The sequence below is a fragment of the Acinonyx jubatus genome, chromosome B1 (genome assembly GCF_027475565.1).
Source record: "Acinonyx jubatus isolate Ajub_Pintada_27869175 chromosome B1, VMU_Ajub_asm_v1.0, whole genome shotgun sequence".
Lineage (NCBI taxonomy): Eukaryota > Metazoa > Chordata > Mammalia > Carnivora > Felidae > Acinonyx > Acinonyx jubatus.
This window is the reverse complement of record NC_069382.1, coordinates 143,521,515-144,096,977: the sequence shown is the minus strand read 5'-3', so window position 1 is coordinate 144,096,977 and position 575,463 is coordinate 143,521,515. Positions and strand designations below refer to the sequence as shown.

Here is a 575,463-nt window from a genome sequence, read left to right as displayed (position 1 = left end):
CAGCAGGCCAGCACAACACCTTGCTAACAGCACACAGCATTCTCCTGTAGACTCAACTCCTCCAACCCACCCTCAGCAAGAGTCAATCCAAAGTGATGCCACAAGCAAGACATTGTACAAGCAGCACTGCAGGGACCAGCAGCACTCCAAAGTGACTCCTACCCGGGGTGGGGGGGTAAAAACCACATATACCCCTTTGGGACCCAGACATCTGTTCTGACTGCAGACCCTGCCAACCAACAAAAGCTTAGGGCACAGCACAGGGAGAGCACCCTGCAGATCAGTGCTGTGAGAAACCCTGATCTGACCCAACTCAAGCCCAAGGCAGTTCAGGTGGCCCACTAACATCACAGGGACCAAACCCTGCCCACAACAGAGTAAGATAGCTTTTGTACACAATTGGACTGAAGACAAAGGTGGCTCAGTCTTAACACACATAGGAAACACCCATGAAGCACCAGATTCTGGTGAACACGGGACGCTCCACTGCAGGGCACTATAGAACCTCTTCTTCATAAGGCCACTACATTCAAGAGCAGGAGACGTAGCTGACTTTACTAACACAGAGAAACACACATAGAGAGTTAGACAAAATGAGAGAAATATGTCTCAAATGAAATAAAAAAATCACAGCAAGAGAACTAAATGAAATGGACATAGTATGCCTCATAAGGAAATAAAGCAATGGTCATAAAGATACTGGACTTGAAAAAAAGATTGGAGGATCTAGGTGAGACCCTCAGCGAAGAGAAAACATAAAGAAGAACCAACCAGAGATGAAGAACCCAATAAGTGACATTAAAAATACACAAGAGAGGAAAAAAATAGTAGACTGCAGGAAGCAGAAGAACAGATCAACCTGGAGAACAAAGTAATGGAAAGCAATCAAGCTGAACAGGAGAAAGAAAAAAGAAAAATGAAAATAAACTAAGGTAACTCAGCGATACCATCAAGCATAGTAACATTTTCATTACAGGATTACATTACAGGGATTGTAAGGAAAAGAAGAGAAAGGGGGACAGAAAATTTATTTAAAGAAATAATAGCTGAAATGTCCCAAGTCTGCAAAAGGAAACAGAAATCCAGGTTGAGGAGGCAGAGAGAGTCCCCAGTAAAATCAACCCAAAAGGTCTACACCAAGACACACAGTAATTAAAATAGCCAAAAGTAGTGATAAACGGAATTTTAAAAGCAGCAAAAGAAATAGTTCCATTGAAGGGAAACCCCATAAGGCTATCAGCTGATTTTTCAGAGAAACTTTGCAAGCCAGAATGGAGTGGCATAATATATTCAAAGTGCTGAAAGAAAAAAACCTGCAACCAAGAATACTTTATCCAACAAGGCTATCATTTAGCACAGAAGAAGAGATGAGGAGTTCCCACACAACAAACATAAGTGAAAGGAATTCATCACCACTAAACCAGCCTTATAAAAACATGTTAAATGGAATTCTTTGAATGGAAAGGAAAGACCATAAATGGGAGTAAGAAAAGAAGGAAGCACAAACGGGTAAAATTAAGTATACCTGTAAAAATCAAGGGATTCACAAAATAAAGTGATGTAAAGTATGACATAAATCTAAAATGTGGGGATGGGGTAGAGGAGTAAAATCTATTGCTTTTAGAATGGGTTCAAACTTAAGTGACAATCAACTTAATATAGATTGCTATATGCATAAGATGTTAGATAGAAACCTAATGGTAAGCACAAATCAAAAACCAGTAAGATATATGCAAAAAATTAACAAAGAGAAAGGAATCCAAATATATCAGTAAAAGGGGGCACCTGAGTGGCTCAGATATTTGAGCCACTGACTGGCTCAGGTCATGATCTCACAGTTCATGAGTTTGAGCTCTGCATCAGGCTCTGTGCTGACAGCTCAGAGCCTGAAGTCTGCTTTGGATTCTGTGTCTCCCTCTCTCTCTGCCCCTCCCCTGCTCATGCTCTCTCTCTGTCTCTTGAAAATAAATAAACGCCAAATGTATCAGTAAACAAAGCCAGGAAAACTGTGAAGAGCAATCAAAGAAAGAAACAGAAAAGTACTACAACAATCATAGAACAAGTAACAAAATGGCAATAACTGCATACCTATCAGTAATTATTTTGAAGGTAAATATACTAAATACCCCGATCAAAAGACATAGGTTGACAGAATGGATAAAAACAGCAAGACCTATCCATATGCTGCCTACCAGAGACTCATTTCAGACCCCAAAACACATGTAGATTGAAAGAATAGGAAAGAGTTTATCATGCAAATGGAAGTGAAAAGAAAGCTGGGGTAGCAATACATAGAAAAACAAAAATAGACTTTAAAACAAAGACTGTAACAAGAGACAAGGACATGACATAATCATAAACAGAACAATCCAAGAAGATATAACAATTGTAAATATGTATGCATTCAACATGGGCACACCTAAATACATAAAGAAACTACTAACAAACATAAAGGAAGAAACTGATAGTAATACAATAGTAGGGGACTTTCACATCCCACTCACATCAATGGATAGATTATCCAAATAGAAAAACAATAATTACACAGTGGCTTTGAATGACAGATTGGACCAGATGGATCTAAGAGGTATATTCAGAACATTCCATCATAAAACAGCAGAATACACATTCTCTTCAAGTACACATGGATCATTGTCCAGAACACATTACATGTGGTCACAAAACAAATCTCAACAAATTAAAGAAGATTGAGGTTTTTTTCTGACCACAATGCTATGAAACTAGAAATCAACCAAAAGAAAAAGTCTGGAAAGAACACAAATACATGGAGGTAAATAACATGCTACCAAACAATGAATGGGTCAACCAAGAAATCAAAGAGAAAATAAAACAAAATGCATGGAGATAAATGAAAATGATTCCAAATTTGGGGGGAGGTAGCAAAAGGTGTTCTAAGAGGGAAGTTTGCAGCAAAAAAGGCTTACCTCAAGAAGCAAGAAAAATGTCAACCCAATTTTAGATCTAAAAGAGCTGGAAAGAACAAAGAAACCCCAAAACCAGTAGAAAGAAGAAAATAATCAAGATTACAGTAGAAATAAAATAGAAACTAACAAAACAAAACAAAAAAACCCACAATAGAACAGATCAATGAAACCAGGAGCTGGTTCTTTGAAAAGAACAAAATTGATAAACTATAGCCAGACTCATGAGAGAGAGAGAGAGAGAGAGAGAGAGAGAGAGAGAATGAACTCAATTAACAAAATCAAAACTGAAAGAGGAGAAATAACTACTGACACCACAGAAATACAAAGGATTGTAAGAGAATATTAGGAACAATTGTATGCCAACAAAGTGGACAACCAAGAAGAAATGGTTAAATATGGAAATAACCTTCCAAAACTGAATCCAGAAAAAATAAAAAATTTGAACAGACCAATTAACAGTAAAGAAATTCAATCTGTAATAAAAAACTTCCCAAAAACCAAAGTTAAAGACCAGATGGCTTCCCAGGTGAATTCTACCTAACAGTTAAAGAAGAATTAATACCTATTCCCTCAAACTATTCAAAAAAATAGAAGAGGAAGGAAAGCTTCCCAATTCATTCTCTGAGGCCAGTATTACCATGATACTAAAACCAGATAGAGATACTACAAAAAAAGAGAACTACAGACCAGTATCTCTGATGAACATAGATGGAAAAATCCTCAACAAAATACTAGCAAACCAAATCCAACAATACATTTAAAAAATCATTCACCATGATCAAGTGGGATTTATTCCTCAAATGTGAGGATGATTCAATATTTGCAAATCAATCAACATGATACATCACATCAACAAGGAAAGGATAAAAACCATATGATTATTTCATAGAGGCAGAAAAAGCATTTGAAAAAATACACATCCACTCATAAAAACCCTCAACAAAGTAAGTTTAGAGGAAACATACCTCAATATAATAAGAGTCATATATGAAAAATCCACAACCAACATCATATTCAGTGGTGAAAAACAGAGTTTTTTCCCTAAGATCAGGTACAGGACAAGGATGTCCACTCTCAACACTTATAGTCAACATAGTACTGGAAGTCCTAGCCACAGCAATCAGACAGCAAAAAGAAAAAAAAAGGCATCCCAGTTGGTAAGGAAGAGGGAAAACTGTCACTATTTGCAGATGACATGATACTATACATAGGAAACCCTAAAGATCCACCAAAAAACTACTAGAACTGATAAATGAATTCAGTAAGGTCACAGGATACAAAATCAATATACAGAAATCCGTTGCATTTCTATACACTAATAATGAACTAGCAGAAAGAGATATTAAAGAAACACTACCATTTACAATAGCACAAAAAATAATAAAATACCTTGGAATACACTTAACCAAGGAAATGAGAGACCTGTACTTTGAAAACTATAAAACATTGAGAAAAGAAATTGACGATGACACAGATAGAAAGGTATTCCATGCTCATGAATTGGAAGGACAAATAGTGTTAAAATGTCCATACTACCCAAAGCAATGTACACATTTAATGTAATTCCTATCAAAATGCCATCAGCATTTTTCACAAAACTAGAAAAAACAATCCTAAAATTAGTATATGGAAGAAAGACCCTGAATAGTCAAAACAATCTTTAAAAAGAAAACAAAACTGGAGGTATCACAGTCTCAGATTTCAAGTTTTATTACAAAGCTATATATTCAAAACAGAATGGTACTGGCACAAAAATAGACTCATAGGTGAAAGGAACAGAATAGAGGGCCCAGAAATAACCCTATGATTGTACGGTCAATTAATCTTTGATAAAGGAGGTAAGAATATACACTGGGAAAAAAGACCATCTCTATAAAAAATGGTGTTGGGAAAACTGGACAGTTACATGCAAAAGAATAAAAATGAACCACTTTCTTTGACATCATATTCAAAAACAAACTCAAAATGGGTTAAAAACTTAAATGTGAGGGGCTCCTGGGTGCATCAGTCAGTTGAGCATGCAACTTTGGCTCAGGTCATGATCTCATGGCTCCTGAGTTCGAACACCATGTCAGGTTCTGTGTTGACAGCTCAGAGTCTGGAGCCCGCTTTGGATTCTGTGTCTCCCCCCCTGTCTCTGCCCTTTCCCACTTGTGCTCTGTCTCTGTCTCAAAAAATAATAAACATTAAAAAAAAAAAACACCTAAAGGTGAGACCTAAAGCCATAAAAATCCTAGAAGAAAGCACAAGCAATATTATCTCTTACATCAACCATAGCAACATTTTCCTAGATACGTCCCCCGAAGCAAGGGAAACAAAAACAAAAATAAACTATTGGGACTACATCAAAATAAAAAGCTTCTACACAGCAAAGGAAATGATCAACAGAACTAAAAGACAACTTATTGAATGGGAGAAGATATTTATAGATGACATATCTAATAAGGGGTTAATATCCAAAATATATAAAGAACTTACACAACACCAAAAAAAACAAATAATCTAATTAAAAATGGGCTAAAGACATGAACAGACATTTCTCCAAAGAAAACATACAGAGGCCAACAGACACATGAATAGATGCTCAATATGACTTATAATCAGGGAAATGCAAATCAAAACTATAATGAGATATCACCTCATACCTATCAGAATAGCTAAAATCAAAAACACAAGAAATAACATGGTTTGTCAAGGTTATGGAAAAAAAGGAACCCTCATGCACTGTTGGTGGGAATGCAAACCGGTTCAGCCACGATGAAAGACTGTAGGGAGGTTTCTCAAAAAGTTAGAAATAGAATTACCATATGATCCAGTAATTCCACTACTGGATATTTACCCAAAGAATATAAAAATACTAATTCTAAAAGGTAGATGCATCTCTATGTTTATTGCAGCTTTATTTATAAAAGCCAAATTATGGAAGCAACCCAAGGGTCCATCGACAGATGAATGGATAAAGAAGTGGGGTGTGTGTATATACACACACACACATGCACACGATGGAATATTAGCCAAAAAATAATGAAATCTTGCCATTTGCAATGACATGGATGGATCTAGAGGGTATAATGCTAAGTGAAATAAGTCAGCCTGAGAAAGATAAATACCATATGATTTCTTTCATATGTTGAATTTAAGAAACAAAACAAACGAAGAAAAAGAATCAAGCAAAAAACGAGACTCTTCACTATAGAGAACTGATGGTTACCAAAGGGAGGTCTGTTACGGGATGGGTGAAATAGGTGAAGGAGATTAAGAGTACATGTATCGTGATGAGCACTGAGTAACGCATAGAATAGTTGAATCACTATTTTGTACATGTGAAAGCAATAAAACACTATGTGTTAATTATACTGGAATTTAAAAACATTAGTATTTATGTTCGGGAAATTGTCTTTAAATGCCACAAGAGAATAGTTTCTCGTTTAAAATTAAAGTCATCAGTTATTATTCCATATAATTTTTTTTCAGACTAGGGCAAGTCGTTTTTAATTATCAAGTTTGCTGTATTAAGGAAATGAAGCCAAAAGTCCTTAGTGGTATCACTCTAAATAAGAGCTATGAACTATTTATGATCTTTAAAGTTCCACAGCATCACCATGTAGTAGTAATTAGGATCCACGTCTTATGGATGAGGAACTAGCCTCACAGAGTTAAAGGAAATTGACCGAGATCGCTTAACAATTGTGCAATGGAACCAAATTCCTAGCCATGTCAGCATTTAATAAGTGTTTAGCATATCGCAGGCACTGTCCTAAGATCTTTACAGGCATCATCCCATTTAATCCTTATATACTGAGGTAAGTGTTACCACCAGCCACCTTTCAGACAGACACAGAAGCTTAGAAAGATTAACATAAATAAGAATATAGATAAGGATGTTTATTCAGAATTCAGATTGTCTGGGTTTGCATCTGCCCTGTGTATATTAATTACAAAAACTCCATACTTCAGTTTCTTCATCTGTAGAAATCATTAACAAATTTCATGAAATACAGTATGTCAAAAGATTAGAATTATACCTAGTACTCTTCTATCTACCAAAAGGAAACACAGTTTCTATCTGCCTAGTGTCTATTACCAATTGTTAAGAGGCCCAGTACTACTTAGATAAAACTGAAATTAAAGAGGACTTCTAAATTGGCCACTTGGATAATAACCATAACGAAAAACAAAAATTCAATCTCTTATTGAGCCTTATGTGCCTGAATTTTTATATAATTTTGTATTTGGCCTCAAACTATCAGATAAGTTATTGCTTATGGCCATGTTACAGGTATTAACACTGGAACTTAGAGAAATCAAATAATTTACCCAAAATGGTACAACCAAACTCAGAGTAAGCTCTGAATGGGACATAGAATATTCCAAAGCCCATATTCTTCCGTCAGCTTAGACTTTCAGATGGAACTTCCTTACATATTCCAACAGCATATATGTTTCTTACATCTCAATATCTCTTAAAACTACTCACTAGCAGCAGAGTAACCAGAAAGATGGGTTTTCTCATCAAAATTGCAGGGGAGAGAACACAATGATAAACAATGCATAATTAATATCAGACTAATCTGATATTTTACTCAGAATGTATTTGTTGGACCATTTTTTCCAGATAGCCATTTTATCTCTGACAAAGACTACTAAGAGAATAAAGAAATGAAAACAAAGGAAAATTAAAACACTAATTTAAAAAGGTATATGCACTCCTATGTTTATTGAAATATTATTTACAATAGTCAAATTATGGAAGCAGCCCAGGTGGCCATCGAGAGAAGAAAGGATAAAGAAGGAGTACACACATATACACACAATGGATTATTATTCAGCCATAAAAATCTTGCTATTTACAACAACATGGATGGATCTAGAGGACATAATACTAAGTCTGTCAGAGAAAGACAAATACCATATGATTCCATTCGTATATGGAGTTTAAGAAACAAAGAAAAAAGAGATACATAAAAGAACTGACTTTACTACAGAGAACAAACTGGTTTGCCTGAGGAGAGGTGGAGGGGAAGGAGTGAAACAGGTGATGGGGATTAAGGAATACACTTCTTATGATGAGCACTAAGTAATGCATAGAATTCTTCAATCACTATATGGTACACATGAAATTAAAATAACACTGTACATTAATTATACTGGAATTAAAATGTTTAATTAAAAATAAAAATGACATATAAAATATAAGCTGATGCAAAATTAAAATTTGTTTTTTCTGTTAAAAGGAAAACATTTTAGAATCATTGGCTTTTTATAGGAAATTATAAACAAACATTTTTCTTTACCTTTCATGTAATCTACCCAGAAAAACAAAGATTCTATGTTTTGTCTTTAACAGGTCTTTGATTACTTGGGGAAAAAAAAACCTGAGTCTATTCAATATAAGAAGAACTAAGACTTTTTAACAACTAGTTAATTTTCTGCATTTGCCTGTGAAGTTTTTGAATGCCACTTTGGTTAAATGAATAAGTATTGTTTCATAATGAATGGTCCATGATCCTATATAATCAAATGTCCAGATCTTTTGGTATTTCTTGATATATTTCCCAAAATCAAATTCTAAAATAAAGACATAACCCTCAAAGAGGGTTCCTGGAACAAGCCAAAGGATTTGTTCTCCTCATAAAAGAGAGATGTTAAATACATGTATTTGGTGTGTTAAATTACATGAGAAGCACTGTCAAATAAGTGATGCTAAATCTTCTTTGATTATATTTGTAGAAATATATATCATTAAAATAAGCATTCTAGAAATTCTAGAAAACTCCTAAAAATCTGATCTGTTCTGGTGTGTTTTCACTTGTAATTCTAGTTATTGAACTGTTGTGTATCACAGAAATAACCAAATTTCCTTGTCAATTGTATATTTAAACATTGCCAAAAAAATAAAAATAAAAAATCCTTTTAAGATCTTGTTTGCTGGTTAATCTTGTAAAGCAAAAATAATGTCATTGCTCATTCAATGCAGTTTGTTAAAAAGAGCACAGACTGGAGTTGTGGGTGCTGGGATTTTAACTCTGCAACTTACTACCTGCATAATGATAGGAAATTTATTAAGCTAAGACTCATTTGCCTTATCAATGAAAGAGAAATAATGTATTTATCACATTTTTTATAGAGAGTAACACAGCATTTCTTACATACAGAAAATTGTAGCTGTTACTCGTATAAGCAGCAATTTCCAGATATTGAATTTATATGTGCATAAGTAACAACTTATTATTTAAGCTCTAGGACCAGAGACATTAGTGCAGAGAGACCCTATCAATGTTTAAAAGCCTTGAGTAGGCTTACTGGAACATAAGTAAATGTTTTCCAGTCTTAAGTACTTAAAATCAGTCAGGTTCCTAGTATAGTACATCTCATCTTACAATGTTCAAAAAAATTTTTTTTATCTTTCTTTTTATGAAATTTCAGTTTTTCTAAAGGAAATGATGCTATGTTCAGATGATTTTTTTTTTTTTTTTTGGACTCATTGTATTGCACTCTGTTATCATGGTGTGGTTCATGAGTTATAGGAAGTGTATGTGCCATTAGATAAATATTCCACAGCACCCTTTATAGAGACAATTTTGAGGGAGATTGGACAATTACAAATCATCTCCATGAGGTTTTATTACTCTAGCAAACATATTACTATGTAAGCATCTTAATGTAAATTTTAAGTGATGGAAATACATCGAAGGATCAGGAATAAAGCCACATAAATTACTCTAATTTTGTGATTTAAAATTCTAAAAACAAACACCCAGTCTCTCGAAGGAAAAAAAAAATTGCATATCCTAATAAAATATTTTCTAATTTTAAAGATATACAATTGTTCCCTCAGTTATGGAATATAGGAATCTGAAGGAAGCTTAGATAGCAAGTATATCCTTATAACTCCAAAAATATTCACTCAGTCTCAAAAATACTCAGGCTTGTATAAAATAGTTTACTAACATGAATCTCTGAGTTAAAGCATCGGTAGTCTTTGGGGGTGTGTGTGTGTGAATTTTTATGTTGAAGAAGAATAAGGCAATAACCAAGAAAGATAAATTCTATAGATGAGGGAAGACAGAAACGAGAAGAAGGTAATGTAGAAGCATTCCCCTAAAGAGAAAGTTTAGAAGGCTAAGGATTTCCTTGACTAAAATCAAGGCTTTGCATATGGAGCACCTGCTCCTGCGATTGCAGAATAACTTGCAGAGCATATAGTCTTCGGTTACACGCTGGGAGGCCACTTCATCAGCACTGTATCTTTGATATTTCTTCATTTTTAGCCTGTTAACCCCTTTAAGGGGGTTAGCGCCTTACTCAGCTGTGAGTTGACTAGTCTATCAAGTCCTTTCCGAGGTCCTGCTCCACCTCTAGCTGGGCTCCATGGAAGAAGTCACTAGGGAGGGGAAGGACAGAGGAAGAAAAGTTCCGTGCCACTTTCTAATTCTGGACTTGAGATCCCACCCCTTTCTTTACTCCTGTTGTGAGTCCTCGAAAACAATAAATAAGTGGAGGTTGGTACTTAGCAATAACATATATTAGCTGTGTGATTTCTTCCTTATCCTGCCATCAGTCAGCTGCCTAGTGATGACTGAATTAATTACATAAATAAACACTCTGATCATCTAATATATGTGAGGAACTCTACCAGACTCTGGAGATTAAAAAATACAGAAGACACAGAGCTGTCTCCAGGCAACTCAGGGTTTAGTGGAGAAGACAGGCACACTGACAGATAGCAGGAAAAGCATCTACAGTGAACTAGACACAGAATAACAACCCAAAGAAGGCAGAACCCGGAACGTCCAACTCAGCCCAAAGGAGACACAGACGGTTTCACTGGAGGAGTGACGTTTAACCCAGAGGCGGAAGGCAGAAGTAACAGAGGCATAAATAGCACTGAGTTGGACGTGGGATTGCTGGAAAGGAACCTGGTATAGTCAGGCAAGAAGGCAATTGTGGCAAGAATGTGATAGGAAGATGGAGAAATTAGTGTGAGAAAGGAAGTTGGAACCAGGTTCAAACGATCTTCTGCAACCAAGTAGACGTACAGGTCTTCCTAGTACAGTCTGTTATTATTCCACTCTTGTTTTCTTATTCTTTTCATGCATAGCATCTTTGGTTCTGCTCCAACCTTATTTCCTTTTCTTCCTCCTGCGATCTTTTCAGAGAAAAGCCTGGCTACGTTTAATCACAGTATTCTATTTGCCTTGGGCCTTCTTGCAGAATGAATTTGATTAAGTAAAAATGCACTTGCTGCCTTTGTGCAGCCATTGGCCGGAAGCCCTTTCTCAATGGGAGTGTGTGATTTATTTCCCCATGTAGCTGATCACCACCGTCTGAACCAATTGATAACAATTAAACAAAAATGAAACATATCTAATCAAGAAGCTCAGCTCAAATAAATGATATTGGTTTTCCTGACCCTCTCCAAACTCAGTCTGCTGATTCCTTCCCCAGGCTCCAAGAGTGTCTCTGGCAGGTCCCAAAGCCCCTCTGGTCTCTCTCAGTTAGTAAAGAACCCATTTTTCTGGGTATTAAAATTTTAGTCCAATCAAGCTTAATTTTAACATCCTCTTACATTAAACTGTTTCCCTCCCAGCCCATGAGCACTCAAGGCAGAGAAATATACACTGAGTGAGGGAGGCCTCTTAATTCTTCCTCCTATCTCCTGCCAGCGACTGTTTGCAGCTCTTCTGGGATCATCCAGCATGGATAAATGGCCACGTTAGTGATGGAAAGGTGGTAGGGAAGCAGAAAATCTCCTTCCCTACCACATTTTCAATGTGTGAAAATTTCTTTCTGTAATCTGGTCTCATGTGCCTTGTGACAGCCTTACAGTTAGTAAGTGGCTAATTCATTCTCACAGAGAATACACACGACCACTTTTACACTCAATTTTTACCTTCAGTCCTGCATACCTAGCCTCCTACATACTGGAGCTGCCTGGTAGGGAGTCCTATTCAGCCGATGCTACTCAAGAGATTTATTGAATCAAATTGAAACAGAGCTTTCATATAAAGCTTGCTGCTACAAACCTATGTTTATGGACTAAAAGGACATTTTGAGAAGAAAAAGTATCCATGCTCCTGCCTTCGGGCATTTCCACTTGCTGTTCTCTTTGCCTTTAAGTCTCTTCCTTGGAACTTCATGGCTTACTCCCTTATTTTTTAAGAAAAATGTCCACTTACACCAGCTTTTCCCAGAAGTTACCAAAGCTGAATGTTTCATTATGACTATCCTAACCAGCTAAAATTACTAAAGAACTTGGAGCTTTGAGGGATCTTGGGATGCCAGACTCTTCCTGGACCTAACTGAAGACTCCTTCCCCACCAATGACCTGTGGACACATTAGCTCCTCTCAGAAGCCATAGTTTTCAATCTTCTATTAGCATTCCATCATGACGGTCCTGTGGTAGAGCCACAATAAGGAGCACTTGACATATATTTGTTGAATAAGTAACTGAACAATGTAGACCAAGCTTTCCTCCTACACACAGATTTCAAGTGTTTTCATGACAGGTTTTAATGGAAAGAATAAATTGGGAAGGAAAATAATGATTTTGCTTTTAAATTAAATTGTGAAAAGTGTTTACAAATTTTTGGCAGGTTTTGTGGTGATGTATATATTTTCTCTTTGATACTGTTTCATATAACAAGCAAAATAAAGCTTTCAAAAGAATAGCATGAGAAAGCCAATTTACTATTTACTACTACATTTTGATGAAATGAAAAGGTACAAATTTGTACTAAAGCACCAAGAGAGATCTTTAACTTTTTTTTTTAATGTTTATTTATTTTTGACAGAGACAGAGTGTGAGCCAGGGAGGAGCAGAGAGGGAGAGGGAGAATCTGAAGCAGGCTCCAGGCTCTGAGCTGTCAGCACAGAGCCCAACACGGGGCTCAAACCAATACACTGGGAGATAGTGACTTGAGCTGAAGTCAGACGCTTAACCAACTGAGCCACCCAGGGAAACTGGGAGATATTTGTTTTAAAATAGGATGCTTAGGGGCACCTGGGTGGCTCAGTGAGTTAAGTGTCTGACTTTGGCTCAGGTCATGATCTCGCAGCCTGTGAGTTTGAGCCCCACATTGGGCTCTGTGCGGACAGCTTGGAGCCTGGAACCTGCTTTGGATTCTGTGTGTGTGTGTCTCTCTCTCTCTCTCTCTGTCCCTCCCCCACTCACACTCTGTGTCTCTTTCTCTCACTCTCTCAAGAATAAATCAACATTAAAAATTAAAAAAAAATAAAATAAAATAGGGTGCTTAGCAGAGAATCTGTAAAGAACAAGCTGAGCTAATTTACATTGGCAATTACACTGAATCTGGTTCATTCAAAATTATCCCCAGAGTACTGTGTGTGTATTTACATACATGTGTGTTTCTGAAATATCTACTGGTGTTTTTGCTAGAGGAAAACATTTTCAACAGATTTATCAGAACTTCCAAGGTGAAAAGTACCTACTGGTTTTACACTGTGAAAGGCTTTCATGTGACCTTACCACATTTGCTTTCTGACTTCCTTCCAAACATCTACAAGCCCATTTGAAGACACGTATTTGTTCTTTGATCGGTCCATTCACCTACTTCATGATTAATGATAATTTCCCAGCATCTACATAATAAAGCCCAAGGTCTGAACACATTCAGATGTACAAGGCAACTCTTAATCCGTCTGTAACCCTAATAGGCAAAACTCAGCTCTCACTGTTTCTTGTTATATACCAGATCAGCCCAGCCCCAAGCCTACAAACTTTTTTTCTGGACAATCTCAAACTCTCACATGCCTGTTTTTGCTCATGATGTGGTTTTTGTTACTAGGTAAAGAAATAAGCAAAAAATGATTAAGAAAATTAAGGTTTTTAAAAAATATTGGAACACATGAAAGCTGGTAATCCTGTTAAAAATCTTTCTATTTTACAGGCAAAATCTTCCAGGTACAATTACCACAGAATTTACCAATTTTACTGCCATTTACTGCTCACATCCGACTATCTAAGGGTAAACTTCCCACTTGTGCACTGGCTGTCATCTCTGTCACGCATTCAGGGACTGTCTCTTGTGATCATCTACCCCCCCATTCCCCAATCTCACACAGCATAAATTCCCCACCTCATTCCTTTCTGGATTGTCTTGAGAATCAAACACACCATATTATCTGCAGTCCTAAAAACACACACACAAAAACTCTCCTGACCTCTCATCTCTTTCCAGGTCCCTCTTCTCTTTATAGCAAAACCCTTAGGAGGTTTGCTAAAGTCAGTGTCTCCACTCTCTCTAGCCATTCGCTGTGGGGATGACCTCAGTCAATCTTTCACCTCTGCCACTCCACTGAGAGTGCTCCAGTCAAGGTCACCACTGACCATCATGTTGCTACCCAATGGTCCAGAATCAGGCCTTTATTATCATCAGCATTATTGCAGCATTCCTGCCTCATGAAAACACTTTCTCTACTTAGCTTTTAATTATAACTCCCAAGGAGTTTATCTCTTCTCTTAGTTGAAACATGTTCCCATTGTCCTTTCTGACACTTTTCTCTTGTTAGAGACCAGCAACTCAAACATTTTTTGTTGAGATTTTAACTTCATAAGCCAAGCTATAAAAAATTTACATGATAATTAGCAGCATGACATGGTAGCCTGCGGAGGTGATGTGATTAGAAGGTACAGATTATTTCGGTTTATTTGGAAGTAACAGACAAAAGTCTAATCCAGGAAAAAAGGAAGAATTTTTTTACTAGGTTTGTGGTGGTTTTCACTGACATGGAGAGAGAAATATTTGAAAGCTTACAGAAAGAAAAATCCATAATATTGAGAGATTGAAAGGTAGTGGGAGGAAAAAACAATAATCTAAAATAATTTTTATTTGGGGGGCACCCGGTGGCTCAGTCAGGTAAGCATCCAACTTTGGCTCAGGTCATGTTCTCACACCATGATCTCCCAGTTCATGAGTTCAAGCCCTGCATCAGACTCTCAGCTGTCAGCACAGAGCCCATTTAGGATCCTCTGGCCCCCAATCTCTTTGCCCCTCACCAACTTGTGCTCCCACTCTCTCTCAAAAATAAACACTTTCTAAAAAATTATTGTTATTTTGATAAACTAATTCACTATGAATACCTTCTTTGTATGGTTTGAAGTATTTTTAACTTTATAATTTTACATACATAAAACAAGAATTGGGGCAAATGATTTGTAGGGGAAAATCCCACACTCAAACAGAATCATAGTAACACATTAAAAGTCCATTGGCATAGTGGGGTTTGTGAAAGAAACAGGTTGAAATGTTTTTTGCAGATGACACTGCCGGAAAATCATGTTGAAAGGGCAAGAAACAGTAAAACCTTGGGTTGTGAGTAACTTGTTCTGCAAGATGAGGAAACGTGTCTAATAAATTTTAACTTGATAAACAAGCAATGTATTGCGATATGAGTAGCACATGATGCTGAATGTCACATGATCACAACTAAGCCAATGATTGTTGAAATTCGCTTTGATGAATGAGTGCTTTGGATTACAAGCATGTTTCTGGAATGAATTATGCTCACAAACCAAGGTTTTACTATACTTTCATAGAAGCCCACATTGCCTGTTTTCTTCAAAAAAAAAATGCACATTTGGTATTGTTACTACTGCTGTCATTTTAAGCCTGTAGTGAGACCTGCAGGTAGGACATTCACTTGCTATGTTATCCTGGCTATCTTCTACACTTGACAGAGCTTCCGGATAAGACATTGTAGAGCCTTAGCCACTCTTTTCTATGTTTTCTGTAGAGGAATTATTTAGAAGCTGTCCTGCATCAGTTCTCAATTTCTGGTGGATAGTGGAAGATGTCAGTCTAGCATAAAGTACTGTGTTATTGGCAAAGGAGAAAATGAAGATGAGGGGCCTCATAGAAGCAGTAGGGTAGCCTTTCAGTGCAGTGTGGGAGTCAGGTACGAGTTCTGAAGTACAGCTTACTAAGAGTACTGGGCAGTTTTCTAAAATCACTATTCATTTGTCATATTGCATTGCAAAGCATATTAAATCAGACGTCTATTGACATCTCTGTCTCCATGTTAGAGAATTAAGAAATGGGGCTCCCTCTTAATTGTTCCCCATTTTTTCCCGAGACAGTAGGTTTCCAATGACTATTCAGTGTAGTTGTTAGTGACTATTCATTTGTAGTTGTTAGATTTCTGGTTCAGCCCGGGGCTCAGCCTCCTTTTGCTTTCCTTCGAACTTTGATGCCAGTCCACATACAGCAGCATGGAAAATGATTTCTTTAGTTGAAAGTGAGAATACAAGGGATACATGCGTTTTGGATTCATGCCAATGCTTCTCACAGCAGCCCATTATATCCTCTCCCTCAAAATCCAATTTGACCTGAAGTCTTTCCTGAGAAACCCAGAAATAAATGATCCTTCCATTTTGTGGATTATTACAGCATGTATTCTGAGTAGCAGATATACCGAAATCCATCATATGCTGTCATCAATTTTTCCTAATCATTCCATGAGTTTTTCTTGTTTCCCTAGTGAAACTGTAGTTTGTTGATTTAATGCTTTGGTTTAAATGGTTTGGGTTCTATCTCATGCTGAAAATATAGCGGAGACTCAACATGTGCTGAATTGAATTATGCATTATGCCTGGTTTCAGAATAGAATCTGGTAAAAATCACAGAAATGCACTTCTATGTGTATAACATGTCTGGGATGTTTTCTTCTGAGTGTCCTAATATCTAATGTTGTGAAATAGGAGAAATGAGAATTTCTAGAATTGCTAGGATTAGGTTAAATAAAAGTTATATAGCCACAGAGGTTATACGAACTCCAATTTCACATAGAAAACATCTTATGGATAAGAAGAACCTTGAAATTATGAGCTCAAAGTGGCAAAGTCAAAGGCCGTTCAGCCTGGCCTGCCTGAGCTAAAGAATGCCAACAGAAGTCAGTGTGAGGCATAAGTGAGCAAACTGGCAAGGAGAGAGGGACTTTCATTTGGGACTTTCAGGTCAAGGCTAATGCTTTATAATGTGTGTGCCCGGCAAGATTATAGATGAAGACAGGAGTGAGAAAATTGGGCTGCCTCTTGATCATCCAGATGTATCCCAAGGCTCAAAATAAAGTGGAGTGATATGTGTGAACTGCTAGTTGCTGGACTATTATTCCTGACAACTCCAGAACTTTATCTTTTGTCTTGAGAATCTAATAAACCACAAAGAACACTAATGTGGTATAGACTTACAGTCTTATGGATTTATATGGACACATAAAGACAGGTCCTTGTGTCTTATGTCTACAGCATTTCCCCCTTCATTTCAAGGAAGTGAAAACCTGAATTTGATCTCTAAATAATTTTGCTATTAGTTTGCTAGTATTTAATACGCTGGGGAAGTCAATGGTAACCTACACCATGAAATAAGATGTGTAATACATTTTTAAAAAATTGAACACATTTAAAGTTTTTAGAGGAACAGTTCTGATTATCCTCCTTGTATCTCATAATCACATTAAATTTTTATTTTATTATTTAAAAAATTTTTTTAATTTATCTTGAGAGAGAGAGAGTTGAGTGGAGGGCGGGGGAAGAGAGAGATGGAGAGAGAGAATCCCAAGCAGGTTCTGCACTGTCAGCACAGAGTTTGATTGCAGGACTTGATCTCACAAATGGAGATCATGACCTGAGCCAAAATCAAGAGTCAAACACTCAACCGACTCACCCACACAGTGTGCCAATCACATTAAAATTTTCATACAAAACACACTAAAAGCAATAAATGTATAATATTGCTAAGGACAGGAGGTTGCAATCAGCATATCAAGTAATTTTTTTAGCATATCAAATAATTTTGCAAATATATGGAAGATGGGAAGTGGGTAAAATCACACTGATGGATAAACTACAAAATACAGAACACACATAGAGGAAGACTACAGATAACTGAGAAGTGTTTTCCTAAACAAGCAAGGCTTTCTGGTCCTGACAACCTACTCATCAGCTTTCATATCCTCTCCTTCTACCACCAGATACAGAGGCATCTGCCTATAACCTTAATTTTAATTGTAGTACGTATATCCTGCTGATGATAACAGAAATATAAACCGAAGTGTTTTAGTTGTAAGTTTTAAATGGGTTGAAATAGGTCCTTTAACATTAATGCCCTATAAATTCAAACACAAAATAAGATTTTTAAAAGAAACACAAAATTGATAGAACTGAGGTTTCATAGCACATGCAATGATATCGAGGACCACAGAGATACACATACTTGTTTCTACTCTGTGCTGGATTCATTACTACCTAGAAAATCACTCATACATCTTCTGAAGCCATAGCTCCAAATGAATTGTCCTAAGAGGCAGCAAACAACCCTTGCTCGTCCTTTTCTCCAAACATGAACACGTGCAAAGCTTATCACAGGCATCAGGGAGGACCATGTATGACAAATCTTCCCTTGCTAATACCTTGTTAAGTTCTTTTGCTTATGGTATTTACTGAAGTCTGGCTTTGTCATGTCCTGCCCAATGGCCACACTGCATGATAGTCTGGACCACTACAAGGGGTAAATACAGAAAGGCCACAAGGCCACCTTTTTGCTCCTACTGTGCCGATCAATGTCTTATTTTCTCCTCCCTAAGAAGAATCAGGTTAATTATAAATTTAGGAAAAATACTATATAAAATAATTTCTAATTAGTATAAAAGTCTATAGTGCTTAGAACAGCTGGGAGAAAGGAAAGGACATGACAATATGTCCTTTGCTTTGTGCTCAGTTGCTGAGCTGTTGGGTATTTGCAGACAAGGTAGTCTTTTCATTCCCTGGTTTACTGCCTTACCTGCTATACATTTGGAGCCTTATATTTTTGTGAATTGCTTCCATTGTGTTTTTGATGACTCACCTATAAACAAACACTCATGTGACAGGCATATTAATAGACACTGAAAACAAAATTACCATGGGATAGTTTTTTCCTATTTCATATTGTAAACTTAGCATGAGCTATAACTTAGTATTGCCAGTGATTTTTTTTCTCAGCAACTTTATGAATTTGTTATTGAATATTTAGTAAACTTAAATACATAACTTACCAACACTTGTCGAAAGTTTTTATCTTTGAAATGACAAGAGGAGTGGTTTTTCTGTTACATTTTCAACTGAAATACCACACTGAAGGCTAAAACGAACAACAAAAGTGGAATTTTCTCATTGGAATGGAGACACAGCCTCCAGCCTTGCCTGCACCCTCCACACATCCCAAGTCTCTCAGATCTCTTTGCTCTGGGAAGAACATCTAAAACCACCAGTCAGGTCCTCTCTAAGGTTCTTTTCAACACTTATATTCAGAGGGTGTAAAAACAGGAAACCCAACAACGCAGCTCATAAGGGCTTACTTGTACATAACAGGAGAGAGGCACACCATGTCCATAAAATTTGCACTCGAATATTGATTAATAATAGTGACAAGTTAGGGGCCCCTGGGTGGCTCCATCGGTTAAGCGTCTGATGTCGGCTCAGGTCATGATCTCACCGTTCCCGAGTTTGAGCCCCGCGTCGGGCTCTGTGCTGACAGCTCAGAGCCTGGAGCCTGTGTCAGATTCTGTGTCTCCCTCTGTCTCTGCCCCTCCCTTGCTCAAACTCTGTCTCTCTCTCTCTCTCTCAAAAAATAAACATTCAAAAATTTTTAAAAAATATAATAGTGACAAGTTAGAAAAGATGTTTCAATGTGAGGTTGAAATCATAAAGAGGGAACCTTCAAAAGCCCTTCTACTCCAAGTGTGATCCATAGAGCAGCATCACCCACTAGAAATACAAGCTCTCAGGCCCTGCACACATACTGATCAGTATACTGAATTTTAACAAGACATATAGATGACTCACTTTATCTTAGTGTTTGAGGTTAAGCACATTAACATAGTGGCTCTCAACACCAGCTGCCAATTAGAATCACCTGGGGAGGGGCACCTGGGTGGCTCAGCTGGTTAAGCTCCAACATCAGCTCAGGTCATGATCTCCCAGTTCTTTAGTTCAAGCCCTGCATCAGGCTCTCTGCTGTCAGCATGGAACCCATTTTGGATCCTCTGTCTCCCTCTCTCTCTGTTTCTCCCCTGCTCGTGCACATGCACGTGCTCTCTCAAAAATAAATAAAACTTAAAAAAAAAAAAAAGGAATCACCTGGACAGTTTTTAAGAAACACTGATACTTGCTCACCATCCCCAGATGTTCTTTTAGTTGGTCTGGTAGTGGGACAGTGATCGTTTTACACAGTTTCCAGGTGACTTAAATATGCAGCCAGGAGTGAAAAACATCATTCTTAATACATGATAGAATCCTCCACTCAAGTAAACTAAGAAAATATCCCTGGCAAAACCAAATAGAAGGCATGTTTCAATCTGGCCCCCAGAAGGGAGAGCTCTGCATTGTGATTAATGACTGAGACACTATTGAAAAGCACACACGTCACTTAACAGTGATCCGACAAGCCTTAAGGGGATGTGTGCTGGCATTTTGAAGCAAGTATCTGAAGATGTCAATACTCATCTGACAAACTGATGGCTGAGTCTTGTGGAGACAGACACAAAAATCATTATGAAAAACGAAGAGAGAGATGGCTTATTAAGATAGTTTCCAAGGATTTTGATCTTCAGATCATTAACTATGACAACACCTGGGCATGTGCTGCTAATCATCTCATGCAGGATGAAAGAAACATTTTTGTAAAAGTTAAATAGGAGTTAATTTGTCCAATGACAAATTGGACTTCCAGGTTCTTTATTCAGAGATATTGGCTTCCAAAAGAGCTTCACGGAAACCAACTAGAGGCAATTGCCAACAAGGCAATTGATTCAAGAATACTGAGGACGCAGATCAGGCCATCCTGCTATATAGCTAAAAATGAAAGATATAAAGCTTAGACTGCTCGTGACAACAAAGGCACTTGTGATCTCCCAACCAGTGAATGTGAAACAGCAAAATCCGACGGGATCTTAACCCATAGTTGTGACACAACAGCAACTCTTGCTTTGCTAATCGTGCAGCTAAAGTTCCACATCATGACGAGAGTTTCTCTCCTGAAATCTGATGTCTGGTGTGACAAGATCCATATGTACTATTCCCGAATTTTATGGATAGCAGTATTCCCACATGCATCTCATACTGATATTCTCTTTGTGAGGTTGTCCCCAGAAGTACTGTTCCATAGGACTGGATGTATATGGTTCCCAATCTTTTCTCAACAAATATGTTTGTTTGAAGAATTACAAAATTGATCGATAAAGAATCAAAATGAAATTTGTAGGAAAGAGATGAAAATATCCAAAGAAAACTGGAAGACAGGCATTATGAATGCTGAGATGTTTAATTTTATGTGTCAATTTGGCTAGATCATGTGTCCAGATATATGATTAAACATTATTGTGGGCATTTCTATGAGGGTATTTTTGGACGAAATTATCAATGGATGTTGAGTAAGGTAAATTGCTCTCTATAATGTGGGTGGGCTTCACCCAATCAGTTGAAGCCCTGAACAAAATAAAAGACTGATTTCCCCCAAGCTAGAGAGAATTCTTGCTAGCAGACAGCTTACATGGGTCTCCAGCTTTCCACCTCACTGTGCAGGTTTCAGATTTGCCAGCTTCTGTAATCATGTAATCATGTGGGTCAATTCCTTAAAATATATATACATGTGCACACATGCATACACCCCCATTGGTTATGCTTCTCTGGAGAACCTTGATCAATACAGAGAGCAAGTATAGCAGAAGGGAAAAAATGTTTTCACGTAATCTTAGTAAGAAACAAAGGAGCCAAGTACCAGGAGCAATAATTTGGAATTTAAAGGTCCATATGCAAATCCGTAGAATGTAGTAATAAACAAATCTGAATTTGAAGGGTTTACTCTTAGTCAATGGCATCACTGAAATGATGGCATAGAACTTAAAATGGTAATATGACACAATCAAATGTAGGTTTATAAAAAATCAATAAAATTATTCATATGCAAAAATAATTACTGGTTAAGAAATGAAAATTCTAAAGCAAAAAAAAAATGTTACTCTGTTTCTTCATCTATAACAAAATGAATTTCTTTTTTTTTTCTTTTTTAGCCAGATAATTTCTAAGACATGATCTGAGAAGACAACATAAAGGAGTAGATTGATACTTTCTTGAGAGTTGATCAGGCTTTTTTGATAGTTTCAAGGCTACAGGTATTTGTGAGGCCCACGTGAAGCAGGGAAAGTCTGGAACATTCAATGTACCATCTAAATGCTATGGCCCCACATCATATGATGTAGGGGATCTGTGTAAATATCCCTTTGCCACGTATTTCTCACGTGTATTTTCATTACTTGTCTTACAACAACTTCTGTCATATTTTATTATATTAGAGTCCCTTTACAAAGCATATTAATCATTATTTTATCCCTTCACAAATCTTTTGATATTCTCTCAAATAACTCAGTTTTTCCTTCCATCATCCATGGTAATTAGAAATTTTTTACAAGCGTTGGAGACATTTTATCAACTGTAATTTTCTTTTTTTGAGAGGGAGATAGAGTAAGCCATGGAGAGGGGAAGAAGGAGAGAGGGAGAGAATCCTAAGCAGCCGTCATGCCCAGCCTGGAGTCAGATGTGGAGCTTAATTCCAGGAACCTGGGATCATGACCTGAGCTGAGTCAACAAGAGTTGGATACTCAACTGAATGAGCCACCAGGTGCCCCTCAACTGTAATTTTAATACTAAATTTAACTTCTGTTTCTGACCGGAGAGAGCAAGACAGAGTCACTCATGTTAAGCAGTGACACAGGTCAAGCAGTGGCACAAGCAGCCAAGGGTGTTGAGCTAAGACTAGATATGGCTGAAACCAGCACGGGCTGACAACACACCCAGAACGGATAACCAGCAGTACCAGAGGAGGTCTGCAAAGGTCCAAGACTGATTAAACTCCTTTAAAAATGGAGGATTTTTGCAGCAAACTGCCAGACTTTCTGGATGCTGACCTTTTCCTGTCTGACCACATCAAAAAAAGGCAACTGCTGCCAAAGGTTCTGCCCAAGTGATCTCTGAGCAGAACAGATCCTTCACTGCTGGCACGTAATAAGCAGCAAGTGCTGAAAGCTGACTTGGATCTGACCAAGACCTCATCTCAACTGTTATGCTCGTGATCGGTTCATTAACTTCCCACATCCTTGTTCTATCTTGTTTCTTGTGTGACTTGTCTCATGCTTTGCTTTGTGTGAGGTGTAAGAAGCCAACTTATTTTTTTTTTAATTTTTTAAATGTTTATTTTTTAGAGAGTGAGATAGAGCACAGAAAGGGGAGGGGCAGAGAGAGGGTGGGAGACACAGAATCTGAAGTAGTCTCCAGGCTTTGAGCTGTCAGCACAGAGCCCAACGCAGAGCTCAAACCCATGAACCACGAGATTATGACCTAAGCCAAAGTCAGACGCTTAACTGACTGAGCCTCCCAGGTGCCCCTGTAAGAAGCCAATTTAAACACGAGGTCATTGGGTTTGGAATACTGAACCTGCTTTACAATTATGTTAACCTTGCTTTATGACTGAATACAGCTGACATTGTGGAAAGATGTTAACTTGTGGGTGCACCTTCACAGCCTGCTCCAACACTGATCAATTAGTTTCTCTCTCTCTCTTTCTTTCTTTCTTTCTTTCTTTTTTTTTTTTTAAACATTTATTCATTTTTGAGAATGAGAGAGACAGAGCATGCATGGGGTAGGGGCAGAGAGAGTGGGAAACATCGAATCAAGAAGGAGGCTCCAGGCTCTGAGCTGTCAGCAAGAGCCTGATATTGGCTCGAACTCACGGACCGTTAGATCATGACCTGAACTGAAGTCAGACACTTAACTGACTGAGCCACCCAGGTGCCCCTGACCAATTAGTTTCTTTGAGCATTACATAAACCGGGCCTTCAAGTCAATGTTCTTAAATGATGTTTCTTCCTGGAAGAAAGCTGTCTACACATGAATTTACCAAGCTTTTGTCACACTACAGAGCTGTGACATAGACATTGAAATAATACTTTATGTCCCATACATCAATTAAAAGTATCCATTTCTTCCCTAAAAAACATTTTCCATGTATCCCTGGGGACTAGCGTAGTGACTAGAGGTCACCGTTTGGTAATTTCTGTATTCTGTGTTGTTTGTACACATAAGCATACCATTGATATCATAATACAGTTTTCTACAGATACCAGCTTCCGGATGTTAATAAATTACATTCCTTATTTACCCTTATAGATACTTTGTCCTTTTATGTTTCTTAACCACAAACAAAGCAAATCTATAGTACTTGGGCCATTAGTTAAAATCATAAAGGCACGACTGTCCAGTGGTAACCAAATAAACGTGTGTTTGTTCTTTGGTCAGTTACAGATGGAGACAACATCAGATAGAGAGGACACCAGGTGGAGTTGTCACATCAAGGAAACTTTATTTGCAGCAAATAAGGAGATCATGGGGTGTGTCTTCCTAGCAGTGCTCTGGTGGGAAGGGCGAATCCCTAGGAGCAGATAGTGAGGTCTGAGTGGTCCTCAGGCCACAAGGCGATAGGTGTTTCCCCTGTTGGGAAGACATTTGGTAGAGGTTGTCATCAAGACAGTATGGTATTGGCACAAAAACAGACACTCAGATCAATGGAACAGAATAGAGAACCCAGATATGGACCCATAAATGTATGGCCAACTACTTTTTGACAAAGCAGGAAAGAATATCCAATAGAATAAAGACAGTCTCTTTAGCAAATGGTGCTGTGAAAACTGGACAGCTACATGCAGAAAAATGAACCTGGACCACTTTTTTACACTATACACAAAAATAAATTCAAAATGGATGAAAGACCTAAACATAAGACAGGAAGCCGTCAAAATCTTAGAGGGGAAAGTAGTCAAGAACCTCTTTGACCTTGACTGTAGCAACTTCTTACTCAACATGTCTCCAGAGGCAAGGGAAACAAAAGCAAAAATGAACTATTGGGACCTCATTAACATAAAAAGCTTCTGCACAGTGAAGGAAACAATCAGCAAAACTAAAAGGCAACCGATGAAATGGGAGAGGATATTTGCAAATGACATAGCAGATAAAGGGTTAATATCCAAAATCTATAAAGAATTTATCAAACTCAACACCCAAAAAGCAAATAATCCAGTGAAGAAATGGGCAAAAGACATGAATAAACACTTCTCCAAAGAAGACATCCAGATGGCTAACAGACACATGAGAAAATGTTCAACATCACTCATCATCAGGGAGATACAAATTAAAATCACAATGAGATACCACCTCACACCTGTCAGAATGGCTAAAATGAACAACTCAGGCAACAACAGATGTTGGTGAGGACAGGGAGAAAGGGGATCTCTTTTGCACTGCTGGTGGGAATGCAAGCTGGTGCAGCCACTCTGGAAAATAGTATAGAGGTTCCTCAAAAAATTAAAAATAGAACTGCCCTACGACCCAGCAATTGCACTACTAGGAATTTATCCAAGAGATATGGGTGTGCTGTTTCGAAGGGGCATATGCACCCCAATGTTTATTGCAGCACTATTGACAATAGCCAAAGTATGGAAAGAGCCCAAATGTCCACCGATGGATACATGGGTAAAGATGTGGTGTGTGTGTGTGTGTATGCCTATCTATATACCAGAGTATTATATATATATATACACATATATATATGTACATATATATATGTATGTACATATATATATACATATGCACATATATATATGTATGTACATATATATATATACATATGCACATATATATGTACATATATATGTACACACACGTATACATATGTATGTATGTATTACCCAGCAATCAACAAGAATGAAATCTTGCCATTTGCTACTATGTGGATGGAACTAGAGGGTATTATGCTAAGTGAAATTAGCCAGTCAGACAAAGACAGATATCAGATGACTTCACTCATATGAGAAATTTAAGATACAAAACAGATGAACATAAGAGAAGGGAAGCAAAAATAATATAAAAATAAGGAGGGGAACAAACCATAAGAGACACTTAAATACTGAGAACAAACTGAGGCTTGCTGGAGGGGTTGTGAGTGAGGGGATGGGCTAAATGGGTAAGGGGCATTAGGAAGGGCACTTGTTTGGATGAGCACTGGGTGTTACACATAGGAATAAATTACTGGCATCTACTCCTGAAATCATTGCCGCACTATACGCTAACTTGGATGTAAATTTAAAAAATAATTAATTAAAAAAAAATGAGACAGATACAGAGGACAAGGTCTGAGAGGACCCTAAGAAGAGGAGCTTCTGTCACCATGGAGAGGAGTCAGTGACCCTCCTGGTGAGGAATTGTCTGCCAGCCTGCAAGCTCTCCAAACGCTGTCCTTTTGGATTTTTATGAAACTTCATTACCTTGGCATGATTGTTGACATCATTGGCCATTAGCTTTTTTTAAAAAAAATTTTTAAGTTTACTTATTTTTGAGAGAGACACAGACAGCATGAGTCTGAGAGGGGCAGAAAGAGAGGGAGAGAGAATCCCAAGCAGGCTCCGCACCATCGGCACAGAACCCAACGCTGGGCTGGAACCCAGGAAAGCATGAGATCATGACCTGAGCTGAAACAAGAGTCAGATGCTTGAGGGTCTGATTTAGTCACCCAGGTGCCTCTGGCTATTAGCTCTTGATTCAATTCCTAGCTCCTCTCCCCTTGCCAGAGGTTGTGGGGGTGGAGTACTGAAAGTTCCAACCCTCCAATCACGTGATGGGTGCCCTGGCAACCAGTCCCCATCCTTAGGTAACCAAAGGGCTTTCCAAAGGTCATTCATTAACATAACAAAAGACATCTCGACCACTCTTATCACAGGAAATTCCAAGGATTTTAGGAGTTCCATACCTGTAACCAGAGACTAAATATATATGTCTTATTATAAATCACAATATCACACACTCCTAGCTTCTGTGGTTTTGGAGTGGTGGTGGGGGTCCAGAGCTGATGCCCAGGAAAGAGTTCTTGAGACACCTTCCATACAAAAAGGTGATTTTGTTAAAGCACAAGGACGGACCTTGGGCAGAAAGAACTGTGCTGGGATTGTGAGGAGTGACTGATTATATACTTGGGAGCTGGGGGAGGTTATGGCCAAGGTAAGTTTCCAAAAGAACTTTCGTATGCTGAAGACGACTCACAGGATCTGGAGGCCCAGCTACTGTCAAGCTAAGGTTGTTTTTCCCTCTAGCAAAGCATTAATTTTAAGACTGTGGGGAGTTCCAGGAGAAATGTTATACTTTGCCTGTCTCAAGTATTTGTCAATGGGCTGCATGCTGTAAGGAAATTTCATTTTATCTACCATTTCTTTCTGCCTTCATTTCCCACATCACTAGCCATTGACCTTTAAAGACATCAGGTTCAGAATAGCCAACAGTCCATCATGGGGGAGGACACAAGCTCTCTCCCAGCATTAAACTCATTTTTAGTCCATTTACTTACAGGGGTTGATCATCAGAACTATGAGCCATCAGGCAGCCCTGTGTCACTACATTTATCTGGAAAATTATGATGGAATCTTCAGCTAAAGCTTTTACATTCTTCTCTGGAGAATACATTTCCAGAGATTTCTCCAGCATCAGCCATTAGTCATGGTCAAGTTTGTTACTGATAAATAACTTTTACGGAAACTATTATAATGCTAACTAAACATACTACTATTCAACTATGCCAATAAATAAGTAGATTAGTTATCAACAATTAAATAAATATATTAGCATTATCTGTTGCTCTGAGATGCTCCCTCAGAAATTCCTGACTTCATTCCTTCCCTTGGTCAGGCACTACTCACTTATGAACACCCTTTCCATTAGCTATGACCTCTAGTTTCCAGTTAAAGCATATCTTGACACACACCGTTCCCTCAGTGGTCAGCCTTTTTGGTGCTGTTTAACCATTGAAGCAGCTATACTATCATTCTTACACTGCTTGGCCCTACTGAAGGATATACACTTGTACATTCTTTAGCCATTAATCTCAGTAGTTCCCGATGTGAAATGCTGGGGTTTGGGAGTGAACGGTCAAGAAAGAATTCTTGAGGTGTCGTTGGGAAAATGAATAAAGTTTTATACCATTAGATGGCCGAGGGGACTAAAACAAGCTCTGGTCTCTAGCTTAGAGACGCCTCTTCTGGGTCCTTCTTGCCCTGTTTGCCACACGCCTGAAAACCCACCACAGATATGGAAGCTGACGACTGTAAATTACCCTCCCCCCCTTCATTCGGGACTCAGATCTTTGGAGAAATGGTCTCCTCTGAGCCCACCGGTGTTAAATAAATCTCCGATCCACCAAGATCTCTGAGTGCCGTTTGGTTTTTCTGCCGGCGTTCCAGCCTGGTTCCATAACATATTTGGTTCCCTGACCGGGAAACCCAACCGTGCTGGCCCGTTGTTGCCACCAGTTTGGGGGAAAAGCTAGGCGGTGACAGAACGAGGAATCGCAAGGGAGAAGGCGCACCCTGCCTGAATTTCCTCAGTCTCCTGCTCAGTCGCCTCAGGCCAGCTCCCGCTCTGCTGTTCCAGCTGGAATTGGCAGGAGACTTGGCAGGTGAGGACCTCGACCCAACGTCGAAACCGGTAAGGCTGGGACCTAATGTAGTCAGGCCCACTTGCAAGAGTGGAAGGGGGACCTGATTACTCCCCAGAGACCTCAGAGGTCTCCCAGGGGAATTCTGTGGGAGGGAATGTCATAACCTCTGGTGTGTATGTGAGTGTGAATGTGCGACTCGGTCTGGCTTGCCTGCCGAGTTCGATTCTGTGGCTCCACGGGCGGGCACCCTTAAGGTCCCCAAAAGCCCATGGGGTCTGAGTGGGCCCAGCTGCGATACCATGGTGAATGGCATACGGTCTAAGGCAGCATCAGAATAGTTTCCAATCGTAAGCCACAAAGCTGAGACTGCTACGGCTAATCATCACCTAGGTTCCTTCGGGACACAGCCAGACGGGCATCTGACTGGTCTCCTCATTAGAGGGGGCACTCCATTCCTCTGTCTTTGCGACTTCTCCTCACAGGAACATTATGGGGTTGGGATGGAGCAAAGAAGGGGTTTTGGGCAGACTACAGAATTAAGATAGTCCCCGGCATGTTAAGGACCCTATGTGAAGTTAGAATGGCCCACTTTTGGTGTAAGAGGGCCTCTGAGAGAATCTTGGATGTCCCAATGGTCCGCTGCATCTGGCATGTCGTCTCTGGAGAGACCCAGGTCACCCTGATCAATTTCCATACATTGACTCCTGGCTTGAAATTGCCCAAAATCCTCTGCCTTGGGTGAGATTCACCCATAGCAAGCAGAGTCAGGCAAAGGTTTTAGCTGCCTTATCCGGAGACTTACCCAGGGAACCAAAGAAGCAACCCACTGCTCCTCTAGTGTTTGCAGGAGACCCGGAGGAAGAGCCCGTCTTTCTGCCACCTTATGACTCACCGGGCTCCCTGCCCCCTGCCCCTGAGCTTGAAACGCCTCCCCGGTCTGTCTCTCCTCTGGCCCTGGACGTGCCGCCCATCTCTCCTCTCCTCCTGGACCCGGAGAACCCTCCCCAACAAGGACCAACGGCCAGATTGCGCCCTGGGCTAGGCACAGATGCTCTCCAGATACCGGTCCACATCCGCCAGTATCAAGAGGCTCTCCTCCGGGTAATCAGAGCAGAGGTTGAGAAGCCCATGAATATGCCCAGCAGCAAGGGGATTCCCCCAGGGATTATTATTAGAGGCTATGTGAGGCTTACACACTGTTTGCTCCAGAGGCACAAGAGAGCCACGACAAAAGGATGGGGAAGGTCTAGCCACCAAAAGGGGGGAGGCCCAGAACCTCCTTAGTAAGGGGTCAGTGAACCTACTGCAAGGAGAAAGGAAATTAAAAGAATAGATGTCCCAACCAGGGAAAGTCCCAGAAACCCCGCTGATATCAGGAGGAACCTCAAGAAGGGGATCTGATTGATCTGGCTGAGATAGAATCAGACTGAAGGGGACACTGGCTCTCTCTCCTTGTTCCTCTGCCTAATAGATATGAGGGATTCTCCCTTATTTCCCAGGTTAACAGCTATAATTGCAGCCAACTGTGATTAGTCTACCTTGGGATGGGGACTTTAAGGAATGTTTCCAAGCAGTTGCTGAAACTCCATTTGTTTCAGGGAAATTCCTGGTCTTCTCTGGCCTGATGTGTACTCCACATTTCCACTTTGGTGGAAAAAACATGGCATCTGCTCCTCTGAGTTAAGGTTTTGAATTGGGTTTTCCTTCTCTGCCTTCTACTGGCACCTTGCCTCTTCTGTCTTCCCCTCCCCCTGCTGTTTCTGCACCAACTTGGTGTGGTCTACGTAACTGGTTCCTATACCCTCCTCAGTGCTTCAGGTACCATTGGCTCCTCCTCCCATCCTAGGTCTTTTCCAGATAGACATCTAGGTCTTTTCCAAATAGAATGAATTGCTAAAGCTTTGATTACTGAACATAGGTTTGTGTTTTTAACTTCTTACTGCAGAGAAATTAAAGCTATTTGGACCTTTTGGAAAACATGCTTTTTACTTAATTGGTTCATGAATTTACCATCTAAAAAAATTCTGGCATAGGGGCACCTGGGTGGCTCAGTTGGTTAAGCTTCCGACTTTGGCTCAGGTCACGATTTCACAGTCTGTGAGTTCGAGCCCCGCGTCAGGCTCTGTGCTGACAGCTCAGAGCCTGGAGCCTGCTTTGGATTCTGTGTCTCCCTCTCTCTCTGCCCCTTCCCCGCTCATGCTCTGTCTCTGTCTCAAAAATAAATAAAAACATTAAAAAAAAAATTCTGGCGTAAACACCTCTCAGTTGGTTACTAAGTCCTCAGTTGGAGACTAAGGTTTCCTGAGAGTTAAAATCCTGCTAAGTGTATTTAAGACTGATGGAAATAAAGAAAGCAACCCTGTATGTAGGAAAGTAGGAGGTACATAAGAAAGATATAAGGAGTGGAAATACATTTTTGTTGAGGGAAGAAGAAAGTAATTTTATCTTAAATGAGACTGGTTATTTGGAGAGAAATGGCTTTGGGACAAAGTTTGAAGGCAAAGGAAAGTTGTAGAAGGTTCATGAAGGGAAATCTTTGGAAAAGAATTTTATGTGTGCTCAGGATGGACCAAAGTTGAGATGAATGGAATTTTAAAGGTACACTGGTATAAGGTTGAAATTCTGCTTTTCTCTCTGCTCAAATGACAAAGTTTTCTTGGACTGTTGATCTGCTCTTGATAAGACAATGCAAACAAAGGATTGTCTTCCAGGAAAACCAAAGTTTTAGGTTTCATCTTTATCAGGTCTTTGATTACTTAATTAAAACTTCTCAATATTACAGGAGCTAGGTTTTGGTAACAACTATATAATGCTATACGTTCACCTTTAGGATCTTTTATTGCCACCTTCGTTGAATAAATAAAATTTTAATATTTGTAATGATGTGTAATCCTATTTAGGATGTACTTATAACTTCCTAAGGTTTTAACAAACTTCCCAGGATTTAAATGGTAAATGAAATCTTTTTGACCAATTAGGCCCTTTTATTTGGGATGCTAAGTTACTTGGAAATCACTGTCGTACAATGGCAAACGTTAGGTTGTTTTGCACAGGTAAATGCTGTAACTGCCTAAATATATATGCAGTTCCTAAAGTTTTAATGTTTTGGTATAAGGTCATCATTTAATATTCTGATTACTTGAAGTGTTATGTGTCACAGAAATAACCGAATTTCTTTGTCAATTGCATCGTAATGAACTCTCATCAGATCTTTAACAATGTCTATTTCTGAGATTTTGTCATTTATAATTGTTCTTATTCTCTCACAAAACGTGTTTCTTCTTCAAGGAGATTTATAAAAATGATTTTGGGGACAAATACAGGTATTTGACATCTTTAAGATTAATACTAAAATGGGTAAGAATTTCCAACTAAAAAGCTGCATTCAAACTGAACAAGAATTAGGAACATGGGATTAAATCAACTGAGGAAGATTATAGTTTTGTGATTCTTATTGAAAATATTGCTGGTTCTCTAATGTTTGCTCTTCCAGATTAAGGAAACTTTCTCTTAAGATATCTATGATATACAGAAATGTCATAAAGCATTCATTTGTAAACTGAAGCATTTATCTTTTCTCTCTACATAACTCCCCTGAAATTAAAAAACTCTCAGTGAGTATTCTTTCTTTCATGGCAATTACAATTGTTTGCATAAGTTCAATAAGAATCTGTTCATCTTGTAACAGGTCACCATTGGAAATACTGGTTATTTTACCAAGGCTTTGACTGGAGTATTTGAGAATGACATTCATAAACTCAGCTTTAAGGAACTAAAACAGCTTTAAGGAACAAAGGTTAGCTTTATGAAACATGGAGCCATAAAGCCCCTTGGAAATGTTGATACCTTGCTTCCAGAGTTCCCAGCAGCCTTACCAGGTGAGTAAAGAAGGTCACTTCCTGGCAGGTGCAGGAAACTCAGGGTATCTTGGGGACCTCATGAAGAGGAATTTTCCCAATTCTACAGGTATTGCAGGCCTGTCTGATGGCAAGTATTTGGCTTGGCTTCTGGCCTGGAGAGGCTACTAAAAGTTCAACCCGGAGATTCCTTACAAAAGTTTCCAGCAAAGCAAACTTTAAAAGATCCTCATGATCAATCGTTATTCTTTTTAAACTTATGTACATAGTTAGGTCAGGTTTCTTAAGACTGGACTTATTCTACAAATGCATTGGTCTCAATTTGGCTATCTCTGGAAAGGAGGGTTTTTAGAGAAAAAACAACAACAACAACTATGTTTCAACAATGCACCGTTATGGATGTTAAATTCTAGTTCTAATTGTCTTTAAATGTTTGTTGTTTGCCTAAACTTGGCCACTTGAGGTAAACTTTAGAAAAATTTTCACAGTATTTCATGTATAGACAATCTTCTGTGCTTGCTATTCTGTGGGGATAATAACAACACCCCATGGGCATATGATTATTTAAACAACTGGAAAACAGGATGGATCTCTAAATATGCAAACCATATCTTCCCTAAACCTGATCTGACAGTTACCAGAAACCCGCCCCTTTCAAAGACTTGGAGGTAGACTTTACAGACATACAACCAAATAGAGGACTCAGTTTCAGGCATCACCCTGTGGGTCCATCACTCCAGAGTTAAGAAGGCCAACTCAGAGGAACCCTCAACCTGGCGAAGTGATCCAGATCCAGTCAGCCCGCTTAAACTGACCCTCAGAAAGACACTGGCCCCTGAGATCTCCAGCCCTGCTCCAGCTACACCCTGGAAGCTGGCTGGCCTGCGCACGGCAGAAGCTTGAGGAATCAATGTGTGGACTGAGCCCAGAGTTCCAGATACAACTCTGCCAGCCCTTGCCCCTTCCTGGTGTCATAGCCCTGATCTTGCTTCTTGCTGTTGGGCTAATAGAGACTGCACCGACAAACTAGGACACAGAACGAATGGCAGACTCCCGGGTAACCTGACAAAGACAAATAAACTCCCTGGCAGCAGTGTCCCTCAAAAACAGGCGAGCCCTTGACCTCCTCACTTCAGAAAAAAGGAGGGACTTGTATCTTTCTGGGGGAGGAATGTTGCCTTTTGTAAACCAATCAGGAATAGCCAGGACTAAGGTTAAGGAACTCAAGGAAAAAATTCAACGTGGACAACACAAGATATCAGTCAATGGAGAGGATGGGCTCTCACAGATTGGGCATCCTGGCTCTCTGCCCTGGCAAGGCCCTTCCTTTCCATAATTTTACTTGTGACCATCAGCCCCTGTATACTGAATACCCTGGTACATTTTATTGAAAACACTGTTGCTCGCCAAACTGCAGCACCTATCTTAGCCTTCTGAGAGTACCAACCTGTAAAACTGAAAGGTGATGCCTACTAAGTTTTTTTTAAAAGGCATCAAAGGGGGGAATGTTGGAGAAATGAATAAAGTACTATGCCATAGATGGCCAACAGGACTAAAACAAGCTCTGGTCTCTGACTTAGAGACCCCTCTTCTTGCCCTGTTTGCCGCACGCACTGCCCACCCCCCTCACCACCACCCCCGCACCCCCCCCCCCCCCCCCCCCCGCCCAGGAATATGGAGGCTGACAACTATAAATTACCCTTCCCGCTTAAATTCGGAGCTCAGATCTTTGGAGAAACGGTCTCCTCTGAGCCTGCTGGTGTTAAATAAATCTCCAATCCACCAAGATCTCCAAGTGCCGCTTGATTTTTCCACCAGCTTTCCAGCCTGGTTCCCTAACAGTATCTTCGTGCAAAAAAGGAGGTTTTATTAAGACATGGGGACAGAACCCATGGGCAGAAAGAGCTGCACTGGGGGTGTGAGGAGTGGCCAATTATATACTTTTAAGCTGGGAGGGGGTTAGCAATAGCTTAAGTCTCTAAGGAATTTGGAAGCTAGGTTTCAGGGACCTTGAGGGGGCTAGCTGTTGTTAGAAAGAGTTCACTTATTACTGTCTTGTAAAACGTTAGTCATGAGACCCTTCAGATGTATATCAGGGGGCCATATGTTTGAAGAATGATTGCTAACATATATTTTGGGGTATGTAAAGATAAAGGAAGTTTCCAAAGGAATTTCTATGTGTTAAAGTAGACTTACAGGATCTTGAAGCTCAGGATAATGGTTAGCTAAGACTGCCTTTTGCTCTTAGCAAAGTATTAACATCCAACACTCTGCTGGTCTCAAGGACTTGCCAATGGGCTGTACATTGTAAGGAAGTTTAATTTTTTCTCTATATTTCTTTAACCTTTGTTCACATCAGTTCCTAACTCCAACTATTCTGATTTCGGACTTCAGTACCGCTGTCTGCAAAGTTTTTCTCTGTAATTGATTTATGTTCTGCAGTTTCTGTCTTTTTTTCTTTCTCTCTTTCTGTTCTTGTAACAGTTGAGTCTAAATTCTTGTTTGCTTTTACTTATGAAGGAGTCTAATTTTTATGTCAGGATTCCTCAAGGGTTTCAGGACTCTCCCACTATGTACTCTAGTCATTAAAAAAAAAAAAAAAAAAAAAAAAAAAAAAAGCAGGGGGAGAGAAATCTGTCCCCCTGGAGGGATTTATAAGTATTCAAAATGTAAATGATTGGCTGCTCGCCTCAGAAAGGAGACAACAATGCTAAACTGATTCTTTGGCTTTGTTACAATCTCACGCTTCCCAAGGTCCCCAAACCTCATGAGATAATTTGTAACATTGTTCAATTGAGGGAAAATATTTATGGCATGTCTTATCAGCCATGAGCCACAATGTTACAATTTAGGACTCAGCTCATTTTGCAGATAAAATACCTTGCTACCAACAGAAAAACAAAACAAAAACCAGACAATTTGGGGCCTACAGAATACTAGACAATGGATTCCAGCTTTTGGAGAATGAAAAAAACCTCTGAGCAATTATTTGCATGATTCTCTGATTTTGTCCCTAGAATCTCAAGAAGCTTTGAAACAATGAAATTGACTATAGCCTCTCCCACAGCATTATTGATTCCAATTACAAACAAAAACAAAAAAACAACAAAAACCCCACAAACCTAATTTATCTACACGATGAGTGCAAATCCAAGTTTGTCATAAAGAATAGAAGTTTTTGTTGTTGTTGTTGTTTCTTTTTTCTTTTCCCCCCTTTGGATAAAGCCAATTAGCTAACACGAATGGCTACCCTAATTACCAAGTTAATTTAGGAAAAACAATGTGTGACATATGATGGTGTTAAGTCCTCTTATTTGAGGATGAGTTATTGTTCACCTGTGAATATGTATGTAGTGGGTTGTATCTGCTTAGCTATCTAAAGGGATGAGATTTCTTTCAGTCTTCGCTATCTTTTTAGTGAATTGCCTATCGTGCCACCATATTCTGATTTAATGCTTATTCAGTAATAAAACTGTTTTCTTTCTCTTCTATGGTTTTGGAGAGGTTTTCTGGTTTGACGGGAGATTTCTTTTTTTTATTATTATATTTTCCCAATACACACAGACTATTCCTACTGCTTCCAAAGAGGTATTCAATTTGTGGGTTGGGGAGTTGTGTCAGTTACCCTTTTCAGAGTAAGTCAGTCAATGCCCCACCTTTGTCAAATGTAGGATATCAGTTGTCATACCCTCTGAGAGATCTGTTCAAGGAAGTTCTCAGGCACTTGGACATCAGTCATCAAACACAATGCCTTCCATTCTGCGCTCAACTACCTGTCATACTAATGTACTGATAATGATCTGCCTGCTGCTAGGATTCTCTGTAAAGAGGCCTAGTTCTTAACAGAATCCCTTGGGATTCTGTAGTCATGTAGCTGTGGCCTCCTCTTAGCTGTTTAGATTTTTATCAAGTAATTTAATGACTTTGTGAATGAATATAACATCTTTACAGGTAGTCAAAGAGCATTAGAAGGCTTTACCCTAATGGGGAAACCAGTATTCCTGAGTTTTTTCTCCAACTGCCATATCTTTTAAAGGGCTGTTAACAAAATATTCACTAATTTCCTCTCTGCCTGCTTTTTTCTACCTATTCTTTTTCTGCCTGTTTAAGTATTTCACCCAGATCTAAGTCTACTTCTGCCGAATTCCATGGTTCAGATTCTCCCTGGCCCATAATCTGTCCACAGCTTTTCCTTTCAGTCCAAAATGGGTAGGCAGTCATCCTGACATCCAGTCCTCGCCATGTTTTTATACCTTAGTCTGTTGTAGCTGCTATAACAAAACACCACAGACTAGGTGGCTTAAACAACAGACATTTATTTCTCGTAGTTCTGAGGGATGGGAAGTCCAAGATCAAGGTGCTGGGAGATTCAGTTCTCGGCAAGGACCCTCCTCCTGGCTTGCAGACTGTGCCACTGTGGCATCACAGGATGGAGAGAGCACTCTAGTCTCTACCTCCTTGTATAAGGTCACTAACCCTATAGCAAGATTCTTGCGCGGAAAGATGGGCACCAAGGATCTTCTTTCCAGGAAGCAGCTTTATTTGTGCCAGCGTAGGCTCAGTGGGCTGAGACCCCGAAAAGGCTGATCCCGGAGCACAGAGGAGTGTAGGCTTTTATGCAATTTCCACTCCTCCGTCTCCCACATGTGGTGCTGCATATAGTCTGACTGGAAATAGTTCAAGTTACAGAGTCGTGTCAGAGTTACGCATACCTGGACAGGAGCTGACTGAGCCATGTTACAGGGTGCCTTTGTTCTCAGGAAGACTACGGAATTTATACTGAATACTGACTGGAAGACATGTTTATCAGATATGTACATGACAAAACCAAGAGTGTGAAATATATAATTCATGAAATATAGAAGTGGTGTGCTTTGTTACAAAGCCAAACAAAAAGTAATCGAGCAACTTGACAGAATAAGAGCGGTTTGTGTTGAAAACATACATTACATGAATACAGGATGGTTGAGACTAGGTTTTCTTTGGTCATAAAATAATATGCACTATTTATATAGAAAAGTAACTCGAGGCTGCAGTGTCCGAGTCAAGGACAATAATGGATTGACTCAGACTTTGCACAGGGACTGTAAATTAAGGGAAACATGGATACATTTCGGAACATCCAAAAGGAAGAAAGGAGAACAGTGAAGCCATTTTATACGAAGAACAGTTGAAGACATTAAGGTTAGTTAATCCGGGAAAGGGAAGACCAAGGTGGGTTATAAACCTTTTCCTTATATCATGTTTCTTCCAAAGGACAAAAACAGGAATCAGGCTTAGAAGTTAATGGACAAAGATTTCACCTTAGAAATAGGGAAACATTTTTCAAGTAATTAGACCTTTGTGTACAGAAACAGAAACTTTCTGACTTGTGAGGGAAGCTAGAAAAGATGGCAGCCAGAGTCCTTTTGTGATAGATTTCACTCCAGTTCAAAAAAAAGTTATGTGAGCCAAAGAAGAGTCAACTCCCACAGGGTCGGAAACGTATTTTGTATTTTGTTTACTCAAAAAATTCATTTGAGACTTTACATAACTTCGGAGGAGATGTAAATATAAATAAAGTTTTTTGTTTTTTTGTTTTTTTTTTAATTTTTTTTTCAACGTTTATTTATTTTTTGGGGGACAGAGAGAGACAGAGCATGAATGGGGGAGGGGCAGAGAGAGAGGGAGACACAGAATCGGAAACAGGCTCCAGGCTCTGAGCCATCAGCCCAGAGCCTGACGCGGGGCTCGAACTCCCGGACCGCGAGATCGTGACCTGGCTGAAGTCGGACGCTCAACCGACTGCGCCACCCAGGCGCCCCATAAATAAAGTTTTTAATAGCACTAAAGGTCAGAACACAATAGTGAATAACGTTTAACAAAAAAGAAGAAACATTAAATGTCAGGAAGATTTTTATGTCTTTTTATAATTTGTTTAACTATTCAGTATAGATAATAAAACATCTTTCTCCCCCTGAAGATCATTATTAATATAAAATATGACATCTATGACAACCAACTCTAAAGAAATCTAGTCGTGGACCAACTACCAATTTAATTTCTTTTGACAATATGTTTATAGAGAAGTCTCCTAACCTACAACAGTAAATTTTACCCCTCCTTGGTAAGCAACTATTTTCTAGAATTCTTAACATGTAAATTAGTGGCTATTCCTTTATGTCCACATTCTTCTCCACCATTTCCACCATCTTAGAGAAAAGGGTACTAAACTATTCTAACCACATTTGAGAACACTTAACTGTAAAAGCTCACTCAAGGAGTATAGAGTCCTTTCTTGCTCATCACTTACCATGTTGAGCCTTCTTCCTAAGTCTAAAATTCCAGAACTGTGTACTCCTCAAGTTGCAACACACTGGGTTAGGCTCAGAAAATATATATACATAGTGTATACCCATGCAATGGCTGCAGGGTGATGCATCACAATTAGGCATGGGCGATTTAGTAAACCGTAAGGATCACTCTAAATTCTATTTGAGCCCCACAGTATTTTATAGACCTCACTCACCTTTATGAATCCACTTCCATTTTTCCCCCCAATTCTGTTCATTGAATGGGAATTGTTAAGGGCTTTTAAACAAGGATACTGTGGTGTCTCACGGAAAACCTAGGGTATCTTTTGAAGTGCCAATGCAGTTCACACCCATATTTAAAACCCTTATGCAGGTGTAGCCACCAACATCCACGTTTGTACAACTTCATTTCTGGAAATAATTGAGCAGACCAGCATCGCACACACCTGACACAGATGAGTTAGCAAAGGGAGAAGCAAAGAACACGGCAGTGATCTCAGGTCTGAATCCCTAGGCTGCTAAACAGGATTGCCAACGATTTTTGAGGAACCACCCACTCCTCTGCCTGTGTAAACTATACCCAGCCTCTGTGGGTTCTTGTTTCTTCACCTATAAGCTAGGTTGCCCTGGCCTGGAGAGGTGGGCTCAGCAGGCAGGCAAAGAACACGCAGAGAGAGAATTCCAGGTGCCTTCTCTGTTCTGTCTTGTTCAGCTTGGGTCAAGAGTGCAGCCTCCTCCCCCAAATTCCTCCTCAATATTATTCAACATAGTGGACTTAGTCATGTTGATTCATAGATGTTCATTCTGTCAAGACGTAAACTAAGACTGAAAAATGATGCCGTGCTCAGAACTATGTAGCTGGAAACAGTGTTAGGGACCGACTGTATGGCCACTGTCTTCTCTACTATCAGATGCGTTTAATTGGTGGTATGGAAATGAAGGGGAATGACAAGTTGTGTTCTATAGAGAATTGAGAGTTTGGTGATATAAAATAAGTTTCTGCCAAACCTAGAGAGTAAACAGACAGCAACTTCATTAACTTTGTCTTCATTAACTTTAGATTTTTCAATGGCACAAATCTCTTAGAAAGCTTTTTTTATTATATAAATACATGTGTAAGATGAATACAAGAAAATTATATCATGTGATTCCAAATGAAGCCTTTAGATGAAAGGAGGGCCACAGGAAAAAGATATGATTAACTGGAACCCAAATGAACCTCAAAAATCATCTACAAGCTCTCTTTCAGCCAAGTAGGTGCTTTCTCCTTTAGAGACGGGGTGAACCAAATGCAGAGTCCTAAGAACCTTGCATGGATTTAATGCACCTTCTACTGAACACCGAAAATGAGGCTAAGTACACTCCAATCTTAAAATCACATTTTTCAAACTGCTTTTACTTGTATCTCATTATTATCTCTTTTTAGTTCCAAATAAGAAAGACAGGATTAATGATAATTATCAGTGACCTTTTAAAACCATTAGGGCTAAATTTTATGAACAATCAAAATTAGCCTCCATTTAGCAGATGAAGAATTTCTCAAGGCCACACAGATAGTATGTGGTAAGTCAGGTCTAGGAATCTGGTCCCCTCTTTCTACCATAGGTCACTGTCTCTGTGGAACCAAGAGTAAACCAAAACAAATAAAAATACATAGGATGCTACAAAAACCCGCATAATTGGGGTGAACTAGTTCTTAATTTCAATCATTCACTCAATGACATGCTTTAACTTGTTTTAATAGCTAATTATGTGCCAGATACTCCTCTAATTGTTTTTATAGTAACTCATTCAATACTCATTTAACACACTAGATAATCAGGTTAAAGAAGAGGACAGAGAAGAAAACTGATGCCTATGAGGTAATCACTGTTGCTACGCCCGTTTTACCCATGAGGGAATGGAGGCCCAGAATGTTAAATATGTTGTCCATGGTTCCATAGACAGGGAGTGTGGGTTCTGTCATGTGAACCCAGAACCTGCAAATAACTACAGTATTAATTATGCAGACTCACCAGTGATTCTATAAATCACTCAATGTCTCCCACTTGAAATGCCCCACTTCTGAACAGACCTCACAGTTTGATTGTTTAATCACATTTTATGTATACTTTCCTTTAAATTTTTTAAATTTCTTATTTTAACACTTCAAGAGCTGCAGAATAAAGTCGCCTATAATTGTAGCAATAACCCAAAAGCTAGCACGATTAACATTTTCATTTGGGGATATTTGTATCTCTTCTCATACTTTTTTTTTTTACAAATATGAAACATTTTTCATTTAAGCTTCAGTGTCTGTGGGCACAGAGGAAATCCTGATTTCATAAGATTCAAGTCCCAAGTACTTCTGAAAGTCCCTGAAAGGATGCAGCAAATGATAGCAGGTAAACTAAATGCCCCACGTTGTGCCCCAGATAACCTGGTTCTTCCACCGGGTGCTGGTACGCTGCAAACACCACGACTCCAAATGGATGTCACTTCTTTCCACTGGTCACCCTGGTCTCCACTGGCCACCACTGTCACCCTACCCTGTGTCACCACTGATATTTTAGATCCCTCATATTGCCCACGGTGCACGGCAAACAGGCTGAGGAATGTAGAAGAACTTTCCCTGGCTGAATGAAAGCGTGGATGAGGGAATCCCTAAGAGGCCTGCTTGGCCCCCAGTTGTTGGCAAAGTTTTGCCCCAGAGATTATTCCAGTTCCTCTTCCAGCCTTGTATGCACATGATCTGTAGAGTGTTAGCCGCTATGCTAATCACAGGCCCCAGCTGAGCTCACTGAGCTTTCTCACTCAGAGAAGGGTCCTGAATACTCTGCACAAAGACTTCTTCTTGGCCTGGCTAGCTCCTGTGTGAGACAGAGCAAATAAGCTTGAGTTATCTCCCAAGAAGCCCCTTATTTGCCAGCAAGTAAATTATTGTGAACTCGGCGTGTTGCTGTCTCTTCCTTCTGCCCACGCAGTTTGCCCATCTGCACTGTGTCCTTTAACACGTTCCCTTCTCGGCAGCAAGTGTTCTTATGTTTTAAAAATATTTTCTATGTTGCTAGACAAAAATGATATTGCAGCCATTTTTAAGTATTTTTTGTCAGTGAGACTGAACACTTGCTGTGTTTATTAGCCATTATTATTTGCTTGATAATCTACATCTGTCTTTTAGACATCTTTTAAGATACTACTGCTCAGCCAAATCAATGCATAAGAAATCTGCATATATTGGGATGCCTGGGTGGCTTAGTTGGTTAAGCAATTGACTCTTGATGTTGGCTCAGGCCATGACCTCATAGTTCGTGTGCTGACAGCACAGAGCCTGCTTGGGATTCTCTCTGCCCCTCCACCGATCTCTCTCTCTCTCTCTCCCTCCCTCCCCCCCCTCAAAATATATAAAAATAAAAATAAAAATAAAGAAATCCTCATGTGTTAAGAATATAATTATTTTACTGGTTTGATTTTTATATAAATAATTCCCTGCTCAGTTTTTAATATTAATGTACTCATCTCTTCGCTGAATAATATCTTGTATGTATGTATGTATTTATTTATTTTTATTTACTTATTTTGAAAGAGAGAGAGAACACAAGCAGGAGAGGGGCAGAGAGAAGGCGAGAGAGAATCCCAAGCAGGCTCTGCATGAGAGCTTGAAATCATGAACCATAAAATCATGGCCGGAGTTGAAACCAAGAGTCAGACGCTTAAATGACTGAGCCCCCCAGGTGCTCCTGACATTTTGTATTTATTTAAATAGAAGTTTACATAAATGGTTGTTTTCGGAAAACTTGAAAAATTCTGTGTGCAAGCTAATAACCAGGATGTTATTTTCCTTCAGCTGAGAAGGGATGGAACTGATAAGCTTGCACTGTTGACTCTAGAGCCAGGACACCACATGGCCCTTGAATAAATTCTTCCGGGAGAAAATGCATAAATGCTGCAAAAGCATCCGAAAGACAGATGGCGGAATACAAAGTAATCGTTTGCAAAATTCATATTTTTCTTCCTAGGTCCCGAAAAATTATACATCTTGTTCTTTTGTGACATACCTACCAAAGAATACAGAATAAAGAACCTCAGTACGCCCTACTCAAATAGGAAAAAAATGTAATTGGAAATTATCACTGTCAGGGGCTCCTGGGTGGCTCAGTTGGTTAAGTGTCCGTTTTCAGCTCAGGTCATGATCTCACGGTTCATGAGTTCAAGCCCCACATCCAGCTCTCTGGTGGGAATCTTCCTTTTTTGGTAATCTCTTTTTTAGTACACATTTAGAATATATTCTCTAATCAAGTGATTACGAAGGATGTGGAAAAGAAAAGGAGTTACTCTTGACTGAGGCAAGATTTCTAAAACAGCTATTTTGCATATATCTGAGACTATTCTCTTCACACATGAATGAAAATTGACTGAGGATAAAATTATGACATTGTAAATTTCCTCTCAGCATTGCATTTTCTGAAATTTAGCACAGGGCAGGAAAATCTAGTCAAACTGACTTCTGCTACATGACTACCTATTTTGGTCTTGGTCTTTTACTGCTTATGTTTTTTTAACTGAATTCTGGGTGAGTTTTTTGTCTTTAAATTTCAAGAATAATGCTTTCATCAAATTTAATGAGAATATGGAGAACTCTTTCAGTGTTAAGGCTCAAAGTTGTTGTTTGTATGTTTATTTTAATCACAGTATTTTTCTTCTCTCATAGATTTTATTATTATTTTGGCTTAATTCTTTTTTCCTCAAATCTACTTGGGAGAGCCTGCTTTCTAAGACTTGATTCCCATTTTATGCCATACATTTTTTCCATCATTTGTATAGGATTTTCCTCCTCTTTGTATTCATCATTGGTCTTTTGCTGCTATGGCTAACTTTAACAAGAGACAAATGGGTATTATGGCAACAGCATAACTAGCAATAAAATCAGTAATTTGGATAAGGAAAGTTATATGTCACAAGGAAATTTTTAAAATATGGATCTTATATGCAAGTATATGCAGATCACAACATAGCCCCCAAATACATAAAGCCTATTATCATGACAGATTTGCAGATCTCTATAAGATAATCCTCAGCACTGGTGACTGTGCTACCTTTCAGGGTAAAAGGGATACTGCAAATGTGATTAAGGTTCAAGACCTAGAAAGGGGGAGGTTATCCTGGATTAATACAAGTGGGTCCAATATAAACACATGAGTCCTCAAAAGCGTAAGATCTTTCCCAGCTATTGTCATAGAAATATGGGAGCATGAGAAAATTTGATACTGCCCCAATTGCTGTTTTTGAAATGTACAGGACTATGTGGTAAGGACCAGAGAGTGGCCTCTAGAAACTGGAAAAGACAAGGAAATGTAGTCTCTTCTTGAGCCTCCAAAATGGAATGCTTGCTGACACCTTGATTTTTGCTCAAGGATACATATATTGCTCTTCCGACCTACAGAGTGATAACATAATAAATTTGGGTTTTTGAAATCGTGTGTGTGTGTGTGTGTGTGTATACACATATATACATATCTGTGCATATAACATATATATGTTGTTATTGCAACTAAAAAAGGAAGCCATTAAATTGAGATAGCCCTAATGCCTTGGTAGCCTATGTAAGCAAACCAAACCCTAAGTAAGAGTCAATGCACTCAGTTAGGCTTTCAAATATAAGGCAAGCTCTTAAACTATAACCAATCAAATAATTTCCTTCTATAAAAACCTCTTTCTATAACAACCTCTCCCCTAGCTCCTGTTCTGGGAGTACCCCTAACCACTTTCAGTTTGGCGCTATCATATTGGAATAGATGTATGCTCAAATGACCTCCTGAAAATTCTTTTGTGCCTCAGCTTATCCTTTAACAACGTCTATATCTCCATCTCTATTCATACTCCTATCTCCCACTGCAGTCTAAAATCGTAGGGTTCATTCTAACACTCTAGCACCACCCCCCGTTGCTCATTTATAACTTATTTCTCTGACAATGAGAAGCCTGGCTCTATTTACCTAAAATATATATACTTGTTTGTTCAACAACAGTACCTGTGGAAAGTAGTTTCAAGATCGCTAACTCAAACCTCTGTGAGAAAAGAATTTACCGACTGTTTGTATACAATTCTTTCTGGCTTTGCCCCTATGGTATCTAGTAAAAACATTGCTTTACCAAATTACTTTTACCAAATTACCTTTCCTTCCTACCACAGGTGACTTTCTCAGGCTCTCAGCAGCCATTTCCTATTCAGCATTTCTGTCTCTGGGTTTGGATCACTTAGGAATCACCAAACACCTTTAGCGGAAAAGCAGCTCAGGAGATTATGGTCACTTCTCTGCATTTCTTTCTTTAGTATTTACACCTCATTTTGGAGTTTCCTTGTCCATTTTAAAATTTTTTGCTCAAAGGGGCCCATAAGATTGTTAAAACCTCTCTTAAGTTTCCCCACTTCTTAACCATTTTCTGCTTGACTTGTAAGCATCTCTAATCGCGCAGCTTATGAAGCATCAGATACTTTGAAGGAAAGGTAGTAAAGAATGTCAAGCTCATCTCAGTGAGTTCCAATTTTCTTGGGAATCTTAGCTTTTTAAGTGTTGGTTGCCTTAGTTGTACTCTAAAGTTTTCAAATTGATGGAATATTAGATTGTTTTGTTCTCCTTCAGCTTTGCAGTTAGTTGTTAGTGGGAACATTGGTCAACTATGAACTAGTCCTGCAGAGCTAGAAAGGGGAATCTTCAGAGTCTGTAACAATTTCCCTGGTTAGTACACTTTGGGTTAAGTTTAGTTTGTTTCTCAGTTAATCCAAAGTGAACAGCCTCCAACTGTAACTTCTTCTGTCCCTATTTCTTATGGAGGATTATCTTTGATCTTAAATAGTATTGCATTTCTTTAACATTTTAGAACTTCATTTTATTTCTTTGAGAGAGTGAGAGAGCACGTGTTGGGGAGGAAAAGAAAGGGAGAAAGAAAATCCCAAGCAGAGAGAGAATCCCCCACTGAGAATGTGAAGCCTTACGTGGGGCTCGAACTCAACCATGAGACCATGACCTGAGCTGAAATCTAGAGTCAGACACTTAACTGACTGAGCCACCCAGGCTGGCCATTTTATAACTTTAGATGGGATCTTTGAAGAGAACTTATGGTTCCTTCTTTGCAGGTAGGTTATCATATCAGCCTGAAATTCTCTACAAGTTTGAAGTCAGGTTTGTTTCTTTCTTATTCAAAGACTACAACATTTTTTTTTAAGTCAAAAAAGTTTCATGATTAATCTGGGTAATCTCAGAATTAATTTCATGAAGTCATTTCCCCTGGGGTATATCTTCATTTAGAGATGTATTGCTAAAAGGTGTTTAGGGGCTTGAGGGAAAAAAAAAATAGAGTGAAATAATATATGAAGAGTGTTTACAAATCAAGTAAACACATAAACTGATTAGCTTTCATCTTTTCAAATCTGCCATTAATAATAATAAGGGCATTATTATTAATAATAAGGGCGTTATTTCTTCAAATTTATATTGCAAAAATTGTGATGGAAATCATTTTCTATGTAGACAAATATAATGAGTATTCTGAAAATGATCCTACGTGGCTCACATGGGCAGACCCTCCTTTGTGTAATCCTAATTGCCCACTGAGTATCCAAATGGGTTAGCTGTGACTTGAGGAGACAGCAGAGAGAGTTAAATAATCCTGGGCCCTAACAAACAAAAGTCCAGAACCAGACAACATCACAGACAAATTCTATCAAACATTTAAAGAAGAGTTAATACTCATCCTTCTTGAACTATTCCAAAAAATAGAAAAGGAAGGAAAAGTCCTAAATTCATTCTATGAGTCCAGAATTACCCTGATACCAAAACCAGATAAAGATGTCACTAAAAGAACAGACTACAGGCCAATATCCCTAATGAATATAGATGCAAAAATTCTCCACAACATATAAGCAAACCAAATTCAACAATACCTTAAATCATTCACCACAATCAAGTGGGATTTATTCCTGGATAGCAAGGATGGTTCAATATTCACAAATCAGTCAAAGGGATACATCACATCAGTAGGATAAAGGATAAGAACCACATGATCATTTCAATAGATGCAGAAAAAGCACTGGACAAAGTACAACATCCATTCATGATAAAAACCCTCAACAAAATACATTTAGAGGGAACATACTTCAACATAATAAAGGCCTCATAAAAAACCCACAGCTAAAATCACCCTTAATGGTGAAAACCTGAGATATTTTTCACTACCATCAGGTATAAGACAAGGATTCCACCCTCACTTTATTCAACACAGTCCTGGAAGTCTTAGCCACAGCAATCAGATGACAAAAAGAAATAAAAGGCATCCAAATCAGTAAAAAAAGAAGTAAAACTTTCACTATTTAAAGATAACATGATACTCTATATAGAAAACCTGCAAGACTCCACCAAAAAAAATTCTAGAATTGGTACACAAATTCAGTAAAGTCACAGGATACAGAAGCAATGTACATAAATCTGTTGCATTTCTATACACTAACAATGAAACAGCAGAAAGAGAAATTAAGAAAACTACAATTACACCAAAAATAATAAGATCCTTAGGAATCCCTATCAAAATACCACCAGCATTTTTCAGAGAACTAGAAAAACAATCCTAAGATTCGTACAGAACCACGAAAGACCCCAATTAGCTGAAGCAATGTTGAAAAGGAAAAGCAAAGCTGGAGGTATCACAATTCTGGACTTCAAGTTATATTACAAAGCTGTAGTGATCAAAACAGTATGGTACTGGCACAAAAATAGACAAACAGATCAATAGAACAGAATAGAAAACCAAGAAATAAACCCACAATTATGTGGTCAATTAATCTTCAACGAAGCAGGAAAAAACAAATCCAATGGGAAAAACACGGTCTCTTCAACAAATGGTACTGGGAAAACTGGACAGCAACATGCAAAATGCTGAAACTGGGCCACTTTCTTATACCATACACAACAATAAATCAAAATGGTTTAAACACCTAAATGTGAGACCTGAAACCATAAAAACCATAGAAGAGAACACAGGCAGTAAGTTGTCTGACATCAGCCATAACAATTTCTAGATATGTCTCCTGAGTCAAGGGAAACAAAAGCAAAAATAAATTACCGAGACTACATCAAAATAAAATCTTTTGCACAGCAAAGGAAATAATCAACAAAACTAAAAGATAACTTACAGAATTGGAGGAGACATTTGCAAATGACATATACAATAAAGGGTTAGTATCTCTTTAGTATCCAAAATATATAAAGAACCTATAAAACTAAACACCAAAAAACAAATAACCCTGTTAAAACATAAACAGAAGACATGAAGGGACATTTCTCCAAAGAAGCCACCCAGATGGCCAACAGACACATGAAAAGATACTCAATATCACTCTTCATCAGGGAAATGCAAATCAAACCTACAATGAGATATCACCTTGTACCTGTCAGAATGGCTAAAATCAGCAACAAAAGAAACAACAGGTGTTGGTGAAGATGTGTAGGAAAAAAACCCCTCATGTACTGTTGGCAGGAATGCAAACTGGTACAGCCACTGTGGAAAACAGTATGGAGGTTCCTCAGAAAGTTAAAAATAGAACTACTTTAAGATCCAGCAATCATACTACTGGGTATTTACCCAAAGAATACAAAAATTTAAAGGGATACATAGTTCAAAGGGATACATAAACACCTATGTTTACAGAAGCATTATCTACAACAGCCAAGATATGGAAGTGATCCAAGTGTTTGCTGATTGACAAATGGATAAAGAAGATGTGGTATGAATACACACACACACACACACACACACTGAAATATTATTCAGCCATAAAAAAGAATGAAATCTTGTCATTTGCAATGACATGGATGGAACTAGAATATAATGCTAAGCAAAATAAAGACAGAGAAAGACAAATATATGATTTCACTCATGAGGAATTTAAGGAAAAAATAAGCAAAGGGAAACAAACATAAGGGAGGGGGCTAGAGGGAAGATAAATTAAATACGAGATGGGGATTAAGGAGTGCACTTGTGATGAGCACAGGGTGATGTACGGAAGTGTTAAATTACTATATTGTACACCTAATATAACACTGTATGTTAACTGGAATTAAAAGAAATACTTAAAGTAAAAGAAAATGATGATGGGCTATTTAGTTAATGGAAGTTAACTTGGAAACTCATCTCTCAAATTTCCTCATTACCTTGGCAAAATATAGAATGAATTCTCCCTATTAACACTCATGTACTTCTCTTGCCAGTTTTTTCCTTCCTTTCCTATTCAAAGCAATCAGTCATGTTTCATTTAGTCTGATGTTATCAGATGACACACAGGTCATGGAATAAAGGAGGTGGAGCTGGCTATGAGATTTTCACACTGTCCTTGAAGCACATGCTTATTCGCTTACTCATCAAATATTCATCTGGCATTGTAAGAGTTTTAAGAAAATAAAACTGAGCATGACATAACCCGTGTTTTCAAGAAGGCTTGTTTTGGAAGACAGATATCTTTATAAATAGATTTTAGGCAAAGAATAAAAATAACATTTGTGTGGTGCTTCACAGTTTACACCATATGCTCACATACAGTATATAAATTAACTCTATAGAAATGGTATAAGCATCTATCTCCATTGCATGAAATACCACATGAAAATTTTAGTGAAGGTAGTTCCTCTCAGGCAGCATATAAAAGGGAGAAGACAATTCACTTAGGGCAAGGAGAAATGCCCTTTCCTCTAGTTCAGGAGAATCATCATAGACACCAAAGAATAGTGAAAACAGTATAGTTTATATCTTTTCCATTCATTAGCTATATCATGTCCCTTTTCTGCGCACTCACACTTGTGAGAGTAAAGTTTTCTTTCCTCTATAATCCTAAGCAGATCTGTTCTCTGTCGTCCTCTGACACATGATGTTTATAATTTGAGTCACTGTCCTATTCCATTTGGTAGAAGATCTATATAAAAGTCTTTAGGTTTCCTGTTTTTTTTAAAAAAAAAAATCTGCATTGTACCTATATTCCAGTATCTATTATTTCATTGTTGCATATGGTAAAAGTGTCTGCCTTTAAGCAGCTGAGGCAGAGTAGAAACTAAATAAAGATTCATCAAATGGATAAATTATCAGCCAGTAGTTCGTAACATTCAGTAAGAGCTATGTGTCAGGCACAGTTCTAATATGTTTTCATAGGTCGTCTCAACTAATCCTCAGACATGAATATCTTCACTATCCTTATCCTTATTTTCAAAATGAGAAAAGAAAGGAACAGAGAAATAAAGTAACTTAACAAAGGTCACATAGCTTGTGACTGAGACAGGATCAGCAAGTCCAACTCCAAAGACCATGTCCTTATGACCACCATGTGATAGGCTGCCTTTCTCATTTAACAATCATATACATATTTTCATCGAGAATGTCTTGATTTGATCAGTCATTGAGATCCACGTCCTTTTTTCAAATGTACCACATTTCCCAATTTTATTCTGAAACAACAAAGCTAACTTGGTGTTTCAATAAAGATCTAAAAGTGTTGATCCTCTTCTGCCTACGTATATTGCAAAAATCACATCAAGGATTCTAAAATATCAAATTCCAGATTCTGGTAAAATCCAGCTCCAGACAAACAGTGTTTCTAACATCAAAACAACAGCTAGTTTGAGAACACTAATTAGTATCGCTTTGAGTTTAATCATTCAACTCTGAGATATAGAAAACTCCCAGTGAGGAAAATACTTCCATTTAAGTTTTTTTCCATTTAATCACTTACTGAAGTAAAAATGCCTTGACATATTTCATGTTTTGAAAAATTATCTTATACAGGTGGTTGACATCATTTTTTTTTTTGCCATCAACTATATAACACAAATGATCTGCAATGTCAAAACACTTTTATTGAATTCTCTAAAACACATATGTATAGGGGTGCCTGGGTGGCTCAGTTGGTTGAGCATCCAACTTCAGTTCAGGTGATGATCTCACGGTTTGTGGGTTTGAGCCCTGCATCAGGCTCTCTGCTGTCAGTGCAAAGCGCATTTCGGATCTTCTGTCTCCCTCTCTCTCCCCACTCTCACATGCGTGCACTCTCTCTCAAAAACAAACATTTTTTTTTAAAAGAGTCCTGCATGGATTTTAAAACATATGTATAAATTAAGTCCCAATGGCCACCATTATATATACATATATACATATATATACATATATATATATTTACTGTTTATTCATAGTTTTTTAATAAGTTTATTTATTTTGAGAGAGTGTGAGCAGGGGAGGGTCAGAGAGAGGGAGAGAGAGAATCCCAAACAGGCTCTCCATGCTATCAGTGTAGAGCCTGACCTGGGGCTCAATCCCACAAACTGGAAGATCATGCCCTGCACAAAAATCAACAGTCAGAAACTCAACTGACTCTAGGTGCCCCTAGAGTAGTTTTCCTTGATTTTTTGTAAAGACATTGAAAGGCATGGAGTAAATCATTTAAGTTTTTATGAAATTGTGAAATTTTGGTTAAGTAGATATCATTTCATATTTTGTTTTCATTTCTAAATGAATATTCATTTTAAATAGTACCCATCTGCATTTATGTTTGCAAGTGTTTTTTGCTAAATGCTCATTTGGTTTCAGAGAATGGAAACTTATTCTCATTATTTGGAGAAATGGAGTTTATTGTAAGGCTGCACGTGGACATATTAGGGAAGGGCAGAGATACTGGTAGTTCATGATCCAATTGCTTTTCTCCCCCCTCTCCCCCCACCCAACAGAAAGAGTTCAGGGAAATGTAGTACTTCACCATGAACATAATGCTGAGACTAGGAAGACACTCATTTCCAATTAAGGGAACTAAGAGTATATCCTCACTTCTAAAATCTAAGAAAACTCTCATCCTTTGATGAGACCAGACTATCTCAAATAAGAATTAGGCAATGTTGCTTCAGAGGTATAAACTAACATGATTGTCTTTGATTAAAAAAAAGGGGGGAGTAATATTAATTAATGTACGACGCTCAGAGTAACAAAAGCAGGGTGGTGTAGGGGACACACTTCATACATATCAGAGAACTTCTAAAACTGTCTTTTCTTATACGTCCATTCAACAGGCTTAAGTAGTTCTAGCTTGCTCACGGGAGCTCCATGCCAGAGAGCTCAGTATAATTTTGTAGGACATCTTGGCTTGCCTCACACTTTTTCACACATATTAAAACAAACTCCCTGCTAACATACAAAAATGCAGGCCCAAGGTCATAGTATGTTTTGAAGTAGTTTTATTTCGCTAATGAAAATAAAAACTCCGGGGCGCCTGGGTGGCTCAGTCGGTTAAGTGTCTGACTTCGGCTCAGGTCATGATCTCGCTGTCTGTGAGTTCTAGCCCTGCGTCGGGCTCTGTGCTGATAGCTCAGAGCCTGAAACCTCCTTCAGATTCTGTGTCTCCCCTCTCTCTGCCCCTCCTATGCTCATGCTCTCTCTCTATCTCTCAATAATAAATAAATGTTAAAAAAAAAAAAGAAAAGAAAAACTCCTATTTTGCTATTCATTTTAATCATATTAACTACAGGTTATCTAAAAATTAGCAACACAACAGAAAGAAGAACATGAACTTTGGATATCATTTGCCCTTGTGGCCTTATTCGTACCATTTGGGTTGCAAAGAAAGGCCATCCATCCTCAGGTGCACTTTCGTGAATAAAATGGAAAGCAACATGAAGCTATATCTATACCTTCATAGATTCTTAACATTATGTTTATACTTTGCATTACTTCTTTATTAGTTTTCTGTGGCTGTTGTAATAAATTGCCACAACCTTGGTGACTTCACACAACAGAAATTTATTCTTTCAGAGTTCTGGGGGCTAGGATCCAAACTAAAGGTCTTGGCAAGGCCACATTTCCGCCAGAGGCTCTAGGGGAGAATCCATTCATTGTTTCTTCCAGTTTCTGGTGTCCACCAGCATTCCTTGGCTTGCGATCACACCATTCCAATAATCAAGGCCAGATTCTTCAAATTTCTCTCTTCTCCCTCATCATACCACCTTCTCTTCTGTGTGCGTAGTCACATTCCCTCTGCCTCCCTCTTATAAAGATACATGGGATTTGGCACCTGGGTGGCTCAGTGGGTTAAGCTTCTGACTTTGGCTCAGGTCATGATCTCATGGTTTGTGAATTTGAGCCCCACATGGGGCCCTGTGCTCACAGCACAGAGCCTGGAACCTGCCTTGGATTCTGTCTCCCTTTCCCTCTGCCCCTCCCCCACTTGTGCTCTGTCTCTGTCTCTTAAAAATAAATAAACGTTAAAAAAAAAAAAAAGATGCATAAGAGTGTATTTAGGCCCACCACCATAATCCAGTTTACCCTCTCCATCTCAAGAGCCAGAATTTATTCACATAAGAAATAAATGTTAAAAAAATTTTAAGTGAGCATCTATTAAGATCTGATGCATCATCAATTTAATTACAGCTTTTTCATGGAAAACAGAGTTTTAAAAGAGTTTTAAAAGAGTTTGTAAGAGATCTTTTTTCTTATCACATGAGATAACATTAAGAGATTCCAGGGTTTAGGACATGGAAATCTTTTGGGGGGCAAATTTCAGCCTACCACAACTGCTTAGTTGGTTGATAAGTAAAGTCAAATAAATATTACCTCAGCTGAGTCTAAATTATCTTTCTCAAACTTCCTCAAGCCTGGAGCAGCTGTGGGGTCTGACCTAGCTCGGGGACACACCAGGATCCTCATGGTAGTACCAGGTACTACTGAGAAGACTAAGGAGAAATGACTCAACTGCCCCATTTTGTAAGATAAATATTATCTTACCTCTAACAGTTTTTTTTTAATCAGCATAGTATAATATAGCCTTTATTTTAACATCTACATCCATTTACTTCTTAACGTTTTTGAAATTAGAATATCACTTATTATCAATGACCATATTTTCTGTGGTACTTTTAAAACTCTATTTCCCATGAAAAAGCTGTAATTAAATTGATGATGCATCAGATCTGATAGACTCTCACTTAAAAATTTTTTTAACATTTATTTATTTCTTAGAGACAGAGAGAGACAGCCTGTGAGTTGAGGAGGGGGAGAGAGAGAGAGGGAGACACAGAATCCGAAGCACTCCCCAGGCTCTGAGTTGTAAGCATAGAGCCTGATGCGGGACTCCAACCCACAAACCATGAGATCAGGACCTGAGCTGAAGTCGGAAGCTTAACTGACTGAGCCACCCAGGCACCCCTGGACTCTCATTAAAAGAAAGTATGATAATATCCAGCTTCCAAAATAATTATGAAGACTCATGAGTCAGTGGCTATTGGTATGTATTATATCCAGTAGAAAACAGTGTTTCTGTTACAAGAGAGGCATATTCTACAATGTGTCAAGAATAATTTCTCAAATTATCCTATAGTTTAATGAAATGTCTTCAAGATAATTCAACTTTATCAGCTTTGAATCCAGGCACCCCAAGAAATTGTCAGATTATCAATGTTTTCCTCAAATGGTATTAATCCTGGCGCTACATTATGTGGTTATACTGACAATACTTGGATCTGCTTAAGATGCCTTCCATAGTACACCAGTGACCCGAGAACAAATCTCATGACCTTGAATATGGAATATTAGGATTTATGGAACCAGGAATGAGTCTCTTTATTCTTTGTTTCTAATAGGCAATGAATCTGTGTGCTAATAGCTATAGTCAAAGAAATGATGCTTTAGAGGGAATTCAATCCACCCGTCACACTTTTAGTATGAATTACTGCTGCTTATTCACACTGCTGTGTATCACAGAATTAGGCACGTACACAACTGTGAACTATACCAAATTGGCAGTTCTCCACTGCGAAGTGTGGTAATGACTTCCTCCAATCATTAAAAGCTAACACTTGTTAGAACTTGCATCCCAAATATATAAAATCTATTCACGTCTCCCAAGCTGTGCTCATGATGGAGGAACTGTTAGATTTCTGGTCAAATTAGGGTTCTGTACCTACAGAGCTGAGGATGTAACCCTTGACCCCAGTGACATCTCCAAAGACTGCTACCATTGTTGAGAATCAGCTTAAAAAGCCAGTTGACTCTTCCCTTTACATCTTTCCGATTATAGTTTTATGCACTAATTGAATAGTTATTAGGGAAAGACATAAACATTGGGTTTTTGCTTTTTGTTGGTTTACAAACCAACTTATATAGAAGTAACTTACATTCAAAGTTTGATAAGGATAAGGAACTTGCCTGTTCTGTTAACTATTATATTCTGCAGGACTCAGGTCATGATCTCATGGTTAGCGAGTTTGAGGCCCACATTGGGCTCTATGCTGACAGTGCAGAGCCTGCTTCGTATTCTCTCTCTCCCCCCTCCCTGACTTGTGCTTTCTCTCCCTCTATCAAAATAAATAAACAAACAAACAAACAAAAAAAGAAGTTCAGGGTAGAAGTCTATCATGTCTGGAAGGCTGGGAATTAGAATTTGTGCCAATGGAAGAAACTAAAACTAAAAAATAAAAATGAGGTGCAGAACATGTTAAAAATGTAATATAACTGAGTCTTTAGAGATATAGGAATCAAAACCAGGAAAGGAAACTCAGCCACTGTTTCTATAAACAGTGTTTTCCACAGATAATGATGAACAGGTTATCTGATGGATGATTTTGCTGACTGAATTGTTAAACAGGTAATGCCTTCCTCCCTGTTTCATGTGTGCTGACAGCACCACATCATTCTTTCCCACCGAACCAATTCGGTGTAGTTGGATTAACAAGATTGAAGAGGATCGTTGACACACAAAACCACACGTATTTATTGATTATGTTATTGTGACAAATCATACTAGGTTCAATGGAGAAATGGAGGCTGTACTTGAGGAGGGTTTTACAGTTTGGTACCAAGAGAACTTTCTCATTAGATGCAAGAGGTTAGTGTGTTGGCTATATTCAAAAGACAAGAGGATGTCAGCAACAGAGAAGAGAATAATAAGGCCACAGGGAAGAATAAGGCAATGGAATTAAAGTTGTAAGTCAGGAATAACTAAGAAGTGCTGAGTTTTACTCTCAACTCACACTGCCACTTGGTGTGGGGACAGGTAGACTGACATCTAGGCAGGAGGCTGAGCTGAACCTCTGTCAGTCATTGCAGGTTAATTTGGTCTATAGAAATAGCCTCCAGATGCAATCACAAAATATTAGAGTAGAAAAACACATGCATTTCCAATTAGTATAAGGTAGTTTAGGAATTGACAAATATACCTATTGTTTATGTGGTTCATAACACTTTCTCTTAGTTTTTTATTAATAACAATAATTTTAAAAAGAGAAAAGGAAGAAAACAAGTAAGAACTCCTATGTATTGTTGAGTGTTTATTATGCATAAAGCATAGTACCAAATACATTTGAGCTTAGAACAACACTGGGGTTAGGGGTACCAATCCTCCCCGCAGTTAAAAACCCAAGAATAAATTTTGACTCCCCCAAAACTTAACTACTAATAGCTTACCATTGACTGGAAGCCTTCCCGATGCATAAAGAGTCAACTAACACACATTTTGTATGTCATATGTACTCTGCACAGTATTCTTACAGTAAAGTAAGCTAGAGAAAAGAAAATGTTACTAAGAAAATCCTAAGGAAAATACATTTACAGTACTGTATTTACGTGAAAAAAATACTGTAAGTGGGCCCACACAGCTCAAATTCGTGTTGTCCAAGGGTCAACTATATTTTAAATATATTATTTCATTTGTTCCTGATAACTCTGAAACGTAGGACTTCTTATCCCTAATAGAAATGAGGAAAATGAGTCCTTGTCAGGGTTGAGTTGGCATCTGTCCAAGTTATAAAGTAAACATATGGCACGATAAGGATTTGCACCCAGATGTGTCTGTGAGGAGGGAATGTTTGAAACTGTAATCTAAAAGTTGTGGGAGGGGGTGCCGGGTGGCTCAGTTGGTTAAGCTTCTGACTGTGCTGACAGCTCAGAACCTGGAGCCTGCTTTGGACTCTTTCTCTTTCTCTTTCTCTTTCTCTTTCTCTTTCTCTTTCTCTTTCTCTTTCTCTTTCTCTTTCTCTTTCTCTTTCTCTTTCTCTTTCTCTTTCTCTTTCTCTTTCTCTTTCTCTTTCTCTTTCTCTTTCTCTTTCTCTTTCTCTTTCTCTTTCTCTCTCTCTCTCTCTCTCTCTCTCTCTCTCTCTCTCTCTCTCTCTCCCCCTTCCCTGCTTGTGCTCTCTCTCTCAAAAATAAATAAACATTTTTTTAAGTGGTGGGAGGGGATGGGGGATGCAGAGAGAGGCAGTGGAGAGACAACTGCTTGACCTACATGCAGGGTTGTTGAGATAATGTTCATGAAAACTACTCACAAGCTACTGAAAAGTGCATTCCTAACTATTAACCATTTTGGTTCTTATCTGTCAAGAAATATCTCAACTTTACTTCTTTCCTGAAAGGGTCCTTGTTCCTCCCCCTTATATTCCTTGTACTCCTATTTAGAACCTTATTTATTTCTGTGGATATAAATCATGTTTTGAATTCATTAGCATCAAGTATAATGTATCTTGTTTTTCTTAAGTTTCTATTATCCCGACTTAAGTATATTTTGCAAAGAAGTAAAGGCTGTTTATTTTGAATATATAGCAAATAATAGTAGTGATCATTCATTTATGTGAAGAGTAGATCAAGGGGATATATCCCCATGTCCAAAAGGTGATTTGATGCCTGCTGTGATCACTTAGTTAAAATGACAGATAAAATATGGATTAGAGGAAGGTTTTCTTATAGAGAAAAGCTTTTATTTTAAATTTTTTAATGTTTTCTTAAACAAACAAATATATATATATATATATATATATATATATATATATATATATATATTTTTTTTTTTTTTTTTTTTTTTTTTTTTCAGAGCATGGAGCCTGGTAAGGGGCTTGAGCTCACAACAGTGAGATCATGACCTGAACCAAAATCAAGAGTCAGACACTTAACCGACTAAGCCACCTGGGTGCTGCAAGTAAAGTTTTTAATGGTAAATCTCTTCTCATGGCCCTGACTTTCTTATTAAACTTATCTTCTCACAGCAGATTAATTTAGGCTACTCAGTAAGTCCACTGCCTATTTGATTTCATCCTAAAACAACTTTTCCTTCCCTCTCATTTTGCCAAAGTTATATGTAATATGCTTTCACCTGCAAAGAGAATGATATTGATGACCTCTCTCCACTAAAAAGTACACTTTCATTTTTTGACCTCTAATAGACTCTTCTAATCCAATAGTAGTCCTAACATGTTAAAGATGTTAAAATTTTTAATTGTACTAACCATAGTAATCAGATTTACCTTAAAATACAAGAAAATTATTTCTATCTTTGTTTTTTTCTTTAAATTATTCACTCTGAGAACTGGATAGACTCTTCCCTCTTAAATATTTAACACTTAAGTCTATGGACATCATAAACATTTAACACATATTGAATAATGTTCTTCCATATGTTTCAGAATTCTAGGTATTTATTCCTTAATATACTGCTATACATAACTGAGTGATTTCTGAGGATTACGAAAAAAATTGAGAAAGTTGAGGTCATCGGCAAAGAATTTTAACTCACTTCTGCCACAGTTACTTACCAACCCACCCAAAATTTTACCTGCCAGCTGTCCTCACTACTACAACAGTGGATGAACATATCTTTTGTTATACTTTAGATCAACTCCACCTGAATGCTGGATCCCACCCTCTTGTCTAATGAAATACACTGTTCCTGGAATTTTTCTTGTAGCATCAAGTTTTTTTTTTTCCCTCTCTAGGATCATTCCCTTCCACATGCTGTCATAAATTTCATGTTCCTGAAGCTTTCCCCTTGCCATCACCTCCCCCATGCAACTGCCAAATTCTAAGTTCTCCTTAAACACTTCTTGAAAAGGTTATCTACATTTGCTACCTCTTCTTCTTCTCTTTCATTGTCTCTGGAAACACTGCAATTAGCATTTTTTTCCAACCACTCCACTGAAAGCCCTTTCACTGTTATCACAGATGAACCAACATTAACAAACCCAGTGGTCAATCCTTCAGTCCCCACCTTCTATAACCTGTTAACACTGTTAACAGCATTTTTTCTTTTTTTTTGGTTTGTTCACTCCCTTCTTCTTGAAGTCCTTTTTATTTGATTTCCTTGAAACCCATCTCTTGGCTCTCCTCCCATCTCACTGGCCACTCCTTTCCAGTCTCCTTTGTTACTCCTTTATAATATTAGCAATCTCTGTGACTTGGCATGGACCAAGGATCTTGGACTTCACTTCTCAAACTCTCAATTGTTAAGAAACCTTTCTGTCTTGTAATTTAAATACCATTAACATGCTTTATAAGCCCAAATTTGTATGTCTAAAGAAGACCATTACCCAGAATTCTAGTTTCAAATGCCCAACTGCCTATTGAACAAAGGTACTTAAACATCTAACATGTCTATTACAGACAATTCAAATGTAACATGTCTCCAGCGAGACTTAATTATGCCTCCTTTCAACATATTTCTCTATCATTTTTCTCTTCAGTTTATAGTATCTCTTTTCTTCTAGAAGCTTGGGTCAAAAGCCTGAAAGTCTCCCATGGCTCATCTTTTTCTCTCATACTCCTCTAATCTATTAGAATATCTTATCAGCTCTAACTTTCAAATGCATCAGAATTGGACTGCTTCTCACCAAGTTCAGTATTACTCACCCATTTCAGGATACTCTTTTCTTTCACCTCAACAATTTTTGTAATCTTGTAGCCAGTCTCCCTGTTTCAACCTTTGCCCCACTATACTACTCTTTCCCCAGAAGCCTTGGTGGTCCTTTTAAAACAAGGTATCAGATTATGTCACTCCTCTGGTTAAAACTCTTCAGTGTTTTTCCATCTGTTTCAGAGTAAAACCCCACCTTCACCATGGAGTATAAGAACCTATGTGACTCATCCTTGCTCAGTTCCACTTTCTCTTTTAGAATCCATCTCCAACTAATCTATTCTCATGCACATTTCTGCAGCCATACTAACCTCTGTGTTCTTTCTCAAATGCACAGAACATACTTCTCTCAAGGCATACATTTGTATTTTCTGTTTCTTCTTCCTAGAGTAAGTCAATTAGATTTTTGTTCAAACGTCACTTCATCAGAGGGGCTTTTCCTGGCTACCCTATTATCAAATAGCAGTACCCTTCATCACCACCTTTCCTCAGTGCTCTGCTCTATTATTGCACACTCAAGATTAGCATCTGAAGGTTTATTGAGTCTCTTCGCCCTATAATGTAAGGTCTTGAAAGTAAGGACTTTATCTTTACCGTGCCTAGAACATGGTAAGCATTCAATACACTTTTATTTGATAAATCAACTACATATCTTAAAATTGGGGGGATAAAATAATTTCCTAAATAGAATATTTATCTTGCCTTTTAACATAATCTTTTTAGAGATCATATGTAAATAAAGTGAAATCAGAGGAGAATGCTTTCCATTTTTTCAGTTAATTATAATATATGAATGAAACCATGTTTGAAGAGCACAATACTTCAGACTATATGATATATATTTTCTCATGTTTTTTCTTTGATGTTAAAAAGTCTAGAAGTTCTGACAATGCTAAAACGATTTTTATATTCTTATATATTGTGATTAAAAGCCTAGTCATAGGAGTAATGCAAGGCCAGTAAAAGACTTCCAAAGTTCCACAGAAGGTTTTCAAACTTAATTGGCTACATGGATAAGAGAGATAATATAAAAGTGTGAAATAGGCCAAATAAAAACCACAAGTGGGATTATGTAAAACTGGAGGTTGTATGCTCAGTCCAAGGTATTAGTATACATCAAAAAAAAATGTATAAATAGATATTTCCAAAGGCTGTCAGTTGGTGAAAGATATCAGAAAAAGAATATCAGAAGATGTTATGTGAAAAACAGCGGAAGAAACATATTAGAGGAAATAGCAAGTATCACAGAACTACAAGGTTTCGTTTTAGAAATCAATAGTGAATCTTTACAAAAGCTGAATGTACAGTGCCAGGTCTAGAAATCCAGATGTAGATGGGCATAGAATTGTACTCTGGCTAAATGAAAAGATGAGCTTAAAAGTATGTATACACATACCATTTAGGAAAATAAGAGGAAATATGATTGTAATTCTTTCCACAATGTTTTTTTTAATATAACTAATTGCTGGGCATTAACCCTCTTTAGGATACAGAGTTAAAAATTCACAGAGTTCCTACATATATTCACTTAGGGCTTCATGTATCAGTTGACATATAGAGACTCTGATCATAAGTGTACCCATTTGTGAAATTTTCAGTGTCTTTATTACCAAATAAGCTCATTTAAAATAAAATTTAATGTTTATTTACTTTTGACAGACAGAGCATGAGTGGGGGAGGGGCAGAGAGAGGGAGACACAGAATCCAAAGGAGGCTCCAGGCTCTGAGCTGTCAGCACAGAGCCTGACACGGCGCTCGAACCCACAGACTGCGAGATCATGACCTGGGCCAAAGTCGGACGCTCAACGGACTGAGCCACCCTGGCGCCCCCCAAATAAGCTCATCTTTAAGTTCAATTTCACTTTAATATACCAGAACATATTAGGGTGCTACAAATAACTAGGGTGCTACAAATAAGCTCATCTTTAAGTTCAATTTCACTTTAATATACCAGAACATATTAGGGTGCTACAAATAACTGGAAGTTCTTAGACCTGATTTGCAAAGTGCAGCTGAGCCCGTGATGAAACGGTCTCAGAGAGCTAATGTCATAAAGCTAAATCTTCCCATAAGAAATGAGATATAAATTAGAAACTACTATAATCCAAAATTCATTTCAATTGATGTTTATGCTAAGAATTTTGGTTTCTTTTAAAATATCAGCATGACAAACCCATCTTAAATGGCAGTCTCCTATCTATGTGGTTGCTACATACCAAATAAATGTTCCTATGCCAGATAGTACTTGGCACCACATTGCATATTATATATTTATTTGCTGACTTATTTATAAATTTTATCTTATAGTACAATATCCGTCTAGTTAAGCTGTTTGTATAGAGAAAGCATTTCCAACTTGGAATCTTTTTTGCTGAAAAAGTTGCCATCAACTAAGGAGCTTACGATATTACACTAAATTGGACTGTGTTCCTCAGAAGAGTCCTAAGTATCTAAATTTCTTTTTCTTTTGAAAGCCAAGGAGAAAATGATTTGTTTTTGTTTTTAAAATTTGCTTAATACTTCAGTAACCTCTTTGGAATTTCTAGCTTATAATGTAGTTATCTTTGCAAATGTTTCTAACTTGAAGTCATAGGAGAAGAAAATTTAAAGCTAAGAAGCCAAGGACACCATGGAAAATAACTACACAATAAACACTTCTTATAGGCATGAAATCCTTAGTTATGCATTTAGTGACTCTATCTGCCCCTTCTTCTGCACCTTGGGTGAAAAGAATATTTATTTGATTTTGAAAACCTTTCTAAACCTTTCTTGATATTTGTAGTTTATGGACACTGTATTCAAACTACTTGGAAGAGTTTGTTGAAAAATCAGCTTCTTTGTTCCATTTGTAGAACTTGGATAATGAAAATATCACCTCTCTAATATTTAAGGACTGCATGAGATAATACAATGTGGTTTTCCAGGTACAATAGTTAAACATATTATATACTAAAAAAATGGAGATTTTATACTTTTTAATTTTCAACCATGCCTTAAACACAGTCTTGAACATTGTGGGTGCTTGACAAATATAGTTTATTTTAATTACAAGAGGGTTATGTTTGCTGAAATTCAGATTACAGATAAGTGAATATAGGCACAAATGTGAACGAGAAGCAGGAATGTTTTCTTACATTATACTCAAGTTCTATAGGAAGCCATTCATGTTGTCTTCCAGCAAGTATTTATTGAACACCTACTGTGAATCAATCACAATTCAAAGAATACTTAAGTAAAAAGCCAAAATCCCTAATGTAGCATACATTTTAATAAAGATACTATTAGTAGAGTAGTAGATACTATTGTAGAGTATGTTGGAAGGTTACACACACACACACACACACACACACACACACACAATCTTTAGTCAGTCCCATTTAGAGCCTGACACATGGAAAAGGAGACAGTTAAATAGAATGAAAAAGGAAAGAAAAAGTATAATAGAGATTATATGCTTCTGGATCTCCCACTTTTTCCCTAGATTGTGTCTTACTTATCCCTTGTTATTTCAGTCCAAATAGTATATTAAAGATCTCTATGCTTCTTGCTCCTAAATTCATTAACTACAGATAGGGAAACAAAAAGATGCTTCCACTAAACTTCTATGATTTTTTAGAAAGATTTTCAATACTTCATAAATGAACAATTCTGGACACAAGGCACAATGGTAGGCTCTCTGGGCACATAGTCTCATTTCTTAAGATGACATTTCTCTTTTCCACAGAAACAGCATTCCTTCCCAAATAGACAGCTCTTATATATATTTCCAACTTTCCTGCTAAAGTATTAGCCTTGTAGAAGGTAAGATTTAGGATAGTTGCCAGAATAGATTGAATTTTAAGCAAAAGTTGGGTGTCTGGTCTAGATCTGTTTGGATTATGTTTACCTGTAAATAGCAAATGGTAGGTAACTGAGTAAATTCAAGTAAAATGCTCATAGTTCACCCTGTCACCTTTCAATTTCATTTGCCTTTCAATACTGTTTAAAGTCTCCATCTTTCATTCCACCTTCTGTGACCAGTTCAACCTACACTAAACTGTCCATCTCCTGAAATTATATGTACTATTAATTTAGCATTTACTTACCATCTCTCTTGATTTTCCATTTAAAAGTTTTCTGTTTATGTGGCATACCTGTGCAATAGGATTGTAAAATCCTGTAAGTCAGTGATATTTTCCCCTTTATTTCCAAAGGCAACATAAGCATTTAGCAAAGGTCTGGGTGAATTTGACTAAAACCAGTTCACCAAAAATAGGAACAAGAGTGTAATCAATGATGCAGCAATAAGAAAGTGAAAAATGTATTCAGAAAATAGGAAGAATTTTCAGTGGTATGTTGAAAACTAGTGGGAAATAAAATTAGAAAGGAAGCTTGAAAACAGACTATGGAAGTCTTGAATACCAGACTAGGGATTCTCTCTTTCCTAGGCCGGGAAAACCACTAGGGTGTTTGAGCAGGGATGTGATATCATGACAGCTGTGCTTTGACTAAATCAATCTGCCATCAAATAATAATAGAGACAATAGAATACAGAGTAAATATAACAAAACCTTTTCTCTGTGGAGTGAAAACACTCAAATGCTTATTAATTGTTCCTTAAGGGAAATAATTAAGCTCGTGGTTTCCTGCAGTTTGAGTACAGATACTGTTTTTAGGATTACCATCCAGAGCAAATCATATTACCTTTCTTGCCTTCTCTGTGTAAAATGGGGAATGAGATAGAACATCTTATATAGCAGCAGACTCCCATTGAAAGGCCAAGTTCTGGGCCCATTTTCATCAGTAATTAGCTATGTGATTTGGAGCAAGATCTTAAAATCTCCAAATGTTGTATTTTCAATGTGTACAACTAGATTATTTCTAATAGCTTATTGAGTTCAAATCATGTTTCAATTTAATCAAAATATGATCAAATCATGATTATTATCGGGATGCTTAGAACAAATTAATTAGGCATAACATAGAGCAATTTTATATTGAAATCTGTAATTAAATGAAAATTTATTATTAAAAAATGTTCATTAGGGGTGCCGGTGTGCCTCAGTCGGTTAAACGTCTGACTTCGGCTCAGGTCATGATCTCGCCGTTCGTGGGTTCCAGCTCCATGTCGAGTTCTGTGCTGACAGACAGCTCAGAGCCTGGAGCCTGCTTTAGATTCTGTGTATCCCTCTCTCTCTGCCCCTTCCCTACTCGTACTCTGTCTCTCGCTCTCAAAAATAAATAAATGTAAAAATAAGCTTTTCATGAATACCATGCTCGATATGATTAAAAAATATTTAATGAATCCCCCTATTATGTACTAATTCCATGTGAGTGGGGTAACCAGTCACTATCTAAAACCGATTCATTTCAAACCAATTAATGTGTTTTATTAATGACAAATCCATGTAAAATTCACTCTTTTGAATCTGTCCAGATATAAAAATAATAAAAACAATTTCTAAGTGATTTGATTTAAAAAAAATGTAAAAGATCTACATGCATGGAGAATACAATGTATTCATATATTAAGACTCAATATTGTTTACATGTCAGATCTCCCTAGTCGGATCTATAGATTTAACAAAATCCCAGTCAGTACAACTAATATTTGGTCAGAATATACCATGTACCACAAACTATGTTGAACATGTTACATGTGGTATCTCATTTAACGTTCCACACAGTTCTGTCAGTTATGCACTGGGATTATCAGCATTTATAATTGAGTAGGCTAAAGCATAGAGCTGTCACACTTACCCATGGTCAAGACTTAACCAATGGTGGAACACATATGACCCCTGGCTGTCTGATTCCAGAGTGTGTTCTTTCAACCACTGTGGCTACAGTATGATAGCTGACATTTATTGATTACTATTAGCCAGGCACTTAGCCAGCTAAACATCTTACATATTTTAATTTCTTTCTTTCTTACAACAATCCTTTGAACTATACACAATGATTATTTCTATTTTATTGGTGAGGAACCTATAGCAGAGAGCTTTTAAGGACTTACCCAATGTCAAGGAATAGTCTTATCCAATGACTTGGGCTGCTACTGGGCCTAACAGAACTCACATTTTAATCACTGTACCACATATACCTTTCTACGTACAGTACATATCCTGCCTTTTTCTATAGAGAAAGTCTTGAAGATTTTCTAGGAAATTTCCAATGTTCTGTATTTTATTATCTCACTTTGGAGCAAGAGAAAAGAAAAAGCAATTGCCAACTCATGTATGGAAACTTACCTAAAGAATGTTCTGGTTATTTCTACTCGAGGATTAAAAAAAAAATCACTCTATGTATTAAGTCTATTTTTTATATAACACAGACGGGTGAAAATTTTGGCCAGTCAACAAATCTGACCCCAGAAAATTTTGTCTCTAACATGAACCAAAGTACTCCCCCATGTCAGAGAAAACACGTTAGCCAATAATTAGAGTTTAGAGCTCCACTCCTCTCATAAGAAAGCAAAATTAATAATAATAATAATAATAATAATAATAATAATAATTATATAGCTAAACTAAGATATAATAGTCTTGGGAGATATTAGTGGGTTTCTTCTGAAAGAAAGAAATAGGAGTGAGGCATGCAAGTTTTTACCATTAGCCAAGGGCATGAGCAAGACTGCTGTGGGGCATGTCTTACTTTTCCAGCTGATGCTTTGAGAATAACTGATTTCTTCCATAAGCAGAAGGCTAGGTTTAAAATGCTTCTGTGCAGTTATGCTGTTGTCCAAAGGGGTCACTAGCAGCACACGCATTATCAGCCACATCCATCTTAATGAAAAACACCTAGGTCAAATCACCAGAGTGTCCTGGACAGAGTAGGAAAATAGAAATATGAATTGTAAGTACAATTTCTTTTTTTTTAATGTCTTCTACAATATCCAATAAATGAGCAAGAACTGATGCAAGAATTGCTGACTTTGGATCAAACAGATATAAGGAATATATCTGAATAAAAATTTAGAACAACAGTCATAAGAATACTAGCTGGGCTTGAAGAAGCATAGAAGACACCAGAGAAACCCTTGCTACAAAGATAAATCACCTAAAAATTAGGTCTGAAATAAAAAATGCTATAACTGAGATGCAAAACTGACTATATGTAATCACAACAAGGATAGAAGAAGCAGAGGCATGAAAAGAAGAATTAGAAGATAAAATTATAGAAAATAATGAAACTGAAAAGAAAAGGGAAAGAAAAATATTGGATCACAAATATAGACTCAGTGATTCCATGAAGTGCAATAATATCCATATCAGAAGTCTCAGAAGAAGAAGAAAATGAAAAAGGGGCAGAGGAAAGGTTTTTGAACAAATTATAGCTGAAAACTTCCCTAATCTGGGGAAGGAAACAGACATTCAAGTCCAAGGAGAGAACACTCCTCAAAATCAACAAAAACAGGTCAACACCAAGACGTATAGTGAAACTGGCAAAATACAAAGATAAAGAGAAAATGCTGAAAGCAGCTAGGGACAAAATGTCCTCAACCTTCAAGGGTAGACATATAAGGTTAGCAACAGACTTTTCCAGAGAAACTTGTCAGGGTAGAAGGAAGTGGTATGATATATTCAATATGCTAAATGAGAAAAATACGCAGCCAAGAATATTCTATCTGGCAAGGCTGTCATTCAGAATAGAAGCAGAAATAGTTTCCAAGACCAGCAAAACCTAAAGGACTTTGAGAACACTAAACCAGGGAAAATACAAATCAAAACTACAATTAGATACAACCTTACACCCATTAGAATGGCTGAAATCAACAACTCAGGAAACAACAGATATTGGTGAGGATACAGAGAAAGGGGAACCCTCTTACACTACTGGTAGGAATGCAAACTGGTGCAGCCATTGTGGAAAACAGTATGGAGGTTCTCAAGAAGTTAAAAATAGAACTACAATACTACCCTGCAATTGCACTACTAGGTATTTATCCGAAGGATACACAAATGCAGATTTGAAGGGTCACATGCACCCCAATGTTTATAGCAACAGTAGCCAAATTAAGAGCCCAAATGTTCATTGATGAATGGATAAAGAAGATGTGATGTGTATAAAATAGAATATTGCTCAGCCATCAAAAAGAATGAAATCTAGCAATTTGTAATGGTGTGGATGGAATTAGAGTGTATTGTGCCAAGCAAAATAAGTCAGAGAAAGACAAATACCATATGATTTCACTCATCTGTGGAATTTAACAAACAAAACAGATGAACATAGGGAAAGGGAAGGAAAAATAAAAGAATATAAAAACAGAGAGGGAGACAGGCCATAAGAGTCTCTTAACTATAGAGAACTAACAGAGTTGCTGGAGGGGAGGTGGGTGGGGGATGGGCTAAATGGATGATGGGCAATAAGGAGGGCACTTGTTGTGATGACGACTGGGTGTGACATGTAAGTAATGAATCACTAAGTTCTACTACTGACATCAATACCACACTATATGTTAACTAACTTGAATTTAAATAAAATCTTGAAAGAAAACAATTTAAGAAGCAATGCAAATTTGTTGCAAACATTTAAAAATCCAAAATATTAAAAAATTAAATACCCTCTTTGGGGGGAAAAAAAGCAAAATAAACAAATGATAGGAATAGAGCAGAAAAGGAATACCTCAAATGGCTGGCAAATAGAAGACAGTATTTAAAATAACACACAAAAAGTGCTTCACTAAATGCCTGGTATATAATGTAGCATCGATAAACGTTACCAGCAGTAGCACGTTGGTTTTCTTTGGGCATGCATATTTTGTTAAAATTTCTAAAACTTTATTTCCAATCACAACAAATTTTTAGATTGCATTGTACATTTGGTATACCATGTTCTAGAAAAAATTCTGGTCAGTACAGTTTCATAATATATCCAATATAATTTCTATACAAAATTTGCCTTAAACTAGATGTCTATCTAAATTTACCACAGATATCATTGTCAAAGCAAGACTGACTTGTAATCTTTTATCTTAGGAATTTCTTTGCATGTTTCTGGGGGGCTGGATAGGGGAGGGGCATGGCAGAAGCAAATATGGAAATCTTTATTAATATTCATGGAACTCTTAGGCAGAAAGCAAGTTCCAAGTGTTGAATATGAAGAAAGGAGGTGAGTAGTCAGGATAAAGGAGGAAAAAAAGGCAAGTCAACTGTAAATAGAAGACATATAGCATAAGGCAATGGTTTACTCCATAATCTTACCTAAATTGGCTCATCTGTTTCCAAAGTATTCTGCTATCCCAAGAATAAGAGCAGGCAACCATTAACGATAATGATTCTAGGTCGGGCATGCATACATTCTTTCCTATGGCCTATCCTATAAATATGTTTCACCCTGACTTGCAGATGACACACTGAAGCACGGAGTATTAAATACCCAAGTGATAATCCGTGACTTGAGCCAACATAAGGACATGCAGAGGAGCCTTCAGTGGTCATCCCTGAGGGCTACTAAGATGCTGACTTAAAGTGGTGCTACTCTATTCGTAAAACATATCAGAACAACTTTCTAAAGTAGCGATGTTAAAAACATGGTGGGAAGTACATCTCTCATCAGGGAAGACAGATGACTGGCAAGAAGAGAAACAAAATCAGTGACCCACATAATGCTATTTTTTCAACCCCCGGTGCAGACAATTTCTTCTAGTAATTATCTATTTAAGGAAGTATTTTTTTTGCTAACAAAAATACTCTCGTAATAAAAGACCTAACAAATATATGCAGAGCCCTGAGGCTTAAACTGGACCTTTTAAAATATAATTTGAGACATTAATTTTAATTAGCTGAACAAATATTTTAATAGCATATGCTGGTTGGTACCCAGTCAAGCACTATTTCTTACTGGGCCAGAAACTGCAATTATTTAATTTCTGTTACTACTAGATAACAACATTTATTTTTATTCACTCATTCAGATAAATCAACTTGGATAGGAGGATGCATTAGCTATGCTTACAAAAGCTATGAATGAGGGGCGTCTGCACGGCTCAGTTGGTTAAGCGACCAACTGCAGCTCAGGTCATGATCTTGCAGTTTGTGAGTTCGAGCCCTGCGTTGGGCTCTGTGCTGACAGCTCAGAGCCTGCAGCCTGCTTTGGATTCTGTGTCTCCTCCTCTCTCTGCCCCTCCCCTGCTCATGCTCTGTGTCTCTCCACCTCTCAATAATAAATAAATGTTAAAAAAATTTTTTTAAAGCTATGAATGTATAGCATGCTGTGATTTGCCCCTACAAATGCTGTCCCCTCAGCTCTGCTTATCTGATCTGGAAAGAAAGATGGAAAGGGTTGTGTATGTGGATGTGCCATCCTATATCTTGGACCAACTTCTTTGTACCTAGAACACCCAGTGTGCGTACCTTGCACCAAACATCAGTTTATACATCTGTGTCACTCACTGTACATACTTTGACAATTCAGTTTTAGAAATACCAAGGTGAGCAAGACAGAGGTAGAATATATTCTAGTCAGTGGCACATATAAATAATAAAAACAAGACAATAAATAAAATGATAGAAAAGTACTATGTAGAGTAATGTAACCAGGAAAACAAGAGATGACCTCATTTAGATGTGTTCATAAAGAAAGAGCAGAGCTAACATTTTCTCATGCTGAGAACTAAGGCAAGGGAGAAAATAGTCATTTAAAGAATGTGAGAAAGAGCATTCCAGGCCAAGGAAGCAGCGTGAGCTACATGCTGTGTAGCACGGTGCATGAGGTTTCACTGTGTTGGAGGACTTGAGAAGCATCCAGCTGGGTGACAGATCATGATGGAGAGGAGGAGGGATCAACACGAACTTGCAGAGATGGGTAGCACCAGACCATGGAGGACCCTGCAGGCCGTAGTTGGAGATTTTATTCTAAGTGCAATTAAAAGTACCTGACATGGCTTAAAGGGGAAGGGAATAGGATTGTGATTTGAGTCTTCAGGAAAATCACTCTCACTGACCTGTGGAGCATAGATTGTCAAGAAAACACTTCAGAGGTTATTGTATCATCCAGGTGAGTGATGATGAGGTAACCCAGACACAGGTGGCTTCTACAGTTAGGAATGCAATACATGATGGCAGGTGAGATGAATAAATTGCAGCTCTAGCTAACCAATAAGTTGTCGGGACCAGGTCCTTTGCAAGATGTACGTCAAAAGCAGGAAGCAAATACGGAGGCTAAATGCTTCACTAGTTTAGTGGAAGGTGCAAATATTCCAGAGAACAATAGGAGACCCAAACGACTTAGGGAAACTCAGTAATTAAAAAGTCTTCCCAAGTACAATGATTGTGTCTTATGGTGGAAATCCTTCCTGCCAGAGTAATTATTTGAATTTGCTATTCATAGTTAACACATCATTTGGTTGACATTTTAAGTGCTATCATAAAGATGATGACTATGGCTGAACCTATTCTGACGCCTCAAGACTAAAGTTAACATTTAGAGAGCACCTACCAGGAACCCAGCAGGGCTTTTTTCCCTACATTTGCTCATGTAATTCTCACTGTGAAGTAGATATAATCACCCTCATTTTAAAACAAAGAAACACATACTCAAAACCCTTAGGTATATGTCTCACAAATGACAGAATATGAATTCTATTCCAAGTTTGCCTGACCAGAAAGACTATGGTATTTTCACTACACACTGACTGCTAATTGCAATTCATTACAAATTGAGAGGCATGTCTGAATCTTCATTAAGCTTCCATAGATTGTTTTGAATCTATGCATAATTTGCCAATTTATATAAATGAGTATATAAATTTCTAAGCCTTCATTGCTGTCCAATCTAATTTTGTGAGACCCATCTCTAACTAAGTTTGGGAAATGATGACAAGTAAATATCAGGCGTAAAAGTCACTAACTCAGAGCCAATGAACTAAGTTTGGTGTTTCTTAAACCTAATAAAGCAGCATATCAGAATATTGAGCAAGCCTTATGATCATGCTCCTTAACATCTTGGAGTTTTAAGTGTAATACTAGAAATAAAAAAAAAAATCACTCTTGATGCCTTTATCTTTTCCTGGCATTCACAATCTTAACTACATTATTTTATTCTCATTTAAAACCACTCCATTCCAAAAACTCAGCTCAGTTCTTGTTCCATGAGTAAACATAGGTATTAGCTTTCCAATGTTTGCAATATGGCAAAAAGAAAGGAGGGAGCAAATCTAGAGTGTTCACCATACTAACATCCCTCAAGGGATCAATTTTCTCATTCTTTTTATATGTTAATTTTGGTCTATTTGACAATCAATTCCACATTCTACCACATCTGTCCTTCATTATTTACTTAAAAAATAACAAATCATTGGATGCTACATTTTCCACACAGATTTCAGAATTTCTGAAAACAAAACAAAACAAAACGCTACTTCATTGAAAAGTGTGAGATATTAAGTCCACTAAAGTTTGGTGGAGTGAACTTGAGAATAAATCTATGTTTATACTTAAATATGTCTTAATTCATCATAATATACAAAGACTTCACTTTTAATGAAATACCAATAGCATAATATACATATTAAATGTTAATGTGTATGATATAGTTTATTTCCAGTTTCTAGATCTTTACTTATCAGAAATGTTAAAAATCTTGTGAAACAAGACTTCAGTGAGATAGATATTGGAAATATATCAGATACTTTTTAATGTTTGTTTTTCATCAAGTATTCAATAGTTTTATAATTCACTGACTCCAAAATAATTGTCCTCGATACTAAGTTTGTCCAAAAGTCTCAGTGTATTATCAATGCCAGAAGTGACAACGATTTGAAAAAACTTAATTTGACTACTTTGTTCACTATGGCTGAGTTCATATTCTAGGCATTTAAGACACACATAACCTAATTAGCTCTAGTGACAATCACATGCCTAAGCATATGGCACCATTTATTCTTAAGTTCCACGGTAGCAATTTGCTGACTTGGTTGAGATCTTCAATCCATAGCTCCTACCACTTTCCAACATCTCTCCCCACCATGCGTGCCCTTAGCTCCCATTTTACCAAAGCGATAACTCTTCACTGTAAAAATGTTAACTTTTTTGCCTTTTTCCCTATCTCACTCCCCTAGCAAAACCCCAACCACTGCTAAACAAGCGATTTGCATTGTCTACACCTGCATTCAATCAACCAATGCCAGGAAAACAGAACCATGCCATTGGGAACTACTTCCATTATATCCTCCAAAATTGTGAATAAACACTCAATACTGAGAAAATCCTACTGCACCTGTCTAGTAAATTTACTTTACCAACATCTTGAGGATGGCTTTTCTGTTCCTTCAGAATCTTCCAGAATCTGTTCCTTCAGAATCTTCTTTATGATCATTTCTCATAAAAGAAAAAGTAGCTGCAATCAGATGAAAGCTAACTTATCTTCCAACACCAAAACAGCAGTCTGAATGCATCTTTACTTTTTTGTCTCATTACAGTTAAATAAGGGTTAGACATTTCATCTAAATTCACTGACGTCCCTTGAAATCTAGACCCCATTCCCTCTCTCACTGCCTCTGTTTGGAAGCAAGCCCACTGATGTCTTAATTTTGCCCATTAAAGAAGAATCCTCCTGTTACTCGATATCGTCTATTGCCCTATTTATATGCCTCCAGCACTTTGCAAAACAGTTGTTTTTTTCTTTCCAACTCCATTTCCTGATACCTTATTATTCCACTGAAGATTATTCCAACTGAACCTTTATATTCACCAACTCACTAAATAGCTCTACACAAAGTCTACACTTCAGATGTTTGGAAGAAACCAACAATCAAGTCTGCTCTCATCCTGTGACCTTCTTAGTATCGGTATTAGTCAAGGTTCTAAAGAGAAACAGAACCAATGGGAAATATAATATTACAAGGAATTGGCTCACACAATTAAGGAAGCTAGGAAGTCCAAAATTTTCAGGGTGGGCCAGCATGCTAAAGACTCAGGAAAGCTGATATTCTAGTCAAGTCCACAGACCATGTGCTGTAGAACCTGGAAGAGCCAATGTTGCAAACAAAGTCCATGACGTCCAAAGGCAGCCTGCCAGAGAATTTTCTTTTGCTTGCAAGAGGCCAGTCTTTTTGTTCTATTCAAGCCTTCAACTGATTGGATGAGGCCCACCCACAGTATGGAGGGCAATTTGCTTTACTCAAAGTCGACTGACTTAAATGTTAATATTTTCCAAAAATACGTTCATAGAAACACCCAGAATAGCGTTTGACCAAATATCTGGGTACCTCATGCCTCCACCAAGTTGACATGCAAGATTAGCTATCACTGTATCATTTGCTATGGATGGCCAGTTTCTTCTTGTAGAAATTCTTTCCCTTCAGGCTTCAGTCACACTCAGTTTTCTGGGTTTATTGCTACTCACTGTTTATTCTTTTCAGTCTCCTTTGCAGGTTTCTCTTTTGCTACCTTTTTTTTTCCTTCAATTTTGTAGTTTTATGGTCCTGGTTTCATCTTGCTTCTTTTCTATATAGTCTGATGACCTCAAATATGATTCAACTGCTTACTAAGCATGTCAATTAAATAGCAAATAGCCATCAAGAGCCATTAGAAAATTCACTTGTCCCAAGAAGAAATTATATATGTGGGTACGTGTATATACAAGAAGATAGACTATCCAGTGATTCTGCCATTGTTAGAGGTGAAAGGAGATTAGAAAAGTAGTCAGGGGCCAATGAAGGCTTTTGTAGCTGACAGTAAGGAGTTTGGATGCAAAGCTTTCCACAGCTTTAACAGAGAAGTGCTATGAATCAATTTATACTTCAAAAAGTCAACACCAAAACCTTTTTATGGAACCATAATATATTTGTAAAAAAGTGTGCATGTCAGAAGTCTACAATTCAAAGTAAACACAGCCATGTAACCACCATTCTGTGAGTAGAACATTACCACAACTCCAGAAGCTCTGTTCACGCCCTTCCCTTTCATTGTCCCTCTTCCCTCCAGGTAACCAAATTCCTAATCCTAAATTCCAACACCTAAAGTAACGTTGATGATTTTTGAACTTTATATAAATTCATATAGAATATATTATTTTATGTCCACCTTCTTAGTGCAATGTTTTTGAGATGTATCCTTGTTGTGTCTGGCAGTAGTTAATTCATTTTCATTGCTATAGGACCATCCCATTCCTTTCCCTGAACAGGCCACAGTTTATGCATCTGTTTTCTTTCTTTTTTTTTTTTTTTAACGTTTATCTTATTTCAAGAGAGAGAGCAAGCGAGCAGTAGGGAGGGGAAAAGAGAGGGAGCGAAAGAATCCCAAGCAGGCTCCACGCAGCCCTCCGTGTTGTAGGGCTCAAACCCATAAACCGTGAGACGGTGACCTCAGCCAAAATCGAGAGTCGGTTGCTTAACTGACTGAGCTACCCCAGCACCCATGTATTTATTTTCTTATTGATAGTCATTAGAGTTGTTTCAAGTGTTTGGATATTACAAACAATGCTGCTGTGAGCACTCTAGTATATGTCTTCTGATGTATGTGTGTATGCCTATCTATGGGGTATATGTCTGAGAGTAAAATTGCTAGCTCATATGACATACATAGGTTCGAGTTACTAATGCCAAGAAATTTTCCAAGGTGATTATACCAATTTGCATTTCCACCAGCAGGGTCTGAGAGTTTAGTTGCTCTACATTCTTGTCAACAGTTGCAACACAAAAACAAAACTAAATTTAAAAAACACATTTTATTGTCTTTGCTGTTTTATATGTGTGAGTAACCCCATTTACTAATTTGTTCATTGTCTCTCTTCCTTCACTGGAATGTCAAATATTTTATGACAGGGTCCCTGACTTATTTATCACTGTATCTTCATAGCACTGAACACTTATGTAGGCATTATAAGTCTCAGTAAATACTATTGATTAAATGATCATTGTCTCTAATCTCTGACCACAGCTTTAAACCTGAGACTCTGACCTCTTACACATTTGCTTCTTTCCCAGTATAAATTCTGATAAAGCATGTTGTGCCTCAGTTTCCTACCAAAAAAAAGCCACTTCAATTTCTGTCTTTTGTTTCACCCTATTTTTTTCATCCACCCCCCCCCCCACACTATATATATACACACACATAAAGCATTTCATGATTCACAAGTCACTTATTGTGCTTTGTAATTAGAAATGTATATTTGATTCTTATCTCTTTCTGGCACGGAGCTCCTAAAAGCCTTATAATTTCTTAAGTGATAAGAGCAATTAGTGTCTTGATATTCATAGTGAACTCTTTCAACCACACTCGAGTTTTATTAATGAGGTGACTTTTAGAAAGCATCTAAGGTTCGAGACCTGTTACCAGTAGAGCAAATCATGTGATTAGAGGGTTGACACTTTCAGTCCCACCACCAACCCCTTGGTGGGAAGAGGGTCTAAAAACTGGGTTCAATCTGCAATGGCCAATGAGCTAATCAATCATACCTATGTAATAGAGATTTCATAAAAACCCAAAGTACGAGGTTTAGAGAATTCCAGGTTAGTGAACACATGGACATGCGGGGTGAGTGGAGCACTCATAGCATGGAAGCTGTGTGTCCTTTCCCCAAAATCTTGCCCTCTGCATTCCTTCCATCTGGTCTTTCCTGAGTTATATCCTTTTAGAATAAACTAGTAACCTAGTAAGTAAATTTCTGTGTTCTGTGAGCCACTCTAGCAAATTCATGGAACCCAAGGAGGGGGACCATTGGGACTTCCAATCTATAGACAATTGGTCAGAAGCACAAGTGACTACCTGAACTTATGAATGGGGGGAAAGGGGAAGGCTTGTAGGACTGAGCCCTTAACCTGTGGGATCTCACATTATTGCCAGGTAGATAGTGTCAACACTGAGTTCTCTTGTAGACACCCAGTTGGTGTCCAAAAATTACCTTGTGGTGTTGGGGGTGTGGGGGGGAAACAATCATAATTGCTACCAGGATCCTGCTTTTATTTGTGAAGGGGTCATGATCTACTAATGTCTAAACGTTCCTCACACTGCTCCCCTCTTGCTATGGAACCCAAAAGGGAGTCTTGGTTAACTCAGCTCTTGGCATTTTTTTACTGACTTAGAATCAAGACAATAGGTAAAAAGAAAGCTAGAAAGGCAGTTGGAAACTAGGGAAGAGAACATCCAGAGTGGTTACAGCAATCTACATAGTAAAATACCATGTAAGAGAAAGCCCAGAAAGATAGGAAAAAAAACTGTGCAGGCCTTTATGTTCTTTGAGATTTATCTCTGAGAGGCACTCCTGTGGATACAAAATGAGAAAGTACTGGAAAGTGTGAAAGAGGCTTTTTCACATTTCTGTGGGTTACGATTTGCATCCTGTCAACTTTTTTTTTTGAAAGATCGAAGGTTGGAATTCCTGTTTAATTGTTAGTTGGCAGCTGGAATATTTCTTTAGGTGCACTGTAGGTTCTGATAGAGGTAGCTGAGGTCCAAGATTATCTGCATTACAGTTAAAAATTGATATTCTTGTAGTTGAGGGAAAGAGACGTAGAAAAAAAAATCCATATCCTTGGAATTTGGAAAAAGAATTTGAAGTCAAGAAGTGGGTAATGGCAAATTGTTTTCCACATGTTTGTGTTTACTCTCCATTACTTAACAGATGCTGTATTAAATGATTTGCATACATGATGTCATTTAATAGCCAAAAGCTTTTGCAAGCGGGGCTCCTGGGTGGCTCAGCTGGTTAAGCTTCTGACTTCAGCTCAGGTCATGATCTCAAGATTGGTGGGTTTGAACCCTGTACTTGGCTCTGTGCTGACAGCTCAGAGCCTGGAGCCTGCTTCAGATTCTGTATCTTCCTCTCTCTCTGCCCCCAACTCCCCTGCTCTCTGTCTCTGTCCCTGTCTCTCTCTCAAAAATAAAATAAAACATTAAAAGAAAATGTTATAGCTTTTGCAATTAAGGGAAACTGGCCTTAGAGCAGTTACTTTATGCATGCCCACAAAGCCAGTATATGGAACAGGGAGGATATAAACACAGGTGTCTGATTTCAAAGCCACTGTACTTCCTGCTCCACCATATTGATATTTTATATACCTTTTGAAGTCCATGTCAGAGACAATCTAACACACTACAAGACGCCCGATAGATTTATGCTGGTGTATTTTATATTAGCGTATACTGAACAGAGTAAGTTCTTTAGAGTTAATATGTTTAAAATCTCTTCTGTATTCAAAACATGTTTGATAGCCTTCAAAGTGGAAAAAGACATAGCTCTCAAGGATCTATTTTTGAAAACTTTTTGGGAGAATTCTAGTTTAAAGTATACTCTTTAGCCAACAGCTAAATTTTAAAATGCAAAATTGAGTTAAATATTTTCAGCATTCTTTGGACACGTAGTTTAGTTTTCCAGCTTAAATAAGGAATATTCTCAATTTTCTGGAGGGAAATACAATCAAGGGATATAGATAGGTTAGGGCAGTGCCTGCTCTCTAATGCTGTCCTCAAACCAGCAGTATCAATATCATCTGGTAGCTTGTTAGAAATGCAAAATTATGAGGTCTGGCCCCAAATCCAATGGGTCAGAATCTTTGTGATGGGGACACAAGATTCTCAGGTTTAGTAAGTTCCAGGTGATTTTTTTTAATGTTTATTTATTTTTGAGAGAGAGAGAGAGAGAGAAGAGAAGAGAGAGAAAGAGAGAGAGGGAGACACAGAATCTGAAGCAGGCTCCAGGCTCTGAGCTGTCAACACAGAGCCAGATGCAGTTCGAACTGTGAGATCATGACCTGAGCCAAAGTTGGATGGCCAACCAACTGAACCACCCCGGCACCCCAAGTTCCAGGTGATTTTGATGCTCCCTACATTTTGAGAACTACAAGGTAAATGGAACCATATGCTCATTGGACTCTTTTTTTTCTCTTAAGTTAGAGGAAAGAGGAAAAAAGCAAAGTAACTGGATTTTTTTTTTCACTTACTTTATAAGGGAATTTGAATACGGACAGTCCCCAACTAAATGATGGCTCAACTTACAATGTTTTGACTTTATGACCATGTGAAAGTGATGTTTAGTAGAAACAGTATTTTGAATTTTGGTCTTGTCTTGGGCTAGCCATGTGGTCCAATCCTTTCTTGTGTGGGCAGAGGCAGGGGCAGGAGCTGCAGCTCGCGGTCAGCCCTGCAATCGCAAGGGTGAACAACCAACATTCTCACAACCATTCTGCACCTATACCATCATTCCACTTTCTACTGTCAGTACGGTATTTAGTAAATTACATGAGATGTCAATACTTCATTATAAATGAGGATCAGTGGGAGGTGACTTTGTACAACGGTAGGCTAATGTAAGTGTTCGGAGCACGTTTACAGGAGGCGAGGCTAAGCTCCGATGCTCTGTAGGTCAGGTGTATTAAGTGAATTTTTGACTTACCATATTTTGAACATATGGGTTTATTGGGACATAACCCCTAAGTTGCGGAAGATCTGTACAAGTGAAATTGCTTTAGAGCTTGTTAGCAGACCTATGTGCCTTAAGTTGTGAGGAAACGCATCTAATTAAAAAGTTTCCGCGGTGAATTTTTAAAATGTCATATTATATACTCTGCACACAGTTCAAATGTTTCTACTCCAGGAAGCAAATGAGAATAGGGTATATTGGAGATATTACACAGGTCAAGTAGAAAAGACTTGTGACTGATTAAATATAAGAGGTCAAGAGATAAAGAAGTCAGAAATGATTCAGAGATCTCTACTTAGGAAACTAGTGAGTGTCTGTTATACTTGGAAGGCAAGGATGAATCTATGCCTGTAGGTAATGAATAAATACTAAATTTAAAAAAAGAAAAAAAGACTTTGCATGTATTACACTGTGTGATCTATGATTACAAAAGAAATATAGCTTAGGCTAGAAGTGATTAATGCCATAAGTTTAAAACACAGGGAAGAACTTAAATAATCACTATTCAATAATATCAAAACATGAAATGAAGTCATATTGGCTACAGAAACACCGAGTAGTCACAGAGGATTACCCACACAGAATACAGTTATGTGGAGTACAGAGCAGGAATGCAGAAAGCTTTTGACATCATATGCCAAGAACAAAATGACATTCCTACAGTGTCTAAATTAGAAATTGAAATTCAGATTGTGTGAGGTTAAGAGAAGAAATAGGTGAAATTTTCTTTTCAAATGGAGGTAAATCATTAAGGATTGCCTTCTTTTTGCTTAATGTCTAGCAGAAAAATCATGGAAAATCTAAAGCTAACAAATACTCTAGGCCATGAGAATTAACAACAACAACAAAAATCAACTCAGAGGACTGAGTAATGGCTTAGGCTATAAGAACAAAGGTCTCCATAAAGAAGTCTAGGGGTGCCTGGGTGGCTCAGTTGGTTAAGCCTCTGACTCTTGATTTTGGCTCAGGTCATGATCCCAGGGTTCTTAAGATTGAGCCCCACATCAGGCTTTGTGTGCTGACAGTGCGGAGCCTACTTGGGATTCTCTATCTCCCTCTCTCTCTCATGCTGTGCGCGCTCCCCCACTCATGCTGTGCGCGCTCTCTACCTTAAAATAAATAAACCTGTTTTTTTTTTAATTCACTTTCTTAAAAAAAAAGAAGTCTATATAAATTTCTACAAAGAATTGTTTTAACATGGGGATGAAAGGTTCAGCATAGGGAATATAGTCAATTGTCTTGTGATAGCTTTGCATGGTGACAGACGGTAGCCACACTTGTGAGCGTGGCCTAAGGTATAAACGATTGAATCACCATGTTGTATACCTGAAACCAATGCAACATTGTGTGTCAATCATACTTCAATTTTTAAAAAGAATAGTTTTTTAATAGAATCAATATGAAACAACACAATGTGGTCCGAAATATGCCTTTAAAAAGTAAGTGAACCAGTGATGTCTGAATCATTCCTGAATGTTTTATAGTTGCATTCAGACTCCAAAGAAAATGTATGTATCTCCATCCTTGAAGAAGGTAGATAGAATGGTGAGCAGACAAAAGTGGGGGGGGGGTGGGAAAGAGGAAGAAGAGATGGAAAGGGAAGACAGGAGGGAGGACAAAAGAAAGAGGGAAGGAAAGAAGCTTATCTGCATGTAGGAATTGAAGAAACATTGGAGAAAGGAATAGGAGAAAAATATACTGGAAGCTAAATGTCTAGAAGAGGATGCACAAAAGAGGGAGCTAAAGAATACATTATAGAGGTGCCTGGGTGGCTCAGTCGGTTAAGTATCCAACTTTGGCTCAGGTCATGATCTCACCATTCCTGAGTTCAAGCCCTGCATTGGGCTCTGTGCTGACAGCTCAGAGCCTGGAGCCTGCTTCAGATTCTGTGGCTCCCTCTCTGTCTCTGCCTCTTTCCCACTTGTGCTCTATCTCTCTCAAAAATAAACATTTAAAAAATTTTTTTAAAAAAGGATACATTATAAAATATTCCTTGAGTTCTTGGTGACATTGCCCTGCAAACTGAGTCATGTGCTCCACAACTAGCTGTGATACAAATGTAGGACACGTCTTATGGAATGAATCATGTGCTTTTTATTTTTCCTGACTACCTTGAATTGCTTCATAATGGAATTTTAGGAAGAGGGTGGTGATTGGGAAAATATAGACAAGGAAATTTTGTATTTAATGAAATTTAATATGAATTAAGAATATACATTCAGCTAATAAAATCTGACTATGAAAGTCTTGGAGTAGCTGTATTTTCTCTTTGGAAAGTGAATGTACAATGGTTTTGACCATTTTAATATTCATTGGTATTTTCATGAAAAAAATTAATTAGTTAAAATCTGAGGAAAGTCAAGTTGCTATCTGTTAGTATAGTAACCAGAGATTAGCTCAGGGGACAGGGAAAGGAAAGGCAAAACTTCAACCCAAAATGAAGGTTAAACACGCTCTTAAGATTCTGGTTATGAATTCAACCAGATAATTAACTATGTACCATGTATCATCAAAGTTATCTAGATATTGCTATTGAGTTGTACTTGTCTTTGCTCCAAAGAAAGGAATACATGCCAGTAATGTTTTTCTGCCCTTGAGACACCTCCGAAGGACAAGCACCTCCTTTTTTTTGAAAACATATAAATAAATACTCAGAACAAGTGTGTGGGTGCAAGTGGGCGGAATCTGTGATACATTTGATGAATCATCAATGCAATTACGTTTATAAATTTAAGTTTGTCCTGTGGAAAAATAAATAAAGGAAACCTCATTTAAATGGAGTCAGGAAGCCCTGAAGGGGGCGCTCTCACCCACGTACCACACACAGCCTCAAAAACCGGCAGGAAGAGGGAAGAACAAAGTTCTTTTGACAAAAAAGGGCACCATTCACATAGGAATTTTATCTTCTGCCTTCATGAAAATAAAGATCCTTCCCTGCCCAGCAACAATACATGAACTACCGCTTGCAGCCAATGAAATACCACCACAACCTGAAACTCTTTGCTCCCAAAAACTTTTGTTCAGAACAGTCTTCCCTAGTTTCTTCTTATAATCTAATAAAAGCTGACCTTCCATTCTTCTCTTCAGATGTGTCTATGGTTCACCATAATTTGCTTTTCCCAAGTTGCAGTTCCTCTGCTATTACCAAATAACCTCTTTTTTTTTTTTACTTAAATAAAAGTGCTCTTTATTTAAAATTAACAGTCAGAATTTGTGTCCAAAAAAAAAAAAAAAAAAAAAAAGAACCAGGGAGGTTACTGATCTTATAAGTTTTTATATTAAAATAGTTAATCCAACACTTATATCCAAAACAAATAAGTGGTCCCCAAAGTTCCAATGATCCCATCAGACATTTTTCAAAAAAGGAGGAAGAAAACGTTCTGTAGTCTATGGGAAAAAAAACATAGGTTATTAGAGCCTCTTGTAGCACCTGGAGCAAGCACCTTGAAACACTTCTTGAACCAACATTTTGGTTCTACGCGTAGAGCTCAGATGGTATTAGTAACAATATGCACCATTTAGTAGTTTCCTATGTTAAAAAAATATTCTTACTAACTGGGTGCTAAACTTTTGAAATTGTTACTAGCATTTAAAACTTTGCAACTTGTAAAATCTGGGGCCTAAGGGCAAGTATTTCTAGTGCTGTATCTTAATTTGATTCTAACCTATGTTGTATTTTCCAAAAGTTATAATTCACTTAAACATGTTCAAGGTTAATGTAAAGTCCTACAGCTAAGAAATCGGTTTAATTTTGTTTTACCTGGACCCTTCTTTTCCAATAGTCTGACCATACTTTAAACATCTGGTTTGTCTTTGTTACTCCTTTTTTTCTTTTGCACAAGCATCTTTTTTTTTTTTTTTTTAGCCACTTTAACATTCTTTTATGCTATAAAACTACTGTGGACCCTGTAAAGTAATCAAGATGCAGATGGCAGGGAGAAATAGCACAAAGAAATACAGTGTTAGCTCTGGATCAACGTTCATTTCAGTTTATCTCTTTTCTCACAACTTTCTCAGAGGATATGGTCTTTTAAGTCCACTTTAATTTCTAATCTGCGCCTGTGTCCATGTTCATGTTTGTAGCTGCTCTAGAACGAATACATTCCAAGGAGAAGATAATACCAAGAAGATGAGAGAATTATGTTCTGATCTGTAGAGATTTGGTGGTAAAAGTTTCATAATCCTGTTACCACAAATATTCATTAAACTTCTTTCCTATATGTCCTTATAGTACACATGAGTGAGATGGAACAAAAAAAGAGAAAGAAAATTCCTTGTGACCAGTGTGATAACCTATCTAATAACAGAGACCAGATATTTAAGGAAAAAAAAAAATCAGCAAAATTGGAGCAGGCACTTTTCTCAGTCTAAGGATTACAATAGGAAAGACCAAGTTCCTGAAAGTTTGGATTTCTGTCCAACAAAAAGCATAATGATGTTCAAAAACCAGGATGCCAGCACAGGTATGTATAACACGTGAAGAATATTCACATATTATGTCTATAACCCACACATGTGGACTTCTATTAAGCTTGCAATTCGTTCTTTATGATTTCTGATAATTCATAGTTACATTACATTAGTTAGGTATTAAAGAAAGCAATGTCTCAAACATACCCAATTGGTAGAATTTCCCCTTAGCATTGCCAGAAAATAAGAAGGAATGTATGATCTTTCTCATTTTGCTAGAAGTATTGCTTTGATGCATGTAACTGTAGTTCATTCATTTCACTCCCATAAGACAGTCCATTGTGTGAATAGATCACAATGGATTTATTCATTCTATTGTAGATGATCTTTCTAGGTTTTCCAGTTCTTGAACCTACAAACCATGTTGCTAGGGACAAGTCTCTGATACAAATACACAAGGATTTCTCTGGAGTATACACGCAGGAGTAGAATTGCTTGGTCACAGGTACATACACCTTCATTATTGTTAGAATGCCCAGTGCTTTTTCGCAGTAAATATAGCTAAGTGATATTCCCTGAAACAATGTCCAAAAGTTGCCACTGCTCTACTATTTTGCCATCAGTTGGGACTCTTTGTCCTTCAATATCTTTGCCAACCTGATGGTTATTAAATAGTACCTGATTGTGGCTTTAATTTGAATTTTTATGATTGCCAATGTTAAACCTTAATATATGTTTATTTGTGTTCTTATTTCCTGTGAAAGGGCTTCTTGTTTTTTTCTCAAATATTTTCTATTGAATTATCTTTTTTTTTATTCGTTGCAAACATGCCTTATTTAGGTCACAAACCCTTTAGATTATATGTGTTTCAAATATTTTCTACTGATCAGAGCCTCATTACCTTTTTCTCTAAAGGTATTTTACTTGAAAATAATGGTTCTTAATTTTAAAGTCATCAAACTTCTTTTATATTGCTAAAACATAATTTTTAAAGCGTTTTAAGCTTTAACATTTTACTTTTGCCTTTTTGTCTTCAACCTACCTATATCGATGGTATGATGCAGGAATCCAATTTAATTTTCTCCTATATGGATACCTAAGTGCCCCAGTACCATTTATTAAAAATCTCCTTCTTTGCCTAGCAGTCTGCAATGCCACACATATAGTTTTGTGGCTTATTTAAGATAAAAATGGGGCGTTTCTATCTATAATTTTTACCAAACCCCTCTTTAAAAAGTAATCTATCTCTCTCAACTCTGTTAGTATATTGACACCTACTTCATTACTTTAAATGGCTAATAGACATTTCTTTGATGAACTTGCCACCATCTATTTCAACAATCCTTCATTGATATTCAAGTTGTTTTTTTTTTTTTGCCATTAAACACATTCCCGTATCAAATATCCTAGCACATCTGTTTTTGCAACTTTTAATTATATTTCTGTAGAAGGCATTCTGAAAAGTGAAGATGTTAGATCAGAAAGGTGTCTATTTGGGTGAAGGAGAATGGGAGGTACAGGATTCCAGTTATGGAATGCATAAGTCGTGGGGTTGAAAGGTGGAACACAGGGAATACAGGCAATGGTGCTGTTGTGGTGTCGCATGGTGACAGATGGTAGTGCACTTGAGCACAGCAAAGAGTAGACTTGTCAAATCACTAGGATGTACACCTGAAACTAGTGTAACATTTTGTGTCAACCATACTTTGATATAAAAAATTTTAAAAATAAATCACAGATGAAAATTACAACACAGAGAAAATAGTCAATAATATCATAGTAACATTGTATGGTGACAGATGGCAACGGCACTTACGGTTGGGAGCACTGAGTGATGGACAGAGGTGTTGAATCACTGTCATACACCTGAAACTAAAAAACATTGCATGTCAACTACACTTCCCTGAGGAAAAAAATTTAAATTAAAAAAGTGTCTGTTTGTGACGCTGATATTTTCAGATCATCCGCCAAACTGTCTCAGTTCACCTTTCCTGCAGCAATGAATTTCTATGCCTTTTTCCTCCCATTCTTGATAACATTAGGATTGCTTCAGTCATTGCCGTCTGGTAGGTAAAAATTATACAGTACTGTTATTTTGATTTTACAGCCTGCAGATTTTACAGCATCTTATTATACTCCTTCTTGACAGATTTCTCTTTGACCTATTTTTCAAATCTGTTTTTCATCTTCGCTCCCTCTCTTTACTCTGATACAATATTTTTTCCTCACCACTTAACATTTTCCATGTTTACATTTATTTATCATCTTGTCTCAACACTAGAATAAAGGTTCCTGAGAGTGAGGACTCTGCTTTCCTCATTGCTTTATTTTTATGGTGGAGAACAGGATTGGCAAGCAACAGCTTCTGGCTCAAATACAGCCCACTGCCGGCTTCTGTCAACGGTTCTGCTGGAACACAACCATGCCCATTCCTGGTGTAGCAGCTATGGCTGCTTCCATGCTACGGTGCAGAGGAGTTGTGACAGAGACCTTACGGCAGGGCACAGCACAGTCAGAAACATTTACTATCTAGCTCCTTTAAAGAAACAAATTTGCCAAGCCCTGGTCTAGAAAACTACCCCACTGTTTGTGAAATGAATAAATGAATGAGAAAGAAAAATTGGTTTGTAGATGTTCTGTAGGTACTAAGGATATCACTCATTTTGGTCACGTATATATCATAATGGATTTTCCTAGATTTCTGTTTGGCTTTCGATTTTAAGTGCATAAGAATTTTAAGTTTTAACGTGGCTACATGTGTTAATATTCTGTTCAGTGGTTTTAGGATTTGGTGAGAAGCTACCTAAAAAGCCCCATCCGACACAACCATCCTTCCTCACATAAATTCAGTAACTGTTCTTTGTGGACTATCAGAATTGTTGACAGAATGGATATTCTTTAGGTGCTGAAAAAGGGCACCTCGTTGAATAGAAGGGTTTTTTCAAACCACTTATTCAGGGGCGCCTGGGTGGCTCAGTCGGTTAAGCGTCCAACTTTGGCTCAGGTCGTGATCTCAAACTCCATGAGTTCGAGCTCTGTGTCAGGCTCTGTGCTGACAGCTCAGAACCTGGAGCCTATTTCAGATTCTGTGTTTCCCTCTCTCTGACCCTCCCCCGTTCATGCTCTGTCTCTCTCTGTCTCAAAAATAAATAAAGGTTAAAAAAAATTCAAAACACTTATTCAATAAATTTAGATTATTATATCATTTAGATCCTCCATATTCTATTATTCCTACTTGATCTGCCAGAGAGGTATGTTTAACATCATCCACCTCTGTTACACAATTTGTATTATGTTCTGCTTTTTCATAATACAACTCTAAATCAGAGAAAATAGAAAATACTGTAGAGCAGGGGTAAAATTTTGTCACAGTTTCTCTTGGTTTAATTTCAAGTAGCTTTTATTCTTCTGGTAATAGTCAGAGGTTATTAATAAGAAAGTCTAAATTTTCTCTTTGGTGTAGTGATTATAGTAACTCATTTCATTTGCTTTCACTCAAAATATTCTTAATGGTTTATTCATCTTTCTTGGTGAAGTAACATTTTGCAGATCACTTGTCTTATTCTTGTAAGTCTATCAACAATGCCTTAAAACTTGGAATAACTCTTGAATGTTATAGAAGTAAATGAATAAATAGGATTAGAAATCCCTCAAGTGTTACTTTCGTTACTTGGTTAGAAAAAGGAGGAGATTATGTTTGAGAAAATATTTTATAAACTCTCCTGGGCAATTAAAATGCATGCTTTCATAATTATTGGCATCACGTTCCACCTGTCTGCTGCAAGAAGAAAGAATATGTACATAGAGGTTTTCTTCCTTTACCTTGTTCTTCTTTGTGTGTAAATAATGAGCCATCAGAAATTGTAAGGATATCTATAAAATTACATTTAAAAAAATGCCAACAGCTCTGTGTTCCACCTTTGGATTTAAAGCAATCTAACATTTGACCAGGAAGGAGTTATGTGATTGGGTATTACTCATCTGTGGCCTTTCAAAGGGCAAATTCCTGCCAGAGGACAAGTGGAGTTTAAGATGAAATATATCTGAACTGAAACGAAAGCCTGGCTTCTGAGGCTTTGGGGAAAGAGATCACAAGTCATAAGTAGTTAAACTAACCTCACCCAAGAGGAATAAATCGCTCTACGTGAATTCTTATTTTTAAAATAACAAACGCTAATTTAATAACATCTTCCAAGATTATGTTTTCCTTTATAAAACTTCTAAACTAGAAGTCAGCTCCCCAAGGGCACCAACATGGCTCGTAACCAAGTCAGCAAGGCTTTAAATGGGTCTTCTAGGCATAAATATAGGACGATCCACTGAATGCACCTCTCCCAACAACCCATACATGAGGTTCTGTGAGTGTTACCAGGTACCTGATATTTGCTAAACCTGGGTCCATTTTATTCTTAGGAACTACAGGCACAATGCCCAGGAACAGTGTGCTTTTCAGGGGCCTATAAAATTTTGAAACCAATTTTGAACATATTGGTTCAGCAATAGGAACATTACAAAGTAAGAATAAATATTTAGTGGTCAACAAAACATAACTTTATGCTAGCCACACTATTGTTACATTTAGAATTTGTAATATTTCTGTTATACTTGGGAACAAGTTATATATTGATTTTCTTCACTTTGCAAGAATTTCCACACATACATTGTGATTTGAGAGAAATCACAGCCAATTATTAATTGCTCATTGCCAAATATTTTCCAGGACAGTATTATAAGTATCTTTTCATTATTTTGCTACAAGTATTATGCGTAATGTAGGAGGTATATACATTTTAATGTACTGCTGCAATGTGGTATAAAGCCAGAAATCTGCTGAGAAACTCTATCTCCACCCTTTTTCTTCATATGCTGTTGATCACTGAACACTTAAAATTCATCTTCTAAATACCTCTTCTGTTACTTACTCTGCGATCATCTCTTTTCAGGATTTCCTGCAAGCGCCTCCTGGTGGTGGAACTGAGGACATCCCGGTAAGCTGGACTTGGCTTCCACAGAAAGCGTATGGTGCTTCCGGCCAGGGGAAAGAATTAGAAGCCTGGAATGAGAGGAGTCAGGAGTTTCTTGAGAGCAGCATAGAGAACTTCCAGGAGCAACTGTTGAAAATAATGAGGTTTTGAGGGAGACTTAGAGAAAAGGGTTTTTATATAAGTTTTTTATATAACTTTTTGTTCTGTGGCAACCTATTCTCTGCCCTCCTCTCCCACCCACTTTCTACAAGACCTTAGTAAAACTGCCGCACCATGCGGGAACAGGAAGGTAACTGGAAACTACTTTGCTGTGGTGGCTGTTTCTACTTTGCGCTCCCTACTTCATGGCTGCCAACCACATACTAGCCCACCTGGTGGATTAGGATGTGATACAGTATTTCTCCCACCTCTAAATTTAAACTATAGTTACTAAATGCCTCTCTGTAGAAGATTAAATCTGCATAAATTCAGTGTTGTATAACACTGGAGAAAGAGGTTTCAGACATTCTTAGGGGTGTTATAGATGAATAGGACCACCTATAAATGCTACAAATGAGGAGTTACTTGAAGGAATAAAATATCAACGACAATAAATAGAGCATGCTAAATGAACATATCAATGACATTTTATATACCTTAAATTAATAACAGAAACAAGTATACAGTGCTTTCTATTCTCGACATGTTTTATTCGTAACAACCTTATTAGCATATTGTGAGAATATCCTAGGCATTTGTAGTTTCTACACTCTACAAAGGAATGGACAGTGGCAAGACTGATTATGTAAATTGCCCAAGGCTGGTATAGAAACTGTACAGAACTAGTAAGCTGGAGAGCAATATTCAAAACCAGGTGATTTGGCTCTAAAGCCCCTTTCTCTGTCTCTCTGCCGATCACTGTTACTAAAGGTAAATACTGCACAATTTCCATTGACCTTCCATTGTCTCTGGAATGTTTGATAGACCTTTTAAATTGTCTTTCTCCCTCAAAGGTGATGCTTTTTTCGTGGAAATTTGCCTCTTCTTAAAAAAAATGTTTGGTTCTAGGGGTGCCTGGGTGGCTCAGTCGGTTGAGCCACCGACTTCGGCTCAGGTCATGATTTCATGGTTTGTGAGTTCAAGCCCCACGTCAGGCTCTGTGCTGACAGCTCAGAGCCTGGAGCCGGTTTCGGATTCTGTGTCTCCCTCTCTCTCTGCCCCTCCCCCACTCATGCTCTGTCTCTGTCTCAGAAAGAAATAAACATTAAAAAAATTTAAAAACATATGTTTGGTCCTTTATCTAAAACTTCGTCTTGTTTTTTTTTTTGTTTTTGTTTTTAAGCTCAAGTTTCCCAATTCCTGCCATGCCAAACGCTGCTTTTATTTGGCTCACTACATAAATCCCAACCTTCTCTGAAAGAGAGAAAATTCCTTGCACGCCGTGGGCAGGTACTTTAAGACCTACGGCTCAACTCTTCTTTGTCCTGACCTTTCTTGAGGCTTCGCTGCAAAAGTTTAACATAAAAATAATGACTCCTATTGAAGTAAACTGACATAGAGTGAGCCACGGTAAGTAGAACGTGGAGTTAGTACAGCAGTATGGAACCTAGGTTTTATTGTGATCAAATTTTTAATTTTTTGCATATTGCATTCTATTTAAAACACCACTTCAAGTGGAACCCTGAAGCTTTTCAAAGGCTGCATTAATTCTTTTGTCCCTAGGGGCCCTACATCTCTCTTTAGAATGAGGCATTTTCTTAGGGGCAGGTAAGACCATTTTGTGACTTATATTCATTTGGTTTGTGTCCCAGCGTGTTCACGTTTAAAATTGTGTGACAAATAATTTGTAAGGAGCCCTAGGTGCAGTATGTATTCTGATAACTATTAATCTAAAACATCAGTGCAGGGTGAAGAATAATGTAACAAAGGCTCACTTGGCATGTAAGAAACCAATGCCAAAGAAAGAAAAGAAAGTATCTTTTAGCTAAATGAGCTTTGGTGATGGCTAAATTTCATCTGGTTATTACATCTTTTCACTTTGAGAGTTTACTCACCACTTAGTCATTTTTTTTTTTCTTAACAGTAGCACTTAAAAGATGTCAAAGGTCAGGCATCAAAACAAGTTTTCATATAGACATTTCTTTTTTTTTATTATTTATTTTAGAGACAGAGAGCATGAGTGGGTAAGAAAGGTGGGGTGGGGAGAGAGAGAGAGAGAGAGAGAGAGAGAGAGAGAGAGAGGATCCTAAGCAGGTTCCATGCTCAGTATGGAACCTGTTACTGGGCCCAATCCCATCACCCTGGTATCATGATCTGAGCTGAAATTAAGAGTTGGACACTCAACAGACTCAGCCACCCGGGCACCCCAAAACATATATTTATCTGAAATTGTCGGTTAATAGGGTTTCGCAGATAGACAACTTTATTGATGAAGTAAATTCTTCCTTGATTTATAATCATTTTTATTGATATTCTTCTTTCAAAGTGTAAGTACTTCTTCCTTTTTTAAATAGAAAAGATGGAGCATAAGTTGAAACATGACTTTGTCAATACAATTCATTGTGTGACGTTTTCATCTTCTTTGTTAGCCTATCTTTTCCATTAACCTGTCATTCGTAATTTCTGTTATTGTGTCTACTTAATCATTCATTGATGCATTCATTTATTTTTCAACATCCCTAGCATCTAATACTGAACTGTAAAAAGGCCTAGGGCTTTATAAGTTTTACAGGGCAATAAAGGAGACAGGGAAGCAATAAAGATGTCATTTCATTATTAAAAAGATAGTTAAAATCTGCACATCGGACAATGGAAATACCAAAGAGGGGTGGGTGTAGGAAGAGTCAAGAAAGAGTTTGAGATGATTTTCCATGAGTGGGGGGTGAGTGGGGAGTGGTCTTTTGAGAAAGGCACAGGCTTAGGGTGAAGAGGAGCATGAGCAACATACCAGAGTGAGGAGCTGCTAAAAAAAATGAAAGAAGGAAGATGATGTGATCGGACTTCTGCTGTAGAAAGATCACACTGGCACTGCTCATAATCTTGTCTGGCTTTGTATTTATAATATGCTGTGGTTGCTGACCAGCCAAATAAGCATTTAAGAACTCTGAGGAAAATGATAAATGAGGCTACAATACTTGGTTGTGGTGGAAAGACCTTATAAAGACAGGTTTACACTCAATATTCTGGATCTTAGAGGTTTCTGAGAGCAAGATGCTTAAGTTAGAAGTCAAGGTAATCTATGTCATTTTTAAAAATATTTGTAAATTGTTTTAGGATCATACAATTATATTTGTAGACAAACTCCATATTCTGCCCCCAAAATTATATATACCTATATACACGTTTATGTATAGCATATGTATATTATATATATAACATATATAGTAATAAGTATGATACTGAAAATGACATGTCCTTACTAGTGATGACAGAGTAAAATGGAATAATTGCCATTGATGAGGAAATCTGCTACTGATTTAAGAAAGTTACTCCAACTAGAAATAAAAAAGAGCCAAGGCAGGAAAGGAAAGCAAGGCGGTAACATTCAATAGAGACAGATCACATTATATAATGGGATCCCCAACAATTACTTACTTCTATTGATTTTCCTTGAGGCTATAAAATATTTGTATATGTGTAGTGGTTTCTAAATAATCCAAGGGGTAACGATGTAGCTGAGGATCCAGGAGGAAATGAGACCACCAAAGAACACTTGATTAGAGAACACAGAAGCCAGAAGACAGCAACTGAACAGAGATGGTAACTCTATCTAGATACCAGGAACAAGAAGAAAGTCCTTTGTGGATTTAAATGTGGCAGCACAAGAAATTTTAGCTTCCATGTGGTACTTACTGGTGTAATGCTTAGAGTACATGATAAGCCTTCTGACAATCTATGCTCAAGAAAGTTGGCAGGCATGCCTGGCTTATACTCCCAGAGTGTTGGTAGTTTCCCCCTCACCTTCTCCCATCATAGTTTTTCATGAAATTAATTATTTGGGGAATTAGGAAAAGGACACATCCACACTGGCAATTACCTATCAAAACTGTGCCATATTTAAAAAAATAATGTTTATTTTTTTTTTAATTTTTTTTCAACGTTTTTTATTTATTTTTGGGACAGAGAGAGACAGAGCATGAACGGGGGAGGGGCAGAGAGAGAGGGAGACACAGAATCGGAAACAGGCTCCAGGCTCTGAGCCATCAGCCCAGAGCCTGACGCGGGGCTCGAACTCACGGACCGCGAGATCGTGACCTGGCTGAAGTCGGACGCTTAACCGACTGCGCCACCCAGGCGCCCCAATAATGTTTATTTTTGAGAGAGAGAGAGAGAAAGTGCAAATTGGAGAGGGGCAGAGAGAGAGGGAGACATAGAATCTAAAGCAGGATCCAGACTCTGAGCTGTCAGTGCACAGAGCCCGACACGGGGCTCGAGCCCACAAACTGCAAGATCATGACCTGAACCAAAGTTAGTCACGTAACTGACTGAACCACCCAGAAGCCATACATCCCCTTTCTTCCTTTCTTCCCTTCTTTCCTTATCATAAAACTGTGCCATATTAAAGTTAATTAACTACCTAGTAAGAGACCTACTATACCTTTTCTCTTAGTTTTGGTGGGTCCTATTATTTGGTATGGTATTTTACATAATTAGATTTTATTTTGAAATCTAAAATAAGGGATTTTTTTTAGAAGTGTATTCAAATTTGAGTATGAGTAAACATACCATAAGAAAACAGAAACTATCCCAAATTATTGGGAAAGCTTCGAAAATAATGACACAGGCCACCATGTACATATGCAAAGAATTATCAACTCATAATTGCTATATGTGGAGATACAGACACAGATTCGGATTCTGATCCACTCAATAAAATATTACTTAGTTTCTAAATTAGTGGCTTAAGTATTTTGAGGATCACAGCATCTTTGTTATGCTGATAAAAACAATGAAAACTTTCTCTAAAAATATCCATACCCATAACACACAAAACATTGTATACGATTTCAGCAGGTTCTTGGGATGCTCCTGAAGTCCCATCCATGGACACCCACTCCTGCATTAGAAAATTTGATAGCAATCTCTCTTTTTTATCTTTATAGGATTTTGACAGAAATTTAAGCCATGTCATGCATAAAACCTATTTAAAGAATGATTTAAAAAAATTTTTTTAACGTTTATTTATTTTTGAGAAGAGAGAGAGCATGAGCAGGGGAGGAGAGAGAAAGAGGGAGACACAGAATCTGAAACAGGCTCCAGGCTCTGAGCTGTCAGCACAGAGCCTGACGCAGGGCTCAAACTCATGGACCGTGAGATGATGACTTGAGCTGAAGTCGGATGCTTAACCGACTGAGCCACCCAGGTGTCCCAAGAATGATTTTCCCAGCGGGGACTGGGGCGCCTGGGTGACTCAGTCAGTTAAGCATCTGATTTCAGCTCAGGTCGTGGTCTCATGGTTCATGGGTTCAAGCCCCATGGTGGCCTCTGTGCTGACAGCTCAGAGCCTGGAGCCTGCTTCGGATTCTGTGTCTCCTCTCTCTTCCCCTCCTTTGCTTGTGTTCTCTCTCAAAAATAAACATTTAAAAAAAAATTAAAAGAAGTTGGGTCCTTTTTAAAGTTGTATTAAATTTTCTGAACTGTACTTTATGTGGTCATTTTGCCTTCTGCTCAAAATAAGTGTGTTTGAGGAGATTGCTTTGTTAGCCCCAAGCTCCTCTCACTCTCTGCTGGCTTTGCTCACATACTACAACTACCGTGAATTAGATGTACTTACTTTTGTTCTGTAAATAGGTGTAATCACAAGCAAGTTGTTTTGATTCTGGAACCTCTTTCTTTTCTAATATATACAATAAAATATGAGCTTAGTCATTTTTCAGATTGATTGGTAACAACAGGAAGAAATATTTGAGGAAAATGAGCAAAGAGCCAAATGGAATTTTCTTAGAGATCAGCAAGAGAAGAATTTTAAATGCAGTTTAAGTAGACTGTCAATAGGTTAATGAAGAAAATAGCATTTGCTAAAGCTAGAAATTAGAGATAGTTTCTAATGAAATTTTAAATCTTGGGTGTTTTTGTTTTTACTTCTGAGGGAGAGAGAGAGAGAGACACAACATGAGTGGGGAGGGGCACAGAGAGAGGGAGACACAGAATCAGAAGCAGGCTCCAGGCTCTGAGCTGTCAGCACAGAGCCCGACATGGGGCTTAAAGTCACAAGTCATGAGATCATGACCTGAGCCAAAATCGGACACTTAACCGACTGAGCCATTCAGGCGCCCCTAATGAAATTTTAGAGTAAGTTGGAATAGAAGTTTATCTTCATCTGCTAATGAAAAAACTTTAGACTCTTTTCTAAAGGCTTTGAAATTCTCAGCTAAGAAATAAATTTGTCTTAAGAGTTTGTGAGATTCTGAATACTATTCATAGATTATACATCCTTGTATCCTCATGGTGTGGTCAATGCTAAAAATAATAGTTGCTTCTTATCTTGTTTATTTTAGAAACGGTAAAACAACAGATCTCCCCATTTTTTAAGACTACTAACTGGCTTAATATTCTGAGACTCTGTCCTGATAAATACAGCAACATAGGTAAATGCCAACTTCCACATACTTTGCATAAAGCAGATTTGCCTCCACAGTCTGGATGGGCCCCATCCAATCAGTTGAAGGTCTGAAGGGAATAAAAAGATCTGCCTTTCTGAGCAAGAAAGATTTATCCAGCAGAGTTCCTTCAGTCATCAGCTGCCATATCCATCTTCCTGGGTCTATAACAAACAGCTTTCAGACTGAAACTGCAGTACTGATTCTCCTGAGTCTCTAGGCTGCCAACCTCCCCTCCAAATTTTGGAACTGCCAGCCCTTATAATCTCATGAGCTAATTCCTTATAGTCTACACCCCTATTGGTTTTTCCCCGTTTCTCTGGAGAACTCTGACCAATATTGGAGGTCACTGAGGACCTTTTGATATGACCAACTTCAGTAGAGGGGTGGGGGTAGAAACTGAAGTATGATAAATAACAGAGATGAGCAAATAAAAGTGACATCCATAGGCAACTTTTGGGGGAAGTTTAGCTACAAAGGAGAACAGATAAATAAAGTGACGGGAGAAGGGATTGAGAATGCGAGATCAAGTAATTTTTTTTTAATATGAAAGATATCGAAGCAAACAGGTTTCTATGATACCAGTAGTGATAACAGGAAAGACTCGTAAGGAAAGAGAAAAAGAAATGCATCCTGGAGGAGGTGGGTGTGGACATAATCCAGATCACAATTGGGAGGAGGGATGCTCGCTCTAATGCACTGGAAGAGAAGAAGAACTGAGTGGTGTACCAGGGTGAATAGTGTCCTCCAAACATCCATGATCCACTGGAACCTCAGGTTGACCTTGTTTGGAAACAGGGTCTTCGCAGGTGTAATCAGGTAAGACAAGATCACACTGGATAAGGCAAGGCCCCAATCCAATGACTGGTGTCCTTATGAGAAAACAGAGACACAGAGACAGAGAAACACACAGGTGAATGCCATGTAAAAACAAGTATGCACCGGAGTGACACATCCACAAGCCAAGGAATGCCAAAGATTTCTAGCAGCTGGCAGAAGCTAAGAGAGTCATGGAGCAGACTGTCCTTCAGAGACTGTGGACTGAGGTACGATTTGGGGTAAGATCATTGGAGTAGAGAGGGTCTTAGAACTGAGAGACCAGAGTATGGAAGGACTGTCAATGAGAGTATTAAAATTCTGGAATTACAATGGTGGTGGTGAAGAGAGGAGTGGTGTGCCATCTTCTTCAAGAATGGAGAGTAGCGTCCTGGGGCCATGGGGAGGAGGGTTGAAATCAGGAGAGGGAGTGGCATTTAAAACCAGATATTTTATAAAAGAGAAGGCTAAAGTAGCCTAGAAGCTGCAAAGATGTCCTGGATCACACATATTTACCTCTAGGTCCTTTGATACAAACCAGTGTGGAAGGGAAAACCACCCCCCACGTGAGAGGGCAACAGAATAAACAGTGTCCTCAGTGGGAGGCAGGTTACAGAGAAAGTGAGAAGGTCAAGGGAATCTGCACAGGTGAGGGTGAACATAAAAGCTGTATTAGTCAGGGTTCTCCAGAGAAACATAGTCAAAAGGACAAATACATGAATGTAGAGCATGCATAGGCGTCTATACAGTTGACCATGAACGTTGCAGATGTTAGGGGCGCCAACCCCTGCATAGTAGAAAATCCACATTTAATTTTTAACTCCCCCCAAAACATAACTTCTAATAGCCTACTGTTGACTGGAAGCCTTACTGAGAACATAAACAGTTAATTAACACATATTGTCTACATTCTACTGATTATATACTCTATTCTTAAAGTAAGCTAGAGAAAAGAAAGTGTTGAGAAAATCATAAGTACTGTACTGTGTTTACTGAAAGCAACGATTTGTGTATATGTGGACACATGTATTTCAAACCTGTATTGTTTAAGGGTCAACTAATTATATACACACACACACACACACACACACACACACACACACACACGTATATATTAATTATACAAATTGGTTCAGGAGACTGTAGAGGCCAAGAAGTCCTACAGTTTGGCTACTGGGGGGCCAATGGTGTAGGTTCTGGTCTGAGTCTGAAAGCCTGAGAACCAAGAATGCCAATGTCAAAGGCTGGAGAAGACGAAGGTCTCAGCTCAAGCAGAGAGAGTGAATTCACATCCCCTCTGGGGTTTTGTTCTATGCAGGCCCTGCGTGGATTGAATGATGCCCATCTGACTGATGAGAGTGATCTTTTTTAGTCCACTGAACCAAATGCTAGTCTCTTCTAGACATACCCTCACAGACACACTCAGAATAATGTTTTACCAGTGAACTGGATAGCCTTTAACTCAGTCAAGTTGGCACATGAAATTAACCATCACAAAGCTGTTCCATGTGATATACTTTGGACAATGATGATCTAGACGAATATCAAACATATATTCCTGTGGGGAAAATCCCAACTCTTTAAACTTTAACTTTAAACTTTAACTCCAACCAGTTAGCTCACAGACATTTAGCCAAAAGTTGTGTGGAAATGGAGCAGGGCTCTCTCTGGAAATGATGAACTTCCTCCAACCATAAGTTACCTTTCCCATTGTCTGAATCATGGAAGACTTCAAGTGCCACTTTAGAAAACAGCATTTTAAAGTTTAAACAGCATAACAGGAAATACGTGAATAGCACAGAGAATACATCGTAAAAATAAAGCAAAAAACATAAATGCTTATACACATGCTAAAATAGCAGCCTTAGGCTTTTAAGATATTTTTCAGATATTATTGTTTTTTTTTTAGCTATGATCAGCTACTTAGGTAATAGATTTTGAATAACTCAATCCTAAATTTCAACAGTGCTTTTAAATATCCATAATCTTAAAAAAATGAATCTATCTTTAGTTTCGATTAATTGCCAACCTTAGAATATTATTACAAACTTTAAGTCATTTCATAGGCTTATACATTATCACATATATTCTTAAAGCTCAAAATATATTCATAGAATAATATAAGGAGGAATAAATTCTAATGAGTGCTTAAAATTAATAAAGTATATTTTTGCATGACAAAATGTGATAGCTAACTGTAAGAGGGTACTTGGAAAGCTTTTATTTTCTTCTTCACTTGAGAATATTCATATTCTAACTTGAGAAAGTAAATGTTCTCCATTACAACTGTCAAAGAGCTATCCAAATGGAAATCTAATGAGTATGGTTTTAGTCTAACAGAGGTTCTAACTGAATATCAGCATAGTGGTTCCAGTAGGTTCTAGAAGAGATTCTAATAGGAATATAAGCATTAGTTCAGAGTCACATAATTTGCGGCCCTAATTTCTTCTGTCACCGTCAAAATTTGGTGCCTGATTGTTTTTCTATACATGATGACTATGTCATTGCTATGTCATTTCTTCTATTAAATATCTGCCTTTAAATAATACATGGTATATGTATATATATGTATATATGTATATGTATATATGTATGTGTATATATGTATGTATACGTATACATGCATGTATATGAACATATATGTATATACGTATACATACATGCATGTATGGACGTATATATGTACATATGTGTATGTGTATATATGTATACATATATGTATATATGTATATGTATATGTGTGTGTATATATGGATACATATATATGTATATGTATATACATATAAATATGTATATATGTGTGTTTATATGTATATATGTATATATGTATATGCATATACACACATATGTACACATACATATATACATATACATATATACATATATGTATACATATATATACATGTGTACATACATATAAATACATATGTATGTTCATACAGATACATATACATATATACATATATATACATATACCATGTATTATTTAAAGGCAGATATTTAATAGACACACACCTATGTATATATGTATATATATGTATATATATGTATATATATGTATGTGTATGTATATATATGTGTGTTTGTGTATATATGTATATACACATATACACATATATGTGCATATGTATATACATATATATGCATATGTATATACATATATATATTTATATATACATATGTGTGTGTGTATATATCTTTACTCTAGCTTCTTCTGTAAAGAGAGACCCAATAAATTAGCAATAAATCAGATGACTCCAGGAGTGGGAGTTGTACCAAAATAAGAAACCAACCAATTCCGGTTATTTTATACAATATGAAGGGAGGCAGAGTGTTGATCAATCCATTATAAGAAAAGTCTGCTAAACATGACAGAGATGACCACACAGACTCCATGCCCTGTGTCTTGAGAATGAAACTTGCATGTGACCCTATCGAGTAGAATGAAATAACTATCAAGTATGAGGAGGAAAGTCAAAAGCTTCTTGCAGTAACCAGCAATCAGGACTTAATAGACATGGGAAAAGAGAAGCTCTGAAAATACTTTATAAGTATGGGAGGATTGAAGAAAAGTGGGGGGAGAACAGTGTCTTCATATTGTTTTGTTCATTTATTCATTTCACATCCAATGCAGATTTGTTGAGTGCCTACCAGTTCACCTCCTAAGTGTCTGAACACAAAACAGATAGCCCCGCCTTTGTGGAACTTATATTTTAGTAAAGGAAAGTCATTAATGCAATAAATTAGAAGGTAATAAGTACTACAGAAAAAGAAAAACTAAAATATCACAGTATGACTGGGAGTTCTATAGGGAGAGGTATGGGTGCAATGCTGGACAGAATGGCCAAGAGAGTCCACACTGAGCAGGTGACTTTCGAGCCAGGAATTGAAAGAGCTGAGAAATTCATTCAGTGGATATCTTCACAAAGAGAGTTCCCGGCAGAGAGTACAGTGAATAAACATGCCCTAATGCAGAAGTATACCTGGAAAGTTTGTCCAGTAGGAAGGGGGCTACTCTAGCTGGAGCAGAGAGAGACTAGTAGGAAGTAATATGAGTGCAATAAAGAGTTTGGAGGTGGGGTATCGTGTGCAGGGGTCAGACTCACGTAGAGGGCAAGGGTAGTAAGAAGGAGAATAGCTAGGAAGCTGTTACAACAATCTAGACAAGAAGTGATGGCGACTTGGACCAGGGTGGTTGTAATGGAGATGGTGACAAGCTGCCAAATTGTGTGTGTGTGTGTGTGTGTGTGTGTGTGTGTGTGTGTGTGTGCGCATGTATCTGCATTATAGCAAGCAGGATTTCTTGAAGACTTGAATGAAAAGTGAATGTAAGAGGACTGTTGTAGACAGAATAACAGCCCCCCAAAGGTGTCCAGATCTTAATCTCCAGAACCTGTGGATGTTATGTCACATGGCACAGAGAATTATTAAGAATTAAAATAATGGCAAATGGAATCAAAGATGCTAATTAGCTGACCTGGAGCTCGGGAGACTATCCTGGATTATGTGGATGGTGCAATCTAATTACGGGAGTTCTTAAAATGCAGAATTATCGCAGTAGATAATGTGATAGATGCCAGAAGGATCAGAGAGGGGCAGTGCTAGGAATAGCCTGCTGTTGCTGGTCTTGACAATGGAGGAGGGGACCACAAGCAGAGGAGTGCATACAGGCAGCTGCCAGAAGCTGGAAAAGGCAAGGAAATGCATTCTGCCCTGGGGCCTCCAGGATGAAGCAAAGGCCTCTGACACCTTGATATTAACTTGAGTCTTGTGTTAGACTTTTGACCTACAGAACTGTGGGATAATAATTGAATAAACACAAAATATTGATTTGTATTGTTTAAGCCAGTAAGTTTGTGGGGATTTGCTACAGCAGCAATAGAAAACTAACACAGGGAGCCATGGGTGACTCTTATATGGGCATGGGATACAGGGAGGAATGAAAATTCTGGATGAAAGAGTTTGGAGGAGAGTAAGGTGGGAAGAATTTAAATTGGGGCTTTTCACGTTAGAAACTCTTATTACTTATTCAAGTGGAAATGTCAAGTAAGTAGTGATAAAAATAAGTCTGGAGTTCAGGAGAGCCTAGGGGCTAGAGAAATAAATTTGGGAATTTAAAATATAAACTAGGAGATGCTTTTTAAAGACATGAGACTAGACAATATTGCCAGACTTTCTTACTGCATTTAGCAATCCCTAGGTTGCTTTAATCCAATTACGCTGACTCTCCTCATCACTTTGAAGTGAATTCAACAGCATGGACAGGTCTCTAGTAGTTTTAAAGTATTAAAATGTTAAATATATTATATTAGGAGTCCTGTGTGTGTATTATATCCTATAACATATATATTATTATTATTATATAATGTTAAGTATTTATAGTATTAAAAATATTAAGTTAGAAATCTAGTAGTTTAAAAATATTCTAATAATGTGATCAAATAATGGCTGTGAATTTCAGGTCACTGGGCTTGACTATTTTTAGTTTACCCCATGGAAATCATATTCTCAACTGGAAGCAATGAATTGGTAATCCCTGGCTAAGCAAGTCTGCAGAACCTGTAAGCAGAGCAAGGCACAGGCAGGGAGGAGTGAGTGAGAATAAAGACAGGTGAGAGAAGTGTGTCTGTCATGAGGAACGGTTAAAAACAATTATTTAGTCAGTAAACATCTATTGAGTACCAGTGTAAGCAAGACCTTGGGTAAATAAAGATTGAGACACGGTCCTTGCTTTCTTTCACTAAAACCAAATCCACAAGGATAGTAGACCAAAAAAAAAAAATAAAAGAGCTTTTAGGGAGGCTAAAAAAGCTGGAGTTAGTTTTATGGGACAAGGGGACAAAATAGAAAGATCCAGGATAAGATTTTGTGGGTTAGGAGTATAAAAAGTTGTGGAGGGACTCCAAGATATGAAAGCGAAACTGCACATGCTGTGCTCTGACTTGGCGTGGCTTTGGTATGTCAGTGCCATACACAAAGGAAAATCTGATGGTAGGGTGATCATAATGTTAGAGAAACAAAGAGACCATCCCAAGGCAATTGTGATCATTCCCATTAGGGACTGATTGAAATTGGGCAGAGACGATGGGCTCAACAAAGAGGGAACAGATGCAGGAGGCATTTTGGTAGTAGAATCAACATGACAAGGAAGCTGATGACGTGCCGAGCAAAAGACAGAAAAGAATGGAAGTGAAAAGTACACAGGCTAATCTAGAATATAAACCATGCGTTGCATGTAAGGATGGTATTCATTTGGTCGTAACATTAACTTTGATGTTGTGACTGCAAAGGTAAGCTACTCAGCAGACATTTGCACATGTGTCTGTGATTTGGAATAGAAGGTTTATACAAAGAGATTTGGGAGTCCACTTTTTAAAGGGTGATGAGAGGGAGAAGAGCCAGCCAAAAGGGCTAACTTGTAAGAGTCAGAGAACAGTTCCCCGGATGTCCTACAAAATTCCTCTCACTCCTAGATTGTATAATGTCAGAAAAAAGGGAAACTGGAAAAGCCTGTTATATGAAAATTAAGAAGGATTACTTATAATAAAATAAAACTCTTGTAATAGCATTAAAAACAAAACCTTCAGACACATGAACTCATTTGAGTTCACTAGCCATCTGTTAGAAAGCATTTTAATGCCATTTTGTAAGATGGGGGAACTAAGTTAAAAGTCCCACAGTTCATGAAAGGAAAGTTGTGTGGGATCAAATCCTGGATTCTTTTCACCAGGCCATGAAATGCTAGCAAGAATCTGGGAAAAGTAAAATTCCCTATAATGACCCATATGGCCCTTGTGATGTTTTAATCAGCCCTTCTTTCTCTGACCTTCTGTTCTACCATTTAGCCCTCAAACACTCCCAGCCAGCTCACTATCTTCCTCACTGTTCCCTGAACATGCCAGACATTATTCTAACTAAGGCCTTTGCACTCATCCTTTGTTCCTCCTGGAATGTTCTTAAATAAAAATCATTTGGAAAAACAAATACCACCACTAAAATTAAAAAGGAAAAGAGGCCAATACCACATAAATAAGGAAACAGAAGTACCACTAACTCCACATACAATTACAGAAATACATGGACAGAAAGGACATCTCGTAACACATGCCTTATGTAAGTGGTTCACGGAAAGAAATCTTAAGTTTACTTGGTAGGAAATTAAAAGAGAATTATAAGGATGCATCGTATATAAACAGAGGATAGACAAATATTGCACACCAACAGATACATACAAACTCACCACGTTTAATTTTATAATACAAATGTATCTCATAGGGCTATTAAATCATAGTTATCAACAGAAGTATGCTACCACCATGGTAGACATATATACAGGATTGGGGGTAGCTATGGCTGCCTCTAGCCCTTCAGCCCATTCAACAGTAAGAGCTCTAAAATTGTGGGCTGCTCATTTTGGAGCACCAAGAGTAGCAGAAAGTAACTGGGGAATTCATTTCACAGCCACCTCAGTTAAAATGCTCTGTGATCTGTGTGACTTACAATGGAATTACCATCTAGCCAAAAACCTAACAGTCACTGGATATAGAGAGAGGCTTAATAAATGATTTAAAAGAGAATTACAATTGATAGAAAGACAACGGAGTTTTCCATAGTCCCTGGATGTGGCTTGCTTTATGCTAAATCAGAGGGACAGATTACAAAAAAGATGGTCCTCATAAGATGTTAAACGCTTCTGCCCTAGATATAGGGGAAAGGGAGGCATGAATAATCACCCAAACTTCTGTATAAGGTGGAAACAGAACTGAGACAATTCTGTCTCGTTATAGGATACTATTGCTCACAGACACTGCAACACTTATGGGACTACGGGGGCCAAAGACAGCTAGCACTTAAGAAAATCCAGGACCTTTCTCCCATTGACATGCTTTAATAAGTAGAAGAAAATTACATACCAGCTAGGTCTCATATTACAGATTAGAAAACTGCTATGTGCTTTATCCAGTTCTTGTGCCCCCACTCAGTTGTACAACAGCCACCTTTGCACTTGTCCTTGGAAGACAAGTCAGATACATGCACTCAATTGCACCATCAATCAGGATACAAATATGCAGTACCGATCTTATTTCCTACCAATGCTGCTGCTGGATAAAAATATTCCTTGTAATTACCAATATTCTCCTAATTTTTTGTCTTGCCACATTAACCAGATACTTCACCTATTGCCACCGCAGAAATTGCCACCGTGGTAACAGGACCCAAACATTGTGCAGAAACTTAGCTAACTACACTATCTGCATAATTAACACAGCATTAAAAGAGTGAGATTTTTCACATTAGCGTAGAGAGATTCACCATTATACCTTACTCCCCGGAATCTTCTGACAGCAGTCTAGACTTGGCACAAAAAGTGTGGGAGGAACATCCAGAAATTACCCTGCTGGTTGGAGCAGCCTGGGAAGATCGCTCAGAACACATATTGGGTGATGACAGCTGGCCACAACAAGTACATGTTGATTGGCTTCAGTGCCAAGATATGTTGACTTCCACGCAGCATCTTTACTGTAATAATTGCTTAACTAAAGTAGCAACAGCACTAGGAACTTTACAGGGATTAGTGGCAGTCACAAACAAAAATGGCTCAATTGATATACGTTGGCTTTTAATATACTTTTGTCAATGTATACAAAGGCTGATTGTTCAGAAAGATAATGGAGGACATCATTCTAGGCTACAAACATACCCACCTGTACCACATACGCATGATTTAGTCTTAAGTATTACAACCATAAGTATGGCCGCTACCCGGATGAACTCAGGAGATCCCAGCAATACTCCTAAATACAATGTAAACTTCCTTATATCGCAAAACCAGCCTACTCCTAACCTCGATTTTTCAAATCATGCCCCAACCATACCGGGACTGCCTGAACACATACAAGGCTATATTTTATACAATAACATCTCCCTCTTTTCAGAGACAATTACATATGCACTTAATTCTACTAGGGCTCGAAAAGCAACCTGAAGACACTTTTGCATTTATAGTGATATTAAGCTTTGCCAACAAACCTTTTATTCTAACTTACAAGCTGTACACCTTTACTGAGCCATACATAAATCACATACTAGATGGCTATAGACAAAATGATCAAGTGTGAAAGACCATAATTGTGCTCATTTAATGGAGACTTTAATCATGTCTCAAACCAACATGCCACTCACATTATAAATAAGAAAAATTTCCGTGAAAGCATAGAATCCATCACATTCATTAAATTTAAAAACATTACTACCATCCTTTATAATCTCACCACACAAACATATGTACTGAATGTAGAGCCATATACTGGAGGATATTGAACCTTATAATACACTCCTACAATTCTTTGTCAACACATGGTATGAATTTTGGTACCAACTGGGCACGGAACAAGAGGGTATCTATGAAGAACATGAATATCCTGAAAATGTTACTAATACTGATGAATATGACAGATATGAATATCTTGAAGTACTACTGTTAATAAACTCTCATCATCTCACTGTCCATACTTTAACACACCCATAGACAAGGTTTCAATGCCAACAGGATACCCAAGGGATTACAACATCTTATTCAGAAATGAAAATGTTACATATTATGATTGTTATTGGATGGGTTTTCCAAGCTTTCCAGTTTTTGGCAATTTTTAGGTGTTTATTTGTTTATTTAGAGAGAAAGAGGCAGAGAGAGACAGAAAGAATCTCCAGTAGGTTCTGCACTGCCATCACAGATGCTGGTACAGGGCTACCTCCCATGAAGTGTGAGATCATGATCTGAGCTGAAATGAAGAGTCAGACTCTTAACCAACTGAATCACCCAGGCGCCTCCATTTTTTTGACAATTTTTATGAGACGTAAAGATACACAATATAACAAACATGGCACTTTGTGTGCCAAGGTTTCATCAACCTATTTAACACCTAAATAATTTTATAAAAGAGGAAATAGAACATTTGCACCGGCTGTAATTGCATTGAAAACACATTATATGGAACAATTATGCCATAGTTGGACGTTAACATGCGTGAAAAGCTTTAAAGGTACTTTTTCCATGCATCTACACAGGGACACTGCTACAAGACCAATGCTTTTAAAACCAGTTCTGCCATGCTTTCAACGGAGCCTTACATCAGCACCCAAAAAGGGATATTTTTGCACAGAATATTCAGGGAACCAGCACCTCAACTATCCATTTGGAACAATTCAGATTTTAAAACAATTTTTTACAGAGTGGGGGCATTACCCTGGTGGACTAGTAAATTGCTCTAGAACAGCACAGATAAGATCAAATTCAGCTGCTGATACCTTCTGCATGCCAAATCGTAATAGGACAAAATCAAAGCTCTTGAACAATGCTATAATTAGGCAACTCTCACTTAATGGGATTGACGAATTTAATTCACACTTCCATATACAGGATATAGTATACAATGGAATGGTGACACAAAGTTTACGCATGGATGCCACATAAGCCCTCCATCATTGGAGATATCCCCACAATGTAGATTGCACCATGCCTTCATGGAATTGATATCTCTTCTAATGATAACACTTTCGGACATGATCCATACTTATCAAAAATTGGATACAATTACATGGTAGAATATTTTTAGAGATAATGGTTATGGCTTTAAGGACTACCTGTTATGGAGTCCTCTACTGCAAGCTAACATCCCACAACTTATAAACTACCAGTTACCATAACATAGTTAAAACAAAATGGTTCCAGGGCGCCCGGGTAGCTCAGTCGGTTGAGCGTCCGACTACATCTCAGGTCATGATCTCACAGTTTGTGAGTTTGAGCCCCGTGTCGAGCTCTGTGCTGACAGCTCAGAGCCTGGAGCTTGTTCCGGATTCTCTCTCCCTTTCTCTCTGCCCCTCCCCCGCTCACACCCTGTCTCTGTCTCTCCCAAAAATAAATAAACATTTTAAAAAAATTGAAAAAAAAGTTCCTGGAACTGTCTATAATTCCCATACAATCATCTCTAAATGAGTTCTAGCATGGGAGAGGTAAGTGGGGTAACATGATCTTAACCTGTAATCATACTCAATTTTTTTTAATGTTTATTTTTGAGAGAGAAAGAGACAGTGTGAGTGGGGTTGGGGCAGAGAGAGAGGGAGACACAGAAGCAGGCTCTGAGCTGTCTGCACAGAGCCCAACATAGGGCTTGAACTCATGAATCATGAGATCATGACCTAAGCTGAAGTCAGACGCTCAACCGATTGAGCCACCCAAGCGCCCCACCGACCTTTTTTAAACTAGGCAATTTTAATAACCTTGCAGCTATGATTCCATCACCTTAGGTCCTTTCATGCCTACATGGTATAAGACACAACTCAATTGCTCCAATGTTATTGCCATCTATGACACATCTGTTTGTAAATTACTTGACATATGACTGGCACATATAATGCTACCTTAACATCAAAAATCTGAACTCAACCTACATAACGAAGGAAGTGATCATACTGGTATGTCCAATTAGAAAAATTAGATCCAATACATTTTTTGCTATCCTTTGGCTAATACAACCTCAATTACACAAAGAAGATCACCAGCATGTTGGGAAACATTGGGAATTGATTTTTAACACTGGGCTTAGTGACACTGATTGATCCAGGTATGCAACAATTTTTTTCATGGATCCAACCATCAGTTGCAAGATGGGTAGAATATACATGGTTGGTATAGCATCATATCTTTGAGAATATAACCAGAACTAAATCATAGCTAATTTACATAGCTAAAGGAGTCACCTTTGACAAATGTGGTGTATCACCCAATAGTCGAGGCTCAGAGATCTAGGATCCTTCACTGCTGGCACATAATAAGTAGCAAGTGCTGATAGCTAACTTGGATCCGACCAAGACCTCATCTCAACTGCGTGCTCACATCTGGTTCATTAACTCCCAACCCCTTGTTCCATCTTGTTTCTTGTGTGACTTGTCTTGTGCTTTGCTTTGTGTGACATGTAAGCCAAGTTAAACACATGGTGAAAGGTCACGGAGTTTGGAATCCTGAACCTGCTTTACAATTATGTTAACCTTCCTTTATGCTTGAATACAGCTGACATTGTGGAAAGTCATAACTCTTGTGTATATCGCCTTCATAGCATGCTCGTGACACTGGAACTTCTTATAAGGAACTTCAGATTGAGCTTTTAATAGTCTTTCAAGGTTAAGAGCTAAACCAAATCAGACTTGCCGGCAATACCTATAGATTTCAGTTACTTCCTCTCTTTTTGAGTTCCCCCCCAAATATCCTTAGATTCCCGAACCTTCCAGGAAGTCACCTTCCTTATTCACCTGGTATGGTTCCTGGGAACCCTGTAAGCAAGGTATCAGCCTAATTTTTTCCAAGGGGCTTCACTGGGTCCATAAAGTCAATCTTAGTCCCTTAAAGCTATCTGGTCATATCTGAGCCTGTGCAAGTCTTTCTCAAATATGGCATTCCACACAAAGTCTTGGAAATGTAACCAATGTTTCCAGTGGTGGCACATTTTAAGGAGAACAGATTCTTATTGATCTTAGAGGGGAGGGGTGAGGGAATGGGTTAAATAGATGATAAGCACCAGGCGATGCTTAGCATTGTTGAATCAGGACACGGTACACCTGAAACTAATACTGATTTTCCATTTTGTCGTTGCCACAAGCCCCAGCCAAAGCCTCCTGGATATGAACTTACGTCTAATTCACAACCCACATCCGGCATTGTGCTTATACTATTCTCTGGGTAACTAGCAGCTGTATAGATTCCCATTTTGCATGACCTGCGACTAGAGGTTTCACTACTCAGATACCCAACCCGAATTTGCCTGTCATTGTATTTAGATCCAGATCCTGTAAAATATCTATGTCCAAATTATACTCAGCAATGGGGGAAATACTCACTAGAAAACAGCAAGGAGGTTAGTGTGTCTGACTTTGATCATTTGTCCCCATAGTCATCAATAGCCTTTATTTCTCCCTGAAATTTTGAGGGGGCTTCCAAATATAAGTGTGCATTCAGTTACTGTGTCTATTAGAGCTGGTACCATCTGTCAGTGCTAGACCAATAATGGTTAATTCGATGTGGGGCCTCCGGCTGCCCCCTGTTGTATGAACTAGAGGGCAACACTGGCCAAGCCCTACTCTCTAGTGGTAGGGGGTATCCACCTCGGGAGTCCCCCAGTTATTGGAGGGGCATGCAGTGACACACCTGGTTTATTGAGCTTTCTTTTGAGGCTTAGCAAGCCCAAGCTGGGTTGTTTGTATTTCCTCTCGGGGTCCCGGATAATATTATATCTTGCCACAATTGTCTATGAGAAACCTTGATGGACCCCCTTTCCACCATTTTATTATCGGCAGTATCCTTTGTTTCTCCCTGTTTTTCAACCCATCTAGTTCCCTTAAAATGGATTATTTTGGCTTTACTTAAGTCAGCCACCACAGGGATGACTGTAGCGATGGGCTAACAACCCACAGGGGCAAAGACAGACACTAAAGTCCCGCACCATTCCCCCAGGCTGACTATAAAATACAGTATCTACTATCTTCTTTCCCAGGACCCCACAGTCCTAACACCCAAGCGGCCACCGCTTCTCTGCCCTGTTGCTTTCTCACCATTTCTGAGAGGATAGCTAGCAATCCCACGGGCGATTTTAGGGCATCGCCGTACTCATGCACTGGTCCAAAACACTCAAAAGACCTGATCCAGTCTCCCCGCATGGCGGTGGCTGGCCAGCTTGGGATTTCCCCCAGAAACAGTGGGCTTTCCGCAGGTCAGCCCCTTCACTCATGCTTATTTCGTTTTTGGTATCCGGCAGACTAACCAACTGTTAGAAGGTGAAGGAGGGTCAGCGATGTATGCTTCATACTGAGAAGGCTCTGAAATACCAAAAAACGAAGCGAGCCACTCGGCACCATTTACAGAGTTGTTTTTGTTTTTGTTTTTTTAATTCAGGGTAACTTACAGACAGGAGCGATCTGGCATGTGGACGGACTGCTGAGTGATCCAGACGGTACTACCATTCTCTGCTCCTAGTAGGGCCTTAATCCTCAGCTTTTATGGAATGAGGAGCACCCTGTGAGGTCCCAGGGTAGTTATCTAAAGTGGTGCCACCTGTGTGCCAGAGGCCTTCTCCTAGTTATCTAAAGTGTCGCCATCTGTGTGCCAGAGGGGAGAACAAGATGGAGGGCCAAAGATGGAGTCAGTATTATTTGCACTCGTACAAGGAACCTTACTGTTGCCACAAAGTAGGGCAACTTAAGCTCTTGCCATTTCTCAAGATGGGGAATCTAATACTTAGGAGACCTCTGTGACGATGTTGCAGAGATTTATAGCATTTTGTTTCGTTTTAGCATTTTGGGTTTTTTTATTTTTTATTTTTATTTTTATTTTTTTCAATATATGAAATTTATTGTCAAATTGGTTTCCATACAACACATTTTGGGGTTTTTTAAATGTTTTTTCCTTTATTTATTTTTGGGAGAGAGAGAGCACAAGTGGGGAAGGGGCAGAGAGAGAGGGAGGGAGGGAGGGAGGGAGAGAGAGAGAGAGAGAGAGAGAACAGAGGATCTGAAGCAGGCTGTGCACAGACAGCACAGACCCCGATATGGGGCTCGAACTTACGAACTGTGAGATCACGACATGAGCCAAAGTTGATGCTCGACTGACTGAGCCACCCAGGCGCCCGTGGAATTTGTGTTTTTCATGACAATTTTAGGTTATGCTTTCTTTCCTTCGTAAGCAGTATTTAACCAATTTTTAAAATATCGTTTCTAGCTCTAAGTAAATTCCTCAAGTATTGGGGCCCAAAACTTACGTTTTCTAATGCTAGTTGATGTGTTGATAATGCCTATGCCTATGGTTTTTATATTTTATTGCATTTTAAGTACTTTTACTATAACCTTCTTTACCTCTCTTTTTAATACTTTTGTAACAAATGATGATGTCTTTTTTGGTTCTCTATGTTTTCATCATTCTTCAAGTGAATTTTTTTCTTTTATATCACATATTTAAGCAGCTTCCTCATGAAGGAAATATGAGCTGTGTGTAAGGAGTGACTTGATATTTCTGCCAAGTGTATTAATGTAAATATATGAAAAATATTTTATTTGCTAATAGTCTGGGGCATTATTTCACCACTGGGCATTTTTTGCAGAAATACAGAATTAGTATTCTTTAGTTTGACTACTTATGGTTTGTAAAGGGAGAGTGGACATAATTAGCTACAATTTTTCAAAACTGATGACTAGAGATCATTTTTAGCGAGTTTGTCCCTCCTATTAATTTTTAAAGCTAAAATGCTTATCTTTAGATTCCTGAAACTATGTTCTTTACCACCATTAATGAGACATAATGACTGTGGACCCTAGAGGAAGGCTGTGGTTTGGGCACATAATGAAGATGAGGAAGAGGTGGCTAGGGACAATACAAGGACAATGATGATACTTAATGTTTATTGAGAGCCATTATGTGTTAAGCCCTGTGCTAACAACTTTACTTTCTCATTTCTCACAGCAATTATGCAATGATGTTTGACAGTTCTGCCTCCCATTTTACAGATGAGGAAACTGACATTTAGTCTAGTTACCCAGGATCACTCAGGATAAAGATACAGGTGCAGTTCAAACTCCAGTTGGTCTGCTTTTGCAGTGTAAACTGGTAACCACGGCAATAGAGTGCCCTCTCTCCGCCCCGCCCCGCCCCAGGCAGGATGTCTCATTCCTGCCCACCCTCCTGAGTCAGGTGTCATATATTCCCAGCAATCCTCAGATTATAAGGTTCAAAGCTGGTGGGCACCTTTTCTTTAAAAACCACTCTGGGATTGCACATTTAAAAACAGAAGTCCCTCTTTTCCTTCTCACACATCCTAGCCTTATTGCCCTTTTCTCTCTTCCTCTTCATAGTTCTGTGGGATGGCTTTCAGCAAAAAGCGACCACTCATAGTGTCTCTCTCTCTCTCTTTTTTTTTTTAATTAAAAACATATTATGATACATCCTGGTGTGAGGATAGGAGACACTGTCATTTTATTTGAGCCTCTATAGAGAAAGTCCGAGGAGCTAATGCATTTGATACCATTTCACTTTGCAGGAGGAAAAGAAGTTTCCGTTACCCAGTGATGAATGTAATGATGAAACCTAGATAGAGCCAGGTCTATGTTTGTTACCATTTTTATTGCTACGTGCTCCCAATACAACAAACAGCATCAGTAGTTTACACTTTGATCCGAAGGAATTTTTAGCTTAGTAGAAAAGGAAGCTCAGAGACCAGAAGTATAACAAATATGTACAACTTTGTGGGAGGTTGTATGCGTGTGACGATCTTGCTCTGTATTCTCCTGTGGACCAGATGCATACATATGCAAGCAAACTAGAGAGAATTTCATTCCTGGGAAGTTTTTAGGGGAAAAAAAATGACTTCCGCTTGAGGTTCAGAGATTGTTTTCCTATCTGGAATTTACCTCGTTCAGTTCAACTTGAAAAGTCTTACATGAAGTAGCAGGCGATTCTTCAGAGGTACGGAGTCAGTAGGAGAAGCTGTGAGTTTGCCATGGTTAACACGCAAAGGTCCCTGTACATTCTGTGCTTGGAGAGGTTAACATCACTGTAGTTCGTTCGCATAATACATTTTTAGACAGTTCAGGAACTGACCTCAAAAACATTATGCTCACAACACTTTCTTTTTTCTTCTAAGTATTTATCTCTTTCATATACTTAAAAAAAAAGTGTTTCTAATTCATCATTTCATTTAAACAGCTATCTGAGTCCATACTATTTTATGTGTCATTGAACGGGAATAAGTCATTAACTCTGTATCAACTACTTTCAAAATGCAAAAAGTGTGCATAAAATTGAATTTAATTTTAGCTCTTTCATTTGGCTGCTGTATTTGCTTAAATTTCTCTTCCATGCGCAAAATGTGCATCTCTAATTGTGTCTCTCTAGTTTACTAAAATATGTCATTGATACTAGCGTAAATATTTAGTACATAAAAATACTATCAAGAAAAAAATCACCTTTTAATAAATATCTTCAGTTCTGAATTCTATTTACAAGTACTTTACATCTACTCCCTGGAGAGAGCATTTCTGGCTTCACTGTGAGCAAGGTGACCACTGACATAAATTACTAGCACATTATTGCAGTCAGATGCATTGTGGTTGTGAACATTTGGATATGAACCATGCAGAAAATAAATATTGCAACCATTGACAAATACTTTCTTGAATCTTCTTCCAAAGCCCCAGAGTCCTGCTATACTTGGGTATCAACTGTAGTTCGTTGATGCTTTTCTCGGCTACCAACATACAAATGATCTCGAAACATTTTCCCTTTGTTGTTATTACAGTACATTGGGTATAACCGTTTGTATATGTCAACAAAGGGAAAAGAAAAAACAACAAGAACACAGGACACTTCAGCGGTGCCTATTGGGGTCCCGGTAGTAGGGTTTTAATTTTGTCTTGCACAGGCTAACTTACTAGTCTCTGTTCCCTGTGACCACAAGTATACTAAGACACCAATCCTACCCCTTTTTATATAAAGGCTGGAAGGTAATAGGTAAGTGGAAATCTGTACATCTGTAGCACATCTGATTTTTCTTTTTCTGTGATGTACGTATCGCATTGTTGATTAAACAAAACCACACAACAACACCCTTTGTGTCGTCAGCAGCTACGATTCTTCTTGTTCATAATATTCTGCTTTGAAAATCAACCCATAGAATGTCAAATAAGGCAATACTGAACAACAGGCATCTAGAGCATCCAGAAATGTAATATAGTAAACAATCATTTGAGAACACATCTCTTAAAATAATACTGATTTCTGCAATATACAGTATTTACACGACAGCTGCAAATTCGCTCATACAATACTTCTAATATAGATAAATAGGAATACAAGTCTAAGAATTCTTTGCTCCATTTCCAAAATATTTTGTTAAAGTGTAAACTGTTGGCACCTCTTTTTTTGTTTTTAGTGTAACTTTTTAAAAATAAAAAAAAGCTGATATACATAATTGGTTCCAGTCCGCTTGCTGCTTTAGAGAGTGACCAACACACTTAGCAACTTACTTTCCTTCTATTAATAATCTTTGGCGCTTTCTTCCAATGAATTCTGGTAAATGAGTCAGTGCAGAACAAAAGGAGGATGAAAGCAACTAGAAAGTGAACCAGCACTTTTTGTTCCTCCACGTACAGATAAAATGAGTTGACAATTTACGGAGATTTACACTTGAAACAAGTATGCACCATGGGGAGAGAGAGCTTGTCCGGGTTTTCCTCTGATTGCTAGCCGTTGAGGTTCACTTTCTCATCTTTCCAAAGTGGGTGATCTTATGGGACGTCTCTTGTCAATAATTTTTTCATCTTTCTTTGAGGTTCTTGCCTGAGAAGAAGCACCTATTGAATCACCGACTGCAAGGAAGTGGGCGGCAGCCATTTCTGAAGATGAGTTGAGGTGGCCACTCTTGGCGGGTGGGGAGGCCAGTCTCAGAGTCTTGCTTCCTGCTTGCTGAGCTCTCCTCTGGGGTAAGTTAGCACCATCAGGTTTACTGTTTGGCCTGGAAGCAGTGACTGCATTTGGACCTCCCACTGAAGAAATCCTACTCAAAGATTTCTTCTCAGCAGGGGGCTCTGAATGGTAAGGAACCAAAGATGTAGGCACTGCTAGAGATCCAGGGAGGTCACTAGGGTTAAAGATAGCATCATCATGAGTTTCAGCAGCTTCTGGAAGGTATGGTGGTGGCAGGGTGCTACTGCGCTTGCTACATGATTCACAACATAACTTGTTATAACCTGGTATGGAGCAGTATCGTGCCAGCACCTCCATTTGACAGAAGATGGACTTGTCTCCCAAACATGGCTCATCTGTAAAAATTAAAAGACAAAATAACACATACATCTAAACATAAAATAAAGGGGAAGAATTAAAATTGTTTATGAATATAAAAAATTTTAAGTAAAATCTAACATTAATGGGAGTTATCTAAACGAGCCTTTCATTAAAAATACGAAGGTTATGGGGCGCCTGGGTGGCTCAGTCGGTTGAGCGTCCGACTTTGGCTCAGGTCATGATGTCACGATCTGTGAGTTCGAGCCCCGCGTCGGGCTCTGTGCTGACAGCTCTGAGCCTGGAGCCCGTTTCAGATTCTGTGTCTCCCTCTCTCTCTGCCCCTCCCCTGTTCATGCTCTGTCTCTGTCTCAAAAATAAAAAATAAAAATAAAAATAAAAGTTAAAAAAATATGAAGGTTAGTGGTGGGAATGTAAATTGGTGGATCTACTACAGACAACAATGTGGAGACTCCTTAAAAAATTAAAAATAGAGGCGCCTGGGTGGCTCAGTCGGTTAAGCGTCCGACTTCGGCTCAGGTCATGATCTCACGGTTCGTGGGTTCCAGCCCCGCGTCGGGCTCTGTGCTGACAGCTCAGACCCTGGAACCTGCTTCAGATTCTGGGTCTCTCCATCTCTCGGCCCCTCCCCTGCTCATGCTCTGTGTCTCTCTGCCTCTCAATAATATATAAATGTTAAAAAAATTTTTTTAAATTAAAAATATAACAACCATATGATCCAATAATTCCGAGAAGGGGTATGTATCTGAAGAAAATGATAACACCAATTCTAAAAGACATATGCACCCCATGTTTACTGCGCCATTATTTACAATAGCCAAGACATGGAAATAAATGTCCAGTGATGGATGGATGAATGGATACAGAAATTGTGGTATATATATTGCAATGGAGTATCACTCAGTTATAAAAAAGAATGAAATCTTGCCATTTACAACATGGATGGACCTTCGAGGCATTATGCTGAATGAAACAACTCAGAGGAAGACAAATACTGCATGATCTCACTTGTGTGAGGAATCGAAAAATAAAACCTCATTGATAGAGAACAGAATGGTGGTTGCCAGAGGCAGGGGCTGGGGAGTAGGTGAAACGGGTGAAGGGGGTCAAAAGGTAGAAATTTTTAGTCATAAAATAAATGTCCAAATGACTAAATATTGTATTGCATATTTAAAAACTGCCAAAGGTAGATCTTTGACATTCTCATTGCAAGAAAAAATAACTTTGTAACTATATATTATGACAGATATTAACCAGACTTATGGTTGTAAGCATTTCACAATGTATAAAGATATCAAATCATTATATTGCATCTGAAACTAACATAAAGTTATATGTCAGTTATACCTCAATAAAAAATATGAACATTTGGAGAAATTCACTGACGTAGTTCTTTATGTGCAGAGCACTTGGGTTGACCACCATTTTAACATCTCTGTCAAGAGTCTGCAGATTGAGGGTACTTTCTCTTCCTAGTAGGAACACATATCTCATTTTAGAATGAGAAAATAGGATTCATTTTGGCACAAATATTTGTAGGATATAAAGGAGACATCTTTTTTTTTCTTTTTGTTCAGTACCTTTTTTTTTAATGTTTATTTTTGAGAGAGACAGAGAGAGACAGAGAGAGAACATGGAGGGCGGGGGGAGAGGTGCAGAGAGAGAGGAAGACACAGAATCTGAAGCAGGCTCCAGGTTCTGAGAGCTGTCAGCACAGGGCCTGACGCGGGGCTCGAACCCACAGACTATGAGATCATGACCTGAGTCAAAGCTGGATGCCCAACCAACTGAGCCGTATAGATGCTCCCTGTTTTTTTTTTGTGTGTGTGTGTGTGTGTTTTAATTTTACGGTCTTTCTGGCTTTCTAATAGAGTAGCTTCTACATTAAATCTAAATTTAAAATCATAATAAATTCTAAAGACCTGTTGGAACAAATTAAATCTTAAAAATGTATTACTGAAAGAATCAAATAATATCCAGAGTCAATGCAATGGTTTCATTTTCACTACTGAATATTCTTAGGCTATTTGTTATTTGAAAGCATAACTTTGGGTAAAGTATACCAACATTCGTTTGAAAAATTCATGGTTTTAAAATTTAATTTCATTGAATTGATAACACTTTATGTACCTTACTAAAGTAACACTCATAAAACAATACAGATGTGTGTGGACTATTTTTATTATTTTTTAATTTTTTTATTATAAATTATAAGAATTAGATTCCAAAAAATTCCAAACGTTGAGCTCATGGACACATTAGTTTATACTTATTTTCAGCCATTTTAGGGCATATCTTATGCAGAGCCCAAGAACTCGGTGCAACTCCGAAATACTGATCCTATGTCCAAATCATAAACACAAAGAATTCTAAATTGTGGCATTTATGTACTATAATCACTTAAAATTACAGTGTGTTACTGAGTAATGCCCTATGGCTAGGTAAGGAACCTGCCATATAAATTGCTAAAGAAATAAAGAACCTTTTTTTCTAAAGTTTGGGGAAGAAAAGACAGTTGGCAAGAGCAATAAACAGCTAAAATTACCACCTATACCTATTACCGATTACAAATTATAAAATTAATTATAAAATTATCTATTAGAGTTATAATACCATATCCCCTTTCCAAATTGTGGAATGACCTGTATTTGCCTGACATTTACAGATCTATTAGATGGTATGACGTGTCTAAATATTTGATGTTAGCTAAGGTAATCATCTAATTATGTTGTGAACGCCTGTGAGTCATATTCACGGGTTTCACCTCAAATACCCTTATCACTTCTGAATTACCTTTTCTACGCCTATATCTTAAAATAAGATTAATTTCTTCTTCCATATGTTTAAGGCTCTAGGTCCTGAGATGAGAGGCCTTTATTTGACTTTGTATTCTCTTCTCCCTCTGACCCTTCACCCCCTTGCGCCTCCCTTCACCCCCCTCACCCCCATCTGTGGCCCAGCTCAAAGCGTGACCTATTCTCTCTGAGTCCACGTGTGGGTCTCCCCTCTCTGCGTGAGCACCTCAGCACTGCACCGAATGCTTCACAACCTGGGTCTAATTAGGGCCAGAACATGCTTCTGTATAGAGAAGGAAAAGGGAGAGACAGTCTGAGAAAAAAACAAATAAGAGTAAAAGAATACATTCATTTTATCATAATTTGCCTCCGGACACATGGGAAGGGCTTAACAGCAACAATGAAATAGTACATCTAAGTGGGGCTTAGGAAAAGGATTCATATGACAAAATCAATCACTTAAATTAAGGAAGCTTTTTAGCTGTTTTGTCCTGTGGCCAGATCATTATAGGAAGTTATTATAAGAAGGAAAAGCATTTTACACATAGTCTCAAAAGGCCATTTGGTTTTAGTTGCAGTTTGAGACTGAAGGGAAGTATTGCTTACTTGAAATGTGTGACAGAAATGTGTGGCCTTTTCGACCTTGTAGAATTGGCTGTTGGGCCTGGATTTCAGAGCAAGAGAACAGCTACAAGAATGTGGAATCCCTAACACAGTTAGACCATCTCATTCGCACCTCTGTTGTACAATTAAAAAGGATTTCTTTTAGCTAAAGGAAGAGAACCAAGCAGCTCTCTGACAATTGGGCATATTTACAGAAATACATAGCTCTATCAGCTATTAAGGTAATAAAGTTTACTCAGGAAGTTTTTAGCCAGCCTCCTGGCAGTAATACATAAGAATAAAATATTATGGCAACAGTGAACTTCACAGTTTCTAACTGGGTAAAGTTTGTTCTTTTGGCTTTGGCTTGTGTTTTGAATTTTTAAATATACTTTTCCAGAGAAAAATGATGAAATACATAAGTCCTTTGTCTCCCCCTCATGGTCATACTTATTCTTGCTCCCATGCATTTCAAATAAAAATTTATAGTGAAATAATTTGTAAGGTTTAAAGGACTTGATGTGAAATTTCCTCAAAAAAAGGTGAGACATTTGATACAACAGTGCCTTGACAATTTCCTTGAAAAAAAATAAAGTACCATTCAACAGAGGTCAGTATTAAGGGCTTCCTATAGTGTAGACCAACAAATAGGCAACTTTTTGAGTCCCAAGTCTCACCAGTGTGACAGTAACGTCCACAGATGTCATGAGGTACAGATTTAGAAGAATGGCATTTAAGAGGAAGCTTGTGATAGGGGAGGTGGGGTGGGTAAGGGAGGAACAGAATAGGGAGGATGTATGAGGTGGAGGTGGGGCGGGGGGCAGGCGGAGAGAAAGAGAGAAAGAAACAGGCTGGGCAGTGGAAGGTACAAGAAGAAAGAGAGCCAGACACCGCAGAGGAACAGAGACACAGGGGCTGGGAGAAAGAAAGAAAGAAGGTGAGGAAGGGAAGAGACAGAGACAGGGGGTGGGGGAGATGAAGAGAGAGATACAGACACAGAGTGGGAGAGGAAGGCAGAGGAACAGGGAGGGGGAGAAAGGGAAGAGCAACCTGAGAACGAGAAAGATGGGGGGGAAAGAGAGACACAGACACATGAGCTAGAAAAAGCCTGGAGGGAGATGTTAGGGAGAGAAAGAAGGAATATGGGAAAAGGAGACAGGAAGAGATGAGGAGACAGAAGAGAGGGAAAGAGAGAAGGGGTGGAGGCAGGGAGAGAGAGAAGAACAAGGCTGAAAAGGGTATGTGACAGACACAGAGAAAGTGAGCAACCTATAGGCTGCAAATGACAGTAAGTCAGAGAGACAGGAAGCAAGAGTGGACCAATACAGAAAATGAGAGACAGAAGCCAGCAAATGGTGATACAAAATGAGACAGAGGACAGAGATGGATGTAAAGAAAGAAAACCACCCAAAAGGAGGAAGAAGGAGACAGAGTGATAGAAACTGAAACCATCCAACATATATTTTGTTTTATCATAGCACACTGATACGTAGTTGAAAATAAAGTGCGCTCTGCTTTTGCAATACAGCAAGGAGGCAGGCTAGGCAGACGTCTGCATGCGTGCAAGGTGCCTATTCTGCAATGCCCTAGCTGAAGCGCACCCATATGGAGGGACAGATGACAGACACGGCTTTGTGAAGGATGTTTATTACCCACATGCCTAAACTGAACTACAGTAATATATTTCAAAACCTTCTGCCATACTACGCCGTTCACAACTGATGTGAAATTGTAAAGACAATCACAGAGAGAAAGTAAGTCGCTTCTCCTACTAGAAAGACAAATCAGCAGTAGCTTCAGACAAACATCATGCCCTCACCCCAGCATTAGCACCTGAAAGGAACCACGAAGGCTGCAGTGGTTATGATATAGCTCAAACTCTCATCTGGAGAAACACTATTCAGATCATGTCTTAAGAGGGGTTTTCCTTAGATTATTTTTTGATAAGCAAACAGGAATTCCAGAGATTGTCCTGAAATTCGTTTTTTTTGAGGCTTAAAGACCATGGTCAGTGCAGTGAAACCAGTCAGTGTCACACCTACCGTGACAGGGAGGCAGCTGACAAGCTCTGGAGGACTGGGGCTTCTCCCCTGCGCAGTGGTCTCCAGCCCTGCAGAGGACCTGCCTCACCTCTGTTCCTTCACCGCATGTTACTGAACACTATAGAAACAAAGGCTGGAATTATAGACGTTTGTTCCACCGAGAACCATCTTTCTCCCTTTCTCCATGCGCATGCATGCGCGCGCGTGCACACACACACACACACACACACACACACACACGCTTGCACAGCTCTGAAGATCTATCTCATTTTGGAGACAGATAATCATAGGTTTATAGCCTGACTTCATCATGTACCAGCCTGGGCACATTGCTGTTGAGAAATGGTAAGCAGACTCCAAGTGACAGTATTCTGTCAGGATCCACCTGTGAGAGGAAGGCTTCTTTGGGTTTGGAATGTAGAGGACGGACTGTGGGAAAGGCAGCCCTGGAAGGTGGTATTTTGGACCCTGGAGATGAGCCGTAGTGGGTGAGGAGGAGGTAGTCAGACAAGAGGAGGGGGAAGGGCCAGCAGCGAAAAGGTAGGAGGGTCGAATGAGCATGGTCTTCTTGGAATAGTAAGAAACTTTGAGAATACAGAGTTGGAATAAAGAACAACAGAGTAAGAAGAGCTAGCATGGGATTTATTGTGGTGAACATTTTATAAGATATACACAAAGGCTGAATCATTACATTGTACACCTGAAACTGGTGTAATGTTATATCAGCTACGCCTGAAGAAGGCAGAGCTCTGACTGGAGGGGGAGGAGGAGGAGGAGAGAAAGAGGATGAGGAGAAGGAGGAGGTGAAGGAGAAGGGAGAGGAGGAGGAGGGGGAGGGGAGAAGGAGGAGGAGGTGAAGGAGGAGGGAGAGGAGGAGAGAAAGAGGATGAGGAGAAGAAGAAGAAGAAGGAGAAGAAGGAGGAGGGGAAAGAAAGAAGAGGTGGAAGGGGAGGAGGGGGATGAGGGGGAGAGGGGAGAAGGAGGGGGAGGAGAAGGGAGAGGGGGAGGAGGGAGAGGAGAAGGAGGAGAAGGAGGAGGAGAGGAAGAAGGGGAAGAAGGAGGGGGAGAAGGAGGAGAAGAGGAAGGAGGGGGAGGAGGGGAAGAAGGGAGAAGAAGGAGGAGAAGAAGGAGGAGGAGGGGAGGAGGAGAAGGAGGGAGAGGAGGAGGAGGGAGAGGAGGAGAAGGACAAGAAGGAGAAGGAGGAAAAGGGGAAGAAGGAAGAGGAGGAAGGGGAGGAGGGGGAGGAGGGGAAGGGGGAAGGAAGGGAAGGGGGAGGAGGGGGAGGAGGGGAAGGGGGAGAAGGAGGAAAAGAAGGGGGAGAAGGGGAGAGGAGGAAGAGAAGAAGAAGAAGAAGAAGAGAAAGAAGAAGAAGGAGGAAGAGGAGGAGGGGGTGGGGGAGAAGGAGAGGTAGGGGAAGGAGGAGGGGGAGGGGGTTGGGTAGGAGGAGGGGGATAGGGAGGAGAATAAGAAGAGGAAGAAGAAAGAAAATGAAGGAAGAAGAAAGGAAGAAGAAGGAAGAAGGGAGGGAGGAGGAGGAGAAGGAAGAGGAGGAGGAGGTGGTCAGGGGAGTGGGGGGGGGGGAGAGTCAGCATGGTGCCATGTGGGGCAGGGCCCTGCATTCACTCTCAGGGGTCTGGAATTTATTCCTAGGAATGGTGAAGTCAACAAAGATTAAACAGAAGACCAGTCGCCCATAGACTCTTCTATGTTACAAAACATCCAACCACGGTTTGCCCCTACCAACTCATCTTCAATGCAAGCATTTGTTTTAAAATAATTTTTCCTGGGGGCGCCTGGGTGGCCCAGGCGGTTAGGCAACTGACTTCAGCTCAGGTCATGATCTCAGGGTTCGTGGGTCCCAGCCACACATGGGTCTCTGTGCTGACAGCTCGGAGTGTGGAGCCTGCTTCAGATTCTGTGTCTCCCTCTCTCTGCCCCTCCCCGACTTGTGCTCTGTGTCTCTCTCTCTCTCTCAAAGGTAAATAAAATGTAAGAAAAAAAATTAAAAAAAATAGTTTTTCCTAGTACCTCTAGGTGCTCGATGATGACAAAACAGGTGGCAGTTTCTCACCTGCATGATGCCTACGTGATACGTGAGCCAAGCGAAAATCCGCTGCACGTGCTTACACACACACACACACACACACACACACACACACACACACACACGCCTACGGGCTTCCCACGCCCACCTCATTCCAGGGCCCCGTCTTCCACTGGGAGGGGCAGGGCGCTCTGTTGCAGGGCCGGCGGTTCTCGGGCCTGTCGCCCGCGCAGTACTTGCTGTGCACAGAGCGGTTGGTGCCGTCGCGCAGAGGCTGCAGGCAGCGCACGGTGCGGAGCTGGTAGCCGGTACTTCCGCAGGTTTTGGTGCAATGCTCCCACTCTTCCGCGACCCAGCTGCGGCGTGGGGGTTAGGATTGGACATGGTCACTGCATGTCATGCACCTTCCTGCCCCGCAGCCTAGCCTTTTCTGCTCTCTGAGCGACGCGCCACCCAGGGGGCGCGCTGCAGTTCCGGAAGCAGTTTCAGAAGGGTGGATGCAGCAAGCAATTCCCAAGTCTTAGAATTTTCTAGCAGCAATAGGCCAGACACTTCTGTTTTTAACGCCTTAGTATTTTTCTGCTTCCCACTGACTTGGAAACCTGTTTTTCTAAAGGGTGATCGACAGAGGGTTTCTGAAACTCATCTTAAGGTTGCCTGGTTAGGTTCGGGCATTATAGCAATTTTTAAAAAATACACCAACTCACTCTCAGCCAGGTGGCTTAATGGTGGTACACATCTGAAAGGAAATTTAAAAAGGGAATCCATCCGACACTTACTGAGACAAACTGTTTTGGCTGCTGCTGCTTTTTCAAGAAATCCTGAGTCCACTCACGTTTTAGTATTCTTACTGAGATGACTATTTCATTTGTACAATTGTTGCTGAGAAGGCTCCCTGTCATATCTATCCTGTTTGGAAAATTCAGCTCTCCATATTGGCCCTGATTGGGCTTGACAAAAAGGCAAAGGTAGTGTGCGTCCTGGGCTTGAGTACACCTGATGGAAAGTTTTCTAAAAAGGTATTTTCAGAAAGAGTTGCCATGGGACGTGGCCAAATTCTGGTGTTGATGTCAAGGCCCCCAACACTCTCCACATCAGCTGTGGACACAATATTATGGATCCAGGTTCCAAAGGGCTGTCACCACAGATTCCATTTGGTTAATCATGTCTGTCAAAATGTAGTTGAGGCAGGCTATTATTTATCCTTTCCAAAGCTACCTTCCCTCTGTATTTTTTTTCTTTCCATATATATGGGGTACCAAAGTATAACCATGCTAAAGCCTTGGCAGTTTTTGGTATTCACAGTTTAAGATCGCTTTAGCCCACCAAACTGGCATAAAACATAGTGCACCAACTAAGAAATTGTTCTCAATTTTAAAGGCCTCAATACTAACTCTCACTGGAAGACAGATTATTATAGGAGAAGTATACATTTTGTTGTCATAGATACTCCTGGTTACCTTTTTCCCCTCCTGAAAATCCTAGAATGACAACAAAGGAGAAAAATAGCATAAATCCACAAAGGTAAACAAAAAATGGAATAGAAGACACTAGAAGAAAATTTGGAACCCAGAAAGCAGTGGGACATATGGCTGCTAACTCAGTAGACCTAAGGATGAAGTTTAACTCAGCAGTAGAGGCTGGTTAAGCAAATTGACTTGCTGGTGGAACTTCAGAAATGTACTGGATTATGCCCTTAGGTCAAAGTGTGGGCTGTGAAACTGTGGGTGAAGGCAGGGCTGAAAACAGGGGGCTGATGAAATGTCTCTTAGAAAAGACATCCTGCTCCTTGCCCTCTAAGCCAGCAGGAGGTTTGAGGCTTATCCTATGTGGACGATGAACGAGACTTGTAGCTTGTGGACAACAGATATAGGCAAGAGACAACAGAGAAAGAGACCAAAGTGAAGACAGGGGGTGATGTAAGAATCCACATAGGGAATGGTGAGACAACCCTAGCTCCCTACATATATACAACTTCCTATATAAATAGGGCTATAACCCCTAGGCAGGAAATTGATTCTGCTCTTTGGAATCTGATCATTTCATTAAAAGCCCTAATACACAATTAATTGAGGATCTTCACCGAAATAGCCCAGCCAGCTCACCCTACAGGGAAGCCCACCAGCAAACAAGTCTTGACCATAAAGCAAGCTTCCAAGCAGCCCTTTTAACACTTCATTCTTACACAGATGTGAACAGCCAATAATCACCAGACACAGCCTCTAACACAAATGATGGAGGAGAGAAAAGAAACAGAAGGAAAGAACTCAAAAGAAATAATACATGAAAAAGAAAATCATCTTTAATATCATAAAAGAGGTAAAGAAATACATTACATCTGTGAAATAAGCATCAAGTGCCTTTAAAAAGGAACACTTGAGGAAGAAAACAGATTGCTTGAATATTAAAGTGCTCTTGGATATTAATGACATGATAGCAAAAATGAAAAATTCAGCAAGTAGAATAAATAATAGGTGAGAAAAGAAAAGAAAATTTGATCTGTTTAGGAATCCTAACTACAGATATCTTAGGAAGAAAGAACATTGAAAAAAATAGGGGACATTTTTTAAAGAAAAAATACAGGAAAATCTCCTAGAGATGAAAGATAATTGGTTTTGTGTTTTAAAAAGTCATGGAGTGCACAGCACGATGGAAGAAAAATGTTTAGCAAAAGGCAGTACCATCACAGTGAAATTTCAGGACGTTGGGAACAAAAAAAGATCTTACAAACTTTCAATGACAGACAAAACTAGAAAGCATTGGGAACCAGAATAGCAAATGACTTTTCAACAGCAACATGGGATTCTAGAAAACAATGAAACAGTGGTTTCAAAATTCTGAAGGAAAATACATTACAGTTTGGAATTTTGTGTGCGTGCGTGTGTGTGTGCGTGTGTGTGTGTGTGTGTGTCCAAATGATCAAGAGTGAGGGTAGAAGAAAGACTTCCTATATACCCTTATACTTCAAATTCTTATCTACTTTTCTTAGGTGTAGGACAACTTCTTATATAAACATTTTTACTTTGTATATACTTTTTTCATGAAGCTACTGGAAGATATGACCAACCAGAAAAAAATGAATACATGAAAAGATAAAAAGACAAGAAATACAGGAAACAGAAGAGCTGATGCAAAAGAAAGGGAGTAGGAATACCTAGGAAGAGGTAAAAAGAAACATCAGGACGAGCAGAAGTCCAGGAGGGCAGAACTGGAACTTTCTGAGTGAGATCTCTAAGAAGTTACAAGTGACAGGATACTTGAGTGTTTAGTATTTATAGGAGATGGATACTCATGGCAGACAGTTTAGGGATGAATTAGTGAAAATTAGTAGAAAACAAAATATAAAAAACCAAGACATTCAATAATTCTAGAACAAAGTTTCAATAGGAAAAAAAGGAGCATGCTAGTAAGTGACTCCACTATTAGGAGAGACAGAAGTCGTTAAAATAATATAAACGCTGAATATTATTATCAGTAAAAGATGGGTTATAACAATATTAGAAATATGGAGGGAGATAAGTCTGGGCTGTGGGTGTCTATTTGGGGAAGGATTATGAAAGAATGCAAAATCCTTCACTTCCCACGTTGGAAATTCCATATACATAATGTCCAAAACCTGCCCCACCCCAAAAAGTCAAGTGGACACAAAAACATTTTACTTAGAGAGTTGGAAACAAGTAGTTACCAAATACCAAGAGAAGCTAGAAAGTGGTTGTTTTTAAGGAGCAGGACTATGGTAAAGGGCAGGGAGCCACAGCTTTATATAATTCCTATAAAATGATTTGACTATTTAAATCTGCTATGTACATTAGCTTTGACTAAAAATAAAATTAAGGGGTGCCTGGGTAGCTCAGCTGGTTGAGCATCTGACTCTTGATTTTGGCTCAAGTCATGATCCCAGGGTTGTGGTATGGAGCCCATGTCAGACTCTGCACTGAGCATGGAGCCTGCTTGAGATATTCTCTCTCTCTCCCTCTCTCTGTCTCTCTCTCTTTCTCTCGCTCTATCTCTTCCCTCCCCTCTGCTCCTCTACCTTACTTGTGTGTGATCTGTCTAAAATAAATAAATAAACAAACAAACAAACAAACAAACAAACAGACTGAAGATATTTAAATTTCTATCATTTTGTCTTTAGTGTATGATAATTAACATGACTACTTACAGTGGATGTGTGCACTCTTGAATATTGCACATTCTTCTGATAGGTTTTGGCTTTTTGTTGGCCTCACAGAAACTGCGGTGAACCATTTTATTATCACTCTTCCGACGGCATCCGTATTTAGTGTACTGGAAACCTGGGAAAGGAAATACATTTCTCTGGATTTAATCACTTCTTCATTCTGTGATATATCTGATCGATCATTCATTCATTCACTGAATATTTACTGAGTACATACAGCAGGCCAGGCACTGTTGTAGATGCTGAAGATCCAGAAGTAAATTAAATAAACAAATCCTTAACTTTTCAGAGCCTACGTTTAATAAATATTATAAATTATTAAATAGCACCTGTACATGTGTTAATGAACTAGACCCTGAATACACACCATCTACTGTGAGGGGCAGATTTGAGAACCATGGTGATAATACCCAGTGACACAAGCTTTCAGAGAGTTATGTAAGTAATTTACTGTAGAGGGCACCAAAGGAACACAAAGGAGAAGTTCTCAAACTCAGCTGGAGGAGAGGCAGGGAGCGCTTACAAAACCAGCATTTCTTGAACAGAATCTTGAAGTTCAAATAATATTGGGTAAAGGGAATGAAGCAGAACAATACTCCAAGCAAAGGAAATGACACATAAAAAACTGAAGATCTGTTTGAATGCCCAAGTTTCAAGTGTGAAAGGGGTAGGAAATAGGAAAGAATTCAATCTTAAAAGCCTTGAGTGACAGACTAGTGTTTGGACTTTATCTTGATGGTCATAGGGAGTTTTTGAAGGTCTCTCCAATCACCAACACTGACATCTCTAAGTAAGTAAATAAATAAATATAAATATTTTTAAAAGATCGTTTAAAAAATTTCAAACCTACAAAAATGCTGTAAGGAAAGCACAATGAATATTTGTATCCCTTATATCTCAATAACCTTGTGTTACATGTCACTGTATTTGAGGTGAATACAAACATATTTTTACATCTGTGATATATTAATTATACTATGCAATGTATGTAATATATATGTAAAATTTTGTGGAACCATTTGAGAGTAAGTTGCTGGAATTCTGATCCTTCACTTCTAAATACTTCAGCATACTGCTCATAACCAGCACATCTCTTACATAATTCTTAAAATCAGAATACTTAACATAGATATAATGCTATTATCTAATATACAGACTATATTCAAAATTTTCCAGTTTTCCTTATAATGATCTTTACAGCAATGTTTTTTCCAATTAAGGGTTATGCACTGCATTTAGTTGTCATGGAATTAAGCAGGAATCGTTTCTGAGCATCTTTTTATCTTGAATATTTTTGAGACGTATAGGCTATTTGTTTTGTAAAATGTCCCACAATTTGGGTTTTATATAGTTGCCTCCTAATGATTAGATTCAGGTTATTTACTTTTGGCAAGAATACTACATAACCTATGCTATGCCTTCAGAAGAACACATTAGGATGTTAAAGGAGTTAAATCAGGGAAATAATAAACTTCCACTCATTCATTCATTCATTCATTCATTCATTCAATTACCCTGGAAATAAAGGAAGAGCAGAAGATCAAATTAGACTAGTTAAAAGACTTTTGCAATAATCTTCCCTTTCAAAATCATGCAGGAAACCTGGTGAGGAATAAATAGATGTGGTAGATATTAAAAAGGTGCTTCTGACAAATCTTGTAACCAAGTAGATGTTGAGGGTGAGGCAGAAGGGAAGATTCAAATTAAATGAGCATCTTATAATGGATTAAGTATCATTTTAAATAATTAATTGAAAACATTTTATGCCCTGTCTACCTCAAAAAAAAAAAAAAACTTCTTTAGACACACATCCTTGAATTAAAATGATAAAATAAATGGTTGATGTATGCATTCCCTACTCTGAATAATATTTTTTGTTCTCAATTACTCAACATCATCGTTGTGAAAGCCCCTTGCCTTCTCCTACCTGTTAGGGAAAATTTCTTCTAGGCCAGCTCAGTTCTGGAGCATTTATTGTTCAGAACTAGAGTAAGGGACGAAGTGAGAAACTGAAAAACTCTGAGAACAGCTGAACAGATTAACTTGGGAAAGGGCAGAGAGGCGGCACAATGTGGTGAGAGCATGTAGCCAGAAGCCAGACCACCTGGGTTTGTATCTTCTGATCTGGGCACATTACTTATTTTCCCCGGGGGCTTCACTTTCCCCGATCAGTACAATGAATCATAGTGCTGACCTCACAGAATCATTCTGAGTATCCATGCACTAATACACTGAACATTTAAAACAGCACCTGCTACCTGGTACAACTAATAGCTCCTTTATTATTAACACTGATAGAAAAGAAATGCACAGATATGGAAAGTAAAATGGAGAAGAAGAAAGGCTGGAACCACAGGACACAGCATTTGGGGGAGCTGGGGAAGAGTAAAGTCATTAGAGGCCCCATTTCATGAATATGAGACAAAAAGAACCAGAAGGAAAAGAGCAAGACGATTTTAAGAAGGTTTCCAGTTGTCATGAATGGACTCCTATCCTTTGTAGATTCAGAGATTTCAGTAAAAATGTTTTGTACTTATGTTTTGTTGGTATGTTTGCTATTTCTCAGATCGCAGCCTCAATGAGAGGCAATCTTTAAGGCAGAAAGCACAGTAATTGGTGTTCTATGAATGACATTTGAATGTGATAAATGTGTTCAATTGTTACCTCCGCCACAGGGTTTGGAACACTGAGACCAGCTCTTCAAAGCCCACTCAAAAGTATCTAATTCTTCCTGGATGACATTGTTGCTGCTGATTGTAGGTGCAGAATCTTCATGAATGACGTATTTATATGTCAGGCTGGAGTGGGTGTCGTTCTCCTGAGGTATGATCTAATATACACATGGAACAGATAGGTAAGTCATCTGAAGAGGTTTTACATTTTGAATAAAAATTACAAATATTTTAGAATAGCGCTCTTATTAAAACTGGAAGACTTTCAAGCAGTTTCTAAAAATATAATGTTTCTATCACCTAAAGTGCAAGTATGCCTTGTTTAAGAAAAAAAATGCAAATATAAAAGACTTGGACCATAAAAAGTATAAAAAATATACTTAGGTATAAGATTTACATAATAAAAACGTAACTTCACAATATGATTCACCATAGATTTCTTTAATATATACATTAAGTTATAGATCTCCTTTGGCATTTGAAAATTATTCTTTAAAGTAACTCTTTTGTCATGATGGTAAATATAATGTTCCCTCCAGAAAATGTACCCATTATAGAAAAATCTAAAGAAAATAAAAATTATCCATGATTCTACCAAACCAGAGAAAACCAAAGTAACTTCTGTTATTTTGCAATATGCCCTCAAGATATTTGCATATTGCGCGCGCGCGCGCGCGTGTGTGTGTGTGTGTGTGTGTGTGTGTGTGTGTGTGAGTGTGTGTGTGTGTACCCATGCATGCTTTTCTGGTTTTGCTTATTTCACTTAATGCGTCAAGATAGTAAATATTCTTTGAAAACATACCTTTAAATGTCAGCAAAGTGTTTAATTCTAAAGGTAGTGTGCATTATTTAACCATTCACTTGTTAATATATACTTGTATTGATTAGAATTTGTCCCCATCTTTGTGGTGAGTTCTGATTTTCCTAGTGAGCTGAAGGGTATAAGCATTTTGTTGTTGTTGTTCTTATAATAGACTGGGGAATGGCCCTTCAAAATAGTTAGAACAATTATTACTTTCATGATGAGAGTATATGAATGTACCCATTCAGATGACATAGTATATAATTGTCATCTTTGTTCATTGATTGGCAAAAGATTGTTATTTTAATTGTTATTTATTTGATAAATACTAATGTTTAACTTTCTTGGTTTATTAGTCACTTGTGTTTTGTCTGCTATACGCTACATGTTCATGTCTTCTTTTTTATTGGTATACATATCTTTTTCTAAATAATTCACGCAATAAGGAATTAATCCTTTTGTAATAAGCATTGCAAATATATTCTGTTTTTTCAGTTTGTTCTTTAATTTTGTTTGGGGCAATGTAACTCTTTTTAAAAAAATAAGTTTTTATTGCCTTGCACATACTAGCTTTTATACGATTACATCAGTTATACAAAGAGAAAAACATGCAATTCACTAGTATTTTAAACTAAACTTTTAGAAATAGCTTTTGCTTGAGAAATTGGGTAATACTAAATCCAACTAGAATGAAGGATTTGGTTATCTGGCCTCTGTTTTATTTTTCTCCCTTAGTCTTTATTTTTAAAACAACATTACAAACCAAGCATTGACCCTTACACTGTAGCCAGATGCCTATTGCCTTCAGCCCCAGACAGCTCGCTGCCATGCTCCAGGGCTCCCAACCTGGGGTCCAGCCCTTTAGAGAGGAAAAGAAAGGCTGAGGTGATAGAGACTGCCATGCCCCACTGTCCTAACTACCGATCTCATATCTGATATAAGATCTGTAGCTCACATCTTATATCTCTAGCTCACATTGTTCCCTGCCGTCACCCAGATATCAGTGGACAAAGCCTTGAGGTAGGTTATCCTGGCAGTTAACAGCAGTTAACCATGAGGCCTGTGCCACTGGAAAAGAATGCAGGGTAATTATATGAATGGAATAGAGCTTCTGATCTCCAATCATTCGAATTTAATAAAATTTTGATTAGTTATATTTTTGCTATGAAATTATATAATGTATGGAACAGAAAGACAGAAATAAACCCCCATAAATTTGAACAATTAATTTTTGACACAGATGAAAAGAAAACTTAATGGAAAAAAGAGGATTTTTTTCAACAAATGGTACTGGAACAAGTCATTGTGGTGGCTTTAAAAATGTGTCCACAAATCCTTTGATCCTTTTTCTCTCAATGAGTGAAGTTTAATTCTTGTCCCTTTCAGTGTGGGCTGGATTCAGTGACTTGCTTCCAGTAAACAGACAACAGGAGAAGTGATGGGATGTCACTTCCAAGATTAGGTTAAAAAAGACTCTTCTGTCTTGGCTGTACTCTGTCACTTGGATCACTCATTCTAGTAGAAGCCAGCTGTCATGTGCTAAGGACACTTAAGGAGGCTATGAAGAGGCTCACGTAGTGAAGAACTCAGGCCCACCAGCCACCACATGGAAACACTTAGAGGAAATCTTCTGAGGCCTTCCAATAGCCCTGTGACAGAGCTAGGAAGCAGATGTCCCCAGTGGAGCCTTGGGGTGACTAGCCACAGCTAACAGCAACCTCATGAGATACCCTGAGCCACAACTAGCCATTTCAGCAGCCATTTTCAGCCAAATACATGGCCCACAGAAACTACGAGAGAATCAGTGTTGCTTTGTGCTTAGCTACTAAGTTTGGGGTAATTTGTTATGCAGCAATAGGTAGTGTAGACTGCCATATGCAAAAATAATAACCTAACACATCACACAAAGTTTATATAAGAATCAACTCAAAATATAAAATATAAAACTATAAAACTTCTACCAAAAAAAAGAAGAAAATACTTTAACATTGGATTAGGCAGGAAAAAAATGTATATAGAATACCAAAATCTTGATCTATAAAAGAAAAAATGGATAAATTAGACTTCAGGAAAGTTAAAATATTTTACTCTCAAAGACACTATTAGGAGAACAAAAAGAAACTATACATTATGAGAAAATATTTGATAAATCATATATTTTATAAAGATTTATAATATAAATCATATATTTTATATCAAGTATATGTAACAAACTCTTAAAACCCAACAAATAAAAAAAAAAAACAACAAAACCTACTTCAACAATGGGCAAAGGATTTGGACAGACACTTCACCAAAGAGAAATAATTTTCAAAGAGTATAAAAACACCTTGGAATTGAGTAGAATGCTTTGGCTTTAAGTTAGTATAATATTTTCTATAGAGAATTCAATAAATATTTGCATACAGAATCCAACAGTATTTTTCAAATCAAGTAGATGTCTTCTGTTTTCATTCACGAGAGAGTAATAAGAGTTGTCTTGCTGATATTAAAAGCAATAAAACTGGGCAGGATATAGGAAGGAACTTTTTGGGGGGCACTGTATAACACAGCAAAGGATAGTGATTCCAACAAGAAGAGAAACATGCCAGGTCCCAGCTTCCTGATGGGGCCAGGTTCTGGACCCTGGCGCAGGGAACAGGAGGCTAAGCCAAAATAGCAATCTCACTGAGATGAGGAGATGGAGGGTGGTGTTTGGAAATTGCAGGCAGGACACTAAAGAAGGGGCTACACAGAGGGGTGGCTCAGAAGCTGCATTAATCCTAGACTGAAGGCTGGTCTGTGCATGCCCCAGCCAAGACACCATGCCGACTACTACTGAGAGGCTGCTGTGGGGCTGGGACTAAGACAGGCAGGGCTAGCGACATAGGAGTTCTTTTATAGCTAGATGAAGAGACCTCACTAACACTTCAGGTAATCAGTTAAGGTATCAAACAGGCCATGCCATTAAAATAAGGACAAAATGAAACAGATCAGCCCTAACAAAGCATAAACCAGGCTCCAAAAATCAGGAGAAAATGACAGCCTGAACAAAACCCAACAGCTTGTAAAGAAGGTAACATAGGGCCTCCTGGGTGGCTCAGTCAGTTAGGCATCCAACTCTTGATCTCGGCTCAGGTCGTGATCTCACAGGTCGTGAGTTAGAGCCGAGCCCTGCATCAGACTCTGGGCTGACAGCATGGAGCTTGCTTGGAATTCTCTCTCCATCTCTATCTTCCCCTACCCCACTTGTGCTCTCTCTCCCTTTCTCCCTCTCTCTCTCTGTCTCTCTCTAAATAAATAACTAAACTTTCAAAAAAAGGAGGCAACATAAACCAAACACCCTACAACTTACCATCTATAATGTCCTGTGTGCACTTAAAAATTTCTCATAAGCAGGAAAATGTGACACATACTCAAGAGAAAAAAGCAGCCCATAGAAGCAGACAACATGAAGACATGGGACTCAAAGAAAACATTAGACATAATGGGTGAAATATATGGAAATCTCAGCATAGGAATGGAAATGATTTTTTTTGGGAAAAAAAAAAAAAGGACCAAGTGGAAATTCTAGAAAAGAACACCAACTGACATGAAAAATTTACTGATGGGCTCAACAACAGATTGAAGACCACACAAGACACAGTGAACTTGAACACAGCTCAATAGCAATTATCAAATCTGAAGAACAGAGAAAAAAAAATGAGTACAGAAGGATGAGCAAGGTCCAGGAGCTTATGGAACAATCGTGTAAATGAGGCCTAGGAGAAGAGGAGTGAGAGATGGGGGAAAAACACACTTGTGGAATCAACCCAAATTTGGTAAAAACAAACAAACAAACAAACAAACAAACCCCCAAAAAACCATCAAACTTAGATCACCAAGATGCCTGGTGAAACCCAAGCCAGATACAGACAAAGAACATCACAAACTAAGCATATCACAGTCAAACAGCTAAACCAACAAAATGAAACAAAACAAAAGATACGGAGAAAATCTTTAAAAGGCAGCCAGAGAAAATGGATACTTCACATACAGAGCAGCAATATGAATGAGGCTGACTTCTCATCATAGATGATGGATTGTAGAAGACAAGTGTCACGTAAATGAGCCAAAGATGGCTCCTGCGTGTTGGCCCCTACTTTTGTTTCTTCGGAACAGGCTCAGACCTTTTAGCTCAGAAGCCTGCTAGCACCAAACTCAAATTTTAACACACACAGTTCTTTTAAATATAGCCCAAACAAGCACATTTGTATCCATTTTAGGCCCTGTTACTTAGCATACCCCTATGAAACCGCACTCAACATTTGCTAACTATAAATAAGACTATGGCTACAAGGACCCCAAGCTGCTGCTGCTGCTCTGTGGAGGACTCAGTACAGAGACTCCCCATTATGCTGCTGAGTGACATCGCCTAACCAGAAACACCCCCTCTCCAATCCCTCCTCTTCCAGGAGTTCCTTTGTGCATCTCTGCTGGATGGTGGCCCTGCACTCAAACCTGCTCAATGGTCAATAAAGCTTGTGCATGCTGCTTCCACCCTGTGGTCACGCCTACTTTCTTAGTGACCCCTCCAATTCCTTGAACTCCCTCTAACAGGGTAAAAATATCCCTTCTCTCTCTCTGCCCCTCCCCCGCTCATTCTTTCCTTCTGTCTCTCTCTCTCTCTGTCTTGAAAAGAAAAATAAATAAATAATTTAAAAAAAAGAAATGGTAAATATGTGGGTAAATATAAAAATCTCTCTTCTCTTTTGTCTTTGCCACATAACTGATTACTAAAAATCAGCAATCATACTACATTATTGGGTTAAAATGTACATATAATAAAATATATGACCAAGTTGCACAGAGTAGGGACAGGCAGATAAATGGAATAATATAAAAACAAGCAACTAAATATACAATGTTTAGGGTAAAAGTGTTTTCAGACCAAGTAATTATAAAACTAAAATGGACATAAATTAAACCCACTACATCATGAGTCTGTAATACTACATACCAAAACAATAACAGGATCGTGTAAAGGTCCATCTGTGTGAAGAGTTTCAATGTCATCTTCAATGTTATAATCCCATTCCACACCAAGATCAATGAAGGTCCGTGACTTGGCTTCCTCCCCTTTGCCATTCAGAATGTAGTGGCCTGTAGCCTGGTTCTTAATAGCTAAAGGAAGAAAAATGAGTAACCAGCATACATTTTATTTTATCATATTGTAGTTTTGGTGATCCATAGCAAATCTATCCCCTCTTAAGCATCAAAGCAATCAAAATGAGTGTTAGTTCTGGTATGATTCCCATTCCAGTCATTAGGCATTCAAAATCCTCAAAAAGCACTCCCTCGCTAATCAAAAACAATGGCAAAACGGTTAAATGGGAGATAGAAATGGGCAAATATTCCTAGTTGAAAACACTGTCAAAAAGGTTAATGGTTTCTAACTCACTCTTCCTATATATTTCCTTAGAAAGCTGGGAATATTTTGAGAATTATGGATATTTCTATAATAATGAACATAAATCATTTATGTTAGGACAGCATATAATAGAACACCTTCTTTACTGTGCATCTCTTTCAAGTTTGTAAAAATATTTATAGATATCCAACATAGTTGAACTAATTTTTAGGTAAATAAACAATTAGTTCTTATGTTTGTGAAATGCCAAGGCCACATCTCTACTTGTATGGCTAGAAAAAGCTGTTTATTGATGATAGAATTCTTAATGCATTACAGGTATACTATATATTATTTAAAAATGCTTTCTCTAATGGATAAAAAATAGCAAATGGGATTCTAAAGTTTGGAGGTATTTATCAGCACATAAAATAAAAGCTCATGTTACTACCATCTATTGAAAATGTGTAGAAAACATGAGCAATCTTAGTTAAATACATTTATTCCGCTTGAGCTTTCTAAAACAAGTCTGATGTTTCCAAGGAGAACAATCTGAATTCTAGGAGAAAAAATAAACAATTTGAATTATTGGAGAAAGAACTATGGTTGACTGCTAGACTATTAAGGAATCTAGCAGTGAATATAATTTAACGTTTATTTATTTTTGAGACAGAGAGAGACAGAGTATGAACAGGGGAGGGGCAGAGAGAGAGGGAGACACAGAATCGGAAACAGGCTCCAGGCTCTGAGCTGTCAGCACAGAGCCCGACGCGGGGCTCGAACTCACGGACCGCGAGATCATGACCTGAGCCGAAGTCGGACGCCTAACCGACCAAGCCACCCAGGCGCCCCAAATATAATTTAAATACTAAAAAAAATTCTATGACACACCATAAAACAATTCATTTTTTTTTAAGCCACCCATTTGAAAAAAGAAAAAGCAATTTGAGAGGCAAATTTTCATGGGATTGACAGATGCAACCTGAGTTCAGAGAGCTTCCTAGTGCTTTAATAGATCAGGGAACAAGTGGAAGTTAGGTTTTACACATTGGTACATAGACCTTTGAAGATAATGCCATTTTTACACGATCCTCTCATAAAGGAGGAAAAGAATCTTCTTGTGGAAATTATAAACAGCCATGCAAATGGATCTCCATGTGCCAGTCAGAAACCGGACACATAACTGGTATTAGGAAAATTTGCACTAGACTAGTAAAATTCACATGTGGTTGCTTTTCGGTAAAATAACTTAAAATGCAATAAAAGTAAGGAGAGGCATATAGTATGGCATCAACCAAAATATCAGAACAAATTTGTCAACCTATATATGGCAAATTTTTCTGATATTCTTCCTTAATTTAATGCATTTTATTAACATACTTATTTTTCTCCTCCCCTTATACAGAGAAAAAGTGCATAAAAACCTTGTTAAATAACTTTTTTTCCCCACATAAATAATGGACCAACGCAGGTGTCACCAAAAATTAGAGCTCTGTTTTTGCATATTTCTTGTTTTAAAGAAAGAATAGTGGGGAGAAATGACCAACAAAAACCATATAGTAATGCATTTATATGTAATTCTAACTCTTGCATATCTATGTATACATACACATATACGTATATATACACACGCATCTGCACACATATATATCTCTATATATATATGACTTCTTTGACATTTCTCTAAGGTCATGCTAAAGCAAAGCCAGCAGACAGGAACACTTACCAAGAATATGAGGAGAAGCCTCGTCTTCTTGGATTAACACATGTCTAGCACCAGGGGGTATATCAAACATCTTAAGGTACCCTTTGCATGTGTAGTAAATATCGGAGAAAGCAAAGAAGAAAACAAAAGCAACAACCATGGTTAGCCGAGCATGAAATTCTCACTGCTCCTGCACGCAGAAGAGGGCATCCATAAACTGACAGAAGCAGTTTCAGAAATTAACTTCAAAGCATTGGTAGTTTTTGTGACAACGGGCATGAAATTAGAGAAAACCTTTTTTTTTTTTTTTTTTTTTTTTTTTTTTGGTAATGGTGGGGAGAAATTAATCTTGCTCCCAATCTATTAGTGATTTATCTGGTATTGGACTATGAATTGTGTCAACAACAACTCAGGTAAATACTACACTTTCCTATGTACTTCTATGTGATTTTAGAGTTTGTTGTTATTGCAGTTAAGTTTGTTTGTTTGTTTGTTTGTTTATATCTGAGTATAGTTGACATACAATGTTACATTAGTTTCAGGTGTACAACACAGCGATTTATCAAGTTTATATATTACATGATTTTAGTTTTAATTTTCTAAACCACCCTGTTGAAGAGGGGCCAATTTTTGGTGAACTTGGTGGGTAAACTTCTTGAGATATTTTATCTATGTATTATTTTATTTTTTAAATTTTTTTATTAAAAAAATTGTTTTAACGTTTATTTATTTTTGAGACAGAGAGAGACAGAGCATGAACGGGGGAGGGGCAGAGAGAGAGGGAGACACAGAATCGGAAGCAGGCCCCAGGCTCTGAGCCATCAGCCCAGAGCCCGACGCGGGGCTCGAACTCATGGACCGCGAGATCGTGACCTGAGCTGAAGTCGGACGCTTAACCAACTGAGCCACCCAGGCGCCCCTAGTCTATGTATTATTTTAAAAGCCTAAGGGCAAGTATAGATAGCTAAACTTCTAATTTATGAAGTATCTTCATATTTAAAGCCTACTTTATTCTAAAGAAATTACAGAAGAAAGGGGTATCTGGGTGGCTCAGTCGGTTGAGCATCCATCTTGGTTTCAGCTCAGGTCATGATCCCAGGATCTTGGGATTGAATCCCACGTCAGACTCTGCACTGACAGCACAGAACATGCTTAGAATTCTCTCTCTCTCCCTCTGCCCCTTTCCCCAACTCATACACTCTCTCTCTCTAAAATAATTATAAAAACCTACTCACCTAATCAATGAGTAGCTTTCATTTTTCTTGTAATCAGTCATTAATTTTAAAGCCTTAAGTTTTATCATGGGACAGTTTTAAAATACATTTTTTAGATTTGACCAAACCATTTGGTTGGAAAATGTCTGTAAGTTATGTCATACATTGCCTTTACATGGACCTTAAACTCAATTTTCTACTCCAGAAATCATGAAATCAATAGGCTGAATGGATTGCCTTGAGTTATAAAATCATACATCAATCCTATTATTGTCAATGTCATATAAAACAAATCTTAGTATTATCACATGTCCTAAAAATTATCTTAAGATGACTTAGAATTAAGATCTTAACTATAAATCAACAATAGGACAAATAGAAATCAAGATGTTGCATCTCATTTGCATCAAACAAATGAATATATGGAGATTATGCAACTAACACCTTATATTATGAAACATCCAATTTATATACTGCAGGATGAGTGACAGAAATTCAGTTATAAATTGTGTATTTATACAATCACATATCATCAGGAAGAAATACGCTTGTCATTTCTATATGGGCAATAAATATCTACCTATGGATAGCTTTCCCCAACTTTTTCACAATATTGGCTACTGTCTTAACTCAATGGCATAGTCATTTTGGGGTTATGGTTTTCAGTACCTGAGCCTGGGTACATTCCAGTCTGTGAACTGTGCTGGGTTTGTCTGAGTATGCAATGGCCAGAAGTAACGTGCTTAAGATGCTAAGGACAGCAAAACAGCTTGATGCCATTTATGGATGCCCATCTTTCTGCAGTTTGCTACAACTTACCCAGCACATTTTTAGCTTCCCTTGTTTCAGCAAGAGAAATATTACGAGCTCCTTTGGGTAAAGTGAAGGCGCCTCTTGTCTTCCCTTAAATAGAATGTTTTTAATTAGTAAAGGTTTCACGTTGACTCAACGTCTTGCTGTTTCACTGACCGTACTAGAAGCTATATAGTAATTTTATGTGTTGAAGTCAAAATGCATTTATAATAGTTAGCTAATGCCAATAAACAGTTAGTAGTCAATGAAAGTAAGACTACATGTGAATAAGAAATGATAAAGGTGATTTGAAGTTGAATACTTGCAGATTTCATTTTCCAGCAACTTGAATTCTGTATGGCACCTCTTGCTTAAATGTTTCCCTGTTGGAAAACGTTAATTAGTCTACTGAGTGACTATGACAACATTAGTGCAAAGAAATGGATGTTAGTTTATCTTTGAACAGTTTGAATCAGTATGACTGATGAAATCTTTTCTTCACCTCTTCTGACCTTGGTTCAGAAGGCGGTAGCTTTAGCGTAATTTTTGAGGTATCTAAAAAAACATATCACTGCCTCCTACTACACATAATACAGAATGGATGATTAATGGCAAAAGCTTTTTCTTTACATTAGTTTACTCTGGAAATAAAAGAATATGAATGATTTTACACCAAAAAGAATAATGTAACTGCAATAGAGAAAGCAAAATTACTTCACAATAAGATGAAGAAAATTACATGTTATTCCACCAAAACCACAATAAATGCTATAGTTTTAATTGTTTCCCTTGTTAAAATAATGTAATCAGCCAGATATGGCAATATTTGTTTTTTAACCATTTAACCATTAAATTGACATACCACACAGGAATATCAAAAACATCAGTAATGATGTTACTGATGTCACTTTAGAATACAGTTCACCTAACTCTGCCCGCCTGAAATATATCAAAGATCATAACTGATATGTGTGCACTTGCCTTATGCTGCATAGTTGAGGTATAATGAGACTACAAAGAACTAAGAGAATTATTCCATTTGGATGAAGACTACCTTTCTAATACTTTCTTTACTTCTAAAAGGGAAAATGACTGCCATGACAATGTGCTCAGAGTAAACCAAATTTCTTATCTTTATTTTTGCTTTGTTTTATTTTGTTTTTATCATTCTGTTAGAGACTCTACCAACTGTAGAGGGATGATGTAAGAGAAGCTTCTCAAGGAAGCACTACATCAAATTTATCTTTAAATGCTGAATTCTCAGAAACATTTTCCCATAAATGCTTACTGAATAACTGAATAATATTTATTAGCAACTAAAAAGTTGGTCAGTAATAAATGTTTGTATCCAGATCTTTTATGAAAATTCCAATGAATAATTATAAAACCACTCATAATTTTGCATATTATTTGTGTTTTTTTTCCCATCTACTGAAATTTTACTGTATGCCTAAGCCCAGATCACTGACTCTGTAATAAACATTAAAGTTTATTTATTTTTGAGAGAGAGATTGGGAGGGGCAGAGAGAGAGAGAGAGGGAGACACAGAATCTGAAGCAGGCTCCAGGTTTTGAGCTGTCAGCACAGAGCCTGAAACTCAAAAACTGCAAGATCGTGACCTAAGCCAAAGTCAGATGCTTAACTGACTGAGCCACCCAGGCACCCTTGTAATATAAAACATTTAGAATTATGTGAAATCTAGATTACTAGATTTATAAATGGGATAAATTTTTTCACCTTTAAAATAAAAGCGGCAAAACTAATGAATATTTTTAAAGTTGTATTTAGAATTGTGTGTGTTTTTTTAACTTCCGATCAACAATTTATGTGAAAAAAAATTCAAAATAAGCATCAATTCTAGGGGTGCCTGGGTGGCTCAGTCAGTTGAGTGTCCGACTCATGATTTCAGCTCAAGTCATGATCCCAGGTTCATGGGGTAGAGCCTTGTATTGGGCCCCACATTGGGCTCCAAGCTGAGAGTGGAGCCTGCTTAAGATTTTCTCTCTCTCCCTCTCTGTCTACCTCTGCCCCTCTCCCCCACTTATGCTCTCTCTCTCTCAAAAAAAAAATCAATTCTAACAATTAGGTCTTATAAAAAACCTAAAACAAAACAAAACACATATTTTAGCTACCTACTATATTTGATATTGATTTTATTTCTTCGTTATCTAAACTTAGTAGCCCATTTTTCATCATGGATGCTACGGAGTATGAATTTAATCCCAAGTGTTTGTTTTTCTTTTCTTTTCTTTTCTTTTCTTTTCTTTTCTTTTCTTTTCTTTTCTTTTCTTTTCTTTTCTTTTTTTTTAGTTCCTTGAAACTTAATCTGAATAAAACTAAACCATCAGTGAATGTTTTGTTATATTTATAGGGAAATGCTACATTCCTTAAAGAAATCTCAAAAAGTACAAATCCTAGAGAAGGATAGTAAATTCATGAGAGACCTCATCTTACCAAGTTTCCTGGGGGTTCTGGTAAAGGTCCCCTTTACGGTTCGACAATGAGAATTATCTCCTCCACAGACACCACACTTATCCTCAACCTTGTTAGAACCGATTTCTTTATCACAGCCCACTTTCTGGAAAGAGAAGATGTTAAGCATGGGTAGTTTTAATGTGCCAGCTAAAGGTGAGAATCCTAGACAGTGATGAAGCATTTGTTTCACTGGGACTCCACAGTGAGGCAGTCTGCACCAAGCCTTCACTCCAGCTCTCATTTCTAATGCCTCAATCTTTTGAAGAACTACTATGAAGTCAAATGACTTGTACTCTAGGTTAAATTCTACTCTAGGATCAATTCCCCCAGTCTAATGAAATATTTACCCCATTATACATAGTCATGACCATCAAACATTTATGAAGCACAGATATGGTAGCTGATGCTGAACAGACCAAAAGTAAAGATGGCGTTTATTCCCCTTGTTGCTTTCTTATTTGGAAAGATGAATAGCAAAACAATGAGCTGTGCATTAGCATAAGCTTTACAAGCTGTTTAGGGATGTGAAACAAAACTTTATGAAGTGCTGGAGATTTTTATAGGACCGTCTGGAAGGCATTTCAAGAATGCAGAGGGAGAGGGATTAAAATAGAGTCATGGAAGTTGCTCATGGAAAGTGGGTTCAAAGAGCAATACTTAAGCCATATTTAAACCAATGAGGGGTGCCTGGATGGCTCAGCTGGTTGAGTGTCCGACTTCGGCTCAGCTCATGACCTCATGACTTGTGAGTTCGAGCCCTGCGTCGGTCTCTGTGCTGACAGCTCAGAGCCTGGAGCCTGCTTCGGATTCTGTATCCCTCTCGCTCTGCCCCTCCCTTGCTCATGCTCTGTCTCTCTCTCTCTCTCTCTCTCTCTCTCAAGAAATAAAAACAAAAAAACAAAAACAAAAAACAAAAACAAAAAACAACAACAAAAAAAACCAATGGAAGGTTAGTGCTATAGGATAGGGGAAGAAGAGCAAATGATTTGCAAAGCACAGGCTATGAAAGGCCTCGAATATCAGGCAGAGTTTACTTTTTCACATGACTTGAACAGGGAGCCACTGAAGGTTCTGAACCGGAGCAGGATCCTTCAGTGCAGGATTATGTTATATGATATGCCACTGCGCTCATAAATTTGGAAGGAAAATGGGCAGAGAAAATGATGACCACACGTTTGATGTACCAGATAATGTGGGAAGTGAGAGATGGATAAAACTCAGATTCTACTTTTGGGGGAAATTTTATTTCAAATGTAAAGCATCTGCATACTTGAGATTCATAAATATATCAGCATAACTGAAGTGAAAAAGAGACAGACAGGAGTAACATGTTAAGAAGGATGATTTCATATCAATTCAACTTGTGAACATGAACCAAAAAAGTCAAGTGCATTTTTTTTTAAGAGTCCAAATAGGGCAAAAACCATTTTTACATCTTCACCACTTTTGTTCTGATGTGGAATTCAGTGTTTAAACTTAGAATCAATTAGAAAGGGAGAGAAAGAATTTCCATTATTTTTTAAATAAAAGATAAAATACACTTAGCATTGTATTTTTGAAAAAGGCTCTGTATCATAAAAGTAGATGCCTACCAGTGAAATACTCAAAGCAAAGGCATCGTTCATTCCCAAGTTGCTGTATTCCCAACCTAGATACATCAGAATAACTTAGAAAAGGCATCTGGCTAGAAATTAGGAAAAATACGTTTAAATCTTGATGCTGCCAATGGCCAAATTTTGGTTTGAAAAGTGAAATTTCTCCCACATTTAGTTTAGGCCTCCTCAACTAGTCCTAGAGTCTCATTTTAATGTGATTTTACAGATAAGAAAGTGTTAAAACCTTTTGAAAGCATGCAGATGAAGGACCATAAAAGTAGAATTTCACGAAAACATATGAAGCTTCCGGGGAAGCAACTGTAACTCACCACACACTCTCCTCGAACACATATGCTGTATGGGTCTTTGTAAGAACAGTGTGTTCCATCGTGAACCAGCTGCTTCATGTACACGACATCTCCAGTCTCTCTGGATTGACAGTAAAGGTGGCATCTTTTCTTGGCTACGTAAGATGGAAGATTAAATCAGCTATTTATATAAAACGACATATTTGAACACTACAGTTACTTTATTTTTAAAATATGAAGTTCCAACATGGTTTCCTGAAAACAAAATATTGTATACATAAATAAAGAGTAGCAGAAAAGGATGCATATTTGGCATACAAGGAATCTAAACTGTGAAACTCGTTTATTTTATTCACTTTGAGAGAGGGAGAGAGTGTGCACGTGCATGAAAGGGGGAGGTGCAAAGAGAGAGGGAGAGAGGGAATCCCAGGCAGGCTCTGCACTGTCAGCTCAGAGCCGAATGCAGGGATTGATCTCACGAACTGTGAGATCGTGACCTGAGCTGAAATCAAGAGTCTGATGCTCAACTGACTGAAGCACCCAGGTGCCCCTAAACTGTGAAACTTTTGAGAGTGAACAGTGGTTGAAATAATAGTTACATAGCAACAACTGGGAGTGTCCCAGGCAAATTGGGTTGTACCAACAACCCTGGATTTTACCACAGCTCTTCAACAAACTTTAATTCAGAGGGAGGCAATTTACTTTTAGTGACACTTTGAGAACTAAAAGGGTTTCTCTTCTGTCTGACCCAATGCCCTGGTATGGTCAACATCTCCTATAGGATCTCATTAATTTTAATATAATTTATGTGACTCATTTCATCGAAATAAAAAAGAATGCATCTTCTTAATGCAATGCAACTCTGAATTCCTATGTGGATGCATCTTTCCCATAAAACAGCTTATAAACTGAACTTGGCAGTGTATTATATCACATGGTTATCATGTAACTATTTTTCTTTTATCCATCCAAATATGAAGTACGGCAAGATGTTCGTTCCCATTTGAACATTATTTAACCAAAAATTCATGGTAAGAAGTAAACAATTAAAAGGAAATTTAAAAAAAATTTTTTAAGTTTATATATTTATTTTGAGAGAGAAAGAGAGAGAGAGAGAACAGAAGTGGGGAGGGGCAGAGAGAGAGAGGGGGAGAGAGAGTCCCAAGCAGGCTTCACGCTATCAGTGCAGAGCCCAATGAGGGGCTCGATCCCACCACGGTGAGATCATGACCTGAGTCGACATCAAGAGCCAGACATTTAACTGACTGAGCCACCCAGATACCATGAAAGGGAGTTTCTAAGTTCATTTTCTCATAACTAGTATACAGTACAAAAGTAAAAGGTTATAAATTGGCTTTTGTTCTTAAGTAATGATCTATTTCTTGGTGCTCACTCACTTGTAAAAGAACTGTATTCTTTTTCTAGTTATTCAGCAAGGAAAGATCATACTAGTCCAGAGCATTTCCTCGTAGAGGCACTTCAGTCAAAGGAGGAAACTCAACATGTCTCCTAGGGGTTGCTTTCCACTGGTCTCTTCAGTAGCCATGGTGGGAATGCTCTTGGCCAGGAACTAGCTCGCAATTCTCACCTCTCTAAAGAAAGCCTTCCTCTTCAAAACCCAGCAGGACTTACCCCTATAAACACCAAGTTCTCTAAGTTACCAACCAGGTGCCAGGAGTCCAAGGGATTGGTGTGGACAAGGCTTAACCTCTGAAGTTCCCATCCACACAGTGGGAAAGAGAGAGAAGGTCCACTCCACTCACAGTCAGGATGTTCGTAGGGCAGCCAGTGGTGCTTGGTGTTGTGGTATTCAAAGTGGGAGTTCCGCTGTTGGCACTGCTGTCCTCTGAAGTCCTCGAAGTGCTTCTGGCACTCTTCTGTATTACAAAGCTGGTACTCGAAGTTAACACCAGGACAGTCCTGACCGCCATTGATGGGCCTACAGAAAAAAGACAGCACTGGAAAATGCCCTTTGGCTCTGCTCCAGCAGTGGAAGCTCGCAGACTCAGTGCCTGAAGGCAGGAGGCCAGAGTTTTGGAGCTGTAGGCACAAAGTGAATGAACTCCTACTTCCTGATTTCAGTCCCTTTCTGAAAACGCCATCCTCTCCCAGTACATGTGTGTGTCAGGTACAGGAAGGGAAGATGGGGACCAAAAACTTGACTTAAATCAGCTTTTCAAACAGTCTGTTTTGGATGTATGTGTATGGTGAAAGTATATAAAGAAATATAAAAACATATGTATCTATGGTCTGAGGGAAATAGATTTTCTGCCATGCATAAAACACATAGATATAACCCAAAGAAATCTGATCACAGCTGTAGGCCTTCGTTTTCTCATATGGCAAATGCAAAAAATAATCCCATCTTTCTTGGGGGAAAATGGAGAGGACTGAATAAGTCCACATATTTAATATACTTAGAAAGAAGCATGGCTCGCAGTGAACCTTAGCTGTTCTTACAATTTTTATTGTTTTGGTGACTTCCACTAATACTTCTGCCATCCCTTCTGTGAAGACAGGTATGCCACATTTGATCTTCTTTATAAAATGGTAAACCCTAGACCAGAAAGAATGTCCTAAGGATCTGCTGAGCATGCAGGAAGGAAGGATCCAATATAGTTAGTTTGAGGGAGCGAATGGATAGCTGTTTCCCCAACAGTTCCTTGATGTTCCTTCAAGGTCTTTCTGTTGCCCTGTTCAGACGTGTTGCTCTCCTAACCCCAGAGTGTGGGAGCCCCTGTCTGGAACTACTCCCCACGCTGACATGCTTCCTGCGGACAGCCTCAGTGCCCAGGCTCTCTCTGCCTCGCTCCTAAAGATTTCTAAAGAGCAACTGCTTCAAAAACCTCTAATCTTCACTCCAGCCTTTCATTTTCACTATTGACTACTCTTCACAAGATTGATGAATGGAGATTTGCCCAAAACAGACACTTAAACCCTTGGTTTTCATGTTGTGTACTTCACATGTATTTCATGAAAGAAAATATTAATAACACAGTATGGAAGCATTTTCTGGTCTAGCCAAAAACAACTCGAAATTACAGCAGTTATACTCACGTGGGATTGTTACACTGGCGTGTTCTGAAACGGACACCAGTTCCGCACGTCCGGGAACAGGAACCAAATTTGGTCCATGATCCCCAATTGCCATCTTGTTTTTGTTGATTGGCATTCTTCCACATGCAATGACCCTTATAGCACCACTTGGGAAAATGACAAAGGGCAATTATGAAAATCATGCATATGCTAAAGCTGAAGTTGTTATACAAGGGCCACCAGTTAAAGGCCTTCACTTCTTCCCCCGCCCACCAGGTAAAAATGCATTTAAAAATGAACCCAGTGCAATTATATCAATAAGGTGCCCTATACAGGATAATTTAGGCTTGCATTTTTAAGTATAAAATGAAAAAATTACATTTACTCAGACAAGTTTTTAAATGATACATTTACAATGAGCATCAAACATAACCAGTAAGAATGATCTGAGGACCCAACTTGCACAGTGGGTACTATTCTACCTTTCATCCTTTGTTAGCTGTAATTTTAGGCTTTTTAAGGGTCATATGCACCCCTTTACAATAATAACAGAAAAATATATGCCTTAACTTTGGAATTAAATAACATAACATATCTAAAGCATATATAGTATTCAAAACACTTAAATATGTTTCAAACTTTTCATTCACAATGATTCTGAGAGATAGGTCATTTATTTTATCTTTACATTTTAGATGAGGACTATCGCGGCCCAGAAAGGATCATGAGGAGGATAAGAACATCTGACCAAGAAATAATTAAGTGGGAACCACTGAACCTTGATACTATAGAGGTACCTCGCTTATAGTACCCAGCACATAGCAGGTGTTCAACCAGTATTCTTTTCCCTTTCAACATTTTGACTTGCTTTTTTATCCTATATACAATTAAAATGTCTCTTAAAACTCAAATTTGGTTAAGTTTAAATATAACACAAATATATTTAGAGAAGTTGGATGTTCAGAGTTGATGTACAGGATATATTTTTCATAAAGCAAAAATGAATTAATTCATTATTGCTCTTGTTTTTTTAGTCAAAAGTCTGTAACACTGAATTTTTCCAAACATAATGTGTTTAGCATGGTACCTAACAAAGGTTAAACACAAATAATGGCAGATATTATTATTATTATTATTATTATTATTGTAATTCTCATAGCAAATATAGTTCATACATATTTGGACTACAGCTTAAAGGGCTTTAAAAGAACTGAAAGCTATGTAAATCTTCCTTGCCAGCTTTTGGTCCTGTCTACAATATCTTATTTCCAAACTAGTCAAGGCTCTTCAGTTTGAGTTCTTAACATGCCTTTGTTTTGGGTTTGGTGATCTTTCCCCTTATGAGTAGCATAGCTTGGCCCCTGGCCAGTTTCTGAGCATTCGATCTTGACTACACAATGTGAGATTTAAAACCTCTGGGCATCTTTCCCCAAGGAACAAGGCCAAATCTTCTGTATAAATTCACATGACTTTATTTCTGGACAACTTTCACAAGGAGTGAGACGCCAGCAAGTAAATCAAATCCCATTAGCAGGGGCACAGATATTCTGCTGAGCTGCTGTTCCCTATTCTATCAGCAGTGGCTGAAGAACGGTCTCAAAGATGTCTGATTCTATTCCTTGAAATTCGTAAATGTTACCTTATTTGGTAAATGGTCTTTGCAGATGTGATTTGGTTAAGGATTCTGAGATGGAGAGATTATCCTGGATTATCCAGGTGGGCCCTAAATGCTAGCACAGTACATGTACCCTTATAAGACATGGGCAGAGGGAAATTTGCACACAGAAGAGAAGGAGATGATGTGGCCATGGAAGCAGAGATTGAAATGCTGCAGCCACAAGTCAAGGAATGCAGGCGGCCACCAGAAGCGGGAAGATGTGAGAACAGATCCTCCCCTAGAGCCTCTGGAGAGAGTACGGTCCTGTCCACACATTGATTTTTGCCCAATGAAATAGATTTTGGACTTCTGGCTTCTAGACTATTAGAAAATAACATAATAACATTTCTGTTGTTTTTAGCACCCAAGTTTGGGGTAATTTGTTATAACAGCCCTAGGAAACAATGTTTGTACATGATCGTAATGAAACCCCATACACTATGTCTTGCACAAAAAGGACTACAGCCATGGTCATAATTTTCTAGGTTTCTAAAGATGATTATTGTGAAACATATCTTAAATCTTTATTGCATAAATAGATACACTCACTTTTCCAGCAGCACATTCAGTCCCATCAAGTGGGGGTCCTTTTTTTGTCTTACAAAAGTAGGGATTGTCAGGATGGCTACACCACAGCTGTTTACATGGGTCAAATGTTCGGAACTGGAAGAGAGAGAATCAAGATCTCAGTGACCGACAGATGGCATGTCATACCAATGTATGTGCAACCATATCTTCTATACAGTTTCTTCATGTTTCTTGGATATTTTCATTTCAAATTAATAGTCATAGTTGTGGCATGTTAAGAAAAAAGTACTGCCTAAGAATTCCAAGGAAAGAATACTTTCATTCTGCTATTCTAAAATATTAATGACAAGCAATGATTTGTCTGGGATTCTCTGGTTCACTTTAACATTTCTGCATACTATTTTTTTTATGGTTTTCAAATAGACAACACTGGAACTTTAAAGAATTTGTAAACATTATGACCATTTTAAATACAAAAACTTATTATGATCATTTTATAGCTCTCCTTAGCCCTGTAAGTATGAGCTAGTCAGGTATAAACAATAAAAATACCCATCATAATGATCTGGCTCAAAGCAGAAAATATTTGTAAGGCTTGCTATGTGAGATCAAGTTTTCTGAGTGTTACAAAATACCACAATATATCCATATAGTTTATAACGTACTTTCCACATATTTAATCCTGAAAACAATCCATGGCTGAGAATATGAGTTACAAGGTAAGGCTGTAGTTATGGTTATAAGCAAGAAAGTAACAGTCAGACCAGCATATTAGTATTCTTATTCCTGAGAATGTTTTTTTTTATCGTCCTAAAACACGACATTACAATATCCAAATATTTGTCTGTGCTCTTTACTTATCTGATCTCTTTGTAACTGGAAACATCTTACCATTCTCTAGATTAAAAAAAAAAATCAAAACACCAGTTTATCTACATATTCATTGCTTATACCACTAATTACCCACACATAGCCTTATGGTCATAGTCTTTTTTGTTGTTGTTGTTTTTAAATTAGCACTCATTTCGGACCTGGGTTCTTGTTGTTGTTGTTCTAATTCCTATTACTTAAATGCAGAAATTGTACTTTTCCATAATATTGAGCCAAACTTTAGAATTCTCAGATCTAAAGCATTAATGTAAGTAGTAAGGGGCTGACAATGTGCACCTTACAGACAGACCAAATGGCTGTAGATATCTCCATATGGAAGATTTCAAACAGAAGATCAACTTCTTTTCAGTGCCATGAAATATTTATTTTTCTTTCTCTAACACATAAAGCTTGCTCCAACATATAAAAAGCCCTTCCTTTCTCCCCTCTCCCTCCTTTTTTTAATAAACTACTAAAACGCATTATAGAAATTTAGTGAAACATACCTCTAATCTGCATAGCTACATGGAACACTGGCTTTACTGAACTCCATTTACTATGTGCCTGCATTGTGCTAAGGACTTTAATTATACTATCAAATTTAATCCTGGTGCCAAATTCCACGAGATAAATACTATCGTTATCCACATTTTACACCTGAGGAAACTAAGTCAGAGAGAATGACTAAAGTTCTCAAAGTTATATATCTAGTGAGATCCAGATTCTGACAACCCACCTCATCTGAGTATGAAACACACGCTCGTTACCTTCACACCATTGCTCCTGACCTTCATACTATACCACATGACTGTCATGTGAGAGAGAATACACAAGCACAACTCTTCCATCTGGTCAGAGCGGTATGAAATTCTGGCCAACAAACTAATGAAAAGCAACCTATCAAAGGCTTAGAAGTCATTTCTGAAGGTCACAAAAACCAAGGGAGAAATAGAGCATAAAGTTTCATGGCCTGACAATCTTAGTTTCAATGCCTGGCTCCCCTATTGACCAGATGTGTGATTTAAGCAAATTTTTTAATCTCTCTCAAGTCTTGGCTTTTTCATCTGTAAAATAAAACTGGTTGGCCAGTTCCCAGGCTCCCATCTAGTCTGTCACAAGGATTAAATAATAATTCACAAGGATTAAATAATATAGTACTTAGCTTCAGCACGTAGTGACACAGCAAACACACAATCATTGATAGATAACCTTATACTTGCACCAGTGAGTCTGTGAAGCTCACCAAACAGGAGCCACGCAAATAGATTTCAAGATGTAAAATCTCAATGGACTTTGAGTAACATACCGCAGTGCACATTTTATAACCAACCCCAAAGTCAAAACGACATTGTTCATCCATAGAGTAATTGATTCCAGGAAGTTCTGGGAGTTTGGGCCAATCATGTTCAAAAGGGTCATCAAGGAGACAGTCATAGGAACTGTAGAAAGGAAAATATTTCAAGTAGTAAAGTGTTCATTTTTTTTTTTTATCACATCCTAATGAAAAAGTATTCTTAGGTTACATTCTCTAGAATTCCATCACATCATATAGCAAGATCACAAAGGCATACGTTTTAAGGTTTTGGGTTTAAGTTCCATTTAGAAAAAGACCCATCATCCTTATTCATCCCAGAAATAATAAGCCAGGCATGACTCAGGAAGACAGTAGAATTTTGACAGCCTTCTACATGTCTCCAGCTGAGTCCCCACATGGTGTGGTGGTGCAGATCCTGGCACTGATGCTATATCAGCATCATAGTGACACATTATGCAGGCCTCCCATGGCCATCCTCTCCCTGTCCTCAACTCAAGTTTGACCATAAGTCAAAGATGCTATAAGGAATTTACTAAAGGGAAACCACAGTTAAAAATTCACTTAAATTCTATGCTTATGGTTTAAAATATTGTGATTACATTATGGCATCATTGTACCAAAAGCTCTGAGTCATAAGAAAATGTTTATTATGAGCAACAGCTTTCATTCACTGGGAGTTTGGTTATGATCAAGGTCCTAAAAGTCAGCTTCATGTCTGTGTTATGCTGTGACGTAAATGCTCTCTCACGACATGCAGAAGGGGACATACTGGATGTATCTCTTCAGTTCTTGGCCACTGCACCGGGACCAGTGGTAACGATGAAATGCTGCTTGCACCAAGGGGGCCATGACACTCCCCATAGCGGTCTCATCACCACACCTGTTGCCTTGGCCATCGTGCTCCATTCCCAGCCTAGAACAAAAGGGAGACCTCCCTGGTAAGAATCAGAGGGGCCACTGGTTTTGCTTGATTTCACTCTTGAAAATCATTTGAGGGAAATACACATTCTAGAAATTAACGTGGGTTTTGTGGAAAAGTCAAAGAAACTGCAAAATAGAGAACCATCTGACAGAAATGTCTCTCTTATTCTATAGCTATGTAAAGCACAGGGGTATCTCTGCAAGCCAGAGCCACTTACTTAGTTTCAGTACATGACCTCTTCCCTGTTTTGAGCTCCTCACACTTGGCAAGGAATGAGAGTTGCAGGCTGGCATGTACTCGGCCCAAAGTGTGAACAATACTGAGAGAAGCAGGAAAGAAAAGACTTTTTTTTTTTTTTGCTTTATAGCTGTCCACAGTGACTTACACATGGCCAGTCTCATGGGCTACTACAAAAGCAGATGAAAAACCATCCTCATGATTCAGGGTACAACTTCTCACTGGATGACACATGCCGGTGACTGGAGCATATCCTGTAGAGAATAACAATTACTTTTATTTTCATTTTATGAGAAAACCCATTAAACACTACTACTGGACCTTCGCCTAGAAAAAAAAAAGGCTTTTCAGGAAACAGAGGCAGTATTATTTCACTGCTAGTGTTGTGCCACGTTCTCTTGGGAAAACCACACACAGGTAACGGTCTCTAAAAAGATTCATTGGGTCTGCGTTTTCTCCTTTCCTAAGGGAAGGAACTGCCTGGAGTTACCATTCTGTTCCTCCCACCAACAAAGCCCTGTCTTTCTATTTTAGTGAATGGTCCTTCCCATGATGGTACTGATGAAGGGAGCCAGAAATTCCATCAACATTGAAAAGAAACTCATCAGTCTACTTTTTTTCCAAAGTCTACATCAGAATTTATTAGATAAATGTAAGCTGACTTTGGAAGAAAGTTCCTTGGCAGCAATCATTTCTCATGGTATCTCCTTTCCCTTTCCAAAGAGTTAGTGGAAATCACACTGCATTTTACAGCGTCCCCTCCATATCCCGAATGCATAATCATTATTTTAAAGGCAAGTATAATTTATTATAGCATTTAAGTGGCATTTAACATTGTGAATTCCACAGAAGTCACTGGAAGCAATAGAAAGAAAGTGTATGCTTGGCTGATGCATGATGGAAAGTGATGGTAGGGATTGGAACATTTGAACAGATTCTTTGATTTAGGATTATTTTTGAAAAGTCATGCCCTTAAGTTTTTCTTCTGCATATTAATAGAAATACCTTGCATTCCAGCAGGTCCAAAGTCTTGCCTGGTTAAGAAAATTGCATGATCATGGTGTTCAGAGTGGTTGGGATCAGATTTTTGTTGTTGGCAAGCCCAGCGACACACGTTCTCCAAGCTTCTGGATGGGTTTCCCCTTTCTATTAGGCTGATGGACTAAGAGGAAACAGTGTGTTGAAGAAGTGCACAAAACTTTCCCAAAGTCTTCCTATCATAACTTTCTCTGAAGTCAACATTTGGGAGTGCAATATTTAAGGATGTTCAATAACATTATCTAGTGCCTATGTATACATTTTTATTTGGGAATTCTAAATGCCCGTGAAGGATATCTTAAAGATGATTAGTGTTACCTGTGTGAAAGGGGTATGACACTTTTATGGGAACATGTAATGCTGACATTTGCTATCATGGGGCAACTCAATATTAATCGTTGGGGTAAGAATTTTAGTGGTCTATTACCTAATTCAGCTCAGATTTCTTAGTTTTATAGATATTAAGAACAACAACAAAAAAGGGGTTAAAGATCCTGGCATAAGACTTTTATCCAGAGCTGTTAAAGTAAACAGTCTTTCATTAACTTTTTTATTTTTATTTTTATTGGTCCAGAACTGATCAACATATGTGAAGAACACAGGTTCTTCAATGAGCTGGCAAAGCTGGTTAAACCTTCATTTTGGGAAGAGGTCAAATTATATAAACCTTACACTGAAAAAAGCAACAACACTTTTCTTAACCTCACAGCAACGAAGAGGGATGTACTTTTATCTCGCAGTTCCAAGAGATGGACTGACATTGCTTGGAACATTGCTACCACCATATTATGATCAGGAGTTAAAAACTCAGAAGGAAAAGGGCCCATCCTTCAAGAACCAAGTATCCATACTTTCCAGAGTAGTTCTGATGGACTAAGAAATTGAATTTGGAACCCAAATTAGTCCTTAGTTGGCCAACAAGCTAAGAGTTTTGTTACATTTCAGCAAATGTTATTATCCATGTTTACATTCTGAATAAAATTAGCTTGGTTTATTATATGCTGATCACATACTTCTCCACGTAAATCCTATAACAACCAATCGAAGGCTGTTAACATCTCCAGCTGGAGTTGACTTGTATTCAGTGTTAGTGACACAAAGTAGGTCAGGTTTATGGAATAAAGTAAACATCAGTGACACCCTCTCATCAGAAAATGATAAGTGGGTGTTAAATACATAATGAAATGCAAACACATGGATTTTTCCTGTTTGCTAAATGCATAATTTCATTAGTATTTCATAATCAGGAGGATTAAGTATGGGAGTGGGAATGTGATTTTAAAACATCAAGAAAAGTGCCAAGTCAGTCCCTTTCTCAGAGGGAGAAACTATGGTCATCCATTTCATTATTTCCAAGCACAGGCACATCTACTGCCATTTTAAAGCCAGCTGAAGTTAGTTACATTACATGAAATTCCTACTGTGTACACTTTGACCTAATTTTTTGTTTGCAAAAGGATTAAAGCTCTTCTAAATGCATATCCACTGTATACTTCACTTTCCTAAGTGGAAATATATATATATAAAATAATTGTTTTTAACAAATCATGAAAGGGCAAGGACCTTTGCTATTTTTCTTCACTGATATATTCAAGGCATCTAGAAACAAGCATCTGACACATAGTAGGCACTCAGTATAGATGTTTTGAATGAATAAGTGAATCACAAATTTGATGATAATAGTAGACTAAAGAAATTCTCTTTTCTGACAATGGTATCCATTTTTTTCACTCATACAGCCATGCCTAAAGTCAAAATATCTGAATCCATTAGTCACATGAACAAAGCAAATGGCATCAGCACAAAAATCATTATCTGCTCAGATTGGGAGATGTGTACTCATTGTGGTGGTTTCTCTTCCTCAGTCTATGTGAGACATCAGTGCCACATGTTAGCTATAGCTTCAAAAATTTAAGCTTCTGTTTGCTAACCCAGTCCTTAACATTCACAGTTTACATATTTTAGGGCATTTTACCTTTGCATAACCCAGCATTATCATGCGCACCAGGACCACATTCATATGTACTCCAAGGGACTCATCATGGTAAATTTCATTCACCTAGAAACAAAGCAGATGATTGTTAAAAGAAAGGTAACACATCAATGATTATGAGAGGCACAGCATTTCAGGGACCAGCCATATAATCACAAGTACTAGAATCAAGTCACTTTTTTTTTTAATTTGGTTTAAGCTGAACCCTGAAATTACTTACCTTTAGCTTTGGCACAATTCTCCGATATGTGAATTACTGATTTTGTAAACCCCACAGTACCATGAATGTGGAGACTATGCCTTCAAAGGGCTTCACTAAACTATTGTTGTGTTAGAGAGAGTCCAATGTGCTATAACCCTCAATTCATCAAAAGCAACCACATGTGGGTGGTGACTCTGGCAAGAGTCTACTAGCTGTGTGGAGTCACAGCCATGTAGAGAGAATCAGACAGCAGGCATTTGTCTGGGTCCTCCTGTCACCACCACGGGTCCTAATCTGGTTGGGAGAGCTCATGGAGACGGAGCTGGTGAGCAGGAGCTGTGGTGGTTTATCTGCAGGCCAATGAGTGGGTAGCCTGAAGTGTGCAGCTGAGACAACGGTGATTTAGAAGTTCTACAGTGTGAGAAGTCCTTAGATATTTGAATTACCAAGGTCCTGTATCAGTGTATATTAGATGAATATCACCCTTGGGTATAGCTCAGAAAAGCAAAGTCGGGTCATTCCTTTTTATTTAATTTCTAAAGTTGGGCTGACATTTCTAAAAGTGATTTGGCATGCTTTAAAATCATAATCTCAGCAACCTCAAAATCACAGTCCAACACACATTTATACAGATGAGGAAGGTGAAGACAGTAGAGATTAATTGATATGCAAAAGCCACAGTCAACTGTCGGCAGATATGAATCTAAGGTGAACCATCATTGTGTCTTCTGATTAAGACAGTGCAAAAGAAGTGTGAAAAAAAAGATTGCTTATTAAGTTGGCAAATGTTAGCAGGAATGGGAGAGGTGGAGTTATCTGATTAGATTAGAAAAATTGTTAGCTGTTCCCATGGATAGGGACCCAACATTTGTCACAATAACTAAAAGAGGGGTGGAAAACTAACTGCAATTTGACTTGAAATCCAGGAGACTTGGACAGTAAGCACAGCAAATTGAAAACCCACAGAGAAAAGATAACCATAATCTCATAGAAAGGGGCTTTAAAAAGAAATACAACTCAAGAATGATAGAATGTTCTAAAAACAATCCCACAAAATTCATGAATCATAAAATTGCAAATTACCACACTGACCAAGAAACAGACTAAGATATCTCAACTGAAATATTTCAAGAATCTAATGGTACTTGCCAGAACACCTTAAAAAAATGAAGGCCTTAAATATAGACTAAAGGCATACTTACTAAATTCAGATGGAACGAAAAAGAAGACAGCTAAGATGGAGGTAAAAAAAAAAAAAAAACCTACAGAAACTAGTATATGCTAAAGAAGGCAAAGTACAGTTTGACAAGAAAAGATGTAGAATCCTCTCACACAGAAAAATGCATTGACATATACACACATACATTTTACAAATGCATATACACACATAGAATGCTAAGACCCAATTTAATCCCTGTTCAAGATAAGCCAAGGTAAAAAAAAAAAAAAAATGTGCTCTTGCCGGGCACAGGTGTGCAGGCAGGTAACCCAGGGGCAAGCTATCCCTTCTGGAGGCCAGGGTGTACCTAAAGTATTGAGTACATTTTATCTATGATATCTTGTAAAAGAGATGTTGACAAACATGAGTATATCTAGAGAAGAATAAAAAGCAAGAAACCTAGAAAATGTGTCACATAAAGAATGGAAGATGTAATGGCCAAAAGCAGAACACCAAACACTAATGGTCTCGGCTGATATCTTGGTTCAGCCCCTCATTGTGGTGTGGTCTCTATCTTTTTGAGTCTCAATAAAATGGGCATAATAAGAATACTACCACACTGGGCTAATGCAAGAATTAAAAGATTTAACTCATGCAAACATATTGCTCAAAAAATTTGAGAGGTAAGGAGAGAGGGACATTAAGGAACAGAAGAATATGGGAAACAGAAAAGAAAAACTTAGAAAGAAGACTTAATATCTGCCATATGAAAAAAGGCTTCAATTTATTCTGTGTATCTACAGAAAATAAAAACCTTAAGTTCAAACTATGAGAAGGACAGATTTCAGTTCAATATAAGGAAAAACTAAATGCTGGACAAAAAAGCTGTGATTTCTTGTGACCATTTGGTCACGGGCACAATCTCTTCTTCCATACCTGCCTAATTGAAGACTGAATCCCTTTCCTCTTCTGGATTAATTATCTGATAAGAAAGTCCTAACATCTGAGGTGCCTGGGTGGCTCAGTCAGTTAAACGTCCAATTCTTGATTTCAGTTAAGGTCATGATCTCACAGTTTTGTGAGTTTGAGCCCCATACTGGGCTCTGTGCTGACAGCGTGGAGCCTGCTTGAGATTCTCCTCCTCTCTCTCTGCCCCTGCCCTGCTGGCACTCTCTCTGTCTTCCTCCAAAATAAATAATAAATTAAAAGTTAAAAAAAAAAAATTCCTAACATTATAATGCCAATGTAAGTAAAAAGGCTGAAGCCAGGCATATCGCTCACTAACACATTCATCCAGAGACTCATGGACATTCCAAGAGACTTTTCCTAAGGCAGCTGTTCTGAATTAGCAACATGACTGCATTCACATGTACTCAGTTTAATGTAATTGAAATATAAATGCATTTGATGTAAAAAGAAAGGAAAAAAAAAGACTGAAAGCAATGCTAGTAAATACACAAAATAGGAGAACAATAAAATTTTAAACTAAAGAAAAGTAGTTAGGTAAAAAAAAAAAAAAATCCAGGGCAAAGATGATGGAAGGAGGGAGACATAGCCACTTGCACAGCAGCGGCAACAACTATAAAATGTAGGAAACACATCAGAGATCATAAATGAAGGAAAGGTGGCGATAATGACAAATAGCATATGATAGTTCAGCTAGTATAATGTACCTATAATCATCCTAAATTAGTAAATTTATCCATACTTGGGAAATTTTAAGATCAGTACAATACCAAGAAAGTATAATGGACAAAATTTAGGTTATCAATGGTAATATTATATTATAAAATGTTAGAGTAAAAGGACACTTTTTAAAAGTCAGAGTTAACCATTCACCAAATGAAAAGTATTATTTAACAAAAGTCACTATTACGCCAGGCTAATTAGACAGCAGGGTACTCCGGTAGAGACCAAAATTGATCATGGAATCTTCTAGGTTAGCACATATTTGTGAAGCTATCACGGGACATACATAAATTATTATGGGTAGAAATCACCAAATAGAAGGCAATAATATGTATACAGAGCAGAGAGTATTCTTTCAATATGGCAAACTAACACACATTAGGTATCTGTGTTACGCAAAGCATTGGATATCATTTATTATCTTGATTTTCAAAGTTTAAAAAAGTTGCTCCCTATACATTATTTACTTAAAATGTATTTAATAATTTGGCTGCTTTCCATCTTGCTAGGCCTTATTAATAACAGGATGCAATGTTTTTATACTCAGAGACCTATAGGATAAGAGTTGAAAAAATAATCAGCAACAAAGGATAAGATATTCAAAGACCTGGATTCCGTCCCAGCTAAGCCACTGATAAACTGAGTGACCTCAGGCTCTCTGAGTCTGTTTTCTCACTGGCAAATTATAATTGGATTTGCTGTGCCTGTTTCAAAGAGCTGTTGTCCAAATCGAGCAAAATGGCACACAACTGCTCTCAGTAAAACATGAAAAACTTTGGCACCCTTCCATCTATCCTTGAAAAAGATTTTGAAGATTTATGGATGTATTTTCATAATCTACGTGAAAAGAACAAGAAATACAATGTCCTCCTTCTTAGTTTTCACTAAAAGAGACTCAAGACTCTTTTTCTAGAAATCTCAATTGAATGAAAGATGTGATTTAAATTACATATATAATAAAATTTTGGGAAAAACCATTTGACACTTAATTTTTTTTTTTTTTTTTCAAAACTGTTTCAACGAGAAAAGCTCTTTCCAGCAGATGGCAGCATGCACATTTTTGAGGGGGGTACAGGCTGCTACATACACCTGGAGGTACTTACTCACCAGTTGTTATGTCTGCCTTTTCCTATATTTACACATAAATAAAATCACTTCCTCAAAATTAAATACAAGTTTTAAAATATTCTAGCCTAAGGAAAACACTGAGTCATTTGACTCTTGAAAGCAAAGAAAAATGCTGAAAACATCTTTATTTAGACTGTTTTTTCAATGTCATCTATTAAAACACATGCGAAACAGAGAAACTCCAAGAATCTGACTACAAATTAATCACAAATCTTAACAATCAATAAATTATACACCGAATGAAATAAAAACATCTCACTGAATGAATCACTTGAATCTGTCAAGATGAAGTAGAATATTTGTCAAGAAAGAATTTTACAGCTCTTAGTGACAAGGAAAGCATTTTTTTCCTAAAAGCAACATCAAAAACAAACAAAAACAACAGCTAATATTATATAGAGCTTTCCAGATTCCAGACACTGCTTTAAATGCTTTATATGAGTTCAAGTAATCCTTGCAACAACTTCAGAGATCTTAGTATCTTCATTTTGTATCTAAGAAGTTGCGACCCAGAGGGGCGCCTGGGTGGCTCAGGTTAAGCGTCTGACTTCAGCTCAGGTCACGATCTCGCGGTCTGTGAGTTCGAGCCCCGAGGTGGGCTCTGGGCTGATGGCTCAGAGCCTGGAGCCTGCTTCCAATTCTGTGTCTCCCTCTCTCTCTGCCCCTCCCCCGTTCATGCTCTGTCTCTCTCTGTCTCAAAAATAAATAAACTTAAAAAAAAAAAAAGCTGCTAAAGAAGTTGCGACCCAGAGAAGTAACTTGCCCAAGGTCACGTAGTTAACGGACACAGCAAAGGATGAAAACCTAGACAGTCTGACTCCAGAGTCAGTGGATTTCACCATATTGCTATACTTCCTGTAGACCACAGGTCTATCCCTATGCACAAAACAGATAGTTTTAGAATAAGCAATAGTGATTTGCTCTCCCTGAATTTAAGAACCTGGTGTATAAGCATACTGAGAAAGAGGTCTTAATAACTTTACCTCCTTTTCATAAAATTCCTCCATGTAGACTTTAAAGAAATGAGGAATTGGACTCTGAGCTTATTATAAATAAGGATTTCTTGATGATCAACATACTGGCATTTTAAAAAATACTGGGGAAAATTGGTGCTAGAGCAGATCACTGGAAAAAGTAAATGAGGAAAGAAAAGATAGGACTGAAATTTATAACGAGTCTTTTGGGTTGTAAGAAAGGCATTACGCATAAATATTCTAAGAAATCACATATTTGACACAACATAATGCAAATACATGTATATTGGAATATCCTTTTACCATGTGAACCAATCTGTAGAGTGTGTGTAGAGTTTCTGTGAGGTGTTCAGGGTTGAGCCCAGAGTTTTTATTAAATTACCTGAAAGAAGGGGTCAATGGAACATTAATTCCATTTTCAGATGACCTTAAATTAGAAGGGGTTGCCAATGATGTGGCGGGGGTGGGGGCGGGGGAGGGAACCAAAGGTAAAATCAACTCAAGTATTCTTTTCCTTGAAAGGAAAATTCCTTCCAGGTTTGTTCCCGGACAGGACAATTTCTCCCAGGACATTTCCCTGGCAGGACAATCTGACCTGCTTTGTCTGACTAGCTGATGAACAGCTTTGTCTGGCTTCAACAAAGCAACACTCATTTTTCTTTCAGATGGGTGGATCAGGTGGGAGAGACAGACAGTATAGCTGAGTGGTTAAGAGTGTGGGCTCTGCAGGGGCACCTGGGTGGGTCAGTTGGTTAAGCATCTGACTTCAGCCCAGGTCATGATCCCAGACTTTGTAGGTTCAAGCCCCGCATTGGGCTCTGAGCTGACAGGGTGGAGCCTGGAGCCTGCTTCAGATTGTCTCCCTCTCACTCTCTCTCTGCCCCTCCCATGCTTGCACTCTGTCTCTCTGTCTCCCAAAAGTAAATAAACACTAAAAAAAAAAAAAAAGAGTGTGGGCTCTGCAGCCAGACTGCCTGAGTTTGATCTTAGCTATGTGAACTTGGGCACATTATTTGTCTCTGTGCTTCAGTTTTCTCATCTGTAAAATGGGAGAATTATAGTACTGCCCTTATAGGATTATTGAAAGGAATAAATGAGCTCAGAGATGCACAGTGCTCAAGAATGGTGGCCCTTGCAAATGTAAAAACAAAAAGTTGTTAGCCATCATTAATATTATTCATACAGAAGAAAATAAATGAGACCTAAGTATGATTTTTAAAAAGAAATGGAGACTTGGTTTACTGAAGGCAAACTGAAGGTTAATGACAAGATAGTCTGGGTAATTTGGGTTGGACATAAAAATATTCTGAAAAGAACTGGGAAGGGGAACCCTATGTGGCTCAGGGGGTTAAGCATCTGACTTTGGCTCAGGTCATGATCTCATGGTTTGTGAGTTTAAGCCCCACGTGGGGCTCTGTGCTGACAGCTCAGAGCATGGAGTCTGCTTCAGATTCTGTGTCTCCCTCCCTCTCTGCCCCTCATTTTCTCACACTCTCTCTCTCAAAACTAAATAAACATCAAAAAAAATTTTTTTAAAGAACTGAGAAGAAATAGTACTCTATCCACAACTCATTTCTTGTAGAGCTAAAGTTCCAAACACATCCTTACTTGGATTCTCATCCCATACTCTATATTCCTTTTACTCAGGGTAGGTGGCTGACTTCCACCTTGCCAACTCTTCTTTTCCTACCTCCAATCTCAGACTAATAAGGACTATTTTTTATTAACAGTCTTATCAAATATTTACTGAACAGTTACCATGTGCCCTATTGTCCTTGGGGCAGGAAACAGAATAGTAACTGAGTTTGAGTCTCTGTTCTTTATCGTGAATATGTTCTAATAGGTAAAATAGGCTATATACATGGACAAAAATAAATAAATACAAAAAAAAAAAAAAAAAAACATGCAGACAAGGTCATACCAGATAGGGAATAGGTGCTCTGAAGAACATAAATCTGAGTGATGAGATATAGGACCAGAGGGAGAGGAAGAAGTTACCTAAGACTGGGTAGTCAGAGCAGGGAGACCCATGGACGAAAAGGCAAGTGCACAAAGCTCAACCCACATTATTGCAAAAGCTTAAACATCTTTATCACCACTGCAAAGGAGACATCTTTATCACTACTTTAGAAAGAGACTGAGACCCACAGAAGTTATAGAATTTCCCCCCAAAAAAGGTTAGCACAACTAAGATTCAAATAAATCTATGTGATGCTGATGCCTATTCTTTTTTCCCAACTGCCTTGCTTGCCTTTTGCTTTCTGTCACAGTGAAAGTGTGCTCAATCTCTAGATTCTTCTGCTCCAAACAACCTGATCCAAAAAATCAACTCTATTTCCCATATTCAATCTCTCCCTTTCTTGAAGTTCCTTTTCCTCTTTTATTAAGATTCTCAATTCTCCCTCTTCATGAAAAAATAACCCATCTACAATGCTCGACAGCATTTAGCACTGCTTAGCACTGTGTTCTTCAATACTATTCTGTTTCTTTGTTGATATCAGCTCCCTTTTCTCTGCCTAGCTCACACGTGTCAGCATGCCTCAAAGTTTTGTCTTCAACCCTCACCTCTTCTCACCTGTCCTTTCTGCAATATTCATCCACTGCTGTTTCTTCAATCAATACCTATAGGCTGATGAACTCCACATGTTTGTATCTGTAACACTAATTCATCTCTCTCATGCCCCAGAGCCATCTGTTCAACTCTAGCAACAGACCCATCTATTGGGAAGATACCTATATGTGTCAAAGTATACTTGTCTTCTCCCCAAAGTCTGTTCTTTTCTCAATATTTTACATAGTTGAAGACTGAACCATCCTTTACTCCCTCCTCTTCTACAAATACTAGTCAATCTATTACCCAGTCCCATAGACATCTGTCAAGTCTATGTCTTTCCATCCACTGCCAGCTGCTCAGTATTCATCCTGCTTGGTTGAACTGCTGCAATAACCTGTTAAAACTTTTGCAAATGTTTGCATTTGGGTGATTTGGGCCCATTTCAGTAGTTCTCCAGAAGGGCCAATTATAAGGGTCAGATGGTGGTTTTCAATAAGCACGAGTCTGTCCTTTGATGTTAATTATGTGTTTATCTCCCTTAAGCATCAAAGAAGCTTTGGGTGGGCCAAGAATAGGCAATTCAAGGACTTAAAAACTCTTCTGGCCTTTAGTAAAAGCATACCGAACATCAGGTAGAACTGATTCCCCTTCTTCAAGAATGAGAAAGAGGATTCCCTCAAGAAGCTAAAAAACATTTCTGTGTTTTAGGATCCTGGAAAAAATAAAGACTGCTATCAATCTGGGAAGCATACGTTCAGTCTGATATTTGCAGCATAACAAAGGAAAAATGAGTGAATGTCAGGAAGGAAATTTGGAGCTCCAGAATCAAAGGGGAAGGAGAAAGAGGAAGCTGAGATGCTTCACTAAAAATCAAAAGGACCTCTGAAGCATCAATACTGTCGGGTGGTCCTGTCGTTATGTTAATTTAACCTGTGATGTTGGGACTGTCTTCTAGAACAACAAACCAGGATACTCCAGGGAAGGTATGCATGTTTACATAAGGGATGGCTGAACTGACTTGTATTTACTTCACTCTGTCTCTGTGACCTGGTATGATCAATACACAATTGGGAAATGAAGACAGTTTGCTGAGGCTGGGTGATGCAGTGTAAACCACAAGGGGTTTGGGCTGTTTCCTAATTCCAGATACTGTGTGTCTGTTCACCGCACAGCATCTAACAGAGACTCTTCCTCCAAATCATTCTAATGCATCCAGATTCTCTTCATAAAGCACAGACTGATAAAGTCACTACTTTCCTTTAAAATCCTCTGACTCTTCATTAGTGGGGTGAAATTCAGATGCCTTAGAATGGCACAAACCTTCTTTTTCTAAAGGTAACCCCAGTTTCCCCATCCAGCCTCATTTTCTGCCATCTCCCCTAAATACCATTCAGTTTTACCTACAGACAAGCCTCCAGTGGCCCTGAAGACACCGTGAACTACAACTTTTAGTACTTTTTTAAGGTCTGCTCCCCACTTCCCTTTCTCTAGCAGGGACATGCCAATTCATTCTCTAAAGTCCAACTCAAATGGCATCTTCTCTATGAAGACTCCATCTGCCACTGGCATTATTTGCCAAACCACATCCCCTTCTTTTCAATTAATGTCTACACAATAATTTGTGACTGAATCTTTTTAAGAAACTATCACATTTTGGGGGCGCTTGGGTGGCTCAGTCGGTTAAGCGTCTGACTTCAGCTCAGGTCACCATCTCGCGGTCGGTGAGTTCGAGCCCCACATCGGGCTCTGGGCTGATGGCTCAGAGCCTGGAGCCTGCTTCCGATTCTGTGTCTCCCTCTCTCTCTGCCCCTCCCTCGTTCATGCTATGTCTCTCTCTGTCTCAAAAATAAATAAAACGTTAAAAAAAAAAATTAAAAAAAAAAAAAAAAGAATTGACTAGGGGCGCCTGGGTGGCGCAGTCGGTTAAGTGTCCGACTTCAGCCAGGTCACGATCTCGCGGTCCGTGAGTTCGAGCCCCGCGTCAGGCTCTGGGCTGATGGCTCAGAGCCTGAAGCCTGTTTCCGATTCTGTGTCTCCCTCTCTCTCTGCCCCTCGCCCGTTCATGCTCTGTCTCTCTCTGTCCCGAAAATAAATAAACGTTGAAAAAAAAAAAAAGAAACTATCACATTTTATTATTATTTTTTTATTTCACCTGCCTGCTGGAGCTAGCTCCTTGTGAAAAGGAGCTAAATTTTATAAATTTCTGCCTCCCTAGAAGCAAACAGGAGTTGACCTATAGAAAAGTATGGATGCTGGGTGAATCAATGTCTAGAGGATTGATGTTAATTCTAATGTTAGAAACAATTAAAGATAATGACCCGAAACAGAAACCTGTTTCATGATTTGCTTAGGTTGCCTAAACACATGTACTCCCCACATAAATTTGCGTTGTTCAGCGAACTCACGTTCAGTGTTTTAAGAAACATTAGTTGAGAAATCAAAAGCAGTATAGACACTTAATCACATTAATTAACCAGTACCCACACATACCTGCTAACCCTTGATTAAATCTACCGTAGTACTTCCATGGAGTATTTATTTTCTTATAAAAATATTAAGCAGGGAAGCCTGCCGTGTCCATATAACACAACGATGTTATCAGTTTACTGTACATCATAAGTAGCTGACTTCAGTATAAAAAAAAATGAGTTCCCTCTTAATTAATGATACTTGGAAGTATGATTATTTCTCATACTGGGAAGTATCTTTTAAATGAATTGTTTTCTTTTCACTTGATAAATCCTGAGATTAAAGCATAGACTCAATTCTCTGAAGAACACTGAAAATTTTAATAGGCACAATAGACGCAGATCACGTCACAGATCTTAGTATATTGTTAGGATACCTGCCACAGATAGCAAAGGGCTAGTGACCAGGAACTTCTGGCACATTGAAAACAACACACACTCCCAACCACAAAATCTGCTTACCTCCCTATTACAGAGAATCTTAAACTAGATTGCTAATTGATTTGATTCAATCTAGCAAGGTACTGAATTCTCACTTCAATGACTTGAATGGTATTTTAATAAGATACAGAAACAGGTAAAGGAAAGGCATCAGAGTTTTATCTGGCAAGAGATATACAAAAAGCCTGGACTTTGTAACAACAGCAGTAAAGCTTAGGGAGGAAACAGCACTGGGCTCCAAAGACAGAGATCTAGGCTCAAGTTCTGTCTCTGCTACCTATTAGATGTAAGACTATGGGAAAGTCACCTAGCCTCTCTAAATCTCAATCTCTTCATTTATAAACTAAGACTAAAAGTGAGCATATTTCAGGGTTGAGAAGTGTTATACAATTCAGGTAAAATATTTAGCATAAGACCAGGCACAGAGCAAAGGCTAAAAGTTAGTTGGTTGTAGCATAAGCCATCATGCTTAACAACATGAAACTGTTCTTTTGAAACTACACTTGAAACTAGATGATTTTAAATATCTTCAAAGATTTCATTACTAACATTGATTCCACACAAGCTGTTTGTTTGTTCTGTAGACCACCCTATCTACATAAATGGAACTATCATCATCCAGCAGTGTTTAAGCCAGAAAATTATAAATCACCCCTTTGCCTCAGGCCCCTTCTGATCCACTGGCAAATCCGATTGATTCTACCACAAATACTCCCTTGTTATTGCAATCATCACTATCCAATAAACCGTCATCTCTTACGAACACATCTACAATTGAGTTCCGATTGGTTTGCCTTCATTCTAAACCTCTCCAATCCATTCTCTGCAACACAGAAAGAGGCCTTCAAAATCGGCTTTCCCTTAATTGACTTAAAATTGAACTCAAGCTCCTCCCGTGATTTGGAAGGTGCTTGCCACCTTCTTCACGCTTCATCAGATTCCTTGCATGCTAGACTCAAACCATAGCGGCTTTGTTTAATAACTAAAATGCGGGGCATTGTCAATGGCTGGCTCTTCCTTTTATTTTAGGTCTCAATTTAACCATCACTTCTTGGTCGAAGGCGTTCTTTACCATCGTGGCTATGTAAAATCCCTATCATCCACTTGCTCTCATATTCCCTTTCCAAGCAAAGTGTTGCTTCCCTGCATGGCTTGTATCATAACCTAGGAAGCATTTATTTGATTTTCCTACTACTCTGTAATCTTGGGATGGGTAGGAAGTAAGTCTTTTGTGTTCACCTCCATATACCTGGTATATAACATTAAAATATTTGTTAAAACACTGTATTAATTAAGTTTTACTGCATGTTTACTCTGTGTCAGACACTGTTTTGTTTTCTTGGCTTTTTTGTTTCAATTAATATTTTCTAGATTTCATTATACATTTTCAACCTTAATTTCCCCTAGTAAAGTGCATCCTCAAAGGGAAAAACATCTCTATGATAAAAGAAGTTTTCTGGCTTGAATAATAGGGGGCTGAGAAAGTGAAAGACATATAGACAAGATGCAATTTGTTTGTTATAATCTCTCAAGGTATCTGAAAGAGAACTACACTGAAATGAAAATGTAACTTTAAACAAAATCTCATAATGTTTAACTTAAAGTTATACTTTAATAAAAGTTGATATTTAAGAGTGATGTTCTATAATACATAATACTGATTTCACTTACTATTATATTACCTATGGTATATTTTCTCATGTGTGATTGGCAAAAATACATTAGCCATTTCTTTTGACTACTTATCTCTATCCATAACTGAAGTCTCCAAAAAAGATCATTTAAAGATTTAAAGAAAAGATCATTTAAAGATTTAAAGAAAAATAAATGAAACAAGGGAAAGCATAAAATCAGGGTTATTTCATTATATTTAGTTTTATTTTTAACTTCATTTTGAAATAATCTCACTCTTCCAAAAAAGGGGCAAAAATAATATAAAGCATTCCTATGCACGCTTCACCAAGCTTCTCCAAATTTAATATTTTTCATAACAGCTCAATGAAACCATGAACTGGTTCTTTGAAAACAAATAATTAAATTGATAAACCTCTAGCCAGACTTACCAGAATGAAAAGAGAAAGGACCCAAATAAATAAAATCATAAATGAGAGAGGAGAAATAACCAACACCACAGAAATACAAATAATTATTAGAGAATATTATAAAAAACTATACGCCAACAAACCGGAACCTAGAAGAAACAGACAAATTTCTAGATACATATAAACTACCAAAACTGAAACAGGAAGAAATAGAAAACTTGAGCAGACTGATAACCAGTAGAGAAATTGAATCAGAAATCAAAAAAACTCCCAACAAACAAAAGTCCAGGACCAGATGTATTCATAGGCAAATTCTACCAAACATTTAAAGAAGAGTTAATACCTATTCTCCTCAAATTATTCCAATAAATAGAAAAGGAAGGGAAACTTCCAAATTCATTCTATGAGGCCAGCATTACACTGGTACCAAAACCAGATAAAGATTCCACTGAAAAAGAGAACTACAGGCCAATAACCCTGATGAACATGGATGCAAAAATTCTCAATAAAATACTAGCAAACCAAATCCAAAAATACGTTTAAATAAACCATTCACCATGCTCATGTGGGATTGATTCCTGGGTTGCAAGGGTGGTTCAATATTCACAAGTAAATAAACGTGATACATCACATCAATAAGAGAAAGATAAGAACCATATGATCATTTAATAGATGCAACGAAAGCATTTGACAAAGTACAGCATCCATTCATGATAAAAATCCTCAACAAAGTGGGTTTAGAGGAAACATACCTCAATATGATAAAGGTCATATATGAAAAAAGCCACAACTAACGTCATCCTCAAGACAGAAAAACTGAGGGCTTTTTCTCTACGGTCAAGAACAAGATGGGGACATCCATTCTTACCACTGTTATTTAATATAGTACTGAAAGTCCTAGCCACAGCATTCAGACAACAACAAGAAACCAAAAGGCATCCAAATCAGCAAGGAAGAATTCAAATTTCACTATTTGCAGATGACATCATACTATATACAGAAAATCGTAAAGACTCCACCAAAAACCTGCTGGAACTGATGCACAAATTCAGTAAAGTTGTAAAATGCAAAATCAACATACAGAAATCTACTGCATTTCTATACACCAATAATAAAGCAGCAGAAAGAGAGACTAAGGAATCAATCCCATTTACAATTACATCAAAACCAATAAAACACCTAGGAATAAACCTGACCAAAGAGGTGAAAGACTGTACTTTGAAAACTATAAAATACTGATGAAAGAAACTGAAGATGACACAAAGAAATTGAAAGACATTCCATGCCCATGGATTTGAAGAACAAATATTATTAAAATGTCTATATTACCCAAAGCAATCTACACATTTAATGCAATCACTATCAAAATACCAACAGAATTTTTCAGAGCTATAAAAAGCAATCCTAAAATTTGTATGGAACCACAAAAGACCCCAAATAGCCAAAGCCATCTTGAAAAAGAAAAGCAAAGCTGCAGGCATCACAATTCTGGACTTCAAGTTATATTGCAAAGCTGTAGTGATCAAAGCATTATGGTACTGGCACAAAAACAGACACATAGTAATCAAACAGAAGAAAAAACTCAGATGAATCCACAACTATATGGTCAATTAATCTTCTACAAAGCAGGAAAGAATATCCAATGGGAAAAAGAATGTCTCTTCAACAAATGGTGCTGGGAAAACTGGACAGCTACATGCAAAAGAATGAAGCTGAAGAACTTTCTTACACCACACACAAAAATAAATTCACAATTGGTTAAAGACCTAAATGTGAGACATGAAACCATTAAAATTCTAGAGAAGAACACAAGCAGGAACCTCTTTGACTTTGGCCATAGCAACTTTTTTCTAGATAGGTCTCCTGAAGCAAGGGAAACAAAAGCAAAAATAAACTATTGAGACTTCATCAAAATAAAAAGTGTCTGCACAGCAAAGAAAACAATTCAACAAAACTAAAACCCACAGAATGGGAGAAGATATTTGCACATCATATCTGATAAAGGGTTAGTATCCAAAATCTATAAAAAACTTACAAAACTCAAAAATGAATAATCCAATTTAAAAATGGGCAGAAGACATGAATAGATATTTTTCCAAACATATACAGATGGCCAACAGACAATAAAAAGATGCTCAACATCACTCATCAGTGAAATGCAAATCAAAACTACAATGAGATACCACCTCACACCTGTCAGAATGGCTAAACTCAAGAACACAAGAAACAACAGGTATTATAGAGGGTATAAGAAAGGGGAACCCTCTTACACTGTTGGTGGGAATGCAAACTGATGCAGTCACTCTGGAAAACAGTATGGAGGTTCCTCAAAAAGTTAAAAATAGAACTACCCAAGATCTAGCAATTGCACTAGTGGTATTTACCCAAATACAAAAATGCTAATTCAAAGGGATATATGCACCCTGATATTTATAGCAGCCGATCAACAAAAGCCAAACTATGGAGACAGCCCAAGTGGCCATCAACTGATGAATGGATAAAGAATATATATATATATATATATACACACACACACACACACACACACACATATATACACATATCTACACATATATATACATATATATGCATATATACACATATATACACATATATATACATATATATACGCATATATACATATATATGTATATGTGTATATATATACATATATATGTATATATATGTGTGTATATACGTATGTGTATATATATATACATATATATGTATGTGTGTATATATATGTGTGTATGTATATATGTGTGTGTATGTATATATATGTGTGTATGTATGTATGTATGTATGTATATATATGTGTGTATATACGTATATGTGTGTGTATATATATATATATACATATATATGTTAACTGAATATTACTCAGCTATAAAAAAGAATGAAACCTTGCCATTTGCAAGGACATGGGTGGAGCTACAAAGTATTATGCTAAATAAATCAATCAGAGAAAGATGAATACCATATGATTTCACTCATACGTGGAATGTAAGAAACAAAGAAACGGGGAAAGGGAAGAAAGAGAGGCCAGCAGACTCTTAATAGAGAATGAACTGATGGTTATGAGAGGGGAGGTGGCTGGTGGAATGGGTGAATTAGGTGATGGGGATTAAGGAGTGCACTTGTGATGAGCACCCTTCATCCCAGGTGATGTATGGAAGTGTTGAATCACTATATTGTACACCTGAGACTAATATTACACTGTATGTGAACTCACTAGAATTTAAATAGTTTTTCTTTTTAAAAGAAACAGTGTAAATGTACTAAAGCACATTAAGTAGAAATTAGCAAGTCAAAAGATTTTGTTTTAAATAAACTCTATCTTCAGATCAAGAAAAATTTGTTACCTGCCTAGAATACTCAGAGTTCAGTAAAGCAAACTTCATTGTTACTCACATAACAGATCTCTGGCAATAGGATTTGAATAGAAAATACAAAGAACACTGCTGGAAAAACTTCCAGGATAGTCCAATTACATATATTTTTTACTCCAAGAAATTTCATTTCTATTTCTTTATTTTCAAAGATTTATTCCTAATCTCTCCTCCCAATTCTCTGCTTTTATTGTCCTACTAGTGATTTTTAACTAGGAGTTTTCATCAAAATTACCCATTTGGCTTAGAAAACACTAACTCTTAGGCCTGTATCCCAAACACTCCTGATTCAGAAGCTCTTTCTTGACTCAGAACTTTTGCAATTAATGATCCATTTGACTGGATCACTCTTTCCAGCTTTCTTCCTCACAGAATTTCTATATCTCTGCCCACATAATATCTCAGAGATGCTTTTTCTAATCTCCTGTCCCAAATATTCCCCACTTTGCCTCTTCTCTCCTTGACAGTATCTCTTCAATATTATTTATTTTTCTTCTCAGCAGTTATTACTACCTAAACTTACATGTTTATTTCATTTTATTATTACCTGTCTCCTCTTTCAAGCTCCAAGAGGGCAGAGAATTTTCTCGTGTCTTTATTGGGATTACTTCCTAAGCCTACAAAGGCGTTGTACATAGTAGGCAATGGGATCAATATTCGTATAATGGAACACACCCCATAGCTGAGAACCACTTTCCTCGCAAGTCAGCCATGCTACAAAATAGTAAAACTAAAATTTCTTAACATAACCAGGTATGACATGAGATCCTAGCAAGGACTTAACACATACCACATATATCTTGTTCAAAACATAAAAAGCTTGCCAAGAATCTAGGAACAACCGGTTATTAGCCATGCTGTTTTAGAATATAATCATATCTGTTTATTTCTTCTTTATAGATGAGACCTGAATAAATTTCAAGATCTAAAAAAAAGAAAGAGTTAAAAATAAAAGAAGATGGAAGGCAACTGACTACTACTCCCTCCTTCACTGATTCAGAGGAACCCAGGGGATGGGTAGATGGTACCCTCTCCCTCTTAGGGAATTATAGCAAAATCATCTCAGGGCCTGTTCAGACTTATTCACTTGATCCTTAAACCCTCAGGGAAAAGTGCTAATTTAGTGAACTGCCTTTCCAGTGTCCAAATTCCCAGATTCATATGGCAAATAGCTTTTAACTTTACCGCACTCATATACGACAAAATCATTACTATCACCAGGCAATATGGCCCTGGAAGAGATGAAATATATTTGTGTCAAAAAGGTGATTAACGTGGCTAATTTAAAATAGCAGGTAAATGAGGGCAGGGGTAGGTGAAGGGGATTAAGAGGTACAAACTTCTAGTTGTAAAATAAGTAAGTCACATGATGAAAAAGACAGCATAGAGCAAAAATAAATAAAGTAGCAAATAACTTTTTTTTAATGTTTACCATTATTCCTGACATATAAGACACTGTGTTTCAAATGTTTTCTTGATTATATTTAGACTATGAGTAGCCTGAGGTAAAATAAATATGAAATATAATTTGAATTTTCTAAATAAGTTTCTCCTCACAATAACCCTGTCTTCTCCTCTTCCTCCTCCTCCTCTTTTAAAGCAACAGTGATAATTTCTTCTCTCTCACAGTTTCCATGGGTCAGGAATTTGGGAGCAACTTGGCTGGGTGGTTGGTTCTAGCTTGGTTTGTCATGAAGCAAGTCACTTGTCAGCTGGCGCTATTCAACTGAAGGCTCAACTGAAGCAGAAAGAGAGAAGGATCCCACTTCTGAGGTGGCTTCCTTATGCAGCTGGCAAGGTGATGCTGGCTGTTGGCTGGGGGGCCTTGGTTTTTCTTCACGTGAGCCTCTCCACCGAGTTGAGTGTTCTCACAGCATGGCAGCTGCTTTTTTTTCCCCAGACCCTTTTCTGCCCTAAACACCCAGGTAGAGTTTTCTCTTCTGCCCTTCCCCTGATAAAACTGGTCACTGTGTGCACCCTGGTGGCACCAGTTTTTGTTGCGCCAAGCCCAGCCATGTAAGGCTTTTGCTTTGTAGAAAGGAATGGTCCAAGGAAGAGAGCAGAACACTGTGCCTGCCCCCACTCCCAGTGACTCCTGAGGAGGAAACCAACTCAGAGAGGTTTGCAGCCCTCTGTCTCCTGATATTGCTCCAGGAACATCAGTGGGAAAAGGCATCAGGGTTCATAAGACTGGGACTGAGATCGGGCTCGGTCTCAGTCTCCACACATCACCAGGAGCAAATTCTTCAGTGTCTCCTGCTCTGAGATTCTGGGAAAATCAGGAGCCTCAGGTTGAGGGTGGGAGACTATGCTCCTTGTTTAGATCTCCCCACAACTTCACTCTTTTGTTTTGGGAAAGCCCTCTGCCCGGGTGAGATTCACAGTAAATACTTGCAAACACGTATCCTCACATGATGAGCTTCCTATTTCCCTTTCTTGTTGACCTGTGGGAAAGAGCAAGCTGTGGGAAGAGCTTTGAGTTCCTTTAACGCAAATGTGAACTTCCCACCTGCAAAGCACCTTATTATTTCCAGGCATATTGTATTCACAGTCTCCTTCCTCTTTAGAACTCCTTTGTGAGCACGGGACTGCTATTCCCACCTTATCGGTAAGGAAACCAAGACAGTGAGAAGTTGCTACTGGTACAAGGCCTGTCACCTGTCACCTCGTAGGTGCTAGGCTCTTGCCTTTCCTCTATAGACTACTACCTCCTATGCATTTACTGATTTTTATTTATTTTTTATTTTTTTAATGTTTATTTTTGAGCAAGAGCAGGCATGGGGGAGGGTGCAGGGGTGGGGTCAAAGGATCTGAAGCAGGCTCTGTGCTGACAGCAGGGACCCCAATTCAAGGCCCGATCCCACAAACCATAAGATCATGACCTGAGTCAAAGTTGGACGCTTAACCGATTGAGCCAATCAGGCACCCCCACATTTACTGATTTTTATGTATTTATTTTAAAATATGTATTTATTTTGGGGAAAGCACAAGCAGGGGAGGAGCAGAGAGAGGGGGATAGAGGATCTAAAGCGGGCTCTGCGCTGACAGGCTGACAGCAATGAGCCCAATGTGCGGTTTGAACTCATGACCTGCGAGATAGTGACCTGAGTCAAAGTTGGATGTTCAACCAACTGAGACACCCAGGTGCCCCTGCTGAGTTTTAAATAAAGCATATAACTCAGGAGCAGTCAAATGGAAGAGATACATAGGTCAATGGATGTGGGGAGATGTGCAGAGCATATGGAGGCAGGGTATGGAACTTCTGTGCTCTTTTCCAAGGACACCGCTTTCCCAGCACCTTGATGCAATTACCAACCAGGAAGCTCCACTCTGTCTTCTTTGAATGACTACCAGCACCACTATCATTATTTGAGACTGTTTGACACACTCAAATAATTTTAAAAATTTACCTCAATTTTATTAACATTTTAAAGTCCATTCCCTCTAGATAAAGGGCAATAATAATTCCCATCTTGAAATAAACTTGAAAAAAAAGACACCCAACAAATGTTAACTGACTTTTTTCATGTGCTTTTATCATATCATCAAGCAGATTAAAAGCCTTCATTTGTCATCTATATCCTCTTGCCTCAAGTCCAAATTTCTGCCTCCCAAGATTGTTCATAATCCTTGTTATTTATACTCATTTGTTCATTTATCCATTCTTTTAGTAAACAGATGCTTACCATTTAACAATTTAAGAACTTCTTTTTTTTTAGATGTTTATTTATTTTGAGAGAGAGAGTGCACATGCACAAGTGGGGGAGGAGCAGAGAGAGAGGAGAGAGAGAATCCCAAGTAGGCTCCACGCCAAGTATGGAGCCTGACGGGGGGCTCGATCTCACAAACCATGAGATCATGAACTGAGCCGAAATCACGAGCTGGACACTGAACTGACTGAGCCACCCAAGGACCTTTTTAAGATAAGAAACTATGAAATAAGAAACACAAGCTTCTCCTTAAAAAATGAGGTCAGTTTAAATTAAAATAACAATCATGAAGAAAATTACTTGGACACATAAAAGTACTCCAATAGTTCAGAAACCGTATAGTAAATATCATCTAGGATCTGGTATGGAAACTAAATTGACTAACAAGTAAACTAAAGGAAGAATGTATTCACTGACTACTCAAATAAGGCAAAGGTGTCATACAGTGTTAAAAAGAAACCATGTTCTTTTCTCTACCACCGGGACACATTTCTCCCCAAATCAATGCAAAGAGGTAGATTCTTTTGCTCAGTTTTCTCCTACAGTTTCTGTTATGAATCTATATGACATGAAGAAAGCCTGTGTGTCTGTGTAGGCCTCAAGTTTGGTGAACCATGATTTTAGGCAACCATGGGAAGTCATAAAGCATGCTTAACATAGGCGGTAATAGCTATTCAAACATTGTTGGGGGGAAAAACCAACTTTCTTTGCCTTAAATTTCCTTAAGGCAGTTTTGTTATAATACCATTATCCAACTCTTATCTAATTGACCAATTTGAGACAGGGTAATGAGCGTGCTTATTTCACTGTTTGGGATTTAATAGTCTACAATAGGGCGACGGGGGGGGGTGGGAAGGAGAAGAAAACATTCGGTCTTCAGTCTGTCATGCTTAAAGTAGTCTGCCGACTCTTATAAAGGAAACCTGAAATTATTCACTTGGAGAAGGATGGGAATTATAAGTTTGTCTAGTTTAGAACAGGAGTTATCAACTCTAGCACTACTGACATTTTAGATTAGATAATTCATACGTCTTTGTTTTGTAGGGCTGTCCTTGTGTTTTATGTTTAGCAACATCCCTGGCCTCTTCTGCTAGTGGCATTAACAACCACCCTTCCCATTTGTGACAACTAACATCCTCTAAACATTGCCAAATGTCCCTGGGGACAGAGGCTGAGACAAACTGCCCTCTGCTGAGAATCAATGATTTAGAATAAGGAAAATCTTTGTGGCTATACACTTAAGTCATGTGCAATTCAGCTCACATCAATAATAAAACCATTTTCCATCTGTCTCATGACCATGTCTAGCTTTCACCTGGTTATGAACTTGGGAAGAGAAAAGGAGGAGTGTTATTATTGTCTCTGCCAAACCCCTTCCTACATCAATGACTTCAGATGCAATGAACTTCTTCAATTTTAAAAATTATTGTCTCTACTATAGTTCCATTCTCTGATGCACTATTGACTTTAGAACAAATTCTGGGATTTGAAACAAAGACTCAGTCTATTATCTAACCTTTCTAATGGTCTTAAAAATAAAGCAGCCCTTTTGACTGTTATTAAACCTAAAATGTAGTACTATGTTTTATTCTTTGACACCCTTCAAATTAGAATTGCTGTCTGACAAATATGCTTTATCGATTTCTACTTTCTTGTCAAAAGATTCTACCTAGAAATCTTTTATGTTTTCGTGGGCCCTTCAGAAAAACAAAATCAAACAAAGCAAAAACGAAACAAAACACACCCCACAACCATAGAAACACAAATCTCTAAAGACCCAGTTTAACTCCCAACTTCTGATGAATTACAGAATTAATGAACATCGTATGGAGCTTTTCAAGTTTATAAACACAGAAAAGAAGTCCCAGGCAGAGATGTGATTTGCCTAAGGCCACAGAGCCAACCGGTAGCAGAACTAGATTGAAAGCCCCTGACTCCTAAGTCCTAATTTAATACTCTCAACCCTTCACCACTTGGATGACTGTTGTCATAGCTGCCTTCTCCAAAGTCTTAACAGCATTTATAGCATTATAGCACCTATAACTCTTATAGCAGCATGTTTTTACTGCTTAACGTAAAAAAAAGTTCTTATGTATTTTTCTCTTTGCTTCTTGACTAAATTATAAGGTCTGTGAGGACAAGGACCATATCAAATCTCTGCCGCATGACTCCATGTATAGTTCTGAGTACCAGGAAGGAGCCTAATAAATCTATAATGACTCGCTGCCATCCCTGCTGGTAGGACAAAGCAGCCCAGGGCACGTGAGTAGCATCTTCTTAGGGTTTTTAAATTTTAGGTAATTTTGGAAGTAAATTTCATGTGGAAAACTAAAACATGACCGTTTCCTTCTGCATGTGTACACAGCACTAGACGAAGCACAGCAACTTATTTTTACCCATTTAATCCTCTCAGCCTGCCTTGTGAGGTAAGTTCCATTATTTTTCTCATTACGTACATGGAGAGACTGAAGCAGGCAGAGAGGCCTAACAGCATGCCCAGAGTTTCATCACTTAGCAAGTCTACAAAAAGTTAATAGGTGAAGACATTCATGTAATTTACAAACAATGATCTTCCCTACACATCTATTGTCAAAGCTAATAATTTGTTTTCTGTGTGATGTTCAGTCTTCATTACAGCAAGTAGGGCCAATGAGCAAACAAAAATCATTTTTATACTGCCTTTCCATCTTACCAGGCACATGGTATATGTATATTTTATAAACTAGCATCTCAATGAACAAAAACATATTTAACATATAGGCTTAAATTAGTAGAAATAAAATAATGATTAATAATATTAATAATTATTCTTCTCCATTATAATAATTTGAAATCGAATTTGAAGCATGGAAAGAAGAAGGTAAACAATATAGATAACTAAACACATTAAATTAAAATCAAAAAGTGAAGAAGAGAGAATAGGCTTAGGTAATAAATTTGTTAGATCAGTAAAATAAGTATTTCATAATTCTAGGAGGTAAAGTATATAAAATGGAGTATACTACTATCTCAATTATGTCTTAGAACTAGGTGGTTTATATACTATTTCTCCTCAATTGCGCTCTGCCAGTTCACAAGGAAAAAGAGAATCCCAGTTTTAGGATGTGGACTAAATTTCCTCTGCGTTATGATTAAGTCTCATAAAGGAGAAATAAAGGAAAAATTTAAAGAGCTCTTTATTACTGTGGTGCAGCCAAGGGTTGACCATGCTTGTACATATATTACCTTCGGTTTGTATAATGTTGAAAAATACCACTCTTATTCAAAAGCTCTAGCAACAAGTATCCACCTAGGATACAAACTGATGCTATTTCATCCTTCGTGGACCAGATCAAGGCAGGTGGACAAAGTCATGAGAGTTTTGATTATCCTCAAAACAAAATGAGAATCACAATTCATGGTATAGTTCCATCTTATTATAACTGTTTAAATTTATGATTTCCCCTTGATGACAATGGAAAACTAGCCAATTACCCAAAAGAAAATTTCGTTTCATGCTTCCTTCATGTCTGCATTCTTGTATGTTAAATCCAGAGATCAAGATCTGAATCTAATGCAGTTATGTCCACATTTGGGATGTGGGGCACGGTCGTGGGAGTCCTCACATAGGCTGCCAAAAGACGCGAATAGAACAGAAGTGAATTAAAAGATCAAAAAACCTCAGAGAGGAGTCGCTACTCACAATGTTCATCAGGGTGAGGAGGTAGTTTTGGACGTGCTCTTTGCCATGGAAGCGGACCACGGAGTCGTCCACCCCCAGCAGCACCTCAATGTTGTAATCGTTCTCTCCCGCGTGTCTGCGGCGCCTCGCTGCTTCCTTCAGCTGCTGCTCAATGCTGCTGGAAATAGTATCTACATCGTCAAGGCCTTCCAGATCCGACTCTATTAAGAAACAAAAGGAACTCAGGCATTTCAGCTTCCCCGACGGGACTTCTAACAGCTTTTTACAAAAAAGGAATCGTCTAGGGGGTCACTATACTCCAGTCACTAAGATGCTGCTTTACAGAACGTACACATGCATACGAGCAGACAGACTGTGCTGATTCAACATGGAATAGCAACACCGAGGGTAAAGTAATATTATTGTACGGGAAGCGCCATGGCCACACTGAATGTTCCAGACGAGAAGAGGGTGTAGTTTAGTCTTCCTCTAGCTGCATCATCAGTGCAGAGCAAAGAAAGTGGGGATACAGACAGAGCAGTTGTCAAGTAGTTATTAAATACATGGAGATGATAAACGAAAAAATCATGTGTTGATAAGTTTAGAGTGATTAATTTAAGTCCCTATAATCCTAGGCTGGAGGGATGGAATCTGTATCACGTAAATTTAATTTTTTTTTTTTTTAACATTTATTTATTTTTTGAGAGGCAGAGAGAGACAGAGCATGAGCAGGGGAGGTGCAGAGAGAGGGAGACACAGAATCGGAAGCAGGCCCTAGGCTCTGAGCTGTCAGCACAGAGCCCGATGCGGAGCTCGAACTCAGGAACCATGAGATCATGACCTGGGCTGGAAGTCAGTCGCCTAACCAGTTGAGTCACCCAGTTGCCCCTGTATCATGTAAATTTAAATTACTCCTTTTACCAGTAGCCTTAACTTAAAAACCAAATTAGAGCATGGCAACACAAGAGCATCTGGTGCTACAACTATTAGTCACAATATATTACTTTATTTCTTATGCGGATGGTTTTCTAGTGAATGATGCTAGAGAGACACTACAGGTCTCCACATTTGTACTGGGCATCATCTAGATAGCAGGTCACTTCAACAGCTATATATGTGCCTCTGTGAGACACCAAACTAAGAAGTCAATCAGAAAATACCTTCATCCAAAGAAAAATAAAATAATAAACATTTTTTTATTTAATACAGTTGAAGCTATTTTTTTTTATTTTCCAAATAAATCTCTCTCTCTCTCTCATACACACACATGAAAGAGAGACACACACAAATATCCATATACATCTATCTATCTATCTATCTAGAAAGAGAATGAGAGAGGCATTCTCAATTTCTAGTTATCTTGTTTATCTACTTTCAGCTTACCATACTTTTGGTGAAGAAAAATGTTTTTGTGAAATGAAAAATAAAATTTATCACTTGGAAGCCAAAACAAAAGATATTTTCCAAAACTGCTGGTACGAAACTGAAAGCAAAATTCATTTCCATTTCAAATATATATAAGCTGGAAAGGATTTTATTTTACAAACTGCCCTGATGCCTATAACAACCCCATACCTAAAAACAAGTTTGAAAGAACCAGTTCTGACTCATGGGAGTCTTACTTCATGCTTCACTAGGGCCTGTAAGCCATTTGAATCGGTGTCTGACATTAACAAATAGGCATTTTCCTCTCCACCTTTGTGGTTTTAGTAAGGTTGAAGGGGGAAAAAAAAAGGTGTCTCTTGGCCGGGAAGATTGATGACCAAGTCCTAGACACATGGGATTAGAAGTTGTAGAAGTACAGATTTTACTCACACCCTTTCCACTATTAAAAAACACACAGATACACCAGAACTCTCCCTTGCAAGGATGGGCAAGGGACTACTGAGGTTTGAAAGCCATACTGTAATTCACTTTGACCCAAACCCAAATGCTAGATCATTAGCTGGGAATTTTCTTCTCATCGGGGAATCACACTGACTCCACAATACATAAATAGCTCTCACCGCCATCCACATCAAACAGAAAGTTTTCCTCAAAAGTTGTTTTTAAGCACTGTAACCCACATTGAGGGCAAGAGACTACACCTGCAAACAGCTTTACCTAATTCAACCTCAAGCCTTTCACACACTTGAGAAAGTGAAAGGTTGTGATACCTAGTGTACAAACAGGAAACTCATACACGAGCTCCCAGTTCTAAAAATGGCTCTTTTTGGCAGAACAGCCAGTGACAGTGTCCAATGCAAATATAGTAGCAATGTCATCATATCATTAAGTCTGATGCATGAATGGAGAAGGCTGAATACTTATTTCAGAAAGACAGTTCATTCTGCTCTCATACACCTTTGGTTTGGCCTTTGAATCCCTCCTTAAATAGGTGGTTTTCTGGTAAGAGAAGAGAATCTCTTTTTCCATTGCATGAGGAACCTGGAAAGGAAGAAGGAAGCCTTTTTCTTTTAACCATTGCCTTGATTCGGTCAAGAATACTCCTGTCCCTATTCCCCCCCCATAGAAAGTGCTCTTTCTATGATTCCTAAAGTGAGTACCGTCAAATGTTTCAAAGAAAGACAGGGGAATAATTTCTGGCATTTTTTATCCATATACACCAGCATTAATTACAGACAATTCTGAGGCTGTGAAATATCTTCACTCACAAAGAAATTTTCCCAGCATGTCCACTCTGTAAGGTAACTGTCATGGGCGTTGTAATCAGACATACCTGGCTCCAAATCCTGGCAATGTCATATCCTAGCAATGTAAATTTAGTTAAGATGCCTAGCCTCTCTAAATCTCACTTTCCTCATCTGTAAAATGGGATAATACCTAATCTGCAGAGTTGCTATGAAGGGACGATTATAATAAAGGCACCGTGTACAGTGCTTAGACGTAAGTGCTCAACAAATAGCATTCACTGTTACTACTATCGTGATGATGATTATGATTTCCCATTAAGAGAAGTCTCCTACACCTTTTATAGCTTTCTACATTTTATTTATATATGACAAATCAAATAGATATAGTGTTTTTTTAAATAGAGGTCAGAAAAAAAATTAGAATTAGTGAAGGGAAATCTGAACTGCTAATAACTTTAGAAAGAATAAGGGTAACAATATTTCCCAAAAAGCATAACGTTGGTACAAGGAGAAAAGAATCTAGAACGTTTACTTTCAGGTAAATTAGGATGACCCCCAATGGGACAAACTTGTTTAGTAGATTAAAAAACCTAACGCAAAACTGGACACAGTCTGCTTATAGATGGTGCTGATTTTCACTCAATGCGTATTTATTGAGTACTCACACATAGCAGACCCTGAGAAGCTAAAGAACCAGTTGACACGTCCGTAGGTGTCAACTCTGGGAACCACAAAGTCGTACTCGATTATATTCAGAGTGGAGCTGAGTTTGTATCATGTAGTCACAAACCATTATATAGGCTGGAATCACACAATCTCTAGTTTAAGCAGATCTAGGCAGGATACAGAACATACCTGTGGGTAATAGCTTACACCTTTAGAAAGCTTCTGAGTTTAAAAGCTGACACATGCTTTGGCAAAATTTAAGATGCCTCTGTGTCTAATTCTACATTATTTCTGTACCCCATGAAATACAGGAACAGGAAAAATTAAAGGTGAGCATCATGCTAATCATGTCCACACTCACAACACCCATCAGATCTGTTTACTGCAAAAAGGGGTGAGAAGAATCACAGAGAAGGCAATAGGCAAGTTCAGGAAGGGAAAGCATAGTTACATTTTGCATTGGGAGTAGCAAATTGGATCTGTGGTGGCACCCTGTTGGCATCCTCTTAAGTAAGTGCATCCAAGGTGACTGGAATGGCTGTAGCTGAGTTGGACAGCAGATAATGATGGATGTGATAACAGAATCAGTGGAAAGACTGGACATTTTTAAGATGAATAAATAAATAAGGCCCTGCAGTAGGTACAGTGTGCTTCATTCCAGAAAAGGGATGCTCATAGTACCTCTCAAGTTTCCCAGAAATAACAAAGTCAGTCCTTCTTAGTACTTAGAGTGAGTGAGTTTCACTTTTTCAAACGTTTTTGCAACTTACCTTTCAAGTTATTGATATGAATTAATTAACATTTTGGGAACATTTTGATTTTACCCCTTTTTGTACTCCCTACCTTCCCAATTATTGTATGTGAACTTTCAACAAAGTAATTTTACTACAAAGCCTATGTTACTGAAGATATATAATATTTGGGGATGCATAGGTGACCAACTAAGGCAAAATAAATATAGTTATTTTTAGTGTTGAAGATAGGATTATTAGTGTTAAATCAGTACTTTGAATTTACCAAACAGATAAAGGAGAATATAGGTTGTTTTGCTGATTATGAACACTTCAGCTTAAGACATTTTCAGGATGGAATATGGCATATCTACATACCTAATCATATTTGCAGGAAATCTAAGTGTAGATTGGTGAAGTTACTCCCACCCCAAAAGAAATTCTATAGTCTAAAAAACGTCAGGAGACAAAGGCAAAATTAGAAAAGTACAAGTTCTGATCAAGTTCTGAATCTGATACAACTACATTAGGGGTTAAAAAGTAATCTCAAGCATACGGTGTCAGACTGTGATAGAATCATCTCTTCTCTATCCAATCTCTCCTCCCTACGGAGAAGAATGTTAATTTTATTTGAGGTGGTAATGAACCCAGCTAAAAGTCACTCCTAGTCTCTCTTGGCACAAAGGACCACATGTGACTAAGAATAATTCAATGAGATATAAGCAGAAGTATTGCTTATACTTCAGTGGCTTAAAATGGCTGGTATGAAAGGCTTCCCCCAAGGCTCCTCAAAGGAATGTGATTCATCTTGGTAGATTAGACCTTTTGGTTCTTTACTCAGTATTCCTTCCTGCTTCCTGCAATGTAGACACGATGTCAGGCGTTCTATGAAGTAGCCCTACACTCAAGGCATGTGCTTAGTATGAAAGGGTAGCTATAAAAAAGAGATCTGACCCCACAACGACTATGGAGCTGGCATCCCAGCCCTGGACTGCCTAGCATCAGCCTTTATTACACATGGGGGAGAGCCCTTCCATCATGCTTAGGCCAAGTTTGAGTTTTCTTTTGTATGTCACTGAATCTAGTCCTAAGAGATAGGACACTGATGATAATTTTATTATGTAAATTCCTCATGCTTCCCTGCTCCATTTGGGAATGACAGTCAATATTTATGTGAATAAGTGGATGAGAAACTAAGGTTCACCCAGCTTTCTTTACAGCGCATCTACTTCAGAAAATGAGGAAGAAAATATTTCACAGTAACCATAAATATAGAATGATTCTGTATGTATAAATTTAACATTCTTCATGAACAGAATACGGTTGTAAAAATGAAGTGACTGGGATGCTACAAGCTGGATTTTCCAATAGTAGGTGGAGATCCTAAGATCAGAGCTAAAAATAGGCATAAAATTCAACAACTGTCATATGTTAACATCAGAAGCAGAGAGGAATTGTATTGTGTTGACCTGTTTACAACATCCAGTAGTGATTTTCCCATTGACATCTTTTTTAAAAAGTTATATTTTTATAATTCCTAAAAAGACACACTAACAGCATCTCTGTATATGGGGGGCATCATTCCACCAAGATATAAAATATTTCTGTGAAAAGCAGCTGAATCCTTCACCAACTAGGAAATTCCATAATGACAGTTCAAAGAACTAGATTCATGCCAATTTATGATGTCAATTCTGAAGTTTCATTAAGTAACTGTTGCTTTTAAAAAAAAGGGAGAGAGAGACATTACCATGGAATGAATATTAGTTTCCGTGATTTCTTTTCCCCATAAGTTCTAATTCTAAAGTACATGTTTGCTTTTGTTTTCACTGACAACTTTAAGGGAGAGCATACAGCCTTTTTTTTAAATGGAAAACATCTTACCTTTTAAGTGAAAACAAAAAGATTTTCATGATTTTAGTTTATGGCCATTAGCAAACAAACAGAACAGAAAAGTCACCTCCAATACATAAAAAATTGTGACTTTTAGCATGAATCTCCTGTATGTCAGTTAAAATGTTTCAAGCTGCAAATAAAACTTTAAAGTGTTTTAAGCAATCAGGAAGCATATTTGTTGGCCTTACAAGAGTCCCAGAGGTCAGGGGATTCCTGAGTTAGTTTATTGACAGATCATCAAGTAGGCACTTTCCATCTTCTCATATTCAGTCATTCTTGGTGTATAAACTTTGTCTCCAGATTGGTTTCTTCCATTATTTCAAATTCGCAGCACCAATTCCAGCATCAGAGCCAGGTACAAAAAATTGTATCTTCGTGCACATCTTTCTGAGGAGTAGGCAAAAATCTTTCCTAGAAGCTCAGTACATTTAACGATATGCTTCAGTGGCCAGAATTGAGTCACATGCCCATGTAAAAATCATTCACAGATAAGAGGAACAGAACCCCACATAAGTCTTAGTCCAATCAGAAGTCAACCCCTGTACCCAAGGCTGGCCTTCACTGAAGATCAAGGGAGAAGGCCTTGAAATAAAACAAGAGAGGGAAACAGATGTCATACAGGCAACCCACATTGCCGAATTCTCCCTTTCAGATCCTCCTCTTCCTACATTTCCTAGTAACAATCTTCCGGTGGGCTCTTTTATTCTATCTTTGTTTGTATTAATGCAGGTTGTGTTTCATTTCCCTTACCTTTTTGCCTGGAGATCACTTCTGCATTCTCATGAAAGGTACAGCCCTTCACTACTCCCATGGTAGGGGACACTCATCATTGTGGATTGCCTAGCCCATTCCAACTGTTTCTTGAATAAATCACTGAAATGTCTGTGTGTGGGCAGAGTTGTCAGACAAAATACAGTATATTCTGTTAAATTCAAATTCCATACAAACAACACTTTTTAAAATATAGGTATGTCCCAAATATCACATGGGATGTAACTAATACTAAAAACTTATTCAATGTTTACCTGAAATTCAAATTTAAATGAGAATCCTGTATTTTTATCTGCGAAATCTGGCAATTCTAGGAGTGGGAGAATCTATCTTTCTCCAAGAGGTCCACATAGTTATACAGATTTATGCCCACCCACTCCACCCCTATGTACTCAGCGCTAGCAGTGGGCATTGATGCAGGCATGGACAAGTACTATATTCCGTTTCCTTGACTCTAGTGATTGGTTAATGGATGGGTAAATGGTCTAAATCATACCAATTAAACTACGACCTAGGATTATTTTATTTGTAGTTACTAGGAAAGAGAAATTCCTTCTAGTAAGCTTGAAACTGGAAGAATAAAATATGGAGGCTGCTTGGGACTAGCACAGGGATAGTTGTTGACCTAAATTTAATGCAAGAAGAGGAAAGGGAAGATTACTAATGGAGAGAAGAGTTTAACGTTCCATTGATGACTTTCAGCCACTGAATTCAACCATTCTTAAAACCTTGGTCTTTTCAATTTCATGAGTCAATGAACTATTGCCACCTCATTTTCTCTCTTACTAATTAAAAAAAAAATTGTTTTTGCTTACAATTGTTTGATGTTAGTTCCTAACAACTGAAACTAAATGAACCTTGATAAATAAACCCATCTATATGCTTCCTACTAGAGTCATCACTTGTCCTCATTTTCCTTCCCACTCTTCTTTAATAAACTATTCTTAGGCTACATCATCATTTGAAAAGGTTGACATGTTCTGTTTAATCTCCAAAATTAATTATTTTATTCTCTTTATCTCACTTGAAATTAAGGGCTTTGCTACCAGTGATCTGTTTCCTAGTTTGTTTCTTCTGTTGCTCTTACTCAGCTAAAACTTAACTTTGAAAGACAGGACAGTTTTTTAATTTCCAAATATTATCCCTCTGTACATTGAATAGCATTTTAATTACCATCTCTCTTTTCTTTTTGACTAAATCATAATCCCTCTTACTTCTGGTTGTGTAGCTGACCTCTACTAAATCCAGGAGTAGAGGAAGGAGTCCCCACACTCAGTATACTGGAGCGCATTCTAGCAATCTGACACTGCTAGAAATTAGTTTTCTAAGTAAGCTCAAAGGAGAGAGAGAATTCCATTTCACAGATGCCAATTTCAAAGCTCAAATTATGTCTACCAGATGCCTCCTATGTGCGATTTCTTCACTTAAGACTTCCCCGGAACCCTATTTGAGCATAGTAATTTTTTTCCATCTGGAACCAGTTAATAAAAATTAAACAAGTCATTATAGCCAACCTATAAATATTAACATTTGCCATAATATTTCCAATAAATATTTAAAGAACAGGGCGTGGGCCTGCACTGTTCTAAACACAGAGAGAATAACAGTAGACAAAACAGACATGGAGCTTGCCTGCACTGAACTGACATTCTAGAGATAAGAAAGATGAAGCAGGGTAAGAAAAGTCAAACAGGATAAGGGGAATAAGAGTGAAATGAAGAAGGCACAATTTTAGATAAAGGTGTTCAGAAAAAGATAGAAAATGGACAGAGATCTTGTAAAGTGATAGAATGATCCATATGAATATCAATGTTATATTTACGTGATACATAGATAAGCTTTTTATACATAAATGTAAACTTTTAATCTATATTTATATTATAGATCTCTTAGTATGAGGCTGCATGGTATAATACAGAGAAAATCACAATAAATTCAGGAATATACCAGGCAGAGTTTCCCACAAAGATCCATGGAACCTGTGAATATGAGGAAATATCACTCCTCTGATTATGTTATATGCACAGCTGAATGTAAAATAAAGGCATAGGGGCACCTGGGTGGCTCAGTAGGTTGTCCGGCTTTGTCTCAGGTCATGATCTTGTGGTCTGTGGGTTTCAGCCCCGTGTCAGGCCCTGTGCTGACAGCTTGGAGCCTGGAGCCTGCATGGAATTCTGTGTCTCCCTCTCTCTCTGCCCCTCCCCTGCTCACTCTCTGACTCTCTCTCTCTCAAAAATAAACATCAAAAAAATAAAAATAAAACAAAATAAAATAAAATAAAAGGCATTATCCAGGTGGGCCTGATCTAATCTCATAAGTCATTAAAAGTAGAAACCTTTCCCTGACTGGTTGTAGAAGAGAAGGTAAAAAATGTGAACTGTGAAAAGGAAATGACATACCATTGTTGGCTTTGATGATGGAGCGAGACTGTGCAAGGACCAGAGACAGGTATCTAGCTGCTGACAGTGAACTCCAGCCATCAGCTAGCCAGGAAATGGGGACCTCAGTCCCACAACAACTGGCACCTGAATTCTGCCAACTTGGTGAATGGGTTTGGAAGTGGATTCTTTCCCATCACCTCCAGGCAGGAGTTCACCCTGGCTAGAACCTTGATTTTGGCCTTGTGATAGCTAAGCACAGAAACCAGTCCAGTCACCTGGGATTCTGATTCACAGAGCTATGAATTAATAAATGACTATTGTTTTAAATCACTAAGCTCTTGGTGATTTGTTATGCAACAACAGAAAAATAATACAGAGAACAGAGCTCTAGGCCCAGCTCTGCTATGCTTCATTTGTTTGATCTGGGAAAGATGCCAAATTTATCTGAGCCTCAGTTTCCTTATCTATAAGATAAATGAGTTGTGCTAGAAGATCACTAAAATCTTCTTCCTGGCTAAATTTCCATAATTAATCATTGGGCCATGACTTCCCTATTTTAGATTATTAAAGTTGCTTTCTTGATCATAAATGATTGATCATTATTATAATTGTTGCTAAATCCTTGGTCAATGATATGATTCACAATTAAAATATATTTTACATGGAAAAATGCATTACACCATAAGACAAACTGCATTATGATATAAATGCTTCATGACAATGTAGAAGTCTAGTAATTTATTACAATAAGACATAGTCTTCTCATTTACAATGTAAGCTGATAAGAACAGATACTACACTTGACCTTAGCTAAGTGGCTGAGAAGCAATTCGTTTGCCATTTAAAGATGAGCACAGGGTGTTCATAAAGTCTAGAGGCATAGTCAAATGTACATAATATCATCAAGGACATCTTTGGTTTCTTCTCTGAAAAATAAAATACTATCTATGTTTCCATATTTTATAAACAACCTATAAAAGATTGGGTAAACGACATACAGATTATTTAAGTATTTACGCATCTACAACACCAACTAGAATTTATCCTAAGTGTTTAAAAATTCACTTTATGCCTTTTTATTGTGTTACAACAGAATTATACTATGCTACCACCAATAAATTGTTACCAAAGTAGAGTTATATAAACATGGAATGAAAAATGCACATTACCCATAAAATTAAACTATTGAAGTGATCACCTACATGTATTTAACCTGAAGTCCTATGCTCATTTGAATAATACTGACCAGTTTTAACTTATGTTCAGATGAAAGGTTATTTTTTTAAACAAACTGTGATTTATTTATACTCCACATCAATAAAAAAGAACAAACTATGGGTACACAATTAATACACAGAAATCAGTAGCATTTCTTTACACTAACAATGAAGTCACAGAATGAGAAATTTACAAAAACAGCGCCATTTACAACTGCACCAAAAAGACTAAAATACCCAGGAATAAACTTAACCAAAGGTTAAGGCATAGGTGAAAGACCTATACTCTGGAAATTATAAAACACTGATGAAAGCAGTTGAAGATAACGCAGATAAATGGAAAGATATTGCACACTCACGGATTGTAAGAATTAATATTGTTAAAATGTCTGTATTACCCAAAGCATTCTGCAGATTCAATGCAATCCCTATTAAAATACCAACAGCATTTTTCACAGAACTAGAGCAAATAATACTAAAATGTGTATGGAACCACAGAAGACCCTGAACAGCCAAAGCAATCCTGAGAAAGAACAAAGCTGGAGGTATCACAATTCCAGATTTCAAGATGTACTGCTAAGCTGAAGCAATGAAAACAATATGGTACTGACACAAAAATAGGCACACAGATCAAAGGAACAGAATAGAGACCCCAGAAACAAACCCACATTTTTATGGTTAATTTATGACAAAGGAGGCAAGAATATCCAGTGGGGAAGAGACGGTCTCTTCAATAAATGATGTCGGGAAAACTGGACAGCTACATGTAAAAGAATGAAACTGGACCACTTTTTTACACCATACACAAAAATAACCTCAAAATGAATTCAACACGTAAACGTGAGGCCTGAAACCATAGAAGTCCTATAAGAGAACACAGGCAGTCATTTCTCTGACATTGACCATAGCAATATTTTTCTAGATATGTCTAAGGAAAAGGAAACAAAAGCAAAACAAAACAAAACAAAAACAAAAAAACAAACTATTGAGACTAACCAAAATAAAAAGTTTTTAAACAGTGAAGGAACCCATCAACAGAACAAAAAGACCACCTACTGAATGGCAGAAGATACTTGCAAATGGTATGTCCAATAATAGGTTAATGTCCAAAATATGGAAAGGTCAAGTTTATAATCCTATCATATAGAATCAATATTTTTAAGACATAGATATTATTGCAAATTTAAGATAAATTATGACAGAACAGTATTTGCTATCCAATACTATGAATGGAACAGTGTAACTCCTAACACCAAAATAACATTATCCAAGTTATATTTAATAATATGGCATATTTTGCATTCAGATAAAATTGTTGGGCCATTCCTAATGTGAACTTCCACTAAATACACTAATTTGCTAAAATAAAACTATTCTTAGTCTAACAAATAAAATACACAGAGGAAAGAAATATTGTTATATTTACATTTTAGCCATATAAATACATGTCTATTATACATTCTCCCACATAGTACTGATCGTATGGAAGCAAAAAACTCGAGTGTATTTTTATATCTTCTGCTTTTGTAAACATATGAAATAGTTTTAAGAGCTGTTTTAATGCATTGTTTTCTAACATTTCTGACACTTATGGGTCAGTTTTGACTGATTGATTTTTCTCATCGTTATGGGTTGTATTTTCCTATTCCTTTGCATACTTGCTAATTTTGATCAGATGCCTGACACAGTGAATTTCACCTTGTTGGTTGCTGGATGTATTTGTGTTCCTATAAGTATTCTTGAGCTTTATTCTTGGATGCAGTCAAATTACCTCAAAATAGTTTGGTCCTTTCTCAGGTCTTGCTTTTAAGATCAATCAGAAAGGACCAGAGCCATGTTCAGCTAGAGCTAATTATTCATCACTACTGAGGGAAGCCCTCTCTGTGTGCACTAGCTAATGCTAGGTCAATTAGGAGATGTCCCAGTCTGCAGAGTTTGAACAAGTATTATTCCCAGCCCCATGGAAGCACGGCCACAGTTACCGCTAATCCCCTCAGGTGGTTCTTTTCCAACTTTGCATAATTTCCTCACATATATGTGCTGATTAGGACTTGACTGAATACTAGAGGGGAACCCCTTCAGATCTTCAGAATTCTACCGCGTATAGTTCTCTTCTTACAGTTTGGTGAACTCTGGCCACCTTCATCTCCCAGACTCTCAGCTCTGGCATCTCCACTCCAAGTGCCTGTCAGGCTCAGCCTGGCTGTCCTTCCGTAAGATTCAGATTAAAACCCATCTAGGAAGTAAACTGGGGTAACACTGAGGCCCACGTCATTTGTTTCTCACCTCTTAGGGATCCCTAGCCTTCACTGTCAGGTATCTGGTACCTTGCAAACTGGTGTTTCATATTTTGTTCATTTCTGTTTTTTTAAAGCAGGGGAGTATATCTAATCTTTGTTATTCCACCGTGGTCAAGAGCAGAAGTTCACTTAATTTGGTTTTGCTAAGAACATATGGTAGTTTAGAAACTTGGATTTATAGGCATGTTACTCTGTAATAGGACTTAGAATTCTCTCTAGCAATTCAGCTTTCCCCAAATAGCTTTCTACACACATTTACTTGGACTTGTGGAATTAGCAGTGAAATGCTCAGTGTAAAAACCCTGACAACACTCTTTTAATTAAAAAAGAAATCATACTCTTCTAAGACATTAAATCTCCTTGAATATGTCCTTGCAACATAGGATATCATATGTAAGCAAGAGACATTTAAGGTTGAGCAGCATTCAGTAGATCTCAAAAAAATATGTATATTCTGTTCACCTTACTCCTAAAACAATGTCAACTCCTCTGCCCATTAAAAGCTGGCTGATGAAACAAATAAATGAACTATAGATTCTTCAGGGAGTGTCGTTCACCTATGTGAGAGAATGTTAAAAATTACCCAAGGAAAATTCATGGATATTCTTTGCCAAGGACTTGGGAGTCTTAATTACAACCCTATTTTCACTTTTATTTTCAAGATGAATAATACATGATGAACTGATGATTTCTTTTAAGCTAGTAAGAAAAATCTCATATGGTTATAATACCTGTGATTTTCCTAGCCAAGATGAAACTTTCATAGTTACACTTTCATATAAAAACTCCTGTTATGATCAAATGAAATGTATCCTAAGCTGACTGAGGGATTTCCCTCAGGATAGGGTAACTAGGAAGAATGTGTGTGTGATCTTTAGAATTTTCCCTTTTCCCCTCACTGTGGGCATTCTTCATCTATAACCATAATAGATGTGATCAGATATAATATATGGCCATAGGCATGACTGCATCATACAATATGAAGTAAATTCTGCACTTTCCTCAAAAAAAAAAAAAAAAAGCTGGCTGAGCCAAGAGGTACTGTAAATGTGTTTATAGAAGGAAACTGACGTCCAAGAGTAGATCCCCTACCGCCCAGAATGCTGCTTGTTACTTAACACAAACATGGAGAGAAATAAAAAACAAAAAACAAAACTAAAACCTTAGCAAACATAGGCATCACCTTACAGTCCAAAGAACGCAATGTTTGAAATATTCACTGAAAATGTTTTGCACTGAGTTTTATAAAGAATTATAAACTAGGTTTTTAAAAACACCATATTTAGATGAGAGAAAATTGGGGGTGAACTGCAGGAAGTCATGTTACAGTGGTGAAGGCAAGAAGTAAATCTTTTAAATCAGGGCTCACTGTGGGACATTTCCTAAAATCAACAAGGGCCTCAAGAAGCGGGTAAAACTGCTCACTCAAAAAAGAAATCACCTTATGAACAGGAAAGTGAGGTCTTTTTGCATTTTTAATTCAAAAAATCTAAACACTTGTGTGTTAAGCTCAAATCAAGGAATGGCATAGTTGATGGGTTAACATAGATGTAGTGAAAACATTTAACCACTGACTGTGATCCAAGCCAATAAATACCGATATTTTCTTCAACTATTAGATGGGAAATCCAGACAAGTCTGTTTCTAAGTGAGTGTGAGTTGATTCCATCTCAACTCATTCAGTAATTTTGAAGATCTAATAGATTGGTAATACAAAAAGAAGCCTCACAAAATGGAAACACTAGGATTATTATCAAAGTCTCATTACCTCTTTCCCTCTTGCCCTCTTTTCCTTCCTTTCCTCCCCTTTTCCTTTCTCTGCTCACTCTCTCTTTATTTCCTTGCTCTCCTCCTTACTTCCTTGCACCCATCTATTTCCAAACATTTCTTGAGCACTTTTTAAGTATAGAATCTGACCTAGCCTCTGGGAATAAAAGGTGAATAATCTCAGTTCTTGTCATTGAGGAAGCCAAAGTGTAATAGCAGTGGAGAAAGATATATAAACAGATACTTTAATACAAGGTTAGTAGGTAACTGGAGAACCAACTTACTCTACTGGAAGACATCTGAGAGTATTTCAACAGAGGAGGTGATATCTGAGCTGGATTTTAAAAGACACACAGATGTTAGATATATGGAGAAATAGAGAGCACCGTTCCAGGCAATGACACACGTGCACCAGACCAGAAAAGAAATTGGGGGAAGAGAACTTCAAAGGAGATGGAACAAAAAGTAAGTGAAGATTTGTGTTGAAAGATGTGGTCACTAAGGGAAGCTGAAGCGAGATCATGAAGAACCTTAAATATTTTACACACAGGCTTAGAGCTGAGTTTGCTGGGGTGGTTCAGTATCATGCCTGTTATCCTGACATAAATAGGAGCAGTGTTTTCTTTTACTCTCAGGTGTGGCCTAGTTTGAACAACAAATCAGGTGGGCAGCTTACTTATAGGCCTCTTGATATCAGAATGGGATTTTTTAGAAGGAGGGCTAAAGCTATAGAATTCTCCTTTGTGCACTTCAGTTCAATGGCAACAGAGAGACTGTAATAATAGGCTTTCCACGCTGTGCTGCAGTGATCTTTCCTAGGTGTGCAAACAGGGATGGTGAATAGGATCATTTGGCAGTCAACATCCATTCCAACCTCCTTGGGTTGTCGACATCTGCAGAAGCGGGGAACTATGTGTCCCAACGTGCTTGCAGCCAGGATTCCAGGTGAGAATTCGGTTATGTCAGCTAGAGTGAGTTTTGGATTCAGGAGCGGCAGGTGTGGTTGGGGAGATACTGTGGGACCACAGTCTAGGCATCCTAGGTCTAGTTGTTGGCCGTGTGGAGGCTGTGAGGAGAGTGCATAGTGAGCAGTAGCGGCAGTTTGCTGTTCTGGGAGAAGTCTTGGTCCTTGGAGTCCAAAGGTCCAGTGGCAGCTCCCTCATTCTCCCCCTCCCTGGCCTGGGCCGCAGCAGCGGCTGCCCGGGTGGACCAATCTGCTGTATCATTCTGAGAACTAGTCCAGGAGCTTAAACCTGGAGGCCACTCCTCCAAACCTTCCAACAATTTAATGCACACCTAATTCTTTATATTAAATCGTTTCATGCTTAAAATAGCTAGTGTGGTTTCAATTTCCTGGAACTGAACCTTGACATATATATGGTAAGTTATTTAACAAAACCGGGCCTCAAATCCACAGCCGTGTAGTAAGAGGGCTGGGCTATTCAATGATTTGCAAGACCTCTCCTACCTCGAAAATTTGCTTTTGTGATTCTGTAATTTTGTGAAGTTTGCCTAATCCTCCATTTTTCCTCTCTTGCAGCCCTCAGGAACTGCTTCCAACCTGGCTTCTAGCTTACATTTCCATATAACTATTTTACTAAGATCGCTATGAGTATACTTTCAGTAGTCAGAAAATGCACCAAAAGTCATAGGATGCATATCAGACAGTCACTCATTCATTTAACACACATTTATTGATTACCTATTAACGCCAGGTGCTCTTAAACAATATTTTATAAACTCCTTGACCTAGTCCAAGCATTTGCTTAGACAAAACATCCCTGGAAGTATATTTTGTCTCTGTTTTGTTTGCAATTTGATAATAACTTTCCTCCCCAAACTCTCTCCCTTCTCTACCCCTCTCCATTCAGGGCTTCAGTCAGTGTGCTATTGCTTCTTTGTAGAAACTGACCTGAGTCAAATCAGGATTTCTTTTCCCTTGTCTCTAGACCACTATCTCTATTTCCAGCCCATTTTGTTGTCTTTAATAGGGTGAATCATCACACATTCTCTTCACTAATGTAGTCTTTCAAATCCACATTTTATTCCTCTCCACTCTTTTTTAAAAAAAATTTTTAATGTTTAATTATTTTTGAGAGAGAGAGAGAGAGAGAGAAAGCGTGAGTGGGAGAGGAACAGAGAGAGAGGGAGACTCAGAATCCAAAGCAGGCTCCAGGCTCTCAGCTGTGGGCACAGAGCCTGACACAGGGCTCGAACTCACAGACTGTGAGCTCATGACCTGAATTGAAGCCAGGTGTTTAACCAACTGAGCCACGCAGGCACCCCTTCCTCTCTACTCTTAGTGTTCTATATGTCTCTTCAGGTGGTCCTTTGCTGGATCCTGTGCTCCTCACCAATTGGCTGAGAATTACCCAAAGCCCTTTGTTTACATATTCTCTTGGATAAATCATTCAGTCATCCAGTTTTATTTATTTTGAGAGAGAGAGAGAAAGAACAAGAGCAGGGGATGGCAGAAAGAGAAGGAGAGAGAGAATCCCCAGCAGACTTCGTGCTGCCAGGGCAGAGCCCGATGCAGGGCTCGATATCACAAACTATGAGATCATGATCTAAGCTGAGTCAAGAGTTAAACACTTAACCGACTGAGCCACCCAGGCACCCCAGTCATCATGTTTTAAAACCTTTTTAATCCTTAAGTCACATATCCTGAGTCATAGAACATTTCTACATTGCTGTTCCAGTGCTTTCTCACTATTATTATTCTTAAAGTATTAATTTATCTCAACATGATCATCCTTCAACACTCTTCTCGTACTCCTCTCCAGGCAATCAAAACTCTGAAGTCATTTTTACTTTGCTTGCTTAACAGGTCATTCCCAAATTCTGGTAATTCTTTCTACACAATATTAGATTTGCCATTCTATCTACAATTCCGCATTCAATATCATGTCCCAGGTTCTGTATTGGTCTCTTCTCTTTCCCTATTTTCTGTCTATACCTATCCTATGTTTGGCCACTTGAATTATCTCCTTTAAATGTTATCACAAGAGCTTTTGGTAGTCAAATTTCCCTTCCTCATGAAATCTAAACCTTTTGTCAGTGGCCAAACTTTTCACGACCTAAACTATGTATCTCCTATTGTAGTCTGGTTTCATTTTTTTCTCTAGAAGAGTTAACCTAATTGTCATTACACAGTCTACCCATCTCTGCCATATTACTTGTTTCATCAACCTGGAATGTTGTCCACCTGAACTAAAAAATATCTCCAAAAATCCTTAAAGGCACTGATCAAAATGTTTCCTGTTCAAGGATCATTTCATCTGACTCTAATTAATAGCAGTCCCAGAGGACTTTCTACTAATGTTTGTAAAGCCAAAGCTTAAAAAAAAAAGTCTTGAAGGATAAATTTATGTGCTGTTTTTTCTCTTATTCAATGAATGTCGGAGTAAGTCCTTGGTAAAGCAAAGAATAGTCATAGATAATACAACTCACCACAGCACGTAAGTGCACATAACAACAAGCCTGAAAGCTAGGTATGCATTGCACACTATCGGTTATAGTTCTGTTGTTCTCACACAAGAAGCATATGCTATATGAGAATTATTTTGCCTTATCCTATTTACTTTGGAATTCTTTTTTTATATTGACTCCATGGTATTGCAGACAGAGGGACATAAAGGTTCTTGAATGTAGAAAAGTTTTGTGATTAAAAAACCTAACAATTAGTGATTGCATCCATTTTTTGTAAACTGGGGAAATGTGCTTTTTAAAAAAAGTAGTCCAATGAGCTTGAATACATTAAGAGATAAATACATGTTTGTTAAGTAACTGAGTGGGTGAGACAACAGGTAAATTTTTTGAGTTTAAAGAAATGGGAATAGAAACAGATCATAACCTATCAGTGTGTGCACAAAGTAGAAGAATGGGGAAAAAAAAACATAATAAATGTTACTGAAGTTTCTGATAGTTCTAGAAATAACACCAAAGAATAACTGGAGACAAGTTATACATCCAGGAATAGGCATACAATTAAATAAATTGTATCTTATAATACACACAGAGGTATACACTATAATATTACATGATGCTATAGTTCATGTACATATATATGTCTAACATAGTTAGTCCTCATTATTTGTAGACCTTTATATTTGTGAATTTTCTTATTCAACAAAATTTATTTGTAACCCTGAGGTTAATATTAGCAGTGCTTTCTCAGTCATCTGTAGACATGCACAAAGTGGCAAAATTTTTTTTCAACAAAGCAAGAAAAGAAAACAAAAAAATAATTATGATTTATATGGGAGAAATAAATCTGTCACTATTTCCAGATAACATGATTGTGTTTTTAGAAATCCAAAAGAATCTACAGATCAGCTATTAGAATTAATAAATGAATTAAGCAGGTCACTGAATACAAAGCCAAAAATATCACTTGAATTTTATATATTAACAGCAAAGGATGAGAAATAAAATTTATCAACAATAAAAAATAATACCATTCAAAAGCGTATAAAAAATCAAAGTCTTAGGCAAATTGAACTAAGATGTGCTAGACCTCTACACTGAAAACTATGATCATTACTTAAAGACAATAAACTGCAGAGTTGGAGAAAATATTTGCAATACATATCTGACAAAGTATTCATATCCAGAATATATAAATACTCCTACAAAATAATAATAAGACAGGCAATTTTAAAAGTGTTCATTTTGTGCATTTCACAAAAATAACAGTCTAACAGCCAAAAGGTGTATATAAAGTTTCTCAACATGTTTAGGTATCAGGAAAAACAAATTAAAGCCAGATAAAACATACCTGCTATGATAACTAAAATTAGATCTAATAAATAAAACTTGACAATCCCAAGCATTGGATAGGACTTGAATCAGTTGGAACTCTCATACACTGCATTATCTACTGAAATTGAATATATGCATACTCTAAGACACAGCAATTCTACTCTTGTGTAAAAACTAAACAGAAATGAGTGCTTATATGTATTCACCATAGTACACACACAAGAATATTCATAGCTGTTTATAATAGTTAAAACTAGAAAGTAGATTGGATGAATAAATTACGATAAATTTGTGTGATAGAACAGTATAGGGTAATAAAAAACGAACAAATTGCTACAGCATGCAGCAATGTGGATTGACCTCTTAGAAGTAATATTTAATTTTTTCTATGTTCATTCATTTTTGAAAGACAGAGAGAGACAGCGCACAAGCAGGGGTGGGGCAGAGAGTGAGGGGGACACAGAATCCAAAGCAGGCTCCAGGCTCTGAGCTGTCAGCACAGAGCCCGATGTGGGGCTCGAACTCACGAACCGCGAGATCAGGACCTGAGCAGAAGTCAGACGCTCAACTGACTGAACCACTCAGGCACCCCTAGAAATAATATTAAGTTAAAGAAACCAGACAAAAAATAATAAATACTATATGATTCAATTTATATTATATATATTAATTTCATGAAAATGCCAAAATACACTGTATCAATAGAATTCAGAATGGTGGTTACCTTTGATGGGGTACCTTTGATTACCTTTGATCTCCTAGGAGATCATACAAGGGAAGGTTTGGGATGGTGGCCATATTCTACTACTCAATATGTATAGTGGTTACTTTTGTAAAAATTGAGCTGAAAGCTTAAGACTGAATGTTACTGTATGTGTATTATAGAACAAGACAAAACTACAATAAATAAAACAAGCTTTCAACATAAATCTATTCTATCACATGTTAATGCCTTGTTTGACACAGTACAGAAATATGAAACTTGGGAGAACATAAAAAATCTCTGAAGGATGTAATATAGCAATCTAAATTGATGCAAAATAATTTATGCAAGAGTGCCAAAAGACCTCCCACAAAGACTGCCTTCTTTCCTCCCCAAAAAGTGACTTGATAACAAAATACTTTAAATCAAGCCACACAATGTAGTTCCTAGGGGGTGGAATGTCTGGTTAACGTAAGCCTAGTAGAGTACACAGGACATTTGCCAGATTTTTGTCAAAGAATGTCTATGAGATCATTCTTCAACAAGGGCTCCCCTCCATATTCCTGACATGATATAAACTGCTCTGGTATTTATGTATGCTGGACACTCCTTTAGTATACTTTATAGGTTTTTAAATAAAACCAGCTGGCACTTGAGCTAACCTTGAGGAAAAAAAAAAAAAAAGATTTCTCTGCAGCACACTTGTGTGCATCAGAATCACCTAAGTCTTAGGGTCTCCATCCAGACATTTTACAGCACTTGGTTTGCAAAAGGCTCTGGAATCTACATTTCAAGAAGCACTCCAAGAGACCCTGGGTCAAGTGGTTTGGCTCATACATTTATGGTATCCTGGTCTATACTATCATATCAACTATTCATTTTCAGTGAATTTGCTTATTTCAAAAATATAATGTCTTGTCTCTATGTGAAATTAGTATGGATGATAGAACTTAATGCAATAAGCAATAAGCTATATATGTCCTTTTTATATATGTCCTATTATAAATCCTTTATCTGCTAGTTAGATTTCATCTTTCTCAGTCACATCAGTATAACAACATTAACCTATTAAATAATCAAAGAAGGAAAGTAACTGAAATAATGCCTTTCCATATTAATTAATAATTATTATATGCATAGAATGACTTGTTGCTATGTAAACTATTATTTTTTCTTAATGAGAGACAACTCAGACTTGGACCAGAGCTATCTGAATCTGCTAACACATAAATTCAGGATTAAAGGAATTCAACCATTTAAAAGGCCAATGTGCACTATTAAAATATAGAAGAGAAATTATAAAGTGAATTTACCTAGGCAAATGAAAGACAGAGGTGAGAAGCTTTCCAAAAGAAACAAAAAGAAAAGAGAAAGAGAAAACAGTAAAAAAAAAAAAATAGAGAAAAATCTGCCAAAGACTAAAGAGACTAGAGAGAAATAAATAACCTGCAATTTAAATTGGGTAGTGACTAGATGAAAATCAGAACATTGTGGTTGTTTTACGTGAGAGAGCAAAACCTTACTAGGAACCCATGCAGAGAACATGGTAGAAAATAGAAAGTATAAAATTCAACAAAATTAATTTTTACTGCTGGAAAAATAATGTCTTAAATAAGGAACTAAGAAAAAACAAAACAAAGTCAAACAGTAAACCGGGTTAGTATTATTCATATTATGAGCCTTGGGAAATGCCCCTGACTTTTTGCTTCTGCACCAATATGAAAAGGAGATACCATGCCTGAGACCCACCCTGGGCCTCCAGGTACCATCACACAAATAATGAATGAAGCTTAGTGAATTGTTTTGAGTTTCTCAAGATACAATGTATAGTTATTCAGACTATTGTGCTTTTGATTTAGACCAATTAAGTGAGTTAACATTTTAATAACATTTAGTATCATGAGCATGAAAAATTAAGCAAAAAATATAGTGAAATATACTATGGGGAAAAGGCCAAATGAAAAAAATACATACATAGTTGCTAAATCTTTCAGTGAAAGAACACAATTACTTCTCCCGTGACCCCCCCCCCATATTGCTATTGGATACCATTTAAATCTGAAGGTGCTAGAAACACAGATAATTTATTTGGTTTAATAATAACATTATTGAGGATATCACAGCAATGCTGATGAAATACTACCTACCAAGCACCTAAAAGGTTAATTAAATGAATATACACTCTAACTATTAGCAATTATATCAATCTTCATCCATGTTACCACTCTAATACAACAAACACATTATCAATCAATTATCATCACGAGTAAAAACAAAATAGTCTTTTATCTTTGAGAAGCTTAGAAAATTAGTAAGCCACAGTGAAAGACTGAGTATTATCATCATTAGGATTAATTTATATATAATTAATGCCTACTTTTTATTACAGAATTATAAAGACAATTATTCTAAGGGGAGGAGGACAGAAAAATGGGGCAAATCATTATCCCAACTTCCAATGTGGAAATGGCAATTGCAGCTTGCTGATCTCACCAAGTTATTTACATGGGATGATGATTTTTATTTATTAATTTACATTGGGGGATGATTGGATGTCCAATCCTTTTTTTCACTAGGGTAAGACTATAGATAGAATCACTCAGACTGCCTTGATGGCCTTTGCTTTTATTTATCCCTGAAGAGTCCATGTATGTGCTACAATTGTATGACAATGCCTTATGCTATCAATGGATTTTTTTCCCCCTGTATTTCCTACTCTCTGACAGTGACCAATAGGGCAATCACAATGAAGCTTAAATCAAGCAATGTTGTAGAGTGCTGAAAAGGATATACATGCTCAACCCGAAAGGCCATGGTCTCATAATCCTACAGGACTTAACAAATGTCAAAAAGAAACTTCTTTTTAAAGACTTCCATCTTCCTAATTTTTGACTGCTTAATATAGCAAAACACTTTGTACAAATACAATTATCTGCTTGAATGTCTTCATGTAAGTGAGGATGTCTTTCATGAGAGACTGAAGAATGTATGTTTTTTTGTTGATATTTAGTTTTACGCAAATGAACAAGCATTACCAAAGAGAAGAATGTCAGTGTTTTTCTGTATTATGAAATGCATAGACACACACACACACATACACACATACACAACACTCACACCAGATTAAAAGATTGCAAAATATTTATATTTTCCTTATTGGCACCTCCTCGACTTTCATGCCTAAGATATTTTCTTCTGTTGTTTTTAATACTAATATTTAGATTGATAATAAAAGATTGCTAATGGAACTTTTCTTTCAAAATGTATTTTTTTTTAAATTTTTTTTCAACGTTTTTTATTTATTTTTGGGACAGAGAGAGACAGAGCATGAACGGGGGAGGGGCAGAGAGAGAGGGAGACACAGAATCGGAAACAGGCTCCAGGCTCCGAGCCATCAGCCCAGAGCCTGACGCGGGGCTCGAACTCACCGACCGCGAGATCGTGACCTGGCTGAAGTCGGACGCTTAACCGACTGCGCCACCCAGGCGCCCCTTTCAAAATGTATTTTAAACATAAATACTATCAAGTACCTCTATTTTCCCTCTTTGGTATAAAACAAGCATATTCTATATTTACTGCAATGAAAGATTTATCTTCAAAATTCTAATTTTATTTTTCTTTATTTAATATACATCTCATTAACAACAAAATTAAAACTTTATTGTCTAACTCCACTGTAACAGTTTTCATATATTAACTTAATTAATCTTCAGAGCAACCGTATGAAAGACTATTGTCTCCATTTTAGAGATGAGTGAAATGAGCCACAGATACAGCAAGTTGCCTAGAATAACACAATTAAGTAGAAATGCACTGTGGGCAAGTCCACAGTGATGTATGAATGAATACAAGGAATTAATAAACATGAAAAAGTTCATAACACAGACTCGTACATGCATGGACTCACAGGAAAAAGAGAGTAAAAGGATATATAGTGAAGAAAGAATTTATTTTTTAAAATTGTTTATTTTTCCCCCAGTTTTGAGTGCTATTATAACCAGAAAAAAATCAGTAAATGCTACACAAAAGAAAACAAATGGACAAAAAGATTTATGTGCAAATTCTCAAGAATCTTATGTAATATACACAAGAACATATGCTACCTCAAAGAAGTTGTTTTTTTAACTCAATAGCACTTTAAAAGTACATCTGCCTTGCACTTTCTATAGATACTTAAGTTTCTGTTTGTTTTGCCTCCCCCCCCACCCCCCACAGTTCTGCTAACTTGTTGAGGAAATGACCATGATTCATTCCCATTTGCATCCACTGTGCCTACACAATACAAGGCCTGCCACGTGTAGGGAGGCATTCAGTAAATGGTGGCTGAGGAATTTCATACTTGTGGGAGCAAAAACACTAAGAACAATACTATCTTCTACCACATAAGAACAAAATTGTCTCAGAGGCTAATAACTACCAGATATGACCTCATAATTGCATAAAGATACACCTAGCTGGGCGGTCATGAGGAAAGCAGGTTATCAGGTTGAGAAAGGAGAGACATTTCTAGCACAGCTGGAAAATCACTCAAATTCCAACCTCTTTGTATTTCTGCTGAATATTTTACTCATATTTGACGACCCCTTTTTAGAAAACTTTCCCACACCACAATGTCACTCATGTTTCCCATAAGTTTTTATGCATGCCTTTATTATATGTATAATAGAGCTACCTTATAGTATTATTTGTGACTATTTTATTTGACTGCACTTGAAGCTCCGTGAAGGCAAGAAGTGGGCCAGTATACATCAGGACCACTGCACACAATCTTGCAGGCTGTGCACTGCACAAGGGCACCATATCTAAAGAGATGCGATAAACATCATGGATATCATAGATTGGAATATTTGTATCAACAATTTTCTGGTGGGTGACAATAAAGTTTCTTTTTTTTTTTTTTAAGGTTTATTTATTTTTCACAGAGAGAGACAGAGCATGAGTGGGGAAGGGGCAGAGACAGAGGGAGACAGCATCTGAAGTAGGCTCCAGGCTCTGAGCTGTCAGCACAGAGCTCAATGCAGGGCTCAAACCCAGGAACCACAAGATCATGACCTGAGCGGAGCTGAAGTCAGATGCTTAACTGACTGAGCCACCCAAGCGTGCCAACAATAAAGTTTCTTGAAGAAAATGTCCTTTGTTTTCTTATATTCAAAGGTCCTAGAACATAAAAGGTACCCAAAAATTTTTATATAAATGAATACACCAAGAACTGTACCATTAACTAACGCACAAAAAATTAATATATTGGTTTTATCTTTCAAGCTGACATGTGAGGAAAGTAAATTCGATATGATAGATAATATAGATTAAAATGTGATAAAATTAAGAATATTTTGGCAGTAAAAATTAATGAATTTTATGGTCTGAAGACATATAAAGCAAATTCTCTCTAAAGTAAATATTGTAAACTTTATCACTATACCTCAACACTAATGCTACCAACAGGGGAAACCGAGTTTAGGAATTCTCCCTGTCTTTCATAGGGCTTATAAGCTTTAATATCATAAAGCATGATAACCACTGCTATTAATGCTTAATACAGGTTTTCACTTTCAGATATTCAAGGGCACTGTACCCAAGGTATCTATCTGTAAATAGGACAAGAGGCATTAAAACAACAATGACAAAATAGCTTGTATTTCTTGGCATTCTACTTTCATTTAATCAGTACTTTCTATTTGTTATGTATAAATACTGAGGACTAGCATTTTTTAGGCAGATTCATGTCATCAAACTTCTTCTTTAGCAAGATTATAGCTTTTTGTTATTTTGATATTCACTGTTGGGTTAGGATAGAAGATACCACTAACCTAGATGATGTGGAATTTTTAAATTTAATCCAGGTTGCCAGAGGTATAATTAAATCCAGGTTTCAGGTGGTCCCTGCTCTGAATGAAGGGGCACATCCAGCTTTCCCAAGCTATGCTCTTTACAATTCCTTTTAGCAAACTCGCTTTGCATTTAAATGTATAACATAACATATATTGTGAATCTCAGCAAGGAACAATATTAATAGGTTAGAATTTCCAAAAGTGATGAATGGCATCAAGCCGCAAATTTGGGAAACATTATAAAATTCAAGGGAGATAAACAGAAAGAAAACCAGACTACGGAAGTGAAGTCCCAGGCAAAGGGAAAATTGTAGAATCAGTCATAAAGAAAAAGAAGTATCACTTTCAAGGGAACAACAATGACTGGCAACCTGACTTCTCACTAGAGATGATGAAAGTCAAAAGGCAGTAGAATTGTATTTTTTTAAGTGCTAAAAGAACATATTCTATTAAAGTAACCTTCAAAATTAGGGAAAAATAAAGTTATTCCCAGATAAGTAATACTGAAATAAACAACCAAAACTATTATCAGCAGACCCACAGAAACAGTTATACTAAAAGCCATTCTTCCAACAAAAGGAAAGTAATATCTGATGAAAATTTGTAAGGAGAGGAATGAAGAGCACCAAACAGAGTGGATAAATAAAAAATGAATCATCATCGATTTGGGTGGGGGGGGGGAGGTGTTGAAAAATATATGTAGAATTAAAAACATACCACAATAATAATCCAAATGTTGGTAGGGAGTAGCAAATGGAATTACATTGTTCTGAGATTCTAAAGTATCAAAAGTATCAAAAATTATATTAGGCTATAATAAGTAAAGTCTGAATATTGTTATTTTAGTGTAAATGCTAAGAGAATATAAAAGAATGTTCATGTAAATAGCTAAATGAAGATGTAAATGGAATAATAAAAAAACACTTGAGTAATTCTAAAGAAGGCAAAAAAGTGGAGAAAGAGGAAGACAAATAGGAACAAAAAAATAGGAAAAAAATCAGATGGGACTTATAATCCCAAATATACCATTAATTACTGTTCTGGGGGTAGAATTGTGTCCCCCCCAAAAGATGTATTTAACTCCTAAATGCTGGTACCTGTGAACATAACCTTATTTTTTTTTTGATGTTTATTTATTATTTATTATTTATTTTTGAGAGACAGTATGAATGGGGTGGGGCAGAGGGAGAGAGAGAGAGAATCCCAAGCAGGCTCCATGCTGTCAGCAAAGAGTCTGATGCAGGGCTCTATCCCACAAACCATGAGATCATGACCTGAGCCGGAATCAAGAGTCAGATGCTTAACCAATGGAGCCAGCCAGGCACCCTTAAACATAACCTTATTTGGAAGTAGTATAACTGTAGACTTAATCAAGTTAAGACGTGGTCATATTGAATTAGGATAGGCTCTAATTCAATTACTGGTATCCTTATAAGAGGGAAATTTGGATACAGACACACAGGGAGAACATCATGTGAAGGTGGAAACAGAGTTGGGAGGGATGTGTCTATAAACCAAAGAATGCTAAATATCCCTGGCAACACCAGAACCAGGAGAGAGGAATTGAATGGATTCTCCCTTGGAATCTCCAGAAGGAGCCGATCCTGCTGACTCCTGGATTTCAGAACTCTAGCTACAGACTACAGTCTAGAACAGACTACAGAAGAATAAATCTGTGTTTTTAGACTCCCCAGTTTGTGGTACTTTGTTATGACAGCCCTAGGAAATTAATACAATTACATTAACTGGATACTGAATATATATTTGAATTTAAAAACAAAGATTGTCATACTGCATAAGAAAAACAAAATTTAAAAAGTGGCAATATACTGCATGCAGGAGACATACCTTAAATACTAAAGAAGGATTAAAATGAAAGGATGGAAAAAGGTACACCCAGAAAACACTAAAGAAAATAAAGATGTAGTTATACAAATATCAGATAAGCTAGACTTTAAAGCAACAAGTTTACTTAAAAAAATAGTTTATAAGATTCAAAAAATTTCAATCCACTAGGAAGATACAGCAATTAAAAATATATAGCAATTTTAAATTTACACACAGATTACATAGCTTTATAATATATAAAGCGGAAACTGACAGAAGTAAAATGAGAAAAAAACCTTTAGTAGATAGTTTTAATACAACTAACACTAAAGAACAAACAGATTTACAAAAGCAGTACATTTCTAGATGATCTGAACAACACAATTAACAAAATTGACTTGGTAACAAACAGAGCTGTATCCAACAATGACAGAATTCACATTCTTTTCAAGTCATCATGGAACTCTTGTCTATTGCTGGACCATATGCTGGGCCATAAAGCAAGTCTGAACTGATTTCAGAGAACTGAAATCATTCAGTGCCATCTCACTTCCATAAAACTGAACAAGAAATCAAAAGCAAAATGACAATCACAAACCTCCAAATGTGGAAATTAAACAATATATTCATAAACCACATGGTGCAGAAGACATCACAGTGAAGACTTAGAAAATATTTTGAACTGAATAACAGCATACTGGAATTTATGGGATGCACATAAAGCTGTACTTAGAAGGAAAATTTATAACCTTGAATGCCGAAATTGGAAAATGAAGAAAGAGTGAATATCAACTGCCTAAATATTCATCTCAAGAAGTTAGAGTAGGAAAAAAACATTAAGTCATTAAACTAGATAAAATAGAAAAGCAGAAATAAATAAAAACAAACATACAATAGAAAAAAATCGACACAGCCAAAAATTAAATCTGAGGAAAGAATGATGTTCTGAGAAAAGTTCTATGAAGATCTATCAGAGAGAGACAAGACACAAATCCCAAATATAAGAAATGAAAAAAGAAATACCTTGATAAATCCTTTTAAAAAATCGTAAAAATAAGAGGAGATCATGAACAACTTTATGCCAATAAACTTTATAAGAAACGAACAAATACCCTGAACAACACATGTTACTAAAAATGATACAAAAAGAAATAGAAAATGTGAATTGTACTCCATCTATTAAGAAAATTGAATGTGTATTTAAAAACCTATCCTGAGACTCTAGGGATTGTATGGAAAAACTATGAAAATTAATAACTGAATTTAGCAAGAAAGAGGAATATAAAGTCAACATAAAAATCATTTTTCTATATGCCAGAAACACACCCAAATTTTTAAAAGATAGAATTTACAATGGCATCAAAAAACATCAGATGACCAGGAATATATCTAACAAAAGATATGCAGTACTGACATACTGAAAAGAATACAATGGTATTGAGAGAAAAGAACTAAATAAGAAGAACAATTAACTGTGTTCATAGCTTAGAAGACTCCTTTTTACAAAGATGCCAATTCTCCCTAAACTAATTTATAGATTCAACAGAGTCCCAATAAAAATGTCAATATTTTTTTATGGAAGCTAGGAAATTTTTTTTTAAAAAACAGAGCAATGCAAAGGGTCAAAAACAGCCATGGGAATCCTTAAAAAGCAGCACAGACTTGAAAAACTTACACCACCACATATCAAAGTCTATTAGAAAGTTAAAACAGTCAACATGGAAGCAAAGACTAACAAAGAGGCCAAAGTAAAGAAAAGAGTCCAGAACATACCCACAGACGTGTGATCATCCAAAATACAAGACAACGCTACCATGAAATGGAAGATGAATGGCTTTTCTGTGAATGTTATTAGGTCAACTGGACATCCATATGGGGACAAAAAGGAATCTTGAGCCACACCTCACATAAAACACAAAAATCAAAAGGAGATGGTCTAAAATCTGAATATGAAAGAAAAAAACAGGAAAGCATTTAAGTGAAAACACAGACCAACTTCATGACTTTAAGAGAGGCAAAAATTCTGTAAGAGGCCATGAAAACTCTACATTAACTCCATGTAACATATGTAAAATGGAGTGACATATAAGAACATATAAAACTATATGTAAGACTCCATGTTAAATATAGGAAAATTCTGCTACATCTGATTTTAAGATCTGTTCGTCGAAAGACCCGAAAAAAGTGAAAAGTAAGCCCCAAGTGTAAGCAAAGATATTTTTAATATATACATGTATGTATTTGCATGTGTGTGTGTGTGTGTGTGTGTGTGTGTCTGAAAAAGTACTCCTGTGTATAAAGAACTCCTATTCTTCAAATCAATAACAAAAGCATGTACTCCAAAAGAAAAATGGATAAAACACTTAGGCAATTAACCAAAGTGGATATTCAAATGATCAATAAACATATGATAAGACACTTAACCTTAACAGTCACCAAGGAAATGTTAATAAAAACCGGAATGAGATATCTGGTTTGGAGAATGACACCTCCAAAATGACTAAAATTAAAATAATAGTAACAATAACAACAGTACAAAGCATTGATGAAGATGTGGGACAACCAGATTTCTCAAACACTTCCTGTTAATAACCTATATTGATAAAGCCCCTCTGAAAACTGGAACTATCTATTAAAGCTGAATGTATGACACAGAACTTTCACTCCTAGGCATATATCCACCAGAAATCTATACACATGTACGTGAAAAATATGCACAAGAATGTTCATAACAGCCCTATTTATAACAGCCCCAAATGGAAACAACCCAGTCCATTAACAATAAAATGGATAAAGAAATTGCAGTATTCCCATGCAATGGAAAATTATACAGCAATATGGATGAATGACATCGCACTACAAACATACAGATGAATGTCAGAAAAATAACTTTGAATATAAACAATCAAACACAAAAGAACTATATACCATATGATTTTGCTTATTCAAAGTTCAAACTCAGGTAAAACTAACTTATGGTGTGCGAAGTAAAAATAGTGGTGTGAGAAGTATCTGGGGTACTGACAATGCTGTAGGTCAAATACAGTGTTGTGGCATATTCATGGAAAGACTAAAGTTTCCACAACTTAATGAAGACTATGGAAGAATAAGCATATTGCCCATTTCTTCATTTACCCAGACAGAATGTGGTAAAAAGAATCTAAAAATAAAATAAAATAAATGTTTTCCAAGCCTATGGCTATGTTAGCAATAAAAAAAAAAGTGTACACTCCATAAGTTATTCTATATTTTTTTCATTTTGATAAAATTAAAAACATGTATTTAATAAACAACTGAGCAGCAGCCTTTCTGTTCTATTGCATGTTTGGGAATAGTTTCTCTCTCTCCCTCTCTCTCTCTCTCTCTCTCCTTTTTTTGGTATAGAATTCCCTATTATTATTTTCCTGCCATGCTTTGAATCATCCAAGCCAAGAGTTGTTTTTAGCATTAAGCAGCTAACCCAGAAGCAAAGAAAACCAGTCACAAGAGATTATCTCCTTCAGGACTGTTCTAGAATTATTACACATATGAATTATTTAAAAATTGGATAATTTTATGTGGCAAAAGGAAGAAGAAAGTTATAAATAGAAAAGAGTAAAAGATGTCACTAATTATTAACTAGGCAATATGAAAATAAACGCTTCCATAAATAGATTTTTATATTTTTTCCTTACACTAAATTTTCTTCCACTTCTGTTTCTTCCATCCTGTCCACATTGGTGGATTATTTATTGCTATTTCAGTTATATATTTCAAGAGAATGAGGTGACTGATTATATTTTTGCATAGTTGCTTGGTTTAAAATGCTGTGAAAGGAATTTATTTTTAAATTTGAAAGCTGTTACTATGACATTAAAAAAAAAAGACAACAGAAATGACTAGCAAAGAAATACTCTAAACATCTTTAGTTCTAGTGATTATAATTATTTAAGACCTCTTGCCTGTAATCCAAGCAATTACTACCTTCAAATGAAAGTAGATATTTCTAAGAAACCCCAAAAGCTACTACCTGAGTTTTATTGTTCTGGTTCTCCACTAATGTCTTACGAAATGTTTGCCATATCTCACAGGTTACTACATGAAAGGAGATCATTGTTTATAGTCCCAGTTCTGAGTCACTAGCCCTGAAATGTTTCCTCCCACTACATTTCTTGATCTAGACCTTCCTGGCTATCTATTTTATTACCCTTTCCCCTCATTTATTTCATTTCTAGCATTATCTCACCCCTTAGACTTTTGTACTAGGCACTGTCAGTCGCACAGCTATGTAATCGGCTTCTGGCAACCTTGAGTAAATACTCTATTTTATCCCTGTGAGTTAGCAGATTGGCCCAGCAAGCTTGTTTTTACCACTAAGGAATTACCTCCCAAGCAGCTAATGCAGTTCTGGGGATTTGGTCCATTCAACACTACAGATATTTCTTGAGGGCCTACTACGTGCCCAGAACTCTGCCAGCTGCTAAAAAGAAAATGATGAGTAGAACAGAGAGCCTCGGCCCTTTGAGAGCTTTGATGGAAAAGACAGAGCTTAAACAAGTAAATACACAGATATATGGTCACAGACTATAATGAGTGCTGGGAAGAGAAAGTACTTGGTACAAGCGTACTCCGAGGGCATATGATGGTTGGCCTGGCCCAGTCTGCAGGGTCAGGAAAGGCTTCCAAGGAAGTGACATTCAGCCAAGATCTAAAGAATGATAACTAGGCAGGGAGCCATACCAGGCAGAAACTTGCATGGCAGGATGAGGAATTTGTGTTCATGAAAGGGAGGAACTTTCTTTTGAAAAATTATTAATTAACCAAAGATAAGGGAAATGGGAAAAAACTGACATTTTAAAAGAGAAAACTAAATTATATTCTAGTGCAAGGATTGTTTCACTGCAAAAAAGAAACCCAATCACTCTTCAATTTTGCCGAGTCTCAATGCCTCCAAAAGAGAAATTGAAGAAAGACCCAGAGCTGTGATCAAGACATAATGTGGCATGAAGTTCTATAAGGGAAAATACAGATGACAAAGGGCAAAGTTGTAAAGTTAGGTATCAATTTATAGGAGAAGAAGACAGGGTCAAAATGCCAGACATCAGAATTATGGACAGCAATAGAAACACAGAAGAGGTAAGTTTAAGGTGGACATAATGTACAAACTGGCAGAATCATAATCATGAATGTTGTGTACCTGAAACTAATGTAACACTGTGTGTCAACTATACCCCCTACATTAAAAATAAATGATTTTTTTTTCTGAAGATGGATATCTGGGGCACCTGGGTGGCTCAGTCGGTTAAGCATCTGACTTCAGTTCAGGTCATGATCTCACGGTTTGTGGGTTTGAGCCCCACATCAGGCTCTGTGCTGACAGCTCAGACCTGGAGGCTGTTTTGGATTCTGTGTCTCCCTCTCTCTCTGCCCCTCCCCAACTCATGCTCTCTCTCTCAAAAATAAGTAAACATTAAAAAACAAAAGTAGACATCAAAAGAGGGCCATCAGGTAAGATCAGAGTTTGAAGGTTTTAAATATATATACTCAAATATATATAACAGGTTATATGTAAGTGCTATATACTGTTAAATAGAAGTAAAATGCAAAACGGAGTTAGAACAATTTCATTCACGGTGCCCTATGCAGGGACAAAAAATATATTTACACAGAGAAATAGAATGACACAACAGTTCTTTTTCCACTCATCTCTGCTTTAGGTTTAAATTGGACAGCTCCTGGGCTTCACAGATATTATCAATAGAGTATCTAGCATTAACACAGACTACACACAATTATTCCAAATTAGCCTGGATATTTGATAAATATCCATCCCTGTGGAGGCAGAGAAGAAAGGTGGACAGCTCCCTAGACTTGAGTCCCGACAACATCTCTGAAGGCCTGAGTCACTGAACCTCTAACAGTGAGTCTCATAGCAGAGTGCATTACGATCATCTGGAAGGCTTGTTAAAATGCAGGCTGTGTGGCCCCACCCCAATAGTTTCTGGCTAGGTGGGTCTGGGTTGAAGTCTGAAAAGTCCATTCCTTGAGAGCTTGTTTGGAGGCTATAGCAGGGGAGTGCAGCTACTCATATGCCCTTGATTGAGGAACAAAGATCTGTCCTCCTCTGTCCAGGAAGGTTGTCTTCTTCGACTGAGCATGCAGCTTTGGGAGGGATGCACATGGAGGAAGGGGACGCCCCCCTCGCCAGCCAGATCAGCCTAATCAACGCTGGAGATCAATGCGGTGACAGATGTTGCAGCCAGATCGCCCCCACATCCTGAAAAGTGCATTCCTAACCAGTTTCTAGGTGAGGCTGATGCTGCTGGTTTTGAGAACTTCTGCTCTAAGGGTATGTTTCCTTATCTGCAAAATGAGGGTATTATTGCCTCTGAGGCCCACTCCACAGAGTTGTTGAATGAAACCAGTTATGTCCAATAAGGATACAATGTGTTTCATATTTTTCTTATATCTCACTGCAAAGGAAGATATCTTTGAATGACTGAATGCCTAGGGGCGCCTGGGTGGCGCAGTCGGTTAAGCGTCCTACTTCAGCCAGGTCACGATCTCGCGGTCCGGGAGTTCGAGCCCCGCGTCGGGCTCTGGGATGATGGCTCAGAGCCTGGAGCCTGTTTCCGATTCTGTGTCTCCCTCTCTCTCTGCCCCTTGCCCGTTCATGCTCTGTCTCTCTCTGTCCCAAAAATAAATAAACATTGAAAAAAAAATTTGAATGACTGAATGCCTACATTTGATTAATAAAGTGATTCTATGTGAGTGTAAGAGAGTAATGATCAAACACCTAAGAATTCTTCCTAAGTAGCATTCATTTAAATGACATGAATAAACAGGAATTCAAATAGTAAGAGAGAGGAGGACTAGGGAGTGGAGTTAGGTAGCTGGTATATATTTTTTAAGTTTATTTATTTATTTTGAGAGAGACTGAGAAGGGGAGAGGTAGAGAGAGGGGGAGAGAGAGAATCCCAAGCAGGCTCCATACAGTCAGCACAGAGCCTGACATGGGGCTCAAACCCACAAACCTTGAGATCATGACTCGAGCTGAAGATAAGAGTCAGATGCTTAACCGACTGAGCCACCCAGATGCCCCTATAGCTGGTACTCTTGACATGATCTTACTAGATATTAAAATATTAAAATGCTTCCGTACCGATTAGCAAATAACTGCTGTCTAAGTAACTGCTGTCAGTGCCATCCCCGGAGCACTGCAGACCCACAAAGGCATCTAAGAAGAAAATGGCTGACACAGCAAGGGACTGCCACCACCCTGCCTCGGCACCTGTGCCAATGCCTCTTCTGACTGGCGTGTGCCCATGACACACTGATAGTTACATGCTTTGAATATCACCCTCAGAAAGGAGAGGGGATGAGATGACTGACAGCCCCTTGAAGACATATTTCTAGATCATTCCATTGCAAATACGTTCTTCCTCTGCATCTTTATTCCATCATATAAGAAGTTTCAGGAGACTGGGAAAGTATAATGGAGAAAGGAGAAACACCAAAGTGAGGAAAGGATTTAGGATTATATGTTGTTGCAGAATAACTTCACTTGGGTATTGCTAAAACCTACTCAGAAACGTGAGTTTAGAAAGATCTAAAGGACAAAGGACACAGCAGTCACAGAGCATGACTGGTCTACATCTGCCTCTCTGTTCCAGCATTTTTCAAATTGCCATCTGCCTTTGCAGCAGCTCTGCCACCTTGAGCAAGTTGGGTCTACGGCCTTGAAATTCTGAGTGGCCTTTGATGTTGCCAAGCATTGGACAGAAATGAGGAATTTCTACTTTGGAGCTAGGTCAATGTTGTCGCCACTTGTGTTCACAGAAAGGGCATATTCTCCATTATTTCAGTTGAAATTTCTGAGCTCAAAATGGGATTCACTAACCCACAACAGAGTAACTGGAAATAAGAATGATCATTCTGAATTCCTTCAAATATCCCTGAATAAACTACTTCAAACCAAGATGACTCTTTATGCATTTCCTGAGCAATGAGGAGGTAAAGGATGCATCTTTAGAGTCATAAGAAACACCATTCCAGGAAACGTTTTCTGAAAAAACTCTCTTCCACAGATGGAATTGAAAAGGATAATGTAGAAACATCCATCTCCACTTGTAAAAATCTCACCCATATTAAAAGACTGGGGTTTATGACTAAAGTTCCTTCATTGGTTTCCACAGAAAATGCTGCCATTCTTTGTCTCTACCTCAATTATAACTACAAAATACTGGACACAATGAATGAGGCATGTAGTAAACCATAGTCAATGAAACGGTAGATTTCCAATTCAACGTTAAGAGTCAAAGTGGCTATTTTCCTTCCTATATTCAGAGAGTGTCATAGGAACGCATGTGTATTCTTTGTGTTTGAGAAAGAATTGCTTCTAAAGGTTGATCAGTTAACTGCAATGCATAACATTAAGAAGAAATGCTCTTCTCGAGTTTGCATTCCCACCAACAGTGCACAAGTTTCCTTTTTCTCCACATTCTTGCCAACACATGTTTCTTTTGTAAAAAAAAGTTACAAAATAGAACTACCCTATGATCCAGTAATTGTATTACTGGGCATTTCTCTCCAAAATACAGAAACATGAATTCAAAAGGATACATGTACCCCTTATGTTTATTGCAGCACTATTTACAAATAGGCAAATTATGGAAACAGCCTAAGTGTCCATCAATAGATGAGTGGATAAAAAATATGTGGTATATGTATACAATGGAAAATTATTCAACCATAAAAAGAATAGAATCTTGACCTTTTCAACAACATAGATGGAACTAGAGGACATAATCTTGAGTGAAATAAGCCAGTCAGAGAAAGACAAATACCATATGATTTCATTCATATGTGAAATTTAAGAAACAAAACAAAACAAAGGAAAAAAGAGAGAGAGGGACAAACCAAGAAACAGACTCGACTCTTAACTATAAAGAACAAAGTGATGGTTACCAGAGAGGAGGTGAGTAGGGGCATGGGTGAAATAGGGGATGGGATTAAAAACTAATTTATCATCATGAGCACTGAGTAATGTAGAGAATTGTTCAATCACTATACTGTACACCTGAAACTAATATAACACTGTATGTTAACTACACTGGACTTAAATTTTTTAACTTAATAAAAAAGTAATAATAAAAATGAAAACTTAATAAAAATAATAAAAAGGAAATGTTCTTAAATGGATATGGAAACTCACTGAAAAAAAATACAAGGAAAGCTTAAAAAACTGAAAAAAAATTGGAGGAAAGCTATAAAGCACAGTAATACGTTGTATATAGTGAAAGTTACCAAGAAATGCTGTCCAGTTTGAGCTGTACAAAAGGGTGGGTCACTATTTGGTTGCGCTCTTGGGGCACCTCATAAAATCTACAGAATCATTTTATTGACATTTACTGAAACCTTTTAAAACCTTCATAAACTGGGGCACCTGGGTGGCTCGGTCGGTTAAGTGTCCGACTTCGGCTCAGGTCATAATTTGGTTCTTGAGTTCAAGCCCCGTGCCGAGCTCTGTGCTGACAGCTCAGAGCCTAGAGCCTGCTTCAGATTCTGTGTCTCCCTCTCTCTCTGCCCCTTCCCTGGCCATGCTCTGCCTCTCTCTCTCTCTCTCAAAAATAAATGAACAGTAAAAAAAAAAATTTTTTTTTAAACCTTCATAAATTTTCAATGGAAATGGAAAACAAAAAAATACATTTCAAACGCAATAATAGTACATAAATGTTAGAGAATAAAATAATAAGATGCTGAATTCAGCATTCCAGAAATGTGACATTATCTAATTCTATAAGCCAGAGGAGAAGGGAACAAGTGGGAAAACGTGGGGCAACATAAAACAAGGCACATGTATGGAAAATCTGTGTAAGTACACTTATATCAGTGTTTGTTGAGTATCTTTGGCTCTTAAAATGACAGTGTTTTTAGGATCTTCAGAGAAAAGTGAAAGGAGAATGAGAAGATAGACACTAATGTTTTGGGGACAGAGAAGACTCTCAGTGTGACACAGCAAGCTTTCAAACTGACCAAATAAATGAAGCATTTTAAAAAAAGAGAAGCAATTCAACGAAGCAGGTAGATAATCAGGGGAAGGGTGGACAGGGGTGAGGCATAGGCTGTTCCTTTACTTATCTGGAAAGAAGTTTAGATCTTCACCAAGAACATATACCTAAATGAACTGAGCCTTGAACTGGTTGTATTTATTGGAATCACAAATATTATCATTTATAAATAAAGCTCCCAAGTATTTTTAAATTGATTGATTACAATGAATTAAGGCAGTTATAGATTTTTTATGACCAGGATTTCATATTAAAATCTATTGACTTGAAAATCAACATCCAAAGTAAAATCATTTAAACTGATGAGAGGCAGCATATATAGTACTTAACATATAAGTACTTAACTCAATAGTGCTATATATTAGAAATTGGGCAGGAGGGACTATGATTACTACCTTTGCCACTTTCTAGCTGAGTGAACAAGTTATTTAATCTCACTGAACTTGAGATACTTCAGTAAAATGAGGATAACAGTACAATCCACTTCATACATATCATTGCTTTACTTATTAACTCACTACATGGTAAGATCTATGAGGACAAGAAGCAAGACTCTTTGGTCCATCCTTACAAACTAAGTTCTTTTTTTATTTTTAAAATCTTTTTTTTTAATTTTTTTAATGTTTATTTATTTTTGAGACAGAGAGAGACAAAGCATGAACGGGGGAGGGTCAGAGAGAGAGGGAGACACAGAATCCGAAGCAGACTCCAGGCTCTGAGCTGTCAGCCCAGAGCCCGACACGGGGCTCGAACCCATGGACTGCAAGATCACGACCTGAGCTGAAGTCGGACGCTTAACCGACTGAGCCACCCAGGCGCTCCACAAACTAAGTTCTTAGTATGTAACATTCTCTTGCGCAGACACGCATGCACATGAATGTGTGCCTTTGGCAAACAAATCTAAGAAAATACTTATAAAGCACCTAACATATAGACACTATGTTAAGTTCTTAGAATTAACTGATAACAAGACAGAAATAGCACCTACTTGCAGGAGAATAAAATAAAGTTATATAGCTAAGTACTTACCATAGTGCCTAAAATATGATAAACTTAATATGAATGTTTCCAGATGTTGAGTCCTGTTTCCCCACATCTAAGAGACTTGGGCAAGTCCAGAGTCTTCCCCATGATTTTAGCAAATTCTCAAGGGCTGACTAGTTCACGGCCCCTCCCACCCTGCAGAATGTGTCCTTTACATCTCATGCTGTGATAAAAGTTCATTCCTCTCTCTGGCTCCCAAGGAAGATTCTGTTTCAAGAAATATTTGATAAGTTTAGTTAATTTTTTAAGTTTTTCAGGGAAGGGTGGCCTAGCTACAGTCTCCTACCATTTCAGCATACCCAACCTCCTCATTGTTCCTCCTTGTCTTCCTTTTCTGGTGCCCCAAGCAAATTGATCCTCTCCTCTCAAATGGGAAATTCTGTCCATATATAAGCACGGTATCGTTTCATCTTCTGGCCCAAGCAGGCTTTTTATTTTATTTTTCCAACAGAAGCTGGCCCCTTCCTAAAGGCATATTCTCAAATCATGTAATAAACATAATACAATAAAATAATAACGGTTTCGCCACCTAGTTACATTATGTACTATTTTTATAATTATATCATCATCATCATCATTAGCATTAGCAGAAACTTCCATTTCTAATTTTGAATAGAACCACATGAAACAGTATTAGATGGGCTATTAACAGGAAGTCTGAGATCCTATGAAAGAGGCAGCTTTCATTACATCCTGCCAAAATAGAAATACTCTCTTTCATATAACTGTATATGACATCTCTAAATAACCATCCACATGACTCGGAATTTTATATTTGCGGTCACAGAAGCTATATGACTAACACCACACCAACTGTCTTAGCATTTTATTTGCTGTGTAACAAATCACCACAAACCAAGCATTTTAAATCAACACTCATTTAGTAATTCACAGACTGCAGGTCAAAGTCTGACCAGGACTGAACTGGTCTTATAGGTTAGAATTTGGGCAAGGCTAACTTTTTTTTCCCCCCAGGTTTACACAAAGCTGAAATCACGATGTCAGCCATGCTGAGGTTCTCAACTGAACTTCAGAGTCCTCTTCCAAATTTATGGGCTGCTGGCATACTTCATGTATTTGCAGCTATATAACAGAGATCCCAGTTCCCTTGTTAGCTCTCAGCCAAGGCTTCAACTCCTGGAGGCTTCCTTTAGTTTCTTGTCATGAGGCTCCCAGAGGCAGTTCACATCATGGCTTCTTACTTCCAGACCAGTGGGAGCACATCTCTCTAATATTTCACCTTCTTTTAATTAGGTCCTAATGGGATCACGCCCACCCAGGATAATCTTCCTTTTGAGATCTCATCACATTCAAAGCTTCTGCCCACACTCAGGGAGAAGGAATTATATAGGGCATGTATACCCAGGGGTAGAAATCCTACGGCCATCTTAGCATCCTGTTTCCCACACCGATTTTCCTGAAAACTATCTTCCACACAGCAACCAGTGCTCCTGAATGCACCTCTTCCCTGGAAGCCACAATCAAGGTGAAGCAAGGGGCTGAGACTCTCAAATGTAATAGCGCATTTCCATCTATTTCACATACTGGACTTCCTGACAGATAATTACTCTTTAATAAGTTGTTATCCAGGTAAATAAAAATGTCCAATAAACCTTTGGACACAATGAATCACTTAAATATCACCCAGTTGTCAAAACCTTGTCCCTCATTAACATTCCATGATTTATAAGAAATAAGTTCAAATCAATCTAGAGCCTATAGTTTAAAATTCATGATAGAGTGAAAAGAACATTTATTTTTTAATCAAAAAATATTAAATTCAAGTTCTGCCTATACCAATTATTTATTCTGAAATTCTGAGAAATCTATAGTATCATTCACCACAGTTTTCACAGTAAATGTGGTGATAATAATTGTAGTAATAATAAAAATCTTCATAAGATTATTGTGAAGATCAAATGAGATCATGCATATAGTATAGTATAAAATGGCATACATATGTAATTATTAGGTATATTATTAGTATTATCAGCACTCTCCAAATTGTTTAATGGAAAACATTTATCTGCCTGACTCTTCTTCCTTCTTGTCCCATCTCACTCATATGAATTTTGTATCAGTGGGAGCGGACACATGCAACAGAACATGTTGCTGTGGAACAGTAATAATTGATGAGGACATAGAATGTCTTTGTGGTCTACCAGTTGAAGCATATGCACGTAATATTAATCTGAACACATTTTACCATAGGGCCAGTGTGATGCCCAAACACATTCTATAGATGTTTACAATATTCTTAAGGATATGTTGAAAAGGATATGTTGTCAAGGTATTCGAACTCCAAACAAATTCCCTGACTATGGTACAAGAGCTATTATAATAGAAAAGACCAGTGGAAGCCATTGAGGTGCTGCCTTCCTAAAAGCAATAGTAAATTTTTCAACAAATAATTGTTTTCTGGGGCACCTGGATGGCTCAGTCAGTTAAGTGTCCGACTTCAGGCCAGATCATGATCTCACCATGTGGGAGTTCAAGCCCAGCATGGGCTCCATGCTGACAGCTCAGAGCCTGGAGCCTGCTTCAGATTCTGTGTCTCCCTCTTCCTCTGCCCCTCCCCTGCTCACACTCTGTCTCTCCCTCTCTCTCAAAATAAATAAACATTAAAAAAAAATTTTTTTAAACCCATTGTTTTCCTATTGGGCCACTCAGAGAACATTATTAAGCTCAAAGACCTAAAAAATTCAAGAATGATGATTCCTGTCACTTCTCCATTTAACTCTCCAAATTAGACTAGTGCGGAAGATAAATGAGTTCCAAAGAATGAAAGTCTTTTCAGAAGTAATAAGTGGTGAATATAATTATAGCTGGTATTTCAGATATTGTTTGTTACTAGATAAAACTTAAATAGCTTATTTCACCTAATATGCAGTTTTCATTTGATAAATGCATTCCTTTTTTTCTCTACTTTATTAAGACAAGAATACCACTAGTAAACTTGGCAGGCCCAGAAGTTTATGTTTGCCATTCTGCCTTAGAGATACAACAAATCTCTCTCGCACAATCCCGCGGTGTACCATTTTAGTCTATAATATTGACTTCATATTACTGGAAGGTTTCTAGAGAGCAGCAAATAGTAGCTATCCCATATGACTCTATAAACCAAGTGTGTGGCAGAGATAGAAAAATAATTCTCATAGAAATACATAATGTTGCCACCTCAGGGTAGTTTTTAAGAGTCCATTGGTTTAGAGACTATCAGCATACTTCTTCCGAAGTGAAGAACTAGTTGCTGTATCTTGTGTACCCAACCACCAAGAAGGAGTAAGAACGTCTCGTTAGCCAGTCTGATTTCGGAAGTGACATTTATCACTGACTCATTCTCCAAATTATTTTTAAAAGTTGCCAGTTTTGAGAGGCCTAGAATAAAAAGAAAAAAAATTATCCCACTTGACTAAGATGCAGTGCAAGTTGCTCTATTTTTAGTTATCATGATCAGACAATTGTAGTTACAAGAGAATCACAGCAGAGCCTTTTTGTCTTTTACAGCATAGTTATAAGGCCAACTACACCTAAGCAAATAACTTTCTTTTTTAAGAAAATATCTCCTAGATTCCTACTGATGTCTGGTAAAATTGAATGTCTGATTATGGGATGCCAAATAACCATGCTAGTTGATCTTTTATTCCTGAATTAAGTGTTACCTGATTAATTTTGATGTAACAGGCATATCCAACAGACCTCCATCTCCACCAACCGACGAAAATCACACACACACATACACATTATATATATATACACACACACACACACACACACACACACATATATATACATATATATACATACATATGTATATATGTGTGTGTGTGTGTGTATATATATATACATATATATATATATATATACACACACACATGATCAGATCCTGATGGCACAAATTGTTGATCTTTTATTCCTGAATTAAGTGTTATCTGATTAATTTTGATGTAACAGGCATATCCAACAGACCTCCATCTCCACCAACCGATGAAAATCACACACACACATACACATTATATATATACACACACATATATATACATATATATATACATACATATGTGTGTGTGTGTGTGTGTATATATATATATATATATATATATATATATATATATATATACACACACACACACATGATCAGATCCTGATGGCACAAATTGTTGATCATTTGGCTCACATGACCCTGGCTGAATTTAAGCACTATGCATCACTTTGTATTTTGTCTGGAAGGAGCTACAGCCCAAGGTTAGCACCCACATACCAATTGCTTGGTAATCTGGTCAAGTAATCAGAGTTATGAAAGAAATGAAATTGGAATTCTGGTGACCAAGAAGTTCAAAGGAAAAGTTAGGAGAGATTTTTTGGAATAGGACTAGGATATGAAGATATCTGTAGCCCATATGAATGCTAACCAAAAGGTTCCCCCCAGAAGAGGTTCTTAATCAGATGGGCTGGATAACTCTTTCTATACATGTCTGTTATTCTTGCCAAACCAGCTCAGCACTCTGGTGGCAGTAAATGAAGCTGTGCATGGGATCAAAATATGAATTTAACCTCTATAAGGCTAATCCGGATCTCACTTCTGTTGATGGCCCAACTTACCAAGTACAGGATTTATCCTCACTATGATGTGATATACTAAAGGAAGAAAGCTTCATAACCTAATTGCAAATCACAGGATACATAGTTTATGACAAAATTTGTATGGCACACTAGAGCAAACAAACAAGACTAATTCGTGCCAAAGCTGAGAGAATCATTTTAACAACATACAGATAGCCCAATTATGGTACACAAAAGTGCCATGGCAAACCAGTTGAAAACCATCATATATTAAGAGGATAACCTGACTGATCACATTGTCTAATTTTACTGTGGAAGATTTTTCAAATGTTCTCATGGGTGCATAAACTTGTTTAAAATTTAGATTTATTTTTATTGCTTAACATGAGTCTCCCAGTATCACCATCCAAATTCCTTATACAACCATATGTGTCTCACATAATGATGTCTCCAATGAATGCATTCAGTTTAAGCAAAAAAAAAAAAAAAATAGGCTATCATTTAGGATTCATACTTTTTTGGGTACATACCCCAAGGAATGACCTTTTGAAAGCTTAGTTTGGGAAATAAAACATTGTGAGATTGAGTGACTTTCTCACATGAAATTTTATGCTATGAACCAGTGACTGATATACAATACTATTTAACAAGAGCCAGAATATAAAAACCCATGAACCAGGGAGTTAACTCTTTAAAAATTATACGCAATGACTAAATATCAGTTTTTCCTCTGACCTTGTGATTCTGAGTACTGCTGACTTGGATATTTTAATAACAAAGAGAAGAATATATCAGCAGGGAACACAATAATTCCTCTGTACAAGAAGCTGAAACTGTATGAATAAGTCATTTTAAATTCTCCATTGGCTATGATGCTTGGTGAAGGCAAGAAGAATGTTGACTGGATAAAAGAAGCTACAAATATGTAAGTTATGACCTAAAAGCCAATGAAGAAAAAAGTTCGTAATGATATACATGTATACTTTGCCATTTTTCTCACATTTTATTTCCCTTATTATGATATATATGGTGAGTAAGGAGGTATCTATATTTACCATTTGGTCTGCATGTTATGGAATATTTAGATGATAATATAACAAACCTAGAAAAACAGACCTGAAGAATAGTCACCCCTTGACAGGTATGATTTTAGGATATCATCCATTGAAATAAAGGTCACCTGTAGCTATATCCAGGGAATTTACATTTACATTAAGAAGGATAATATTCAGAATGGTATATATGGTGGAAGGAGTGTCCTTGGGAGCCAAGGGAAGAGTATATTGCTGATCTCTATTTTTTTCTGCTCAGTATCTCTGAAGTCAACTCTGACAAACTGTCAGACATAGGACCTCTGTTTCTAAATACAGGAGTTGACCTATGTCCCATACTAAACCAATCACATTCCTTTTTTAAAAATTTTCATCTTTAAAACAGCACTAAAGGAACTGATGGCTGTTGGAACTGAGTCATCCAACAAGAGCACTCAGAGTATCTCCATGACTCTCTACAAATGAAGACCTCAAAATTATCTCATTATTCTGAACCTAGCACCTGTTTGTTCAGCTTTGTAATTCTTTGAACTATGCAGGATGCTTTTAATTAATTCCCTTTTTGATTTATTTAAGGTGGTATAGTCAAATTCTATTATTTGTAGGCAAATAATCCTAAGATTAAATGCCTGAGAATCTAACACATTTACAGAATTTATAGATTTTAAAACCAATCAGAAGTTTCCTTTATCTTTAAATTTCCATTCACAGTGACCTCAGAAAGCCCCAAATCTGAGTTGGGATTATAAATATGTCAGTAATTCTGGAACTTAGCTATTGAGCAAGAATCACTCATAAAACGTGTTAACAACATAATCACACATAAAATGTGTTACTTAAGCAACACCCCCAAACTTATTAAACTGGAATATCTAGGGATGAAATCCAGAAATCTGTATTTTTCACAAACCACATGGACTAGTATACTTCATATTAAGGATAGAGAACTACTTGTTTAGACTCCCAAACTGAAATCTGGAAGTCATAGGACAATGGGGGTCAATATCATATTTAAATCTATTTTTGTATCTCCAGTCACCAATTTATAAAGTATAACATTTCAGCTTTTAAAATGAATAAATTTTTAATCTAGGCAGTTATTTTAAAATACTGCCGGGGTCTGCAGTGCAGTAGAATTTAGTATAGTTTAAACTTAACTTTAAATGATCTCCTGCTAGACAAATGTTCTTTCCCTGAAGCAAAATTTATAGCTTTACGGTACATGCAGTGAATGAAGTTTCTTCTGTTTCAAGGAGAAATGTCTTTCCCACTACTTTTATTGACAGCTGGTGCATCCATATTACAAAATAAACAGCAGCAGTTCACTTCTGGTGTGGCTGCGCAGTTCCTATCCAACCGACTCTCTTATAGATAACAACTATAAACACTAGGCAAATAGATGAAACAGCTTTCTGAAGTCACTGGAAAATAAGCAAATGTAGGAATAAGTTGCAGGGGAACTGAAACTTGGGAGACTGGAATGGCATACTGGGTGAGTTTTCTGGTTTTACAGCTCTTCTTGCTGAGGGAGATCCACATGGATGGCTGAAACTTGAATGGGAACCTGTGGTCTCACCAGTCCAAATAGCCAAAGTGCTGGGTGTGAGCACCACAGCACCTAAAGACTGAGGCAGAATGGGGGAAGGTTTGATCCTCCCAAACAGAAAATCATAGAAGGTGATCTCAAAGTTCTATAAATACACTCTGCTCAAATCTCTGGCTGACCCTTGTACTGTGTGTATTTGGGGCAAACTAAGAGCTGGCTAAAGCTAAAAGAAATGAAAAGAGATTACAGTTTAGAATTTGGTTCCAGCCAAACAAGCAAGCAAGCAAACAAAAATATCAATACCAGCTGGATGAACATAACAGAATTCAGAATCTTGATAATGTATCCTTCAAAATGTCCAAGATGCATCCCAAATCACTAGATATAAAAGGAAATGAGAAAGTGTGATCCATAATCAAGAGGGAAGGGAACTGACTGACACCAAATCTGAGATGAAACAGATACTAGAATTAGGATACAAGGATCATATAATTCCTCAATGATATAAAGAAAAATATGCTCGTAATGAATGCCCAAGTAAAAAAGCACAACAGAAAATGAAAGACAACTAAAAACTACAATACTAAATACTATAGATATAAGAACTAATTTTTTTAATCAAGGGAATAGGTTTAACATATATTGGAAATAATAGATAAAAGAGTCAGTAAACTTGAAAACAGACCAACCAAAAATATCTAAAAAGAACTGAGGAAAAGATTTGAAAAAAATAAATGGCTTCTGTGAAACAATATGCAAAGGTATAACGTACATGTAACTGGGCAATGAGAAAGGGTATAAAGCAAGCAAGAATTGGTTACAAAAGCTAACTGAAAAAATGATGACCAAAAGTGTCTAAAATTTTTGGAAGATATAAGTTTTAAATTTCAAAAAGCTCTGTGAATTCCAAACAGGATAAACAGAAATACCACACATAGGCATATAGTCACACTGCTAAAACCACAAGTAACAGCAGATAACTGAAAGCAGTAAGAGAAAAATAGCATGGCATATATAGGAGAATAATGATATAAAATTATCTGACTCTAATCAGAAGCAATGGAGGCCCCAAAACTATAGAATAATATCATAAAGTGTTTCTGAAAGAAAAATATTTTCAAGTTGGAATTGAAAATAGCCTTAAGGAATGGAGGCAACATAAAAGCATTTTCAGATAATTAAAAACTAAGGTGGAAAGTAGATCTGTATTACAAGAAATATTAAAGATCTTTGAGCTGAAGGGAAATGATACCAGGTAAAATTGAGATATTTTGGAAAGAATAATATTCACCATAAAGACAAATATGTGGGTAAATATGTAGCACTTTCTAACTCTCAATTTACTAAAAATACATTGTTTAAAGCAAAAATTACCACAAATGGTGCAGTTCATAACAAATGTGTAGGTAATATCTGTTATAAATATAGCATAATGTGGAGGGGCATAGTAAATGGGCCTATATGACTGCAAGGTTCTTACATTTTACATAAACTGGTGCAATATTAACCCCAAGTAGACTTGAAAATTGAAATATATATATATATATATATATCCCTAAGTAACCATTAAAAAATAGAGTGATACAAACAGGAGTGCTGATGCATAGGGGCACAAGTACCCCAATTTATAGCAGCACCTTTTGTTAAAAGTCAAGTTATGGAAACAGCCCAAATATCCATCAGCTGATGAATGGATAAGGAAGATGTGGTTTATATATACAATGGAATACTACCTGGCAATGAGATAGAGTGGAATCTTGCCATTTGCACCAATGTGGATGGAACTGGAGGGTATTATGCTAAGTGAAATACGTCAGTCAGAGAAAGACAGATATATGTTTTCACTCATATGTGGAACTTGAGAAACTTAACCGAAGACCATGGGGGAAGAGAAGGGGAAAGATTAGTTTCAAACAGAGAAGGAGGGAGGCAAACCATAAGGACTCTTAAATACAGAGAACAAACTGAGGGTTGATGAGGGAGTGGGGAGAGGGGAAAATGGATGATGGGATTGGAGAAGGGCACTTGTTGGGATGAGCACTGGGTGTTGTATGTAAGGGATGAATCATGGGAATCCACCCCCCAAACCAAGAGCACACTATATACACTGTATGTTAGCCAACTTGACAATAAATTATATTAAAAAAATAAAGTGATACAGCTAAAAATATAATAAATTAAAGTGGAATTACATGAAATATCCAATTAATCCAAGAGAAGGCAAGAAGGGAGGTATATAGGGACGAAAGGCAGGAAAGACAAACAGAAAACAAGAAGTAAAATATTACACCTACTTCTAATCATATGAATAATTACTTTAAATAAAACGTTCTATCTATATAAAAGACAGAGATTATTGAAAGAGATAAAAATAATAACAAAAAAGGGTAGACCAAGCTATATGCTAAGACACAGGTTGAAAGTAAAATCATGGAAAAAGAGAGCATGTATAAAGTACACATAACATAGCTGAGTGGCTATATTAATATCAGATAAAGTAGATATCTTAAAAAAACAGTAAAATATGAAAATTTTATAATTACAAAAAATTTTAATTATAAAGTTTTTAAAAAATTGGACATTCCCAATTTATCAGGAACACATAAAAATAAATTGTACTTAATTACACTTAAACCTCATTCAATTAAGTGATTTCCATATTTTTTTTCATGCTTGTTTTCTATAACTTAATAGAGAAAATGCTCCTGAATTAGCATACTACTTTTGTGGTGTTCATGTTTTATGTGTAACATTGCTGATTTCCATCCATCATCTTATGGTACATACTTGCTATGAAGTTACACCAAAAAGCCAATTAATTCCTATATTCTATATTTCCTTGAAAAGTTTCCATATTCAGTCAAGAGATGATATTCTTAGTAATCTCCCTAAAATATATCATTTACCAACCAAATTATTTCCCATAACCAGTAACCAAAATAGCGTTTCTTTTTTTTTTTTCATGTTTTTTCACTGTATCCAAATTTGTGTTTGTGTACATGGATGCATATATATGGGCATATGTTTAGACATATACATGCTTTCTTATTTTAAAAGCACATTTGATCCATCTGTGTCACTCCAGCCATATTAAAGGCCTAGTCAAAAGTACTGGCAAAGAACATTGTACAAATACAAAAGCAAGCAACAGGAAGCAAGGATACTCTGCTCTTCCTCTATTTTTTTAAATTAACCTTATGATTAGTGCAATAAAAGAGAAGGATGACCTGACTTATTTTTAAATCTGTTTTCAAATTTTATTTTTTTTTATTTTTTCATTAAAAAAAATTTCTAATGTTTATTTATTTTTGAGAGAGAGACAGAGCATGAGTGGGAGAGGGGCAGTGAGAGATGGAGACAGAATGTGAAGCAGGCTCCACACTCCAAGCTGTCAGCACAGAGCCCGACGCAGAGCTCAAACTCATGAACCACGGGATCACGACTTGAGCCAAAGCCAGACGCTCAACCGACTGAGCCACCCAGGTGCCCCTGTTTTCAAATTTTAAAATAAAGAACAGAGAGAATGAGAGAGAGAATGAGAGAGAGAGAGGAAAGGCAACTGATACTCTGTATCTATTACGATTCAAATGCAGGCTGTCTAACCAGAGAGTCTACCCTTTAAACCCACTGTACCATTTCACCAAAAATAACCAAGTTGTAAAAACACCGATGTTTTTTTAAGGGTTCATGATGAAGCATATCCTCAGTATGGTGAACTAGGAAGTCTTTTTGGAAATCTTATCCATTGCCCTTCCTATTTAAAAAGTAAGGTATATGATACAAATACAATATCTATTTGAAATATCAGAATTCATTTACAAAATAAAAACTCTTCGAATAGGTAAATACTATATGAAATCTCAAGAATCTATTCTTCAGATAGGAAAAAGATCAACTAATTGATCAGCTGATTTGTGGGTTGACTCCATCTACTATGTATTTTCTTGATACCCGCCATGACAAAGGTCCAGAAATTTTGGAATAAGGCTACCTAATTTCTCAAGGTTAGTGGACATTATCAAGATGGCAATTACCAGTCAGAATTTCTTGTTAAATTCTGTGTACATTCCCTTTAGAGAACTAAATCTATTAGCTGATATAAAGTATTAAATAACTACAATTTGTAAGATATTCAGAGGTTGTGAAATGTGTTCCATATGAACATTTTATTTAATCCTCATAACAGTTGTGTGAGATAAGAATCCCGTATTATTAGATCCATTTTATAGACTGTGACACGGAAGTCTAGACCTGCTGTCTAGCCACATGATTGGTAACTGTCTTAATTATAGCTGTTCTTAAGCTTGTTATTTGAACCTTAGAGTCACCCATACCGGCTATCCCTTACATTTATCATAAATAATTACAAAAATTCTTAAATGGCAAATACCTCCCACAAATAATGACTCACAAAGCAGGTACTACGCAACTGACAGTTTGTATGTTCAAACCCCCTAAGTGAAAGTAGGGGGTCAAGCTACTTGTGGGTGGACACGTGGAGGAAGGCAGTCAGGCTTGGAGGTACATATTAGGATTGTGGTGGGTCTTCTCTCACCCGAGCGATAGTGCACAAGGTTAATTAGCAACTAGAGGCATCTATCGTTTTGGGGTGAGGTTGCTATGGTGAATACAGTACTATCAACATTTCCCATTGAAATTAACTGGAATTTGGTCCCTAGGGCAACCCAAGTGGTGCCGGTCAAAAACAAAAACAAAAACAAAAACAAAAACAAAAACAAAGGGTCAGTTTCTTCCTAGTTGATTAAAAGGCTCAGACTCAAAAATGCTATTTAGGGGCGCCTGGGTGGCGCAGTCGGTTAAGCGTCCGACTTCAGCCGGGTCACGATCTCGTGGTCCGTGAGTTCGAGCCCCGCATCAGGCTCTGGGCTGATGGCTCAGAGCCTGGAGCCTGTTTCGGATTCTGTGTCTCCCTCTCTCTCTGCCCCTCCCCCGTTCATGCTCTGTCTCTCTCTGTCCCAAAAATAAATAAACGTTGAAAAAAAAATTAAAAAAAAAATGCTATTTAATTGCTGTCTCAAAGTATATAATTAACAAAAGATGAAAAAAGTGGCTTTTTTACAAGTTCTAAAGAATGTTATTTAGCAACATCAGACACTAAAGAAGTAATTTTCTAACATCAAAGTATAAAAGCATAAATCCAGGTAATTACTAATTACTAGCAGCCAATCTATGTCTTATTTGTCAGTGAGATAGAAAATAAGTGAAAACATATTACTCATTATTGAAGAAATAAGCCATTAATCACATATAAAGACAATATTAGTATCCAGGATTGAACAGATATGTACCCATTCTGAGATACATTCTTATTTTTCAGTAGAGATTATGGCTCTACTCTGTCTAAACCCTTTCGTGTGTTCCTATTTCTCTGGGACACACGGAGATAATGTGTAAGGTATCTATTTTGCCACAGCCAGCAGCTCAAGCAGTATTAACAGAAGAGATTCTAAGTAATTTGTTATCAGAGTAGATGGTCTTATTTGCAGCTAGCATGAAGTAACTCCAAATTTCATTTTCAGTGAAAGGAGTAAAGAAGGGGAGGGAAGGAGAGCGAGACAGAAGGACTGAGGGAGAGAGGAAAGGAAGGGACAATGGGATTTCTTAAATAAAAGCAGCTAGGATAATTTTATTAATCATACATTTATACCAGATAAAACAGATACAATTCTAGGCATCTTCTGTCCTGGAGAGTAACATTTTCTTCAGTGACCTTCTTCCATGTGAATTTATAACTGTTTTTAGAAGTAGTAAATTAAAAAGAAAGACCCTCAGTGTTTATATCTGGATAAATTACATAAATAGCTCTCCTAAACTTGTATTATGATGCATAAGTGACCAATTCATCCTTAAATCCTTGGACAAAAAAAACCCAAAAACAGAATGCTGGGGCTGGTTAATAGGCATCACCATAAGGGGATGGGAGGAGGAGACAGGGAGAAAAAGAAGAAGAAGCAGACCAAATGGAGAAGGATTTTTGCTATGCTTGGTACCAAGAAAACATAGTGGATGGAGTCAACCAACTCATCAGCTGATAAATTACTTGATTTTTTTTCCCTATGAACTAGTCAAATAGGCTGAGTATTCACTTATTTAATTGATCAATCTTCCTTTTGAAAACAAAATCCTGAGTGTCGTTTCGGTAAAGATCTTTACCACAAAAGCACTAGTTATAATCAAACTACAAATAAATACTAAGAACTTTTAAAAAATACCTAGAAATGCTACATGAAATATAACCACCAGTTTTTAAATAGAAACCTGACCTGGGGCGCCTGGGTGGTTCAGTCAGTTAAGCATCTAATTCTTGATTTTGGCCCAGGTCATGATCTCATAGTTCGTGAGATCAAGCCCCATATCGGGCTCCGTGTGCTGACAGTGTGAAGCCTGCTTAGGATTCCCAATCTCACTCTCTCTCTCTCTCTCTCTCTCTGCCCCTACCCTGCTCATGCACGTGCATAAGCTATCTCTCTCAAAAACAAACAAACAAAACAAAAAACAACAAAAAACACTTTCAATGCAAACCTGACCTTGTAATAACGAAGTCACCAGTATCAGAAATTAAAAAAGAACTGGAAAGCTTTCAGTGTAAGCCACATTAAGCAGCTAGGTGAGGAAGGATGTTAAGGCAGGGATGGAGCATTGAGAGGGAGAAAAGCAACCATTTCACTTAAATAGAGACACAGATTTTCAGACCCAAAGGAGAATAGGGAAAAAAAAAAAAAAAAAGGACAGGGGCACAGAGACTTGGATCATGTCGGGACCACTAAGAGACCGACCACAGTCTAAAAACAGGAGAATACTGAAAACCTGTCCATTAGCACAGGGAGAATATGGGGATTCACCTCATCCATGAGTGCTGCTGTGACAAATCCCGCTGCTGGCCTGCTAGGTGGCAGCTGTAACAGTAACTGGGGGGCTCGCATCCCTACCCACTGGTCATGCCAGGTGAAAGGCTGGTGCTCTCCCAAACTCAAGCCCTCATCTGACAGTACAGGCCTGGAGCCAAAGTTCTGCCAGGTCATACTACTGTGTATGTTTTGGTCTCTGATCCTGCCAGAAGAGGAACCAGTGTGTCCCTAATCATGCAGCTTAAAAGCACTAGAGCCCAAATGTTAACATCTCCCTTTCAAAGCCTCTCATCAGGGCCTGCTAGAGCTGTTTATGCTGCCCTAGAATGTGATGGGCAACAGGGGGGCTGTTCCTGATGTCCCCTATGTTTTCCCTAATGTGCTTCGGTGACATATGTGTGCTGCCTGGCCATTTACCTTTGTCAATCTAATGGTCTTTCAACCTCTAAACTGTTATATTATATATAAGCTTCTTTCTTGCTCAAGTCACTGCATTCTGAAATCTCTTGTTGCAGCAGCTTAACCTATATTCCAACCAAAAAAAAAAAAAAAAAAAAGGCAGCATTCTGTTAGGTTGTAGACCTCCAAGACACCTGCAGGTTTGATGATTCACAGGACTCACAGGACTCAACAAATTACTGCACTTTTGGCAAAGACTTATTACAGTGAATGGATGCAAAGAAAAATCAGCAAAAGAAAAAGGCATATGAAGTCCAGAGGAAACCAGGCACAAGCTTCCAAGAGTCCTCTCTGAGTGGAGTCACACAGGATACACTTAATCCTCGCAGCATGAGTCGCGACCACACATAATTAGAGACTCAGTGTGCAAGGTTTCTATTGGGGGTTAGTCATGTAGGCCACCTCTCCCTGGCATGTATCCAGATCCCAGATTCCCAGAAAGCAGGTGCTCTGCATCCGCCACACTGTTTATACACTTTAGGCAGGTGACAACAGTCTGAGAATGGTAGAAACCTGAAATTCAAGTTCTCAGATGGCAGCCAAGGACCAACCTTGCAGGCAGGCCTTTCTGAGGACAGCAATCTCAGGATTGCGATGTTAACTCTCTCTATATATGTATAACTAATATTGTAGATTTATAGATCTAGTAAAAATATAAAAACATTCACAAGAATCATTTCTATTAAAATTTGTGAATGGATACCTCTCGGATAGGAAGGAGTGCAAAGGGATGAATAGTGGACCTTTAACTGTATCTATAATGTTTTATTTAATTTTTTAAGTTTTTTAATGTTTATTCATTTTTGAGAGAGAGAGAGACACACAGTTCAAGTGGGGGAGGGGCAGAGAGAGGGAGACACAGAACACGAAGCAGGCTCCAGGGTCCAGAGCTGTCAACACAGAGCCCAATGTGGGGCTCAAACCCACAGATGTGAGATCATGACCTGAGCCGAAGTAGGACACCCAACTGACTGAGCCACCCAGGTGCCCCATATAATGTTTTTTTTTTTTAAAGCGTAAATATCCAAAGCACATATGGGAAAATATTGATAGCTATTTAAACTTCTAACGCATACATAAGTAAGTGCCTATAATTTTATTTGTGTTCATTTTGTACCTTTGAAATATTTAAGTTAAAAGATGAAATTAGACAATGCCTAAAAGACTAAAATCATACAAAAGGGAAACTATCTCTCATCAAAGCATATCATCTGGAAAGAACTATGCAGTGGAGAACCAGCTGTGAATCAACCGAAATGTCCCAAGATTAAGAGAAAAAAGTTTTAAGGTCTATAAGACTATGTCAAATTAAGTGACGTTTGTAAATATCCTAACAAATATTTTGGAACAATGGAGATAATGGGCACCACGAAAGAGAATCATAGTTTAAAGCAATATTAAATGTTCATCAACAGCCAATCAATCATGAATGCCCCCCACACACATCATTCTATCGAGAAAGCCACAAAAGTTCTTTACATATTTTAGAAATATTACCTACAAAGTAATGAGAGATGAAACTACCTAGAATTTAATAGTAGTTCATTAGTTTACAATTTACTTACATTTTCCTAATAATGGCAATGGGGAAGACAAGGGGGGACTATGTGCATGTGTATACCTGCAAGAAAGAGACAGAGAAAGAAACAAAAACAGATGGGAAGAGGAGAGGGGACACAGGACAGGGAGACAAAGAATGAATATGAATGAAAGAGAATGTATTTCTGGTGTCTACAACTAATTCAGGTATTTCCAAATCTAATATGCACTAGAGATGCAAACATCCTGCGTTTTCAAATAATACTTCCTCATTATGCTTTTTCAAGATATTTGAGAAAGTTCAGCTTATAAAAAGAATGTAACGTAAAAACTAAAATCATCTTTTAGTAAGTAGGAAGTACTGGAAAATTTGTAGAGTGATCACAGCCAGGTAGCATTAATTTGAGAAGGCCTGAATAAGAATTACATTATGAAATATTAACCAACTCTTTTAAAGCCACTTTATATTTATATTTAAAATAATTTATATTTAATTTATATTTATTAACTTATATTTAAAGTAATAAGTACACTCATTTTATGGTGGTGTTGAAGATGTACCAGGTGCTGCTCTAAGTACCCTATCTCAGTTAATTCTTAAAAGTACCCAACAGGAAAGACACTATTTTATCCCTAGTTCACATGTACAGAAACTGAGGCACTGAAAGTTTAAGAAAATTGTCTCAGGTGGAGCCCAGATTCACCTGGCAGCCTAGATCCAAAGCCTGTATTTTTAACTTTACTTACTTCACCCACTTCATTTCCTATTATCTCATACTTTATGAAAACATAATATTCCACCAAAAATAACTACATCTCCTATACTGATTACTCATAATTCTGGCAAAGCCAATGTTATTATACAGGAAGGAGCAAAAGGGTATGTTTCTCCTGTGTATTAAAAGGAGGCTTCAGGAGCATTTCTCCCATACCAGTATTCCAAAGCATAGCAAAAACACCTGTCTGGGAAAGTGCCCCATTTCCTAAGCTGTTCTATAAATACCTGAAAGCTATTTTTAAAAAATAATAAAATAAACTGTTCCTGAAAACTGTCATGCCTTCCTAACTTCCCAATGATGACCCCTTTCTCCTGGGCTCCTAGAAAACAGAAATTCAGGCCAAACATTTTTTTTTAGCTCCTTTTATGTCCAGAGCAGTGGAAAATCACTGTGAGCTCACAGGGACAACGAACTGCCTTAGAAAAGCATGCTGATGAAATTACAGGGCCCCAGACAAGGGTACTCATCTTCCAGACTTCTACTGCAATCTCTGTTCATCACACCACATCTGTGGTACTGTGTTCAGTCTCGGGTGCCATCATTTAAATGGGACAGTAGAAATGCTTTACGGGGAAGAACATTCCTCGCTCAATAGCGCTTTTCACTTCCAAAATACTAAATGGTTTACGTTTACTTACTATGTGTATATTACCTCTCTTCTACTGCTACAATGGGTGTTGGCTAAGGCAGAGTACAAGGATGAGGGTTAGAGGAGAGAGAAAGAAAGCGGGGAGTATTTCTGGCAAAAGAAATGGCATTCCCTGAGGACCTCATGTGCAGTCTGGTGACTCTAGTTAATAATATTGTTTTATATGCTTGGAATTTGCTGACAGAGAAGATGTTAAGAGGTCTAAAGCCCCTCACTGCCTCCCTACGAAAAAGTAACTGTGAGGTGAGGGATGTGTTAACTTGTTTGTGGGATGTGTTTGAGGGATGTGTTAACAATGTATACTAAAGCTCGGGGTTTTAGGGCAATGAATCTATTCTATATGATACTGTAAGGTTTGACTCATGACATGTATTTTGCAAAATCTATAGAACTGCACAACAACAAAGTAAATTCTAATGTAAATAATGGAATTTTGTTAAAAATATTTTATCAATACTGCATCATCAATTGCAACAAATATGAGAAACCGTGTACAGATGTGGGGATAAAGGGAGTATATGGGAAGCCTGTACTTACTGCAAATTTTTTCTGTAAAACCAACACTGCTCTAAAAATAAAGTCTATTAAAAAAAGAAAGAAAGAAAGAAAGAAAGAAAGAAAGAAAGAAAGAAAAAGAAAAGGCATTCCTAAAGGCTCACACTGAAGAGAAAGCTTAGTAGTCCAGGAACTGAAATTTCTGTACAGCTGGACTGTCGACAGTGAAAAAGACAGAGAGAAAGAAACAGAAAAACAGATGGGAAGAGGAGAGGGGACATAGGACCAGGGAGACAAAGAACGAATGTGAGTAAAAGAGAATGTATTTCTGGTGTCTATCACTAATAGGCAGTCATAGAACAGGCCAGCGGGGAAAGTGAGGGTCAGATCATCAAAGCCCATGTGAGTCAGGACAAGAAAGGGCTTTGCGGGGTCGGGGGGATGGGCGCAGGAGTAGATGGTCTTGGGAAAGGGGCAGAGGAATAATGAGAAGCCCCTGAAACGGTTACAGAATCACTGTGAATACAATTTGGATAATGAACTAGAGTTGCACCATATGAATTTGTCAATATTCAACTGTTTTGGACCTACATGGTGGCAATTACCTATGGTTCAACCTCATTAAAATCTTCCTAAAGAAAGCAGGACTGGAGACCAGAAAACTGTTAAATACTGTGGGCAAAAATGAGGAAACACCACACAGTGATAGTGAGAATATGATTACTGAAGTGGAGAAGGTAAATGACAACATGTCAAGGCAATTAACAGATGGGATGCTTGTGTAGGGGGAAAAAGAAAATAACTAGATGACTTAAAATCTGGGTTTAAGAACTTCAAGGAAACTTAGGAGACATAACAACTAACTCTAATCACCCAAACCTACCTTATTTTGCAATCAGAAAAATGATGTATTTTCACTCTTTCATTCAAAAGATGTATTAATGAGGGGTGCCTGGGTGGCTCAGTCGATGAAGCGTCTGACTTTGGCTCAGGTCATGATCTCATGGTTCGTGAATCTCAGCCCCACATGGGGCTCTGCACTGACAGTGTGGAGCTTGCTTGGGATTCGTTCTCTCTTCTTCCCTCTCTGCCCCTCCCTTACTTGCATTTATTCTCTCTCTCTCTCTCTCTCTCTGTCAAAATAAATAAACTTAAAAAAAAAAAGTATTAGGAGTATGTTCCAGGCTCCAGGCCCTATGCTGAACACCATGACTGTAAAGAAGCTTCAAGGAGCTTAAAATCTAAGATGTCCACCTGGAGGGTGATTACAAGCACAACAGACAATTAAGCCCCTTAGATTTCTGTGCTAGTAGCTAAAGAGAACCAGAAGTCCTACTTCCTGACTCCTAGAGACGCAGGCCCTTTCCACTGTACTATGCTGCTCAGATTTACTAAGCTTCAGTTGAGATAAGCAGCTATAGCTAAGTCCCTTAGCCTCACCATTCCATCTAGGAGCAAGAGAAGGGGCAGCAAGGATGGAAATTAAGCTGGCAAGCAAAACTCTTTTCCCTTCCACAGCCACCCCACAGCCTAGTGGCCCCGTTGCTGCATGAGCTTAGGGTGCCCATGTTTCTAAAGCTATTTTCCCTAAGTGTAGCCCCATCTATCACCACCCTATCCCATCAATTTCCTCTTGCCTTCCTACAGATAAAAAATTCCTCCCTCTTAATCCAAAGTAATGGAAAAATGATATGATTACATCATAACATTATTTTGTACTGAAATTCACTTTACCTGAAAATTCAAATTACCCTTATAGTTTTGATTATGTATGCCCTTCACATAGGTACTAGGGCAAGGTGGTAGCTAGGTTTAAAGCTCATCACCCATTTTCTCCAAGAACAGTTCTAGAAGGAGAAAAGCAAGAAAAGAGAGGTCAGGGGGATAAAGGAAATTCTTTCACTGACTTCTTTGTTTAAACCCAATTTATTTATTTTTTTCATTTTTTTTTTTTTTTACTCCATGTTATTTCAAAGATAACAATGTAGCTAACTTTATTTTCCTTCTAGCAGTCAGGTACCAGAAAGGAAATTTCGATGCACACTTTGTCTTCAAAAGATTGCTCCTGGAAAACATTCTACTTCCATCTTTCAGATATTTTGCAATGGAAATAGTATTTCCTACTTCCTTTCCTTCCTCCTATGATCTGGAGTTTCAGATTGGAACTGAAACCTGCCATGAGTATGATCTTTTTTTAACAATATTATTGACTATATTCCCTATGCTGTACCTTTCGTCTCTGTGATTCATTTGCTTTATAACTGGCTTGCATAAAGATTTGTACCTTTTTATGCCCTTCACTTATTTGGCCTATCTCTCCATTCCCCCCACCCTTTCTGGCAACCAGTGGTTTGTTCTCTGTATATTAGGTCTGTTTCTGATGTTTCTTTGTTCATTTGCTTGGTTTTCTTTTTTAGATTCCACATATAAATGAAATTATATGGTATTTGTCTTTGTCTGTCTGACTTATTTCACTTAGCTTAACACCCTCCAGGTCAACCTATGTTGTCACAAATGGCAAGATGTCATTCTTTTTTATGGCTGAGTAATATTCCCTTGTATATGTATACCACATCTTCTCTATCCATTCATCTGTCATTGGACACTTGGGTTGCTTCAATAACTTGGCTATTGTGAATAATGCTGCACTGAACACAGGGCATGTATATCTTTTCAAATTACTTTCCATTTTCCTTGGGTAGATACCTAAGAATGGAGCTCATGGATCTTATGGATCATATGGTAGTTCTATTTTTAGAGATACAATTTTTATAGACTTGAAATGAGAATAAGCAGGAGAATCTGAACTAAAATGTGCACTACTTCTTTCAGGCTGGTAGAAATTCCTCTTTGTTGTTTTAATTTTTTCTTTTCAAAAATGAAACATGAATGCACGTTTGCATTTTAAAAATTGAGCAAAGCAAATAGGGCAAAAGTCTTCCCTCACCATCTCACCTCCCAATTATTATTCCACTCCCAGAGGAAATCATTGTTCTTTGTGTTCTCACCACCACCAATTTTGTCATTAAAAGTCAGAAGCTAAAACTTGTTACTCTCAAACATAATATTTTGACATGTAATGATAAAATATATAATCAATCCTTTCATACCCAGAATATATACAAAAATTTAGAATCAAAGACATTTAAAAAATGTAGAGATCCTTTATCTCTAGATAAAGGATAAACTCAACTAGAATATACTTATTTTAAGAAAATATATGTCTGCTGGATTAATACAATGATAATCCAGGATAAGAAATAGTGTTAAGAACATCACCTCTTCTGTTTTCACATATGCCTATATAAAATAATCAGCACAAACCAGGTATTAAATTTTTGGAACTTTTTTCCTTCATTAAAGAACTTAACTTGAAAACAAACTATATTCACGCAAAGAACAGTAGTAAATTGAAAATAAACAGCCCAAACAGTCTATATCTGGACATAAATACTGACTCACTCTTTTTTTTTTTTTCCACACTGATTTTCCCACAGGAAGGAACAGATTAAAGGGTGGATTACTTCAAGCACTATAAAGGTCTCTAGACTGACCCCTCTCTTAGAGGGAACGCTTTCAGAGGAATAATGCTATAAAGAACAGTGAAAGCCCAAGAAAACCCACAACTGAGCCCTTCAGAGGGCCCTCATTCACAGTCCTCATTGACTGCCCTGGCCTCTCTGAGGGAATTCAAAATAATTCACTGCCCACCATAATACTGAATTCACAACAGAGAGGAAAAAAGGTGATGGAGCTGCTTTGCATCTGTTTAATTTTTTACAGAAATGTTAAGGGGGTTAATCTTCTACAAGTCCAGTCATGTGCTTTCACAAAGGGCCAAGAAAGGAGTCGCAAAGCCTGCCATGACTCAAAGGGAGGCTCTTTGTGTCTTCTTTTCTGCACTATGTTGACAAAGAAGCTGCCTAAGTTCCTAGGCTTCTGGCTCCTGCCTGAATTCTGAAGTCAGTGAATCAACAATGATGTCATTGCTTCTGAAGACCACTGTTGGCTGAGATAATGAAGATCTCTTCACCCAAAGCATTATCATTTCTGTAGCATACATTTCCTAAATTTTTATACACAAAAGAATCCTACTTGCTCAGATCTTTTTCTTTATTTTCCGCATTATTGGAAAAAAAGCATTTGGGGACGTGTTTCCCTCTCACCAAAACATAGCTTTTTAAGTTTAGCTAGTAGATACTATTGAACTAGAGTGACTTACTCATATTCAGAGGAGGAAAAGATTATGTTTTTTTTTTTAATGAGGGATATATATGTTATTCAATCAGTATTCTGTTATTAAAAGTTGACTAACTGGTAGGCAACATACATCATTATACAAATAAGATCCATTTCTCCCTCCTTTTGTTCCTAATATATGTATGCATATGGGTGGAAAAGCAGATTGAATAACTCAAAGAATATTAAAATGGCTTGAGGACAATCATTCCCCCCAAATTTTTAAAATAATTGACTCCTTTCAAAACCCTTCAAAAACTATAGAAGCTCTGTGGGAGAAGAGGAACAATACAAATATTCATATACATACAAAGTTGGTGCTCTTGCAAACCAAGAAACTCTGTTTTACAGAGTACAGTTTCATTAGAGAAGAAAAATTCTGTCCAGCTTTTTGGAAAGTATTTATGCACAACAATGACTTTCTTATGAGAGTGAGCATTTTCTCAAAGAATTTTCTAGTTTTCCCCTCTAATCTGTGTTATGGTAGGCTCTTCTCCAATTATATACAATGTTAGTTATGAAAGAGTAGACTTCCTTTAAATTATTATAAGCAAGAAGACTGAAGGCAAATCAGATTTTCATTTTTATTCTCAAAGGAGAATATTAGATGAGATTAGACAAAATGAATTGGATATGAATTTAAAAAGGCAAACCACATGTGCCAGGAGTTGAAATGACTTATCTCATTTAGTCCTCAGATATGAGGCAGATATTACTGTCCCCACATTTCAGATCCTACAAAACCGACACTGGACATTTATTCTTTTCTCAAAAATATGGTCTGAAGTTTTCCAGATGAAGTCAGATAGGAGGATATATTCCAGCATTTCCAAAGGAAGAGACACGCAGTCTAGCATATATAAAGACAAACAAGACAGTAAGGTGGGGGAAAATGTGTGTTTGGGAGTCTAGGGTTCAGTACAGCCAAAGTACAGAGTGAGCAGTGGGGAGTGGGAGCAGATCCCAATAAGTAGTAAGAGAGCTAAGATAGGGGAGCTCCAGTCATGGGGGACAATGATAAAAATAGGTAGATAGATAGATAGATAGATAGGCAGATAGATAGATATCCAACAGGAAATGGGGAATGACTAAAGAATTTTAGACTAAACAGTAACATGGAGTATTTTAGTTTACAAACATCATTACATCTTCAATCAAAACCAGTAAAATTTCCAAAGCACGGTACCGAAGCACTTACTTTAGAAACATATATAAAAGCAGTTGCTGGAATATGGAGGAAAAAAATAAAGCTTCTATCAAAGTTATCTATTTTACATTCTTTATCATATCTATTTCTGTGGACATCCTATAACACATGCTGTGCATGTTCTATAAACTATAATGATACATTTGTGCGTCACACACACACATACACACACACAAACATAGTGTGTGTACATAATCCACAGATTTCGGTAACATTCTATCTCAAAATAGAGTTGAGCTAGCCAGGTCTAGAAGCAGAAAAATAGGAGGCTACTGCAGTATTCATAACAACAAAAAAAAAAATCTAAACAAAAGTAGAAACAATGGAGACTGAAGGCTATTTTGCCAGCCTTCTTGGTGTATAATTCATGAGTCTTGCTTACCAACTCGATAAGAGATGAGAAAGTCAGAAGGGTAAGCTCAGTGCATGTTGGTACTGGTCACTAAGATTAGGATTGAACAGGAGAAGGTGGATGGTTAGAGAAAAACTCAGTGTTGGCTACAATTAGGTTAAAGCTCTTTGTGGATATCCAAGGGCAACAATAAGTGATTGAATATATACAGTCTTAGGGCTCAGGAGAGGAATGTGGACAAGATGTACCACTGTGCAATTTTTCCACAGATCACCAATGGTACAAAACACGAGAAAAGAAGAAGACAAAAACAGACTTGCATGAGAAAGACAGGAAGAGGAAGTTATCAAGAAAGGAAGTTAAGAAGGAAATCTGAGTCAAGTCGTGAAAGACAAAGGAAGAGTCTAATGCCACAGAAAGGCAAGGGGAGTAGAAAGCAAAATGGAGCAGCACAGTTTTATCTTTAAAGAGTTTGTTATTTATTTTGCAAATAAGTTGAATAGCCAGGAATAAAAAAACAGATTTCAACGAATCGAGAATAAAAACATACGAAATAATTCATATTACAAATGCTGTATGACACAGTGCAAAATGAACTTAATATAAGCTATGGAATTTCAGAGAAAAAAGAAAGAAAACACTTCCATTGAAAAATGACACTCTAGGGGCACCTGGGTGGCTCAGTCAGTTAAGCGTCCAACTTCGGCTCAGGTCATGATCTCACAGTTCGTAAGTTTGAGCCCTCCATCAGGCTCTGCATTGGTGGTACGAAGCCTGCCTGGGATTGTCTCTCTCGCCCTCTCTCTCTCTCTACCCCTTCCCCACTTGTGCACTCTCTCTCTCAAAATAAAAAAAAATAAACTTAAAAATAAGAAACACAACACTTTAACTGGATAATAAACAGTAACTAGAAGTGACAAGAAGATATTGCAGATACGGAAAAGAGTTTCTGGAAAAGAGTATCTCCCAAATGTGGCATTACTTTTGAAGCACACTGTGTTGAGATACTCACACTTATTTCATGACTTCAAAAATGTATTATAAAAATTATATATATTTTTGTAAAAAGCAAAACAAAACAAGCAAACAAAACTAAATAATACATACAACAGAGAACTCTTATCTCTCTGCCCTCTCCCTGAATCCTATGCTCCTCTTAGGGAGGGGTCAGGGATGGTAAAAGGCATTCTGCTGTGCGTGTTACTTTGAAATTTTAAAAGTTAAAAATCTAATGGTTATAATGATCACAAAGAGCCACACATGAAAGTAGCCCTGTAAAAACAGATTGCTCTGCTTCTTAAAATGCATTCAGCCCCACCCCCTCCTCCTTTTTCACATCAGAGTAGACACACTGGATGCTGTCACCACCTGTCACCTGGATTACTCCAGTAAACTCCAAACTGCCTGCATCCCCCCACTCCTCTATTCTGTACCCCACGTGAATGGCAGGCAGATCTTCTAAAGTACGGATCATCATCCTCTATCACTTCAGTGAGTACACTGGGTTTTTTTGCTTTATTTTTTTTAACTTGTAAAAATAAGGTCTTTGCAATCTAGCATTAACTGGCCTTTCCTGAGACGAATATGAGAAAAGGACACAAACTATTATTTTGGGAAGTGGTAAAAAAAAAAAAAGGCATAGAGAAAGACATAAGAGAGATTATAGGATGGCTGCCGATCTTGTCTATGGCAGCATATCACTAACAGCACCTTGAGGTAAGGAGGATTTCCATTTTATTAATGAGGCAATGGTATCTGAAGAGGTTGTTGAAAGTTCCTAAGGTCACAGAGCTAATCCATAGCAGAACTACTATTTAAAGTCACATCTGGCAGGCTCCAAAACCCACACCAAAAAAACACTTCAGGATATTCAATGAAGGAGATACCTGAAGCCATGAAAAGAACATCTCTTTTGAAACTATGTAGGATAAAATTGAATATGAGAGGAAATGCCCTACTAACTGATAAGAGAGCCAAAATAACTGACCAGAGATAGGAAGGGATAAAAAGGCTACAGTGAGTGTGACTGAAGCCAAGATAACAAAAACCTTTGGACCGCTTCAAATATCACGAAGAGGTTCAAGAGAATGGGCTCCGAGAAGAGAAACCTGTTGCAACTTTTATATGTCTTTCAGTATCTGGGAGAAACTCTTTATGTAACATGCTGAGGATGACAGCCAAGCTCAGGGGGAGCTAGACGAGAGATGAAGTGATAAGGAGGAGTAAAAGGAGACATGTTCTTTATGAAAATTTGGCAATGATGGTGATTAGAAAAAAAAAAATACAAAGGGGCAAAAGGGCCAAAATTCCAGTCAAATATTTATGAAGACAGAGGAGACCTATATCATTTATCTGTACACTCTGCATCTCCCACTTGAGACCCGTGAGCATCTTTATGAAAGCTTATAAAGATGGAACATGAATGTCTCTAGAATAACAGGAAGAAATGTGTGACAGACAGGATAGCAACTGAGTAAACAAGCATAGCCTACATCCTCAATCTGGAGCACCCAACAATCTCTTCTATGCTGTGCATCCCATTCCTGAGCTCTGTTCAACTACCACCCTCTGATGCTCAAACAGGCTATGTAATGAAGTGCCCTCAAACCACCACCAGGGGACTTCATTACGTAGTCTGGGTTTGATAAACAGACATCTGAAGTGAGAAGAACTCCTTTTGGATGATCTTCCTGGTCATTTTCTCCCATGACTCTTTAACACTGTGGGCCTTCTTACCTGTCACAATGGTTATCCTACGTAGTAGGACATTTCATTTTGGACCTTCCTGACAAATTTCAATTGAAAGCTCCTTCTGTTCAGTTTTAAATGTATTTAACATTTCTGAGTGTCAGGTTCAATTGCTCATTTAGTCAATCAATATTTATTGAAGACCTTCTCTGTGCTGGCCTCTCTGCTAGATCTTGAATAAGCAATGTTGAGCAAAGAAGAAAAATCAGAGTAATCCCACCTATTCTGTGTCATGTAATTTGTAGGAGACGCCAATAAAATAAGGCTTATGAATGAACTTTGAAAACCGTTAGGAAGATATATGTCATGGTGCAAATTCTTGACCTGTGCTGTCCATTACAAAAGCAATTGATCACATGCAGCTCTTTAAATTAAATTGATTAAAATTAAAATTAAAAATTCAGTTCCTCAGTCCACTGGTCACACCTCAATGGCTACATTTGGCTCGTGGCTACCATACAAATAGTACTGATGGAGAACATTTTCACCATCTCAGAAAATCCTATTCATTCATGTAATTATTTATTTACTGTTTGATGCAGTGCATGTGCATGTGCACGTGTAAGTGGGGGAAGGGGCAGAGAGAGAGGGAGAGAGAGAGTCTCAAGCAGATTCCACATTCAGCGTGGAGCTCAACATGGGGCTTAATATGGTTAACTGTGAGATCATAACCGGAGCTGAAATCAAGAGTCCGACACTCAACCAACTGAGCCACCCAGGAGCCCCTAAGAAAATTTTAGTGAAGAGAAATTTCCTAGAAGCTGAAAGTAGAAACACAAGAAAGAGCATGCATGATACCAAAGGGAGAAAAACAAAGTGATGCTTTGGTAAAAATATAACAAACCACGTGCTCAAAGAAAAACAGCTGAAGACTCTTGTAAGATTCTGAAACTACTACAAAAGCAAAATGTAGTCAAAACATAGGAATAAGAGGTAACTTTTATCGTGTGCTCAGTATGTCTCAAGAACTAAAACTAATTGCTTCATATCAATATCAGTTTAATCCAAAGAACAATCCTTTGAAGTAACTGCTATTATTTTCACTGTCTCATAGATGAAAAAACCAAGGCACTGATAGGTTAAGTAACTTGATATAGGTCACAAAGCTTCTTAACAGTAAGACTTTGAGCTAAAACTACAGTGAAGAAAAAAGAATGTTTACCACCCAATAACAACACAGACATTAAATCAACCTCGTTGAATTATTTATTATATAAAAAAATCCCTGAGGTATTCACTTTCGAATGTCCCCTGTCTGTAAAAAGAACTTTCATACTATTCTTCCTTTCTGATCTTGTATTCTAATAAACTTCTTCCTGCTGCTAAAAAAAAAAAAAAAAAAAAACCTAATGTAATAAGATTTATACATGTGCCTTCAAGCACTCTAGCTTTCACTGACATCACTAAAGTCACAAAACATGTTTTCTAAATCAGTCATTATAATGCTAATTACATAATGGTTTGATTTAATTGTATGTTTCATTACTAATCTTTATTGAAGTATACTATACTCTTGGATGGGAAAGCACATATTGAGTACCAAATAAACCAAAATAATGTATCTTGTGTCAATAATGTACTAGGTTTTTGTCTGAAACTCGCCATTAATAATTTCTTATTATTTCTTCATACTTTTTGAAAGCATAAACCATGGACCTCTATTCCATCTCTCACAAATGTTTTAGTTTTCTTATTAACTAGCTGTAAAATGTGAGCTTTTTTTCCTTGTCTGTGAGAAAACAGTAAAGATTTTTAAAGAGATACATGTTGATAGTCTTATGTCAAAAAAAAAAAAAAGTCACCACTGAGGTTTCTGATTTCTTTAGTGTTCTAAAGATCCAGTTTGAAGATCTAATTTTAAAACTGGCGCAAGAGATCAGATTCAAATGTTTGAATCTGTTTTTACAGGATATCCTTGGCTAACTTTACTCTAAAAAAATTTAACACACTTGGACTGCCTTCCTTTGGCTATGAAATACCTTTCACAGGAATGGGCATTAAGGTAGAGTTAGAGTATATGTGGAAAGGGGGTTGAACAGAGAATGTGTGTGATTCCATTCTAATGCAACATGTTCTTATATTAATTATGTTTTCTGAAATAAACACTTGTACTCTGCCCCTACACCTAGAAAAAAAAATAATAAGGGTATTCCCAAGGGACTAAACGCTGTGCACTTCTGGTTTCTTATTCCCGTTTGTTTTCCTGCTGTATATCATATTCAAGTTGTTCTTTAAGCAGTAGTCACTGGATCTGAGTACCTGAGGTAAGAAACTGCCTTCATGACTGGCCTTATTAATTTTTCCTTTGTTATTGCCAAGAACTGAAGAAGACTAAAACAGATGACCTCTCTCTTTCAACTGAAGGAGGATTGGACACAGTACTTCTGTCACTTTTAACATCACTCTCCTATCTCTGGACCAAAAGATTTTTCAAAAATCTACAAAAAGTAAGTATATGGATTCATGATGACTATACTATTATGCTTTGCTTTGCACTAAAAAGGCAATAATTTAATCATATCATAAATAAAACAACAGGTTTCTATATTCACAAAAAGGACAGATTTGATTTCTTCTTTTAATCACAAAAAAATTCTGTGGAATTTGGGATGAAATTCTATATTTGCAGATAGATATTAATTACAAAAAGGAAATAATAGTCAAGTAGTGTTAAGACTCAAAATTTAGAAGTATAGACACTAACTGAAGATTCCAGGGTTCTCCTACTGACTCACGGTGCCAAAGCCATATTTGTGATACGTTGTAGACTACAAATCATGTGGTAAAGTGTGTTTGAGTTATGAAGATCAAATTGTTTTTGTTTTTGTTTTTTTTTCTGACATTAATTCCATCTGTAACCCTGTTTTTCACTATCTGGCATTTGACACCTTATCGTTCTCCATCCAAACTTACATGTATAAAATAAGGGGAAAGTATTCTAACAAGAGCCCTTCCAACTACCCCTTAATATATATACGGTTTCTGCAACTACGATACGGAACTACAACAACGTGGACCACAGAAATATGAGAACTCGTGTAATGGGGAGGACATTTGGGAAATGTTTATTCTTCTCTGTGTTTGTGTACAGATGACTCACTAATCATCCCCAAGAGTGGCGAGAAGGCCTTGAGTGAGGGAAAGTAAAGAGAGAAGAAGGAGGCCATCAGAAAGTCTGACAGATGAGTCAAGAATATAAAAAAACTCCATATTTAGCTTCTGGAGTTGAAGTAAGATTTTTCCAAGAAAAGAGACTGGTAAGCAAGGCTGTATGGAGGGAAAGGAAGTTCTAATTCTCCTAGTTCTCATATAACAAATCAACGCCAGGCCTGGAGGCCAGAAAACAGCAGTTTTTTATTTGCATGTTTGGTTTTTATTTGTGTTTTCCTCCTATGAGAGGAAAGGCCTGGCCATCATAAGTCTTAGTCATGAGACTGGAATAGTGAGGAAAAAGCATTTAATCAGAGGAAGGAAAAAGGCAAGTCTGGCCCTTTTGATCTTGCAGTACTTCTGGGACGAGGGAGACAAAGGAGAATGAGGAGACAGTGGTTCTGACTTTTGCCCAGTTCCCTTTAAGGCCACATTTCAGAAGAGAAAAGACATGGTATGAAAACATACCGATCTATGGGGATCTCCAAGCACCCAAGCCTTGTTTCCTGCTTTGTCTTGGGGGCTCTGGAAGAAGAACACCTCAAGGGCTGCTAGCATATCGGTCTGGTTGCAGTCGAGGAAGCCATGACTCCCCTTGGTTCCTGTGCTACAGGAACAGCAAGATCAGAGTTTCGTGGGAGGCTGTAGAAAGGGCTGCTGAACCAAGCATAAGAGAAGCTGCCGAGGACCACATGTGCTGCGTAAGTAAGGGTCCTTGCCAAACTCAGGGTGGTCTGCTGTACCCGTGAGGGCAGCCTCTAGTCAAATGGAAGAAAGACCTGCACTGAAAGCCAGCAGGGTAGGCAGCAGCCAGGCAGACAAGGAATATCAGCCCGGTGGGGCCTATGCAGCCAGCCAGAGAAACTCACAGAACAGCTAACATAGAAAACTCCTGCACAGGATCAAACTGTGATGCATTCCACAGTGTAGGAGAGAGAGCTGGGCTGGTCCCCCTGTTTCTTCTTGGTTTTCTCCATGAATTTTTGCACAGAATTAATATGTGCTACAATTTAAATACTCTATCAATAAAAGGAAGGTCAATTTTCATAATTCCTAGTATTTAGAGTAAATTCTTGGCTTCCCATTTACTTAATTCCTATTCAGAATACAAAACTTGAACTTGATTCTAATTATGTGAGTTGCTTTATCAACGTTGCCATAAAGTCACAAAAAGAAGAAGCAGAGAAGTGATGCTCTTAAGTTCGCTGTGAGGTGAGATCTGAGTTGCAACACAAAGTGGGACATATAACTAGGAAAGATGAAAAACTCATAAAAGCTGGGGCTTTCTTTGAGAATAAAAGTCTGAGTGATTATTGTAATAATTATTTTCACCAACATCCATGCTTCAGATCTCATATCTATGAAAATAATCTCAATGTATATCATAAAAATTTGTATAAGTCTAAGATGACAGGATGTTAGAACATTTCTTCCAGGGGCGCCTGGGTGGCACAGTCGGTTAAGCGTCCGACTTCAGCCAAGTCACGATGTCGCGGTCCGTGAGTTCGAGCCCCGCATCAGGCTCTGGGCTGATGGCTCAGAGCCTGGAGCCTGTTTCCGATTCTGTGTCTCCCTCTCTCTCTGCCCCTCCCCCGTTCGTGCTCTGTCTCTCTCTGTCCCAAAAATAAATAAACGTTGAAAAAAAAAATTAAAAAAAAAAAAAGAACATTTCTTCCATAAATTTCAGAGAAAGGGTACTGGTGAATGACAAAAAGATGCCCACAGGAACTCAGGTGATCACAACCCTATAAGAACCACACAGATGCTTCTGCTGACTTTTCAAATATTGCGTTGTCACAGATGAGAGAAGGACCTTGAAGAAGACCAAAAAAAAAAAAAATATATATATATATGTATATATATATATGTATATATATATATGTATATATATACATATATATATATATATATAGCCTGATGAGCTTAATTATACCTCCTTTAAACATAAATAGGGTGGTGCCTACACCATACCTAGCAGTGATTTCCCTAGGACTTCCCACTGGACTCAAAAGCCAAGCCCAGGATCACAGAATGAGGAAGGGCAATGTTGATATGCATCAAATTCCCATACCATCTCCATCTAAATGTGTCATCCAAAATTGGGAATTAAGAAATTAAAAGTCCGCCCTAATACCCTAATGTCTTATTTACTAGAAGGCTGTCCAGTGGCATTTTGTTAGTATGAGGACAATGGTGCAGGACATAAGGAAACTCCACTTTTCCCACTCACTCATCTCCCCAAAAGGGGCTTAGACATTGCTTTTATCCCTTTAGCATATGGAGTAGAATCTGATAAAACATGAAAACATGACAACAAAACCTGCCAAAGTGCTGAGACAGAGAAGTGAAGTTAAAATGCAGAGTGTTGACACCACACAGACCTTATTCTTAACACCTAACACACAGCAATCTGTAAAGTACACTCAAGAGAAACAAACTCTTCCACAGGCATTGGCTAAATGACACTCACCATTAAAGACGGTCCTTTGAACAAGAATATACACAAAAGCTTAGGATACTTGGGTTATTCATCAGAGCTCTAAAATAATGAACAAGTATCTCAGCCCAAAAGCAAGGAACAAGTTAATGGGGCATTTAAGTGGTTATAATAATTGTGAAAGATATACAAACAAAACCAATTTGAACTAATGCGTCATTCAAACTTGTCAAAGATTTTTTTTTTTTTTCCCAGAGAGTAAGGTACTGGAAAGTAATAAAGGAATATGCTACATATAATTACTTATCTCCAGTAAACTTTATAGTCTCACTTAGGGAAATGGCTCAAATCATTCCAAACTAAATCTTTCCATCTTATCCAAATCCCAAGTTCAAGAACTTCCATTAAGAATTTTTCAGCGTAGATATTTTTTTTTGCTATTCTTTTTTTTTTAATATATGAAATTTATTGTCAAATTGGTTTCCATACAACACCCAGGCCTCATCCCAAAAGATGCCCTCTTCAATACCCATCACCCACCCCCCCTCCGCCCTCAGTTTGTTCTCAGTTTTTAAGTCTCTTATTCAGCATAGATATTTAGACCAGCTGCATCACAGCTGAAAATCAGAATAAACTTTCTGGTACCTAGAAAGAACAAACCCAAGCACTCAGCTCCCCTTGCAGAATTGTGCATTAAAGGAGCATTTAATTTGGCCTGACTGTAGCCCTCACATTTGAATCCACAGTCCCCATAATCTCATCTCAAATGATTTTCACATAGAAAATATTGTTGCTGTCCTACACTTATTTGACCCCATAGTTCCATTTTTTTCAACATATATCACTAACTTCCACTTCAACTCCCTGAAAGATACCCTGCAGAGGGAAGGATAAAGACAGCCCATAAAGAAAGAGGATTGAGAATAACACACCCGAGTCCTCCACAGGGATGTGAGGAACCCACATGCACACAAAAATTATTTACAAAATACCAAAGTGAACAGCACTGATCCTCATAAATAAAATTTATATGTAAAGTTAACAACTGATGATCCAGTAGGAAAAAGAAAACCATGAGCGACATGAACAAAAGCTGCCTTATGGCAAATTATCTTCTTTAAAAATAATAATCGCATTAGAGACAGAAATAATAAAATGAAAGATTACTAAACCTCCAGAAATATTTGAATTCCTTGCACAAAAGCTTCCCACTTACTCACATGAAAGTTTGTAAGTTGTGCAGGGAAAGAAAATAAGTACAGGCTTTAAAATGTGTTTAAGCAGGCACACTTGGCTTGTGCAGAGTCAAAATGTACTTGATATTTTACTAAAAATAGAGTCTATTCCTCCTAAGTAAAAGCAGTTCATGCGATTAAAACCAAACACTGAAAATATATTTTGATATCAGGATATATTTTACATTCAAAAAAAACAAATACATTTTAAACACTAACAAAGTTTTTTCTTGGCAATAATTGCTCTTTCATGAGTCAATAATTGATATAATTATTCTGAGTGGGCAAGCATCTAATTTAAGAATCAAGGTCCAACTTATATTATCTGCATTATCTTTGTATTCTAATATAAATTAACTGCTTTCAATTTTGTTTCAGTTGCCCAGATGTAGCTAAATTCTTCCAATTCTCTTTCTCCCTTAATGTCACATCAATAACTAAGTAAAATCCAGCAGCTCTGAATTTTTGATACAGTTTTATCTTTCCATGCTTAACTCCATTAGAAAAAAACATACGGAGTTATATTTGTAACACTTTAAACCTGGTCTAGGTAAACAAACTCCTTTCATGGTACCTATTCATGAAGAGATAGAATACCCGCTGTAAGAGATTTTAATATAAGGAAATGAAGTAGTATCCTTTATCTTTCACATCTGAAAGGTCTTTAACTATCACTCGGCTTCCAGGATTATTTCAAGTAATAATTGAACCTTTAACTGCCTTCCTTTTGCCAATAATTATTGTAAACACATGGATTGTGAAATATGCAAAACCAACCTAAAAAGGAATTACATAAATATGATTAGTATTTCCATATGAATCCACTGGTAGCAGCTTTGACAAATTACTGACCCTAGATTATATTATAAACTAAACTATGCAGCCGGGTAAAAATGAGTAAAGTTTATCATTTAATATATACCTGAAAGAATGGTTGCTATTTGACAGATCTTAATGATTTAGTAATATTATGTTCCATGTTTCATTTAATACGAAAACATGCTAAAAATTAATTTCTCTCACTTTATTTATTTATTTATTTATTTATTTATTTATTTATTTAGGTTGCTTGCAAAGCCCACCACTGTTTCTCTTTGATCGGGGCACAGGTCATGAGAACTTCCAAATACAATAGGTTACAGCACCTACTGACTTTTCTATAGATTCAAGGAAGGACTCTGCCTAGGAAGTTCCTAGAGTCACCAAAATAAGAAATAGTCTTCCCATTATTCAAGTTCTTGCTTCATAGTTTCATTCCCTGGCAACCAGGAGCAACTCCCAAATCATTTCTGACTTGTACATGTTTCCCACCTGGGACAAAGACACTCCTTCACAGCACCATGACAACCACACCAGCGACACAAGCGCTTGGGTTCGTGCAGGAAAATGAAAATCCTGAAAGGAAGCTAGGAGATAAAGGCTTACTATTCCTTGTTTCCCACTGGTAGGAAGTAATTACAGAAATTACTTTAACACAAAGCTTCTGGTGAGTGAATAGTTTGTAATTTGATGGGAGAAGCCTAAGGGCCTAGGGATTAAATTTAAAAAAATATGAAAAGCTGAATGATGTCATACAAGTAGAGGCCCCCTGCCCCCTGCCCCCCCCCTCCCGAAATAGACTGCCTAAAGCAAACTTCTTATTGACAACAATGTAGACATTCTTAAGAGATGATCAGGGGTATGTTTTGTTTTTCATCTGAGTTTAAACTCAAATGATTGATTTAACAGTGGAGGTGAACTTTATGACCCTTTATTGGTTGATTAACCAGGACACTCCCAAGTGAAATTTCAAAACCAGCAAAATATAAAATAATTTTGTCCAAACTAAATGTCCAAAAATGGATGTGATTTCCATCCTCCCAAAGCAGAAATCAAAAAAAGAAGTAAATTCAACTCTTCCCCCAATGATGAAGTAGACAAGTTTTTTGTCATAAACATGCACAGTTTATGTTTGTTGTTTAATGCAAAGGATGGAACTTCTTTGCCAGAAACTGGCAGTACTATGTGTTATAAACACCTGCCAATTCTGCACTGGAAGAGATCATTTATATTGCCAAATGTAAAACTGTTTTACGTCTTAAAACAGTAATTCTAAAGCAGAGTGCTGCATCTGTGATTTTACAAGTTCAATGTATTTTCAAACAGTTCTTTTCAAACAGTTCTTCACATTTTTTCAGATTTCAAAAACAATACAATTTCCTTATTAAGAGTTGAGGAAAATGGGGTGCCTGGATGTCTCAGTTGGTTAAGCGTCTGACTTCAGCTTGGGTCATGATCTCATGGTCCGTGACTTTGAGCCCCATGTCAGGCTCTGTGCTGACAGCTCAGAGCCTGGAGCCTGCTTTGGATTCTGTGTCTCCCTCTCTCTCTGCACCTCCCCTGCTCATGCTCTGTCTCTCTCTGTCTCAAAAATAAATGAAAACATTGAAAAAAATTTAAAAAAAAAGAGTTGATGAAAGAAAATCTGTGTGATATATGGAAATGGTTGAGATAATATATTATCTCAACAGGTTCAAAGCTGTGACTTTTATTGGAAACCTAGATAAATATTCTAAGAGGATAAAGAATAAAAATAGATGTTTACTTTTAGTCAAGTGGAATAGCTTAGGGTTCTTGAGTATGCAGAAGCATATTTTTTGCTTTGTTTTTAGCTTTGTTTTTGTGTTTTAAGGATGAAATATCCTCCTTTCCTATAGTGCTGGTAGCAAACATCTTTCATGGGCTTCTAATCCTGTGCAAGGTGCACCTTCTGATTCTCATTGATATGAAGTTGCTAAAGAGAGAGTGGAAGGCAAGCAGAGACATTCCAAGCATCCACAAGCCAATTCTTGCCCCCTGACTCCAAGCTAACCTCTACCCATCCCTACCTCAACATGTAAAGGGCATTCATTCACTGACTCTGAGACATGATTATGAAAATATACTATGCATTTTTTATTCACTCACTATTCCAATGGATCTTCAGACTCAATATATCCAAAAATATACACTTGTCATTCTCCATCAAGCCTATTTCTGTTCCTCATTTTAAATATCTGAATTCTGAAAAGAGAATCCTCTAGTCTTTCAGATTAGGATTCTGAGTCATCCTTCTTTACTCTCTCTCCATCCCTGATATATTCTGCATCATATAAATCTGTCAGTTTCACTTCAGTCTCAATCCAATTTGGCTCCTTCTCTCCATCTCACTATTATCACCTAGTTCAGGTTATAACTGGTTTTAATATAAAATACTCGCACCAAATTAGACAACTCAAATAAATGACAGCTCTGAGTTGCCAAGCTGACAAAGCAAGATGTATGGCCAGGCAATTATGGGGATAACCCACAAAACACAGCAAAATATTCATTTACAGGGGCCCTAATGCTGAAACTCTGTTGGGTCAGAAGTGCCTTGTTTATGATAAAAATTCCTCCTGATGACCTGTTGTCAGAGAAACTTAAGATCATGTCCCTCAAATGCATTTCTAAGTACATCTTATGTATTTTAATCCCCTTCTTATAACTTATTGAAGAAAGACCTCATGTGTCTCCTAAAATAATCACCTGAATTGATCCAGACAAAGCATTATTTTATATGATACTATAGTTTTCATTTATAAATCAATATGCTTTTTAAACCCAGAATCTATTAAATTTTACATTTTAGAATGATGGAATAAGGTATAAGAATATATTCTTAATTCCACTTGGAAAGTATGTAGTCCATGAAAAAACTTGGCTCTCAGTCCTTGACCATGAAGTTAAAAGAAGAATTTTAAAGTTACAGTATAGTACTTAAAGTTCTAAATCTGAATCTCTTTTTACCTTAGGAAGACATTTCCATTTCTAAAATACATGGTTACAATTTAAAATTCTCAAAAGGAAGTAAATTGACATCATCAGCAACTCAGTTCAATCAGAACTTCATAAATAAAATAAAAGTTAAGTTCATACTAAGGCTTATCATGGAACATTCTATGTTCTATTTTGGGTCAAGTTTTAAGGTAATTGAGAATTAACAAAGGAACTCCTCTTCCTTTGACCCATGATTGCTGAAAACCTTACCAAAATGTATTTTGTGGCCTATTTGGCTACAAAGTAATCTTCTATTCAAAACTGAAAAACAAAAAAATAAGGTTTTTAGTGTCTGCATTCTTAAAAACTCATTATAAAATCTGAGTAAGTTGATGCTGATGCTACTAGAATTGATATTTTAAATGATTTTCTAAACTAAAATTCCCCATATTGCCTAAATCTAATCTAATTCTTTGAAACTTACATGCCCTGACTACTAAATTATTTTTCCTAATCTAGTATCTAGAAATACAATAGGTATTAAACATCATATTTCTCATAACTGTCTTATTTCAATAAAAAAAAAAATCTTCTCTCCTTCTCTGTAAATATTATACTACTGAAAAGTACCAGGATGGATACCTTTAGGCACTGAAATGGAGCATCTATTTCTTGGTGAAACCACAGGTATGACAGAAAGAGCAACTGGGAGGAAAGTCATAGTGATTTACCTGGCTTCCAGCCCTCTAATACAATTCTAGAACATGTAGGCCATGCTTTTTAAAAAGATATTTAACCATTGCCTCACAAAAGATATTAGATATTAAGAATTAAACTCTAGAAAAAGTACTGTATTCTCCTACCTACCCTTTGATACAACCAGTCTTCTGATTTAGAATGACATTTTTCAAACATGAAAAATAGAAATAAGAACTAATAGTAGTGTATTCACAACATGAAGGCAAGCAATGCCTGTTTAACTTTTAATTAAACTCCTAACACATACTTCTTTGCCCAAAATAATTCATATTAATAGTTAATACCAATAACAACAGCCACAGCTACCATTGATTAACCATCTGTTATTGTTGAGGGCTACATTCAACAATTTTCATATACTATTTCTAATACTTACTATAATTGTGCAACATATTTTAATTCTTCATTCACAGATAAACTGAGGCTCAGAAAGGTTAAATATTAATCTAAGATAACAGAAGAACTTGAAATTTTAGAGGTACTATTAGCATCTGTCTAAATGCAGTGTGGTCTCTTCTGATTACATCACAGTGACCTTCTAGGATAGGCACACACTTCATAGTATTGCGTCTATTAATTCAGTGCTGTTGCTTCAAATCAGATATTTGTCAATAATTCTTCAGGTCTTGTTAATTAAAAAAAAAAAACTTTTAAGTTTATTTATTTATTTTGAGAGAGAGAAAGCAAGCACAAGCTGGGGAAGGGCAAAGAGAGACATTAGGAGAGACAGAATCCCAAGAACGGAGCCCAAGACAGGGCTCAGGACTCACTAACCGTGAGATCATAATCTGAGCTGAAATCAAGAGTCAGACACTTAACCAACTGAACCACCCAGGTGCCTCAATTTTTACGTTTATTTTAAACTCTACTATCCCACTAGTATGGCATTTTAACAGAAACTGGTGGTATCTGAAAATCAAACTAGGTAATAAGTCTCAAAAGGCAAGATATCATTAATCTAGAATCTAGATTATTAAATTAAGATTATTTCTATCCCTGACATTTCCCTAGCGGAAATTTCTATTATCTCTAATTCAGATAGTTGGCCTGGCAAAAATAAATATAGCCTTTCTGAAATTTGGTTAAAAAAAACACAGATTCTCAAATTTCCTTTCTCTTCCAGAAAGGGAACTTGTATACTCAACTTATAAAAACATGTCTTTAATAACAAATTACCTTCAGATTTCATAAAAGCAAACAAACTAGAAAAGCTTCCCAGGCCATAATTTCATTGACTTTAGTGGTCCAGCCTATTATGAAGCAAAAGTTGACAGAACATTCAACTCATTCTCTCTTCCATATTGTAAAAATATGATTTTGCAAAATAGACCTTAAAGTCAAATTCTTATTTTCTTTTTTCTTATTTTCTTTTTTGTTTGTTTGTTTAAATTCTTTTTAATGTTTATTTATTTTTGAGAGAGAGACAGAGACAGAGCACAAGAGGGGGAGGGGCAGAGACAGAGGGACATGCAGAATCTGAAGCAGGCTCTAGGCTGAGCTGTCAGCACAGAGCCCGATGCAGGGCTCGAACTCATGGACCACAAGATCGTGACCTCAGCCGAAGTCAGAAGCTCAACCGACTGAGCCACCCAGGTGCCCCAGCATTCTTATTTGCAAATGTGTCTATGACATATCTATTATTCTCTGTCATGTCAATATATTTCATTTTAAAAGTTTGAAAATAGTATTAATAACACACAATTGAGATACTTGTAGAAGGCAAAAATATTTCCAAGTTTTCACAGAAGCTATAGAAAAAATCATTTTAATGTGAAACTATAAAAGAAGTCATAAATAACTGGTTAGGGACACAATACTGCACTAGAATAAAATAATACCTATAACATATATTCTGCTACATGTTTTAAAAAAGGCAGGCCACATTTCATGATCTATAAACTTCTCTTGCTACCTTCACATTATGCAAGAGCACATGACAGTCACATTCCCTTAATGGATTAGGAGAATTGTTTTCATCATACCTTAAAATTACAGATAATTATTAACCCTCGTCAAAGATGCCTACCTCCGTAGTAGCAGTCATGCGACATGTTTACAGGAGCCCGTTCTACTGCTGATCTCTTGTAGACAACATGAATCCTTCCTTTTTCTTCTTCCATCTGCTTACCTCTTTCCAAAGGCTCAATGAAATACTCATCATTATCACTTTTTATCATTCCAGCCTAGAGAAAGCATAAAATGTGTTAATTTTGAAAAGAAGTATCTGCCACCTTTAGCTCACAAGTACCTTTTTAAATGGCAAGAATATAATTTGTGAAAATGAATGCTTTTTCTTTCTACTTTTGGCTAAAAATTTAAAATGGTTAAGTAGTTCATAGAAGGCAGAAATTCATATATGACAAGAATAAAATAATTCACATAAGGTATAATAAGAAATTTAGGGTAAGAAAAGAAAATTACACAACATACAAATTTCATCAGACTGCAGAAGAAGTGCATTTTATATATTCTACAGGTATTTTATCTCTAAAAGAAATCTTACAGGGGAAATAAACTCAAGAAACGTCTCTTAATATCCCATAATAATCTGTACGTGCATTATTAGCATTTTTTGTAACTCGTTTACATTTTCCTTCTAAACCATTATGGTATGAGAAGAATGAGTTCCATAGTGCACTCAGTAAATAAATGTATTTCTCACTTTAAATAGCCTCTTTAAGATTCAGTAAAAACCTTGCATTTCCAATATTTATTAATTAGAAGAACTAACTCCTATTTGTCCTATCTTAATCTAACTTGATTTTACTCATGTTTTTTCCTCCTCATGTTTCATCCTTCCATACTAAAAAGGTTATCCTTGTATTCATTGCCTTCTACCTCTCTAATATTTAGTCTTTTTTCTGACTGTTTCACCTTTTACTTAGAAAATACCAGGACTATATTCAGTACTCTAGCTGAATAGAAATGATGGTTTTGTCTGAAACTGGTTCATTAGGTGTCAAGTTCACATTATAGTCAAATAGTTACCGCTTACATTTCTACTTTAAAGGTCATACGTTAATAGGTAGTATTAATTTAAATTTCAGTATACTTATTTGAAAACCAAGTTGGAGAAATAATGTGTCGGTGTGGGAATTATAATTATTTTGGAAATATACATTGGATCTAGAAGTAAGTCATATTTTTCATCTGAGGCTCGCAGCTTATTCTATATTTTCAAATATCGGATCATTGGCTCTCATAGAACATAGGCGGGGCCTTACGGATTCTCATCCCCTCTAGCTGTTGATCTAATGGCTCCACCACTCTCTGTTGAGCAACACAGAAATGAAAGGTAGGTACATGCTACAAATAGCATTTGTTTTCAGCAAATGTGCCTCTGACTGTAGCTTTTCTATTGCATTCAACTCTGTGCCCCAGTTTCCATTCTGACTTCTTCTACCTGGTTCACTCTGTCCCCTCCTTCCCCTGTGTAAGCCTCACAGGGAAATATTAGAAGCTAAGGTGTCCCCACATACACATCAACAACCACCTCCTGGTATGCACAAACAGCCCCTGAACCTATGTGACCACATCTCACAAGAAAACATCAGCACACTTCCTTCACCATGCTTAGTCTTTAGCTTCTTGAACAAACTTCTAGCCTTCATTAAAAAAGAACACTGAGCTAACGGGCCTTCAATAGTAATGCTGGTCTTCCAAACACAGCTCCCATATTTGGAGTTGTTTTCTCATCTGGTCAATTACTCTTCCCCGACTCCTGTACTGTGAAATACAGGGTTTTTCACAAGAGGCCTGATTAGATCTTTACCTACTGTCGAATATAATTTCCAATATTTTCTCATGATTTTCAATTGTCATTTTAATCTATTTAGCATTGGTGTCCTATTCCTGTATCTCTTTTTACCAGTAATTTCAACATCACTGTTTTTGTCCTTAGCAGGCATGTATGGTTTAGTAATGTTCACAAAACACATCCCAACTAAGCACAAACACAGTAAATATATAACGCATCAACCAGCAGTACCACATCCTGGGCTTAAATGTCCAGTCTCAATGCTAATGCCACCCTTTGGTGGTAAGCAGCATTAACTGGCTTTATCTTGAAAACACTGGTCTTTTGATATATATTTAAGTTTACAAACTGAGGTTTATCAGCATGAGGCTTCAGTATTCATCCTTGTTCTAGTCTTTTCTTTGCCCCAAATCCATCTAGTCACCATGTTCTATAACGTTTCTGAGTTTCTTATCCCATCCTTCTATTTCTACCACCACTTTCTTAGTTACAGACCTCATCATTGCTCATTTGGATTACGGAAACTGCCTCCTATCTTGAGACTTTCCATAAATCATAATGATTCTCCCAGATGAGTGCCTGACTGTGGATGGAAACAGTGGTCACTGAAGCAACTCTGCGCAATGGGCAATAGCTGGTGGGGACACTTGAAAGTGATGGGGAGGCAGTGAGGATTAGCTCACATGCTTTTAAAAAACATTTCTACATACCTTCTACTGCAAACATTCAAATCCCAGGCCCCGTGATATTACTTTCCCCCACTAAGCCAGATCCCATTTCCTGGCTCTCTTTTTGCAGTTGGCTGTGAACCATGTTACTGTATCCTACCCAGGAAAGTCAGTGGTAGTGGTGAATACCAAGAACAGGGCTGGCGCATAAAAACCTCCCATGCGGGCTTCCTTATGCTGTTTCCCTTCTCACTGGGCAAATACAGGTAACACAAAAAATTTGATACAGCTAAACTTCTCCCTTAGAAGGCAATGAAAATTTAAGCCAGGCTGAGGTGACATCAATGACAAGGCAATGCTGGGTCACACAACTCCATGGACAAAAATTCGGAGAGCCTACCCTTTCATTCATTAACTTAAGCAAAGTTTAATGAAAAAAGAAGCTTATCTAAAGCACTATACTAGACACCATAGTAAATAAAAACTTCTCAAAGACGTGGTCTGTTCGCTCCCTAGTTTAGGGCAAGCTAGTCAAATGAATAAAACATACGCCTAAAGGTATTCAGTGAGGTAGGTTATGGTAAGTCCAAAAAATAAGTAATATCACACTTGAAAGTCAAATCAAGTGAGGTGTTTTTTCCCCCCCACAAGCTGACTATACACAGCAAATTGTCAGTAGGAGCTGCTAATTCTATACCCAAAATCATCTAAAATCTATTTCAAGTGAAATCTCTCTATTCCCCATGGGGGCCTCACTTAGGCCATTGCTATTGTTCACACTGTCTCACATTCTCATAGAGCACCACAGCCAAAATTTCTCTTTCACACTATCCTATTATTTTAGACAAACCAGAATGTGGTAGCAAATGGACAGAATGTGTAATGGCTCAACACATGAGGTGCTTCACTCTTGCTCACACAAAAGCTCGGGGCAGTTCTAGGTCAGCTGCAAGGGGACTCTGTTGCATATAGCCTTTCAGGTGTCCAGGCTGACAGTGGTTCTAGCATTTCCACGTGGGCTCCCAAGTTTGCCCAGTCAGAAGGGAAACACCTTGAAGAGCCCACATGGGAGGTTTTTATGAACTAGCCCTAGTCGAGGGGCTATTCACCACTATTTACCACGTAGCTATTCACCACTACTACTTACTTCTAAGTATAGGATAGAGTCACATGGCCTAAAGCCCACTGCAAAGAGAACCCAGGAATGGAATCTGGTTGTGTGCCCAGGGAGAAAAACAAATGGATTTTAATGAACAGATGGCAATCTCAACTTCAAATAAGATCATGTCATGCCTTTGCTTAAAACACTTCAATTGCTTCCCATTGCACTTAAAACCACACTCCTTATCATGGCCTTCAAGGCCTGCATCATCTGGTCCTGCCATCAACCCCACGCGGCGCCATTCTCACCAGACTTACTATGCTCCAGCCTTCGTGGCCTTTGTTCAGTTTCGTTTCTCCTGCAATATTCCCAAGCTCTTCACAGCCTCAGACCTTTGAAATGGTTTTGGTTCTACTTAGAAGGCTCCTCTTCCACCACATCATACTTCCCTTAGCTGGCTATTTTTCATTCTCCAGCTTCAGCTTAAATGTTACACTTTCTGACTTCCTTACCCCTTCCTGCATTAGGTACCCCCCATCCAAATCAGGGCCCATCTTAGCCCAGCGTTCTGACCCGGAGAGGTGTGTTCTTTTCTCTCATGACCCTTAACACAAATTCCAGGTCGTTTTACCTAAATGTTAAATTTATTATCCTCTGTCTCCCCACAGCACTCTCAGCTCCTGAGGCAGACTCTCTTCTTTCATCTTGGTCTCCATAAGCACCAGCACAACTGCTAGTACAAAGCATATTTTCAACACACTTTTTAATGAAAGACTCTAGGAATGAATGGTATAGGCAAAAGGTTAACAACTTTCCAGATTTGTAGTGGTCTTTGAGAGGTGCAAGGACTGCCATGCCAGTGGTTTGAGACAAGGCCCTAGAAGTGAGACAGTTCAGGCTTGAGCAAGGTTCTGAAGTGCAAGGGCCCCACACATGCCTGAAAACAGTGAGTAACCCCCTCGTTCAGACTAGAGTCTGTGTGGGGCAGTTCTGGAAAATGATGCAGTGGAGAACGGTGGCCCCTCAAGTCTGAGCTTTCACATGCAGAATGGAGACCAACCACAACCCCGGGTTGATCAGCAGATGAGAAGAAAGTGGCCTGGGAAGACTGATCTGGCCATTACCTGCCAGAGGGAAGAAAGGCTAGAAAGCAAGCAACATGGGCTAAGTAAAAGCCCAGGTGGCAGAAGTGGCAATGGAAGGAGAACAGGGGAGAGAGGGGGGAAAAAGGAATGAGTAATTACAGGGGAAAATAAATACTTGGTGCCTTTTAAAACATAAGTTCCTCTGCTTTCACAGACTCCCCTTACGAAGACGGCTGGGCTTCCCCTGCTCTTGGCATCACCACATCCTGGGCCAGTGTCCTTATTCCTTCTGCCTGGCTCCACTCCAGCCACAATGGGCTCCTTGCTGATCCTGTTTTTCCCACAAAGCATAGCCTAGATGACTGTCACCCTTTCAGATCATGAGCTTCACCAAGCATGGGCTTTGTCCCATTCACTGCTGCCTCCCTAGGCCCAGAACAGTGCCGAGGTCAAAGTAGGTGCCTAATATTTGAGGGAGAGTGGGAGAAGAAATTAATGTAAGAAATGGGCAAGTGAAAATAAAACATCTTAGAAGGACATTGAAAGGGAATGGCAAGAGGAGATGGGAGGAAGAACAGAGAACTCTGTCCTGGGAATCTAAGTAAGTGAGAGTGTTATCAAAATAAAAGTAACTGCAGTCAAGAAGGCACAAAGAATGAAGACTGTGGGAAGGAAACTAGACAAACAAAAATATTGATTTAGAGTAGTGGGGGCTGAAAAGGTATTACAAAGAGTTATGGAAGAGCAAGCAGTCAAACCACATAGATTTCAGATCCTAGTCAGAGCCATTATGGGTAGATTTTTCTGCTGCTCTTCTCAACCACACTATATTGATTCCTCTCACTTTTTCTCACCAAATATAGGGTGACTATTCAAAAAGTACTCATGCTTTTCACTTTTTTTTTCTTGTTTTCTGCTTTGTTTTGAGATATGGAGAGTGCACGTGCGTGCACCAGCTGGGGAGGTACAGAGGGAGAGAGAGAGAATCCTAAGCAGGCTCCACACTAGGGTCCATGCTGGGCTCTACCTCATGACCTTGAGATCAGGACCTGAGCCAAAACCTGAGACCAGGACACTTGACTGACTGAGCCACTCAGGTGTCCCAATACTCGTGTGTTTAGACCAGATCACCCCAAGCAAAAAATCATCAGTACTGACAGTTAAGTACTGAAGGCTCTTTTATCCACTGATATATTCATTTAGGGAGTCATGCATTCAATGAACATTGTTGGAAGCTCAAAGACCATGCACTGTCACGCCCCAATATTAAATAATGCACTCCTGCTCTCAGATCCCCAGTTTTATTTCACAATAGAATACAACAGAGTGACTTAAAGGAATAAAACCCAATATATAAAATGAAGTCTCAGACCATGGCATTCTAAGTACTGGTATTATGTATCCTGCTGCCAGGTATTTACAACTTTTAAATTATAACGTGGGAATTTTTAGAAATGTCACACATAAGATGACATATGGTCCTGGAAGATTCTGTTAAACAGATGCAATCATTTCTAATCCATCTTTAATGTTACTTAAATGATGTATGATATCAAGATAATATTTTGTAAATTTCCCTTTATGACACATAGCCCTCCACATTTACCATTCTCTAGTCCCATGTAACAATTCAGGAAATATTTATTGTAGTTCTCAAACTACTTTCCAAATTTTAACACAGATTAATTTTTAAAATATTTATTATGTTTAGTACAGCATCAAGCACATTATATTAAACACATTTTATTGTTTTAATTAAGTCTTCACACAGGCCCTTTGACAGCATTTTGGAGGGGATATTTATAAAACAATGATCTATGCTAAAAATCCAGCTGCATAATTCCCCTCTCATCTGGTCAACTCTTCCAGCTACATCACTCAACAGACACTGCCAAGAATCCAGAATTAAGCCAAAGAGCCTCTGAGCATGGAAACAGCTATCACAAAGGCCACACTCCTTACTCACTAGGAGGGGTCCTCACGGCCATATTTGACACCCAGTTCTAATAAACCAGGTTAGATGGTTTCCTAATTCTCATCAGAGTATAAATGGCAAACAAGAATAAGGGGTGTGGGGTACAGGGACTTTCAGATGAGATAATGTCTATGAATGCCCTTTGTAAACTATAAAGCCCAATAAAAAATGTAAAACTCAAGTCTCTATATGTTAATAATAACAAACATCAGTCACAAAGAAAGGACTAAATTGTGTTAACTTGATTTAAAATAAAAATCAGTATAAAAGATATTTTAAAGAGTTCCAACAGGAATTACTAAGGTTTTCTTGAAAACTGGGTCAGATAATCTAAAAAAACTTATGCTATGGAATTTTTAATTGTGACACCTAAATACTGCTTGACTACAATGGTTCTTGAATCTATTAAGGAAGGAGAGTAGGGCCTGATAGATTCTGGGGGATGCCAGGAAACATGTGCCAAATACTATATTATTGAAGCTGAAGTCAACCAAAATCCATTATTCTGTGCTAAATTTGCCGCCATCTTATACTAGGTCATAGCATAGACAAGCAATTAGTTTCAAGTGTCTATTGTGTTTTGTTTTTTGCTTTTTTAAGGTCTATTAAGTTTTAGACTAGTTTAAACTTAGCTTAAGTTAAATGTCGAGAAGAGGCACTGAGAAAATTTTATATTAATGTTGCATGTGTATGTATGTGAGAGAGAATAAGTGGAAATATGATGTTCAAAAAAGACTATCCTTATACCTTAGTGGTACAACAACTCCATCTTAACTCACTAAGTCTCCTTGAAAACACATTTTGAGACTCCCACTTCACTCTGTTGGTTCCTCCAATATTTATTTTATTAGTGTACCCATAGACACATTGCCTGGTTTCATTTTTTCATTGGAATGGACAGATGTCATTACATGAAGATGATTTCCAAATCTTTCCTGAATTTCAAGGGGGTATCTCAATGATCCCCCAAATTTCTACAAAGAAGGCATTGAGGAAAACAAAATAGCTGAGAAAAGCAAGAAAACAGTGAGTAGAACTGATTCAAAGCTGTATTTGGTAACCAAAGACAGCATTTCTTTCTTACATTAAAGAAACTTAATTATTTGGGATGCATTTGGAGAGAGTTTACGAAAATTAAGAAGTAGCTAAAATATCCCCCAAGCCATGTCATTGATTTCCATGAAGTCCTCACCTATTCTAAAGCCAGAATTAATTTTTACTCTTTTTGGAGTCCAGCATTTTATCTGTATTTCTAAAGTACTTATCACTGTCAATCTTTTATTATAATTATTTATGTTAACTGTGCAAATGCCTGGAAATTAAGAGATGCTGAGTAAGGTGCCAGCTGAATCAAAATATTTATAAATCTGATTAAATCCCAGGTTTATATTTGAGTTTGGCTGGCATTTCATTCAACAATGATCCTCCTGGATGACTTCTGAATCCCAACAACATTTAACATAATCCCCTACAAATTGCTAAGATAAAATGTATATTTGCAGAATCTCCTCTATGAAGGAAGGGAGTAGGCTGTCCAGTCAGGCAAGTATAATGATTGGAGCCCTAAATTAAAAAGAAAAAAAAATCACCCCACCTTGACCAAATTAATTAACACTGATTCAATTAACTGCTAAAGCAAATGGATCTAACTTTAACCAACAACACTAGATATAATCATTTCAGTTCTTCACCTAAGAAACATAACCTCCAACCCTCTGTTGCCCGATTCTTATCAAAATCTAGGTTGCAAGAAATAAAATTCTAGGAAGATTTCCTGAAGACTAAAGGATTTTCTGTACTTAGTCTAGTTCCTCTTATTTGCTCTAATCTCCACTACCAGCTCCTGCTTCCGTTAAGCCAGGGCACAGTTATTTGGGCCCCTAATAAAACTGTTGTCATTAAACTATGCAAAGTGTTAACACATCAACCTGTTATGAAGTAGATTATGCAGAAATGCCTTAAGAAGTTCATTATTGTAATAACAGCATGTTTGTTGGTGAGGACCTCTTTCAGTACCATATATTGTTTGCTATGCTATGTGAGAGTCTAGAAAAAAAAAATCTCTCAGATTTTAGTAACAGGAACAGTTTTACTTCTGAGAAACTGGCTCATTTTTATTTCATTAACACTGTATATTATGGAACTAGTCAACAGTGGTTAGCATTATCCGATATTTCACAAATATGCTGCTACAGATGTACAACAGTCATAATAAGTTTGGTGCTACATATTGATAAAAGTAAAATATCCAAAAATGTTAAAAAACATAGTTGAATTTTTCTTTTGTGGAAGGAAACTGAAAAACTAACATCACGCAACACTCTTAAGTACCTTTTGGAATTTAAAAGTCAACGTAGGGATTGAACAATGTAAGAAGAAAGTGGGTGTATGATGACTCACCCGTAGCTACTATGCTAACACAATTACAGAGGGAAAGGATGGGGTACAAAAGGGAAGAGGGAGAAGGCTGTGAATGGGATTGAATTTCAAGATGGGTGGGAGGAAAGTTTCCCTGATCCTCACTTTCAGAAAGTCTTAAAAATCTCTAGTAAAATGGTTTTCATAAGTGTTTGACATTTATGGACTCTCTGGCATATAAAATACTGTATTCGCTTAAAGAAAAGCTTCATTCCTCTTCATAAAGAGAATAAATTACCCCCTAGTGTATCTGATTTAGTTTTTCATGTTGATTTTTCATGTTAAGGCATTTTATCTAGTAATTTTCCCAGGTCATGATGAAGTTTCCAAGGACATACAAGAAAAATGCTAAAAAAGAATAAAAAAAAAAATAGGTGACTAAAAAGCCCTGATAAAATCAAAGACTGCAAACATTCATTTTATTAACATGGGCAGTTCAGAAAACTGACCTCTCTTACCAAATGCTCAGGATTTCCTTTATGACCTTGCCATTAACCCACCAATATACCTAACCACTAGGCTTAAAGATAAGATGAACCTACCTTGTCTTAGAGTAAAGAAGGAACCTCGTGTGGCTGACAAGATTTGGGTTCTGGCCATAGCTTTGCTACTAACTAGTATGACTTTTGAAAAGCCATTTAAGCTCTCTGGAGCTCAGTTTCAGAATCTGAAAAATGATGAGTCTTCCTAGATAATCTTTACAATGATCTTCAATTAAATGATCTTCCAATGCTAGAGATGGGAATTTGAAAGGCTCTTCCCTGCCAACATCCCAAGACCCACTTATTCCCATGATAAATAACTTAAAATATGATTATAAGACTAATGTAAAGTAGGTCGCAAACTTCAGTGTGCCAAAGAAATTAGGTCCCAACCTCAGAGACTTTCCATGTTCCAACCCAGAGAGTCTGATTCAAAAGGACTGGGATGGAGATCAGAAATCTGCAATTTTAACAAGCACTTCAGATCCTGCAAATAGTAGTAGTCTGGAAATTATAGTTTGAGAAAAACTGCTTTAAAAAATAATGTGCCAATCAAAATGAATTTCTGGATATTTATTCCCTTATGCTAAAACAAATTTTAAGAAGATGACTATTTAAAGGAAACATGAGTAAATGGAATCCATGAAATGAACACTGTTATAATTAAAATACATAATAGTCATCTACTAAAGATACAATAAAATATGTATACACTTCTCAGGTTTTTAAGAAATTTGCAGCATAAGTCAGGGTGTCTTAAATTAACAGTTAAAAGAAACAAGTAAAAAGTATATTCTTTCATTTAGTAGAAAATAAGTATCTACTAATATCGTCACAGAAGAGAAAAAGCTTTGTAAATTCAACAATTAAAAAATAGTTCAAAGGGAATGCAAAATCCAAAAGAAACTAACTTTTTGATCTTAGAAGTTATTCAAAATAGCATTATAATTTGTACCAAAATACATAATCATTCCAAACCTCGAGTCAAGGAGATTAATTATTAAAGCTAGGATTGTATATACTCTGTTTTGAGGACACATATTGAAGATGTACTTACTGTTTCTGAAAAGATAAGCAAGGTTACAATTAACATTAATGATGTGAAAATTAGTAACAACAGGTATAATGTAAAGTAGAGAAATTCTGCTTGTAAATAGGAGTTCAATCCAGATCCGTTCAACTATTCCTTCAGCACTTGCTATTTTTCTGCCATTGGGTGAATACTGGCAAACCCACATCATGGTCAATGCCTCCTACGGAAGTGTTTCTTAAACTTTAAAATGTAAATGAATCACCTGAGATCTTGTCAAGGCAGATTCTGATTCAGTACTCTCAGAGTCTGTATTTCTAATAAAGTCCCAGGTGATGTTGAGGCTTCTGGCCCCTGTATAGTACTTTGAGTAACAAGGTCTTGGGTCATTTCAATCTCATCGAGTTAAACAAAGGAAAACCCATGAGTCAGACATAGGTCAATGTGGCAGATTTTATTTTCCAAAGATGGCCTACAACACAATCTTCCATCCCACACTGATTTTGTCAGTATGACCTTGACACTTCCTATATCAAGAGGTAGAGTTTAACTACCCTCCCCTTGAATCCAGGCCAGCTTTTCTGACTAGTAATTAAAATGATGTGGTAAAGATGTCATTGCATGATTTCTAAGCCTAGCCAGGGAGAAGCCTTGCAGCTTCTGCCTCAGGCCCATGGAACACTCTCTCCCCACATGTTCCCTCTCAGATCCAGCTGCCACACTGAGAAGTCCGAGCCATATGAAGAGGCCATGTGCAGGCATTCTGGTAACAGTCCAAGCCTGCGTATCACTCAGCCTAGCCACCAGACACGTGATTGAAGACCAGTTCCATCGCATCCCAACGCTCAGCCACTCAACTCACTCCTGTCTTTTGAGCGTTCCTGGATGAGGACCCAGAATTCTGGAGCAAAGATAAATCATCCACACTGACCCTCTTTGAATTCCTAACACACAAAATCCATGAACATAATAAAATAGTTGTTATTTGACACCCTAAATTTGGGTGGTTTGGTACACAACAATGGAAAGCTGGAAGAAAGGAGTTAAGACAGAAGTAGAACACCCAGGGAACAAAGCAAACACTTGATCCTTACAGAGTATTTTTGAGTGTTTACACAAGGTTGTGTAGCAAAGAGAGGGAAGGTTGGGTGATAGAGACAAAGCGTCCAAAACTGTTACAAGAACACAAGGGAGGGGCGCCTGGGTGGCTCAGTTGGTTAAGTGTCCGACGTCGGCTCAGGGCATGATCTCGCGGTCCATGAGTTCGAGCCCCGCATCGGGCTCTGTGCTTACAGCTCAGAGACTGGAGCCTGTTTCAGATTCTGTGTCTCCCTCTCTCTGATCCTCCCCCGTTCATGCTCTGTCTCTCTCTGTCTCAAAAATAAATAAACGTTAAAAAAAATAAAAATTAAAAAAAAAAAAAGAACACAAGGGAAAAGTCTGGCGGGAAAAGAAGGTGAGTCCTGAGATGAGGTAAGAGATTATTAACAGGAATTGAGTGGGAACAATAGCAAAAGAAATTGGAAGGCATCAGCAACAAATAAAGAGTAACCAATTAGACAGAAACCCGAGAACATACACAGGAATTTAGAAATAGAACATGGACTGGTAAGACTTTAGGATGGTTTCTGGTTTATTCAGTGAAAACTCTCTTATCAGACTAGCCAGTATACCCATAAGGCAAAATATAAATCAATCTAAAGAGAACAAAGGGAAAGTTGTAAGGAGAGAAACAAAAGTGATACAAATAGAACACCCATCAGGCATATAAATAAGACTAGAAAGGAGAATTATGGCCCAATGGCTACAGTGACTCATGGAATCCTGTGATCCTTCCTCTGCACAATAATTTTTGGGTCCCTACTAAGGGTCATTCACTGTTCCAAGGAACTGGGGATATAGTGAGGAATATGACAAAGTCACCACTCCATAAAGCTTAAAATACTAGTTAAAACAATAAACACGTAAGTAAATGATATATTTTAATATAGTGAAAAGTGCTGTGAAGAAAATAAAGCAGGGTAAAGGAATAGTGCTATTCCAACAGAGGGAAATGGGAAAAATCTAGAAGATGTGTATATATTGAATATACCCAAAAAAGAGCCTATGAAGAGCAAGTAGTAATGACAGAAAGAAGCCCAGAGTTATTATGCATAAAGTAACCAACAGATGAGAAGAAAGCCCAATATAGCTTCCTAACCAACCACAATCCACCAGGTGTTCTGGTCAGAAAGTGGGGAGTCATTCTTGATCCTTTTATAGCAGAAGCTTCTGGTACTCACAAGTACCTGTGTTTTACTCATCTTTCTAGGCACACAGGAAAACTTTATTCCCCAGCCTTCTCTGCAATTAGATATGTCCAGATACTAGCCAATGGAATGTGGATGAAAATGATATATGCCACTTCTTAGACTGGCCTGTAATATCCTCCCCCAGCATCCTTCATGTCAGATGATGGAAGAGAAAGGTTAGGAATTTGTCTTTATTTTCCATCCCTGCCACACCCCAGATCTGACAGCGGTACCCCTCAGGTACCCTTTACCATGGCCCCAATTCTAATACCATTTCCCTGCTTTACCCCTGTGGCCTTGGGACAATAATAACACCCAGCTCTTGATAGGCTCTGGGTGCCTCATCTTGGTTCCCTTCTCCCTGCCAGTACCTCTTTAAAGAGTCCCTTTATGAAACTCTTCTCACTTAAACCTCCTACAGCATGTCACTGCTCCCTACCAGGACTCTGACAGATACTCTACTTCATTACAAATTTAAATAAAGAATATCACACTTAGGCATTAAAGAGAGCTAGTAAAAATGACAGAACTTTGAAACTGAGAGTGAGCTTGGAAATCGCCTTGCGTCCTTCCACTTTATTTCATACCGATGGTACCAACAACCAGTAATGCAACTGCTCTTTTACATTTTCTATATAATCATATTTAGCTTACACCAAGAGAAAGTAAGTGCCAAAATTTCATATTTTTTAGGATATTTATTTATGGTATTTGTGATATTTTTAGGGAAAAAAATAACAAGATCCAATTCTTGAAATTAACACAGAAACTAGTTCTCCTTTGGAACAGCAGCCACCTCAGCTGGAACGAAGGGACATATATTTCTCAGTTCTCATTCTTTCAGTGAAACCCGACTCTGTTTATAGATCTGCCAAATGGCCGAAACAGCCCAAAACAGTTTACAGTATTGAAATATACTGACTTTTTTCCCTGATGATCTTCTTATGATGGAAAAAACAAGCTTTAACCACAGCTGACCCTGATCATTAATGTCAGCTCCTGATCAAAAGCCCCACCCTGCCTGCAAGTCACATTAAAATGCTAAAGCATTTCTCCAGCTAGTTCAGTAGCAGATCCCCACTATCAAGCTCTGTGGATAAGGATTTTTTTCTAGTTCTCTCCTTCACTCTGAATTTACACTTGCTCTACTGCCCTCCCCTCCTATCCTGAGTGTCTTCTAATGTTCTTGCTCGGAGATGAAGCATTAGCTAATATGTATCATTTCAAGAAAAGGAGAAAGCTTATCTGTCCAAAAAGTTATACCTGGCTTCAAACTCAGCATTAACGCTGGCACATTAAAAATGAGGCAAAAGCATTTGTTGTTTTGAATAGCTCCATTTGTTGATGTAACTTGTGTCAGGAACAGAGTCCAGAGTTTCACACATTTTATTTCATCCTCCTGAATCTTTCTTCCCACACCTGTGCTATATGAAAAAAATGTGATATCACACAAACATGGTATCATTCTATAACAAAATTTATTGAAGTTATGAGCTGTCATTAAAATATGTCTCTTAATGTCACAATCTTTGCTAAATAGTATGCTTACGTATAAACGATTTTCCAAGCATTTGTAGTTGTTATTTCTTACAAAATTTCTAAAGAACAAGAGGTGTGCTTTCCATTATGTATGCCAGCCGATTAATGCTTTTTATTCTTTTTAAATTGTAAATGTAAATCACAGATATGCAAGTTGGGATTAGACAAAAAAATTCTTTTCAACAACAGAGCATATTTTTTATAGAATGGCTGGGTTCTCTAGCTTCCTACTACTATTCTGTACGTCAATCAATTGGACTATTAAGGACGGTGAAATCCTAGTGAAAGAGTAGCTGGCCATACATGCCAACTATCAAATACAGATGGCAAGCCTCTGCCTTCAAACCTGAGCACATCCTAATCTTTAGCCACTTTAAGAAAGAGTAAAGAGACTAATGCTGGTCTGCATTCTGAGACTGACAGGCTACAAACAAATGGAGCCTCACATCCATTCAGCAGGGATGGAGTACACCAAGAAAAGTTAGTTATGCACCTACGTGTTTGAAGTCCACATAGATGGTGGTATAACGGTGATAACAATGCCAATTTAAACTTATATAGCCCATTCCTCGTTTATTTGCTCAATCTTTAAAACCTTCTTGTGCTATTTAGACACTAGGACTGAAGTTAAATGACATGCCCGAAGTCATATATATAGTGAGTGGCACAGCTAAGGCTTTAACTCATATCTTTCAACTCCTAACCTGATGTTCTTTCTCCCCTTACAGAGTAAAAGACGATCTCAGATCCGTAAGGAATGCAAATCCTGTAGTTCCGCTGTAGACCAACTAACTCATACACGCTGAGGTTGGGTCCCATGGCAAGGCAGAATTCTAAGGTGGCCCCCATTAATTTCTTTATGACTGGCAAAGATTTAAAAGAAAGATAATCCCCAGTTCTTCAAAGTTATGGAGAAACAAACATTCTTATACATTAGTATTGGAATTATGAATTATTGCAGCCTTTTAGGAGGATAGTTTGATGATATGGATCGAAATTCCCAAAAATGCATATATCCTTTGACTTGGCATCTCCACTTGTAGGAATCTAAATTTATATGTACCAAGTGGAACAATAAAGATTAAATATTTCAATTATGGCACAGCCACATTAAAATTTTCTTCATACATTTGTATTGCCATGAAAAGATGCTGAACTCTAATGTTTAGGAAATAGCAAAATGCCATTGATAGTTTGCTCCACTTTATTTTAGTTTTTAAAAATCATGTGTACATATGGATATAAAAATCCCTTAAAAGACAGACAGTCTATTCTAATTATTCATGGTAGTTTCATTTTATAAAGAACAAATGAACACTGAACTAGCAAATGCTGAACCATTGCTCCTAGGGGAAATGTAGGATTCAATTCCTGAAAGCCCCTGGTCACAACATTTTCATCAAGCAAACAATATGTAACTCTACTTTCAATGTGTTTCTATTTAAAGATAACTTATTTAAATATATTGTTGATTCACTAACATGGAGCTCTCAGTCAAAAGCATTATAATTCATGCCTGAACAAAGCTTAATGAATATATTTTATCCATGAGGCACATCATGGCTTTCTTGTGCTTAAGAATATCAGACAGCACTTCAACACTACACTTGGGGATCATTTCAAACAGTAAAATCACCAATAAAAAAAAAAACACAAAACTGCAAAAAATGTGGCACCAAGTAAACCACAAAAAGGATACTTGCTACAGTAAGAGAGTTGAAACAAGAAGGCAGAGAGTTACCTTGTTTGACCTCAGCTAGGAACATGCACATTTGGGCAATTCAAAATTTCTTCTGCTCTGTGCATGTCCATGAATAATGACAAAAACACCCAAGTGTTGACTCTGGTGCTACAAGTAAATATTAGCAGGTAAGCAAATTTGCAAATATGCAGTGTATGAATAATGAGGGCTGACTATAGATCAACATGTCAACTGAAGTTATATTTATATACTGAATTTTTCAACATTGAATATGTATAAAGATAAACTTCTTTCCCTGTTCAAAGAATAAAGAGAAATACATTTCATAGTTCAGAAAGAGCAAACTCTACCTTCTGCTTAAACTGTGGATAGTTATATCAACTCTGTTCAAATTATATGTTAACTTTCAAAACTTCTAATTGGCAGTCTGTTCTTTTAAGACAGTACATGGCATTGAGGAGGTGCTCCATGATTGTGCAATGAATGGATGCATTTATTTCCTCAAATGTCGAGTTTGCCCATGCTGTTCACATTATGAGACATTCTTCAATAAGGCAATGATTAAAAGTAGAGCTAAAAGTTGTGACATGGGTATTTTGCAAAACTCCTTCGCCTAAAAATGACCACTTATCACTAAGTCTCATCAGGGGAGTTATCTTTGGGAAAGAAAATTAGCCACTTTCATAAGAATCATCATGGAAGCAATGCACCACTGGAACTATCTGACATCAGGGGAGCCTGGGTGGCTCAGTTAAGCTTCTGACTTCAGCTCAGGTCATGATCTCGCAGTTCATGAGTTCAAGCCCAGTGTTGGGCTCCCGTGCTGACAGCTCAGTCTGGAACCTGCTTCGGATTCTGTGTCTGTCTGTCTGTCTCTCTCAAAAATAAATAAAACATTAAACAAATAAAAAAAAGCTATCTGACATCAAAGATTTCTCAACCAACTTTCTAAAATATTCTCAAAGTAATTGGATATTTATAAAAGAAAACTCTGCATCAATTTATGGAAACAAAGATTATCAGATTGCTACTCTTTTGCCCATGAATCTGTATCCCCCTTAGTTTATATCAAGGATTTTATGGCCAGGATCTGAATCCAATTTCTACCACTAATTCCCATTCCCAAGTAAGTGTTTAGGTTGAAAAGCTGACAAAGAATATATTCCTCAAGGTTGTGTGGTCAACACTATTTACCAATTCCAAAGCTCTCCACCAGGTCTCAATATTGGTCCACTATGAACCAGTCCTCCAGGGGACCATGACCACGGAAGCGCCACATGGCTTTAACTTTTTCTGATACTCAGTACTAATAATACTACAAGAACTCCTTCTGGTCTGACTGCTAGGGAAAATCATGTGGTATATTTATATTCATTAATATTAACAATAGGCACTACACTAATAGCAGTTAATGGCACAATACAGGCAATTTGGAGAAAACAAAGGCATTCTTACTATTTATATGATTCTTTCTATTAAACAGGATGGGTGTTTAGTGTGATGGAACTTTTGCATTCTTTGGGTTCCCACAAATGTTTGGGGTTTTTGTTCCTTTTGAGTTTTAGCTATTGTGATTTAGAGAGAGGTCAGCCAGAGTAAACTGACAGCACTTTCCTTTACATGTATGAAAATTAGGGCACCGGGTAACAGGAGTAAGACAAGGAATCACGGTGCCGTAAACAAATCTTGCTGATTGGCTCAATGTATAATACTGTTCATAAATAAAAGTTCTTTCTTACATGTAGAAAAATTCTAAAGCAGTGTTTCTCAAACTTTCTGGCCTTAGGACCCTTTTTTTTACACTCTTTAAAATTATTGACGCTCCCCAAAGAGCCTGTGTTTGTATAGCTTATGTTTCTTGGTATTAATTTTGTTAAAAATTTTAAAAATTATAAAAATATTTGTAATTCACTTAAAAGTAAAAATAATGAGTGCATTATATGGCAAAACAAATAACATATTTTATGAAAAAATAACCATGATTTTCAAAACAAAGACAATTTAGTGCAAAGAGTGGCATTATTTTATATTCTTGCAAATCATTTTGTCTGACTTCGTAAAAGACAGTGGGATTCTCCCACCTGCTCCTGAATTCAATCAGCTGTAATATCGATCACACTCCGGTAGCCTCTAGAAACTCAACTGTACACTTGAGTGAGAATGACAATGGAAGATGTCTTAGTATTATTATGGAAATAATCTGAACTCACAGAATCCCTGAAAGGGTCTCAAGGACACGGAGTAACCAACCTGTTAGGTTTGACAGGACTGTCCTAGTTTTTTTTTTTTTATTCTTTTGCTTTTTATTCAAATTCCAGTTAGTTCACATACAGTGCAATATTAATTTCAGGTGTACAATATAGTGATTCAACACTTCCATACATCACCCAGTGCTCATCACAAGTGCACTCCTTAATTGCTATTACCTACTCCCACCCCCCTCCCCTCTGGTAACCATCAGTTTCTTCTCTATAGCTGAGTCTGTTTCTTGGTTTGCTTCTCTCTCTCTTTTTTCCCTATGCTTGTTTGTTTTGTTTCTTAAATATCACATATGAGTGAAATCATATGGTATTTGTCTTTCTCTGACCCACTTATTTCCTTAGCATAATACTCTACCTAGTTTTAACACTGACAATCCCATGTCCTGTGGAAAACCCTTAGTCTAGGGCAAACCAGGAACACGAGTCACCCTCTCTGTACCACACTAAAAGAACAGCACTGCTAAAATGAAATGTAAAAGATCGACTTAAGATCACCGCATGCACTGACAACTGCTATGCCTTCAAAAACACAAGGCTACCTAACTCCTGGTACACATCTATTCACTATGAGTTTTATACAGTGCACAATAATAATGTACTAACTTGAAATTGGTAGAATCTTCTAAGTAGCAAATATTTAAGCATACACAAAGTAAAATCTTGATATGGTATATTAAGAAAAGTCAAAATAAAGCTATATTTATTTTTTCTGTGGTTTGGGACCTTGGGAATGGACCAATGTAATTTAATAAATGGTAATTTAAACATATATTTTTAAAAGCAGTACATACCATTTTATTATTTATTCACAAAATGCAATCAGAAGTCTTACTATCGCAGTAACTAATTACCTTGGACAACAACAAAAAAATATTTAGCTTCCTGAGCATTAGTTCATTTTTTATTTTTTTAAGAATTAGTTCATTTTTTAAAGTGCTGTACTGAATAAAGTATATTAACTTTGCTTTATGACATTCAAGTGCCAAGCCACATGTTTTCCCTCCATCACCTTTAGATCCTTTTAAATGAAATTGTGTATGAGTAAGTCTTTAGTCAAATAATGCAGTCATCTGTTTCCATCATTTTTTCCTTTTTTTTAAAGGAAGGATTTCTTAAATGCTATGTATGTAACAACTAACAGTACTAGTATGATCTTTTAACAATTCCTAAGATCCTTTTTTTTAAAACATGAATGACAAAATCATATTATTTAGATTAAAATGTTATAAGAAATCACCATCGTAACCAGTGATTTTCCTTCATGTGAGATACTTTACATTATTGAATTGGCAGCAGACATTCATTTCAAGCTCAAGACATTTTTCTTGCCATCTTTCTCACAAAATTAAATGTGTACCTACAGTTGCTATGTTACTGGTATAAGCCTTACCTTGGCATTGGAATTTTGTTTAAATAAATCATTTTCTGAAAAGGTGTTTGCTGAAACTTTAAAATGCATTTCCAAAAGCAATAATCCCCTAAAAAAATGTGGCTCCTATCTTCAATTATATTTTTGAGGCATTTTTTTACTCTTCAATTGTCTATAAGTTCATTAAGAAGGATATTTATGATTTTTTATAAAGGAATATGTCTTATAATGCCAATGCAAAATTTCAGAAGATGCACAGAACATTGTTTAATAGCTTTTCTATTTCAAATTTTAAAAAATTAAAATATTTTATAGTGAAATGCCACTAATATTTCAAACTTCACAATTTTGATAAGGGTCACTTGTAATTGCCTGAGAGAATAATAATTATGTCATACAAGCAATGTAACAAAGCATCAAATAGGCAAAGGTAAGCATCATAGTATTTTTCAAACACATTTCAAAAGAGACAAAGGTCCGAATCCCATTTGATAATCATGCATCAAAATCTGGTAAAATATTAGAATCCAAAAGTTATTTTCATTGTCGAGCGATTGCTCTATAGTAGAAACCACATTCATACACTAATGTCCCTTCCAAGAGTTTCTCCAAATTTTAGCTTACTCTCTAACAACTTCTTGGGGGGCAGCGGGGAGTGGGGGTAGGAGGATTACTTTCTCAGTTAAAAAGTTCCATGGTATCTGCTCCTTAGAAGATGAAGTCTACACTTCTTACCATAAGTATCTAATGCACACTCAGTCCCCAAACACCTCATCTGTTGTCAACTCATTCCTTCAACAAGTAGGCCTAGATGACTTTCAACACCTGGCCCATGGTGATGCTCAACCACACCTTTCATATCAGCAACAGCAACTCCTTACAGCCCATATTCCCTTGTGCATTTGGACACACTTTTCCTTCTTCCTGTGAAGATACAGCACGGTACAGGTGAGAAGTTTTAGTCTTTTGTTTGTTTTTTAAAGTTTATTTATTCTTGAGAAAAAGAGAGAGTGCTCACATGCAGAATGGTGGGGGAGACAGAGAGGGAGAGAAAGAAGCCCAAGCAGGCTCTGGGCTGTCAGCACAGAGCCCAATGCAGGACTTGATCTCACGCAGCATGAGATCATGACCTGAACTGAAATCAAGAGATGATTAACTGACTGAGCCAACCAGGTGCCCCTGCAGGTGAGAAGTTTATACAAGAAGAATAGATCAGGAAAATTAAAAATGTTCAGTTTTTCCCATCCATAAATAAAATCAAAATGATTTCATTGAGTCCCATGGGGGTGAGAGGAATATATTTATTCAATTTGGATTTCTACTGTTTTACTAAAAGAATTCTGATGAGAAAATTACCACTACTTTTATCTGTGTCATTTTCTAACTGACACGCGCTAAAAACATAGATCTTAGGTATTCAGTCCAAGTCCTCCAAACTGCAAACACCTGTGTAACCAACACTAAAAACAAAATATAGAACATAACTGTTGGAATCAAAAGTTTCTCTCATGCCCCTTTCTAGTCAGTTTCTCTTTCCAATCCCTGGGCAATTACTTTCTGATTCTATCATCATAGATTTTTTTTTTTAAATCTAGTCTTAGACTTCATTATAAATAGAAACATAGTGTATGTAGACTTTTTTAATCTGGCTTTTTTCACTCAGCATAATATTTTTGAGATTCACCCATGTTGTTGCATGGAACATTAGTTTCTTATTACTATTGCTGACTAGTATTTTATTGTACGAATACAGTTGACCCTTGAACAACTTTGTGAGTCCACTTATATGTGGATTTTTTCAACAACTTCAAGAAAGTACTTAAATGTATTTTCTCTTCCTTATGATTTTCACAGTAACATTCTCTTTTCTCTAGTGTTATTGGAAGAATAAGATATATAATACAAATAACATATAAAATATGTGTTAATCGACTGTTTATGTTATTGGTAAGGTTTCCAGTTAACAGTAGACTATATTAGGAATTAAGTGTTAGGGGAGTCAAAAGTCATACATGGTTTTTCAACTGTGCAAGGGTCATTGTCCCCAGGCCCCCACACTCTTCAAGGATCAACTGTATACCATACTTTTCATGTATTTTACTGACATTTTGTGTATCTTCTTTTGTGAGATGTCTGCTCTATTCGGGATCCATTTTTTAAAATCAGACTGTTCACCTTTTCATCACTGAAAAGGTGTAATTTCTTTAACTATTCAGTACATAAACTGTTTTTCAGATATATGTGTTGTTAATATATTCTCCAAATCTATGGCTTGTGTATTATTTTGATGGTGTTTTGTGATGAACAGAATTTTTAATTTTAATGAAGTTAAATTTATTAATGGTATTTAGGGTTATTGCTTTTTGCGTCCTGTTCAAGAAATCTTTGTCCACCCCTTAACTTTCTATTAGAAGCCTTTTGGTTCTAGTTTTACACAGTATAGTCTATAAGCCACCTCAAATTAAGTTTTGTACCTGAAGTTAAGATAGGAGTTGAGGGTTCCTGAAAAATGATTAAGTTCAATTGTATCACTATTTGGGAGAGACACGGATCCAGCCCCATGTGGGTGAGGTGGGGCATAAGGCACTCCATTTCTCCACTCTGGAAAGAGGCTGAGCAGGTCCACCAGGTCCAGACCCTGACCCTAAGGCAGAGAACAGAGTAACACCTGGATGTCCGTGCATTAAAAAGGAGTTATCTAGAAACTGCAAGGTTTCCAACTCTTGTGTAATGCCCGCAAATTACACAAACCACTTTAAGTATTCTCTGGAATTTTTGTTGTCAAAAATTGCATTCCCATCATTTACAATTGCCCGTTATTCATCCAGTGTGCCAGCAATCCTCTGTAGGTTGGGGGCATCCTGCTCCTGTTATAATGCTTTTCTCATCAGAGGTTGCATCTTTGTCATGGGGAAAAGGATAAACACAGAGTTGGTCTTGGTTTATTCATCATTCAATTCAATACCAGAGCTACCGGCTTAAATATCCGTAGCCTTTTCCTACACAGAACAATTTTCTGGTGCTCCCAAATCACGTTAAAATGAAACAGAAGTCTTAACAAAAAGTCCTCAGTAAGCGGCTGCATTTGTTGATTCTGCAACTTAGTGATGTTGAGGCTTCTGAGCACTCTTGTGGCCTTTTCCTCATGGTCAGTAGATTACTATCACAACTCCAGGCATCATGATTTATTTAGGTTCCATGGGTCAGGATTTCAGACAGGGCACAAAAGGATAGATTGTTTTTGTTCCACAGTGCCTGGAGACTAGCTGGGGAGGTAGAATGGACTGGGAAGGCCTCGAACAGCTGAGGTCTGGAATCATCTGAAGGCTCTTCACTCCCATGCCTGGCACCTAGATGTCATATCTCTAAGACATGCCTCTCCACATGGATAGGGCTTCTTACGGTATAGTGGCTTGGTTCTGAGAGGGGGACAGCCCAGATGGACAGCACCAAAGAGGGACAGCTCAGAGTTCCATGAAAGGCAGTGTTATACGAGAAAGCTCACTGGTATATTTTAACTAGCAGCAAGGAAGAGGCAGCTTTCTGGGTTTTTCCATCTTGAAATTAGATCTGTGGATATTACTTGGGAAATTATTTGCCACTCATGTAGAAAGGGATGACAGATATCCTTGAATTTCCAAAACTAGACCACCACCAGAAGCGCTTTGTCTGTGGGGTGGTCACCTAAGATCTCTAAACTTTAGTTTCCCCTTTGTATAATAATGATACAATAAGAGGATTATTATGATATATACTAATATAATATGATAATATTAATACAATAGAACAACAATACTACTTTGGCTAATTAATATAAATGTTAAATAACTTACCCATGATGATGTCTGGAACATGAGAAGTAATTTTCATCATTGAATTCCCTATTCTTATCTGCCTGGTGAAATCCTATTCAGTCATTGCAACCCAGCTAAAAGACATGTACACCAAAAACTCCTTCCCTCATCAGAGCGAAGTCAGTTCCTTCTATGTTTCTCACACATCAATTATAGCACTTTAATACGATGTTGTAATTATGCATTCATTCATTCAACAAGTATTTATTGAATGCCTACCATGTGTCAAGAACTGTGCTTGAGAATAGATGTACATACAATGTTTACTAAAAATGGTCTGAATCCCTACCATCTCAAAGCTTACTCTCTAATATCTGCATCTAGACAATTCCCTGATTGAGAGTCACCACTGTATTTTATTCAGCTCACACCATGGCATTGGTAGATTTTCACAAATATTTTTTGAATTAATTTTCCACAAAATATAGAGTAGCTTAATCCTTGTTCCCAGCTAGTTTATTGTTAGGCAATCAAGTACAACCTGTATTAAAATAAATTAATGCAATACTAACAGGTAACATGTCAATTTAGGGGAACCTGAGATCTCAGAGACACTAGGTTGGGAAAGGGAAGGGAGGAAGGAAGGAAGGAAGGAAGGAAGGAAGGAAGGAAGGAAGGAAGGAAGGAAGGGAGGGAGGGAGGGAGGGAGGGAGGAAGGAAAAAGAAGGAAGAAAGGAAGGAAAGAAGGAAGGAAGGATGGAAAGAAGGAAGGGAGGGAGGCAGGGAGAGAGGGATCAACGTAGTAAACCTCATTCACATTTGCAGTTCAACCAATCCTATTTCATGTCTGTATTATTATTAGGTGAATTATTACTCAAAATCTTTGCAGGAGAAAAGAATGATACTGGTCACTTTGTGGTCCTCTGTGGTCATTCAACTTTGATCTACAGGGGACCAGTTGCAACCAATACAAGCCTGCAGAAGAACAGCTATTCAAAGGAGCTGGAGTCCTGTACTTATGGAATTAAAACACACAGGTAAATAATCACCCTACGGAATAGTCCTTGTATGTATCACCATATCCCACAAGAAACTTCAAACACAGCTCAGTTATCAGCTGAGGACACGCACTGCACAGCTACTGCTATGTGTCTAAGTGAAAATGAGCCTGGTGCCAACTTCCCTTCAGAGGAGAAAATACAAACACATAAATGCACAGACAGTTCCTTCTCCTGTTCCTAGAAAAACAAATAAGAATTCCCTGCTACCCTCACCAAATTCTAAATGGAGAGGGGAAAGAGGTACGCAAATCTCTGTGTGTGACGCATGATAAAAATTTATTCCTCTCATGTCTTTCCAAGATCATAAAAAGTAAGTTGGTAGCTGTCATCATGGTCTTATCCTGGACATTTATGGATAAACATTAAACACCCTGGAGTATTTTTTTCCAATTCAAATCTAAACCCAGGTTTACAATGACTGTCTATGTTAAAAGTAATGTGTTCACATGTGAATTTCTTGAACTTTTTAAATTCAGGGAGTTATGTGTATGGGCATTTATGTTTAGGTGTATGCTGAGTTTTCTCTCTTTCATTCTCCTTGTTTTGTGGGAAGCTATAAACACATTTTAAGGGATGAAGTGGTCAGTTAACAAAGTCTCACAGATGAAAATGGTGTTTCTAAATATTGGATATAATCAGAGGAAAACAGTATTGCTTATCAAGTTGACTTTGCACGCAGGGAGGCAATCTGAAGGAAGTGAAGAGTAAATTCAGATCACAGTACTAGATCATTCCAAATTGTCAAAAAGTGGAAACAGGAGAAATGCCCCTCCACTGAAGACCAAGGAAATAAGAGGTGGTAGAACCATACAGTGGGATAATATTCCATAAAAAAAAAAAAAAAAAAAAAAAAAAAAGAATGAAGGGGCGTCTGGGTGGCTCAGTAGGTTAAGCGTCCATCTCTTGGTTTTGGCTGAGGTCATGATCTCACAGTTTGTGGGTTTTAGCCCCGTGTCAGGCTCTGCGCTGACAGTGCAGAGCCTGCTTGGATTCTCTTTCTCTCTCCCCTCTTTCTCTGCCCTTCCCTCACTTATGTTCACTCTCTCTCTCAAAACAAATAAACTTTATATATAAAAAAATGTGATGAAGAACTGGTGTGCTACCACATGGCTGCATCTCAAAAACATGTAAAGTAAAAGAAGCCAGTCACAAAAGAACTCATATTGTAAGATTCCATTATGCAAAATGCCTACAATAGGCAAATCCACAAGGACAGAAAATCGATGAACGGTACCTAGAGCTGAGGGAAAAAGACCGTGGGGGGGAAATGGGCACTGACTGCTAATGGGTGTAGGGTTTCTGAAGGTGATGAAAACATTCTAAGGTTAATTATGGCAATGGTTGCACAATTCTGTGAATAGACTAGAAACCACCAAATTTCAAACAGGTGAATTGTATGGTAATTATAGTTCAACAAAGCTGTTAAAAAAAAAAAAAGACACTTTGTAGCAGTAAATGACACAGACATCTACTTTGTGTCTAAAAAAGTCAAAAAAATAAATAATTGCTCATACTTATAAAAATAAATCTGGGAGAATAAAGAGGGAAGCAAAACTGGGAGAAAGAATCCTCCTGAGTCTAATGCCAGAAACTAACCATATTGTGTCTCAGCCAACTCGTGCAGCCACCAAATGTTCTAATAATATGTGGCAAAGTTTCTCCACCTGCTTCAGAACCCCAGTTAAACAAACAGTCCTTAATACTGGGCAAAGAAGTTCTAGAAGAATAAAAGAGAAGGATTTTTTAATGCATTTTATTTGGAAAGGTCGAACAGGAAAACAGAGCCAATAAGAACCAAATAGCAAAATGTTACTTTTATCAACAGTACCAGTTGTAAAAGAGATTAGCTAAACAAACGTAATGTCTCTGGGGTGGGACCTTCCTTAATAAAATCAAAGGCCCAAACCAGCTAGTGTTAAACCCACTTTAGAAAAATGCTGCCAAGTGCTGTCACCTTAACTCAGGATAAAATTTTACAAGACAATTTGATTTTCATATTAACCATATTAGGTGCTTTGTCTATGTTTATGAATCATTAAGGAAAGATTTCAGTTAAATATAAAAAGTCCATGAAGAAAATATTGCATATAATGCTTAGGGTATCACTGATTAGAAGAAGCTGCAGATAAATTAAAACAGACTAAGGGATTAGTATCTATCAGGGTGCTTAGAGTGCTGAGTAACAGAGAACTATAAGAAATGGAAACAGGAAACGATAAGAAGTTATGTGGAAGGAGTGCTCAGCTGTTCAACTTGACCTCAAGGATCCTAGGACTTTCAGTCTTTCAACTTTGTACCCCATGCTCCAATCTCTCTGAACATCTCCAAGCTGAGCACAGCAGTTCTAGGTGACAGCTACTTACAAGTCCACTTCAAAAAGTAAAAAGAAGCAAAACAAGGAAGGAAGGAGGGAGGGAGGAGCATCAAAGCAAATAAGGCACTTTCTTTTATTTGGAAAAGTCTTTTCAAGCATCCCCTGGCTGACTTCCCCTCAGCTCATGGGGCCAGGATTGGCTGTATGACCATGCTTAAACCAAACCCTATCAAAGAAAATAAAACCACAATGAGTGGTTCATTCTAACCATGATTTGCCCCTGGAGCCGGAGAGGAGAGGTCATTCCCCAAAATCAACTGGGAGGGTAGAACAATGAATAAAGTCAGGGCTCTTCTAGGACGGAAGGTGAGCAACCATCATAAGGGAAATGTGATCAGAGCGCTGAGTGATCCAAACACCATCTCACATGAAGAACAAATAAAGTAAGGCTGTTTAACCTTCAGAGGGAAAGGCTACGAGGATGTCTTCAAATATGCAAAGGAACATATGGAAGAAAAGATCCCCCATCAATCTGAAGCTTTACAAACTACAGCTCTCCAACAATGTATTCAGGGCAGACCCGTGAGAGGGCAGTAATTAGACTATTCCCACAAAAGTAGACTCACCACCTCCTGAGAACATAGTCTTTGGATAGAGGGTTGAACTAGCTAATCTAAGTTTGGCTGAACCAAGAATGTAACTTCCTTCCTCATCTGCCTTAACAAATCTGCCAATTCAAGTTAAAAACCTAAAATGATGTTTGTAAATGGCAAGAAAATAAACAGCCTTTTCTCAAATTTGCCACATAATAAAGAAAATAAAGGAAATTCAGAGGGGCCTAAAGTAATTCTAAACATCAGTGCCATTTTCTTTTCATCCTTGTGTTCTTCCCTCACATCCCCATCCCTATCACAGGCAACTCTTCCAATGGTTGGTCTAAGTAGAACAGATTGCAGATCAGGCAAGGGCTCTAGTCTCAGCCAGAATTTACTAAATAAATACCAATATCTGAGAATTCCTTATGCCTTTCTTCACTGTTACTTCAACTGCCAACATGAACGAGCAAAAGGAGCAATGAAAGAAGCTGCCATGAAGACCATGGGAGGAGCCCCTTCCTTCCAATCACATCCCTCTTCTCTTCCAAGGCCTTCTTTCCAATTTCCACTCTGACCTATTTTTATGCAGTTAATATTGATGATTGTTTAGACAAATAATATGATCTCAACCCAAATTTATTTGGCTTTAGGAAAAGAACTTCAGTCAATTTTGAGCAGAGTTATTAAGTTTATATTCAATTATCATAGTATTAGAGTCAGGACATTCTCCCCCGTACCACATTTGAAAATAATTTAACAAAATGTAGATGTGAAATTTACTTAGGTTGTTGCTGTATTCCAAAACAACTCAGATTTTGAGATGTGAAATGAGAAGGACCTAAATTTAACTGAGAAAAGTCTTTCATCCAAACTTCTTCATCTTAATCATTTACATCTTCATTTACACATTTGACGGCAGATATTATAAAGAGCACAACTGGCTCTAAAAGGCAAAACTTCTTACCCTAATGTGGCAATTGTTAGAGAAAGTTAGTCTTTTCCTTTGTTTCAGAGAGGAAAATCCAGTCACCCCCATGTAGCTCACATCTAAAAATGTAACCACTTCTGTCTGCTGCCTGGAGATTTCACCAGTGCCATACTTGCCAAGAGCATCATGTTGCACGTACACAGAATTTTCTCACCAAACACCTAAACCTATTGTTTCCAATTAATTGTTTCCATTAAATAGTTAATTCTTGAGTATAAATCCAGTGGTAACTTCTCTATTTTTCTCTCACCTGATCTTCTGTCTGTCCTGTATGCCCTTCACCTTATCACTCACTCCCTAGAGAGGAAGCTAACCAAGTTAAAGGTTCAGGCACTTTACTTGATTGGGCCACTGCTGGGGCCCAGGGAGAGGCCCTAACAGTGTTTCCATGATGCATTTTAAGTTTGCAAAAATAAGACACTTAAACCTCAACTTGTTAAGACTGCAGCCTCTTTCACTTTGACATCCTCTCTACCACACTTGAGCTTATGTTGGGAGGCCATGGCAAGCATTTTCAGGATCTATACAGACAGAAATTCAGTGGGGTATATATTCATTATGGGTCCAGTGTGATAGATTTCTGTGGTTCATAGTAACTTTCTTGTATACTTCAATTATTGCTAGTTGTCGACAGGGTAAAACTATCTTGCTGGGTGATGACACAAAAACATTAGTAACAAACTAGTTTATGAGTGTCATCAAGTCCAAGATCATTTGTGATTAGTCACTGTGTGTGAAAACTTGAAATGCCCTGAAATCACAGAGTTAACATATGAGAAGTTTGATAGATGTGTCCCACATTTTGGCCATAATCCTAAAAACTTATATGATATCATCAGTCATAGGCAGTGTTGCGACATTATCAGTCATAGGCAGTGACATTAAAATAACTTCTTTAATTTTATCAATAATAAAAATATAATCTTGATGGGTCATAATAATATCTTTCCACTCTCTCTGTAGACTATTACATTACAAAATTGTTATCATATGAAGAAGCAATCCATGAGTAAGTACCCTCCCTCAAAAAAAAGTAGAGGAAAGAGTATTACATAAGTATAACATGTGTTTTGGTTAATAAAATTGTTTTCTCCTGAATTTTGTGATATTTGTGGCATTTTTTTAGTTCTGTACTTTGTAATTTCTCCTGATTTCCCTCTCACTCTAAATGATCACATTAGTACTTATTTTTGTATTAATAGTTCTATATAATTTATCTTTAAAAGGAATTCCACATTGATGAAACTTCAGATCCTACAAAACCTAGAGCCACCTTTGTCTCATTCTTGAAAATGCTATTTTTCCTTGGCTTCTGGGAAATCATACTCTCCTCAATTTCCTCCCACCTTACTGACAACTCCTTCTCAGTACCATTTATTAAATCCTTCTCTAAACCATAAAAGCAGAAGTGCATTCTGGGCTGCCTCCTCCTTTCTGACAATTTGCTTCCTTTAGGTGACCCCATCCAACTTATGGCTCTAAAGAGCATCTTCCAACTGTTAATACCACCTAACCTCCCGCCCTAATCTCTTTGTGAGGCTCTGTCTTGGTTACACAGCTGTCTGCTCAACATCCCCACAGAACTTCTAAAGGGAGTCTCAAACTCTCCATGGCCAAAATAGAACTCTTGAGTTTGCTATCTAAGCCCACTGATCCCCCAGTGGTCCTCACTCAGGAAATGGCCCACCAGGCTTTTCCTCACATCTAAAATCTGAAAGTTATCCCGGTTTCCTCTTCCTCCTACTCCACATGTCACATTCACCAGCAAGTCTTGTCAAGCTACCCTCAAAACATGTCCCCAATCCATTCCTTCTTTCCATCCCCCTCATTTCTACCATAATCCAAGCCACCATTATCTCTCACCTGGAAAACATGAGCCTCTGCCTTTGACTCTTGGCACCCTCAACCCCATTTCATGTACTACACAGACAGGTGATCTTCTCCTTCTCCTTCTTCTTCTTCTTCTTTTAAGTAAATCGTACTATATCATTTTTCTCCTTAAAATGCTCCATGGACCCCCATGGAATTCTTTTTTTTTTATTTATTCTGGCTTACAAAGCCATACAAGGTCTGGCTACTTCCAATATTTTTGATTTTGTCTTCTAACAGCATCCCCATAGCTCACTGACCTTTTTTTAGCAGTCTTCTGCCCCAGATATGTTTTAGCAGTCTTCTGCCCCAGCAGTCTTCTGCACCTGATCCTCCTGATTTTCCTCACATCTTGCACTTTCTTTTCTTTCAGTTTGCAACTTAAATATTATGTCCTCTTGACCATCTCCTATACCTCAGTCATTTCTTGCCACATCACCCTATTTTATTTCTCTGCATCACAGACCACTGCTAACCTGATAGTTTTCTTGTACATTTATTGGCTTACTATCTGTCTCTCCCTAGAAACCTTGTATGATATTTTCACTGTGAATGTCCCCACAACCTGGAACAGTGTTTCACATACCTTCTTAAGCCCTCAATACATTGTTCTGAAAAAGGCACTAATGATCTTGACTATGTGTATCTATGACTCCAGGCTTGTCTCAAAAAATTATACTGTTTGGTTGAAAAAAGGGTGAACAAAGCTGATATTACACCTTTATTCACATGAGTACTGCTTGGAATGATAATTTTTTCACATCAGAGAAGCAATGAACCATATAATTGGCTTTTGTGGTCATAAATATGCTCCGGGAGCCATTGGACCAGTCTTTGGAACTACTGAAATCATGTAAGGCCCTACTGCCCTACAAAAACACACTGTATTTTGTTTTTCAGGTGAGATTTGTTTATTGTGTCTTTGTAAGAGACATGTTACAAAAACTTACATTTAATACACTGTATGAATATCCCCAAATTGCTGTTCTTTGTGGAATTCTTTCACAACCTGGTGTTTTATCATGCCTGTGTAGAGGTAACAATTGGTTTGTCTTAGAGAAGTTTTCCTAAGCTTTCAATGGTGACAATGCCACAAATGCATGTAAAGCCTGCCATGATTATGCCATCTAAGAAAGTCTATGGTAAACTACAATGTCTGTGGCAAATGTCTTATTACTACAAAAGCATAGACTCCATGAAGCTTTTCTCAATCAGTATTGCTGGTCCATTCCATTTGGGTGACTGGTCATCACCACCATCTCTCTTGCCTCCCTTGCTAGAAAGGCACAGCAGGAGGAACCACACATATAAAAACAGTATATGACCATTGTCACCCATCACTACCCTCAGAAAAAGAGAAAGTGGGAGGAATAGGAGAGGGGGTTCAGGGAGGAAGACGAAAAGGAAAACAAAAACAGGAAGGAAAGAAAGGAAAGAATGAAAACAGGAAGAAAGAAGGAAGGAAGGAAGGAAGGAAGGAAGGAAGGAAGGAAGGAGGAAGGGAGGGAAGGAAGGAGAGAGAAATGTAGAAAAGGAAGAAAGGAGGGAGGGAGAGAAAAAAGGAAGGAAAGCAAGAGTATCAAATAAGATGTTCCAAAAGAAAATAACACTAACACACAATTTCCATTATTTTCACTGTAGAGACAGAGTGCAGACAAGTGAAAGGATAGCATACGTTTTCATGAAATCATCTACAGACCTTTAGGGGTGTCAAAGCCTAATTCTGGCTAGAGAAGTCGGCCAGATACTTCAAACTGGAGAGGATCAAATCTGACCCAATCCTGGCTAGATCCACAGATTCTTGAAGGTCAAGTAACACTTACACAAACCAACAGCCTGGCTGAAGTGGATCTGAGCTACCCAGAACAGATGTCAGTTTAAAAAAAAAAAAAAGGCAAAAACGAAAACTGTTGTCAATGAGAAAAGAATGACACAGATTTCTCAATCATGTCTGAGGTCATTTCTTACTGGCAGATTCCAAATGGTAGCAAACCATGAGTATACTAGATTGGCAGTCAAAACAAAATACATGAAACTTAAATTTTAAAAGATAGGTAGAGAAGCACTAGCGGAAAAGCTAGCACTACTCCAATGCCAATAGATTTAGAAATGAGGCCAATGAGATTTTATGACACAAAGTGAGCAATTTTCAGACCCAGAAATTTGTAACTACAGATACAGAAATAGAATGATACCAGGGAAGGGGGGGGGGTGTGTTACAGTAACTTGCCTCCAAATATTTTTCAAATTTTCAAAGTAATGAATCCAAAATATATTTCTAAGATTTTTCATAAATATGTTATGCATGTTGTAGGAAATACAATCTACCCACTGTGTTCATATGTAAATGGAGCATTATTGAAGATTTTAAACAGATTTTAAACCTGAAAAACAATATTTTTCAGGTTTAAGGGATTTTTCCCTTTATTCAAGGAGTCACATTTATAAAAACAGAAACTGACTGCAAAAATAAAAGCTTGTGTTTTGAAATCTTAAAAAGCATTGGCCTGCTATAAACTTCATCATCTGTAAAGTATCATCTATAACAGATCATGTTATATCTATAATATAATATCTTTTCTTTGTTAACATAATTAATATACCATAATTTAATAAATACTGTCAGAGTATGTATAACAGTCCATGAACATACGTGGGTATTATTTCTTTCATAAAACTGTTCATTCTCTTTTTTCTCACAAATAAAATCGTCCCAATTGTTCCAGTACAAGCTGGAACTTACGTAATTTACATTTCATATTGCTTCAAAATGAAACTGTTTGCGTGAGCTGCATTTTGTGCCTAGGTAACAGCTCCTTTAGCACAAGAGCCCACCAGCCAGTAAGATCTTTGCTTTCGATGTGCCTCAGCAACCAGCCTCTTCTTTTTTTCTTTTCTTTTTTTTTTTTAAAGTAAGCTCTATGCCCAGCATGAGGCTTGAACTCACCACCCGGAGATCAAGGAGTCACACGCTCTACCTACAGAGCCAGCCTGGTGCCCCCAGCTTTAATCTTTCAATTAAATGTCTTTCTTTTTTTTTAATTTGTTTTTAATGTTTTCATTTATTTTTGAGAGAGAGAGAGACAGAGCACAAGCAGGGGAGGGAAAGAGAGCAAGGGAGACACGGAATCTGAAGCAGGCCAGTCTCTGAGTTGTCAGCACAGAGTCCAACGTGGGGCTCAAATTCATGAACAATGAAATCATGACCTGAGCCGAAGTCAGACACCTAATCAACTGAGCCACCCAGGTGCCCCCTTTTCAACTAAATTTCTTAATAAATCAAATTCAGTACTGGTCTGGGTCACCTACCGTTCTCATAACACAATGCAGACCGAAGCCAATTTTCTGTATCTGGGGTGCTGGCCTCTCTGCAGTACGGTTGGCCTTAGTCATACACTCCTATGAAGCAGGACAGGTTCCCTTGCCTTTGGTACTCTCCCACAACCTCTTTCAAAGCCTCTCCCACAGTTTTTATCTTACAGACAGTTTGTTATAAAATAGTTTGCTGTCGAAAGGACTAGAACTACTAAATTAAAGAAACCCACAGGAATACGGAATTGTGATTAGAAAATATATAGTAATAAGGAATGTAATCACAGCACTAATTATATTATCATTAATACGCCCATATTAATAAAATATAGGACCAAGTCTGGATTAAAACCACCCACTGCAAGTATAAATTGTTGAAAAGAGGTTTGTAGTGGTTTGGAACACAAGCTTTGGTGTCTGGCAGACCCAAGGAGAAATCCCAACAACTTCAGCTTTCTCTGCAGAATCGGGATTCATACAGTAACTACCCCAGAGTGGCTTCAAGGATGGATGGCACAGGGCTTAGCACGAGCTTGACACAAGGCACTTAGCACCTATTATCTGGTTGTTCTAAGCATTCAGTAGGCTTTGTCCTAGATAATATCACCCTAGTTTAAAAATTACCTCAATAAAAGACAACAGATAGAAGACGACCAGGGGAAGAGCATTAGTAGCAATAGCAGGATGAAACAAAGGTTGAAACAGTCCATGGTGCTTGGCCTGGATGTGTGGGACTAGGGGGGGGAAACGAGGTTTGAAATGTGTGAAGCCAGAATCTGGACTGTGGAATAGTCTTCCTATCTTCAGATGTGGAAAATTTTAAGTAAAGGCACTGATTTTCATCAACGCCTGCTCAAAACGGAAACTCTCCCCTATGCAAAGTACATTTGAAAATACAACCTATATAACTATGAATGCTGTATACTGGTTTTACTCTCTTTTGATGAGAAATGTGTGAGATCGAATTTATCCGAATTCCTGCATTTGAAAGGCACAACCCAGTAGCAGTACCACAAATAGTGCAGGTGATGATGTGCACATACAATCACCAATTACCAATAATAAAACACAAATTCTGATTAACCATGCTAGAAGAAAAACTGACTTGACTTTCCATATTCTCTACAAAAATGATATTGTGCAATCACTGACAGAGAGGCAAAGTAAGGGAGCCAAAAAATGGAGGAAAAAAAAAAACATACAGAAATATGTCAAGCAGTTACTTAATAAAAACATTTTGTTTCTCCTGGAGTTTGTGATATTAGTGGTATTTTGTCAGCTTTATCAAATTTGTAATGTTTATGATTTTTTTCTCCTGCCAAATATTCACTATTGTATCTATTTTTTAATTGATAAAGTTGTATTGATTTTTCTAAATTGTGGTCTGCAAAATCATTCAAGTTTCAGTCCCCGCAAAATGTGAACCACCCAACTTTAGTAGACCCTGTATACCTTGCACACTGTTTATAGTGAATTGCTTCAATGTCTGTTATATCCTATAATCAAAGAAGAAATACATTTTAAACCATTTCTAAATGATCTTTAAAAGTATTCAGATCTGGGGTGCCTCAGTCAGTTAGGCGTTCGACTTCAGCTCAGGTCATGATCTCACAGTCTGTGAGTTCGAGCCCCACGTGGGGCTCTTGTGCTGACAGCTCAGAGCCTGGAGCCTGTTTCAGAATCTGTGTCTCCCTCTCTCTCTGCCCCACCCCCTGCTTGCGCTCTGTCTCTCTCTCTCTGTCTCTTAAAAATAAATAAACATTAAAAAATTTTTTAAAAAAAGTATTCAGATCTGCTGAAAATGCTGTATAATTCACTTACACCCACTTATTCTTACCAGCGATTACTTCCTCATGATCCCTACCTTCCCAGCTAGGCCACCATTTGAAGAGGAACTATTTTCTGCATACCACACTGCTTAGAACAGTGGGCTGATCTTGTATTGTTAGTTCATTATTTATATTTGTATGTTCGCTTTTTCACTGTTCTGCTTTTAAACAGAGCACTCACTGTGTCGCCTCCAAACCAACACAGGGAGGAATTACAAAAGGATCAAAAGACATAAGAAAGTCCTTGAGAAACTTACTAAAGTGAACATACTCGGAATGGCATTTATTGGAAGATCACAGTCTTAAATTGGTAGAAATAACCATGGAAGGAAAATACCCAAAATGTAAACAGTAGAGGTCTTTGAGTTGTAGGGGTGTGAGCATTTTTTTCTTTTTGGAGGTTTGAAATATCTTTTAACATGTCTAAATGCTAAATGAAATAAAGATGTGCCACAGTTGTAACAAAAAACAAATGAAGTAAGCTTTTATCTAGTAACCTGAAATGCCCTATGTGAGTGAGTGAATTTGACTGGGCTCTGTTTGCTCATTGTTAATAGACATTACTTACAAGAAACTGGCAGAACAAAGCCAGGATTAGAGACAAGTCATTTACATTTATGGGTTGAAACTCATTAAACAAATAAACAGTAATGATACTCTCATTCATCTGCAATATAAGGGAACAAAATAAATCTTATTTTTATAGGTTTGGAATGTTCAGCAATCTGGTATCTAGTCAGGCAGAGAAGAATGAGAACTGCTCCAAATTAGATATTGCATGCTTCTTGAATTACTTAATATAGATTTTTGGATTTTTAAAATAGAAATGGTTGCTTTGCTTTCAATGGAATGCAGTAGTTCCTAGGTAAGTCACTAAAACTGGGAGTGTCACATGATGCTTCCATGTCACCAAATGAATGAACATTTACTGAGGACTTAGTATGTGCTAAGAACATTGCCTGCTCTATCCCTGGTCTGTAGGTACACTACTATTCCCTTTCCCCCTTCCACCTTTGTAAAGGTGACAGAGATAACCAGTGCCAAGTGTAAGATAAACAGATTCTCCAGCCTGGATGTTTACTATGTGGGTCTGTCTTATGGTCGAATGATGAAAGACTGATTCAAAACCAACCTTTATCCTTAAAACATAGAGCACACTTTACATCCTTCTTTCATACTCTGATTTCATTCATGAAAGAAACTCATCATCTCTGTTAGGCAACGATGAGAAAGGCAAGTTGCTGTGACTGATCTTTCGGAGATAGGATGCAGAGCAGAGGGTAAGGAACAACAGAGGCCAGGGAGTCCCTGGCATTGATTGACTGCTAACTTTTTCACTTCAGCGACTGAAGTCTATCCCACACTGACATGAGAGCAGGGCTTTAATAGGGTAAGTCTAAGTCTGGCAATATTTGGAGGTGCAGTTGGTGGTTCTCGTGATGATAAAGAGAAAGAAAACTGATAACTTAATTTTCTTACTGTCAGGAGAATAGATGGAATCCTGGAGCTGTGTTTAACATTATTAAAGTATAGGCTATACATCGCTGAAATAACAGGTTTCAAATATCCAGTTCACACCAGCCAATTATCCCAGAGGTCTACATTCTCCAATTATAGTGTACCCCCCTCCCTCCCTCCCTCCCCTCCTTCCTCTGAAATATGGCCACATATGCAACTAGAGACTAAATGATCACAATGTTAATTAAAAACAAAGACTAAAGGCCCACGGGCTCCTTGCCTTAAAGACAGTAGCAGATGAAAAATGCTAGAGGTAAGCATAGGAAATTGACAAAATAATAGGAACAGTTTGCTCAAAAAGTTAAAAAAAAAATTCCATATTATCCAATACCAATAATTCCACTACTGGGTATTTACCCAAAGAAAAAAACATTAATTTGAGAAGACATATTCACCCCTATGTTGATGTTTATTTCAGCATTATTTATAATGGCCAAGATATGGAAGCACCTCAATATGTCTATTGATAGATGAATGTATAAAGAAGATGTGGTGTATATTGTGTGTGTGCGTGTGTGTGTGTGTATATATATACACACTATGTACACACTATTGAATATTACTCAGCCATAAAAAAGGATGAGATCTTGCCATTTCTGACAACATAGATGAATCTAAAAGGTATTAGGCTAAGTGAAATATGTCAGACAGAGAAAGGCAAATACCCTGTAATTTCACCTATATGTGGAATCTAAAAACAAAACAAATGAATAAAGGCACAAACAAAAAGCAGAAACAGACCTATAAATACAGAGAACAAACTGATGGTTGTCAGAGGGGAAAGAGTAGGAGGGATGGGCAAAATGGGTGAGGGTGAGTGGGAGACATAGGCTTCCAGCTATGGGGTGAATAAGTCATGGGAATAAAAGGTACAGCATGGAGAATACAGTCAATGGTATTATAGCAGTGTTGTATGATGACAGATGGTAGCGACACTTGTGGTAGGCTTAGCATAACAAGTAAAAGTGTTCAATTACTTGGGGCACCTGCTCAGTCAGTTGGGCATCTGACTTTGGCTCAAGTCATGATCTTACCATTCAAGAGTTCAGGCCCCGCGTCGGGCTCTGTGCTGACAACTCATAGCCTGGAGCCTGTTTCAGATTCTGTGTCTCCCTCTTTGTCTCTCTCTCTCAAAAATAAATAAACATTAAAAAAAGTAAAAATAAAAAATAAAGGTGTCCAATTACTGTGTTGTACACCTGAAACCAGTGAACCATTGTGTGTCAATTATATTTAAATTTTTGAAAAAAGAAAAAAGAAGAGGAACAGAAAATATGGTCAAAATAAGTATCTAAAAGGTCTAGTATTGAGTTGTAAGTGGTTAAATAAAAGCAGATGGGGTTTTCAGAATAGGGATATTTTATAACTCTCTTTGGGTCCAGTTTTTTGGGGGGGAATTTGAATGAGTTATGATTCAATGAATAACTAAGTGAATGATGAAAACTATGAACTCTTTTAAAAAGTGGTCCTATAACACAGTGTTTCACACTACTCCAGGCTTTGCTAAGATACCCTGAAGCCTTCTCCATGGACTCCAGGTGAAGGACTTCTAAAGTAAATAGTGGTCATGATTTTAAATAGGTACTTAGTGGCACCTCCAGATATCATAAAGGGTTTCTACTGAAGGTGCCACACCATTTTCAATTAAGAGTAGGACTAAATGTAACAAGAACCTTGAAATAATACTTAACTACTCTATGGGAAATTGTGACCACACTGATATAATTTTATCAAGTTCACTTTGTTTACTGCCCAGAGGATATCAACTGCCAAAAACGAGCAGAACATAGGAAATATTAATGAAAAATGCTAACAAAAAGCAATTTTGTATACAAAATATCCTTTTGAGTTTTCAAAAGTACATACTATAAACTATGAAATATAAAAAAACTACAAGTAGATAAGGAATGTATTAGGCACATTCTGAACCAGAATCGATCTTATTTTGATTAACTTTGGAGTTGAGGGAAGAACTCTGTTCAAGGAAGAGGCCTAAGATTATAGGGAACAGACTGAAACCAGGGGGTAAAGCTTCGATGGAACTGGTAACTATGTGTTCCATACAGAGATATTAGAGATTGGCTTTCCCAATGTATAGCAATACCTGGTCATCAAGGATATTTTGGATAAAAGTTAAAAATTTATTTATTTAATATTTCAACTCTGAAATAGTTTTACAAATCCACATGATTTGAAAGGAAGAGACTTTTAAAAATAAATCCTTAAGGATAAGTATAAAATTATCAAAACCAATGTATTTAGCATAGCATCATGATTAAGAGTCTAGGGTTTTAAAGCTGGACAGACCCAAGTCTGAACATTTTCTCCACTTCTAAGGAAAGCTTCATTTAACTCCTCAAAACCTCAGTTTCATCATCTGGGATAGGAATAAGATTAAATGAGAAAATGCAAAAGAAATTCAGTGCCTTGTGCATATAAAAATCTCAATTACACTTATTATTACTAACAGCTATCATCCTAATATCAATAATGACACTATTATCATAGAGTTATGTTATCAAGGAAAGATTTTAATATTTCAAATTTCTAAATAAAACCAGGAATAGTCCAATATTAAGAGCCTTTCCTTTTTCTTTTTAAACTGGTCATAAGCTGAATTTTCATCTAGATTCGGTCATCTGAAATAGTCACAAATCTCTTTTTCTGTTTACTGAAGCTGTCAAGATGAATTTTTTAGTTTATCTTGCTCCTCTATAGAGTTACAGAGATCAGAAAGGGATGATAGCTATGTAACATATATCATATGACTATGTAGTGTATGTTTTAAAAATCTGAAACAACTTCAAAGCCACTAGAATTTCAAAAAAATTAAAGAAGGAAAAAAATAGGCTTCAATAATGTCAAAGTTTTAGAGACCCCCACATGAAGATTTAAAAAAAAAACAACTTGCAATAATAATCAATTAGTGTCCAAGACCAAAGATCTACTAATTCTTTTAAAAATTAGAGATTCATAATTTATAATAAAATCATATATTCATAAAATCCACAAACATACTACAACCATACAGAAAAACAGGCCTACAATTGAAAAAAATAGTTTGTTACCTATATCTAATTTGGAAAATACTTTTAGCTATAATGTGTCAGGAAGAACTTGTGCTGGGCAAGGTAAAAAATACCTTTATTTACTTTATAAGACCAAAGGAATATTCAAACATTGAAGGCATAATTATAAAACAATGTTACCTATTCACAAATCAAGAGATATAAAAATGTCCACAGTCTTTGACAAAGATTTTCTTCCTGTGGGAATTCATTATAAGACCATGAATCAAAGGAATCATGGAGCCATGGATGTTCAGATGTATACTCAGCACATCATTACCTGTAATATCAATAACCAGAAAGAAGCTAAATGTCTTATAATAAAGCAAAGGCTAAATAAATTTGGAATATTTAATTAACACCAACATATATGTGTTGAGCACGTTCTATATGCCAGGGACATAACTAAGTAACATGTGATAGCCTTGCTCCCAACACAGTCTAATTCTCACTTATGAATTTGATGAAATATTATAAAGGTATTTAGTAGGAAGGATGTAAAACAAAAGAGATAAATCTTTGTAGTAGAAGTTAATATATAAAAACATGAAAAAGAAAATATGAAATATAGTTGTTTAATTCATATAAAATGTTGATAGAGTGGAAAGAAATACACTCATGAAAAGAATAATTAGTAGTTAATTATAGGGTGCTCACTAATCCATTATCACCAATGTCAATTTGACAGGCTATTTCTCACGCCATCTGTTATGCATCAAACATCATCCTTAAACATTTTTTTTTTTAGTGGACAGGAGATATTTTCTTCTGTCAATTCCATCTGTTTGTAGCATCACGTGCTATAGCAGCACCAGAAATGCTACTGTACGTAGAGGATGGATATAAGCAAATAATGGAGATTCAGAAATTGACAATTCTATCCCTTCTGAAAGAGCCTGGTGAAAGAGAGAATTTTAAATACACTCTTAACGACAAACGGTAAAAGCCCCAAGCTCATACTCTTTTAACACCTGTATGAAAACAAATCTAACTTGTCTGTTCAATCCTTCAACCATATAATGAAATGTTTTCTTATTCCCTGATCTTTGGCTAACCTAATGATTTCATTTACTTGAGCTAAGTGATGCGTTTACTACATATAATCCAGTTTGCACCCAAAGTTTTATGAACAGTACTAATAAATATTTCACAGGTGCAAGATTGATGGACGTCCCTGTCCTGGTCTAACTAGCCACATGTTGAAGGATATTATCAGGAAAACAATCATCATTTCCATTCTTCACTTAATCCTTTATTGTTCCTTCTCTTTTCTTACTTATTCAGTCATTCAACACACATTTATCATGCACTTACTATATCCTGGATAGTCTTCTGAGCACTGAAGGTTAAGCAGTGAATAAGAAAAAAAAAAAAAAATCTCTGTCCTCATAGAACTCACACTGCAATCGAGGAAGTATGAAATAGAAATAGAAATAAAAATGATTTCAGATCGCAGTAACTGCTATGAAGAAATAAAGCAGGTGAGTGGTCAAAGAGTGACAGGAAAAGGGACTTGCTGTTTTGATTCTTGAGAGGGGACATTTGAGCAGAAGCCTGAATAAAGTGAGGGATTGATACATTCACCAACCTTAGGGGACTATCAACACCTGTAACAACTTAAGCAATATTATATACCCCTCTTGAGAAACATAAACCAGAGAGATAATTTATACTGTTTCCTTTCTGTGCTGTTAATTCTAAAAAGTCTAGTCACAGCCCAAGGCAAGGCTTGTGGAACAATGTATAGTCACTAAGACTGACAGCCAAAGGCTAGCCTAATCCCAAGCACAGCCAACAAACACGAGTGCATTTTATACAAGTGTACCTAGTCCATAGCTCTGAAATGCTCAAATTCTCAAAAACCAGACACCTTCATATTTTCACCAGGTTATCTATGCTTCAGTGATATCACAAATAGAACATATATTTTAATCACTTGAAGAAAAAAGAAATTCTATCTAGATCAAAGAAAGAATTAGACGAAAGCCACAATGAAGAACAGGGCTAATTATTCTAATGAAGTGTCTTGCCACAGGTCCCCAAATCCCTAACTACACTACATTCTCCATCCTGCCCCTAACCATTGCCACTGCCCCAAAATAGTGGTGGGATTTAGGTAATTTTTTTTCTCATTTTCTTTTTCAGTGTTATTAAATCTATTTTGGATATTCAAACAGGCAAATTTTTAAAAATGAAGTATTTGGCAAGGGTGTTTTTTTTTTTAAAGAAAAATTTCCTCTTCCACATCTCGACATCTATTTTTTTTTTTAACTTGGCCAGTTACAGGTGGCTAGCAGCAAAGAGCTCTACCCTGCCATTAACCAAATAGAAGCCTCACTGAAAAGGATCAAGAGCTCTGTGTTTCATCAATTTAACATCCCAACATTAGCACCAGCCAAGCAGACACAGCCCAGCTGCCAAGACAAACAAATGGGGCTTGGCAGAAGGGGGGCCAGTTTCTGGAGACAGCCCTCCAGTCTAAACTTCTTAAGGAGTCGGTATAAACGTGCTTTTATTGAAAGGGTGCTGCTCCATCGAAAAAGCACAGATTCAGTTCAAACACTGCCACCTTTCATGGGTGGTGTTGGCTTAAGGTGTGTGCAGCTCAGTGACTGTACAAAACCTGCGTCACTGCTACCTGTTGCTCGCTTTTTTAATCTCCAAACCAAAACTTTTGGAGCCACACTGAACACTGGCTGTTTTATCAAAAAAGAAAATAAGAGTGAAGAAGGATGCTGGACCACAGGGCCTTTCCCTGCCTCCACCCAACCTCATCCAAATAGGGAGTAACCGTAGGTGAATAAATGATTATAGGTCCCCTCTGTTTCTCTGGCCTGGAGGACAGATTTAAATTTAGTATGGGCCATCCCCCTTCCTCATTCCTCTACTTCAGTCTCTCTGCGACCAGACGTTTTCTGAAAGGTTAAGCCTCTTGGGAATGGTCGGGGCTGGGGGGAAGGGGCTCAGTTTTAAAACCTACAAAAACTGAAAATATTTTACAGAAAATTCTAAATCTTGAAATGTAACTTTCAAAACTTATCATTGGCAAACATTTACTGAACACCTACTCTGTGCTGAACTCTGGGTAAGGTGCTGGGGGATACGAAAGGGAATATGGACTCACTCTCCTTATGGATCTAGCAATCGAATTCAGTCAAATAATTCTGGCAACAACTAAAAATAAAACTTACAGCATCCTGAAAGCTGGAGAGGGTTGGGTTCCCAAGAATGTGCAAAAAGAATCTCTATAAAGTATTGTACCAGAATTCCATGAGCCAGTTTGGAAAGGTAGTCTCATTGCTTAATGTTCAAACTGCATAACCTTCATCCTAGAAGTTTTAGGCATTTATGTAAACTGTGTGTCACCCAAAGAGGATTCAAGTAGTCACAGTAACAATGAACTGCCCTCACAGGAGCGGCAGGAGTATTTCATTCATCCATCCTCTAAGTACTGGGCTTCTAAGACGTAACAAGTGCTCCCCTCTAGGTCCTGAGAATATGATGAAAACGCCCCCACCCCCTGAAGTTTACAAGCCAGGTGGACAGAGAGAATATTACCAAGTTATTAAGTGAACAATATTGCTCAGAGGGGGTGACAATTTCAATGATAAAAATGAGCCTGAGCCCTGGGAAGATTTGGGGTGAAGGGACAAGTACTGGGAACACTCTTAAGGGAGGGTCGTCTAGGGAAGCTTTTCTGCAGAAGTAGTACTTGAGCAAAGATCTGAAGGAACAACAGGAGCCAACCATGTAGAAGGAGTGGCTGGCAGAGGGAGCAGCAAGAGGAAGAAATGAGCTTAATGAGTTCCAGGAAGAACAGGAAGGCCAATGTGGCTGGAATGCAGTTACCCAGGGCGGAGTGGCAAGACTAGGGTCAGTCTCAGCCAAGGTCCAGATCATGGAAGGCCTTGTAGACCACGGAAAGGAGTTTGGATTTTATTCCGATGGTTATGGGAGATGATGGAGGGTGGGAGGGTTCAACAGGGGAGGGCGGAGAGTAACATGATCTGATTTACTTGCTTTTAAAAGCCAGTCTGGCTGCATTCATTTATCCAAATATTTGTTGCTTATTTATTATATTCTAGATCCTGGAAATAGAGGAGTGAACAAAAAAAAAAGGCAAAATCTCTACTTTCATAAGGCATGGGCATAAGATGGAGAGTCTAGGGGCAATGAACACAAAGGCAACAAATAAGTTTAATATGTCCACTGATAAAAATTCTAAGGAGAAAAAGAGAATGAAGAGGTGGGATCAGATAATGGAAGACAGGTTTTTCAGATAGGTTGGTTGGATCACTGTGACAGAGTGACAGAGATGTGGGGAAAAGGCATTCCAGGCAGGTAGTCAGTGCAAAGGTGGCTGGTGATATGACCCTGGGGAGGACACAGACGGAGAGGTTAGAGGAGTGGCCTGTGGCAGTCATCGCTGCCCTTGGGCCATGGTAGTTTGGATTATATTCTGAATGACAGGGAAGATCACTGGATAGTTGTAAGGCAGCAGAGTGACAATCTGATCTACATTCTGAGAGGACTGGTCTGACTGGTGGGGGGGATATAAGGATAGATACAGGAAGTCCTGTTAGAGCAGAGGAAATTTGAGTGGCTTCGACAGGAGGAAGTGGAGATTCTGCATATGCTCTGAAGGCAAAGCCAATGGAATTTGCTGATGAACAGGATGTGGGGGTGAGAAAGAATGAGAGCCTTGAAGGATGAGTCTAATATTTTTGTTTTGGTTGTGGTGCTTCTTCTAGTTAGCCTCCCACTTCTCTGAATGCATATTCTATATAGACACAGATGTTTCATTTGAGTGGGCTCCATTAACCTAATGTTATTTGTCCAAGTTCTATCCTTTGCCATTGTCTCTTCTCTGTCTATATACTCCTCCTGACCATCTCCATTTATACCCATTGCTTTAGCTAGATCTGTATGATGATACCCAAAGTAATAGAGTGAGAAAAGGTGCTACTTTAGGGTCAGATAGTCCTAGATTCAATTCCAAGTTCCACCACTTCCAGCTAAATCTTAGGTCAGATATATGATCTCCCTGAATCTGCTATCTTATTTGCCAATTATAGATGGTAATAACTCAAAGGCACACTGAGACAAATAAATATGTTAAAAACCTTATTGTTATCTCTGGCACACTGAAACCCTCAAACACTCCTTCACAGTTACATTTTATTTTGTTTTAATCTCTATCTCCAGCTCAAAATCCCCTCAAAAGAGCATGCTCCTCTCCTCTACTTTCTATACAGTCACCAAAACCTGAAGTCTGAGTCATCCTAGGTTCCTTGGGCCTCTTCTTACATAGTCTTAGCTCAGATTACACCACTTCTCACTGGATCTACTGCAGTACCTTCCAACTTCTCCCCAGTGCAATGCCGAGGATTATCCTAAAATACAAAATCCTGTCACTTCTTATAGAAAAGCTATGAATACCTTCCTATCATTTAAATAAGATTTGGGGTGCCTGGATGATTCAGTCGGTTAAGCATCTGACTTTGGCTCAAGTCATGATCTCACAGTTTGTGGGTTCAAGCCCCATGTCAGGGTCAGGCTCTGTGCTGACAGCTCAGAGCCTGCATCCTCCTTCAGATTCTGTGTCTCCCTCTCTCTCTTCCCCTCCCCTGCTCACTCTCTGTCTGTCTCTCTCTCAAAAATAAATAAACATTAAAACATTTAAATAAGATTTAAATATAATAATATGTTCTCAAGATACATTCGTGTCAGTCCCACTGTAGATCTCCAACTTACTCCCCGGTATTATCCCACTTTCACTCTATATTCTTATAATTTAAAAGAGTCAGACAACCCTAAAATTTTTATGGAACCACAAAAGAACCTGAATACCAAAAGCAATCTTGAAAAAGAAAAGCAAAGCTTCAGGCATCACAATTCTGGACTTCAAGTTATATTGCAAAGCTGTAGTGATCAAAACAATATGGTACTGGCACAGAAGCAGACACACAGATCTATGGAACAGAATAGAAAACCCAGAAATAAACCCACAACTATTTGGTCAACTAGTCTTCAACAAAGCAAGAAAGAATATCCAGTGGAAAAAAGGCAGTCTCTTCAACGAATGGTATTGAGAAAACTGGACAGCAACATGCAAAAGAATGAAACTAGAGCACTTTCTTACACCATACACAAAAATAAATTCAAAATGGATGCAAGACCTAAATGTAATAAAGGAAACCATTAAAATCCTAGAGAAGAACATAGTAACCTCTTTGACATCAGCCATAGCATCTTCTTATTAAATATGTCTCCTGAGGCAAGGGAAAGAAAAGCAAAAATAAACTATCAGGACTTCAACAAGGTAAAAACCTTCTGCATAGTAAAGGAAACAATCAACAAAAATAAAGGCAACCTTCCGAATGGGAGAAGATATTTGCAAATGATATCTGATAAAGGGTTAGTATCCAAAATCTATAAAGAACTTATCAAACTCAAAACCCAAAAAACAAATAATCCAGTTAAAATGGGCAGAAATTTGTAACAACGTGCATAAACTGGAGTGTATTATGCTAAGCGAAATAACTAAGTCAGAAAAAGACAAATACATTATAATTTCACTCATACGTGGAATTTAAGATACAAAACAGATGAACATAAGGGAAGGGAAGCAAAAATCATATAAAAACATAGAAGGAGACAAACCATAAAGACTCTTAAATAGAGAGAACAAACTGAGGGTTGCTGGCAGGGTGTTGGGTGGGGGGATGGGCTAAATGGGTAAGGGGCATTAAGGAGGACATTTGCTGGAATGGGCACTGGGTGTTATATGTAAGCCATAAATCACTAAATTCTATTCTTGAAATCATTATTACACTACAAGTTAACTAACTTGAATTTAAATTAAAAAACATAATTTTAAAAAATGGGCAGAAGACACGAATAGACATTTTTCCAAAGAAGACATCCAGAAGGCTAAAGAACACATGAAAAGATGTTCAACATCACTCATCATCAAAGAAATGCAAATCAAAACTACAATGAGATATCACCTCACACCTGTCAGAATGGCTAAAATTAACAACACAGGAAACAAACAACAGGTGTTGGTGAGGATATAGAGAAAGAGGAACCCAAACTGGTGCAGCCACTCTGGAGAACAGTATAGAGGTTCCTCAAAAAGTTAAAAATAGAACTACCCTATAATCCAGCAATTGTGCTACTAGGTATTTACCCAAAGGATACAAAAATACTGATTCAAAGGGATACATGCACCTCAACGTTTATAGCAGCATTATCAATAATAGCCAAATTATGGAAAGAGCCCAAATGTCCATCAACTGATGAATGGATAAAGATGTGGTATATATATACAATGGAATATTACTCAACTATAAAAATGAATGAAATCTTTTCATTTGCAATGACTTGGATGGAGCTAGAGCATATTATGCTAAGTGAAAAAAGTCAGTGGGAGAAAGATAAATACAATATGATTTCATTCATATGCATAATTTAAAAAACAAAACATGAACATATGGAAAAAGAGAGAGGCAAACCAGGAAACAGACTCTTCACTACAGAAAACAAACTGAGGGTTACTGGAAGGAGGTGGGTGGGGGTGGAGGTTGTTAAACGGGTGATGGGCTAAGGAGGGCATTGGGTACTGTAAAATTATTTCAAAAAATCAAAACATATTAAAAAAGAGTCATACTGTCCTCTTCTATCATGATATGTCCCATGCTATTTCTTCTGCTTAAAATATGTTCTTTCTTCCTAGCTCTCCAAATTCTATACCTATTAGCACTTTAAATTCAAGCCTTACCTCCTCTGAAGCATCTCCATGGACTATGTCCCAGATGCAGTTGGTAACCCTTTAGATGATGCCATAGTAGGAAGTGAGTATCACTTTATTACTGCCCTCACCACATCTCATTGGAATGGTTTGCTTGCTTGTAGAATACCCTGACTAGACTACCATCCTTGAAGACAGAACAGCTCAGGATTCAACTTTGTATCCTCAGTGCCTACCATGCCACAGTAACCCTGAAGTCCAGTCACATACTAATGTTCAAGGAGATTAAGATATACCCCAAAATCACATGGCCTGTATTGGCAGAGTCAATCAGACTATGAACCTTGGCCCATTTGTCTCCAACAGTCATACCTTCACAAAATTAGAATCATGTAAGATATATTATTTTTAGTAAACCCTCAGAGATTTCAGAAAATGAAAAAAAAAAATCTCTGTACAGCTCAAGAAAGTCTTCATTGTATCTATAAGTAGTCAAATGATAAAGGACCCCCACATTTACAAACTATAACTCAACAACAAAAACAAAATACACATAATGCACAAAGTAAGAATCTGGTTGGCAAAGTTTCACAATTATCATGGTTATGATGCTCCTGGAACGTCTAATTTTTTTCACAGTAATCATTACAGGACTCTTGAAGAACAATAAATCAGGACAATAGCCAAAATTCCTTTTCAAATAAAAATACTTAGAAAAAAAATAATGACAAATGTTATGTAATTATTTCACAGTTCAAATTTTTTTAACGTACTTCATAATTTTATTATGTTACCCATATGGCAATTATATAAATGAGAAACTAGGCGTACCACTTATTTTAAGGGACCCTCCATACCTAGCCATATTTTAATGATAGATCTGGAATAAAAATACTGATTAATAAAAGCATTATCCAAATACAAAAAACGTTACGTAATACTTTCCTTTAAGGTTTCAATAAAGTCTTAGGAAAATCATATTGCTTCTTTCAGACACCCCTGCTTTAAACAGATCACAACAAAGTTAAATAAATAATGTTAAATTTTACATGTATTAAGAACAAAAAAGTAAACAAACTTGAAACTTAAATTTAAATCTTTCTGACTTGGTTTACTGCTGATTTTGCCAATCCATTTTACATGATCCCTCCCTTCAACTGCCAGTCATGCTTTTCTGTTAAACTACACCTCATTTATTTTCCATATTTAGGGGGTGAAAGTAGTCTCCTGGGTTTCAGTAAGAAGATAGCATAGTGTCTTTCTGACCAAGAATCATCATTAGATAATTGTTCAGAATTTTCCATATATAATTTCCTACAGTACATACATACTATTATAAATCATATCACAGTCCTATAATTCAAACCCTACTCATCGATCATTATCTACTTAACAAGTTAGCACTCTTGCCCCCCCTAGTGGATGAATGAACACAGAATTGTGTTTGTTTTACTCAGGTAAAAATCAAGCTTGAAGTGTATGCATGCATATTTAGAAATATGCTTATAAGACAGATATACTAACAACTGACCAGTCAACAGCGTAGTCCATGAATATTTACATGAAGATTGCCATACTATCGTCAAAAGAGATGGTTTGAATTCCAATTCCAACCCACATGGAATCTCACACTAGTTTTTTCACATGAGGCTTCCAAAATGAAGCTGATAATAGTGACCTCATAAGTTCGTCATGAGAATGAAGAAACAACGTATGTGAAGTGCCCTGCGCAGTAACTGGCACACAGCCGACCATTAATAAAATCAGCTTCCTTTCCTTCTTCTTGCTGCTTCACCCCTCACATCTCAATGGCTGCCATACACAGGTTTCTCAGGTTGCCCCTTCCAAGTATCCTCCCTATATGCCACACTCTTTGAGATACTCTTTCTTGGAGAAGAGTTAAATTTTCATACAAGATGCAAAGAGCGTGTTGGGAGAAGCTCACGCCCAGTATCATTTTAGTCTTGGCAAGTACTGGTTCTCTTGCTGGTTTCATTCTGATCATTCAGATTCGAGCCTTTTCAGCATATCCTCTGACTTACCTTGCCTGGTCACAGGTAAAATCACTTAGCTACGCTGACTTGGTTTCTCCATCTCTTAAATAATCTAATTGCCACCTTTTCTCATGGGTACAATCAGAACTACCAGGACTATTTTTTAGAAATTCCTTTACATTTCAAAGTGAATAATAATAATAATAATAATAATAATAATAATAATAATAATAATATAACAATATATCCATTCTCTTGTATATCCATGACTTAAAGCGGTGGTTCTCAAAGTTTGGTCCATGAATCCCCGAAGATCCTCAGGAAGATCCTGAGGCCCATTCTCTCAAAGGAATTCTGCAAGGTCAAAGCTATTCTCATCGCAATATGCAGATATTTTTGCCTTTTTTCACGTGTTGATATTTGCACTGATGGTACAAAAGCAACGGTGAGTGACACTTCTGGCACCGTGGCATGAATCTAGTTGATGGCACCTAACTGCACTAGCAGTCGTATTCTTTACCACCACACGCTTACAATAATAATAATAATAATTTTTTAAAAGCCAGTTGAACTTAACAGTGTCCCAATAAAACAATAACAGTTCATTGTATTAAATATTTAGCCTTAAGTACATGTTTAATATTCTGTGACATGAATGGGAAGCGCACAGCCATATCACACTTCAACTGCATACCAGAATATAAGAAATATCTCAAGGGAGATCACTGAGCCAGCCACTTTTTTCATGGAACACAATTTTTACTTAAGATAACGACTCACATAAATTATGGTTATTCAAACTTGGGTATTTGGCAAAACATCTTGAAAATGAATAAAAGTGAGCCTGCCTCTTCAAGGAAAACAGACAGGAGTCATTGCCAATGATAAAATTGAAGATTTTAAGTGAAAATGAGAATGTTAGAGTACTTTTTTATCTTCCACTATGAGTTTGACAGCCTCCCAACACTAAAAGGCTTTCTCTGAATTGGTTTGTGAATATATTAACAAATACTAATATCTCCTAACTAAGTGAAGCAACATGTTTCAGATGAAACTACAAAATCAAACATAGCTAAATGACCCACTGAAAGTGAGACAAGGATTGTAATATAAGAGAGGACAAAAATATTTGATATGGTTTCAGATTCCACACTGCAACTAACCTGTAAAATGCTACCATTTGTTGAGTTTTGGTTAGGATAAAAGAATATCCTCAATTATCTGAAAAGGCTATTAAAATATGTCCTTCTTTTCTAATTGTATATGTTTGTAAGATCAAATTTTCTTCATTTAAGTCAGCCAAGACAACATATGAAAATGCAAAAGCAGGGGTGCCTGGGTGGCTCAGTCAGTTGAGTGACTGACCCTTGATTTAGGCTCAGATCATGATCCCAGGGTCATGGGATCGAGCCACGTGTAGGGCTCTGCTCTGACAGCATGGAGCCTGCTTGGGATTCTCTCTCTGTCCCCCCTCTACCCCTCTCCCCAACTCACACTCTGTCTGAAAAAAAAAAAGCATATATAAAAACCTAGCAGTCTTACTAAGACAGACCTTAAAGAGGTTTGCACAAGTGAAAACCAATGTCATTCTTCTCTCCAATTCTTTTGTTTTTTTAAATAAGGCTACTTTTTGTAAAAAAAAAAAAAAATATTTCTGTTATCATATAATAGCTTTATTTTTGTTACTGTAAATGAATTAATCAGTCCTTAACAGTGTTTCAGCTTTAGTTTCTAATATGGTAAATGTAGATAGATGTAATGTACATAAACAAAATCTCTGAGGTCTTCAATACTTGCTCAGAGTATAAGAGTTCCAAGGTCAAAATGTATGAGAACCAGTGCCTTAGAGAAACCAAGATTCCCCACTCACCCACCCAAGGCTAGCAGTACAGATCACTTTTCCTTCAGTTTGAAGCTAGAATGCCAGAAACTATGCAACATAAAGCAGATACTTAAAATTCTTAAAATAAATACAAGGAAGATCTAGAAATGAGACCTGAGTTTCTGAAAGTGTTATTATTTCATCACATCTGGAAACCTAGGTCCAGGAAAAAAATGAGATGAGGCTTGACAATATAAATGACAAATAAAAGGAGTAATAATGTTCTTATAAATATTCTGATATTCATACATTCTCAATTCCATTACATCTCTTGTTTTTTGCCAAGACCAAAATTTTATGCCCCATAGGAGAAAAGACGCTTATAAAAAAACAAACTACATACTGATCATTTTTCTTCTGAAAATAAAATGTTATCCTCTGTTATGGCAGAATACATGCCAAAAACAGAAAGCTCCCTGGTGAAATATCTTTGAACAGCATGCAAAGCAAATCATTGTAGGTTTATACAGTATATTAAGGACACATAAACAGTGCTCTTGAACATAAAAGTAACTCATACGTTTTTTCTTCCGTGAAAAGCAGTTTGCTTTCTTACCGATTCTACCAAAATAGGCTAATTAACTTACCAGTTCATGTTATAAATTCCTTTAAAGTTAAGACTCTAACAATGGCATCTTGTCCTTTCCCCTATATGCACTGGCAAAATATTCAAATTGGATTCCATTCAAGGGGAGAATTGCCTTTTTTCATTTTGCAGTTCCAGTGAATCCCCAACATACAAGAGAAAACTCGAAGTTGTGCTACCAAGTACCCTCATAACTACTGGATGTGCCACACGTATAATAGCCAACATGAAGGGTAAAAGTAATTCTTTATTTATAAATAGTTGGCACTGACAGCTGTAGAATGACATAAATGCTTTAGGAAACTGGCTAATGATTTGTTTCACATTAAAACATCAGTCAATCTGAGGTACCTCAAACTTAGTTGTAATATTTGATGATCATGAATATAAGTGAGGGAAAATTTCATCTAAAATTTAGCATACAGTACAGCAAAACAAAATCTGTAATTTACAACAAAGGTAACTTGGTCCTCCATTTCCAAACTTCTAAAAAGAATGAAATGTCACTATTAACAAATATAATGATAAATAACTTATGTAGAGCCTTGCTATTCAACATGGGTATTCCAAGCAACAGATTCTAGAGATCTTGTTAAAAAAAGCAGATTATAGGCTTCCACATCCAGAAAGGTAGGGTAGACATACTTCTACTCCACCTAGGGATTCTTTCTACAAGATATAACTGAATACCCTGGACATTATATACACAACAAACAATAAGACTCTAAAGATGGACAGAAGAGAAACTGGCTAGAGACCTCAGGACCCATAGTGAGATGCAGGGCTTTCTTTTTGCCTCATATATTCCAGAGTTGGAATGGAAAAACTAGCATGTTAGAAAAAACAGACACAGACAAAAAAACAAAAGCCCCAACAAAAGACTGCTTCTTCAGCCAAAGGACCAGGAGAAAGTAAGCCTCAGAAGATAGAAAACCTTATATAATACAACACCACACAAAAACAAACATGGCCCACCCACCCCCACACTAACACAGGCCAACTAAGGAGCCTAGACTTCGATTCTTTCAATGCTATAGTCACCCCAACACTCCACCTAATATGTAAAAGAAAGCCAAGTGGGGAGCTAGAACTTTCATCTCCACTAGTCAGTAACCAGCCCTTCCCCCTGTGTTACCAGTAGAGATCACATGGGAAGCCAAAACTCCCACCTCCTCCCCAAAAGAATGAAACATCCCTCCCTCTCCCCATATGATCAAACTATATGCTGACTTCTGGTCTATTAAATCACTTCAATATATGCAAGTTGAAGGCAAAAAAAAAAAAAAAAAAAAAGAAAGAAAGGCAAAGATATATCATGTAAGCATCAACCAAAGGAAATCAAGAGTGGCTATATTTACATATGATAAAGTATACTTCAGAACAAAGAAAATTACCAGACACAGAAAGAAGTATTATGTACTGACAAAATCATTAATCCATCAAGAAAATGTAGTAATCTTCAATGTATACAGCAAATAACAGAGCTGTGAAATGTGTTACACAAACTGATATAACTGAAAGGAGAAATAAACAAATCCATAATTACAGCTGCCATCTTCAATACACCTCTTGCAAGAACTGACAGAACTAGAATAAAATCAACAAAGACATGGAAGAAATCACCAACACCATCAACCAACATGATCTAATTTACACAACACTCCACCCAAGAACAGTTAAATACATACGCTTCCAAAAGTCCACATAAAATATACTAAGATAAGTCACATCCTGGTCCAAAAAAAACTCAACAACATTAAAATAATTGATATCAGACTGTGTGTGTGACATTGTAGTCTAATTAATAAATAATAGGAATATCCCCCAAACACTTGGAAAACACACAATGCTATAAATAATCCATGGGTCAAAGAGAAAATCTCAGGGGAAATAAAAAAAAAATACATTGAACTGAATGAATACATAACATTTCAAAATTTTTGGGACTCAGCTAAAGCAGGACAGAGAGAGAAATCTATGGCATGAAATGAACACTTGAACAAAGAGGAAAAGTCTCAAATCAATAATCTAAGCTCCTACCTAAAGAACCTAGAAAAAGAAGAATAAAATAAACCCAAAGCATATAGAAGGAAGGAAATAATCAAGAATAGAAAATCAATGAAATGAAAAGAGAAAAACAACAGGAAAAAATGAAATAGAGCTGGTTATTTGAAAACATTAATGAAATTGACAAGTCTCTAGAAAGACTGACAATGAAAGAGAAGATACAAATTACTAGCATCAGGAATGAAACGGGAAGACTGACTGATTCAAGACCATACAGACATCAAAATGATAATAAGGGAATACAATGAACTGCATAAACATACATTTGAAAACTTAGACAAAATAAATTAATTTCTCAAAATACATAAACTACCACAAGTCATCCAATGCAAAACACATCATTTAAATATTCCTATAACTATTAAGGCATAACTCATAAATTCATAACTTTAAAAATCTCCCCCCGCCCCCCCCACACACAAAAGGAATCTATAAGCCCAGAAAGTTCTACTGAAGAATTCCTCAAAATGGTTAAATTAACATTTAATTTCATACAATCACTTCCAAAAAACAGAAGAGGAAGAGGAAAAAAAACACCAATTCATTTTATGAGGCTAATTACCCTGATACCAAATCCAGACAAAGACAGGCAAAACAAAACAAAACAAAAAAACAAAACTTGCACATCGGTATCTTTATGAATATTGATATGAACATTCTTAACAAAATATTAGCACACAGGATTCAACACTATGACAAGGTAAGGAATTCCACAACATGACTTAAGGTTTATTACAGATATACAAGATGATTCAATATTTTTTTATGTTTATGTTTATTTCTGATAGAGAGAGAGAGAGAGAGAGAGAGAGAGAGAGACAGAGCATGAGTGGGGGAGGGGCACAGAGCGAGAGAGACACAGAATCTGAAGCAGGCTCTGCTCTCCAAGCTGTCAGCACATAGCCCGATGCAGGGCTCGAACTCATGAACTGTAAGATCATGACCTGAGCTGAAGTCAGACGCTTAATCAACTGAGCAACCCAGGCGCCCCAAGATGGTTCAATATTTAAAAAATCAATCAATACAATCCACCAAATTAACAGGAAAAAAAGAAATATCTGCATAACAATTGATGCAGAAAATCATTAGACAAAATTCAACACATATTTAGGATAAAAATGCTCAGAAAAATTGGAATAGAAGGGGACTTCCTCAACTTGATAAAGAGTATCTTCAGGGACGCCTGGGTGGCTCAGTCAGTTAAGCATCTGACTTCAGCTCGGGTCATGGTTTCGTGCTGTCTGTGACTTCGAGCCCCATGTTGGGCTCTGGGCTGACAGTTCGGACGGAGCCTGGAGCCTGCTTCAGATTCTGTGTCTCCCTCTCTCTCTGCCCTTCCTCTGCTCACTCTCTCTCTCTCTCTCTCTCTCTCAAAAAACAAACAAACATTAAAAAATATTTTTAAAAAAGAGTATCTTCAAAAAACTTATAAATAACATTGTACTTAAGGTAAAATATACTTGATGGTAAAATGGTAACATTGTACTTAATGGTAATGGCTTTTCCTTTAAGACTGAAGACAAGGCAAATATGTCTGTTCTCAGCATTCTTATTTAATACAGAACAAGAGAAGGACATAAAAGACATGCAAATTATAAAGGAAGAAATAAAACTATCCCTAATCCCAGATGAGATGGTTGTATATGTAGAAAATTCCAAGAAATTTATCAAAAAATCTCATAGAAGTAGTAAGGTTAGCAAGGTAGCATCATAAAAGATACACTAAACCTCAATTATATATTTTATGTAAGCAATGAACGTATAGACACTAGAATTAAAACAAACAAACAAACACAATACCATTTACAACCAAATTAGGAAAAAACAAGACAAAATACTAGTAGGTGTAAATCTAAGAAAACATGTATAGGACACGTATGTTGCAAACATCACAGTACTGATGAAAGAAATAAAAAAAAAAAAAAGATTGGGGCACCTGGGTGGCTCAGTGGGTTGAGCGTCTGACTCTTGATTTTGGCTCAGGTCATGATCCCAGGGTCGTGGGATGGAGACCGTGTCAGGCTCCACGCTGAGTGTGGAGTCTGCCTAAGATTCTCTCTCTTTTTTTTCCCCCCTCTGCCCCTCTCCCTTGCTCCCATTCTTGTTATTGTTCTCTAAATAAATAAATAAACAAATAAGAAAATAAGTAAACAGCAAAAAAGACCTGAATAAATGGAAAGACATACGTGATCATAGATTAAAGATTCAACATAGTAAAGACAGCAACTCTCTCCAAATTTTTATATAAGTTCAATACAATTGCTATCAAAATCCAAGCAACGTTTTTTATAGAGATAGACAGGATTACTTTAAATTTATACAGAACAGCAAAGGAACTGAGATAGCTGAAACAATTTTGAAAAAGAACAGTAAAGTGGGAGTAACCTGTCTAAATAGATTAGTATACAGACTAAAACTACAAAAATTTTTAGGAAACAAAGTATGTTGAGTTTGTCAAGGATTGTTTAAATAAGACACAAAAAGCATGAATATAAAAGAAAAAAATCAATAAATTAGACTGCAAAATGAAAAACTTTTGCTCTTTAAAAAACTAAGTAGGGATGCCTGGGTGGCTCAGTCAGTTAAGGATCCAATTCTTGATTTCAGCTCAGATTATTATCTCACAGTTTGTGAGTTCAAGCCCCGCGTCTGCTTGGGATTCTCTCTCTCCCTCTCTCTCAGGCCCTCCTCTGCTCATACTCATGCTCACTCTCTCTCTCTCTCTCAAAATAAATAAAAACATTTAAAAATGTTTTAAATATATTAAAAACTAGAATACAATACAATAACAAAACTCAGTTCATGAAAAAGGCTAGCCACAGACAGAAGAAAATACAATATCTAGAATGTAAGAAGAAATCTTAAACTCAAGAAGACCATTTGTTTTTTTCTTTAATTGGCAAAAGATTTGCAGTCAAATCATAGAAGATATATAAATAACAAGCACACACATGGATAAAATCCTCAACATCATTACAGTCATTAAAGCAATGAAAATAATGAAAATAATCAAAACCTTAATGAGACATCCCTATATACTCACAAGAACAGCTAAAATTAAAAAGATTGGCATTACCTAATGTTGGCAAGTATGTAGAGGAAGTGGAACTCTCTTACCTTGTTATGAACAATGAAAATTGGTGAGGCCAGTTCATAAAATAGTTTGGCAGTTTGTTATAAAGTTAAATATGTACTTATTATATGATCCAGCAGTTCTATTCCTAAATATTTACTTAAATGAAATGAAAACCTGTCCACACAAAGACTTCTACCTTAATGTTCATAGCAGCTTTATTTGTAATAGCTAAAAAATTAAAAGAATCCACATGTCTTTCAACTGGTAAATGGATAAACAAATTTTGATGTATCTATACAGTAGAATAGTATTCTGCAGTAAAAATACACAAATTACGGATTCAGCAAGGACATGGCTGAATCTCAAAAGCACTATAACTGAAAGTATCCAAACTTCCAGACACACAAAATACCTACTGTATGATTTCTTTTGATAAAATTCTAGAAGAGGCAAAATTAAGGTGAAAGAAGTAAGATCAGCGGCTGCTGGAGGTAGAGGAAGGGTACTGACTGTTAAGGAACATGAGGACATTTTTTTCTATATCATGATTGCAGGGAGGGCTACGCGACTGTGTAACATTGTCAGAATTTATCAGATGGCTCACCTAAAATGGGAGAAGTTCGCTGTACCCATGTAATACCTCAACAAATACGATTTTTAAAATTCTAAACTTAAACTAGTCTTGGTTAGAGCAGTATCAGTAATTAGCCTTATAATAAAGGTTTTAGTTTCACTTCTTGTTTGTGGTAAGCCTCTCCCTCTTATTTGTCTTCTTCCCAGAAGACTAACAACAGTCCCTCTACAATGAATTCTAAGAAGCATACTCTTCGTGTGTCTCCAAGTTAGACATATAACACACTTGTCTACCATGGTGTCAGGTGCAAAGCAAATCTGTTGCTGACAGTGGTTACGCTGCCCCAAGTGCCCATCCTCACGGAAAGAAAATATAATGATTTGGGTAAAAGTGGAGTGGGAAGGAAAATTGGGTAATTTTCGTTAAGACAGCATTTATTATTTGCCACATTCCTATTCTAAAATAACCTTGGCTCCTTCTCCCCTTTCCTACCCAATCTAACCCAATCCTATTCTCCTCCCCTGAACACACTGGAATTACTGTATCGTGTAAAAAAGAAAACTGAAAGACTAATAAATCTTTAGAAACCTAACACTAAATTATAACGCATGCTACATGTAAGGGTAGTAACCTTGTTCCTCTTATGTGCGAAATTCTTCAAGTGATGTCCTGAAAGCTACAGGCTTCTTTTTTAAAAAACATATACATTTTTTTTTCACTATCACTCATTAAACAAACAACTACTTTTACCTTTTCAAAACTCAAGAGCCAGACCCTCCATGTCTTACCAGAATATTCCCTGAGTAGAACAGACTTAGTGCTGAAGAACAAAAGGCAGAAGACAGATGAGTGTGTCTGAATCTCATTAAGGCACAGATGGAGTTACATTTGACTCCTTGCATCTGCTCTACATTCCTGCACCAGACCAGAGATGAGGCCAGGAAAATTCAGTTCCCTTCAACTTCTATACTCACCTCAGCAGCAATGAGGTGGATCTCCCAGGACAGTCATACCAAATCTGAAAGGCGCACAAGTTTTGTCAGGAGAAACTAGGAATTGCTGCTGCTGCTACTGACGACGGGCAGCATGGCAGGAAGTGTGCAAAAAGCAGTGGTAAGGGTTCTCGCTGTCGTTCTGATTACAACCCAATTACAGGTGGGCACCTAAAGAGGCTCAGGTAACGAGGCAGTCAAATGGTGGCTAGAGACCACTTTTGGGGATCGGTTCAAAAATAGAAGGCCCCCCTAATTCTCTTCATCTTGAAAAATGCTGGATTATAAAAGCCACTCCCCTTCAATCCCTTCTCCTTCTTTCATCTATTTCCCACATTACACAAATTTTGAAAACTGAGTATCTACATGGGACTGGAATGCTCAAAACTTCCTGAAAATACTGTGTGAAACATTAAGTTAGACGAAATGGGTTAAAAAGAGAAATGTAGCATGTTATACTTCTGATTATTTCTACAGCCACCAGGTTTTCATTAAGCCTGGGGCATGTGGGTTTGTGATTATTTTCCTGACAACAAACACTAAAACAGGGGAACAAGATCTGTAGTTGAAAGAAATGTAATCTTCCAAAATTTCTCCACATCATCTAATGCACTGCTCTTGCAGATTTTGTTTCCAACTCTGTTATCCCATTTCTTGAACCTCTACAGATGTGTTGATGACAATGACTCATTCACAAAAGGCTTACGCTAAAAATTTTTTAAAGTTTATACTACAGTTCAATTATCAAGTAGTTATTTCAGATCTGACAGAAATGTTAAAAATTTGAGCAGATCATGGAAAATAGATAATAAATCAATTTTATGTGTATTCTAATACCGAATGTTAGTAACTTTTTGCCTGTTATCACCTTTAAGCATTAATTATCTGTGTTCTGGTTTCACAGGTTATTGATTTTGTTAAAGATCACTGAGAAAATATGTTCACAATAAAATCATTCAAGGAATATCTTTCTGCCAGTTCTCTTCCCAATTTTCCCTTTTTAAAGTTACCCTGATTTTCAACCCCTAATTGCTTTTCTTTTCTCTCCGGAGATATATTTGCTGACTCTAACCAAATCTGCACTTTCTACATTTCTAACAGAAGTAACAACTGTGTATCTGCCTTCATAAAAGCACTGTGCATGCAGAAGATTCACACATGTTCTCTAGTTTAAGCCAGACCAAAAAAAAAAAAAAAAAAAAACCCTATAGTAGACATTATTCCTACTTTATACATGAAGAAATGATGACCCACAGAAATCTATTAAATTTTCCCAAAGTAATAAAGTTTCTAGATGGCAGAGCCAGGCTTTACCCACTTCTAATTTACTTTCAAAACTTAATACCTATTATCTTCATCACCATGATAGGTATTGAGAACACCCTAGTTAAATTACCATATTTTGATATTCATATACTGTACTTATATCTCTGCTTAGTTGACTAGAGAGAGACCTATCTGGCTGCCATTTGCAAATAAAAGGTTTTGAATTCACATGTTCTATGTCTATTTCATAAAGACAACTGACAATCTAGCCTTCCATCAAGTCTCTGCACCAAGGGTCTCTTCCAGTACTAATAAACACAAGACTTCGGACATGTATTATTATTATTATTATTACTTTTTTTTTTTTTACAGTGCATCAAGAAGACCAAAAGTAGTAAAACCAACTTTTCAAATAGGCAGATATATGATACTAAAAAGTTGAATCAAAAGTAAGAGAAAAAAATGCTTCTTCTCTGAAACAGACTGAATTAACAGATGGAAGAAAGAGTTTAAGAACAGAATCAAGCTCATAATTTGAGGGAGAATCTAAGCATCTGACGGTCAATGTGCTACTTAGAACAGCTGGTGTGCCAGCTTGGATGGAATGCTTCACCCCCACTCTCTGGTGCTTTTCACTTCTCATATGCTCTATCACATCCTTATTCCCCTTCAATGTCATTAGTTTAAAAAGGCGGGAGGGGAAAATAGAGCCTTGTAAATAATAAGTGCTCAATAACCTATCTATTGTTGACTAGATTTAATGAAAATTGTGCTCATCCTTATCTAGATTTAAGAGCTTATTTTAGGGAAGATCATAGACACTCACCACTTTTTTTTTATAGATGAGAATTTTTTTTTTAAAAAGATACTTTTTTTTTTTTGAGAGGTTGATATTTCCCAAAGTCACAAGAGAAGAAGCAGAGTGCCTACCATATGCCAGATAGAGGTTGGTCTAGAGCCTGTATGTTCTTTATCAAAGGTATGTCAACTCTTAGATTTTTTTTCACAAAAAAGTATTCATTGTAAATATGTACGTTAACAGATTATATTGACTCAATGTCCAGGAAAATAAACACAAGACCATAAATGAAGGAAAAACTTACGAATGTGGAGTTTTCTTCTCCCTTGAGAAGGAAAAAAAGATACCAGTACTAAAATTGGTCCCTAAATTGGCAGCAAGTAATCTCACTCCATCACAAGAATCAATGGCCTTCTTAAGAAGTGGCTTGGAGCCAAAAGCAACTCACTAGATGAAAGTAGAGAGTCACAAGACCAATAAGCAATGCAAAATTTTAATAGCTACATCTAAGGGATATAGATGTTCATTTCTGCCAGTCTTCCCCAGGCGACATACATAGATTACCAGTTACGTCATTCTGTAATAATCACCTTTGGTTCCACACTCACTATGAGGGCACAGTCGTATATCAAGCAGTGACTTTCATTAACAATACCTTTCCCTACATATTCAGGGTTTTTTTTTTTAATTTTCTCCTTTTACATATACACCAAAGAATATCACTGTGGAAGTCAACTTCTATTTAGTAAAGAGATCTATTCTGCTAAAAGAGTTTAATAATCCAAATAAGCATTACCAGCAATAAGAATTCTTCTGAGTTTATAAATCTTGATTTGTAAAATCCTTGACATTTCTTTATCGATTTTCTTGGCCACACTCGAAGTGGAGAAAAAATATAAATAACTGTCTAAGTTTCATGCACTTTGTATATGAGTCCATAAGTTTCTAAACTCATTATTAGAGCCAGAAAAGCTACACAACTGGTTTATTATTCAAACTAAAAAGGCTACATTTATATTATTGATAAGCTTATAGTTTGTATGTTATTATTTATGTGTCCTTTTGTTACAAAAAGGAAAAAAAGAAAGGGAAATCATTTGTCTAAACTGCTTTATTTTTTATATGACATTTATTGCCAAATTGGTTTCCGTACAACACCCAGTGCTCATCCCAATGTCAAACCACTTTAAAACCTTGTTTTATAGAAATACAGTCAAGACTACAATACGTGATTCAATGACAATTCCAAAACAAATAACTAGAGAAGCATCCAATCATGCCTATTCATTTCAGTTCAATTATTTCTTCATCACCTTCAGAAAAAAAAAAGAAAAAAACTCACCTTTCCCACAATAACATACATCAAGTGTGTTGCCAACCCAGATTTTGAGAACATTACAAACAATTTGGGGAAGGGACTTTCCCCCCCTGGAATATGTATTTCAGCATGGTAAAAAAAAAAAAAAAAAAAAAAAAGTAGAAGCATAAACCAGATCTACTACAGGAAAGATTCTGCATATAGACCAATCAGCACAGTATTTCCTGGTTCAATACAGCACTATTTCTGTTCTACCTCTTCCCATGCAAGCAAAGGTCACCTACAAATATACTGTGCACCTATTATGTGCCAGTCATTATGCTAAGTGCTAAGGGTAGAAGATGACTATAATGGGAAAGGTGTTTTTTTTTTTCATTCCTTCCACTTAATCTTTTGAAATGAGTTAAAATTTTGTAAAAAGAAATTTGTTAGACTTTCCCCAAGATCCAGTTGTATCCCCTACAAATATGGATAAAAAAAAGAGTACACTTAATCTTACAGAGGAAATTTTCAACCTACATGGTTGGCAAGGTGAACTGATAAAATCTGGAATGATTAAAGGGCCACTGAAGCAGTAGCTTTTGTACGGTTTTCTAGCCATATCCTTGAATGTAATAAACCAAGCATTCTTACTTCAGGCTTTATCTTGCTGAAAGCAGCATTGTTCACACAAGTGTTCATTTTGGAAATGTTTTACCAGTGTAAAATAACTCCATCTTGTGGATTGTCATGACCATGGCATTCAGAGCTCACCTTCCTTCAAGTTCAGAAAGACGGGACTAGCATCAGCCTGATCCCTGGAACCTTCGCAGTCTGGAGAATGCTTGTTTCTCATTGGATAGTCATCCACACAAGCACCCCTCTGAAGAGGGATATATAAGTTCCTTCTCCTCCCAGTATCAGCATAACTACTGCCACGACCAAGCTGAGCTGTTCCAGCCCACCAAGACTAACACTGCTTAATGTCAGAGGTCATTGGTTTTCCTGTGGGTAGTACACCAGCCCTAATCACTTTCCATTCCATTGACATTTCTACGAGGGAATATATTACACATAATGAGAAAGGTATGGGCAAATGGGGGCCCATGGGCCTCCCCCTTACTTGGGCCTCTGTCCTTCTGTACCATCTTCTCTCATTTGGTTTCTAAAAATGGTAATTATGATTCTATATACTTCAAATCAAACGCACCTACAACATACCCTGTTCTAACAGTAAACACCCAGCCACACATTACTGAAAATCTTCCGTTTTGATCCCATATTTCAAAAGCTCAAAACCTCAAAGGACTTTTCCCCACCTTCACTTTTCACAGGAACAATTTCTGATATCCAATATTTCTTCTTGATGTCATCCCAGTTCTTACCATTGGTGGTTGTCAGAGCCTTGAAATCAAAGCACATTTTGCTTATCTAAAGAGAAGTTATTAGATGTTAAATGCATGAACCAGATACTTGAAGCTTTCTTCCTGGTAAAAATCCACAAATTTAAAATGGAAGGAAGGCAAAGCTGCTGGAAATGTTCTATCTTAAGGATAAGCGTCAATGTGTTTTATCCTATCACTTCACACTGTAGACCCCCCTACTCTGGTAGTGCCTCTGCAACTACCAAACAATCCAGAACATGTTTTCTGTCATGATTATAAATGTAGGCTAAGAAATGCCTCAGCATGCAATACAATTAGCACCTTATTTTTTAATTTAATAGGTCACTACTTCTGTTCTCCTGAGTGTCCCCTAAACATATTCTTTTGTAGAACTTATAAAACACTTTCCAATCTATCTGTTACATTCTTATGGAAATTACATAACTGAAGATAAATCAGTAAGAACCTGACTTACTGTGAATTACTGAATATTAAATATTAAAATATCTTAATCAGAAGATAACTCACAGAATTATTAAGCCAGAAGAATATCATAAAATATCGAGTATTTTTTTAAGGAACATGTATTTTTACACTCTTGAATATATTATGTCATAGGATTTACAAGTATTCAAGGGTTCTGCAACGAAAACATCAGTATGTAAAATATAACAAAGTGTCCACCAACAAAAATCTCAACTTTTCTTGTTCTAGGTTAATGATCCTCATCAGAAAAATGTCTGTTTACATTAAAATTGACTAGCTAATCTTAACATTAGCCAGAAGTTTGTCTAAATAATTTGAACAACAAAAAAAAATGTAAACACTTATTGCTTGAATTCATGCCACTAAAGATAAGCCATTGTTTGTGCTTTGAGGATCTTTTTGAGCTCAGTTAAAAGATTAAAAAAAAAAACAAAAAACCTACTAGGTTTGCTTTTCCTGCTTGAGACTTTCAAAGGCTGTGGCAATTTGTAAAATACAGATTTCAGCTGTGTGGCCCTTAGCTGTCTAGTCTATTTGTGCATGTGGATGCTTCTGCAGATGATTATAACTATGTATGTTCAGGCATAACTAAAAGGAAAGTATGTAAGTAATTTTTCCCATACTACATGTAGCAAAACACATCCTTTGTTTTATAGAGCCAGCTGCTATATGCTGAGGCTGGCAAAATTGATAATTTTACTCAAAAGTAAGCACTCTGTTTTTGACTGCTGTGCTCCATCCTGGTTAACTGCTCCCTATAACTTTTTATGCAACCCTCAGTGCCTTCGGAAATTGAAATTGGACTTCCTGGCTTCCTTCTTAATTGTATCACTGATAGTGTCAGTTTCACTCCTGGTTAATTTTTTTTTAAAGGACATCACAACTCAAATCATCTTATGTTGAGAGAAATAGATGTGATAAAAAGGCTTTTATGAGAAAATCCTGGGTGGGGGGGGAACACTTTGTTTTCAGAAGTAAAAATACACGCATGAGAAAAACAACTTTCAAGGGAATATGGGATGAAACTACAGTCTTGGTGCGCCTAATATACTATATTTACCAGAGAATACGGACTTATTCCAAACAAAAACAAGGAAAAAAATAAAACATTCTAACTCACCATGAAATACTCTCATAGATATAGATATATATAGATAGATAGATATATAGATATATATATATATTTTTTTTAAATGTGCTACTGGGGCACCTAGGTGGCTCAGACAGTTCAGTATCCAACTCTTGATTTCAGCTCACTGTCATCATCACACGGCTCATGAGATCAAGCCCCATGTCAGGCTCCATTCTGACAGTGCAGAGCCTGCTTGGAACTCTCTTCTCCTCTCTCTCTGCCCCTCCCCCCCCCCCCCCCATACACAGGTGCTTGCACACTTGCTCGCTCTCTCTAAAAATAAATAAACTTAAAAAAAGAAAAATATTTTTAAAATGTGCTACTAGTATATGAGACGCATCAAAAACTTAAATGTTAGTCAAGAATGTAAAATTTACTCATACACTTTCCTTTACCATTAACTTCCATACAAAGTTACCTAATATTTTCAGTAGTAACAGAATTCTTAGCCACTTTAGTAGAAGTGTGGTTTAAGAGTAAATATTCTGAACAGTCAAAATTACAATAATTAAATTCCAAATCTTTGAACTAATTATACATAATTCTTATTTCTTTGACACTACTCATAAGCTAACATGAAATCATCTAGATCAGAATTTTCCAGAGTGTGATCCAGATACTACCTGCATCATAGTCAACTGGGGTATTTGATAAAACTAGAATCTTGAGCCCCCATGGAACTACCAAATCAAAATCTCTGGAAAGCAACCCACACATTTGTATTTTCAGCAGTCACTCCAGGCGAGACTCATGCCAAATGAAGTTCAAGAACCACTGATCTGGAACTCGAAAGATCTGTAAGTGACTTCAAAAGACTTTTTTTTTTTTTTATTCTTTTGTCGCTAGCATGTGAACTACAATGAGAAATGTCTTCCCATTATTAAAGTATAATGAGAACCTATCTAAAACTATTCAAAAATGGAAGCGGCAAGCGTTAGATTCTTATTAACAGCACTTGTAGTTGGTTTTTTTTAAATATTTTTTTAATGTTTTATTTATTTTTGAAACAAAGAACATGTGCGAGCAAGGTGGGGAGGGGCAGAGAGAGAGGGCAACTCAGGATTAGAAGCAGGCTTCAGGCTCTGAGCTGTCAGCACAGAGGCTGATGCGGGGCTCGAACCCATGAACCGTGAGATCATGACCTGAGCTAAAGTTGGACGCTCAACCAACTGAGCCACCTAGGCGCCCCTGTAGTTGTTTTTAATGATAGTAAATCAAGTCCTGGGTCAGAAAGCAAACAGTACACCAGAAGGAAAAGTTTATTTCAGCAGGGGAATCTCTTCTTAGATAAGACTATAGTCTTAGATAAGACTATTCATGTAAGTCAATGCAACTTCTACTCAAACAAAATTATGTGAGGACACTTCTTTGCCTAAGAAAATAAGCTATCTTCATTAATAACCAAAAAAATGATTTTCCATATTAGACTGACCTCAGCACCTCTCACATATTATACTCTATATTAATGTGTCTTTGGAGATCTCTTGTATTTCTTTAAATTTTCTCTATGAGACCAGAAAACCAGCCTATAGTATGTCACTCAGCTTGTCATCTGTAAGAGTAATAAATTAAAGAAAAAAGTGGCAGAGATCATCCAAAAGCACTGTATAAAATATGTGTGCGTATGTATATCTGCATATGTACGCATGCATAATTCCAAATTTAGTTTCAGAGATGATGCAAGCCCATATTTTCACTTTTTTTTAAAGAACTACAAAGTGTCCTCTCTGCCTATGGCAGGTTTCTTGTGTTTGCCTGTCCAGCATCTCTGCTCCCGTCTTATGGTAACCATACCTCATGCCTCTTACAGAGAGCGACCCCTCTGCAGTCTGTGTGAGCCTGGTAGACCATTTAATCACCATGCTATCTTTCAAAGGGTAACCTAATTCAAGATGACCTAATTGGAATTTCACTCCTAAGAATCTGAATCTAGAGAAAGGCCATACACCATGGTGACATTTGGAACCCAACCATTCCAGTGTTCCAGAAATGGATTTCAGCTGAGAGCCCTTGAGCTATCCTTGTTCCTGACCTCTTAAAGCTTGGCTGTTTAGCTTTTTCTTCAAATTCTGTAAGTCACCTAATATACTTCCAGTATATTCCATTTTTCTTCATGTTAACCAATACTATTTCTCTTGCCCCCAACCAAAATCCAACCAGTAAGGGTGGAATATGCTGAGAACACATCTTTTTTTTTTGATCTACTATTTATAGGGCACTGTTTCACAATGAGCCATTTGTTTGTTTGTTTAATTTTAGTTAGTTAATATACAGTGCAGTATGGTTTCAGGAGTAGAATTCAGTGACTCATCACTTACATACGATACCCAGTGCTCATCTCAAATGCCCTCCTTAGTACCCAGCACCCATCTAGCCCATCTCCCATCCACCTCCCTCCATCAACCCTCAGTTTGTTCTCTATCATTAAGAGTCTCTTGTGGTTCACCTCCCTCTTTTCTCTTTCCCCCCTTCCCATATATTCATCTGTTTTGCTAAATCCCACATGAATGAAATCATATATTTGTCTTTCGCTGATTGACTTACTTCGCATAGCATAATACATTTAAGCTCCATTCATATCATTGCAAATGGTAAGATTTCATTCTTTTTGATGGCTGAGTAATATTCGAGTGTGTGTTTGTGTGTTTGTGTGTGTGTGTGTGTGTGTGTGTGCGCGCACGTGTGTGTCTACATCTTCTTTATCCATTCATCATTCAATGGACATTTGGGATCTCTCCATGGTTTGGCTATTGTTGATAATGCTGCTACAAACATTGGTCTATTTCTGTATCCTTTGGGTAAATACCTGATAGTGCAATCACTGGATTGGAGGGTAGTTCTATTTTTAGTGTTTTGAGGAACCTCCATACTGTTTTCCAGAGTGTCTGCACCAGTTTGCATTCCCATTCCCACCAACAGTGCAAGAGTGTTCCCCTTTCTCCACATCCTCGCAATACCTGTTGTTTCTTATGTTGTTAATTTTGGCCATTCCAGCAGGTACATGGTGATATCTCATTGTGGTTTTGATTTGTTTTTCCCTGATGAGTGATGTTTAACGTCTTTGCATGTGTCCAATGGACATTTAAACCACTAAAAATCCCACCACATGCTCCATAAAATCCTTTTAGATTGTCAGAAAATCAAGAGCCACTCCTGCATTTACCCTACTATCCCAAAATGAAATTCTCTACAAGCACTTTGCCTATTTTCTACCTAAGGACTTGATGTCTCTTGTTATTAATTAATGCCTAGTAGAGACTTAAATGCCCTGTCTCTTTTGACCAGCATGTCAAATACTTTATTGCCCATCTCCATGGGTAATATAAATATTTATGCCCATGTATTTATGCTAATTTTTGAAAGTCATATATGCCCTTTCACATCAAGTATGTGACTTTTGGCTTAAAGTATACACAAATAACACAATAACATGGAAATGCACAATATCACTCGCCAGATGTTAAAAAGTACACCTGTGCACTGCAATAAACAAAAACACGCACGTTATAAAACACACATAACTCTTGAAAGTAAAATATGCAAGTCCCTCAATATAAATATACTTCCACTTACCCTTGAAGTCTCCTCTCTACTACTACCACTACTACTAAGAACTTTGAGTGTTAGCTTCTGTTCTGTGTCTCAGCAATGACTCATTCCTGGTGATGGTTCTGAAGAAGCCTATAAGCAGACTGAGTGGGAGGGCAGAAACAGATTAGCAGTCAAAATCTCCCACCAATAACTCATGGACTGCAAAACTAAGTTATCTTCATTTTACTTTTCTAAGATATCTTTCAAGGCAACTGTAGAAAACAATGAGCATGGTCATATTTAACCTGGGGGAGATGAGTCAAAGAAGATTTAAATGATTTTCTAGTAGCTGAGAAAAAGAAGGGTTAGGAGAAATATTTTACATTTTTTTAGAGAGAAGCTCTGAAATATCAGCTAGCTGATTCGGCCATGAACAAACAGAATTCCACGGTACCAATACTTGAGTCATGATGACTAGTAGCTACTCATGACTGGATTCTATAAGAATTTCTTCCCAGGAACACTATTTTGGCATCATTTGAGTTAACAATAGCACTTGAAACAAAATGTATTATGTAATTTAATTTTGTTTACCAATTTAAACTTAAGCCTAAATCTAAATCCTTCAGTTTCTATAAACATTTCTACCCTCAAAATTCTGTTTCCTTTGCTCAGCCACTGCTTTCTGTCTCCTCCTCTGGCTCCTACTCTTCCTGCTCCCTAAACACAGGTATTCTCTGCATATGTGGGGGCAGAGGGTACTTGGAGAATCTCTGTACCTTCCACCTAGTTTTTCTATGAACCTAAAATTGCTAATACAAAAAATAAAGTCAACTTAGAAAGTAGGTATTCTCTGAGGCTCTATGCTTCAGCTCTCCTATCTGAATATTCTCAAGTCTATCCACTGTCCCAGCTTCAGTTTCCTCCTTTATGCCCCAGGCTTCCCAATTCCTCCCCCTGGCCATACACTCTCTCCAGAGTTCCCCTGCCCCCAGCTGTCTGCAAAACATCTCCACCAGCACAGGATGTGTGCACTCAGTGTGTCTGAAGGGGAATTTATCGAACGTTTTTCTTCTGTCCTTCTGTTTTCCATATTCTCCAGCCCTGCCTTCTCAGCTTATCTGTGATCCCCCTACCCACACTCTCCCCCTCCCTCTCCATCCAAATTAGTTGCCAAATCATAGGAATTCTACTCAATAATGTTAAACAATCTTTCCCTTTCCACTATATCCATAGCTACTCCCCTAGTTGCTAATCATACTACCCATTATTGTATTGTATTGTATTGTTACATTGTGGCTATTGCATGAGCCTTCAAACTACTCTCCACCACTTCTTCATCACTTCTGATTCACTCCCCACCATGTAACCTATTTAATTACTTCTTGAATATAATTCCAATCAGGACCCTCTTGTTTATTGCCATTCGGAAGCTCCTTGTATGTGCCATGATGAAGCCAACTAAAGTTTTCCTATCTTCCTCCCCTTCCCCATATTTGCCATGTCCATGTCTTTACTTCTATATTTTCCTCCATTCAGACTGGCATGCCCTCTCTTTCCTATCTCTCTATGCTTCTGCATTAAATATTCTTTAAGACTCTCCTCCCTAAAGTCTTCCTTGACCCCTAGGATGGGAGGTGGGAGTAGTCATTCTCATCATTCTGTCCTCTGAATGCCCACTTCCCTCTTTCCCCTTCCCCCTCTCCCTTTCTTTCTCAGTATCTCCCTTCCACGTGCATTGCTATAACTCCCAGGTCACCAGGCCTTACCCATATATGGGCATGGATTGTCTCATTAACAGTAATACCTTAGATGTCACTAACTCCTGGATCTATTGACATGGGATTCCTAGGCCCATACAAGTCACAAGTATTGTTCAGAGACTCCAAACATGTTTCCCATACACTTGTGAACAAGGCTTCTGTTACCGCAGTTTTTATTTATATGCCTTCCTATATTTCCATGGGGCTCAGACATAAATCCACTGAGGGCTAGAACAGTTAAAAAAAAAAGACAGAATGAAGAACATTATTATTCTATCCTCAGAACTGTTCTGTCTCTCAAAGCCCAAGACCAAGTCAAGCCCAGAATAGCTTGATTCCTCTTTCTTGAGGGGTAAGCTCTTTCCCAGGAGGCTCATCAGATTTTTATGCAATAGGCTCTTCCTGGGCTCACCCAACCTGTCTATCAGCTATGCCCCACATTCTGCCCACGCTCAAAGTGTAGTCACTATTCCTTGCTCTATAGTGAACTCCAAAAAATCCGTGTTTAAATAACACATATCCTCACCCAAACATTTCACCTAGTTCCTAATACATGATCAGCTCTAAAAATAAAATGAAATAAAATAAAATAAAATAAAATAAAATAAAATAAAATATCAGTCCAAATTAAGGATTATTTAACAACGTTTAAGTTTTAACAATATTTAAAAACTGCTCAGTCAGTTAAGCATCTGACTCTTGACTTTGGCTCAGGTCATGATCTGACAGTTCATGAGTCTGAGCCCCCCATAGGGCTCTGTGTTGACAGTGCTGAGCCTGCTAGGGATTCTCTCTCTCCCCCTCGCTCTCTGCCCCACCCCCAATTGTGTGAGTATGTGTGCACGCTCTCTCTCTCTCTCTCAACATAAACTTTAAAAAAATTAATCCAAATATTTATAATCTTTATGTCAGGTAATCCAGGCCTGTAACTATTTGAGCTTAGTTCTACACAGTGATCATAACGTCTTTTCCCTAGTTTTCTAATATTCAAACTACCTTACAATAGCAAGTATCTTTTGAAATCAGTTTAAAAAGGTAGGAATGAGAACTCGGTACCTAGTCTATAGGGTTGTTATTAAACATAATACATATAAAGTACTTAACAGAGAGTCTAGCAAGTAATCAGTACTCAATAACTGTTAGTTTATATTATTCTCATTGTAAATGCTAGATTTACTTATACTTGTTCCAAAACAAATCTACAAAGAAATATCCTCAAAGGTACCTATATCTTAAATTATATGTAAAAGAATCCCAAATACTGTACATTACCTAAATTCTCCTTCTCAATAATTTCCTCTATTTCAATTGAAGTTATTCACAGCTTTTAATTATTTACCTCTATTACTATAATAAAGAACAGTTACCAGAAAATTCAAGTTATAGTAACCACAAAGAAATGAATACTTTCAGTAAGCAAAGAAAATGACCTCAACAAGTTCCTAGGCTAATTAACTATAGCATTGTTCTACCTAGATTTCTGAAGCAAACTCAGAATAGGTATCTAGATTTCTATCTAAGATGCTCTCAAACTTCCCACTAAAATAGAGCTTTAGGGGGTGCCTGGGTGGCTCAGTCAGTTAAGCGTCTGACTCCAGCTCAGGTCATGATCTCACGGCTTGTGGGTTCAAGCCCTGCTTCAGGCTCTGTGCTGACAGCTCAGAACCGGAGCTTGCTTCAGATTCTGTGTCTCCCTCTCTCTGCCGCCCCCCCCACTTGTGCTCACGCTCTCTCTCTCGTTCTCTCTCTCTCTCTCGAAAATAAACATTTTTTAAAAATTGTTTTTAATAAAATAGAGCTTTAAATGTCCCCTTAACCATACAGGGAAAGATAAGTCAAGAATTTGAAGTAAATACATTGGGGACTTTATAAAAATGAAGTTTCAGTGACATGGCAGCTTAAATTGCTGGAACCAATACAATCAAAGAAGACCCCAAGGAAGGGGCATTTCACCATCAAACAGGAAATGGTACACACTTTCTCCTACACACAAACCCATAATTGGAAAAACAGACTGAAAATCTTTCCTCCCACCATTGACCTTCTGAATAGATGTGGTGGGCCAAACTTCAATCTCAATATTCACCACAATTTCTGATCTTTTAAACACCTGGTTCCAGTCTGCAAATAAACTATATAAAACTTAATCCAGTCAGTTTCTCCTCACTCAACTTACATTTCACTTCCATGAAATCTCTCTCTCAGAACAGGTTAAGCAGCACCTCTTACCTTGTCTTAGGAATAATTTCACAAGATGATAGAACGGTTGCATGTTGAGAACACGTTCACAGAACACTTAAGGTTAGTTGAGACTCAGAGGCCCAAACCAGAAAGGGTATCCAAGCCACCTACAAAGTCTATAATTCATATCAGATACTGTGGTGAGAAAGCAGTGATCCTCTGAAATTAGACCAGTCTCATTACCAACTTTAGAATAAATACAGGATGATTATACCTATCAAATTGAACTTTTACATCTCCCCCACATAGGTTCTGTTCTGTTCAATCACTGCACTTTGTGTAACAGCTCTCTTGGAAACTAGCACAGAAGTGAATCATACCCAACAAAAAAAGAACAGTCTTCATTTCTGACAGTGTTAAAACTGTTAAAACATTTTTAAAAGGTTAAAACCATTATAAAAGTTAAAACGTTAGCTTCAAACTTAAAAAAAAAAAGACTTAGAAATATCTAAGGCTGAGCAAATATGAAAGTGAGCTAGTTTCCCAACACTAGCAATTGTTTAACAGAACTGTTTTAAGTCTTAAAAATATAAAATCCCAACCATAACCCCACCATACAGAAAATAATAGTATCTTATATTTTCAGATAGGACTCTTCTATCAAAGTGAATAAGAGAGAATAATGCCTGAAATTTAATAAGCTAATTGTTAACTTTATAGGACTCTTGGGCATTATTACCCAATAATCTCTCATACAACAAAGAGTAACGACCTGTCTAGTGTAAAAAGAAAATAAGAAGAGAAATAAAAGAATAAGAAATAAGAGAATAAGAGAAAAGAAGAAAAACGCAGGCAGAGTGTAAATTGAATCTACATTTGGCACATGAATCAAAAGAAGAAAAATTCTACTTCCAGTGAATTTCGAAGCAATTTCTTTACGACTTTATAAAGGTAATGCAGGTCCAGAGTAATAACTCCTCTTTTTCCTGAAAAGCACAGTTTCTAGAATTCTTACCTATTTACACAATTAACATTTTACAAAAGGACAATGTTGTCCTATAAACTTTACAAGCATTTTGTTTTCCAGTATTACCAAGGCAAATTAAACCAAACAATAAAATTGTATGCAAATGTCACTCTCAGATTAGAATGAAATCTACAAGAAAATTTATTGGCTACTTTGTATAAGGTAACATGTGAAGCAATTCTGCACATTACATTAAATTTTAATTAAGACTAAATATGGATAATTTATAAGGAAAAATTTTTAATTTTTTAAAAATAATTGCATGGCTCATCCTTATTGCCCCTGTTATTTCAAAAAATTAGTGAAAACATCAATATTCAGCTCACTCATACGTGACTCATTTTGACACCAAGTTATTTCCATGCATAATCTGAATAATATCTTTAATATATAACCTAATTATAATAAGACCATATTGGGCACCTGTTGGGGGGGTGGTGCTAAGTCGGTTAAGTGCCCAACTTTAGCTCAGGTCATGATCACATGGTTTGTGTGTTGAAGCCCCTCATCGGACTCTGTGCTGAGAGCTCAGAACCTGGAACCTGCTTCGGATTCTGTGTCTCCCTCTCTCTCTATCCCTTCCCTGCTTATGCTCTCTCTCTCAAAAATAAATAAATATTTAAAAAAAGACCATATTAGGGGCGCCTGGGTGGCGCAGTCGGTTAAGCGTCCGACTTCAGCCAGGTCACGATCTCGCGGTCCGTGAGTTCGAGCCCTGCGTCAGGCTCTGGGCTGATGGCTCAGAGCCTGGAGCCTGTTTCCGATTCTGTGTCTCCCTCTCTCTCTGCCCCTCCCCCGTTCATGCTCTGTCCCTCTCTGTTCCAAAAATAAATAAATGTTGAAAAAAAAATTAAAAAAAAAAAAAGACCATATTAAAAGACAACAATAACATGAAAATGTGACTTCAAAATGCAAATATTGAGTTGTCTATCAAGTACAGGTAATTGATCAAAGTTTGATTTACATAAGTAGTGTCTACAATTGTTGTAACTTGAATTTAGCCTTAACTGGAAAATAATAATTTGCAAGATTTAATGTATCTTGTTTTCTATCACCAGGAAACTAGAACAGTATAACCTAATGCATTTCCTTTTAAGCTTCAACTGCCAATAACTTTAAAGCAACCTTTATTTCCCAAGTGTTTAATCTTGTTCAGTTCATATGCTTGAAAAGATTCCTTTTAGCTTCCCTCCCATGCTTTTTGCTCAGATCCTTCCTTAAATGATTTAGCTGGCATGACCCTAATACATGATATGCTCAAGTCCTTTCAAAAGAAAGAGAAAGGGAGAGACTGCAACAAAAAGAGAAAGTGAAGAAGGATGTGGAGGGAGGAGGACAGGCAGGAAGTGTGCAGGCATCTATACACACCTGACCCTCAAAATTGTCACAGATCTGCTATTCTGTTTGTGACAACACTAGATTCTTTCTAAATAAGCACATGTTGACAACATTCTGATTTTTAAAGTCGAGGCAAGGACAATGATGTATGAGTAAAAAACTTTAAAAACTGAGCATATTGGGGCAGCTGGGTGGCTCAGTGAGTTAAGTATCAGACTCTTGGTTTTGGCTCAGGTCATGATTTCACGGTTCATGAGATCGGGCCCCGCATCAGGCTCTGCACTGACCGTGCAGAGCCTGCTTAGGATTCTCTCTCTCTGCTCCTCCCCTGCTCACACAGCCTCACTGTATCTCTCTCTGTCAAAATAAACAAACTTAAAAAAAAAAAAAACTGAACATATTTAAAAAGAGTAATAATAATTAACTTTACTGAGTACTTATGTCCTAGGCACTGTACTAAGTGCTTACGTGGATTTTTTTACTGCTCACAATAATCCACGAAACAGGTTTTATTATGTTATTATTTATTATCACCATTTTACTAATGAAAAAATGAGACTTAAAAGTAGTTTCATGCCTAGCAAGTGGTGAAGTTATACTGTTAACTCCAGAGTCTCTGCACTTAACCAGTATGCTCTCTTCATTGTTAATAAACAAAACGTGTCTTGTTCATGTGATATGCATTTTCTGAAGTACATAACTGGTATTATGCTTCATGAGAACGAGACACAGGGCAGCCAGCTCAAATAAAATACAGAAATGGACAATAGTTTTATATTGCCAAACCAAGCATTTGAGTCGGCTGAGGAGAAAGGAAAAAATAGAACTGGAAGGAAAGGGAAGCTGCCCTAAGACCTCTCAGACGTGCTCTGGATTCATAACCAGGTGGTAGGTAGGGACAACACTGGAGACAGGAATTGTGCAACCTGGATTCCAGCTCTTTCTCTGCTGCTAATCAGAAACGTGTGACGCTGATTTCATCACCCAAGTTCTCTGGGCATCTTTTCCCTCACCTATAAAACAACAGGAATAACCCTACGACAGCCAAGGGACCAGTAGCACTCTGACTACCACTCTGAGAAAACACACGCGACTTTATGTTCCCCTGGTCTGCATGCTCACAACTCCAGGGTGGGCCACCCTGGGAAGGGCACCTGTTCAGAGACAGTCCTAGGCCCCTATCCCATTTAGTGAGAGTAAATGCTTCTCCTTTGAGAGATCCCACTTCATTTAGGAAGGGTACTCTATGACAGACAAGCCCTATATAACCATATAGATCAAAGACCCAGAAGTAAGCAGCGACCAGATGTCCCTTCCACTAAGAAGTGCTCCACCACCCACCCCCGTCCTCAAATTTCTCCCTGAAACTCCACCAATTGTTAGAGAGACACCTGAACTTGAAAGATAAAGCAAAACTACTGAGACAATTAGGATAATCAGAAAAGAAGCCAGTTATCAGCTGTACTTTAGTGTGGAATAGTTCAATCACCTTAGTAGAAGGGACACTTAAATTAAGCAAGTTTGGGAATAAGTTTGCTTACTTTCTTTTGCCCTCACCCTCCAAAGAAAGAGAAGTGGGCTAGGTCAAAACCAGACTTAAGTTCATCTCCTTCCTGATGGTCTACTTTCCCGGGCATTGCTTGATCCTTCACGCCCTCCCTGAGACATCGTTAATGTTTATAGTACCCCCCCACACACATACACATCTGTGCTTTCTCCCAGTCTTTCAGTGTCCATCAGGAGTAAGTATGCTCAGTTGCTAATGTGATCGCTCTATGCTAGAAACTCATACCTGGAAAGTATGATATTTCAGTTTTCTAAGAGTATAAATTCCAAGTAAAATGACTCTGAGCTGGGAGTGAAGGGTGGAGGACTCTAAATCATCCCCATGTACCTGTGAATAGTGTAAATCAAATTCTCCCCTAAAAGAAACTCGGGGTACAGGAGGGGGGCAGTGAGTTGTCACAAAAGAATTGAAGAATCCAGGATTAGGCAGCACCAGCCTTCTAGGGCTTCACCCCAAGCAGGAAATTGCTGCACTGCGCCATGGCTTCCCTACACCAGTGCCCAGGCAGCTGGCCAATTCACTAACCCCTTCCCTGGCCTCGCACAGACCGCGTCGTCCGTGCAACCCTGGCCTCACAGTAACCCTGGCTGGCTTGGGAAGAGTTGGCAGAGAGAGTCCAGGGCATGCTATTTAAAGCTATAAGCAGCTACTGTGAATGGAGATGAGCTGCTTTAGCAGCAGAGGATAAGGCTAGACACAGCAGATTCTCACTTGTCCTAATGAATTCACACGCCTGCTGTGGTTAGGCCCCCAAACTTGATATGAAAGAGCTCAGTGCCATTTATTAATTACTAGTAGTCATCTATCCCATCCAGCAAATTTTCCACAATTAAGTTGCTTGATTTCAAATCCTTATATCTAATTTTCAACATCAAAATATACTAATGATATGTATATGTAATTATGTGTGTGCATACATTATGTATACACACACCTAAATACCCACATGGACTATTTCATGTAAACATACACATATACATCTTTGTATACATATGTAGATAGCTAGGGAATACATATATAATGAGAGATCCATAAATGTGTCTGTGTTTGAATTCAGGTTACCCGAGCTACCAGAAATATTAGGAATACCCACTGAGAACCAGGATTAGGTAACAAAGGCACAGGTTCTGAATGCAGGTATCAAGGTCTTCCATGAGACAAAGACAAGACACTCACTTCTCTGGATTCCTAAGCCATAAACAGGAACTGTTGTCAGGATTAAGATAATTCCTGTAAAAGACAAATCTATGCCTGGCACACAGAGTTCATGCTCAAAGACCTTAACTGGTATTAGTATTATGATAAAAACATCTATAGTAGCTCAGGAGGACTGTGGCAGATTAGTTTTCTTCTGGAAAATAAATTTTATCTCAACCAACTCCGATAATCTGTCCCCATAGTCTCCTTGTCCTCTTCATAAAATGTGCTCACAAGGTGCCATATCTAGGGAATTCCTATTCATGTTTTAAAATTCAGCTCACCTATCATTTCCAGGAAACCTTCCCTGACCCCTAGCCTAGGTCTGATGACTTTGTTGCCTTTTTCATAAAACAATGTCCCTGTCATTTATATCTTTATTTACCCAGTTGGGTGACTAAAAAGTAATGTCTCTATTTCCCACTCTATCTAAGATAAACTCCATGGGGGCAAATACTATGTCTGCTTCTGCTCATTGTTGCATCCCTAGCGCATGATAGATACTCGATAAATACTTATTGAATGAATGAATGAGTTAGCCAGGTATTAATGAATCTATTTGTTCTCTCCTAAGAAGCAGAGAGAGAATTCACTCACAGGAATACAAAGAATCCTGGGAGTTACCAAGAGACACAAAAGTTGGAAAAACTAGCACTTGCCTAGAAGAAGTCAAGCTATCCAAGAAACCAAAGAGGTGTGGCTTTTTGTACTTGGCTTGAGAATCTTTATAACATTCCATCAAGGAGAAACCACAAAAAGAAATGAAAAAGTTACAAAGCAGAGTTCTGGGTACCAACGGGGAAGGCCAGAGAGGGATTCTACACAGAGGAAGCATTTCTTCCATGAAGGTTCATGAAACCTGGAAGGTGGCGGCAAGCAGATTACAGAGCCATGGAACTTACATTCGGTGTCTTCATTCATTCAGAAACTCATCAGATATTTATTGTGCACCTACTATATATCAAGAATATATATATGGATACCAGGAGTAAGCATTACAGACACAGTTCCAATTCTCATGGAGTTTCTAGTTCAGCAGAGGGGAAAAAGGCATTAAACAAATAATTTATGTGTGACCAGCTCTCAGAAAGGAGAACTATAGGTTGCTATAGTAACAACCTTGACTGGAAAGTCAGTAAAGGATATTTTGTTTTCTTCCAAGGAATTTATCCAAAGGATAATATTTTCATAATGCCTTTTTAAAAATTATATCTTTTTTTAAGCAATAAGTTGCCATGCTGATTTGTATCTATTTCTGTTGCTTAACAAGAGTAAAGTAATTTAAGAGACACACTATACCTCTATTATGAATTTAAGTATGGGTTTGGGTCAAGATGATGTTGCCCCATCACTACTTCTATGTGAAAGAAGGGGAGAGAAAATATGAGAAGAAAAAAAAAGTTATGAAAACCACAGCACTAAAATACTATTCAGAAGGATACAGTTGATTTATATGAAATCTTAGGAACCTTAAACTTTGAAGTTCATAGCACTAGCTTCACTTGTGAAAGTTACAAAAAGGGAATTCTAAACACATTAAAGAGAGATCTATAATTCACCTTTCAAAAGTGGTACTCAATTCCCCATTCTAATGTTTATACTCTACAGTCTATTAATACTGATTTTTGAGCACATACTGTGTGCCAAGCATAGTTAAAGATCCAGAGGAAAGAGTTCTCATCCTCAGTACAAAAAGCTATGCTCTCCCAACAATAAATGTATAAAACTAATTCAAGATAAATTTGAGATGCCAATAAGGGATACAAATAAGATTAAAAACACTAGTATAGTGTAGAGTGACTAGGGTTGCTATTTTAGCAAATGGCCAGGAAAATCCTTTTTGAGGAAATGGAATTTTAGTTAACTCAAAATGGTGAGTAGGAACCTCTATTTACAGAATATTCTGAGTAGGAAAAAAAAGCAGCATTTCCAAAAGACTAGGGAAAGGGAAACTTTGGACTATAGGATTGACGAAAGGAAGACCAGTGTGGCTGAAATACAGTGAACAAGGGAATAGTATCAGAGAAGTATGCTAAGATTAGATTTTATAGAACACTGCTTCCCAAAATGTAGTGTCACCTGGGAACTTGTTAGGGAAGCAAACTGTCAGGCTCCTATGCAGACCTGCTGAGTCAGAAACCCCAGGTGGCACCAGGAAATCTATGTTTTGACAAGTCCTCCATGAGATTCCCATGCCCGCTAAAGGCTTTTAAACAAAGTTCATCAAATTTAGAAAGTTCACTTCAACTCCTATGTGGAGGATGAAGAGGGGCAAAACAGAACAAAAATACCAGTTAGGAGTTCACTATACTATCCAGGGAAGATATGACAGTGTTTTGTACCAAAGTTGTAGCACTCTGATTTAAGAAGTAGATTCAGAACATGTTTTACAGAAAAATTTTAAGACTATGGATCCGATGAGAGGGATGAGGAAATAAAAGGAATCTAGCATTTTTGGTGGACTACAGTTTTTGGACTAAGAAATAGTTACCCAGACTTTATGGAGAAAATCATGTAGTCATGGCTGTTAAGGGTGGATCTTCGGCCCTTTTAAATCTGAGATGGCTTTTAGACATCCAGCTGGGGATGCTGGGTAGGCAGCAATTTACACAGACAAGTCTGGAGCTCATAGGAAAGGGCCAACACGTGGAGTCATCATTGTATAGATGATATCTGAAGCCATAAAATCAGATGGGACCATCAAAGTTCAGAGTGTAGATACAGAAGAGTGTGGCTAAAGCACAGAGCTGGTGTAACTGGTGTATGCACACAGTGCAAGGTTGACTCATGGAACTTAAGGAGAGAGATGGCTCCGGACTGTCAAAGCACAGGACAACTGAAGATCTTAAGGCCTCTGTGTTGACTCATAGCCCCACCACCAGTTCTTGAAGGCAAAGTGGCTTTAGAACCTCACAAGCACTTCTTCTTACTGGCTACTAAATAATTTATGAGCATCCACTTCAAAGTTCCACTTACCATCAGGAAATCTTTCCATGAATCAGAGAAGGAACCCAAGGATCAGACATATTCAGGTGGCTTGTCCATATTCAGATAGTTTCTATACTCTACCAGAACATGGCCTGGGGATGGCACTCACTGGTGCTTCCAAAGAACATGTAGCCTCCAGACAAGGGGACCAAGAGAGGAAGTTGTAGCTATGCACAGTTAATCCAACCTGGGACTGACCTATGCTGAGTCAACTTGGCTGGGATTATGACTGGGTAGTGGGCTAGGGCCAAGGTAGTACTACAGACCAAAAAAAAAAAAAAAAAAGGAAAAAAAAAAAAAAGAAAAGAAAAGTTGTAATTCCTTACCAGAGAAATCAGGTCAGTTGGGAAAAACCAGTATCCAGTATCATTGTACACAGACATGGAACAGTTGAGTTATGGAGTCTGGCACTAACTGAAAACTTGTTAGAAATGCAAACTTTTAGGGGGACCTGGGTGGCTCAGTCAGTTGAGCGTCCGACTTTAGCTCAAGTCATGATCTCATGGTTGGTGAGTTAAGCCCCACATCAGGCTCTCTGCTGTCAGGGCAGAGCCCGCTTCGGATCCTCTGTCCCTTTCTCTCTCTGCTCCTCCCCACTTGAACGCTCTCTCGCTCGCTCTCTCTCTCTCTCTCTCTCTCTCTCTCTCACACACACACACACACACACACAAATAAAAACAAACATTAACAAAAAAGAAATGCAAACTTTTGGACCCCTCCACAGACCTGCTAAATCAGAAGCTGAGGTAGTACCAAGCAATCCATGTCTTAACAAAGCTGTCCAGCAGATGCTGGTGCCCACTGAGGTTTGAGGCCCCTTGGGGAGAATAAGGATTCTCAACTTGAGGTGCATATTCCACATATGCAACACATGAAGAGCTCTTCCAGGGAAAGACATCAACAGAGCTGGTACCACCTTCCTGTGTTGAAGAAACTTTGTAGGTACTTCCCTAACAGCATATCCAAGGGAGAGTCCCTTTTGCTCTTAATATTTTATAAAAACATAACTATATTTCTCTCGATACACACACACATATACACATGTATATGTAGATGTATGTGTATATATGTACGTATCTATGAATATACATATTTCTCTTTACACTAGTTATTTCCACATTTTATTGGAAGTCAAGGGAAAACATCTCCCAAAACTATAATAGCTTGGGTTGTGATAGTTGAAGTCTTTGGAGCCTTCAAGAACTCAAGACTTAGTCATAATGGATTAAATATAAATTTTAAAAAATAAATAGGAAAAGCATTAGAATAAAGCAACCATATCTCAACATTTGGAAAAGTAACACTTATATATGCAGTTTCTACCCCAGACCATTGTTAACGATAATGGTCAAGTAGGATGCTTTGATTTCTTCCTTGGCCTGGAATGCACTGTCCACAACAAACTTAGTTATAGAGTCATAGAACATCAGTCCTAAAATGAATCTCAGAAGTTCATGGTCAATAATTCCCTAATTTTAGGTCCCTGAGTCTGTAGGAACCAGTGGAGGCAGTAACAGAAATCTGGGAATGACTATCACTGTATTACAAAGCTGAACAAAATGCTATAGGTTCTAAGAATGACTATCTTTTTATCAGAAAGATCACCAAAGATCACCAAAGATCTACAACAAAGTAAGTTGTACTTGTTGGCAATTCTGACCAGCCAATTTTGTATGTTTTTATTATTAACACACAGGAAAAATGATTCATTACTTAATAAACAGTTTTCTGGTTTACATACCATTTCAAAACATAAGGTCCAACAGTTGGAAGAAAAAGAATCACCGATCTAATTCAAACCCCTAGTTTTTAAGTACGGGAAGGAGAAACAATGTAGTTCCATATATATAGTCCTAATTTTAAAACATTCTCATAGAGGCGTATGTTTCTAAAATCTTTCCAAGCATAGCACATAAAAAGAGGCCTCCCCCCAAATTTTAGATCAATAGTTCAAGTCTAGGACCAATATGGTTCAGAATCTTACAAGTCTAGGTTTGGTGCCACAGTTGAAGTGTAAGGTAACAATGACATGTGGCTGACCAAACAGAGACGGAGATCTTATAGTGACTTAATTATATCTGAATCCACATCATTCCTTCTGGTCTGTTTTCTTGTCCTAGCAGCCAGTTAAGACCATCCTCGGAGACAGGTATGAAAAATAAAGGAGTGTATAAAACCAGGCAGGAAAGCAGAAAATATTGGCACACTCTAAAGCAAGATCAAGTATCCCACAAGCTTAAAGGAAGTATTAGCCCAAGATTCTAATCACTATGTTAAAAGCATCCTGTTTCACAGATAATGCTAAATGAAACTTTTCCCACTGGGTCTGGGTTGCTAACATTTGCAGAATCTCTCACTAAGTGCTGTTGTTCGTTTTCTCTTGGGCTTCAAGTGCTCAGACCAGGTCCCACTATGTTCATATGACACCCCAGCATCTAATAGCACAGTCTTCTCAATCTATAACAATCTTTCACTTTTAGGGACATCACCAGACAGAAGTAGGCCTTCAAGAAATCTATTACGTTTTAAACTGGAGTTAAAATCAGCTGATCAAAAATTCACCAGGACCCCAAAAGTCTATTTTGATAATGCCACTTACGCTGATGAATTTTCAAAATGAATTTTCTGATAGTTGGAGCTAGAGACCCATCATGCCACCTTTATCTCCATTCCCCTCAACTGCCTCACAGAGATGTAGAAAATGCATATACTTTGCTGTGTTTTGTTTTGTTTTGTTTTAAGGAATACTCTGGACTGGAAAAAAAAATTGATATAAGAAAGCATATTGACCGCCATCACCTAATAAAACAGATAAGAAATGAACAAGATTGGCAAGGCTCTGAACAACAGTCTTATATCGCCTAATGCCATAGACCTCTTTATCACTATCCTAAAAAATGTATCACTCTGAGGTTCATAATATAAATATTTTCCCAAAACAAAAAGCATGAGAGGAATGTTAAAATTATGACTTATGCCTGGTTAATTCCATTCTAGCCGGAGTATGGGCTATATCACGTGACTAAAGGGAAATTTTCCTGAAGCAGTTTCCTGCATGGTAGGTACACTGAAACAGCTGAGTGGTCATCTGCATAAAACAAAAGTATTACAATAATAATAACAATAGGAAGCCAATCATGGATGCTTACTACATCTTTCTCAACTCTGAAAAACCTAGTAAGTGGAACAAGGTGTCTTTACCTCATATTTCTAAGTAGAACCTAAGAAAGGACTTCCTCTATCTGGCAGAGCTACATATAAATAAGACGGAGAGTAGTGAGTTTCCCATCCTTAGATGTCTTCAGGAGGGCAAAAGTTAGAGTATCTCTCAAGAGCTGATAATAAAGGAGTCCTGCTTCAGGTGGAGAAGGTGATGTGAACGTTACAGGATTTTCACCAAGGTATTCACTTCAGAGAAGATGGAATTTTCCATAAATTAGGTCACAGGCTGACTTGGCCACCACCTGCAGTATTTATTTTGCGAACTAAAACCATTACTAATATTATGAAATCACAAAACATCAAGGACAAATAATTTTAAATTGATTAAAGAAGGAAAAGGACGACAGTAATAATCTTCAATTTCCTAAGCACAAGGCTGTGTGAAAGATGCCCTAACAGTCTTGGAAAAGCCTTGACATGACGTCCACTTTACTGAAGGAAAGACACCTCCAAAAAGTTAAATCACTTGTGTAAGGTCACAGGCTGGTAGGTGGCAGAACGGGAACTGGAGTTAAGTCTGTCCGATTCTACCCTGACGCCATGCCCACTCTTGCCATGAGCCGTTTCCCTCAACCATTTCACACGTGTTGACATCTGTCACCAATAGTAGTTACATTTTTCCAAACTGAACTGTTTCATAGTATCATAACTCTAAATAGCTTAGTTGGGGTTCCTCTTCATTGGTGTTTATGGATTTCACTACAAAACTCCAAACCGAACACCTTGTAAGCATTTTATAAAAGTAGGCTATAACAATCTAGATAATGCTTTTCAAAACATATCAGGCTATATATAATATATATAATGTCCTTTTTTTTTTTAACATTACTAACTCTGAAGTTAGACCTCAGTGCACTTATATATCCCTTTTTCTTTAATCAATAAACTAGAATATTCAGAAATGTATTACAATTATGGAAGATTTGAACTTGTTTATCAAAGGGCTCACAAACCACACTAAGACTAATGATAATGTGTTGATACATTTAGTGTAGTCTGGCATTGCTTAAAAATTAATCAACTCTTTTGAAAATAATTAAAAAAAAAAACACCAGGTGATCAAAGTCCCTTGTTTTAGAGACAAAGAATTCCCAAAGTCTGACTACCTGAATAAAAAGTACAATAGATTTTCTATCCCAAAATTTTTTGCAATTTCACTGCTGTAGACTAACAACAATAGGTTACAACCTCGTTTTTCAATTGTATTTCTGATTAACACTGTTGTTATTCCAGCAGTGTTAAAAACATACAAGTCAATTCAAGTTGTTCATTTTTGTCAACAACCCACATTGTGAGAGGCACATTTAGGTAGCTTGGGGTAATAGAATTGTCATGGGCTTTGTTGCCACTAGACCCACATGCCAATATAGCTCTGCCACCAACTCTACGACCTAACATCAAATTCTGTCACTGGTGTTTAAATCAAAGTATTTTATTAAACACTGATTTTCTCTCCCTTTTCTATGGCTTGCCATAAAGATGTGTGCATATGTGTTTATATGTGTGTGTCTGTGCATATATATATTTCTATATACACACAAACACATATATAGCTACAGAGTACAAATACTATAAATGATACAAGATGAGATTTAATATCAAATATAATGCATCTATTCAGTTATTTTTGTTTTCTTTTTTGAGACTTAAGTCAAGCTGATCTAATTACTCTTTATGCTCAAATTTTTTACTTTCTTTTTTTTAAAAAAAGTTGTTTATTTATTTATTTTGAGGGGCGGGGGGGGTGGGATGAGCAAGGAAGGGAAAGAGAAAGGGGGAGAGAAAGAATCCCAAGCAGGATCAGTTCTGTCAGCAAGGAGCCCGATGTGGGACTCAAACTCACAAATTGTGAGATCATGACCTGAGCCAAAATCAAGAGTCAGAAACTTAACCAACTGAGCCACCCATCACCCCATCAATTTTTTTTTACTATCTTTATAGTAGTGCATTGTAAACAAATACAGTTAAATCTCGGTTTGTGAGCATAATTTGTTCCAGAAACATGCTTGTATTCCAAAGCACTCGCATATCAAAGAGAATTTCAAGAACCATTGGCTCCGTTATGATCATATGACATTCGGGACCAGGTACTACTCATATTGCAAGATATTGCTCGATCATCAAGTTAAAATTTATTAGAAATGTTTGCTTGCCTTGCAGAACACTTGCAGAACAAGTTACTCGCAATCCAAGGTTTTGCTGATACCACTAAAATGACATTAGGAACACTCCTTGGAGAATGAAAAGAAGTAGAGGATATGAACATAGAGTAAATATAATAAGAAAGTGAGGAAAACATTTCAGATGGAAAAAATAATAGTCCTAGCAGGAAGCTTCCTAAATGGCACAATCACTGATCAAACTTGAAAAGTTGAAGAACCTGGACGAAGATCTGAGAAGTCAGATTTTTCAAAGTCAAATTTCATAACCCTCTGGGATAAAATTTAGGGAACAAATTCTAGAAAAAAAGTGACTAAGAAAAAAACCTCCCTAAACTCCACACAAAAAGGCCTCATGACTTCATGACTTTTCTATGAAGAAAAGCAACATAATTAAGGAACAAGAATCTTGCCCACCTTCCATCCTGAATACCCATGCAAACTTGCTAATCTCAATGACACAGTCACTGATGTATGCTCCTTTTTCTTTCTCCCTTTTGTATCGTCTGGCCCCGTATTTGGATTAATACTGGCCCTCCTCTGTATTGGTTTTATATGTTACAAAGTTCATGAAATCAACTTCCCCTTTTCCCCTTTGTTCTTAGGGCCATCACAGGGGGGACCTCCAACAAGACCCCTATGTTCCTCAGAGGCTCCTCCTCCTACCCATCCCGTCCCCACCATCATCAGGGATCACTGTAACATAAATGCTCACCTTTCCAATTCTCTTGTTTCACAAATATTGCTTCCTCCAAGAAGCCTTCTAACATCCTTCCAGGCAGAAATCATTGTTCCACCATCCAAGCTCTCACATTTCATCTGGTCTAGTCTTACAACATATAAAACTTTCTGCTTCGTACTTCCGTTCTGCTTTTGCACATCTTATTTCCAGAGCCCTTGGGAGACAAAGGCTATGCCTGATTTCCCTCACTATTTACCACAGCAATCGGTACAGGACTTTACATACCCCAGTGCTTCAAAATGCTTTAACTTGGGATCAGTATTCCTGGAAGCAAAGATTAAGTCAAAAGAATAACACAGTTTCTTCAAAGTTGAAAACTTTGAGGCTGGATTTAGTTAGCAAGAGCTCTGACCTCAAAACATGATTATGCACAAGGGCATCATATCAACACCAGGATGTCCTTTTGTTCTTGTTTTATGGTGATTTACTAGCAGAAGGTACTTTCAGATGTGGTCAGCACTACTTTCACAGGTTTAAGGCATGTCTTGACTATCTTCAAAAAATCTGTATTAGAGTTATAATGAAGTCATGGTTGTCAAGACACTGGCAAGAAGAAGAAGCATTACTTCCCAAGCTGACAGCAGAAAGAAAAAGTACCTCTGCTGCTGCTTTTATTTTGTTTGTCCACGTCTGTCCACAGACAGATTTGCAGTAGTATCTTTACATTTTCCCCGATTTTTTAACTCATCTTTAAATTTTATTTTTTAAAAATTTACTGCACCAAAGTGAAAGGCATAAAGTAAAAACAAATCATAATCAAAATGATGTAAAGCAAATAATCAGCACTGAACCGGTGATATTTATATAGAAAATTGAGATAAAAATGGAGATGAACTACAAAAAGCTATTACAAAGAAATATTTTTTAAATTTAAAAACACTTCTGATGTTTTTTTTTTTTTCCACTTCCTACTTTATTCCAAGCCCGCGTCCTTGGATATTCTTTGTAGAAGATCAACTAAATCACACAGGAGAAATAGAGCCAAAAAAATCGGGAAAGACTTGACATATGTATGATTTTCGACTTATGCAAATCAGATACAAAATGTGAAAATGATCAAGGACGATGCCAAACCTTGCCTCTTTCCCCCGGATATGCACACTGGCTGCCTATATATCTGAGAAAGGAGGCAGAGTGGGAGATGTACCCAACCATGCACACCTGGCATAAGCGGGGACACACAACTAAGGTAAGTAAGTACTGTCAGCTCCCAAAGGATCACAGCTTAACCAAATCTCAGGAAAGAAGCAATGAGGCCTGTCGGGGTACTGGTTCTCCCAGACTAATTGAACTCAAGAATGTCCATCCATTCTTCATTTTGAAAGGGGCCAGTGTCAGCTGCTGTTTTTGTCCTTCTGTTTCTGGAAATTAGTATGGGGGCTTTGAGCTTTATCTAGTCTTGTATTGCTCAAACAGCCTGGTGTAGGTGCCCAGGGATAAAACAAGGTTTCAGTCCTTTTTTCCTGTAACCTTCTCAGGTCTCTGAAATCTGCATGTAAACCATAAACATACAGATCTCCCCCTGTCCCATCAAAAAAAAAAAAAAAAAAATGACACCTTTCATAGACATGTTCCCAGGGAGGTGACAGGCCTTCAGCCATCAGGTTCTTCTCATAAAAGCAGATGTTCAAATGTCAGCATCTAAAGATCAGCCCTCAAAAACGCTCTTTTCTAAATCCACTATAAATAACTAGAGACTTGTATCTGTTTTTAGTATCAAACATTTGTTTCATTAGATTGAGCTGCATTTACAATCACTGGTCAAATATTCTTAATCCCAGGCACACTGGCTCATAATACATTTTAGATAGACTTTTTAAAAAGTGCATCTGCAGCTAGACTTACTGAAATAGGCCTGGCAAGAACATGTTTTTGAGGGGACCAAATCCCAAAGCAAAAGTCTTAAGGCAGGAAAATCTTTTCTTGTTTAATTTTTTTAATGTTTATTTATTTTTGAGAGAGAGCGAGACAGAGCACGAGCAGAGGAGGGGCAGAGAGAGAAGGAGACACAGAGTCCGAAGCATGCTCCAGGCTCTGAGCTGTCAGCACAGAGCCACGAAGCACGAGATCATGACCTGAGCCGAAGTTAGACACTTGACCGACTGAACCACCCAGGAGCCCCATTAAGGCAGGAAAATCTTAAGGCTATTTTCTTAATGGTTTGCAATTGTCCTCAAAGACTTCATCTGGCCATTCCCCAAGTCTACAAAAGATAAAATGCCATCATTATTAACCAGATGTGACTATCAGATATTTCAGGAAAGGGGTACCATTTATGGTTTCCAAAGTGTTAACCTCAAGCTTCCAAGACCCTCTGCCCTAAGAGTGAAGATCCCTGTCCGAGATCTCAGGGAGCCTCCAGGTGGTCGGAAGTGAGGAGGAGTCAGGAAGAAGAGACACCAGGAGAGAGTATCTCCCAACTGTGTTTCAACCAGGCCTTTCCTGAGCTTATCCGTTTTACCCATTACTTTCTTAGATAACCCCTAGTGATTTCATTTGAAGGAAGAATTCCAAATGTTCTCCTGAAATGCTGAAAACTTCTGTCCTAGATACACTCCCTTGATCATAAGCCCAGCCCACAAGGAAATCACTGAGCTGGATAACCCAGGAAAACCATTACCAGTCAGCTCTTCCACTCCCAACTAGTTCCCTCTGATGATAATCCAGGGGAATTAACATAGCAATATTGTTCCAGCAAGTCTAGAGAAATTCAGTTTCCTTATGTTATGAAATACATGAAATAAAGCCTACTAACCAAACAACCCTTTATTTTGGCACATTTATAGACCACAAAATATGATTGTGAGCTGCCACTGCTCACAGGGGAGATTTAATGGTGTTACAGAATAAATGCCAGGGCTCTGTGGAATAAAGAAATCTATTTTCAGCTGAGATTCTCAGCCAGAAGTGTCTTCCCACTAAGAAGTGTGTGAAATTTCAGAAATGTAGAAGCAGAGAGGTAAAGCACGTCAACACCCTCTAGCCAAAGACCACCAGCAGCACATCTGTAGTGGACAAGCTGGGTTTATTACATGTTGCATGGAGGGAGAATGCACACCAGAGGGAACCACGAGCATTTCAGTAAGAGAGCGTTAGAAAGAACCTATTAGGACTCAGGCTTCCGTTGGGTAATTTGGGGGAAGTCTAGAGAAGCGGGGCTTTGTTCTCTATTGAATGCTATCAGAAAGCAGGGGCAATTCAATGACTAAACATCTCAATAGGTCTTACCTATAAGTAGGATAGACTAGAGCAGGAAAAAGCTGTAAATGGTAAAGAATCAGTAGTCACTCATAACTGATCATCTTGCAAAGAACAGGAAAAGGTCACACTAGTCAGGAACAGATATTATTCTTGGCCACACTGGGTAAGAACCAGTGTCAATTCCTTTCTGCAGAAGACTCTGATGCTGATTTCAGAAACCCAGAGAGTAATATATTAGTTACTATACATACCTATGTCTAGATCGAATTCTAGACATTGGCTTTGGATATGTCACTCAAGGCATTTTTCTGTCCTCTTAAATAACACCTATATTAAAGTACCTTTCCTGTGATCATTTCATATAGTTACCTGGGATAGGTAGACTATACCTTACTATTTCAGTCAAGTATCTGATGTCCAGAGGAGTAAAAACACCTAAGTGTCATTGCTTGCTTTGTAAACTATCTGTGGTGAAGAAACCATTTTCTTTCTCCCAATTGGTCTTGGACTATTTTGTAAAATACAACAAAAATTAATTACTAGAAAAATTAAATGATAAAACGCAAAACACAAGCCCCATTTTTATTTTATTATCAGGCCCAATGCAAATACAATAATTGTCAAATTGGTATAAGAGTTTCTATATATATAGTCTCACTTTTGGTATTTCTCTTTTCACAAGTGAGTCTGTAGACACACTTTGAGGACCATTGGTTTTTAAATTAAATTAAAGCATTCTTTACTACAAACTAATTCTGAGAGTGAGGCCCATTTCAAACTCACATAGCATGCCACAGGTTACATAAGAGAAAAGAGATGTAAGGCGTTTCACTCAGAAGGCCTTGCTATAGAGCCCCCAATCTTAGTGAAAAATAAATACCTATGGCTGTTTCTTATAGGCAACAGCTTGAAAGGACACATGTAGAAAGTCAGATCACTGGAATGCCATCTAAAATCAACATAACCAAAAGGATTACACTTCTAGTCCAGGTAGAGCTTCAGTAGAGACTTAACTATATACTTGCTGGGCTGGGATTTATCCATTGGTCGATTATAATCAGAGCCTCCCAGGGGTACCTGGGTGGCTCAGTCAGTTAAGCATCTGACTTTGGCTCAGGTCATGATCTCACAGTTCGTGGGTTCAAGCCCCATGTTGGGCTCTGTGCTGTCAGCTCAGAGCCTGGAACCTGCTTTGGATTCTGTCTCCCTCTCTCTCTTCCCCTCCCCCACACACACTCTGTCTCTCTCTGAAAATAATAAACTTTAAAAAAAATATTTTTAAAAAATCAGAGCCTCCCAGGGCAATGGCTTCATACCCCATCAGGTTAATCCTCAGGCATCTATGTTATCTCAGTATCCCAGCTTCCCTTTCTAAGGTCAAGAAAGGTCAAGCTTAAATCCCTTCCTTGCCAGTTAAAGGGGAAAATGGGCTCAGGAATCAGCCAAGTTTATTTACATTCCCTTCAATTAAACTTCCTACTTCATCTCAGCTAAGGGCTTATCCCATCCAATGCAATCCTGCAATTCTTTGAATTTGTCCCCAGCTCAATAAAGTGGTCCTGGTGTTATCCCTCCAGTCTGGTGATGTGCTCTCCATGACCCTGCTCACTGCTCTTCCTGCCCTCATCTTCACTCCTCCTCCTGGCACATGGCTACTCTGAGCTGGAAACTCTAGAAAAGGCCTCATTTCACACACCCACATCGTCAGCACTGCCTTCTCTGCAGGCCAGACCCACCCTTTTCCTGGATCAAGCTGAAGGTCTGAGCCACTTATCTCTGGCTCAAAACTCTGTCCTATCCATAAACTCTCTCCAGAAGATATTTCCCTTAACTACAATTTTTCAAGTTAAACACGACGCTACTCTACATACATATGCCAAATATTTTGACACTTAAATTCTATGGCATATTTGACGTCTTTGAGCTGTAGGATTGTAACCATTATTCCTTTCACCATTTCACAGTGCCTAGAATAGCACTCAGTCCATTACTGGCTCCCACAAACATTATTTAATTAATTAACTGATGGGTCAAATAATGGAACAAATGAATACTTGCAATGTAGTACAGACACGCACTCAACATCCATGTATACATGTTTACACTGTATCTTAAAAGTGAGAAATTAAAGAATCCTAATAATTAACATTCATTCCTACTCTATATTTTCTTCTTCCTTATAACAATGTGTTATTGCCCCAGATTCTGTCTCTGTGATTAGATCATTTGACTTGTACAGTAAGAAAAATACTGATTTCTTGGTCAGGTTTAAAAATGCTTTCTTTGCCTTTTTACCTTCCTTAAACTGATTTTCAAGCTAATATCCCACATCTCAAATCTTAACTAGGAAAATAAAAAGTACACACTTTTTTATGCTAGAAAACTAAAAAATAACACTGAATTAAGTTTTACACTCAATATATTTTACTTACAAGTATTATAAAACAGTACCTTTTATATAATTTATTTTCTTTTATATCTTAGTAGTACTGAATCAAGCTCTCTCAATGAATTACTTTAAACTTAGTCCTCTAGAAAGTGTTTCTTTATTTCCCAGTCAGTGACTTCATAATTCCCATCTATTCAACCTTTGTGTAGAATGAGAAGAATTTGAGAGATTCCTTATGCCTTCAGAGCCCAGAATACCACCTAGCACCAAATGTGAGCATATATATATAGATCCTAACCTAATGGAATCCAACTTGAAAACATGGACCTGTTCTATTCAGTTTTCTGTGCAGGCTTTTAAAAGCCTACAGAACATCAGGAGGCAGTACAAGACTGTAGAAAAAAAGCCTAAAACAATGACCTAACTAGCATTTGATAAAACATATGTATCATAACTCCTCTGGGTTGGGCCTATGCATAGAACAAACAACAATAGCAAAAAAATTAATGGTATTGTTGGAAGACCAGCCAAGGTAGAATAATCACAAGCAGGAACATAAGGAATATTTTGAGAACTCCCAGAAGAGTGACAAAACAAAGGGAATAGCTCTGAACTCCCAAGAAACAGCAGCCTGGCCACCATAGATAGAAAAATGGTTGCTTTTTTGAACAAAGACTTGGAGTCAACTGTGGATGGAAGAGGCATAAACACTGACACACTTTTCAAATGGCATCTGGAGATACAAAACAAATAAAAATATTTCACATCTGCGGGGTATGTAAAGAAGGGTCAGTTACTACTGGCCTCAACAACAAAACTGAAGGGTAATATATGGGTATTTTATTTGAAAATAAAGAAAAAAATGATTCAAAGCCGCAATGCAGAAAGAACTACATCTCATGTTTGTAAAGTAATGCTATTTGAACAAATTCTGACAAAGTATCTGCTCATTTCCCATTTTAGCATTCTGTGGGGAAGTGAAAGAATGCATTCAAAATACTTTCTTTAAGAAGATATCCAAAGTTTCCACATAAGAAGTGAAATACTATCATTTTGGAGGAATCTACATTTCTTTAGAAAATTTTCATAATGCTTTGAAAGAAATAAGGAAATAAAATTCCCCAAAGTAACACAAGTGAAAATATAAGCAAAAAAAAAAAAAAAAAAAGATAAAAACAGGTTATCTTTTGTTTCTTGGAATAATGTTGTCTTCATGTCAAAATTAAGCCAAGGTACTCATCTTTGACAGTAAAATGCTTTCTAATGCTTCTTCCTGAACTTAAAATATAACAATAAGACTTCCTTTCTACCTCTACCTACTAAGCCACCCTGAAACCATGCTGCACTCCCTAACACCTGCAAACACACACGCACAAAAGGGAATAAGTCTTACCAGACCATCACAGTTGCTAATGGCAACAGAGGTTCCTGGAATGTCCATGATGTCACCAACATAAGCACAGTTAGTCTGCAAAGGCTCTGTTTTCCAGATTCTTTCTGAAGCATTTCCTGCTTGATGATCATTATTGGGGTTGGTTATATTCCCAGGCACCAGAGAGGTCTCATGCCATTCCACAACAGCCCCAGGAGCTACCAGCTGAGTGTTGCGCTTTAGTCGCAGATGAAAGTCTCTTCCGAATGCTGTGATGTTAAAGAACAATTGCTCAGAGTTGGAAGACACGTCCCTCGTTGACCTCTTTTTGTGATTTGCAGAAAGAATATGGGAGAGATAGTGTCCTTCAAAATCTGTGCTGACTGGAGTCACCAGCTCATACTCTCTCTGTCTCTTTAATTTTGGTAAATCTGTAGGGTGAAAAATAGAATTGTAGAAGCCTGTGCAACAAGAGAACACAGGAGGACAAAACATAGGCATAAAGTGCCCACCTCACAAGACTGTACCTCAACTTGCAAAATATATATGTTCCCGAACCATCTCCTAAGTATGAAATTTTGGGAACTTAAATCATTTCTCAAATATATTTCTGTAACTCTGTGTTCAATGAATCATTTTATTTTAAAAAATGTATTACAATGTGAATATTCATATCACATTACATGTTTGAGGATATAATAAGTTTCCATAAACTATATCTGGCTTGCTTATAATCAAGACATGCTCCCAATTAATTTATTACAGGCACAACTGACACCTGCTACAAATGTTTAACAAACTTGTTATTATGTAGAGGAAATTTTTTGATTGTTTTATTTTTTCCCTTTAAGACTCCTAGAAGTATTACTGATTAAAATAGCAACCTTATGTTGCATTTACCATAGGCCTATACTTTATACACTGTAGTGTATGGTGCTGTCGTTTACACATATTTTTTCCATCATAACAACCCTAACAATCACACTTCACAGGTGAGGAAACTGAGATTCAGGAAGTATGTGTCCAAGGTCAAGCAACTGTGAAGCACAGATATGAATCCAAGTTATACTCCAAAGCCCATACACTCATTCTGCTACATTTGAGTTGTGCTCCATAAATCACAGAACATTTTTAGAAAATGAGAAGAATGGGTAAAAAAAGTAGAAATCATAATCTATAAATTGAATATGGAGATGCGGGTTAGTTAAGAGCAAATGGCATTGTCATTTTGCACCATATTCCTTATGTGGGACAGATACTCATTTTTTGTTTTTGTTTTTGTTTTTTAATTTTTTTAACGCGTATTTATTTTTGAGAGAAAGAGGGAGAGACAGAGCACTAGCGGGGGAGGGATAGAGTGAGAGGAAGACTCAGAATCCAAAGCAAGATCCAGGCTCTGAGCTGTCAGCATAGAGCCTGATGCGGGGCTTGAATTCACGAACTGTGAGATCATGACCTGAGCTGAAGTCGGAGGTTTAACTGACTGAGCCACCCAGGTGCTCCAATACTCATTTTAATATGGATGTGTATTTGGGGCCTACCTTACTTACAGCATAAGTGACCACCTACATATTAAGCTCAATTTCACAATTAATTGCCCTAGTTTAGCCAAATGTGTTATGTCTGCTAAAATGAAAACATCCTTGAGAAAGATAGCACATTGAATAAACCACTTATCCCTTACTAGAAATGATTCTGAAGCAAAAGACCATGGATACTGGAAGAGAAAATGAGGAGGACAAAGATTTTCGAGAAAAGAAGGCAAGCAAAATCTGATAACGGAAGTTAAAAAGCTGCCCACCTTCATGATTCTAGCCTAAGACCAGTCTTGCAGTGTGTAAAAGTACCCTGAAAAAAATGATATGATCCACAAATACTTCTCACCTAGAGGAATTGCGTGTATGTCATCCAATAAATGAAAGTGTAATGCCTCATAACTGAACCTACAACCTATGATCTGAAAGTATCCTTACAGAATATTTTCATTGTTTTCCTGCATTTGAAATACTTCAAACAATGTATAAAATACCAGAAGACAAATGAAGGTATTTTGCAACTTGGAAATTCTTTGAGTGCATGTTTGTTATCATTATGCCATTTATAGTGACCAATGTATTTAAACAAAATATCCTTCTTTATCAAGTGCACAGATCAAATGACCCTGCTGTAAATATTTACTAGGCAGAGGAGTGAGGACTGTCATATCACAGAGTAAAATGAAGGCCGACTCCAATACTGGCAGCGACAGCACACAATCCCTGTTTCGTAGGCTCTATCACAGCCGAAGACTTGCGCGAGGCATCAGCGTAAGCACAGACCCAAAGATGTGGCCTCTCTTACAGCCAAATCCATGGGGAATACTTTTGTCGCTTCTGGTTTATAGAAAGAACTCTAAATTTTATGGAATAGACTCAAGCATCACAGGAGCAGAGTGATGGAGGGGACAGTTTCCACAGTAAGCGATGAATCAGGCTCTTGGATGGGGACTGACAAAGCCTGTCCCAAATTTAAGTTTCAATTCCTTAAGGACGAGAAACTTCCCCATTCAGCTTGCTAATTCCAATGTCATCTAATACAAGATTTTGTACATGCCAGGGTCTCCTGTCGGTAGGATCTGTTTAACATGTATTAAGTTAGTGATGCAGGTCACCAGAGAGCCTTTGCTTTGTCTGTGCTGCGACACTCCAACTCACAAGACAAACTACCCAAGGCCCAGGGGTGTCTGGCTGCACAAGTAATCCCAGTTATAACTCGTTCTCTAACCATGTGTTTACTCTTTCAAGGGAAGGAGATTTCCCATCTCCACTGAAGGGAATTCACACAACCAAAGTCTAGACAATATACTGATGCCTGGATTAAGTGACCGGACCACTAGAAAATTTAGGGAGAATTCAAGGAGACTCCTCCACACCCACGAGGACACACAGAGCCGCAGGCTTACGGCAAACCATGCATCCCAGACTCTCTGGGACAGTTCCATTTTTCCACTGTCAGACAGTATGCTCTGCATTTTTATTCAAAATAAAGACGGCCTATTTCTTTAGAGCCTTGTCTTCTCTGATGCTAAGTGACAAATCATTCCAAACATGCATACATAAGACACACTGCTGAAATTAAACCTGCCATGGGTAATCCTCCAGTTGGGAAGTAAGGTAACCAAGGGAAAAGATGCACTCAGTAAACCCTCAGGCCACCATCCCCCTGGACAGTAGCTGGCAGAACTGACAAAGGAGCTACCAGGCTACCTGCCTTCATTGGCAGGATAAATACTGGGCACTGCGCTTTATGCTCAAGACTCTCCCATCCCTCATTCTCACAACAATCACAGTAGGTAGATGTTATTATCCCTGGGTTACAAATGAGAAAGCAAGCCCGGAAGGCTTGACACGTAGCAAGCAAGAAGCCGAAGGAAAATTTCAATTATGATCATTCTGACTGAAGACCATGCTCCTGTGCTCTTACTCGCTTCAGAATAGATGGAACATCTTGCTGTTGATTTCTAATTTAAGATCTGACTTATAAAGGAAACCCACCACACGAATGACAACGTCTTGTCTACTCGCAGCCAGCCAACCAATTTTTCCTCCAGCGTAGCTTCAAACATTTCTGTAAAAGGCTCTCAAATCCTCCGTCTTTGGGAGAAAAAAGGGGGCGGGGGGTGAGGAAAGCTCAGAGCTATCAAAAGTATTTTAATCTCAGATTATAATTACACAAGCAAATTAAATTATATCCAGTGTCAATTTACTATAATTAGAAATGACACACTTCATAGGTCCAAATACTTCCACAAAGCAGCACAGCCTATGGTTAAGGAAGGAACCACACTGTCGGGAAGCAAGTTAAGTCAAAACAAAGAACTTTGCTTTCTCTTAGGCTCAGTGTCCTCAGGTGTTACCTGGAGGCTAGTAATAGTTCCAACTTCACAGACTTAGAAAGAGGTTTAAATGAGATTATGCGATTATGCAGAAGATGCAATACATATTAGCTACTGTTAAATGTAAGTTGGCTACACATTAAAATGTTGCCCATGTGCAATTTTAAAATGTGAAACTATACAACTGTCAGCAGAGATGGCTAAGGGCCACAGCAATAGGTATGTAAAGGTTTTCGTGGGCCATAAATTCTACAAGCACAAATGGGCAGAGCCACTATAAAGCCACACTGTGGTCACTAGGTACCCAAGCAGCACTCAGATGCAGTGAACCTTCCCCAACCGCCTGGTGTCTACACACACATGGTCCACCTCCCTCCAGGTGCTGTGGATGAGCTGTCTGTGATCTTACCCAGGAGCAAATCCTCCAGTTGTGCACCATATCCGAGTCCCTCTGGCCTTTGCAAAAACAATTTCTGCAACTGTCCTCTCTTCTTTCCTCATCAGTTTCCCCACTTCACTAGATCATTCCCACCATCAAACTAGTAAGCTGCCATCCTATCTCCCATCTTTAATAAAAACCCTCTTGATGCCACAGTCCTCTCTAGCTGATACCCCATCACTTCACTACCCTTCATAGCAAAACACTTGAAATGACTGACTACAACAGATGTCTCCAAGTCCTGTCTTCCCATTCCTGCTCTTCCTTAAGCCTGACCCAATTAGGCTCTAGAGGTCACTAGCGACCCCATCTTGCTGAAACCAATGGCCAAGACTCTATCTCCTTACTTGCCGTATCAGCAGATTCTGACCCAGCTCATCTCTCTTTCCTTCTTGAAGTATGTTCTTTCTTTAGCTTCCAGGACATCTTCTGGCTCTCCTCTTTCCTCAGTGGTCTCCCCTCCATCCTCCATGACTGGCTTAACACCACAGTGCTGCAGGACCTGGTCCATGGACTCCTCTCTTCTGCATCTACCCTCCCGTGCATGGTGAATTCATCCCATCCCATGGGTTTGAGAGTGCCTTCACAATCCTTCATCTCCAGCTCTGGCTTCATCCATGGGCCCCTCTGTTGTCAACTCCATTGCCTATGGATCCTCTCCGTGTAGACATTCCCTAAGCATCTCAACTTAATATTTCCAAAAGTAAACTTCCTATGTCTCTCCTCCCAAATCAATAATTGGCAACTTTATCCTCCCAGCTACTCAGAACAAAAACTTGACTAAACTATCCTTAGCTCTTATCACCTCACAAAACAAATCTTTCAACAAATTCTAATGACTCAGCCTTCAAGATATCTCCAAACACTGACCATAGCTCACCACCACCCCTGCTACCACCCCAGCCCAAGCCAGTGGTCTCAGTTCTGAATGTGCCGCATACCTGTTCTCCTTGCTTCCACTCCTCCTCCCCTTTATAAATTATCCTCAAAATAGAGCTAGAGTCATTGAAGTGGCAAGACAAGGCACTCTTCTCAAAATCCAACCCAAAGTAAAATGGGTTTTACTCTGTCCCACAGCCTGACACTGAGAATTCTCACATCTCAAGGTTACTCACTGTGCTTACTTTCCCCTGGGATCTCCTCCAGAGGTGACCTGAATGACTCACCTGTCCGTTCCTTCAGGTTTTTGCTTTAATGTGGCCCTCTCAGTAAGGTGTGTCCTGTCTATCCCCTTAGCCATTTTACTTTTCTTCACAAAACTTGTCAGTATCTGACATCCTATACTTGTTTTCATGTTTACTTATTTATTGTTTCTCCCACTAACATATAAGCTTCAGGAGGGTACAGATTTTTACCTGTTCTCTTTACTATTGCTCTCCAGTGCCTAAAATAGAGCCTGAGGTCACTCAATAAATACCTGTGAATGAATGAATGAGAGCCAACTTTGAGCCTGAGGGTGTACCTAAAATTAGAATGTACCATCTTTCATCTTTTCCCCAAATAGTAATTTACCACCAAGCAAAGACAGCCAACTACACAAGTTGTCATATACTTCTATAGCCAGAATTTTGCTTGCACACATTGTATCTATTTCTCACAACTCTTGCTGACCAGTAAATCAAACATTTCATAGTATCTAGGTCTTATATTTAACCTACTAAGGACCAAAAAGTAGATCTAACCATTAAAACCAACCTCCTGGAGTGCAGACACAGAGACCTTCAGACTTAGAAGCAAGCAGCAGGAAATCAGTCCTACTCTGCAATCCCTTTTAGATATTCACAGAATATCTCTTCAGGTCAAAAAAAAGAAAAAAAAAAAAGACCTTGAAAATCATCTCATCTTTGCCTCTTTCTTACAATAAAGGCATCTCAAGTAGATTGATTTTTTTTTTTAAGTTAGAGGTGGAATGCCTTTAACCTGCTCCTGTTCTCTGTGAAGAGAGATCATTCTCTGACTCTTCTGGGCCTCTCCATCCCTTGCCTCACCCTTCTCCCCACCTACGCCCCTACCCCACCCCCTCACCCCAACTCCCCCACCCCACTTCCTGCCTCATGAAGAAGAGTGATGTATATGATTGATAGGTCTCCGAAAATAAGAAGTTTGCAAAGCTCAGAGACTCCCTCCTCGTTCTTCTTCTGGGTAAGGATCCTGATAGGAGACACATTGTCTTCCACCTCAGCAGGGGTGAGCCCTACCCTAGCCCAGGGGGTCTGACACACCCCACCCAGGGAGCACACTTCCTATCAAAGTGAGAGCCCCCTGTTCCCCCAGCCTTATTTGCAAAAGATATTTTTACTATATCTTTGTATTTGCTATTTCTAACCTGTTCCCTCAAGCCAGTAAGAGGGGTATGTTTACATTTGGGATCTCCTCAGAAACTCTAACTACCTTTAAGAAAAAGTGTTGTCACGTCTTCACTGGATGACTAATCGTAACACTAACAATTCTTCTTGTCAGAAAATTAATTCTCTAAATTCCTCATTTGAGAGTTTAACTTGATGCCTTCTTCCTCTTTGTGCTGAATGAAAAAGACACATTCTGGGGTGTGTGTGTGTGTGTGTGTGTGTGTGCGCGCGCGTGTGTGTGTGTGATAGTTGTATAGTCTGTACACACGTACAAATATTAAACATAACTTACAAAGTATTTGAGGAGGCAATCTGTGTTTCATATGCCTGAAGACCTTTTAACTGATCAGACTTTCTATTTTAATGTCAACCACATTAGAATTTTCTAATCGTTTCAAAATTTTTATCATTTCTGAGACTTTGGACACTTTTAACACGTGTCTGTGTTTCAGCCAAGTATTTGCACATAATGGGCAAATAGTAAATATAGGTTAAAAAAAAAAGAGGCACTTCCCTCAAACTGAAACTTAAACATATCAGTTCTCTGTCTAGAATAATGTGTTGTCCCCTCTCTGCACCCCTAAAATATCTAAGCCAAATTTCTCATTTTCACCTAAATACTCAGCTTGCCTTCCTGATGTCACTGTTTCTGTTCATGATGTGCTGAGTCTCGGAAACCCCTAGGCTAGAACACTGACTTTATTTCAACTCCCCCCCTACCTCCAGCCCCATTTAATATCATTCTAGTCCTCATGATTTCTTCTTAGAAATTGCTCTCAAACTAATCCCATCTCTTCCAATCACTTTAAGTCCTCCTTGCTATACACTGCAAACCAACAAGGTACCACATCCAAAGTCCCGGACATAATTTCTCACTACCAAATATTATATCAATTGTACCAAAATACTGTCTCAATTACTGCCAGGAAAACTATTTTAAAGTCCCACATTTAAAAGACTTAAATTCTACTACTTACTACCTTTGTGATTTTGGTCATTTAAGACTTTCATGTCAGTGCTCATCTGTAAAATGAGGATAACAGCATCCCATTCATAGATTCATCAAAATTAAATGGCCTAGGGGCGCCTAGGGTGGCTCAATGGGTTAAGAGGCTGACTTCAACTCAGGTGATGATCTCATGGGTCCTGAATTCAAGCCCCCGTCAGGCTTTGGTGCTGACAAAGAGCCTGGAGCCTGCTTCAGATTCTGTGTCTCCCTCTCTCTGCCCCTCCCCTCCTTGTGTTCTGTCTCTATCAAAAATAAATAAACATTTAAAAAAATTGTTTTTCAATTAAATGGCCTAATCCAGAGTGGCTCAGTCAACATTAGGTATTAATATTGCTATGTTGTTCTCTCTCAATAGTTTCAATGCCCATCATTACATCAGGATAAAACAGATTCAGAAAATTGATGGCTTTTTTCCATATTAGACATGAAAATTGCCGTAAAGACCTCTACTAATGAAATCCTCTCACTTCACAAAATAAGAAGCTGAAACTTGAAGACGGGGTAACAGAACCCAAATCAAAACTGAAGTGTCATTGAAGGCCCTCCGCGCTCTGTCCCTAACTTCTTTGCAATATCATCTCCCGTATTAGCCTATTGAAATATTCTAATGAGCTCACTATACCCAACTTAATCATGCCTGCCTTTAAAGTCCTACTCAACTGTTGGCCCCCAGGGAAAGGACTGCGGCTTTCTATCTATACAAATCCAACCTGGCCCACAGGTCCTATCTCAAGGCCCATCTCTCCCAGGAAACCTTCCCTGCTATCTTGTCCAGAGTACAGACTGACGGTCTAAGTGTCTTAGATCTCATTGTCATGCTTTGTCTGGATAAAAGTTACAAAAATCTCTATGGGTGAAAAGTTATATGCTTACGTCATGTCCTTTCAGAGATTTTAAGTTCCCTGGGGCACAGGTGTGGCATCTTAACTATGCTTAAATGTCCCCAGCATACAACAGTCTTTGGAGGAAAAAAAAAAAAAATCAATGGCTATTTTTGGGAAGGTGGATTGAGAGGGAGTGCTTTCACTGTATGCCATTGTGCCTGTGATCTGGGATCATCTTAATATCTTCATGTATTCAGTCACAGAAGCTCACAACTGAGGACAGGCAGCTTGGTATCTGTCTGTGTTGTGGAATGATACCCAAACATCTCCTAGAGATTACTAAAGGCCCCTAGCACATTTCAAAGACCACACTATAGAACAGTAAGAGAACAAAAGCATTCAGTAGCACAATCAACATTACAAAACCTCAAGTGACTACAGTACAAAGCTCACCCATATCACAGCAATCTTTAGCTAATCTAATTAAGCCCAAGCTACAACTGGTACACAAAATATTGGAGTACTTGTGGTTGATGCAATGTGGTTTGAGTTCCCAAGCAAGGAAGGGAGCAGGGAGGGTATGATGGTTGAGTACTAAAGGTCTGGAGTCGGAAAGCACTGTGTTTGAATTCTCATTTCAAGCTGATGCACATTTTGCCATCTGCAAGCAAATTATGAAAATTAAGGCTGACAGGTTGTCAAATGAGGGTAATAACTGGGCTCAAATAAGGTGGTAAGGCACATAAAAGGCTTATACCAGCTATTAAGATTTTAATAGATGAAAAATTAACTGATGTTATTATCACTGTGACCATCACCATCTAGCTAGAGCTATGGAAGTTGGAAGTGAACTGAACATTCTTTCCACCTGCCAGTACCTCTCAGGCCTCACCCACCTCTATTCCCGCCCCAGTCTGGTGTTTCTGATACGGTTAGAAGTAATCTCCAAGCTCCATGTCAACCCAGGGCCTGAAGTTCAGGCAAGCTGTAAGAACCCATACTCTATTACCCTACCCAGATGCTGAGATTCTCTCCCAAGAACTGGTTGATTACTATAAAGAGACAGTTCACACAGGCAATTTCCTTTTTCAGGTATAAACTTTCAGTATGCAACAATCTGGCCAAAAGAATGAAATCGAATAAGCATTTTCAAGATCTGCTAAAGAAGCAGCTCCAACAACAACATTTCCAAATCCTGAGCTACGGGTAGGAGAATGACTTTCATCAGAAATGACAGGAGCCAGCTGCTCCAGAAAAGATGTGAGCAGGGTGATGAGTGGACGTTAAAGAGGGCACCACACACTGAAGGGCTTCCCAAGGCTGTAAACACAAACAGAGAAGGGGACCCATCTTCATTCAAAGGCAACTAAAAGTTAGTTGTGACACATGCTAAACTTCTGAACACAGCCAAATTCTTTTCCTCACTTCATCTCCTCTAGGCTCTTATCACCGCAAGCCGGAGAAACTCTTTGAAGTCTTTTATTTTCGTTGCAAACCTACTTTCACAGTCAAACATTTTTCATCAACCTATTGGAGGGGAGAAAAAAAAAAAGCTTGCTTTTTTTTTTTTTTACTCATTAAGAAAGAACAAATAGTTGTGAACTTAAAAATTCTCCTCATTTTTTTAAAAATCTGGCTTTTTCATAAATATTTGTTGCAATTGCACAATGTTTATGCTCAAGAGAGTCACTTAGGAAAGAACAGCACATTCTTTGGTGTTCCAGAACATGACACCAGGTAAGAGAAGATCTTTGAAGAAAAAAAAAAAGTGAAAAAAAATGTTTTAAAGAAAAACGTCCAAGTATTTTCTTTGTTTGCTACATGTTAAAAGGATCAAATAATCAATAACAGAATAACAAATAGAGGAGTCTTTTGGTTTTTGTGTTTTTTTTAATGTGAGGCCCCAATGCCAAAATGTTAACATTCTGATCTTAGCTTTAAAGAAGGACGTCTACCGGTTATATTTATCATCACTGGAAGTTTCACAGACTCAAGAGCTGTATTAGACATTCTATACATTAATATTTCTCATACGTCTCACAATTTTTTGATAGATAATACCTTGAAAGACTAATATTGAGCCTAGAATTTAAAGCCAGGAAAATGAGCATTTGTCCCCAGGGCCAAAAGCTTAGGAAAATATGACAGATAAGAAACGTGAATAGCATTTTAAAGGTCTTCCCTGAAGCTTCCTTGTGGTGATTATATTTTCCAAATCTAAAGTCGTCTGGCTCACAGTATGACAAAGGTATGAGAAACTGGGACAGTCCACTGGGCCACTCTAGTAGCTTCCTATTGCTGTTGTAACAAACTGCCACAAACTCGGCCACTTGAAACACAGTTCTGGAGGTCAGGAGTCTGCAATAGGTCACATGGGTGTTCACAGGGCTGCATTTCTTCAAGAACCACTGGGAATAATCTGTTCCCTTGACTTTTTCCAGCTTCCAGAGGTCACCTGCATTCCCTGGCGTATGGTTCCCTTCCTTCATCTTCAAAGCCAGAAACATCAGACCAAGTCTGTCTTTTGCTGCCATCTCTCTACTTTTGTCTCTATGGTCTCCCTCTTCCACTTCTCAGGACACCCCCCAATAATCCAGCATAGTCTCCCTATTTAAAGGCCAACTGGAGCACCTGGGTGACTCAGTCAGTCAAGAATCTGACTCTTGATTTTGGGCTTAAGTCATGATCTCCTGGTTCATGAGATCCAGCCCACATCCAGCTCTGTGGTGACAGCGTGGAGGCTTCTTGGGATTCTCTCTTTCCTCTCTCTCTGCCCCTCCCCTGCCCACATGCTTGCTTGCGCTCTCTCTCCCACTCTCAAAATATTTAAATATAAATAAGCATTAAAAAATAAATAAATAAACAAATAAATAAAGGCCAATTGATTAGCAACTTTAATTTTATCTGCAAACTGAATTCCTCTTGCCATGTAACATAACATATTCACAGGTCCAGGGATTCAGATGTAGACCTATTGTGGTGGGGAGGGGGGAACATTATTCTATCTACCACAGCCATCAGATCCCATACACTGTGCTGGGAGGCCCTTACATGTGTTCTCCTTGGCATCCATCCTCCTTTTTCTTTAACTACAACCCAGTATTCCCTCAGGTAACCAACCCACATTCCACTCTTAGTCCCTATAAGTCAAGAGTAAAATGTCCCAATTCAGGCCAATCAGGGCACTGCATCCCCTGACCATAGAGAATCATTCAAAGCCAAGTAGCCAATAAAAGCCCCTCCAGGAATTTTTGCTGAAGCTGTCAAAAAACAAGTGTTCTGTGGGACGCCTGGGTGGCTCAGTCAGTTAAGTGTCCGACTTCAGTTCGGGTTATGATCTCACAGTCTGTGAGTTCAAGCCCTGCGTCAGCTCTGTGCTGACAGCTCAGAGCCTGGAGCCTGCTTCGGATTCTGTGTCTCCCTCCCTCTCTGCTCCTCCCCCACTCATGCTCTGTCTCTGTCTCTCAAAAAATAAATAATCATTAAAAAAAAAAAAGTGCTCTGCTTACTGGGGTAAAAGTTACAATGACAGCTCAGAGATGCTAGTGACAGTCTTTGCCACAACCTGAGGCACCACCAATCATATCCTGATAAAGAAATAAAGCCAAAGCAGGAAAATGAGAAAGAAAGAAGAGTAGAGGGAGGAAAGGGAGGGATTTCTGACATTATCTGAGCCCTCAGTTCAGCTCTACCTGACTCTGATTACCTGATCAATTTTGTGTTCCTTAACCAGTGTCAACTGGGTTCCTGTTATTTCCATCCAAAGGAGTCATGATTAATATAGGAACTTTCTCTCAATGAAATGAAAAGAACTTTTAACAAACAAGGTGAAAAGAAGAAAGAATTGTGTCTTGCATACATGAAATATAGTTGGTACAGAATCCATATGGAATAACTGTTTTTGTACCATTCATTCCTTACCCAACTCCTCCCTCCACTGCCATATTCCAACGAATTAAGCAACACTATATTGAGTTACCAACATTAAGATAATACATGAAAATAGAACTCTCAAAGAGCTGTCACATGGTGAGTTGAGTGGTTGGAGAGTTTACAAGTCCTTGACACAGTAAATTAAGGTTCCTGGAAATTCATGGTGGTAGGCAGACCTATCAAAAATGTATGGGTTAGAAAGAGGTGGCTCTCACTGAGCAAAAGTGTTTTAAAAAGCACAAGACTAAGATATAGTACTAATAATAGCTATTGTTCTAACTTGCTTACCACGTGCCAGCATTTTATGAATCCTTTATAATTCTATGAAGTAAGTAGTGGTAATATACCTATGTTACGTAGAAGAAAGTGATGCCTTGAGAAGTTAAAGTCACCAGCTAGAAAGTAGTAGAATCAGGCTTTTAAACCAGAGTGAACAGAGTCTGTGCCCCTGACCATTTGATAGAAGCAAGGCAATGAATACTAATAGGTCCTCTCCTGGATATGCTGGTTATGTTTTAGATTAAGGAATGGACTTTACATTCTTTAAGAAAGAGAACTCAAACTCATATGAATAATGACTTCAATCATTCTTTTTAATTTGTATGCATACATATATAAAAATATAAGTACTAAATATGAAGAAAATTTGTAGGAAATGGGATTTAACATCTAAGATCCCAGTATTTGAAGATCCATGTATTTAATCCTGTTACTTCCTATAAGTTTCCTAAATGTTATTTTTGGTTTACCAGTCACTTCAAAAACAAGATAGACTGTTTCATGCTGTTCACAATTTATTCTAAATTCCATAAAGATTCATCATGCTAAATTTGTGGCAATCATTTTTATAAACAAGAAACTGACATTACCACAAAATCTCTCCTAAGGATTTACAGTTAGTCAGCAAAATCATATAAACATATTGGGAAAATTAGGATGGATAAATTACATGTGGGAACAAAGATTCCTAAACTAGGAAACTCTTCCCATGCTTTACTAACCATTCAAAAGAATATACAGCTCTCAAATTCTATGAGGTAGATGAATCTTGTCATAGTACTAATAAAATTTACAAAACATTTTTATCAGTGCTCTTAAACCATGAACCAGGGTTCTTGATAACTAGAAAAATAATTCATTGCATTTTTCAAGAGATGGCATAACCAAATATTTAAAAATTACATTCAGATTTAAGAAGAGCAGACCCAAAACTAATTTAAAATGGACATTTTAAAAAATCAATGCTTCCCTATACTACCAGTAAGAGTTCAGGTCCTACAAACTTCAAAAGCCATCTGCCAACACATATCATGTTAATTTGATTTTACTCAGCCAGCAGCTTCTAGAGCTTTCTCCTAAAGTAGTCATTTGAAAAGCAAGCTGTGTGGCAACATTCATTACGAGAAAATAGGTATTAATAAGTACATAAATTAAGGTTTATTAGGATAATGAGATTAAAATGATGTTCATAAGGATTTTGTAGTGATGTGGAAAATTTCACTAAAATACCAAACAAAACAAAAACAAGTATACAAAAATAACCTACACAACATGTGTATTAAATGATGACTGGGTAACGGGTGCCTGGGTGGCTCAGTCAGTTAAGCATCTGACTTCGGGTCAGGTCATGATCTCACAATTTGTGAGTTCAAGTCCCGCCTCCGGCTCTGTGCTGACAGCTTGGAGCCTGCTTCCGATTCTGTCTCCCTCTCTCTCTGCCCCTCCCCTGTCTCGTGCTCTGTCTCTCTCTGCCTCTCAAAAATAAATAAACAAGTAAAAAAAAATAAATAAATGATGACTGGGTAAGAACATGCTAAATTGGTATTTAAGATGATTGTCAAAAATTAAAGAAGACAGTTATAATGGGCACATGTAAAACATCTATGTTCAGAAAGAAAACTAATTAAAAAGAATAATTAAACAATTTGTAACAATAGCAGCAGCACAGTTTAGGAGTAAAAGCTGATATCTATGGCAGCAACATGAAAAAGAAGCTTCCCAAAATTCTGGCATTAGTGTTCCACCTAAGTCATCACTGTTACTATATTCAATCCAAGTAGCGTAACCAAACTCTTCATATTGAAATCACTCATGATTTTACCAGGCAATTTGGCATCGTCCCTAATGGATTTCCAAGGTAATCTGGGTTGGCTCCCCGCAAGCAAAGAATGCTTAGAGATAATCATCCTGGAAGCAGAAGTGACCATGGGGATTTCTTAATATTTCTGAGCAATATTGTGATTATTTGGTACAATGGCAAGAAAAAACAGTGAAAGTAAGGGGAAGAAGTATTTCAGCTAAACAGCAATAATAATTTGCGGGTACTAAATTAACATGCTACACTTCATAACCTCTTCATCTACAAAGCTTAAAACATTTAATATTACCCATTTTGATGCTTAGTGGAGGAGCGGAAGCTAAATCAATAAAGTCAAGTGCACAATCTTTAGTTACAAGAAAGAACAATGGCTAAATGGGTAGCTATTCTAAATTTTACAAAAGATCCCTTTAAGTCACACTTTTTAGTATTGCTGCTGGCACACTGGGTTCATCGATTTTAAGCTTAGGTTATCTTATTTCCCCTGATGCCTGGAACAAGCCAAATGATCTCAAGTAGACATTAGTGCAAAGTTAGTGGGCATTCCAAACCTGTACGTGATTCAGTTCAATTTGGCAAATCTTAACGAACAGACGAGAGACCAATAAACCCAGGTCCCTGAGCTTTGTGGAGTGCAATGAGAAGTTACAAGGAGTCTTGATAACATTGAATAATTAATTGGATAGCCATTATGACCATCAGCATTTTCTTGAGAACCAATTAAACCTGGAGAGGGGCACAGAACAAGAGCACTTAAGAAAATTTAGAACACAGGTGAATCCCAATATAATGCCCTGCTCACCAGATCTATGCATTGAATAACAAGTATTTGGGGACCCACAGGGCACCAAGCCCAATTTTATACACTGGGGATACAGCAATCATCAAGACAAACTGTTTGCTCTCATGAGGTCTACACTAGTAGAAATGCCCACTACAAGCCAAGGACTAGGTGAAGTGACTCACACTAAACCTTGAAAACCAAATAAATACCTGCAAATGATGAAAAAATATCTCTCAATAAACTGGATATTTGAGAGGACAAGATTAGCAACTTTATTTTGTTAAGAATGAAATGGAATGGAATTTGAAACTGGGAAACAGAAATAGGGCAGAGAAAGATAGATATGCCCTGATTCCAAGAGAGGGGGGTAAGCAAGGGAACTCAGCACAACACCAAAGCCTCACAATGATTTTTCCTCTAATGATATTCAGGCAATATCTAAGTGGCAGCTTATGAAACAAAGGACTCAGAGAATTCTTTTGCAGATTCTCCAATTTCTACAAAGCCATGATTATTTCCTAAGCCACATGTGTCACAGAGCAAGGCTCCTTACCCAATCAGGCCAGCCAGCCAGCTGCCCACAATTACCTTAGGCATCCCACCAAGGCCATATTCTGAGTCAGAATGAAAGCGCTCCCTAACATGCCACAGAAGTATGTTAATGACCTCATGAATCACACACATTTACACAGTGCATACATATTCACACATGTACCTATATGCATGTATATGCATGTATGGGTGTATGTATATGCACCCATGGGTGTATGTATATGCATGTATGGGTGTATGTATGTATGGGTGTATGTATAGATACATGTATGAGTGTATGTGTGTATGGGTGTAGATAGGTAGGTAAATTGTTCCTCTCTGGTTGACAAAGGAGCAGAGAAGTAGGTCAGAGATCAAAACCTATTTACCCCTTTTCTCTAGGGTGAATCATACTTTCCCACATATCAAGAGGGCATTTTAGGGGGCGCCTGGGTGGCTCAGTTGGTTAAGCTGCCACCTCTTGATTTCGGCTCAGGTCACGATCTCACAGTTTGTGAGTTCGAGGACAGAGCCCTCATCGGTTCCTCTGTCTCCCTCTCTCTGCCCCTCCCCCACTCGCTGTCTCGTACTCTCAAAAATAAATAAATATTTAAAAAAAGTTTAAAAAGAGGGCATTTTCCCACTGGGTAGAGGGAGAAGGAAAGAACAATCGCCTGTCAACACACTATCTAAATCATATATCTATACATATTCTAACCTGCCCCATCACAACTGCCCTCTCTCTACCTAAATAAAAGCCTTCCTACTTTAGAGAGCTAAAGCATTATTAAGCACATTTTCATCATTTTCTCAAGCACATGTTGTGTGACTGTACTTAAAAAAAGCATTTAAAAACTGGCAAAATTAACCAATCCTGTCAGAAGTCAAGCAAATGGTTACCTATCATGGCGGGGGTGGGGTCGGGGGGAAGGATAGTGCTGAGAAGGTGGCATTCATGCTAGTAATGTACTTACTGTTCCAGAAGCTAGTTACACAGGACTGTTCGTTTCATGAAGAATCAGCAAGGGGTACACTCATACGCACTATCCTGCATGTATATGATACCTCAACAGAAACTATGTTTTTTAATTGAGCTTCCTAATAGTTTATGGTTTGTCACTAATTAATATTTATGTCTTCCTGAGACATTAAATTATGCAGAAACTATTCAGAACCATGGACTCTTCTCTAGCCAATTTGGAGACCAAGAAGTTAATTAACTCTGCAAGCCTTATTAGTCTTTCCTAATTGTACCATTCGTCAAATGGCACCTCTAAGAGTAGTTATATAAAACCACTGTTAAATTTATTATTGGAAAAAAATTACTTAATTATATGTAGAGGAGGGCATTTGACCAAACTTCCAAGCTGGCAACCCCCTTACACATGGGGACAAGGGAAAGACGTCTCATTACTACACACATTTTTTTAAATGTATTTTTAAACCCCTTTCAAGAGTTACATAAATGATTATAACCCAAAGCCAAATGATAGCTATACTTTTGCTATCACAAGACTCATGAATCAAAACTATTTTTATCTTTATTTCTTTTCTTCACTCGACCTGAAAATGGTAAATAAAAGTGATAGAAATAAAAGAGAGAATCCCCATAAAGCCGAGGCACTTGGGAGTAAGCAAATCTCCAGCAACACAATCCAAGAGTCCCCTGCCCTCCCCTCTTCCATATTGCTATTTATCTTCTTCCTACCAAATTTAAGCACACCTGTGCCACTTCCTTCCCTGTAGAAACCAGCAACCAACGTGATTCATATTAGTAAAAGGAATGGGCCAAAGTCTAACTCAGGGCCTTTACAGGAGAGCATGCTGATTCTATCTGAAAATTTAATCAAAGCAATATATTTTACTCCTTTGATAGAATGGGTAATCTTTTTAAAAAATTTTTTAGGCTTATTTATTTATTTACAGAGAGACAGAGACAGTATGAGCAGGAGAAGGACAGAGACAGAGGGAGAGAGAGAATCGCAAGCAGGCTCTGCACTGCTCAACGGACTGAGCCACCCAGGCTGCCCCTAAAATGGATAATCTTAAAACCGCTTTAAAATTTACATATTGAAAAGTTGGGATGTGTAAGTAATCAAACGATTAAGCAATAAAAAAGGAAGATAACTTTCTCTTCTACTTGTTTTGAGGATTTTTTTTTTTTAAATCCTTCTTTAAAAAGATATATGTTGGGGCTTGGGTGGCTCTGTCGATTGAGTGTCCGACTTCAGCTCAGGTCATGATCTCGCAGTTTGTGAGTTCGAGCCCCGCGTCGGGCTCTCCGCTGACAGCTCAGAGCCTGGAGCCTGCTTCGAATTCTGTGTGTGTGTCTCTCTCTGCCCCTCCCCTGCTCATACTCTGTCTCTCTCTATCTCTCAAAAATAAATACATGTTAAAAATTAAAAAAAAAAATTTTTTAAAGATATATGTTGATGGCTAAATGTCATGAGTTACAAATGACAAATGTCTTCAAAGACACTATATATTTAATGCAGTTCTCAGTCACTCTCCTCCCCTTTGTCCTATTCTTACTACTGAGGTCTAAGCTTGGGGAAGAGTTCCAGCAATGCCAAAGATTGCACACGACAGCATTCTGACATATGCAGATAGCCCGGATCTTAGGGTTCCTGCATTAGTTTGCAAGCATGAAATCCTCTTAGCTCTCCACTACGCACAACAGCAGGTAGCTGCAGAACCTCCCAAGTTTCAATTTCTTCAAATCTAAAAAGGGCACAATGGTGTCTCTACCTCATAATGGTTGTGAGAATTAGATGACATAATCTGCGCAAAGCAATTAACACCGCCCGGAGCAGAGCACATAGGCAATGACACGTAACTATGTTTGCAGTAATCAAAACTTTCCATCTAAAAGATGACTTTACAATATCACTTGACAAATACAGAATTTACAGAGACTAATATTCTGCCAAAATGAAAATTTATCTTTTAAAGTAATCCAAATTAAATGTATATAAAAAGACTTTGAATTGAGCCTGTCTTCTGGCCAGATGACCTTCAGTCTCTGAATTCAGAACTATTATATTATTATAAACAGCTTCAAAAAAAGAAAAAAAAAGATCACGTGGACTTTGGAATGACCTGTTACAATTCACTTATACTCTCTGAGCCTCAGTCTTCTCACCCATAAAATGGGAGTAATTCCCACATCATCAGGTAATACTGAAGCTTTAGATGTTATTTGCAAATGCCGAGCAGTATCTTACACATTAGCAGATAATTGTTGTAAAGTAGGTGGAATAAGATAAGTCATCGGAGGGCTTATTTAAAGCTGGAAAAATTTTATGGGGCGCCTGGGTGGCTCAGTCGGTTAAGCGTCCGACTTCAGCTCAGGTCATGATCTCACGGTCCTGAGTTCGAGCCCCACATCAGGCTCTGTGCTGACAGCTCAGAGCCTGGAGCCTGCTTCAGATTCTGTGTCTCCCTCTCTCTCTAACCCTCCCCCATTCATGCTCTGTCTCTCTCTGTCTCAAAAATAAATAAACATTAAAAAAAATTAGAAATAAAGCTGGAAAAATTTTAAGAGAAAAATTTTCATCCTGTCTTTCATTTTTCCCTTCTTTGTAGCATTCTTACACTTTGCTTTCTGTTCTGATCAGATATACTCTTCCTAAAGCTACATACACTGATTTGACTTATCTCCATGCCTTCTTCCAATCTCTACATCATCTGCCAAGTACCTACCAGTGGCTTGTCCAAAGACAAGCCTGAAAAAATTGATGCATAAAAAATCCAACTGCAAATTTTTATACCACTTTAACTCAACCTGAGAAAAGTGGGACCTTCCTCCAGAAAGAGGAAGAGAAGAACAGAAATGTTCCTGGACGACGAATTATTTTTTAACCACCAATGGGAGAAATTTCAGAAACAATATTTTAATTAGCTAATTTCATCCCTTTCTTTCTACCAAGATAAGAATGACATCTGAGAACAAGGCTTACCTATTTGCACCATTTCTTCATTACCAGCCTGGAAAGGAGGGGGGAAAGTAAAAAGAAACAGTTACTGGGTTTCATCTTATCACCTCGTGCGTTTTATTTCTACCATTAATGCTTTTCAGGGGCTAATCAGGAGATGCTGGAGACGAGGATTGGTGCCTAAAGGCTGCACCTTGGTTTGTAGGTTCTTGGGGCAAGAGAATGAGCCATTTCAATAACAGTTTGTTACAGGGAGTTGTTTCCCCGTTTTAATTTTAATATTTATGAAGCCAGCAAAAATAAATACTGACATTCAATATTCTTTTCTTAAAACTCAGATACTGGGTGAGGATTAGCAAAGAAAATCTCTAGCTAGAAGGGGGCCTGAGGTATCAGATTTGAGATCAAGAATCAACTAGACATTCTTCGAGTTTTTAACCTATGGCCAGACCAGGCAGAGCAGAGAGGCTACAAAAACTCACAGAGAAATTCTGTGCCCAAAGTCCCACCGGCCCTGAGCTGATGTGATTTACTACAAACGGCTTGGCTCGTCCCGCTGAGCCTTCTCAAGGACTCTTCTAGGCGCATCGGGCTTCACCTTGAGTCTCCAAAGGGTGGGTGGGGGCTGGGCCGAAAAGAAACAGAGCCGCACTCAACTTAGCTTTAAAAGAGGAGGAGTTGTGCAGAGGGGGAGGGGAGAAAAGCGGCCGGCGCCTCCAGCCTCTGCCCACGAAAACGCAGGGCAGGAAACGTCCCCAGCCCCCCTCCCCAACTGTCAAACCCCAGCCCGGCCGCGGTCCTCCCAGGACACGTGTCTACTGGATCGCTCCCTGTCCGGCCCAGGGACTTCCTGAAACCCCCGCCTCCGGCTGCCCGAAAAAGCTGTGAGTCAGTGAGGAGGAGAGAAAGCCCCGCGAACCCGACTCCGGCGGCAGCAGCCAGAGCACTGGGATCCCGGACCCAGCGTCCAGAACTTCATTCAAGCGCCCAGACCGCCCTCCGGAAAGGGGAAACCCAGATGGCCCGGCGAGGATGCGAATTGGCTGCAGTTTGTCACCAGGAATTGTTACGAATGCCGCAAAAGGGGGGGGGGGGGGAGCCCTAGGTGTGACAAGCCTTGGGCTCCCAGAGGCAGAGTCATAACCCCCACCCTGCAGTGCAACCCCCCACCCCAGAAAGCCCCGCACGATGTGCCCAGCCCTCAAACACCGTTCCTGAACGCACAAGATAACAGGGAAGGGTGGGAGGGGGGAGGAGGAAAGAGAGGAGGGGAAAGAGGGGAGGAACTTTTTCGGGAAAAGGTTGGGTTTGAGTTTTTTCTTGTTATTATTTTCCACTTACTTGTCCATCAGCTGAAGTCCTAACCTCTACCAGAGCGGCTGCTATCAACCAAAGTGACAGGAGAACCATCACGAGTCGAGTTCACTTTTCAACTACTGGACAAAACAGATGCCCAGAGCAAACCCCCGCCCCCCCAAAAAAGAAGTTTCTTAAAAAAAAAAAAAAAAGGAAAAAGGAAAAAATGCAGAATAAAAAAAAAAACTGATCTTCTGTGATTTGCTTCAATGAAAATGAAATTTGAGCTCTGAGACTGGCCCCCTCTGCTCTGCAGTTCTTTCCACTTCACCTTCTCACCCCGTCCTCCCAAACAGAGTGTGCAGGAGCGAGAAGGTGCTGCGAGCCGGGCACGGGCTGCGCCGGGAGAGGGGGAAGGGACCAGGGGCTTCCAACTATCTGCGCCCGAAGCAGCTTTTCCTAGGCTTTTCGAGCACCATTGGTCCCTAAGGTTAGCGCGGAGAATGCTTGGGTGCCCTGGAGCACAGCAGGGGGAAGTATTAGCGAGAGAGACGAGCGAGCGGGAGCGGGAGAAAGAGGCAGCGAGAGGGCGACTCCGCCGCTCACACAGAGGTGGGGGCGGGAGGAGCCGAAGGGGAGGAGGAGGAGGCTGGCGGAGGAGGTGGGAGGAGTGGGACGCTAGCCGGCTCCTGTTGCTCGCAAAGCGGCGGTCTGCTGGCTGCCGGCGACCCGCCGGGCGCTAATAAGGCGGCCGGAGCCCCCCGGGCGGCCCCTCCCGCCGCGGCGCCCACGTCACGCGGGGCCGGGGCCCGCGCCCCCCGCGCCCGCCGGGATGGCCGGGGCGGGCGCGGCCGGCGCGGGAGGACGGCGAGTAGTGGGGAGGAGTGGAGAGGATCGCTCAGGCGGCCGGCCCCAGGCAGGGTCAGGGTTCCACACCGCTTAGGTGGGGGGGCTCGTGTGGCCGGGGGTCGACCACTCGCCCTCCCCGAGATCCTGTCCTCCCCCAGAGAGATGGGCTAGGGGAGGGGGCGGTCCAGGGAAGCGTCGGGTCCCTACTGGCGGGACGGGCGTTGAGTTAATTATAGGAAGGGGGAGGGTCCAAGGGCCGCTCCTGGGCTTTAGGCAATTCACCTCCTCCAACCTCCAGTGTTCTCCCAGCCAGGGAAAAGCCTCCCCGGAGAGAACCCCTAGAACCTCCAGCGCTCTACGATGCGGTCATCTGCTCTCCAGACGCCTACCACGTTTTGTGGGGGTGGGCCCTCCCCCCCGCTTTAAGTTCTTGTTTATGCTTTACTCGTTTATATTACTTTTGAAAGATATCATGTCTCTTCCTTGACTCACCCGGATGCTTCCGTTTATCACTAGAGTACACAGGCCTCCGTGTCTCTTCCTCTCACCAAGATTAAGTTATCAAATGATATCTGCCCAGTGTGGCCAGAGCTTACTGGGAGGAGAAGACAGCAACCTGGGCTCCAGGGCCCGTGAAGATGTGAAGATGTGGGCTTGCTGGAATCCAAGCCCAGGCTCACTTCCTGAGGAAGACCCCTGTGGGCGCTTTCCAGGGAACGGAGGGCTGGAAAAGAAAGTATTTTCCTCCTCTGACCAGTTTCTGATTCTCACTCCCTGGAACAGACCAGAAGAGGGGGGTGATTAGGCACAAACTGTAGGTATAATCCTCAAGACCTCAACTGCAAAGAGTCTTGAAAAGGCCTACCTAAGGTAAAATGTGTACAACCTAATGTTTATTTTACCAAGGGATTCTTCAGTAAGTCATAGTTCCTTTTCTTTTTTAAAAATGGTGCAGAGTTTGGAGGTTTCTTATACTTCGATTCATTAGTGAAAGGTTGCATCTTTAACCTAGACATGGTGAGATTATGTGTTCAATAATGTGTTATCTGCTAAGTCTTCTCAAAATCATATATGTGGGACACTTACATGTACAAATGAGAAACCAGATAACTAAGTGGCCAGATAACCTAAATACCGCTAACAGGGTATTAGGTTAATTACTTATTGGGTGGCATTATAATTAGACCCCAGCACTGAAGTATATACCAGGTTACTTTTTCCCTTCAATTAAAGCTTTCAGCATGTTTGTAATGTCATTGACTTACTATCCAGGAGTGATTTGCTGAATTTATACCTAGTTTTCTTATTCATTAAAAAGAAATAATCCTCATGTTCTATAAATAAAAATTATGTCAATATACACTGACAATAGAATACCAGAGTGCAAGTCAGAAAACCTGTTCCAACCGGGTTCTCAGCCCGGCTAGGTCTGTTTGACCTTGACAAGTCACCAAACTATTTTGGTTTTCCCCCATGAGATATCTGAGCTCTAAAAATTCTCTAATTTTAAGGAATAACAAATACTGCGTTTTGCCATGGCACTACAGTAGTCTTTTTTTGTGTTAAATTTTACAAAATTCTGACATTTGTCATCACAGTAACCCCCGGGCACAATAAGCAATTCATGTGACTTTCATGAAAACAGTGTCTTCAGACATTTTCAGCCATGACCAGCTGTGACCCAGTAAAAATGTCATGATTCAGTACATGCAACATGCAACAACTCTGATATTTTCTATCCTGTTTGTTTTCTGGGTTCTCCCCTCCAACACTGGTCAGGAGCCACTTCATTGCTTTCACAACCCAGTGAATCATGACCCTCATTCTGACAAACAGTGATTTGAGAACTTATAGTAAGTTTTATATTTCTTGGATTCTAAGTGAGTTGAGTTCAGTTTAGTAAGATTCTCCCAATATATTCTAAGACGTTTCCCAAAGTATGTCCTGAAATGTTAAATGTTTTACATGCACGCACACACAAAAGAATTCTCTGATAGTCAACCAAAGTTTATGAAGTACTCAGATAACATGAAAGGAATTTCTTTATTTCAGAACTTCATAGGGACTTCAGTATCCTAAGCACACTGTGAATCTTCATGAGAGAGATATAGTGCCCTATGTTCCTCATACTGATTTGACCATAGGATGCTTTTTTCTTATGCTTTATCTTCTGAAGAATTTACTACTTGGGGAAATGCCATTAGAAAGACCAAGTAAAATGAACTCTGCGTCAGATAGGTAGCATTCACATGCAGATTCAACCTCAGTTTTTTCAATTTAAAACTAGTTTAATAATACTGCTTCTGCAAAATGTTCAAGAAAATTAACATAACCTTGCATGTAAACTGTTTAGCACGTTGTCTAGAACATAATAAGGGCCTAAATGAAGATTTTTTTTTTTTACCTGAAACTACATGGTGTATGTACAAATGACTCAATGGGAATAAAATATGGCAAGCCCTGAGAAAAGTAGGAAAATATAAACAGCTGAAATGTGATAAACTTTTAATTTTACCAGAGATAACAGGGAGTCAACAGCAAAACAGTTCCTTTTGTAAACTGACCCCTATCTGCCTGCCTTTCCTTCCATGCTTCTTTACCTCTAGTCAGCACTGTTTCCCCCACTCATGTCCATGCACTGGCTCATATTGGTTTCTCAGTCTGTAACACCCTCCCTCTTACTGTCTACAAGGCAAAAGACATCCTATTAGAGGAGATGCAAATAGGTGCTCCACAAAAATACTAAACCAATGCTTGTAGTATGTTTTCTTCCAAAATATGTTTGAGGTAGAGAAATAATTTCACAAATAGTCACATATTATGTAGTCTCCCTAATTGTGAAATCACTCCCTTTAAAACTTAAGTTTCATGAAATCCAGTTGATGTATGGACATTTTAATCTATGCATCCTCATATTGACAATAACTAACTAAGAGGAGTGTGTGTGTGTGTGTGTGTGTGTGTGTGTGTGTGTGTTTTCTGTTCGAGGCAGACTGGTCAATGTTGTATATCTTGTCATAATTTGACAATATTTTGATACCCAATGTTTATTGTGTCTTAAATATATAAATAAAATTGTGTCATTTCTTACAGAAAAATATTCATTTATAATTTATTGTTGCTTTGCTATTTACCTTTCCCACACTTGTTTAAGACTTGTTTTTAGGGCAGTTTAAGGTTCACAGTAGAATCGAGTGGGAGATGGAGATTTCTCATATACCCCTTTCTTCTGCCCAAGCAGAGTCTCCTCTAAAATATATTACCAGCATCTCTAAAATGTAACAAAAGAGTGGTGCATGAGTTAGAATTGAAGAGACAACATTAACATTTCATAACCACCCGAAGTCCATAGCTTACATATGGTTCACTCTTGTTCTTATATATTCTATGGGTATGGACAAATGTGTAATGACTGTATATCCATCATTATATCATCATACAGAGTATTTTCACTGCCCTAAAAAATCCTCTGTGCTTCACCTATTCATCCTTCCCCATCCCCCAACCGCTGGCAACCACTGATCTCTTTTACTGTCTCCATAGTTTTGCCTTTCCCAGAATGTCATATAGTTGGGATCATGTAGTATGTGGCCTTTTAGGATTGGCTTCTTTAACTTAGTAATATGCATTTAAGTTTCCTCCATGTCTTTTCCTGGCTTGATTACTCACTTCTTTTTACTGTTCAATAATATTCCAATATCTGTACCCCAGTTCATCCATTCACCTACTGAAGGACGTATTGATTGCTTCCCAGGTTGACAATTATGAATAAAACTGTTATAAACATCCATATGCAGGTTTTTGTGTAGATGTAAGTTTTCAACTCCTTTGGGTAAATGCCAAGGAGATATGCTAGATCATATGATAAGGGTGTGTTCAGTTTTATAAGAAACTACCAAAGTGTCTTCTGAAGTGGCTGCACCACTTTGCATCCTCACCAGCAAGGAATGAGAGATTCCTGTTGCTTTACATCCTTGTCAGCATTTGGTGGTGTCAGTCTTCCAGATTTTGGCCATCCTAATAGGGGTGTAGTGGTATCTCCTTGTTGTTCTACTTTGCACTTCCTTGAAGACAAGTGAGGCAGAGCATCTTTTCATATGCGGATTTGCCACCTGTATATCTTCTTTGGTGAAGTGTCTGCTAAGGTCTTTGTCCCATTTTTAGTGGGATTGTTTGTTTTCTTACTGTTGAGTTTCGGTTCATTGTGAATTGTAGAGAGCGGTTCTTATCTTTATTTGCAAAAAAATATTTTGCCAATATTTTATATCCCGGTCTGTGGCTTATCTTCTCATTCTCTTGACCTTTTCTTTCACAGGGCCTAAGTTTTCAATTTTAATCAACTATTTTCCCATACTTTTGATATATCTAATGACCTCCTGTCAATATTAATTAGATAGATCGTAATTTTATTTCTTTCCTGTGGTCAAATAAATCTGAGCAATTCTCTATCTAACTTTGTTCAAAATATAAGTATAGAACTTTATTGCATCATAATTAACTAGATTTATATCTACCCCCTCCTCTAAATTGCAAGTTGAGAACATAGACCTATGCTTTATCCACTTTCAGTTACAGGCATCTAGCCCAAATTCCATCCCACAGAAGTTACAGAGTACTTCAACTACTCCCTGAGCAGGTTCTGGGAAAATCAAGTATGCTTTGTATACATTACTGTTATTATTATTATTTTTAACCTAGATGTTAGGTTTGTTAGGAGTTAGGATGCTAACCTTTCATGCTCTTAGAACAGAGCCTGTAAGCACTCAAACAATATTTGTTGAGTGAATGAGGGAGAGAATATTTACTGTCTCTGCTTAGCGAAGTGAAATGAATGTTTACTTTTCCTCCTATTATCACTGAATAAGCGATTTCCAACTTGACCTTTTTTACAGGAGGTTTTGGAAGTCCCATTGAAAGAAAAAAATTAAGTAAGAAAATTTATAAATATAAGAATCAAGAAATTAGAAATGGAAAAGCCCTACTAGGTCATCAAGTTCATTCTTTGGTTTGTGGTTGAGTCAGTGTTGTTCCCACAGTCTTTTCCTTCAGAGGAAAACCATTATCTTACATGGATAAACTTGGACATCCAGAATTTTTTGTATTTAATCATTTGCTTTAGAAGAATAATTCCACCATGGGGTAAGATTTGAGGGAAAATTATTCCTCATATTCCTTGATTTTCTTCCTTTTTCCTGACTTGGAATTATTCACTGTACCCCTGCCTTTGATTAGCACCATAAATAGTAGCCTTATTTCTTTCCTTAATAAAGTTTGATTTAAAATTGATATATTTAACTGTTCACACCCAACTAATGTAAACAGATATTGCTGTCTACCTTCCATTACTTTTATAATCTTTCTCTATTTCCTCAAGCTTTTGAATTTTTTTTTTTTTTTTTTTGCTTAGAAGAAGCAAAGAAGCTTAGAAAATCAGAGTCTTCTTGGAGTTTAAACAGAAATAAGGGAATAATTAAAATCTACAATTCTTCCAAATGTTCCTTGATATGGCATAACTCAATAGGTATAGCTGTTCTATTCGTGAAGCATTGAGAATTATCATCAGATGACTTTGCATTTGTGCCATCATTTTCCTCTCGATAGTTCAAGGAAGTCTACTATAGTGGAACTCAGGATAAAATAGATGAATATTTAGAACTATTGAATGTAGTCAATGTACTCTATTGGAGAGGTTCAAAATCAGAAATGTGGCACAGTGTTTTTCACATAGTTTACCATGCAATAAATATATAATAAATTTAGTTAAATAGCTAACTGACTCCTACTAATTATACCAACCCTTATATTTTTAAATGCCACCAAATTGTTAACTTCAGAATTGTGTGTTGTGTTCAGTAATTCTCAGCTCACTGATACATAACATTTGGGAGGTGCCTCACAGTACAAAATACTATGAGTTAATTACCATTTTAAAAAAAATAGAGTAGAATTTACCATTTTCTATGGAACTCAATAAAATGAATTGAGGGAGAGCAAAATCTAGCAAATGAGCACTTACAGCTCACAAATCAAGTTCTCTTATAGGAGAACATAAGTTACTTTCAAGCTAGAAACTTAAAGTGTTCTGCATTTACACTAGAGTCGAAACCAGATGAAATAGCTTTATGTGGGGGGAAAAAACTATATTAAAATTACACTTAGGAGAATCCCTCCACTTAAGGAAGAATTGCTACTTTGGGAACCTGGTTGGCTCAGTCAGTTAAGCATCCAACTTTGGCTCAGGTTGTGATCTCATGGTTCGTGAGTTGATAGCTCAGAGCCTGGAGGCTGCTTTGGATTCTGTGTCTTCCTCTGTCTCTGCCCCTCCCTCACACACAATCTCTCTCTCTCTCTCTCTCTCTCTCTCTCTGTCTCTCTCAAAAATAAACATTAAAAAACAAAAGGAAGAGTTGCTATTAGTTAACTAAGCAAGTTCTGCAATAAATTTTCCTGTTGATTTTTGAGATTAAGACACTCTTTCCAAAGGCTGTCTAAAAGCAAAGAAACGGAGTCAGATGTCTTCTGGACATTCAATCCATTGACTACACAGAAAACCACGGTTATGCTATATAGTGAGGCACAATGTATTTCGTACATCGTTGCATTACATCTGAACCAACAGAGTTTATATTTTATTATTAACTTTCTGAACTCTCATTTTGTATCCATTGACTAGCAGAGTTTTCACAAAATGTTTATAAGGGTTTTATCTTTTTTTTCTATGGAAAAAACAAACTTTGCACTCCACCAAGTTATCAAAAGTCATACCCAATTTTACCACATAAAATAACTCTCCAATGAGATCAATTCTTGAGTTCTTAGGATGTTATGTGCAATCATTAAGCAGTAAATAACTTTTTCCACATGAGAATTAGGAATAACTTACATAGAGAAAATGGGCAGAAAACAATCTACCAGAGAAATGAGAAGTTAGTCATGAAGTCAATAACCAGTCTTAAACTGTCTCTTCTTAAGAAAACACAATTCACAATCTTATAATCTAGCTTTTTTAGGAAAAAGCAAAGAACAAAAACAAAAACCTGTACTCTGATCTGGAATGTCTTGGATTTTTATCTGAATAGATTCTCAGCCAGATGATAAACCAGATGTAATCAATCTAGAAATTGTTTGGCTCTTATTTGGTGGCTCTTATTTGGCTGCTGTTATTACAAAAGTTCACTTTTTAAAACTTTTTAAAAATGTTTTATTTATTTTTGAGAGAGAGAGCACAAGCAGGGAGGGGAAGAGAGAGAGGGAGACAGAGGATCCGAAGCAGGCTCTGTGTTGTCCGCTGTGCTGACAGTGGCACTTTAACTCATGAACCGCGAGATCATGACCTGAGCCCAGGTCAGAAGCTCAACGAACTGAGCCACCTAGGCACTTCCAGAAGTTCACTTATTTTAAGAAAAAAAAAAAAAACCCACTAAGATGTATGTCTAGGGTCTTTATTCTACTGTTGTCACACTGAACAAAGCAAGAACCCAGAAGCTACCACTATTCAGGCAAGTTCAAATGATAAATGCTTAGTGGAGACAGTTCAAATGTGAAATTATACAGCCATGTTACTAGTCCTATGTCATCTCAAAGAGATGCAAACATTTCAGAAATTACATTTACCATCATTACAGAATCAAATATTCTAAGGACACTTAAGTGTTTTTTTGCACATTAGGAAAAAAATTCTCAGAAATATTCTCCATCTTATTTTTATGAATAATTCAAATTGTTAATAGCATAAGGAATTAATGCAATCAGTCAGTCTTCAAATTTGTTGACTTAGTAAAAAAAAAAAGTGCCAATATTTGAGCTAAATACCTGCTGTGACAATTCATACTCAAAATGTTTCTCCATTTACCATGTTGTTTTCTTCTCACCGTTAGAAGAAATGTCAAGAAGACGACCTGTGGAGATTTTTTTTAAATGCACATTTGGGGCATGTGGGTGACTTAATTGGCCGAGCACCCAACTCTTTGATTTCAGCTTAGGTCATGATCTCTTGGTTCATGAGATTCAGCCCCACACTGGGTTCTGCACTGAAGCATGGAGTCTGCTTGGGATCCTCTCTCGCCCTCTCTCTCTCTCTGCCCCTCCTCCTTCCTCTGTCTCTGTCTCTCTCTCTCTCTCCCTCTCTCTCAAAATAAAATAAACATTTAAAAAATAAAATGCACATCTGTGTTGTCATGCACATGTGTTGTCATGATGAGCACAAGTTGATGTATTGAAGTGTTGAATCACTAGATTGTACACCTGAAACCAATATAACACTGCATGTTAACTACACTGGCATTACATTTAAAGAAAAATTCACAATTGTACGGAACTCCTAGCTATTTGCTATTCTGATTCAGTAGATCTGCTGTGGAAATTCGGCATCTATATTTTTCCAAAGTTTCACAGATAATTCAATCTAAATTGTGTACTCTAACAGATGCAAATTCTGATTCAGTAGGTCTGGGGTGGGGAAATTGTAACAAGTTCCCAGGTGATGGTGACATAGCTTGGCCTCAGAAAACACTGTGTCACAAGACCCTTAGAGATAATTACAGAAAATAGGCTGACATGACATTGTAAACCAAGCATGAGCATTTAGAATAACAACTAATTGTGCCTCCTACACCTTAGTAAACATTATTATACACAATCAACATATAATTCAGAATTGGGTACAAACAAGCCCAGGGGAGCATCTCTGTGGCATTGATTAGGAGATTAAATGTGCTTTTACTAAAAAGTCACAGAGCCATGTTCTTTCTTGCACAGTGAGCACATTAAGTATAACCCATTTAAAAAGGTTAATTATTAATTTTTTAAAAATAAATTGCCATCTACAGTCTACAGTCCCTCTCAGGCATGTCTATCGCCCACAGGAACACAACATACATTTCCTCTTGAGGCGCTACATTTCTGAACTGTTCATGCAACGAACATCCCGCACTCAGGATGGAGACATGCTCCACAATGTGCTCTCTGTTAGCAGTTTGCCCGAAGTAAGTATTAGAATTCAAGGAGCTGTCTGAAGTTATTCATCCTTAAGAAAAGGAAGTTGAAGGGCTTGGTTGATGCTTTCGCTGAGGCAGAGAATATAACAAGGTGCTCTCTAGGTACTATGGTCTGAGGGACTTCCATTAATTGTCAAGTGATCTGGTTAATACAAGTCAGAGTAAGTCTTAAGTAATTCTAATATTCTAGCATATGTTTCACGCCCACTTAGATGTTTCCTAGATTCATAATGCCCATTTTACTCTCACACACATATAATAGGGCCTCTTTAAATTCTGTTTATGGGAATATAAATGTTCCATTAATCTCTTTGATCACTCTAGAAAGTGCTGTGCTTTCATCCTCTGTGATAATAGGTGAAGTGTTCTCGTGACTAATATACAGATGGAGATAAGCCTTATTAAGAGCATTCTAGAGGCGCCTGGGTGGCTCAATTGGTTAAGTGTCTGACTTTGGCTCAGGTCATGATCTCACGGTTTGTGGGTTCAAGCCCCAAGTGAGGGTCTGTGCTGACAGCTCAGAGCTTGGAGCCTGCTTTGGATTCTGTGCCTCTCTCACTCTGCCCCTCCCCTTCTCAAGCTCTGTCTCTCTTTCAAAAATAAATACACGTTAAAAGAAAGAGAGAAAGAAATGCCAGTAGTGTACTGTATTTATTCTGGGAGAAATGTCTAATTGCTTAGCCCTGCAGCATTCTAACCTGGGGCCTCTTCATCCTGTTGGGACAGAGGGAGGGGTCCTTTAAATTGCAGTTGGTGGAAAGAATTAGCTCCAGATCAGAACCCCAGGTGCAAAGCAATTCTTTTGGGGGAAGAACAGAGCCTCATAACAGGGTCTGTTCACATGTAATGATTTTCCCTTTGAACCGTTATCACATAGACCATCAGGTACCCCTCACTTTTCCACTGTAAATGCATGTATGCAGCTAAGCAAACGCATTTGCAAAACTCCATCTCCTACAAGCAAAAAGAAGCTGAAAATATCACTGGCAGGTAATCAACATTTAAACATGAAGAATTCACTGATCACTTCATAAAAGTGCTGTTCAAAGAATACCCCATCAAGGCCCAATTTCGTGACATAGTCTGAACTTCAGTTCTTCGAGTACTATAGTTTGTTCTTAAACAGTATCACCTGTTTAGTTTGTTACATTACATATGCATCTATTGCCAAATGTTTTCCCATAGGTGTCAGCGACTTCAAAAGGGCAATCTCATTTTACCCAGTCAGAGAAAACCTGTTATTACCAAAAAGCTATGCATACACGAGGAGCCATCTTAGGAAGTTTTCTGGAACAACTATTGCAGAAATGGAAGTTAAACATTCTAGAGTGATATTTTAAGAAATGCTCTGAGACTAGAACTTCTTCATGCTCATTGAGCTTGGTGAAAACAAAACAAAATTAAACAAAATCCTTAGAAACATGCAAACCAGAGGCACCTTAACTTACTAACTGAAAAGAGTAACTAGATATGCAGCCTCTGTCTATTTCAGTAAACAGAGTTCTCAGAAACACCGTGAAAACTGTGAAGATTTTATTTGAGCCAAACTTACTTTCTCCCAGTACTTTTTGGACTGGATGGTAACTCTATCCACTCCCCTGTTAGGCTTGTAATTCTTTCCATTCTAAGGCCTACCTCCAGGCAAGGAAGAACCTGATTTGAAGTCTTTATCCTTCTTAGTTGACCTGACTTTAAATTAAATTTATTTACCCATTTTGCTGTGTGAAATTTGTATTATACTATTACTTTTACCTATTTATATATATAATACAGTATATGTTTATGTATATATACACATATATACACATAATGTAATATAGTGTCATATTAACATCATATATGTATTCTAAGATATTATAATGCTACTATAATTAAAATATACAGATTGTTTGTACTTGTGTATTGTAATTCGTAAGAAATATATATATTGGGTCATTCAGAAGACCAGAATATATTTTTTGTGTATGTTTGGTCTTTATCTACAGTTCTTGGCTCACAGTTCTTAAATCCCTTGGAATTTCCTGATCCATAAGACCAATGAGAGCATCTTTTGTTATAATATTTGGTGTCTTGTCCTAGATTCTTGAAAATATTTCAGAGCCGTAAAAGAGAAATGGGTGCCTTGTGAACAACTGGGTCTATTTTCATGAAGATGAGACTTCTGGAAATCCTCTGAGGTTGGGGGCTGATTGCCAGAGGGACTAACCATAGAATACAGGTTTGAAAATTTCAGTCTCACCCCCATGATTTCCTGGGAAGGAAGAGGGCTAGAGGTTGAATCAATCCCCAATGGCCAATAACTTAATCAATTGTGCCTATGTAATGAAACTTCCGTAAAATCCCAAAAGGAGGGGCTTTGTAGGGATACCCTGATGGTAAACCGTAATGCTTTCAGGTGCCACTGTGTAGCTGGGGAGTAGGGGTGCAAAAGAACCTGACTCTGGGGGCCCAAACACACCAGGTTCAGCCATTCGCCACTGACAAAATCCAAAGGCAGAGAGATGACAGGTGGTGAAAGAAGAAAGGAATTTAGTTCAGTAAGGCAATACCAGGAAGACAGTGGGCTAGTGTTTCAAAGACTGTCTCTAAAGTGCTGGAAATACTTACAGGTTTATATGGGGCACAGGTTGGTGGGTACGTGCAGGTTGGCAGTAAAGGTCAAATTGATTATTGTCTTGGGGTCAGTCACACAGGATCTTACTGACTCAGGGCAGTCTTTCTTACTTGAGGGGGTAGTTTCAGTTCCCTTCAGAGGATCCTTTGCCTGCAGGGTCTTTTGCTTGAGTTAAGAGATAAGCTGGAAAGAAAAATGTAATCAATTGGAAAGTTTGAAGTCAAAATGGAGGTAGTTGAGGTCCCAAACTCCATGAGGACAGAAGCTCTTTAGTTCAGGACCTCCCTCTATGTATCTCTTCATCTTTCTGTTGATTCATGACCATTAATATTCTTTGTAATAAATCAGTAATCTAGTGAGTTAATTGTTTTCCTGATTCCTGTGAACTCTTCCAGCAAATTAATTGAACCCAAGGAGGGAATAGTGGAAACCTCTGATTTATAGCCAGTTGCTCAGAGTACAGGTAACAACTTGAGACTGTGACTAGCATTTGAAACGGAGAGCTATTTTGTGGGACTGACACCTTTACCTGTGGAATCTGATGCTATCTCTACATAGATATTGTCAGAATTGAGATGAATTGAGTTGAATTCTCAAACACCCTGCTAATGTCTAAGAATTGTTTGTTGGTGTGGGGAAGCCTACACACACATACACACACACACACACACACACACACACACACTGGAATTGGGCCCAGGAACTCAAAAGAATATTTATTTATCCTAGTAACAATGTAACATCGTATATAACATAGTAATATTCACATATGCACACACACATAAAATCTAGCAATTTTAATTATTGTAGCTTTATAATATCTCAGGGTTTTGCTTAAAACTTCCTAAGCTCCTCACACTTTCAAAAAGGAAAGTAGCAAATAAACAAGGGAGAGGAAATGGGAGGAGAGGTAAGAAAAGGAGGAGAACATAAGGGAAAAAAGAAAAATGACATTGGAATTGGAATTATAACTTACTTTGTGAAGAACTGTATCTTTATAAAACTGAGTCCTCCCTTCCCTGCATGTGATAGGCCTTTCTATTTAGGTATTTTCTAAGACTTTTGTAAATTTTCATAAATTGTCTTCTTAACACCACTGCTCATTACTTCTTAAGTTTATCCATAGCTAGTTTATAATTTTGTTGACATTGTGAATGAGGTCTTTCATTTTTATTGTATTTTCAAATAGTTAAGTAGTTATAAAACTGATATTTTACTTTCTATCTGCTTAAGTCCTTTGTCTACATCTTAATTGGTTCAGCATTCTAGAAGGAGTAACAAGGTAATGAGAGTTATTGCCTTCTCCCCACACCAAACACCCAACAAGTATTTATGTAGATTTTCTTCCTTGACCTGTGGTTGCTATGCACTGCTTCATAAATTTCCTGACCTTAAAACATTCTTATTTTCTGGTAGATTTCCTACTCAATCATGATATATTATTATATTAAAATCCTGTTGTATTAAATTCACTAATATCTGTGAAAGCCTACATTGTCATAATTTAGATACAACTGCAGGCTTTTGCACTTTGTGAGATTTTGCTATTTGGCTTATATTAGCTGAATTGGAAAATTTTCTTTCTTTCCTAGGCTCTTCATATTAATTCTTCCTTGATAGTTTAGAAGAATTCATCTGTAAAACTATCAGGATAAGAGACTTTTAAAAACCCAAAATATTTAATTATTTCTCTAGATATTGGTCTTTTGAGGTTTTCTAATTATTTTAGAAATGATCTTATTAATTAATGTTGCATAAAATATTATATATCATTAATATTTTTAATATTATCATAGTTATATAATAGTCTGTTTTAAAACTTCATAGATATATTATTATATTGATGCTAATTCCTTTTTGTTTAGATTTACCAGCACATTACACATTTTTTAATGTTTTTTTAAAAAAGTGTCTAGCTTTTATGATTGTCTATAGATTTTTCAATTCCTAATTACCTTATTTTACTTTTTGTATTAATTAGTTTCCTTTTCCTAAATTTGACTGCTCATTTTCAAATGTTTTGAGTTTTTTCTAATCGTTTATTTTCATTCATTTGTGTTTAATAATAGAAACGTGTAACCTATCCTTTTCTAGAATGGCTTCAGCCCCTTGCTGGTACGTTGTATTTTTGGAACATTGTATTTTTATTGTTCTCATTTTCTGTATAGTCTCTATTTAGACTATCTGGAAATGCTCTCTTTTATTCAAAAGTTGCTTAGAAGTAACTGACTTTATTGTCTTTAAACTTATGCTAGTAATTTCCCTTTTTATTTTGCTTGTATTCAGTGAGCCCATTTTAGTTTCAGACTTTTATTTAGCTCATTAAAAATTTCCACGTCTTTTCATTAATACTTCTCTTTGGCTTCTCTTTCTCTTTCTGAGGTCTCTATCATATGTATAATACATTTTTTACTTCTCTCAATACCTCATCTTTTTATTTCATCATTTTAATCTCTGCTTCTCCTTATGTAGGCTCGTGGAGAGTTTGTTAGACATGTCAAACTCTTAAAATCAATTTGCTATAATATATAAATCTTTATTCACTGTCTCTTTCATTGCTTTTAAATTTGGCAACCATTTTTTAAAACTCTTCTTAAAATTATAGTTAAGTTGTTCTTAGATGGGTTTGTTTTTATCAGTGACCATTTTGGTTACATAAATGTAGTGGTTTGGTTTTTTTAATCTTACTGAGCACACAAAAAATTTCAAAATGTATTCCTGTTTCTTTTCATAAATTCTAATGTTTCAGAGCAGTCCCCTTCCTTTGTACTAAAATAATTATGTGCCTGATGATTTTTCTGTCTCCTCAGGCACACCTGAGGCAAAGGAAATTCTCTTGTTGTCTACAATTAGAAGCTGACAGGGAACTGTCAAAGACTGGATGAGTCTTTCTGTTCAAACCTTTCTAGCATAAAAACACGAAAATATGAAAAGCTGAGATTTACTGTAATCATACTTTGCTAGTTCAGAGGTACAGTGGCCTGGGGAGAAATAGGAAATATCTGAAGCCAAAGACAGCAAGTAGTAGCCAGGAATTAGCTGGCAGAGGACCACCATTCTTTGCCTGGCATCGTTACATTTGTTAGGAGCCAGCCAAAGAAGAGACCTACTTCTTACCTAGTGGGCCAAGTAGGCAGGGAGTAAATGCCACTTTGGGCATCTCTGCTTGCCATGACCTCCTGGAACCGATTGTTTTTCCCAGAAGCAGTAATAGGATCCATATTGTTCTGCTGACTTTGGATGGAGGCAAAGGAGAAAAGGCTGGTGGCTAACATGGATTTTGCCAGGACTTTTGCACTTGCTCTTACCTATACTTCACCTATAGAGGATCATGTGTCCAATCAACCATTTCTTCATTTCAGTCCTGTTTATTCAAGTAACTCAAAATCCCTCAGCTTGTCATGTGAGAAAATTCCCTGCTTCATGGGTTATCAGAATTAGCAAAAGTTATTCCTTACTTTCATATTCCACTGGTCATTTCCATTCAACTCATATGATCATTAGTCATATGTGCTTACTCAATCATCTTTGTTAATATAGGATTTTTTGTTTTGTTTTTGCACTAATGGATGTAATCCCATGTTTTCTGTTTTGTTTCAACCTCTGGTTGTGAAGTTTCTGAAAACGGTATTAAACAACTAGGTCAGTTTGTCCTTTGACATCTGGGAAAATGCTAGACTTATGTTGGTCCATGAATGGAAGAAAAGTCTATGCTACTCTGTTCACCATTTCCTAGCTTCCATCATCTTCCAAAACAGCTGCAAAGAGAGTTTTAACCAGCATTTCAGAGATCCCTTTACCTTTTTGTTTGCTTAAACATATTTCCCTGAACGAACAATAATCCATTACACTGCAATGTTCAGAAAAAAATTGTATTTTTAATCTAAATATTAGACTAGATTGGAGGTTCATTCTTTATAACAAAAGGAACAATTTCACTTGTAGATTGAAACAAATGCTATTACTGACAGACATATACACTTCCTTGATAGTAAAAGCAATAAAAATATGAAGGAGTAAGCTGAATAAATGTAAAGAAAAAAAGGAAAAGATATTATAAAATCCTCTTAAGATAAATCATCAGAAATATATCTTTTAGGTCCTTATGTACAACATCTATTTATTTCCAAAAACAATTTCTCTCTTAAACTTCTGATATTCAATCCCTTATAGATATCTCAAATACCACCAAATTGTACCTGAACACTGCAATGCAGTGTTTTAAATTTTAAAAAGAATTTTAAAAAGAATACACTCATGTGAATACAACCAATAATATAAACATTTCTCTTTTAACTCGAAGGTACTGATCATGCATGTCCAGTGATCCACTTACAAAAAATGTCATGAATCAACTCACTACATTCTGCCATGACACTTCTGGGAAAAACAACAACTCCATCTTTATTCTTATGTGGTCAGCCACGGGGAATTTCCCTCACCTGTACATTTCAAAATGTGTTATCTTCAATCAGTATGTAACAGATAGTAATGTTCTAAGAAAATGAATTTTCCATAAGTCGTTTTTGATAATCATTGGGTGCTGGAAGACAGGCTTAGTGACAAGGAAACACATGCAGAAATGACACAACCTACCATCCCTTTACAGATCAGCTTCTTCTAAATCAAGAAGGAAAACCGGATGTATGAAAGCCAGGTTACAGATTTTGGGATGATACATCTCTAATAGCCATGCATCCCATTGATTGCTTGATTATGAGCTGATTGGATTTGCTAAATCACTACTCCCTCCCTCCTTCACTTGTTATGAAAGTTCTCCCTGAAATTGTACAATCCGTTTAAGGAACTGTATCAGTAAGGAATGATGTTGACTTCATAGAACAGACACTACTAAGAGTGACAGTATTTGCCCCAGATAACGAGAAGTCTAACAGCAGTCTCTCCAGGCTGGTGTCGCTACTGAAAACTATTATCAAGGATCTAGCTATTCATTAGTGTGTAAGCCTCATCCTCCTGATTATGGCCTCCTATTCACAAAAGTACTGCTACACTCCAGGCATAGAACTGATGTTACAGGGAGGAAGAAGAAGAAGAAAAAAAGAAACCTGTGAAGAACCATTGGTACCCACAATCAAGAAGACAAAATCTTCCCCAAAGCTAACAAATACTCACGAGCCACAGCTGTGTCACATAGCCATTTCCAGCTTCAAGGCTATCTGGGATATCGAATTATTTTAGTTGGCTTTGACTGCCTATCAACAAAGTTGGGATTTTTTTTATTCTTGTTACTAAAATTATTTTATTAAAATTACGTATTGAACAAAGAGCATTATCTGCTAAACAGGCTTTCAGTAACACATTGTTAGAGACGCTGGTTCTGTAAAACCTGACTCCTGTTGGTGCACGAGTTGTGTATATTGGCTCTCTCACCATCTGAACAACATAAATATTATATTTATTTTGAGTAATCACTTAAATACATTTTGCTTCGTGTACATTTAAATACATTAAATGTATTTTCTTCACATGTAGAACAATTTATATGATGTACTTATTAATATTTGCTGCAAAATCCCTATTGAGTTCACTACTTCAGATCTTTTACACTACCTTCAAAAACACAATTTCCTCCACCCATTTAATATTTCAGAATATCCTACTGCTATCTACTTTAGAATCTTAAAGGCATTCCTTCTCCTGTGACTTCTCTCCTCAAGCACTACTTGACCTTGCCTTTTGTCTATGAGGACAAGTAAAGATCAGCCCTCCATTTCAAGGATAATCCTGCAAATTTGTTATTTTTTAGAAATAAATGTTTTATTTTAGAATAGTTTGTGACTTACAAAAAAGTTGTAGAGAATTCCCATAAACTCCACACCCAGTTTCCATGAGCTCGTATTTGGCAAAATGTCTCTGAAAATCTGTCTGATATTTTTCTAATGATTACACAAGGGTTATAAATTTTGAGGAGAAAAACCACAGAAGTAAAGTGTCATTGTCATCATATCAACCAAGGGTACATGCTGTCCACATGGCTTTATCGTTCATATTAACCTTGATCACCTAATTGAGGTAGTATTTTCAGGTTTCTCTCCTGTGAAATTACCTTTTTTTTTTTAACCTCCTTTTCCATTTTTTTGGAAAGAAGTCACTAGATGTATTACACACTTAAGAAGTAGGGAGCTATTCCCCTCTTTCTTGAGGGGAGAATATCTATACAAATTATTTGGAATTTTTCTGCATGGAGATTTGTCTATTTCCCCCCACTAGTTTATATATTCAATCATTTATTTATAACAGTATAGATATACGGGCATTTCGTTTCTATTTTGAACTATGATCCAATACTTTATTGTGCCATTGTTCAAAATGGTTTCTATTTGGGCCATTGGGAGTTTTCATTTGATTCCTGTGTCCCTTTGACATACTTTTATCATTGATATCTGTCTTTCCTTTGTTCCTTTTGTTTTCTTGGTACTTTCTTACTTTATGACTACAAGATGCTCCAAGATCATCTTGTGTATTTCCTGCCTTAGCCCTGGATTCGCCATTTCTCCAAGAAGCCTTGGCTCTTTTTATTGGAGAATGGCATTAGAAATCAACAGAGAACAAACTGAGGGTTGATGGAGGGAGGTGTGTGGGGGATGGGGTACATAGGTGATGGGTATTAAGGAGGGCACTTGTTACGATGAGCACTGGGTGTTGTATGTAAGTGACGAATCACTGAATTCTACTCCAGAAACCAATATTACACTAGAATTTAAATAAAAATTTGGGGGGAAAAAATCAAGCAGTTAGGTGCAAATTCACTTTTAAGTGGCAGTTGTGATATGGTAAGAAGTACACCTGAATTGGACTCAAATTTGGAATGAGAGAAAAGGTTCAAAGCCTCGTTCTATCATTTCCTAACTGTGTTATCTTGGCTATGTTATTTATCTTCTCTGTCCCTTCGCTTCCTCCTATGTAGTGGTAGTAATAATAGTCAATTCCTGTACAAAGGGGCTTCTCAACCTGGACACTGTTGACATATGTGCAAGATAATTCTTTGTTGTAAGGAGCTATCCTGTGCATTGTGGAACGTTTAGCAGCATGTCTGGCCTCTACCCACTAGATGCCAGTAGGCACGTACCAGTCATGATTATCAAAAACAATTCCAGACATTGTCAAATGTTCCCTGGGGGGAAAAAATTGTCCCCAGTTGAGAACTACCGCTGCAGAATAACTTACTGTGTATCAGCCACTAAGTATTCCAAATATATTATTTTTAAAATACAATAACCCCATGACATTGATATTATTTTACAAAAAAGCAAAGAGTAAAAGAAAAGGTAAGAAGCTTGCCCAAGTTTTCATAGTTAATTAGCTATGTTGCTGAGGTTTGAGGCCAGTCTGACTTTGAAACTTATGGTTTCAAATAATACCACAACTGCCTCTGTAAAAGCCATAATTAACAATTCTGCTCTCATGGAGCTGTGATAAGAGTTAATGTCATCTATAAGAACATCACACATGATGCTTAGAATAGAGGAGACATACAGTAAATGCTGGAAGAACCTATATCTGAACCTCCCTCTGACTCCACACCAAGCATGCTCTATTTCCTGTACCCCTTGTAGTATTTACCTTTAGTTCTTGCTTCTGCAAATTTCTTACCTTCTGCCTACAAACAGGCTCAGATCTTTTCCAACTGAAGAAAGAGAATCTTTGCCTGGATGAGGTTTCTTTTTGCAAGTTATCAAATATTTTAACATCATATTCATATTTGTTTTCCCTTCCTTATCATTCGCTCATTTCGTAATGTTTTAAAACCTTAATCCATTTCTGCCTATGTGCTCCTATTGACCTGATCCAGCAGGTCAGTGTCAGTGATCCCCCTGACACTAGAAGGCGCTAGCACTAGGAGGAACTTGAGCGTAGACACCTCCTTGTACAGATAAGAAAGCCAAAGCAAGAAATGTTTCAGGACTTGCCAAGGATATATAACTATTGAGCACTTAGGTTTTTTTTTTTTTCCTAAAAAAGTCCTTCATGTTGGTCTCTGCTTCACATGAAGATGCTCAACACTCCCCCTTATCTTGTTTCATTAATTGTATTATCTCCCACGACCACAACAGTCATATCTTAGATCTTTTAGATCAAAGATCTCTTACATCTTTTATCTGACCTACCCCATACCCTGAGCCACAGATGCACAGCTTTAATTGCCTAGTGAACAATATTACTTAGATGTCCTACAACTATCTGAAACATCTACAAAGTAAAAGTCATCATTTTTACTACTGAAGTATCCCTTTTAACATCCCTATCTTTCTTGATAGGAAATTTATTTTATCATTATCACTTCTATTTTTATCTCCATTATCCTCATGCCAAATCTCTGTTGAACTGTATACATTTTTACCTCTGCAGTCTTTAATGTAGCTCCATTTAATTCCAGCTTTTATGATTCTAGTTTGAACTTTCTTTATTACCTGGAACATTTACATAATTCAGTGAATAGCTTCCTACTTAAGCCTTTCCTTCCCTCATAATTTTGAAGATCGTGACACATTAAATTTCTTAAAACACAACCCTCATAATGTGATAGGCTGCTCAGTATCTCTGCATTACTAAGATCAATGCAGTTTAGTGCAGTAGCCACTATCTGCCTGTGGCTATTGAGCCCTTGAAACATGGTCATTACAAAGTGAGACAGACTGGAAGTGTAAAATGCACATTGGGGTTTGGAAACAGTACAAAAATTAAGTATAACATCTTTATACTAATTTTTATAGGGATTAAATGCTGAATTGGTAATATTATGGATATGTTGGGTTAGAGAACATTATTAAAATTAGCTTTACCTTTATTGAGTGATTAACAGAAGTTTAAAATTACGTATGTGGTTCACATTATATTTCTTTGGACAGTGATGGCCTGGATACGTAAACATACATTCAGATTTTCATGCAAAATTTCTACTATAATTCCTCAACTTTCCCAACTTCTTTTCCATTACTACACATACTACACATACACTGTGTGTATGTGTGTCTGCATCATGCACTCCATTCCGGTGAGATAATTGCTATTCCCTGACCATACCCCCAGGCGTTACCACTGTCATGCCTTTGCTCATGTGGTTCACTCCTAATACAGCTCCCTGTCTTCCATTTCTGCCTATTAGGACTCTTTCATCATCGAATAACTAAAACCTAATACATGAGAGCATAAGCGAGAAGACATTTTATTGGCTGTGTAGTTGAAAAGTCTAGATGTCAGTTTGAGAAACTGTTGGATCCAGGGACTTGAATAATGTCATCAAGACGTAAGACTCACTTTCATTTGATCTCTACTCTCTCCTGCCCTGCTTCATCTCATACTCTGTCCATCTCTCACCTCTATTTTCCTTTGCGTTGCCTTCAATTTACTTTCATGTAGTAAACTCCTGTAGCTCCAACTTTTGCAGCCATAAAAGAGAAAGTTCCTTTTAACTGCACTGGGTCAAATATTTTCAAGGTAGTAATTGTTACCTGACTAGTCAGATTTGGCCCACATGCAACTCATGAAACAAGGATGGGATCAACCTCACCCAAGCCACACAGCCTGAGTGTGGAAGGTGGGTCAGGTAGAAGGAAAATCAAGGCGATGACCCCAGAAGACAAGGTTTTGGAGCGGACGAAACTAACAGGTGTAACTGACATTGTTAAATGTCTATAGTTCATCAACGTTTATCTCAAACAACTTTTCATAATGGAAATATTCCACCTCCTAAATTGGATGTGGTTTCTCCCTTTAAATTCCCAATCTCTATTGTCTGTACCTCTCTTGGGGCAATTGCCATATTTATTATATTTATTTCTGTGATCATATTAAGTCCATTGTCTCTAATCCTTGTTTTATAAAAGTATCCCTAATAAGGTTCTCATGAGCTATTGAGTGCATAATATAAATCACACATTTATTGAATTGAATAGAATTGTTGTTCAGCATGGAATCTTTTTAGGTAGGAACTCTATGCACCTAAAGAGAAATGCAGAGCTATAAACAAATAAAAGTGACTTAATACAGTTAAGTTTTTTATCAGATAGAAAGTAGTACTTAATTGCTATATTCATACAGAATGTAAAGAAAATTCTGATTTATAGTAATAGATTAAAATATTTTAAAACAACTATTATTTTACATGTGACTATTGAGTTATAAGAGAAAAAGTATTATAGGTGAAAAGAAGTGTTAGAAAATAAAGAAGTCAGAAAGGGAAAGAAAACAGGCAAGGTGAAGAGAGAATCAGGCAGAGTAGGAAGGAGGAAGAAAGAGTGTCACTGGGAGGAGAAACCAGCAAAAAGCAGCAGAGTGCAAAACTAAGATTAAAAATCTGTTTTCTGTTTCCTATGCATTAAAGACAAGGGGAAAGAAAAACAGAGGGAAAAAAAATTGATCACATGGGGTATAAACAATCATACATTAAAATTAAAAGGTAAACAGCAATTTGGAGGAAAAAGTGTTAACAAGGATTATAGATAAGAACAGTGTCTGACACATAGTAGATTCATTAAATATGTGAATACACCCTCACATTTTTAATATATAAGAAGCTCCTGCAAACAACATTATAGTAGAAAAACTGTCAAAGACGTGATCACAAGAAGAAACAAATAATTAATAAACATGTAAAATTAAAAGTGAAATTTTAGTAAGCCCCAAATGCAAAATCAAACAATAAGATATTTTGAACTCACATTGGTAGGTGAATGTAAATTTATACTTTTCTAGAAAACAATTTAACACTGTATGTTTAGCTGCTGCCGACGTTACGAAGACATACAAAAATAAACATTTATTTCTCACGTACAGGTGTTGGGGGCAGGAGGATGGTTCCGCTTCATACTGAAATTCTGGTTGGCGTGGCTCTCTTCTCTGTGGATCTCATCCTTCTCCTGAAACCAGGAGAAAGGTTTGCTTTGGCAGAGGTAGGAGAGGGAAAACGGAAATGTGCTAGACTCCTATGGATCCAGGCTCAGAACTCACACAGACCAGAAGCCAAAGCGAATCATAAAACCACATTCTGGGTCAAGGCGTGAGGACATACACTCCACACAGAATGACACCACGGAAGAGTCATGGACTCAGTGGAGGAGGAAGAATTGAGCCAAGCGTTTAATCTCCTACAGGTAGTTTTCTGGAAAGCTTTTACAAAAGTCCAGAAGTTTCAAACTGATGACCCAACTGCAAAATCCTACTGCTGTTTTTGTTTTGGTGGTTGTGTCCTGAGTGCCCTTAAATGGGGCATGCATTCTCCCCTGTCTCTACCGGACCGGGCTGTCTTACACTCTGCTGCTTTTTAGGGACTTGACTTCACCCTGCAGGCATCCGAGCTTGAGTTCTCTGGTTTACAGTTATGCCATTACACCACTATTTCTAATTATGAAAAACTGGAAATTCATCAAAGGTCCAAAAAGAGGAAAATAGACAAGGTCTTGATAGAACATGAATATTATGTAGCCAAAATTATGTAAAATTATATTTCATAACATTTGGAAAGCCTTTCGGGATAGTAATAAAATTAATCAGGATTTATAGTTATATGTAATTATGTTTTACATTTTATAAATGAGTAATGTATGTATACATTATATACCTTTATTAAAGAGAGGATGGTAAGGAATATATCAAATATTATGTGACCATCTCTGAATGTTAAGATGACCAACAATTGTTTTCTTCTTTGTATCATTCCATATAATCATAATTTCCTATGATAAGTATTGTTGCTTTCATAATGCAAAAATGTATAAAAAATAAACTGCTCTTTTGCCCACAAATCTGTTAGGATTTAAAAGTGATTTCACATAATACCATCCCTTCCACTTTGCAACTTGAAAACAGAATATAGTGGTTCCATACTTAATTGACATACAACATTCACTCTGCCCTCTATATGGTACAGTCCCTTATATTATTTATCAATGCATTTCTTCCCCAGAATAAATTATACGTGACTTTGAGGACAGTAATGGCTTTTATTACACTTCTCATATCACCTAGTGCAATGCTTTACAATCAGTGAACATGATAAAAATAACACACTAAACTGGGGTGCCTGGGTGGCTCAGTCGGTTGGGTGGCCGACTTCGGCTCAGGTCATGATCTCGCGGTCCATGAGTTCGAGCCCCACATCAGGCTCTGTGCTGACTGCTCAGAGCCTGGAGCCTGTTTCAGATTCTGTGTCTCCCTCTCTATCTGACCTTCCCCCGTTCATGCTCTGTCTCTCTCTGTCTCAAAAATAACTAAACGTTAAAAAAAAAAATTAAAAAAAAATAACACACTAAACTACATTATTTCATTTAAGACCAGTCTTACAAGTTATATAATATCATTCCTACTTGTTCCTCATTTTACAGATGAGGAAGATGAGACTTTGAGAGACTAGGTAACTTGGCCGAGATTACACAGAGATAAGTGGCAAAGCTAGGATTTGAGCCCAACCAGTTTTGTCCAAGAGCCCACCCCGAACAAAGAAAAGTCAATAAATGTGTAGACCTTGGCTGGTATCTACCGAATTCATTTCTTGTCTTTATCTGCTCTCCTTTACGTTCTGAGGAATCTGACTCCTGCAGCCTGTGTTTCTCAATCACCCTTGTTAACTGGCTTCCTTGTAATGAGAGGCACTAATGGGATCCTGGAAGATGGGAGGATGGCACAAAGCAGATTCACCCCCTCTCTCTGCCTTGAGCAGCGTCTCCACTCAGGACTCCAGCTCCAGGCAGCCTTTACCAGTTTCTGCTCTGTGGCCCTGGCACATCCTGGACTTTCTCCTCTTCCCCTCCAGCCAGAAGTTCAACAGCTTCTTGTTGCTAATCGTTGCCTTATTGGCCACTGTTTGGTGTCTCTGTCTCCCCTAATCTCTCTCTCTCTCTTTTTTTTAATGTTTATTTTTGAGAGAGACACAGAGAGAGAGAGAGAGACAGAGTGCCAGCAGGAGAGGGACAGCGAGAGAGGGAGACATAGAATCCAAAGCAGGCTCCAGGCTCTGAGCTGTCAGCACAGAGCCCAACAGAGGGGCTCGAACTCACAAAACATGAGAACCCACAAAACGTGAAAACCCACAAAACCCGAGATCATGACCTGAGCCGAAGTCCGTTCCCTAACCGACTGAGCCACCGAGGCACCCCTCCCCTAATCTCTTTAACCAATTTCATGAATTAAATTCTCTGTTTCAAATATTGACCTCTTCCACTAAACATCACCTTGGAGAAAACTTGCCCAGAAGAATGCGTGCTGGCTTTTATATCCAAACTTCAGGCTCTGTGAATTTCTCAACACAATGGCTTTTTTATTGATATTTAAAAAGGATATATTTACATTTATGTCCCAAACCTCTATAGACCATTTTAAAGAAACCAAACCTCCCCTGTGTGAGGAGAAAGCTTTGCATAACATTCCAAATACAAATGGTAAAATGTTTTGGACAGTGTGCCAACACCAATCAGGGAGCATCCCTATGTCGCTCTTAGAGCCCTGACCTCATGTTTCTTTACAATTGATCTCCACCAACCTAGCTAGGTAGTCACTTTCTTCATTTACTGCTATAGCTCCAGCTTTCAGAATAATGTTTGGCATATAGTAGGTGCTCATTAAATATTTTGTTAAATTAATATTAGACTCTTTAGTTATTCCATCTGTAAATTTCAGGATTTTCACTACAACCTCTGACTGAATTGCAAATTTATCACTTATTGATCCTTTTTGCAATTAATGCTTTAAGTCCTAGAGGTTCTCTGATTGAAGAAAGGAAACCATAGAGACCTATGGAAGAATTTATCTCTGGCCCACATGGCCAGATCATATATTACTTTAGTATGTTGTCTAAAAAACCCAAAGATCCTCCGAGGTCCAAAGAGAGAAGGGGCCTTTCTAAAATCATAAAAAAAAAAAAAAAAAAAAAAAAAAAAAAGGCAGAGGATGAAACTGAGTCACATAGAATCTCCTCCCTACCCACTCTAGTACAAGGATCAGGAGAGTTTTTTGAGAAAGATCCCAATTTTGGCACAGATAGTGCACAGTTTTGTATAGTCAACCTCCATTTCATCATGTGTGTGATGTGAAAGATAACATTTTATAAACTTTGCAGTTCCATACCATTATCAGGGTGGAAGCAACTATAACATTAAAATATTTTTAAAAAGAAGAAAACTTAATAGGCACACCTAATTTATAAACACTTCCATAACATGGTGTATTGTCGTGAAATACAGTCAAGTGTTTTTAAGCCAAAAGCCCTCTCCAAAACCTTATTTATATGGATGAAAAACTAAAAATTTCTTCTGCATTGCATTCTTTCAACTAGTGGTTCCCAGGTCTGGAACAACAGAGGTTTTTTTTTAAATATTCACTCCATCATTTATATCTGTTTTGTGTTTCATACTGGAAATCAATGCTGGAGCTTAATTACAGCTGGAAATTAACATAAAGATAGGATGATTACTGACCCTCAGCGGGGAAACGGGAACTGAGGAATCCCTGAGTGGTAAACTTCATGATAGTTAAACACCCAGAAGAAATAAAGACAATCTAAAAACAACAACAACAAAACAAACAAAAACCACCTAAAGGCCAAAATCTGAGGTATACGAAAGGCTCATACAAGCCAGCCCCAAACACGTAAGCAACCAGCCTGCAAAACCTCTGTTGCCTCCTCTCTCCCAAGCAGGGGTCTATGCTGGAAAAACGCTCCTTCACTGGATTCATCTGGGCTTATCATAAGTGATATTTTTAAAGTGGATCTCTAAGTGACCTTTCTCTTCCTCACTGCCAATTTGATACGGTTCATTTTTCAGTGGCAGCTATGAGCTGCCTCCGGGCGAGGCTGTGCCTTCCTGCCCGGCAGCCTGGCGTTCAGGTAGTGACACTGCGGAGTTCTAGCTGTGAGGTCCCTGGGAGGTACTTTTGTACTGAACCAGCGTAGACCCTGGATCCTCCAGGAAAAGGTCGGCATTGTCACTTTGGAGTTCTCTTTTCTCACGGTAGCCTGGCAACCAAACTGCGTCTCTTTGATGGAGGGCGTTCCTACTAGAAAACAGCTTTATGAAAAGTGTCAGGGTCATCTTTAGAAACCCAAAGAAAACAAAACAAAACCCCCCAAAAAAGCCTACCACCAAGAAGGCAAAGAGGAAAAAAAAAAGCGCACAACTCAATTATTCAGCTGCACACAACTGCGCCTGACAGGCCCTCCTAACAACACTCACTTGAATTTAATTAAGTTTGTCCCTGTAGCCTGTGAACTGCTCGGCCAGACCTGCAGTGGGATGAAAAGCCTGAAGGCAGACCCCGTGAGGCCATTGTTGATAAGCAAGGGCACGGCATTCTGAAGTTAGGTAAATTCCCATCCCCTTGCACATAAAATGCCCTGGGGGATAACCTTTTGAAGGGAGCATTAGAAGTTGGGTGGCCCCAGGCAAAGATGGATGAGAACTTTTCCCACCAGCCATGAGTCTGTCTGTCCACCCTTTCTGGAGGCCTGGTGCTGAGGTGTAAAAAAATGCCTGGCCCTCAGAACTGGGAAGTCAAACAATTAGATTCAAATGCCATCTTCTGCCACTCAGCTAGCTCTGTTACTTGAGGGACGTTGGCAAACCTATCTGGGGCTGTTTCTTCATTTATAAGCTAGGAAAAGTCAAGACCACCAGGAAGACTGATCAAGATTAAATGGGGTAATACCGGTAAAATGCCTGACACTATTGGCTCTCAGTGACTCTCCCTTTCTCCGCTTAAATCCTCCGATGTGTCTTCCCCTGTAGCAGAAATCATTTCCAAACTTGGTAACATAATAATCTTCAAAATGCAATGCTAGGAGCACATGCCTCTTCCCTCCAAATGCCTCGCAGAAGTGCTCGCCTCTCCCCTGCCTTACCTGTGCACAAGCTTGAGCTTCTCCTCGGGACTGAAGTATCCTTTCCAGTCATTCTTCAAGATCCCATTCTAGTATGTCCAAAACTCTTGTCTTAACTCTGCCAGGGAGTTTATCCATTCCGGACCTGAGGTTCTCACAGCACTTAATTAAAGAGTTCTCTCTCCATTAAAGAGTTCTACCCATTAAATCGAGTGTCTCTACCCAAACAAATCATGATCTTCTTATGGGCATAGTTGGGTACCATTTGCTTTTATATTATTCTAATATTTAAATGAAGGGGTTGGTAAATATCTAATTAATGAATGGGCAATTTCCAGGACATCTTTATTTGAATCCCTTAGAAATGTACCTTTAAAATATTCTAGGAAGGAACATTTTTTTTGGCACCTCCCCCAAATTATCACAGAGAACCTATACAGAAATCAGTAACCCTAAGGCTTGAAACATGATGAAGAATACTGGAATAAGAACAACAGATGAACATAGGGGAAGGGAAGAAAAAATAAGATAAAAAGAGAGACGGAGGGAAACTGACAGAATAAACTGAGGGTTGCTGGAAAGGTGTTGGGTGGGGGATGGGCTTTAAGGATAAGCACTGGGCGTTATATGTAAGTGATGGATCACCAGATTCTACTCCTGAAACCATTATTACACCATATGCTAACTAACTTGGATTTAAATAAATTTAAAAGTTAAAACAAACAGAAAAAAAGGTTTCATCTGGCAGCTGCTCCTTATAGGATAACATTGAGAGAAATTGCCCAATCTGCTTGGAGGGGTTAACTTTTCTTAAGTATAACTAATTAAATGCTCCTATTATGAGTACAAAGAAAATAAATCAAGATGCAAAAAGAAGAAGAAGAAGAAGAAGAAGAAGAAGAAGAAGAAGAAGAAGAAGAGGAGGAGGAAGAAAAGAGAAAGTGAATGAATACTAATTTCTGAATCCACAGACAGCTTAACCAAAGTATGCCGGAAACCCTGTCCTAGTAAGGTAAACCCAGAGTGGAGTCAGGATATAGTAATTAGAAGAAATTTCAGCTATTCAAATATTTGCTAGCAGTTTCACTCTCCTAAAATAAAAAACATTTTTTTTGATTTTAGTTTTATTTTGATTAGTTTGATTAAAACAACTCTGATTTGATTAAAAATAATTTGAAATTATTTACATGATTTTAATTTAGCATGTTCTCTTTCTGAAAATTTCATTCTACTGTTGAAAAAGGTACAACTAGAATCATAGATTTATAAAATTTCAGAATTCAAAAGTACCTTAGATATTAGCTAGTCGTCCACCTTTTTTTTTTTTTTTACAAGTGAGAAAACTAAGACATGTTAAGAATAACATGACCAAGTGTTGCTATCAGTCAGAGCCAGACTAGAATGGAGTTCTCTTGTCTCCCCGCTTAGATCTCTCTTTCCAGCACATCGCTGAAAGGAAGAACCATCTGGTACTATGGAAATGGTGGGAGCCTTGGAAGAATGTGGACACTTTGCCATTGTGGACATCTTCCACAATGAATCACCCTGCTTAGACCTAAGCTTCTGGGAAGTTTAGGATAAAGATAATCCCATTTCCTTCACAGTTGACCATAAAAACAAATCTTCCTTATTGTCATCATTCTTCATAGTATTATTAATTTACTGTCTGGTTAGCACTTAGAATTAAATCTTGACTTCTTATGGTCATTTGATCTCTGTCTTTTCCCTAGTAGAGCAATCTTGCAGCCATGCAGAGTGTGGTCTGGGCACCAATCCCATCTGTGGAAGTCAGAGTAACAAATTTGCATAGCAGATTGACATTGCTACATTCACGTGTATGATTGGTGGACATATCTTATTGAACAGGGTATATTGTTTGCCTAGATACACACTTTTAATGAATATGTTACAGCCTTTGTAACTCTTTTTTTCCCGGTTATATTTGTTCTGATATCACTTATTAAACTATAATTTTATGCTGCTGAATCTAAGAAATACGGGCTTGCATTGTGTACGTGCTTTTCTTCATTTCATTTGTATGGTAATTTTTATTGTGTTTTGTAGAACTGGGAATAAAACAAAATTGTCCTTCACCACAGACAGTTTGAGGACAATGTTCTAGAAATCTGCTCTTCATTCATGCTCTAGCACTGTTTGTTTCCTTCCCCACGCCCCAACTCTTCAGCCAGCCAAGCTCTCTCTGCCTCTGCACTTAGAACTCCGTTTACCCTAAATTCTCCCCTTGGGTCTCCTCATAGCCAGCAACTTCTTTCACTCCAGTCTCACAAAATGTGACCACCTCAGGGTGGGCCCTCCGTCATCAATCCTGAGCAAGCTGGCCCTGCTAATGGTCCTTCATGTTTACGCATTTAATGTTTTGCTTAGCTCTTACCATTGTCTAAACCTTCTTTGCTTCTTTTGTTTCTTGTTTATCATCAACAGGGACTTTGTCTAGTTCACTCTTACCTCCCCAGTGCCAAGGGGCAGCGCCTTGCATGCGTTGCCACCGTAACAATATTAGTGATGTTCCAGAAGGAAGCTCCAGGGGTTGTGTCAGGCCCATTACAAAAATCACAATATTCTCATCCTTGCCACAGGCTTAAAAGGTAGTTATTATTATCCCCATTAACTGTTGCGGCATCTGACATTCAGAGAAACTAAGACACCTAAGATTACATGGTCACGGAGGTGCTTAGGACACCCAAGCTTTTCACTAAGGTAGTAAGAAACTCTTTCAAACACTGATATCTGTAGTAAGTTATCAACATTAGAAGACAAGAGGTATTATTCAAGCATTTTGGAATATGTTCTGCGTCTGCTACAGGCAGGGGAGAGGTGTGTGACTCACTGTAAACTGAAAACATGAGAATAGTTGCTACGATCCTTGAGTGCTCTTTTATCTTACGAGGGTGGCTTAGATTTAGCAAATAAAAATACAGGATTCCTAGTCAAATTTGAATTTCAGATAAACTAAGGAATTTTTTGGTTTGTGAGATATACCTTATCCTAGAAAACTATTCGTTGTTTATCTGAAATTCAGATGTAACTGGGAACCCTTTATTTTGACTGGCAACAGTAATTTAGGGGTAAAAACAATAACATTAGGTCACAAAAATCAGTGGTCATTACACACACACACACACACACACACACACACACAACCTGAATTTAAAATACAGGATATGTGGCAGGAATATACAAATCTCTTTTTTTTTTAATTTTTTTTTACATTGATTTATTTTTGAGAAACAGAGTGAGACAAAGTATGAGCGGGGGGGGTGGGGGGGTGGCAGATAGAGAAGGAGACACAGAATCTGAAGCAGGCTCCAGGCTCTGAGCAAGCGGTCAGCACAGAGACTGATGCGGGGCTTGAACCCACAAACTGCAAGAATATGACCTGAGCCAAAGTCGGACGCTCAACCGACAGAGCCACCCAGGCACCCCTATACAAATCTCTTTCAAAAAAGATTTATAGAAAGCTTCTCAACACACCTCTGAACAAGTGCATTCCTAACGAGTTATACCACCAGACAGACGTGGGTGGGATTATTTGCCAGAAATGAAAGGAGTGTGTGTTTCCATGTGACAGATTTAAAAAGGAACTAGGATAACTCATCATTTAAAAAGAAACAAGGAAGGAGTGATTTGCTGACAGTAAACAAATATATGAGAACAATTATATAATAGTTATCAGCTGCTTTGAATTTTCACTGAGGTCAGAATAAGAAATGACGGAAGCTAGAGCATGAGGCATTTAATTTGTTTTGTAGTATCTCATGGAGAGTAAAATCTCTAAAAGTTTGTGTGTGGCATCCTTTGATAAAAAACACTCGATCTGGCTTCAGTCTGTTTCTTTGACAAGCCAAGACTGGTTTCCGCCGTAGGCCAAAGGCACTGTGTCAGGGGCACAAAATGGGGAAAGACTGATGGTGATCTCACAGACGTCAAGAAATAAAAATGTCACGGTACAGTAGATTGGTACAATCTACTGTAGACTCTCCTAAAACTGCGCATAAACGCTGGTGTATCAAGCTGTTACCAGGGCCCAACATGAACTACCTTTGGGAAATGCCGCGCACCAGAACCCAGGATGAGACTCACGACACATTTACATATCAGACAAAGGAAAGAGCCTGATTATCTGGAGTTCATCAACTTTACAACATCAAGGAACAGCCTCTCCTGTCATGCTTTTAAAGAAATACCTATTAACAGGTCTCAGAAGAGTGGTCTTTTTCATAACAATCTTTTGGAGCCTCTATGTATCTGAATTTTGTATGAAGGCTTGAATGCATCCCCTGCTCCATCTCTGAAGAAACACCTGGTTGCAATACACACCAGAAGCCAATCCTGCTAAACACTCTGTCATCAGGGCTGAGACTGGGTGTCTCTGCACTGGCCAATGGCCTCTGGACCATGGTTATTCTAGAATCCCAACTAGTAAGAGGTGAGCAGTGGCCATAGCCACGAAACTGCCTTAACCACCAAAATCAATAGGGCTATCCTTTAGGAGTTAGCATACTAACACAGACAACACTCTGGTGCACCTAGAAACACCTAGACCAGTTTAGATGGTTCCTGATTCTGAAATCAAAGTAAACTCCAGCTTACCACTAATGCCTTGCTTACGTGTGTTCGCCTTGTTTCACAACAACCCCTTAAAAGCTGTTTGGTTTTCTTGCTATGTTTGCCTCTTCTCAAAAGCACTTAGCAGTTGGTAAGACACAAAGAAACTTTATGAATAAGACCCACCATCCCTGAAATACTGAACCTCCATTAGTAACCGAGGAGACAGTATGGAGCACGTGTTCAACTGCTTATTGTATGACTCCATGATGAGAAGATGTCTTTCATTCCTCTGTGAGTTTCCACTTACTCTCTAGATGGGGTTACAGCACTCTAGATGTCTGTCCTTTCAAAATTCCTTGCACTTAAAAAAAAAAAATCAATGCCTACGCTTTCTCTTAGACTATAAGCTCTGTTTGGACACAGGTTGTATTTCTTAGTCAATTCTGTCTCCTCAATACTTAAGCCCGAAGTGTGATGCATAATAGCCCTGAAGAAGTCCATTTCTTCATATTATGTTTAGCTTGGTGCCTGGTAGATGGCTACATGAATATACTACTTTACCTTTAATAGAAAAAAATAATGCTAATAAAATATATTGATAATCTAGGAAAAATACATAAATAAGTGGGAAAATGGCCCATTATTTATACTCATGAATGGGGGACATATGACCAACATCAACATTATTAACTGAAATTGTTGAGACCCTTCATGACAAGCCAGGGATGAAATACTGCTTTTGTGCTTGGAGCCCAGGAATACATAATCCTGCCTCAGTGAACCCATCCAACCTTATTTCTCATTGTTGACTAATAAGAACTTTGTGATCAAGGCAGGTTGACAGCCCCAGCCCTCATGCATGCATGTCACACACACACACACACACACACACACACACACACACACGCAAATGAAGCTATTCCCATTTTGTACCTTAATTCAAGCACTTTCCTTGTCTGGAATTCTCTCCCTTCCCTTGCCCATATATACATAGACCACCTATCCTTCTAGGGTCTACCCAAGACTTTCCCTCAAAGCTCAGAGCCTCAATGGACTGTATTTCCTTAAATTTCTTTTTAATCCCTGTAGAACAATTAGCACTTCATATGCCATCTTGTCCTCTTATTGCCACTCATAATTCAGCTCTTCACTACATCAATGTAATTTTAGGTAATGTCTAATGTCATCTCATTGCCAAATTGCTTATTGTATACCACTTATTCTAGTATACTGAAATATTAAACAGTTCAGCTCTTTTATAATCCATAGTATCTATTATAAAATTGCTTGTTTCCTGGTAATGAGTGAATTATGCAAAAACTACTATTGGGGCCTGTTTGACTTTTTAAAAAATTAATATTCATAAAGCATGAGATTTCTAAGTGCTTTATCATCAGGAGATCAGGCAAAGGAAATAGAAAATGATATATTATGTAAGGAACACTCTGGGTAATATTTTCCTTATATTATCAAATGTGATTCCTAAAATATACTATGAAGGATATTATCATCCTTGCTTTTATGGCTATGGAAATTAAGGCTTAGACACATTGAATAATGTATTTAGGGATACAAATATATACTATATAGAGAGAGGGAGGGAGAGAACAAGAGAAAAGGACAGAGAGAAAAAACAGTGGTACCTGTTTGACCTTTCTGAAATCTATGACAAATGTAAATTTATCTATTTTTCCTAAGTCTATTGTGACATGTCTATTATGCTCACAACCTTTGTCTGAGAATGAGGGGAAATTTGTTTATTTAAAACAAAGGATATCAGAGTTCTATTTTTCAGTAGCATTCTAGTGTTGCTCAGTGTGCGTATGCATTTATACTTGGAATAACTACTCAAACACTGGATCATTATTACACTGACCAGCTGTTACTAAGCAAGTTTTATGGTAACATAGATAAATTTTATAGCTAAACCTTCCTTAAACATGGATTAGCACCTAACTTATTGGGCTATTGTGGGAGGAAGCTAATACATGGAAAATATACAGCATATCATAAACAGCACTAAACAAAAATTAGCTGCTCTTTCTATTATCGTGTTGTTATTATTATTACCAATCCATTATCAATGAAATTGATACTTTATTCAACAGTAAAGTGTGTCCCATTCTCCATACGTAGCATTGTGGATCAGGATTTGAGATATTAGAAAATCTTCTCTAGGGTGCCTGGGTGGTTCAGTCGGTTAAGCATCCAACTTCGGCTTAGGTCATGATCTCACAGTTCGTGAGTTTGAGCCCCGCGTCGGGCTCTGTGCTGACAGCTTGGCACCTGGAGCCTGCTTCAGATTCTGTGTCTCCCTCTCTCTCTGCCCTTATCCCGCTCATACTCTCTCTCTCTCTCTCTCTCTCTCACTCTCTCAAAAAAATAAATAAAAATTTTAAAAAATTAAAGAAAATAAAATCTTCTCTGCAGGTTGCTTGATTTTCCTAATGAATTTGACGACCTTTATCTTAGTATATGAGGAAGGCAAACTCCAAAGTCTGAGCTCTTTTCCTCACTTCTGTTCTGCCTGAGAAAACTCTAACGAATGGGGACAGGTAGAAAGTGCTTCAGACACTCTTAAAAACATTAGGTGGAGCTGAAAGGACATGACATGGAGCAGAACCAAGGCTCCACCAATCTAATTTCTAGTATCTTATTCCACTTAAAAGCTTTACATTTTTAAAAACAGAATGTACTTGCTATCTAAGGTGTCTTTTAAAAAAAATGTTTATTTTTGAGAGAGACAGAGCACAAGCAGAGGAAGGACAAAGAGAGAGGGGGACAGAGGACCTGAAGCGGGCTCTGCACTGACAGCAAAGAGCCCAACACGGGGCTCAAACTCATGAACTGTGAGATCATGACCTGAGCTGAAGTTGGACGCTTAACCAACTGAGCCATTCAGGCACCTCTAAGGTGACTTTTTTCTAAAATGGCAATACATAGATGTGAAAAAGCCCATCGTCATTAAAATACTTTACTTTCTGAATTTCAAAATAGAATTTGAAGTATAAATAAGCAAGTATAAGACTTCAATGCATAACTATAAAATATGAGCAAAGTAATCAACTCAAAGATTTAATATTCAAACTTGAGCTCTATTCCTAGAATATTCCTAATATTCTTAAAGAACACATGCTTTTTTTTTCTCCTTTGAAAAATGCAGTTTTCAGTTGCAGTAACTGGTTTTTGACATACTCAAAACATTTGGTAAATGCTCTTCAATGAGAGATGCAGGAAACAGGACCAATGAGTGTCACTGAACAAATTCAAAACAGAACTGTAGAGAAATCCTGAAGTCTTAAGATGGTAGGACCATCTCTTCCACAAAGGCTTCAACAATACATTTGCTAATGTTACAATTAATCATGATTTTAATGATCCCTGGTGCAGGACAGTGCACCAAATATATGACAGCTGATGAAAGGAAATATCTTTCAAATATTTTTCTTTTCTTTTTTAACAGGAGAAAATCAAACTTAATTCTATATGTATGGGAATCCACATAGACATGAGATTCCTTCAAATATATTTTCTAATGTTAAAAATTATCAGGTGATCAGAAAGGAAAAAAAAACATTTAGTAATGGTTTAAAATGTGTCATCCCTGGATTGTAGATATTATGTATGTATTTTATATAATTCCTATAGCTGATCATCTATATTTAATTCCTTGATCAAAATGAAAGACTAAATATTTGTGTGATTTTATTTAAAAAAACTCACACAAGCTATGACAAGGCTCACTTTTAGTACAAAAGCCTATTGAACTGTAGATTTGTTAAATGTAATGAAATGAAATTTTGAGTAAACAAAAAATAAACAGGCTTAAAGTCCACTGGACCATCTCTCTTTTTTTTTTTTCCTTCCCAACTAAACTCTGTGGCAGCAGTTGTGTTGATGTTAGTCTGAAGCTATTTTCTTCTAATCTCTCATGGTTCCCAGCACATGCTGCCATGTTTCTCAGAGGGTGAGCTCTCACCCCAAATGCCTGAGCACTGCAATGAAGTCTCCAAGATACCTGGTTGTGGCCCCTAGAGAGCAGAAGACAGGCTCAAGAAAGCCCCTGGGTAAGTTGTATTTTTTCTTTTCAGTATGAGGTAAATTTGCTGGAAGTTTTTAACAAAGAAAACTGTTCTGGGTTCATCTTGTTCGTGTTTAGTTTTTTGTGTGGGTCTCGTCCCTCCTACAATAGAATGACATGTAAGCCACCTAGATTTAATATCTCAGGCCACTCTGATTTTCTCAGTGTCTGCTGAGCTTTTCTAGCAAATCATCACCTTAGACTTAATTTTAAACAATAAAGGCATGAGTTATGAATGACTCCATGTGCTGTTAATCTATTCCCTTTCAGAGAACAAATTCCATAATTGTATAAAATATTTCACGATTGTCCTGACAATGGTCAAATAAAACTTACCTTTGGGGTACTTATTCAATGTATATTCTATGCTACACTTACAATGAATTCCTCACTTTATCCAAAAAAAGTAAAATTTTTCTGAAAATCATATTATGATCCTTTCAGTTTAACCCTAGGAAAACTATAGATATGAATGCAAGAAAACAAACAAAGCATATTACTCAAGTATAAAATTGTACTAAACAAAAGGCAAATAAATCTAATTACAAAACAGCAAACTATATATATATGTATATATATGTATATATGTATATATATATACATATATATATCACACTAACTCACTAATTACACTTATTAATTGCATTTTATGTAAAATTTGAGCGCTGTTATGCATGTTATTATAAGTGAGACATTATTGGAATAAATGGATAAAGCAGCTTATGGGATCATTTAAAAAAATCACAATAAAATACATCTAAGTAGCATAACTAGAAGGAAAAGCAATGGGAAATGTTGAATGCTTGTAACCTCAATAGTATGAATATGAAAAGAAAAAAAGGAAAGCAAAAAAATACTCATGGCCAATTGGAAACATAAAATCTAAAACTGGACAGCCAAAGGAGATATTTAAACATCCCTAAGAAAGTTATCAAATGTCAAAATCATAATTTATAACGTCAATATTAAAGACATAATAAAATAAAAATGTGCAAGTCAGAAAAATTCCAAAGACCCAGAACATGAAACAAATTAATCTAGGCCTGGAAATAATCAGAGTGTAGGTAAATTATAATTTAAAATCTAATTCAACTCAGTATGTTGCCAGTTTGTGGCTATTCTTAAAAGTGCTGCAAACACACATAAAAGAGAAAGGAGACATTTTAGGGTGATTTGTTGAGTCAATATACCACAGGGTTGCTTAGATTATGATCCCTGATCCTCGTGTATGAGATTCATCTAGGTGCTTGTTAAAAATGCAAAAGTGGGTGCCTGGGTGGCTCAGTCGATTAAGCATCTGACTTCACTTCAGGTCATGATCTCACAGATTGTGAGTTCGAGCCCTGTTTCAGGCTCTGTGCTGACAGCTCAGAGGCTGGAGCCTGCTTCAGATTCTGTGTCTCCTTCTCTACCCGCCCCTCCCTCTCTTTCTCTATGTCTCTCTCTCTCAAAAATAAGTAAACATGAAAAAAAAAATTAACAAAATGCAGAAGCTATAGTCTTACCTTGTGGAAGCAGAATAGATATGTAGGCAGAGAATAAGCAATTTTATCAAGCACACCAAAGTATTCTCAACTTTCACTAAAGGTTTCATATCTTCTGGGATTTGATTTAATTGTAAAAGTAGAAGCAGGCCCGCAGTATAGAAGACAAAAAAAAAAAAAAAGATCATCGATAAAGTCATTTACAGACAATTTCCCACCATAATTCAAAACAACAAATTTTTCCTGGTAGCAACAATAATTATTCTAATTTTCAGGTTTATAGAGGAGAGATTGGATTGTTTTAAGTCTGGGAAGAGAAGTTGTGACTAAGTAAATTTACATGTTTATTAAAAGTTATAAGGAAACATTTTAAGTTGTTTTCTAATAAAATCTTTTCACTGTTGATTGCAGCAAACCGATTTTCCGTCTGCTTCTGCCTCCATAATAGAGGATTCATTGTGAAAAAAATATTGCTAAAAGACATTCTCCCTCTTTGAAGAAATGAACAAATGCAAGATTGTTGTCATACGATAACCTTGCTGGAATGTGAAAGACTTTGGCCGAGTGAGGGAAAAGCTTAGAGATGCAAGATGACTGCCCGGGACCAATAGAAAGAAGTGTTCTATTTAATCTTCAGAGGAAAGCCAAAGCTAGATTAAGAATTAGAACGAAAAACAGTTTAAAAATGTGGGCTGTTACATCAACGGTATGGCTATATCCTAAAATATGCCCCCACTGTAAAACACAAAGATGCTGGGTAAAGAATGACAAAAGTAACATTAAATGAATTGCTGAATTACAAGACAGTAAAAGAAAGAAATCACCAAATATGACATGGATGCCTCAGCTTTAAAAAGTCAACAAAGATCAGGGAAAACCAAACCAACCAACCAACCAAAAAAATCAATCCTAAGCCAAAACTCGTATAGTAAGCAAAAGTGGAACACAAGGCCAGCCCGAGGAGACATCACAATACCAGGAACTAATATCATGGGGGACCCACGGCTGCACGTGACAGAACAGTAAACAAAACCTAGGGCCTGCCCAAAGTGGGGTAACTGCACAAAGTGGTACAACCGAATAGGCTACTCCTTCTATGAAAATATTGACTGAGAAAAATTGGCCTACCAGTTCGGGAAACTGCAAGAAAATCGATTTATCTCAGAAGCTCTGGATGGGATGATAATAATAATAATAATAATAATAATAATAATAGCAATAATAAGAGTCTCCCCTGAGCATTGAAAATCATAAAGCTTAAAAGTTGTCACAAGAAAAATATCTGTAACTATGTGAGGTGATAAATATTAACTTACTGTGGGGATCATTGCACAAAATACACATATATCAAATCATTATGTTGTACACCTTGGGCTAATACAATGTTATAGGTCAATTATATCTCAGTAAAACTGGGAAAAAAGGAAAACAACAACACACAAAGCTCGGATTCAAATTTACATCACTCATGTGTTCAGGGAAAAACCAAACCGAGAAATTAAATTTACCTGGTTCCTAATTGAAAGCAACCCCCTAGTAATGTCTGAAAATAAAATGTTTGAGAACTTCCAGGATTATTGACAAATACATATCTGGCTACAGGAAACAAGGATCGGGTCCTAAAATAATAAAAACTGATCTGTACCTAAACCATCACAGTGAAACTGCAGAACACCAAAGACAAAAAAGGTTCCTAAGATCAACTAGAAAGAAAAACCAGATTACACACAAAGATGAGGCCATCACATCCTACAATGGCCCTCTGATGGATAATACCTTTGTATAATCTCCTGTTGAGTTTAGGCTGAACCTGTGACTTTCTTCTACCCAGCAGAATATGACAAAGGTGACTGGATAGTCATTTCTTGATTAGGCTCCATTATAGAAGATTCTGTCTTAGCAGATGGCAGTGAGAGACTCCCCCTTGCTGGTACTGAGGAGGTAAACTCATATGCGGAAGGGCCTCTGAAAGATCCACACAGCAAATAACTGTGGGGCTAGAAGAGCCGAGAGCAGCCTCCACCTGACAGACAGCAGGAAAACGGAGACTTCAAGCCTACATCCAAAAGGGACTGAATTTTACCACTATTTTTACAGTTAGAAAAGGACCTCAAGCTCCGGTAAAGAATGCAGCCTATCTGATACTCTGATTATAGACTTGAGAGACCTGTGGCCCAGCTAAACCATGCCTGGACTTCTGACCCACAGAAACTGAGAGATAACTGTGCTGTTTTAAGCCACTAGTTGCTGCTCCCTTGTTATACAGTAATAGAAAATGAACACATAATTTGGTGCCAAGAGCAGAATTCAAACCCACTGAGACATATGTCCAGAATCTATGGGACATAGCTAAATCAGTCCTCCAAAGAAATTCACAGTATTAAATACACACAACAATACAATGAAATCAGTGAAATAAAGCATGCAGCTCAAAAAGAATAGAAAAAGACCAACAAAGTCAAGCAAAATAAAACAAATACAAGAAATTCTAAAGGTAAACATTGAGTTAGAAAACAGAGAACAAAGAGTTGATTCTTTTTCTTAATGTTTATTTTTGAGAGAGACGGAAAGAGATTGTGTGAGCAGGGGAAGGGGCAAAGAGAAAGGAAGAGAGAGAATCCCAAGCAGGCTCTGCACTGTCAGCACAGAGTTCCATGTGAGGCTTGATTTCACAAACCTGAGATCATGACCTGAGCCGAAATCAAGAGTCAAGACACTTAACTGACTGAGCCACCCAGGCACCGCATAGAGCTGATTCTTAAGAAAGACAACAGGATAGATAAATTATTAGCTAAAAAAAAAAAAAGATAGAATGACAGATACACAAAATAAGAAATTAAAAGGCAGCCATACACACTAAAACACAAAAATTGGGGGGATGCCTGAGTGACTCAGTCAGGCATCTGACTCTTGATTTCAGCTCAGGTCATCATGGTACCCGGAATGGAGCCACAAATCAGGCTCTGTGCTGACAGTGTGGAGACTGCTTGAGATTCTCCCTCCCCTGCTCTCTCTGCCCCTCCCCCACTCTCACCTCTCTCTCTCAAAATAAATAAGTAAACATTTAAAAATAAGACACAACAATTTTTTTTTAATTTTTTAAAAATGTTTATTTTTGACAGAGAGAGACAGACAGAGCATGAACGGGGGAGGGACAGAGAGAGAGGCAGACACAGAATGGGAGGCAAGCTCCAGGCTCTGAGCTGTCAGCACAGAACCTGACGTGGGGCTTGAACTCACAGACTGTGAGATCATGGCCTGAACTGAAGTCGGAGGCTCAACCGACTGAGCCACCCAGGTGCCCCAAGAAGTTTTTTAAAGTTTGAGATTTTGGGGTGTGTGGGTGGTTCAGTCGGTTAAGCTTCCGACTTCGGCTCAGGTCATGATTTCACGATTCATGAGTTTGAGCCCCACATCGAGCTCTGCACTGAAGGCTCAGAGCCTGGAGCCTGCTTCGGATTCTGTGTCTCCCTCTCTTTCTGCCCCTCCCCCACTCGTGCTCTATCTCTGTCTCTCTCTCTCAAAAAATGAATACATGTTAAAAAAAAATTAAAAAAAAATAAAGTTGGAGATTTCATTGCATAGTTATATGCAAATTAATTTTTGAAAATTAGAGGGAATGTATAGCTTGTTAGGAAGATATAATTTATAAAACTAGCTTCAATAGAAGTATAAAGTTTAAGTAGTCCAGTTTTCATAGAAGAAATAAAAAGTTGTCAAAGAGCCTCCTCATCCCATAAAACTCACCAGAACAAATGGTATGAAAAAGGAATTCTACAAAACTTTAAAGACCACAAATGCTGAATAACTCAACTTATACATGGAATCTAAAAACAAAACAAAACAAATGAACAAAACAAACAGAAACAGACTCATAGAACAAACTGATGGCTGCCAGAAGGGAGAGGCTAGGGGGATAGGAGGATTAAGGGGTACGATCTTCTAGTTATAAAATCAATAAGACACAGGGAAGTGATTTACAGAATAGGGAATATAGTCAATAATATTGAAACAACTTTGTATGATGACTAGGCTTATTGTGGTGACCATTTTGTAACATATATAAATATCAAATCGCTATGTCATACACCTGAAACTAGTACAATATTGAATGTCAATTATTCTTCAGTAAAAACAAACAAAAAAGCTCTTGAAGACCAAATAATTTCAATGCTAATTAAAATATGCCAGGGCACTGATAAAGAAGTACATCTTCCAAATTATTTTCATTAGGTGAATTTTAACATTGACATAAAAACCACACACACACACATATACATACTAACATGCATACATACATACACATGCATATATATACATAACTGCAGACCAATCTCATTTCTAAATATAGATATTAAATCTTAAATAAAATATTAGCAAACAATCCAATAGTACCTCAAGATCAAGTGGGTATTTCAATTTGAGGAAATCTATAAATAATTCATCTTACTAACGGATCCAAGGGAAACTCTATATGAAAATGTCCAATATGGCCAGAAAGGCATTTCACATAAATCAACCTCAAATTATAAGAAAATGTTTGATGAAATAGAAATTGGTGAAACCTTTCTTAGTATGATATATTATATATATTCCTCAACCCAAAAGCCAGCATCTTACCTAATGGAAAAATATGAGATGCATTTCTACTATAATAAAGGGCAATACAAGGATGCCCATTATCTTTCTAATGATTTAACATTTTATTGAAGACTTGAGCCACTGTAGTTATTACACAAGAGAAAACAAATCCATACAGTACAGCTTCCTATACAGTGTGCCATAGGTGACAGGTAAGTCAGATACTTTCCTTCAGCCCTTGGAATGCCCAGGAAGGCCAGGGAAATTGCCTTTGACCAGGGCACCCTACTTGACTTGTCTCAGTGAATCAGAGAATGAATATTAGTTCTGAAGTGTGATGGCCCGTTAAAAAGTTTGGAAAGCACTGTTTTATAAAAATTCATATACTTGTGCTCTGGGAGGTACGTGCGAGAATATTCATAAGAGCATACACATTGGTGAAAAAAACTGAAAATGACTCAAATGTCCATAGAAAGGCAATTGAATACATTTCTGATACACTATAGCTATGACATGGATGAATCTCAAAAAGGGGTGTTGGGTGAAAAAAGCAAGTTGCAATAGACTATGTACTACATAATCCCATTTTTAAGTTCAGATATACAGTATTTAGTAAACATTGTACAGGGATACAAACATTTATAAATATATACGAACATACATAGTGTATATGTATTTCCATGTAACAAAAAGCAAGGAAATAATATACACAAAGCTCAGAGTAGTGGTCGCCCTTCTGTGCAATATAGGTTGAGGGAAAAGGGACTTCAAAGCGGTAAGTTTCATCTTTTTCTGTTTTTTAAATTGAGATATAATTGACATATCACATTGTATTAGTTTTAGGTGCGCAACATAATAATTTGAGATATCTCTATATAATAGATGATATATATAGATATACCTATTAATATTGATATATAGATATATCAAAATGGTTACAGTAAGTTTAGTTGACCTTCTTCACCAAACAAGTTTTTCCTTGTGATGAGAACTTTTAAGACCTAGTGTCTTGGCAAATTTCAAATATACGATACAATAGCGTTAACTATAGTTACCATGCTGTACATTACTGTCTGTCTTATAATTGGAAGTTTGTACCTTTTGACCCTTTTCACCCATTTTGTGTCCCCCACCCCTACAGGTTCTATTTTTTAAGGTGAATGGTGGACACTTGGGAGTTTGCTTTATCATTGTTTTTTTTTTTGAAGGGGGTTTTATGTAAATATTTTCATATTTTAAGAACAGATGGAAAAGTCATAGATATAAATTATCAGAAACTAAGAGTTCTTTTAATCCTCTTCTAATTGTGTTAGCTTAAATAAGAAATATAATTATTGATATCGTATAAATGGTGCACCAACATTTTGTTTTTCAAAGAAGCACCTTTGAAAAGCATGCTGTCACTCTTTCCAGACAGCTACCCCTTCCTATAGATTGCTTGGGTCATGATGCCATGACCAAAGTATTGTTATTTATCTGTTGCAATCAACCTCTAAATTATAGACAACATTTCGAGAATAAAACAGCCTCTCTAGGGCTGTCTGTTGTGAATTTTGCCCCATGACATAAAAGAAAGCATTTGAAAACATGTAAAATGTTTATATTGGGATAGGGAAATTCAGTTTCTTGTCTCCTGGGAAATGACTAAGATAAGGTTTCTCATTCTTTGCCACTACAGAAACAGCACATTTTAAAATCCTGCAATTGGAAAGCAAAACTCCACCACTTTCCCAATGCTTCATTGTTTCTCAGCAATAAAAATGGCAATAATTCATGTTTCATATGTGCCTGATGATAAACATGAGTGCAAATAAATTCAAATATTTGTATTGTTTAGATTTAACTCTAGTAGGACCAATTCATTAAATGAAGTGGAATCTGTCAGATACTGGTATGTATCTGCTTTGTTATAATCATATTGATCAGATCCCATATTATATAGTTAGTCAGACTACGTTCTACATTCCTATCTTTTGTGACTGGCTGCTCTTCAGTGATTCTTAGCTGTCTCTCTCAGGCAAGGCTGTAACTGCCATAATGGCCTCCAACGAAGGTGCACTTGACCTCTGCTATTATCCAGAATCCAAAGAAGAAGACAAATAATACATATACCTACAGGGCTACACCCACCAACTTTATCCCTGGTCATGCTTCTCTCTCTCTATGGACTTACAGCATAGTATTAAAATTTTTATCTCCACCAAGAACCGCAGGCTATAGCCACTGTGCTTTTCTATTTGGGACCTCATTTGTTGACCTAGTAAATGTCATAAACAAGTGAGAAGCAGAACTCTGAGCAGGCCAGTTGCTAGAGCGAAATCTGTTTTGTTGCCTGAACACCATGCAATGCATTTCCTTCTAATATGTACAGAATAAATAAAAAATTAAAGCACTCTTTCTGTATAGAATGATTCAATGAATCTTTCCCTTTTCTTTGTTTTATTTTGCTCCTTTTTCCCCCTATTAAATCCTGTTCTTTTTTATGCAAGTAGCTTTAAGTTGCTTTGGGATGTGTTCTTCACTTCAGGAAAGTTTTAGGGGCTTAAATTGGGGGGGGGGGGGGAGAATGATTTAAGATCCCAAAGCTTATTTGGCAGGTGATGTAAAAGATTTTTTAAGTGCAAAGCAATAGCATATCTCCACGGTAACTTTCAAAGTACTGTGGCACAGAGGTCTTGAAAAGATCAATCGATGCTTGCTTCTCCTACAGAGGTGTGTCTTTATTTTCTGCTCTTTCCTTTACCACCCCTACCCCCACCACCAGTCTAAAGAAGATAAGCAGTTCAGAAGGTGCCCACTGCGTTCTTAGAGCAGCAGAACCCTCGTATCTGCCATTTTTACGCCACCTTTGCCTTTCACTCTTTCCTTTTTCTTGGGTCTGAGGAGTTTAGCAAGAGTAAATAAAGCCTAAAAGTTGAGTTGTCTGAAATAGTGATAGTGAGAAGTTTCGTTCTGAGTATCATCCATTTTAGGGTCAAATAAAATAACGCAGGTCAAAGGAAAAGAACATGGCACTTCTCACAAAGTCTCATAACACAAGTTCAAGACCATACACCTCTCACGGAAAGGATGATATTCACAGGTACTGAGACACCATAAAGTTCCTCAGCATAGTGAACCGTATCTAATAATTCTGCTGATATGTCTTTTTACCTGGCCATTTAAAAGCTAAATAAATTTCCACTATCCTTCCTGAGTTCTGAGATTTTAATACCAAGGCATTTCTTCTATGGCTTCCTCCAGGCTTGAGGCTAATACACTATCCCTCAGGCTCCTTGTCTCCACACTCCATCTGGAATCTCACTTCTCCTGCTTCCAAAACAATAGACTAGAAATAGGAATATATTTTCCAGGCTCTGTCAGGCTATCTTCAGTGCCAAGGCAGTGGCTGGGGGGACATGGATGGACACAAGTCTGAGAAACCAACCAGAAAGACTGCGGCACACTCTAATGACAACCCGGATAACTCAGACGCCCATGCTCCTCAGTTTCCACACCCAATCCTGTATTTTAAGGGGTAGATTAGATTTGGGTTGTGTGGTATCAGGTGTAGAAAATTACCTTTAAGATATTATGTAGTGAGCTCATGCTTGGAGCATTAAATGAGGCATTATCGTGCTAAAGAGACACTGTCCAGAAGCAATGGAGATAGCCCTAGGAGCCGCTTCCTGTGTTCTTGTCTCCTATTACCTCTGCTGCTTTCTCTACTTACTAATCCTTGGCTTGCTCTCTAGGCTACTCCTCTGGCATCCACCCTGCTCAGCTCCTGGCAAGGGTCGTTCTTGGCTCTGCTGGCCTCTTTGCTTGTGGAATGAGTCGGGTGCCTGCTCTGCTCCAGTTTGCTGGACTAACCTGGCAAGATCTGTAGTTTTGACTCTGTCCAGCCCATGTCGCCATCTTGTTTGAATGTCCTTTTCAAGAATAGCTCTAAAACCAGTGATAGAATTTTTTATGTTTCTTTAAAGCTTCCAGTTGCTTTCCTCTTTTTTTTTTTAATTTTTTTTTTAATGTTTATTTATTTTTGACAGAGAGACAGGGTATGAGTGGGGGAGGGGCAGAGAGCGAGGGAGGACACAGAACCCGAAGCAGGCTCCAGGCTCTGAGCCGTCAGCACAGGGCCCACACCTGCCTCAAACCCACAGACCATGAGATCATGACCTGAGCTGAAGTCGGATGCTCAACCGGCTGAGCCACCCAGGCGCCCCGCCTTTCTTCTTTTAAATTTTTTTTTTCAACGTTTATTTATTTTTGGGACAGAGAGAGACAGAGCATGAACGGGGGAGGGGCAGAGAGAGAGGGAGACACAGAATCCGAAACAGGCTCCAGGGTCTGAGCCATCAGCCCAGAGCCCGACGCGGGGCTCGAACTCCCGGACCGCGAGATCGTGACCTGGCTGAAGTCGGACGCTTAACCGACTGTGCCACCCAGGCGCCCCAAACGCCTTTCTTCTTTTAAAGCAGTGTGTCTCCTTTCTTTTTGCCAAATTTTGGAATATATATCCTAATTTTAAATTTAGTAAATCTCTCTTCAAATAAGGATGAGCAGAGGCATCTTTTTAATGAGTTTAGTTCAACACATTTTAATAAATAAATTCAATTTAAATTCAAACATTTTAATATGTTTAAAGTTTTAATGAATAAATTCTAGGAAAGTATAACATATATTCCACCTGACATAGAAAAATGAGAAGTTTATTAATTCATAAATCATCTACATATTAAAAGGACTTAGACATCAAAATCTGTATGGAAAATACTTTAAGTGAGGGACAGCTGTATTGTAGCAAATAAGCATTGAAAATGTGTCCAAACACTTGTATTTCTGTCCTAAATCCGCCCTTTCAAGGTGAGGTGGCTTTTCTAAATCTCAGTCTTTATTACCTGTAAAATAATATGAATATTTAAAACTGCACAATACTTTATTTATAACCAGTGCTACTAATGTTATCAGATTTAATGTAATTTCTGGTTTTTTGGCTCTTGTTCTAGTTCCTTGGAACAATTCCTTCCCCATAGTCTGAGACTCATCAGGGTCAGTCTCATATGTGCTCACCAACTATGCAGTCACACTGTCTCACTCCACACTCAGAACACCCGGCTGCCTTCACTAGTACTGCTGATAACCCGAGCAACATCAACACTGCTGGGCACCATCATCCCTTATGCTGGGTATCGCCACAGTCTACTTGATACAAGGTCTACTTGACTCCAGGTCTACCAAGTATCACTTCTCTTAAAGGGAATAAGAGCCAGACACAAGTTAAAGTCGTAAAATCAGATTTTATTCCTATAGGAACTATTGAAGTAGGGAAAAGAGACCTCAGTATAGACCTAGGATCCGTTTGGAATATAGCATGGACAAATGGGGATTTACAGCCAAGGAGAAAGATGAGTGCCAGTGGATGGAAATTAGTAAGAGGATACCTCAGGATTAAGGGTGATTCTGGCTAAATCAATTTGATGAGATTCTTGCCGAAGGCAGGCCAGGATGCTCAGATGCCAAGGATGTGGAATGAGGAATTTTATTAGCCATGTGGGGTGATCAGATATTGAGGGTGGAGATTCTTGTAAAATTTACTTAGCAAGATTCTTGCTACAACTGAGCATTGCAGACTCTACAAGGACAGACACCAAAGCTTAGGTCCAGACCATTTAGAGAAGACTGACTAAAGTTTAACCAAGGAGAGAGTCTAGTCATTTCTCATACTGGAAGTCACTGCATTTACCACGACCCACTGCTGTTGCCTCTCTGCATCTCTGTGCCTATCGCCACTCCTATTGCTAACCTCTGCAGCTAGTCTTTTTTCGCCCATTAGCCTCTGCTGCCAGGTTCCAGAGTACTGATGTCTCCCAACGGTGATGGTTCTGGACCCTTGAGGGACCGAACATAGAAGAATCTAACATTTTTAGGAGAGACTTAAAGCAGTGCCGCTTCTCTTCATGCTGGAGTTTTAATAAAACAACTTTTCCCCCCTGGTTTTACTTACTCTTCTCCCCAGAAGACTTAGACATGTGTCCATGGGGGCAGAACCAATAACTAATACAAGTGACAAAACGATTATACCCAGAATCACTCTTTCCCTCCAACTCTGCTGTTTCGCTTTGGGGCCCAGCTTGGGAGTATTCCATCTTCTCAGGAGCTTCCCCAGTCACTCTTCTGAGCAGACTTCTGGCAGGCTGCCCTCCAGTTTCATTGCACATGCTCAGGCATATCGAAATCCCAGCTTATGTGCAAATCAGATCCCTTTCGTGTAGTACACACAAAAAGTTTTTATAATAATAAAGATTGAAAGAGAGGTCATGACCATTTAGGGGAGAGAAGAGGTTGTACGTGGATTTCCCTTCCTGGTAGCTTCTAATGATTTTAGGCATTCCAGATGAGATTATTATTATAATTAAGCCATAATCTCAGGCCTAAACTTTCTGGCTGCCAAGATAAACATAATACAATAAACGTGCTTCTGGATATCATGAGCTTGTAATGCAAAATAAGGTTACGTTTCTTTTAACATCCAAATCGATTTCAGGAAGTTTGCTCTTGTGCTGTGTTTCCTCCTCCCAAGTGGTTTCTGGGAATCTCTGAGGCATTGTTAGATGTTCTACCCACCCAACCTAGTGGTCTCTTCTCGGGTCTACCAGGTGTCTGGCCTCCCAACATCTCTCCAGAGCTCTTGCAGGTCACATCACGTCATCTCCTAAGTTGGTTCTTTGGGCTGCGCTTTCCCCATCCTAGGCTTCTCCAAGCAGGTATATAAATCCCTTGGTTAATTCTCCAAAGGTGGCTAGATCCTGACTTCAGTGTTTTACAAGATTTCACTGGATGTTAAAGGGACATCAGAAGTACACATAGCAGTGTCTCACGTGGCTTATAGTACTGGGTATGTTTGAGTTTTTTAGGAATCGGCCACAACTTAAGGATCCCCACCTAGGTCCCAAGGAGCTTCCACATAGCAGTTACCAGATTAACCTGCATCAGCTTTAGGCTCCATCGTCTTTGGTTTTAGGACATTTTCATTCTTTAAGTCTAGTCTTGTGACTCTTAACCTTGCAGAATGGAGGGTCCTCTCTTCCCCTTTTGAAAAATCTCTTATCTCCTGCCCTGGTAAAATCATAGGTTGGAATATCCACTTCCACCAAAAGAAGCCACGATCCTTCTCAATTTATGGGTTGTGATCTGTAGGGCCTCGATAAAACAATAATAGAAGCTAATACATAGAATATGCCCTGAGCTCTATATTATTTAATCTTAAACAATACCATATGAAGCATGTCCACAGTTTGATCAAAATCTATGTTTTATGTAATCATTTCATTATACTAATTTTTCAGAGGTAGAGGGAAATGCAGGGAATAAAATTACATCAACTTTAGCTAGTGAACAAACACAAAACATCTCAATTTGAAGCATCTACATTCAGGGATAAGATGACCTCACGGTACCACCCAGAGGATTGGTACTTCTTTTACGGTGGGGTAACTCAAGAGTCTTACTGGTGATTTTCCTAAAATAAAATGTATCTGTTTTAAAATTTTGCTTCTATACCTCCAGAAACCCCAAACCTACAGAAACCCACAAAGTGCAATTCTCTCTTTTAAAATATTAAAGTTCTGGGTGTGCCTGGATGGCTCGGGTTAAGTGTCTGACTTCGGCTCAGATTATGATCTTGCGGTTCATGGGATCGAACACAGCATTGGGCTCTGTGCTGACAGGTCGGAGCATGGAGCCTGCTTTGGAATTCTGTGTTGCCCTCTCTCTCTACCCTTCCCCCACTCACATTCTGTCTCTGTCTCTGTCTCTGTCTCTGTCTCTGTCTCTCTCTCTCAAAAAAATAAATAAATAAATAAACGTTAAAAAATTAAAATATTAAATTTCTGGATTTATCCGGTACTCAGGTAAAATACTAGGACTGCCCCTATTACTATTGTTATTTATTGAAGTAATGTATAAATATGTGAGCTCCTCCTCATGTCTTAAGAACTGTTATCATTATTTCATTTGATAGCTTACTATTGCAACAGCTACTGAAAGTTAGGGTTTTACGTTCATTTTACAAATGAAGAAACGGGCTTAGAGAGATTAAATAACCTATCCAATTCATGCAACTAACATATGGCAGAGCTGATATTTGAAGCCGAATTGTGTATTAACCATGATACTATGATTATTGAGAACCTCTAGAAATAGAATGTTATTCTGGGACCTTTATATTTTCTTACAAAAACTAATTAGTTGCAGACATCAAATGATTCCGCTCTGGTCAAATTTACATCATTTGCCCATGATGGCAACAGAGGTAAACTCAACATTGAGTTGTCTCAAATAATCTCTGGACAGGTGTCTACCAATGACCCAAAACATCATAATTATGCACCAAGAGAGTCAAATTGTGTTTGAGATGTGCTAAGTATGTCTCAGGTTCCAGAAAACCCTACTTCTTTATTATTATTATTATTCATTACCCATTTTTTGCACAGAGTGTGTTTTCCAGCCCTGGCATTCAATTTCTCACATTTCTTATACCTTGCACAATTTTTAAAATTAAATATATAATATATAAATAATTTATACTTTGATATACTTAATATTTATATTATAAGCATTAGATAAAAATATTTTATATATCCAACTATTTCAGTGTTCAGCAACAGGATTTCTAAAATAGAAGTTTGAAAATATCTTTTTGGGTAGGGTTGACAGACAAAGCAAAAATAATAATAAAAATACAAAGCACCTTGTTAAATTTGAATTTCAGATAAATAACAAATAATTTTTTAATGTTTATTTGTTTATTTTGAGAGAGAGAGAGAGAGAGAGAGAGAGAGTGTGTGTGTGTGTGTGTGTGTGTGTGTGTGTGAGATTGGGGGAGGGGCAGAGAGCGAGAAGGAGACCGAATCCGAAGCAGGCTCCATGCTCTGAGCTGTCAGCACAGAGCCCAACATGATGCTTGAACCCACAAACCATGAGATCAGATGACCTGAACTGAAGTTGGACACAACCTACTGAGTCACCCAGGGGCCCCAATAACAAACAATTTCTTAGTGAAATCATGTCCTATACAATATTTGGGACATATTTATACTTAAAAAATTCAGTGCTTATCTGAAATTCAAGTGTAACTGGGTGCCCTGCATTTCATCTAGCAGACCCATTCTACGGACACAAGCTTAAATCTCTAAGCCGTACTTTAATTTTATCTAGTGGTCGGTTCAAGGTACTTCGTGAGAAATGAACACTTGTTGTTTCAATCTGTTTGGAAGCTCTGGTGTGGACCACTTAAATTGCTAAATGGCTTGGTACGTCCCTGATAGTTATTTGCCATTACAGAGATTTATAGCATATGTGGATCTTGATCTTAACTATAGTCAACTCAAGAAACTGTCTATGATACTCTGTTATTTTCTGCTGTGTTGAAGCCAAAGTAATTATGGATTTCTCTGGAGGAAAACACATCCATTGATTTTAAGTTGTTTTGGGGAAGTTAATTTAATGTAAGTTTCCTTCTGCCATGACTGTGACTTTCATATATTGTACACAACAGTTGAGTCAAAAACAAAATGCCTTTTGTTGAGAAGTCTGGTGTTTTGACGTTTTTTGTTTGTTTTGCTTAAAGGAGGCAATTTGGGGAGAGGGGTTAGTGAAAAGCAGAGGAAGTTGGCAGAGACTTGAAGCAAAGTTCTTCACCTTAGGTCACTGAACTTCTGGGGTACAGGTTAAATTTTGGTTTGGGGAGTCTCATTTGCCTCAAGTAGCCATCTCAGCCAGCCCACCACAGACGAGACAGAAACATGAACGCCCTTCTGTCACTCCGCTGATGTTGGCTTTCAGGACCTCATGAAACCAGCTCCACAGGAAAGCCTAATATTTGAACTTTTCACTCTTGATTCACTTTATTAGACAGCAGTGAAAGTTAGCCTTGTGCTAAATGCTGAAGAGAAAACACAAAACCCCTTATTAATCAGCCTTTCTGTTTCTCCTTTTTCCTCTCTTTAGATAGATTTTTAAAGAAGTTATTTCTTCTTAATTCACTTGTCAGACGCTGGAACAGGTTTGAAAATAAAGGTGATAACGAGAAGGAAAATAAAAAAAAAAAAAGATGAGTAACAGGGAGACCACCCAAGAAAAACGTTTTTATACGCTATTAAATACTTTCCAGTCTTTTAAACTCTTTTTTACTTCTGACCTGAACAGACCAGAACTAAATTTCTCAAATATTAAAAAAAAAGGAAAGAAAGAAAAAGAAAATAACATACACTGTGCCCAAATTCTTGACAAAAGTTGTGGAGGAATCTATAATGTGTTATAGCATTGTGGTTACATCTTAAAAATTTTCTGCATAAATAAATATCATTTTTTTAAAAATGAGAATTTAGGGGCACCTGGGTGGGTCAGTAGGTTAAGCGTCCAACTCTTGGTTCAGCTCAGGTCATGATCTCGCAGGTTCATGAGTTTGAGCCCCGTGTCAGGCTCTGTGCTGAGGGCATGGAGCCTACTTAGGATCCTCTCTCTCTCTCTCTCTCTCTCCCTCTCTCTCTCTCTCTCTCTCCCACTCCCCTGCTTGTGTGTGCTCACACATTCTCGTGGTCTCTCAAAATAAATAAACTTTTTTAAAAAATAAGAATATTTTTAAGATGGAACACTGTAACTGTATCCTCATTCTTTTCTTTCTTGATGTTACAGAGTCAGAGCATTACTCAAATGCCAGAGAACCTCAACACAGAGCAGCCTAGCTGGGGAGTTCTAACCCAAACAAAAATCAAAAGTGGGAAACTGTGGTGGAAGAGAAGAGTCAGAAAGGAGTCTAACCAAATCTTTTATTTAAGTTTCATATCTCTGATCTCAGTATTGTAGGATTACATGTGTATATACACTTACACACATATGTAATCTCTGAGAGTTTATGCTCATGAAATAAATCCTTTGCTTACCACATTAACACTACATAGCCTCAAGTTCCACATGGCCTACATTTGAAAATAACCTCCACACTAAGATCATAAGCTATAAGCTTCCCAACTGACCACTGTCAAAATGAGCTGATCTTTGACTCCTGTAGAGACGACGTAAACACACCCTCTCTCTAGACAGAGGAAATGCTATGCCGTTTGGATGAATGATGATTCATTCAGGACTGAGCAATCAAAAGGATAAATGAGAAGACATTTCAAGCATGTGCTGTTAGGTTTCGGAAGACTCTATTTTCAAATGAAGGTCCAAAGATGTCAAAAGACGTGTTTGGAAAGCAGTGTGGGTTCATGGTTTGTGTGTGGAAAATAGTAGATTCTAATCCTAGGGAGGGCACTGATTAACTGCATGAAGGCAGCAAATCATGGAGCTCTGTGAGTTGTCTGCAGTACAGAGAATCATGCTACCTCCTATTCCAGGAATATTGGGATCACCTAAGGAAATACATGTTAGGTACTTTTACAATTTAAGAAACCATGTAAAGAAGTCAAAGAAGAAATTCACTACAATGTGAACATTATAAAAACAACAATACTGTTTCTCTTACACCAAGGTTGCTAAGTGTGATGTATGGCCACCCAAATGGACAGGCTTTAGGAGGTCCTGGGCTTTTGTGACCCCATACAACTAGGCAGTTATGAAGCTGTGAGGCAGCCCCATCAGGCATGGCCCAGAAGAAATGCAGCTGAACCCCTATTAGGAACACCTACCTTTACCTTGCTCAACTTGTTTATTCAAGAAACATTTATTGATCACCTGAGCACAGGGTGCTGTTTGCTCTGTGCCAGGGTTTCAGCACCATTGACATTCTGAGCCAGATAACTCTTCGTGCTGAGGGTTATCCTGCACATTATAGGATGTAGAGCAGCATCCCTGGCCTCTCCCCTCTGATTGCCAGTTGCATCAATCCCCGTTCTCGTTGGAATAAACAAAAATGTTTTCAGGTGGTGCCACATATCCCCTCAGAGGCAAAATCAACTCCCATTGAGAACCAGTGCTTTACACTAAAACACAGCCCAGAACTTTGGTCAACACAAGACTCACTAATGATGCTGGTTTAACATGTGACTCCCTGCGCCCTACCTCCTGAGATTTAATTTGGCACAGCTGAGATGGGGACGAGTAATCCAGACTTTTAACAGACTCTCCAAGTGATTGTGATACGGAGGAAACCTTGAAAACCATGCCGCTTGGGGAAGGTAAAGCTTTAAAAAAAAAGGGGTGGTTTCCACTCTGAAAGAGTTTATCTTGCATCAAGGAGGCCAGACATGTGCCTCGTAAAGTTAGAACACTGCAACCAGGGCAAAAAGTAGGTTCTATATGAGAAATATAAATACGTACTAAAGAGGTTGAGAGAACAAAAGATCAGTTTTCTTAGACTGGGGAAAGTTAGAAAAGTCTTCAAGTAGATGCTGAATTGTGAGTTTTGAATGATGGATGGGATTTTCAGATAGTTTTGAAAGAAAAGGGGGATCCAAGCATTAGGAAATAGCCTAAGCAAAGGCAGAGAGTCTGGGAAATCTGCAACTAGCATCTAAGATCTATGCCTTCAAAACATATTTTGACACAGGGGCGTCTGGGTGGCTTAGTCGGTTAAGCGTCTAACTCTTGATTTTGGCTGAGGTCACGATCTCAGGGTTTGTGAGTTTGAACCTGCTTGGGATACTCTCTCTATCCCTCTCTCTCTGCCACTCCTCCACTCACTCCCTCTCTCTCTCAAAAGTAAATAAATGTTTAAAAATGTATTTTGAGACAAATATGACATATATCTAGTACTATGCCTAGGACACAGCAAGCCGTGACTAAATGACAGATCCTTTAAGATTATAATTATTACAATTATCCCTTCCTTAAAGGTACTATATTAACTCCCTTCAAAGAAGTTACCTAGCTTACCCATGTTGATCAGAATCTGGCCATCATTTCCATTTTTAAGGGAACAATGAGAAAGTTGTTTTGTTCATGGTTCAGTTTTATGAGCTTTAGCAGAGGAGTGGAATAAAGGTGGTGCATTGGGAGGACATAATAGGAAGTAAGTTAATCCTATAACTCAAAGATGGCTTTGACATTTCTTCTATATCTTTGACATTCCTTCTATATCTTTCTTAAGGAAGCTAGTTCCACTAAAGTACTTAATAAGAGATGTCTGTCCTCTGTGAGGTGATGGTCCAGATGAGATACACCATAGAGTATATACTCAGCACCAATTCTGTTTTTCTAGGATTATAATTCATAGCTTACTTCAGGGTCTGATGAGCCTCAGGTCTAGAGCTGATCTGGTCACAGGCCACATCTTCCATAGCCATTAGGGCTAAAATTTCCTGTCTATACTGAAGTGAATAAGTATCTTTGCTTTCCCCTTACAACACCCAGGATGAATTTAGGGCAAAAAAAATTTATTTATTTATTTCATTTATTTATTTTGAGAGAGAGACAGAGGCAGAAAGAGAGGCAGAGAGAGAATCCCAAGCAGGCTCTGTGTTATCAACATAGAGCCCAGTAGGGGCTCAAAATCACAAACTGTGAGATCGTGACCTGGGCCGAAATCAGGAGTCAGAAGCTCAACTGACTGAGCCACCCAGGAACCCTTGGGGAAAATTCTGTTAAGCAACCTTGCAACACTTATTTCTGTCAACGTACCACGGTACATCTAAAGCCCTAAGAGTCCTATATTTAACCCTAACCCACTTCTCTATACAAGTCATTGGTTCAAAACCATGTTGACACCCTTGAAGGCAAAGCCTACTTTTGTAAAATGTTTTTTATAATCTCTGTACCTAATAGAGTGCCTGGTGCATAAACGTGTTGGATAAAGGCTATTTTTTGAGTGGATGATTTCATAAATGGATTATTCATTATTCTTCAACCTTGGTTCCCAAGTTCTTGACTCCTTAATTGTTGTTTTAAACTACACTATTCAGGGCCACCTGGGTGGCTCAGTCGGTTGAGCGTCCAGCTTCGGCTCAGGTCATGATCTCACAGTCTGTGAGTTCGAGCCCCGCGTCGGGCTCTGTGTTGACAGCTCAGAGCCTGGAGCCTGCTTCAGATTCTGTGTCCCCCTCTCTCTCTGCCCCTCCCCACTCATGCTCTGTCTCTGTCTCAGAAATAAATAAACATTAAACAATAAATAAATAAACTACACTATTCATCAGGAGGTTGGGTTAAGGTGGTGGAGAGGTAGGGGGACTAGGATTTTCCTTGTCCCTCAAACACAACTATATTGAGGTCAGATCACTTGGACCACCTAGGTAATCAATCTGCAGAGTGGCAGAAATCTCCATAGTTGGAGGGAGACAGCTTGGCAGGATTGAGCCTCTGGAGCTGAAACTCAGAGGTATGAAATTGTGTGACTATATCCAAACAGAGTTGGAAGCCTTGCGAGTCCTGGGGAGGAGGGAATGGGCCCCAGAATGCATAGCTCCGTGTAGTAATTTCAGGGGAACACTGGGAGAGAACAGTCCCCTTCCCAGAGTACTTTAGTAAGAGAGTTTATTGCCTCCCCAAGGATGCCAGCCAAAAGTCTTTTATCAGCAGGGTAGAATGGCACTACTCCAGAACAGGGTCCTCGTGGTGCAAGGTCCTTTAAGACACTGGGTTTTGAATCCCAGTAGAGCACCTAGGAAGCACAGGAGACTGTGGAGCAGGGCAAACCAACTGCCCGGGCTACTCTGTGAGGGATGCCTGAAAAGCGTGGTTTGAGATACCTGGTCTGGGGAGGAGAGATCGGGGTGTCGCCATTTTCCTCCCCATCACCAACATGGTGGAACTTCAGAGAACAGGACAGCGTCCCCCAGTGGAGGCAGGAAAACTTGCACTGAACCCCACCCCTCCGAGCCTGGCAACTGCTTATCTACTGCAGCAAGACTGACACTGAGTGAACCAGATGGCCTCTCCCCCAGTCCAGCACAGCCACAGGTCCCAGGCACCAAGAGATAGCTGGGGTTTTTTTTGTTTTTGTTTTTGTTTTTGGTTTTTTTTTTATTGTTGTTGTTTTGTGTTTGTTTTAAATTAAATTAAATTTTATTGTTCTTTCTTCCCTTTTCTTTTTTTCTTTTGGAATCAGGGCCATAGCTTCTGATTTGTTGTTGGTCAATCTTTATTTTACATATGTGTATAAATTTTTTTGGATCAGGTATTTTTATTCTATTCTTTATCCACCTTTTCTCTTTCTTTGTCTTCTTTATTTTCCACTCTCATTATCTGGATTTAGCCTTATAGTTTTTTGATTTCCTGTTTGGTCACCTTTTCTCTCTTTCCTTTTTTCTCTTTTTATGGGATGAGGCTTCCCCCCACCTTATTCCTTTTCTTTTTCCAGGGTTACCTCAACAAACAAATCAAAGCACAACTGGTTGAATGTCCAAACACTCACCACTACAAACAAGGAGGAGCTCTGCAGACGACTGACCAGTGGGATAGAGCAGCCAAAATGCAACAACAGAGTGCATGTAACACACTCCTAAGACACTTCCTGAAGTGCCAGGCCTTGGACAGTGTATGACTCCTTTTTAATAGAGTACTACTCACAGGTGCAAGACACATAACAAACTTTTAAAACATGCAAAAAACAGCAACTTACCCAAAATGACAAAATGAAGCAATTCTCCCCAAAAGAAAGTTCAAGAAGAAATCACAGCCAGAGAGTTGCTCAAAACAGACATAAGCAATATATCTGAACAAGAATTTAGGATAATAGAAGACTAATAGCTGGGCTTGAAAAAAGCATAGAAGGTAGCAGAGAAACTCTTGCTGTAGAGATCAAAGACCTAAGAACTAGTCACAGTGAATTAAAAAATGCTCTGAGATGCAAAATAAACTAGATACAGTGACAGAGAGAGTGAAGAAGCAGAGGAGAGAATAGGTGAAACAGAAGATAAAATTATGGAAAATGATGAAGCTGAAAATAAGAGGGAAAAGAAATTACTAGATCACACGGGGAGAATTAGAGAACTAAGTATTTCCATGGAATGAAACAATATCCGTATCATATGAGTTCCAAAAGAAGAGGAGTGAGAGAAAGGGGCAGGAGGCTTATTTGAACAAATGATGGCTGAGAACTTTCCTAATCTGGGGAAGGAAACAGGCATCCAGGTCCAAAAGGCATAGAGAACTCCCTTTAAAATTAACAAAAACAGGTCAACACCACAACATATCACAGTGAAACTGGCAAAATACAAAGATAAAGAGAAAATTGTGAAAGCGGCTAGGGACAAATGGGCTACACATAAGGGTAGTAGCAGATCTGTCCACTGAAATTTGGCAGGCCTGAAGGGAGTGGCAGGAAATATTCAATGTGCTGAATAGGAAAAATATGCAGCCAAGAATCCTTTATTCAGCAAGGCTGTCATTCAGAATAGAAGGAGAGATAAAGCCTTTCCCAGACAAACAAAATCTGAAGGAGTTCGTGACTACTAAACCAGCCTTACCAGAGATCCTAAGGGGGACTCTGTGAGTGGAAAGCAGCAAAGACTACAAAGGATCAGTGGCATCAACACAAATATGAAATCTACAGATAACACAATGGCACTAAATTCATACCTTTCAATAATCCCTCTGAACATAAATGGATTAAACATCTCAATCAAAAGATAGAGGGTATCAGAAAGAATTAAAAAAACAAGGTCCATCTATATGCTGCCTACAAAGAGACTCATCTGAGAACGGAGGACACCTGGAGATTGAAAGTGGATAGCCAGATGGCTGACAGATGCATGAAAAGATGCTCAATATCACTCATCATCAGGGAAACACAAATCAAAACCACAATGAGATACCACCTCACACCTATCAGAATTGCTAAAATCAACAACTTAGGAAATAACAGATGCTGGCAAGAATGTAGAGAAACAGGAACCCTGTGGCACTGTTGGTGGGAATGCAAACTGGTGCAACCACTCTGGAAAACTGTGGAGGTTTCTCAAAAAATTAAAAATAGAACTACCCTATGACCCAGAAATTGCACTATTAGGTATTTATCCAAAGGATACAAAAATGCTGTTTCAAAGGGGCACATGAACCCTAATGCTTATAGCAGCATTATCAAGAATAATCAAATTAAGGAAAGAGCCCAAATGTCCATCAACTAATGAATGGATAAAGAAGATGTGGTACACACACACACACACACACACACACACACACACAATGAAATACTACTCACCAATGAAAAAGAATGAAATCTTGCCATTTGCAATAACATGGGTGGAACTGGGGGGTATTATGCTAAGCAAAATAAGTCAGAGAAAGACAGGTATCATATGATTTCACTCATATGTGGAATTTGAGAAACTTAACAGATGAACATAGGGGTAGGGAAGAAAAAATAAGATAAAAACGGAGAGGGAGGCAAACCATAAGAGACTCTTAAATACAGAGAACAAAATGAGGATTGATTGGGGGTGGGGGTTAGGGGGTGGATTAAATGGGTGATGGGAATTAAGGAGGACACTTTTCGGGATAAGCACTGAGTGTCATATGTAAGAGATGAATCACTGGGTTCTACTCTTGAAGCCAAGACTACATTATATGTGAACTAACTTGAGAATAAAAAAATAAGTAAAAAAAATTAAAATTAAAATTAAAAATGAAATAAAAAAATAAACGAGGCTACTGGTGTGGCCTTTCTAGTTTAGGTAATCTTCATCTGAAACTACTCTAACTTGCATTGTCTTTCAGCTAGAGTAGAACTTTCCAGGCTTTCCACTTTCCAAGCTCACTTCCCCTCCCCCTTTTAGAAACCTACCAAGCCCTGTTTTGGTCACCAGTCCTAACTACTTTCTAAATTTCTCTGTTATTGAAGGATCATGTAGATATTTTCAAGAGAATAGTGGTGCTCCCATCAAGTTTCTTTAATAATATTCATATAAAACATTATATAATAGGGGTGCCTGGGTGGCTCAGTCGGTTAAGTGTCTGACTTCAGCTCAGGTCATGATCCCACAGTTTTTGAGTTCGAGCCCCGCATCGGGCTCTGTGCTGTTGGCTCAGAGCTTGGAGCCTGCTTCGGATTCTGTGTCTCCCTCTCTATCTGCCCCCTCCCACTTGCAATGTCTCTCTCTCTCTCTTAAAAAATAAACATTTAAAAAATTAAATAATAAACATTGATTTTATGCAACCATAATTCTCAATCAGAAGACTGTTCCCAAACTCACAATGCCTACTGCTTGGAACCCTCCTGCTGGAAGAATATCTATCTTCCTCATATCTGTTTTCAATGAAAATTTAGAACAGCTGGACAGTCTTGTTTTCTATAAAATTCTACAATATAAGAGAAATAATTCTAAATATAGAAGATCTTTTCCAAAACGTTATCTTTGTAACTTACCAGCTATCAGATTTCACACTGAACAAAAAAAATCCATTGAAAGACAAATTATTGCTAAATTTGGAGAAAAAAGTCATTTCTTTTTGAAAATAATGCCTATTAGCTATAAGTAATAATGTAATATATGTTCGGACTACAAAATATAGATCACAATGCCTAAATGACATGCTTATATTAGTGTATCTTGCCATTCTTCTGTGACTTTTATCTACCCCAATCACAGTATGTGTTTTCTATAAAATCATTTTCCCTCAATTTTTCTTTACATGAGCAGAGCTGTTTTGTATTCTAGTACCAGTTGCCTTACGTGTTAGCTAGGCAAGATTTTATCAACAGTAAATAATCATATTTTATCATAAAATGTGTGTTTGTATCAATAAACGACAGACAGAGCATTGATATTCCTCCAAGAAATCTGGACTATATGAGTTTATTAGTCTGTTCAGGATGCTATAACAAAACATCAGACACTGAGTGGCTGATAAACAACAGAAAATTATTTCCCGTTAAGTGTTATTACTTCCCAAAGGCCTCACCTCCCAATACTCATGACCTTGTAAGGATTTCAGCCTATGACTTTTCAAGGGGACACAAACATTCAGACCATAGCAAAAAGTAATTAAGAATATGGTTTCTGAAGTTGAACAAATATGCTTAGACACCGTTTACCAGCTCTGTGACCGGGGACAAGTTTTTTAGCCTTGTAAATCTCATTTCCCTTCTCTGTACAGTAAGAATAATATTAGCGCCTACCTCACAAGATCACTGAAGGTATTAAATAAAATCATGAATCAAATATTTATGAAAGCATGCCTGGAACAAAATAAGCAATAACTTAATTGTTAGCTCTCACTGTTTATCTTACTTTTTAATCATGTCTCTGGGTTTGGGATAAAATAAGTTAGATAAACTTTGTTGCCATTTATTTGTGTGAAAATAACACGATGCAACTCGATTCGTTTTTAAAAAGCATTTATTTTTAGATCATTCTATAAAACTGCTGAACACAAGAGGTTACAAAAGAAGAACCACAAATGATCCTTGCTTTAACAGCACATAAAATTGTTTTAGGGGACAATATTTGGATGTAAAGTGGTTCAATCACCAAACAAGGCAGTCCATAACTTAGTGCCAGAGATAGGAGTTCAGACATAAATTTGGAAAGTCACTCTGAAAACTTAGAAACCAATGTGGACTGGAATAACCATGGAAAAGTTGAGATTTAGGCTAATAAAAGGGAAGATTAGGGAAAAGAGTATGCTAACCAAAGGACAGGATGAAGAGGAACACAAATCTCAAAAATAGTGTGACTAGTGTGGCACAGTGAAGAGTGTGCACTAATAAAAACTTGAATGGAGGCGGATCAGCCACTAGGTGTACTTAACCAAGAGCACTTGACTGCCAGGCTGTAGAGCAGGTGATGAGGAACCATGTGGTGGTATGAACAGATTAGTAATGGAGAGAGAGTAGTATTTTAAGAATGTTAGTTTGGAACGATTGCAGGTTGTATAGGGAAAAAGGAGGTAGTCTGCAGATCGGATGGGGAAAGAGGAGGCGGAAAGCAGGAAAATCAGTTAGGAAACTCTTACACTAATCCAGGAAGAGGCAGAGAAGTTCTGGAGAAAGCTGGTGACAGAAACAAGCAGATGGTTGTAGCTTTATCAAAGATGAATTGATAGGACTGGGCAAATCCATCGGCTATATGGGGTGAAGTAAAAGGATGAGAAGTTGGCTCCATTTCTGATCACAAAATCGTCGGACAGATGTGTCCTCCTGCAGCCATCTGAGTCCTTTCCATCTACCCTGTCTTCTCGATACTTGTACAAAATAGCTGGCCACCACACTGGAGAATGTAGGTTGTTTTTTAGATTCCCAGGGATATAGAACCTAAAACCTAAGTTCAGCAAAGCTGACAATGTACCTGTTGAGAGGGAAAGTTTAAAATCTGCATAATCAGAATATTTCAGATAATAGTCTATCTGCTTAACATCTTCACCACACGCCTCCTTTGCTCATCGTGCCATTAAAAATGTTCAGTGTTCATTCCTGAAACCAACCCTGGACTTCTGGATCCAACAGTAGAGTCAATTATATGATTGCTGAAACATCAAAGCTTTTCCTTACTAATGTCCTTACCAGGGGACATAAATAGGCAGGTCTTTTCTCTCTGGTTGAGGCAAACGCCTATGTAGTTCAACCCAGCATACTGTACATTCCTGTGTGATTTTATGTGTTTTATCATTGGCAGATGGAATATCTGCTTTTCCCATTGCTATCAATTGAATGTGTGCACTGCACACCCTGTCCAAAGCAGACCTGTTTTGTCGGGCAGAAGTCAGGGCTCATTGCCCTGGGACAGCCCATTTCTTGGAAATGCTCAGAGGATTTTCAGTTTCCCTTTTTGAGGTATACAAGGAAAATATTACCCTGGGGAAATATCAAAGGATTTCCTGACATCAGCCAGAGAAACAGGTGCACACATATTTGATTTGATAAAAATGGGGGATACGAGCGCAGTGGATACGGCCCAGGCATCTAATTTGCCCCGTTCAATAATTTCATGGTCCACTCAGAAAACTTCCATCCTCAGTGATCACTGTCTCCATAACAAATTTGAACGCCTTAGTCTGGAATTCAAGTTCCTTCACAATCTGGCCCCAACTGACCTTTCCGACCATATTATGCGCTACACCCATTCAAGATCCTGCCAAACTAAGCCACTTGCTGTTCCCTGAGCCACTACCCAAGCCCTGTGCTTGCCGCTGTCCTTTCTTCAACTCAAAATAATCTTCCTCTACAACCCAGATTTCCAAATTTTTGACATCCTAAAAGTCCTTTTCATTCACCAATCCGTGAAGACTTTCTTCCTCCCCCAGGTGGAAATCAGCTATTCCTCTTTTATCCTCTCGTTGCAAGTTATTTATATTTCTCTGAAAGTACTTCCAAGTTCCTCCTTGAAATGTGGTCAGTGATCTCGCCTGTGTATTGTATACTTCTTGGGGTGTCTTTGCCCGATTCACCTTTGAATTCTTCATGATAAGGTCTTGAAGCTATAACATGATGGAAAGAGTATTTGGAGGAAGATGACTTTGATTCAAGTCTATCTCTTTCTGGCTGTGTCACTGTGATCAAGACCTTAATCTCTCTATCAAGTCCTAAATTTCAACATATTTCTTAAGATTAGATATGATAATGGTATGGAAGCCATTATTTAAACTGTAAAAGACAAAATAGCTTAATATATTTTATGACATCAAGTTAATATTAATATATTATAGATGAAAAAATCGATAGGGAAATAAAGCTCTTTGTTGACATTGCTATAAAGATGATTTATTCTTCTATATAATATCACACATCTAACCAATTCATTCCACAATTGGAACACCCCTGAATTGGACCTGCTCATGATAAGACAAGTTAAAATATGATCCTGTTACTAAAATTGCTAAATCCTCTTCCTCTTGTCTCCTAATCATTGGTCCATCCTCTTGGCGTTTTTCTGGTTATGTTACAGTGATTCACAAAAGCTGCCAGTAAGGTAAAACTGAGGTAGTGCCATCACTGAAATCAAAAAGACTACCATTCATTCGTTCCCTCAACAATTATTTACTGAGTGTTCTTAAAGGGCAGGCGCCCTAGAAAGATGAATAAGTAGTTTAAAAGATGAATTAAGTAGTTTAAAGCTCATATATGGTGATTAGGTTTGCTCAGTTCTTGCTTTTGAGACATTTACAGACTAGTAGAGGAGAAAGTTAGCCTGATATCAATTTCACTGCAGTGTAACATGGTATGTTAGGTTTTGAAGTGAGGTAGAAATAGAGTGGTCAGTAAAGAGCTTGCCTGATGAAACTAATTCCACGGTTTATGATACCCATTCATCATCAAGAAAAATGTATTCCCACTTCAGTGTGTCTTTAAAGTATATTTAAGTTGAGTCTATTGTGAAAAAATGTGGATGGTGAGGATCTAATTTATGCCTGTTCTCCACACTCCATAGTGGACTTGAGTCTCGAAATTTCCTAGAGAAAGTCTTGTTTATAACTCAAGAGTTACATTAAGTAGTTTTTCATTGTCCCTAACAAAAAGGCAAAGCTGGAAAGTATTGAAAGGGAAAGAGAAATCTCTTAGGGTTCCAGTGACCAAGGGTGAAAGGGGGAGAGCTGAAACAGAGTGGGAGAGTTAGATATTGGTTGGGTTTGGAAAAAGAGGGATTCCACCCTGCCCCATTGAAGCAGGATGCCTGTGTGTGTATGTGTGTGTGTATGTGTGTGTGTATGTGTGTGTGTGTGTGTGTGTGTGTCTGTTGTAGGGAGAGATAACTGAACACATAAAGGTTTGGTAATCTAAGGGCTGAGGCACACTCTGCCTTTCCTTCCTGGGAGTGCCCTGAAAAAGAAAGCAAAGTCCTTGGATACCTGTCAACATGGTGGAGTACAGAGCAGGGAGGCTGACATGGTATGTTTAGTCTCAGGGGTCTCAGAAAGGACAAGGAAGAATTCAAAACAGCACTGTTCCCTGGACAAGAAGAACAGTTTCTTTATTAAATAACTGTAATCATATATAATATATAAAGACAAATACTGGTAATAATTCATCTCATCATTTTTTTGTTGACAATGAATGACAATTTGGTGGGTGTTATTTAACTCACTCTTAAGTTGCCTGGGCTGAGCATAATTTCCAGGTCTGATTTTCTATAATAACTTTTTGAACTAAATTTGAGAAAAATCTAGAAGTTGTAAATGAAGAATGAAAATGCTGGAAACCAGTATTTTATTTAATTTCATTGAAGTTCATGCAAGTTGAAATAACAAATGTACAACTAGATTATCCATCTTATTTTCATATTCTTGGTCACTTATTTGGCACTTTATTGAGACATTTTCTTGGTTTCTAAATTTACTAATATCTGTGACATATGTCATCTCTGAAGACAGTTCTTCAAGAACTAGTTTTATTATTGGAATACATTAATTTAGTAGTTTAAAGCTCATATATGGTGATTAGGTTTGCTCAGTTTCAGGATCATATACCTGGGAATTTCCCTGCTTTGTGCATGTTTAGAAAATAATGAATGAGGGGTGCCCACAAATGCTAGGGAATGATTCACATTGGTTCAGCTCCCATCAACATTTTAACATTTTTGCTTCATCTCAAATTATTGTCTGTTCTGTAGCCCAACACTATGTGGTCTGCGTTCCAATATTTCTAAAATCTTATTTAATTTTCTGTGGTTGATTAACATATTTATTTACTAATATGGTATGGACATTTATTATATCAAAAATAGGTCCTCAATGCTATAGATGCCTATCTGAAGCAATGTCTCTATTAAGCATAATTTTAGTTTTTTTTTAAGTACCTTTTTCTAAATTTTGAAATATCAGCGAAACATTCCATGGATTTCATTTATCAATCAACATTTGACTCTATTACTTAAACTTGAATATACTGACAACATTACTTGCAATTTTGTACAAATTTGTAAAATTGTACAAATAACTGTATAGATAATACAATACAGACATATATATTGTGTTATATACACCCATATATCTTATCTTTTGTATATATACATCCATATATACATAGATGTAGTGTGTGTGTGTGAATATATATATACATATATATATATATGCATATATACTTATGCAGATAATGTAACACAGCTAACTCACACCTACATGTTATTTTTATAGCACATAGAAAAATTGTTTAGTATTTGCATAGTTTTTACTTTTATGTGTTTTATTATTTTATTATTTATTTATTTTAGAGAGAGAGAGAGCATGAGCAGGGGAGAGAGGTAGAGGGAGAGAGAGAGAATCTTAAGCAGGCTCTGTGCTCAGCATGGAGCCCAACATGGGGTTTGACATGGGGCTCGACCACACGACCCTGGGATCATGACCTGAGCTGAAATCAAGAATCGGACACTCAACTGACTGAACCACCCTAGGCAGCCCAATAATTTTTAAATACTCATACCCTTTGACTCATTTATTCTACTTCTATGATTTGTTCTAATGAAGTAATTATAAATACACAAGAAATATTAGCCGCTAAGATATTTAGTGCACCATTATTTGTGCTAGAGAAAAATTCAAAACTTTACATTTACAGAATAGGAGAAAGGGTAGATAACTGGTATTATAACTCTTTGAGGGAATATCATACAAAATGATGTTTACAAAGATTTTACAATAACATGGAAAATGCTTATGTTATAATGGTAATTGAAAAAAATTTAGACACAAAATTGTTCATGTACAGATGGAAACTAAGAAGAAAACAGAGCTCTCAAATTATTCATTCTTTAGACATGTCATCCACTACTTAGCTCTATTTCCATTAGAGGAAGAAAAAGAAAAAAAACCCTAAACATACAGAGGAATACATATTTGCCTCAATATAAATATCTAGGTACTTTAAAGGCTACAAATTTCAACTAAATAAAAATTAGATTCCGTTAGTTACAACCCAGCGCTTAACAAAATTGCTCTGGATTTTTACACAACCTCTTTAACTTCCCTGAGTCAATTTCATTTATAAAATAGTGGTGATAATATCAACATCTTCATGAGATTTTGGTGAGAACTGAAATATATTATTCTTGTGACTAAATTAAATTAGTGCATGTGTTTTGGTGTTGAGCCACAACTACAGAGTAAGAAACACGTGCTCATACTTATATACACATAACTCTTTAAATCAATAGGGGAAAGATAGAAACTTGGGGAGGGGGGAATCGATCCTTTACAAACAGGCAAATTTTGAAAGAAAAAAATTGTCAGTTTTTGAGAATAAAAATCCACATCTTCCATGCTCTAAGCCATCTCTCCTAACATCATCATGAAACTCCTTCATAGGCCTTACACGTACAACTTGACAACTAACATACACCTTGAGAAGCTTCTCAGGGATCTTGCCTCGGTTGTTCATTCTCTTTCCTTTATTAATAATTGCTGCCTGAAAATTAGCCAAAGGTGACATTAAAGAAACCAGAGGGCAATACTGCTTTCATTCTCAGAGGCTACTGTCCCCTGAATGATGTTCCCAACTTTCAAGCCAAAAAGCTAGTTAGATGGTAACTGAGATGTTCTCTTCCGTCCAGCGTAATCCCACTAGAAGTCCACGTCAGGCCACATTCTCGACTTCCTCTCCCAGCTGGCAATGTGAAAAAGCCCATGCCTCTGTGGTTTAGCTACCCGTTGTTTTGAGTAATGACTTTTATGATGCCACAGGCTGCTGAGCCAAAATAATATGGGATCGTAAAAGAGGAATGCTTCCGCTGAAAATGGTCTCCATACAAATGGCATTCAGAGACCAGCAGAGGGGAAATGAGGGCATCTACGGTTTTACCGTTAACATCAGGGCCAGCGGTAGGAGCCAATCAGGAAAGCTGATCCCTTTTGCCTCCTTTTTAAGTGGATAATCTCAATGCAGAACATGTACTCCTGGGGGTTTCTAACGTCTGACCCTGCCACTTTGTGGTGCCACAGTTAAGATTTTAAACTCATTCGGGGTACCTGGGTGGCTCAGTCAGTTGAGCACCCGACTTTGGCTCAGGTCATGATCTCGCGGTTTGAGTTCAAGCCCCACGTTGGGCTCTGTGCTGACAGCTCAGAGCCTGGAGCCTGTTTCAGATTCTGTGTCTCCCTCTCTCTCTGACCCTCCCCCACTCACACTCTGTCTCTCTCTCCTTCCAAAATAAATAAACATTTTAAAAATTAAAAAAAAATTTAAACTAGTTCTCTTATCTTATGGTATTTCCTTGCCTCATGACACATGCTACCATTCTAGATTTGATAGAAGAAATACAGAAACTAAGACATCAGGTCTAGTGTCTCTTTTATGACACTGCTATGCTGGTAACTAGGTTTTTTTCTTCAGGACAAACTTGGCCTCCAGTTTCACTCCTGCCTATGTGCCCTTAATATTTCCTGAGAACTTAGACCACCATGAGGCTGTGTATGGAGAGCCATGCATCACCATGTTCACATGGTCTCACGCGTTATGATCACGCCCATGAGATTTCTGAGACAGGAATCTGCATTATAACATCTTTAAACCTGGATAGACATTTGGTTGCACCTAAGAAGAATTTTGTTCTATTTTGGTTTTTTCCTCACATGGCTTAATTAAAACAGGAGCTGGATGGCAAACACAGGGAGCAGCCTCTATTCTTGGCATGAAAAAACTAGGTAAAGGGCTTAATGATGTCCCTGGTACATAGTTGACACTTTCCGAGCATTCATTCAATAGGGCATTATGAATCAGAGAGTTGAGGAGATTTCAATGAAAATGCAAACGCATGCCTATTAGATTAATTCATGACTTACTGTGCTTGAATAGTCATTTGTGAATCTTCATATTGTTTGCATTCAGAACTGTAAATACTCAATTTACTGAACTGTGCATGTACTGAAACTATCAAGAAGACCATTGCAGGAATTGCTTGCTAAGGGAATCTGAAGTTTGTAGCATTTCTAGTGTTTATACTAGAAGTTTGAACCCACAGAAATGGATTCTCCCCACCATTAAGAAAGGAAGACAGGCCAGCAAGTAAAGTATTGATAATATACTGATCTGAGTTTGTAGGAGATGGTGAGGGTGTGAGCCCAAGAGTGCCAGGGCCCAAGCACAAACTGGCAGGTGGGGACAAATCTGGTGGAAATAGGTAGTGACAACTGCAGTGGGAGACAGAGGAGAGGCCTCTCAATAGAGTCTGAACATTAGGCCGATAACGTGAAATGTTAAATTTTGACAACTTAAATAACATATTAATATTATATCTTTGTTAAACCAGGATTTGCATGGTGGGCTGGGAAAAGGAGTGTTTATGAGCACAGGTATGCCCAACCTTTGTAATCACATCTTAAATTAAAGACTGCTCTGGCACAATCTTCATAAAGTCATTACACAATATTTAAGATGCATGCAGGTTTAAAGAATGACATCTCCAGCTTAAAATGAAATATTATTATCATCAAATATTCCACTTACCACTCCCAGATTGAGCCACTCTCTCTCACCCTTAAATGAACTAATATCCTGATTAGGTGTCATTTATTTCCATGCAACTCTTTATTACTATCTGGGCATTAAACAACATATGGTGTCATTTTATGTTTAACTCTTCTTCACTGGATGCCATACTTTCCACTTATCTACCCTACTATCAGTCCTGAAGTCTGTGTTAGAGTCACTTTGATTCTACCATCTGTTTACTCATGTTTAATAGCACCATTCTTCTTTTCTCTCTCAACACCAACACCACTGGCATGAGAACATTGACGAATGGTCCGCTTGCTGAGCAGGACTAAATATCTCACCCTCAGTTTCACATAATACTTTGAAAATTCCAGATGCTTGGGGTTTTGTTAATTTAAGGTGTCCTGTTACAGAGAAGTAACATGAAGTTCAGAACTGAAGTCCCAGCTCTGTTCACCACAGACTAAGTTTGGCAAGCCATTCGTCTTCCTAGAATTCATTTTGGTAACTTATAAAATGGAGGGGCTGAACTACATGTAAATTATCTCCACTGCCCTTCCCAACTCTAACATTCTCCTTTTCTTTCACTCTTTTCTTTCAGCATGGGTGAATAGACACACCATCCCCATTATTAAATTGTTTTTCTTTAAAACTCTCTTTTGTCATTTGCTGGAAGCATTTACGGGCCAATAGAAAGGAGAATGTTTCTACACATGCTTCTCAAAGTATAAACTAAGCCCATTTTCAAAAAGCATTTTCCGGTCAATTTGGTTCAAGGAACCTGTCCTAGCCTGCTTAGTATTCTGTGGGATGCGTTCAGTAGTCACTAATATTGCTACTGATAATCTGAATATGTAATGTAACACCTTTTGCTAAGGTAGGCTTAATTTGAACCCCATCTAAGGCAATTACTAGTATTTCCAAGTATCTCAAAACTGATACATTCCCACCGGTATGAAGTCTTTCCAAGGAAGGATTCAAGGATAGCATCACACAAATACACCAGTGTGGGGAAGATATGATTTCCATTCTTACAGTTTATACACAGTTGGTTATTACTCCTAAAAAACAATCCCTTTAAACAGAAACATCCCATGTTTAACGCCTGCCAATTTCATATTGAAAAGTGTGAGGGAAATCAATTAAACAAGCTTTAAGTGCCTGGAAAATGAAAGACTTTTCTCCATTATTAAAATGATAATTTATCATTTCTTTTCTTCCCATGAATGTAAAAAGTCATGTCTAAGAGTCTCTACTTAGGAAAAGTAGACACATGGTTGATGTGAAGGCCAAGCGTGTGTTCTGTTTCCATTCACTAAATGCTGTTTGCTTTATACAGTATATATTTATGATCCCTGAAATTGGGGTACTTACTGAATTTAAAGAGAGAAACTGTGTATTTATATGAACAGACTCCAAGAACGAGGCTGAATGTTTTATATTCCTTGCTAATGCACGTTGAATAACTGTGACAGGCAACGAAAGGGGTGCTACTCATGGGTCATCATCCATTTATTCATTTAAATAGTACTTCTTGAGTGTAACTACTAATTTCAGCTCAACAAACAATTCTGAATGCTTCTTGTGTGCCTGGGACTGCTGGGTGCTTGAAGTACCCATATGTAAAATATATATAACTAGGAGTCACATGTCATGGAAAAGCCTCCAGTTTCTCCTTTGAAATAGGAAAGGAAGAAGAGTTGTAAGTGGGTATTTGTGTTCACAACCCTTAAAGATACAAACACTGTACTTAAAAGTTTGCTAAGATATTTTTGAGTCCGTTCATGTTTGTTCATTCAATTTAGAAGTAAACACCAGAAAAGTCTAGAATATATTAGTTCTGTTCTAGTATCCAAGGGAACTTGAATTGAGCAGCATACTTTCTTTATAATTAAAATCTTGACATCTTATTTTGAATTAACATATTTATGAGGGAACTGTATTTTCTTTCTAATCACCATTTTACCTCTAGCCGATATTTACAATATCAAACTTTTTTTTAAAGATATTTTTCAACGAGTGCTGGTGGAAATGAGCTAATCATTGAATATGAGTAAACCACTTCTCCACAAGGGCACTATTTTCTTTCAAAATCATGAGGCTTTTCATATTTAGCTTCCAAAATCTCATTAGAATGTCTCCTTTTGGCAACGGCATTGGTTAACAATAAATAATTCATCAACCTCAAGAGGCTGAGAAAATTTTGAAAGGTGCTCTGGTTTAACAAAAGTGAAATGGTTTAGTTTATACAATGTACCAAGGAATTACAAATAGGTAAAAAGTTCATATTTGTACTTTGGAAGGACGCTTGATGAATAATACAATAGCATTTCAACTGCATTATGCAAAATGTTTGCTGGATCACATTACCTTCCCCCCCCCCCGCCCCCCATTGAACATGGCTTTTTTTTTTTTTGATATATGTACTGTCTAAATTTAATCAGATTAACTTCTCTTTAATACATTTCTTATGTCCCCAAAAACTTGCTCTTGCAGAGTAAAGATTAAATTATATAAAGATCTATGGTCTTCATAACATCTCTGCTCAAATAGCTCATTGCTCTATGGAATATATTATTGAGAAAGATTATGTGATACTCTTTCCTAGAGCTCTTTAAGAAAATAATTTGTCTGCAGTCATTTACAACAGCTATAAAAATAAGCACTACCCTGCATTTCCCTTCCTCCCTCTTTCTCTCCTTCCCTACCTTCCTTTTCAACTTCCTGCCTTCCTGTCTTTTTCATTCCTTTCTCTTCCTTTTCCATAAGCTTCCTCTTATTTTTCTCTCTTCAAACATATTGTATCCCTATTATTTGCAAGATACCACGTTATACGCTGGGAATAAAAAGATGAAGAAGTCATGATCCTGTAATATCAGCCGTGACATATAATAAGTCCAAAATAATCAATGACATAATACAAATAGATAAGAAAACACCACTGAAGAGTAGAGGACTGCAAGACAGATGTGCCTGAGGCCTGGTATTTAATTTTAACTGATTCCAGTTTGTCTGGTTTCCACGAAGATCCATTAACCCCAAACTGACTGGGAAATCTCGTCAAGATTAATTGGTCCCTCAGGCTATATTGGAAATCAATGGCTGTGATGCTTCTAAAATTTCGTTTTGCAGACTTTTAACAGCCAAATCGCTCCTTTCTCATTCTCACATTACCTCCCACGTTCCTGTGCATTCAATCCCAACCCAGAGGCCACTGTCCCTCTCTCTTTATCCTTTTATTCTTCCCCGAGCTGCACAGCAGGCATGCGGAGGAGGAAGACAGAAAACAGAAAACTTTTCAGTGTGGGCATCAAGCTGTCAGCCTGTTCCTGTCCCATCACTCGGATCCGCTCCTCCCCCGCGAATCCCCACCCTTAGCACCACTTACCCAACAAATGCCAAAGACTGAAAGAAACCGCACAATACAAGATGGTCTCTCCAATTAAAAACAAAACTCCGTAATAGCCATACAATTCACTGAGAACACAAGGAAGAGAGTATCTCAGGGCAACTTCCCAGCAGGTCCTGACCTTGACCCTGGGCATCTGGAAGAAAAGGGCATTTGAGGGGAAGAGGGAAGGGTGGAGCAGTTGTTTGAGGCTGTCACTGTTCACCTGCGTGCATACATACAGCTCCCTTGATCCTCACTTCCACCTACAAGGGAGGTACGTGGTTACTCCCCATTTTATAGTAAGAAAACGGAGGCACAGACCATCTCAAGTAGCACTGGAGTTTCTAGAGTACTTTAAGCGGACATGCAGGCCATTTTAAGGTAATATGGCAAAGGATATGTATTACAGACATGTGCTTAGGGTACTAGCAAACTAAAAAGCTAGAACACACCTTTGTTTTTGTTTTAAATAAGTTTATTTATTTATTTATAGAGGGCGAGTGAGTGTGAGCAGGGGAGGGGCAGAGAGAAGGAGAAGAGAATCCCAAGCAGGCTCCACGCTGTCAGTGCAGAGCCTGGTGTTGGGCTCAACCTCACCAACCATGAGATCATGACCTGAGAGGAAATCAAGAGTGGGACCCTTAAATGACTGAGCCAGGGTTAGACTCAGAAACCAACCTTCCCCCTCCCTTCTGGTCTAGAGAACTGCTTAGAGAAGCCCATGGAGTCCGCTCCACACACCATACAACTCCATGCCTCCTCCAGGTGAAGAACTATTCTTTATCTTGCAAATGTGACACATAATATCCTTTTATTTGTAGGTGGCCCCACATATTTGGAATTGGATTGCCACTGGGCAAAGTTACTTGTCCCTCTAACCTTAAGTCTTTGATAATTATTGCAACTCCTAACTTCCTCATTTCCATCTGATATTCACTCCACTACAACAGCCTCTCCTAGTATCGGCAGAGTGTGAAATCAGCACTGTGACATCTGTCAGATGCTTTTTACTAATTTTTAAAAATTTTCCTCTGTAAAGGCTGCACCTGCAAGATACCAGAGGATCTTTTAAAGAAGGTACTTAGGATATGTTGTCCTTTTATAAATATACAAAAGGGGGAAGTGGTAAGCATCATCAATATGCCAGGTATAGTTTGGTTCCAAACATTAAGCCAAAATCCTGCTAATTTTTGAGGAAAGAAAATGGTAATGTGAAATAGTAGTAAATGCCAGTTTTAGTAGCTCCCCAACTCTCTGCAGTGACTGGATTTGGGCCATTTGAGAATAATTTCTACTGTTACATCAACATAGGGATGGAGAGAAAAACTTGATAAGCTATTCCCAGCCTGGTGATTTAGGAGTTAAACTTTAGAGCTGACACCCCAGAATTTGGTAATCTTCCCACCCCATACAGTACTTGGCTGTAAAATCTGTGAAGTAGCCTCCTTCCGGAAGTCAGGTTTCCTGATAATACCATAACTGGTTAGGTACATATAATGGTGAATTTAACAACTAATCCCCTTGATTTTCAGAACAAATGGCACCCACAGGCTTGCTATTGACCTTCTGAATTGTGAATAAGATATGCTAGGCTGCCATATGCCACTGGGTGTTCAAATGACCGCCCCCCCCCCCAAATCTGAGATGCTATCTTCTTTGTAATGAAATGACAAGACAAAATTATATCAGAAAAAGAACACCCACGTGTACACCTGAAATCATGCAAATGAACATTTTGAAATTCAGTGGTAATTTGAAATTCAGTGGCCTCCTGTAGACTTCCTTTCCTTGTACAGGCAAAGCTAACTATTTTGTGCCACAACAAAACTGAGGCCTGCTGCCATTGTTCTTGCAACTAGTGAATCACAAGTCAACTGTCACTGGTAAAATGGGCACAAATTAGTTCCATCTTGGAGAGAAAGGGCTTTAGAATTCACAAGTAATTGTGGAAATAACTAACATATTATGTTATCATCATACGAAGAGAGCGTACATTGTAAAAATTACCAACACAGAAAGTTCGCTTGGCTGTACTATGTCTTTAAACACTAAAACTCCAAATATAGGGGCACCTGGGTGGTTCAGTCAGTTAAGTGTCTGACTTCGTGTCGGGTCGTGATCTTGTGGTTCGTGGGTTCAAACTTCACATTGGGCTCTGTGCTGACGTCTTGAAGCCTGGAGCCTGCTTCGAATTCTGTGTCTCCTTCTTTCTCTCTCTGCCCTCCCCTGCTCATGTTCTGTCTGTCTGTCTCTCTTTCTTTCTCTCTCAAGAATAAACATTTAAAAATGCTCAGAAAAGTAGATATGTTAGAGTAGATAAACTACAAAAGGCTAGAAACCCCATTAGCCAAATTTGTTCTGTAGAGGACCAGAGGAAACCCCATTTAGCAAAGGCATAAGGAAATCAGTGGTAAGAGGGACATCAGCATTATTGAGAAACTCAGTAGTGGTGTCCTCTGTAGAACAAGGGCCACTTCTCAAGGGGAATGAGATGCTGTTACAGAACTAAACTCCCAAAGCAATAGAGGCCAAATGATGGTATTTAACCATCAGAAGCAAAGTGGGTGCAATTATTGCAATGAGAGGCAAGGTTGGTAGCCAGGAGTGGCCCAAACTATGGAGAAGTATGGGGAGGGTCAAAAATATATGATCTTCCTAGAGGCATGGTGCAAAGGCAGCCAACACAGATATTGCTTAATTTATATAACAGCAAAAAATTGAAGAAGAATGTTTAGGAGGTGTAAGGAAGCTGTCCGATGAAAAAGTCACAATCCCTGTCCCAGTTTCCAGATCTGACTAGGTCTCCAGATGTAGAACCCATTAATTCAGTGAGAGGCCAGATCCCTAGGATGAAAGACCCTGAAATACCAGGGCCTATGTCATTTACTTGGGTCACCGTGAATTGGGGAAGGAGTAACAGTAGGTAGTTTCAAAAATTATTGAGTATGGAAAAAAATTATTGAATATGGGGTATCAACTGATGCTGATACCCAGATATCCAATGTGATACCATACCAACATCATTACCTGTAAACTACCTAATGGAGTAGCTTAAGTTCACAGTGCATCCACTGGATCCACAGAACCACCTGGTGGACATTTCCTTGAAAGCTGTTGATGGGGGGTGGGAGGGAGGGGAAAGTGGGTAATGGGCATTGAGAAGGGCACCTGTTGGGATGAGCAGTGGGTGTTGTATGGACACCAATTTGACAATAAATTTCATATTTAAAAAATAAACAAGCATTTAAAAAATTTTTTTAAAAAAGAAAGCTGTATGCATATTGAAATGGACAAAAAAAAATTAAAAAAAAAGAAAAAGAAGAAGAAAAAAAGAAATGGACATATTTGCAAGTTCACAGAACCCCCACATTAATCCCTTGACCTATGGAGTAAGAATTACCCTAGTGGTTAAGGATAAGTGAAAATGTCCGAAATTGGCTCACTACAACAAAGCTAATACATTTTTTAAATTACCATATTCTGAGGGGAATAGTAGATATCAGTTCCAGTCTTGAATACCTAAAGAAGTGATAGTCCCCATCATATCCATTTAAACCATAAGTCTGATCCTCACAAAAACCACATGGATCATGACAGATGAAAATGGAGCAAAGAAACCTCAACTTTGTTGTGCTGAATGTTTTCTATTTTTAATTTTTTTTTTTGAGCAACCTCCATACTGTTTTCCACAGTGCACCAATACACACATTCCCACCAACTGTACACGAGGGTTTCTTTTTCTCCACATCGTTGCCAATACTTGTTATTTCTTGTCTTTTTGAGTCTAGCCATTTTGACAGGCATAAAATGATATCTCATTGTGGTTTTGATTTGTAGTTCCCTGATGCTTAGTGATGTTAAGTATCTTTTCATGTATCTATTGGCCATCTGTATGGAAATATGTCTATTCAAATATTCTGCACATTTTTAATTGGATTATTTATAGTTGTTTTGGTGTTGAGTTGCAGGAGTTCCTTATATATTTTGAATATTAACCCTTTATTGAATATATCATTTATAAATATCTTCTCCCATTCAGTAGGTTGCCTTTTCATTTTGTTGATGGTTTCCTTCTCTGTGCAAAAGCTTTGCATTTTGATTTAGTCCCAGTAGTTTGTTTTTGCTTTTGTTTCTCTCACCGGAGACATATCTAGAAAAATGTTGCTACAGCTGATGTCAAAAGAAATTACTGCCTGTGTTCTCATCTAGGAATTTTATGGTTTCAGGTTTCACATTTAAGTCTTTATTAATCCATTTTGAGTTTATTTTTGTGTATTGTGCAAGAAAATGATCCAGTTTCATTATTTTTGCATGTACCTGTCCAGTTTTTCCAATACCATCTATTGAAGAGCCTATCTTTTATCCATTGTATATTCTTGCCTCCTTTGTCATAGATTAATTGACCATATAACAGGCTTTCTGTTCTATGCCATTTATCTATATGTCTATTTTTGTACCAGTGCCATACTGCTGTGATTAGTAGAGCCTTGTAATATGTCTTGAAGTCTGGGATTGTGATACCTCCAAACTTTTTCTTATTTCTCAAGATTTCTTTGGTTATTTGGGGACTTTTGTAGTTCCATACAAATTTCATTTGTTCTAGTTCTGTGAAAAATGCTGTTGGTATTTTGATAGGGATCGCAGTGAATCTGTAGATTGCTTTGTGTAATATAGCCATTTTAACAATATTGGTTCTTCCAACCCATGAGTATGGTATATTTTTTCATTTCTTTGTGTTATCTTTAAATTATTTCATCAGTGTTTTATAGTTTTTGGAGTATGGGTCTTTCACCTCCTTGGCTAAGTTTATTCCTAGATATTTTATTCTTTTTGGTACAATTGTAAATGGAATTTTCTTAATCTTTCTGCTACTTTGTTATTAGTGTATAGAAACAACTGATTTCTAGGTATTGTTTCCTTCCACTTCAGTGAATTCATTTATTACTTCTAAGAGTCTTTTTAGTGGAGTCTTTAGAGTTCTCTATGTAATAGTATCAAGTCATCTGCAAATAGTGACAGTTTAAATGTGATATCTTGACAAATTAACACAGCTTTGGCATGTGGCATGCAGCCGTTGATCCAGCAAATTTTCTTTTCTATCCCTACAAGAAAAGAGGATCAGAAGTACTTTGTATTCATGTGAGATGAACAAGAGTGTACACCCATGGTCTTACGCTAGGGCTCTCCTACCTTCTATCTTAATATAGTCCAAAGGGATCCGACTGTCAGGATGTTCTGTAGAACATTGCATTAATGCATTATCTCAGTGACATTATGTTAGTAGATAATAATAGACCAAGATCTACAAGATATACACCAGAGCATAGGAAATAAACCCACCATATCAATGAACTTTTAGGGTTCATTGGTTAGGACATATCACTGAACATGACATGGGGATGAGAAGCACAGGATACACAGAATACATCATTTTATAGTATTTCTACCATGTACATATAACTTATATAAATAACTTTTAGAGCACAGAGGAGAATAAAATGTGGCCTAAAAATTAGTAGTTAGTGAGGTCTTAGTACTTACTATCTTTGTTTAGAATACAAATTACTTAATTGTTAAGTTTGTTTAAGTTAATTTTTTAAAAAGATTTTAGTTCTAAGTAATCTCTACACCTAGGGTGCCTGGGTGGCTCAGTTGGTTAAGCGACTGACTTTGGCTCAGGTCATGATCTCACAGTTTGTGAATTCGAGCCCCATGTTGGGCTCTGTGCTGACAACTCAGAGCCTGGAGCCTGCTTCGGATTCTGTGTCTCCCCCTCTTTAGCCCTCCCCTGCTCATGCTCTGTGTCTCTCTGTCTCTCAATAATAAAAAACGTTAAAAAAAATTTTTTTTAAGTAATCTCTACACCCAACGTGGGGCTCAAACTTACAATCCCGTGATCAAGAGTTGCATGCCGACTAAGCCAGCCAGGCACTCCATAAGTTGATTTTTAACAACGACTGCATTTAACACAACTTTGGCTTGCAAAATTCTTGAGACTTTAACAATCAACTTCTGTGAGTTGGTTCAGTTTGACTTTGGATCATTGGCAGAGAGAGAATATTTTACCCTCCTTCTTCACTTTCCATATGTACACTTACCACTCAGGGTAGAAAGCATGAAAGATTTCCATGAAATTAAAAATGCTCTCATAGTCTAAGGTGCTTACCCTGTTGGAGCTAGCCCATACCACAAAGACCCTGATGGTGTACCTTCACCAAGCCATTTTTTTTGTGCTCCACTTCCCTTGACATGTACTTCTTTGATCATTATCATTCACAATAAGTTTTGAAAAAAATTTTTTTTTAATTTCTGAAAAATGCATTTACTATTGAAATATGAACATACTCTGTGTTTACACTGTCAAACATTGCAGATGACAAATCTGTTGAGTAAATACCTCCAGAACCGAAATGGAAAAACTCCAAAGCAATTGCAAATTATTCCAATTTCCTGCACTCTGGAAAAAAGTAAGAGAAGTAAGGGAAAGGATCATAAGGATATGGTAGGCAACAGGTAATGAAGGTCCCTGCTCTGGGTCTGCACTTGAGAGGGCCCCACTCAGGCATGCAGTCATACTCCTCTCACTGAGCAAAGAGTCTACAGGACCAAGGGGGGTGGCCACCAGAATCCATGTATCCTTCTTATTAACCACATTTTATATTCAAACGGCCCTGAGCTGTTTCAGGGCCTGTGAAGGCCTTATCCCCAAATTCTTGCCTCTGAGGTGAACCACTTCTGCACCCCTGGAACAGATGGGTAACCAAGAAGCTACTTGTTGCCTAGTGGGGAGGAGTTGGGATAGAACATGAACTTGCAGCTACATGTTCTAATATATATATACAAGGTCCTTCACAGTGTGAGACAGACCAAGGTAGGTAGAGAAAAGTCAGGCCATAGGCCAGGCCTCCATCTATAGTTTTTCTAGGACCATCAAATAGTAGAGGTGAGCCTACGGAAGAATATTTTGAGTGTAGAGATCATTAAGTGGAGATGTTTCTCATCCTTGGTGTTAATCTTCTTAGTATCAACACAGAAATCACTAGGCCTTCTCTTGACCCCATAGGTTAGCAATCTTTTCTATTTCTATGACCACTGAGGAAAGATGGTACTACAATGACCAATCCCATTCCCCCCCTCCCCCGGACCTGGGTCCTGTCAAAGCTAATCTTCTAGGAGTTCACATTCAGAATTTTTTGTAAATCAAGTCTCACTGCCTAGGTTTGTTACCTAAGAGACTTGTGACCTGCACATTTTCATGATTAATGAGTTGTTTATTTGGGGCCCCTCATTGGATCCAACAATGCTCCATGTTCAGGTGTATTCCATATTCTTAATAAAGCCTGATTCCTTCAGAAATTCTCAATCCTACTTACCCTGATTTACTGTTTGTGAGAGTAATCAGTTCCAGGGCACGTAAGTACCTTGTCAACATGCAGTGTTCCACACTGACTCTGAAAGGATCCCTGTGGGCATCAGTAACTTCAGAGTCACTGCCATCCAGCACTGGGCCTGTTTGTCATTGTTTTTAAAAGACCATACTCTAGGGGCGCCTGGGTGGCTCAGTTGGTTAAGCATCTGACTTTGGCTCAGGTCATGATCTCATGGCTCATTGGTTCGAGCCCTGCGTTGGGCTCTGTGTTGACAGCTTGGAGCCTGGAGCCTGCTTCAGATTCTGTGTCTCCCTCTCTCTCTCTGCCCCTTGCCCACTTGTGCTTTGTCTTTCACTCTCTCTCAAAAATTAAAAAAAAAAAAGTAAAAAAGACCATATTCTAGTGTCTCATCACCATGTTTAGTGTTCTGCTCTCCAGGGTCACCAATTCCTTGATACAAGAAAAAGAATCAAAACATTTTGTGCATCTATTGTCAAGTGCCATCATTTTTATCTTATTTGAAGTCAGTGAGATGAGTCCAAATAATCTCTTATTTAATCTCACCTTCCTTAAAAAACTTGCAAGGCTTGGGAAGGGAAATGATAGTTTTAAAAAAAGAAAACCTAAGGGGCATTAAACTCTAAGCCGTCATAGTCTTTTTGAGAGTAGACTTACTCCCCATGTGAATACATAAATATAAATATGTAATTTATTTGTTATGTATCCATGTATATATATGTATATAATATGGTCATGTATGTGAACATATTTGAGAGCAATGAAAAAGGGTGGCATGGAATTCCAGAAGAGAGACACTTTGGAGCCAACTAGAATATGACACATTCACATTGTTTCCTAACAAAAAGGGAATGTCTCAAAAATGAAATCGGTCTTCATAAGCAGAACTCTTAGATGTCTCATTCCACTGCTCTCACAATTGCCCTATCTCTTGTGAACTTTATGAACCACTGAGTACCCATCCTCTGAGAAGGCTTCCTCTGTTGTCTAATTCATACTGTTCAAGTTCTCAGGGTGCCTTTTGACTAGAGTCTTCCTTATGGCCAATTCCTTGAGGAATTAATCCAGCTTTATTTCAGTACCACACAGGGACAGTTGTTCCTCTCTAACTAACTTATTTGAAATCATCCTCTGAATGAGGAAATTCTCTGCAGGGACCTCACTGTCTCTAATTGCTTCCCACTTGTAATCATCTTTGAAGGGAAACATCTGCCATTGGCTTCAGGGTGAGTGCTTGGTTTTGTTTTCTTTTTCTGGTCTCTCAACGCACTCACCTCCCTCTCCTTTATTTGGGATTGTGTAGGTGAGGTATATTGTGATACCTTTTCCCCTGCTGGGAACAAAACTCACATACTTTAATTGATGGACAGTCAGTGTTGATTCACTTCTTAGATTTCTATTTGTCCTGCTGACATTGTAACCATTTATGAGCATTTTGCTTACATTCTCTTTTCTTTCTTGTTTTAAATAGAAATTTTAAGTGGAGAGGAACCAAGTCTTTCCCCTGATTATTTTAAAATCTAAGAAAAATAAACTTGCTACATCTATGTAACCTCATTAGCTGTGGCTGCCAAATGATAAGATGTTAAAAACTTACTCTGTGTGTAATATTGTCATAGAATGGTTAATGTGGAAATAAACAAACCATGGTTATGAAATTCACATTTTACTGATAGTTTACTGAACCAAATTAAAAAGAGAAAGGTTTGTAATATTCGGTATTAATAGTTTGGGTACTTATTGTTGGAAATCAAAGACCAATGAGTTTTAAAGCTATTTCATATAAACTATTTTACATATACAAAAGCCATTTCTTCAAAGATATTAAGCAAAAATAAGAGAAAGTATTTTACAAAGAGGTAGGAAGATATATATAAAGTGGAGATATGTCTTCAAAATGAAATCATTTTCTCGACCATTTAAACCTTTTTTTTAAGTAATGCTGCTCTTTATGTATGTATAAACTCAGACATACAGATTTTAATTAATTGCAATCTTTGGTTCCTGACACACTCTCACCATTGATCTATGTATGGTCTCCTCTTCATACATATGTATGCACATATTTTTAATAAGTAATAAATTAAGAAGTTAATTAATTTAACAAATTTAATAAATCCCTACACCCATCATGAGAACTAGAATTTTATTTTTAAAAAATTTTTAAAGTGTATTTTTATTTATTTTGAGAGAGAGATAGGGAGCAAGTGGGGGAGGGGCAGAGAGAGAGAGAGAGAGAGAGAGAGAGAGAGGGAAACTCCCAAGTAGGTTCTGTGGTGTCAGCACGGAGCCTGACGGGGGGCTTGAACTCACAAACCATGAGATCATGACCTGAGCCAAAGTCAAGAGTTGGAGACTTAACTGACTGCATCACCCAAGTGCCTGAGAACTAGAATTTTAACAGTAACTTATATATCCCTATGATTCTCCCCCACCTGTTCCCCTTCAACTTCCATTCAAAGTAACTATTATCCTGGATCCCTTGCATTTCATTCCCTTGTTCTTTTAAAAATAAAGTTTTATTTTATAAGTTTCCTTAAAAATGGTCTATTTTTGTTGTTTTTAATTTTTTAAGCATATCATATTGTATATGATGTTCTGGAACTTTTTTACACTAAATATTATATCATATATTATATGAACATGACTCCATATTGTTAGTTGTAGATGTAAGTTTTTATTTCTGTGTTTCGACTATTTTAAAGAATGCTGCCTTCCTAATAGATCTTGATGGCACATTACAACCAAACCCAAATGATTAACTATCAAAAAGCTGGTTTGTCTTTCTTTGAAGGCAAAGAGAGAGGTTTGCTTAGTTTTCAAATGCTCCCAGAAGTGAAGACAGAGCTTTGATATTTAGATGGGAGTTAAGAGTTTGGGGGAAATATTGAGTCTCTTTGAATGCTCATATGCCTCTAACAAAAAAGAGTAAGAAAAACAAAAAGATAAATAACCAAATCAGAACAAGTTGAATATTTCTTATCCTTCTATACAAGTCCTCTTTGAAGGTATATATAATCTAAATTTCATGTTAATAACAATGATTTTTAAAAGACTTTATTCTCCTATGAGATTCACCTATTTATGTTTACTAATGCTTAGAGAATATGTCGCATATATCACAACTATTCATTCTGTCAGTCACATTAACTGCTTGGAATCTGATCCGGTCTTCCTGCTTCCACTCACTCATCCAGGCCCACTGCCTATGAAATTATTTGAGGCTGCCTTAACTTTGAAACTATGGTGGGAAATGGAAAAATTTCTAATGATTGTGCCAGGACTATTATCTTCTGATTCTCCTGATATTATTAACCTCAGGGTGCTATACTCAAGCAGAGGTCAGGGGAATAGTCTTCTTTCTACTACTATCTCATATCTGGATTCCTGTGTGCTGCCCAAGAAGCCCTCCTTGTTGTCCCAGTGTCAGGATTTGCTAGAAGTCTCTCTTTCCTTAAGTCTCAGAAACAATTCCATGACATTGTGCTAGGAGACAGATGCTTAAAACAGACAGCTTACTGCCTTCTTCTGTATCCCATTCCATTCTCCTCTTTCTTAACAGTCAACCTTCCCCTTGTTAATCAATTCATGCAACTAGATACCTTCAGACCACCCACCGTGTCAGCTCATTACATTTTCCTGTGTTTGCAAGAATCTCAGTGGAGGAAGCAACTTGGGCTCAAGGTAGGGTGGGACCCCTCTTTAATATTGCTTACGAGAGCTTTAATATGCAGTACTATAGACATTACATTAATACTATTCCTTCATCTTCATGCTCTCACCAAATAAAAAGATCATCAGAGAAACAAATAGATCTGAATAATTTCCAATATCTCCTTAAACTTTTTAGTCATCATCCCTCTGGGCTTAAAAATGTGAAGAGAGAAAGAAACTCAAATAACCCCCACATCTCCACTTCCCAGCAAATCTACCACACCTGCATAGTGTCTGGCATAGATTAAAGCACTTAATCCCTATCTGATGAATGAAAGGATGTGCAAACCCTCCTTGCCCATCTACAACTTAAGATTCAAGGAACATGAAAGCAGCAGAAGTGGGAAAAAGGGAAGGAAACAAATTTAAACTAGCAAAAATGACTAGTTCACAGTGCCCAGAAATCCTCAAACACTTAAATGCAGGAGAGGGTCTGATAGTTGCCGAAGTAGAAGCAGAATGCCATTGTTCTCTTTTCTTCCCCACCTCAAGCTCTGTATCCCCCTTTGTGCAACCAGTAACTGGTTTGGGAGAGGATTTTTAACAAATAATTATAGGGGTGCCTGGGTGGCTTGGTCAGTTAAGCGTCCGACTTCGGCTCAGGTCATGATCTCACAGTCCGTGAGTTCGAGCCCCACGTCAGGCTCTGTGCTGACCGCTCAGAGCCTGGAACCTGTTTCAGATTCTGTGTCTCCCTCTCTCTCTGCTCCTCCCCTGTTCATGCTCTGTCTCTCTCTGTCTCAAAAATAAATAAACGTTAAAAAAAATTTAAAAAAAACCCAAACAACAAAAAACAAGTAATTATAACTACAGCCAGCTTTGCCTTTGTTCTAATTTCTCTAAATTCTTATTTATCCTACTCTACTTTGCCTAGTGTTTATTCTCAACATAATCTATTTCATCACAGTATTCATGAACATATTCCCTTTAATAAGCAATGGCAAGATTGCCTTGACAGAGAAAATGAGGAAACTCCTTTTCTAGAGCTCAAAATGATGTACTACAGAGTAACATGACCTCTTATATCTTTATACAATATATATGCTTAACAACTTTTTTTTTTTAATATTAGCTGAAGTCTTACAAAAGGGAAGAAAATAGAAACTAATTGGGTCTTGGAGATGACAATAAACCTGTTCAGACAGCCAACCCAGAGGACATATTCCTGCTTCCTCTGGGATAGCCCAAATCGGCCAAGGTCAAATTTACAAAAGAAAACACAGGTGATTTATTTGTGACTTCTAGTCAAGTGCTCTTGAAACTCAAACCATTTTGGTTATTTTTATAACATATTAGAAAGCATATTCCATCCCCACACCCTGCCCCTCACCCAATAAAGCATATTCCAAATGTCTTCAGTTGAAGGTCCTAGCTTGTCTCCCTATACCTATTTTGAAACAATAAAGTTTTACGTTTGTAGGCTGGATACGGAGAAACCCTCATTTTCATTTTTTGCATTACAAAGCTATGTCATTCCTTGTGAGACACTTGAGCAATTTAAATTTCCTTTTAGAACTTACAGACATTGGTGGATCAAAGAACCTGACCTTAAGCAAACAACTTCATAAATTCGATTCTAAAGGGATTAGATGCTAGTTCTAGAAGACTCCAAGAGCTTGCTTTGCCAAGCCTAGGAATATTTTTGCTTTCTATTGGGTACACTATCTTCTCCTACATTCCTTGTCCAAATCTTATACCCAAACCACACATTCATTCTTTTAATGGTCTATATTTCACACATTCTAGGATTTCTCCATCATTTCCAGGCTCATCTATCTTTATGTCACTTCCTACAATAATGAGGTGGGGCTCTTCCCAGTCCCAGATACCACTCTTTTCTATCTCTTACTCCCAGATGATAGTGGTTAAAAATAACAGTAAACTAACTCCTAAAAAATACAATATCAAAGGATTTGAAGACTGGAAATATTTAAAAAAAAAATATTTAGTCCGCTATCTCAATTATACTTTGGTCATGAGGTTCGAAGAATTAAGTGGCTCGTTCAGATCATACCTAAAAAGTAGATCCTTTCCACTAAACAACATGACCTTCACATGACTTCACAAAGAGACTACATCTTTGTTTTAAGCTAACTTCAGTTACTGAGTTATACAACTTAACCAATCAAATACTAGATGTTTGCAGAAATTCATAGAATAACTAAATAAATATAAAATAACGCTTCACTTGTTTGTAGGCTTCTTCCCAATTTGAATGATGTATACCCAGCAAAACTTAGAAACCAAAAAAGACCCTAATGATATTCAAATAACAATTTTAAACCCTAACATTTATAATGTCTATGTACTTCCTATGCCAAATACTTTACATGTCTTGTTTATCAATCCTCATGACATTCTTATGAAATAAGTGCAAGTATATTAAATATAAGAAAATTGAGCATTAGAGAGGTTAAAGGATTTGCTTAGGATCACTACCACTAAGTGATAGAGATGGGATTTGAATGATAGTCTCATCAATTCCAGAATCCATAGTCTTAACCACTATGCAAGTAGTTTGCTTATAGCATTCTCCGTGAGATCTTGAGGATTTTCTTTACTGTTCATTTACATACAAGCTTATTTTTTGGTCCAGAAAAGATCAGGAACTACAGGAACTACAAATTACAAGAAGTAGGACCCTGTACCATATAATAGCAGAAGAATCAACTGACAGAGCAGATTTTCAGAAGATACTAGCCAAGGTGATTTTGAATTCCTGAAAATCTCCCCCATAAAAATATATGGAGCAACAACAATGGCAAAACCAAAAATCCATAGACAGCACCTACCACAAAACTAGGGACAAGCTATTTTCACATAAGCTGGTAGAGTCAAACCACCTGAACTGCTTTATCGGCATGTATGTAAGAAGAATTAGGGGGAAGGGAGCAAGGCACATGATGTTCATAAGATAGGGGAGCCCCTAATCAGCAAAACAACAGTGGGCCATTCTGAGAAAAGTAGCTAAAACAGAGAGCAGTTTGGCAGGTTCCACATTATGCATTTGTACAAGGAGACTGCGCTACAACAGAAGTTTGTACAGAAGAGAAGGCTGTGGTTCTGTAGTAAAACAAACAACAGAAGAGGGAACTTAGGTCTATGAGCTAGGGAAGCTAACCTGGCCCACTTCTCCTTCCAGAAGTTCAGAAAATCCATTTTACTTGAAGTGAAAAAGATCACAGTGGAATTCAAAACAAAGGTATCATAGGAAAAACAAAGTGGGGTGGAGAAACATTGTCCCTACAGACAAATAGCAGAGCAGGAAGATACATCAATCAGAACTGGGTATACTGTAATATCGTATTTTGAAACAATTTCTTAATTTCTTACAGAAACCAATAAAATGATGGACAGTATGATAAACAACATAAATCTGAATCAGGAGAACACCAAAATTGGTGATTGAAGAGGTGACTGAAGAGAAGGAAGATTTGAAGAGAGTTGACAAAATTCAGGAAAGAATTAGAATAATAGAAATAATTATTTCAGAAACACAGACTAGATTATGTGGTATACAAGAGTGAATATACGCAATGATAAATATTTTAAGAGACCTATCAGATGGAAAACTATTCCAACAAAATGGACAGGTTTAGAAGATAGAAAATCTAACACACATGTAAATGTGTATGTTTAAGTGTATATAATAGGAGTTGAAGAAAAAAAAAACAGCTGAATACAACAAATACTAAAACCACTAAAACAAGAAAAACTTGTTTTATTATTTCTCTGAAATAATAAAAAATATTTAAAACTGCATTTTGAAATGGCATGCTTCATATCTGGGAAAAACAACCCAAAACAGTTAATACCACGATGTATTTTACTAAAATTACTGGACTTTCAAGGAAAAGAAAAATTTGCTGGGCATACAGCCAAGGAGACAAGACACCCATAAAGGTAAGAAAATGATATCATCATCATATTTTCCAACAGAAATTCTCTATTCCAGAAGACAATGGAGTAATAAATTTATGACTTTCAAGGAAAGTATGAGTAAAGAACTTTATACCAATTGAAACTTTATAAAGGCCTAAAAGCTTTTAGGATAAGCAAGGACTCAGAGAATACTGTTCCCATGAACACTTCCTGAGGAATGTGCTAGAGAATAAACTTCATATTAATGCATGGTATAAGGAAGTAATATATGGTATGAAGTGCCTACATGCTGTAATGATGTAGATTCACTACAACTATCAAAATGTGAGAGAAAAGTATATGAAAAGCAGAACAAGCAGAACAATTTCTTCTAGTAATTGGGTAATTATGTTAATGTAATTGAGAGCCAGGACTTTTGATACGAAAGAAATGAGGCATTTATTTAAGATTAACAAGGTTAGCAAAAACTCTACAGCTTTGTTATGGACTGAATGTTTATATCCCCAAAAATTCATAGGTTGATTCAATGCACAGAGTTTGGAAATGTAATATTGAAGACTTGATATTATGGTATTTTGAGATGGAGCCTTTGGGAGGTAATTAGGGTTAGATTAGATTAGGGGGTGGGGTCCTCACAATGAGATTCATGGCCTTATACGGAGGGAAAGAGATTTCCATCCCCTAGCCCACACGTATGCACCAAGGAGAGACCACATGGGAACGTGGCAAAAAGGTAGCCGTATGCAAGCCAGGAAGGGTTGTCACTAGAGCTCAACTACGATGGCACTTCCAGTCTCCAGAACTGTGAGAAAACACATTTCTGTTATTTAAGCCACACAGTCTGTGGTATTTTGTTATGGTAGCCCAGGCTAAGACAACTCCAAAATATGATCTGGATAATATTCTAATGAACTTATAATACATTTTATCTTTAAAATATACGTATATGTAACATAAGTTCTGCACATTGAATCTGCATAGAAACAATGACAACCCAGTAACAACGAAATACCTGTTATCCTCATTGTTCTCTGTATTGTTTTCCACTGAAGGAACCAGAGTCCCTTAAAGAAAGAGCTAATTGTATATATAAGAAAGAAAAAATGCAATGTGAGTTAGAAGATCTGGCCATGACAGAAAGCAAGGAGGCCATCAGAGGCTCCTAAGATTAAGTCTAAAGAATTCAACAAACAATTTCAAGAGGCTCTCACTGGTGACAGTGGAAATAATTTGAACAGTAGTAAAAATAATAACTAGAAAACATACATACATTCATTTTGTTTATGTTTAAATTCATATATTCATTTTCAGCTCTTGAAGAACCCTCATAGGTCCCGAAGGATGTTAGGAACATTTCATTATTTTGAAAACAGTGAAATAAAGAAAAAGAACAAAGCATTTATCATATCTTCCTACATAAACAGCAAGCAAATATTTAATGAGGAAAATGTTCTCTTTAAATAATATTCCAGATAATAAATGAAGAAGAAAAAATAGAAATTTCACTCTCATTAATACTAAAAAATCCAGGTAATGATCATCAGTGGTTGGTAACAACACAAAAACAGAGACAATCAAATATCATGTACCCCTGATTAAAAAAAAAACAAAAAACCAAAAACACACCACCTAGTAGTTTTGCAAAAAAAAAAAAAAAAGGATTAAACCTGGATTTTATCAATTTTCTAGATAGAATCAACAAATTTCAGGGGAAACAGGGGACAGAGGAACATGTCAAATGACACTGCAGAGATACAACTAGCAAAATCCAGACTATGGGAAACTACAGAACATAAAATCTGTTACCTTCAATAAAAAGACAAGGGAAGGGGAACTTCTATAAATAAAAGAGACATACCAAAGAATCACGATGTGTGAATATCATTTAAATTCAATTCAAAACTATATATTTATAGTCTCACATGTCTCCACTGAGGTAATAAGCACAATGCAGGCAACTTTGACTAAATTGGGGGTAGCAAACCAAGAAAATACAAGGAAAAAAAAAAGTTAAAATTTTAAAATAATGTATAGTAATATATGCTAAGAAGAGTACCTGGCATACAGGTAAATAACTAAGTATTAGTTAATATAATGAAAACAGCTAACAAATATAGTCCTTATTGTATACCAGACGGTGATCGATCTGTAGTTTATAAAAATATTATGACATCTAATCCTCAAGTAACTCTATAAATAGGTACTAATATCAGTTTTATTTTACACATGAGAAAACCAGAGCACACCTGCATTAAGTAGCTTGTTTGGGATGGGCTAGTTAATGGTGAAGCCAGATTGGAGGTCAAGAAACCTGGTATCAGAACCTATACTATTCACCACTGCATGATACTATTTCTTATAATGATTGTTAGCATGCATTTTCTCAGGGAAGGGACGAGATCAAATTTTTATCTTATATTTTCTATATTATGGTACTTGTTGGATGTAAATGAATTAGATTCAGCTCTGATCATCAGTCCCTTATGCTCTGGGCCAAGGGAAAAGTGAAGCAAGAGACCGTTCTTTCTTCTCTCCCCCAACAGTGGAGCTGGAAATCAGAGGACTTTCAAAACTAATTTTTAGCAAAATAGTAAAGGTCAAAGTCAGAGTACTTTTTCCTAAATGGATTGTTAAAGGAAGAAGTTATGTCAGATAGGTCAGGAGCCAAAGTGCACATTTCTATCTTATTTACTATTTTCTGTGATAAAGTTGTTTCATTCGCCAGTAAGTATGGGTTGGAATTCTTTGGAATAAATATCAAGTTGAGATATGAAGTAAAGATAGAATGCAATGCCTCCTTCAAATAATCTTCAATGTTTGAAGAAGCACATTGATATGTTTATCCACATCTGCCTTACCTTCTACCAAGGCTGCAAAACTAGGAATTCTATTTAATTTATAAAATACAGTATTTGGTATTTTGTTGCTGTTAACAAGATTGAATTTATTTTGCCAATAGCTGAAATAGAACCAACTGTATTTATGGAAAATAGAGTAAATACTAATTTTTTAAAGCTTGTCTTCCCAGTAGGGGGAGCTGCAATGCTAGCTGACTAGGACAAGCCAGCCTGACTCCATTTCCTTTCTAAATCTGAATACAGTAATGGGCTTACTCAAGTTTAACCTAGAGATGTCTTGCCCCAATATTTGTTTGGTACATTGGTTCTCAGCCCTCCGTGTGAGTCAAAATCATTTAGGGTTTGTTTTTTGTTTGTTTGTTTGTTTGTTTTAAGTTGTGGAATAGTTCAGGATACCTTAGGTAATGGTTTTTTGGGGTTTTTTTTGTTGTTGTTTTTTTTTGTTTTTGTTTTTTTTTTTTTTTAAGTACTCCCATGACTCTATTTTATAGCCAAGATTAACAAGCCCTGGCCTGGTAGAGGAAAGAAAACACATTCAGAAGGACGTAGAGGAGCAGTAATATCATAAAATAAAAGCCTTTTATAACAAGCATTTGTGAGTTTCAGCATGTAATCCAATAGTACAAAGCTTAATGAACTGCAAACAATGTTTTTCACTTATAAAAACATGGTTCTTTTTTGCCTAATATTCAGAAAGTAAGAAATTTGGGTTTTATATTTTAAAAATATCTTCCTCAGGCCCAAAATGTGTTGAGTTTTCAAGAGCAACTTTGTGTGACAGGTAATATGTTACTGTGGACCTTCCACCACCTCTTGCCTTTTCCAATCAATTGAAGTTTGCCAGAGCAGCAAATGAATACAGTCATTTCTAGAACCTCTTTTCAGTAGTCCCATAACATGCACTTTTTACTTTCTGCAGCAGTGAAAAGACAGACCTTTGCCACACAGAGAAAGGTGATATTATTATAAGTGCATGAGATGAAAATGGCAAGAGTGCAGTCACTTCAGAATTAGCCTCAATTTCCACCTTGGTGATGTGGTTATCATGGTTGTGTAGGAAACACCCCAAATACCGTTCCCATCATGACATTGCCAACAGAGGCTCACTTACTGTGAAGCTGATAAAACATAAACTTCAGGATCTCTCACTAGCACAGTCCATCCTAAGGCCACATGAGAAGCCCCTAGAAATATGTAAAACAAACAAAAATTGCAAAATGTTAGATATTTTCACTGCAGTTGATTAATACTACTGACTTTTTCCACTCAAATTTCTCATCTATCACACTTCCCCTTATATTGGGTGGTGTTGGAAGAGCCACAAGCATTTTGGGGATCTGGTTGAGATTTGAGGACAGCTCGTTTGGCTTAGTGGGATATATGTATGTTGTTTGCAGGCATTTCCATGTAAGTCATTGGTAGCAAGGTCTCCTATGTTAGTAAGTAGCAGAGCTAGGATTCACACTTGGCTTTCTCTGACGCTATAATGGTCTTATCATTTCCATTAGACCACCCTTCATATGGTTAATGATCCACCAGCAGACCTTTTTTTTAAGCTGCTGCCAGGAAGTGATATTATTTCCCTACTCCTCTCTGGCTCTGAGACTTTTTTTTTTCTTCTTTTTTGCCTCTTGGCCCCTCCTGTCTTAACCTGCACACTACACTCTATCCAACAGGACTGCTCACCTTTGCTAGAATATAATTTTACCCATTCCCTTTCTTTGGCTAATTATTATATTTTACTGGTTCTTGTTGATCTCTTGTTGATTCGATAAAAAAAAAAAAAAACACTGACATTGACAAAGAAAATATAAAACACATCACTACAATGAGGACATCAATAACACATAGTTAATGAGTGCCAATTCAAAGAGTATTTACAAATAATCATTACACACACACCAAAAAGTCTTGAAATCTTATGGCTCATATATGAAAGATATATGAAAGAGGTTGTCCCAGATTTGACAACAATCCTAAACATTTACATGATATTTCTAATAAGTTATGAAGTTGAGGGAAATTTTTCTATGAGTCATAAAAAACAAATTTTTATTGATTACTCTAGAAGAAAAATTAAATTATCTTTCTATCCTATGTATAAAAGATGTTTTTGCATAATTGCCTTCATATGAAAAGGCAGTATGAATTGTTAGCATGTTATTTTTCTAGATGCTATAACGTTCATGTTATGTGTCAGCTTTGTGAAATTTGTAATTTTTAAGCAAATATTCACTTTTATAACTTGATATTTTACATATAATTATGTATTCCTTTTTTAAAAGGGGGCCCCCTAAATTTTGTAATCATCAGCCTCACGAAACTTAGAATTACCCCTGAATGACAGTAAAATATTAGTTAATAAAATATGTAGTATCAAGTTAAATGAGTCTGTCCATTCACTTCACAAACCCAAAATTTCATTACTTGATAAATTTTAAATTTTAATTTTTTTGAGGGTGCAAGAAGGGGAGGGGCATGGAGAGAGAGAGGGAGAGAGAGAGAAACCCAATCAGGCTCCATGCTGTCAGTGCAGAGCCCGATATGGGCTCAGTCCCACAAACCATGAGATTATGACCTGAGCCAAAATCAAGAGTTGGACACTTAATTGACTGAGCCACCCAGGTGCCCCAAGTTTTAAAATTTAATATCTAATGGAGGTTTGCCTGGTTGCCTATTGCTATTTCTAAAGCTACATATCTTTATCTACTTCCTATAGTCTCTCTCTTTACACACAAAAAATAATATCCTGAACAGGTACCATTGCGGGTGAGGTAGGCAGTTATTCCAGATGCACAAACATCTTAGATTTTGAGTAACAAGTGGCTACAATCTACCTGAAAAAGAAACCATCATGAATACCAGAATTTGGTACATTAATTGTTCTCTAAAGTAAATACAAGTGCCATAAAAATATATTACCACTCTTACTACCTCCCCTTACAACTGACTGATTCTTTGGATGGCCATATATTAATAGTTAATATTATAAGGAAAAAGAAATTCCTTCTTACAGAAACAATAAGAAAACAGGACTAGGTAATAAAAGGAAGAAAATATAAGAAATTAAATATTGTATGTATGGGAAAATCGGGAAAAGTGTGTGCATATATAAAAATACTTATATGCATTCATTATAAATGTATTGATATAAAGGTTGTTTAACAAACAATTTACAAATAATATTAGAATACATTACTTTACGAATGGATAAAGAAGATGTGGTATATATATACAATGGAGTATTAGTCAGCAATCAAAAAGAATGAAATCTTGCCATTTGGTGTGTGTGTATATATATATATAACCTCAAGAGCACCCATAATAGTAAAATGTGTAGAAACAATTAAGCAGTGATAAGTTTTGAGTATTTATTGCCTTTGTGTTTTTTAAGTTTATTTTTATTTGAAAGAAAGAGAGCATATGCGTGAGTGGGAAAGGGGTAGAGAGAGAGAGAAAGGGAGAGACAGAATCCCAAGCAGGCTCTGTGCTGTCAGCATAGAGCAGGATGTGGGTCTTGATTTCACGAATCAACAGTGAGATCATGACCAGAGCTGAGATCAAGAGTTGGACACTTAACTGACTGAGTCACTCAGGCGCCCCTTTTTACCTTTGCTTTTAATTTAATTGATTTCATGACATTTATCTGATTTAATTTTTAATATCAACAGTTTGTAAAACTCTTGAAAATTTAACAGTCAGCTTCCACAAGCCAGTATATGCCAGCTGCAGTATACCATTGTGATTATTACATAAATAAATGAGGAAACACAAAAAGAAACTTAATGTTAATGTACTCAATCAGTATATAGTTTGGAAATCTACTCAGTGCCAAGCATTGGAGAAGAATTATAGAGAAGAATCAGCTCTAATGTTTGCTGTAAATAAAGTCACTGTATCATGTGAGCCATAGAAACTTAAGCAAGAAACTAGGCCACATAATGAAAATTGTTACAATTCTAGTATGTAAAGAATGTTACGGTAATCCCTTGGAGAAAGCAAGTTTCAAGATAGTCCATGGAGTAAATTGGTTATACTGAATTAGAGAAGAACACAAAGTGAAGGAAATAACATGAACAAAGGAGACACATAAGACCATGATAAGTGTAGTGGGGAAAGGCTGGGCTAGTGAAGAAAAAAATCATCTGAAATCAGTGCATGGATTAGACTTTAGGGAAAATAAATTCAAGAAAAAATATTTTAAAGTTAACAGAGGTTACTAAAAATGTTAAATAAATTTCCAATTTTGGAGCATTAGGAGGGAGAGTAATCTAAAGAAGAATAAGATATTCTAGCAAAGAGACCTGAAAAGAGAAAGGAGAAATTCACATGAAGACAAAAGATTCATGGTCAGTTGCAGTAAATAACCAATTACACAGAGAACCCCAACAAATGTTGGATTTTGAGCAATAAATGTTTTGATTATTAAAGGAAAAATACATTTTCAGAATAAAAGGATTTTATTTATTGGAAGTGTGAAAATATACTAAAACTTTGCCCCAGTTTGCCTTCCTTAGTCTTATTTTCTGTATCTTGGAGACTTTCCTATTGGATCGAAGATGATATAACTTTAAAACAGGTTTTTATGTCTTTTCCTAAACAAAAAAAGGTAAGAATGGCTATAGAAAATTGAAATGCTAAGTACAGATGTCAAAATGAGAGGAAGAAAGGAGAGAGATAGGGAGAGAGGGAGAAGGAGACAGTGGCAGGGAGGGAAGGAGGAAGAGGAGAAGAGACAAAAAGAATAGAATTCTGCTATAAGAACACACTATCAAAAAGTTATCAAGAATTGATGACTATTTCAAAGTTCTGAAGTAAACTCAGGTTGTGGAATCTCTGACCTCAGTTTCACATATCAGTCCCTCATGCAGAGGAGCAAATCTGAAGTCGGGATGGAAGCATCTGGTTCAGTGGGTGAGTTCAGTTTGCAGCCCTAAGAAGTCTGCTCTCTTTTCTTACTACAGCCTCACAGGTGGCTCACTCACAGTTGACATCTGTCAGGCAGGCCAAATTCATTCAAAACAGTTTAGACCTGAGACATGCTCGAAGATGGGAGCCAACTATTTATTTTAGCTGTCTTGATTAGACACTAATTGACCATTTTGGTTGGCAACCTTCAACTCAATTCTCCTGAACAGAGTGCCCTGAACAAAACATTTTGTTAAAGCATGTCATTGGGATAATTCATGCTACCACTAACATATGTTATATTCTATTTCCCTCTCTCTCCACGTTTTTGGCTTCCTATGGATACCAAGTTGTTACTCGTGGTTCAGTGTCCTTAATGGCAACCTAGGAACTTAGAAACAATGTAACTTCAAGAAATAGCTTATTTTTACAAAGTATCCCAGATTTCAGATGATGGCAAAAGGTGCCTAATCTATGAGTTACAGTGGGTATATGAAGTGTTTAAGACAATGATTCTGTATTAAGGAATATTTAAAAGATGCAAAAGTTAGAGTAGCTACAATGTCCTAACTAAGAAATCATGAGGTCCAAATAATTAAGAATTAAGGCCCAAGGTAATCCATGGTCAACAAGACAGAATAAGAACTAGAATATAAACAGAAATTATTTCTGGCTTGGCCTTCAGAGACTGAGGAGTCATTACATGGGACAAAAGACTCACTTCCCTTTGGAGAATAAATTATATGGCCAAACTTTTACCCTCTATTTTCCAGTGATACATATTTGAAAAAGTCATTTTAATTTCCCCCTAGCTTCATAACAATCTTTATTATTATTCCAACTTTGTTCATTTTGGTGTTTGTAAATTTTTTGAACAAAGTTGAGAAGTGCTAAATTAATCTGTGGCAGCTTATTTCTAGAATATCTAAAGGCAGGAAATGCCTACACACTTGGGGCTCTTCCATCCACTGGATTACTTTCAAAGAGATCAAGAAAAGATGATATAACCTGCTAAATAGACATGTTTAGGAGGTTAGAAAGAGAGCTATTGTCAGATCCTGTCTGATAAAGCAGTTCGAGAGGAGGATTGAACAAAGATAAGAAGCCAAGCCACACCCTTCTTCTAGTCCAAGCATCCTGGAAAGGAAGGATCATCTTCAGGAAACCAGACAACAGGAAGCACCAAACTAAGTGCAGATGCCTTCTGGGGCCAGTCAAGTCAATCCAAGTCAGAGAGGGAAGTAACCCATTTCATCTGTTAGACATTGAAAGAAACAGGCTCCATATGGCTTGGATGGTTGGAATGGAGTCTTTGAATTAGTAGTAGATGAAAGACAGGTCTTAAAGGCCTTTTTATTCTTAGAACCACCAAAACTTATATTACACGTCCTAATTACACGTCCTAATTGCTTTTCCACTTAGAGGCCCTGGAACCTTGAAATCTGTGGTTCTGGATTCAGAATGGGGGAGTGACATCAAGGAAGCCTAATTAAAAACAAGGGAAATTTTTCTAGTTTCTCATTCTTCCCCCAACCCCCTGCTAGCCCTTCCAAATTCCTCTCCCCTTTTTTGATCCAGCGCAAAGAAGGTTCAAATCAAAAGGATAAATTGTTCAAATAACCTAACAATAATAAGGTAGTAGGCTTAAAAGGAACATCTAGTTTCTAAGCTGAAGGATTCTCGAATGTGAAGTCTGAAGGAGGGTACAAGTTCAGGTCTAAAAGTAGTTAGGTAATGGAATCTGGGTAGCTTCCCTAGTTTTTATTATATCCCATCAGAGTGTGGGTTAGATGGTGTCCTAATGGCTTAACGCCAGTTTCCTGGAGCTACTCTGAGTGACACCTTTATTAGCAAGACTAATAGTAGTATTTAACCCATTTTTGCCTCACAGACCTCTGAAAATATCATGAAAGCCTCTCATCCTCAAGCTGCACAATACACATATTCATTCACGCACACAGTTGTGCATACATTCTCCTTAAAGCTCAAAGGCCATAGCTCATGAAGTGCTATAAACAATACTCATGCAAAAAAAAAAAAAAAAAAAAAAAGCCAAAGCAAACATGAGATCAAGAACCAACTCAGTTGAAACAGCAGTGTGGAACTATTAATATCTCAACAGAAAAAGCCATCAAGTGCTACCCTAGCTGCCCTCCAGCTGCCAGCAAGAAGTGGTAGTCACGGCAACATTTGCGTTTGGGGAAGTATTTGACTTATCCACCTATAATTTCCCACAACATATGATGATATGAAGGCCAGGAAGCTAAGGAGAGGAAGGACTTGGTGCTATTTCACCAGGAGAATCAACAGAGAGTCCGCTGTCGGCTTGTACAAGGCAAGAGGCCACAATAACAGCCATAAATACAGTGCAAAGTGAGGAGGTTGAATCCCAGACTGGACGGTGGGCTCCCTCCAGAACTCCCTTCTGCCTTATTGGACATGAAAGGGTAAAGGAAATGAAGAAACACTTCTGCCTTTTGGTCACCTCTGCTGGCAACTCTGAAATTCCCTATTACCTGAGAAGGAAACCCAGCTGGCCAGGTCACACTCCTCTGGACAGTGTCCTCACTGCCTTACCCAACTTTTCCACTTATGGCCTCATTTTGGTTTAATTTGGAACACAAGATCAAGAATATTTTTTACCAAATGATAAAATGTAAGTGGGCAGTTTGGTTTAGAAAATGTCAGTTCACATGAAGATTTTATGGTTGTCGTTGTAAGTGGAGGAGAATTTTCCCTCAAAGGACACAGGGATTGTAGAGAAGTGGGCAGGAGAGATTGGAAAAGCATGCATGAGAGCTACATTATTTCTTGTTTCTCTTTAAGCACAAACATTAGAATGGACAACTCGTGTGTGCTGTGGGTGAAGTCTTAGACTTGGGGAATTATCTGTAATTTTAGTAGACTTTTTTTTTTCTTCTGAGAGAGAAAAAAGCATTTAAATTTCACTGTCTGGAACAATTCAAATCCTCTAATACCTCCACAACAGCAAAGAACATTTAAAGTCTGAATGTATTTTCTGCTACAATGTTAGGACATATTAGCTCAAAATTTAAATATAAGAGCAGACACAGTGGGTCACACTTACTCAGAATTATTCTAACCTGTATTCAGTAAAAATGAAAATTCCCTGGATATGTTAGTAATTATAATATTTGAAGTAAATTAGCAGGAATTTTTGCATTTATAGTACTAATTATATTTCACTAGCAAAGACCTTGACTAGTTTTCAAGTTTAATAATTTTACTTTCCATAGATAGAGTATTTCATACTTTTCGTTAAAGTACTTTAGCATATGAACACACTCAGGATAAACTAAAAAGAAGGTCAGGCAATTATCCCATTTTTCTGGTGGGTAAACAGAAACCTGAGGAAGACTACCACTTGCTCAAGATTATTTAGGGAGACCTTTTAGACATGAGTTATCTTGTCTTACTGACCAAGTGGGCTCTTTTTCTCTTTCTTGCACTTTCCTTCTTACCACATAATATCTGTCTAGTTCTTGAGGCCTGAAAGTATAGCACCAACAAAACAATTTGGTTTCTTCTCTCCATGCCCTGGCTTGTCCCTTTTATATTTAAAAATTACCATCAGAAGAGATTCTTCCTAATTTCAAGCTCTGGGTTTCCTTGCCTCCCCTGTGGAAAAAAGATAATACTTCTCCTAGATTTGACTGATTACACTATATCAACACTCATACCAGTTGTAAAGGACAGATCTCTACCACGAAACAAATTAATGCCTTTGATTTCACTGACTAATATATTTGCCAAGTTGCTAAGATAGAAATCATAATTTACGATTTTTACTTTTTTTTTCTTGATAAACAAGGGAGTGTCTTGGCCACCAACATCTTCCTCCTGAATCACTGCTCCTGAACTGCCTGATACCACTTTTTTTCTATAGTCTATTCTTCAGAAAGTGAAGATCTTTTAAAACAATAATCTTTTTAAAAACTGAAATCAATTTGTGAAATTTCCTAACTTAAAACCATCTAGATGGCTTTCCATTACACTTTAGAGGAATGTCGGACTTTGTTTTCTTTTTTAGCTGGGAAGGGGCAGAGGGAATCTTAATTGGGCTTCACATTCAGTGCAGAGCCCAATCGGGGGTTCAATGTCACAACTGTGAAATCATGACCTGAGCTGAAATCAAGAATTGGATACTTAACTGACTGAGCCACCCAGGAGCCCCAGAAATGTCTGGCTTTTTAACAAGGCTCCCAAGATCCTAAATGATCAGGTATCTGTGTTGATTAGCCATTGCCACAGTATGCTGCATGAAAAACAACCACAGATCTCAAAGACTTCAATAATTTATTCTCACAGATCTGTGAGTTGGCTAGTGGATCTGTTTCAGCCAGTCATTCCTGAAACAGAACTGCTCAGGCTGCAGCAATTTGGAAGGTTCCACCTGCCTCTCTCATCCTTCTCCTAGGACCAGTGAGTTAGCTACAGTAGAAATGGAAATGTGCCAAGCCTCTGAAATTTTCTGCTCAGAATTGCCATCCTATTGTCTCTGCTCACGTGCCATTCACCAAAGAAAACCATGTAATTTCTTTGGACAATCCCAAGGTCAGGAGCAAGAGATATATTTTAACCTTGGTGAGACAGTGAGAGGTAAAGAATTGGGCCAGTCATTCAACACATCACATACTTTAACCTTATCTTCTAATACTTTCTTTCTCCTATTTTAACTCCCTCAATCCAGACTGGTTTTTTTTTTTTTTTTTTTTTTTTTTTTTTTTTTTTTTTTTTTTTTTTTTTTTGTTTCTCCTAAAGTGTATGAAGCTCATCTTAACCTCAGGGCCCTGGCCCTCACCTTTCTGTCCTTCTGGAATGGGTTCTTCCTAGATATTCCATGCTTCATTGTCTCATTATATCTAGATATCTCTTAAATGCCAACTCCTTAGGAAGTCCTTCCCTGATTGCATATCTAAAATAGCTGCCACCCCTACCACACACACATATACACACCCTATTATTCTCCATCCTGTTATCTTGCTTTCATTTTCTTTAGAGTTATTATCCAAAACATTCTTTTAAAAAAATGTATGCTTTTCTGTGTCTGTCTCTATCACTCTATTACAAGTTCCTTGAGGGATCTATTTCATCTGTCTTGCTCACCATTGTTCTCCCAGCACATAAGATGGTGCTTAGTACATAGGAAGTCATTTATAAATATTAGTTGGATGAGTAATGAAAGTCATTCCTACTACAGTTGGAAATAGGCTATTTAAAAGTAAGCCTGTTCACCACTGGGTCTGATCCTACAGCCTAAGGATCAGAAGTGCCTTCATAAATTTTCCTTTCCAGGAAGATTCAGATACACTGAGGGTCCTATGAAGAATTCTATTTCCCATGAATGCCTTGTTATGTATTTGGCCATAGCATGAGGGAATGTGCATTTTTAATTAAGGAACCATAAATGCATGCGCCACAGGGCAACATCAGGACATTCCGCTTACATGGAAGCAGAAAAACTCTCTCAGTCCTGCCAATAAAGAAGGCCCTTCGTCTGGCTGCTAATTCTCCAGGCAGGGTAGTGCTGTCTTATATTTTTTCTTAGCTGACAGAATCAAGAGAAAGAAATAAGATGTGAATTTTACCTGGACCCAGTAAAGGCCTCAAACAACACAGTTCAGGGAATGATGCCAGCTCAAGGGAGGCATTTTTGGACTCTAAGAAACTATGTGGGCCTTCAGCATCTCCAGATCACACTAATAGGCCTCTCAAGACTATGTTTGGCTTCAAGGAGGCCATTAATGAAGTTCAGATTGAACCTGTGCAGTTTTAGTTTTAAAATGTTTCCTTAAAATTTTACAGAGAGTTTAATTCGTATGACATTTTTATAAATGGGAGCCAGGCTTTTGTTTGAAAACATAGTGAGATGCCTGTAATAATAACAACGGCAATGACCACAGAAATAATAGGAACATTTGAAAAGTGAAAAGATATGAAACTACAGGCTCCACCAGGTTAATTTAACCTGGTATTTATTTGTAAGTTTTAAGGACTGCTAAAACACAGTAATGATCAACTCTCTTGGAATGTGCTACATACTCTCTGTGGGTTCCCCCCCGCCTTGGGGGTGAAAAGGAGGAGAAGACAGAATGAGGCTGAAACTTTCCACCACTGTTTCTTCTTCTGATTCAACATAGCTTTTACAAAAGCCCAGGTTCCAATAAAAATACCCATGCCAGTATATTCTTCAAGGAAAAAGAATTTCCTGCTCTATCTTCATGATCACACTTGCATGTGGGGAAAATCCAGCAGAACACATATAAGCCAAAACATTAGTAGAAAGAAATTTCCTTTCCTTTCCTTCCCTAGCTCTTGTTTTTCTGAAATATCCTTCATTCAGTGGGAGGGACAGATATGGAATAAGGCCATGAATATATGCCTTTCACTCAAACTTTTTGTATTTTTGGTTTTAAGCAGAACCTGGATATTTAGGGCTGTGTAAATATAATGAGCTTTCCTGGTGGGATGGGAGTGGGATGGAGTGGGGGTACTTGGAGTTGAGGACTGAAAAAGAATAAATGTCAACAACTCATGAAAAATCTTGGACATCGAACCACTCTCACAAAATAATGTAGCACTGAGTTACACATAAATGAGTCAGAATTTAGAAATCAAGAGGGAAAATGTTCTGAATACATTGTGTTTTGGGTTCTATTAAACCCAAAATATTTTTAAAATATTTTGGAAAAAGTATTTTGGGGATATATTTGTTAACTCTAATACCTGGCCATTGTGTTCTTGCTGAGGGTTATCAGACAGAGGGAAAGGTGAACTGTTTTTCAGATTGTGAGAAGACTTCAATGAAAAAACAAAACAGAAACACTATCATGACAGAAACAGACACATAGATCGATAGAACAGAATAGAGTCCCCAGAAATAAACTCATGGTTTTTTTGTCAATTAACCTATGACAAAGGAGGCAAAAATCTCTTCAACAAGTGGTGTTGAAAAAACTGGATAGCTATATGCATAAGAATGAACCTCACCAGTTTCTTATACCATACACAAAAACAAAATCAAAACAATTTAAAGACCTAAATGTGAGACATGAAACCATAAAATTCCTAGAAGAAAACATAGGTAGTAATCTCTTTGACATCAGCTGTAGAAACATTTTTCTAAATATATCTCCTCTGTCAAGGGAAACAAAAGCAAAGTTGAACTAATGGAACTACACCAAAATAAAAACCTTTTGCACAGCAAAGACACTATCAACAAAATGAAAAGACAACTCCCTGAACAGGAGAAGATTATTTGCAATTGACATATCCAATAAGGGATTACCATCCAAAATATCTAAAGAACTTATACAACTCAACACCAAAAAAACAAATAATCTGACTTAAAAATGGGCAGAAGACATGAACAGACATTTTTCCAAAGAAGAAATACAGATGGCCAACAGACACATGAAAAGATGCTCAAAATCATTTACTATCAGGGACATGCAAATTAAAATCTCAATGAGATATCACCTTATCCCTGTCAGAATGGCTAAAATCAAAAATACAAGAAACAAGGATGGCAAGGATGTGGAAAGAAAGGAACCCTTGTGCACTATTGGTGGGAATGTAGACTGGTGCAGCCACTGTGGAAAACAGTATGGAAGTTCCTCAAAAAATTAAAAATAGAATTACCATATGATCCAGTAATTCCACCACTATGTATTTACCCAAAGAGAATTAAAACACTACTTCAAAAGGATATGTGCTCCCCTATGTTTATTGCAGCATTATTTACAATAGCCGGGATATGGAAGCAACCCAAATGTCCACTGATAGATGAATGGATAAAGATGTTGTATACAAATAGCATAGCTTTACCTCAGCTTTTAAAAAAAACTCACAAAAGTTGCTTTTGTAAGAACATTTTGACTTGCTGAATATTCCATGTAATTTGTTATGTTGAATCTCTTTGTTTTGCTATCTTCTTATGGTTTAGGTTGTTGCTTTATCCTTTATGATTAAACTCAAATTGAATATCCTTACTAACATGAAATAAAGAACATATTATATATATCATATATACAATATGAAACATTATTCATATATATAATATGAAATCTTGCCATTTGCAAAAACATGGATGGATCTAGAGGGTATAATGCTAAGTGAAATAAGTCAAAGAAAGACAAATACCATATGATTTCACTCATACTGGAATTTAAGAAACAAAACAAATGAATAAACAAAGAAGACAAACAAAAAAAGACTTTAATATGGAGAACAAACTAGTTGCCAGAGGGGAGGAAAGTGAGGAGGATAGGTGAAATAGGTAAAGAAAGGGGTTTAAGAGTATGCTTATCATGATGAGCACTGAATAATGTATAGAATTGTTGAATCATGATATTGTACATCTGAAACTAATATAACACTGTATGTTAATTATACTGGAATTTTAATTAATTAATTAAAAAACCCCTAGCATTGGCTAGAAATAACGCTAATAATCCAAAAAACTAAATTAGTTGCTTGAATCATGTAAAACAAATAAATATGAATATTATCCCTTTACATCCATAAAATGAGCCTTTTGCTCACTCATTTCCATTACCAGCATTCAGCACCTACATGAAAAGAATGAATAAAATATTGAATGCATTAGGGAGCAAGTGGATGGATCAATGAAGACTACAAAAGGTATGATTCAAAATAATTTTGTAAAAGTATGCCTCTGCTTTACAATTATGCATTATAATGTTCAGCTAGTAACATCTCTGGGTATGTGCAAGAATTCTTACGTAAAAGAAACAAAACCTATAAATTATCACCAGAAATTAGCTTTAGACCACATGCATTGAAAAGGGCCTCAGACCAAACATCAGGTCTACATCCCCAGGCTGGGTTCCTGGAACTCTTTCTTTTACTCAAGGACAAATTAAATTATCAGCACTTTGTTTTTCTTATCTGTTCAACAGAGTTATGAGAAATCAACTTCCATGCAATATATAAATTCTTGCATTTTTTATTATCATCATTACTATCACATGGAGTTTAAACCCTAAAGTACTGATTACCTGTTGCTACTACTCTTCAACATTTAACCTTTGCACTAGCCAGTCAGCCTTCCTAATAGTCTGTAAAATCTTCACATTCCTGAATAAAGAATAAAGACCCAGAATGATCAACAATATGTACTTTCAATAAATTGTCTTTCTTCCACAAGTTCAGAAATATTTTTGTCTTTCAGAGCTCTCTCCAAGTCCTCTGAACATCCACAGTACTATAAGACTGGGGCCCATAATTCAATGCTGTATAATACTGCCCATTGATCACTATTACTTGTATCAGCCTTTTCTCTTCCATTAATTATAGGTTTCTTCAGGGCACAGTCTTTGTTTCTTGAAGTTCTCTTGTACCTTTCAGAGCACACAAGCAAAGCAGGTACTTGACAAATACTTGATAATTAAGAAACATGCAGTTAAACCAAGAATTACCAAAAGATAGGAGGGGGCTATCAATGGATGACAGATTTCACAGAACTTTGGAAAATGAAAAGCAGGTGGAAGAGTGGTAACTGATGCAGCACCTCAGAGGAGACATTAGCTTGGATAAATGCTTGGAGAAAGGGCTCAGAAGAAAGGAAGCAACATATCCTGTAGAACCATAGACAGAAAGGCAATGGTAGGTAATGAGATGATGGGCTGGAAACGTGGCATTAGTTCAAAGTCTGCATACACTCATCCCAACCCCATGTCCACACTAACACACCCCACTGAGATTGGATAGGAGAAAGAGGAGTCAGGAATTTAATTCTTAGACAAGAGTATGAAGGCTTTTCTCTGGAGATAATGAAGAATCCCAGTAAACAGATGTCTGGTATTTTGACATTTTGTGAGTCTCCTGGCTCTCTGTCTGATCACTAACAGGGCTGCCAACTGAAAGTAGAATTAAAGAGAGGTCACAGCCAGATTTTTAATGGACAATTGAAAATTATCATGCTTCATAAAAACAAGGCCACTATGTTAAGGACAAACAAGATAAACAGGAAAAAAAAAAGTCCCAGAAAAAAAAGAGAAAACTGAGATCAGAGAATAATAAAAATAATAAAAATGATTTGCTCCAATATGTTTACAAAACAGACTGATTTTCATTAACCATGCCACCATAAAAAGCAATTAAAGAAAACACAGAGTTCTTGGAAATTAAATATTTGAAAATCAGCAGAAAGTTTAGAAAATAAAATTAAAAACATTTCTCAGAAAAATAGAAAAAAAAAGACAAAAAACTAAAATAATTTTTTTTATTTTTAAAAAAAATTTTTTTCAACGTTTTTTATTTATTTTTGGGACAGAGAAAGACAGAGCATGAACGGGGGAGGGGCAGAGAGAGAGGGAGACACAGAATCAGAAACAGGCTCCAGGCTCCGAGCCATCAGCCCAGAGCCTGACGTAGGGCTCGAACTCACGGACAGCAAGATCGTGACCTGGCTGAAGTCGGACACTTAACCGACTGCGCCACCCAGGCGCCCCTAAAATAATTTTTTTTTTAAGTAAGAGACGTAAAAGACAAATCTAGGAGATCTAACATCTGCATGATAAGAGTTTCAGAAAAGGAAAAGAAACAAATTTACATAACAGAACAAAAATAAAAACTTGCTGGAACTAAAGAACCATAAAGGCTCACACTGAGAGTATTCTAAAATACTGACAGAAAAGCACATCTTTATGACATTTTAGAATTCTAGAGGTAAGAAAGATCCTAAAATCTTCCAGAGTGTAGAAGGAACTGCAAAGAAATGAAAACCTGAATATCCTCAGACTTCTCATATATAACACTAGATGCTAGCTGGCAATGGAATATCTCTTAAAAATTCCAAGGAAGAATTGCAGCTTGCTCTTTCAATTTGGAGATTTATGGCTATTTATTTATTTATTTTTTTTTTTTTTCCCACAACATCCTGCCCCAAGTTCTATTTGTCTTTTTCTTGGAACACCTATTAGTCAAATGTTCGATAGCACTAATTTGTCTCTTACTTTTTTCTTATATTTAAGAGCTCTTTGCCTGTTTCTGTATCCTAAAAAGCCATCAATCTTAAGTGTGGGTTGATTAAAGACTTTTAGACATGCATGACTGCATATATTTACTGTTTTGTACACTTTCTAGAAAATATTTAAGGGTGCATTAAACCTTATACCAAAGAGTACATCAAGAAGGAAAAGGTTTATGACCTAGGGCACAGTGCATCCTATTCAGGGTCATACACAAAGGGAATCTCAACACTGTGGCTGTAGTGTTTTCTAGCAAAATGGCTCTGATGAAGTTCTGTTAGGAGATATAACCATTTTGATAAAAGAATCCTCTAATAAAATGTAAAACAATTAACAGCTTTAGGGGACAAAATTTTACCAGAAAAGAAATCCAATCCAAGGTCAATACTTAACACTATAAGAATCATTTATTTCTTCTTTCTAATGCAAATATTGTTAATTGATGTACCTAAAATTAAGATACATGATTACTTTGCAAGGATCAGTGTAAAGTTGGAAGGAAGTTTAAGAAATTAACTCTTCGGGGCGCCTGGGTGGCTCAGTGGGTTGAGCATCTGACTTCAGCTCAGGTCATGATCTCATGGTTCATGAGTTCGAGCCCCGCGTCGGACTCTGGGCTGACGGCTCAGAGCCTGGAGCCTGCTTCAGATTCTGTGTCTCCCTCTCTCTGTGCCCTGTCCCCGCTCATGCTCTGTCTCTCTCTCCCTCAAGAATAAATAAAACATTAAAAAAAAAATTAAAAAAAAAAAAGAAATTAACTCTTCAATATCCTAACAGGAAGCAGAGAGTGCAATATGTATAGATGTATTATATAGTAACATGGAGGGCACTGCAAGAAAATAGGTTAAAATAGTTGCCTCTATAGCAACTGCAGTGAGGGTGGGAAAGAGTGAAAAACAGTAGCGTTTCCCCTTTGTCTTGAGTTTTTTGGGTTCTATTTTGCTTTTTAACATGTGTGTGTTTTATAAATTTATATATTTTAATACAATTTATACATGTTATAAGTACTTAAAATATGTTTAATTAAACAGATCCAAAGCATGAGATGATAGAGACCTGTTAAAGTTATAATCACCTTCAACTTGATGATCAAGTTCAAAGTAAATGAAGGCCACAATATCCAATACTGAGAGTCCATTCCTTAGTGTTACCTGTCACATTTACAGCTCTTCTTGCAGCGTGCTATGGTCTGAATATTTGTGTCCCTTCGAAATTCATGTGTTGAAATTGTAAATGCCAAAGATGATGGTATGAGGAGGTGGGGCCTTTAGGGAGTGCTATGGGGATGGAGTCCTCATGAATGGGATTTGTGCTGTATCAAGGAGGCTTTGGAGAGCTCTCCAGCCCCTTTTACCCTGAAGAACACAGTGAAAATGTGCCAGCTTGAACCAGGAAGAGGGCCCTCAAAAGGGCCAAAGTGTCACCATGTCAGCACCTTGCTCTTGGACTTTTCAGACTCTAGAACTATGAGAGATAAATTTCTGTTGTTTATCAGCCATGCAGTCTGTTATTTTGTTATAGCAGCCCGAATGGGCTAAGAGCAATTTGCTATTGAAAAAGGTAAAGGTACAAAGGTACAGAGGCATCATAATGTTTACTTTGAGGAAGTATTGTGGTTTCTTTTAAGTTTTTTTATTTATTTTTAGAGAGAGATAGAGTGAGAGCGGGAGGGGCAGAGAGAGGGAGAGAGAAAGGGAACCCTACACAGGCTCCACACTGCCAGTGCAGAGCCTGATATATGCCACCCGAACTTAGAAACCACGAGATCATGACCTGAGCCAAAACCCAGACTCAGACGCTTAACCAACTGAGCCATCCAGGTGCCCCTTGGAAGTATTAGTTTATAATTTCAGTCTTCTGCCTATAATGGCATTCAGTGCAGCACGGATAAAAGCAAACTAATAACTAAAAAATTAGAATTTCAGAGTCACATTGCCTAGGCAGTGTTTTTGAGTGCTACTAGTGAAGTGTCTCTTGTATGAATCTAGAAATTTCTTGAATATGAGAGGATTCAGGCTTGATCTCCTGGAAAATAGTGACTATGGCTCATTAACCTCTTCATTCTTGAACATGATGACTATAAGCTCAATAAATATTTACTGAATTGAGTTGAATATGAATAAATATGAATATGAATAAATATGAATAAAAAGAGAAAATCTCTATTTTACCTTAATACCTATTTCCCCTTCATTTAACCTTATTTCTTTGAGTCCTAAAGATTCTTAAGTTGTCAAACATATATCTACTGTATATTTTAGTGCCTATCCTTGTGAAGCAAGCAGAAACATATTACTGGGTTTGTTTATAATTTTGAAGTTTATTTTTCTCTATGGCAACAAATTACAAATTTTTACCTTAAAAAATCTCTATGTGTATTTTTTATTTACTACATATGTCCACAATGCAAAATTTAATGGGGAAAATATAAAAACTGTGCTTATAAAACATTGCCTAACATATAGGCATATAGGCAATGTTTCTTTGATGTAGAACCCACTAAAGAGTGATTTAAATATCACTAAAATACTTTCTTGTTTATTTTTCATGTGGTTCAAATTCATTATTAAAAAATTAGAATACAAGTAATAAGTATTTTAAAAGTTTCACATAACCTTGGTATCTATTTTTGATATCTATTCTAGTTAATATTCTTAATGTTTTTGCTGCAAGATATTTCTTTCTGTGTAATAAGTATGTGAAACATATATTTGAAAAAGATCTGTAAATAAAATATGCTTTTCACAAAATTGCTTCATATCCTTCTGTAGCCTTCTTTTTTCAACAGTTTTTTTTTAATGTTTATTTATTTTTGACCGGGGATGGGGGGGGTGTGGAGAGAGAGAGAGAGAGAAAGAGAAAGAGAGAATGAATGGGGGAGGGGCAGAGAGAAGAGAACAGAGGACCCAAAGTGGGCTCTGTGCTGACAGCAGAGAGCCCAATGCAGGGCTTGAATCCACAAACCACAAGATATGACCTGAGCCAAAGTTGGATGCTCAACTGACTAAGCCACCCAGACACCCCTGTAGCCTTCTTTTTTCAAAAGCAAAAGTGTCATCCAAATAATTTGTAACTAAAATAAACATATTAGAAAAAGTCTCATTGTGCATACATATTTGAGTACATATGTTTTTATATCCTAAGGATACACTGCCTAGAACTGAAATGGTTGAGTCAAACTATCTGCACATTTTGAAGACTTTCTGTTAGGAAAATTTATCCTAGTTTACACCCCACCAGTAATTACAAAAACGCCCTTTCATTCACATATTTTACTATGCTGGATATCATTATTCTTTTTAATCACTGCCACTCCATTGGATAAAAATGGGTAACTTGCATTTGTTTATTATTGAGTTTGAACTTCATTTTTAGTGTTTATAGGATGTCTTTTGTGAATTGTTCATGCTCATTGTTATATTATTATTAGGGTGTGAAAAGCTTTTAAGAAAGGTCCAACTTTATGATGAATAACATTTCAGTTTCTTATAATTCTGCATTTTAAACTAGGATTTGGCAAGTTATTATGAACATTCATATGCAGAAGACTCATTAATGTCTTGTCTTGCATTCACAAGGCTTGCCAATGACAAACTGTTTCTTAGTCTTGTAGTAATAGTACAAAACTATGCTGAAATATTATTTGTTTGCCATAGAAACAGAGGTAGGAAGACAGATCTGTTGTAGATTATGATGATGACTTAATTGCTGTTTCTTTCTGCTAATGCTCTTTTGAAGGGCTTATAATTTTAAAATAGATCATCTCAGTTGCCTTAAAAATTCTTTTCCCCCATTTTTATACAAACACTTAACTATACTTTTCCCAAACAAATCAATAACTTTTTCACTTATTTTAAACTATTCTCAAATAACAAGGATTAAGCTTTGCTAGCAAATATTGAAATATATAGTGGTTTGTAATGGTCACTCTCCCTAGCGGTAACTTTTTCTTCTCATCTCCTCGTATCCTTCCCTCCCTCTCTCCTTCCCTTCCCTCTTGTCACTGTATTTATTCATTAGTTTTTTACCCAAATGATTTTGGTTCACTGTGATCACAAGAAAACTTCGTTAACTTAAAAATACAAGATAGCACTGTAGTGGGTTGCATGGTGAGCCCCCAAAAGATGTGTCCATGTCAAATTAAATCCCTGGAAACTGTAAATATTACCTCATTTTTTAAATAGTTACAGATCTTGAGATGAAAATATAATCCTGGATTATCTGGGCCCTAAATGCAATGAGAAGTGGACTTATAAGATACATAGAAAGGATATGCTCACACAGACAATGTGACCATCAAGGCAGAGATTGGAGTAATGCAGCCAAGGAACACCAAGGAATGCAAAGAGTCACCGGAGACTGGAAAATGCAAAAATATGGGATCTCTTCTAGGGCCTCTGGAGAGATTGTAACCCTGAGTTCAGACTTCTGGCCTCCAGAACTATAAGAGAATAAATTTCTGTTGTTTTAAGTGACCAATTTGTGTCAACTTGTTATGGCAATCACAGAAAACTAACACAAGCACTAACACTGAAAAATCTCACCAATTAAAATGGAATCTTCCTAAATTCTGGAAAAATAAATAAACAATCCTACAATTTGGCACATTCTCTCTGGACAATGTAATGTTGAAAGTATGGACTCTGTAGGCCAGCTACCAAAATTCAAACTGGATGACTTAGAACAATGTTAGAAATCCCTCTGTGAGCGGGTTTTTACTTCTCAAAGAGGGAATGATAATGTGTTAATATATTTAGATAGTTTAAATATTCCTAATAATGTGATTAAGTAAAGAAGTGATTAAGTAAATCTTATCTGTAATAAGCATTTTTTATACTTGAGAGCAATTCTATATAACCTACATAGGCTTGCTAGGTCTGCTATAACAAAGTACCACAAGGGGCACCTGGGTGTCTCGGTCAGGTAAGCACCTACTTTGACTCAGGTCATGATCTTGCAGTTTGTGGGTTCGAGTCTTGCATCAGGCTTTGTGCTGACAGTTCAGAACCTGGAGCCTGCTTTGGGTTCTGTGTCTCCCTCTCTCCCTGCCCCTTCCCCACCTGTGATCTCTCAAAACTAAATAAACATTAAAAAAAATTTATTTTTAAGTACCACAAATTGTATGGCTTAAACAACAGAAATTTATTGGCTTACAATTTTGGAGCCCAAAAGCCTGAAATCAAGTCTTATGTCAGCAGTGTTGGTTCCGTCTGGGAGATGTGAGGAAAAGATTTTGTTCCAGACCTCTCTCCTTGGCTCATAGGTGACCATCTTCTCCCTGTGTCTCTTCATATGGTCTTTTTTTCTATGTGTATCTATCTGTCTCCAAATTTCCCCTTTTAGTAAGAACACAAATCAAACTGGATTAGAACCCACCCTAAAGACATCATTTTAACTTGATTACCTCTGTAAAGGTTTAGGTACCACACACTTCAGAGATATGTTGGCAACTGGAACATGTATGGAGTTAAGTGTCTCCAGTAGTATATCAACTTGATGCCATGTCATTAAAAAAATAGTTGAAGGGACTTCCAGTTTCCAATATCACACAAATAAGGAACTTGGAAGTCACTACTCCATCCTAACAACAAGTCAAAAGTTGAACAGACAAAAATCATTAAATCTTCTTGGTTCCATAAGAGAGGGGGAAGACATAGAACAGACTGCTGCCCATAAGGCTGGAGGGACAGACAGGCAAATGCAGGGAGCAGTGGCTTACCTGAATAGACTCACAAGCAGAAACCACCATGGAAAACAGTGAAGGGATAGGAAAACCTGATCTATAACTGATTAATTGCTAGAGGCTCAGTGCAGACAACTCTGAGAGTTAAAGACTCCAGGGAGAACCAGTCATATTGTGAGATTTGCCTTCAGGGGTTTTGCCAGGTTCCCACATCAAAAATTTCAGAAAAATCATCTCAGCCTTTTAGCAAGTGGGGGATGGGAGTAGAGGGAGGGGATACAATGACTTTGAAATGTGACAGACCATTCTGTTTTTATAATCAAGGCCTGACCTCAGGATAAAGTAGTTAACCAGAGCCTTACCTGCCAAGGTAATATCAGAGGCGAACTGACCTGAAGAAAAGAAAAAACCAAGTCCAACCTGCCCTACTCATCCTGTCTCACTTCAGAAGAGAAGGAAAAACTTAAAAACACATATGAATTTATAGCCCAGAGGCATAGACACACTAAAAGACTGAGACCTAATTGTAGAATATAGAACACTTCCCCTCCCCCCACATCTCACCACTACATTACTAACATTCTATTTAGCAGCAGTTTTGTTTACCCAGTACATCATGTCCCATTGTCAAGAAAAAATTAAAAGGCATCAAAACGCAAAATTTGAAGAGACAGAGTAAGCATCAGAACCAGACATGGCAAGGATTTTGGAGTTATCAGACTAAAAATATAAAACAATTATAATTAATATGCAAAGCATTCTAATTGATAAAGTAGGCAGCATGTATGAACAGATGGGCAATGTAAACAGAGGGGTGAAAATCTTAAGAAAGAACCATAAAGAAGTGCTAGAGATAAAAAAGCAGTATAACAGAAAAGAAGAAATGCTTTTAAAGACTGGACACAGCTGAGAAAAACAAAAAAATCTTTGAGTTAGGGAATATATAAATAGAATCCTTGAAAACCAAAAAGGAAAAACAACTGAACAATAATTTTAGAATATCTAAAGATTATGGGAAAACTACAAAGGGTGTAACATATATATAAAGGGAATACCAGAAGGAGAAGAAAAAGAAACAGGAACAGAAGAAATATTTGAAAAAATAATGGCAGAGAATTTCCCCCTATTAATGTCAGACACCAAACAACAGATCCAGGAAGTTCAGAGAACACTAAGCAGGATAAATGTACAAAATCAAAAATGAAAAACTATACTTGGGTATATCATTTTCAAATTACAGAAAACCAAAAATGAAAAAACATAAAAGAAGCCAAAGGGGGGGGGGGACCACATTTTACCTATAGAAGAAGAAAGATTTATATCCGAATTCTCAAAAGTCATGCAAGCTCGAAGAGTGGAGTGCAACATTTAAAGTGTTGAGACAAAGAAAATCACCAACCTAGAATTCGGTATCCTTCAAAATTATCCTTTAAAAGTGAAGGAAAAATAAAGACAAGCAAAAGTTAAAAAAAATTGTTGCCATACAATAAATATTAAAAGAATTTCTTTAGATGGAAGGAAAATAATATAGGTCAAAACTCAAATCTATATAAAGAAAGGAAGATCATCAAAGAAGGAGTAAAATAAAGTATGGTAAAATAAATAAAGATAAATAAGGTGAAGGTAAAAAATAAGGTAAAATAAAATAAGGTGAAGGTAAAGTAAAAACTTTTATTTTCTCATTTTTAATTAACCTAACACATTATAGTTATTCATAATAATAATAGCAACAATATATTTATGAATCGTATGTAAATATCTTATATATATATATATATATTCTTGCATATGCTTATATATAAGTAAAATAAATTACAGCAATGATACAAGGGACAGGAGGAAGAAATTAGGATTATTTTGTTACTATAAGGTACTTACATTACCTGAAAGTGGTATAGTGTTGGTTGAAAGTAAACTTGAATTAGTTATAAATGTATATTGCACACTCTAGGGCAACCACTAAAAAAACCCTGAAAAATGAAGTGTAATTGATATACTAAGAAAGGATAAAAAATGGAATCATATAAAGTGCCCAATTAAAGCCACAAAAGATATAAAAAAGTGGAAGATAAAAATAGGAACAAAGAACAAGGGAAACAAGTTGAAAACAGTAATGAATATGATAAATATCAATCCAACTATATCAAAAATCATTGTGAATAGCAATGGTCCAAATGCACCCTCATCTAAAAGACAGAGATTGTCAGAATGGATCAAAAAACATGACCCAATTATTAGTTGTCTATAAGAAGCCCACTTTATTGTTTTTAAGTTTATTTATTTATTGAGAGAAAGAGAGAGAGAAAGGGAGAGAGAGGCAGAGAGAGAGGGGGAGAGAGGCAGAGAGAGAGGCTGAGAGAGAATCCCAAGCAGGCTCCACGCTGTCAGCACAGAGCCCAACTCAGGGCTCCATCTCACCAATCATGATATCACCAAACATGATTGAACCGAAATCAAGAGTCAGTACTTAACCAATTGAGCCACCTAGCTGCACACACAAAAAAGCCCACTTTAGATATAAAAACACATACAGATTAAAACTAAATGGATGGATGAAAATACACCATGCTAACACTAATCAAAAGAAAACAGGAGTAGCTGTGTTTATTTCAGACAGAGCAGAGGTCCAAAGTAAGGAAAGTTATCACAGATAAATAAGGGCATTGTATAAAGATAAAAGGGTCAATTCTCCAAGAAGAAAAAACAATTATTTTTTTATGTTTTATTTATTTTTGAGAGACAGAGAGAGACTGAGCATGAGTGGGGGAGGGGCAGAGAGAGAGGGAGACACAGAATCCAAAGCAGATTCCAGGCTCTGAGCTGTCAGCATAGAGCCCAACAGGGGGCTCGAACCCATAAACCTCGAATTTATGACCTGAGTAAAAGTCAGATTCTCAACCAACCAAGCCACACAGGCACACTGTGGATAAAACAATTCTTAACATATAGGTGCCTCAATTACTGGGTTTGAGCCCCTTGTCAGGCTCTGTCTTGACAGCTTGCTCAGAGCCTGGAGCCTGCTTCAGATTCTGTGTCTCCTACTCTCTCTGTCCCTCCCCTGCTTGTGCTCTCACTCTGTCTCTCAAATAAATGTAAAAAAAAAAATTTTTTTTTAATGTACGTGCCTAACTACAGAGCATCAAACTACTTGAGGCAAAAATTGACAGAGCTGCAGAGAGAGAGAGAGAAATCTCTTTCATAGCTGGAGATTTCAATACTGCTCTTTCAGAAATGGATAGGTCTGGTCAGAAGAAAATCACTAAAGTCCTGGTTGAACTTAACAACACCATCAGTCAATAGCATATAATTTACATCTATAGACTACTTCAACCTGAATACAACAGAAAGTCAAAAAAGAAAGCTAACAGAAATGCTAAAGTATTTTGAACTAAATGAAAATGAAAACAAAGCTTATCAAAATATGTGGGATGAAGTAAAAGCAGCACTTGAAGGGAAATTTATAGCATTGAATGAGTTTCCTAGAAAAGAAAGATCTAAAATCAATAAACTAAGTTTCCACCATAGGAAAACTAGAAATAGTAAAAATTAGAGCAAATATAAACAAAATTTAAAACAGGAAGTCAATAGAGAAATATCAATGAAACTAAAATCTTGTTCTTTGAAAAGATCAACAACATTAATAGGCATTTGGCTGGGTTAACTAAGGAAAAAAGAAAGAGGATGCAAATTACTAATATCAAGGAAGATATACAGTGGACAAATAAACATGAAAAGATGCTCCACTCATATGTCCTCTAGGAAATGCAAATGAGAAAATGGCCAAAATCTGGAACATTGACAACATCAAATGCTGGCAAAAATGCAAAACGACAGGAAATCTCATTCATTGCTGGTAAGAATGCAAAATTGTATTCTGTCACTTTGGATGACAGTTTGGTGGTTTATTACTAAAACTAAACATACTCATACCATACAATACAGCAATGGAGCTCTTTGGTATTTACCCAGAGGAATTAAAAAGTTATATCTACACAAAGATCTGCACATGAATGTTTATAGCAGCTTTATTCACAAGTGCCAAAATTGGAAGCAAACAAGATGTTCTTTAGTAAGTGAATGGATAAAAACTATGGTATAACCAGACAATTGGTTATTATTCAATACTATAAAGAAATGAGCTACAAAGCCATGGAGAAACTTTAAATTCATGTCACTAAGTGAAAGAAGTGAATCTGAGAAGGCTACACACTATACGATTCTAACTACAATGACATTCTGGAAAGACAAAACTATGGATAAAAATTTTTAAATTAGTGATTACCAGAGATAGGGGATGAGAAAGAGAGATGAATAGACAGAGCACAGGGGATTTTTAAGGCAGTAAAAATATTTTGTATGATAGTCTAATGATGGATATATGCCATTATACATTTGTTCAGCCCCATTGAATGTATAACACCAAGAATGAATCTTAGGTAAACTATGGACTTTGGGTGATTATGATGTGTCCATGTAGGTTCATCCTTGCAAAAATGTGCCACTCTGGTCGGGGATGTTGCTAATGGAAGAGGTTATACATGTGTGGGAACAGGGGTGTATGGGCAATCTCTGTACCTCCCTTTGAATTTTATCACAAACCAAAAACTGCTCTAAAAAATAAAGTGTTTTTTTTTTAAAAGAAACAAAAATTTCAGACCAAAAAAAATAGTTAAAGGACCTAGGGAGTTTTACTCTGGAGAAGAAAAGATAGTATCAACCTACCTCTGTAAATTTAAGAATTTTTTGTAAATTAAGCCACTGGCATTTCTTTGTGTACCCTGAAGGAGAAAATTACAAATAAATAGAATTCTATTTAATTTAAAGAAGTACTTTATTTACTTTATTTATTTATCTTTGAGAGAGAGAGCTGCATGCAAGGGGGAGAGGGGCAAAGACAGTGGAAGAGAGAGAATCCCAGGCAGACTCAGTACGTTCAGTGCAGTGCCCAACATGGGTCTCGATTCCATGAACCATGAGATCATGACCTAAGCTGAAATCAAGAGGTAGACACTTAACCAACTGAGCCACCCTGGCCCCCTCAAGAAGTACTTTTTAGGTGTCAAATCCATCAGCTACCTGAGAGTAGTATCTATTTTTGTCTTGTTATGCTTGTCTGTACAATGCCCACAAAATGCCCAGTACATGGAAAGTACTCAGCAAATATTTATTGATTTCTTTTGTTTTGTTTTCATTTACAAATTTATTGATACATATACAATATATATTAAAATAAAGAAAATAAAACATATATAAAGAAAATAATAAATCAATAAGTGAAAACAAAAGAAATCAAATGTATATTAATATATATTAATATATCAATATGTCTATATATATTCTAGCTATATTATATATATACTCATATATATATATATTCCATATATATATATATTCCATATATATATATATATTCCATATATATATTCCATATATATATTCTAACATAGAAACCCAACATATAAACCAGGTAAAACCAGAGAAGATTTTGTTGAATTTGCTGTCAGGAAACCCTCTGCCCTTACGATATCTCCAAGGAATAAAAGCCCTTGTCAGTTTTAAAATCACAAGGGGCACCTGGCTGGGTGGCTCATGGTTAAGTATCAGACTTCAGCTCAGGTCATGATCTGATGGTTCATGGGTTTAAGCCTTGTGTCAGGGTCTACACTGACAGCTCAGAGCTTGGAGCCTGCTTTGGATTCTGTGTCTCCCTCTCCCTCTGCCCCTTCCCCACTCTCTCTCTCTCTCTCTCTCTCTCTCTCTCTCTCTCAAAATAAATAAACATTTAATAAAATAAAATCCTAAGAGTTTAGGAATTCTAGATACTAGTTCTAGTGTTAAGACTTAACTTTTTAACATAAGAATATTATACAACCTTTCTTTGTTCAACTTCTTCATATGTAAACTAAAATGAAATAAGCTTATGATAGATTTTTCTTTAAAATCTACAATTACGTGAAGCAAATAAATATTTAAAATATATGTGAGATGTCACATGAAAAATTGAAAAGATGCAAAAAAGCCACATTTAATGAGTGCTTATACAGTATGTCAAACTTCAAGCTAGGTCCCTGAACATAAGTGCAAAATTTATAAGATTTCAAAATTTATAAGTTCAGGAAAAATTACTCTGAATGAGCTAACAAAGAAACCTCAAAAAGCAGAGGGAATTTGAGCTAAACCTAAAAGTTTTCTTTTTAAAAATTTATATATATATATATATATATATATATATATATATATATATATATATATATAATTTTGAGACAGGGAGAGACACCATGAATGGGGGAGGGTCAGAGAGAGAGGGAGACACAGAATCTGAAACAGGCTCCAGGCTCTGAGCTGTCAGCACAGAGCCTGACGCGGGGCTCGAACTCATGGACCGCGAGATCATGACCTGAGCTGAAGTCGGATGTTTAACCGACTGAGCCACCCAGGCGCCCCTACACCTAAAAGTTTTCAATAGGTAGAGAAAAAGAAAGAACACTCCATACAAGAAGCTTAATTTTTTTGTTTTTTAAGAAATAAGACTACAATAAAGTTATCTTGTGAAGAAATTGCAAAACTTACCAGGCCATTACATGATAACCAATTAGAATCATGTTACAAGCATCAAGGAAAAAATTGATATTAGAAACAAATCTCCCAAACCAGCAATGGGACAAATCAATACCATGTGCCTCCTGATATGTTCCATTAAGAAAAACACATCCCTTTGCACTTCGTGCACACAACCTGAATCTAATCATGAGAAAATACTGACAAACCCAAAATGAGGAGATATTCTACAACATAACTTACCTGCATACTTCAAAAATGTCAATGTCATGAAACACAAAGACTAAGGAACCGTTCCAAATGAGAACACATTAAAGAGACATGACAAACTAATGAAACATATGATCTTGGGTTACATTTCTCTAAAAGGACATTCTTGGGCCAATTTGAAAAAACTGAGTAAGGACTGCACATTAGATTATTGTCTAATTTTGATAATGACACTTGCATTATACAAATAAATGTCCTTGTTTTTAGAATATACTCACTGAAGTATTTATGGATAAGGGGCATGATGTCTCCATCTTACCCTCAACTGGTTTAGAAAAAAAAATTATATTCAGAAACACAGAGAAATATAAAACAAGTGTGGTAAACTGTTAATATGTGAGGACACTTAGTGAAGTATATGTAGGAATTTTTTCTGCTATTCTTGTAACTTTTCTGAAGATCTGAAATTATACCGAAATGAAAAAATTGTTAAGAAAAAACTAAGGAGAAAAATAAAGTAACATTTCTTCCTGTAGAAGGAAGAAAAATTGCTAAAGCTATGTTAACATACTAGAGGAGTGGCATAATTCCTATTAGGAAAGATAGTTATTTGCTTAAGGAAATCATTTACGGGGCTCTCAGGGGGGAAATGTGTAGCTTCCCGTGAGAAAATTTGGAAGAAATGGTATAACAGAAAGAGAGCTGAATTATTCTGCATAATGAAGCAAGAGAAAATCTTAGTTTCCTCAGACAATCTGGGCTTGGTATCAACAGCAAAAAGAAGAGAAGAAATGTGAATAAGCAGTAGGGAAGAAAAAAACCAAAAACTTTTATACTGGGGCCTGTCTTGAGGAATGTCTTGAGAAGGAAGTAGTAAATGAAATTTTGGGACACTGATATCTAATAATGATCTTTAAGTTATTTTTTATACCATGGTAGACTATAACCTTCCTCATTACCCCCAAGTATTTAATAAAAATCTGCTATATATATAACAGTCTCATTTGAAACACTTTGAAATAGGAATGGAGGTATAGCATATGCTGAGCAAAGTCATCTGAGAAGACAACAATTGTGGGAAAAGAAATATAGAGAAGAGACTGATAAACCAGTTAATTTGTAAAATTACAAGAAAAGGTAGCCAGAATACTATAAAACCTTGTAAATTCTTTGGCTGGTGGGAAGGGAAGAAGTCCAAGTTTTTCACAATATCCCTGTGAGAACAGGAGAGTCAACCATTTGTTTGAAATATTGGGCCAAGTGACCTAAGGAGAAGGCTAGAAATCTTGAGAATATAAGACTGTACACATTTGGGTCACATAGGCATACATAGATATTAAATAATATGATCAATAAAATGTGGTTTTTTTCCCTACTGAAATTACTTGTTAATATGATACCATAATTGTATTTCTAAGAATCCATCTGTGGCAGCCAATTTTTAAGATGGTCCCCAGTAATTTTCATCTCCTGATGTTCATGTGCTCTGACACTTAATGGAGTAACCTGTGTAACTAATGGTATGTTGAAAAAATTAGGGAGCATGGTATCTGAGGTTACTTCATAAAAGACATGTGGCCTCTGCCTTACTTTCTCTTAGGTCATTTGCCCTGAGCAAGACAGCATCCATGTTGTGAGGACACTCAAGCAGTCCATGGAAAGGCCCACAAAATGAGGAACTAAGGCTCCTATCAACAGACAAGAACAACTTGCCAGCAATGAGAGTCAGCCATGCTGGAAGGAGCTCCTCCCAGCTGTACTCGTTTTCATATGACTGCAGCTCTAGCTAACATCTTGACTGAACATCTTGACTGCAATCTCATTACAGTCCTTGAGCCAGAACCATACTGCTAAGCTGCTCCCAAATTTGTCACCATAAACACTGTGAGATAATAAATGTTTATAATATTGGAGTAATTTGTTATGCAGCAAAAGATAACTAATACACTCTACTAAATTAATAATCAGAGAGGTTATCTAAGATTCATGTGCAAATACGTTCAACATAGCTTAATTTATGATAGCAAAAATGGAGCAACCTAAGTGTCCAAATACAAAGGACTTTCTAATGGATTATTGTACAGCAATATCATAATTAAAGTGAAATTTTACTGGGTCTTTTCTCTCTCCTGGCAATGTGCTAGCAGGATATATTCCACAGCCATTAAAAATCATATTTTTGAGGGGTGCCTGGGTGGCTCAGTCAGTTGAGCATCAGACTTCAGCTCAGGTCATGATCTTACAGTTCATAGTTCAAGCCCCACATTGAGCTTTGTGCTGACAGCACAGAGCCTGCTCCAGATTCTCTGTCTCCCTCTTTCTCTGCTCCTCCCCTGATCACACTCTTTCCTCCCAAAATAAACATTAAACAATTGTTTTGAAAAATAAAAAATAAAAAATAAAAATAGTATTTTTAAGAATATTTAACAGTACAGTGATAATATAATGTTGAGAGAAATAAATAACATATGAAACTATATATATGATATGATTCCATGTTTTATGAATATATATTTTATTTACCTACAAAGTATATTTATAATTAAACATGTTTATTATAGATTTACAAACTGGAAGTCAAATACACACATGCATATGCAAAAGAAAAACACTGGCAAGCAATACAACAAACATTAACAGTAGTTGTCTCTGGATGGAGTAGGAGTGATTTTGGTATTTAAATTATCTTCTTTTATTTTTCTGTATTATTACAAAATTTTCACAAATTGTATGTATTACTTTATTATCCCTTTTTAAAAAATAGGAATACAAAATTTGCCAAAGCACAAAATGTGCAAAAGGTGATGTGAGATTGTGCCTACTCACAGGATTTGATTTCTGGAAAAGCCATCTAGTCCAACACCCTCATTTCACAGATGAAAGAAGTGAGACACAGGAGGGTTAGGTGATTCTTCTGAAGTCTACCTACTTGGTAATGGCAAAACCTGAAGGGAAACTCGTTGCCTAGTTTCTGATCCAATGTCCTCTTTACTATAGTACATTACTGCCAAGAAATCAAGACAAAGGCACCACAAGATCTCAAAAATGATGAAGGCAAACTTGAGAAAAATGGCCAAAATAAAAATCATGGCCAACTAACTCAGAACAGTCATCACCTGTCAAAGGAAAGTCATGTTTTATACAATTAGTTACCAACATTCAGTACTCAAACAAATCAATATTTAAGGACTTTTATAGAGCCATCACAACAGGTGGCCTTAGACAAAGAGGGCAGGCTAGACCTAGCAAGACTTTGACCTGAACTGATCCATAACTAACCTCTTTATGGGCAAGTGAAAAGGTAAATGCTATTTCATTGCCTGATGAATGGGAATCTTTCTGCTGCTGTCTCAGCCACTCTTCCCACATCTGAGCCACATGTATGTGCCTTCTGTCTACCTCCTCACTCATGTGGCCATGCAGAGTGTTGTAGCCAGCCACAGAACAGATATTTATAACTCCTTTGGAAGGATCTAAATGAAGAATGAAAGAGCCCCTCATATGAAAAGAAAGAAAGAAAGAAAGAAAGAAAGAAAGAAAGAAAGAAAGAAAGAAAGAAAGAAAGAGAAAGAAAGAAAGAAAAGAGAAAGGAAGGAAGGAAGGAAGGAAGGAAGGAAGGAAGGAAGGAAGGAAGGAAGGAAGGAAGAAAGAAAGAAAGAAAGAAAGAAAGAAAGAAAGAGAAAGAAACTCCTTACAGAAGAAGCCTAACCGGTTAGCAATTTGGACTTTATTTGTGTTTGGGGAAAATAAAGATTTTGGAAAAACTTCTGGAGAAACCATAAAAACTATCTCCAAACATTTAGAGGACTCTAAGTTTGTATTACTCTGTTGCCTCTAGCCCTAGTAAAATTATCAAGAAAAAAACAAACAAAACCCATCTGTTTGTTGCCTCTTTCATGGTAAAATGTTTAATCATCAGAAATGACAAAAACTCTACCTGAAAACTTTTCAAACTCTGATATATAATCATGAGGAATTAATATTAAAGCTTTCATATTTTTACAGAATATCCAAGGAAATTCCCAATTTTTGGACTATGATCAAGTGTGGGATACATAGTGCTTGTCAGGAAATAAGAAGCAATATGAAATTACTTGAGAAACCTGAAAAGAATCTCAGATCATCTGTAAGGAGGAAGTACCACTTAGCTCTTTAATTCTAAACATCAAATAAGATTCGGCTTTTGCTTTGGTGTTGAACAAAAACATAATGAATCTACTTCTCTTCTAAGAAAAGTATTTCTTCACCAAAGAGCCAACAAATGAGGAGACTATTGTTTCAAGTGATGATAGGGATGTTTCCAAATATTGTTGACTGAAGGATATGAGTGATCCAAAGGGGAAAGAGAAACTTGGTTGGCCTATCACTTGCTTGGTGACTTTCTGCTAGTTAGAAAAAGAGACTGGAGAAATCACCATACCATTAGGCAAGGATTTTATGGGTGGCATAACTCCAGTGGATCCCATACTATCTGTCCCCCAAATTAACACAAAAAAGAAAGATGACTTCTCAGGTGATTGAGCACATGACCAATTAATAGATGGGCCCTCTTTCCAATAAATCCATGCATGTGCACACTTTGTATGTATTAGTAGATATATTTAAACTATTAAAACTCATTTTAGAAGTTTGATCTATATTGATATTTTTCTACATGTGCAAATAAATATGTATTTAAATAAATAAAATACATACTTTCAAAATATATTTATACTGGCCAGTATTCTCTGGTCAGTTGTGGAATTAAGTGACTGCACTTTTGCTCAAAGAGATGAGCACCAAACAGGGGAAATGGAGGATCTCAGACACTGGAGAGTTACTGTCCGAACACATGGAAGAGTCAACTTTGCCTCCAGGAAGTAGAGCTACCCTGGTCTACAGCTCCCACCCGGGCCCTCTTGGTTAACAGGGGGCTATATCCAACATCAACCATGCCTGCATTGGTTTCTGAGATCCTACTTGGCTGAAGGTCAGGCAGAACAGGCAAATCGATGCTGGATCACTCTGACCCATCTTGGCCCAACAAAGACCTGTTTGAAGTGTACAAGGTTGAGAAATCTCCTCTTGAGGTCTTCTTAGGGAAGATTTTTATCTGTATGAGATGGTTGAGGTGTGGTCTTGACTTAAGGTAGAAGAGAAATCTCCACAAATCATTATATTTGATGTTCAAAACATTGCCAAATCAAACTCCTCTTGGAATGGTTCTACTTGTTCCATTCATACCTTCCAAACTGTGGACGATAAATTTACCACCCAGTTTCTAGGATGCTGTTTGGGGATTGTTTTTTTCATTTACCGCTACCCACAGTCCTGGATCCTGACCCTGCACCTTAATATGTCAATATTTTCATATAAACCTACCTAGCCTCCTCATCTGTCAATCACTTCTCGGGGACATGCCACTGAGTTTCCCTCATTCTCAAATACTGAGTTTTAAGTTGTTTTCCACTGGTTTCAGTATTGTCCATCAGATTGCCATAAGTTTCCTAACTGAATTTCTTTACCTGCTACTTACTTAGGAAACAGTATTTTAAATTCCTGGTCCCTCAGTTTTTTTATTTGTAATTCAAAGATGAGATAGAGGATGATAGTAACAATTCTTCCGAACTCCAAAGACCTTCCTGAGGACCAAATAAGAAAATGTATAAGTAACTAGATGATAAAACTATACATCATAATAGAAAGCTGAGATAGTATATATTATATATAATAATAAATATATAATTATGAGATTATTACTATGCTGAGATATTATATAGATATATATCTGTCTGTACAGGCTGGGAAAAGCCAGCTTCTTATGTGGTCTGAACACCATACTTTTTCTTCTCATTGTAATTTCAAATTGTAAATTCCTCTCTTCCTAAATCTGATTATCTTCCAGCCAGCCATATTCCACCAACCCTCACTTGTTCCAACACTAAATACCTGTGTGGCCTTGGACAAGTAAGTTGGGCAAGAAATATTTATTGAGGGTCTTCAAGACTAGATATTAGATTTTAGAGTGAGAAGCTGATTTGCACAAGGTAACACCTTAAATAGCAGACCAGAAGAGAACTCCTATCTTTTGTCTTAGAGACCAGCCACCTCCCCTGCCCTATCCCACTTCTCTAGTGTTATGTCAAGGAATTCGAAGATTATTGTCAAACTTAACATAGTCTTACATATGCTGTTTGTTAGTTTATTATGTCAAATGTATCCATAGTTTCCTCTTAGAATTTTTGTACAGACACCACAATTTTTTCCATTGGTGAAAAGCCTCAGATACTAGGCTCTGTTAATAAGAGGTATTTTTTATATTTCAATAAACATACTAAACACTAAAATATTATTTTAGTTCTATTTACATTTTTAACTTTTTTCTATTTCAAATATTTTTTTCTGATCATAAAATTAATGTCTGCCTCCTTTAGATGATTTCTTGTCTGCATTTCAGATTACTTTTTTATGATCAATATTTTTATATACTACTTGATACTTCCATAAATATGAATACCTGTCTCACCACATTCTTAGCAGCAGTAAATTCTACCCATTTTGCAAATGGTTTAACTATTTTATTTCCATATTCCCTACCATCACCTTTGCATAAAGAACCAACTCATTTGTTTCAACCAATTATCCAATTTTCTAACTAAATAAGATCTTTCATTTGTATAACTTTTTTCGGTTAAAGAAAGTTTTATTCTAGTTTTTTATTTTTGTCCATGCTCAATTTGTTCTGCTTTTTTTCCCCTTTAAATACTCATCATCTATGAGTTGGTTCTTTGTTCATTCTCCCTCAGATCTAAATGTCTCATCTTTGTGTTTAGCAAAGTGCCATGACTAACAAACATGCATTGGAGTCTGACAGACTTGAGTTTGAATTCTGTTCCATTGTCTGCTGGCTATTTGCCTGGACACATTAGGTGACCTCACCAATAGGTGACCTCTCTGCTTCTTCCTCTGTAATGTGTAGATGTCCAGTAAGTATTCATTCAACAAGAGCCATCACCGCTCTCTTTTTTTCAATTTTTTTTGAGTACTTCAATTTAGTCCTCTACCTCACTGATTCTGTTTTCTGCATGTGACTTTGGTTCTTTATGTGCTCTTTTGGTGTTTTAATTCTCTGATTCTTCAGTTGATTCCTTCACTCTTCTCTTACCCTTCTCAACCTGCTTCCCAACTTCTTGGAGAATTTGTTTGTTTTGTTTCTCTTTTCTTTCTTTCTTTCTTCTTTCTTTCTTTCTTTCTTTCTTTCTTTCTTTCTTTCTTTCTTTCTTTCTTTCTTTCTTTCTTTCTTTTGTTTTCTATCAAAGAGATAATATTTTCTTGGTATTTCATTGGAGGCACAAAGCAGAAACTCCTAGGGTTTCTTCCCTTCTCTGTAGTAGATCTTTGCCAAAGCATGCTTTACCTCAACTCTGTTAAGGCACTATAGCTCTTTTTTATATGGTGGAATATTTCCTTATGTCCTCTGTTGCTTTGATCCTGTCCCTTGATGAAAGGTCTCATGACTTGTCTGCTTGCTTTTTGGTAATGAACATTACAAGTCACTTTAAATGAAAAACATAGTCTTCATTCAGAAATTAGAAGTATCCTGCCAGGAAATTAATCAGAATTGGGTTCCTAGTATGCTGCAGGCTGGAAACTTCCAGTAGAAATGGGGTGAAATGGGAATCAAGGAATCAATCCCATTGCAGTTGCACCAAAAACAATAAGATACCTAGGAATAAACTTAACTAAAGAAGTAAAAGATCTGTACTCTTAAAACTATAGAACACTTAGAGGCGCCTGGGTGGCTCAGTCGGTTGAGCATCCGACTTTGGCTCAGGTCACGATCTCGCAGTCCGTGAGTTCGAGCCCTGCGTCGGGCTCTGGGCTGATGGCTCAGAGCCTGGAGCCTGCTTCCGATTCTGTGTCTCCATCTCTCTCTGCCCCTCCCCCATTCATGCTCTGTCTCTCTCTGTCTCAAAAATAAATAAAATGTTAAAAAAAAAATTAAATAAAAAAAACTATAGAACACTTATGAAAGAAATTGAAGACAACACAAAGAAATGAAAAAACATTCCAGGTTCATGGATTGGAAGCATAAACTTTGTTAAAATGTCTATACTACCCAAAGCAATCTACACATTTAATGCAAGCCATATCAAAATACCACTAGCAGCTAAAACAAACAATCCTAAAATTTGTATCAAACCACAAAAGACCCTGAATAGCCAAAGCAATTCTAAAACAGAAAAATAGAACTGGAAGCATCACAGTTACAGATTTCAAGCTATATTACAAAGCTGTAGTCATCAGGACAGTATGGTACTGGCACAAAAACAGACATATAAATCATGAAACAGAATAGAAAAGCCAGAAATTGACCCACAACTCTGTGGTCAATTAATCTTCAACAAAGCAGGAAAGAATATCCAATGGAAAAAAGACAGTCTCTTCAACAAAAGGTGTTGGGAAAACTGGAAACTGACATGCAAAAGAATGATACTGGAGCACTTTCTTAAACCATACACAAAAATAAATTCAAAATAGATGAAAGACCTAAATGTGAGACAGGAAACCATCAAAATCCTAGAGGAGAAAACCGGCAGCAAACTCTCTGACCCCAGCAAGAGCAACTTCTTACTAGACACATCACTAAAGGCAAGGGAAACAAAAGCAAACATGAACTATTAGAACTTCATCAAGATAAAAAGCTTCTGCACAGTGAAGGAAACAATCAACAAAGCTAACGGGCAGCCCATGGAATGGGAGAAGATATTTGCAAACAACATACCCAATAAAGGGTTGGTATCCAAAATCTATAAAGAATTTATCAAACTCAACCCCAAAAAACAAATACAATTAAGAAATGGGCACAAGACATGAATAGACACTTTTCCAAAGAAGATATCCAATGGCTAACAGACACATGAAAAGATGCTCAACATCACTCATCATCAGGAAAATACAAATCAAAACCACGAGATACCACCTCACATCTGTCAGAATGGCTAAAATTAAATAACACAAGAAACAACCGATGTTGGTGAGGATGTGGAGAAAGGTGAACACTCTTGCACTGTTGGTGAGAATGCAAACTGGTGCAGCCACTCTGATGAATAATATGGAGGTTCCTCAAAAAACTAAAAATAGAACTACTTTACAATCCAGAGATTGCACTATTAGGCATTTACCCAAAGTATACAAAAATACAGATTTAAAGGGGTACATGTATGCCAATGTTCATAGCAGCATTATAAACAATAGCCAAACTATGGAGAGAGCCCAAATGTCCATGAAATGATGAATACATAAAAAAGATGTGGTATATATACATACATATATACATACATACATACATACATACATACATACATACATACAATGGAATATTACTCAGCCATCAAAAAGAATGAAAAATTGCCATTTGCAATGGAGCTAGATGGAGGTAGAATGTATTATGCTAAGTGAAATAAGTCAATCAGAGAAAGGCAAATACCATATGATTTCACTCATATGTGGAATTTAAGAAACAGAACAGTTGAACAGATGGGAAGGGGAGGACAAAGAAATAGAAGAGAGGGAACAAACCACAAGAGATTTTTAATGATAGAGAACAAATTGAGGGTTGATGGATAGAGGTGGGTAGGAGATGGGCTAGAAGGTGATGGGCACTCACTGTGGTGAGCACTGGGTGTTGTATGTAAGTCATGAATCACTGAATTCTACTCTTGAAACCAATATTGCACTGTATGTTAACTAACAAAAACTTAAAAAAAAATAGAAAGAAAGAAAGAAAGGGGGTGTAATAAATGGTCTCCTCCCTACTTCTCTGTACTCAATCTCTACCCTGCCTGGTTTACTGCTTCTGAACATTTTCAGGTGAAATATAGAAAGAATAAAGCATTAAGGTAGAAAGGTCTTATTTAAAGATACTCTCATACACTGCCTTCAGGCTCCTTGTGTCTGGCAGGTATTTGAAGCTTTTTTTTCAGTGGGTGTATTTGAGGGTTCTTTGGTGATCCCTATCACTCAAGCAGTTCTCTTGACTTAGGCAGCTGTGTCTCTTTTTGGGGTTGTCCCTTGCAACTCATTTTGCAGCCCTTAGGAATTCAGGACTCACCTGGAACTTCTTACTACCAGAGTCCTCCTTTCCTCCAGATAGCCTCATTGGACAGGACCTAAGATGATACCACCCTGGCTCTCTCTCCTGTCTGCCTATATCTGCCCCACAGCAAAGTCTACAAGCTTTTTTGAAATAAAATAAACGGGCAACAGAATGCTTTGGTCTTCTCAGACATGGGTCTGGTACCCATCTTCTGTGAACACCCACCACAAGCCCTCAGAGGGATCTTGTAGCAGCTCCCTGCTCTGTGCTTGAGGAGAAGAAAGCAGAACCCCTTAACCCTTCCACCTCTTATGTATGCATGTGTGTTGGGGCAAGGGAACTCTCACTTTATAGTAACAGTTTCCTCTCCAAACAAATATCTTCAAAAGTCACTTCCTGATCTCTTCTATTATCTCTGATTTGGCTGAGGGGTCCAAGGGCCATAGTAGAGGTGAGCAACCATTTCCACTGTAATTATCATGTTCTTTTTTTTTTTTTTTTTCTCCTGTGGTATGATGTTTTGACTTCCTGGGGAGACTTCAGGACAGGGAAAGAAACTGCCCCTTCCAAGCTAGCCAGTTCTTAAAAATGGTAAACAACTTACTTGAAAGTCCATCTTTTATATGCAGACTAACCAATCCAGAGCCTACACCCTCAATCATCTGCTTATCAAACACTCCCACATCAAACCATTATTTCCCCTGTGCTAAATAACCTGGGGCCAGGATCAGAGAACTAGAGACCACCTCTACAGCCAAAAGCTCACTAACACTATACAAAATAGCCAATTCTGAGCTGTTTACCCAACCCCACTTGGCTTTTCTCACGAAAACCCAGTTAAGGTTCTGGGCTAGGCTTTCTCCTTGTTCCTGCTTTTGCCTCCTTACTAAAACCTGATGCTTCTCCTGTGGCCCTGTGTGGCATGATGTGCTCCCTTCTCCTGGGAAACATAAATAATAAATTGTCTTTCAATGGCATTGGCCATTCTTTTTCATCCTTCAGTCTTACCTCTATAAATTAAATCCCAGGTATAATTGTAATAAAATTGTAAGGCTGCATATGGAGATCTGCTTCATAGTCACTTTGATGTCTGACGAAGAGCAATGTCATCTGAGCTGAAGCTTCAATTTTTATCATCTTTTTGTCAATTCATAATTAAGTTTTTTGACAGAATACAGAGCTCAGTCTAAAGTTCTACATATGCCTTCAAACTGCCCCTGGGATATTTTTGTTCATTCAAATGCTGTTCAGTTGACATTATGTCTGCCAGACAGTACACTTGTTGATGGGCATGTGAAAACCTCTGCCACACAGAAGTTTAATGTCTGCTCACACTAGATGCAGTTGATCACATAGAACAGTGCCCTGGAGTAGATTGTCATTTACATCTGCCACATGACTTCCGGCACTATACTTTTTAGTTAACCAGTAAAGGAACACAGTCTTCAATCAAGGTCTAAAGACACATGTAAGCCAAAGACATAGTTACAGTGACAGGGATCTGAGGCTTTTTGTTGGAGGCATTTACCAAAATACCACCTCAAAAGGATATTAAATGAGCCAGCATAACAATCTTAAATCTAGTTACCATTTCAAAGGGGAACTAGGAAAAGTGGGGGAACCGAATGACATTTGAAGAACATGGAGGCTGGTGATGGTTAATGAGGGAGAGATTGGAGATGATGAGGAATGGAGCCAGCAGACAGTTCTGAGTCAAAAAGCAGGTGAACACAGAGCTTTTTATCTGGCTCTGGGGAGGCTGGGCATGTTAAAGAGGGCATCTGGTGGAATAAACATTAGCCCAAGAGATCAGGCATCCACAAAAGCCGGTAGCAGTTCCAGATGCTAACTCTGTCATTGTTCTAATAGTCTTTATAGAGTTCAGGACACTGTTTTCTTCATTTTGTAGAGTCTAAACATATTAATCCAAAATCCCCAAATTGGGACTGATGGCGAGGAAATATTTCTAGTATCAAATTATGATCTAAAGAAGAAAAGGCAGGTCAAAAAGACCAGAAGGGGACAGGAGTGCAATGGGCTCCAGTCCTTAATAGGGTACTGCCATGTAACTGTAAGGGGTTAGAGTCAAATATTTCTCCCAGAAATTGATGTTCCAGGTTTATTTACTTGTTTCCAAAAACTAGCTGATGTTCCTGAGACCATCATCATCTTGTTCTAAAGCCTGCTACCTTAGTTCTAAATAATGGAACATGATACTTCCTTTGGTACAGAGGGAGACCTAAGGCTTCTTACCTTCCATTGGTAGGTTGAGGAGCTACAGAAGTTGGTACGCTGTTCTCAAAAACCAGGGACTCTGTCTCTTCTGAGAATTGAACAGTTAGTGAATGTTGTCTAATCTCCTTCTTCATATTAATGATGTCTGAGGGTTAATATCAGTCAAGACAGAAAGCTTCCTGAGTGGCTGCTACAGATTGAGGGAGCAGAGCCCCTTGCCAGCAGTGGAAGTATGTGGAGACAGGGAAAGATTATTTGAAGTACAATATAAGGGGAAGCCAGGTCAAGGCACCTGGGTTGCTCAGTAGGTTGAGCATCTGACTCTTGGTTTTGGCTCAGGTCCTGATCTCATGGTTTATGAGATTGAGCCCCACATCCTGCTCCATGCTGACAGTACAGAGACTGCTTGGGATTCTCTCCCTTTCCATCTCTTTCTTTCTCTCTCTCTGCCCCTCCACCCTTGCTTGCTTGCATGCTCTCTCTCACACTTTCAAAATAAATAAACTTTAAAAAAAAATAAGAGAAATTCAGGTCAAAACAAAGGTTTAAAATCTGATCATGTGACCAAATAAGTCTATATAAGAGGAGAGGAGGAACAAGAAAACGTTTAGTGTTTCAAAGAACATGAGGAGGCTGAAGCAGACCTAAAGGAATTCCATATCCAAGAATTAATATAGCCACAGTAGTTCATTGGGTAAAATTCAAAGCCAGGAATATAGGTGATGAAGGGGCCAAAGGGAAGTAGATCCTTCCCTTCCACGACCAAGGCAAAGAGATGAAACTATCTCTCTCCTCTTTCAACCGTCACCCTATCTTAGGCTGACTTTTCCCAGTTTTAACCATTTAAGATTGAGTTTGCTCCTTTTGTTTTTAAACCTGATTTTACCTATTTGAAAATTATTCATGAGAAATGAGCACACACAGTCTACATAAGCCTAGAGGTCATCCCAGATACCATAATCCACTGAAGACAGTTTGTAGACAATCCCTTGATGCAAAGAAAGTATAGCCAAGAAATATTTTAAGACTGACTTTCACTGTTTATAATATTCCAATTCTCATAGCATTAAAGTTGGAGAAATATTGTCATACTCCTACACTGCAGTATAAAAGTTAACACCTCTTTCTTTGGTTAAGAGATGGCTATGTAGTACTCACATTCAGAACAAATTTTGTATCCCAGACACAGAGCTGGAGCGGTTTCTAATTTAAAATTAGATGTTCAAGAAAATAAATCTGGATACTATAAAAAAATTATACCTGTATCAGGCTAAAAAGGATTTTTTAAACAATTGTCAGGCCAACACATCATATTGCCAAACCCATAAACCGCTTCAAGAAACAGATGGAATTTATATCACAGACTCTCAAATCTCATGGGAGGGATCTTTGAATCCAATTAACCCTTTGGCAGCAGTGTTGAATCTGGAGGGGTATGCTCAAAGCATCCAAAAATATTTTGTCTAGACTTACCCACTGCAAAATTTTCTATGGTACATTCTCTGGACAGGGCAACATGGATCTAAGGCAGTGAGCAGGCACTGATGATATCATCCCAGAATGTAGGTTCTCTTTATACATATCCTCAAGTGTATCTCCATAACAAGTTTAGAAGATAGGTATTCCACATCAGTTGGATCTGCCATTCAGTCTTGCTAGGATTGCTATGGCAAGTGCCAAGTCCCAAATTAAAAGAAACTAAAAAAACATGTTCACATGTGCTGAGCTACTACCAACAATATTCAAAGATGGCAAAAGCTGGAGAATCAGAATAGAATGTTTCATATAAAATGTCCTCAGTGCAATTTTTGTAGATATTTTCAACCAGTTTTAGAAAGAACTTGGAGTTAAAAACAATCCATGCTCTTTATTATTTTATTGACATTTTGAATATTATCTCTTTCTTCAGTGGGTAAGTGAGGTTAGTTACAAAATAGTTCATTTAATTAAGTTGATTCTTGTGGTTATAGTTTGCTTGCTGCTGCAGTACTGTAAGAACAGAGTCAGGCCTCCTTTTCTGGAGGCCTCAATAACAAGTGTTCAGCCATTGTGTCTGAAATTACTTGGGTGTGGTCCTCTGCAAAGGCAGAGAAGAGGAATGGACAAGCACTTCTCAAAGGTCAATGGCAAGACTCCAGGTTCTAACCTGGTTTGCCCACAAACAGAAGCACTTCATACAGTGATGACCCTGGGAAGGGAAGGGAAGAAGAGAAAAGGGAAAAATTAGTAAGCAAGGGACAAATTTAAAAAGGGAGAAATGAAAAGGCCAGTAGCAAATCAAAAAGGGAGGAAAATGAAAGCAGTTGATTAAGTATTGATCATATTGTTGAGAAGAGCTAAATAATAAGCTTAAGAAATGTTGATAGAAGATCAGGATGTCCATTCTCACCACTTTTATTCAACATAGTATTGGAAGTCCTAGCCACAGCAATCAGACAAGAAAAAATAAATAAGAAACATAAATGGGTAAGAAAGAAGTAAAACTTCTATTTGCAGATGACATGATACTTTATAGACAACCCTAAAGACTCCACCAAAAACCTACTAGAACTGATAAATGAATTCAGTAAGGTCACAGGACACAAAACCAATATACAGAAATCCACTACATTTCTATAAACTAATAATGAAGTAGAAGAAAGAGAAATTAAGAAAACAATCCCATTTTTGCACCAAAAAAGAATAAAATAACCAGGAATAAATTTAACCAAGGAGGTGAAAGACCAGCACTTTGAAAACTATAAAACACTGATGAAAGAAATTGAAGATGACACAAGCAGACAGGAAGATATTCCATGCTAATGGATTGGGAGAACCAATATTGTTAAAATGTCCACACTACCCAAAGCAACCTACCGACTTAATGCAATCCTTATCAAAATATCAACAGAATTTTCCACAGAACTAGAACAAATAATTCTAAAATTTGTATGGAACTACAAGACTCCAAATAGTCAAAGTAGTCTTGAATAAGAACAAAGTTGGAGGTATCACAATCCTAGATTTCAAAATATAGTAGCTGTGGTAATCTAAGCTATAGTAATCAAAACAGTATAGTACTGGCACAAAAATAGACATGTAGATCAATGGAACAAAACAGAGTCCAGAAATCAACCCATGCTTATATAGTCAATTAATTTATGACAAAGGAGACAATAATATACAATGGGGAAAAGATCATCTCTTTAATAAATGGTGCTGGGAAAACTGAAAATTAACATGCAAAAGAATGAAACTGAAATGCTTTCCTACACCATAAACAAAAATAAACTCAAAATGGATTAAAGACCTAAATGTGAGACCTGAAACCATAAAATTCCTAGAAGAAAACGTAGGCAGTAATTTCTTTGACATCAGCCACAGCAACATTTTTCTAGATATGCCTCCTCTGTCAAGGGAAACAAAAGCAAAATTAAACCACTGGGCTACACCAAAATCAAAAGCTTTTCTATGGTAAAGGAAACCATCAACAAAGCAAAAGCAACCTACTGAATGCGAAAAGATATTTGCAAATGGTATATCCAATAAGGGGTTACTATCCAAAATATATAAAGAATTTATACAATTCAACACTCTAAAAAACAAATAATCCAATTAAGAATTGGGCAAAGAGTACCTAAACAGACATTTTTCTGAAGAAGACATACAGATGGCCAACAGATACGTGAAAAGATGCTCAACATCCCTCATCATCAGGAAAATGCAAATTAAAACCACAATGAGGTATCAATTTACACTGTCAGAATCGCTTAAATAAAAAACACAAAAAATGACAAGTGTTGGCAAGGATGTGGAGAAAGGGAACTCTTATGCACTTCTGGTGGGAACGCAAATTGGTGCAGCCACTGTGGAAAACAGTATGGAGGTTCCTTTAAAAATTAAAAATAGGGTCATCCCGGTGACTCAGTCAGTTAAGTTCTGAATCTTGATTTTGGCTCATGTCCTGACCTCATGGTTCATGAGATTAAGCCCTGCGCTGACAGCACAGAGCCTTCTCTGTCTCCCTGTCTCTCTGTCTCTCCCTTACTTGCTCATGCACTATCCCTCTCTCTCAAAAAAAAAAAACAATTAAAACAATTAAAAATAGGATTACTATATGATCCAGTAATTCTACTACTGGGTATTTATCCAAAGAAAACTAAAATACTAATTCAAAAAGATATACGCACCCCTATGTTTATTGCAACTTTTCAATAGCCAGGATATGGAAGCAACCCAAGTGTCCATTGATAGATGAATGGATAAAGAATATGTGGTGTATATATACAATAGAATATTACTCAGCCATGAAAAATAATGACATCTTGCCATCTGCAACAACATGGATGGATCTAGAGGGTATAGTAAGTCAGAGAAAGACAAATACCTTATGATTTAAGAAGTAAAACAAATGAACAAGCAAGGAAGAAAAGAGACAAACAAGCAAACAAAAACCAGACTCAAATACAGAAACAGACTCAAACACCACAAACTGATGGTTGCCAGAGTGGGTGAGGGATGAGTGAAATAGGTGAAGAGGTTGAAGAGTGCACTTATCTTGGGGCACCTGGATGGCTCAGTCGGTTAAGGGTCTGACTTCAGTTCAGGTCATGATCTCATGGTTTATGAGTTCGGGCCCCACATCAGGCTCTGTGCTGACAGCTTGGAGACTGGAGCCTGCTTCAGTTTCCGTATCTCCCTCTCTCTCTGCCCCGACCCCACTCACGCTCTCTCTCTCTCTCTCTCAAAAATAAATAAACGTTTTAAAAAAAAAAAGTACACTTATCTTGATGAGCACTGAGAAATGTATAGAATTATTGAATCCTAATCTGGTACACCTCAACCTAACATAACACTGTGTGCGAATTTTACTTGAATACAAAAATTTTAATTAGAAAAGTTTATAAGTTGATAGAAAAAAGTCTGAAAGGAAAGACATGGAAATCTTATTTGTGCTGGTGATTTTTCTTTCCAGTGCTTCCATCACCATTACTTAATTATTCTACAGTAGTTTCTCAATGTTTTATGCTCATTTCTTTAATAAACCGCTCTTCTCTCCTCCTCTGCCTCAGACAGAATTTCTTCTAGAAAGTGCCAGTCATGGTTGAACATGTTCATTATTATTAAAAGTAATCGCTGACATTTGAAACAGCTATATACTTTCCTAAACACACTTCTCAGGTGTATCTCTCAGTTGCCACAACTTTGTACTCCAGATTATCGATATCCTTGCCCCATTTATAGGTGAGAAAACTGAGATGTAAGGAGGCTAAGGGATTGACCAAAGGTCATGCACTCTGACCACCCTGCAGTGACCTGGCATTCTGCACTGTTCCATCTGTACTACCACTGCTCAGTAGGCAAAGCAAACTTTTGTAATTGGGTGATATGTGAAGAAGGGGGTCTTAGCACCTTTACTGAATGAACAGATCTTTATTACAAAGATGCTTACCAAATGTTTGCAGATAGTGCAGGGAAAAACTTGTTACAAGATTAAATAAACACAATTAAGGCAAATGAACATGGTCTCTCATTTCAACCTTGTTTTAAAAACTTGATTGAAAGCAGTCTGGAAGGAATTTCATGTTAAGTGTGAATAGGGACAAACAAGGGTTAATGGCACAGCCTAGCAGTTAAGGGTTAGACCCTGGAATTAGTCTGCCTGTATTTAAATCCTGGCCATGCCATTGACTAGCCAAATACGCATGGGCAAGTAACTTAACCTGTGCTTCACTCTACTCATCTCTGTAATGAGGATAATGATAGTATCTATCTCATTAAAGTCAACATGAGAGTCAAAAGAATTAATGGAAGTAAAGCATTTAGAACGCTCCTTGTTACATGGTAATACCATGTAAGTGTTAGTTATCATCATATTGTGATGATTATTTTTAGGCATTATGTATGATTTTAATTTTCATCTTTATATGTTTTGAAATTTCCAAATTTTTACTGTGTGCATGTTAATTTAATGATTTTTTTAAGTTTATTTATTTATCTTGAGAGAGAGAACATGAGCAAGGGAGGGGCAGACAGAAAGAGATTGAGAATCCCAAGCAGGCTCTGCACCAGCAGCACGGAGTCTGATGTGGGGCTCGAACTCACCAACTGCGAGATGATGACCTGGGCCGAAATCGAGAGTTGGTCGTTCAACTGACTGAGCCAACTGGGCTCCCCAATTTAAGGATTTAATACAAAAAGATTATGAAAATTAAAAAAAAAGTAACCAGCAACAGACAACCTGCCACAGCTACTTTAACTGAAAGTTCTGTCCCTATTAAGATTCAGAGCTCCTTTATAACACTCTCCATTTTTTAGCTCCTTGGAAAATTTGTCTTACTGACAGGTAGGTGCCTTGTTTGCTGAAGGAAAGCTATGTGAATTATAGCTATCCCAAAGTCTCCCTGATGAAACCAGAGCAGATGTTTGAGAAAGTATTCAAGGTATCCAGGATTCCTTAAAGGGACAAGGTCCATCTTGAAATCATCAAGCAAAAGAAACAAACACCAATTTCCAGGTAACCTTGTGCAAATTAGATGGCGGGTAAATTAATCAAGTTTTCCTGACACTGAGTCTTTCACTTATACAACCCTTAGCAACTTGCTTTGGGCTATTAGTCTCACCGTAAATATCGGCTGAAGCAGATGCAAAAGCATTTACCCCAAAAGTTAACAAAACTAGATTCACGAGAAACATGGCACACGCCAGACAGCTGGGAACAAATACAGAAAGCAGGACGTCTTCCAACCAGATGCTTCTCAAAATATGTGGCAAGCGTTTTAAAGAGTCCTGTAAGAATTTCAAGAACCATTCTTCTAGATGAAGAAAAGCACAGAAGGAATACAGACAAAGAGCAGATGGTATGCACAAGCTGTCTAAGACTTTGAAAGGAGAGATATTACAATTTGATAAAGTAGTGGCAGTTTATGTACATTTTAGGCAGCACCCAGCACGTGTATTGTATTTCCGTAGACTGCCCCCTACCCCTTAGAGGCTCCATCGCTCAAACAGCGTCTGCGGTGAGCTGGAAACACTGGATATAACCTGTCTGTATTCAGATTGTAGTTTAAGATTCCCAAATCAGCAAATAACCAGGGAATCGGATAATGATTCTGTGATAATTAGCAATATATGTTGAGCCCTTAAATTCGGTCCACTTGGCTTCTTTATGGGATTTTTAAACTATTTCTTTACAGTCGAAAATGTGACGGTGTTCTTCGGGAGAATACATTGAACTATGCTTTATGACTATTTACCACTCATAAAGTCCTATTCTGGGGATACACAGATGTTGGTATTAACCCTGAAGTGATAAAACGACCAAAGCCAAATAACCTCTGTGTTCTAGAACTACTTACCACTACCACCATTTTAGTAATTAAAAAGAGAAGTGCTGGCATATAAGGCATAGTTTTTGTGCATCTATCAGTAAACAAATATTTCCTGAAAGATTTCCTAATGAGACAAGGATTAGAGAGCAGAATCAGAATAAATTTGCCAATAATTTAAAGTTTCAGTTGGAATAGCACTAAAAGATTTGAGAAAAAAATTCAGTGCTTGTGTGTTGTTTTGAATTTTCTCCATCAATTCCTTTTTGCTTATTTTAAAAATATAACAGACCTAGAGACACCTGGGTGGCTCAGCTGATTAACTGCCTGACTTCGGTTCAGGTCATGATCTCCCAGTTTGTGAGTTTGAGCCCCGCGTCCGGCTGTGTGCTGACAGCTCAGAGCCTGGAGTCTGCTTCGGACTCTGTGTCCCCCTATCTCTCCATTCTCCCCCTCTCTCCACCCATGCTCTCTCTCAAAAATAAATAAACCTTAATATATATGTTTATATATATTATATATATATAATTAAGGGTGAAATAGAATTAATATATAAATATAATTAAGGGTGAAAGAGGAAAAAGTGAGAAAGAAAAAAATATTCTGATCATTTCTCTACTTCTCTAGCTATTAAGAACCTCAGAGATTGATCGAAGGAATGTTAATATAGTATACATAGGCTATGCTCTAAATGAGCATTTTCTACTTGCTCTATTGCATTGCTGAAAGTGGGAACAGACCAATACTGAACAAATCTAATTATGCAGCTTCCCCAAATTTATCATGATTTCCACCCATTAGATTCTTCAGATAGCCTAAGTCTCTTTTCACTCCCAAAGCAGTTACAGAGCTGTGGCCAATCTGTCTATCCAAGAGATATATTAAAGTCTTCGCCATTTGATTAGGACTTTCCATTCCTAAGATTAATCTGCTTGACAAATTACACTGTCTCTCCTGCCAAAATGATATTTTCCTAATACAAATGCAACCTTGTGACAGAGTATGTTTCATTTTCTCCCTTATTTCAAATCCTGCTACCTACCAGAGGACAATTTTCCCTTCTGACTGACAGCAAAAATAAATCACTATGTGAAGGGAGATGGGAAAATAAAGCTTTCACATTGGAAGGCACAGATTTGTAATTCATATTCAAAAACTGATACCTAGGTCTCTTCTGGGGGGGGTTGGCTGTTTTCAGAAAGCCAACTACTATACAGAAAAAAAAATGGACTTTTCAATATTTCATAAGGAATTGTGTTCACTGAGCTAATACCAATTTCTGTCTCAATAGTCTTAGGTACCCAGAGACTAGATGTGAACAGAGTGGTGCCACTTTGTTCTTGAAATGGGTCCAACACTCCTTTCTAGCTATCATCCTATCTCTGCTTCCTTGTACTGGCTGCTTCCATTTCTTGCCTGCCCAACCCTTCCATGCTTTGCATTTGGTTTCTGCACTCCTGTGTTTCCACTCAACATAAGGTGCTCTTTTGATATTACTAGCAACCATTTTCTTGCCAAAAAATAATTATGTTCCCCTGTCTTTCCTACTCTTGAGTTCCCTGCTGCATTTAGAACTCTCTTGATCTCTTCTTCTTTCTCTGACTGCTCTGTTTCTCTCTTCTTAGATCATTCCCACTCCTCAATGTTGCCCTTTCCTGTTTCTCAAGGATCGGTCCTTTGCTCTCCATCCTTTTCTCTCACACTCTGTCAGTCAGTGAGTTTATAACACCATTGCTTCACCTATCTCCTGAGAAGGCAATCCCCAAGTCTTTATCTCCATTTATTTTCCCACCAGCCCGTCCTTACAAATAGCCACACAGGAATTCCATTTGGATGAACTACTGTAATCTCAAATTCAACCTATTAGAAATTGATCTCCTCATCTTTTGTCCAGATTAGCTCTCCTTCCCCAGCACTCCACTTCTCTCCCGGATTTCACCATTAACTAATGGTGCCAACTTACACCAGTTAGCACCAACTGGTGTCAGCTTGCCAACTCACAAAACTTATCTTTCTTTAAACCACATTATTGCACATGTAAAAAGTTGTACTTATTTAATATATATAATTCAATGAGTTTGGAGATAAGGGTACACCCATGAAACCATCACCATCATCAAAGTCATAGACATACCCATTACCTCCCAAAGTTTCCTCCTGCGCCTTTTACCACCTTCGCATGTGTGGTAAGAACGCTTATCATAAGATCTTTTATTAAAAAAGAAAAACAAAAACATTTTCTAGTACTTATTTAGTCCCAGAATACAAACTTCAGCAGAGCCCAGGCTTTCTTTTGTTCACCGATGAAGGGTGATCCTAGAAGAGTACCTGGCATGAAGTAGGCTCTCCACACTTACTAAATGAATGAATTGTAAGTATTCAAAGTATACTGTATATAAAATGCTTAGTGACACATTGCAGAAATAAGTCCTCAATAAGTGTTACCTATTATATATTAATTATTATTATTATTATTTCCAACAGTTGCAGCATTAAAAAGATGACTGCCTGCATTTTTGTTACTATTATCTTGCATTGAGAATTTTTTTTTCCAGTGCTTTATTTTTTTGCCATTTTAGGAGAGCAGGGACCTGGTTTGTCTTTGTCTTTTTTTCACTGGATCCCCAGCAACTGGAACAATCCAAAATAAAATGTCTAATGAATAATCTTTCCTGGTTTTGCAGAGTGGGAGATAAAGACAGAAAGGGAGGCAGAAATCTGGAATAGAAGAATCATTCTTCTTATTCACATGTTGGTTTTTGTAGGCACTATATTTGGAGACATTTTGATAGTCTTTTGAACACTCAACAAGTGACAATTGGTCTAAGGAGAACATTAAAACACTTCCAATTCTAATCTTCACAAAGGTAGATGGAAATTATTTTCACTGAATTTGAACTGTTACAAAAACTGATCTGATACAAGAATTGAATTATTTTATGTCTCTGTAAGCTTATTACAACTTGACGGGAATTTTTACTGAATACCATCAGAAAACCAAAACATAATATCACAACACAGGACATTTACCTAAAGAATACAAAAACACAAATTCAAAATGACATATGCACCCCTATATTTATTACAGAATTATTTATAATAGCCAAATTATGGAAGCAACCCAAGTATCCATTAATAGATGAATGGATAAAGAAGAATGTATAAAGAAGATGTGTGTATTATATATATTATATATATATATAATATATATATAATATATATAATGGAATATTAGCCACAAAAAAGAATGAGATCTTGCCATTTGCAAGGTGGATAGATTTAGAGGGTACAATGCTAAGTGAAGTAAGTCAGAGAAAGACAAATACCATATGATTTCATTCATATATGGAATTTAATAATCAAATGAAGAAAAAAAGGGACAAACCAAAAAACCAAGTCTTAACTATAGAGAACAAACTGATTGGTGGTTTCCAGAGGGGAGGTGGGTGGGAGCATGAGTAAAATGGGTGAAGGGAATTAAGAGTACACTTGTCATGATGAGCCCTGAGTAATGTATAGAATTATTGAATTGTCACTATATTGTACACCTGGAACTAATATAACACTGTATGTTATACAGTTGTAATACTGGTGGAATTAAAATTAAAAAAAAAATGGAAACAAACATAATTCAATTATTTTACTCCTGGTTTGGTTTATCATGATAAAATGAGCTTTTAGGGTTTAGTTTTGTGAATCTGTCTGTTTAGATTCCTTTAATTCATTTTGTTAGCTTATGTTGTTTCATTAATATAACTTATCTTCTTGTTTGTTTTGAGCATTTTATTTGCCTTTTTTTTCCTGTGTATTTATCTTCTCTTTTCCAAAATCTGATTTGGGCATGCTAGAAGGTATCATGTGTTGGAATGCAATGTTAGTATATTTCTGATTGTTAGAATCTTGCTTTTAATCCTTCAACTCTCATCAGTCTCCAAATTATAGCAAAAACAGCAGAGTCTAGTCTTCCAGTGGGAAAATACCAGTCCAATTCCAGTTGTGGCCCATTCTAGCTGTCTGAGGTTTGGTTTACTGCATATAATACGTGTGAGCCTTAGGATGGTGGTTAAGAAAACTGATTCCAGAGGAGCCTTGGTGGCTCAGTCAGTTAAGCCTCTGAATCTTGATTTTGGCTCAGATCATGATCCCATGGTTTGTGGGATCAAGCCCCATGTGGGACTCTATGCTGACAGCATGGAGCCTGCTTGGGATTCTCTCTCTCTCTCTCTCTCTCTCTCTCTGTGTCTCTCTCAAAATAAATAAATAAAAATTAAGAAAAAGGAAGAAAGAAGAAAGAAAGAAAGAAAGAAAGAAAGAAAGAAAGAAAGAAAGAAAGAAAGAAAGAAAACCAACTCTAGAGCCAAACATCTCGACGTACTGCTTTAGTATTCTTACTTATAAAATAGATATGATAACAACGCCCACCATGTAGGTCATAGGCATGAACTGAGTTAATAAATATGAAGTGCTTAGAACACTGCCTGTCATGTAGTAAGTAATGTGAGAATTACAAGGAATTAAGTGAGATGATGGTAGCTAACATTTGAGAACTTTCTTAGCATCAGACCATATACGAATTCATTCAATCATCACAACAACTTATGACGTATGTGTAGTTACTATCCTTATTTTACAAATTAAAAAAATAAAATCCAGAGAAATGAAGTAAATTGAACAAGGTCATGCAACTAGTAAGTGATAGAATCTATTTTCAAAGCCATGAAACATGAAACAGATGAGCCTAGGAGGTCCATAATGTTGTATATGGTACCTTGCCAGGCTCTATCATCTCTATGCAAACTGTTTTATCTTGCAGTCATGTTTGACATTGTCTTGCAAAGTTCTATGCTGAGGGCATTTTCCCCCTGTGTCTCTTCAGTGACTCAAAAATGTATCAATGTCTCAATAATCCCTTTCAAATGTTAGTCTATACATAGCTAACAGATTTAAGGGTAAGATAACTTTCTACCTCCATTTTTGCACCTATATCATGAATGAAACATATATAGCACAATGGTAAACAACCCGAGAGCAGTATCTGTGTTTGATTGAACTTGGTTCTGCCATTTTCCAACTACGTAACCTTGGGCAAGTTGCTTCAATAACTTTCTCAGCCCCAGTTTCTTCATTCAGAAAATGGAGGTGATCCAAAACCACACTGAGATATCACCTCACACCAGTCAGAGTGGCTAAAACGAACAACTCAGGAAACTACAGATGCTGGTGAGGATGTGGAGAAATGGGAACCCTCTTGCACTGCTGGTGGGAATGCAAACTGGTGCAGCCACTCTGGAAAACAGTGTGGAGGTTCCTCAAAAAATTAAAATTAGAACTACCCTATAGCCCAGCAATAGCACGACTAGGAATTTATCCAAAGGATACAGGAGTGCTGATGCATAGGGTTACTTGTACCCCAGTGTTTATAACAGCACAATAGCCAAATTATGGAAAGAGCCCAAATGTCCATCAACTGATGAATGGGTAAAGAAGATGTGGTTTATATATACAATGGAATACTACTTGGCAATGAGAAAGAATGATATCATGTCATTTGCAGCAACATGGATGGAACTGGAAGGTATTATGCTGAGTGAAATAAGTCAGACAGAGAAAGACAGATATCATATGTTTTCACTCATATGTGGAACTTGAGAAACTTAACAGAAGACCATGGGGGAAGGGAAGGGGGAAAAATAGTTACAGAGAGGGAGGGAGTCAAACCATAAGAGACTCTTAAATACAGAGAACAAACTGAGCATTGATGGGGGGGCGGAGGCAGGGGAGAGGGGAAAATGGTGATGGGCATTGAGGAGGCCACTTGTTGGGGTGAGCACAGGGTGCTGTGTGTAAGTGATGAATCACGGGCATATACCCCCAAAACCAAGAGCACAGTATATACACTGTATGTTATCCAATTTGACAATAAATTATATTAAGAAAAAAAAAGAAAATGGAGGTGATAATAGAGTTGACATCATAAACTTATTAAATATTAAATGATAAAATGCATCCAAAGCCCTTGCAATAGTAGTACAGATAATCACTAAATAAACATCAAAAGGGAGAGGAAGAAGAATTTTCTCCTTACAACAGTTCTGAACACATGCTTTTCCTATAGAAAGGGTCACAGTCCTAAAGCCAACGAGACTAATTTCCCAGCAATTGACTCAACTGATTTCTGCTATACATCTGAAAATAAATATACATTAACACTGAATGTCTGACAGACTGGTCTCTGAACTTAAATATCACATACTATTAGTTTTCCATATTTTTTAGTGAGCTCCATGGTTCATTTATCTCTCAGGATTCTCCATAGATTAGTTTTTTCCTCAATAATTTCTTTCAATCCGGTATGTATTCACTCCATCCATGCCTTTCTCGTTCCTATCACACTTGAGAGCTACACCTCTGGTACCTTCCACATTCTCCTCATACAATACAAAGGGATCTGACCTAACACTCCAGGGCCATCTCAAGGGACTGACTCACACAAAGCAATTCTTACTATTTCAGCATGTCCCCAGTGTTGGATGACTGAACCAGCCTTATGGCAAATTCAGCTTCAGTGGAGAGTCTTCCTTAGGGTTGTTTTGTCCACAAAGACTTTTAGTGGCAGAGATATGAAAGTGGAAAATATGAGCTTTGCCTAGTAGACCAATGCCATCAGTTTCACAATAGTGACCAAGCATTCTTTCCTCAGAAAGCATCAGCTGCTTTCTCCAAGAATGACCTGGTGGAGCCTCCCCCAGAGCCTCCCTGGCCTTCAGTTATTGACTCCAAGGCAAAAAGCAGAAGCTGGCATGCTTCCACTCAACCTCCTTCACACTCACTGACAGCTGAACAAGCTCCACACTTCTCTCTCCAAATGACTGGCAACACCAGCAGAAACTTGGAACAGTAGGCAGACAAAGAAAAACAATTTAATTTCTCTCCGACTGGCTGCTGCTTTCCAAATGTGACAGATTTTCTAACCAAATGGTTCATATTCTAGTCAGTTAAGACTGAAGTAGAAACAGGGTGAACAGTGACACCAAACGGTTAGAAAAGGGTGTTTATTAAGAAAGCGTGTTTATATCCCATCTCTCATCAGAAATTATTGGGGTGGCTTCTGGAGATAAGTATTATGCAACAAGATAACAAATTACAAGTAGGTAGTAGTTAAGGAAACAAAATGCTTTGGGACCTAATGGAATTCACGGGACTGAAAGGCACAGTATAGGGAATATAGTCAATGGTACTATAGCAGCATTGTGTGATGACAGATGGTGGTGACACTTGAGGTGAGCAGAGCAGAGCATGGAGAAGTTGAATCACTATGTTGTACACCTGAAACTAATGTCACATTGTGTGTCAACTGTACTCAATTAAAAAATAATAACAAAATAAATAAACTGAGAAAGAGAAGCCAAAAAAATGCTTTTGGGCTTAAAAATGTCTTCAGGATAGTGGAGACAGAGAGAGAGAAGAGAATTTGGGCTGCTAATTTGACTTTAGCCTTTATTGCAGTGCATATGAAAAGAGGAAACCTGTTTAGTTTCAAAGAAGTACAATTCTTTCTGAATCTACAATGACAGAAATTTCCAATAAAGGGCTCTCTTAAATATCCATTAAAAAGGAAGGACCTTGGAAATGTAGTTCACTCCTTGATTTTTTTTTTCTTCATGTGTATCTTCATTTATGTCATATTATATTCTCTAAATCTAATTTTGTTAAATTTTATTTGGCTTTTTGGGGGTACTATTGGATCATACTTAATTACAGTCTATACTCAGTCCCTGTCCAACTAAAACCAGCCAAGTAGACAAGTAGATCAGTTGTTAGTAAGATTTTTTTTTTTTTTTAAGAAAATACCTCAGTGGAAACCCCAGTGAGCAAGAAGGAAAAAATGTAGGCATTGCTGTTTGGCATTATTAACCATTCATGATGATGTTCAGAACATCTTTAATCAATGTATCAAACTATTTTGAGTTGCATAAAAAGTTCAAATATTAATTTTTTATTTTGGATTTACTGGAGAAATGGCTGGCAGAGAGCATGTTAGAGAAAACAGAATTAAGTGATATGGACAGGGAACAACGTAGAAAAATAAAGAGAAATGGTAACTAAGGAGTATATGGAAGCTCCAGTTGAAGAATAAGAAATGGGAAAGATAAACAAGGGGGCAGGGGAAAGAGCGAGCCAAATCATAGGAAGCAAAACCATGGCAGCCTATCAGGTTATTGGTGACTGAAGCCAAAAGAGGGAAATGAAAAACAAGATGAAAGAGATAGATAGGAGATGGTGAGGAAAATAAAACTTCAAGTCAGGAAGAGAGGAAGTCTAAGAATGCTTTTAAAATAACAGCTGGAAATTTTAGCATATTCAAAGGTTAAAGTGCCAGAAAGTAAAGAGAATGTGGAAAGAAACAAGTACTTGGCTCATAATGAACTCTTAAGAAACACTTGGTAGGCTTTGGTTGCTGTTGAGACAGAAAAGAGATAGGGAGTGGAAACAAGATTAGAATTTGTAGAGGAAAGAAACAGACTGAAATAAGTTTTTTTAGGTTTCATATTCTCTCCATGATGTGATGTAAAGGGATAATTGGAGAATTACTGGGATAATTGAAATGTGAGAAAATAAGATCTCCGGTAAAAGATTAAATAAAATCCAGTCTTTTCTCCATAAAAGAATAGGTTAGCAGTAATTAAGAATGTTTTTGGAAAGTTCACAAGTCGTTCTGCTAGCCATTTATGGAACATCCAATTGAGCTCGTTAAAACTGTTTACCTCTTCATCATAAGGAATGCGATCCTGAAAGCTCCTTCCTCTTCTACTTTGTTCACATCTCCGCCATGGTGGATATAAATTTTTATTGAGTTTTTGGATTTGTGTTTCTTCCATGACACTGTGAGCCGTCCAGGACCAGAGACTGTATCTTATTCTTTTTGTATATTTGTGTTTAGCACCCAATATATTTCTCTTGTATATCTATGCCCTGCCATTTCCAGAAAAGACTTAACATGTTACTTGGTTTTTGTTGGAAGAACTTGCTTCTTCCAGTCTTCACTATTTCAATGACTAGCAATCATTCATCCAATTGCTCAATCCAAAAACGTAGGAGTCATCCCTGATTCTCCTCCTTCCCTTTCTCTTCCCAGTTCATCCATTATCAATTCCTGTTAATTCTCTTTTCAGTATAAATCTTGTCCCATCACTTCTCACCACTTCGCCATCACCACCCATCCTGGATTGCAAGAACAGCTTCCCAGTTGGTCTCTCTGCCCCTCTGTTAATTCTATACAGATTAGCCAAAGTCAGATCACACCCTTCCCCAGATTAAAATCATCTAATGTCTTCCCATTGTACTCAGAACACTCCCTACCATTTGGCTTCATTTCTTGCCAATCCTTCCCTTGCTCACCAGGCAACATCTACAATAGCTTTCTTGTTGTGAATTGAAGAAGTCAAACTCTTTCCTGTTCCTTAATCCCATATCCTTGCATAGCAAACCCTTTCTAATTGTTCATTCTCTGAGTAAATGTTAATTCTTTGGGGGCATTTCTGGCCACCTTTTCTAAAGGAGCACACACAGATTGATTCACTCTGCGTTACTTTCTTGATAGTATCTGTTACTGTCTGAATTTATATATTCATTTGTTTTCTATTTTCCCTGCCCAAATATAAATTCCCATAAAAGCATATACTTTGTCTATTCGGTGTAGCCCTACATTCCCAGGACCCTGAACACATATAAGGTGCTCAATAAATAAACACCAAGTGAACAAATAGATATGTTGGACAATAAGGTCCTGGGTTCATGGAGAGACACTTCCCATTCATTATCTAAAACATGCCAGTTGTATGTCTTTATTTCTTACTATAAAAAAATTACTATCTTTCTTGAAAAAAGATATTAAATAAATGACAAGAAATTTGTAAAGACTAACACTTCTCAGAAAATGATGCTGTGTTAATAAAGCGAATTAAAGGAGTTTAGAGATGAAAAGAATTTTAAGAGGCCGTGTAGCCAAATGTCACACTTATTTCTTGATTCTCATATACCAGACCCTACCTCATGGGTCAGTCTGTTTCACTGTTACAAGGCTAAAGTCGTCATGCTGTGGTGACTATAGTTTATAATATTGTTTTGCATATTTTCAAGTTGCTAATGGAGCAGAACTTAAAAGTTCTCATCACAAAAAAAAGTTCTGTAACTACATATGGTGATGTATGTCAACTAGACTTACAGGGGTGATTATTTCACAATATATACAAATATCAAATCATTATGTTGTATACTTGAAACTAATAGAATACTGTATGTCGATTATGCCTCAAAAAATAAAGTTGTCATGCTGAACTAAAATATGCCTTTTTCCCCGAGTCACAAACTCAAAACAACACAGAAACCAGTTAGATAACAGTTATGTGGAGTTGTCCACATTGGGGCATTGGGGCAAACAAGACAGAGCTTACCTCTCTTCTTTAAAGCAGGTAGCTATCATTCCAAAACTGATGGTTGTTGCCATGAGAGGAATCAGGCCCAGTGTTGCCAAAGTGTTCTCAGTTTCCAAGAGAGGCTTAAAGAACAGATTTTTATGTGAAATGTCTCCATTTTAAAAACCCGGTATGGCTACATCAAAACTTGAAGACTGTTGGTTGATGAACTTCTAATCTAAAGCATCATAAAAAAGCCTTCTCCATCCTCCTCTGGAGGATCCAGAATTTAAAGATATTTAGGATATCTCCTTTAATTTTCTTTTCTTAATCCATATTTCCTAGGCTCATTTAAACATTTAAAAATTGTGCTATAATTATTTATATAGCAAAAATCAAATAAGCAGATGGCTTTAAGAATCTACTGGATTAACTCAAATAGTTAGGTTATAGTTGAGTTAAAAACAAACAAACAAACAAAAAAGTAAAGTAAATGGATATAAGCATGATTACAAGGCAAACAGAACTGTGGCAACATCTTTCCTTCTGGTATTTCATCTTGTGGCATCTTGTCCAGACCACATTTCAATCCTACCATTTTATGTACCGTTAAGATTACTAGTTTCAAACTTCACACAGCACATCATGTACTTGAGGGAATTGACCCTCAATGAACCACATGACAAGTTTTAGTACAGCAAAATTCAAAGCATTATTTCAACACAAATATTGTAGCTCACCCATATATATTCCGAGCAGCAGCCCTATCTGACCCCAAAAGGAAACTTACATTGTATTACATCATAAGAAAATCATCATCTTTTTCTTATTTCACTGCCACCCCATTTATCTTTTTTAGAACATTCTTTTTGTGTGGATTAATACTGTGACTTAAGTTGAGGAAGACAATAATTAGCAAAAAATAACTCGCCAAAGCAAAATATCTGGAATTATAAAACTTTCAAAAAATAAGCCATGTATTTATAGTGTTTCTAACAAGCATTCTTTGCTAATGTTTCTCAAAATTCTTATCAGACAGTAATTGCGCCAAATTGCTTTAGGATTACAATACATTGATTAGTGTCTCTTCCTACTTTCATCATACAAATTGCTGATTCTGTTTTGTGATTCTAACTCTAATTTTTCCTGTGAATCACAGAGCCATGGCCTTCTTATCCTATTTTATAAAAGAGCTTCTCTTCTGTTTGGTTTGACACCTTCTTGTCTTCCTAACTTTCCAATTAGAAGTCATACCTCCCAGCTGGAATGATGATAGATTTTTATAATCCTTATCACTCAACAGATTGTCCTTAAAAAATACAACCTATCACCAGAGCATTAACATTTATCAATAAATCTCCCTGTCCACAACATGTCTTCTTTACGGAAAACTCAAAACATCTGCCTGACCACCTTGCAGGATTAAGCTCCCTTATATTTGAGGCACAAAGGGTGGTAGACTTCCAGTTGCTTCAGTGAGATGTGGGTAGCATTTGGACTTTGAGGCCACTTGCTCTTATCTTTTCACCCTCTCAGGTGAAGGTATTACTGTTTACCAGTGGAGTTTCTTTAGGTTTGGATGGGCTCAATGATAAAATTGCCATTTTTGTGGATCAGAAATTATTTTGTAATAAAAAAAATTGTAAATCATAAATGGTTAAATATCAGAAATTTCATATGGCTCAAATAGTAAATTTGAGGGTAAAGTTTAAAGTGACAAATCAGTATGGGGCACCTGGGTGGCTCAGTCAGTTAAGCATCCGACTTCGGCTCAGGTCACATCGGGCTCTGTGCGGATGGCTCGGAGCCTGGAGCCTGCTTTGGATTCTGTGTCTCCCTTTCTCTTTCTCTGCCCCTCCCCCGCTCATGCTCTGTCTCTTTCTCAAAAATAAATAAACATTAAAAAAAATTTAAGTAACAAATCAGTCGACTTCTATATTATTAGAATAAAATTTTTGAAACTTGATCATCTACAATTCCATACATTTCCACTAAATCATTTCTTAAATAAGACCTAAAATCAGGAAATTAAGTTGTGATTAAAATATGTTGTATTCTATTAATGGCAGATAAAAATGTTCATATATTTTAAAATTATAAATAGACCTCAAAATATTATTATAGAGCTGATTAAGGAAAAGAAGGGAGGGAGGGAGGGAGGGAAAGGAAGGAAGGAGGGGGGAGAAAGGAAGGAAGGGAGGGGAAAGGAGGGAGGAAAGGAAGGAAAGAAAAATATAACTATAGTTCCATGTAAGTTAAATAAAATGTGAATCCATAATGCTTCTACTCTCTACGACTTAAGTTGAACAGTAATAAAAGCACAAATAGAGAATGCTACGATGGAGCATGCTACAAATAAATATCAAATTATAACTAAGAAATATATACTTTTAGAGGTCACTACGTGATTGCATTATCAACATTGTTTCCCCCCCCCCTTTTTTTTTAATGTTCAATCCACTATGTATTTTTAATTAAGGACAATAGCCCAGATAAACATTTTGGAACATGAAAGACACCAGAGAATACAGCTTTTATGATCCCTACTAGAGGACAGACTTCAGCTAAGCAGAAATTATGGCCCAGTTCCTGGAAGTGAGCTTTGATTCCACACAACTGTAGAACTAAGACTAAAACAAAAGAGGTTATGATTGCTAATCATAAACATTAATACTATACGTACCCATTAAAAATGTGATATCAACATTGTTTCTAAAAGGTAAAACCTTACTATGTCTTTGAGGAAAGACCAGTCACCGTGAGTAATAGCTAATGTCCATACACTGTATTAGTCAGAGTTCAGAAAACCAGAACCAACAGGATAGAGAGAGAGAAAAAGAGAAAAAGTGGTTGATTTAGTTGAAGAAATTGGTTCAGCACATATGGAGGCCGGCAAGCCCGCAGTCTGTCAGGCAGGCTTGAGACCAGGGAAGATCTGATATTGCAGTCAACTGCAAAGGCAGTATCGAGGCAGAATTGCTTCTTCTTCATGGGATCTATCTCCATTTGTAAGGCCTTCAACTGATTGGATAAGACCCATCCATATCATAGAGAATAATCTGTTTTGTTCAAAGTCTACTGATTTAAATGTTCATCACATCTAAAAAGTACCTTCACAGCAACATCTAGACTTGTGTTTGACCAAACAACTTGAGGACCACAGTCTAGCCAAGCTGATGTGTAAAACTAATCACCACACAAACTATCCTTGAAATGGGGCCTAGGTGTACATTGATTTTCTCCAACAAAATTAGATCACCGTTTTGAATAATTATGAATACTTAGCAACAACCTCCATAATATTCTGTCATATGGGGCCTAGATAACTAAGTGGAGAATATAGTTTCAGGCTAATAATCAACATTTGTGATGGAGCCTACTCCTGCCTTCCTCTACAAGACTGGCACCAAATAATAGCCAACATATGAGGCCTCCCCAAATTTAAGGCAGCCTTATTAAAGACATTTAAGACACCCCCTAATTCCTAGGTTATATTAACTCTCTAAGGGTAGAGATATTTGGTTCCTCTTCTCCTCTAAACCTTAAATATACTTATAACAAATCCTCCTTAATCATAAAGTCATTCTAGTTTAAGCATAGCTGTATTCAAATGTTTCAGTTAACTATCCTCACTTCACTGTCTTTGAACCAATCACCTTTCTGCTTCTTGCACTTAATCATCACTATATGTAAATTGTATATGTTTTTAGACTATGTTTACTTCTTTTTCTAAGTATTTTATCTCTGTATACAATTTGTACTCTATTTGAGGTTGTATACTATGTCTTCTACATTCTTTGTAAACTCCACAGAATTCCCCCCAAAACATTTATCATTGCAATAACTTAATTAACCTTAACTTATTAAAGATAATTTTTTTTAATCTTTAAAGTAACATGTAGGGGTGCCTGGGTGGTTCAGTTGGTTGAGCATCTGACGCTTGATTTTGGCTTAGGTCATGATCCCAGGGTCGTGGGATCGAGCCCCATGTTGGGCACTCCCACTTTAAAATAAAATTTAAAAAAAAAGAACTAACATGTGGTAGAATATTATTTATGAAAGAAATAGGAAATTTATATTATTTATGAAATAATTGGAAAATCCTAGTATAGGATAATTCTAAAATAGGATGTAGTAATTGTTTTTTTAAAATTGTGGCTGATTGACAAGTTGTAAAATAAACCTCCTAACAATCCCAATAGTACATTCATACTTACTGTATCACTAATTGGAGAGTACTTTTCTTCCTCCAAAATGAAAATGAGTATTTAACTTAAATCTTTAAATAAAAAAATGGATTTGAATTTTTATAATTGCTTATCATCTTGGAGATATACCAACAACTTCCATAACCATATAAAAATTGAGAAAAATAACCCCTGCAACATTAATCATCCTACAATTTGTGTTTGATATGTTTTAGTATAAAGTTCCCAAAGATAACCTTCATTTTAAATGTCATCTGCAGCCCATCTGGGACTCTGACATATGGAACATCCAAGACCTCAGTGGAATGTCTCTGGTTCCCTATGGTAACTAGGACCATATGCACAATCCTCCACTGACAAACTAAAATATGAAAAAAAAAAAGAGAGAGAGAGAGAAAGAGAGAACTTTTTGATGCATTTCCATCTGTAAACAAAACACTGTAGAAAAAACAAAGACACTGAAAAAACTATTATAGCCTTCATATTTAAGCAATAAAAAAATCCCAACCACGGAGAATACAATGTAATTTGTTACAGCCTATGACTAATCACCACAGAATACTTCCACTGGTACCAGATGGGGAGAAAATCCTTAATTACTGAAGATATATGTTGTAAGGTTATCAGCACTTTAAACCACTAAATTTGATTAACGCTAACAATATTATCATAGGAATGATTGCTTTGGGAAAGACTTTTTGTGGTTGATGGCACACTGTAAAATAAAGTTGAAGCAAGCAATAACATACAATAAAGGATATGAGAGTATATATACCATTGGTGTCCCAGAGTTTCCAGTGGGAATATATATGCAAGACAGTCTCTTGACATCCAAAGAGATTTAATTTATTTTTTTAATTTTAGAGAGATAGAGAGAGAGAGCATGAAATGGGGAGAGGGGCAGAGAAAGAGAGGGAGAGAGAGACAGGGAGAGAATTTTAAGCAAGCTCCCTGCCCAATGCAGAGCCCAACACAGGGCTCGATCCCACGACCCTGGGATCATGACCTGGGCCCAAATCAAGAGTTGGACACTCAACTGACTGAGCCACCCTGGTGCCCCCAAAAAGATTTAATTTTTATCTTACCAAATTTAATTGTGATTTCTGTAGTTTTCATAAGATACATAAAATATAGTGCTATAAATGTTCATTTGAGATGCACACTCCACAATTCCCATTATTCATGCTTTGCAATAAGAAAACCTGTATTAGACTATAGAAATACCAATAATGGCTAGGTGCCAGGCACTAATCCAAAACTTTGCGTGTAATATTTGCTTTATTCCTTACAACTCTATCAGATAAGTACCATTATTATCCCCTTTTTATGAATGAAGAAACTGAGTCACAGAGAAGTTAAGTAACTTACTCAGGGTCCCAACCCTGATGTGGCAGAATATATGTGAAGCCACACAGTCTGGTCCTACTGCTTATATTAGGATTATTTCATTATATAGGCAAAGCTGATATTAAATTTTATTCTCTAGTTAATTATAATTAATTTCAAAGTCAATACAAAGAAACATACTGCATAGTATCTGACCCAACACAGGCTCTCCAGTTAAAAGTTTCCCCTCAACATGTGGAGTGTATGTTCCTTTTGGAAGTAACATTGTTGTCAATGAATGAACATGTATGTGTGGACCATCTTAAAGAATCTCCTAAACATTTAGCAGAATGAATGTTTTCTACTCATCACTGCTCACACTTTACTCACACTCAAGGTGTTCAAAACCGGAAGCTATAGATAAGGTGCATGGAGGAGGAAGGTCACACAGTGGAAGAGAGCCAGAGAGTCTTCCATTTCCAATGAGTTGCCACAGAAAGGAAAAAGAAGATGGATTTCTAGTATTGGTTCTGCCATTTACTATCTTTGAGATTTTTGAATAAGTTATTTCACTTCTCTAGGCATCAATTTCTTAATTCTAAAATATAGGGCCTGGAATAATTGATATTTAAAATCAATCTGTGAGTCTCTAGCATCCTACAAAAGCTGAGAGCCAAGAAATCTTAACACAGTAAAAGCAAATCTGCAGGAACTGAATAATGTAGCCTGGCTGACAACACTGTAACAAGGTAGCTTAGAGACAAAGCTACAGAACAACGCTGGAGAGAGTTAACATGTTCATTAAGCTGCCTCTGTAAAGAGCTTCTGGCAAGAAATATATTGTAATTAATTTGTGACTGAATTATTTAATTGTACCTTATATACTAATAATATTCTAACTTGTCAATTAAGAATAACTTCGCCTCTTTAGATTGCAAGCAGGGCTTCTTAGAGGTCTAGAGGGGCTCAGGGCACTTCTGTTTTTTGAGGTCCTTCATATTTAACAATAAAGAAATACCAAAACATGATTCAAAAGCTATGATATATTTCATATCCTCATGGTAGACAAAGTAACATCTCTAACACAGAAAAATGCAATGCAATATAACTGTGCTATTAACAAGTGCATTGCAAGTTTCAAGAGAATAGGTTAATATCACCTTAGGCAATGTTTTCTCATCAAAGGACATTAATGGCACACATCATTCATTTTCATTTAAGTTATGTGTAAAATTATTTAAAGATGACAGCAAAAATCTAAATGTGAAGTCCTCTCTTGGGGCGCCCAGGTGGCTCAGTCGGTTAAGCGTCCAACTTCAGCTCAGGTCATAATCTCATAGTCTGTGAGTTTGAGCCTCGCGTCGGGCTCTGTGCTGACAGCTCAGAGCCTGGAGCCTGTTTCAGGTTCTGTGTCTCCCTCTCTCTCTGCCCCTCCCCCACTCATGCTCTGTCTCTCTGTCTCTCTGTCTCTGAAAAATGAATAAATCTTAAAAAAAATTTTTTTAATAAAAAAATAAATAAATGTGAAGTCCACTCAGCACACCTTTCTTGGCCCCTGTTATCAAGTTGTTCAATGAAGGCGCCCTCTAAGTGCTCCTTCAGGTAGAACCAGTTTAATCTCAACCTACCATTAAGAAATGAGCTCTTGGAGTGGAATGAGCCATAGACAAGGATTGGTAGAAACTGGAAAGCATGATTTTTCTCCTGGAACATTTTAAGAGCTTCTACTACCAGTCAATTACATTGGCCAAAATGACCCCAGGAGTGCCTCCTAGAGAATTATCAAATTTAGGTAGCACTTCATCTTTGAAGACTGAAATAATTGTAAAATACACTCTTAACTAGTTGAATAAATTGCTTTTATAGTAGGAATATATTAGAACAATCACTTAACACATTCACAAATGTCTGTCATCTTCATTTTTCTAGAACTGATGATGAGCTGTTCTTTCTGAACGAAAATAGTTTATGGCATTTGTTCCTAACTGAAAAAAATTAAACCCAGTTGTGCATACAGAGAACATCCCTTATTTTCTTTTGGTTTCAGCTGGAAAACAAGGATGTCTATCTAACAGTTGCACCAACGATGTAAACTTCGGGGCAGGGGGAGAACTAATAGTCTCCTTTCAAAACACTCAGGATTAAAATGTCACCTATTACAAGACTCTTGTCTAGGGGCGCCTGGGTGGCTTGGTCGGTTAAGTGTCCGACTTTGGCTCAGGTCATGATCTCACCTTCCGTGAGTTCGAGCCCCGCGTTGGGCTCTGTGCTGACAGCTCAGAGCCTGGAGCCTGTTTCAGATTCTGTCTCCCTCTCTCTCTGCCCCTCCCCTGTTCATGCTCTGTCTCTCTCTGTCTCAAAAACAAATAAACGTTAAAAAAAAAAAATTAAAAAAAAAAAAAAACAAGACTCTTGTCTCCTCTCTTCAAATACAGTTTTAAAGTAATGCTAATACCTAGAATCTTTCACAAATATAGTGCAACAGCATCTTCACCCAAGGGTAGAAATGCAAATTAGCATTTCAAGGCAAAACATGATTAGGGGGGAAATGACCTTTGGATAATCCCTCAAGTAAACGCTAATGTCTGAGAATCCACGATTTTATAACAATCCTATACATTATTTTTAAGCACATTGAAGTGTAAGATAATGATGCCAAAGCAACAAGAAACAAAAGGAAAATCTGTATGCAGACGTGGGAACTCTCAAACAATTTTGCCTTTAAGGAGAAAAAAAGTGGAGGATTCTAAGTTTTCCTGCTTGCCTTCAGGGTTTATACTCCATTATATTTAATATTAAGCCCCTCTAGTCCTAATACACAGTCATAGATTTGGTTGTTGTAGAGGTTCCGTAAAATATCCCTTTTTTTTTCCTTTCTTTTGGCAAACAAGTTTAGAAGGTCCGCTATATGCTGGCACCCAACCTGTGGCCCGGCACATAGTAGCTTCTTAGTAAATGCCAATTGTTCATTGAGAAATTGCAGAGGAGAACTTGGCCACCGATTCCCTGTCTTTCCAAGTTGGCTTTTCTTATCATGGCACTGCTGAGCAGTCATCACTCTGACACCCATGAGTATATTAGATTGTGAAGCTGATAAGAGATTGGCACTTTATCTAAAGCAGGAGACACACAAGCAAATGTGGGGCCCGGGCAGGTAGAGTAACTGAGGCAAGTGACCCAGGTGGGGACTGGTGTGAGCTGAGGGGCCACATCTGCCTAAGCTGGCAGGCACTGTGCACAGAGCTCCTCCAGCAGGTTGTCTGCAAAAACACCAGCCCCCCACCTCCACACCAGAGAGCAAAAGGAAATCCTGCTTTTTACCTAACATACCCCTCTTTTTGTCTCAAATAAAAACGCCCCCAGTCCGGTCTCTCACAGTAATGGTGCGCACTGAGATTTGACTCGAGGCCCAAGACAGAGCACAGGGGTCAGATTTGGCACTGAAGTTGTGAACGTGGCAGCTGGGAGACCGCGGGAGTGACGGTACCAGACTCTCCAAACCACAGATTGACAGCTAATGTGGCTGCAGAAAAACATGCTTCTTAGCTGTAAATTCCAACGGAGTTCATCAGACTGTTCCTCGTGGGGGTATTCTACTGATGTCTGAAAAGTTTCAAAGTCAAGACACATCTACCCAAAGGAGAACTGAACTGACAAGAACAGCATGTGCTCCTACCCTGGAGCATGAAGCTACAAGAGTTACTAATCTTGTGCTTTTGGACACCCGCAAACCGGTAGCCAAGATGGATGAAACACTCTTTTTCTCCAATTATTTCTCACTGAAGAATTGAATGTTAGGTACATAAAGAGAGATCAGGGGTGCCTGAGTGGCTCAGTCGGCTAAGCCTCTGACTCTTGATCTTGGGTCAGACATGATCTCATGGTTTACGAGATCGAGCCCTGAATGGGGCTCTGTGCTGGCAGCATGGAGCCTGCTTGGGATCTCTCTCTCTCTCTCTCTCTCTCCTTCCCTCCCTCCCTCCCTCTATTCCTCTCCCCCTCTACAGCTCATGCCTGCATGCTCTCTCAAAATAAATAAACTTTAAAGAGAGAGAGACCAATAATAGGGGTAGGAATTTTCACTTCTCCCAGAACATCCAGCACCATAGTTGCTTTTAAAACTGGAATTCTTGGAGGCACCTGAGTGGCTCAGTCAGTTGAACGTCAGTTGAGCTCAGTCAGTTGACTTTGGCTCAGGTCATGGTCACCCGGTTCATGAGTTCAAGCCCCACATTGGTCTGGCTGCTGTCAGCCTGTCGGTGGCGCAGAGCCTGCCTCAGATCCTCTGTCTCACTCTCTCTGACCCCTGTGCTTGTGCTCTCCACTCCCTCCCCCCAAAAATGGAATGCTTGACAAAAGGCTACTTGTTTTGCTGTTGGGATGTTCCTATAGCCTCCAAATAACCAGCTATGTTTCAGGGATGCTACATTCACAACTTATTCCTTACAAATATAGAGCAAACCGTACTTATGGATATAGAGGCAACAGAATATAACCTAAAGAAGAGCCTATCATTCAGTCTACAACAGCCTTCCCCACTTTCCTCTTCTCATTTTTGTTAGCTTTTTACTTGCTCTTCCCTCTGTCTAGGCTCGTCTCAGCTTGTGAACTTTGCAGACAAGCAATGCTTCTGGAAAGCCTACCCTGGAATGTTTCCTTGAGTCAGGTGGGGTATGCAGAATTTGGCCAGCTCTCATCAGAGCAAGAACTGCCCAAGTGAACTCCAAGGAATGCCTCTCAGCATGCTGTCTGCACTGGCATGTGCCCAGGAGAAACACTATCCCGCCTGCTAACCTTTGAGGCATAACCTTTTATTCTCCCCAGTGGAGCTTTGGTCACTGAAATTGTTGCTTGTGAGTTGTATGGAGGACCATGGTTTTCTTAGGAGAATCACTTACAGTGAGTAAGGATTTTTCTCTCTCCATATCAGTTACTCTTAATAATTTTATCTTTTAAATAGATTCTTTTCTTCCACAAAAAAAAGAAAGAAAGAGAAAACATGGAATATCATGCACCAGTCTTGGCAATATCAGTTTACACAGCTCATAAAGACATGGCATGGCACTAGGGACTTTGCGAGAAATTCATCCGGCAACTTGAAGCTTTGTGAATTTAAGCCATTTTTTAAAATTCTACATTATTTGCCTTTGTTGCAGTGATCAGGAAAGTAGTGAATTTACTCATAGTAAGTTACCCCCACATATGTTTTGAAGACTAGCTTCTGATTAATATTTAAATAAAATCACTTACATAAGCCTGTCATTATCAACTCCATGGAAACTATGTAAAGCAGCACTGTCTAATGACTTTCTATGATGATGGAAATGCTCTCTATTCTGACCAATATGGTGGTCACATGCCTTTGAGTGCTCAAAATATGCTTGGTACGACTGATTAACTGAGTACTTAATTTCATTCCATTTTAATTACTTTAAAACTGTGGGGGTTTAGGGACTTGCTAGTGAAAGTGTAGCCACCTACAGGAAACATCATCTTTACCTGGGAACTTGTTACAAATGCAACTTTCAGGTCCCACTTCAAGACTAGTGAATTCAAATCTGTATCCAAATACAGATCCCCAGGCAATTTGTGTGCATGTTAATATTTGAGAAGCACTGATCTAGAATAGTGCTTTTCAACAGTGGATGCACCCTTGAGGATGCCTGACACATTTTCAGGGGCTTAATGAAGTCAAAATATTTTCAAAATAAGACCAAAATCTATTGCCTTTTTCACGGCATTGGCATTTGCACTGATGGTGTAAAAGCCGTGGAAGCTAAAACTATTAAGGCCTGAGCAGGAACCAAGGCACTCACACCAAACTGCTGAAGTAATCATTAATTTCTTCACTGTTAACACCTTTTCAGGGGGAAAAAAAAAGTTACATTTAAGAATGTTCTTTATGATGTAGGAAACTGTACTGATTTTCTTGAATCTTGACCACTGAATACGCATATTTTTAATATTTTGTGGGAAGAAATAAACAAGTATGTATAAAGCATTGCTGCTGCAAATGGAAATATAAAGACTGACTGAAGAAAAATTACCTGTGAGACTGAGTTATAAGCTAAACTAGCCTCTTCTCTGTGGAGTGCCATTTGCTTGAAGGACCCAATGACAGACAAACTATAGCTATTCATAATTGGGCATTTGGCAAATATTTTATTCAAAATGAATCAAGTCTGTCACTTCAAGGAAAATAATCAAGAGTATATGTTTCCAATGATAACCTTTCAGATTTAAAGTGGAAATTAGGATTTTAGAAAACTAGTCATTTACTAGGATCTTGACATCTTCCTGCTACTGAAATACTTTTCTGATGAGATTGGTGGTGATCTTGACAAGCATTGGAAAACCCTAAATAACTCAGGGAACCAGTATTTTTCAAAGTTTATTTACTTTTGAGAGAGAGCATGGGGGGAGGGGTAGAGAAAGGGGGACAGAGAATCCAAAGTGGGCTCTGCGCTGATAGCAGAGAGCCAAATGTGGGGCCTGAACTCACAAACCACAAGATCATGACCTGAACCAAAGTCCGACGCCCAACTGAACCATCCAGGTGTCCCAGGGAACCAGCATTTTTTAAATGCCCAATGTATGAGTAAGAGATCTGTTCAAAAAGCAAAATAGAACAATGAATTTGATATGGTTTCATATTCCATGTTGTACATAACTTTTATGAAAACTACCACTTGTCAAATTTCAACATAGTATCAAAGAAGAATATACACAATTATCTCCAAATTCTATTAAAATACTGTTTTCCTGCTACATATTTGTGTGAGTTCAGTTTTTCTTAATATCGCTCAACCAAAATGACTTACCAAAATACAGAAGCAGATATCAGAATCCAGTCATCTTTTTTAAATTTTTATTTAATTTTCTTTTTTTTTTTTTTTTGCTTTTTTTAAATTTACATTCAAGTTAGTTACCATATAGTGCAACAATGATTTCAGGAGTGGATTCCTTAGTGCCCCTTACCCATTTAGCCCATCCCCTCTCCCACAACCCCTCCAGTAATCCTCGGTTTGTTCTCCATATTTAAGAGTCTCTTATATTTTTCCCGCTCCTTGTTTTTATATTATTTTTGCTTCCCTTCCCTTGTGTTCATCTGTTCTGTGTCTTAAAGTCCTCATATGAGTGAAGTCATATGGTATTTGTCTTTCTCTGACTAATTTCACTTAGCATAATACCCTCTAGTTCCATCCACATAGTTGAAAATGGCAAGATTTCATTCTTTTTGATTGCCGAGTAATACTCCATCATATACACACACACACACACATCTTCTTTATCCATTCATCCATTGATGGAAATTTGGGCTCTTTCCATACTTTGGCTATTGTTGATAGTGCTACTATAAACATTGGGGTGCATGTGTCCCTTCAAAATATCCAGCTGTCTTTTATTAAGGTAAATATTAAAGAATGTGCAAAAGAAAAAAAAACAATGCCACTCTTCACTTTTTGTCTTGTCAATCTAACTAAATCATATATACTTTTCATAAAAATATATTATTTATGTTAATATGAGGTATATCTATTAGTTATTTTTAAAGAAAATATAAATATTTTTTAAATTTCTCAGTTTTAATTTCTGGTATGATAAATATTGATAGATATTTCTCCTATTAACAAAAACAGGTCGATAATGTTCTTATTACTTTTTAAGAGCATAAGAGTCCTAAGACCACCAAGTTTGGGTGCTCTGGGCTTACAGGAGGCCTTGACAAGCTTGGAGAGAGTCAAAGCTGAAAATCACTACTCTCTCCACCTGAAACTGAAGTATTGGCTCCTCCTAAGATCCAGAAGGAAGAAAAACACTGGGCACACTCAAAAGAGAAAATATGGAGTTCCTATACATACACATTGACTCATTCAACCCACTTCTCGGCACCCACTATGACAATCTATACAAAAGCTGTAAGAATTTATAAACAGACACACTTATAGCATTTTGCAATGCGACCTGAGAAAAATCTGAAGGTCTATCAGGAGTGGAGTGTTAATTAAATTACAGGGCATTACACTACAGAATAGTATGCAGCATTAAAAAGATTGGATGAAATTTTTATGTGTCCAAACCTGGAATGTTGTCCATGATGTAGTATTAAATGACAATGCAAGTTTCAAAATAATGCGTGAAGCATAGCGCTTTTTAAAAGCAGGGAAACAGCTCTCTATGTATATACATGGATTTGGTCTTAGAGAAAGGTATGAAAGGGTACACACCAATCTGTTAACATTGGTTTATAGCTCCACAGAGGACGGGGGTGGACATGAGATGAATTATAGTATTATTTTTCCTGTATACTTACTCTTTTCGAAACTTGTAACAATTTCGAATTCCCTGTTTATTCAGCTGTGTCCCCTTCTACATTCAATGGCCCTTGCTTGTTCTTCTTTACAGTTCAACACATAGTAGACATTGAGAAATGCAAGTGAAGCGACCTTTGTATCACTCTCATCCTTCTGAGGAAAGGAGGAAAGGAAGAGTCGTAAGGAGAGAAGAAACAACATTCCGACTGTGGCACATAATTCAGAGCATAAATGTGGTAATCATAATGTAAAGTTTTCTCCCAAATTCAATAAAAGTTGATTGCAGCATCAATGTGCCAGAAACAATTAGAGATTTGTGCTGGTGACTAAGATTTTCCTCACTTTGGAGCAGCCAGTTCCAGCTTCCAACAACTATAGATACGTCTTTTATGCCTGCTACTTTCCACTCTCCCTTCTGTTGCCCACCTCTTCAGCCTCATTCAGCTCTGGTCTCAGCTTGGTCTCAGCTCTGGATTTTCATATTTGTATTCTCCGTCTTTGAAACTCTCCTCTCTTCCCTTCCCCACATCACACATGCCTAATTCAGGTCACAGAATTTCTTTTTCACAGAAAAGAAAATCACCTTCTATGGAAAGCCCTCCTCATTGGAATGAATTGTGTGTCCCTGCTCCACACTCCTCAAACACTCCTCTCTGACCTTCCTCCAGAGGAGTATTACTATATTACTCCTATAGGCTAATGTATTACTATACACTCCTATAGGCTAATGTATTACTATACACCCTATTATAATTTTTAGCTAGTTGTTCATCTACTCAACTTTAGCTTCCTGAGGGCTAGAACCAAGTTTATATTGTTCTCTACTGTCATCCTAGCATCAACTTACAGGGCTCATTGTCGTACTAATAACACTTATTGAGGACATACCTTCTGTCAGGCTCCACCCTAAAGACTTCATCTACGTTATCTCATTTAACTTGCTGTTGACCCTTAAGCCTATACTACTCTGCTTCCTTGTAGACACTCCATGTTGTTGGATATCATCTGGTGCTCTGGTTTCTCTTCTTCCTCTGAAATATCCTGACCCCATCAAAACAGTCTTTTACCATGTTTATGAGACATTTACTTGAGCTTAGCTATTACTTAGCTTAATTTATTTACCTTACTAGATCCATGGGATCCAATTCCTCATGCTAACATACTAAATCTAGGAAAAAAATGTGTATGAAAACATAACCCCAAGTGATATGCACTTTTATGGGGCACACAAACAGAAATAATGCCTTGACCCAAATAGTGGAAATTTGAGCATCCCAGCTGTACTAGGAGGAAGACATTTTTAGAAAGAAAATTTTACCTCTTGTTTTGTAGGTCATGTCTTTGGGGGACCATCTACTCTGCCTATTTGGAAAGACAGCTCTTGGTTTGGAGCACTTTTGTGGGTGTTCAGCCCTGATCCAGGACTAACAGTTACCCCTGAATGTGTACATATCTTCCAACCATAGCAAATAAAAAAGCAACTGTATTCCTCCATTCATGCTTTGATTGCATTGATTTCCAGTGAGTAGTTTATCTAAAAAACAAACAGTGGAATACTGTGTCTGCAACTGTCCTAATTACACATAAACTACAGAAAGTTTTGGAATCTACTAGAAAGTACTAAACCACCCACACTCCAGTGAGATAAGATTGAATGTGAACTGACTCCCCAGGTTCAGAGAGTAAAGTATTCTTTACCTTGACACTCAATCTCTCAGGGCTATCCTTGATGTCAGACCTCAAAAAAAAAAAAAGTCAAGAGCCACGTAGGCATATGTGACAAAGTTTTATGGTATTGGCCCTTAACTTGGCAGGAATGGCAGTGATCCCTCCTGGCTTGAGATGCTTGGCCTCCTTCCTGAGTAGCCAAGGCTAGTGAGCCAACAAAGTATTTGGGGAGTAGGGATAGACAATTGCAAACATGTGACTAAAAAACCTTCCTTTGACAGCTTAATAGGAGGGGAACTTCAAAATACACGTCTGGAGGTCTTGTGTGCTAAGGAGCTAGAATCAGAAGAGTGGATAAATGGAGGTGGGAAAAGAAATAGAGTATAGTATACAGTATAGAGTATGGAATAGCTAAGGTCAACCTGGTTCAGTGCAGGATGGACAAACTCGATGCCTCCACTCTGCCATCTAGTGGTAAGAAGTACCTCTAGCTGTATTCAGCTCCTGCTCAAGGCTCCACTTCTATGCATTTCACGAAGGGCTTTTCCACTCAGTACCCCATTTACTTCTTACAGGAAAGCTGTGAGCGAGACAATTTTCTCTGTTTTACTGATAAGGAAACTGAGACCCAGATAAACTGAATGGCTACAAAAAGAGAGAGCTGGTACATATTCCATATTCTGTAAGGTAGTATATACATAGTGTATTGGAAAATTTGGGGTGGTAACTGACTCTCTAACCAAACCCCTGGATAGATGAAGTAAAATATAGAAAAATCTTCACATAGTAACTGAAGAATGTACCCCTCACAGAGAAAACAAACCTGCCAGAAAATTGAAAACTAGTGAATCAAAGATAAAAAAATAACTGCCTCTTCAAAATCATGCAAATGAACAGGAAAAGACTGGAAAAATGGTGAAGACATCACCTCAGTGACATTATGACGGCCTAAAGAAAGGACAAACACAAGAATGTAAAAGTTGGGGATAACCTTAGATAACAGCTAAGTCAACTTTTTTACTTTATAGTTGAAGAAAGGGAAGACAAGAAATTCAAGTTATTGTGAGAACCAAAAATCTATCTCCTCTTCTTTGAGATTTTTAACCAAAGAAATCAATTACTTGTATTTAAACATTTCCGGAAGGAGGGACAGATGGTGAGAAAGGAGAAAGACGAAAGGGTGTGAGAGAGAAAGAAACTAAAACTAATTTCTCTCAATTTGCACTCTAGGTCACTGTTATGAAAATAACAGTACCATAATCAGAATGAACTGGAACACCTTTGAAAAAGATAGAATTTCAGTTTTAAGAGGTCAAGCCTCATTCTTTTAACACTCACACTTTGGAATGTATATAACCATATTTATTACAATGTAATTACAATGGGAAAAATCTGGAAACATCCATTTGCCCAATAATAAGGAGTTAGTTACATGAATTATGGCATATATCTATTCAATAAAGCTATGTAATCATTTAAATTATACTTTATAAAAATATTTACAGAAAGAGGAAATTATTCACAATAAAACACCAATGGAAAGATAAAAGTAAACTGCATATAATTCTAATTTTGTATTTTAAAAGTAGATATGATGAAAATAAGCCAAAATATTAGAAGCTATTACCTCTGAAATGAGATATTTTAAGTGCTTTTAATTTTCATCTTTACACTTATCTGTATTTTCTAGATTTTTCTGAAATGTACATTTATAAATTCTATTTATAATCCTACAGAGAATAAATTTAAGTTTAAACTACTGTATGACAATATCCACTTTTGTCAAAACATGTAGAAATGATGGTTAGTCTTATGCTCTGTTAAGAAAACATAGTACATTTTAGGGTGCAGTTTGACAGTATGGCCCAAAATTTAACAAGCAGTTTCCTGGGATATTATCCTAAGACAATTTGAAAGACATCTGTTAGAGTTGAAAACATTTTCATCTTAGAAAGTAATAGGATACATAGACCACATGTTTCTTAACAATCCCAACAGTCTGGACAGCAAACCCTCATCAAACATCTTAACATTTTTTAGCAATCATAAAGCATTGAAGCAAGTTGGATGATAAGATTATAAATAGCCTATGTGAATTCTAGTCAGATTTTGTACAAAACAAATTTGCACCAAACATTGTAAAATATTTTTGGTTTACATAGCTTTTTGGATTTAAGAAATATAGACTGGAGAATGTGGCCTCAATAGTAAGATGTGTCCATCACTACATTTTTTATTATAGCACTAAATGTATATTACTAATGGATTAGTTAAAAGGACACTATGGAGGAGCACCTAAGTGGCTTAGTTGGTTAAGCTTAATTTCGGCTCAGGTCATGATCTCACGGTTCATGAATTCAAGCCCCACATCAGGCTTCACACTGACAACATGGAGCCTGCTTGGGATTCTCTCTCTGTCCCTCTTTCCCTCTCTCTCTCTCTTTCTCTCTCTCAAAATAAATAAATAAACTTTTTTAAAAAAGGAAACTATGGAATAACATTTGTCTACTGAAAGGATGATATCAATCAGTAGTCATTGGAAGAGAAAGACCTTCACAATATATTTTTGAGTAAAATGTTGGTTGCAAAAATGGATTTTGCTTTATCGGGATTTATTAGGATTTTTGCCTCTAGGATGATGGAGTAGACATTCTTTCCCTTATTTCTCCTACTAAGTAAAACTAAAAACCTTGTACATTATAAATAAAACAAACACAAAAAGACTCTGGAAAATGAGAAGAAGTCAGACAACCTGAGGATATCAGGACCCAGAAATGACAGAGGGGTGAGGTCCCTGAATTTTCTTTTTGCCTCATCTCAGATTTGGAGCAGAAAAAGCCAGCAATCCAACATTAATGGCTGCACACCAAAAATACCCTCAACAAATATCTACTGTCTCTAGCCAAAGAACCAGGAAAGGGGGAGCCAATCAAGAATAAAACTTTTAGACAAATACTGCTGTCCTCCAGCCAAACAAAAAAGAAAACCTCTGATCTCACCGCTACTCATGCCAGTAAAAGTGGAATGGGACTGTAGACTTCTAACTTCATGAGGCTGTAATGAAGCTCTCCAATACCCCACCACGTGTTAGAGAAGGCCAAGTAAGGAGCTGGACCTTTCCCCTTGCTGACTGATAATGAGGCCCACCCACTGCAATGACAGTAGATATCATGTGGGGAACCTATCTCCACCTTCCTCCAGCGGTAGTGAGTCACCCCTTACCTCTAGGAGGCCTAGAAGAGATTCAGGACTTTCACAGTCACTCACTCAGCAGTAAGAAGGCTACCCCTACCAAGGAGTCAGTGGAGACCACAGAGGAGCCAGAATTTCCACCCCTACCCAGCATTAAGGAATGGTAGCACCACTGTTGGGTATCAGCATAGACCCAGTGGGGAACTTGAGCTTCTATCTCCACCCAGCATGAGTTGGTAATGAGGTGGAGTCACCCTTCCCCAGCTGAAGCAGTATCCAAAAAGTCAGTTAAAACAGAAAGTTTAAATAAGACACAGCATACAGAACGTAATACTCAAAATATAATATGAAAATGACCAGGTTTCTCAGTAAAAAATTACTCATCATACCAAGAACGAAGAAAATCTCAAACTAAATGAAAAAGACAATAAATCGATGCCAAGACCGATATGACAAAGATGTTACAATTACCTAACAAAGTGACAGAAAAAGAGAGGAAAGAAAGCAGGGTTGAAAAAGTACCTGAAAAAATAATGGCTGAAAATTCCAAAATTTAGCCAGAAATATCAACCTATAGATTTAAGAAGATAAATGAATCCCAAATAGTAAAAAACAAAGAAAATCCACGCCAAGACATAAATGAAGTTCAAATAGAATATATTCCAGTGATGCAAGTCTGGTTTAATAGTTAAAAATCAATCAGTATAATCTATGATATTAGCAGACTAAAGAAAATCATATATATTAATTGATTCAGAAGAAGCATTTGACAAAATTTAATACCAGTTAATGATTTAAAAAAAATCTCAGGAAACTAAGAATAGAGTAACTTCATAAACTTGATAAAGAGTATCTACAAAATTCCTACTGCTAACATGATGCTCAATGGTGAAAGACTGAATGCTTTACCTCTGAGATCAGGTAAAAGGCAAGGGTGTCTGCTCCCAGCACTGTCACTTAACATAGTTCTGGAGGTTCTAGTCAGTGCAATAAAACAAGAGAAAAAAATAAAAGGTATGCAGATTGGAAAAGAAGAAATAATGTAAAATAGTACAGTCACTCTGGAAAACAGTTTAGCCATTTCCTTAAAAACTAAACATGTAACTGCCATACTACCTAGCAGTTGCAATCCTGAGTATTTATTCCAGAAAGATGGAGATTCATGTTGACAAAAAAAAAAAAAAAAAAAAAAACCTGTACACTAATGTTTATGACAGCTTTATTTGTAATAGCCAGAAACTAGAAACAATCTAGACATTTTTCAACAAGTGATTGATTAAACAAATGGTTATATCCAAATGGTGGAATACTACTTAGTGATAAAAAGGAGTAAACTATTGATACATGCAACAACTTGGGTAAATCTCTACAGAATTATTCTGATGGAACAGCTAACCTTAAAAAGTTATATACTGTAAAATTCCGTTTGTATAACATTGACAAAATTATAGAAATGGAGAACATATTTAGTGGTTGCCAGGGGTTAAGTAGGAAGTGGAGGGTGGGGGGAAGCTGGTGTAACTATAAACTGGCAATACAAGGTACCCTTGTGGAAACGAAATGTTCTCTATCTTGACCGCAATGTCAATATCATGGCTGTAATATTGTACACATTTACAACATGCTACCATTGAGATAAACAAGGTAAAATGTACAAGGGATCTCTCTGTAGTACTCCTTACAACTTCATGTCAACCTACAATTATGTCAAAATTAAAAGGCTTAATTAAAAATGGCTTCAGAATGCATTATGTATGCTTTCACTTATGGAAAATTAAATATATCTGCATACTCATTTGTGCAATCAAGTGGTCTGATGTATGCTCACCAAACTGTTCATAGTAATTGTCCTTGGGTGTGGGATGTCAAGGAATCTTGCTATTTTCTTTTTGAAATGTTAAAATGTTACATGAGTAATATTCATGATACATAAATATTCTTACTGTAAAATAATGGAAGTGAAAATTAAAAGCAAATCTCCCAAGTAACTCTCCTCCCCAAAGGTAATAATTGTTAACATTTAGGTTTGTATTCTTCCAGACACAAGTCTATAATTGCAAACATATGTGAATATATAGATAATTTTTTTAGGATCATGTACAATAAATAGAATTTAAGCTGTAATTCTGTTGCTTGTTTGAAAATATATATGATTTGAAGATATTTCTATGTCTACAAATACTCAAAGCTATTTGATCTTTTTCATCAGAACATAATTGTCCATAATTAATCTAATTAGTCCACATAGGTTTAGATTATTTTCCATTTTTTATAATTATGAACTATGCCATATACACATTCTTACAGATATAAAAATACTTCTATAGGATAAATTCTTAGAGAGGAAAGTGCTAGGGCAAAATATATGTTCATTTTAAAAGAAAGAAACTACCAAATTTCCCTCTAAAAAAAACCAGACTAAATATACACCTTCCCACAGTGTATGAGAATATTTCTTTCAAAATATACTAATACAGAATCTTATCAATCCAACTCATTTAATTTTTAAAATTTTACTTAAGACAATGCAAAAAATAAAGGATATTAAGATATTTTTTTCACCCCCAGTAAGACAAAAAATAACTTGGCTACATTTCACTTCCTTCCTACCCTACCCCCACCAGTTCTGCCAGCATCCACATTAGAAATCCTCTGTGATTTAAGTTTCCAATTGTTATTATTTTTGTCATATGCAGCAAACATTTAGACTTTATTAGATTTACAGGTACTTTTGCTCTCCGGTGTTACTTGCATCCTGTGTCTTCCTCCTTTACTTCCTTTTGTTTTTACTAGAAAACAGCCTCAAGTAATTCTTTCAAATGGAATCTGTGGGTGGAAAATTTTCTAAGCACGTCCGAAAATAGCCTTAGCCTTCATTCACGAGTGCTACTTTAGGAATAGAATTCTAAGTTTAAAATAATTTTGTCTCAGAATTTTGAAGACCTTATTTCTTTGTTTACAATTCCCAGTAGTGCTTAATAAAAGCCTAATGACAATCTGATTGCCACTCACTTGTGTTTAAGCTGCTATCTGTGAAGGCTTTTAGACATCTCTTATCCTTGGAGATCTACCATTTCACTAGTGTCTAGTTGTAGGTCTCTTTTTATACATCCTGCTTAGTATTACATGGTCCTTTCAACCTAAAGACGTATTGCTTTCTCCAGATCTGGACATTTTTTCCTCTTATTTAATTGATCCTTTCTCCCATCTGTTTTCTCCCTCCTTTCCTGGGACATTGCTATTGCATGGACATGGGTATTCAAGGTCTATACTTTATTCCTTTTAATGTTTTTCTCATTGTTTCTGTGGTAGACAGAATAAAGCCCCCTGCCTTCCTACCAAAGAGGTCCAGATAATGCTGGATAATCCAGAGGTCTGGATAATGCTATCCAGAATCTATTAAATATGTGGCCTTACACGGAAAAAGGGACTTCACAGTTGTGATTAACTTAAGGATCTTGAAATGGGAAAATTATCCTCAGTTATCTGGATGGACCCAAGAAGGAAGCAGTAGAGCCAGAACCAGAGAAGAGGTGACAACAGAAGCAGAGATCAGAGACACGGGGAGAGAATCGCTTGAAGATGCTGTGTCGTTGGTGTTGAAGCCAGAAGGAGTCAAAGCCAAAGAATGCAGGTGTCCCCTAAAAGCTGGAAAAGATTCTCTCCTAAAGCCCCCAGAAGGATGAGGCAGCCCTTCGAACACCTTGATTTTAAGGCTCTGACCTCCACAACTGTAAGATAATAAATTTGGGCTGTTTTAAGCCTATTAGGCCATTTGTAACAGCAGCAATAGGAAACTAATGCACTTTCTAATTAACCCTTTGTTATTTTGCACTGCATTCTGTATGAACTACCCGCTTCTTATGGTATATTGAGTTGGTTTTCAGCTCCGTCCTTTCAGCCGTTTAACCTGTCAATTGAAAAGTCTTGTTTTGGTGAGGGTTGTTTTTATTCGCAAGAACTCTGATCGTACCCCCTCCCCCTGCCCTTCAGGGGACTATTTGCCTTTTACAGATGCATTGTCCGCTCAAATCTAAGAATATTAATTGTGCTTATTGTTGAGTTTTCTTTATTCCTCTATTGTCTCCATTTCCTCAATGTTAGTTTTTCCATTTGTGACTTGGAAGCTCTTGCGGTATTAGTTTCCCTTAAACGCACGGCAACTCTCAGTGTTTGCTCTTCATTATATTTGAGAATCTCATTCACTCAGACGATAGTCCTGGTCACTCTGGCCAGTCCCTGATAATTGTAGGAGGGGAACAATAAAGACAGCTTACCGTTTGAGTCTAGGGAATTCTTTCCATTGATCATGAGGTGATAGGAAAAAATGAAGGCCCTGCCGCACAGGTGCTAACAATCAGACTAGATGCCAGTCAGTATGCTAGCTCACTGGGGCATGCTCCAGGAGACCAGCCTCCTCCCCTTCCCTGCAAAAAGTCCCAAGTTGCCTGGGCTCCCCCTCTTCCTCAGAAAGCTACACTTCTGTGTCTATCTTGGGGCAGATGCTAGAGTAAGTGTTTCCCTTTTTCTTATTTTTTAGGTGATGCATGTGTGTGTATATGTCTGCACTTGTATACTTGGGTCTGAGTCTGCCTTTTCTTCTCTTGTAGGCATCCGAGTTAGTTCAGAATTCGCTTCTATTTAGCCTCCTGTTTCTAATGCAAACTCAAAGCTTATGAAATTTGACTTACTTCATCGTGCCCAACGTAAGATATATAAACCACTATTTTATTTCAAGTAAAGAATCTTATATAACATGGAAGCTTGTACTGAAGATTTATCATTGTTCCCAGTTTCAAAAGGGAATCCTTCACAACCCCAGAGGCATCTCCCTGCCCCATAGATTCATGGAGAAACAAAAGAGTGCATGAGGCTGTTGGCAATGCATATGTGAGAGGAGTACTTTCATATGTACTCTTAAGTCACTTTTAAAAATATTCTGTTGTCACCTTTAAAAATAATGGTGTCAATAATTAAGTTTGAAAATAAATTAAAAACAAATATCTGTTGTCCTAGGATAAGCAGAAAGAAAGTGTCATTAATAAATATCACTAGAGGGGTGCTTGGGTGGCTGAGTAGGTTAAGTGTCCAACTTCGGCTCAGGTCATTATCTCAGGGTATATGGATTCCAGCCCCATTTCAGACTCTGTGCTGACAGCTCAGAGCCTGGAACCTGCTTCAGATTCGGTGTCTCCCTCTCTCTCTGCCCCTCCCCCACTCGCTCTCAGTCTCTCTCTCTCTCTCTTCCTCTCTCTCTCTCTCAAAAATAAATAAACATTAAACTTTTTTTAAAAATATATACATACATACATGTCATTAGATTGTAGTGTTCTAATTTGATATAAATCCCCAAACTCCAAAATCACAGACCTGGAAAAAACGTTAAAGTCAACTAATTTTAGACCCTCATTTTACAAATGAAGAAATTGAATCCCTTAGAGTTTAAATGATTTTCAAAAGAACAAAGTCTTTGTAGACCCAGAATGGTGAATCCTAAACCACTGTGCTTCTATGATACATTGTTTAGAGTTTTCTTTAATCTCTTATCACCTAGATATTTGGTAGCACCACCGAAGTCACTCCCTTGTTTATGCTGAATTATCTGATTAGCGATTGCATTCTAAATACAGAAGACACGGATTTGTTGCACATTCTATCCTCCAAAAGTAATGACCAGCCTCTCCATCTATCTCCCTAAAAAAAAAAAAAAAAAGTATTATTTTATAGTAAGCACAATCCAAGCCAATTTCTTTCTAAACAGATTCTTTTAAAAATGAAATGATCAGGGGGCGCCTGGGTGGTTCAGTCAGTTAAGCATCCGACTTCAGGTCAGGTCATGATCTCACGGTTTGTGAGTTTGAGCCCCGCTTCGGGCAATGTGCTGACAGCTCGGAGCCTGGAACCTGCTTTGGATTCTGTCTCCTTCTCCCTCTCTGCCCCTCCTCCACTTGTGCTCTGTCTCTCTCTGTCTTTCAAAAATAAATAAATGTAAAAAAATAAAAAATAAATGAAACGATCAGGGAAATCCAAATCAAAACCACAATGAGATATCACCTCACACCTGTCAGAATGGCTAACATTAACAACTCAGGCAACAACAGATGTTGGCGAGGATGCAGAGAAAGAGGATCTCTTTTGCATTGTTGGTGGCAATGCAAGCTGGTGCAGCCACTCTGAAAAACAGTATGGAGGTTCTTCAAAAAATTAAAAATAGAACTACCCTAAGAGCCAGCAATTGCACTACTAGGCATTTATCCATGGGATACAGGTGTGCTGTTTCGAAGGGACACTTGCACCCCCATGTTTATAGCAGCACTGTCAACAATAGCCAAAGTATGGAAAGAGCCCAAATGTCCATCGATGGATGAATGGATAAAGAAGATGTGGTATAAATATACAATGGAGTATTACTCGGCAATCAAAAAGAATGAAATCTTGCCATTTGCAACTACGTGGATGGAACTAGAGGGTATTATGCTAAGTGAAATTAGTCAGAGAAAGACAAATATATGACTTCACCCATACGAGAACTTTAAGATACAAAACAGATGAACACAAGGGAAGGGAAGCAAAAATAATATAAAAACAGGGAGGGGACAAAACATAAGAGACTCTTAAATATGGAGAACAAACAGAGGGTTACTGCAAGGGGTGTGGGAGGGGGGATGGGTTAAATGGGTAAGGGGCATTAAGGAATCTACTCCTGAAATGATTGTTGTACTATATGCTAAATAACTTGGATGTAAATTTTTAAAAAATAATTTAAAAAATGAAACAAAAGCAGTAAGAAGAAAGAGAGCTCTACAATGGTGGGCTGTAATACTCTAACTAGAGAGGACCTCAGAGTTCACGCACCAGTAAAAAACAGTAAGGCCTGGCAAGGCTTCCATCTAACATTCTCATTTTGAGGCCCAGCTTTAGTACTAATAAGCTGGATGTCCTTGAGTGAGACATGTACCTATACTAGGTTTGGTTTCTCCACAGTTAGTTCTCAGATTTCATTTTTATAATTATCTGATTTCCTCTAAGATTAAGAAAATTTCTTTTAAATTACAGAAAAAATGTAATATTTTCAGCCCAATTAGATTCACTTGTAAAATTGGAAAAATATAGTTACCTTTCTAAGCAAGGAAACAAAAGATTGTATACCAAGATGCATAAACTTAATTCACAGATTCATGTTATCATCACTCTCCAAGCCCCAGGGCTCAATAGCATTTCCCCAAATAGTCACTCTCACATCAATGTGGAGCTTAGCTGGCTTCAGAATGTTATGGTCCACAGCCAATTTATGTTGAGGAGAAACATCATTACAACTGGTATTTTTCCAAACTAGGATTAAAATTTTTACCGAGAAATGCTGCACACGCTAGCCAGTGTTACCAGATTTTGTTCTGAGTTGCTCAATGCAAATGAGCCCAATTTAGTAATTAAGTATCATTTTAACTTTACATCAAAATACTTTTTAATTTTTTATTTTGCATTACTTGCTAGCTACACTTTCACAGAATATTAGAAATAATTTCCTTCACTTAATCCTGGTAATTTAACTCTTTTGCTGTTTGACAGAAAATTTTCTCTCCATTCTGTTCCAATTGATGTGAAATTTGCATGACTGATGTTGCTTTCAAATTAAACAGCCCGTGCATAACTATTGCTATTACATGGGGTGCAATTATAAGTGTCAAAGCTGCAGCTGGCTTCCTCCTATTCCTTTTAGCTAAAGAAAAATCACTGAGCAGCACTAGTGGGATAAAGCTTCTGCCAAGGTCTCTGAGACAAAATTATGTATTACATGCAAATCAAGCATGCACTACAATTTTGTGAAATAAATCCTTAGAAAAGTCTTAGTCCATTTTACCACCCTTATATGTAATGATGCTTTTATTAAAATATGTAATGGCTTAATCAGTCATCATTTATACCTCCTGGTTCATGACTTGAAAAGACAATTCTTTCGATAAGACCATGTGGAAATTTAATGATGGGATATTAGTTATTTTGAAGAACAATTTACTGGCAAGTTTGTATTAATAGGCTATTTTTAAATACTCAACTTTTAATAAATAATACATGCTAATGCTAATCTTTATATTTTATATATTTATAAGTTACGAGATTTATAAAATTTCTAATCATTTATGTGTATTATCTTGCTTGTGCCACAAAACAATCCACTGGTGCAGGTAGAGGTGATCTCTATTCTACAAATGTTATATACAAGGTAATATATGACCATTGTCTAAACAACAGCACTGGCCCAGAGGAAGCACTCAATAAACAGTGTTTTATGTCCTCCAAAATCTGCTGGAAGCCAAGTCTTCCAGTTCTCAATCTAATGCTTTACATACCTCATCACAGACTCTATAGATAAAATGTTAAACTCCAATAACAAAGTATCAAACAGCCATTCTCATAACTACAGGGCAGAGGACCACTCTGCTGTCTCCTGGGGCTTTATGTAAGGAAAGGAAGCAAACACCCTTCTCCCCCAGTCAGTGGGGGAGAAGCACATTTGAGCCTGGAACAGAAGTTAGAAGAAAATGAGTTTTCTCATAACAAGTGCCCAGGCTCCCTATGGCTGCATTTTTTTTTTCTCCACTATGGAAACTTTCACACACACACAAATGCGGGGAAGGGTAGTATACAAACCTTCATGGACCATCACACATCTTCAGTAATTGCCAACATCTTCCTTATCTTTTTTTTTTTTTTCTACCTACTGCTTGTGAGGCCTCACCTGATATCTCAACTGCTGGCTGTGTGGTTTCCACAAGGTCAGTGCACTCAGTGGCTGGAGGAGTAGCTGGAGGGGGAGAGATCAACTCTCACACCTCTTATTTCCTGCCCCCCCTCCAAACCAGCAGACAAATTAATTCAGGTCTCAAGAACCAAAAAAAAGGTGGCCTAATCCCCTATTAATTCTGATTTGGGTTGATTTTGACTTGCTGGTCCCAAATATGATCTAACATAAAAATGTCTTCCTCTCAAATATAAATCCATTAACTTGTGGGTTCCACTACTTCTGAATCCCCTTACTAGTCTCTGCACATGGTTGATTTTTCTTCTAGTATTCTGCCTTAAATCCCACTCATATCTAAATGTGTCTCACCCCTCTCTTTGGAGTGAACAAAATTTTTCCCTTCCTTTCACACCTAGAAGGTCACCTTTTACAAAATAAGTGCATATTTATTGATTTTCATCTTAGATTTGAAAGTTTTTATGAAAGTTTGAAAAAAGACTATGATAAATTGAGGCAAAATGGTAGTTCCACAAGTTATATAATTTTAACAACAGAGAAGGAAGGTAACTTAAGGACCCAGCAATTAAAATTTTCTTTTAGAGGAAGGGGAGTTAAGATGGCAGAGAAGTGGGGAGACCAGGATTTTCCTCGTCCTGTAGCTGGAACACCCAGGATATCGATCTACAGATTGGCAGAAGGACCTCCACAGTTGGAGGGAGACAGGTTGGCAGGATTGAGGTGTGTGTATGTGAATTGGGTGAGATAAAACAATGTAGGTACAGAAGGGTAGAACCCCTTCTGTGCAGAGACAAAATGGAGAGACAGTGACAGGGCTTGTGAAAGTCGACATCAAGTTAGCACAAGAGGAAAACCTCTCTGGAGGATGGAATGGGGAATGAGAATACCCACCGTGCCAGTTTTTATTCTGCAAACAATCTTAGGAGCTGAAACTCAGAGGTTTCAAAAGTGTGAAGCCAGAGCTGTGTATGCATGCCTGGGTAGGAGGGGAGCTGGCCCCAGGGTGTGGTAGGGATCTCAGGGGCACACTGGGAGAGAACAGTCCCTTTCCTCTGTGGGAAGAGGGTTGATTGCCCCCTGCCCAAGGACAAAAGACCCTGCAGGCACCAGCCAAAGGCCTTTTATCAGCAGGGTGGAGTGGAGCTATACCAGAACAGGATCCAGAGGTGAGGGTCCTTTAAGGCATTAGGTTTTGAATTCCAGCCAAGTGCCTAGGAGGCAGGGGAGGCTCTAGAGCAGGATAAGCCAATTTCCCAGGCTACTCTGTGAAGTTTGCCTGAACAGAATGGTTTGAGACACCCAGTCCAGGGAGGAGAGATGGGGCTGTTGCCATTTCTCTCAGCATCAACATGGTGTGGCTTCAGGGAGCAGTATAGCAGCCCCCAGTGGAGGCAGGACCTGCTTACACCAAACAGTGCCCCTCTGAGCCTGGTAACTGCTTACCTACCAGAGTGGAAATTGACACTGACTGGCCAGCGGGCCTCTCCCCCAGACCAGCACAGCCTCCGGTCCCAGGCACCAAAAAACACTGTGTTTTTTGGACTCTTTTTTTTTCTTTTCTTTTCTTTTGCTTTCCACCTCTTCTTTTTTTCTTTTCGAACTAGGCTCATAGTTTCTGATTTGTTTTTGGTCAATATTGATCAGGCATTTTATTATTCTCTTCTTTATCCACTTTTTCTCTTTCTTCCTCTTTATTTTCCACTCTCTTTCTCTGGATTTAGCCTTATAGTCTTTTGATTCTCTGGTATTCTTTTCTCCCCTGTCATTTTTCTTTTTTTATGGGATCAGTCCCCCCCCACTCCCCCACTCCCACTTTTCCTATTTGTTCCAGGGTTACCTCAACAAACAAATCAAAGGACCTGGTTGAAGGTCCAAACACTCCACCACTGTAAGCAAAGAGGAGCTCTGCAGAGGACTGACCAGGGCGGGAAAGAGCAGCCAAAACACAACGACAGAGTGCATGCAACATACACCAAAAACACTCCCTGAAGTAACAAGTCCTGGACAGTGTATGACTCCTTTTTAATATAGTAGTCATTGCAGGTACAAGACACATAACAAGCTTTTAAAACTTGCAAAAGACAGAAACATAGCCAAAACAACAAAACGAAGGAATTTTCCCCAAAGGAAAGTTCAAGAAGAAATCACAGCCAGAGAATTGCTCATAATAGACATAAACAATATATCTGAACAAGAATTTAGAACAACAGTCATAAGACTAATAGCTGGGGTTGAAAAAAGCATAAAAGACAACAGAGAAACTCTTGCTTTAGAGATCAAAGACCTAAGAACTAGTCATGATGAATTTAAAAATGCTGAAACAGAGATGTTAAATAAACCAGATATAGCAAGAAAGAGGATGGAAAAAGCAGAGAAGAGAATAGGTGAAATAGAAGATAAAATTATGGAAAATGATGAAGCTAAAAACAAATAGGGAAAAGAAATTAGTAGATCATGAGGGGAGAATTAGAGAACTAAGTGATTCCATAAATGAAACAATATCATATCCTAGGAGCCCCAGAAGAAGAAGAAAGAGAGAAGGGGGCAGAAGGTTTATTTGAACAAATTATAGCTGGGAACTTCCCTAATCTGGGGAAAGAAACAGGCATCCAATTCCAAGAGGCACAGAGAACTCCCTTCAAAAACAGGTCAACACCACTACGTATCATAGTGAAACTGACAAAATATAAAGATAAAAAGAGAATTATGAAGGCAGCTAGGGGCAAATGGGCCTTAACCTACAAAGGTAGACACATAAGGGTAGTAACATACCTTTCCACTGAAACTTGGCAGGCCTGAAGGGAGTGGCAAGAAATATTCAATGTGCTGAATGGGCAAAATTATGCAGCCAGGAATCCTTTATCCAGCAAGCCTGTCATACAGAATAGAAGGAGAGATAAAGGCTTTCTCAGACACACAACATCTAAAGGAGTTTGTAACCACTAAAACCAGCCCTGCAAGAGATCCTAAGGTGACTCTGAGCAGAAAAGTAGCAGACTACAAAGGACCAGCGACATCACCACAAACAAGAAATCTACAGATAACACAATGGCACTAAAGTCACATCTTTTAATAATCACTCTGAAGGTAAATGGACTAAATGCCCCAATCAAAAGATATAGGGTATAAGAATGGATTAAAAAGCAAGTTCCATCTATATGCTGACTATAAGAGATTCATTTTAGACAGGAAGACACCTGCAGATTGAAAATGAGGGGATGGAGAACCGTCTATCATGCTAATGGACGTCAAAAGAAAGCTGGAGTAGCCATACTTATATCAGAGAAACTAGATTTTAAAACAAAGACTGCAACAAGAGATGAAGAATATTATATCATCATTAAAGGGCCAATCCATCAAGAAGAGCTAACAATTATAAATATTTATGCCCCTAACATGAAAGCACCCTAATATATAAATCAATTAAGCACAAAAATATGCAAACTTATTGATAATAACATCATAATTGTAAGCAACTTTAATATACCACTTAGCAATGGACAGATCATCTAGGGAGGAAATCAATAAAGAAACAACAGCTCTGAATGACACATTGGACCAGAGGACTTAATAGATATATTCAGAACATTTCATCCTAAAGCAACAGAATACAAATTCTTCTTGAGTATACATGGAGCACTCTCCAAAATAGATTACATTTTGGGTCACAAAACAGCCCTCAACAGGCACAAAAAAATTTAGGTCATACCATGCATATTTGCAGATCACAACACTATGAAATGTGAAATCAACCACAAGAAAAAATTTGGAAAGCCCCCAAATACATGTAGGTTAAAGAACATTCTACTAAACAAGGAATGGGTCAACCAGGAAATTGAAGAAGAAATTTAAAAAATATATATAATATATATATGGAAGCAAATGAAAATGAAAACATGACAGTACAAACACTTCGGGAGGTAGCAAAGGCAGTCCTAGGAGGAAAAAACATTGCAATTCAGGCCTATCTCAAGAAACAAGAAAGGTTCCAAATACACAACCTAATGTTACACCTAAAGGAGCTAAAAAGGCAGCAGCAAATAAAGCCCAAAGACAGCAGAAGAAGGGAATTAATTAATTAGTTAATTAATTCTATAAACAATACAGAATCCAGAAAATCAATAGAACAGGTCGATGAAACTAACACCTGGTTTTTTGAAAGAATGAACAAAATTGATAACCCCCAGCCAGACTTGTCAAAAATAAAATACAAGGGACACAAACTGATAAAATCAGAAATGAAAAAGGAGAGATCACAACCAATGCCACAGAAATACAAACAATTATAAGAGAATACTATGAATAATTATATCCAACAAACTGGACAATCTGGAAGAAATGGACAAATTCCTAGACACTCACACTCTACCAAAACTCAAAGGGGAAGAAATAGAAAATTTGAACAGACCCATAGCCAGCAAAGAAATTGAATCAGTTATCAAAAATCTCCCCAAAAATAAGAGTCCTGGGCCAGATAGCTGCCTAGGGGAATTCTACCAGACATTGAAAGAAGACTCAATACCTATTCTTCTCTAACTGTTCCAAAAAACAGAAAGGGAAGGAAAGCTTCCAACTCGTTCTATGAAACCAGCATTAACTTGATTCTAAAATTAGACAAACACCCCATGAAAAAGTGGAGTTACAAGCCAGTATCCCTAATTAAAATGATTTGAGAAATTCTCAACAAGATACTGGCAAGTCAAATTCAACAGTACATTAGAAGAATTATTTATGATGATCTAGTGGGATTCATTCCTGGGCTGCAGGCCTGGTTCAATATTCACAAATCAATCAACGTGATACACCACATTAATAGAAGAAAGGATAAGAACCATATGACCCTGTCAATAGATGCAGAAAAAGCATTTAAGAAAATATAGCATCTTTCTTGATAAAAACCCTCAAGAAAGTCGGGATAGAAGGAACATACCTTAACATCATGAAAGCCATATACAAAAGGACCACAGTTAATGTTATCCGCAATGGGGAAAAACTGAGAGCTTTCCCCCTGAGATCAAGAACACAAAAAAGGGATGTCCACTCTCACCACTGTTGTTCAACATAGTGTTGGAAGTCCTAGCGTCAGCTATCAGACAACAAAATGAAATAAAAGGCATCGAAATGGCAAAGAAGAAGTCAAACTTTCAATCATCACAGATGATGTGATACTCTACATGGAATACCCAAAATATTCCACCAAAAAACTGCTAGAGCTGATACATGAATTTAGCAAAGTCACAGGATATAAAATCAATATATAGAAATAGGTTGCATTTCTATATACCAATAATGAAGCATCAGAAAGAGATATCAAGGAATTGATCCAATTTACAATTTCACCAAAAACCATAAAATGCCTAGGAATAAATCTAACCAAAGAGGAAAAAAAAAATCTGTACACTGAAAACTATAGAAAGTTTATGAAAGAAATTGAAGACACAAAGAAATGGAAAAACATTCCATGTTCATGGATTGGAAGAACAAATACTGTTAAAATGTCAATACTACCCAAAGCAATCTACACATTCAATGCAATTCCTATCAAAATAGCACCAGCATTCTTCACAGAGCTGGAACAAACAATCCTAAAATTTGTATGGAACCACAAAAGAACCGAAATATCCAAAGTAATGTCGAAAAAGAAATCTAAAGCTGGAGGCATCACAATTCATTAACCTGTATTACAAAGCTGTAATTATCAAGACAGTATGGTATTGGCACAAAAACAGACATATAAATCAATGCAATAGAATAGAGAACCCAGAAATGGACCCACAAATATATGGCAAATGAATTTTGACAAAGTAGGAAAGAGTATCCAATGGAAAAAAGACAGCCTTTGACAAAGTAGGAAAGAGTATCCAATGGAAAAAAGATGGTGCTGGGAGAACTGGACAGCAACATGCGGAAGAATGAAACTGGGCCACTTTCTTACACCATACACAAAAATAAATTCAAAATGGATGAAAGACCTAAATTTGAGACAGGAAACCATCAAAATCCTACAGGAGAAAACAGGCAGAAACGTCTTTGACCTCAGCCGCAGCAACTTCTTATTTGACATGCCACTGAAGGCAAGGGAAATAAAAGCAAAAATGAACTATTAGGACCTCATCAAGATAAAAAGCTTCTGCACAGCAAGGGGAAACGATCAACAAAACTAAAAGGGAACTGACAGAATGGGAGAAGATATTTGCAAATGACATATAAGACAAAGGGTTAGTATCCAAAATCTATAAAGAACTTACCAAACTCAACACTGAAAAACAAATAACCCATTGAAGAAATGGGCAGGAGACATGAATAGACACTTTTCCAAAGAAGACATCCAGATGGCAAACAGACACGTGAAAAGATGCTCATCATTCATCATCAAGGAAATACAAATCAAAACCACGATGAGATACCACCTCACACCTGTCAGAATGGCTAAAATTAACAACTCAGGAAAGAATACATGTTGGGGAGGACTGGAGAAAGGGAAACCCTATGGCACTGTTGGTGGGAATGCAAACTGAATGCAGCCACTCTGAAAAACAGTATGGAGGTTCCTCAAAAAAATAAAAATAGAACTACCCTATGACCTACCAATTGCACTACTAGGAATTTATCCAAAGGACACAAAAATGTTTATTTGAAGGGACACATGCACCCCAATGTTTACAGCAGCACTTTCAACAATAGCCAAATTATCAAATGAATCCAAATGTCCATCAACTGATAAATGAATAAAGAAGTGTATATATACAGTAGAACACTACTCGGTGATGAAAAAGAATGAAATCTTGCCATTTGCAACAACATGGATGGAACTGGAGGGTGTTTGCTACGTGGAATAAGTCAGTCAGACTTATTCATATATTAGGAACTTGAATTAGATATTTATTCCCGCCAGTGTAATTGTAGACTTCAAAACAATTTTCAATTTAAAAGACATTTTTATTTTTATTTATTATTATTTTTTAAATTTGTTTTCAAGTTAGTTAACATACAGTATAATCTTGGCTTCAGGAATAGAACGCAGTGATTCATCTTTTACACATGACACCGAATGCTCATCCTGAAGAGTGGAGGTATCATATGATTTCACTCATATATGGAATTTGAGAAACTTGACAGGTGAATATAGGGAAAGGGAAGGAAAAATAAGATAAAAACAAAGAGGGAGGCAAACCACAAGAGCCTCTTAAATACAGAGAACCAGCTGAGGGTTGCTGGAGGGGGGTGGCTGTGGGTTAAATGGGTGATGGGCATTAAAAGAGGGCACTTTTCAGGATAAGCACTGGGTGTCATGTGTAAGAGATAAATCACTGGGTTCTACTCCTGAAGCCAAGATTATACTGTATGTTAACTAACTCAAAATTAAAAAAAATTTTTGAAGTCCACAATTACTTATACTGGCAGGAATACCTACCTCAAGTCCCTAATATATGAATAAACTCATCATTGAAACTACATGTGTCTTCTTTCCCCTGCCAAACTTTATGTTCTCATAACAAAATAAAATGGCTGCTACATAAACAGCAAATACTGAAATATAAAGTAAAAGCTGGGATGCCTGGGTGGCTTAGCTGAGTAAGCATCCAACTCTTGATTTTGACTCAGGTCATGATCCCAGGGTCATGGGATTGAGCCCTGAATCAGGTTCTACACTGACAGTGTGGAGCCTGCTTGAGATTCTCTCTCTTTCTGTAAATAAATAAATAAATAAATAAATTAAATAAATAAATAAATTAATTAAATAAACATTAAAAAAAATTATGGGGCACCTGGGTGGCTCAGCTGGTTAAGTGTCCAACTTCAGCTCAGGTCATGAGTTTGAGCTCTACAATGGGCCCTCTGCTGTCAGTACAGCATTCTGGGGGTGCTTTCATCCAGCCAGTGAAATTCCTTTCAGTACTCTTTCACAGGTCCTTAACGTACTTTGAAAAGTGACATCACCAAAATAGTGATATAGGTTGTTCCTAACTCACGTCCCCCTCAAAGAACAACTATTCAAGAATAAGACACAAGTCAGAGAATCCTAGAATATGGGGGTAATACTGAAGCACCCACCCTGCCCCACAGAGACTAAGACAGACTGCATTTGAGCATTTGAGGAGTAAGAGAAGTGGCCACACATTGACTGCATTGCCTTCCCTGAGGCCAGTGCTGCACCATGTAGAGAGGTCTCCCCAGAGTGTCTGGTTCCTTCAGTGGGAAGAAAATAACCTGTGAGGACAACCAACTACCACCCAGCATTATAGGAGTACTTTAGGGGCTTTGCAGGAGCCCCTATTCTGATCTCACACCACAGGGATAGCAGGGGAATCTATGGGGCTCAACCACTGAGAATCTGGCTGTGACAGAGAAGTGGGGAGGAGCTTGCAACAATCATCACGTGTATCTTGGCAGCCCAAATTCATACCTGCAGTGCCCAAGTAGAAATCCCAACCTGAAGCTTTGCTCATCTCCAGAACCAAATCAGTGGTACACTCTCTCCAGGGAACTTGGCAGGGTTCAGATCTGCCTATTCAGATCCTCAAACAAGCAATTTACCGGCCCAAGAACCCAGCTTGCTCATATCCAGGCAAGAAGCTGAATCACAAACCCACCCACTGTGGAGAGTGTCTTCCAGCCCCATCTGACTGAAAAGGCTGTAGACAACTTCTGGAAGCTACATGGTCCAGCAGAACTTGAGCAGAGAGGTGGGCAGAGCCAGCAATCTACAGAGCAAAGCCATTGGCCCTATGTAGTCAGTGTAGTTGGGATGAGAGTTGGCTTCAATTAAGACAAGAAACAAAGAGCATTACTGGCTTTAGAGCTGCTTCCCCTGCTGTTCCCAGGCAGGGAATCTAATACATAGCCCTGCTCATCCTTGAATACAGACTTCAGCCTGTCCAATGAGGGAACCTAACCAGAGCACATGGAAAGCTTCATCACCTATTTAACAGTTTTACATACAGTGGCACTTGAACAGAGAGCACAGCCTGTGGTTTCCTTCATCAGCAGAACAAAGTTGGTGGCCTCATCTGACCAGAGAATTCAGTGCACACTCTGGACTGATTTGAGTGCTGAAAGAATGAGCTGTACAGGCCCTGGGTTCTGTCCTCCTTCCCAGGACAGGGAAGCTAATTCATAACCCCAGATACTGAATATAGTACCCAGTCCCAGGTATTTACTAAGCCTGACCAAGAATCTAGGCAACCACAGAGCCCATCCTAGAGTCTTACTTGGGTAGGGAACCACAACAGCAATCCTATTCAACTGTTCTCAGTCAGTAGCACAACCTCCATCCCTTTTCTCAGAGTTTGAACAGTTGCCTCACCCAAAAATAGACCTTAATAACAGATCCCCACCTGCCCAAGCGTATTACCAACAGACACACCCAAAATCCCAAAACTAGGATGACTGGTGAAAAACTTTCTCTGCCAAATCAAACAGGAAAGTCTGGAAGAGGAGCCTGTTTACCAAAATGAACATATACCAACACAAGAAATCAAGGATCACAAAAAAATCAGGTAAACACGAGACCATATAGGAAACTAATAAAGCTCGAGTAATGGCTGAAAACTTCCCAAACCTAGGAAGAGAAATGTACACCCAGATCCATGAGGCCCAAAAGACCTCAAATAGGTTGAATTCAAGTAGGGTGCATTGAGTTACATTATAATTAATTGTCAAAACTTAAAGACCAAGGAAGAATTTGAAAAGCAGCAAGAGAAAAGCGAGAAGTTACATACATGGGAACCCCCATAAGATTATTGGTGGATTTCTCAACAGAAACTTTTTGCATCAGGAGAGAGTGAGATGACATGTTGAAAATACAGAAAGAAAATAACTATCAACCAATAACTCTAAACCTAGTGAAGCCATCCTTTAGAAATGAAATAGGGATAAAGACTTTTCCAAACAAAAATCTGCAGGAGTTCATTACCACCATGCCTGACTTACATGAAATGTTAAAGGGAATTCTTCAAGTGAAAGTAGAAGAACTCTAACATCATAAAAACATCAAAAGATAGTGTAAATCTCACTGGGTAATGGTAAATATATTGTCATAGAGATTCTGCAGTGTGATAATAGTGCTACATAATTTACTTAAAATTCACTTAATTCACCTAAAACTCTAATTAAAAGTTAAAAAATGAACGTAGTAAAAATAACCATTATAATACTTTTTATTAGTTATACAATATAAAAAAAAAACATGTAAATTGTAACACCTGTAGCCTAAAATGTGATTGGGGGGGAGAGAGGATAAAAGTATATAAAGTTTATGAATTCTATTGGAGGTAAGCTGTTATCAGTTTAAAATAGGGTGCAATAAGTTTAAGGTTATTGTATAATGATAAAGGAGTTCATACATCAAGAAGATATAACAACTGTAAATATTTATGTACCTAATATCAGCACACCTAAATATATAAACAAAAACTAATAGAGCTAAAAGAAGAAATAAATAGTAATACAGTAATAGTGGGAAATTTTAATACCTCACTCTCAACAATGGATAGATCATTCAGATAGAGAATCAGTAAGGAAACAGTGGATTTGAACTATATAGACCAAATGAACCTAACAGAAATATACAGAAAATTCTACCCAACAATAGCAAAATACACATTCTTCTCAAGTACACATGGAACATTTTCTAGGATGGACCATATATTAGGCCACAAAACTAGTCTTAGCAAACTCAAGAAGACTGAAATCATACCAAGTATCTGCTATGACCACAATGGCATGAAACTAGAAATCAACAATAGAAAAACTGGAAAATTCACAAACACATGGAAATTAAGCAACACTCTCCTGAACAACAAATGGACCAAAGAAGAAATTAAAAGAGAATAAAAAAAGTTTCTTAAGACAAATGAAAGTGGAATCTTAACATACAATTGGATACATTTGCCATGTGATACAGCAAAAGCAATTCTAAGACAGAAGTTCACAGCAATAAATATCTACATTATGAAGCAAAAAAGACCTTAAGTAAACAACTTAACTCTATGCCTTAAGGAACTAGAAAACTAAGAGCAAACTGGGCCCAAAGTTACCAGAAGAAAGGAAATAATAACAATTAGAGTAGAAAAAAATGAAGTAGAGAACAGCAAAGCAACAGAAAAGATTAACCAAACTAACAGTTAGCTCTTTGAAAAAATAAACAAAATTGACCAACCCTTGGCTAGACTAACCAAGGAAGAAAAGTGAACGGACCCAAGTCAACAAAGTTACAAATGAAAAATGAGACATTATAATTAATACCACACAAATTCAAAGGATCATAAGAAGCTACTATGAACAACTATATGCCAACAAACTGGACAACCTAGAAGAAATAGAAGAATTCTTAGAAACATACAACTTACTGAGACTGAATCAGAAAGAAATAGTAAATATGAATAGACCAATTACTAGTAAGACTATTGAATCAGTCATCTAAGATCTCCCAATGAAGAAAATCCCAGGACCAAATGTCAAACATTTAAAGAATTAACCCCAATATTCCTCAAATTATTCCAAATAATTGAAAAGGAGAGAACACTCCCAAACTCATTTTATGAAACCAGCATTATCCTGATATGGATACTACTAAAAAAAAAAGAAAAAAGAAAGAAAAGGATGCCACTAAAAAAGAAAACTAGAGGCCAATATCTCTGGTGAATATAGATGGAAAAGTTCTCAATAAAAAACCAGCAAACCAAATTCAACAGCACATTAAAAGGATCATTAATTATGAACAAGTGGTATTTATCCCTGGAGTGCAAGGACAATTGAACATATGCAAATCAATGTGATATACCATGTTAACAGAATAAAACAGAAGAACCATATTATCTCAATAGATACAGAAAAAGCATTTGATAAAATTCATCATTAATTTAAAATAAAAACCCTTAAAATTAGGCAAGGAATAAACAAACCTGTAATGTAATAAAGACCATATATGATAAGCCCACAGCTAACATCATACTCAAAGGTGAAAGGTTGAAAGCTTTTCCTCTGTGATCAGAAACTAGACAACAGTGTCCACTCTCATTACTTACATAGTATTAAATGTCCTAGCTAGACAAAACCGGCAAGAAAAAGAAATAAAATGTATCAGAATTGGAAAAGAAGAAGTAAAATTGTCTCTACTTGCAGATGACATGATTTTATATATAGAATAGATATGTTACACATATGAAACATACAGATACAGATAGGTAGAATATATGTAAGTTAAGGATACAAACCCTATGTGTCTAACTATTCTGCCTAGTTTGGGAAAGTCTCCATTGAGTTGCGATGACTATCCAAAGCCTGTCCCAAAGAAGGGACAGATTTCTGTATTTCTGGCAGATGACAGAGAAGGGATTCCCTTGCTGTCATCTTATTTCTCTTACAATGATGCTATGCAAATGGGGGTTCAGGGCTGTTTTCTTGCTTTGCAGTGGAAAAAAATTCAGGCACTGGAAGGTCAAGTGGTTCACAAAAGATCATACAATTTTTTAATCCCAGAGAAGGCAATTGATCTGAACCCGCTAAGTCTCATGCTCAGTGTCCTTTGCATTTGATGGCTCCATATGTCTCCACCCACCCCAACTCAGTCAATAATATATTAAACACTCCTTGTTCTATGAGAACTATGCATCCCTTGTTTCAAGACAAAGTTAGGAGACTATAGGCTTAAAATTTCCCTCTTATTTAATCCATGATGTAGGTGGGGAGAAAATAATGCTTTGCATTCCTAAAACCTAATTCTTTTACTTATATAAAAACCGTTGTTCTATGCCTTCTTGGCCTTTTCCTTTCTAGATTAAATGACTATAAATCATTTATGCTTTCCTCTTTAACTGTAGCTCTAGGTGGTTTAATTCTTTTCACCACCTCCTTCTGAAGTCTTTCGAAGGTTTCCACATCTTTCTGAGATTGTGGGCTCCGAAACAAAATTGTGATAAAGGCCTGACTAGTGTTGAGTCTAGAAGGATCAGTGAGCTTTTTTTATGAAACTGTTTTCTTATTGACAAAAACCAGTAACTTGCCTTAATATTATAAAAATATGTGAAAATTTATATATTTTGATTCATGTTTAGTTCATCATCAGTTATGAGCTTTTTCTTCTATTTTCAAATACAACCAATGTACACTAACCAATGAATATGGATTTAGTTTTTCTTTTTTATAGTCTTCTGTCCTTTGCCTCTCCTTCCAACTAGTTGTATGTTTGTTTCTGCTTCTTGACATTATTGTCCAAGTATCCAGTGACCCATGCTGTCAGTAAATTTAGTGCATGTGCACTGCATACACTTGGCCATCATTCAGATGACTAACGAAAATATTAAATGTGTCTGCCCATCAATTGTGTTGACATAACTACTCACATAAGTCTAACATATTGTGCATATCCACAGATATATGGGCTACTGCCAAATGTACAAGTAGTGTTGAGAAAATACAGGACAATAAATATCAGCCTTTACAAACAGTGTTGTTAAGGAAGTAAATGTTTGTCATCAAGACTGGATAGAAAATCTCTTTATTCAAAAATATGAGCATGTCTGAAAAGTACTATGAAACTTCCCATTAAATTTGGTGGATAATCTCATGCTAACTCATAAAACTTCACTAAAGAGGAAGTAAAGTGATAAACTAAAAATCTATAAGGACCAAGAGAATAGAAGAGGAGTCTATAGTGAAATTAAAAAAAAAAAAAAGATAGATAAGTGGAAACTGCCTTAATGGATCCAAGAACATAGACCCCAGAAGGAAAACATGACCCCTAAAATACTACAACTTTGCGGGGTGCCTGGGTGGCTCAGTCAGTTAAGCATCCAACTCTTGATTTTGGCTCAGGTGATCATCTCACGGTGTGAGTTTGAGCCTCATGTTAGACTCTGCACTGACAGAGCACAGCCTGACTGGGATTCTCTCTCTCTCTCTCTCTCTCTCTCTCTCTCTCTCTCTCTCTCTCTCTCAAAATAAATAAATAGGCTTGGTTTGTTTAAAAAATAAAAACAAGATACTATAACTTTGAGACATGCAGATACTGCTAGATGAGAAAGAAGTAGAACTAAATATTTTTATCTTTTCAAATTATTTTTAGAAAGAGAGCATGAGTGGGGATAAGAACAGATGGAGAGAGAGAAAATCTCAAGCAGGCTCCATGCTCTGCACAGAGCCTGATGTAAGGCCTGATCCCATGATGCTGGGATCATGAACTGAGCCAAAATCAAGAGTTGGCTGCTCAAGCATCTCAGCCACCCAGGCACCCCAGAACTAAATATTTGCTGAAGATATAAGAAGCAATTAAACCACTAGGGGTGCCTGGGTGGCTCAGTTCCTTGAGCGGCCAACTCTTAATTTCATCTCAGGTCATGATCTCATAGTTCTTAAGTTCAAAGCCTGTATAGAGCTCCATGCTGTCAGCACAGAGCCTGCTTGGGATTCTCCCTCTCTCTCTCTGCCCCTCCCCTACTCTCTCTCTCTCTCTCTCTCTCAAAATAAATAAACATTTAAAAATACATTTTAAAAAATGATAGCATAACTGAAAACTCAAGAGAGGAGGAGTTGGAGGATAAAATAGAGGAAATTTTCCAGAAAGTAAATAAAAAAGACAAAAGAATAGAAAAGAGAGGAAAAACAGATGAAATTAAGTGATGAATAGAAAAAGATTCAATATTAATCGTGAGAGGTCAAGAAAGAGAGAAGAGTGAAAATAATAGGATTAAATTATTAATGAAATAATTCAAGGAAATTTCCCATATAAATTTCTAGATCAAAATGATCTAGTAAATTCCCCAGACAGTGGATGAAAATAAACCCACATCATGACATATTTTTATAATGTATTAGACAGGACAAACTTCCAATTATAACAAGTCAAAACTTTCCAAAATATTCAGATAACTTTTTAAATTAATAAATTAAATTCTTAACTATATTAGTTCCTATTCCAATGTTTTTTTTAAATATTCATTCTCTTACACTTTAAAGCTTAAAATCACAAAGTTATTGTATCAGATTCTCTTAAACACAGCAAATACCTTTAAATAATAAACAGATTATCTTGAGTTTAACACAAAAGCACTAATATTTAGGTTTGTTTGATTTTATCATCTGTGTTTTTAAATCAAAATTGTACTAGGGTTAAATCACTTACCCAATTTAGGTGGAGAATATTATTGTCTCACAAAGGCTAAAGTTTTGGGTTGAAATTATAGACCATGATGCCCTATGGAGCAGAGAAATAATGATTCCTGGATGATTCTACCCAAGACCACCCATGTTGCTGCTAACTCCTTCCAAAATTAATTGGATTCAACAAATCTCATTGCTCTCTAATTGGATTCTGGATTCTTTTCATGCTTTGACCAATTTTTATGACATTTACTAGATTCTACATCCATCTAGCTATTATTATCATTGTATCAGCCACATTCTCTATTCATTCTTCAGAAAGAAACCATAGTATTAATTCATTTTGGTTTATGAAGAGGATTCAAATCCTGGTTCTATCAGTTTCTAGCCCCACGATATGGACAAGTTGTCTAATCTCTCTGAATCTTAGTTTGCTCTTCAACTGGAAAACCTTTACAGGGTTTCATTAGTACTTTATGAGCTGTAAAAAAGCTATCGTAGTAAAGCAGGAACTGTTTGTATTCCCCAAGAGAAGCAGGAAGGAATAAAACAAAAGTAAGTTTTCCTCCCATATTATTTAGGGATAGGACACATGGAAAAGAAGTCGTTGTATTATTGCCCAAATAGGTGATACACTATAAAATAAAGAGAATTACTTTTAATTCTACACATACCATAATGTATATATCCAAATTATTATTATATTCTTCCAAGTACCCTTATATTATTACCATTTTCCATAACTGTTTGGCCCACCGATTTCAGAGTCCGTGATACATTTTTGTTAATATCCACAGTCCTGATCATTCTTGTCCCTTAAAGGTGAATTTGGTTTTAAAAATAAGTCACTTGCATACAAAGTTATTCATTGCCAACTGTTCCTTAACTGGGGACTGATTTATACACTGGAGGACTCTACAGCTGTGAAAAAAATAAGTGTGGAAACTATGTATAGATAAGAGATGACCTCCAAGATTTTCCTTAATAAGTTGAAGAGTTGTTCATGAGTATGTTGTTATTTATGTTGAAAAATACAAGAGAAGTGAAAACACATATGTATTTGTATTTACTTAAAATATGTCTGAAGGTATTCATGAAAGGAAAAGTTTGGTAACTTCTGGGTCATAGAATCATGTAAATATATTTAATATTAAAGATATTAAGGTTTTTTTACAAATCAAGTAAAGTCTGATGAATAAAGTGAAAGAGCAAGCTGAATAACATCTATGAGTGAGGCTGAAAATAAGGAAATGAGAGTGATTTTCTTATGAAACCTACCAATTAATTTTTCATAGACAATTTAAAATTTCTTTTCCAGAAAATAGTTGATTTCTTCCTTTGGTAGATGAATGAACAACACTTATTTTGAGGTATACATTCTAGGATGTTTGTTGTTTTTAAAAAGTACAATATTCTCATTACTTTGGATTCATAACATATATGTTAACATATAAAAATAAAAGCTAATAGAAGAAAATAGCCTTTCGCTTTTCTATAATTTTGCAAATTATTGTTACATGTGCATAGAAATATATATTCTCCAAGTAAACAAGTTATTTCTAATATCAGAATTAATCTACTTTTAAAATTCATTCTGTCATTAATTATGAATAATGGATATACTTCTAATAAATAAATAAGAATTCCTTCAAAATTATATCCATTTTCTGCTACACTTAGCATTATAGATTACCTTTATCAATTTAGCTTTTTGTTTGAGTGTGTATGTGTGTGTTTTTAAAAGATCCATGTAATGATTAATAGTTTTCTGTTCCTTTCCACCTGTGGCTGTGTGTGTATTGACACAATAACTAACATTTGTAGGTATGCATGTTGTCTATATATACATTCCCAAGCACACAGCCTCCATATTTAAAACATTAAGACTTGCTGTTGGTAGTAAGTAAGTAAATAAATAAATAAATAAATAAATAAATAAATAAATAAAGTGTCATATTAGACTTGGTATAATAGATTTATCATTATCTTTTTAAAAATATAACATTAGTAAGGACAAAAACACAAGAATGGTAAATCACTCTTGCTTTCAAGGTCTGAACGTCCTTTCAAATAGTTAACTGCAAAATGCATAAAACTGTGAGACACATAAAAATGGTATGTAACAAATAGTAAAACATAATGGAAGTTTAACTGTTAAAAGAATAAAACCTGCTAAATGAATAATAGCAGTAGCCAAGCCGGCTATGATTTCATGCTTTTCCATTGTAAAATGTAGGAATCCATTCACATACAATTCCAGAGGGAAAGTTCCACAGTTTTAAGATATTTGTGGAGTAACAAGTCAGCTTCACTAGAATCCTCCCCATTTTAAAGACAAACAAAACCTGCTGATGCTGCACATTCCTGAGAGAAGTAAAGATTAAACCTCCCAAGAATTAGAACTGCTTAGTTACCTGCTTTTCAAAGTAACGTGCTCTATGCCCATACAAAAGATGGCCAAATAAGAAAGCACAATATAAGCAATTGTTATCATAAAAGGGCACATATTGTAAGAATTCAGTCTGCTCACTTGTACGATGGCTGGTAAGCTCCATTCTCTGCTTCTCTGGTTTCCTATATTGTACGTACTCCCTCAACAAGACAGAATTGGTGTATTTTACAAAAGGCTGTTCCTTTCTTTTCTAATTCAACACAAATGGGAACTCATATTTGACAGAAACAACTGAACTGGAAAAAGTATACTTACTTCCTCCCTAATTCCTTTTAGTAGATTGATTGCACTGCTGACCTTAATCCTTTACTTTCTGTATTATGTGAATTTGGAGTTCCTCCATTAAAGCAAAGTATATTTCCATACCAGTGTGACTTGCTTTGGCCAGAAGAATGAGGTAGAAGTTATGGTGCCCAGTTCCAAGCCTAAGCCTCAAGAGGCTTTGCATGTTTCCAATTACTCTCTTATATCTCTTCCATCATCCTTAGAAGCATCTTGGGGCTATCTGTTGGTCATAGGAAGAGGACAAGGAGAGATACATGGAGCAGAGCCACCTCCAGCCAACTACAGACATGAAAGTGAACCCAGCCAAGACTGGCCAAACTGTCCAGCTGACCTCAGCCTGGATAAGCTGATTGGCAGAGTGATAAAAAATAATAAGTAAATACTGTTTTAAGTTTTTGTATAGATTGTTATAGAACATCTAGTGATATATTCCTCCAACCCCCCCTTTTTCTTTTGCATTATTTCTATCTACTTGAATGCCTCTCTGATCATTTTGTAGACTCATAAGCCACAGAAGTGTATCAATAATATATGAAGTATTTCCTTGGACTAGGAGTTCCAGTTTTATTTTAGGTTTTAAAATCTCTTCTACTCTCTTGGGGCACCAAGAGAGTGACCCAGTGACTGGGTGGGTCAGTCGGTTAGGCATCCAACTCTGACATCTGGGTGGCTCAGTGGGTTAAGTGTCTGACTTCAGTTCAGGTCATGATCTCATGGTTCATGAGTTTGAGCCCCACATCCGGCTCTGTGTTGACAGCTCAGAGCCTGGAGCCTGCTTCGAATTCTGTGTCTCCCTTTCTCTGCCCCTCTCCCTGCCCCTCTCCCATGCTCACTCGCACTCTCTCTCTCTCTCTCAAAAATAAACATTAAAAAATAAACAAAAAAAATTAAAAAATAAAATAAATAAAATAAAATCTCTTCTATTCTCTAAAAAACTTTCTTTTTCAATTTTAGAGAGACAGCGTGCAAATGAGGAAAAGGGACAGAAGTGGGGAGAGAGAGAATCATAAGCAGGCTCCATGCTCAGCACATAGCCTGATACAGGGCTCTATCCCACATCCCTGGGATCATGACCTGAACTGAAATCAAGAGTCGGATGCCCAACGATTAAGCCACCCAATTTTAAAACTCTTTAAAAAGCACATGACAGGAAATAATCTGATTTTCCATACTCAACTATATCTTTAATCAAGTTAATTAATCTCAGTAACATCAGATTATTCAAGGGAAATTGACCACATCATGCAAGATATTTGAAGTATTAAATGCTTACATAACCTCACTTAATAAGACATATTATTAAATGTTTATATGTTCTCAATCTTTACAAACATCTTCTACATATCGGTTTATTGGTGATTGACTATCTTGGAAGAAGCCAAGTGAATATACTTTACAATGAACCTGCACCTACAAGAACTGACAAATCAATGAGAATGGGACTACCAAAAAAGTAAAAGGAGGAAAATCAATAAGGACTAGAGATGGATAACATCTAGAAAACAGCATGAGGATTTTCATAGATATAATCCTCAGCAAAACAATCATAACTGGCAAAAAAAAAAAAAAAAGAAAGAAAGAAAGAAAAGAAAAGAAAGAGAAGAAGAAAAAGAAAAAGAAAGAGAAAAAGAAAAAGAAAAAAATCAATACCACTTAAACTCTCTAGAAATTGTCATATGGACATACAGCAAGTGAAGACATATTTATTGAAAAAAAAAATCTGCTAAATCTCACTAACAGCAATGAGAGTCTATAGCATTCAAACCACAATCTGTTCCATTCTTACCTCCCTCTAGTCAGTGTGACAGAAAATCCACTCTGGATGAGAGCAGCCAAGAACAGAGGGTTTTCTTCCCAGTCAAGCTCCCAAACAAGGGCTACAGTATCTCCCAGGAAAGACAGGCCACCAGCATTTCTCATCCCCATCTCCCTCAACTCCATGCTGCAAAAGCCCTATCTTAGGCAAAAATAGTTGAGGGGTATGAGGCTCTCTTCCTCTATCCAATGTTTATTCACAGGGCAGAAGTTCTACCTCACGTGCAGCAGGCCAAGAATATTACTCCAGTTCACTCACAGGGCAAAGTCTCCAAGCCAGGAAAGCCTGAGAAGATCTGGAGGCCCAGCCCATGTACAGTATGCCACTTGTAAATCAGGGGTGTCATTCCTAGAGAATGAAGCCACTGTCTCCTTTCCCAAGTCTGGGGCAATGGTGCAGAGGCTTTTCCCAGGAAAGGGTCCAGATATAAGAACAGACAGTTCCTAATTGTTGTCTAAGGGAACTGACTTTTCTAGGAACAGAGAGTGGAATTTCAGGCCTAAGGGCACTCTCAGAAGCAATAGGGATTCTGGCAGTAAGTAATTAAGAGTAGGCTAGTAGCTGCATAGAGCAACAAATGAAACCATAGATCAGCTAGAAGTTAACCAGGGAAAAACAGAGCTAGGAAGACTCTTCCTGGGGTCAAAACAAACTTTAAAGACTAACCTCAAAAACTTCCCCTTCAAAGGGGCCCAAATTTAATTGGTTCAGATTGTGGAGTAATTCATGTCCCAGGGCATTGTCAAAAGCAAGAATGTAATCAATGAAGCTTAACTGCTAGGTGTGATACCAACATAGGCAGACAGGTTAACAGAAAGGTCATGGAAAGAGACAAATAGTGCCCTGTGGTAAGAAAAATGCTGCATTGAAATACTCCAGTAAAGTCATTAAACAAATAAAGAAGCAATAACAAACTCCATAGAGTAGGGGGCAGGGGAAGAAAAGGAATCTGTATACAGAGGTGCTACAATATATTATCTAAAATGTTTGTTTTTTAATGAAAATATATGAGATATTCAAGGAAACAGAAAAGTATGACTCATACACAGGAGGGAAAAAGCAGGCAACTGCAAGTGCCTTGAGAAGAGGCCAGCTGTCAATGTAGCAAAAAGACTTTAAAGCAACTATCATTAAGTAAAGAGGTAATGGAAGGTATGATGATAATGTCTGATTAAATTGGGAATATCAATTAAGATATAAAAATTATATTTCTAAAAAGAACCAAATTGGGGTGCCTGGATGGCTCAGTTGGTTCAGCATCCAACTCTTGATTTCAGTTCAGATCATTATCCCAGGGTCATGGGATTGAGCCTTGTGTTGGGCTCCATGCTGAGTGTGGAACCTTCTTGAGATTCCCGCTTGTGCATTCTCTCTCTCTAAATTGAAAATTATAAAAATTAAAATAAAATAAATAAAAAACAAATTGAAATTCTACAATTGAAAATTCAATAATTGAAATGAAATACTCATTAGAGGGGCACAACAGTAGATTTGACCTGGCAGAGGAAACAATCAGCAATCTTGAAGACCGAGCAATAGAAATTATGCAATCTGAAGAATAGAAAGAAAAGAGAATGAAGAAAATAAACAGAGCTTCAGAGAAAAATGTGAAATGCCATTAAGCACACCAGCATACACATAACAGGAATGCCAGAAGGAAAGGAGAGACATAGGAAGTAGCAAAATTATATATAGAGAGATATATAGATTTGAAGAAATAATGGCTTAAACTTCCCAAATATGATGTTTTAAACAATCTATGTATCCAAGAAGCTTTTTAAACTCTAAGTAGGATAAAAACAAAGAGATCTGCACTCAGATATGTCATAGTAAAAATGTTGAAAGCTAAAGACAAAGAAAAAATCTTGAAAGCAGCAAGAGAAAAAAACTGGAGCAAGGAAACCACCAAACAATTAATATCTGACATCGCATCAAAAATAATGAAGGCCAGAAGTGCCATGGGGTGGTATTTTTCAAAGTGCTGAAAAGCAGAAAAAACTGTGAACTAAAAAAACTAAAACTCTTATAACATGTAAAACTCTTTCCAAAATTAAAATAAAATAAAGACATTCCCAAAACAGAAAATTCATTGCTAAGAGACTCAGCTTACAATAAATACTAAAGAAAGTTCTTTATGCTGAGAGCAAGTAATCCCAGACAATAATTCAAAGTAGTTGTATAACTATCAGACATAATCAACTTAAAACAAAACAAAAAAAAAAATGTCACTAGAGACATTTTATACTGGTAACAAGGTGAAACCATCAGGAAGATATAACCATTACAAATATATGCTATCTAATAACAGAGCCCAAGAACACATGAAGCAAAAACGGACAGAACTGAAGAGGGAAAATACATAAACATGAATAGTTGAACACTTTCAGTAATGGATGCAGCAGTAACACAGAAGACCAACAATGAGAGAGAAGACTTGAACAACAGTATAAATAATTCAACCTAACAGACTCCACCCTTCAACAGCAGAAAACTACAGACTAATACCTTATAAATATAGATGCAAAATTTTCTGACAAAATACCAGAAAACTGAATCCAGCAGCGTATAAAAATAAGTATATATTATGATCAAATGGAAATTACCCCAGGAATGTAAGGTTTGCTTCATATCTAGAAATCAATCAGTGTAATAAAACATATGAATAAAATAAAGGACAAAAAATACATGATTATCTCCATAGATGCAGAAAAAGCATTTGACAAAATCCAATTGTCTTTCATGATTTAAAAAACCTCAACCAGGAAAAGAAGGAAACTTTCTTAACCTGATAAGGGATTTTTAAAAAAAATAGAGTTAACATCATATTTAATTGTGAAAGACAGAATGTTTCACCCTACATTCAGGAACAATACAAGGATGTCTACTTTTATTACTTGTATGAAACATTCTACTGGTGGTTCTAGCCAGGGCAATTAAGCAAGAAAATGAAAAAAAGCATCCAGAATTGAAATGAAAAGGACAGCTATCTCCATTTACTGATCTATTTACTCTATTTACATGATCATTTATATTAAAAATTTCTAAGGAATCCACCAAAATAACCAATTAGAACTAATTAACAAGATCATCAAAGTTGCAGGGTAAAGGATTAATATACATAAATTTATTGGATTTCTATATCTAGCAATGAATAACCCTAAAGTAAAATTAGGAAATTAATTTTATTTATAATAGCATCAAAAGAACAAAACTTGTTAGAATAAATTTACCAAGGTAAGTCCAAAACTTAGCTATGAAAACTATAAAGCATTGCTGATAAAAAATTAACTAAAACAAAAATAAATTGAAAGATGTCCCATGTTCATGGATCAGAAGACTTAATTTTTTTTTTTAATGTTTATTTATTTACTTTTGAGAGAAAGAGAGCAAGCAAGGGAGGGGCAGAGAGAGGGAGAGAGAGAAAATCCTAAGCAGACTCTGCCCTGTCAGCATAGAGCCCAATGAGGGGCTCAAACCCATGAACTGTGAAATCATGACCTGAGAGGAAATCAAAAGTCAGACACTTAACCAACTGAGTTCCCAAGATACCCCAGAAGACTTAATATTGTTAAGATGTCAATATTCACCAAATTGATCTACAGATTCAATACAATCTCTGTTAAAACTTAACCTAGGTTTTTTTCTTTTTCAGGAAACTGACAAGCTGACTCTAAAAGTTATATGGGTGGATGCCTGGGTGGCTCAGTTGGTCGAGTGTCCGACCTCAGCTCAGGTCGCGATCTCACGCTTTGTGAGTTCAAGCCCCGCATTGAGCTTGCTGATCAGTCATTGCAGAGTCCTCTTCAGATCCTCTGTCTCCCCCCACCATGCCCCTCCCCTGCTCATGCTCTTTCTCTCAAAAATAAACATTTAAAAATAAATAAATAAAAGGTATATGGAAAATTCAAGAGACACAAAATAGCCAAAAGAATAAAAAATTTTTCAATGACAGAAATAATTTGGAGGGCACACATGTCCCAATTTCAAAACTTATCACAAAGTTACAGTAATCAAACAAGTGTGGCACCAGATCAAGTTTAGACATACAGATTAGTGGAATACATTCGTGGAATAAAAGCTCACATTTACCATCAATTCATTGATTTTTCAGCTAGGGTACCAAGACAATTCAATGAGGAAAAATAGTCTTTTCATCCAATGCTGCTGGATATCCACACGCAAAAAACTTGGAACCCTTCCTAAAAACATACACAAAATTAACTCAAAATGTATCATAGATATAAATGTAAAAGATAAAACTGTAAAACCTTTAGAAGAGAACATAAGAGTAAATATGAGTCAGCAGTCCTGCGGAGAGTGGTTTGGCTTCCTGCGCTGGTTGCTACAGGCTGTGGGTCAGAGTTCACTTGTTATATATAGTTCGGCTGTTGTCCATTGGTATAGTCAGTCTCTCAGAATCAAACACTAGCTATGGTATCTCTAGCAATTTACTCAATCATTCTTAGCCTTGGTGCCTTCATTTGAAAAATGTGATTAGTAGTAGGCTGTACTGCCTAAGACAGTAATTTATACCCCATGCAAATGTTTTCTAAACTGAAAAAAATAGATCCAATGATGCTAATACATCAGCTATTTGTGAGAAATATAACAGGTCTTTTATACCAAAGATACACTGAAATAGAAGATTAGAAGATAAAACCACAAAGCAGGTGGATGATTGTTAGACTTTTTAAAAATTTTTTTCACTTTCCTTGGTTTTTCACTATAAGATCATCCTTGTTATCCTGTTTTGGTAGCGTGTATACAAAGCGAGAATATATGTTTGTATGTGGTAAAGTACAGCATTGCAACGCCATATGACCAAAAAAAGACACGTTTTCCCTTCTGGTGCATACGGCTTTACTAAAGAAACCTGGAAAACATTCCCACTGGCTTGCTGAGAATAAGCAGGAGTCCTGAAGCGGTTTCTCCATTTATTGAATCACATACTCTAGGCTTCCATCCCTTTGTAGATGAGTCTATTCAGACTGAAGCTGTCAATGTTTCACACAAGTTTTGTGTATGCAATTAAATAGTTCAGCATTGAAGGAAAAGTCTTCATTCTTCTGTTCTGTCTACTGAAGAACACACACAAACAATCCGATCAGCAGGGTGCCTTCTCCATTACACATTCCATTTGGTTCAGCTTAGTCCTCCTCTCTCCTTTCAAGAATAATGTTGTTTATGGAACATTAGTTTAGATGGTGTGAATGGTTTCTTAGTTTCTCTCTTCTCCAAATTAGCATATGCACCCCACACCCATAAGATGGCAACAGTTAAAATGTGAAAAGACACAACAATAGTGGGGCCTGGAAAAGAAGTCTTTAAGCCATCCCAGGAGGGCATGCAGAATACATTCCAAGTCTGGTACGTCCCGCAAAGGACCAGCCCACTCCCACCTCCAATATATGGCTCAATATTGTCATAGAAATCACTTCACTTTTGCATTTCAGATGCTTTCCTATAATCTGGCAAGGAGCTCTAAATTCGCAATTCATATAAAGAATTATTTCTGGGAAATTCAAGTAAACAGGAGTTGTAACCCCCACCTGACTATTGGGGTGACTTCCTCATACATGAGAAAAATCAGTATGCTCACCAAGATCCAAAGATTCTAATAAGTTACATGTGGCAAGCATTTTAGTAAAAGTCATAGAAGTATAATAAAGCAAGAATTCTATAAAAGTTTATTATTTTCAATACTTTCTATTAGTAGTTTGAATTTTCGGGAGACTTGGCCAAATTTTTCAGAATCCACTTGTGGCATATGAGACCTTTCTTGTTCTTTTTCATTCATTCATTCATTCATTCATTCATTCAGCAACCATTTGTAAATGTTAATGAATAACAGATAAAATATGCAACATTTAAGACTGAGTCTGAAGTTTTAAAGTGGACTGATTACCAATGCACAAAATATGGGACACTGAAGTCTTTTTTAGTACAGTCGCTTCTAATCCACTTTTAATTAAGGGATTTAACAGACAAACATGCCTAGTGTATTTCTCAGAGACTGCTGACAAATACTAGCACTACTGGAAGTGTATTTTTCCGGGACAGTTCAGAGAACACTTTTAAGGCCTATACATTGTTATCATCATCTAAGCCAAAGTATCTTTGAGCTCAAAATGCCTGCCTGTCCAGTGGGATAGAAACTAAAATATTAAAGCTGGAGGCAACTCTAGAAGCAGCCTAGCCACGGGCAAGAGTGTGACATGAGACAAACTGCATTTTCCCGAAGTTATCTTACTTTGACATTTCACATACACTGATTCAATTCTGTTCTGCCTTCTTAGAGAACTTTAGGGGAGGGATTATGTCCTTTTAATTGTATCATAAGCACTCACTGGTAATTTATTCATGTGTAAACTTATCTATAGAACATCAACTATCATGTGAATTTAATTGGTTGAGTATTGATAGCTGGTATAAAAATGACTCACGAATAAATTCTTATTGGTTGAAGTCACTTATGGACTTATGCAAACAGCAACTAATGCAAACAGCAATCCATCATACACATTCTCAAGAATACAACAATTGCTAACATTTACAAGGGCTTACTATGTAGCAGGCCCTGTGCTCAGGCTTTTTTATATATTTCCTGGCTTAATCTTCATAATAACTGCATGATATTGTTGCTGTTATTATCCTTATCTTACACATGAAGAAACTAAGTCACAGAGGTTAAATGACGATGTCACTATCACATAGCCAGCAAGTGTCAGATGGTCTTTAAGCCTAAGCATCCAGTCATATCACCTTTTATTATTTACCACTCAACATCTCTTTTTAAGGGAGTTGTGATAGTCACTCTTATTGTACTGTTTTGCACAATTTCTAATTCACATCGTTTACGAAAGTTTTCCTTTGTTCTAACCAAATACCTAACAATGTCTATAACATAATCTGAAGATAAATATCCCTAGAATACAATCTCCCTCTGAAAACTATCATGCATATTTGTGTTGTGCTTTATGCAAAATCCACACTTGTGTGAACAAAGCAGGAATCTGCTAATGTGCAAAGATTGAATGTTTTG

General features: G+C 37.5%; 1 protein-coding gene, 3 long non-coding RNA genes and 1 pseudogene across 8 annotated transcripts; 1 reads left to right on the top strand and 4 right to left on the bottom strand.

The window, feature by feature from the left end:
* Nucleotides 1-24,334: 24,334 nt before the first annotated feature.
* LOC113596665 (uncharacterized) lies at nucleotides 24,335-38,811 on the bottom strand. Its single transcript, XR_008295744.1, has 2 exons — nucleotides 38,625-38,811; nucleotides 24,335-24,487 (listed from the first exon to the last, which is right to left on the bottom strand). It is a non-coding gene; the product is annotated as an uncharacterized LOC113596665 (long non-coding RNA).
* A 72,761-nt stretch (nucleotides 38,812-111,572) lies between these two features.
* ADAMTS3 (ADAM metallopeptidase with thrombospondin type 1 motif 3) lies at nucleotides 111,573-372,106 on the bottom strand. Of its 4 annotated transcripts, none has more exons than XM_053217261.1 (22): nucleotides 371,417-372,106; nucleotides 370,100-370,127; nucleotides 350,322-350,569; nucleotides 256,333-256,489; nucleotides 177,896-178,095; nucleotides 154,440-154,523; nucleotides 152,432-152,588; nucleotides 151,575-151,680; nucleotides 151,037-151,180; nucleotides 150,259-150,391; nucleotides 148,104-148,217; nucleotides 145,919-146,064; nucleotides 144,625-144,800; nucleotides 142,883-143,016; nucleotides 140,938-141,061; nucleotides 136,499-136,579; nucleotides 134,383-134,546; nucleotides 128,595-128,760; nucleotides 125,913-126,045; nucleotides 121,899-122,106; nucleotides 119,707-119,824; nucleotides 111,573-114,283 (listed from the first exon to the last, which is right to left on the bottom strand). In XM_053217261.1, the coding sequence occupies exons 1-22, from the start codon at nucleotides 371,483-371,485 to the stop codon at nucleotides 113,727-113,729; spliced, it is 3,447 nt and encodes a 1,148-aa protein (XP_053073236.1). In that variant the 5' UTR covers nucleotides 371,486-372,106; the 3' UTR covers nucleotides 111,573-113,726. The 4 variants fall into 4 exon arrangements, with proteins under 4 accessions (XP_053073236.1, XP_026913963.1, XP_026913964.1 ...); XM_027058162.2 differs by having other exon boundaries at nucleotides 350,322-350,731; nucleotides 371,417-372,105; XM_027058163.2 differs by lacking the exon at nucleotides 371,417-372,106 and adding an exon at nucleotides 370,558-371,084 and having other exon boundaries at nucleotides 350,322-350,731.
* Nucleotides 187,617-187,782, bottom strand: LOC113600987 (uncharacterized; annotated as a pseudogene).
* LOC128314532 (uncharacterized) lies at nucleotides 323,577-335,128 on the top strand. Its single transcript, XR_008296278.1, has 2 exons — nucleotides 323,577-323,694; nucleotides 334,802-335,128. It is a non-coding gene; the product is annotated as an uncharacterized LOC128314532 (long non-coding RNA).
* Nucleotides 372,107-433,665: 61,559 nt separating the features above from the next.
* Nucleotides 433,666-535,343, bottom strand: LOC128314531 (uncharacterized). 2 transcript variants are annotated; one of them, XR_008296276.1, is made up of 5 exons: nucleotides 535,145-535,343; nucleotides 521,336-521,439; nucleotides 465,649-465,724; nucleotides 463,999-464,071; nucleotides 433,666-434,581 (listed from the first exon to the last, which is right to left on the bottom strand). It is a non-coding gene; the product is annotated as an uncharacterized LOC128314531 (long non-coding RNA). The 2 variants fall into 2 exon arrangements; XR_008296277.1 differs by lacking the exon at nucleotides 465,649-465,724 and having other exon boundaries at nucleotides 535,145-535,337.
* Nucleotides 535,344-575,463: the final 40,120 nt, after the last annotated feature.

Excerpts from the sequence above, each read along its gene's own strand:
- ADAMTS3 (XM_027058162.2), bottom strand. The coding sequence starts at position 371,485 with ATGGTTCTCCTGTCACTTTGGTTGATAGCAGCCGCTCTGGTAGAGGTT. Across the intron at positions 148,218-150,258 it reads GTTATAAAATGTGCACTGCG|TTCCGAACATTTGACCCATG; the intron begins GTATGTTACTCA and ends TCTCTCTTCCAG. Across the intron at positions 119,825-121,898 it reads AGACGGGGCCCTGGAATGAG|TGTTCAGTAACATGCGGTGA; the intron begins GTGGGCGTGGGA and ends TTGTTTCTATAG.